This window comes from Chrysemys picta, chromosome 1 (assembly GCF_011386835.1).
Source record: "Chrysemys picta bellii isolate R12L10 chromosome 1, ASM1138683v2, whole genome shotgun sequence".
NCBI classification, from domain to species: domain Eukaryota; kingdom Metazoa; phylum Chordata; order Testudines; family Emydidae; genus Chrysemys; species Chrysemys picta.
In genome coordinates, this window is record NC_088791.1 from 265,384,956 (window position 1) to 265,961,671 (window position 576,716).

Sequence of the window (576,716 nt, forward strand, 5' to 3'; positions counted from 1 at the left end):
AACAGGAAATCTAATAGAGTTGTGTTAAATTTGTCAGAGTGATTAATGAATAACAGTGTTAAAGTGTCCTTAAATGGAATCTATTATTTGAAACTATATTTCAATTAAATTAAACTCTTGGCTTTTATTAAGAGTCTTTCAAAACTTCTACATATCACCATCAGCTGAAAGGAGAAAATAAAAAAAAAATCCAAGAAAATCAATGATTATTTTTGTCTCCATTCCCTATTAAGAATCCTTAAGAAAGAATCTGATCTTGCCAAATCAATTCACACACACACACACACTATATATATATATATATATATATAAATTAAACACTATATATATATATATATATATAAATTAAACTCTTGGCTTTTATTAAGAGTCTTTCAAAACTTCTACATATCACCATCAGCTGAAAGGAGAAAATAAAAAAAAAATCCAAGAAAATCAATGATTATTTTTGTCTCCATTCCCTATTAAGAATCCTTAAGAAAGAATCTGATCTTGCCAAATCAATTCACACACACACACACACACTATATATATATATATATATATATATATATATATATATATATATATATATATATCTGTCTCTCTCTGGCATTCCAGAATATTTATGAAACTGTTATCAGATGCCTAAATTCCAATTCTCCAAACCAGCTGCTAATCTTGTGAAATAGCTGTTATTTAATCAATTAAATAGGATGTTCTTTTCCACCCAACATCTTCTCTCCTATGGTTACAATTACACAATTTGCATTATTATTATATTAATTACCATCTGAACAGAGGGCAACAACAAAATCTATATACCACCATGTTAATAGTGAGAGGTTTTTTTTCTCATGATCTCTATACTGAAGTACAATATTTTGTGATAGTTGATAAAAACTGTCTGCAACCTTACTTCCAATTTCCCTGCATTTCTGAAGCATGCTAGACAATAAGAACAGGATGCTAGCTCTTCCAGAAAGGAATTATTATATTACACTTCAAATAGGATACACAGCCTCCAGTGAAACCTGTGATTAAACAACAGTTTACTGGATGAAGACAACTATGGCAATCTGTTTCCTAGCTTCAGAGAGGAAGTCATTCACATATTCTTTCACATTTAATTCCCTTCACACCTTCTCTGGAGGCAGATGGCACACAATCTTTTTCCTCCTGCTGTTCCAGAAAACTCAATTTCCCCTATAGCACAGAAGCTCCTGCACTTCAGTGCTTCCTCTCATTCCATGAGTAGACAGGACAACCTTCTCAGACCTTGCACACAGACGATACCCTGTCCTACCTCTGATACAGTTTGTAAGAGACAATAACCTTAATAACCTGGACTGCTACATTTTCCTGGTCATCAGTGTAGCTTTTTTTTAAAAAAAGCACAAAAAATAGTTTTGAACTGCCCACATGTTTGGCGAATCACTGAGAGTGCGGTGCTCAAGGTCAAAATTCTGATTGGTTTCCAAGAGAATGCTAGTAATTCATGGCTTATTGCATAAAATTGACAAGTTCCTTTTTATACTTGCCTGTGTTTGTCAGATGAAAGGAGACTGACATTCTTTCAGCAATTTATACAACAAAAATAGATGCTGAAATGTGTGACCCTATGCAGCTTTTTTATATATCTAGATCTAGATGTGTGGCTCTGTGCATATAAATAGTGTTTATCCAAATGGCCTGGGGGACATCCGAAAATTTTGGATAACTGGGCATTTGGATAACAAGAAGTGCTATTGAACCAACATAGGGGACATACTATAGATTCAGATTTTTGGATAAAGGGAATTCAGATAAATTGAATTATACTGTGTATATGTATATATATATGAGAAATATGCCTCTCCAATGTACTTGAATAAGAATAAGAATAAATTGGAAACTATGAAGTTTTGGCCCTATATTCATTTTTTGTTTTATAATTGAGGACTTGAAAATGTCTCTATTTCTGACTAACACTGAGAATGATTTGAAGTACTGCGGGTGATTCAAAAAGTTCAAAGACAAAATGACTGTTGATACGTGGATGTGAAATGCATTTACTGAAATTAGGTTACTTTGACAAATTGTTATACTCATATATAATGTATTTCAGAACAGAAAGGTGAGTATTATATATTGTATTAAAGATGGGCAAAGAAGAACTATGTATAAGAATACCTGCCTAACTCCAGGGAAATTAGCATTTGGAAACAGAACTGAAAGCAGACATCCAGCTCTAGTTTGTACAATAATAATGTAACAGACACCGCATTAAGATATTTGGGTAGCATTTTCCAACTTTGGTTTCTAATGTTAGGTATCTAAATCTTTTATCTGATTTTCAGAGGCAGAGAGGACTTGCCCATTCCACTGAATTCAACTACTAGATCTGGTTGTGAAAATGTTATCAACCTTTTACATTATAGAAACATTTCAGCTACCATTAGGCACCCAAGTTGGGAGTGTACCTGAATGAACAAGTTTTTACACTTTTACAAAATTCAGATACAAAAAAGCATTATAAAAAAGAAAAACAAGTTAATTACTGTGCATAATTAGACTGGGTTATGGACAGATGGGCCTATTTTAGGAGAAACAGGAAGAATATTCTTGTGGTTTAGGGTACGTCTATACTTACCTCCGGGTTCAGCGGTAAGCAATCGAACTTCTGCGATCGATTTATCATGTCTTGTCTAGACGTGATAAATCGATCCCGGAAGTGCTCGCTGTCGACACCGGTACTCCTGCTCCGCGAGAGGAGTATGCGGAGTCGACGGGGGAGCCTGCCTGCCATGTGTGGACCTGCGGTAAGTACCTTGTAGTTCAAACTAAGATACTTCGACTTCAGGTACATTATTCATGTAGCTGAAGTTGCGTATCTTAGTTCGAACTGGGGGATTAGTGTGGACCAGCCCTTAGACACAATTAAGCACATCTGGGTTCAGTTTCTGGCACTTTCTTTGTTCTTGGCACTTTCCTGGGCAGGTCATTATTCTCTTTGAGCCTCAGTTCCCCATCTGTAAAATAGGGGTATAATACCCCCTTTCCCCCCATCTTTTATTTATGTTGATTGTAAACTCTTTAAGGCAGGAATGTTCTTTTGCTATGTATATATTAACAGTGCCTAGCACAATGAAGGCCTACGCTCAGTTGGGATCTCTAGGTAATAGTATGAAACAAACAACAAGTGCATACATGTCAATGGCCGAGCTGGCTACTGTTGCACAAGAAGCTTGCTAGTGAGCAGCCTTATATATCCTAGTACTGGTTAGGATCCTTTGCTGTCAGTTTCTATACTATAGATAGCAATAGGGTTTCGGGTGGTCAAAGTGTATTGACAATCATTTCACTTTTGTGGGAAATCAAATTCCTTGGAAAGAATGTGGGACTTCAACAGCAGCTTTCTTACTTTCTCCCTTTCCTGCTAAAATACTGTATATATTGGAATGCAAAGACTGTTTTACAAAGGAAAAATGTATTGCAAAGATGTCAAAGTAAACAACCAAAGGAAACTAGACAAAAGGCTCCTCAGGGCAATTTCAGTTACACAGATGATCAAACATAACTTGGATGAGAAAAACTGAAGGGGAAAGCAATAAATGAGCATACATGGAGAGATATCTGCTATGCTAACTTTAAGAGGGAAAAAAGTGTTGCTATTTCCCTTTCCTGTGAAGCTCTGGGATTCTATTTTATCTCACTCAAGCCAAATTCAGCTCTGATGTAAACTGCATTGACCTCAGTCAAGCCTGCCCCAGCTGTCAGAGGAAGTATTAAAACTGGGGAAAAGGGAGAACAAAAGCAAATATCAACCAGCTCCAAAGACATTTTTCAAAAAAATGCCATCTGCTAAAAATAGCAGTTTGCTGGTGCCATTTGTGCATATAAAACTCTTGACATCATAGGTGCTGGGACTAGGGTGCTGGGGGTGCTGCCGCTTCCCTGGCTGAAAGTGGTTTCCATCATATACAGGGTTTACAGTTTGGTTCAATGACTTTCAGCACCCCCACTATACAAATTGTTCCACCACCCCTGCTTGACACCATATTTTGGTTTAAGAGCCTCTGGCTATAACTTTGTGGACTTACTTATCCATAAAACCTTAACTCAAAATTAACAAATAAACTTATCGAGAAGCCTTCGGTCCTTGCAGATTCTTTCCTTGTAATCCTTGAAGGTTTATGGGCAACTCATTGCATAGTCATCTAGAGATTATGGCCCTCCAGGCCACAATCTTCACCAAACCTAACTATGTAGAAAGTTGGGGTCACTCGTGAGATATGTTATGCCTGTGAACAGTTTTAAAAATCAATTCCAGCACAACACTGTGTAATAAACTTACTCATTTTCCAAGCTCTATCTCCGACTTTGGGGCAATAGGCCAAGTCACCTATAATCTTTCTACAAGGACTCCCATACAAATATACATGTTTGAGTCCAAGACTTCTCCTACAGACTCTGAAGATATCATGGCTGACTGATTTATGCACCTTTGTCCTTGGTTGCAGTTATAGGCTCAAGGGCTGAAAATGCTGTTCCTATTACTGAGAACCCTGCAAGGTGCTCAGAGAAAACTGTATCCATCAGACTTCACTCCAACAAAGTCTCCTTGACATACACTGATCTGAGTGCCCCAAATCACCACTGGCTGCAGAGAAATACTGAATCTGTCAAATATAAAATGTGAACAGAAGAGAGTCCCCATGGCCATACCAAGAAAAAAATTGTTGGAGGTTAGGGGAACACCCTTAAAAATCAAAATGAGTGGAGTGAATGAATAGGAGGCTGTAGGCTAAAGTGATGTTATTGTATTTTGTCAGCAAGGTCTTAAACAGTACTTGCTGCAGTACCTCTATGGGTCACACTGGGGAGATCTAGCACTCTACCAGTCACTCCCTGTAGGATTTCCACTACTGGGCAAGATCGTCTGAAATGACTGTAGCCTTCAGCAAAAGACTTGCCTTCAATGCTGCTGCAGGTCATGCTCTAATTTGGGTCTATTCTGCCAGTGACAGGAATGGCTTCCCCTTCCCCTCTATGCCATTATATATATATATCCCAGAAGAGAGTAGGAAGGAGAAAAACTATCAGTAGCCTGGTAGAATGAATCTTCTAGCTAGGGAGTGACACAAGTGCTTAGTATCAGGGGGTAGCCGTGTTAGTCTGTATACACACAAAAAAACAAGGAGTCCGGTGGCACCTTAAAGACTAACAGATTTATTTGGGCATAAGCTTTTGTGGGTAAAAAAACACTTCTTCAGAATCTGTTTTTTACCCACGAAAGCTTATGCCCAAATAAATCTGTTAGTCTTTAAGGTGCCACCTGACTCCTTGTTACTCCTGTGCTTCATAGAATCATAGAATATCAGGGCTGGAAGGGACCTCAGGAGGTCATCTAGTCCAACCCCCTGCTCAAAGAAGGACCAATCCCCAACTAAATCATCCCAGCCAGGGCTTTGTCAACCCTGACCTTAAAAACCTCTAAGGAAGGAGATTCCACCACCTCCCTAGGTAACCCAGTCCAGTGCTCCACCACCCTCCTAGTGAAAAAGATTTTACTAATATCCAACTGAGACTTCCCCTACTGCAACTTGAGACCATTACTCCTTGTTCTGTCATCTGCTATCACTGAGAACAGTCTAGATCCATCCTCTTTGGAACCCCCTTTCAGGTAGTTGAAAGCAGCTGTCAAATCCCCCTCATTCTTCTCTTCTGCAGACTAAACAATTCCAGTTCCCTCAGCTGTTCTTCATAAATCATGTGCTCCAGCCCCCTAATAATTTTTGTTGTCCTCTGCTGGACTCTGTCCAATTTTTCCACATCCTTCTTGTAGTGTGGGGCTCAAAACTGGACACAGTACTCCAGATGAGGCCTCACCAATGTCAAATAGAGGGGAATGATCACGTCCCTCGATCTGCTGGCAATGCTCCTACTTATACAGCCCAAAATGCCATTAGCCTTCTTGGCAACAAGGACACACTGTCGACTCATATACAGTGTCTCGTCCACTGTAACCCCTAGGTCCTTCTCTGCAGAACTGCTGCCTAGCCATTCGATCCCTAGTTTGTAGCAGTGCATGGGATTCTTCTGTCCTAAATGCAGGACTCTGCATTTGTCCTTGTTGAACCTCATCAGATTTCTTTTGGCCTAATCCTCTAATTTGTATAGGTCCCTCTGTATGCTACCCCTACCCTCCAGCGTATCTACCACTCCTCCCAGTTTAGTGTCACCTGCAAACTTACTGAGGGTGCAGTCCATGCCACCCTCCAGATCATTAATGAAGATATTGAACAAAACCGGCCCCAGTACCGACCCTTGGGGCACTCCACTTGAGACCGGCTGCCAACTGGAGCCGTTGATCACTACCCATTGAGCCCAATGATATAGCCAGCTTTCTAGTCACCTTATAGTTCATTCATCCAGCCCATACTTCCTTAACTTGCTGGCAAGAATACTATGGGAAACAGTATCAAAAGCTTTCCTAAAGTTAAGGAATAACACATCCATTGCTTTCCCAACTCATCCCCAGTTATCTCGTCATAGAAGGCAATTAGGTTAGTCAGGCACGATTTACCCTTGGTGAATCCATGCTGACCATTCCTGATCACTTTCCTCTCCCCTAAGTGCTTCAGAATTGATTCCTTGAGGACCTGCTCCATGATTTTTCCAGGGACTGCGGTGAGGCTGACTGCCCTGTAGTTCCCCGGATCCTCCTTCTTCCCTTTTTTAAAGACGAGCATTACATTTGCTTTTTTCCAGACATCCGGGACCTCCCCCGATCGCCATGAGTTTTCAAAGATAATGACCAATGGCTCTGCCATCACATCTGCCAACTCCTTTAGCACCCTCGGATGCAGCGCATCCGACCCCGTGGACTTGTGTTCGTCCAGCTTTTCTAAATAGTCCTGAACCACTTCTTTCTCCTCAGATGGCTGGTCACCTCCTAACCCATGCTGTGCTGCCCAGTGCAGCAGTCTGGGAGCTGACCTTGTTCGTGAAGACAGAGGCAAAAAAAGCACTGAGTACATTAGCTTTTTCCACATCCTCTGTCACTAGGTTGCCTCCCTCACTCAGTAAGGGGCCCACACTTTCCTTGACTTTCTTCTTGTTGCTAACATACCTGAAGAAACCCTTCTTGTTACTCTTAACATCCCTTGCTAGCTACAACTCCTAGTGTGATTTGGCCTTCCTGATTTCACTCCTGCACGCCTGAGCAATATTTTTATACTCCTCCCTGGTCATTTGTCCAATGTTCCACTTCTTATAAGCTTCTTTTTTGTGTTTAAGATAAGCAAGGATTTCACTGTTAAGCCAAGCTGGTCGCCTGCCATATTTATTATTCTTTCTACACATCGGGATGGTTCGTTCCTGCAACCTCAATAAGGATTCTTTAAAATACAGCCAGCTCTCCTGGACTCCTTTGCTCCTCATGTTATTCTTCCAGGGGATCCTGCCCATCAGTTCCCTGAGAGAGTCAAAGTCTGCTTTTCTGAAGTCCAGGGTCCGTATTCTGCTGGTCTCCTTTCTTCCTTGTGTCAGGATCCTGAACTCGACTATCTCATGGTCACTGCCTCCCAGGTTCCCATCCACTTTTGCTTCCCCTACTAATTCTTCCCGGTTTGTAAGCAGCAGGTCAAGAAGAGTTCTGCTCCTAGTTTGTTCCTCCAGCACTTGCACCAGGAAATTGTCCCCTACACTTTCCAAAAACTTCCTGGATTGTCTGTGCACCGCTGTATTGCTCTCCCAGCAGATATCAGGGTGACTGAAGTCTCCCATGAGAACCAGGGCCTGTTATCTATTAACTTCTATTAATTGCCAGAAGAAAGCCTTGTCCACCTCATCCCCCGGTCTGGTGGTCTAGACAGAATCCCACCACAACATCACTATTGTTGCTCACACTTCTAAACTTAATCCAGAGACTCTCAGGTTTTTCTGCAGTTTCATACCGGAGCTCTGAGCAGTCATACTGCTCTCTTACAAACAATGCAACTCCCCCACCTTTTCTGCCCTGCCTGTCCTTCCTGAACATTTATATCCCTCCACAACAGTACTCCAGTCATGTGAGTTATCCCACCAAATATCTGTTATTCCAATCACATCGTAGTTCCCTGACTATGCCAGGACTTCCAGTTCTCCCTGCTTGTTTCCCAAGCTTCTTCCATTTGTGTATAGGCACTTAAGATAACTCGCTGATCATCCCGCTTTCTCAGTATCAGACAGGAGTCCTCTCATCTTGTGCTCTCCTGCTCGTGCTTCCTCCCGGTATCCCATTTCCCCACTTACCTCAGGGCTTTGGTCTCTTTCCTCCGGTGAAATCTTGTGAACCAGGACCCTGGTGAGGGTCTGGGTCCAGCCACGGAACCTAGGAATATACCTTTGCTAAATCACAGATATCTTTGCAGGTGAAGTATGTATATTCATACTCTTGGACTTTATTTATGAAGTTTCATGCTTCCACTCAGACAGCAAAATAATACCACGTGACTTACGTGACCAGTCACTCATCACAAACAGTGAATTTTAAATATTTAAACAATCAGAAGAAATAGGTTGCAAGTAACCTATATGACAAAGTAGGTTAGAGCAGTGGTTCTCAAACTAGGGCTGCCCCTTGTTCAGGGAAAGCCCTTGGCGGGCCGGGCCAGTTTGTTTTCCTGCCGCGTCTGCAGGTTCGTCCGAACATGGCTTCCACTGGCAGGAAGCGGCACAGGCCAAGGGAATAAATAAATACTATAAATAAATAGATAAATAAATAAATAAATAATACTAAACATTCATAAATTTGCTCATACATAATCTGTTAACAAGGAAAAGAGCAACATTCAAATAAATTGTTATTAAATCATTCATCTTTGTATCATTTTGAATTGTGGTAGACACTGACCAGGACCCCATTGTGCTAGGCACTTTACAAAATAGAGAAAAATAGTTAGCAAATACTAGTAATAAAATGCCTATTTTACAAATAAGAAAACTGTAGAAGTTACCTGATATGTTAGTGAAACTTAATGTGTCTTGGATTGATTCTCAGATGCTGAGGGTATGTCTACCCTAGAAAGTCTACAACAGCACATTTGGAGTGCTGCAGCTGTACCACTGTAGTGTAGATACTACAACAAAGGATGGAGTTTTTCCATTGCTGTAATAAATCCACCTCTACGAGAGGCAGTAACTAGGTCAATGGAAGAATTATTCTGTCGACCTAGTTGTGCCTATACTGGGGCTTAGGTCATCTTAACTACATCTGTCAGGGGACTTTTCCCACACCCTGGAGCAACATAGCTAGGTAGACCTAACTTTGTACTGTAGACCAGCGCCAAGGTCCTTTTACAGAGCCAGAGTGGTGTAAAGCGGTCTTGCTGTAAATGAGAACCTGCCCCTATGACCTACATTCAGAGCTATTCAGACACTTGCATTAGTAAAGCTGGTACGAATGCTCAATTCAGATACTTTTCCCCCTCATGCAATTTTCTTATACAATATATTTATCATAGAGCGACACATTTTTCAACTGTTACAGCACTCTCGTGCAATGAGTGTCTGATAATAAAACCTTGCCCTTTTATTTTTTCAGACAATAACTTTTATTTTCACATTTCAATCATATGTTGATTGCTTTCATTCAATATTTCTATTATAAATGCATTTTAATGCCTTCATTATATGCTTTCAAAATAACTTACATGTTACAGTCTTTTTATTCCAAAGAGTGACAATACTGTCACCCTTCCAAGTATCGGAAATAACATTGTTTTTTCATTATCTACAGTAACTTGCCATGTTCTATGCAGACCTGGATACTGGATTTTGTAGTGTACTGAATTGCTCAGCAGCAATTCAGACAGATGTAGTCCAAGATATTCTGCTTCAGGTCAAGACTGAAGGTGAAGGCAAAGTGGCTTTAAGTCATCTTTGCAACCCTGTATCCTGGCAACCAGGGTAATGCCTAGGAAACAGCTCACATTTTTCTATTAATGTTACTCTTCATGTCAGGGTGGCAAATATTTGTTTCTGTTTAAAACAATTAACTGAAAGACTTAAGGCTGGATTCACAAAAGGACTCAGGCACCTAACTACTACTACTAAAATCACTCTCAGCTGCCGCTGAACCCATCAGCACCTAAAGTTGTTTATGTCCTAAATTTTCACAATAAATGTTCCCTAGACATCTGTATTTCTACCTGTGCACAAGGGCACTGCAATCCCACACCAGGGGTCGGGAGGCCTAAGCTCCAGAACTATGCACAAACTGGGGGAAGACAGGCACTCATTTGCCTAGCTAGCCTCCAGGGCACAATCCAGTAACTGTGTTCAGAGCTTGCCTATTGGATTGGGTTCCTGTAGGTAAGTTTGCACAAAATGGCAGGGGAGGGCCTCACAACTTTTATTCCAGTGGTTAGGGTACTCACTTTAATCAGTGGTCTCCCATGTGCTCAGTCCCCCATCTGCTAAAGGGGTGAAGGAATTTAAAGAGGGCTCTGACACCTCTCAGGTACATGCCCTAATCACTGGTCTCTGGTATATTCTGACGTAGGCTCCCTGTAGCAGGGTGGTCGCCCATTCCTGCCTGAGAAGGATTAAAGCCAGCCCTGCAGAGGGCTGGGGCTGTGGAAGGAAAGACTTGGGCTGATTGGAGAAACAGCTGCAGCTGGCCCACGCACCAATCAGGCCCCAGCTGGCCTGTATAAAGAGGCTGGGAGCCCGGCACTCAGCAGTCTCTCTCTGCACTCAGAGAGAGAAGGGCCTGATGGCAGGGAGTGTGAGACAGGGTACCTGAGTGGAGCAGGGGAGCTCCAGCCTGGAAAGCCCCAGGCTGCAGCCTAGCATTGGGCCAAAGATACTGGGGGTTGCAGAGGGCAGCCCAGAGGTAAGCCAAGGCAGCAGGTCTAAACCCAACCTTGCCTGTGATGAGTGGCTGATACTGCAGTCTGCCACAGGGAGTGGGGCTAAATGGTGGCTGGGAGTTGCCTTACACTGAGGTGAGGTGGGGTTAGTGGGTGGGGGTTCCCCTGGGAGGGGAGACCCAGTGTGTGGGTACTGCCAGGGGGCAGCACCCAGAGCAAGGGGCACTGGGGTCCTGGGAGGGACACGGGTGCTAGTAATGACAAGGTGGATCACTGGCCTGCAGAGGGTGCTCTGGGCTGGATTGAGCTAATTCCCATGGATGATCAGCAGGAGATTCCACAGGGGTGAGTCCGACCTCTTACATTCCCTCAATATCTTGTGTTGAAGCTGTGCCTTTATACATTGTACTCAGCCACACTCTTATTTATTATTTCTGGTAGCACCCAAAATATGCTAGTAGTTTTCCAAGCAGAAATGTAACACAATCCTTGTGTGACCTTAAACTCTTCAATTCCAACCGGCACATGGTTTGTTGTCCTTAACACCAACTCCTATCAGACCTGAGAAACTCACTGCACTTAAAACATTGCCTTCATAGTAGCTGTCTATAAAGAGGGTCATTTAAAATCTTAAATGAAATCATGCTGGTCATTAATATAGTTGTGAACTGTATGTACTGATATTTTTTAAAAAAATTTCAATGTACTGAATATATGTTCCTATGGTTTGTATCAAGGTGTTACTCCTCAGCAGAGATGAGAAACTGTTTTTCTGCCAAACCAGAGATGTTTATCCATCTAGCTGCTGAAATGTAAATTCAATCTTGTCTCATTCACAACCACCAGTCTGAGTTAAATGCAGTTTAAACAGGAAGGGAAAAGCAGGAGGAAAAGAGCTTTGTTTGAGGGCACATTTCAAAGGTTTATTTCAACTATAACAGGGGGACAGGGATATTAGGTTGTCATCCTGTATTTGAGGATGTAGACAGGATCCCAGCCTGTCCAAAGACTTCAAGGAAGTTTTAGGTAAGTATCTCTTTAGACAAGGATTTTTGCCTTTTAAAGTTAAGCGTGGACTCCAAGGAGTCTATTATATCTTTTGTTTCATGTATAATCACTTCTGTTTCCATTATCCTTTCTCAGTAACTCTTAAATCATTACCTTTGATGATAAACTTATGATTGTTTCATTATAATTACATTTCTGTGTTGTGGTGGTATAAAAGGACCAGAGCCTGAGTTGTACCAATCAAGCTGTATATATACTATTCCTCTGAGGGTATCAAAGTTGGTAATTACTGAGAGTGTCCACTGACAGAGGCTGGACTCTACCAGGGGATGCTTCTGAAGACCTTGCGGCGTGGGGTGCGCCTATCCTTAACCTGCAAGGCAAAGTACAGCTAACTGAGGCCTGAAGAGAGAGTTTGGGTAATTAACAGACTGGGGATGTCAGGGAGCTGATACTCACTTTAGCACAATGAAGTCTCTTTCACTGATGCAGTGGTGTAACACAATGACTCAGTCCTGAGAACCCTGAGAAAGTGTCACATCATGCCACAAAGTGCTTGCAATGAAAGGTCAGATAGGCGAGAAAGCAACTGGTCAGAAGTTGGAGAGTAAGGGTCCTTTTGAGCGCCGGGACATGTGCGGTCGCTAGCTTGCCCACAGCTAAGAGCCCCTCCCCCAGCCTAGGCAGGGGCTACTAAACCCAGAACCCAACCAAGTTCAGGGGACAACAAAGGCAATAACGGGAACAGGCATGGGGGGGTGAAAGGGCCAAAACTAGGGAACCAGAAAGGGACACCAAACAGAGAACCCCAAACAGCGCCCATTGCTCCTTCAGAGAGTAAGGATACAACTGAAGTAGAGGTCAAGGTAGCACAAACACTTCTAAATGCCTGCTTTGTAGTTCAGATTATGTTTAAATTATCCTACAGTCTGAGGGATTTTTTTTCTTCCCTTAATAAATAAATAATTGCTAATTCCATTTGTCTAAAAATGTTTTCAGTGCCTCAATCTTTTCTTTACAACAGACCAGAGCAAAAATCTCACTTGCTGTTTATACACCTTTGTCAGGTAAGGAAGATCAAATGAAGTTTTTGCAGCAAATGGTTTCCCCACAAAGTATTTTGCTACTATATAACAGAAATACATATGGCAGCCTTAGGATTTAGTAAGAATTTTTTTTTCATTATCCCCAGCTGTAGAACTGTAAAGATGTTGTCTTTAAATAAGGGCTGTCCATTGTTTAAGGGGTCAGATTTTCTTCCTTGGGAATTTTCTAAACCATTTTGTCTTTTTCCAAGATTATTTTCTCTATTTATATTCACATTTTTTGAGAAAATCCCTCTCCGTCTCCTAAGGTGACAAAGGTATACTACAGCTGCAATATATAACTAAAAACATATCAAACAGTTTCCTTAGATCAAAATTACTAGACATGCTTGTCTAATCATTTGGTAAGGTCATTATATACAGTACTCAAATCAGCAGATTTATCTTGGGAGCATTTAGATCAGGGATCAACAACCTTTAGCACGTGGCCCATCAGGGAAATCTGCTGGTGGGCCGGTATGGTTTGTTTACCTGCAGCGTCTGCAGGTTCAGCTGATCGCAGCTCCCACTGGCCGCGGTTCACCATTCCAGGCCAATGGGGGCTGTAGGAAGTGGCGTGCACCGAGGGACATGTGGGCTGCCTCTTCTGCAGCCCCCATTGGCCTGGAATAGCAAACTGCAGCCAGTGGGAGCTGTAATTGTTTACCTGCAGAGTCTGCAGGTTTGGTCAAACCATCCCAGCCCGCCAGTGGAGTTCCCTGACCGGCCGTGTGCCAAAGGTCGCCGATCCCTGATTTAGATGCTGGATGACTCTGAAATTTACAAAATCACTCAATGTAATAGTGTGCATATTGCTACAATAATATCATCTGGAGCTTTTTTGGCTCTTAGCTTTCCCCCTCCCATTATAATTAATTACTATGGCTTCCTTTTGCTAATGACTTTTCTTGGGCTATATATGTACTTTCTGGTACAAGTATTGTTCCAGTTGTGTCAAAGCTTTCCAGTAAACCTATAACCTTGGATTGGGGGATACAAATTGGATATAAAAACTGGCCCCAGACTAAGAAACAGCATGAGAAAAAGTACAACTTGGTCACAGTATTTAAAAAAATAAATAATATTAGTTTAGGATAAATTTTCAAACCTATACAGTGCAAACAGTAACATACCTAATTACATTGTTCTTCTATGTTAAAAGAACATTAAGGATGCAAATAAATCATTCAGCAGTTAGGAAATACCAGAATTAAGGCTGCCTATGCAAACTTAATTTAGCCCCTGTACATGTAGTCATTATGACAGTTATTAATTCCATGATAACATTATTTTTCCACCAGACCCCTGACTCATTCGGTGAATGGATAGTTATTCAATGTATCTTTTCATCTTTCCCATTCAAAATATGGTCCCAGGCCTTATTTGCTACACATCATCCAAGTGCTGCACTGAATGAAAAATTAATTTCCTCCTCCGCATTTCTATGATATGTCACCATAGTATCTGACATTAATGAACTTATCTTTCTAATTCCCCTATGAGACAATGTAATATTATCCTCATTTTGTAGATGGGGAACAGTCACAAAGATATTAAGGCCAAAAGTGCCTACTAATTTTGGATGCCCAATTTGAGACACCTAGGCCTTGGTTTTAGAGTATTTAACAAGTTTATTCAACATTATATGTTCTAAAGCACAGCTCTAATTGGCTTTCAGATAAGAGTACTCTGCACTTATGTAAGTCTGTCTTCAAATGTGTCATGGTACCCAGAAAATTAGAAACACACCATTAGTAGACAAATATGAAAATTTTGGTTTAAGGAATTTGCCCAGTATATCAGTCACTCTATGGCAGACGCATGAACAGAATCCAATTCTCCAGAGCAGCATTCAGCTGCCTTAACTACAAGACCATCATTTCTCTTACTGCAATCCCCTGCCTCATTCACTACACACCTTCCAATTTCTGCAACAAATGAGGCCCACAAGGGTCCCACAGACATCAGCCTCCTTCACTACATAACCCTGATTCAGTCACTGAGCATTGTCCATCTCGTGCACTGAACGAGGCAGGAGTCGTGTGGAAAAATATTATGTAATTAAAGACTATCACAATGTACACACGCAAGGGGCAGAGATGAGGGAGAATTACTTTTGAATGGGCAACCTCAGTTCTCAAATTTCTTAACTTTAAATCTTGACTTGCAACCTTAGTGTTCTTTTAATATAGGTTTTTGGAAGTAACTTCCTAATGTTTAAAAAAAACAAACTGGACACACAAATTCTCTCATGTGGCATTTTGACACCACAGTGGGTCATCAGCCAGGTTTTTCCCTTTAGATTCACCAGACTGACTTCTACTTGAGCTACTGAAATAACTGATATCAGTATTAGGCTGTTATCCAGGTAGGTCAGTAAATAGATGGGATGGGATGAACTTTGCCAGTGGATTTTGCAGATATTTTCTGCCAGCAGAGGAATGTAGAGACTCGGACCTTCAGGGTTCAATTACAGGTTTTGGAGGGCAGTGTTCTATAAGGGTATAGAGCATTCTGCTTCTGTGCCCCCAGTCTGCCTCTGTACCCCTCTACTTCTAGCCACACTCAACCACAATTCCTGTCCCAGTCCACCTCTCCTCCCTCCACAACCTTTGGGTCTGGCTCCCTTCCCCTCTGCACCTGTATGACCCCTGCCACTCCTAAACAAGTTTCATCCAGCTGTCTCCTGTCTCCCTCTTCCTCTTCTCCTGCCAATCACATTCTGCCAGGTCAAGCCTCTCCCCCCTTCTTACTTTGCTGCATTCAAATCGGTGACTGTCTCCTCATCCTTTACACTGTCTGGGCACCAGAAGGGGGAGCCAGGGCCGGCCTTAGGGAAAATGGCACCCTGGGAGAACTTGTATTTTGGCACCCCTAATGTCCCTGTGGGTGTAGCACCCTCATTGTCCTTGGCCCCCATGGGCTCCCCACTCCCCCTTCACCTCTAACTCATACCCCCTCCTGTGCCCCTAACCCCTGACTTCCTCTCCTGTGTCCCCATCAGGAAACTGACCTGGAGCAGCTGGCATTGCTGTTTGCTCCCCTCCTTGAATGTTGCTCCTCTGTGCACCACTAGGAGGCTTTAGGTGACTGAGGAAGAAGCAACATCAGGGCTCCCTGCATCAAGGTCACTTTCTCCACCTGGAAGATATACTGGCATTAGAAAAGATTCAGAGAAGGGCAACTAAAAGGATTAGGCGTTTGGAATGGGTTCCATATGAGGAGAGATTAAAGAGGCTAGGACTTTTCAGCTTGGAAAAGAGGAGCCTAAGGCAGGATATGATAGAGGTATATACAATCATGGCCAGGGTAAGGTGAAGCAGGCAATTCTCTGCATTATCTAGGTCTTCTGCTAGATTTTCAGTGATGTGGCTGTTCTTCAGCTTCAACATGTTGATCCTTTTGAGAGCCTTACAGCCTTGTGGTCGTCTCTTCGGCATGATACGGAGCTTCATTTTGGATACTATGAGCCTATGATCCGTCCAACAGTCAACGCCACACATAGCTTTTGTAACCCTGACATCTTGTCTGTCCCTTCTCCTGATGATGACATAATCGATCAAATGCCAGTGCTTGGAACGATGATGCATCCACGAAGTCCTGTTGCAGGTAGGAAGGCAGAAGACCGTATTGCTGATCAGAAGGCCATGTGTTGCACAAGTTTTCAGCAGTAACAGGCCATTGCTGTTGCATTTTCCCACTCCATTTTTCCTGATAACTCCTTCCCAGGCTGTGGCATCGCATCCGACTCTTGCGTTAAAATGGCCAAGCAGAATCAGCTTGTCTGCACGGTGCACTGACGATAGCAGAGTATCTAGTTCTTCGTAGAATTTATCCTTCATATCCTCTGGGTTGGTCATTGTAGGAGCATATGCACTGATCAAAGTAGCTTGTTTGCCTTTTTGAAGCGGAAGCTGCATTGTCATGAGCCGGTCATTCATATCCTTGGGGGACCTGGCAAGTTTCCGAACAAGATGATTCTTGATGGCGAAGCCAACTCCAGATTCGCGACGCTCATCACTGCTGCGGCCACTCCAGAAGAATGTATAGACACCACCTGACTCGGATAGCTGTCCTTCATTAGCAAGGCGAGTTTCACGAAGGGCTGCAATGTCAATGTTGTAGCATGCGAGCTCTCTAGCAACAAGTGCTGTTCTTCTCTTCGGTCTGTCTGCCGTGATGTTGTCCAGTAACGTGCGCAAATAGTGATCGGTGTCACTCTAAGTTTTGCTTTTGTTCGACCGCTTTTATGGGATCCCCGCCAGCTGCAGTATGCTGGCCAGGGTAAGGTGAAGCAGGCAATGTTTAGGGCAACTTTTCTAGCCCCCTCCTCGTTCTACGGGGGTGAGCAGTGCGATCCTGAATAGGGCTGCTCAGACGCTCAAGAAGATGCCAAGCTCCACTGCTGCTTCGGTCAGTGAGGAACGACCATTATGCCTGAGTCGCCTATGTGCAGGTCTGCGGCTACAGCTCCCAGTGTATCCATACCTGCTGCTTCGTCACTCGCCCATCACCACAGACTTGATATGATATGATGTCGAGACTTGTGTGTGAATTGGATTAAAGTGAGGGAGAGTTGCGCAATGTCAGCCTCACTCTCTCTTCCCAGTTCCTATCTGTATCCAGTGGTAGGACAGAAGTCGAGACGGCTGGAGATAGGACAGGGTGCAGTGGATGACCAGGACGCCTACGTGTCTTGTCGTGCTCTTAAGCGTTCCACAACGCTTGCTGTCATCGCCTTCCTGACCATTAAACCAGGTTGAACCAGGTTGCCTCAGTCAGGCAGATCCAGCCTTCGCATGCAATGGGTAGACAGGCCCTAACTCACAGAGAGTCTTATACTCATCGGCTACCCTCACCTGGTTTAGCCCACCAGTTGAGATGGTCTCCGGGGTATGGCCGCTGTCGAATGCTGACAGCTACTTGGAGCCACAGGTGAGAGCTGGGTGTCAAGTGGGGACCAAAGTGGATGAGCTACTCCTAGGAGTACGACTGCTCCCCCATCAGAGGTACTACCCCTCCCTGACAACCCCATACACCCCAATCCACAGTCTTCTGGGAGCTTTCCCCTCCTGAACTCTGATAGTACTGTGCTCCTTACAGAGAAGAAACAGATTCTCCAGAGATGGGCCGAACTCTTTGAAACAATTCTCAATCGCCCCTCAGTCATCAATGATGAGGCCATTGACAAGATGCCCCAAGTTGCAGTTAATGACCCCCATGGATGCTTCACCAGAAGAGGACGAAGTGAAGAAAGCTATCAATCAGCCATCAAGTGGCAAAGCCCCAGGGTCAGATGCCATACCAGCAGAGGTGTACAAAGTCGGTGGACCCGTGCTGCTACAGAAACTCACTAAGCTGTTTCAGTCCTTCTGGAGGCAGGGAACCATTCCACGGGAATTTAGAGACGCGTCCATCTTGCACCTCTATAAGAGGAAGGGCAATCGCCAGGTATGCGACAATCACCATGGAATCTCGCTGCTTTCTACAGAGGGGAAAGTTCTTGCACAGGTTCTGTTGAACCGATTGATTACTCCCCTGGAGAAGGGCTTACTGCCAGAATCAGTGTGGCTTCCGCAAGGGTCGTGGGACTATTGACATGATCTTCGCTGTGCGTCAGCTACAGGAGAAATGTCAAGAGCAGAATCGTGAACTCTACACAATTTTTGTGGACCTCACGAAAGCATTTGACTCTGTCAGTCGCCAGGGCTTGTGGAGGATCATGTCGAAATTTGGCTGTCCAGACAGATTTATACGAATGGTACGTCAATTTCATCGGACGCACAAAGCCTGGTCATCGAAAGAATGAGTTGTTGAGGTCTTCATCGATAACGATGGACGAACATCATACAATCATGAGTGATGTGGAGAAAGTGAATAAGGAAAAGTTACTTGTTCCAATAATATAAGAACTAAGGGCCACCAAATGAAATAAATGGGCAGCAGGCTTAAAACAAATAAAAGGAAGTTCTTCTTCACACAGTACACAGTCAACTTGTGGAACTCCTTGTCTGAGGAGGTTATGAAGGCTAGGACTATAACAGGGTTTAAAAGGGAACTAGATAAATTCATGGAGGTTAAGTCCACTAATGGCTATTAGCCAGGATGGGTAAGGAATGGTGTCCCTAGCTTCTGTTTGTCAGAGGGCGGTGATGGATGGCAGGAGAGAGATCACTCAATCATTACCTGTTAGGTTCACTCCCTCTGGGGCACCTGATATTGGCCACTGTAGGTAGACAGGATACTGGTCTGAATGGACCTTTGGTCTGACCTAGTATGGCCGTTCTTATGACTGTGTAAGGGGAGGGCAGGAGAGCAGCAGGTCCTGATGCTTGCCTCACAGCATAGCCCAGGGGGGAAAGTAACCTGCTCCTCACTCCCCCTCACCACAATCCCCTGGGGAGCACAGAGGAACATGGTGGGGGGGGGGAGGGTGTGAAGTACCTGTTTGTCACCACTCACCCCCCTGCTGGGAGGAAGCAGGGAGAAATCTGGGCGCCTCCCCACTCATTGCCTCAACAAGTTTGAGGCACTCTCGTGCCAGCCAGGAGCAGTTTCTGACACTACACCGATAGCATACACCTCTGTGCTGCTGCACAGCCCTCCCCCTGAACCACGGCACCCTGCACGGTCACCTAAGGTCAGCCCTGGTTGGAGCATTGAGAGCACAGGAGAGGCAGTCTCCCTGCTCTCCATTCTCAGGCTTGACCTCATAGCTGCCAGGTGGTGCAATTGCAAACAAAATCCTATACAGTCCCTGGACCTTGGGATGCATCATGTTCTGTGGATATAGCACATGTGCAGTCCAATCATGTACAGGAGAATTGAGACTGGAGCATTCCCAGTGCAAGTGTAACCTTGAGAGACTTTATCTACCAGACTCTCATAAGTGCATAGAGTACTCACCTGGGATGTGGGAGACCCTGAGCTCAAGTCTTCCCTCCACCTGTGAAAGATTTGAACAATGTTCTACCACCTCTCAGGTGAGTGACCTAGCCATTGGACTATGGGATATTCTGTATGGAGTCTTCCTCCGTCTCTCTTCTTCATAGAGGAGGCAGCAGTTCACTGTTCAAATTCCTTCTCCCCATCAGGTGGAGAGGGGAAATTTTTTACTGGGGGGGTTGGGATCTATAATAATTAGTCCTACACATTTACTCTAATGGTGAGCTTCACTGTAGAAAGTCAGTGAAAGTTCATGAAATGTCAAAATAACCTATAGCAATAAAAGTTGATGGGGGGGAAAAGGTGCAAAAAGGAGACAAAGACAGAATTAGTGAAGAAAAAGGCCTATTGGTACAATTGAAGGACTGTTAAGACCTTGCCTGGGAAACAAGAATGGAGTGGGACTGGAAATTAGGCTTTACTTCTGGATGAAATAACCAAGGGATGGTCTACTGCACTCATTGCTCCCTTTTCGAGTTCTTAGGAAGAAAAGATTTGGAAGGAAACGAGCAGAAGAGGACACTAATGCAACAACTGCTGACTAAAAGAAGGGGAACAAGTGAGCTTCACCATTATGGCTGCCATCTCCACAGTCTCTTGGGACCCTGAGAACATACATAATACTACTGGGACTTTGTTGTCCTGATCCTGAGAGATGTTATGACCAGGCTAAGCCAAAAAGGACACAGATGACACCTTCACCATTTCTGGCTAAATCCCAGACACCAACTGGGATGTGAGACTTTTGGCATTCTCCCTCCCACCCCCACCATGTGCATGTCCTTTTCCTTCCTCATATTATTTCTTTCATATCCTCTCATTTTGCCTTCTGTCTAATAATAATCTGTCTGAGCCAGCCAAGACTGTATATTTTGCAATACTGCTGTGAGCCGGTTACCAGAAAAGTCAGTTAAAAACCTAGCCCTAAACAGCTCAATGCTGGTATTAGTTTGCCAGGTCTTGGAGTGGCTAATAGGACTGTGTGCTGTGCCTGTGTTTCTTCAATAGTGAAGTTGTAAAGCACAAGTCAACATCAGAGAGAGAAACTGCATTTTTCTACCTTTTCTGTTCTTTTCTTTCCCCCGTTGAGTGTTTGTCTTGTCTTTTAGGCAATGGGATTGACTTTAACAGCAACAACAACTCCAGCCCATTTCAACTAACTTCTCCTCCTCTTCCCAAAAAGGACAGTAATTACTGTCTTTAATACCAGCCAAGAGACTGCCAAATGATGGGGTGTGGGGGGTTCCTTCTAAAAACTCTCTCATACTAAAAGGAAAGGAAACCAAGGATGTTAAAGTAAAAGCCTTAATTAGTGCTTTATATTTCACATTTTTAACTGTTCCATATGTTTAATCAAGGTTAAAAATGAATTTAATGGTTTGCCATGGTATTAAGCAGGTAGAGGTCTCTGTATACTATGATGCTTCCTGGAGATACCCAGGGTTGTGAGACACCTCGTTATCACCTGCCCTTAGCATGGAGAAGCCTTGTCTGTGCCTTCCAGGGGACAACTTCCCAACTCCACCAGCTATAGGCAACACAAACACTTCCTTCACAGGCCCCACTGTAACTTCATGTTAGTGATAAGCACATTCCAGTGCTTGATCCTTTCAAGCATCTCCCTGGAATGTCCAGTCCCCCACTCAGTATTCACAAATTTGCTGCTTCCAAAGAAGTAGTACATGCCAGGTTACCCGTTCCGCCTCAGATCACCGCTGCACTTAACATACAGCACTTAGATTTGTTTATAGTGAAATCAAGTATAATTGTTCAACAAAGCCTAGAGAGTCAAATAGAATTAACAAGTAGAAGTATTGGAAATGGTTACATATAAAATCATATAATGGATTCCGCAGCCTAGAGTTAATTAACAAGATATTCTAATGTCTAATTATTGCTCACCCAAAATCCTAGCAGTGCTTTACATCCTTTTCTTTTGAGACAGAAACACTATCAGTTTGCCTCCTCTGTGAAGAACCCAGTGTGTCTCTGCACTCCAAGATACACCAATCTAATCCTTTGTTTTATTCATGAACATGACACTCCTCTTCTGTTTGTTTCATCTTGAGAGATTGAAAAAATCTACAATTCACACCTGGTTCAGTACACAAACATGCACACCTTACATAATACACAAATAGCCAGACGGGGAGAAGTGTCAGTTACCTCCTGCCTGAAAGGAACATCTCTGAGGTATGTCACCTCCGGGTGACCTTCCTTAATGCCAGGATCTTAAGAGTATAAATTTCAGTATAGATACATATCATAATTTTGACTAGTGAGCTCCTGGCTTTTGGTAGAGACTTCACATGCCACCCTTTTGTCAACTATTGTGCATACATTAGACCCCTGTAAAAGTCTATGCAGACACCCAATTGGCACCAATGGGTCCCTGTGTCTTACATACCAGAGTCAAACCTTGTTTAAAACTGTTTAATGTTGGACAGTTTCAGGGTCATGTTAACACCCTGGACTTTTGGGATCCATATATTCCATCTAATAATAATACAACAGCACTCCCACATGAAAAGAGGTGGTCTTCCTCTTTTTTTTTTTTTTTTTTAAAGTGCCATAATCCCTAAATTCCTTTGTGAATCTAGCCCATTGTGTCCACTGGAGCTTGCTGATTCTTCAGTAAGTGTGACTGGAAGGGGAATTATGTGCTTGTAATGTCTGTTTTCTATTTAGATTTATGTATTCAAATAAGTGTGGTGTGCTTCTTAAAAGGATGATGCATTTATGGACTCTGGAAACAGCTGCTGTAATTTATCCCATCATATCAGGTGCTGAATTTTTCAGGTGCTTGTTCATAGTCATTTTTGCAAGGACTGATATTGAAAGGTATAGGAGAGGACATTTTTTTTTCCTGCTGTGAATCAGATTTAGATGCAGATGTTACTTTTTTCTTTTAACAGTTAGCCTAACTTTCAGTGTTTGAAAATCTCTAGGTCTGCTTTCTGTAAATATAAATGAAAAGCTGTTCCTAATTAGTGTTTCTGGGAGGATAGGGTGGAGGGCATATGGATAAGAAAATTAGCCTTTGCAGTGAAGTCTGTCACCCAAGTAGTAAAAAATAAAACATTTTACTTTCTTAGGGTACGTCTATACTTACCGCCGGACCCGGAGGTAAGCAATCTATCTTCTGGGATCAATTTATCGTGTCTTGTCTAGACGCGATAAATCGATCCCTGATCGATCCCGGACGTGATAAATCGATCCCTGATCGATCCCGGAAGTGCTCGCCGTCGACGCCGGTACTCCTGCTCGGCGAGAGGAGTGCACGGAGTCAACAGGGGAGCCTGCCTGCTGCGTGTGGATCCGCGGTAAGTTCGAACTAAGATATTCGACTTCAGATACGTGAATAACGTAGCTGAAGTCGAACTATCTTAGTTCGAAGTGGGGGGTTAGTGTGGACCAGCCCTTTGATGTTTATACTATTTCTAGCTCTCAAGAATAATAGTTCCTCTGAGCTGCAATTTTGTTTCAGAATGGCTCTGTAATGATTTCAACCCTTTTTAAAACAATCCCTGCTTCAGGTAAGAATAGCCCTTGGAAACTTGTAAGTTTTGTGTCATCTCTGCTGCAGTAGGTGTCTGTAACTTTTCAACCTCACTCCTAGAATTCATTTGTCTGGAGGCACTGATTCATTATTCCTGGAACATTAAGAATGTGGTATTTCTAGGAACATCACTGTTGGGTATTTGCAGGTCTAGTGTGTGTAGATACTGGACAATAAGAAGCCTTCACATACCTGCTTCAGAGAGAGTTCTTTATATTCTCTTGTGCATTGGAAATATTGTGTTGATTCATTTTCTATTAACTGCAGAAAAATGCTGTCAATCCTGAAGTCAAGATCAAAAACTTGAGTGAAATTAACTTACTCAAGTTGTTCAGTCATAGAATAGAGGGGTCCCTGTCCCCCAGACACTGATAATGCAATACCTAACCTGATGTTGGGTAAGAGAAATGTAAGTTATTTTGTTTTATGTATTTCTTTAGATACATTTAAAGTTCCTATTGAAGCTGTAGGCTCCAGTACATGTATTTCAAATGCATAAAAAGTAAATATCCTTTAGGTAAGAGGCTACATTGTCACAAATAGCCTAAAAAAGAATCAGCTATTGTTGAAATAACCAGTCCCCAAATCCTTCAGACTCCCCCTTAAAAGACTGATAAAACATTTGCTTTGAATCATACCCTAGAGGTTAGCAGATTCAGGCTACAATTTATATCATTGATTCCAGAGGCTTATCTTAAAGGGCAAAAACCAGGCACCTGGCAACCCTAAATGGCATCTGGACACCGAAGCCAAAAACTGGACTGTCCAGGTAAAACTCAGACAGGAGGGAACCCTAAAGTATAGTTTCAGGCTCCACAGCCATGTGGCTGGGGCAAGCCACACACAATGCACACACCTTCTGGCATAGGGTGAATGAACCACCACCCTTGGTGTGGAGTCAGTGGCAGGGGAGTAAGGGGACTCAGGCCCACCCTACTCCACCATGTCCCAGCCCAAGGCCCTAGCAGTGGTGGGTGATCCTGCCATTGGGTCAGTTCAGATTAGGGTTACCACCTTGCTGGTATTTGACCTGTCTGGCTGTTTGGGGGTTTTTTTTGACAGTTGCCAGAAAAATAATTTAATATGCCAGGTTCTTTTTTACGTGGGACTAAAGATTTGCATTATCACAATACACTAATGATATCTAATATTAAAAGTTCCTGTGTCCAGCTAAAGATGCTGAAGTGTTCCCGCTTCCACAGTTTAAGTAAGAAAATGAGGTTTTCAATCTTGTCTATAAGTGTTATCTCTCTATACTATAAAAAAGCAACAGAGGGTCCTGTGGCATCTTTAAGACTAACAGAAGTATCTCTATACTATAAGTGGCTCTTGAAGATGGGGTTGCAGAGTTGCCTTGTGGTGAGGGTTGCAGCAGGCTTGCCTTGTGGAGGGGGTGCCAGGTTGTTTGCATTTCAAAGGTGGTAACTCTAGCGGGGATCGCACCACAACATGCTGACTCGTATTGTGACATCACAACCCAACTAACGTCTGGTTCCCCTGGGCTACTTCCTACCACTGTCCATTGGCACGGGGTCATTGATGGTGAGTCCTCAGCCTCCTCGGGGTAAACAGTGGACGTCAGTCCTAGCAGCTTCTCTCCGCACTCGGTTTCTTCCAAGGTCATGATGCTACACAGTTTGGCCATAGGGTCAGAGTCTTGCAGTGGCCTGGAGATGTCTGGTTCTATCCCAACTGAGCTGAAGGGATCACTCTTATACTTCCACTCCCTTACTTCTACTCCAGATGTGGGGAAAGAGCAGGTCTGGCTTTTCTCCACCCATTGGGGAAGTGTACAGGTCCCTCTGTGTCAGGCTCAGAGGGAGTCCACTCAGTCTCACTACAGTGATCTAGTGTAAGTGGGAAATCTGTCTTTTTGACCCAGTGGGTCACTTTGTAGGCTAAAGGAAATCTGTTTCCTTTTTCCTAGTGTAGTTTCTTCAATAATTCTAGGGAAACCTGCCTCAGGGCCAGATTATGAAATACTCACATTAGCAGTGCAAGATGTTCCTGGGAGAAGCTCAGTACCCTTGGCTACCCTTTAAGGCCATTGGAACTCTCCACAATCAGGGTAAAGCTCATTTGTGTGGGAGACAGAACTTTCTCAGAGGCTGGTCTGAGACTGTGGAATGAATTCCCCCTGGAACCATCACAAATCATACCACCTTCTGCTTCAAATGCAAGGCACATTTCTTTGATCTTGCCTTCTCTAACATAAATACATAGGAACATGTATATTTACCAAAATAGCACACTCCACTGCTCATACTTCTCCCTCTGGCAAGAGGATGAAAGAGCAAACACGTGACAGATGTTAGTCATGCTGCTTAGTACACTACTAGAGGATTCAGATAATATTGTGATAAGTGCAATACAAGAGCCTATATAGAACAGAAGTGGAGGATACTGAGCACTTGAAAGGATCAATCCCAAAATTTAAGATCACAAGTAACAGCGAATACCTTATCCTTTTTAACCTTATGCTACGAATGCTAAGTGGATTCATCTTCATTTTCTTCTTTCTGACTAATGGCTTCCTTTGATTATACTACTATGCACAGGGACGGTTTGGTAATATTGATAAAAATGGTCATTCATTTTTCATTCATTTAGATTTCATTATGATGTTTATACACAACTTCAACGATGACATAAATTTGTGATCTTATCAGGATCCAAATCAAGGTAACTAGCTGATTTCTAAAATACTTTGCAAGAATGCTCATAGTGACAGAATGGCAGATATACAGCAGTTATTTGTCATATGTGACTCTTAAGCACAAAATAAATGAGGCAGGGGTCCTATAGACTACTGGCTCCAAAACTCTATAGACTTGATTCATTCCCAAAGCAATAAGCATTCTCTGCACTGAATGGGGCAGACAGGCTTTTGAAAAAATGAGAATGATCCCATACAATTAGACAATCATAACACATACACACAATGAGCTCAAATTAAAGTTACACAGGTAACATTGATTCTGGCTCTTCTAAAATTTTAGGTGTTTGACTTCACAAACTTAACCTGCTTGTAATGTAGGTCTGTATACAGATATGTAAATCCTCATTTTCAATTGTAACAATTCAATAAATTACAACAAAATAATTCTTTAACAAAGTTTGTTTTAATTATGATCTAGTGATGAAGTTATAATTATTATAACTGATTATGTAGCATGTGGAGCATCTATCTATATATTTAATAAACTTAAATGGTTTGCTTTGGAGACTTCTGTTAAAAGCAAAACCTGCAAAGATAACTGCATGAATGGATGGGTCCCTGTATTTCAGTACTTAGATATGTGGCTTTTAGATACCTTGCTTTAAGCATCCTTGTTAATAAATTAATCTCATTGAGTCTTCATTGCTTTGCCATGTTTCAGTTTGAAATTTTAATCTAGTTAATTCTATGAGACACAGTAAGGCAAGTGACTGAAGGGGTTGGTTTTTATTTATAATATTTTACTCCCAAGAAGCATAGAATTTAAGAATTGTGGATCTCTGAGTTCACTGGAGTAATATGGCATTTTATGATGGACTGAAGAAAAACCACATAGGGAAGGGCATGAGAAATCAAAGGAAAGAAAATGTTACTTAGCAGAAATTGACCCATTGGGAAAGTTCAGAATAAGAAACTGGACGAATGGTACTGAAAAAATTGGAACAACATGCATCTTTACAGAAATTCCAAGTAAAAAGTTTCCCCATCAAAACATCAACAGCTAAGTATATTAAAAAAGATGCAAAGAAATGGTGACAGAGACTGGCTTGGGGAATCACCATATTAGAAGTTATAGCATGATTCAGCAATCACCACTTAAACACAGTGAAAGGAGACTCTGGAAGAATTCCACCACGATTTCAACAGCTTCCACCCCACCATCAACCAGCCTGGACCAATCTACACGGGAGGTCCACTTCCTAGACACCACAGTACAAGTAAGTGATGGCCATGTTAACACCACCCTATACCAAAAATCCACCAACCGCTATGCCTACCTTCATGCTCCAGCTTCCACCCCAGATACACCACATGATCCATCGTCTGCAGCCAAGCACTGAGGTACAACCGCATCAGCTCCAACCCCTCAGACAGAGACCAACACCTACAAGATCTTCACCAAACATTCTCAAAACTACGATACCCACACAAGGAAATAAGGAAACAAATCAACAGAGCCAGACATGTACCCAGAAGCCTCCTGCTACAAGACAAGCCCAAGAAAGAAACCAACAGAACTCCACTGGCCATCACTTACAGTCCTCAGCTTAAACCTCTCCAACGCATCATCAGTGATCTACAACCCATCCTGGACAATGATCCCTCTCTTTCACAGACATTGGGAGGTAGGCCAGTCCTCACTCACAGACAACCTGCCAACCTTAAGCATATTCTCACCAGCAATCACATACTGCACCATAACAACTCTAACTCAGGAACCAATCCATGCAACAAACCTCGATGCCAACTCTGCCCACATATCTACACCAACAACACCATCACAGGACCTAACCAGATCAGCTTCAACATCACCGCTTCATTCACCTGCATGTTCACCAATGTTATATATGCCATCATGTGCCAGCAATGCCCCTCTGCTATGTACATTGGCCAAACTGGACAGTCACTACGTAAAAGGATAAATGGACACAAGTCAGATATCAGGAATGGCAATATACAAAAATCTGTAGGAGAACACTTCAACCTGCCTTGCCACACAATAGCAGATGTAAAGGTAGCCATCTTACAGCAAAAAAACTTCAGGACCAGACTCTAAAGAGAAACTGCTGAGCTTCAGTTCATTTGCAAATTTGAAACCATCAGATCAGGATTAAACAAAGACTGTGAATGGCTAGCCAACTACAGAAGCAGTTTCTCCTCCCTTGGTCACACTTCAACTGCTAGCAGAGGACCTCACCCTCCCTGATTGAACTAACCTCATTATCTCAAGACTGATTCTTGCCAGCATATTTATATCTGCCCCTGGAAATTTCCATTACATGCATCCGATGAAGAGGGCATTCACCCACGAAAGCTTATGCTCCAATACATCTGTTAGTCTTAAAGGTGCCACAGGACTCTCTGTTGCTTTTTACAGATCCAGACTAACATGACTACCCCTCTGATACTTGACACTTAAACCCAGAAGAACCAAATAAATGTAATCAACATGATAAATGTTTCAGTGCAAACACTAGAGTTCACACAGGAGGGAGAGCACAAACTAATACAAGAAGTATGGGGAATAAGTAGGAAGAACTCAAAATGCTAGTAAATAAACACAACTATGACATAGTTGGCATAACAGATACCTGGTGGGATAATGCACAAGACTAGAATATTGGTATAGAAGGGTACAGCCTGATCAGGAAAGACCAGCAAGGGGGAAAAAAAGGGAGGAGGTGTTGCCTTGTATATTAAAAATGTATACACTTGGACTGAGATTGAGATGAAAATAGGTGACTGACTTCTTGAAAGTCTCTGGGTAAAGATAAAAGGGGTAAAAAACAAGGGTGATGTCATGGTAGGGGCCTACTACAGACAACCTAACCAGGAAGAAGTGGATGAGGCTTTTTTAAAACAGCTAACAAAATCCTCCAAAGCACAGGACTTGGTGATGAGGGGGGACTTCAACTACTCAGACATCTGTTTGGAAAATAACAAAGCAGGGGACAGATTATCCAAGAAATTCTTGGAATTTATTAAAAACCAATTTTTTTTTATTTCAGAAGGTGGAAACCGCTACAAGGGGAGCAGCTGTTCTAGATTTGATTCTGAGAAATAGGGAGGAACTGAGAATTTGAAAGTAGAAGTCAGCTTGGGTGAAAGTGATCATGAAATGGTAGAGTTCATGATTCTATGGAATGGTAGGAGGGAGAACAGCAAAAAATGACAATGGATTTAAAGAAGGCAGACTTTAGCAAACTCAGGGATTTAGTAGGTAAGATCCCATGGGAAGCAAGTCTAAGGGGAAAACAATAGAAGACAGTTGGCAGTTTTTCAATGAGACATTATTAAGGGCACAAGAGGAAACAATTCTACTGTGTAAGAAAGATAGGAAGTATGGCAAGGGATCACCTTGGCTTAACAAAGAGGTCTTCAATTATCTAAAAATCAGAAGTGGAAATGAGGTAAAATTATGAAGGACGAATATAAACAAATAACACAAGTACGTAGGGACAAAATTAGAAAGGCCAAGGCGCAAAATGAGATCAAACTAGCTTGAGACATAAAGGGTAACAATAAAAAAAACTCTACAAACACATTAGAAGCAAGAGGAAGACCAAGGACAGAGTAGGCCTGTTACTCAGTTGGGGGAGGGGGGGGGTAATAGAAAATGTGAAATGGCAGAGGTGCTCAATAACTTCTTTGTATCGGTTTTCACCAAGAAGGTTGGTGGTGATTGGACATCTGACATAGTGAATGCCAGTGAAAATTAAGTAGGAACAGAAGAGGCTAAAATAGGGAAAGAACAAGTCGGAGGTCTTCAAGTCACCAGGGCCTGATGAAATGCATCCTAGAATACTCATGGAGCTGACTGAGGAGATATCTGAGCCATTAGCAATTATCTTTGAGAAGTCATGGAAGATGGAGGGAGTCTAGAAAAGGGAAAATAAGGACAACCCAGGAAATTGGAGACCAGTCAGCTTAACTTCTGTACCTGGAAAGATAATGGAGAAAATAATTAAGCAATCAGTTTGCAAACATATAGAATATAATAAAGTGATAAGTAACAGTCAGCATGGATTTGTCAAGAATAAATCATGTCAAACCAACCTGATAGCTTTCTTTGATAGGCTAACAAGGCTTGTAGATAGGGGGGAAGTGGTAGATGTGGTATATCTTGGGTTTAGTAAAACTTTTGACGCTGTCTTGCATGACCTTTTCATAAACAAATTAGAGAAATGCAACCTAGATGGAGCTACTATCAGGTGGGTGCAAAACTGGTTAGAAAACCATTCCCAGAGAGTAGTTATCAGTGGTTCACTGTCATGCTGGAAGAGCATAACGAGTGAGGTCTCACTGGGATCAGTTCTGGGTCTGGTTCTGTTCAATATCTTCATCAATTACTCTGGTCTACAATTTTTGAGAAGTCATCTGCTTCAGAGATAAAATGTGCTATTTATTATGTATTTTGATGTGCTGAATTCAAATATGACAATTAAAACAACTGGCTACTGTTTCTAAGATATGAAGTTTTTACATTTTATGTCTATGTATATTGTGTAGATAGTAGAGTTTTAATCATAAATTGTAAACCTAGGTCTTTTCATGTGTTTATGCTTGCTTTACATGATGATATTTCACCTGTCCTGTTTATGTAATACTTTAAAAATCAGCAAAAGGGTTATATAAATAACATTTTATTATGAAACAAAAGGCAAAAACTGTTATGTACATAGTTTAGTCCTATTCAGTGTCTACTCAGTGCTTCTTGGCTTGTCTCTTGTATTCATTAAATGGAGCATCTCTTGTCACTGTCCAGCAATAGTCTGCAAGCATTGATGGGCTCCATTTGCCCTGATAGCGTTTCTCCATTCTTGCAATGTCCTGGTTAAATCGCTCGCCGTGCTCGTCGCTCACTGCTCCGCAGTTCAGTGGAAAAAAATCTAGATGAGTGCAAAAATGTATCTTTAGTGACATGTTGCAACCAAGGCTTTTGTATGCCTTGAGGAGGTTTTCTACCAACAACCTGTAGTTGTCTGTTTTGTTGTTTCCGAGAAAATTTATTGCCACTAACTGGAAGGCTTTCCATGCCGTCTTTTTCCTTGCCACGCAATGCATGGTCAAATGCATCATCTCAAAGTTTACGAATCTGAGGACCAACAAAGACACCTTCCTTTATCTTAGCTTCACTTAACCTTGGAAATTTTCCACGGAGGTACTTGAAAGCTGCTTGTGTTTTGTCAATGGCCTTGACAAAGGTCTTCATCAGACCCAGCTTGATGTGTAAGGGTGGTAACAAAATCTTCCTTGATTCAACAAGTGGTGGATGCTGAACACTTTTCCTCCCAGGCTCCAATGACTGTCAGAGAGGCCAATCTTTCTTGATGTAGTGGGAATCTCTTGCACGACTATCCCCTTCGCAGAGAAAACAGCAGTACTTTGTGTATCCAGTCTGCAGACCAAGCAAGAGAGCAACAACCTTCAAATCGCCACAAAGCTGCCACTGATGTTGGTCATAGTTTATGCATCTCAAAAGTTGTTTCATGTTGTCATAAGTTTCCTTCATATGGACTGCATGACCAACTGGAATTGATGGCAAAACATTGCCATTATGCAGTAAAACAGCTTTAAGACTCGTCTGAATCAATTAACAGTCTCCACTCATCTGGATCGTGAACAATGTTGAGGGCTGCCATCACACCATCGATGTTATTGCAGGCTACAAGATCACCTTCCATGAAGAAGAATGGGACAAGATCCTTTTGATCGTCACAGAACTTGGAAACCCTAACATCACCTGCCAGGAGATTCCACTGCTGTAGTCTGGAGCCCAACAGCTCTGCCTTACTCTTGGCTAGTTCCAAATCCCTGACAAGGTCATTCAGTTCACCTTGTGTTATGAGGTGTGGTTCGGAGGAGGAGGATGGGAGAAAATGTGGGTCCTGTGACATTGATGGTTCAGGACCAGAAGTTTCATCCTCTTCCTCGTCTGACTCAAGTGAGAATGATTCTGGTGCATCAGGAACCGGCAGTCTTTCTCCGTGGGGTACTGGGCGTATAGCTGATGGAATGTTTGGATAATGCACAGTCCACTTTTTCTTCTTTGACACACCTTTCCCAACTGGAGGCACCATGCAGAAGTAACAATTGCTGGTATGATCTGTTGGCTCTCTCCAAAGCATTGGCACTGCAAAAGGCATAGATTTCCTTTTCCTGTTCAACCACTGGTGAAGATTTGTTCCCCAATGTTGCAGCATGTGTGGGGCCCACCTCTTGTCCTGACCTTCAATTTTTCAGCCAAAATAAAGGTGATAAGCTTTCTTAACCATAGTGGTTATACTGCGCTTTTGTGATGCAAAAGTCACTTCACCACAAACATAGCAGAAGTTATCTGTACTGTTCACACAAGTACGAGGCATCTCTGCTCACTTTGGCTAAACAGAAATGTGTACCTTTGCAAAATCAAACACTGACAAATAAGAGAGCACGACAGTGTATGATTTCTAGAGCTGGTATAGGGCAATTTGTTCAGCAGAGTGATGTAAGCTTCGTTATGATTGCATCATCCATGACTTCTAGGAATAACATGATGCAATTCATATCACGTATGACACAATACCAGCTTCAGATTGCATCATTCATTGTTTTGCCTAAAAAGCAAGTATTGTCCAAACCCAGCCATAGATTTATTCATAGATCCAGTCAAAGATGTATTTTATTCATTTCTGGTTTTAAATTGAGATCCCTTCCCTTTATAATTCACTTATCCTTTGCCATTCCCAAGTCAAGTGTCATATATACTGACCCAATAGCATATCTTGAAAATTAGAGCCAATCAAAAATTTTAAGCATCATTTTCGTTCTCAGTGACCCAGAATTAGTAAAGTTTGACTACATTTATTTCAGAAGCATTTTGGCAGTACAGCAGTGTTAATTAGATAATGGCATATAGTATACACTTACAAAGTTTGTGGACGATACCAAGTTGGGAGGGGTTGCAAGTGCTTTGGAGGATAGGATTAAAATTCAAAATGATCTGGACAAACTGGAGAAATGGTCTGAAGTAAATATGATGAAATTCACTAAGGGCAAATGCAAAGTACTCTATTAGGAAGGAACAATCAGTTCCACACATACAAAATAGGAAATGACTGCTTCGGAAGGAGTACTGCGGAAAAGGATCTGTGGAAAGGGAATCATAGTGGACCACAAGCTAAATATGAGTCAACAGTGTAATGCTGTTGCAAAAAAAGCGAACATCATTCTAACATGTATTAGCAGGAGTGTTGTAAGCAAGACACAAGAAGTAATTCTTCCGCTCTACTCTGCCTCAACTGGAGCATTGTGTCAAGTTCTGGTTGCCATATTTCAGGAAGGATGTGGAAAAATTTGAGAGAGTCCAGAGAAGAGCAATAAAAATGATTAAATGTCTAGAAAACATAACCTATGAGGGAAGATTAAAAAAATTGGATTTGTTTAGTCTGAAAAAGAGAAGACTAAGATGGGACATAACAGTTTTCAAGTACATAAATGGTTGGTACAAAGAGGAGGAAGAAAAATTGGTGGTCTTGACCTTTGAGGATAGGATAAAAAACTAATGGGCTTAAATTGCAGTAAGGAAGGTTTAGGTTAGACATTAGGAAAAACATCCTAACTAGCAGATTGGTTAAGTACTGGAATAAATTGCCTAGGGAGGTTGTGGAATCTTCATCATTGGAGATTTTTAAAAGCAGATTAGACAAACACCTCCCTGGGATCATCTAGATAATTAGTCCTGCCACGAGTGCAGGAGACTGGACTAGATGACCTCTTGAGGTCCCTTCCAGTCCTATGATTCTATAAACCAGTGGTGGGAAACCTCCACCCCACGGGCCTCATGCGGGCCGTCAGGATAATCCGCTGGCGGGCCTAAAGACAGTGTGTTTACATTGACTGTCCCCAGGCATGGTTGCCTGCAGCTTCCACTGGCTGTGGTTTGCCGTTCCCGGCCAATGGGAGCTGTGGGAAGCGGCAGCCAGCATGTTCCTGTGGTCCACGCCACTTCCCACAGCTCCTATTGTCCAGGAATGGCGAACCGCAGCCACTGGGATCTGCGAGTGGATGTCTTGTGGCCCGTTAGTGGATTACCCTGATGGGCCACGTGTGGCCTGAGGGCCGCCAGTTGCCCACCACTGCTATAAACAGTTCTATCTAAAGGTTTTGCTGTCCCAAAGAAGTTGTTAAACATCTTTCCCCCACAAACACACAATCATTTATCTGGTCGAGTTTGCTGAACCTAAGATCTAGCAGAAACCTATCTATTCCACCCCACCCCCCCAGCAAGACAGATACCACCTTTCATCTAAGTACACTTCAGTGAATGCGGGAAAAAATTCTGATTACACACAGTGCTTATACGATAGCAGTGCATCGAGTCTGAAGAGACATCACACACAGGAAATGCACTGATTGTGAGAAAAGCTTTTAGGAGGTGGGGGGGGGGGGGAACAACCCATGAATTCCTATCACATCAGAGAGTCCACCCAGGAAAGAAAATGTATTATAGAGGCAAAAGAAAGGTGAGAGAGAGAATACATTGGAAAATCAAATATGTGTAACAAGGATATTCACACAGGAGAGAAAGATTGTGTATGCCCACATACCCCTACTGATAGTGAGAAAAGCATCAGGAGGAAATCAAATCCTCTAGCTCACCAAAAGCTCACCTACAAGAGAGGTTATACAAATACAATGGTGAGAAAAGCTTAGTCAGAATCAAGGTTTATATCACAAAAGACAATCCATGCAGAAGAGAAAGGATATAAATATATTGAATCTGGAAAAGGCTACTTTCATATATTAGATATTGAAAGACAGTAGGGAGTCATAAAAAGAGTCAGATATTCTTTCTCTCTCTCTCTCTCTCTCTCTCCACATACACCCTTTCTGTCAGGTGTTGTCTTCAGTAGCAAGGCTATCAATAAAATCACAAGACAAAACCATCTCAAACCCCATCCAGAAACCTGGAAAAACTAATACCAATTGGCACCCATAATAGGCAAAACCTTCCCACTGACAAGAACAGAATCTGTGTATAACACAAAGAAGAAGGAACATAGATAGCATTTAAAATTGTGGAAGATGCAGCAACAGTGAATCGGTATGTGAATACATATTGCACCCATATCACATATCATAACTATGTGTTAATTCATGGCAATTGTCCTTCACCTCAGTTCTGTCTCCGGTTCCCCTGGGAAGAATCTCCAATCAACAAAGATCCCTTTAACATACTTCTTTCCCTCTTTCTTGTGCTGTACCCAACTCATTGTTTGTTGTCAGAGGTTGGCAAAGTCCCAGTGCTTTGAGGTAGATTAATCTCTAACCTCTGAAGAAGGGGTGAGTGCTGCTTGGCTTCAGTTAAACCTACCTTGTTTCCCATCTCTCATGGTCTGCTGCTTTGCCATTACAGATTTGCTGCTTCCTGTCATGCCGTTATCTGTGTTTGTGATGCCACCTCTGTAGTGCAACCGCTCACCATGCCTTTCTGGTCTGCTGTTACAGTGGTGGTGCTGCTGCCCCTGCCTCGTAGCCCAGCTAATAGTTACTAATGTTCTATGGCTGCTGTTGCTTCTGCTGCATCATCACTCATCACTAGCTGTGATGCCAAGCCCAGATTTTGAGGCTCCCCTGTCTAGCCCAGCTATCTGTTATTTCAGTTATCAATATTTTCACTGGCTAGAAAGAACCTTGCCACTGTCATCTCTTCTGCATTGTCTTTCAGCTCTATTATGGCACTCTTACAGCCCCACCAAGAAGCCTCATGGGGAAGGGTTCATATTGCATCTGGGATCCTTAAACAGAGTCAACATAACCACTCAGAAATACCTGTTTCTGCTCACTACTCAATGCTTGGAGACTGAAGCACTGGTTTGGGTTACCCCTTACTCCAGACATATTAAATAGGGTTCTGATACCTTTTAGTCACACAATGATATTTCATTACTCCTACATCATGACTTAAGTGAATTTTAACCAAAGAGACAAAAATGATCACCCTGACTTGGAGAGTGTTACCTGTGCAAATGAGGTCTGCTCCTCAATTCAACAATAGATGGCAAAGAAGCTCCTTCATTGTAGAGACCTGGCCACTGACTTACATCTATATGGCCTACAATATTATCTGAGGCCAAGTCATGTTCTTATTTTGCAAGGTGCTTTAAGCCCCGATTCTGCAATTTACCTTGACATGGGCATACCCTGGCTCCCCAGAGAGCCCCATTGGCTTCATCTAGGTTCCAGGTAGGGGTCTACCTATGTCTAGCAGTTTGCTGACTTAACATATTATACCTTTCTGGAAAAACACTGGACACATACTTGAATAATTAACATTTTTAAAGAACTGATAAAACAGAAACTGCTAAACTCTAAAGGATTCACATTCAAGAAAAATAGGGGTGTAAGGAACAGGTTTTCAGAAGTGGAACCACTGATGTTCAGGCATTTTGGTGTGTGTGTGTGTGTGTGTGTGTGAGAGAGAGAGAGAGAAAGAGAGAGAGAAGTTTCCTTATGTGTATCACTGAGATATTATCCACCTTATGCTTTTTACCCCAGGAGTTTCCTTTGTTCATGAACAGCCATTTGTGTGTGTGGAGCTGGGAACCCAAACCAATCATAAAAGGAGATAGATCAGGACACAGAAAAGTGAAGACAGTTATGTGAGAATGATGGTTGGCACCCTTAGTCAAACCCTTGCTACTAAATTCATAATTCAATCCACTGCTAAATCCCATCGCCCTGCCTTTGCAATGGAGAATGAAGGTAGAAACAAAGGGAAGTTCAGACTGCAAAGATTTAAGGCCACTCCTCACACTAACAAGGTCCACCAGTTGCTCCTAGGCCCCAAGCTAAAGTTCACCCAAGAGCTGGCTCTTTGGAGCCTCTTACCCCTGCTGACAACCAGCTGTAAATTGTAACAATATTTATTGATGTTCATTACCTAACCCCTATTTTCTCTTAAATAATTATAAATAATAATAATTAATAATATCCCTGCTTAGACTTCAAGGATGTTGAGAGTAAGGCTAAATAGCCAACCAGACACCTTGCCCATCTTGTCCAGAGGGGAAAATTCCTTCCCAAAACCAAAACGTTATACCAACAGCAAGCCTGGACACCCATCTGTCTATACCATCCATGGATAAGGGCAGCTTTCAGCAGCAAGAATGGCTTCTGTGCACTCAGGAATGCTTTACCACATAGTAGGGAGGGGGGAAATCAAGTGTTCACTGCAGCCTATCAGTTCATTTGACCAGTGTGTGGCTAGGAGAGGTGGAGATTCTGCTCCACTCTCCCCAGTCCCTGCTCCAGCCCACACATTATGAGCCCGGAAACAGTATAATCAGAGCAGGTGCTTGTGCCTGAGAACACGTCCTGCCTCCAGCGAGGACTCTAGCAGCTACTCTGGGGAGTAGTCATCCCCCTGTGGGTTCAAAGAAAACCTACCTACCCCACTATAACAGGGAGGGAATGCATTATGCTCCCTACATTATGCCATGAAATGAGCAGAATTAGGCTCTCCTAAAATCTTGCAAGAGGCTTTAATTGACTTTGAATGTAATTTTTATATCAGAACTTTTTAAAATGTTTGATATTTCAGTCAGGAGACTATTCCTCATGAAAAACCATGCCAAGTATCATTTTCAATTCATCCATTTTGCAGTTATTGGTGAATAAAAACCCAACTACTTTTTTAAAGCTAAAGTAGTCACTTGAACCCCCACACTCCCATAACAAATAAGGACATTTCCTTACAAGATATAAAATTTCAAATATAAATATGTATGAATCAGGTTAAAAAAAAGAAAGTGAAGATGGGGAGGCAAGTCCTATTTGTGATTATTTTGGGGGGGGGGAGATGTAATCTAACTCCAGCCACCGGATGTAGTTTAAAGGGCAAGGAGATAATACATATGTCAAAATAATATGCCATTTTTCTGGTTTGCAAAATGCATTACATGCAGTCAAACTAAATTTAAAAAGGCCATAAAATACACATAAAATATTCTTAACTCCTTTCCCCCCTCCCTGCAAAGTCTTACAAATGTGAATTCAAAGTGAAATTACTCCTGCTCAAAGTTGAGCATTTCTGTAACTGTTTGCAAGATTGGGGCCCTGATTCACAGTTGCTGGAAATGCCCGTTCTGACTTTTTACTGGGAAGTCAATATTAAAGTAGGAATGATAAATCATTGAAAGTTTTAAGAACAAATCTTCACAAAATAGTTGCCTCATAAATCGTGCACCAGCATTTAATATACTTAATCTAACACAGGACATTCTGTTTCTACTTAATCTTTCAAGAGCAAAAAAAAATTTGGGAACTTTCTCAAAGCACCCCAAAGAGAATTCTCCCCATGATACACAATCCTTGCAAGTGTAAAAGGGAGATTACACGCCTTTATTACTGCATTAACTGAAATCTTCCTTTCATGTTATCTCTCCATATAAAACTTAAAACAAGCAAACAAACAACATAGCTGATGGAGTACTTTTAAACAACGGAATACAGAGATTTACAGAATTAATTGGGCACATTAAGTTATGAATGCTGGAATATGACTACTAAAAGGTGTAAACGGAATCAAAGCAACTTAAGAGACATCCAGCTGAGATAAAGTTAGCTAAACTCCTATTAGGGTGGCCAGGGAAGCTTTTCATTTAGTTCACTTGGTAGATTGTTGGTCTCTGTAACAGGAGGTTTGAAGTGGCTGATTTTTGGCTGAAGTGGTTTACATGCTGCTTATGACTATGATTGTGAGGAGTAACTATGACACTGTTTGGAAGGTGGTGTTGACTAAATCGTTGGCACAACAATCCGCATCTCTTTTAAAAAGCACTTTCCATTTCACATAGCTGAAATGAACTGGCCTGATCAGCATTTGTTTCAAGAAATGTTAGATGTGTTTAATAGTGTGTAAATAAGTCAGCTATTCCATTGTACTCCAGAGAAGGTGTCAAGTGGTCCATCCTGGTTGAGTAATAACATGCTTAAAACCGCATCATGGATCCATGGCCAGGCATATATATTTTACTAGAGACTTGTGGTATATTCTAAGCCAGTGGTGAGCAACCTGTGGACCGTCAGGGTAATCTGCTGGTGAGCTACCAGACAGTATGGTTACATTTACATGGCCACCCACAGCTCCCAGTGGCTGCGATTCACCGTTCCCGGCCAATGGGAGTTGTGGGAAGTGGCTTGGACTGCAGGAACATGTTGGCCGCTGTTTCCCACAGCTCCTATTGGCCAGGAATGGCAAACTGCAGCCACTGGGAGCTGCGGGCGGCTGTGAAAATGTAAACAAATGGTCTGGCGGCCTGCCAGCGGACTACCCTGTGTGCTGCGTGCGTCCTGCAGACCGCAGGTGGCCCACCACGGTTCTAGGCTATCCTGAGTCTTTAAATAACATATGAAGAAATTAGTTCTGCAAGATTGGTGGCTGTTTCCGCAGGCTACTGAGCTGTCATTGAGAGTTGGAAGCTTTCAGTACCTCAGGAGCTGATCACAATTTTTTCAACAAAACTGTTTGTCACTGAGAAACCAAAACTTTTTGCAGGACTGTACCAGTTTCAATTAATCTTCCATTGGAAAAGGTTTCTCAGGTCTAGGGTGGACTTTCTGGTCAATGTTTAAGTAAGAGAATGATTAGAATTGCCTTGACCACTAGGCTATCAGATGGGAAATAGAAAACCCTGATTCGAGTCCCTGGGGTGCCTAATTCAAGCCAGTGACTTGATTTTTTCTCTCCATGCACCAATTGAGTGCACTGCCCAGCTGGCTATTGGTTATTCTGGGCTCACATTGTTTTTTTTCAAGTTTACTTTCAAGAAGGTCTTGGTTTCATCCTAGTGAACAATGGGAAATTTTTGGAAATCTGAAAAAGTTTCCTGGGAAGGTGCGGTGCTCAGAGGGGGTGGAGCTTTGGGCAGCGTGGTGCGCGGAGGGGGGGCGGGGGCTTCAGGCGGTATGGTGCTTGGGGGCAGGGCTTCGGGCGGCGTGGTGCTCGGGGGGGGCGGGGATTTCGGCGACGCTCGCGGGGGGTATGGCAGGGCGGCTCTCTTCTTTTTTGCCTGGGGTGGCAAAAAAGTTAGAGCAGGCCCTGCTTTTAGACTAGTGTGGTGATACTCAATAGGTGGCCCACAGGTCAAATGTTGCCCACCAAGGCTTCGTGTGTGGCCCACCAGCCCTCAACTTAAAAAATGTTTATAAATAAATACAAGAACATTGCTGCACTGCCTATCATTTGCCTATGACTTCCTTAGTAAGTAACATATTGGCAGTCCTTAATTTGAAATGAAATAGGTGCTGGGATTCATCCCTAGCAAGTCCAGGCACAAATTAAGTACTGGCTGGGAGGCTGAAGAACAGTAAATGCTGGCTAGGCACCCAGCTCTGAAGTCAGCGCCACCATCAGCAGCAGTACAGAAGTAAGGATAGCATGATATAGTGCATTGCCACCCTTACTTCTGCACTGCTGGTGGATTTTTGCTGGAGATAAAAACAAAGATGACATTTTCAACCATGTAAAGCAAGTTCCCCTGTCTGATTCATAGCAGTGTGAAGATTGGAGGTAATTTCTGAGGATTGTTTGTCTGCATTGCTTTCCTATTTAAAAAAATGCTAAATGCATGTCTCTTGCAGTGGATGAATCAAGCAATTTAAGTAACACTGCCCAGCTATCACAGTTTGTTAGATTTTATGAAGGTGAAATTTTCAAGGAAGAATTTTTGTGCTTAATACCATTAGAACCTACATCACAGGAGAGATCATTTTTGAAAAGGTAAAAGGTTTTTTGAAAAAAAATGGTTACATCTGCAGAAAATAAACTTGCTTGTTACAGATGGAGGTCCCTCCATGACAGGGAAAGAGAAAGGCTTTGCTTCACATTTGGCAGCAATGTATCCTTCATTAAATACACTTCACTGCATCATTCACCGGATTGTCCTGTGTGGTAAGTTGTCTGGGGACTTGAAAATAAATAATGGATATTGTGATGAGATTAGTGAACTACGTATGCTCAACTTCTAGCTTGCAACATCATCTTTTTTAAAGCTCTTTTATAAGATATTTCAGCTGAATACAGTGACCTGTTGCAGGAGCAGGACATTCTATGGTTAGATAGGGGACATGTGTTAGAGAGGTTTTATGCTCTTCAAAAAGAAATAATTTCTTTCAAACCACAAGACCAACAAGGCTTGTGAGGTCCTGGATTTATGAATGATGTCTACTGTGTCACAGGTAGCTTTTCTGTGTGATATTACTGGTCACTTGAATTCGGGCAATTTGCAGCTCCAAAGTCGTGCAAGCAGTGTCAGGGATCAGTTTCAAAAAGTGTGTGGCTTTCAGAGGAATCTTAAAATCTTTGAGACAGACTTAACAGGAAAGATTTCCCACATCGCACTTTCCCACATTGCATGTTGTTGCCCTAGATAAAACTTTGATGAAAATGATGCAAAAATTCCTAAACAATCTGATTGAAAATTTTAAAATATGATTTGAGAATTTAAAAATTCCAAAGGATTTGTTTTGTTTTGTTCGTGATCCTTTTGTTGTCTCTGCTAATGGACCCTTCTGAAGCAAAGAACATTCTTGATTTAATTGATGAAGGTGCCTTTCAATTAGAAATTGTAAGGCTCCAGAGCTCAGGTGTCTTGAAGGCAAAATTCATAGACAATGGGACTTTGTGATTTCTGGACTCAATATGCTGACCAATTTCAGAATAGCCAGAATCTAACCATCTATCTTTTAATGATGTTCTGATCGATGGACCTCCGTGAATCTGGGTTTTCTACCATGAACATTAAAAAAACAACAACACTGCAGTCGCCTGACAGATGAGATTCTACACCAGTGCACATACCATGCCCTGACCATCTACAAACCACTTTTCACAGAGCTTGCCAGAGATCACCGATGTCACTGCTCCCATTAGATATTGCCACAAACACAGGCAATAATGTTGATTTATAAACATTGTTAAAAGATAGAAACACTAATACCTATGTTGCAATCAAGGTCTTTATTTATAGGCAGAAGATTTTTTTTTTGTCAGCCTCCTGTGCAAATGGGAGCCTCTTATCATAAAATTCTCAAGTCGGCCCACGGGTAGATCTAATTAAGTATCACTAACCTAGTGGTTAGAAGAGAGACCCTTTCCTCCTCTGCTGCTGCCATGTAATTCCCCGGTAGGTGGGGGTAGGGAGGAGGGGAAATACTGTTGATTAAAATTTTGCCTGAGGGCTAGTCTACACTACCCACCCGGATTGGCAGATAGAAATCGATCCCTTGGGGGATCGATTTATCGCATCTCATCTAGACAGATCAATCGATCCCTGAATCGACGCGCTTACTCCCACCTCGTTAGGAGGAGTAAGCGCCGTCGACAGGGGAGCTGCGGCAGTCGATTTGCCGCTGTCCTCACAGTGGGGTAAGTCGAATAGGATACGCCGAATTCAGCTACGCTATTCGTGTAGCTGAATTTGCGTATTTTAAATCGACCCCCCTCCCCTTAGTATAGACCTAGTCTGAGTCTCTATGGTAGTCCCATTCAGGGCTATGAAGGGTGTTTCTCTTAGCCCTAATAGGGGTACAGGTTTCCCCTCCTACTAGGAAGAGTTAACTAGTCCTTGTCCTCAGGGGGGCTGGAGAGACCTTTGGTTCTTAAGTCTCTGTTGAGGGATCAGTAGGGGAGCCCAGGCCCGCCCACCCACTCCTCTGAGTTCTGGCTCAAGGCCCTTAAATAAGGCAGACAGAATCAAGCCTCAAAAATTCCTGCTGCTGTGCCCTGAGCTCCTTCCTAACTCTCTTGGTTCTGTAGCCTTCTCCAGTATGTGCATCCAGTCACCCCTTCTCTAAGCATCTTCTCATCAGCTTGATGGCAGAATTTTCCTTCTCCAGCTTGCTTGCTTCTCTAGCAGCCACCCTGCCCCTCTGCTTCTCAGCTCTTTTATTCTCCTAGCTGTGTGGGATTGCCAATCAGTGCTGGCTAGTGGTTGCTGCATTAACTTCTAGGTTGCCAGGCCAGTATGTGATCTATCCATCCCATGACACAATGGTTTCCAAAGTCTTAGTGGGGAATCAGAAGAGATCTGTCCAAGATATTACAGTTTGATAATTAGCTGCAGGGGGGGAAATAATTGTAAAACATAGTATTAATTCCTTTCCTTTTATAGCAAGGCCTTTAGAAAGTTAAGAAATCTTTTTTAATTGTATTTCCAAACTGGCACGTCTACTGGATGAACCCTTCATGAACCCGAAGTTCTGTTGTGCTCCTTTATCTCAAGTAATATTGTGTGATATGGCTGAGGTTATCCAGCATAACCCATTTAACATGTCACCCGGACACTTAAATGACTAATTTTAAATAGCTAACTGAAAATTGTTAAAAATCACACATTTCCAAATAAAATATTTAAATGTTTAATTAGACAGGACCTTATTTTTATGGGGAAAAATTGGCATATTTCATGTTCCTGCTCTGAATTTTTAAACAAAGGGGCTGCTAGTTAGTATAATTACAGTATTGTAGTAGAAAATTTCACATTTATTTGCTAGTTGTGAGAGCAAGTTATGAGAATTCAGAGTATATGTTTAATTCCCAGGAAACAACAAAGTTAAAAATGATGTCAATACTAATGCCTAAAGGCTGCTCTGACTTACACCAGTTGTTTATGGTTTCACTGGGCCCTTCTGGCAACCAGAGATTACTACAGCTATGTCCCCTTTTCCACAGACATGCTCCGGGACACTGGGAGAGTGGCATAGGAACCATAAAGATGACACTGCATTATGTGAGGATTCCCTAGCACTGATCCAGCTAAATCTACTGACTTTACAGATGCTTCTGTGTTGCTGAAAAGGTACAATCAGACCATAGGCCAAGATTTAACCTAGACATTTTTATTTTACTGGCAGAAGTGATCCTTTGTAAGGGCAAAGGACTGCTGGTGCAATTACTAGCTCTGCTAGTGCATGTACATCTTTTTTTCCTAACCTCAACAATCTGCACAGATGCAACAAAGCCAAACCCTCTCCTCCCCCAGTGCCTGTTTCAAATCTATTTCTTGCTTTCATGGGTTACATAACATGTTGCGGCTGCCATTCTCCTTTGCTGTTTGGGTAAAAGCAATTGCAAAGCCATGATGGAAATGTGCTGATGTTGCAGCCAATCCTACCCTTCCATGGAAACCTCAAAGTGTGGCAATCATACTCCATTTAGTTAAAACAAAAATATTAATAAAATTAACCAATTATTTTATTAATTTTGATAGATGATACACACAGATGGCAGCGTAGTCAGTTGTAGTATTAAAAGTGAACACTGTAGCAAGATTATCACTGCTTGCATGAGGGAGCTGCTGAAAGACTATACAAAAATAAAACTTTCGTTGGTCTTTCTCCGGTCTTGGGCTTTCACAATAGTAAATATTTTTGATGTCCACTACTACAGTTTCTGCATCAGATTAAGTAGAATATCTTACTTTTCACCAGTGCTGCAGTTGTTACAAGTTATCCAGTATCACAGGTCTGCTAACACTTGTCCGCAGGGAAGCTATCCATCTCACACCTGGAAAGCCAAGTTGCTATGTTGCATCATTCTTTTCCATAGCTCACTGCCTGAAGAAACATTCTTAATTATCCTCAGAATTGTTGTTCAACCCACAGCAAAAACATACAGATTACAGATGACCTGCAAACTCCAAGTCGTTGCCTTCAGCAGCAATTTGCTAGGGTAAAATCACTTACCAAAGTAAACATCTTTGGGCCATATTCTAATACCCTTCCTCATTCTGAATAATACCTTAGCTCAGAGCCACAAAGGTACTTAGGTGCCTAAACCGCAGATTTGGGTGCCTGAGTTCCAGTCTTAGGCACTACAGTGGTACACAAAACCCCATTTGGCTGCCATCCCATAGGCATTTGTATTTGTTCTGTACCTAAGTTTTTGTTATAAAAGTTCCCTCAGCACCTACGTTTCTTTCCCTGGGCATGCAAACTGCTGCCTTTGGATAGGCATCCAGCTGCCTATCGTCCACCTAAACCCCAACACGATCACAAAATGAATGAGTGCCTGTCGTACCTGTGGGGTCTGATCCAGTAGGTGACCTCAGAAGCTACCTACTGGATAGGGTCACATTCAAAATCTGGCCACCAAAGGATGAGGTGGTGATGGTGGTATCCACCTTATAACTTTTAGCCCAGTAGTTAAAACACTCACTTCAATTCCCTCTTCTATCAGGTGGGGACAAAACATTTGAACAGGGATCTCCTACCTTCCCGGAGAGTGTTCTAACTGCTGAACTATGGTGTATGCATGTAGGGAAGGAGCCGTTCCCTCAGTCTCATGTTGAACCTGTTCCACTTTGACCCACTGACTCTAAGTATGTAATCCAGAGCTTGTGAAAATGACTCTATAGTCCAGTACTTAGGGCACTATCTCAGAGACCCACAGTCCAGTCTCCCTGCACCACTGACTCTTTAGTTATTCATACATAGTGAATAGTATTTTGTGAATAGTGAATTTCTAAGCACCTAAAGGTTAGGGGCTGTGACACTGAGCATCATAATGCCCAAGTCCCTTTGTGGATCTGGAACTTAATCTACAAATAGTTTCAATGGAGTTACTGGGACTACTTACGGATTAAGATACTAGTCAGAGTGAGTAAGGGTATAAGAATGTGGCCTTTAGGAAAAAGGACTTGCCTGTTTCATGTGGCAGAGTCTGCCGCTTACTAGGGTGCTTACTTTTTTGATGTGATGTCTTCTTGGTTTGAATGATGCAAAGGAAATATTAATTTTCTGATGTTAGCATATACTATACAAATGCCATTTGAGAAAATATCATCAGTTTCCTACAAGTGTCACATACCTCTCCATTACCCACTCCTTTGTGTCATTAACAAGTCTAAATAACATCATGAGTCAGGCTCCGATTACCATGTTATCTTGGCAGTTCCTCCCAGGCATTTCAAGGTGATAACTTGCCACCAACCACAAACAGTAAAACATGTTATTCAGAGAAAACTATCAGTTAAAATGAACACTGAAACAAATGAGGCATTCCTCTTACAGATGGCTTTTCAGCATCTATGGTGTCTTATTAAACCTTCAGTATTACGTAGACTGATGCTCCCTTGTTTTTCACTGCCACTCCCAGCAACAGCAGCACAATTCAGTATGGAGCTGCCAGCATAGAGTTATCTTGTCACAAAATAGCATGCTGAGAGCCTCTCTCTGTATGTCCTTAGGGTGACTGCAGCTGGAAAACTGGAGTCTCTCCTACAGCCTACAGTTTTGGCTTCCTCAAATTGGGGCTGATTCTACATAATCCTTAACCCCATCATAGATTTTTGCAGCATCAGAACTGCTCTAATACATGCTAGATGACTCTGACACCTACGAAGCCATTTGCCAGCAACATTCTTGACCATCCCCATGCTGCCATGCCCCCTGTGATGACTCTATGCTCACTGGAGTTTGACCCATGCTTGTACCACCACAGTGATGCAGATAGAACAAAGTGGGACAAAGAATCTGGTCCAAAATATTGTGTACACTTCTGGATAGCTCATTAAAAATACAGGTATAGACAAACTGGAGGGACTTCAGAGAAGAGAAATAAAACTGAACAGGGGTCTAGAAGGATTGATTTATGAGAAAAAAAATAAAAGAACTAAATATATATGACTTGGCTAAACAAACTACTAAGAGGCATAGGGCCAAATTTTCAATTTTTTTCAAAGGTATGTAGGTAGAGCTGGATGAATAACTGAATTAACCTCCTAATGCCCTTAAGCACTTTTGAAAATGCCACTAGGTGCCTATCTGCATCCTCAGGAACCTAAATACAAAAAAAAAACTTGGAAAAAAAAAAACCTTGCCCTAAGTGACAACGTGTAATGAGACCTAGTAATTTAAGGCAAAATTTTGGAGGTATTTACATGCCCAACTTTCATTGAAATCGAAGGGAATTAGGCACTTAGCTACCTTTTGTAATCTGGCCCTTTAGAAAATGGGATTTAGGCCCTTTTGAAAATGTTACCCATAGTTTATAAACATCTGAAAAAAATATATGTAATATCACCAGGAAGGAAGAGGAATTATCTAGGGTTGTACCAGGGACTATAAGTAAAAGTAATGGCATGACATTTTAGAAAGGTAAAATTGAGGCTGAATATCAAGAAATATTTCCTAGTAATGGGATACTGACAGAAAAACAGCATCCCAAGGTGGAACCCTTGCACATACTTTGGTCAATTAACATTAGACAGAAAAAATATAGCAGTAAATTCACATAGGGGACAATCCTGCACTAGATGTGATGACTGAATAGGTCATCTCCATCTTTAATGTCTATAATTCACAAACATTACAAGACATGCAATTGTAGAAGTGACTATTTTGGTGTACTTTCTTGAAATTAGCATAAATGGGAGACATGAAATTGCCGAGAAAAGTGGTAACTTTAAAACAAATGCATGGAACTGTCAATGCCAAATAAGTTACATCAGCTGATAGAAATGCAGGAATTATAAATGATATCTTGCAAAAAGTTTATTTTTGCTTTTTGTCATTCAAATTAAAATTATTTTGTTCCAGGTTTGGGGTGTGTGGGGGGGTGGGGTGTGTGTGTGTGTGTAAGGCATTCATCTCTTATTTTAATATTTATTCATCTCAACCCATTCAGTCTCATCTCCTATGTAAATAATGTAACTATCCTTTGTGATCATGGAAATAGATAATGTCTTAAAAATATTTTGTTGTGTGTACTGTCATTGGGACAAAGAGTCCTGTGGCGCCTTATAGACTAACAGACGTATTGGAGCATAAGCTTTTGTGGGTGAATACCCAATACGTCTGTTAGCCTATAAGGTGCCACAGGACTCTTTGTCGCTTTTTACAGATCCAGACTAACACGGCTACCCCTCTGATACTTGTACTGTCATTATCATTCAATAAAAATGAGTATGTTTAACATACCAGAGTGCAATCCAGACTAGTGAAGGTCTGTGTTTCCCCTGCACTGCAAGTTTGGGTGCCGTACAATACCTTGCTGCAGTAGCTCCCTTCTGGGCCATTCATAAACATCCTTACAGCATGCAAGTCACACGCTGAGTATCTGTGTGTAACTGCAGCCTGCCAGCCACACTTGGCTTGCACCCTGGATTTTGCCAGCCTTTGTTACCTCTGTTGGGTAACCCCAACACACTTCCATTTCCCCCTCTCTTCCTCCCCCCAAATGTATGTCTTGTACTGTCCAGCCCTCTCCTGAACAGTTCAAATGTATTAAGTCCATTATTCCTGTTAGGGAATAATATACAAAAGTCTGTTACCTTAAATAAAGTTACCCAGACACTTACATTTAAACACACTGGATTAGATAAAACTATAAAACAAGTTTATTAACTACAAAGAGATAGATTTTAAGTGAGTACAAACAATGAGGCATAAAAGTCAGAAATGTTTCTTTTTCTTGTAAAGATAAACCTTTTCTAGTGCCTAATTTAAAAAACTGTATTCAACTCATAGCAAAGTTTCTCGCCACATGCTTCCACCAGCATTATTGACTAAACTCTTTAGGTCAGGACCCTTCTCCCAGAGTCCAACGGCCTCTTTTGTCTTCTCAGGTGCAAAGAGTGAGATGGACAGGAAGAGAGAAGAGGGGTCTCTTGGGGTGCTTGCCCCTCCTTGTTATAGTTTAATTCCCTGGAATCTGTGTGGAAGGATGTTCCCTGCTGGTTCTCCCCCCCTCCCCCCCCATATGGCTTCATGTAAGGTTTGTTTTGTTTCCTCCCTTCCCTCTTTCTGCCTGATGACTCAGTTTACTGCTTAAATGCAAATTAAGAACATATGCCTTTGTTTAGGACAGACCTGTTTGCCGACTTCGGCCTGGGTATGGCTGTGTGGTTTTGAACATGTGCTAAGAACATCATACAGGAGGATTTAATAACTTGAATATGCAGCAGGTATAAAACAAAACAAAAGGAAGTATTTCTTCACACAATGTACAGTCAACTTGTGGAACTCTTTGCCAGAGGATGTTGTGAAAGCCAAGACTATAATATGGTTCAAAAAAGAACTAGATAAATTCATGGAGGATAGGTCCATCAATGGCTACTAGCCAGGATGTGAGGGGATGCAAATCCATGCTCTGAAGTGTCCCTAGCCTCTGTTTGCCGGAAGCTGGGAATGGCAACAGGGGATGGATCACTTGATGATTACCTGTTCTATTCATGCCTTCTGAAGCACCAGGCATTGGCCACTGTCAGGAGACAGGATAGTGGGCTAAATAGACCATTGGTCTGACCCCATATGGCGGTTCTTATAATGTTTCTACATATATTTCACCATGATATTGACCTGCGAGTTATTAGTTTTCAAATGATACCTCAATGTACAATCATTACTGCAAGACTGGTGTGAATACACATGGTGAATACAGGGGTGCTTTCAGTTACATCCATACATTCCCTCAATTGTATGTCTGTGTAATGTATGTGATTTCAATTGACTCTGCACATACGGTTCATAGTAGTAATTAGGCATATGTGAAAAGGACCTTGCTTCACATGAAAGAAAAAAAAGAGGCCTGGAGGATTCTTAAGAATTATGAACCCTAGCACATAAGCAGGCTTCTTAGACATTGTCCTTAGACAAGCAGATGAACTCATTGCAATTAACCCCTTATGGTGTATAAATAATATAAGTACTTTATATTATTTGAGAGTGTGAGACCTATGTGAGGAAGATCTTTAAGAGCACCACACAAAAACGGAATATAAAAGTTATTTGTTATCTCATGGTTACAAATTCTCCTTTAACTTAAATTAAACTCTTACTAGGCTTTCAAATTTGGGATATACTTTCTTTAAAAATATATATTATTGATAGTTACATTTAACAGACCATATAATAATCCAATGAGGGAATCTGACACCATAAATTGTGAGAAGTGAGGTCAAGTGGTTCGGTTTAGTCAATATTAATACAGAAGCCAGTAAGTGGATATTAGTCTAATCTATGAGATTATGTAGCAAATGAAATGGCTGAACTTCTACAGTATCTTTCTTAGCAATATTTGAATATACAGTATTTTAAAATATTGCAGTATGGCAGGAATATAGGCAGTACCTTTCATAATGCAGCATTTAAACTGATATTACAAATAAAATAATAAGTCATTGTGCATTCTCAGAACACTGTGAAGTAATAATTGCAAAATAATTCCCACCTGTATTGGGGCATAACAGATTTATGCAAAATATTATAAAAATACCTACCAAGGGCTCTAGATGTCCATACCATATACTACAAATATAAGGAACAAATAAGCAAGCCAGGAATGGAATAAAAATGCACCAAGTATCAATTCTGATCCTTAATGTACAATTCCCCACTACTGGTTTGAAGTGGACAGGCCAATTACAAAGATAAGGCCATTGCAGAGAAACTAAATGAATTATTTGCATCGGACTTCACAGCTGAGGATGTGAGGAAAATTCCCAAACCTGAACCATTCTTTTTAAGTGAAAAATCTGAGGAACTTTCTGAGATTGAGGTGTCATTAGAGGTGGTTTTGGAACAAACTGATAAACTAAACAGTAATAAGTCACCAGGACCAGATGGTATTCACCCCAAGAGTTCTGAATAAACTCAGATGTGAAATTGTATAACTACTAACTGTAGTTTGTAACCTATCATTTAAATCAGCTTCTATACCAAATTACTGGAGGATAGCTAATGTGATGCCAATTTTTAAAAAGGACCCCAGAGGTGATGGCAGCAATTACAGGCTGGTTAGCCTGACTTCAGTACCAGGCAAACGGGTTGAAACTACACTAAAAAACAAAATTGTCAGACAATTGATGAACATAATTTGTTGGGGAAGAGTCAACATGGTTTTTGTAAAAGGAAATCATGCCTCACCAATCTGCTAGAATTCTTTGAGGGGATCATCAAGCATATGGGCAAGGGGGATTCAGTGGATATAGTGTTCTTAGATTTTCAGAAAGCCTTTGACAAGGTCCCTCACCAAAGGCTCTTAAGCAAAGTAAGTTGTCCTGGGATAAGAGGGAAGGTCCTCCCATGTATTGGTAACTGGTTAAAAGATAGGAAACAAAGGGTAGGAATAAATGGTCAGTTTTCAGAATGGAGAGAGATAAATAGTGATGTCCCCCAGTGGTCTGTACTGGGACCAGTCCTATTCAATATATTCATAAATGATCTGGAAAAAGGGGTAAACAGTGAGATGGCAAAATTTGCAAATGATACAACACTACTCAAGATAGGCAAGTTCCAAGCAGACTATGAAGAGCTACAGAAGGATCTCACAAAACTGGGTGACTGGGCAACAAAATGGCAGATAAAATTCAATGTTGATAAATCCAAAGTAATTCACATTGAAAATCATAATTCCAATTATACACATAAAATTATGGGGTCTAAATTTGCTGTTATCACTCAAGAAAGAGATCTTGTTGTTCTTTGGGAAAGTTCTCTGAAAACATCCACTCAATGTGCAGCAGCAGTCAAAAAAGCTAACAGAATGTTGGGAATCATTAAGAAAGGGATAGATAATAAGACAGAAAATATCATATTGCTTCTATATAAATCCAGTTATCCCCACATTTTTAATACTGCATGCAGATGTGGTCCCCCGTCTCAAAAAAGATATATTGGAATTGGAAAGGTTCAGAAAAGGACAACATAATTGATTAGGTGTATGGAATGGCTTCCATATAAGGAGACATTAATAAGACTGGGACTTTTCAGCTTGGAAAAGAAACAACTAAGGGGGGGATATTACAGAAGTCTATAAAATCATGACTGGTGTGGGGAAAGTAAATAAGGAAGTTTTCTCATAACACAAGTACTAGGAGTCACCAAATGAAATTAATAGACAGAAGGTTTAAAACAAACAAAAGGAAGTATTTTTTCACACAATGCACAGTCAGCCTGTGGAACTCCTTGCCAGAGGATGTTGTGAAGGCCAAGACTATAACAGGGATTAAAAAAAAAGCAAGATAAATTCATGGAGAATAGGTCCATCAATGCCTATTAACCAGGATGGGCAGGGATGGTGTCCTAAATCTCTGTTTGCCAGAAGCTGGGAATGGGCGACAGGGGATGGATCACTTGATGATTACCTGTTCTGTTCCTCCTCTCTGGGGCACCTGGCATAGGCCACTGTCAGAGGATACTGGGCTAAATGGACCTGTATATAGCCATTAAGAACATAAGAATGGCATACTGGGTCAGACCAAAGGTCCATCCAGCCAAATATCCTGTCTACCGACAGTGGCCAATGTCAGCTGCCCCAGAGGGAGTGAATCTAACAGATAATTATCAAGTGATCTCTCTCCTGCCATCCATCTCCACCCTCTGACAAACAGAGGCTAGGGACACACATCTGTACGCAGTATTCATGATGTGGGCATAACATGGATTTATATACGGGCAATAAGATATTCTTCATTTTATTCTCTATCCCTTTTTTAATGATTCCTAACATCCTGTTTGCTTTTTGGACTGCCGCTGCACACTGCGTTGACATCTTCAGAGAACTATCCACGATGATTCCAAGATCTCTTTCCTGATTAGTTGTAGCTAAAATAGCCCTCATCATATTGTATGTATAGTTGGGGTTATTTTTTTCCAACGTGCATTACTTTACATTTATCCACATTAAATTTCATTTGCCATTTTGTTGCACAATCACTTAGTTTTGTGAGACCTTTTGGAAGTTCTTCACAGTCTGCTTTGGTCTTAACTAGCTTGAGCAGTTTAGTATCATCTGCAAACTTTGCCACCTCACTGTTGACCCCTTTCTCCAGATCATTTATGAATAAGTTGAATAGGATTGGTCCTAGAACTGACCCTTGGGAAACACCACTAGTTACCCCTCTCCATTCTGAGAATTTACCATTTATTCCTACCCTTTGTTCCCTGTCTTTTAACCAGTTCTCAATCCATGAAAGGATCTTCCCTCTTAACTCATGACAACTTAATTTACATAAGAGCCTTTAGTGAGGGACCTTGTCAAAGGCTTTCTGGAAATCTAAGTACACTATGTCCACTGGATCCCCCTCGTCCACATGTTTGTTGACCCCTTCAAAGAACTCTAATAGATTGGTAAGATAAGATTTCCCTTTACAGAAACCATGTTGACTTTTGCCCAACAATTTATGTTCTTCTATGTGTCTGACAATTTTATTCTTTACTATTGTTTCAACTAATTTGCCTGGTATTGAAATTAGACTTACCAGTCTGTAATTGTCGGGATCACCTCTAGAGCCCTTGTTAAATATTGGCATTACATTAGCTATCTTCCAGTCATTGGGTTCAGAAGCTAATTTAAAAGACAGGTTACAAACTATAGTTAATAGTTCCACAATTTCACATTTGAGTTCTTTCAGAACTCTTGGGTGAATGCCGTCTCGTCCCGATGACTTGTTACTGTTAAGTTTATCCATTAATTCCAAAATCTCCTCTAATGACACTTCAATCTGTGACAATTCCTCAGATTTGTCATGTATAAAGGACAGCTCAGCTTTGGGAATCTCCCTAACATCCTCAGCCATGAAGACAGAAGTAAAGAATTCACTTAGTTTCTCTGCAATGACTTTATCGTCTTTAAGCGCTCCTTTTGTATCTCGATCATCCAGGAGCCCCACTGGTTGTTTAGCAGGCTTCCTGCTTCTGATGTACTTAAAAAATCTTTTTGTTATTACCCTTTGAGTTTTTGGCTAGCTGTTCTTCAAATTCCTTTTTGGCTTTTCTTATTACATTTTTACACTTAATTTGGCAGTATTTATGCTCCTTTCTATTTACCTCACTTGGATTTGACTTCCACTTTTTAAAAGATGCCTTTTTATCTCTCACTGCTTCTTTTACATGGTTGTTAAGTTACGGTGGCTCTTTTTTAGTTATTTTACTGTTTTTTTTTTAATTTGGGGTATACATTTAAGGTGGGCCTCTATTATGGTGTCTTTGAAAAGTGTCCACGCAGCTTGCAGGGATTTCACTCTAGTCACTTTATCTTTTAATTTCTGTTTAACTAACCTACTCATTTTTGCATAGTTCCCCTTTTTTAAATTAAATGCCACAGTGTTGGGCTGTTCAGGTGTTCTTCCCACCACAGGACTGTTAAATGTTATTATATTATGGTCACTATTTCCAAGCAGTCCTGTTATAGTTACCTCTTGGGTCAGATCCTGCGCTCCACTCAGGACTAATCAAGAATTGCCTCTCCCCTTGTGGATTCCTGTACCAGCTGGTCCAAGAAGCAGTCATTTCAAGTATCAAGAAATTTTGTCCCTGCATTTCATCCTGAAGTGACATGTACCCAGTTAATATGGGGATAATTTAAATCCCCCACTATTATTGAGTTCTTTATTTTGATAGCCTCTCTAATCTCCCTTAGCATTTCATCATCACTATCAGTGTCCTGGTCAGGTGGTCGATAATAGATCCCTTTCATCCTCCTTAACAGTGCAGGGGCTGTCTGACTGGAGGTGGGAGAAATCTACAGTGTCCTGGAAAGCCTCATCAACATACCTCTCTGCCTCCCTTAGCTCCTCCAATTCTGCCACCCTGGCCTCCGTACGTGGTCTCTGAGGGCCAGGAGCTCCTTGCACCGAAAGCACACATACACCACCCGTCCACAGGGCAGGTAATCATGCATGCTACACTAAGTGCAATAAACAGGATAGCCCCCCTCTGCTTCTGGGATTCTGCCTGTATTCTCTCCTGCAGCTACCTAGGTTAATGAAAGGGTTTTTGTTTAAATCAAGAAGTTTTGATTATAGTTTAGTTTAAAGGTTTTAAAGAATGGCAAGTGTACCTTGCCCCCTTCCCACTCCCCTTCCAAATTCCCTGTGGAAACTCCCTGTTAGCGGCCCCTATTAGTGGCTCCTGTTCGTTCTTATGTTCTTATTTCATCAGTGGAGTTACCCTATGCCTACACCAGTGCAACCGATAGTAAAGCCAGAGAGTGGAGGAGACTCTCTCTCTCCTTTATAAGTGACAATGCTTTAAATAAAAAAAATAGCACTTGCTCCACCCTCTTCTATGCGCTAACCAGTACAGATGGACAGCCACACAAAGGACAGTGTGCTTCATCACATGAAATGTTACAGAGAGCAGGTTTACAGCTCTCCCTCCTTCTTGGTACACTGAGATCTCTCCATCCAGCTTTTATCTTCTTTAACCAAAGGGCAAAGCTATGGCTCTGCCTATTCCAATTCCCTCTCCACCCATCACTACAGGGCTTGTAGGAATCTCAGACTAACTATCTATAATGCTTGTGGTGGTGTGGAGACCTCCCCCCTTAAAGAGGCAGACAATACTCCCACCACTGCTGGGTTCTGTTTGTCCAGGTTAGAGCTGCATTGGTGATGTGGCTTCTGTAATGGAAGCTGAACTGTATTATACTGTTCAGCCATGAGGTGATGCTGTGTGTAAAATACCTTATTTAAAGGAAACTCAGCCATACCTGGCAGAGCAATATATGATCTTATGATGAACCCATTTGTTTTGTATAAGGAAGCTCTGTGACCAGTATCTGATACAGAATAGTATGATAGCTTCCATCCCCTGTCTGCTGCTCATGTGGTGCAGGACTTTGCTTTTAAAAAAGGCAGACACTTTCCCCTATCCTGATTAGGCAGGAGCTTACCCTAAAAGTGAAATGCCCTAGGACAGGGATCGTCAACCTTCAGCATGTGCCACTTCCTGCAGCTCAGATTGGCTAGGAACAGTGAACCACAGCCACTGGTAACTGCAGGGGGCTGTGCCTGCGGATGGTCAATGTAAACAAAATGTCTCGCGGCCCACCAGTGGATTACCCTGATGGGCTGCGTGTTGAAGGTTGCCGACCCTTGCCCTAGGATGCCATCTACTTAGCTTACCTCCAAGACCAGCCTTGCCTCACCATCCTATTTTGAAATACCACTCCAAGGGGAAACAATTCTGTAGCACCCGCTGAACATAGCAGAGGTAATTCTGGGCCCCTTACTCCCTCACTGCATACATTGCATGTAAAAGGGATGTGGGCATGAATTTGCCCTATGTAATTAAATATTGAATTGTGAGTATATTCAACCTTTTTCCCCCTTGTAAATAAACAGTGAAACATTGTCTTATCCACCACAACATTTGAAAAGAACACAAAACCATCCATAGACACTGCAAGAATCATATTTTAGATAACTACATTGATTATCCCATCTGTCACTTACCTTTGCAATAAGTCTAACCAAAAGCATGAATATCTTTAACCTCTACTTTACTGACCCTATGAAGATTGACACTATTTTGAAACTCCTCAAAAATCTGTTTCAGAATAACTTCTAAACTGATTCCCTTTACATTTTTCATTATGAGGCTAAACTTTCAGACCTAGTTTAACAGTCAAGATGGCAGAAGATCATTCAGCCTCTTCAATGTCCTTATAATCTTACTGGCTTCAGCAATAAAGAAAAGCACAAATGCACAGTAACAGAGAGAAACAATGAACACCATAATGAGGAGAAGATTATAGAATTGACAATGGACAGTACATTAGATCGTAATATAGTAGCAAATTTGGCCAATGTGATCTTTGGCTGTACTCAGAAGTATCATATCAGAGATCAGAATCCTTCTGTATATTACTTGAATACTATGTTCTGTTACAGGCCAATTAATACCAGAAAGACAGGCAAGTAGAGGGAGTTCTAAAAATAGTGGAAAACAAACTGGGGGCTAGAGAAAGTGATTCGTAGGAAAAAAATGGTGTGCACATAAGAATATTCTTAGATTACTGATATCTCATCCTCCATCTACCTTCATCCTTTTTTTTTGTCTGATCTATCCAGTGTACCTCATTATCAGTAATCTAGATTACAAACTTTTAAGTGATAAATTGTCAGTCTTTTTACTTCACTTTTATGCAGAACCTAGTTTGGGGGCTACTGGCACTTCTGTACCTAATTAATAACACTAAGAGCTACTGTAACTACATATACTTGGTTAAGCAATGACTAAAAAAGAATCTGATTTATATAGTACATTTTGTAAATGTACTATATAAACACTGAGGAGACAGGGTGGAACATGAGAAATAACTAGTAGTAATAGGCTGAAGTTAAACAAAGGAAAATGTAAGATGGATATCAATAAAGGCTGCCCAATATTGTAGTTAGGTCTGTTTCACTGTGAATCATAGAAAATAGAATCATAGAATATCAGGGTTGGAAGGGACCTCAGGAGGTCATCTAGTCCAACCTCCTGCTCAAAGCAGGACCAATTTTCAACTAAATCATCCCAACCAGGGCTTTGTCAAGCCGGGCCTTAAAAACCTCCAAGGAAGGAGACTCCACCACCTCCCTAGGTAACCCAGTCCAGTGCTTCACCACCCTCCTAGTGAAATAATGTTTCCTAATATCCAACCTAGACCTCCCCCACTGCAACTTCAGACCATTGCTCCTTGTTCTGTCATCTGCCACCACTGAGAACAGCCGAGCTCCATCGTCTTTGGAACCCCCCCTTCAGGTAGTTGAAAGTAGCTATCAAATCCCCCCCTCATTCTTCTCTTCTGCAGACTAAACAATCCCAGTTCCCTCAGCCTCTCCTCATAAGTCATGTGCTCCAGACCCCTAATCATTTTTGTTCCCCTCCGCTGGACTCTTTCCAATTTTTCCACATCCTTCTTGTAGTGTGGGGCCCAAAACTGGACACAGTTCTCTAGACGAGGCCTCACCAATGTCGAATAAAGGGGAACGATCACGTTTCTCGATCTGCTGGCAATGCCCCTACTTATACAGCCCAAAATGCCATTAGCCTTCTTGGCAACAAGAGCACACTGTTGACTCATATCCAGCTTCTCGTCCACTGTGACCCCTAGGTCCTTTTCTGCAGAACTGCTACCTAGCCATTCGGTCCCTAGTTTGTAGCAGTGCATGGGATTCTTCTGTCCTAAGTGCAGTTCTCTGCACTTGTCCTTGTTGAACCTCATCAGGTTTTTTTTTGGCCCAATCCTCTAATTTGTCTAGGTCCCTCTGTATCCGATCCCTACCCTCTAGTGTATCTACCACGCCTCCCAGTTTAGTGTCATCTGCAAACTTGCTGAGAGTGCAGTCCACACCATCCTCCAGATCATTAATAAAGATATTAAACAAAACCGGCCCCAGTACCGACCCTTGGGGCACTCCGCTTGAAACCGGCTGCCAACTAGACATGGAGCCATTAATCACTACCCATTGAGCCCGACAATCTAGCCAGCATTCTATCCACCTTACAATCTATTCATCCAGCCCATACTTCTTTAACTTGGCCGCAAGTATACTGTGGAATAGAGCTGAGCGGGGAACAGATTTGTGTGTCATGGAAGTAATGCACGTTCAAAATCATTTCCCAGTAGAACAAAACGAAAAAAATTCAAAATTTCCTGTGAAACAAACAACAAATGTTTTGCATTGATGAGAACATTTTGTTTTGATAAAAAAAAAAAAAATCAGTGATTTATTCCAATCTTATTTTTAAAAAATGAAACTAAAAGTGGTTTTGAAAAAGAAAATAACAATCATTTTGATGAGGCTAAAAATCACACTTCAGCCTCATCAAAATGTTTTTCCCTCCCATTTTTCTTTTGATTGAACTTTCATCAACATTGACACATTTCCACAAAACATTTACCTTTTGGTGAATCAGCAGGTTCCAACAGAAAAACATTTTGTCAGAAAATCTCTAACCAGCTCTACCGTGGAGAAATATCACAAGGAGAGTGATGGAATTACTGTCATTTGGCACAATAAAATTTAGGCTGGAGAAAGCACAAATACTTTGGTGAAAAATCCCTCATCCACATGATCTAATAATCCATTTTTGGCCTTAATATCTGATCAGCAATTATCCCAGCATTCAGTGCATGTTTCTGTTCTCTTCGCAAATCTCCTGAGCGCCTCCTGCTGCTGTATGCGGCACTGCGCTCCTTTTCCAAACCTGGCACCCCCTGTATGTTGGCGGGTTTTCATTGACTTGGTCCTTCAAACAGGTCACACAATCAAAATGAATTCCTCCCAGGGTAGCAAAGAGTCCAAAAGGACTGTCTATCTGCCCTCACGAGGGTCTCCAACCCCAGTTCTAAGCCCTTTAAATTCAGCCATTGACTCAGGCTTCCAAACAAGCTTTGCCCCCTTCTTGGGGACTTGACTGGTGGTCGGTGAGGAACCTAGGTCCACTCTCTGCTCCAGATTCCAACTCAGCAACATTGTAAACAGCAGCCATGTATTGCTCACTTTGATTCATTGCTGCTTCTTCCTAGGCCTCTTCCTGGACCCTTTATCTTCACCCCTTACCTCAGAGTTAAAGTTCTCAGAGCCCCTCTCTCCCAAGTTCACCAAATGCATCAAGAACCACCTCTGGTTATCCCTCGATCTTCTTTGTCCAGAGCAGAGCACCTTTCATTGCCCCTCAAGTTCCAGATGGGAACTAACCTGCTAAGGCAGGGACAGGCAAACTTTTTGGCCTGAGGGCCACATCGGGTTTTGGAAATTGTATGGATGGCCGGTTAGGCCCAGCCCCCCCCACCCCTCCACCTCCCCCGAGGACTCCTGCCCCATCCACCACTCTCCCGCCCCCTGTCCCCTGACTGCCCCTGGAACCCCTGCCCCTGATTGCCCCCCTCTGCCCCATCCAACCACTCCTCTCATTCCTGATGGACCCCCATGACTCCTGCCCCATCCAACCACCCCTTCTCCCTGTCCCTTGACTGCCCCCCACCACCCCATTCCTCCCCCCGTGACTCCTGCCCTATTCAACCTCTCCTATCATTCCTGACTGCCCCCGGTACCCCTGCCCCCATTTAACCCCCTGTTCTCTGGCCTCTGACCACCCGACCCCTATCCACACCGTACCCCCTGACCACTCCCCTGACCTTGTCCCCCTCTATCCAACCCCCTGCTCCCTGCCCCCTTACCACGCTGCCTGGAGCACTACCCTGTTTCCCCGAAAATAAGACAGTGTCTTATATTAATTTTTGCTCCCAAAGATGCGCTAGGTCTTATTTTCAGGGGATGTCTTATTTTTCAGAAATGAAAAATGCCTTATTATCGGTGGATGCCTTATTATCGGGGAGGTCTTATTATCGGGGGGATGCCTTATATTACAACGAGAGGCAAAACTGTAAGTAGGCCTTATTTTCGGAGGATGTCTTATTTTCGGGGAAACAGGGTAGTAGCTGGTGGCGCTACAGCCACACCGCCTGGCTGGAGCCAGCCACGCTGTCGCCACTGTGCAGCACAGAGCACAGGGTCAGTCCGGGCTCTGCAGCGGAGCTGCCCTAGGAGCTCACCGCCCTGCCACCCAGAGCATTGCTCTGGCGGTGGAGTGAGCTGAGGCTGTGGGGGGATGGGGAATAGAAGGGGAGGGGCTGGGGACTAGCCTCCCAAGCCAGGAGCTCAGAGGCCTGCAGGAGGGTCCCGCAGACCGGATGTGGCCCACGGGCCATAGTTTGCCCATCTCTGTGCTAAAGTCATGCAGCTCCTTTTATCTGAGCCTGGTGGGCTCTGATTGGCTGCTTCCATGCAACCTCTCTAGGCAGGCCTGGAGGACTTACCTCGCTGCTCCTTTCTTGGGGCATGGTGTAGTACAGTGTTTTTCAATCCATGGGTCACGACACAGTACTGGGTTGTGGCATGTCAGGTGCTGGGTCGCCTTGCTCTGGTCAGCACCGCCAACCGAGACATTAAAAGTCCTGTCGGCAGTGCTGCCCAGCTAAGGCAGGCTAGTGCCTACCTTTTCCGACACCGTGCTGTGCCCCGGAAGTGGCCAGCAGCAGTCTGGCTTCTACGCATTGGGGGCACAGGACTGCATGTGCTGCCCCTGCCCCAAGCACTGGCTGCACACTCCCATTGGCCTGCGGGTGAGAGTCACGCGGAGCTGCGTGTGCACCTCTGCCTAGGAGCCAGACCTGATGCTGGCCACTTCCAGGGCACAGCGTGGTCCGTGGTGCGCTGCTTTCCAGAACCCACTGGAGGTAAGTCCATGCCTGCACCCCAATCTCCTGCCCTGGCCCTGAGCCCTCCAAACCTGGAACCCCTTCCTGCACCCCAAACCGCTCATCCCTGGCCCCACCCCAGAGCCTACACCCCCAGCTCAAAGCCCTGACCATCTCCCACACTCCAACCCCCTGCCCCAGCCCTGAGCCCCTCCCACCCCCAAACCCCTCATCCCGAGCTCCGTTGGATCACAGGCATCAACAATTTTCTTCAACTGGGTCCCCAGAAAAAAAGTTTGAAAACCACTGGTGTAGTAGGACTATGGATCCTCCAGCAGGGGATTGCAAAGGCCTCGTACACGCTGTCACAGATATTTGATGTGTACCGCTGCAGAAAAAATGTCTGACTCCAAACATATGAAGCGTCAAAATAAACTCCCATATACTGTTCATTTTGATATTTGTTGTTTTAATAAAGAAATCCCAGCTTTTCTTAGTGACAGGCTTAACTCTTCTACTCTTCTCATCTCAATAATGGAAAAAAACCCTGATTTTTAAAAACTAGGAGAAAGGAAATTAATCAATAATGCGGACTTCTAGTGTTCTGGAGGGGAAAAAAAAACACATGGCGGAAGCAAAAAATTTCAGTTATTTCAGTTCAAATAATAGCCCCTGTGAATGTTCAATAACTTTAATAACCCAAAGCACAGAAAAGGCCTGATCTTGTGCAATTGCAAGACCACTCGTGGAAGGTGCTGATCATCTTCAGTTCCTGCTGGCTTCAACAGAATTTTGTAAAATGCAACCGACTGGCCATTTGATAGTGCCAAACTGATAGCAGATTTGGTGAATGGATACGCATCAAAAAGTATTCTCCTATGTCTGTCATGCAATAATGTTATTACCTTTCACTCCCACCAAACATCTTTCTTGAACCTGGCTTTTGCCCCATTCATAGAGTAAGATGCATATTGACACCAAAAAACAATCTGACACATACTGACTAGAAAGCTGGAGACCAGACATGCAAGGAAAACTCTCAGCCATGGAGATATACTATTTTAAGAACATTGGATGTTGAAAAACTATGAACAAATATATCCGAAGAAAGAGTTTCAGAGGTTTCACAATACATTATAGAACTTTTACTTTACAAATATGTGCTTATTGTAAAATATATCACATGCAAATTATATTATTTACTTAGAACATACTTAATATATACTATATATATAAAAAATACAATGAGACTTTTCATATAACCACATCTGTTATTCATCTACCTTGCAAGAAAACGGGTTTATATAAAATCTAGGACTATGTTTTTCAAATATAGCTGCTTAAAATTAGGCCGCTGAGTTCATTTTAGGCACCCAATAATTGACTTGATTCTCAAAGGGTACGTCTTCACTTACCGGAGGGTCCGGCGGCAGGCAATCGATGTTCTGGGATTGATCCCGGAAGTGCTCGCCGTCGACGCCGGTACTCCAGCTCGGCGAGAGGAGTACGCGGCATCGACGGGGGAGCCTCTCTGCCGCGTCTAGACCCGCGGTAAGTTCGGACTAAGGTACTTCGAATTCAGCTACGTTATTAACGTAGCTGAATTTGCGTACCTTAGGCCGAAGTGGGGGGTTAGTGGGGACCAGGCCAAAGATGTTGAGAGGCCAGCAATTCCACATTAGGTTACTTATTTAGGTGTCTAAATACAGACCAAAGAAATTATGTAGCCCTCCATTTTTTTTGACAATTGAGGCAAAGCTTATTTATTTATTTATTTATACACACACACACACACACACACACAATTCCCCATCTCAGTTCATAATATTTCTATGCTGATTTTTGACATGTTATTTTTCATTATAGTCAATCCTAATATTATAGATTTGTACCCTTTTTGATTGACTATAGTTCTGATTTTCATTTGGCCTAATTTTGTTCCTTTTCAGTTCTCTCTCATTTTATCTGATTTCTTTCCTGTTACAATTCTTCTTTCAAATGTAAATTACTCCGTTTTTGTCTTAATAACTTTGTATTTAATTCCCAGTCATTACAGATAACGAAAACAATAAACTCATAAAAAAGGAAGAGTCCAAAGCAAGGGCTGAATCATCAGTAAAAACTTCAGGCACTGAAAATTAAATCAACACATGATCAAAGGCAAAGTATATAATCACTTAGGGCAATGTGACAAAAAGAAATGTGTCCTAAGGATGTTATTAAAAGGTGTTTACGAGATAATACAAACTTGGCAATAAGTAAGCTGTAGCAGAGGCAAATGTTCAATTACTTTGCATACCTTTGATGTATTATTAGACACTAGGGTGATGGCTAATAAGTGCCTTTAATGTCTTGTGAGTACTCACTAAGGGCCAGATCATGCTCTATTGCTCTGTGTATGTGCAAGATGGTCAGGTAGCAAGAAGTAACACCCCCTTGCCCAGCAGCCAGGCACAATTGCCCTTGGGAAAGCGATACAGCACTGCCAATCCCATTCAAAATTCATAAATCAGGCTCCCCAAAAATGAAATTGGCTTACAAATCATGTTTGGTTTTAAATGGTGGATAGAGTAATTTAACTTCTGCTTTTGGAGCCTTTAGGATCTACTGGGGACATGTTTTCAAGCTTCCTCTGCAACCATGGGGGCTAGAATTTTTGTTGTTGTTGTTTAAATGAAAGCTCAGAGTGTCATGAAATTACATGACTCCAGGAGTTAGGGTTTTAAGCAAAAACACCAAATACCTTAACAATAAATAAAAATCCTTGGCAACACTATAATAGGACTGCTCACTCAATGAGTCCTGGGACCAAGTCACCCCTAGTGGGCCAGGATTATCATCCCACTTTCTTCTGCACCATCCGCTAGAGCTGGCTCATTATGCTAGGGAGCACATGCCATACTGTCTTAAGGTGTATTGCAGAAGAAGTGCTTGCCCTGTATGCCGCGGAGCTCCAAGGGTATCTTTAACTGGGGAGTTTCAGGAGAGCTGTGCACTGTGTCTCAACAAATGCAATACTTCAATCGCATGACTGAGGCCTATGGGATATCCATCAGACATTGTAAAGTTATATGCAGTGGGGAGGCTTCATCACGATTCTTTTGTCTGCCTTTAATCATTTGCCAGACTCAGGATCTGACAACTCCAACTTGCACTTAGTAAAATAATTAATTACTCCTCAGTACCATGGGAATGCTACAGCTGATCCATCTCCATACGTTTAGAGGATGCCCAAGTACAGGGTCACATTCCTGCTGTAGCTATAGAACCCATAGCAACAGAGCTTCAATGAAAGGAAGAACAGGAGTACTTGTGGCACCTTAGAGACTAACAAATTTATTAGAGCATAAGCTTTCGTGGACTACAGCCCACTTCTTCGGATGCATATAGAAGAAGTGGGCTGTAGTCCACGAAAGCTTATGCTCTAATAAATTTGTTAGTCTCTAAGGTGCCACAAGTACTCCTGTTCTTCTTTTTGCAGATACAGACTAACACGGCTGCTACTCTGAAACCTGTCAATGAAAGGAGAAGAGGTAGGTAGTAGTTCTGCCCTAGGAAAGGTGAAGGATTAGATCGTAGTTCTGAAAAATTGAGCTTCAGTGGAAATGCTCCATTCTTCAGTGGTTGGCCCCAGAGTGCCAAGATTTCCCTGAGGGCCTGAAGGTTAAAATTCTCACTGTTCTGTGGGGGCAAAATTCCTGCTCTTTCCTTAGTTTAGGATGATGTTCCAATTTTTAGAACTATATTTTGCTAAGATGAATCATTGCCATTTGTGCACCTATCCTCCAAAGGCTTATGAATGGGTCATAAACATTTTCCATTTTTACTTATCCATCTTGGGGGGGAGGGTCAGCTTATAAACAAACCGGCTTATGATCGAGTATATACGGTACCTCACTGATGTCTATGCAGTGATCTAGCCATAAATTTGCTTCTATATCTTTTTAATTTATTTGGCCTTCAATTTATTTTTCTTAAACAAAAATGTCTTAAAATAGTACCCATAAACTAATTGCACTAAATATATAAAACTATCAGAGAAAAGCAGATTACCTGGCAGTGCTTCAAAGTAAGAAGGATAAAAGGAAAGAGCTTGAATTTTGGGCAAGTTGTGCGAACATGCACACGTCTGCTTTTCTTTTTAAGCTCCAACATTACGATACTGCTTTAGGTGATATGTGTCTCGAGTCAGGGCTGGACTACTGACAGATAGACTATAAATTAAATAAATGCCTTTATAAAGTGCGAGTTTCATTCATAAGAGAAAATAAATGAAACTGTAAAACTCAATTTTTAAGAAACTGGGACACAGAAAACAAATGAATTTACTTAGTCTATTTTTTGGCATTAATACAAGCTATTTTACATCTTAAAGCATATCTCCTGCAGGAGTAGCGTAGGCTATGTGGATGCTGTCAATGAAAAAAAGATATTGTCTTTCTCTAAATTAAACATCTTGGGCATCAGGGTGCTTGATGCAGATTCCGGTGTGTAAATTGTAAAGATATTTTCTATTTTTGAAGAATGCAGACTTGATACATTCCTGTTATGCTTCTCTGCTAACAAAGTAATAGGCATCACATGCTATGAATCACACTCCAGAAGGATTTCATATTAGGGCAAATACGATATGAAAGGCTCTAGTAAAAGGTTATGTATGTCAGCAAAAATCTTTGTCATAAGAGAGGCTAACACAGTATATTTGCTAATATGAATTTAGAGATTATCTGGCCTATCAAAATAGATTTAGTCTGTTAATATTATAGGGCATTGATAAATCAATTGGAAAATCTGAGTTTGGCTTTTGGTGGAAACTTTTCAAGCATAAATATAAAAAGTAGAAATATAAGTAGAAATAATTGTAAAAAAGTAGGAAAATGCTTTGTGAAAACAATAGAGGTATGGCATCAATCATGGAGTAAATCAATGAAAATATGTATTAAGCCTCAATGATACATGATTCTATTGTCAAAAAGTCAGAAGAAAATATAAAAGGGTTCTAGAGAGATTTAAATTAAAAAAGTTTTTTTTCCACTTTCTCACTAAGAGCTGTATTTAATAGTTATGTGTGAAATGCAAAAACCCACATTAACTCAGTATTAAGGTTTCAATTTTTAACACAGAAACATGAAAAAAAATGAAGGGTGTTCAGAACAACCTTAATTCATAATGTTTCACACATTCCACATATATTATTAAAATATACCTTAACAGCCTAATGAAAAAACACTAACGAGGTGATTGGTGGAAAAAATTATGTTGTTTTGGACACAAACTTTCGCATTTCTGTGCCATGTGTCGTGCCATCAGGTGTCATGAAGGGGCCAGCTGCTGGCTGTATCTGACCAATTGAGAATGCCTTTTGACAATGGGAACCTTCCTCAATTGCAACTAAGCAGGCATAGCCATCCACCCCTTCCTTTGGCCTCAACATAATAATACAGAAAGTCAGACAATAATTTTAAGTACATAATAATCTCTGAAAAATGAACATAATCTATCATTCCATTGATTAATTGTCCTAAGGGGAAAATAAAATCTGTTTGTCATTTCTAAGATAATATGTTTATAAAACCTAATCTACCAGAACCATAAAATGGTTCAGAAATATATTCAAATATATAAATGTCAGTTTTACTGTTGTAACAAGACAAAAGAGTTCTATCCTATTTTCTTTTGTACATATAATAAACACCACTTCAGTTCATGCCTAATTAGAGTTAGATTCTACTCTACCATCTCTAATTTAAACACTTTTTGCAGTTTTTTTCTCAGCATAGGCTCATACTTATCAACAGCAATTTTACAGAAAATGAAACAGTAGAAATATATTTTAAAAATAGAATAAAAACAAAAAAGTCAGCTCATTTTCATTACCAATTATAGATATGATCATGACTAATCTAAGCTCATGCATCAGAACTTCATATATATATGATCATGACTAATCTAAGATCATGCATCAGAACTTCATTTGGTTGCCTGCAGGGGTCAGGAAGGATTTTTCTCACTAATGCACAATTGTAATTTTATGGTGGGGTTGTCTCTCTCTTAAGCATCAGAGTTCTGCCATGCCTAAAGACAGAATACTAGTTGGGGTGGCCCAGCACTATGAGATGGTACAGAAAATCCTCTTTTAGATGTCTGGCTAGGGAATAACTGATCGCTAGATTTGGGGTTGGGAAGAAATTTTCTCCTAGTTCAGATTGGCAAAAACCCTGGTGTTTTTTTAACTTCCTCCACAGCATGGAGAATGGATAACCTGCTTATCTCACCTAATCAGTTCAGTGCAATCACAGGAGTGTTGGGCATTGGTGGAACCTCGGTGAGTTCTGATGACTGCCTCTGACATACAACAGTTTGGTTCCCAGCTTTTGTTTAAATGAAGTCATTGAACTCCAAGGTATTTGGGTGCAGTTTTATGTAGGTGGTCATGCTAATTAATCTAAGGTTCCTCCTAGCCTCACACTCTATGAAGCTCTATGAAAATCCTTATTGTTTTAAAAATGAAATCTCTTTAAATAATGAGCAATCAAAACACCCAAGGATTAAACTATACATTATATGATAATAGATTTGTCATAAATTGTATTTATAGTGGACATCTGAACCATTTCCCCCACATTAGACACTATAGTTGCATTTTATATAAAGTCATATTTTAGTGATTTTGTTCCACATTCATCACCTATAAATTGGATATAAAATGTCTGTACTATAACAGAGTAGGCAGATACAATTCTTATCTAATTAAGCCTGAATATTGGTTTCCAATCTAAAACTCTAATTTCAAACACTCATTTCCTTGTAACAGTTTCACTTTCAAGGCTTATATTTTTCAGACCTGATCTTCGCCGAAAGGTTAACTTTCTTGTTGAAAATTGGAGTTCAGTCATTTTTAGAAGAGGAAAGGGAAGGCAGCATTATCTAGTAGATAGGATGCTGGAGAAGGAGAGACTTTATTATTTACACTGAATGCATGTGGAAGATACTACAGTGACAGGAAGCAGTGTAAAGCTGTAAGAGGTATAAAAGAGTGTAGTCGCTAAACAGTCTATGACAGAATTTGTGATTGGGGATACAATTAAGGCTGCAATCAGACTGCTCTATTCATGATAAAGGTAAATTGAGCAACAAAATCATAATTGGGTTACAAGCACGCTCAGAAAGCTGCCACTCAACAGCATGTAACAAAAACATGCAAAAAATAATCAAAAGAATCCCTCATTTAGTATATTTGCATAGTCTAAAACCTTTTAAGTCCTGTATGGCAGCAGAAAATGCCATAAAGGTTGTTAAAAGTTTCTCACGCTGTTAATTAATTTGTGTTTATCTATATATGCACACACATAAACAAAGTCCTATGATTATATATTAGCTCTATGACCATGCTCACAAACCCATGATGATTTGGTTGTTCAATTTACCTTCACGGAGGTGTTAATCCACATGTATTGACACTCATCACTTTATACCAATTGTTTCCTTATATAGAAGATACCTTCCTATATCTACCAGACATCTATATTTACGTTTGCGTGTCTAAACATGCTCATCAGTAAAGTGCAAGTATTACACATACTGTGTGTAACGTATCTGATATTTCTCAAGAAGTAGCAGAGATCCAGAAATGATATAACTCTTGCTGCATGAATGGTAATAGAAGTTAATGGTTATTTTTCCCTTAAGAAAGATACATAGAAAGATTGTATTAATTATGCAAACAAACACACTAATGAGAATGTTGGAAAAGTATTAGTGGTATCATTTTAAGGACTGAGACACTGAGCGTAATAAACATTGCCAAAGGTCACAGTGTATGCCCATGGGATTCTGAAGCCATATTCCACTGCTTCAGAACATACCGGCCTCACAACAAAACAAATGATTTACTTTGCCTGTGTCCTTTAGCCATGCTATATGTATGGTAGTGGCCCTGGTTTCTCATGTTATTCAAGGATGAACCACAGTGAAGATGAGGAATCAGCAGAATCCTCTCAATATTCCCATACTTTCAAAGTAATATAATTCAATTGGCCAAAAAGACCATACATGGCTACAGAACCCAGGAGACTAATTGGTTACTCTGGGTTAGATGAAACCTTTGTAAACAGAATACTAAAAGTACTTGAGGTCTGTACACACCCCAGTATGCCTGCTACTGGTATGTTGTGTATTTGCTGTCTCAAAGTAAGGTCCTGCCTGCAGGTGACCAATGGTATGTTTTCCTTGCACATGCATACATTCAAAAAATGTGACCTTACTGCACAACACCGTGTACAGACTTATGAACATTCTAGCCCAGGGATCGGCAACCTTTGACACGCGGCCCACCAGTGTAAGCACCCTGGTGGGCCGGACCAGTTTGCTTACCTGCCACGTCCGCTGGTTCGGCCGATCACAGCTCCCACTGGCTGCGGTCTGCCGCTCCAGGCCAATAGGGGCTGCGGGAAGCGGTGCGGGCCGATGAATGTGCTGGCCACCGCTTCCTGCCGCCCTCATTGGCCTGGAGCCGCGAACCGCGGCCAGTGGGAGCCGCGATTGGCCGAACCTGTGGACGCTCCAGGTAAACAAACTGGTCCGGCCCACCAGGGTGCTTACACTGGTGGGCCGCGTGTCAAAGGTTGCCGATCCCTGGGCTAGAATGTTCATAAGTCTGTAAACGGTGTTGTGCCGTAAGGTCACATATTTTTTGAATGTATGCATGTGCAAGGAAAACATACCATTGGTGACCTGCAGGCAGGACCTTACTTTGAGACAGCAAATACACAACATACCAGTAGAAGGCATACTTACCCTGGCGGGCCTCATGCCAAAGGTTGCCGATCCCTGTTCTAGCCTTTGGATGTGTTATGGAGAATGTGTTTTTGGGGAAGGGGAGGGAGTAGAGGCAGAGAAACCTGCAAGGTGCCGAGTGCCTCTTGTGATTAAGTACCTCCTTGACTTTTGTGGGAGTTGAGAGCACCTCAAAGGAGATGATCAGCACTTTACCAGATGAATCTATCTTTCTAATATAGGTCTTCTGCCTGCAAACACACATGTGCAGTAACTTTTATTTGAACTCAGTGGAATTTGCATGTGTGTAAAGTAATTCACAGGCATACGTGTTTGCAGAGGTGGGGCCATAATCAATAATTAAACTCATCTCAGACACCAGGTCTAAAAGGAGGTCAGGTAGGGTTGCCAGCTTTGGTTGGGCATATTCCCGGAGATTTCATCACACAACATAATGGCTTTAATCAAAGAATAATCTTTAATTCTTAGAGACTGCAGGACAATCTTAGAGGGTTGGTAACCCAGGAATCCACAACTCTGACTTTGTTCTAGCTGTTACTTTGCAGCTTAGGTAGCTCCTGTAATTAGAAGCAAATGGAATTTTAGTTGCCCCCCGTCAGTTAGGCAGCATGTCTTCCCTGTGCTCATGTGCCTAATGGGGAATTTCAGGCTTGTAATGAAGTTAGCCCAAGTGACACCCATTTGTCAGTAAACACAGAAGACCTGGTTTACTAGTGGCTGAATTTAAAACTCTGAAGCACTGTAACAGGGTGTACTGGACATTTAAGAATAAAGGGGGCCAAAAAAACTCCATGGTGTTGGAATATACAAAGGCTCAGAAAATAGCCATATCAGAAGGGAGGAAGCCATCCAGGGTAAATAGTAGTTGGATCAAACCCCCACATCCCAAGGCAGGGGCTGCTCCAGGCACTAGCGCACCAAGCGTGTGCCTGTGGCGGCAAGCCATGGGGGCGGGGGCCGCCTGCTGGTCACTGTGAGGGCGGCAGTCAGGTGGCTTCGGTGGCAATTTAGCGGCGGGTACGCTGAAGGTGCGGGACCGGGGGACCTCCTGCAGGCATGCCGCCAAATCCGCATTACCAGCGGACATTACGCAGGTATGCCGCCGAAGGCCGCCTGACTGCTTGGAGTGGCAAAATACATAGAACTGCCCCTGTCCCAAGGACCCTGTTCTTTTAAGGGCCCAGGATCAGGAACTCTGTATTATAGAGGGAGGGCAGGGCTCCCTTCTATTCCAGCCAATTGGGAGAAGCTCTCTGGAGGAGGACAGAATGTAGACTCTTTTCTCCCTCAGACAAGGGACTGTGACTGGGGGTTAGGACTGTGGGCTGGAGAAGCTGGCTGTGTCCTGGCTGGTTGAGCTCGCTGCTGGCAAGGTCTACAGAGGGGGAAGGCAGGCAGGCTGATTGGCTGAGCAGAGCTAAGCTGGAAATACAGGTCGAGAGGAAGAGGCTGGAAGTTATGTTGGAAAATAAATGAGATGCAGCCAGGGATGAGGAATGGCTTCAGATTAGGAAAAAATAAAAAATGAATAAAAATGTCTTTATCTGAAGAAGAGAGAGCAGACAGGAATGGAAAAGAGAGTAAGAGATAAGGATTGAGATATTATAATTGTAAATTCACTAGCTGAAAATGTAAAGGTAGGAGACGTTAATTCCTTGAAAACAACAGAATGGAAAGTGAAGTATCAGAGATACATTCAGAGCTAAAAGAATGCAGGGTGGAGATTTATAAACAGAGTGTATACATAAAGAATGGACTGAGAAACTTCTTAAAACTACAGTTTTAGGAACAATAAAAGCAATTTGCTAACTACCTAACTATATGACAGAAGCAAGAGTGGTAATGTATAGGATTCCACTTGGCATGAATGAGGATCTAATTAAAAGGTGTACAGACAAGGACCAAGTGCTGTTTGTTAATCAAATGATTAGCAGCAGGGGCAGAACACAAACCATCTACAGCCATGTGAGTAAAATTTAAAGATGCAACACTACCCAATAAGGTCAAAATAGGGCATCAGCTCTTCTGGTTTAAACCATATATCCTGGCCCCTTTGAGATACTATAAATGTCAAAGGTTTGGGCATGTGGCAGCTGTCTGTAAGAGGAAAAGAAGGTGTGGAAAATGTGAAGGAGAACACTTGTATGAGAAGTGTATGGAAGGAATGGTACTAAAATGCAACAATTGTGGGGATAAGCAGTTACTCCTGTGGGCGTTCTGTGCCAAAAATTTAAAAATTCTGTGCACAATATTTTAAAATCCTGCAAGTTTTATTTGCCAATAAAGAAATGCAGCGGCTCCAGCATGGCAGTGGGGAGCATAAGCCACTGGCTACACAAAGGTGGGAGATCACCCTGCAGCCCACCTACCCCTGGGACATGGACTCAGCAGTGAGGTTGCACTCAACCCTGACATAGCACAAGGCCTGGGCCTGCCCCAGAAACACCCTGGGGCCCTGCCTCTCTGTACCAAGAGCACCAGGTGTGGTCAGGCAGGCTCAACCAGGCAGGATCCAAGTGTGGAGGGGCTCAGTATGGGGGGATCCAGGTGTGGGGTGAGAGGATTATGCATGGGACAATCTGGGTGCAGGAGGGTCTATTTGTGGTGGGATCTGTATGCACAGAGGCTCATTGGAGGGGGAGATCCAGGTGCAGGGGCAATGAGACTCTGCAGGAGTTTCCAGGGAAAAGTGGTTGGGGCTCAGTGGAGGGATCTGGGTGTGGGGTGTCAGCAGGGGGGGATAGTCTGGGTGCTGGGAGAGTGGGGCTTGGTGGGGTGGAGGTCTGGGCACAGCTAGTTGGGGGTTAGTGGCATGGGGGTCTGTATGTGGGGGCTCTAGGTGATGCGGAGGGTGGGGCATCAGGCTGGGGCTTTGAGTGCAGGGAGCTCAGTGAGGGGGCAGGTGTGGGGGTCCAGAGGCAGAGGGTCTGGGTGTAGGGTGTCTCGGTGAGGCTTGGCAGGGATGTCTGGGTATGGGAGGTCCAGACACATGGGGGTTGAGTGGATGGGGGAGCCCCTCCCCATATAGTGGCACCTCACCCCAGAGCTGAGGAGTGATGGGGCAGGAAGCAGGGAAGAATGCTGAGCTTCCTGGAGCTGGGGGGGAGGGTTTCCTGGGGGTGGGTTTGACACAGCCCCAGCCACTCCTTGCAGGGGAAGAACAAATACCGTCCTCCAGCCCAGCCGGGAGAAGCAGCTGATCCTGGCTCAGGGTAGGAGCCAATGGCTGGGGTATTCCCAGCCCCACAGTGATTTACCTCTCCAACGGCTGCTCTGGGTGCCTGAAACAATGTACCTGCACTGCCAGGGAGTAGGGCGTGACTGCTCTTACAGCTTCCCTTTCCTTCCCTGTCAGAAAGTCATTTTTCTATGTGGAAGCAAAGAAATTTGCAGGGGACATGAAGTCTGCGCATGCGCAGTGGTGCAGAATTCCCCCAGAAGTAGCACAGTGCAGCACACAAAAGGTGTAGCAGCGGAACAAGCTAGAGAGATATAGAAAATTAAAACTATCCATAAAATATCCTATGCAGAAGATCTAAAAGATATTCACAGTGGTAGGAGGAGAAGTAAGAAAACGCGAGGGGAAAGAGTTATTGGTACAACAAATCACAATTCTGGTCAGAAAAGATAATAAGGGGAATAGAAGATGATGTATTTCTTGTAGGCAAAGAGAAATTTATAGTATTTCTGATAGAGGTCATTAATTGGACTTTATAGACAGGGAAGGAGACTGAAAGAACAAAAGCGTCAGAAAAGTATTTGCATATTGTGACAAAGTTCCTCCTCTATCTTGGTGGGTCCTGCACTTATTGGCGAATTTTCTTGCCTTAGAGATTCACCATGTGGGTTGGGGAACAGCCCGGAGACCTTCCCCTCTGGAAGAACCCACAGTCCAGGTCAATTGGGAGGTTTGGGGGGAACCCAGGCCTGCCCTCTACTCCGGGTTCCAGCCAAGGGCCCTGTGAACTGCAGCTGTCTATAGTGCCTCCTGTAACAGCTGCATGACAACTACAACTCCCTGGGCTACTTCCCCATGGCCTCCTCCAAACACCTTCCTTAGTCTCACCACAGGACCTTCCTCCTGCTGTCTGATAATGCTTGTGCTCCTCAGTCTTCCAGCATCACATCCTCTCAGCTCCTTGTGCCTCTTGCTCCCAGCTCCTCACACTCACACCACAAACTGAAGTGAGCTCTTTTTAAAACCCAAGTGCCCTAATTAGCCTGCCTTAATTGATTCTAGTAGCTTCTTCTTAATTGGCTCCATGTGTCCTAATTAGCCTGCTTGCCTTAACTGGTTCTAGCAGGTTCCTGATTACTCTAGTGCAGCCCCTGCTCTGGTCACTCAGGAAACAGAAAACTACTCATCCAGTGACCAGTATATTTGCCTTCTACCAGACTCCTGTACCGGACCGCACCAAGGAAACATCTATACACGCTCGTGCTCCATGTTCTTCATGTCCTCACCCTCGCGTCCCGCCCCGATACAAAGTGGCGGGACCTTCTGCCACCTCTGGAGGGTGAGGAGCCCCGGTGGGCCAGCCTTTATTCTGCTCTGATCCCGAAGCCCACTGGGGACATCAGTTGGCGGCTCCGTCACAGAGCTGTGAGCACGGGCGTGTACTTGATGCGGTTTACCCCTATCCCAGACACCTGCCCCTTTTGCGGTGTGAGGGAGACCCTGGCGCATGTTTACCTGGAGTGCGCCAGGCTGCAGCCCCTATTCCGGCTCCTCACAGATATTTTGTTAAGATTTTGGTTGCACTTTTCTCTACACCTTTTTATTTATGCACTCCCTATCCATCGCCCCACAAAGTCGTGGGACCTCCTGGTCAACCTCCTCCTGGCCCTAGTGAAACTGGCCATCTATAAAACCAGAGTGAGGAGGTTGGCTGATGGAGTCGCCTGTGACTGTGGGGCGTATTTCAGGTCCTCCGTTCTTTCATGTATTCGGGCAGAGTTCCTCTGGGTGGCGTCCACTGGCTCCCTTGACGCCTTCGAGGAGCAGTGGGCGCTGTCGGGGGTTCTCTGCTCAGTGTCCCCGTCTGGTTTTAAATATTTTAAAAGGGCTCTAGAGGTGATCTCGGCAATTACAGACCGGTAAGTCTAACATCTGTACCGGGCAAATTAGTCGAAACAATAGTTAAGAATAAAATTGTCTGACACATAGAAAAACATAAAATGTTGAGCAATAGTCAACATGGCTTCTGTAAAGGGAAATCGTGTCTTACTAATCTATTAGAATTCTTTGAAGGGGTCAACAAACACGTGGACAAGGGGGATCCAACGGACATAGTGTACTTAAATTTCCAGAAAGCTTTGACAAGGTCCCTCACCAAAGGCTCTTATGTAAATTAAGCTGCCATTGGATAAAAGGAAAGGTCCTTTCATGGACTGAGAACTGGTTAAAAGACAGGGAACAAAGGGTAGGAATAAATGGTAAATTCTCAGAATGGAGAGGGGTAACTAGTGGTGTTCCCCAAGGGTCAGTCCTCGGACCAATCCTATTCAACTTATTCATAAATGATCTGGAGAATGGGGTAAACAGTGAGGTGGCAAAGTTTGCAGATGATACTAAACTGCTAAAGATAGTTAAGTCCAAAGCATACTGTGAAGAACTTCAAAAAGATCTCACAAAACTAAGTGATTGTGCAACAAAATGGCAAATGAAATTTAATGTGGATAAATGTAAAGTAATGCACATTGGAAAAAATAACCCCAACTAAACATACAATATGATGGGGGCTAATTTAGCTATAACAAGTCAGGAAAAAGATCTTGGAGTCATCGTGGATAGTTCTCTGAAAATGTCCACGCAGTGTGTAGAGACGGTCAAAAAAGCAAACAGGATGTTAGGAATCATTAAAAAGGGGATAGAGAATAAGACTGAGAATATATTGTTGCCCTTATATGAATCGATGGTACGCCCTCATCTCGAATACTGCGTACAGATGTGGTCTCCTCATCTCAAAAAAGATATACTGGCACTAGAAAAGGTTCAGAAAAGGGCAACTAAAATGATTAAGGGTTTGGAACGGGTCCCATATGAGGAGAGATTAAAGAGGTTAGGACTCTTCAGCTTGGAAAAAAGGAGACTAAGCGGGGATATGATAGAGGTATATAAAATCATGAGTTATGTGGAGAAAGTGGATAAGGAAAAGTTATTTACTTATTCCCATAATACAAGAACTAGGGGTCATCAAATGAAATTAATAGGCAGCAGGTTTAAAACAAATAAAAGGAAGTTCTTCTTCACGCAGCGCATAGTCAACTTGTGGAAATCCTTACCTGAGGAGGTTGTGAAGGCTAGAACTATAACAGAGTTTAAAAGAGAACTGGATAAATTCATGGTGGTTAAGTCCATTAATGGCTATTAGCCAGGACGGGTAAGGAATGGTGTCCCTAGCCTCTGTCTGTCAGAGGATGGAGATGGATCACTTGATCATTGCCTGTTAGGTTCACTCCCTCTGGGGCACCTGGCATTGGCCACTGTCGGTAGACAGGATACTGGGCTAGATGGACCTTTGATCTGACCCGGTACGGCCTTTCTTATGTTCTTATGGTTCCCTTCATTTGACCCTTTGACCTCACTCCTGTCCCTGTTCTTTTATTAGTTGTCCCCCATAATTTTTTGGTCTCCAGGTCCTGTGGACCCCTGCTTAGGCTGGGGGGGGATCCTTTAGCAGTGTGTGGGCTTCACCCACCCACTTCTTGGTTCCCAATAGGACCAACCTCCTGTACCCCACTGCTCTGGGTCTGTCACAATATACACAATCTCTTTATAGACTGCATTCATGCATTTTTAAATGAAGGTAATAATGTAGTTTAAACAACATGGTTCTAATGATTCTTTGCTGCAATGCAAATAGTTTAATAACATAGTGTCAAGAATTAAATAAAATTGTTTTTGAAATGCAAAACAAACCTGTCATGATATGTGTACAAGAAACATATTTGGTAAGAAAAATTATGTTTAGACTTCCAGAATAAGATGTCATGAGATATGACAGAAATTAGAAGAGGAGGAGGGATCTGTATATTTATAAATATAAAGGACTTAGTTACTTAGTTATAAAGGTAGTATTCCTTTTCTAAATATACTATTCCATAATTTAAATAATGTTCTTAAACTCCCTTTTGGCAGGTGTTTAATCTTTATCTGGAGCTGCATTTTATTTTTGTCTATAGCTTTTTTGAGTTCCTGAATGCTGAAATTTTCACCCAGCACATGTTCTTTGTAGGTTACCCATCCATTTAGTACTTCAGTTTCCTTTGGCAAACTTTCTGTTTTGTTCACAGAACTCTGTACACTGATCAGAGGGGTAGCCGTGTTAGTCTGAATCTGTAAAAAGCAACAGAGGGTCCTGTGGCACCTTGGAGACTAACAGAAGTACTGGGAGCATAAGCTTTCATGGGTAAGAACCTCACTTCTTCAGATGCAAGTAATGGAAATCTCCAGAGGCAGGTATATATCAGTGTGGAGATAACGAGGTTAGTTCAATCAGGGAGGGTGAGGTGCTCTGCTAGCAGTTGAGGTGTGAACACCAAGGGAGGAGAAACTGTTTCTGTAGTTGGATAGCCATTCACAGTCTTTGTTTAATCCTGATCTGATGGTGTCAAATTTGCAAATGAACTGGAGCTCAGCAGTTTCTCTTTGGAGTCTGGTCCTGAAGTTTTTTTGCTGTAAGATGGCTACCTTTACATCTGCTATTGTGTGGCCAGGGAGGTTGAAATGTTCTCCTACAGGTTTTTGTATATTGCCATTCCTGATATCTGACTTGTGTCCATTTATCCTCTTGCGTAGTGACTGTCCAGTTTGGCCAATGTACATAGCAGAGGGGCATTGCTGGCATATGATGGCATATATAACATTGGTGGACGTGCAGGTGAATGAGACGGTGATGTTGTAGCTGATCTGGTTAGGTCCAGTGATGGTGTTGCTGGTGTAGATATGTGGGCAGAGTTGGCATCGAGGTTTGTTGCATGGGTTGGTTCCTGAGTTAGAGTTGTTATGGTGCGGTGCGTGGTTGCTGGTGAGAATATGCTTAAGGTTGGCAGGTTGTCTGTGGGCGAGGACTGGCCTGCCTCCCAAGGTCTGTGAAAGTGAGGGATCATTGTCCAGGATGGGTTGTAGATCACTGTTGATGCGTTGGAGAGGTTTAAGCTGAGGACTGTAGGTGATGGCCAGTGGAGTTCTGTTGGTTTCTCTTCTGGGCCTGTCTTGTAGCAGGAGGCTTCTGGGTACACGTCTGGCTCTGTTGATTTGTTTCTTTATTTCCTTGTGTGGGTATCGTAGTTTTGAGAATGCTTGGTGAAGATCTTGTAGGTGTTGGTCTCTGTCTGAGGGGTTGGAGCTGATGCGATTGTACCTCAGTGCTTGGCTGTAGACGATGGATCGTGTGGTGTGACCGGGGTGGAAGCTGGAGGCATGAAGGTAGGCGTAGCGGTCGGTGGGTTTTCGGTATAGGGTGGTGTTAATGTGGCCATCGCTTATTTGTATGGTGGTGTCCAGGAAGTGGACCTCCTGTGTAGATTGGTCCAGGCTGAGGTTGATGGTGGGGTGGAAGCTGTTGAAAGCATGGTGGAATTCTTCCAGGGCCTCCTTCCCATGGGTCCAGATGATGAAGATGTCATCAATATAGCGTAGGTAGAGAAGGGGCATGAGTGGACGAGAGCTGAGGAAGCGTTGTTCCAGGTCAGCCATAAAAATGTTGGCATATTGTGGGGCCATGCGGGTGCCCATAGCGGTGCCACTGGTCTGGAGGTATATATTGTCACCAAATTTGAAATAATTGTGCGTGAGGATAAAGTCACAGAGCTCAGCAATAAGTTGTGCTGTGTCATCATCAGGGATACTGTTCCTGACAGCTTGTATTCCATCTATATGTGGGATGTTTGTGGAGAGAGCCTCTACATCCATGGTGGCTAGGATGGTGTTTTCTGGGAGGTCACCAATGCATTGTAGTTTTCTCAGGAAATCTGTGGTGTCACGGAGATAGCTGGGAGTGCTGGTGGCGTAGGGTCTGAGTAGGGAGTCCACATGTCCAGACAGTCCTTCAGTGAGAGTGCCAATGCCCGAGATGATAGGGCGTCCAGGATTTCCAGGTTTGTGGATCTTAGGTAGTAGATAGAATAACCCCGGTCGGGGCTCTAAGGGTATGTTGATTTGTTCCTGTGTTAGTGTAGGGAGTGTCCTGAGTAGATGGTGCAGTTTCTTAGTGTATTCCTCAGTGGGATCTGAGGAAAGCGGCCTGTAGAATTTGGTATTGGAGAGTTGTCTGGCAGCCTCCTCCTGGTAGTCAGACCTGTTCATGATGACAACAGCACCTCCTTTATCAGCCTCTTTGATGATAATGTCAGGGTGGTTTCTGAGGCTGTGGATGGCATTGCGTTCTGCATGACTTAGGTTATGAGGCAAGCGATGTTGTTTTTCCACAATTTCTGCCTGTGCACGTCGGTGGAAGCATTCTATGTATAGGTCAAGACTGTCATTTCGACCCTCAGGAGGAGTCCATGTGGAGTTCTTCTTCCTGTGTTGTTGGTGGGAGGGTATCTGTGTATCAGTGCGCTGTTCAGTGTTATCATGAAAGTATTCTTTGAGTCGGAGGCAGCGAAAGTAACTATGCAAGAGGATAAATGGACACAAGTCAGATATCAGGAATGGCAATATACAAAAACCTGTAGGAGAACATTTCAACCTCCCTGGCCACACAATAGCAGATGTAAAGGTAGCCATCTTACAGCAAAAAAACTTCAGGACCAGACTCCAAAGAGAAACTGCTGAGCTCCAGTTCATTTGCAAATTTGACACCATCAGATCAGGATTAAACAAAGACTGTGAATGGCTATCCAACTACAGAAACAGTTTCTCCTCCCTTGGTGTTCACACCTCAACTGCTAGCAGAGCACCTCACCCTCCCTGATTGAACTAACCTCGTTATCTCCACACTGATATATACCTGCCTCTGGAGATTTCCATTACTTGCATCTGAAGAAGTGAGGTTCTTACCCACGAAAGCTTATGCTCCCAGTACTTCTGTTAGTCTCTAAGGTGCCACAGGACCCTCTGTTGCTCTGTACACTGATTGTATTACTGATAACTGTTTGGAACTCTTGCTAAAATGTCTGCTTTTCCTAAGTTAGAACTTTCAATTTTATCATTTGCTATAAGACCAGGTATAAATTTGTTTTTTCTCTGTAACCCCTTCCTTCTTTTAACTTGTTTATATATCTCTGAAACTTTGGAATCTTTGTTCATTTTTCCCACCGTACTTTCTCCAAGTCTTTCTTTGACTTTTTAATAAGTCTTTCTGCCACAGCTTTACATCTTTTATAGTTCATTAAGTCTTTGCTATTCATTGTAGTTTTAGCTCCTTTTTATATGCCTTATTTCCTTCTTTAATTGATGTTTTACAATCTTCATTCTATCAGGGAACTAGATTTCGGAGTTTGTAGAAACTTGATATCTTACATAAAGCTGGTTAGCTGTTGCTATAACTCCCTTCATTATATTACCATGACATTCCTGTCAATTATCACTTATACAACTGGTTCTTAGATATTCAGCACATTTACTTCTAAAGAGTCCCCGATATGTTTTTCTAAGACTCCAGATAGGGATTCCTTCAGTGTTTTCATCATTACCTTGCCCTTGATACATAGTTAGCACAGGGAAGTGATCACTTACCGTTCCATCTTCTTTATAGATTTCCCAGCTGGATTTACTTTTTATATTGTTGTTGCAGTTCCCATATCCACATATAGAAAGGTTCCATCCACCAAACTTGTTTAAAGTTTTTCAAAGCAACATTTTAGAGATTGCCTTTAAAATCAGGGATATATCCTTTAAGTACTTGAAAAGCATAAAAATGTCCCTTCCCCCCAAAAGCCAGGCTGATACAATCTACTTTAGTTCCAAAAATATTTTAAACCCACAAACAAGCTATTTTACCAAATTGATATAAAACTAAGTGCTAAGTAAAAGCACATCTGGTGGAAACGGACAGTGAAGAACATTACAAATGTGCTTAGTTTTTGCTTGCAGCATCTGGTAGTGGGTAGCAGGATAAAGGCAGGAATCTCACTGGGTCTCCTCCTGTATCTGTTCTGTAATAGTTTCTGTGGCACTAGCATTTGCAGCTGAATTTAAGACTTCTCCAAAGTCACCTCCAGCAGGCTTGGCTCCTCCAACTTTAGACTTTATACAAGGTAGGTGTTTGCTATTTAGCACAGGTTGTTCATGTCAATGAACTGTGTCAGGTGTTTGCCATTATAATCAGTTATAGTTAAGGAAGCAAGTGATGGTTATAATGATAGGTAAACCTGGCAAGTAACACACAAAAGCTGATGCATATAGACCTCACATCATGTGTGGGCAAAATTATGGAAAGAATGATCAATGAGAGGTTAGTAGCATACTTGGGAAAAGAAATTATAAACTGTGTACAAAGTGGTTTCAGGAAAGGAAATTGCAAAATAATATTGTAAGAAGAGAAACAGAAATACTGAATGCTAATGGGAAGGGGGTAGGTTTAGAAGATAAAATAAAAAAAGAACAAGTTAAAAATCACTTAGAAAAGTTAGATGCCCGGAAGTCACCAGGGCCTGATGAAACTAGAATACTCAAGGAGCTAATAGAGGAGCTATCTGAGCCTCTAGCTATTATCTTTGGAAAATTATGGGAGATGGGAGAGATTCCAGAAGACTGGAAAAGGGCAAATATAGTGCCCATCTATAAAAAGGGAAATAAAAACAACCCAGGAAACTACAGACCAGTTAGTTTAACTTCTGTGCCAGGGAAGATAATGGAGCAAGTAATTAAGGAAATCATCTGCAAACACTTGGAAGGTGGTAAGGTGATAGGGAACAGCCAGCATGGATTTGTGAAGAACAAATCATGTTAAACCAATCTGATAGCTTTCTTTGATAGGATAACGAGCCTTGTGGATAAGGGTGAAGCTGTGGATGTGGTATACCTAGACTTTAGTAAGGCATTTGATACGGTCTCGCATGATATTCTTATCGATAAACTAGGCAAATACAATTTAGATGGGGCTACTATAAGGTGGGTGCATAACTGGCTGGATAACCGTACTCAGAGAGAAGTTATTAATGGTTCCCAATCCTGCTGGAAAGGTATAACAAATGGGGTTCTGCAGGGGTCTGTTTTGGGACCGGCTCTGTTCAATATCTTCATCAACGACTTAGCTATTGGCATAGAAATTACGCTTATTAAGTTTGCAGTTGATACCAAACTGGGAGGGATTGCAACTGCTTTGGAGGATAGGGTCATAACTCAAAATGATCTGGACAAATTGGAGAAATGGTCTGTGGTAAACAGGATGAAGTTTAACAAAGACAAATGCAAAGTGCTCCACTTAGGAAGGAAAAATCAGTTTCACACATACAGAATGGGAAGAAACTGCCTAGGAAGGAGTACGGCAGAAAGCGATCTAGGGGTTCTAGTGGACCACAAGCTAAATATGAGTCAACAGTGTGATGCTGTTGCAGAAAAAGCAAACATGATTCTGGGATGCATTAATAGGTGTGTTGTGAGAAGACACGAGAAGTCATTCTTCCGCTGTACTCTGCGCTGGTTAGGCCTCAACTGAAGTATTGTGTCCAGTTCTGGGCACCGCATTTCAAGAAAGATGTGGAGAAATTGGAGAGGGTCCAGAGAGGAGCAACAAGAATGATTAAAGGGCTTGAGTACATGACCTATGAAGGAAGGATGAAAGAATTGGGTTTCTTTAGTTTGGAAAAGAGAAGATTGAGAGGGGACATGATAGCAGTTTTCAAGGATCTAAAAGGGTGTCATAAGGAGGAGGGAGAAAACTTGTTCACCTTAGCCTCTAAGGGTAGAATAAGAAGCAATGGGCTTAAACTGCAGCAAGGGAGGTTTAGGTTGAACATTAGGAAAAAGGTCCTAACTGTCAGGGTGGTTAAACACTGGAATAAACTGCCTAGGGAGGTTGTGGAATCACTATCTCTGGAGATATTTAAGAGTAGGTTAGATAAATGGCTATCCGGGATGGTCTAGACAGGATTTGGTCCAGCCATTAGGCCAGGGGACTGGACTCGATGACCTTGCAAGGTCCCTTCCAGTCCTGTAATCTATGAATCTATAAAACAGGGATTGGCAACCATTGGCACGCGGCTCACCAGGGTAAGCCCCCTGGCAGGCCGGGCCAGTTTGTTTACACGCCGCATCTGCAGGTTCGTGCGATCGTGGCTCTCACTGGCCGCGGTTCGCTGTCCGAGGCCAATGGGGACTGCGGGAAGTGGCGTGGGCCGAGGGATGTGCTGGCCACCTCTTCCTTCCGCCCCCATTGGTCTGGAGTGGCGAACCGCAGCCAGTGGGAGCTGCGATCGCCCGAGCCTGCAGATGCAGCGGGTAAACAAAATGGCCTGTCTTGCCAGGGGGCTTACCCTGGAGAGCTGCGTGCTAAAAGTTGCTGATCCCTGTACTAAAGGCATGAGGAACAGAGTTTATAATATCTCTATGAAGATAGAATTCAAGTAGTTCAACATTTTATATTCTTAGAAATATATTCAATTCTTAGTTTGATAAGAAAGTAACGTGGAAGAGTCACATAGAGAATGCCAAAACTAAATGTAAAGATAATATGTATACGCTTAATAGTATTGCTGAGAACAACTGGAGTGCATATAAAAACACATTGATGATGCTGTGTATGTCACTAATAAGTCCAGTTCTAGATTATGGAGTCTAAGCCTTCAAGTCAGATACTAAATCACAATTAAAAATTGAAAGCTAATCCAAGCCCAAACTCTGCGAATTGCATGTGGTTTAGGTATTATGACATCATTGTGTGTGATACAAGTAGCTACCAGAGAAATGCCTATAAATATAAGGATGACATTGTTAGATTTAACTTTTTGGGCTAAGATTAATGGAAATAGTGAAGATAAAAGTACTAAACAAATAAACGAGGTCTGTTGGGAATTAAGTAGATAAAATGTAACTGGACGCTACAAGCTCCCACATGCTAATAGGATCAAAAGGTGGGTGAAAGACTCAAGTGAAAATGAAGAATGGAAGAGATTAAAGCCTTTAGTAATGAGAAATCAAACTATACTTGGATATAGTTGCCTCTCCAGTTGTGGATTAAGAATTATATGATAAAACAAAAGGAAGAGCAAGATCATCAAATATGACCAGTACATTTTGTGAGATTATCCATAGCAAATGGAGTCAGCATTGTCAATCTATACTGATGGATCTAAAGATGGCAATATGAGTAGAATGGGAATGGCCTTTTTAAATCCCTGACTTTGGAATTAAGAGATACATGATACTATCCAATTTCATGGTCATTATGATGACCAAATTGGTGGCATAGTGTAGGCACTGACTTGGATAAGGGATGTACACCCAACTGTAGCTGCTGTCCTATCTGACTCTTTATTGCATATTCTGAGATTCCCTAGAAAAGGAATCTCAGAAAGAAGGAATGAATTAATGAAATATTGTTCTTATAACTAGATCTACATGTAGAAACAGCAGGGATCCCAATGCATGTTGGGATACATGAAAAAGAAATGGCAGATTAAAATAGCAAAATATGTCTTAAAATTAGGACATTGATGTAAAGATCCATCTGAGTACACAGGACTTCAACAGTTTGGTAAAGAGAGAACTTAAGAAGGAATGGCAAGAAATATGTCTTAGTCTTGAGGGGAATGCTATACTTCACAGCTATGATAGAAGAAGTGACATATATTTCAAGTGCTATCAGGTCACTGTGCCCTGAGTGGTAATTTGTATCTACCAAATGTACACAAAGACAGGTTGTTCAAAATATGCAAAGTTAAAGAAACAGTTGAGCATCTTCTATGACAATGCAGGGAGACTTGTGAAGAAAGAAAGATTCTTTATTAAGAACTGAGATACCTCAAGGTGAAAGAATATAGTCTGAAAGAAACTGGGAAAGTGGGGTAGCATTCAAAAAGCATTACTGCATTTTTCTAAGTATATAGGCTGGAGTGAGAGGAAATAGATTTTAATTATGTGAAAAATGCAGCAGGTTGAGGTCATAGCCTCACATACCGAGGGTGCAGCCCCATAAAATGAAAGGAAAAGAACAAGGGAGACTGAGACAGGAGAAGGAAGCCAGGACAGAAAGCACTAGGACTTGTGGCTTTGGATGGAGCAGGTTGACAGAGGAAGAGCTCTGGGTGTGACAGAAGAACCGGAGCTAAGTATGAATTGTTGAATTATGATTATGGACTTTACGTAGGGGACTCATTGAGGATTATTTGGATTATTTTGCATGAACTTGATTTAATATTAAACCAGCCCCGGGTAGGGATGCTGTGAGCCACAACAGAAGTTGTGTGGAGTGCTTAAGAGGCTCGCAAAAGAGGGGTAACTGGGTCAGGGTGCCTGCAAAGCAATCCCTGGCCACCAGGGGACAGTTCAGTAGTCCCCCGGCTACATGCATTTTACCTCCCCTGCTCCCACCAGGTCTAAATATGAAGTACATAAATTTTCTGGTATAGTTATTTCTTTAATAGTGATGGGAGGACAAATAGAAACTTAATTCATAAAAATATATGGGGTCAATAATAAAGTTTTCTGAGAACTATTATCTATGCAGTAACAAGCAATTAACAAGCAATTCACTCCGTACTGCTGAAGTTAAAGACAACAGTAGTAACTTAAAATATTGGTATTACATTAATAGTTAAAATGAATCAAGAATCAAACATACATAGATTTATTTATTCTATGCAAATTTCAGTTTGGTTAAAGTTGATAATGAGATGAATTATTGAGCAGAGATTAGTAAGCAAACATAGCAGCCCAGCTGTACAAAAGGAACTCCTGTAGAGCTCATTACATTTGCAGCATTACAGTGTCTGCACCAAAGACCCCCCGAGACACACAACTGCTAGTCTCCTTTTATTACAGTCATAAAGAGCTACCTGGACTCATAAAAAAAACATAGCTGGCAGATTTGTAAAATCATAACAGCTTGTTTGTAGTGGTTCCTTCATTGCTGCCTGCTATCTAACAAAACATCACCTTCCAAAATATAGCTAGCAGCTATTTATGTTACAGCTGCCTTATTTGTCACTGTAAACTGCGTGTTTCTACTATATTCTAGATCATAAAGAGGAGAACTGTTGTCTGTTACCTGCTGTACAGTCACACAGATGCAAAAAGTAGTGCGTCCATCACATTACCAACACTAAGAATGAGAATACTACAGTGGTAACCTTCACAAGCATTTGTTTGACATTATTTCAGCCATGTGAGTATCCTTTAATTTTCACATCTATGAATACTTTCATCAATGTCTGATGTTCACCCAATTTGGGGGGTGGAATGGCTGTTACACATACAAATATTCATATTTGCTTGTGAAGAACAGCATTTGTGGTTCATTTGTTAGTCATCATTTGTTTGTTATGTGGCCGTTTTAAAAGCTTTGGTCAGGCAGTCACAAAGAAGAAACAAACCCATGCCACTTAGGTGACCAGTGATGCCTTGTGAATAACAAATAAGGAATAATCATAGTAAACAGTCTGAGGATACTCATAGCCTGCAGTTTCTTCATGGGAACGAATAAGTAGTATGTTTGCAGAAATCAGTATTGTTTCAGAAATAATTCATAAACAGGAGGGGGGAAAAGGCTCAGCTTGTCATAAAGCTGATTCACAAGAAATATCTTGACAAGTACCTGCCATATTATGCTTTCAATCATGGAAAAAGCTCCAAAGATTGACTTCCAGAATTTACTTTTTTTTTGTTTTTTTTACTGTTTAAAATCTCTCTATATATCAAATAGAAATAAAAAAGGAAATATGCCCAGGAACCACTTTGTCACATCTATCGCATTTTCTGGACACTTTATACAAACAGAATATTGTGTTAACTAAGCAGTAAAGGATCAAATCCAACATGGCAGTCACTACTATCATGTGCATGCCTTTAAAGATCCTCTGGGGATACGAATCCTTGTATCCATCACACTTGAAGATTAAATAGGAAAGTAAGGCACAAATAGTGAAAATTACTTTGGGCACATTATTCGCTTCCATTCCAGCCAGTGGGACCTCTTCACAACAGAAAAATGGGAGGTCCATTGTATAGGGATGCTAGGGCTCTATAAACAGTATTCACACACCCTTATGGTGGCGTTATGCACCCGAGCTTCGGCGTTTTTAAGGACAGGATGGATCCATTAGTCTTTCCCTCACAGAGGTTGGTATGTATAGCTATATGCTACTGCAGTACTACACAGAGTGGGTTTCCATTGATATTTCTTGGCTTAGGAGGAGGCCAAGGGGGTGGGGGGAGGTAGAGCCTTCGTGGAATGTCCCAACACATAGCCCAGTGACATAGGTCATGTGCTACATTTAAGATTTGGCTCTTCTCCCCATGAGTAAGTGGTAGCCACAGAAATAGCAAGTGGTGAAGAACTATTATCTGTGCTCTGCCGTAGGTTCAGCATCCAAATGGATTTCAGATGTTGTCCTCAGTGCAGTGCATTTCAATAGAACAAACTAGAGATCATGGTAGGGAAATCTGCATCTGTGAGGAAAGAAAAAAGCCTCCTGATTGGACACAGATGGAAAACAGCTAGCCTGGCCACTGCTGCTGTTTCGTCACCTAGAATTATGGACAGTCACAGAAAAAAGACCAAGCTTGAAGCAGTTCATTCAGTAGATGAGGAATAGATTGATATATATATAATTATAGATCTACAGAGTAGTGAAAATTCATGGAAAAAAATACAAATGAAGAGGAATGTTTTGCCGAGCAATCCCTTTGATATTATTTATGGGTATATTATTATAGATGGACTTTGATTCTAGGAGCCCAGCTGTTGGGACAACTTGGACTTGGAAATGAAAGGAGGACCATCTGGCCAAGAATACTGGGTGGGGGAAGAGATTGAAACTGGGAAGATTGTGCAAGATTGGGAGAGGGAATCTGGGGATAGAGGCAGGAATTGGCTAGGCAATGCGACTGAGACTGGAAGAAGCTATGGATAGAGCGGGAGACTTGGATGAGGAGATGAGAAAAAGGACAGTAGAAGAACAGCCAAATAGGACATGGACAGAAGGGGCAGATCTGAATGGGGAACAAGGGTCCTGTGGGACAAAATAGTATCTGATCCCATAGCTAAAGACTGTATTTATGTATGTACACATAAGAGCTGAATGTTTGTATAACCTTAATTCTGGCATGTCCTGAATTTTGAGCTAGTAGGGCTTTTGGAGAGGCCGTAGATATAGTATCACTATGACTGCTCAGAAGTGGAAACAGGCCTTGAAGTCCTTAAATAAGTAGTACAACACAACCAGTTCTGCTGACCACCATGTCCACAATACTCTGCCCTTTCTCTCCTAAAGATCACACAGTTCCTCTTCCTTTACACTCACTTCTTGTCTGGTAACAGGTCTCCTTGGTGAAACCAGAGAAATTCCTGCTACCTGTTACTATCTCATATGCTCTTCAAAGATGGGCAAAACCTAACTTTTAGGCACCTAACTACCCAGTGGAATCCACAAATCCTGGGGCAGGCACCTAGGCTCCCTGTCCAATATATGGGGAGAAATAGGCATCTCAGAATGAGATCCACAAAAGCCAGCACACTAGGTGGGCAGCTGCCTAACCTAGCCAATAGCAGATGCTGATGAGGGGAGAGTCATAAGTCCTGCCCCTCCACAGATGGATGGGATGGTGAGGAAGGCACCCATGTCTGCCTGAGATCCACAGCTAGGAACTCTCTCCTAAACTGTTTCTTACAAGAACAATAGTGGTGCATGGGAGGGAAAAGAAGACGCAGCTACCACCCTCATGACATTTTACTCATAACCATGAGTGGTTAGGGTACTCACCTGGGATGTGGGAGTCTCTGGCTCATTCCCCACTTCTACCTGATGATGAGAAGGGATATGAACATAGGTTTCCCACCTCTCAAGTGAGTGCCTGACTACAGAGTCATTCTCACACTCACTGTGCCCCAATGCATATTTGATTATACATATGCAGTGGAACAGCTTCAGTAGGACAGAGTATATTCCATAGTTCTGATAGGCTATCTCTAATAGTGGTATGTTAGATCACGTGGGTCATGCCCCTTCTGCTCCTGGTCAGCAATGACCACTTTTGAAGCTGTGTAAACTAGCTGAAAGCTCTTTAATACAGCAAGTTTTATGGAGGTATTGTACCATAACATAATTCCAGCTGGATGGTAATTTACTGGGTTGAAGCAGTGGAATGACCCAGGGTGAAAAGGGCTTGTGGCAGCACAAGGCAAAAGGGCACAGGACATGCATTTAAAAAACATAAGTGTATACTATGCATTGGTATGGTGATAAAATCTTATTCTGTTTTCTAAATTGTTTCACAATGTATTTTAATCTATTTAATATAATGTAATATTTTATGATAAAATATAATTTATCTGTGCTACTTCCATTATTTCCCATCTTCTCACAGAGGATCTTGTTTAAGAGGGGTGTGATATGAGGCCATCCGTCACATAGTCTTATCTCTGTAGATAGAATTGTTTTTTCATATAACTCCACTTTAGACTGACATTGTTGAGATGTTTTCTTATAGTTTCATTTTTTACACATGCTCTCAAATATCCTCTCCCAATTGTTTCTGGATCATAAGATTTATACAGTCCACTGCGTTGTGAAGATTGTGTTGCTGAAAGTGTAAGCGCCCTAGGAAGATGTGAATAACTTTCACATTCAAACTATAACTCCCTACAATATATATATATATATATAGAGAGAGAGAGAGAGAGAGAGTATAGTTAAAGCTGCATGTGCAACCTTGAGAACTGGATTTTCCTAGCACTTTCCTTTGCTATGCAACCTTAGCATTCTCTCAACCTATCTATATGTTGGAAAAGCCAGTGCTCAAGGTTGCACATGCAGCTTTAACTATACTCTCTCCTTTCTCCATGTACATACACATACACACAATTTTATTCATGTGAGTAAAGAGATTCACAATTTTTTTCTTTCTGCTAACATTCTTGTGAACAATTAAGTCCTGAAGAAAGTAACTAAAAAGGCTCAGAAATATAGTCAATGAAAATTCAAGTTATTTGAACTAATGCATGTAAAAACCCTTTTGCAGTAATTTCCTGGCTCTTCTTGCTTTACAATATGCTGTACATTCCATATACTTTTTTCCCCATAGACGGTGTGTCTTGGTTACACGGACTGGTACATGCAGTGCTACAGATGTATCTGTAAGCTTGCTGGAGGTGAGCAAGGAAAGATTGATGTTATGATAACTGATTGAAAGATACTGAATGTTTTAAAACACATTTTAAATGACCTACACAAGATTTGTTTTTTTTTAATTCTGTGTGAAATAGAATATCTTGGAATTAAAGTCCCTATTGTAGTGCAAACACAAAGAGCAGCATTACTATGCTGAGTGCCACTTACACGTTGGTATTTCCTGACTTGTGAGTCCTTAGCAGTGCCTGCTTAATGTAGATGTTTGCATGAAATTGCCTAGGTTTCCTAAAGAGCAAGAGAAAAGGAACAGAAAAAAAAAGAAAAAAAGAAACAGCTTCATCTTTTGGGAATTTGAGAGACTGCTAGCTTGAAAAAATTGGCAGCAGTGTGTATAAATTCTGTAATTCAGACTATTTGGCTATTTGACATCCTGGCATGCCCTATAGTAAATGCGACAAGAAATACGCAGGAGAAAGCCTCCCCCATAATAATTCAGACTTCACAACTGGAGGAAGCACCTTTTGGCTTCCCAAGCTGTAAGGTTCGAAAGTGTACCAGTATGGCACCTGCAGCAAATCGTTATGTACAGCTTCAATCATGGATGATGTATGATCATATAAAATGCAGAGAAACTTCATCTGGGAGCTTATTAAGACAGCTCACAAGTTACTACTGGGGTCAAAAGACACCTATAAAATCTCAGTGATTTTCCAATGGCAGCTGTATATCACTTTTGACATAGTTTTAAGTGCTTTTGTAGTTCACTGCCTGAAACAAAACAGCTTAATCTAATGGTGCAGTATATTTCTAATTTGATCTGAAAAATTGCTTTGAAAGGTGATTTAGAAAGATCATAAAACAAATTTAGTCTTCAGTTCATTATAATGAAATGAAAACATTGATAATAGAGTTAACACTGACAACATATTAAAGTTAATTCAATAGTTTAATGACGGTGAATAAGATGACAGGTGGATTTATAGTACAGTTTACATGCAGAGTGAAGTTTTCCACATCAGTAAACACTAAAGTGAAAACTGGGGAAAAAAGTACATTGTGAATAATAAATTTGTATGGCAATAATGCATTGCCATAGTCTTGAAAGTGATTTAAGACTTGATATAAAAAGGTATAGGGGACTTTTGAACATCTATGCTAATAGAGAAAAAGTATATACCAGAATTAGTTTGAAAGCAGTTGGAGTTTTAATGAACAACCTTGCAGCTGTGCATGGATAAAGCTTTAATTCAGTAGGGTTTATAATAGCTCAGTTTTTATATGTATTTTGTTTTGTATAACTTATTCATTAGGAAAAATTCTCAGAGATTGGGATTTGCTGTCACTTAGAATCAATGTGAGCAGAGCTATGTGTAGCCTATTAGTTCATTTTATCATCCATTTATCATTGCATTATGGGATGTTATGGTCAATTCGTATGCTATTCCATATATAATCAATATATGCTAAATAGATTTAAATTGTAGGATTATAGAAGTATAAAAATGACAGGTATTTAGAAGGGATGAATGTGTATTGGGTATATAAGTAAAACATGGCTGAAACACAAAGCCTACAGATTGAGACGGGTAAGATTTTAGTGTAGCCATAGTAGGCCATAGGTGCCAGAATGTTTGACATGAGTTCGTGGCCTAGGAATAACCCTATGCCAGAGAGGTCACAAGGTTACTGCATAGGATGTATCAATAGCTAATGTTATGGAAAAATAGATTGTAATAAATTGAAAAGTATTGTCCAAGAGAATGAGACACCTGATTATAACATCTTTGAACATCTGTCCTGACCGCAGGTACATGTGGTGCATAGATTCTAATGAGAATAAGAGGAACTATGAACAACCTATGGAAAATGTAGCAAATTCATAAGGTGTGAAGTACAGATAAGGAAAAGCGGGCTGACACCTTCATGCATGCATAGGTGTAGACAGAATTACACTATAAAAGAGCGGTCCCTGGTTGGGTAAAAGTGGAACAACCCAATAGGAAACCCCAGCAGGAACCATCCTTCTCACAATGATTGTCTATTGAGAGGTCATCGGACCTTAGAATATCTTTTAGGATGTTAGCATGACTACAGTTATAAATGTTGCAGAGGTTTCTGTAGGATTTCTCTATGCATGGGTAATTGTAACTTTAATTATTAATTCAATAAAGCTTGTACAACTAAGACTGTCCTTGTGGTTGTGTCTGGGGTCATTATCTTTGGATTGTGTGTGTTCCTAAAGTTTCCAAATTTGAGACAAGTACCAGAGGTGATTTTCACTCTATTGAGCTTGAAACTTTAGCAACTGGCTCCGAACCCATGGTGGTGTAATACAACATCACTAAATTCACTTTAAATAAAATAAAAGGCTACATAGGCCAATGCTGAGCACTTTTGAAAATCCCATCCATAATTCTCTGCACTTTTGTACCACTTGATATTTTCACTGAACAATGCCAGTGAATTCTCACAACATACCTAGGAGGTACTGTAAGTGAATATTAGTATTCCTATTTTGCTGTTTTTTTTAATGAACACAGTAAAGCAGAGAGGCTGTAACCTACTATAGAGCAATTTGGTGGCAGAGCTAGATTAGAAGTCAGAAGTTCTGAGTTTAGTCCATTGGGACATACTGCTGATCTCAAGATACCACCCACCTTTGCTCATTGTCTATTCCATGAAAGACTGTATTGCTATCGAAAACAGATGTTTGGGACTTAGAGGGATATAAAAGGCACTCCCATTGCGGAAACCAGGTGTTTTTTTGTTTTGTTTTGTTTTTGTTTGTTTGTTTGTTTTATCTATTTGTGGACAAACATCTTCATTTTCTAACTTTTTCATCAGGAGAGGCCTCACCGTTTATCAATAGTCTGCTCAAGAAAATGAATAATAAGGTCTATTCCAGCTAATTACTATTATCTATAGCCCAGTTTGTATTTTACTATATCATTTAGAACATTTGTCCCCAACCTTTTTTGTCTGGCAGGCGCCAGACGACGAGCCACGGAGGACCGTATCGGCGGACAAGCATCCGCCGAAATGCCGCCGACAAGCGGCAACGTCAATAGGCGTCGCCGCCGAAATGCCGCTGAGAAGCAGTGTCATCCACAGGCGTCGCCCCTGAAATGCCGCTGAAAATCGGCGGCATTTCGGCGGCAATGCCTGTGGATGACGCTGCTTCTCAGCGGCATTTAGGCGGATGCTCGTCCGCCGGCCACTACACGGGCGCACTCAGACGCCCCGGCGGGCACCATGGCGCCCACGGGCACCATGTGGGGGACCCCGATTTAGAAGATTGAGAGGATTCTCTCATGGTTTGCACCAATATTATTAGTAGTTGTACTGCAGTAATGCCCAGATACTCCAGCCAGGGATCATGGTACAGTACAAATATATACAAAAAAACCACAACCAAAAATGGCCCCTTCCCCCAATTAAAGCTTATAATTTAAACATTTGATGAGAGAAAACAGGCAGAGAAAAACTAAGTAAACAAGAGAATAAGGCAGCAGTGAGGACACCAATCTTTTAGGGGCGGCTCCTTAGTTCATGCAAATTGTCATAGCTCCACTGACTTCAGGGGATAGAGTTATGGCAATTTATACCACCTGGGGATCTGCAGCTTAATGTTTAACCTAGACAATGCTAACAATTGGAGTCAATTGTGAGCTCCAGTGTGGGAAAGTGGATACAAGTTTATAATGTGTTCCAATCACCTATCACAACAAATGCTGATTGGATAAGGCACAAAAGGGAGACAGACTGAATTAGTCAAACTAAAGAGGACTACTGATATTACTCATGGACTGTGTTAAGATACTTGGTAAACAAAAGGAGTGTGAGACCAGAAATCAACCTACATAACTATGTGTTGAAAAATAGGCCTAATGTGGGGATAACTTAATTAAAGGAATGGGTTATTCTGCCCATCTCTCCCTTTGGGGGTCCTTAAAAGGGAAGTCTTTAGGGGGAGTATCAACTACCTAGCTGTGAGAATGGTGGACAGGAAAAAATGAGCTTCACCAGCATGGCTGCTATCCCCGCTATCCCTGACACCCTGGAATTCACAGTTACACTGTTGGGCGTCTGTTATCCTAATCCTGAGACTGTCCTAACCAGACTAGTCCAGAAAGAGGAACCAACATTGATACCTTCACTGAGGCCTGGTCTACACTAGGAGGTTATGTCGAATTTAGCAGCGTTAACTCGAATTAACCCGCACCCGTCCACACAACAAAGCTATTTATTTCGACATAGAGGTCTCTTTAAATCGATTTCTGTACTCCTCCCTGACGAGGGGAGTAGCGCTAAATTCGACATGGCCATGTCGAATTAGGGTAGGTGTGGAAGGAATTCAATGCTAATAGCTCCGGAAGCTATCCCACAGTGCACCACTCTGTTGACGCTCTGGACAGCAGTCCGAGCTCGGACGCTCTGACCAGCCACACAGAATAAGCCCCGGGAAAATTTGAATTCTTTTTCCTGTCTGGCCAGTTTGAATCTCATTTCCTGTTTGGACATCGTGGCGAGCTCAGCAGCACTGGCAACGATGCAGAGCTCTCCAGCAGAGGTGACCATGCAATCGCAGAATAGAAAGAGGGCCCCAGCATGGACTGATCGGGAAGTCTTGGATCCGATCGCTGTGTATAGCGATGAGTCCGTGCTTTCGGAGCTGCAATCAAAAAAACAGAATGTGAAGATCTACGAGAAGATCTCAAAAGCCATGACGGAGAGAGGATACAGCCGGGATGCAACGCAGTGCCGTGTGAAAATCAAGAAGCTGAGACAAGGGTACCAGAAGACCAAAGCATCAAACGGACGCTCCGGATCCAGCCCCAGACATGCCGTTTCTATGACGCACTGCATTCCATTCTAGGTGCGGCCGTCACCACTACCCCACCACTGTCCATGAACTCTGATGATGGGATATTGTCGACGGCCGCTTCCTCAGAGCTGTTCATGGATGGGGAAGATGAGGAAGAAGATGAGGAGGACGAGGCAGTCGACAGCACTTTCAATGCTGATTTCCCTGACAGCCAGGATCTGTTCATCACCCTCATGGAGATCCCCAGTGCAGCTACTGGAAAATTCTGTCAACATGTCCGGTTTTTCATGATTGGTTTGCCCTAGGCGCTTTAGTTTTTAGTCCTTGCAAATGCAGCTACTGGAAAATTCTGTCAATATGTTCTGGTGTTTGCTGGCATTCACGCAGCATGTGCTCTTTCTCTGTCTCCGAAATCCTCTTCAGAGTGATATCACTCATGGTGACCTGCTTTGAATTAGGGGAATGTTAGTATTCGGACTGATTGCCTGTTCCTTTACATAACTGTAACCGGCGGTTTACAGCCACGCGGTGGAGGCGGGACAGGGGCAGCATGCAGGGATCTTTCCCGGGGACAGTCGTGAGGAGGGTGGGATGGGGCACAATTCATGCTGGCCGGATTGCCGGCAGCAGGAACTGGCCAATGCGAGGAACATTGCTTGGAACGTGAAAGGAGGGCACTGCTATAAATTAAGCTTTAAGCACCCAAAAATCTATGGCTTACCATGTCCGCCTGCTAGCCAAATTCCATTGTCCAGCCCCACTTGTGTGATCTGTACAGCAAGACCCCAGGCACTCAATGGGAAGGCCGAAAATTCGACCTAGGTAATGTGCATGGTCTTGTTCACAGAGAAACACTATATTCATTGTTCGCAAAACTGTATCTTTGTGAGGAATTCACTCCCTTTTTCCCATCCCACAGCTGCGACTGTCTCCCGAGCTACCCCGGCATCCCCCCTCCCAGAGGCTGGTGCAGATCAGGCGACGAAAGAGAAGGACACGGGACGAGATGTTCTCAGAATTTATGGGCTGCTCCCGAGCCGAGGCGGCACAGCAGACCCAGTGGAGGGAGAACATGTCACAATACCAGCGATCACACAGCGAACAGGAGAACAGGTGGTGGCAGAAAGACCAGCAGGCGAATCAAACGCTGCTTGGACCAATGAGGGAGCAAACGGACACGCTCCGGTGCCTTGTAGATGTTCTGCAGGACCGGAGGCAGGAGGACAGAGCCCCGCTGCATTCTATCGCTAACCGCCCTCACCCCCATCCCCCCCGACCCAAAGTCCCAAGAAGGGGAGGCGGCTGGGTCCGTGAAAACAGTCACTCCACCCCTGCAGACTGCTCAAGTAGCAGAAGGCTGTCATTCCCAAAGGTTTGATAAGTCCTTTCCTTCAGTCCAAAAGCACCTCACCCAAGCCCCCAACCCAGTTTCATCCCCTAACTGTGTAGTTGTTAATAAAAAATATGTTTCTGTTAATTACTGTTTCCGTCATGTTCTTTTAGAGGAAAGTGTGTTTGAAGGGGGGGAAGGGGGTTGCAAATTGGAGAGGACAGTCACCTTTACCAGGGTACAGACACGGGGGCAGGTTCAGCAGAGGGTCACACACACATTGCAGTCAGGTGGTTTTCATGTTCGGGGGGGGGGGGGGGGGGGCTATGTGAGTTTGTGGTGGGGGAGGGCGGTTACAGATCTTATGCAGCGGTCCTTAGCCTGGATGACAGAGCCACACAGCAGGGGATCAGTAACCGCCCTCCCCCCCAACAAAGTCACATAGCCCCCCCCACAGAGTCCCGAAAAGGAGGGGTGGCAGGCTCCGTTGAAACAACCAGTCCACCACTGCGGACCACTCTAGGAGCAGGACTGTCATTCCTCGAGTTTAGAAGCGTCCTTTCCATCACTACACCCGCTCCCCACCACAGTCTGCATCCCACTTTCAACACTTTACCATGAAACCCTTAATAAAGAAAATGGTGTTAATGAACAAAATTTCATTCATTTTATTTTTAAAGTGTGTTGGAAGCGGGGGAAGGGGGTTGGTAACTGGAGAGGATAGTCAGCATTAACTGGGTAAAGAAACAGGGGCAGGTTCAGCTTCTGTTTAAAAAAAAACGTAATAGTCACAGGTTACCCTGCTCACTCTGGAACCTAGCTTTCAAAGCTTCCCAGATGTACAGCGCATCCCGCTGGTCTCTTCTAATCGCCCAGGTGTCTGGCTGGGCATAATCAGCAGCCAGTCAATTTGCCTCAACCTCCCACCCCACCATAAACGTCTCCCCATTGCTCTCACAGAGATTGTGGAGCACACAGCACGCTGCAATAACAATGGGGATATTGGTTTCGCTGAGATCAGAGCGATTCAGTAAGCTTCTCCATCTCCCCTTGAGATGTCCACAAGCACACTCCACCATCATTCTGCACTTGCTCAGCCGGTAATTGAAGAGTTCTTTTTCACTGTCCAGGGCACTTGTATAGGGCTTCATGAGCCAGGGCATTAGCGGGTAGGCTGGGTCCCCGAGGATCATTATAGGCATCTCCACATCCCCCATCAGTTATTTTGTGGTCCGGGAATTAAATACCTTCCTGCAGCCATCTAAACAGACCAGAGTTCCTGAAAACACGAGCTTCGTGAACCTTGCCCGGCCATCCGATGATGATGTTGGTAAAAGGTCCCCTATGGTCCACCAGTGCTTGCAGCACCATTGAAAAGTAGCCCTTCAGTTAATGTACTGGCTGGCCCGGTGGTCCGGTCCCAGGATAGGGATATGAGTTCCATCTATAGCCCCACCGCAGTTTGGGAATCCCATCGCAGCAACACCATCTATGTTCACCTGCACGTTTCCCAGGGTCACTACCTTTGAGAGCAGTAGCTCAACGATTGCGTTGGCTACTTGCATCACAGCAACCCCCACGGTAGATTTGTCCACTCCAAAGTGATTTGCGACTGACCAGTAGCTGTCTGGCGTTGCAAGCTTCCAGAGGGCTATGGCCACTCGCTTCTGGACAGTCAGGGCCGCTCGCATCCGGGTGTCCTTGTGCTTCAGGGCAGGGGACAGCAACTCACAAAGTTCCAGGAAAGTTCCCTTACGCATCAGAAAGTTTCGCAGCCACTGTGATTCATCCCAGACCTGCAGCACTATGCGGTCCCACCAGTCCGTGCTTGTTTCCCGGGCCCAGAATTGCCATTCCACAGCATCAACATGACCCATTGCCACCATGATGTCCACGGCATGGGGTCCTATGCTTTGTGAGAGGTCTGTGCCCCTCTCAGACTTAATTTCATCACCGCGCTGCTGTAGCCTCCTCGCCCGATTTCTCAGCATCTGCCTCTGAAAAAGGTGGATGATGAGGTGTGAGGTGTTGACAACGGCCATAACTGCAGCGATTATCGCAGCGGGATGCATGCTCGCAGTGCTGTGGCGTCCGCGCTGTCAATCACCAGAAAAGTGCGCGACCTGATTGCCCGCCGGCGCTTTCACGGAGGGAGGGCGGGAGTGAGGGTTGAATGACAACAGTTACCCAAAACCACCCTCGACACATTTTTTGCCCCAGCAGGCATTGGGGGCTCGACCCAGAATTCCAGTGGGCAGCGGGGACTGCGGGAACTGTGGGATAGCTGCCCAGAGTGCACTGCTTCCAATGTCGACGCTTGCCCCGTTAGTGTGGACTCACAAAGTCGAATTACTGTTATTAGTGTGCATACACACGTTCGACTTTGTAATATCGGTTCCACAAATTTGCTTTAAGTAAAATCAAACTACTCTCTAGTGTAGACATACCCTGAATCTGGCTAAATCCTGAATCCTGGGAATCAAGACTGGTTTCTACTGTCACTCCTTACCACACATGTCCTTTTCCTTCCCCACCTTATATCTTCTCTTTCCTCTCTCTTCTTTTGTCTAATAAGAGTCTGGCTTAGATATTCAAGACTATATTTTGCAACACTGCTGTGAGCCTGTGACCAGATAGGCAGCTAAAAGCTATGCCCAAAACAGTCTGAGGTTGATACAAGTTTGCTAAGATGTGGAGTGGTTGATAAGACCATGTGCTGTGTCTATGTTTTTTTCCAGCAATGAGGTTGTAACCAAGCCCTGGTCTACACTACAAAATTATGTTGTTATAACTATGTCGCTTAGGGTTGTGGAAAATAGACACAATTCTTCTAGCTTAACTCCCAATTCAGAAAGCACTATGTTGACAGAAGAACTTTTCCTGTTGACATAGCTACCACCTCTCAGGAGGTGTAGTACCTATGCCGATGGGAGAAACTCTTACATTGGTGTAAGATCTGTCTTCAGCAGCGCAAGCTGCACCGGTTCAGCTGCTGCACTGTAAGGCTATGTCTACACTACAAGGTTAAGTTGATATAAGTTACATCGATGATCATCTACTGCTATAATAAAACACTTGTGCACGTCCACATAACACTCCTTGTTACAATGGACTGTATGCACAGTTGGTGCTCTTGCATTGACAGAGAGAGGAGTGCATCATGAGTAGATATCCAACTGTGCAACTCACCACCAACTGCCCCTCAGTGCTCTGGGAAGGGATCCATGCTTTCAGACAGAGATGGTGGGTACACAGTTTAAAAGGGCTGTTGAAAAGCAGCACAAAACATAGTAGGAAGCCCATGGAATGATGGGATGAAGAAAACTGCATAATGGTCAGGGAAGGCACATGACACATGCATCTTCAGGAAACCTGGCCTGTATAGAAAGTTTCAAGCAGGGACTTTCTTTCCAGAACAGACTATTGTAATTGGGGATATGGAAATGCCAATTGTGATCCTGTGAGATCCCGCCTACCCCTTGCTCCCATGGCTCATGAACCCTTATATCAGAAACCTTGACAGCAGCAAGGAGTGCCTCAAAAACAGGCTCAGCAGGTGCAGGATGACTATTGAATGTGCCTTTGGCAGATTAAAGGGTCACTAGTGCTGCCTTTTTGGCAGGCTAGACCTCAATGATGAAAATATTCCCATGGTCCTAGCAGCCTGCTGTGCTCTGCATAACATTTGTGAAAGTAAGGAGGAAAAGTTTCCTCAGGGGTGTAGCCATGAGATGGAACAGCTGGTGGCTGCTTTTGAGCAGCTAGATATCAGGGCTGTTAGAGGGGCTCAACTGGTTGCTATTCAAATCAGGAAGGCTTTGAAGGTGTATTTTGACAATGAGCCCCAGTAATATGTCTTTCTATAATGCATTGAGCCAGGCGTTGCTTTCTTGCACTGTAGGATGACCCTTGTAATGACTGCTGTGAGTGCATGTATCTTACTCTGCAAAGGGTCTGATTGCCACTGTGTATGAATTTCAACAGCAACCATTGTGCGTAGGATATCAATAAAGATTAATTTTCTTTCCATAAGTACATTTTTATTTAACAGATATACAAACATTTCTATTACCGACAAAGGACATGACAGTGAAGAGCACTTTTTACAATGAGGCTCTCACAGCAGGGTGTATGTCCAGATGTCATAATGAAACATGTCCCGAGGGGTGGGGTGCATAGGGTACTGAGGTGGCCCAGGAACATGCGAGGAATGTGTGTGGGGAGTTTGTGGAGGGCCTGGAAGGCAGTTCTGAATGGGCTGCATGGGGAGGCGAGCACTTATGTGTTCCGCTTGCAGCACAGTCAGGGACCTCAGCATGCCCATTTGGTCCTAGAGCAGCTGTATCATCTGCTCCTGTCCCTGTTTCCTCTCCTAGCTATCCATTCTCAGTTTTTCACTGATAGCCTCTCTCCAAGATCTCTGCTTGTATCAGCAGTATCAGATGATTGCAGCACCTCCCTAAAAAATATTTTCCTTACTCCTCCTGGTTCATCTTCTTATCAGATGGAGCTGCTCAGTTGGTGAGCAGGAGGAGACTTTCAAGGCCACATCTACAGAAGCTAAAGAACCAAACCCAGCAGATCCAACAACTCTGGTATACTTCAGGTGGGACCAAGTTTGCTGTGGGGAGGTGCCATGGCCAGCTGAGAAGATGCTATGTGACCTGTCCACGCCAAGTAGGGTTGCCAACCATCCAGGATTGGCCTGGAGTCTCCAGGAATCCGCATCGATCTCCAGGTGACTATTGAAAGCAATCTGGAAGATGTTAATAGGATATTTAAAAAAAATGACATTACATCATGTTGGGGGGAAAAAAATGTCCCAGAATAGCTTCAGTCAGAGTTGGCAACCCTAATGCCAACCAAACAGAAACAGGAATTTCAAAAATTCCCAGGGCTTTAAAAGGGGAGGAGTGAATGCCTATATACTTGGCTGCAAGGCAGCAGAGTTCAAAGCGGTGACCAGTGCAGTCACGATGGGCATTGTGTGACACATCCTGGAGGCTAATTAGGATGACATAAGCAATGCAGTGTCTACACTGGCACTGTGTTGCTCTAACTTAATCTCAAAAAGATCTGTGCCTTTCATCCAGGTCATTTTATTATGTCGGCATAGCTGGAGAGTTAAATTGGCCGGAGGAGCATTGCAGTGTGTACACCTCCACTGTTATGTTGACAAAAACTGACTTTTATCAATGGAACTGTATAGTGTACACAAGGCATATGTCTAGACATGCCCTCAAAGTCAGTAACAGACACAGAAGCTGCATTTTCTGTCTTTGTTGTTCTTTCATCTCCTCTTTTATGTTTGTCTTGTTTTGTCTTCAGGAAAATAGGATCCAGCAACTGCAGATCCAGCCCATCTCAACTACCTTTCTCTTTTCCCCCCAAACGAGCAGTTATTACCATCTTTAATACCATCTACTGAGACTGTCAGACAAGGTTTTTTTTTAATTATTATACGCTAAAGGCAATAAGGGAAATTTAAAAGCCTTACCTAATACATTACTTTTCAGATTATTTAAATGTCTTTTTCCCCTTCTTCTCTGGACCTTTAATAAAAGGTTAACAATTGTTAATGGTGTATTTGCCATGTGGTAAAGCAGGCCAAGGTTTTTATATTCCAAAATCCTGAACCATGTTTAAACTGTTGTTCAACAGGTACATGTTAACTTTGACTCTGTGGAGTGATTTACTGAAATGAAGTGTTCCTTGCTTCTCTGTTGAAGACTTTTTAAAATTATTTTTGAGGAAGCAAGTATTTATTTCACTTTGGCCCTTTATTAATTCTCCCTTAAAAAAAAATGGAGATATCCTAACTCCTAGAACTGGAAGGGACCTTGAAAGGTCATTGAGTCCAGCCCCCTGCCTTGACTAGCAGGACCAAGTACTGATTTTGCCCCAGACCCCCAAATGGCCCCCTCAAGGATTGAACTCACAACCTTGGGGTTAGCAGGCTAATGCTCAAACCACTGAGCTATCCCTCCCCCCATTTTGGTGTACAATTATCTATTTTATTTAAAATCTAGTATTAAATATAAATTGTAACATACTGGTAAAGATTAACATTAATAAGAATGTATTAAGAGTTATTCAATGCGTCATTTGATTACATAATACTGTATCATATCCCAATGTCTGTATTTATGTGTCTGATACTATAATCTTCAAGTTCCCAAATGCCAAGTAAATTAAAGCCATGGCACCCAAATGCATAGTGGGGGAAATACAGAGATTTTCAGAAGATCAACCATGTATTTTCTAGATCATCTGAGTTTTAAACTGGCAGAAATAGATATTGAACTCCAAATCAGAATTATACACTTTTTTTCAGGGGAACTTCCAATAAAGAAACTCTTCAGATCATTCTAGTGTTTGTTTTGTTTATGCTAAGAACAAAAAGCAAATATGAAATGAATTGAATTTCTATAGCTATAGAATCACAAACATATTGGAACATGCCAACAGCTGCTTTGATGCAGCAGATATAAGAGCTCTTAAATTCCAAAAGTAACAAAATGCAAATAATTCTTATATTTTTAAAGGCATTTTGGCAAAAGTTGCCAGCTTTAGAAGAGTGGATAATTTGGAGTATTAGATAATTTTTGGTGTTGACTAGGCAGGCAAATGCCCAAGACCAGAATACAAAGGATAGAGAATTCAGGCTGTCTTGCAAAATGTGGAAAAATCTGATAAAACAGAGTTGAGCCCCAGAGAGAGGGAAAGAGTCAATGAGAGACTGAGGACAAGACGTTAAACACTGAGGGAAGGTAGGTTTCCTAATTAGTTACTCGTGGATTTAAGTGAAGTAAATCTATTAAACACACATACGCATCCCTCCAAAACCTGATCTTCTAACTTAAAGATAATGATTAATTCAAACTAATACCCTGCCACTGAGTAAAGATCCCAGATTTAAACGATGGAGGTAGATAGTAGCAAGTCAGTTAGAAAAGGGGCTATCCAGATTACCACAGGAAGTACAGAATGTAAGACAGTTTTTCTGTAGCCAAGCAATCAATGTGTGCAACCAGGTTTTGGGCCTCAGAGCCCAAATGCAGTATCTGGAGACCATGGTTGCTGAACTGGAGGAGCAGAGAGAGAGAGTAGGGTTCACTACTCACTTCAGGGGTGCTCCCTTCTAGCTCCTCTGGCGGATTAACACTCAACCAGTCCAACAGCTCCTTCTTCGGTTCCTCATCCTGTGATCTCTGTCTCTCTCTTTCTAGAGTCAAGTTACTGTGTCTTCATGTCTCAGTACTCCATCGTCATGATTTAGCCTTTCAGCCAGGTCACTATAGTTTTCAAAGTCACACTGAACAAACTATCTCAGGCAGTTTTCCAATCCACTGCCCTGATTATGCCACTTCGCCAGTGGTTGGTAGGGGAACCTGCGCCGGCCCAGGGCCCTATGCCCTGCTACCACTGTCTACACAATCTCTAACCTTATTTCTGTTTCCTTGGGCTCCTTCCAACATTTCCTGCCTACCTTCTGCCTCACCACTTTCAGAGTTACACTGAAGCTTCCTCCACTCCCTGCAGCTACTTCATCCACACTAAAATTTTTGCCAGGGTCTGTATTCCCCGTGAGATCCTAGGGCTTACTCCCCTTCAACTCCTCCTTGTCCGTTGCCAATTCCCCTCCTCTGTCCTAAGTGACAGCAGAGTTCATTCCTGCCACCCACTCTTCCTCTCTACATCCTAGTTATATATTAGTTCAGCTTCCCCCCTGTCCTACTGGGCTTCATCATCAATTAGAACTTATCAGCCCTGACTCTTCTCCAGGAACAGACCGCCGCAGGGCTAATTGGCCCTTTTTACCTTCTCAGGCAGCGTGTGGGGTAGACACCCCACCACATGATAACCACAAGAACATCCAATAACATATCTACCAGATGTGAAAGTGATGGATTTCACAGACATCTAGGATTTCTAGTGAGTGCTTGTGAGGAGGCTGTGGAACACATAGGTACCAATAATGTAGGAAGGTGCAGAACAGTAGTCCTGGAAGCAAAGTTTAGCTTACTAGGGGGGGGGGGAGTATAAATCTAGGGCCTATGTGGTAGTTTTCTCTGAAAAGGTTCCCAATCCACACTTGAGGCCAGCCATGAAGCAGGATTTTGATAGTGTCAGTGCAAGAATGAGAAGATGGTGTAGAAACAGAGCTTGCTACACATCATGGGGGATAACCGCTGTCTTGCAAAGGACTGCCACAACATCCTCCCCACTTGGTACTAAAAAGGAAGCTCCAGAGGAATTCTATCTGAAACGGGAAAGGTGTCAGAGGCACAATTCCTTCCTGGTGCTCCTCCTAGGACAGTGCAGCTATGTGCTGCCCCATATTCATGCATGAGCTGAAAGGCTCAATCTAGCCCTTAACCAGCATGTTAGCAGGATGCAGATAGTTAATTATATTTTAATTAGTATAGAAGAGTTTCATTTTTGTTGTTGCTGGCATACTGTATGTGAAGCCTTTTATAGTTATTTGTGAAAATAACAGACATTTAGAAGGAAAATGTAATAGGGTCTGAGTCAGATCTCTGGCCACCACAGAAAACCAACAAGCAGTATGTGTCTTAATCATTTGAATTATCATGTATTATGACTCATTTAGTGCACAGAAGGAAATTTTACATATATGTAGGAGTAAATTAGTGGTTATCAAGCTTCAATTTTGTTGCAGAACGAGAGATTATCCACCCTAGACAGATGCACCTTCTTTACTCCTCCACAGCCTGTGAATTGAGGACCAGTGGCCAGAGTCTGTCTAATATGTACTAAAACTAAACTAATAGGAATTTAATGTCTTTTTAATATGTTAAGTTTACTTCTCTTTATAATATTGAGCCTGAACTCACTTCAATGAGACTTTAAACCAGTGTGAGTCAATTGAGTTACACTGATTTTACACCAGTGTAAGAGCAGGGGAAAGAATCCCTTTGCAACTAAAAAATTTGAATAAGACAAGATTGACAAGATTCAATGTAAATTCCTCTTACCTCTCTCTATCATTCACTCATCTTTCTCCCTTGTCACCACATTTTCTTATTGTTTTCCTCCCCTAACCAGGGGATTCAGGGGGCCTGGGGCAAAGTGGGGGAGCTTGTACTCACTGGGTGGCACTTCAAGTCTGCGGCGGCGGCATTTCGGTGGCGGTGGTCCTTTCAGTCGTTCCGCGTCTTTGGCAGCACTGAAGGACCTGCCGTCAAAGACCCGGAGCGACTGAAGCCTCCCCCCCCCCCCCCGCCACCCAAACCGCTGCCGGGTGAGGAAAGGGATTCTCAGACAGGGCTTGTGGGGCCCCTGCGGGACCCGGGGTTTGGGGCAAATTGCCCCACTTGCCCCCCCCCCCCCCGTGGTGAGAGTACCTCTTCAAAGCCCATAGTGTCCCTTGCTCCACTACCTCCCTCACCATTCACCTTAATTTCTCACTCTCAACAAATTCCTTTATCACACAATACAAATATTGTATCTTTGTGTCTAAATAAGCCTTTGACCCAATATATCTATTCAGGTATTACCTCATCTCCCTTCTACACTTCAACTCATAGACAATGTGCTATATAACAGTTGCTTTGATTTCTCTCCTCATGCTACAGAATATTGCCCTCTTCACTGAAAAGATGTCTCCTGGCCAGAGCCTTCTTCTTTATCATCTTTGATCTTTTGGCCACTTTTGACATGGACAATCATGCCCTTGATATTTTCTCCTCCTTGGGCTTTCACATATCCCTCCTCTCTCCAGTCTTCTCTGATCTTGCTGGTTTCTCCTTCAACATCTTTCACTTGTCATCTGTCCCATGGGTCTGCTCTGCCATTTGCTATGATGCAGGCACAGCACTCAGTTGCTCCCTCCTTGTTTTACTCTACATCCTTTGCCTGAGAGACCAAATATATTCCCATGACTTCAGCTACCATTTTTATGCCAATGACTCACAAATCTACCTGTCCACAACTGACATGATGATTTGTGATGTAGGTGAAATAACCTCCTCTCCACCCCAACTCAAGCCATATGCTACTGTTCCAATTCCAACCTAAAAGAGGATGGTGACGGGCCTGCCCAGTGAAGCAACCCTGATCACAAGCCCCATAAGGAGCCAAGGATAGAACTAGGGTTACCATATTTCCACAATCAAAAAAGAGGACACTGGGGGGGGGGGAGCCCCGCCCTAGCCCCGCCCCCATCCACTCCCTCCCACTTCCCACCCCCTGACTGCCCCCCTCAGAACCCCAACCCCCCCCCCTGCTTCTTTTCCCCTGACTGCCCCCTACTAAGAACCCCCCCACCCTAGGACCCTACCTGTCCCCTGACTGCCCTGACCCTTATCCACTCGCATGGGTGGCAGGGTTGTAGAAATTTTGGTGGTGCCCAGAACCCACCCTCCGCACCTGCCTAAGGCTCTGGGAGGGGGGTTGGGTGGGGGGAGGAGGTCTGGGGTGCAGATCCTGGGCTTGGGATTAGGGTGCAGGAGGGGTGCAGTGTGCCTGTTCTCGGATAGAGTTTGGGTATTGGGTGCAGGCTTCGGGCTGGGGCAGGGGGTGGGTGTGCAGGCTCTGGGATGGAGTTTGGGGGTGGGAGGCGGTGCAAAGGGAGGGGGTGCAGGCTTTGGGAGGGAGTTTGAGGGCAGGAGGGGGTGTGTGGGAAGGGGAGAGGGGGTTTGGGAGGGAGTTTGGGGATAGGAGGGGATGCAGGGATGAGGGCTGTAGGTCTGAGGATGGGGGTTCATGATGCAGGAAGGGGCTCAGGGCTGGGGCAGAGGATTAGGGTGCGGGGGGATGAGGGCTGGAGCTGAGGGGTTTGGGGTATTGGAGAAGCTCAGGGCTAGGGTGGAAGTGCAGGGTAAGGGCAGCCTGCCTTGCCATTAGTGGATGGGGTACGGTAAGACCCAGGGGCAGCAGACAGCAGTTGCTGCTGGCTCTGGCAGTACAAGCAGGTGGGGGGGGCCAGAAGAGGGGACGCGCAGAGGGGGGGTGGCAGGTGGAGGCCGGGGACTCATCCAACACTATCCCCCTCCCGACTCCCCTTACCATTCTGGCTCCACATGTTTGCAAAACACGCTGCCCGGTGGGTCGGTTTGTGTGTTACACAGGGCTGCAGACAGAGGGAGGGGGGAGCAGGGGAGGGCTCTGGCTGCTGGAGGCCAATGGGAGCGGATCAATTGGCCCAGCTGCCCAATCAGCAGCTGCACTCTGCATGGAAGGGAGGGAGGGAGGCGAGGGAGAAAAAAACACCGGACATTTTAACCTTGTTACCAATTCCTCCCAGACGGCTATTTAGAGACGCAAAAGTCGGACATGTCCTGGGAAACACAGCCGGATCGTAACCCTAATAGAACTGGTTGGAAAAAATAAATAAATTCACAAAAAATTGATTTTTTTACTGTATTTTTTTTTTAATTAAAACAGTTGTCTGGCTATATCGAAAGAAGGACAGGAGACATTTGACATAGGTTTAATAAGGCCGTAACTAGGCCTGCTGTGGCCATTAGGCTAGACCACCGTCATCACAGTCGGCTGACAGAAGTTCATAAAGTTGGGACCAAGGTCTCTGAGCATTAGCATGGACCCTACTAAGGCTCCAGTGCACCTGGCAGATGCTGTCCAGAACGTGCAGGTGCAAGTAACTGCTCTGCAATCACAGAAGGTGGCCCTGTAGGCAGAGATTGCTCTGCTTGATCCTCCGACTCCACCCATCCAAAAGCCAAATATCCTGCTGCCCAACAAATTAGACAGAGACAAGTTTTGGTGGTTCCTGGACCAATGTTGGCTCCTGCACATCCTACGCCCCCTATCATTTCCCACAGACCAGGCCCAGATGGTGTTCATCTTAAGTCTGTTGACTGGGAAAGCCTTTGACTTGGCTTCCTTACTCCTGTAACAGTCCAGCCCCTTCTTCTGGAAATCAGAGGAATTCATTCAAGCTATGTCCATCATTTTTGACAACCCCAATAGGGTGTGGACCACTGAGGCAACCCTTCAGGCCTTATGGACGGGGGCGGGAGCGTCCCATAGACAAGTACACTTCTGAATTTTGTCATTTGGTTTCTGACATAAGGTGGAATGAGGGAACCCAGGACCACCATTTATGCTTAGGGTTAACTGAGCTTGCCCGGGTGCAGCCTCCATGCAGTTTGGACAGTCTTATTCAATTGTGCATCAGAATTGATTATCACCTCTCAGACTGGTGTTGTGAGCATATCTTGATTTTCCAGAAGTTGCAATTCCTAGGGTTTCTTATACCCGAGGCACACAGGTCTTGCTCGGCATCAGAGCCCATGCAGGCCAACCAGCAGTCCATAACTTTCTGACTCAGAAGCTTTGACATTGAGCTCTAGGCTTGTGTCTATATTATGGGGGACCTGTCCATCTTGCCTTGATGTGTCCAGCAAATACATGGGCAGAACTAGGGCTGGGAATCACCAGGTCACACAGTACAGGCTTATTAGAAGTTACCAGCCAAATTCTCCACACTTTCAATCTCTATTGAGCATGGCAACCCCACCCCCCACATATTTCACTGAGTGTGCTACAGCCCAGGACTGAGGTGGACTTCTTTTTCTGCAATTGCTCCTCCTTGCTGCCAGGAGGCTCTGTGGAACTGCAAACCACAACTGGGAGCTCTCAGTGGCCCTGGTAATGGCTGGCATGCAGCAGGAGGAGGAAAGAGTTTGACTGGAATGCAGAGGGGAGACTAGCATGACTAATGTTTTTAATCATGATTTTTTTTTGAGTTAATCACATGAGTTAACTGTGATTAAACAACAGCCCTAATTCTTATTACTATTTTAATTATGATAGCTAATTGTATTTTATGCAACATGGGTGAAATTCAGGCCTATGCAGAGGACCAACAGAAGGCCTTCACACCAATGAAACATTCAAAATAGAGCTGAAGAGAAGATTTAAGTCGTGCTGACACCTTGCGTGGGAGTGAATTTCACCCAAAGTCCCTTCTTAGTTGATTTCTTTTAGCGTAATTACAGATTCACAGCAGATATTGCAACATGTAGTTAGATTATCCTCACTACTTTTCAGTACTTAACTGTAAAATGATCAGAAAATCACTGTTCAAGAACATTGCCATGCTCTAATCTTAAACTAGCAGAGCTTCCATGTATTAGTGTAACATTTCATTGAATTGGTGAGAGCCATTTCACTATGAAAGACCAACATCTGTAATACAAATCAGATAAATGACACCAGCTTTACATACACACATAAAACACACAGGGGGCTTTGTTTGCATTAATATGCAGAGGATTTGCATGGAGTATTCTCATTACTGAGTGTGACCAAGTGAAAACAGAGAGTCCTGTGGCACCTGATAGACTAACAGATGCATTGGAGCATAAGCTTTCGTGGGTGAATAACCACTTCGTCAGACGCAAGTGAAAACAGGAATCCTACCTTATTGTTATCTGACACGCTGTGCAGCTTCCTCAGCTCTCATTCCTCCCATAGATTTAAAGGACCTTTGCCCTTGTTTTGTGTTCAGCAGTCCTACCAAATAAGAACTGCACTCCTCTGGAGGCTAACAAGAGTCCAAATCAAACCATATCTTCACATAGTCTGTCTTTCTCTCTGGGCTACATGCATGCAGGGTCTGTGCAAGACTTTAGCCTTTCCCCTTGATGCTTCTAGCTACCCTCCACCAGAAGCTATGCTTTTGGATGCCAAAAAAGGAAAAGAAGGCCTGAGTCATACTACAAGCTCCTATATTCTGACTTGCCTAAATCCACTTCCCTCACTAGCTCCTAGTATTCTCCACACTTTCCAGACTTTCCTAAGAAACAGTCTGAAATACCAAACTTCCCCTTTCAGGATTTCTTCTCCACCCATACAGCTTCCCACTCAGCTCCTTCAGCAGCCACAGATGCCACCACCGTGCAGGCTACTTCCAAGACACTATCCGGAGAGACTACCTTTGGCTCCTATTTCTTCTCGGGTTTGCTCTCTGAGAGGATCTGGCAGGGTCCTTTTACAACAGAAATGCAGAGCTCCTGCCCCTCTAGGTCTCTCCATTTTCTGAGTAGAGGGAGCTCCTTTTATGCAGCACTCTGTCTTCCAGCATGTCTTGCCTCATCACCTACAACTACCATGAGCCCTGTGATCTACAAACTGTACCATTCCTCTCTTCTGGGCTGAACCTAGAAACTCAACCTGGAATCTGTCTTTAATCTGTCAGAAAATAGGGCAGACACCCCAAACTGGTGGTATAATCTCTAGTTAGATTTCACCAAGTAACAAATGTGAACTCCTGGATCACTATGTCAGTCTTACCATGGAGCCTGCCAGTGTGCCTTGCCACCTAGACAAACTGAACTTTGTGATAAAAGATCATATAAACCAAAAATCACACCACATCAGGTTACTCCAATCCCAAAGGATCAGTCACTTACCCAAATCAATTGGCACTCCAGATCTTACCCCAGAAAAAATGCTGGTAGCAAATTCTATAGTAAACTAAATAAAGATTGATTAGCTATGAAAAAGAAATAAGAGCTATTGAGAAGTCAAAGCAGGTAAAATACATTAACAGGTGAATCAAAGTTGTAGGTACAAATGTTAGCAGAGAGGTAGTAATCTGCCAGTCTCCAGAAGTCTTTCAGGTTTACGCAGAATAACTCTGTGGATCTCTGTCCACTGGCTCAGTATTTCCACCCTGTTGGAATCCAAACAGTCCAAAGATGCAAGATCATTCCTGGACATCCATTTTATAGCTCTTTTACAGACAACCAGCCAACAGTCACACTATCCATGTGGGCATTTCTTTCGATGATGGTGAGTGAGGACTATGCTTAGAGTCTATGAACTCCCATTGTCCACAAAATGGCCTTTATTTGAAGTTAGCACTCTTCTTCATTTGAATTTTCCCAAGACTTCATCTGCATTTAGTGTGTTATTTAGTTTCAAGGATATACATAATTTAAATGCCTGCGTAATTATAGTAATAGATAAGTAAAAATAATAGAGGTAACATTCCATTAGTTTTCATGAAAATCCAATAGAAAAAAATAGACAAACTGGACATTTGATGGCATACCCTATACAAGATGGGCTTCATTTTGCAATTTGAAGCAATGACATCAGTGACAATGATAACAATGCTAATGTTGATGGCCTCTGAAATCTGTATGACTAGATCAGGGGGAAAGCAGTTTTCAAGTTAATTTTTTTGGACGGCTGTACTGTGTCAATTTTGCAGCACTGGATACTTAAAAGCCCTATGTAAAAATCAATCCATGGCACTTCTAACTGTGATGAGGTAATAGAACAGATTCACCAATTGATATTACAATCACGTGAAGAAATCAAGACTATTAGTATTAATCAGATTTGTTTAATAATTCATGGGTTCATGCCAGGAATAATAACACTCTTGAAATTAAGAAACATCATATCTTGCAATGCCACTTGCTTTGTTAAGGCGCTATTTCAATAACTTCACTTTTTAAATAGGTCTGAATGCCTGAATTACAATAAAAATAGCAATAATGAATTAGCTGAACTATAGCAAATATAAAAGATACATTATACAGTAGGTATAATAAAGAATGTTACAACCATTACTTTATAAATAGTTGAAAATAACAAATGTGCATATAACTATTTAAATGTTTAAATAACAACAATAATAAATATTAGTTAATAAAGGATTGGGATAAATATCAAATGCTTCAGGATAGTGTGAGAGGGCACATAAGTCATTTTAAGTTAAATTTTAGATTTCTCCTTTTTCAAGTACTTGAAGAGCTATCTTTCCTTTTTATTCCTTCCTGTAAATGCTGGCTTCCATCCATGTATGACTCTCTGGAGTGCTGGTAATACTACAGTGAACATTTACAAGGGTGTGAAATTCAATGCTGGGCAAAGGACCCACACAAGGCCAATTTACCCCTTAAATCCATTTAAGCTCTGAATTTCACTATAATGTAGGAGAATTGAGCCTGCCTAATGGCAAACAGCAAATTAATTATTATTTATCCCAGTGTTCTGTTGTTTCTAAATTCCTATTTTAATGGGGAAATAGTATTTACAAAACTTAAGATCAATAGAAATATTTCCTTCTTAAAAAAATTCCACATAAATACATTTGTTATTGGGAATTAAATATTCCCCTGAACTGTTTGTAACGAAAATATCTCATTTTTATTGCAATATTGAATATTGCTAATTTTTGTGTTCTATAGTCAGAGTGAAATTGACTAGAAACTGGCTATAAACACAGTGAAACTGAGTTGGCAATTATCATAGTTCAAATGGAGGGAAATGCAAAAAAGTAAACAAACAAATTGTATTTCAGAATACAATTTAAATAATCTAAAACGTACAACTTAGGTAAGAACATTTTTTTAAAGGGCTAATTCTGCACCCGTGTAAGTTATTGTGCAATAAAAAGAAATCTTCAGAAAACAATTATGTTTAAAGCAAAATTAAATTAATTTACAAATGGTATTTATCTCCTGTTCATTTTTTTTTATCTGGGTAACTCATGTTTAAATTTCGGTAAATAGTTCGTTCACCTCTAAATTCTGCATAACCCAGTTTGAACGGATCACAAGGACAAGTAAGCCAATGCAGAGAAGTGTGTTTAGAGGAGCAAGGAATCATAGACCATAGAATCATATAATTGTAGGACTGGAAGGGACCTTAGGAGGTCATCTTGTCCAGCCCCTGCACTCATGGTAGACTAAGTATTATCCAGACCATCCCTGACAGGTGTTTGTCTAGCCTACTCTTAAAAATCTCCAATAATGGAGATTCCACAACCTTTCTAGGTAATTTATTCCAGTGCTTAACCACCCTGACAATTAGGAAGTTTTTCCTAATGTCCAACCTAAACCTCCCTTGTTTCAATTTAAGCCCATTGCTTCTTGTCCTATCCTCAGAGATTAAGGAGAACAATTTTTCTCCCTCCTCCTTGTAATAACCTTTTATATATGTTATCATGTTATCACGTCCCCGCTCAGACTTCTCTTCTCCAGACTAACCAAACCCAGTTTTTTCAATCTTCCCTCATAGGTCATATTTTCTAGACCTTTAATCATTTTTGTTGTTCTTCTCTGGACTTTCTCAATTTGTCCACATCTTTTCCAAAATTTAGTACCCAGAACTGGACAGAATACTCCAGTTAAGGCCTAGTCAGTGCTGAATAGAGTGGAATAATTACTTCTTGTGTCTTGTTTACAACACTACTGCAAATACGTTCCAGAATGATGTTTGCTTTTTTTGAAACAGTGGTACACTGTTGAGTCATATTTAGCTTGTGATCCAGTATGACCTTTAGATCTCTTTCTATAGTACTCCTTCCTAGGCAGTCTTTTTCCATTTTGTATATGTGCAACTGATTGTTCTTTTCTAACTGGAGTACTTTGTATTTGTCCTTATTGAAGGACAGTAATACATCTGTTCAAAGGGTAGGTAAAGACACCGTTATAGAACAAGCATAATACAAATAATAAATTTCCATAGGAAGGATTTTGTGATGGAAAATACAGTTTCTGCAAGATCAAGATTTTTCCATCAGGAAAATCAGAATGGAAGCCTGGAGGGCTGCTATGTAGCCAGGGAGATTGGAAGCCCTGGAAGCATTTTCAAAACTAAAGATTTCACTTTTCAATTCTTTCCCTAAATGAACCATTATGCTTTTTTGTTTTTTAATATCCATTTTGTGGGGAATTTTGTAATGCCTGCTTTTTGTTCTAAATCCCAGCAGGGTTTGTTTGTTTGTTTGTTTGTTTTAAATGTCTGAATTTCCCAGAGAATGGAAAGTCTGAATTTCAACCAGCTCTAAAAATAACCTACAGCAAATAATCAAAAATGTGTGTTGCAGAAGCAAAAGGTTAATTGAGCTGATTGAAGATAGACCCATTTGCCCCAATTAATCTCTGAAGTAACTCCTTTGATTGTAGTAGAATTATACCAGCAATGTATTTGGTCCTTTATTTATTTCTTTTAATTGATAATGACCTTTTGTAAATTGCTCATGGCCCTTTCTTGCTACATGACTCATAGGCAATATGTCACCACTATTATGTGGAAAAGAAATAATACATCATAAGCCTATTAGATATATTTGCTTTATCCCATAATAATTATACATAAACTATACATAAAATTTAAAGTAGGTTCCTCAAATGTGAAGTACATTATACCTAATTAATATATTCCTTGTGACCTTAATTCAGCAAAGCACTTAAGAATGGGTTTAACTTTAAGTAGTCCCGTTGATGTCATTGGGATTTATGCACGTGCTTAAATTTAAGCCTATGCTTAATTTCTCAGTGTAATTTGGGTCCTATGTTTGGGAACCTTACTTGATTAGGCTTCCTTAAATGGTTGTATCCCATCAAGATAAATGTTCCTTCCTGTTTCTTCCACAGAATATCTGCAATCTGTTCAGGCTCTAGTATAAACCACTGGTAATATTTTGACATTTGAAAAGCTGCATTATAAACAGAACACTCCTGAAGGGAACAGTGAATATACTTTTTCATTCAACTAATTTGGATGATGAAGTACAACTTGTTCACTATGTTTTGACCTCTCGAAAGCTAACCTCCTTAAACCCCTTAACAAAGTTTTGTTATGACTGGTTGCCCAGAATATGCATACACAGACTACTTGTCAAGCAAGCTACAGAAAAGCTGCCTTATGATAGTGGAAACTCATTCTGGTAGACTCAGGGAAACTGAGCAATAATACAAAGTTGTAGGCCTGAACTTGATAAAACATAAATCTGAACAGTTAAATTTAAATCTTTTAATTCAATATTTTAGACTGAAACAAAAATAATATCAGGGCAACTTCCTTATCCTTTGTGGTAGAAGCAGAATCATATTTTAAAATTCCCACAACATAATTTTTTAAATGAAGCTAAGTTAGGTTCCTAAATCCACATTTAAGCACCCACATAACTGGCCTGATTTTCAAAATTATTGGGTAACCACAGCAGCTCCCATTGACTTAAATGGAATTTGTGGGTGCCCCACACTTTTGGAAACCTGTAAACTTGGTTGACATTTTTCTAACGGAAAGGTTTTTCAATGGAAAATGGCTTTTCAGACAAAATGGATTTTTTTCTTGAAAAATGTTCTTGTGAAACATATTGGGGGTTTGCTGTTTTGGAGGTTTGTTTGGGATTTTAATTTTTCAGTGAAACCTGAGATAGTGTGAAGAATATTTATTGACAAAAACAAACAAGAAACAGAAATGCTTTTGTCACAAATTGTGTAGGAATACATATAATTTCCTGATCAGCTCTACAAATCAGGTCACGTATTTAATTGCCTAAATATGGACTTAGGACAATTTAGACATCGTTTTTTTTTAAATCTTGGCCATCGTCTTTCTTTTTTCTATGACTGCCACCTACCCTCCCATACACACACACACATATATGTTCGCACATTCAATAGCTATAGGATGAAAGATTTTTAAGACGCTTATATCAGCATTCATGAATAAGTATAAGTGAAATTGATGCATTTTTCCTGTTATATGAGGCCACTTGGGAAAGATTTCCTCCAAACTGATTTTAGAAGGAAAAACGAAAGACACTTTTTTGCATAATGTAAACACCAAGCTTCCTTACATTATTTATGTCTGAACAGCATCCTCCCCACCTTTTTTTTGCTTTTAAATTGCACCTGATAATTTTTTTTCTTGTCTTGTTAATACAACAACATCAAAAAAGAAAACCTAAAGTACAAGGCACAGCAGGAGTAGGCTGTCTTTGCTGTTCTCCTGGCAGGGTAAAATATTCCTTCTGCCGGTAGACCTTGTTCTGTAACTGATGGGGGGGCGGAGGATGGAAATCCCGCAGGGGCTCACTACTGCCAAAAGCAAAGGACCTTTGATATGCAAGGTAAGTTTTTATTGTATTTTATATTGTCCATGGGCGCTGTGATGTCCTTTGTGTTCCAAACCCAGGTAACCTTCATTGAAGATAGAAAGGTACCTACCCACATCTTTTTAAGAGTGCAGTGTTACTAGGAAATTAATTTGTGAAGAAAAAAAAAAGAACTCTGTTCAAGGTGGACTTTTAATTTCATTTTTAAAAGAGTGATTTACAGGTGTTAATGCTCTGAACATAGGCTCTGGCTTTAGCAATACCCCATAGATTTCTATATTTACTCTGCTAACAGTATATTATGTGAACTGGGCTTGCAGCAGTCACTGAAGTACAAAGAACAGAAAGACAGTAACTTATGCTTCTAAATTTATTCCTCTGAACAGTAGACTTCATTAAAGAGGAAAGTACATTAAAATATTCCAGCAAGGTCCATGAGATGCTCAGATGAGCTGCCTGATGAGCCCAGAGATGAACCAGTCTTTCATTTTCAGGTTGTTACCTTTATTGCACAGATTATGAAGTTGAGTATTATTTAATAAATTCTTTTTAAAAATCACTTCTTCATTTAAGCATATACTTTACATATCACAGATTCCTTAATATAATTCATAGTGTTCCTCAAAGTGATCTGCATGTACAGCTGTATCGGTACTTGTCCCTGTGTTTAACAGGTTACAGCAATGTGACCTCCTGGATTAAGAAAAGTGAAATTAGCTTGTTATACATTCTCTTTAATGTTTTGGTCTTTTTTTTCCTGAGGCCTTAACTTGTTGTCAGTGGAAATAATACTCCCAAAAAGTGTGAATCATGAAAATTAATCATATCATGAGGGTGAGTTCACAACTTCCCAGTATAGTAGCCTTGAGATTTGATTGAATTTTGAGTTTGACAATATTTCATAACTGTAGCTGCCTTGTGTCTTCTCTCATAGACTCCTAGGGTATATCTACACTGTAATTAAACAGCTTCTGTGTCCAGTCCCTGCAACCCTGAATCAGCTGGCACGGGCCAGCGGTTGGTTTTTAATTGCAGTGTAGACATACTGTAAAGGTCCAGACTCATCCCTGCGGCGCTTCCTGCTGGTTACTCCGAGGAATCAGCTCAATCCAGCATCCGGAGCGCCCTCTGCAGGCCGGTGATCCGCCTATCCTCTTCTGGCACCCATGTCCATCCCAAGACCTGGTGCCCTTATTACTGGGATGCCGACCCCTGGCAGTACCCCACAGATCTGGGTCTCCCCTCCCTGGGGAACCCCCACCCACTATCCCCACCTTGCCTCAGCACTAGGCCACTGCCAGTCACCAACTAGCCCCCGCTCCCTGGGGCAGACTGCAGTATAGGCCACTCATCACTGGCAAGGGGGGTTTGGACCTGCTGCCTTGGACTAGCCCTGGGCTGCCCTCTGCAAGCCCCAGTACCCCTGTGCCTAACACTAGGCCGCAGCCTGGGGCTTTCCGGGCTGGCGCTCCCCAGCTCCTCAGCCTTTCCCCAGCCCTGCTCCACTACAGGTACCCTGTGTCTAGCTCTTTGCAGCCAGGCCCTTCTCTCTCTGCACTCAGAGAGAGACTCTACTGAGCTCCTGGCTCCCAGCCTCTTATATAGGACCTGCTGAGTCTGTTTGGGGCGTAGCCCCAGCTGCAGCCACTTTCCCCAATCAGCTCAGCCCTTCCAGCCCACCCTGCTACACATACCCATAGACTTTAAGGCTAGAAGAGACCCTCATGATCATCTAGTCTGACATCCTGCACATTGCAGGCCACAGAACCTCACCCACCCTCAATCTCAAAGATGGTAGCTCTTCTTGGGTATAAAGATTGCCATCTTCAACATGTTATCATTTGACCCATTCCTATGGTGAAACAATCTACTCATACTGTTACATTTTCTGATGACTAGGAGGCAACATATCAGGTTGTGCTTTTTCAGTGTCACATTGTCTAATGACTTTTGGGCCTCCTTTCCTTTCTGTGCCACTGGCTTATACTTTATTTATTTATTTTTCATTTGTTCCCCTGTTTCCCAATGACTATTGACTATAAACCTTTTATCCTTCTACTGCAAAAATAAATTTCAAAATTGTTTCTCTTATCTTAGGGTGAGGGCAATCTTGAAGAATGAGCTGCCCATTGAAGTGGGTGATCAAGTGCTTTGAGTCTACTCCAAAATCTGAATCCTTGATACATAAAATCTCTGTGCTGCTACCACACCACAACCACCAAACTTTTGACAATGATGGACATTTTATTTTTGACATTTTGAAAACACATAAAGAGAAGATGGGGAAAAGCCACCTATGTGGCCACCAAGGAAATCTGATTGATAGGATACACCTTCCTTATTCAAATGGATGATCTATCTAATGCTCTATAGCAGTGTTTCCCAAACTTGGCACAACACTTGTGTAGGGAAAGCCCTGGAGGGCCGGGCAGGTTTGTTTACCTGCCGTGGTTTGCTGCTCCAGGCCAATGGGAGCTGCTGGAAGTGACGGCCAGTACCTCCCTCGGCCCATGCCGCTTCCAACATCTCCCATTGGCCTGGAGCAGTGAACCACGGCCAGTGGGAGCCGCGATCAGCCGGACCTGTGGACGTGGCAGGTAAACAAACCGGCCCGGCCCGCCAGGGGCTTTCCCTACACAAGCGGCATCCCAAGTTTGGGAAACACTTCTCTATAGGATTAAACAAGATACCAATCAATGTACATAGAAGGAAAACTCCGTCCTGAATCTAAAATCTGTTGGTCATTCCAATCCTCTGCATGTGAACAAGAACTACCATGAACACCCAGACTTAGCCAGTTATCCAAGTAATTGTTCAATCTTTTCTTGACTTCTTTCCTTGAATGCAATCATATATGCATTCACAGACATGTAGATACAGATGCCTGGAGTAAAATCTTTCATTTAATCCATTCCTTTTGCTGGTATCTCCTGGGGTAGAGACTTTAACTACCGATTAACAGATCTAGAAGGGAAAAGTCCTATATGCTTTAAAGCTAAACATTTTTTCTACTCTATTTCTACTCTAACTACCTGTTTAGGTGCCTAAAGTAAACACGAGGGCATCACTAACATTCACAAAACTTCACTCACCTGTATCCTAACCCTGAACAGTTAGGTGTGCTCAGAGCACACCTAATCCCTCACAAAGTATGTCCAGAAGAGGAATTGTTGCTTCCCCCCTCTTTTACACAATAGCCCAGAGGTTAAATCACTCACCCAGGATTGGGGAATAACTTGGTTCCATTCCCTCTTCTGCCCGATGTGGAGCAGGGATCTGAAGCCAGGTGTCCTGAGTGAGTGCCCTAACCACTGGACTGTACGGTATTCTCAGCAGCTCCTGTTGAAGCTGTTTCACTTCCTATAAATAATTAACCATTCCTGGGAACAGGGATTTGAGTCTTCTCCCTCCCAGGCTAATCACCAGGACATTGAGTCATTCTCACTTCTTCTCTTTGGACCAATGAATATACTGACTAGCTTACTTGGCTCCCCGGTCAGTGTGCTGGCTTGTGAGAATCCTTTTTTAGGCCCCTAACCCTCTCCAGGCATTATATAAGGAGCTGGGCACCTAATTCAGGATTGTGAATTCCACTTGGTTGTAGGGTTCCTAATAGTTAAGCATTGCAACACATTAGTCCCCAGTGTAAATCTAACCCTAAGTGATCTAGGAGTACAATTCCCATGAAAGTCAATATGCTCCTAAATCTCATAAACACTTTTGATAATCCCACCCTATGCTTTTTAACCTATCACCATTGCTGAAACTATCTAAAAGGAAAACAAAATCAAAGACATTTTGGGCTCTATTCTGCTTCTATAGAAATAAAAAGGAGTTTTCCGCTGATTTCAATGGGAGAAGAATCAGGCCCCAATTTGTTTAGTGAAACTAGGCTGAATAAACACTTTTAATAACAAATAAATTGAATTATCCAATCATTTTTCATTAAGAGCTTATTTTAGAATGGTGTCTTACAAAGTGCAGTTGTTTATATGAAAATACAAAAACAAAAACAAGTGATTGTTCAGAAGTAACATTGAAATAGGAAGCTAATCTAACACTGCTGTTTTTTAACTTAGGCCCTAAATAATACTCTGAGCCACCTTCGCATTTGAATAATTAGGTTTCATTAGGAGAAGGAAATTAGTTGAATTATAAAATAGGCTCAAACAGGAAATGTATTATCCATTGTGCTTTCTGCACTCCTAGTCTGTTTGCCATGTATTCACTTTCTTTTATTTGCTATTAGAGTTTGCATTGCACTGGCTGAGTCTGTAACAGCCTGGACAATGTGACTGTTTCTCTTGTTTGGTATGTATGTAAATATATAGATACAGATGCCTTAAGCACATCCTGTTAGTGTCTTCTCTCTATCTGAAGAAATCTCCATAATCCTGTTTATCACTGTCTACAACAGGGGTCGGCAACCTCTGGCACGCAGCTCGCCAGGGTAAGCACCCTGGTGGGCCGGACCAGTTTGTTTACCTGCCACGTCGGCAGGTTCGGCCGACCATGGCTCCCACTGGCCACGGATCGCCGCTCCAGGCCAATGGGGGCGGCGGGAAGCCATGACCAGCACATCCCTTTCCCGCACCGCTTCCCGCCACCCCATTGGCCTGGGACGGCAAACCGCGGCCAGTAGGAGCCATGATAGGCCGAACCCTGCTGACGCGGCAGGTAAACAAACTGGCCCGGCCCGCTAGGGTGCTTACCCTGGCGAGCCGCATGCCAGAGGTTGCCGACCCCGGTCTACATATATATTATTATCACTTTAAATGTACATCAGATATTTGTGCAGAAAATCATATTTGATTAAAAGAAACTGAGTTTTATGGCGTTATGAGCATTTTGAACTAAATGTAATGAAGCAGAAAAACCTATAGTATCTCCTCTTTCTCCCAACTTGAAATACATTTATCGTACTTTAACAGAGAGAGTAATTCCTGTCAACTGTACTAGAGAAGCTGGCATGCTACTAAGATGTATTTGTCAAATAGTGACACGGAACATTTTTTACTGCCTCATGGAAGACTCAGGTTCAGAAGGTGCTTTTACTAGTGATGCCAGGTTACCAGCTCACAGCAATACTCCTGGATGAGATGTTTCTGTAATTATATATGGATTCCTGGTGTAAAAGAAGAAATAATCAATGTCCAACCCCGAAGGTTTGGAATGTTATAAGGTGTTACTTCTTAATGTTAACACTGTAAATTAAGATATTTGGTTGAAAATAATATAAAGCAGATTACTAGGCCTCATTCCAACAGGATTCCAATTGTATGGACTAACATGAATGGACGGGGGCTTTAGACATTTAATCAGTTTTTAAGTAATTCTTATTAAAAAGCAGCAATATAAATGATTGACATAACTGATTGATTGTAAACATAAAAAAGAATCTAACAGCTTCCCTTTAAATAGATTAAACTGACAAGTTTAATCTTAAACATATCACTTAACCTTTAAAAAAAGCACATTTTTAGCAACATATATATCATAAAGGGCACTAAATGTTTTCATTCTGACAATATATCTTGTTTCACAATTTTCCAGAACATGAACTTTCAAGATAACACAATAATATATATATTTTTTAAGTGTTGGTTTTTTATGCCAAAAGGAATGTTATGTTTAAAAGTTATATCAGATCCCTCTAGCCTGGCAAAGTACAGGCATGCCTTGATGTAATATACTGTAACTTGCAAGTGAGTATGATTATGTCCTGTTTCTTTAAAACATAATAGTTGATTATGTATTTGAATTTCAAAAGGTGTATGTGCTATATCCATGCTTTCCAGGGGTAGTGAGTCTGCACATAACCTGAATCTGTCAGAATGATTTTGATAAATAGTAGGTTTCAAAAAGTTATTTTTTCTACTTTTTTTTTCCTGTAGGTGACTGTAAAATCACAAATACCCTCCCTGGGAATAATTAATCACAGTGGGAGTATAAAACATAATTTTATAGAATTCTAAGACTGATATGATGTAACTTGGATTACTTACTAATCTTTCCTTCATTTTGGTTCTCAGCCAATTTTATTCCCTTATAAAAATATATCAGGTGTAGCAAGAGTTTTACAAATATAGATGGATAAAACAATATATTTATTATTAATATTATAATAATGTGTTCAATAGAGATGGGCCAGAATTGAAAAACTGGATCAGATTCCCTCTAGATTTATCCCTCCCAAATACAAATTTAAGGGAAATTCAGATCTGTATCCGTATCTAAACTTTATAGTCCAGTTCTAGTGTTAACTAAATATAAGAGGCCTGTTGCGGCTCCCTATGACTTTAGCTGGACAGGAGAGGGCTCATTGACTAATTCCTTCCAAATGTGAAATTAATTTTGTCAGTCTCCTGGAAATTGTATTTGAGATATTCAGACATTAAGTATAAGCAGTAATCATTTTTGTAGCTTTGAATAAGCCCCATGATATCACCTGCACTGCTGTGTAACTGGGAACTAAACAGGGAGTGATAGCAAATGCAATCCTTTCCACCAAACCAGAGACAGGTCAGAATTCTCCATGGCTATAGAGAGCCATTTCTCCAACCCATGGCTAGCAATGGTGTCAGCTATTGGGTCCACATAATCATGGACAGTCTGCCCTCTGTAAACAAATCCTGGTGCTCCTCTTCACATTCCTGTTCAGAGATGGCCTGGATCCCCCCAGCCAGAATACAAGGAAAGCAAATGCTCTCTGTACAGACTCTGCTTACATGTCTTTCCATTCATTCTGGGACAGCATGAAGCTTTTACAGTGTAGAGGGCCTTGTATGGGCTTCTGCCAGGGTGTTCATGTTGTCTATTTGAGTTCCATTGAAGTCAACTTCATCTAAATAACGCTTGCTAATGGCAAGATTTTCAAACATCACACAAAATGTTCTGGTGTGTTATGTAAGACAATGGTTATAATCATTGCATTCTTAATCCCCATTAAGTGTCATGTGCTTAACATTGATTTTGGGAGCAGTGAAAATTGTTGAAAGTGTTGCAAAACAGGTACCTATTTCAGATAAGCAACCTTTTTGGTAATTCTTTCCTTAGATCATCAATGTTGAGAGACTCGTATTGTTGTCAAATATGGCAAGTATCTATTTTTTTTCCACTTTCATTTATTTTGAAAAATGAGATGTGCTAAAGTGTTCAATCCAGTTAAGCAATCATAGGCAGACCTTTTTGCTTTATGGTTTTGTTCAAGAGGCATTTGATGAGATTAAGAAATCCCTAAAAAATATTAGACTGGCTTTGGAGTCGTCTGTGATTACTATCTGATTTTCACAAGAATTTGTTCTGACATGCTGCTCTATTAACTCTTTAATAACCACTTTAGAATGAAACATAAAAACGCATAGGATTCAGTCTTGCAATCTTTGTTCAAAAGGGTAGTACTCCTTATTTAGAAGTCTTTACAACACCTAACTCATTAGGGTCCTGACCTAGATAAGGTTCTAGGCTTGATTGTAATAATAGTAATAAAAATAGCAGAAGTAGCTCTTGATCCTGCAGTCCTTGCACAATCAAATCTTTCCCTCCCCTGCCCCCACAAAAATATTTGCCTGTGAAGGGATTACAGAACTATTATTGAACACTAATAAGAGACAATGTAATTAAATTATAGGCAAATAATATTGTGGATGTAGCCAGTACTCTTTTACAATGATAATTTAGCTATCCCAATTTAATAAGAAAACAAGAGATTGTGTTGTTATTGATGTGCACAGTAAAGAAATCACATTTAAATATTACATCTATTGCTATTTATTCTTATAAATGGTACTTACAATTGCAGATAACCTAATTACAATTCAGACCTATTGTGACAAACTTCCTCCTCTACCTTGGTGGGTCCTGCGCTTATTGGCGGATTTGCTCGCTTCACAGATTCACCCTGTGGGTCAGGAAACAGTCCAGAGACCTTCCCCTTTGGTAGAAGCTATAGTCCAGGTCAATTCCTCCTGTGTTTGATCAGGAGTTGAGAGGTATGTGGGGAACCCGGGCCCGCCCTCTACTCCGGGTTCCAGCCCAGGGTCCTGTGGACTGCAGCTGTTTAGAGTGTCTCCTGGTACAGTTGCACGACACCTACAACTCCCTGAGCTACTTTCCCATGGCCTCCTCCCAACACCTTCTTTGTCCTCACCACTGGACCTTTCCTCCTGATGTCTGATAACGCATGTACTTCTCAGTCCTCCAGCAGTACGCCTACTGACTCTCAGCTTCTTGCACTCCTCTTGCTCCCAGTTCCTCTCACCCAGTTCCTCTCCTCTGGCTCCTTGGCTCCCCCTGGCTTGACTGGAGTGAGCCCTTTTATAGTATCAGAGGGGCCTTAATTAGAGTCAGGTGCTTAACTGCATCACCTGACTCTTAGCAGGTTAATTGGAGTCAGGTGGTCTATTAGCCTGGAGCAGCCCCTGCTCTGGTCACTCAGGAAATAGAAAACTACTTATCCAGTGACCAGTATATCTCCGTTCTGCTACTCTGCTGTACCCCACTGGTCTGGGTCTATCACATTATATAATACTAGAGTAACTTGTATTTCCATTTTCTGAATATTTGTAATTAAGGAAATGGTGGTGCATAGCAACCATGTTACACTTATTTGTTCTTTTTTCCTTTTTGCTTTATTTCAATGTCCCTTTTCTGATATGGGAGTGAACTGAAATTCATCTCTATTTTTTTTCTTTCTTCTATACCTTTTTCCCTTGAAATGTGGTAAAATGTACAGAAACTGGAACAATACCCTTGTATTCTTTTCATCTACTTTTTGAGAATGCGAGCACCCCTAGAGTGCTTTCTGAAGAGCTAACTGACACAATTACAGCATAACAGTCTTTTTCTAACTAACATATCCTATGTTTTTATTTCTAGAAGTGGAACCTAACTTTTTTATGTTTCCACAGTACAAACTAAGCATTGCTCCTAAGTGAAGAATAACAGCGCTGCCCCTTTCTTTCAGATTGTTTCTCTGCAGAAACATACATTCTTTCTCATCAGCCTTCTCCATTTCTTCTCCATTTCCCAGCTATTTATTTAAAGAAACAGTGCTTAAGTCATTGCAAAAGACATACACTCAGGAATCACATCATTCACTTGAATACCGTATTTCCTTCTCCAGAAAGAAGAGAGCAGTTCTCTCTTAAGGTCATAGTACCTGTGAGTTCAGCAGCTTTCTCCCATTGACTATAATAGTCACATGCAATATGTTTATGTGCTTTAATTAAAGCAGTAGTTTTTTGTTAAAGCATTTGGCACTTTGGTTAAATCTTTAGGGTGGGATTTTCAAATGCACTTTGCATTGCCTGAGCTCTACTCTCATTGAAGACAATGGAAAAACTGCTATTAACATGAATGGAGGGAGAATTAGGCCAATGCTGAGCACTTTAGAAAATCCTACCCCATCGCAATGTACTCTTGGAGTCAGATTCTGAACTTGATTGTGCTGGTGTGAATCTGGAGTCCCTCCAGTGACTTCAATGGAGTTATTACAGATTTAAACCAGTGTCAATGACTCCTAGAGTATATTATGAAATAGAGTTTTATCCTAACTGCAAAATTCAACATACAATCAGAAAATATAGTACGCATATTTTCTGTATCATTTTTATTCCAGAAATAATGTGCTTGCTTCTCACTTTTCCATTCTAGGCCTGAGCCCAAAATCTATTTAACTAGGGCTGTTGATTAATCACAGTTAACTCCTGCGATTAACTCAAAAAAATTAATTATGGTTAAAATAATCGTGATTAATCAAAGTTTTAATCAAACTGTTAAACAATATAATCCCAATTTAAATTTATTACATATGTTTGGATGTTTTTCTACATTGTCAAATAAATTAACTTCAATTACAACACAGAATATAAAGTGTACAGTGCTCACTTTATATTATATTTGATTACAAATATTAGCACTGTAAAAATGATAAACAAAAGAAATAGTATTTTTCAGTTCACTTCATACAAGTACTGCAGGGCAATCTCTTTATCGTGAAAATGCAACTTACAAATGCAGAGGATTTTTTTGTTACATATCTGCACTCAAAAACGAAAAAATGCAAAACTTTAGAACCTACAAGTCCACTCAGTCCTACTTCTTGTTCAGTCAATTGCTAAGACAAACAAGTTTGTTTACATTTACAGGAGATAATACTGCCCACTTCTTATTTACAATGTCACCAGAAGTGAGATCAAGCATTCACATGGGACTTTTGTAGCCGGCATTGCAAGGTATTTATGTGCCAGATATACTAAACATTCATATGCCTCTTCATGCTTCAGCCACCATTACAGAGGACATGCTCCCATGTTGATGACGCTCATTAAAAAAAATAATGCATTAATTAAATTTGTGACTGAACTCCTTCAGGAACAATTGTATGTCTCTGGCTCTGTTTTTTCCATGCATTCTGACATATATTTCATCTTATAGTAGTCTCAGATGATGACTCAGCACACGTTGTTCAATTTAAGAACACTTTCACTGCATATTTGACAAAACACCAAGGTACCAATTTGAGATTTTTAAAGATAGCTATAGCACTCAACCCAAGGTTTAAGAATCTGAAATGCCTTCCAAAATCTGAAAAGGATGAGGTGTGAAGCATGCTTTCAGACGTCTTAAAAGAGGAATAGTCCAATGCAGAAACTACAGAACCTGAACCACTGAAAAAGAAAATCAACCTTCTGCTGGTGGCATCTGACTTAGGGTATGTCTACATTACGAAATTAGGTCGAATTTATAGAAGCCGGTTTTATAGAAATCGGTTGTATACAGCCGATTGTGTGTGTCCCCACATAAAATGCTCTAAGTGCATTAAGTCGGTGGACCGCATCCACAGTACCAAGGCTAGCGTCGACGTCCGGAGCATTGCACTATGGGTAGTTATCCCACAGTTCCCGCAGTCTCCGCCACCCATTGGAATTCTGGGTTGAGATCCCAATGCCTGAATGATGCAAAACAGTGTCGCAGGGGGTTCTGGGTACATGTCGTCAGCACCTCCCCCTCTGTCAGAGCAACGGCAGACAATCGATTCGTGCCTTTTTACCTGGGCTACCTGTGCCGACAACATACCACGCCAAGCATGGAGCCCACTCAGCTCAGCTCACCGTCACCATATGTCATCTGGGTGCCGGCAGACATGGTACTGCATTGCTACACAGCAGCAGCTAATTGCCTTTTGGTAGAAGATGGTGTATTATGACTGGTATCTGTCATCGTCGTACTGCAATGGCTGAAACTCTGTATGTCCCCCAGTCACTGCCTTCCCAATGACGATGATGGCTATCAGTCGTAGTATGCTATTTTCTGCCAAGCGCCCAGTATTTTCTGCCAAGCACCCAGAAGATGCCGAGGGCTATCAGTCATGCTGCACCATCGTCTGCCAGCTTAAGATGTAAAAAATAGATTTGTTCTGTATTCATTTGCTTCCCCCTCCCTCTGTGAAATCAATGGCCTGCTAAACCCAGGGTTTCGAGTGCAATCTTTGGGGGAGCCATTCTGTGTGACAGTTGCTTGTGTTTCTCCCTGATGCACAGCCACCTTTGTTGATTTTAATTCCCTGTACCTGTACGCCATGTCGTCACTCGCCTCTCCCTCCCTCCGTCCGTCAGATACTAGTTTCGCGCTTTTTTTCAGACCAGACACCATAGCACTGGATCATGGAGCCCGCTCAGATCACCGTGGCAATTATGAGCACTATGAACAAAACGCGCATTTCCTAGAGTATATGCAGAGTCAGGACATGCCAAAGCAAAACCAAGACCAGCCGAGGAGGCGATTGCAGCGCGGTGATGAGAGTGATGAGGAAATTGACATGGACATAGACCTCTCACAAGGCATAGGACCCAGCAATGTGCAAATCATGATGTTACTGGGGCAGGTTCATGCCGTGGAACGCCGATTCTGGGCCCGGGAAACAAGAACGGACCGGTGGGACCGCATCGTGTTGCAGGTGTGGGACGATTCCCAGTGGCTGTGAAACTTTCGCATGCGTAAAGGCACTTTCATGGAACTTTGTGACTTGCTTTCCCCTGCCCTGAAGTGCCAGAATACCAGGATGAGAGCAGCCCTCACAGTTGAGAAGCGAGTGGCGATAGCCCTGTGGAAGCTTGCAATGCCAGACAGCTACCGGTCAGTCGGGAATCAATTTGGAGTGGGCAAATCTACTGTGGGGGCTGCTGTGATCCAAGTTGCCAGGGCAATCAAGGACCTGCTGATATAAAGGGTAGTGACTCTGGGAAACGTGAAGGCCATAGTGGATGGCTTTGCTGCAATGGGATTCCCAAACTGTGGTGGGGCAATAGATGGAACCCATATCCTTATCTTGTCACAGGAGCACCAAGCCACCAAGTAAATAAACCGCAAGGGGTACTTTTCAATGCTGCTGCAAGCCCTGGTGGATCACAAGGGACGTTTCACCAACATCAACGTGGGATGGCCGGGAAAGATACATGATGCTCACCTATTCAGGCACTCTGGTCTGTTTCGAAAGCTGGAGGAAGGGACTTTCTTCACGGACCAGAAAATAACCATTGGGGATGTTGAAATGCCTATCGTGATCCTTGGGGACCCAGCCTACCCCTTATGAAGCCGTACACAGGCAGCCTGGACAGTAGTCAGGACCTGTTCAACTACAGGCTGAGCAAGTGCCGAATGGTGGTGGAATGTGCATTTGGACGTTTAAAAGCGCGCTGGCACACCTTACTGACTCGCTCAGACCTCAGCAAAAAGAATATCCCCATTGTTATTGCTGCTTGCTGTGCGCTCCACAATATCTGTGAGAGTAAGGGGGAAACATTTATGGTGGGGTGGGAGGTTGAGGCAAATCGCCTGGCCGCTGATTACGCACAGCCAGACACCAGGGCGGTTAGAAGAGCACAGCAGGGTGCAGTGCACATCAGAGAAGCTTTGAAAATGAGTTTTTTGACTGGCCAGGCTACGGTGTGAAACTTCTCTTTGTTTCTCCTTGATGAACCCCCCGCCCGCCCCACCCGGTTCACTCTACTTCCCTGTAAACCAACCACCCCACCCTCCCCTCTTCCCTTTGAGCACCACTTGCAGAGGCAATAAAGTCATTGTTACTTCACATTCATGCATGCTTTATTAATTCATCACCCAACTAGGGGGATAATTGCCAAGGTAGCCCGGGATGGGTGGGGGAGGAGGGAAGGAAAAGGACACACTGCAGTTTAAAACTTTAACTCTTATTGAAGGCCAGCCTTCTGATGCTCAGGCAATCCTCTGGGGTGGAGTGACTGGGTGGCCAGAGGCCCCCCCTCACCGTGTTCTTGGGCATCTGGGTGAGGAGGCTATGGAACTTGGGGAGGAGGGCTGTTGGTTACACGGGGCTGTAGCAGCAGTCTCTGCTCCTGCTGCCTTTCCTGCAGCTCAACCATATGCTGGAGCATATCAGTTTGATGCTCCAGCAGTCGGAGCATTGACTCTTGCCTTCCGTCTGCAAGCTGACACCACCTATCATCTTCAGCCCACCACTTGCTCTGTTCATCCAGCAATTCAGCCCGCCACCTCTCCTCTCGTTCATATTGTGCTTTTCTGTACTCTGACATTGACTGCCTCCATGCATTCTTCTGTGCTCTGTCAGCGTGGGAGGACATCTGGAGCTCCGAGAACATATCATCCCGAGTCCGCCGTTTTCTCCTTCTAATCTTCACTAGCCTCTGTGAAGGAGAAACATTTGCAGCTGGTGGAGGAGAAGGGAGAGGTGGTTAAAAAAAGACACATTTTAGAGAACAATGGGTACACTCTTTCACGTTAAATGTTGCTGTTCATATTACACAGCACATGTGCTTTCGTTACAAGGTCGCATTTTTCCTCTTATATTGAGGGCCTGCCGGTTTGGTGTGAGATCACTCACGCAGTGCCAGGCAAAAGATTTCGGCTTGCAGGCAGCCATGGTAAGCCACAGTCTTTGGGAGTACATGAAGGAGAGCTTTCTGGAGATGTCCCTCTAGGATTTCCGCTCCATCCCCATACACTTTAACAGACTTTTCCAGTAGCTGTACTGGCCGCGATTGCCAGGGCAAATTAATCATTAAACACTCTTGCTTTTAAACCATGTGTAATATTTACAAAGGTATACTCAGAGGTCCCCTGTGTGCCCTCAGGGTCTGGGAACATGCCTTGGGTGAGTTCAGGGGTTACTGGTTCCAGGTCCAGGGTGATAAACATATCCTGGCTGTTGGGGAAACCGGTTTCTCCGCTTCCTTGCAGCTGTGAGCTATCTACATTATCTTCATCCTCATCTTCCTCGTACCCCGAATCTGCTTCCCTGTGTGTTTCTCCATTGAAGGAGTCAAAGAACACGGTTGGGGTAGTGGTGACTGCACCCCCTAGCATGGCATGCAGCTCCGCGTAGAAGCGGCATGTTTGCTGCTCTGCCCCAGACCTTCCGTTTGCCTCTCTGGCTTTGTGGTAGGCTTGCCTTAGCTCCTTAATTTTCACGCGGCACTGCTTTGTGTCCCTGTTATGGCCTCTGTCCTTCATGGCCTTGGAGACCTTTTCTAATATTTTTCCATTTCGTTTACTGCTACAGAGTTCAGCTAGCACTGATGTATCTCCCCATATGGCGAGCAGATCCCGTACCTCGCGTTCTGTCCATGATGGAGCTCTTTTGCGATCCTGTGACTCCATCACGGTTACCTGTGCTGATGAGCTCTGTGTGGTCACCTGTGCTCTCCACACTGGGCAAACAGGAAATGAAATTCAAATGTTCGCGGGGCTTTTCCCGTCTACCTGGTCAGTGCATCTGAGTTGAGAGTGCTGTCCAGATCGGTCACAATGAAGCACTGTGGGATAGCTCCCGGAGGCCAATAATGTCGAATTCCGTTCACACTACCCCAATTCCGACCCGCTAAGGCCAATTTTATCACTAATCCCCTCGTCGGAGCTGGAGTAAAGAAACCGGTTTAAAGGGCCCTTTAAGTTGAAAAAAAGGGACTTAGCTGTGTGAACGTGTCCAGGCTTAATTCAATTTAACGCTGCTAAATTCGACCTAAACTTGTAGTGTAGACCAGGCCTTAGATTATGAAAATGAACATGTTTCAGTCCGCACTGCTTTGGATTGATATCGAGCAGCACCTATCATCAGCATGAATGCAAGTCCTCTGGAATGGTAATTGAAGCATGAAGGGACATATGAATTTTTAGCGCATCTGGCATGCAAATAAGTTGCAATGCCAGATGCAACAGTGCCAAGCAAACGCCTGGTCTCTCTTGCAGGTGACATTGTAAACAAGAAGCAGGCAGCATTATCTTCTGCAAGTGTAAACAAACTTGTTTGTCTGATCAATTGGCTGAACAAGAAATAGGGCTGCATGGACTTGTAGGCTCTAAAGTTTTACATTGTTTTGGTTTTGAGTGCAGCTACTTTTTGTGACATAATTCTACATTTGTAAGTTCAACTTTTATGATAAAGAGATTGCACTACAGTTCTTGTATTAGGTGAATTGAAAAATACTTTTTCTTTTGCTTGACAGTGCAAATATTTGTAATAAAAATAAATATAAAGTGAACACTGTACACTTTGTATTCTGTGTTGTAATTGAAATCAGTATATTTGAAAATGTAGAAAACATCCAAAAATATTTAAATAAATGGTATTCTTTTATTAACAGTGTGATTAATTGCACAATTAATCACGATTAATTTTTTTAATCACTTGACAACCCTAATTTTAACATTAAAAGTTGGAGGAAAATCCCTTCAGCTATTTCACTGTGTGTGAAAAAAATACACTTTTCCCATTGTAAAATGTTAGAACCAGTTCAAGGGCTACACATTTTTCTGTTCTCGTTAGCTTTTTTTAAAAGTCATGTTAGTGATGAATGATGAAGAGGTAAGTACAGCGTGTCCTTAGCTTTGTTTAGAAATATCAATAACTTTATTAAAGGAATGTTGTTGGCCCCTGGAATATTTTCTTTAGTTAAGCTTGATCTACATGGTTGCTGAATTTAAAAATGATAAGTGGAAAGCTTATCATGCCTTTCCCCTCCAAAGATAGGAGTAGTGTGGGACACTCTCAGCTGAACCAAACTTTCTTCCACTAGTAAAAAGGTTAATGGTATAACAAGACACAGTACTTTTTAGGTTTTCCCATGATTATAGTGGCTTCCACTAGCTTTCTGTTGAATATTTTATGAAGGAAATCAGTTTTTCTGTCTGATATAAGCCTTGTATCATTGCCAACTCTTGGCTCCGTCTCTTTCAAAGTCATATTCAAGTCTCTATGTGAAGCACCCATCAGTAGAGTTGTAAATATAACTGATCTTTCAATTTTCTGGATATTCTGAAGAATTCAGAAAAAAGGTCATTTGGGTTGACCATAATTTTTTTTTGTTTTAATTTAATTTAAAATTTAAAAACCAAGCTTTTTTTGATTGAACAAAATTATTTGTTTGATCTGACTTGATTTTTGGAGCTTTTAAACATGTTTTACCTTCATAACATTGAAATAAACTCCAAACCAAACAAACAAATAAATTGTTTTGAAATGCCAAAACATTTTTAAATTGATTTTCTATAAAGTTTTTTGAACCAACTCAATGAATTTGTCACAAATTTGTGAAATGTTCCTGTTGGATCAAGTCTGCATTCTTCGTAGAAAAAAAGGTTTGGCTGAAAAATTTTGCTTAGTTCTACTCATCACTAATTGCCGCAGTGCAGAGAATATAGAAGAACACAAAATCAAAGTGAAACAAAACAGGCTGCTCCCTACGAGTCAAAGAAGATGCACAACTCATCCCATCTTGCTTAAAGTTGGCACTTTTCAGACTCTCAAGCTTAGCTGCACACCCCTCTCGCTTGTAAGTAGGACATGGAAAGCCTCCCACACTTAAAGCCCCAATAGCTTGTGATTCCAACACAGTCCTCAATACACCCCACACCTAAAGTTATCTATGGCAGCACCTAAGTCCTTTTGTGGATCTAGCACCAATTTTGTAGTAATTTGGACAATAGGGATATCATTTATCTCAAGGGCCTCAGTCACAATATGTACGGAAACAACTACCAAAGAAAAGAGAAAAAGTTCTAAGGAATGATTCCGCAAAATATGACAGTTTATGCTTAACTGAATGGGGTCCTTAATCTTCGAAACACTTTCAGACAAAAGACGACTTAAAAATATTATTTTCTACCATAAAGTGTGCAATAGAACTATGTACTGCAAATGGTATGCCTGTATCTTTATGATAACCTTAACTTTTGATCCCAACTATGCTAGAAAAAGTCAGATACATAATTCACCACTGGTCGCAGCAACAGTGGATGAAGTAATGTAGACAAAGCTCATGCATTTTTACCCCTGTGTAAAGCATACAGCTCAGTACATTGCCCCAATACGCATGGCTGCCAGATCTTCACCCAGTGTCCATTGAAGCCAATACAAGGATACCATAGGCTTTATGGATTTTGGAGCAGGCTGTAGCTGATTTTGTAATATTATGCAAGAATATGCGCCACAGACACAACTGAAGTTCAATAACACAAATCTTCCTGTAGTATAATTATTTAAAAGTGTATCTAAAACAATGAATTATATGACAACATAATAGAAGTGTGCCCTCGAGGAATTATATTCAAAGTAAAATTTAGGATAAGCTATAGAGAATAAATCATCACAAAATTATCGCAGATGGCTCAAAAGATTGATCAGCTCAAGATGTTTCATAGTAGAGAGTGTTCTGCAGATTTTGAGAAACCGAGGAGAAGCATAATGACTTTTTTTTACATAATATTGATAAACATACCAAATACATTGGCTATGCTCTTTATTACTGCCACCTTACTCCTTAGGTAGCCAATGGTCCCAGTGAATCTCTATGAACAAAGTTGCTGGGTACACAGATTTGTATTTTCTTTAGTAAGGAGTTACAAATTATATTGCTGTTGTGAGCATAGTTGTTTTTTTTTTTCAAACAAGTATTTGGGATGGGAGAGGCCTCTGCTGGGCCATCTAGTCAGTACCCTGCATTAAAGGAAAATTGATTTTATTATATTTCTAAACCATTGCTCATAGACTGGGATAAACTTTAGCTTTGAATGTGTCTACTGAGGCTGATTCCACAGCTACACTTGTCAGCTTTTCCCATTAGTCAACTATTCTTATCATTACAAGATTTTTTTTTCATAATATTTAACCTCAGTTTTCTCTTGCAGTTTAAGCCAGCTCTTCCTTTTTCTTTTTTCATTTTCTCATCAGAATAATAATATTCTCACATGACTAGCATATGAATGGCATTTGAATAAGGAGAAGAGTAAGGTTTATCAGTGTCTTCTAATAATTAATATTTTTAAAGATGAGAAGAGACATTTATTGTTTTAAAATAAAGGGACCAATCCAGCAACCCTTACTCAGGAAACTAGTCTCACTGAGATCAATGGAACTACTCCCATATAGATGAAATTCAGGATGAAATTCAGACTACAGTGCAGTGAAAATGCTTTCAACAAATGAGTAGTGATCTTTGCACATTCAAGAAATTAACTCAACATTATAAAGCTGATCTGTGAAAACTAAAAAGAAAATATTATAATGCACTGTAATGTACCTACTTGCACTTAAACAAGGAGTTAACTCTGATTTTTCCTTACAACATCACTAAGTTTAGCAGCATTATTAAAAAAATAGTCTCTGAAAGCCAAGGCTTATACCATTGGAGTTCCCCCCCCCCACTCTCAATTTAGTGGCAAAGCTTTGTTTGTGTAATCCTAAATGTTTCAAGAGAAAGATACATGTGATAAGCACTGACCTTATAGCTAAAATATTGCTAGGCGGAAAGTATTTTGTCTACCAAAGATGTTGTTAGCATCTATAAAATGTATTTATTCCTTGTTACTTAAAGGAAAGATCTTGTCTTCCCTGACATAAATGTTTTCTTCTAAGACAGTTGGCTCCAGTCACATTATTTTAACATTATCCAATTTCTAGACCTCGGTTATTTTCTTTCCCCCCCACTCCTTAAATGTCAAAAATCAAATTGGCTATTGTCTCTGCTGCTTTCAGACAAGCTAGCTTCATTGAATCATTTGTCCCTGGAAGGGGAGGTCTTTCTTAAGGAGCTAAACAGAAAAAAAATAACCACTTTAAACAACACAGTATAAATCTTCATAGGTAGAAGCCACAGCATCTTACTTCTACATGGAACACTTGGCAGTGTCCTACTTTTTACTTCTTTATAGTGTACTCTTTTTGGTGACCCCCAAGGTGTACTGTCACATCATTCAAACATAGTTGACATGCAAAACAATGCAGCAGATGCTCTGATATTGTTGGATTTCCATAAATTAAATAGATGAGAAAGTAAGAGAGCTGTTGGTTTGATGCTTGCAAAATAAGAAAGATTTGCAGGAAATGAACATTTTGAAACTGACAGCTATATATTATTTTCACCCCAGGAATCTAAGCGGATTTACTGTTATAATCACTGTTAGCTGGAACAGGTCATTATCTCTCCTATTGTGATGATTCTTGGGGTCTTAAGGGAACAAGGAAAATTGTTTTTTTTTCTTTTGTCCTCCTGATTTTATGGCAGTATGAGTGATGACAAGACTTGGGTTAAGAAGGAAAATATGTATGATATATTATCTTATTTGAAAAATAATGTCTGATCACAAAACTAGAGACTATATAAAAGTGCAAGGGATATAGGAGTTGTAGGTGCTCAAAACATCTGAAAATCAGAACCAGGTGCCTTATATCAGCTATCCAAATATTAAAGCACCTCAAAATCAATTTGCATTTTTGAAAATGTGGGTTTCTTTACCACTGTATTCCTCAGAGTCTTCATCTATAAAATGGAATCAGGGATGCTTACCTACCTTCTATTGGAGGTAGAGTAAGCAGTCACTAAATAAGGCTTGAGAAATTCACAGAATTGCTGAGATTATTCAGTTGAAGAGACTGGACTTCCTCGCTTCCAACACTCTGTATATAGTCATTTTCTGGTGGAGATAGGTACGGAAGATTCTTTTTCAGGCCTGGTATATCCCAGAATAGCCTTACCTCCTGCACTTTGATTTGGCTGCTGGTCCCAAGTCTGCATAAAGTGGGGTGGGTTGACCACAAGGTTAACTACTTAGCATCATTAAAAAACACAAACCAAACCAAACAAAAACCCCTCATTGGTTATAGAAATGGAACCAAGTTACCATTCCAGTAAAAAAGAAGAGAACACTGTCAGTATCTTGTGCTGCATGATGGTTTCTAGTGAGAGTCAGTCTCTTGGAGCCCAAGAAAATGTTTGATGCTGGCAACAAGAAAATATTTCCAAGTCAGTTATTGGAACATGAAGACAATGTTTCAAATATCAAAGATCTTGCAGATCATGCGGAAGATGGTCAACTGTGGACTGCAAATCCTGGTTCTCAGTGAGAGCAGACTGACAGATGCAGATAAGAAGTGTTTCAAGCAAGAAAAGAAACATTTCATCTGTTTAAATCATAGTTACAATGTACACTCAGACACAATAGCCCTCATTATAACAGATTCTGTGCAGAAATGACTTATAAACTATCAACCAACACATCATATATGCCAGATTCCAAAACAGATTCCTAAAGATTTCAGTCATATAGTGCTATGCTCAGACAGAGGATCATAGGGATGAGGATAAATATAAGTTCTATAATTGCCTCCAAAGTATGACTGATAGAATACTAAAACATGATTTAATTCCTGTGATGGGTGATTTTATCACTAATGTAGGATGTGATAACCAAGGAGTGCAAAGAGCAATGGGAAATCATGGTTTGGGAATCATTAACCAAAATGGGAAGAGACTCATTGAATTGTGCTTGGTATCCAACCAAGTTCTTGCAAGCACCCCGTTCCTTCTTAAAGTCCTACGTTTAAAAATCTGGAATTCAGCAGGTGGCAAAATACAAAAAAATCCCAAACATATCAATCACATCTGCATCAGCTCAACATATAGATCATCTGACCAAGACACAAGGGAATATCAAATAGAAGATGATAGCAGTGACCACACTGAAATTAAAACTGAGAAAGATCAACTTCAAACAGAAAGCGGCAAAGAAAATTAACAAAATTGAGAACAAAAGAGTACTACAAGAAATTCCAACTAGAGCTGAGGAACAGATTTCCTGCACTGCCAAGAGGCAGAAGAAGGCAAGACACTGACTGGACCTGAAGAAAAATGGGCAGTGTTCAGAGACAATGTGATTAAAACTGTAGCAATTGCAGTTGAATGTCAGCATAGGCAAAGCAAGAATTGGATAAGCAAGAGACGTAGTGTCTAATTGAAGAACAGAAATAAATGAAAGGAAAACTGAATGCTAAAATTAGGAAACATGGGCCGGGGGGAGAGAAATCCAAAGAAGTACCAGAAAGTAGACTGTAGTGAAAAGCAACACAAGGAAAGATAAACAAAGATATTTTGAAGACTTATCAGCTGAAGTAGAAGCTGCTGCTATGACAGGAAACCACTGAGTTGTTTACCAAGAGACCAAAACCCTACATGAAAACTTGAAGACAGGAAATGGATCAATAAAAATGAAACATGGAAAAAAATGCTTCCAACTGAGATAGAATAGACAAGCAGATGTGTGGAGCATTTCAAAGAAGTCCTCAACAGCTCTACCTTGGCACCAGAAGCATACAAACCTGATCAATCTGATATCAACACTGGTCCAATGGATATGCCGGCAGTACAGGCTCTAGTCAAGAAGCTGAAAAATCAACAAACTGGTGGAAGATGACCAAACCATAGCAGACATGCTATAATCACTTGACAATACCACCCAGCAAAAATAGCATATCTGTTTAGTGAAGTCTAAGATCTGTTGAATGTGCAAAACAGACCTCTCCTGACCAGTGAAAACATGGAATAACTGTTAGAACACATAAGAACATCAGAACAACCCTACTGGGTCAGACAAAAGATCCATCCATCTAGCCCAGTATCCTGTCTTCCACCAAGTGGCCAATGCCAGGTATTTCAGAGGGAATTAACAGAACAGGGAATCATCAATGATCCATCTCCTGTCACCCATTCCCAGCTTCTGGCAAACAGAGGCTAGGGACACCATCCTTGCCCATCCTGGCTAATAGCCATCGATGGACCTATCCTCCATGAACTTATCAAGTTCTCTTGTGAACCCTGTTTTAGTCTTGGACTTCAGAACATCTGGCAAGGAATTACACAGATTGACCATGTGTTGTGTGAATAAATACTTCCATTTGTTTCTTTTAAACCTGCTCCCTATTAAGTTTATTTGGTGACCCCTAGTTCTTGTGTTATGAGAAGAAGTGATTAACACTTCCTTGTTTACTTTCTCCACACCAGTCTTGATTTTATAGACCTCTATCATATCCCCCCTTAGTTGTCTATTTTCCAAGCTGAAAAGTCCCAGTCTTTCATCGCTTCTCATATGGAAGCTGTTCCATACCCCTAATAATTTTTTTTTGCCCTTTTCTGAACCTTTTCCAATTCCACTACATCTTTTTGGGAGATGGGGCGACCACATCTGCACACAGTATTCAAGATGTGAGCATATCATGGATTTATATAGAGGCAATATGATATTTTATTTCTTATTATTTATCCCTTTCTTAATGGTTCCCAACATTCTGTTTGCTTTTTTGACTGCTGCTGCACATTGAGTGGATGTTTTCAGAGAGCTATTCACAATGACTCCAAGATCTCTCTCTTGAGTGGTAACAGCCAATTTAGACCCCATCATTTTATATGTTGGGATTATGTTTTCCAATGTGCATTACTTTGCATTTATCAACATTGAATTTCATCTGCCATTTTGTTGCCCAGTCATCCAGTCTTGTGAGATCCCTTTATAACGCTTTGCAGTCTGCTTTGGACTTAACTATCTTGAGTAGTTTTGTATCTCAAAAAGTGTGATCATAGTGACTGTAACAACTAAAGAGGAATCTCACTACTCTGTTATAGGGAAAGTCTTTGGTAGTGTGATACTAAACAGGATGAAAGAGGCCGTGGATGCAAAGTGTAGGGAAGAGCAGGCTGAATTCAGACATCCTGTGTACATCAGATAGTCATAATAAGGATCATTATAAGAGAATATATGGAATGGCAGGCTTCACTTTTTACCAATTTCATTGATTTTCAAATGCATTTGACAGCCTGCGTAGGCGTACATTCTGGGATATTCTTCAGTTTGAAAGAACTCCAGCTCCAGTCATTAGCATCATCAAGGCTATATATAGTGATGCAAAGTAAGGGTGAACAACCACACAATAGATTGGTTCAGTATGGACAGTGGTGTGGACCATGACTTGTGTTTTCCAGTGCCATAGATTGGACCGTGAAGAAGTGTATTAGCAACACAAACACTGGCATGAGTAGATGGCTTTGCCAGTATCACATTATTGAACAATGTCCCTGATAAGCTACGAACAAGAAAGAGACACCTTTGGGAAAAAACAGCGGCCTAGCAGAGCTCAAAATCAATAACACCAAAAAACAAACAAACAAACAAACAAAAACCAGACTTGAAATCCAAACATACAGTGGTAACATCATATTAGAAGGCAAAAATATCAAGAAAGTAGAACAATTCATTTATCTGAAGAGCACCATACTAGCCAATGGAGACTTCAAGAGAGAAGTGAAATCAAGGATAGAAAAGACATTTACTAAACTCAGCAAAATATGGGAATCAAAGATATAAAGTACCAAAAGAAAACTGAGAATTTTCAAGTAAAACATAATCTCAGTGCTAATGTATGACTATGAAAGCTGTACCCCTATTAAAATGTTAGATACAAAACTAGATTTCTTTGAAAATAATTGCATATGAAAGATTCTGGACATTGGATAGGGAGACTTTATTACCAGAGAAGAGATCTGAGAAACTGTCAACCAGCAGCTTGTCTCCACTAGAATTAGAAGGAAGCATGGATATATTTGGGGCATGCACTCTGGACACCAACACAAAGATCCCCACATGAAGCTGTCCAATGGAAACCAACTGATGTGAGGAAATGAGGATGCCCAGGAGAAATCTTTGGTAGAATCCTTAGTAGAGAAGGCCAAACAGTTGATCTCAATACCATAAAACAGATGGAAGTAGTAGCTAATGACTGAGTGGATGGAAGAGACTAATTTCTGCCCTGTGTGCCAACATTGGTTTGAGAATTATATATTAATAATTTCCCAGAATCCTGTGGAATTGAGCGTGGCCAATTCAGAGAACTAAGGTGCAGAGTATATTGTGATATAAGCAGTGCACGCATGTATGGTACCGCCTTCCTTGGCTCCAAAAATCTGTAAAAAAACACTAAAAGTTTGTAACTCAAGCCAATCTATGCCAACATTCATCAAAGCCACAGCTGGGTGAAATTTTTCAGTCAAAACTCCCCCTCCCCTCACCCCGCCACTAAACACATGCAGGGCTTATGTACATGAACATATAGTTTGTGGCAAGGGGGAGTTGAATCTAGCCCACACTAGCCTGCCTGAGTGTAAGGCCATGTTTACACTACAAACTTAAATTGACTTAAATTAAATTGACATCCAGCCACCGCAGAAATTAAGTCAGCTGTGCATGTCCACACTACACTCTTTGCTAGCATCTTCACTAGCAGCACTTCATCAATGCAGAAAGCAGAGGGTAGCTATTCCACAGTGTAACTCACCGCAGAGGGGTTTGGGAAGGGCTTGCAATGCCTCTTCGGACCAAAACATGCTCGCAGGGGTGACTGGGGACATGGCTTTAACATCCCATGATACAGTTTTCTCCCTCCCCTGATTTCATCTGCAGCCCATAGTATTTTGCACCTTTTTTCAAAATGCTGGCATAGCCGCGTGTACTCCATCTCCAAAGAAGCCTGGACACCACTCAGCTGTGCACTATTGTGGTGAGCATTGCAAACACCACCTGCCTTATCCTGTAGTATTTCCAGAGCAATGATAGGAACCGCCATGTGGAACATGATACTTCCTTCAAGTATCAGTGCTGGAAGCCATGGAACGAAACAATTCCCGGTTGCTGTTGGCAGTCGCACAGCAGCTGAACATGGTGAATAACATGGGAGAATAACATGAGAGGGAAAGGAGTCCAGGAGAGCTGGCTGTATTTTAAAGAATCCTTATTGAGGTTGCAGGAAAAAAAAATCCCGATGTGTAGAAAAAATAGTAAATATGGTAGGCGACTAGCTTGGCTTAACAGTGAAATCCTTGCTGATCTTAAACACAAAAAAGAAGCTTACAAGAAGTGGAAGATTGGACAAATGACCAGGGAGGAGTATAAAAATATTGCTCAGGCATGCAGGAGTGAAATCAGGAAGGCCAAATCACACTTGTAGCTGCAGCTAGCAAGAGATGTTAAGAGTAACAATAAGGGTTTCTTCAGTATGTTAGCAACAAGAAGAAAGTCAAAGAAAGTGTGGGCCTTTTATTGAATGAGGGAGGCAACTTAGTGACAGAGGATGTGGAAAAAGCTAATGTACTCAATGATTTTTTTGCATCTGTCTTCACGAACAAGGTCAGCTCCCAGACTGCTGCACTGGGCAGCACAGTATGGGGAGGAGGTGACCAGCCCTCTGAAGAAAGAAGTGGTTCGGGACTGTTTAGAAAAACTGGACGAGCACAAGTCCATGGGGCCGAATGCGCTGCAGCCGAGGGTGCTAAAGGAGTTGATGGATGTGACTGCAGAGCCATTGGCCATTATCTTTGAAAACTCATGGCGATCAGGGGAGGTCCCAAATGACTGGAAAAAGGCTAATGTAGTGCCCATCTTTTAAAAAGGGAAGAAGGAAGATCCGGGGAACTACAGGCAAGTCAGCCTCACCTCAGTCCCTGGAAAAATCATGGAACAGGTCCTCAAGGAATCAATTCTGAAGCACTTAGAGGAGAGGAAAGTGATCAGGAACAGTCAGCATGTATTCATGAAGGGCAAGTCATGCCTGACTAACCTAATTGCCTTCTCTGAGGAGACAACTGGGTCTGTGGATGAGGGGAAAGCAGTGAATGTGTTATTCCTTGACTTTAGCAAAGTTTCTGATACGGTCTCCCACAGTATTCTTGCCGGCAAGTTAAAGAAGTATGGGCTGGATGAATGGACTATAAGGTGGATAGAAAGCGGGCTAGATGGGCGGGCTCAATGGGTAGTGATCAATGGCTCCATGTTTAGTTGACAGTCCATATCAAGCAGAGTGCCCCAAGGGTTGGTCCTGGGGCTGGTTTTATTCAATATCTTCATTAATGATCTGGAGCATGGCGTGGACTGCACTCTCAGCAAGTTTGCAGATGACACTAAACTGGGAGGAGTGGTAGATACGCTGGAGGGTCGGGATAGGATACAGAGGGACCTAGACAAATTAGAGGATTGGGCCAAAAGCAACCTGATGAGGTTCAACAAAGACAAATGCAGAGTCCTGCACTTAGGATGGAAGAATCCCATTCACTGTTACAGACTAGGGACTGAATGGCTAGCCAGAAGTTCTGCAGAAAAGGACCTACAGTGGATGAGAAGGGGTTACAGTGGATGACAAGCTGGATATGAGTCAATAGTGTGCCTTTGTTGCCAAGAAGGCTAACAGAATTTTGGACTGTATAAGTAGGGGCATTGCCAGCAGATTGAGGGATGTGATCATTCCCCTCTATTCGACATTGGTGAGGCCTCATCTGGAGTACTGTGTCCAGTTTTGGGCCTCACACTACAAGAAGGATGTGGAAAAATTGGAAAGAGTCCAGCAGAGGGCAACAAAAATGATTAGGGGGCTGGAGCACATGACTTATGAGGAGAGGCTGAGGGAACTGGGATTGTTTAGTCTGCAGAAGAGAATAATGAGGGGGGATTTGATAGCTGCTTTCAACTACCTGAAAGGGGGTTCCAAAGAGGATGGATCTAGACTGTTCTCAGTGGTACCAGATGACAGAATAAGGAGTAATGGTTGCAGTGGGAGAGGTTTAGGTTGAATATTAGGAAAAACTTTTTCACTAGGAGGGTGGTGAAGCACTGGACTGGGTTACCTAGGGAAGTGGTGGAATCTCCTTCCTTAGAGGTTTTTAAGGTCAGTCTTGATAAAGCTCTGGCTGGGATGATTTACTTGGGGATTGGTCCTGCTTTGAGCAGAGGGTTGGACTAGATGACCTCCTGAGGTCCCTTCCAATCCTGATATTCTATGATTCTATGGCGGAGCACCTGTTTTAGTCCCAAGAAACAAGCATTAACTGGTAGAATCACATCGTTATGCAGGTATGGGATGATGAGCAGTGGCTGCAGAACTTTCATATGCACAAGGCCATTTTTCAGGAACTGTGTTTGGAGCTGTCCCGAGCCCTGAAGTGCAGTGCCACTAAAATGAGACAGGAGAAGTGAGTGGTGATCAATGTGTGGAATCTTGCAATACCAGACTGCTACAAGTCAGTGGGGAATCCATTTGGAATTGGTAAATCCACCAGGGGGGGTTGCTGTGCTCCAAGTATGCAGGGCAATTAATTATCTTCTGCTAAGAAGGGTAGTGACTCTGCGGAATGTGCAGGACATACTGTATGTTTTTTTCCACAATGGAGTTCCCTAACTGTGGGGGGGTGATAGACGGCACGCATATCCCTATTTTGGCATCAGACCACCTTGCCAAAGAGTACACAAAAGAGAAAAGGATACTTTTCTATGGTGTTGAAAGCATTGGTGGATCACCGGAGGCATTTGCCAACATCAAAGTGGGATGGTTTGGAACAGTGGTGGGCAACCTGTAGCCCATCACTCGTCTGGGAAGATGCATAAAGTGTGTGTCTGCTCTGTTCGGAAAGTTGCAAACAGGGACTTTCTTTCCAGACTGCAAAATCTCCATTGATGACATTGAAATGCCAACAATAGGCTCAGCAAGTGAAGAATAGTTGTTGAATGTGACTTTGGCAGTTTGCTCACTAGCTTAGATCTCAGTGAAAAAAAAATCCCCATAGTTATAGCTGCAAGCTGTGTTCTACATAATATCTGTAAAGAAAAGGGAAAAATGTTTCCACCAAGGTGGGGCGTGGAGGTGGATAGGCTATCTCAGGGATTGGCAACCTTTGGCCCATGGCCCACCAGGGTAAGCACCCTGCTGGGCCGGGCCAGTTTGTTTATCTGCCGCATCCGCAGGTTCGGCCGATCGTGGCTCCCACTGGCCATGATTCACTGTCCCAGGCCAATGGGGGCTGCGGGAAGTGGCGCGGGCCAAGGGATGTGCTGGCCGCCAGTTCCCACCGCCCTCGTTGGCCAGGAGCAGCGAACCGCGGCCAGTGGGAGCCGCGATCGGCCGACCCTGCGGACGCAGCAGGTAAACAAATTGGCCCGGCCCACCAGGGTGCTTACCAAAGGTTGCCGATCCCTGACCTCCTGACAATGTCCTTGTTACAAAGGGGAGGTGACATGGCCCCCTGGCCACTTCCGGTTCTTCTGTGGGTTGCCCACCCAATGCTGCAGACGATCTGGCACCCTGGGCTACACTCACCATGGTTGGGACAAAAATGGAGCAGTGTGGACCAGGGTGCCAGATTGTCTGCTGAATTGGGAATTTATTTATTTATTTTTGGGAATCCCCCTCACTTTACTCCCTCCCCCCAAAAATGATATTTGCACAGTTCTAATCAAAACATTTGAGGGCCCTACTCAGCAAGGGCTACTTTCATGCCAATTGTCACATTGTTACTCAGTTTGTTTTAGTGCTAAATCAGAGCTAGTTGAAACATTTTTATAACAAATGGCTTTTCAACCAAAATCAAAAGTATTGCAGCAAACTTCCATTTTACTTGAAATGTTACCATTTCTGGATAAAAAGCAGAAAGCCAAATCAGAATTTTATTTCAGTTTTATGTAGAAAAAATGAGAAATTTGAAAAAAATGTCTTTCAAGAAATAGTAGGCATTTTTCTACTAGCTCCTTAAGTAGTTCAAAGCAATTGCAAGCATATATATATATATATATATATATATATATATAGTTAAGATCTACTCCTCCATTGTGGTCCTTTTAAAAGCCAGAGCCACTATTTCTGCCCAAAGTATCAATGCAAAAAACGTTACTGGGCAGAGTCCAAGAATGGTGAGATTTTCAGAAAGTTATGAAACATAAAAATTAGGGGTTTGGATTCATATGGCTCTTAAATGTAGCAGGCGCTATTAGCTTTGCCTAAAATACTCATTTACCTCACAGAAGTGGGAAGGTTTAGTTCTGTAATAATAATAGTAAAGTGCTTTGGCATTGCTGGATGGATGATGTTTTATATGTAACTGTGAAGAATTACTGTTGGGACACAATTGGGCATAGTGAATTTTCATAATTTGATATCTGGGTATTTTCGTTCGCTTATCTTCTAATTGCTGATTGTGTCATATTTTTTACATCTTCTTACAGGAGAGTGCTAGTCTTAAATGTTTAATGACTTACTTAAAGAGCATGGAAAAGCATGATCACTTTAGCTAAACAGAGAATGCATCTAATAATTCTCTAGTGAATGTTCATCTCTGCTCACTAGCCTTTATTCAAATATGTGAATTTGATAAATCATGTAAAGTAAAGAATCAGAGTTGGTTTCTTTATTTAGTTCAGGTGAAGCAGGGAGGTTAGAAACAGGCTAAAAATGACCAGTAGAGAATTCCCCTGCTCCATAGTGGGCATGGTAGAAAAGGAGTGCGTCTGAGGTGGGGAGAGGGCATGGAGGAACTCCACTTGTCTTCTGCTGCCATAGGGACTGTTAAAGACCCTACATCAGTAGCCTATTGTCAGCAGCCCCCATTCGCTGCCATAGGCATCATCAGGGCTTAGGTCTGCACACAATGGCCCTGGGAATCCAGGAACGGTAATAGACTTCTTAATGCACTTCCTCCCTCCTGCATCTGAGCAGGACTGAATCTTAGTAATCACCTAAGAAATTCATTTTAGCATTTTTCTACTATTCTTTGAAACAGCAGATTGGCTATTGACTGACCTGCTGCTCAGTGGAAGAGCTGATTTGAAACTTTCAGGAGCATTTGAATTCCTATAGTTAAATTAATCCTTTTGCTGGGTGGGGGGTAGGGGAGATGGCTTGTGGCTCCCCCATTCAGAGGTGGTCACTGAAAGTTTTGAGGCAATGTAAACCAGACAAGGCATGAGAATGTCCAGGCAGTACCCTCTCTTGTCCCTGATCTCGTAGTGGTAGGCTTCTGCATGGCATGCATGGTGCTGGTTCTGCAGACAGGCATCTAGGTGCTATGGTAATTTAAATAATAACAGGTAACTGTAACACTCCCTCACTCACCCGAGAGGAGGGAGGTCACTGAAGGGCTGACAGTAGCCCGCCTCCAAACTCATCTCAATTTAACTGGGGCCTGGGCTTGCCGGGGCTCAGGCACCCGGTGAACAATAGTCTTAAGGGGCTGGCTATAGCCTGGGTGGGGTTCAGGCAGCCAGCAGACACTACAGTCTCAAAGGTAGGCTGGTGCCTGGGCTTGCAGGGCTCAGGCAGCCAGAAAACAACAGTCTTAAGGGACTGGGGTCACTCCTCTTCAGAGCGAGAACCCCTTGCAAATCAGCTGCCGCGGGGTTGGCGGGGATCCAGCCGCAACATGCTGACGCTGGTGCTCTGGGCTTCGCAGCCAGCCCTACGGCGGCTGCCCCTGGGTCACTTCCTGCCTCCCCTGGGGTGGGTACCTCTGACGTCCAGTCATTGTCCGGCTCCTCCGGGTAAGCAGCGGCAGGCACTCCAGGCCAGTTTTCGTCCACGTCTGGGGCATGGGCCAAGCCAGGTGGGGAATCCGCTCTGTGCTGCTCCGGAACCAGCGGGACATCCTTCCCCTCTGCAGGCTTCTCCCGAATGGGCTGCGGGTCTGGTCTTTTATACTGCCGGCCACGCCCCTGTCCTTCCAGTGAGGGGGGTGGGGTGTCCTAGGCTCCACCCTCCAAGGGGCATGTAACACTCCCTCACTCACCCTGGAGGAGGGAGGCCTGTCCACCTCACTACAGTAACTTCATAGGAAGCTCCATATTTTTGTTGGAGTCACAAAAATCTAGGACTGCATATCTATCTATCTATCTATCTATCTATCTATCTATCTATCTATCTATCTATCTATCTATATTTGGTTGCTTGATCTTAAAGACAGCTGAGCACCCGCAACTCCACTTGAAGTTGGCTTGTGTTGTATAACTCCTAATATCAGTCTCTTAATCTTGTGACTTTAGGGGAAATGTAATTGTTTGTGTGTCAGTTTGCTGAGTTGCCCTACAATGAGCACTTTATCACTTCTGATATGGTTCTACCCATCTTTGCTCAAAAGTAATTTTACTTAAACACAGTCCTTGCCTAAGTACACTCATAGTTCAAACTAGAATACTCTTCCCCCTACCCCACCTTCAGCTAACCTTCCATATCTCACTGTGAATGAATCCAAAGATTATTTACTACTCAAAGGTAATATCTTTATTACACTATAAATCAGTAATATAAACAGTAGGGATTTCATGAAATCAAATTGTGAAGTATATTTTTTTATGGTTATTAATTTCTAGGTGCCTCTCAGAACACATAATGTAACAAAAAAACAGCTATGCAGATCTCATTTGTTTCAGAAGCCTTTTAGCATTGGTCAGCTTCTAGACTGTCATCTTGGGAACATTTCATAGCCTAATAATAAATAATAATTATAATAACTGAATTCATAAATGGTAGTCGTGTTAGTCTGTATCAGCAAAAAGAACGAGGAGTACTTGTGGCACCTTAGAGACTAACATATTTATTGGAGCATAAGCTTTTGTGGGCTAAAACCCACTTCATCGGATGCATGCCCATGAAAGCTTATGCTCAAATAAATGTGTTAGTCTCTAAGGTGCCAAAAGTACTCGTTCTTTTTGCTGAATTCATAAAATGTGACCTCCCTCTGTAAGGCACATGACTTGTGGTTGTTCATGAGGGTTATGGAACCCATAGACCAATGCACAGCCTGTGATGTGAGGTTCTCTATCTGGGTCAGCTCAGGTTGCACCCTGCTCCGGTGGTCGCTATCAGGCCTGGTTGACCGACTTGATTTTTTCCCTTTTAGCGGAGATCCCTCAACTTCTTCATGTCTTCTAACTTGCACTTATGGCTTCTAACAATAGTAAAAGTAAATTGTAAATAGTGATATACCCTAGGGGTCTGTACTCGGTCCAGTCCTATTCAACATATTAACAAATGATCTGGTAAAGGGGTTAAACAGTGAGGTGGCAAAATTTGCAGATGATACAAAACTTCTCAAGATAGTTAAGTCCAAGGCAGACTACAAAGAGCTACAAAAGGATGTCTCAAAACTAGGTGACTGGGCAACAAAGTGGCAGATGGAATTCAATGTTGATAAGTGCAAAGTAATGCACATTGGAAAACATAATCCCAACTATACATATAAAATGATGGGGTCTAAATTAGCTGTTACCGCTAAAGAAAGAGATCTTGGAGTCATTGTGGATAGTTCTCTGAAAACATCCATTCAATGTGCAGCAGAGGTTAAAAAAAGTGAACAGAATGTTGGGAATCATTAAGAAAGGGATAGACAATAAGAAAGAAAATATCATATTGCTTCTATATGATAGAATTTACTATATAAATCAAGGGAGACTCCACGGTTCTCCCTTGATTTATATAGTATCTTGAATACTGTGTGCAGATGTGGTTGCCCCATCTTAAAAAAGACATATTGGAATTGGAAAAGGTTCAGAAAAGGGTAACAAAAAAAGATTAGGTGTATGGAATGGCTTCTGTATGAGGAGAGATTAATAAGAATGGGACATTTCAGCTTGGAAAAGAGATGACTAAGGGGGGATATGATAGAGGTTTATAAAATCATGACTGGTGTGGAGAAAGTAAATAAGGAAGTGTTATTTACTCCTCATAACACAAGAATTAGGGGTCACCAAATGAAATGAATTGACAGCAGGTTTAAAACAAACAAAAGGAAGTATTTTTTTCAGTGCACAGTTAGTCTGTGAAACTCTTTGCCAGTGGATATCATGAAGGCCAAGACTATAACAGGGTTCAAAAGAGAACTAGATAAGTTCATGGAGGATAGGTCCATCAATGTCTTTTAGCCAGGATGGGCAGGGATGGTGTCCCTAGCCTCTGTTTGCCAGAAGCTGGGAATGGGCGACAGGGGATTCATCACTTATTCATTCCCTCTGGGGCACCTGGCATTGGCCGCTGTCGGAAGACAGGATATTGTGCTAGATGAACCTTTGGTCTGACCTAGTATGGCCATTCTTACGTTCTTATGTTATTCTAGTGATACTTTTGTGTATGGCCATGAGTGTGACTGGATGTGTAGCCAACCAATGTTCACCTAACCAATCAAGTCCCTGAGTTTTAATAAGCACTCTTTTAGCTGGGAACACATCATACCTGTTCCACTAATTTCTTGATGCTTAGAAAATATGCAGTTTGGAGATGGAACCCACTCCATAAAGACATACAAGAGGACATAAGACCCTGCTCTCTCAGGCTAAGCCTAGAAGACTGAGCTATGAAGTGCCAATGACAAACACTGCTGTCAGAAAGGTCCAGTTCTTTTATTCCCATTTTCTCTTACCTTACACACATTTTCTGCCTCATGATGCGCTATGTCCGCTGTCTCTCTCCAGCACCACTCTGTTTCTATGCTGAAATACTTCCCAAGTCACAAGTAAAAATAACAGTCACAAGCATGTCTACGAATAGGAACTGTGTAATTATGGGGGACTTTAACTTCCCGGATATAGATTGGGGAACAAACGCTAGTAGCAATAATAGGGCTCAGATGTTCCTAGATGTGCTTGCTGATCATTTCCTTCATCAAGTGGTAGCCGAAACGACGAGGGGGGAGGCCATTTTAGATTTGATTTTGGTGACTAGTGAGGACCTCGTTGAGGAAGTGGTAGTAGGGGACAACTTGGGCTCCAGCGATCATGAGCTAATCCGGTTTAAACTAAACGGCAGGAGTAACAGAATTAAATCAAAGACTAGGGTTTATAATTTTAAAAAGGCCAATTTTAACAAACTAAGGGGACTGGTAAGGGAAGTGGATTGGGCAAACATATTAATGAATCTTAAGGCAGATAAAGCCTGGGATTACTTTAAGTTAAAGATGCATGAGCTGTCAGAGGCCTGTATCCCAAAAAAGGGAAAAAGATTACTAAGCAAGAGATTTAGACCGAGCTGGATGAGCGACCGACTCAAAGGGGCAATTAGGAAAAAACAGAAAGCGTACAAAGAGTGGAAGAGGGGAGGGATCAGTAAGGAAACTTACCTTAGTGAAGTCAGAGAATGTAGAGATAGAGTGAGAAAGGCCAAAAGCCGTGTAGAGTTGGACCTAGCGAGGGGAATTAAAAGCAATAGTAAGAGGTTTTACAGCCATATAAATAGGAAGAAAGCAAAGAAGGAAGAAGTAGGACCGCTGAAGACTATAGCCGGAGAGGAGATTAAAGATAATCTAGGCATGGCGCAATATCTCAACGAATATTTTGCATCGGTGTTTAATGAGGCCAATGAAGGTATTAGGGATACTAGCACCGTGACAGAGGGGCAAACAGAATGGGGGATTACCATATCCGAGGTAGAAACAAAGCTCGAACGCCTTAATGGGGCTAAGTCGGGAGGACCGGACGATCTTCATCCGAGAATATTGAAGGAATTAGCGCGAGAAATAGCAGGCCCATTAGCGATAATATTTAATGAATCTGTAAACTCGGGGGTGGTTCCGTTAGACTGGAGAATAGCTAATGTGGTTCCTATTTTCAAGAAAGGGAAAAAAAGTGATCCGGGTAACTACAGGCCTGTTAGTTTAACATCTGTAGTGTGCAAGGTGCTGGAGAAAATTCTGAAAGAGAAACTAGTTGAGGACCTTGAGGTTAATGGCAAGTGCGATAAATTACAACATGGTTTTACGAAGGGCAGATCGTGCCAAACGAATCTGATCTCCTTCTTCGAGAAAGTAACGGACTTATTAGATAAGGGAAATGTGGTGGACCTAATATACCTGGATTTCAGTAAAGCGTTTGATACTGTACCCCATAAGGAATTATTGGTTAAGCTGGAAAAGATGGGGATTGATATGAAAATCCAGAGGTGGATAAGGAATTGGTTAATGGGGAGAATGCAGCGGGTCGTATTGAAGGGTGAACTGTCAGGTTGGAGGGAGGTTACCAGTGGAGTTCCTCAGGGTTCGGTTTTGGGACCCATTTTATTTAATCTATTTATAACTGACCTCGGAACCAATTGCAGGAGTGGACTGATAAAGTTTGCGGATGATACGAAGGTGGGAGGTGTTGCCAATTTGGAGGAGGATAGGGATATTCTGCAGGGAGACTTGAATGAGCTTGTGAATTGGAGTATCAGAAATAGGATGAAATTTAATAGTGAAAAGTGTAAGGTGATGCATTTAGGGATGACTAACAACAATTTTAGTTACAAGCTGGGGACGCATTGGTTAGAAGTAACGGAAGAGGAGAAGGACCTAGGGGTTCTTGTAGACCGGAGGATGACTATGAGTCGACAATGTGACGTGGCGGTGAAAAAAGCCAATGCGGTCTTGGGATGCATTAGGTGAGGTATATCTAGTGGGGATAAGGAGGTGCTGCTTCTGTTGTATAAGGCGCTGGTGAGACCTCATTTGGAGTACTGTGTGCAGTTCTGGTCTCCCATGTTTAAAAAAGATGAACTCAAATTGGAACGGGTGCAGAGAAGGGCCACTAGGATGATCAGAGGAATGGAAAACCTGTCGTATGAAAGGAGACTAGAGGAGCTCGGGTTGTTTAGTCTGACAAAACGAAGGCTAAGGGGGGGATATGATTGCTCTCTTTAAATATATCAGAGGGATAAATACCAGGGAGGGAGAGGAATTATTCCAGCTTAGTACTAATGTGGACACGAGAACGAATGGATATAAACTGGCAGTGGGGAAGTTTAGGCTTGAAATTAGACGAAGGTTTTTGACCGTCAGAGGGGTGAAATATTGTAACGGCCTTCCGAGGGAAACGGTGGGAGCAAGGGACCTGTCTGGTTTTAAGATTAAATTAGCTAAGTTTATGGAGGGAATGGTTTAATGGTAAAACATATTAGCTGAGGAATACCGAGCAATGGCAGGTAAATAGTATAATGGCTAACAAGGGTCAGGCTGGAGACTCTTGCCTACATGCTCGGGGTCTTACTGATCGCCATATTTGGGGTCGGGAAGGAATTTTCCTCCAGGGTAGATTGGCTGAGGCCCTGGAGGTTTTTCGCCTTCCTCCGCAGCATGGGGCAGGGATCGCTAGCAGGAGGGTTCTCTGCCAATTGAAGTCACCAAGACACAGGATTTGGGGACTTCATCAGCAGAGTCAAGGGAAGGGTAGGGACGGTTTTGTGACCTGCAGCATGCAGGGGGTCAGACCAGATGATCATAATGGTCCCTTCTGACCTTAAAGTCTATGAGTCTATGAGTCTATGAGTCTATGTCAGGAAAAAGCCTATCACCTTTCCTTCCTTGGTACCGCCATCAAGATTATCCCCATTTCTCACATTCCTGTGAGGTGTGATCTAAAGCCTATTGAAGTCAATGGAAACATGTTAATTTTAATTTGGCTTCTGATCAGGTCCATACAGCTCCAGCCAACATGGTATTTGAATATCTCAAAAAAATATGAAGTGAAAACATGAAGATCTATTTCTCTTTCCCCTTCAATCAGCAGAGACTGGACTCTGATCATATCTCTGTTAAAAACCTATTCCAACTAGGAATTTTGATGCAGAGTGGGATGTGTGGTATCATTACATAAAATGTGATATGTCATGGCAGCATCATAGCAGTGCTGTTAGCTGAACTCTGGGAACAAAACTAAAGGATGTGGGTATGTATCTGAATACAAGTTCTTTTCCATTTGTATCGATATGGAAAAAATAGCTCATGTTTTCCTTTGGTTGGACTGCTGAAACTTGTACAGACTGATCACTGTTCCACAGTTTATATTAGCAGTTGCTGGATAAAAGGTTATTATCACTGGATTGAAGATCACTGAACTGGCTGAGAGTCATGGCACAAATGTCTTTTTAATCAAAAAAAACCATGCCAAAATTAAAGACAGGTTTGTAGCCAGCTCTTAAGCTAAAATCTTGTCACATGAAAGGGAAGATTAATGTGTTTTGTCTTGGGGAAAGTATTTTCTGAATATCAATTTGTTTATTTACTATTTTCCTAAAAAGGTCTGTAGGGACACCTTGTGGATTTGAATCTGTTGTGTCCGAACTACTTGTCAGTGTGATGCACTGCAAAGTAGTCCTGCCAATAGTGTCACAGTGAGAGAATCTACTTTCTTATAAAGAAATTCTCTCAGGGAAATGAAGGACACACAGTTGGCTTTCTGTTACACGCTTTCATAAACCAATGTCACACATCAAATGCTGAAAGTCTTGAAAAAAGGAAGTTGGAACCCAAATGTAGAGTTTTGTTAGGCGGAATAGAAAGATTGTGGATCTACGCTAACAATATGGAGCCAAATACATCCTTGAAATATACACACTGAAGTCATTGGATTTATACTGTGTGATGAATGGGATGAATTTGACCTGTAGCTCAGGCTTGTCAGGGAACATCAGACAACTGAGAAACTGAGGAGCTAATAGAGTCTTGATTTCCCCATGGATAACTAGCACATAGAGAATATTTCTGTTTTTTTTGTGCCACTCTTTGGTGTGGTTGATTGATGGATTTCACATGCTAATCTCATTTACTCTCTCACTACCCAGGAGACAGAAAGCATGAGATGGAAGAAAAAAACATCCCTAGGGATTTGTAAATCACATAAAATATATGACACAAATGATTGCATTGAGATTAGAATCTGAAATCCATCAGCCAGCACATTCTATCCCAAATAATTGTATATATATATAATATTGCATTAACACTAGTTTGTGTATGTGTGTGTGTTGAAAAAAAATCTAGGGTTAATACAATGTTAAAATTGGGAAAACAAGCTCTGAAAATTCAAGTAGAAATGTAGCCTTAACTCTGCCCTCAGGTACGTATGCCTTAAATTGAATATGTATTCTGAAAAAAGAGACCGTTTAACTATGACACCATTTAGTATTCATCAGAGTTATTCCTTGAGTATGTTCAGAGACACATTAACTTACTTCTCTGAGGAAAAATGGGTTTTACTACGTTATTCCTTTAACCTCTGTCAAGCTGATGGAACATTGAATACAACTGGCTTGTGCAGGTGTGACAAAGTCAGAATTGGCCTACAGAGTCTTCATGGCTGGTGATGACACACAGGCATCAGTACTACGGAAAAAAGGGTGTTTACTTACCTCTGGAGCTAATATATGGTAACTAACACAAAGGTAAAATCCTACTGAAGACAAAACAGTTGTAGTTTAAACATGTATTAGCTGGTTGAACTAAACCATAGGTTTCTGACTACACTTTACTCAAACCTCTTAATGTGTTAAAGCTACAACTTCCTGGTCTTCACTAGGATTTTACCTTGTGTTAGTTACCACATTTAACTAACACATGGTAATAAACACCTTTTGTTTTACCTTTGTGAATAAAAGGCCAGAGATTACATTCTAACTTTCAATTCCCAGGGTGAATTTGCAGGGCTTGCAGTTAGAAAAAAAGTACTTGTATTTGTAAACTGAGCAATTCTGAGCTGGAAGTAACTGGGACACAATAAAAGAATCCCAACTCGGCAAGATGCTTAAGTCCATGTCTCAATTTAAGCCTTTGAGTAGTCCCATGTTAGCAAGACTATTGATGTGCTTTAAACGAGGCACACATTTAAGTACCCTACTGAATTGTGCACCTTTATTTGTCAAAGATAATATATTAATGAAATTAAAGGTTTTTTTTATACAAATGAAGGTTACTACCAAGTACAGATAAATATTTCTATTGCAAGTGCGCAAAACATTTGAATGTCAACACTAATAACTTTAAAACTGCTCAACCAATTATCTCCACAATGTGTTATTTCTTAAATCTCAGTGAGATGAGGTTAATTTGAAGATTCTAGCTTCATCCACTTTTAGTTACCCATGTGAAAAGCTTCTAATCAGAACACATGGAGAAGATTTTGACAAAAATACCCAGAAAAAAATACCTTAGAGTAAAAAAGGAACTTGATTTATAAAGTTATATGCAATTTAAAAGATGGGCAAAGGGAATTTCAAGAACACCCTTATGTGCAGTTACTGATTAGATTTAACATAACTCTTTTTTATTCTGCTCCATTAGAGATGAGCAAGATCTGGGAATGTATGAGACTCCTCCTATCTTAGAAAACATATTGAACAACCTAATGATAAAAGGTATAATATAGGCCTTTTTGTGAGTGTCAGCTGCTGTTCCTTGCCAGTCAGTCAGTGAAATTCAACACAACTAGATCTTAAGATAAGTCTCACATGAACATAAAGCTCAGCCGCATCTGGTCCTCTCACTGTGGAGGTAGAGGGGACAGGGCTGGAGTGTGATGCACTCCACTAATACCCAGCCTTCAGTACAGTCCCTAGAGGTCCATTTTAAGCAGCACAATTTAGAGCAACCACAGGACCCACAGCTGGTTTAAGAATGACCAGGGCAAAAAGATGGTTCAGAGCCTCTTTTGTTTCCACTCTGCAGTTGAAGAGTGCACTCGATATTTCTGCATTTCAAGAACATGATTTATAACAGTTATTCACACATGGATGAGGGTACTAAAAGTTTGAACATTTTAAAATGTTCAAATGAACTAATGGAGAGAACACTGGACAGGGAGTCATGATACTAAGTTTTCATTCTAGGCTCTTCTAATGATTAGCTGTGTGACAAGGGGCAAATCATTTTACATCTTTGTATCTCTGTTTCCCTTCTCACTTCTGTCTATTTAGTTTGTAAATTCTACAGGGGAGAGACTGTTTCTTACTGTTTGTTGCATAGTGCCTTGCGCAATCTGAATGGGTGCCTCCTGGCATTACAATTGTAAAATTAATAATAATGAAATCTGGAACTTAAGGAAAAAGTCTAATATTTTAAGAGTCAAAACTATCACCTGAAGTGAAGTTTTTGAGAAAGAATTGAGATCTGATTTACGTTTACAATTATTATTTACATCCAGAAAAATCTGTTAATTATACTATTTAATCTGTAATTATACTATACAAGTGTCAGTCAGTATACATCCAGAACATATAGAGAAACAATCTTAAATTAATATTTGATTTAAGCTAATGATTAAAATCATTTATTATACTAAAAGGTTAAGCACTGAGGTTTCCACAGTACTAGTTCTGATTAATTATGAATACTTCAAGCTTAATAATACAAAATTTGTGATCAGAATGATAGATAACATAAATTAACAACCCTTCAGCTCCAATGATATGTCATTAGATAATATTTGTACAGCACTTTGAAAAAACAGAGTGCCATGCACTTGCTAAGTATTGTAGAACTTTTCACTGTACATTAGTTTTCACAGGGTGAATCAAACTGCAAAAGTAAATGTACAGTGAGTATTCCTAGTGCAGGAGGTGGAAGACCCTCCTGCTATTTGCTGCCCTGCTCCTACATGACCCACAGCCAGCCCCTCATTGTAGGGAATGCTGTACCTAACCAGCTGTACTAGAGCCAGGTGGGAGAAAGGTAAAGGAGCAGGGGTAGCTGATAATGAACATCGAATTGGGACCTGGATCCTAATAATGGATGATCAGTGAGATTAAGTAAAGCATGAGCACCAAGGCATAACTGTGCTGCTCTGCTGGTTTTCTTGGTTGCAGTTGCTAGTCCAACCAAGGAAGGAAGGAAGGAAGGAAGGAAATAAATAAATAAATAAATAAATAAATAAATAAAAATCAGATGATGTCCTCTCACCCGGTGCTTCTATGTGGGCCTGTGTGCTAGGAACATGAGCTGCACTAAACCTGACTGAACATGTAAAGGAGAGTTGCACAGGACAGGTAAGGAAAGCACAGTGCTGAAGCTGCCCAGCATCAATGCACAGGTCCTTCCTCCTGCTCATCCAGGTCAGTAGAATTTTTTACATTCACCTTTATTTATTTATTTGTATTTGTTTTACATGAAAACAAATGTGATCATGGCAAGTGCACTGAGTTCACAAAATAGAAAGAATAAGAACAAATCTGAAGTGTTACCACCACCCTTACTAACACCCTTCTCCCAGCACAAATTCAAGTTCTATACCTTTAAAGGAGAGGTTTGGAGCATCACTTATTATTATGGTTACTTGTCACTTCCCATTTAAGACCCTGTTTTCAACTGCTTGTAACTTTGAGAAACTTTAGCTGTTTACCCTTACTTTAACCTAAAGACGTTAGATAAATCTTTTAGTTTAAAATTGCTCAAAATGTAGTTTATAATACCATAATCTAAAAATATGAGTGCATTTTTGAAGTGTGTTTGGGAAATAAATCTCATGTTTTCTAAAATAACATCATGATTCTTTGTGCCTGATTTTTGAAGGTGCAGGTTACTGTGGAGGGGGGCAGGAAAATGTGAAGGATTATGGAGGAAGGTTGAGGAGGGATGTATTGGCGGGAAGCTGGGAAACTAGGAGAGAATCAAACAGTAATAGGAAATGGATAGTAATTTCCCTATCTAAGGGGTCGGGGAGGGTAATTGGAGTTGCCATCTGAGCAGCCAAGGAGCATTTTTATGTGCATTAAAGGGTGACTTTTCAACCTGAAATTATCACACACACTGGCTGAAGAGGAGGGAAGTTAAAAGGCAAAATACAGACTAAAAACATGGCTTAATTTTATTTATGGCAATCTCATGATGTTTTCTTGTCAGGAGTCTGCAGTATAAGCAACATGAAGAGATCAAAAATAATGAGTCAAACCTCCTCATGAGACTAAAAATCATGAGGAAGACACCAAAACATCATGCACAAGGGGGCCAAATTAGGGTTGTACAGGCTGAGTGTATAGTACCATCCCGTAGTGAGGCAGAGTGGCCTTAATCTGGTACAGAGGAGATTAATTCATGTAGTTGGGCTCAGCTAACCCCACTCTGTCCCCTTCACTGGAAGTATAGGGTTGGGGCAACAAGTATAAGAGCAGGGCACTATAGCTCAGTTGGCGGCAAGATAGAGAAGGAGCCAAATGTCCTTCACAGTGAGTTGAACGGCCAGCAGAACCCTCGACTAGCTGTGGTGGATGATGACTCCCCTGAGCCAGCCTGGAGAGAAGGCCAGCCATTGCCCCAGAAGATGCAGAGACTAAGAGGGGAAGCGGAGAGTAAGCCACTAGATGCAGAGATGAGGAACCAGGCCCCACTGGCTCTGGAGCAGTCTCACCAGACGCTGTTAGAAAGTAGCCCAGGGAAGCAAGACATTGTCTCAGCTATGTTGTTGGCAGACAAGGCAGTGACCCCACACTTCCCTGCTGACCCTGTGCTGGGACCACCTATTGCTTCTAGGGTGGTCCCAGATTCCCCTATACCCGCCCCTGCACTCAGAACTGGATGAGCACTAACCCCTAGCCCAAGAGGTCTGAGCCACAGACTGTTTGCCAACTCAGCCCTTACTGCAAAGGCCTGAGCCCTTGACTGTTTTTTTGTTTAGCCTGAGCTTCAGATTGCTTACTTGCTTAGCCCCAGCCCAGGAGCCCTGATTGACCCAACTAGCAGGAGCAGTGATTCCCTGACGCCACCATATGGGGCTCCTTGGCCCCGAGACTCAAGGAAGATTATACACACCCTCACCTCACAGGGATGTTGTGAAGATTAATTAATTGTTTGTGAAACCCACGAGGAAACTAATATTTCCATCTTCAAAGCAGTCTTTGAATACTGTACAATAAATAAGGTAAACTAATGCAAACTATTTTTTAGTTGATGTCCTGCTAGTGCATGCTGCAATTCACACACACACACACACACACACAAGTTGAAACTGTGGGACCATATAGAAAAGCCCATCTGAATACTTCTATCTCTTTGTATGTGTCAACCATATAAATAATGTGTTTAAACTAGGGATCATTTGTTGTAAACTATTTCTATAGTATCCCAAGACAGTTAATAGATAGTTGTGAAAATCAAAACTTTGATATAGAGTATGAACATTCAGTATTTATTTAATAGATTTAATTTAAATTTACGGAATATGATTATTTTTTCTTTGAAAATTCAATCCTAACTCCTAAATTTTTATGATGAATGTTTATCAAGAATGTTTGCTTTTATAGTTTCTTTATCAGCTCTACTATTTAATATTACTTTCAGACCTGGTCTACATTACAGCTGTAAGTCAACCTAAGGTATGTAACTGAAGTTAATGTAACTTAGGTTGACTTACAGCGGTGTCTACACTGTGCTGTGTCAACGGAAAACACTTTCCCACTGACTTATCTTATGCTTCTCGGGGAACTGGAGTACAGAAGTTGATGGGAGAGCACCAGACCTGCTAAATCGACACCACAGCATCAATCGCAGCAGTGCTGATCTAGCTGTAAGTGTAGACATGGCCTAAGACTAGGAAGAGTTACTATTGATAGGAGAAGGGGACAAGGTGTCAAAACATTTGATTACTACTCCTTGCTGTTACTGAAACACCTTGGGAAGACATTCAGCCCAAAATTTTAAAACATGGCTGCCTACAGTTAGGTACCTAAATCCATATTTTGGAACCTAAATGAATATGGCATTTCAAAAAGAAAGCTGTAGAATATGGAACTTTCTAAAACCATGGCAATTCTATGCTAGGTGATCCCAATGGATCTCCCATGATACCACCTTTGCAGTTAGTATAACTGGCCTTTCAAAAATACGCTTTTAATTGACCAGTTCACCTTTTAGTAGATTGATTTATCTTTGGAAGAAAGTATGTGTGAGTCTATACTTCTGTGTTTAACTTGTTAGTGAAATGGGGAAACTGCTTCCCCACCCTGAGTTTAGATAAAAGTAAGATTAATAAATCTCTAGCCTGTAGATTTAAATAAGCCTGTTGATACAGCTTGTACTGATCCATAAACTCATTGATTCTCTTCAGTAATTAAAATTAACTATCCCTTTTATGTAGGTTTCTTAAAAGTTACATCAGTGGAACAGTTATTTGGAAGTCTAGCTGTTAGATGAAATTATTCTCAAGCATTAAAAAACTTCCAAATCATTCAAGCACAATAAATGCATTGAGCCATTTTTGCACCGGTTTATTTATTTTGGATGCTGGCCAAATTAACTTGTAATTCTAAATAACCACAACTGTCAATGTGAAGTAATTTTAAGTGACAACATATCAGTTTAAAGTGCAACCACAGCACAAGGTGTTACATGTGTAAACTCCAGGTTGGGCTTGGCACTTCTTTTTAACAGCTTTTGATTTTCAGCATGAGCAGAAATATTGCCAAGGCAAATTAACATGTGATCAAATAAAATATTTTGGAGGGGAAAAGAGGGGGAGATAAGACTAACATTACTTACTACTCACATTTGTTTATGTTCTTTCAAAAAATCTCCTGAAATTCTCACTTCAATTTATTTAAGTTTCTAAAAGAGAGGATGAAAACAAAGAGGCAGAGGTGTGTACAGTCAGCATTAGTAAGCATTCCTCTCCAACAGGCTGTGGCGGCTTTCAGAAAGACATGTCCTGCATATTGTGCAGCATAAAGAAAACAATAAAGGCAGTCAAATACCATTAATTTTAGTGCAACCAAGTTCTCAACTGAAATGTTCCTTTGTAAGAAACTATGGATTTTTAAAATTTATTTATTTGCTTTTTTACCATGATGTAGCATATTCCCCAACAGCCACTGTGCTATTGTTATTGTGCTACAGTGTTATTAGAATTGTGTGTGTGTGTATGCCTCCCCACCCCACAAGGCATCTTAAATTAATTTGCTTTGCCAATTCTGCAGCAGAGCCAATACACTGCAATAAAGATTTTAGTCCCCAATGCCTGAGTTACCACAGTGATATATGTATGTGTATATATGTTTATCAGTCTTGGAACTCTTTATTTGTGAGACAGTGCTATATATATTTTATACTGGACTAGATCATTCAGACCTCTCATGCAAACTCATCAGTGGGTTGTAAAGAATAAGGTATGCAGGATCTGTATCATCATCTTCTATGATCTGTGTTATGTAGGAGGTCAGATTAGATCATTTTAGCTGTTCCTTCTGGTTTTGAAATATATAAATCTAAGAATCTGTGTTTCAGATCCTCAGCTGGTATAAACTGGCACAGGTCAAATGGAGCTTAATGCCACTAGCTGCAGATTTAGTCCTATATGTTGCTTTGTGATGTTACTTTGGAAAGCACTAATACCACTAATTATACTGCATACTGATATTTTTTAAAGTATACAAATTTAACTTCTGAGTAACATAATATAGCAGATAGCATCTATGTCAAAGATGGACTGGGGGCTATGGCCCACCCTTGAACAGAAGTGGGAGCATTTCGAGCTCTAGCAGGTTGCAAATAAATCCATTGTTGGAATTTACCCTACTAGAAATACTGATTTTAGAATAGACATATTGAGAGACCATTCATGATCAAAGGTGAAGGGCCAGATCAGGTGGTCTGCCAAGAAATTCTGAACCCCTGATAATTGTGTTATGCTATAAGAGTCAGGCAATTCCATATACATAAGTTCCAAAGCCTGACCGCCTCCTTGCACAGGCTGATGATCTGGACCCCTCCTGCGGGTTGACATAGAATGCTGCTGTGGTGTTGTCAGTAAGTACCTGGATAGTCCTGCCCCATATGTGGGGCAAGAACTGATGGCACACTCTGGTGATTGCTCCTAACTCTAAGATACTGATGTGCTGCCTGGGCTCTTGAATGGGTCACAGACCTTGAACTTGTAAGTCTCCTCAATGCACTCCCCACCCCATCACTGAAGTATTTGGTACCACAGAGGGGAAAGACAGAGAGAATGGGACTTCCCTGCAAACATTTCCACTAATCCAGGGATAAAAGGACCTTGTCGGGAATTAACATTAGTGTGTCCAGGTGATGCATCTGAGTCAGTACACTGAGCTGAGCCATGGGTGTAACCTCTGAGATGGAGCTTGGCATGGGGGGCAACATAAGAACATTCCACCATATGCCCTAGTAGCATGAGACCATTCCTCACTGAGGTTCAGGGATGGCACTTGAAGGACACACAGAGATCTCATATAGCCAGAAACCTTAGTGGTGTCAGGGAAGCCCTGGTTAAGGTTGAATCAGTCCCAGTACATTTTATTCTTTTGGGGAGGCGGGAGGGGAGAATGAGGATGGATTTCAATTTGTTCATTTCCAGGCCTAAGCATGAAAACAGATAAAGTATCTGCTGGATATTTCCATCTACCTGCTGATGGGATTGACCCCACACTAGACACTCATCCAGGTAAGGGTACATGTAGACATCCCTATGGAGGAGGTAGGCTGCCACCACCATGCATTTGCTGAAAATACTTGGCGTGGATGATAGGCCAAAGTATAGAACTGTGAACTGGAAATGATCTCCTCCTACAAAGAACTTTAAAAAAATTTTATGACCTGGGTGGATCATTACATGGAAATACACATCCCTCAGTTCAACAACAGTAAATCAATCTCCCTGCTCTAATGAAGGGATAATAGTTGTGCAAGAAACCATATGGAACCATAGTTTCTTGATGTACCTATTTAAGTTCCAAAAGTCCAAAATGGCCTGAGACCCTGTTTTGCTCTGGGTATTAGGAAGTAGTGGGAACTCTCCTGCCCACTATCAAGGAAGCACTTTTTCTATGAGTTCCAAAGAACACAGAAACATGTTCTTGCCTTAGTACAGACTCGTGATGGTTCCCTGAAAAAGGACAGGGAAGGTGGGAGGGAAGTGGGGGAAGACAGAAACTGCAGTGTATATCCAGATTCCACTGAGCTTAGCACCCCCACTTATCTGAGGTGATGGATCACCACACCCTTAGAAAATGTGACAGCTTGCACCAGAAAGGGGAGGAGAGATTCTTGTTGATATCTGATGTGGTCAGTACTCCATCCTTGCTGGAGAAGTCAGTCAGGCTACTTTTTGGCCTATGACTGCCTGGATGAAATGGCGGTGGAGGTGAATGGTTTTTCACCTGTACTGATCCATCTGTCTGGGCATAAAATAATGCTGCCTTGGGTAAAACTGGGGTTGAAGTTTTGCTCTTTTTGAGGCTAATATATACAGATTCAGGGATTTCAGCATCACACTGGACTCTTTAAATGCATGCAGGGCCTTGTCCATCTTTGAGGAGAATAAGATGAAGCCCTCAAAGGGGAGATTTTCAATGATCTGCTGTATCTCTACAGGAATCTCTGACATCTGGAGCCACAACGAGTGGTGCATGGTTATTGCCCTCACTGAGATTGTAGCAGCTGTGTCTTTCACATCCAGGGAAGCCTGCAGAGCAAACCTTATGAGCAGCTGAACTTCCACCCAGGAGGGACGGGAACTAGCTCTTTCAGAACTCAGGCAGCTTGCTGAGGAATTTGGATGTAGCATTCCACTTCAAATTGTCATAAGGGGACAAAAAGGCCTGATGGTTCACTATTATACCTGTAACCCTACAACTGAATAAACTTTTCTATCAAAAAGGTCCAATTTCTATGCATTCCTTTTTTTGGAGTTACTTTTGCTCTGCCTTGATGTTGTCTTTCACTTACTGTCACCACTAACAGGGAACCTGGTATGAGGTCCTGATAAAACTGGTTGTACTCCTGGGATGGAACTTGGTACTTACATTCTGTGCACTTTGCCACGAGTGTGATGGATGATGGGGTTTACCAAAATGCTTTTATAGGCTACATAATTGCCTCCCTTACAAGGAGAGCAACTTTCCCTACCATAGCTGGATGTAAAATGTCTATGAGAAACTCTGGGGATTCTCCTCCGTAAGCTCTATTTGTATACCTAGGGACAGGCCATCCCTTTTAGGAGCTCTTGTTAAAGTCATCCAGGACTGGAGAAGATGTTTCCAGTACCAGCACCTCATCTGGAGACAAGCAGAAGGTGTTTGCAAAAGGTATGTTAGAATCTTTTTGAGGCTGGTCTAAAACTGCCAGCATAGAAGGCCGCTCCAAAGCAAGTAACAAGCAGTACCAATCCATTCAGTACCAACACTGAGTGGCCTGTTATTACCGTATAGAGAAAATTCCTTCCTCAGGGATGTTTCTGAAGTGCCCAGTTTTGACTTCAGACAATCTGTTGGTACCAGGTGAGGAAACCTCCCTTCTCAGGGATTGATTTCTGTAGTGCAACGTAAAAAAAGATCTAGAATCTAGATGCTGGTGGCATCCCCCATGGTATCCAGAAGGGCGAGTGCTGGAGCTGTTATGTTACTGGAGTCCATTTGTACCTGGACAGGAACTCCATCCCTTCAATCTGCTTATGGTGGGACAATTCCTATGAAAGCAAGAACAATCCCAGGAAGATGCCTTGGGAGACATAGGCCACTTCAGACTCTGAGGAGTACTCCAAAGACAAAGGTGGTGCAATACTGTGCAGCATTGTCAGAGGTCAGGACTGTGATCTATAATGGGCTACAGTACTGACGGTAACAAAGGGGACTTTCTGGATATTGGTACTCTCTGCTGAAGTGTAACGATTACCCCGGTCTCAGAGCTGATCAGGATTGATGGAAACAGACATGGAAGCCAACATGTGCACCACATGTTCTTATCAGCCTGAATAATTGGAGAGAGCAGCTCTGAAAGGCTCAGCAGCCCTTTCACAGCTATGTAGGCCTCTGGGATGGTTGATACCTAAATTGTCTCTTGTTCCACAGGAGCAACTGCTCCACTGTCTGTACTGAAGAAGCAGCTGGACTCTACATTGTGACACAGGAACCAGCTAAAGGCTCTGGCTTGCTGGCTGGGAAGCCCTCCTTCTGTGAGTATGCTAAAAAGGATGACTAAATGGCAAAAGACCTGTCCTCTTTTTGATGACTCTCTTATGTACATACTTGATGTGAAAGCTTTTCCACTATAGGGACAGTTTTACTGTATGTTTTATTATGCCACAATTCCCTAGGAGAAGTCATTTTTTTCCAATACTATACAATACGAAGTTTGTTGCTAGCAATAAAAAAAGAAGTTAATCTGCCATTCTGTAAAAAATATAGATTCTTTAGTAGAGCATTGAGCAAGCAGGTTAGAGGATCTCCAGAAAGCTGGCATTTTGTTATAAGATGCATGTCTAATAATTTCCTCCCAAAACCAAAATCCTGTTTTTTTTTTCTTATTCTTATTTAGGGTCTACTCGCTTTTGGGCCTGGTTTGTACACATATTTTGTACCAGTCTGACTGCTTTAGTTGGGTTTGGATTTCTTTTAATAAACAGATATGATTATACCAGTTCAACCCCTAGTATGCCACAGTTATACTGATATCAAGTATATCAACTCATCCTTGTTGTGACTGAGTGTATAAAACCTGCCCAGTGCTCCCAGAAGGGACTCTTGGAAAGCCTCAGGGAAACTGCGCTCAAGAAGATTGCATGTTGATCTTGCAAGGAGACAGCTGACTCTGGTATACTGACTGGGCAGGATAGGTTTTGCAAGCCTCTATCCCCTAGCTTTGCAAGGCAAGCTATGAAGCAGTCAGTACCAGTATCCTTAGCCCCTATTGGAGAAGCTGGAACTATAGTGAAAGGACTGGGGAGTAGGAGCCAGGACCCCACCTTTTCAAACCGAATGAGATGATTTTGCTCACCTGAGACCCTTGTTTATACAGATCGAGGTGCTCTATCAGTTTTTCAGAACTCAGACAACCAAAAGAACTCCCTAGTAAACTGAGATTTATGACAAATGGTGGAGAACATGGGCAAGAGATCAGCTCTAAGGTAAGGGGCAGCGGTTATAAAAAAAAGTTACTTGGACTCATTGGGGTGGACTAAACAAGATGGAGTTGGACAAGCTACTGAAATGGCTGAAGGAAAGTCAATAGCTTCAAGCTGCTCAGCCTCCACAACAGCAACATCAGCTACTGCAACAAGTAGCTACATGGCAGCAGCAACAGATGGTGCAGCAGCAACAACAGCTGCTCTGGGAAAAACAGCATGGCAGCAGGCCCAACAACAACAGTTGCTTCAACAAATGTTATCTTTTTTCAAGCTGACTGGTGAGGATGTGGGGGCACCAATGAGCCTGGTAGCCACAGGAACATTTGGCCATTCTGCTGGCTCCTTTCCTCACTGGACAAGCCCGGGCAGTACACCACAAACTGGATTCATTAACTTTCAGGATTACCTGAAAGTTAAAATGGCCATTCTTGACCATTTAGACACTATGGTGGACACCCTTAATCAGTGATTCTGAGAAGAGACATATCCCCTATTAGCACAACCCTGAGTGGTCCCCCAACGCTTGAGAGATGCTGTTTAAAGCCAGAAGCCAGAAGAGGGGTACAAGTACTGGAACTTGTGTTGGTGAAACAGTTCACCGGTTGGGGAAAGGGCCCAGGTTCTAAGACATTGCCCAGAGACATTAACAGAGCAGGTCTACCTCAAGGAAAATTATATGGCTGTTGATAGCCTGTTGGTGGCACTTGGGAACCAGTACACTGGAACCTGAGGAACTGAACCTAGGAATGGTTGGCGAGACAGACCAGCTCAACATGAACCTCTAGAAAAAGACTCAGGGATTGCAAGGAAGCTGGGGCATGGTCTGGGTTCCCCAGTAATCTATGAACATTTAGAGAGGCACTTGCTCACGCAAAAATGGAGGCCCGTCAGGCACATTGGGAAGACCAGTTGGGAGCTCCTAAAGGGCTTCTCTAGCAAGAATTACAAACTCTTAAAACAGAACCTGGCCTCTACAGCGCCAGGGGTGTTTTTATGTGGGCAGCCAGGACACTTCCTCTGAGATTTCCCTTATATGGAATGTAATTATGGGCAAGTATGGACAGCCAAGGCATGGACTCGGAAGAAGGGGTCATCCAAGCTACTGCTGTCCATATGAGTCAATGGGAAAAGGTTCAACAGCTTAGTAGACTTTGGCTATGGGCAGAACCTGGTATGGGAACAATTAGTCAGACAGAAAGATGAGGATGGGGAGATGGTCATGCTCCATTGTATAAATGGAGGTGTGAAGTCCTATGTGACACAAAATATACACACAACTAACTGTATGTTGGGAGCCATACAACAATCTTCTTTTCAGTTTAGCCCCCACCTTAGTACCTTCTCTTATTAGGAAGAGATTGGTAGTATTTTCAAGAAACCCTAGCAAAGTGTAGCCCTATGATAAGGATCACCCCTCTCAGCAGTTGGAGACAAAGGTTGGCCAGCATGAATTGATTGAAGTAGGTAACAATGAGACTTAGGGGAAAGTCCCTTAGGTTGCAGGAACCTGCCACCCATCTATCTGGGTCTTGATCTAATAGGAACTGACAAACATTGACTTTGTACAGAAACAGTGGACTGACCCCACACTCAGCCAGACCTATGATCAGCTCGCTATGTAAACAGTGAAATGCTAGAACCTTAGCTACTGAATCAGCAGCCTCATTTCAAACTCCAGAGTTAACAGATCTACTGCATAGAGATAGAGAAACAGATGAGTGAAGTCAGGCCCCATCTCCTGGTCCCTACCCTATACAGGAAGTAGTTGATGAGACTAGCCCATGAAATACTGTGTACAGGACACCTGGGGAGGAAGAAAACCCTTGACTGAATCACAGCCAATTTTTGTTTGTCCAGTAACCATAAAGATGTGAATGAATACTGTGGATCCTGACCAGAGTGCCAGTTTACAGGTCTCAGGGGCATTCCCAAGGCATCCCTCATCCCACTTCCCTTTGTGGATGTTCCCTTTGAAAAGATAGGAATAGATTTGGTGACTCCCTGGAAGAGTGCTTCCTGCTTTCAGCACATCTTAGTCAACCTAGACATTCTGCTATGATTGACCAACACAGTCACCATAGCAATTGGACTCATGAAACTGTTTTCTTGTGTGGCACTCCCTAAAAATATCCTGATGGATTAAGGGTTTAATTTTATGTCCTGACTGATGAAGTAACTATGTAATCTATTAAAGTCAAGATGTGGTGAACATAGGGGTACTACCCATAAACAGATGGCCTACTAGACCCCAAGCACTGGGACCAACTGTGCCTGTGCCTACTATTTACCATCTAGGAAGTCCCTCAGTTCTTCACAGGCTTTTTACCATTTGAGTTCTTATAAGGGAGACAACCCCATGGCATCTTAGACTTATAGTGGAAGTCCTGGGGCGAGCAGTACCCTCAGGGTCCTAAGTGATCCAATGTATCCTCCGTTTCTGGAGATAACTTAAAGATCTGGTAGTGTTTGCCAGAGAAAACCTTCTGCAGGCCAAACACAAACAAGAAACTTCCTATAATTCAAAAGAATTTAAGCCAGGTGATCAGGTACCATTGCTGCTACCCAGCTCGGAGCCTAAACTGTTAGTCACTGGCAAGAGCCCTTTAAAGTCCTATTGATAATGCAATCTGAGACCCAGGGAAAAGCAAAGAAACCCAAATGTATCATGTAAATCTTCTAAAGACCTAGAAGGTCAGGGAGAGGCTTTTCATTGTCTTCTGCTTCACTCCTCCCCTGAACCCAAATTAGGAACCCAGGCCCTAATGAGAAAAAACTGTGAGCCCTTTAAGGATGGGTAAAACTTTACAACCCAAGCCAAGGGCAAAAGTACAACAACTAGTGAACTTATTCCCTATAGTGTTCTTGTCCACTTCAGGAAAGAGCCACATGATCTTCCATCATATTTAAGTAGTGAGGGAAAACCCTCACCACCTTCCCTGGAAGATATGGGACATCGTCCATCAGGAACTTCAAACAATGTTATATCTGTGAGTTGTAGAAGTATCCTTCAGTGAGTGGAGGAATCCCATTGTCCTGGTCCCTAAACTGGATGGGATTGTGTGATTTTGTATTGATTTCTGCAAAGTCAATGCATCATCTAATTCAACGCCTATCCCACACCAAACATGAATGAGTTACTGGAGCATCTAAGGGTAGCTGAGGATACAGTTACCATTGACATTACCAAAGGCTACTGGCAGGTCTCTCTCACTTAGATTCCTGAAGGAAAAAATCAGCTATTTCCATGTCCTTCAGATTGTACTGGTTCTATACCATGCCATTTGGACTCTATGGAGCAGCTGTAACCTTCCAGAGGTTTATGGATAAAATCTTGTGATCCCCATGGACAATATGGCTCAGCCTATCTGGATGACATTGTCATCTATAGCTGACATTGGGGGGAACACTTTAAAAAGTTGGCAGCAGTACTTCAATCCCTCAAGGATGCCAGGTTAATGACCAATCTGGTAAAATGCAAAATCAGGAATCATGAAGCTATATACTTAGGGTATGCATTAAGCAGCAGCCATCTGTTATCCTTAGTGGACAAGGTTCAGGCTTTGATGAACTGCTTACTGCTTCAACAAAATAACAAGTGCAACAATTCCCAAGATTAACTGGGTAGTACCAACATTTTGTACCAGGATTCGCCACAACCACAAAGCCCTAGACAGAGCTCATAAAAGACAGACACCCCAGAAAACCTGAGACAGGGCTTTCAGACACTCAACAGTGCCTGTCTAGAGAATTGTCCTTTTTAACCTAGATTTTTCAAAAAACGGGTCCTGTTACAAACCAATGCCTTGGGCATGGGCCTAGGGGCAGTGCTCTCTCAAATGTTCAATGGGGAAGAACATCCAATACTATATATCAGTAGGAAGCTATTCCCTGGAGAGAAAGCGTACTGAATCATAGAAACAAAGGCATTAGTAGTGAGGTGGTGCTGTGGACTCCATACACTACTAAGTATTCCCTAATTATTGGGAAACCTCTTTTCATTTATTAGTGACCACACAACCATCAGAGTGGTGAACATAATGAAGGAGACCAACCCTCACATAAGGCATTTGTGTTTATCACTACGACTCTATAAATTCCAGGTTTACCACCAAGTTGGCAAGACTCAACAGAATGCAGATTTTTTTTCTCCTGTGATGGGGGAATCCCTCCCCCTCCATTCTGACACATTTGCCTTAATCATGAGAGGGAGGATATGTGAGGGGGGGTGACAAAGAGATTAAAGAGCTACTGTGGGTAGGGCTGACCCCTCCCATCTGGCCCTGTGAATCATATCAGGGGCAGAGTAAGGATTTAAAGGCAGGAAGTTCCAGACAATTGCTGGGCTGCTCTGGGAAAGAGCAGACTTCAAATCTACAGCTCCCAAGGGAGACTCCTGAAAAGCTTCAGGGAAATTTCCCTCAAGAAGGTCACATAGTGGCCCTGCAAAGTCACAGCAAACTCTGGTATACCAGGTGGGGAGGATAGGTTTGGCAAGCACCAAGACAAATTTTCAACCTCCTGGGATCAGGGAAACTGAGACCGAAAGGACTGGAAAATAGGAGCCAGGACCCCCCTCCCTTCAAATGCAGTCAGATTATTCTACTCAATTTAGTATCACTGAGACTCCTGTTTTTGCAGATGGAGGCACTGTATGAACCATCAATAACCCCAGAACTGTGATATTGGTAAAGCATATTCCACTTTCCTGTATGGGAATAGCTATAATGGTGCAACTGTGTCAGCAGTACAGGGATTATACTGCTAGCCTGAGCCACTGCCTGTACTACTCCCCACCACACTGCTAAGTTTAGTGCTACTAGCTCCAGCAGTGTGTCTGACTATCTGAGCTGGGAAGCAGGCTCCCAGCTGAAGTGTAGACATACTCACAAATACCACCCAGACAAATTGCTGCATCCCATATGGAAAATGGACGAAGCAAGAAGGCTTCTGCTTGGAAGCTACAATGAGTGTTCTCAGTGGTTCTTCTGAGGAATTAAAATGGAAGGAACTAGGATTTTTCTCTGGCAGTGGCTAGTCAATCAAAAAATGGACCAGGCTGACAGTCAGATACAACAGAATACATTTTATAATAGTTACGCAGCCAAATGATGTCTCCCTAGCAAACAGCTCCATTATGCAAAATATGAAATACAATAATGGGGCCCTTTGGGATAAATACTCTATGTCTTGAAGTTCACCAAAGCCTCTTGCCATAGCTAAAACTATGTTTACACTTAGAGCTAGGGATGCAATTCCCAGCTCATATAGACATATGCTAGCTCACATTGATCTAGAGGGCTAAAAACAGTACTGTAGCCTCCTTACCACAGGCAGCAGTGAGTGGCAGCATGGGCTAGCCACCCTAAATACATATCCATGGGGTCCAGATGGGTTTGTACTAAAGGTGGCTAGCCCATATTGCTGTTCACCCCTGCCCACACTACCACAGTTACACTACTATTTTCAGTGCACTAGATGGATGACAGCTAACATATGTGTATATGAGCTGGACATCACATCCCTAACTCCAAGTGCAGACATACCCAAAGAAGGAGCCAACTTCCCAACATAAAGGAAGTGATAAGGGCTACCTACTCTCCAGTGACATCAACAGCAAGAGACATATGTGACCGATTTCTCCTGTCCCACTTGAGAAGTATCTCCCACATGCTGTGCAGTCCTAATGTGGAGAGAGAAGGAGTCCAGGATAGGCATTTGAGCTGCATGGATGTAGGGAGATTATTGAGCTCCCTGTACCTGTGCAGCAATGCAGTGGCCAAGCTTATAGGCTCTAAGGGTTCTTCTTTTCTCTGTGCAGCAGGCTTATTTGTCTCCTATATTAGTCAGTCTGCTATAGAACCAGTAGATCAGTTTTTGCTCTCATCTACTGCAGTATAAATCCTGAGTAACTATAATGAATTCACAAGAGTTACTTCAGATATACCTTGTGTAACCAAAAGCAGAATTAGGCCCCAAAGACTTCATTTAAATCAGTGTTTCTCAAACTTTTGTACTAGTGACCCCTTTCGCATAAAAAGCCTCTGAGTGTGACCCCTCCTTATAAATTAAAAACACTTTTTATATAGTTAACACCATTATAAATGCTGGAGGCATAGCGGGGGTTGGGGTGGAGGCTGACAGCTCGCGAACCCCCCTGTAAGAACCTTCTGACCTCCTGACAGGTCCCGACCTCCAGTTTGAGAACCCCTGATTTAAATGAAGAAATAAATATGTATAATTCCTGGCTATATGTTTACAGAGAATCTGATGCCTTGTAATATATCATAGGAAAGTGACAAATGCCCTGTAAAAGATTTATACACTTTTAAATATGCCTTTTACTTAACCTACTAAATATCTAATTTGGTAAACATAAATATTTTGAAAATGTGTATAATTTACTTGATTGACAGTAATGGCTTCTTCTGAATCAGCAGTCTAGTGAATCAATATATACACTGAATACATACATAATTAGGGAACTATTTAAACAGCTATTGAAATGTAATAGTTGCCATGCATGCACACCAAGTGCACATGTGCAGACTGTGAAAACTTTAGCTCCATACTAAACATCTCAGCAATTTTTCCCCCCTTTACAAGTCATTATTCCTCATGATAGACTAATGCCTTTGTAAGCAGAGACAGGACGAGCTCTACCTTGACATTTGGTGGTGAATTGTGGTGAGTCATGGAAAAGAACTTCAGGGGCTGATCTTATTTGCATAGGCACACCCACCCCGCCTAGCCTGAGCCCACAGCAGCCCAAATGGTCACTTTGACTGCTGTGGGACCCCCAGTTTCTCTGTTATTGGGGCAGGAAGAATAAAGTGTTGTTACCCTGATTATGTGAATCAAGAGCAGTAGAAATGTACTTGGCATTTTATGATGGAGCGACTTGCCATCAACTAAGTAGCACTTGCTAGACAAGGGATATGGGTTCCAAAACCTAGTGAATTGAGAGAGGCTGGGGATAAGTATTTGTACCTGATAGCATGGACCCCCTTTGAGGGCCTGAAACACCAATTGCATCTCCTTCTATTCTACTGTGGAATATCAGAGCTAATCTTAATTCTATTAGGAGTCTAGCTACAGGCTGCTGAGCTGAATTCACCTTGGACCAATGGTGCACTAGCACTGGGGCTCCCCCTACTACAAGCTGAAATCACTGAGTGCTGTGTTAAGTGTGTGTGTGGGGGAGGGCTAAAGCTATATGGCTGAGCAGCTGGCGGAGCAGCACAGTTGGTGGGACAGCTGGAGCGGCTCATGGGACGGCTGGTGGAGCGGTGCAGTTGGTGGGATCACTGGTGGAGCAGAGCAGCTGGCTGGAGCGGCTCATGGGATGGCTGGTGGAGAGGAGCAGCTGGCGGAGTGGCTCACGGTGAAGGCTGCAGCAGAACCCCACGGAGAGGTGGAACAGTCGGCCTTGGACCCTGTGGGTGGGGGGGGGCCTTGGACCCTGTGGGTGGGGGGGGGGGCATTTCCACCCAGGCTGGGAGGTAAAACCCCAGGTAAAACTCTGCAGATAAACTTTTGAACTCTGGGGCTGCACTGATCAGGGACAGACTTTGGGTTGTTGGACTTTTGGGTGATTTTGGGGGTGTTGGACTTTTGGGACTTTGGGTGATTTTTTGGGGGGTTGCTGGACTTAAGACCCTGAGGGGAAAAGGACACTGCCAAACTTACTTGGGGGGTGGGTCTTTTGCTCATGGTCTGTGTTATGAATCCTGTTTGTGGTGTTTCCCCAACATAATGCTGCATTGTTTCCCTCCTTTATTAAAAGGATTTTGCTACACTCAGACTCCATGTTCGCGAGAGGGGAAGTATTGTGTCTTAGAGGCGCCCGGGGGACGGTATGTAATTGTCCCAAGTCACTGGGTGGGGGCTCGAGCCGGTTTTGCATTGTGTTATTGAAATGGAACCCCTAGATACTGAACCCGACCCTTGTTGCTGCCAACTCAGACGGGCAGAAGGGTTACACCTCAATGGTTCGATCCTCAATGTCCCCAATTTGACTGCAGTCTTTGATACTCTTGACTTTTCCCTCCCTGCTTCTCCTCACTTGGCTTTCTGGGACAATTCCTTTGTGGCTCCTCCTCATCTCTTAAGGCTGTGCCTGTGGACCTATTGCCTATCTTCTTCCTACCATTCTGTGTGTTTAACGCTCACCTTTATGCTAATGATTGTTAAATATACTTCTCCACTTCTGCTCCATCTCCAGTACAAGCTTGTAGCTCTCACTATTTCTCTAACACCGCACGCTATCATCCCAAAAAACATTTCATATGCTATACACTACCCTTGATCCCTGCCTCTTAGACTCTGAAGCTGGGAGTAATCTCTGACTCCTTCCTCTTGATTTCCTCCAGGTCATGACCTAATTAACCCCATCTCAGCTTATAGGGAAGAGGACCTTTAACATTCTAGGGCTAACATATCTGGCTTCTCACACCCTCTTGTAATTGTCCAGCCTGACTTTGTCACACACTCTGTATGCATTGTTCATTATACGCACAAATCCCCACCTACTTATGAGGTTTTATTGTTATTTCTGGTGTTGATGAGATTTCACTACTGTCCCCGTGGCCACAGATGTCCAAGCAGAGGACTGTTGAAGTGACAAATTGAAAATAAAATATTTTTTTCATATTGAGAGTAATTAAATATAGGAACTACTTACCCATGAATGCAGTAAGTTCTCCATCACCTCGACTCTATAAATCAAAATTGGATGGCTTCTTAAAAACAGGCTGTGTTATAGAGCTAGATACACGAATTACTGATGAAATTTTATGGCTGTGTTATGCCAAGGTCAGACCAGATGACCAGAGTGATCCCTTCTGACCTTAAAAATATATAAATCTATGAACAAGGAAACAAGAACTGGAGTGGACGAGAAAGAGTTATACAAAACCAGAGATTTCACACCCAGCAAAGACCTGAGCACTGAGAAATCTTGGACGGTGAGACAGGACTGCATATTCTAAAGAACATGGATTTCCCACAATCTGTTTTGAAAAGCCCCTTCTCTGAACACTCATAACTCTCTGTTGAACCCATGCCTGACCAACCTGATTGCCTTCTACGATGAGATAACTGGCTCTGTGGATATGAGGAAAGCGGTGGACATGATATATTTTGACTTTAGCAAAGCTTTTGATATGGTCTCCCACAGTATTCTTGCCATCAAGTTAAAAAAGTACGGATTGGATGAATGGACTATAAGGTGGATAGAAAACTGGCTAGATTTTCGGGCTCAGTGGGTAGTGATCAACAGCTTGATGTCTAGTTGGCAGCCGGTATCAAGCGGAGTGCCCCAGGAGTCGGTCTTGGGGCTGGTTTTGTTCCACATATTTATTAATGATTTGGACGATGGGATAGATTGCACCCTCAGCAAATTTGTGGATGATACTAAGCTCGGGGGAGAGATAGATATGCTGGAGGATAGGGATAGAGTCCAGAGTGACCTAGACAAATTGGAGGATTGGGCCAAAGGAAATCTGATGAGGTTCAACAAGGACAAGTGCAGAGTCCTGCACTTAGGACAGAAGAATCCCATGCACCGCTACAGGCTGGTGACCGACTGTCTAAGCAGCAGGTCTGCAGAGAAGGACGTGGGGATTACAGTGGATGAGAAGCTGGATATGAGTCAGCAGTATGCCCTTGTTGCCAAGAAGGCTAACAGCATATTGTGCTACATTTGGAGGAGCATTGCCAGCAGATCGAGGGAAGTGATTATTCCCCTCTATTTGGCACTGGTGTGGCCACATCTGCAGTATTGTGTCCAGTTTTGGGCCCCCCACTACAGAAAGAATGTGGACAAATTGGAAAGAGTCCAGCAGAGGGCAACGAAAATGATCAGGGGGATGGGGCACATGACTTACAAGGAGAGGCTGAGGGAACTGGGCTTATTTAGTCTGCAGAAGAGCAGAGTGAGGGGGGATTTGATAGCAGCCTTCAATACCTGAAGGGGGGTTCCAGAGAGGATGGAGCTCAGCTGTTCTCAGTGGTTGCAGAAGAAGAAGGAGCAATGGTCTCAAGTTGCAGTGGAGGAAGTGTATGTTGGATATTAGGAAACACTATTTAATTAGGAGGGTGGTGAAGCACTGGAATGGGTTACCTAGGGAGGTGGTGCAATCTCCATCCTTAGAGGTTTTTAAGGCCAAGCTTGACAAAGCCCTGGCTGGGATGATTTAGTTGGTGTTGGTCCTGCTTTGAGCTGGGGGTTGGACTAGATGGCCTCCTGAGGTCTCTTCCAACCCTAATCTTCTATGATTCTATGAAAACTCCTCTTTAAGGCCCTGATCCAGGGCCTGGAAGGGGATTTGTGAATCACAGTTCTGAGCCCATTCAAAACTGTTCTACAAAGTACTTAAATGCCTGCCAAAGTTCTTTACTGAATCAAGACTTAAAATTTACAAAATAGTATTTTCCTTTGAGGAAATATGGATATAATCTTAACCTGGGTGGTGAGAACAGCACCATAATATGTATAGATATAGATATAGATGTATTTTATTTCAATTAATATCCTGCAACATAAAGCCTATAATTACATAAAATGATTAATTTCTTAATACGGTTGCTATAGAATAGATACATCCTATATTCTACATATATAAACCATAGGTAAAAGTTTAAAATATGGTGCTCTTCAAAGCACCTGAATTAATATTCTGTTGGGGCATTGCCATTACAAAAAACATTGTCGTCACATTTTTGGAAGCTTAAAACTAAGCATTAAAATTCTTTCACTTGAAGACTGCCTTGTAGCATATTGGAGTCAGTCCTTGTCCTGGAAGCATATTTTTTTTAACTTGGGGGAAAAAAAAGAAAAAATGGTTTTATCAAGTTAAATGTCTCATGTGACTAAAATAGAAATGTAACAGTTTTTATAACAATGTAAGTCAAAATCAGTTTATCTCACCTACTTCTTCCTTCCTCCTCCCACACTGCCCTTTATACATGGAATATCCTCAGTGAACTGATCCATGAGACCACTATTCTCTGTTCATTCAGATCCTTACTCAGGACATAACTCTTCCTTAATGCCTACAACAAATCACTGACCTAACAGGTTAGGATGAAGTGCTGTTGGGTATACTTGTCATGTAGTAATACTTTCCTCATGGATTGTATTTTCTAAATGGACAACCAACCTAATTCTCAATTACTGAGGGACAATCTCCACTCATTGATACATTTTGCTTTCCACAAGCAAATCTCTGTACAACTTTTCATGAGTGATGTACCCGAGTATTCAGATTCTAGTATCTAAACTGTATTGTTAAATCTATCCACACCTAAATTTGGGTTATTCCTGATTGTGTACTATGTATCATATGACTTTTAAAAACTTACTTTATATATGTGGATAATCTAAGCACTATACCCAGATATAAAGGCACTCTTTTCCCAACCTATGTATTATATATATTTTTTAACGTTAGCTTTAATAAAAAAAATATTCTGATTACTTCTCTCTCCCGCATCCTACCCATATTGACTGTTGTGAGGAAAAAAGTGAAGCAAGTAAGATGTGCGTCTATAATTGCAGCAATTGCTTTGCCTGTGTGTTGTATCTTGATCCCCTGCTTTTGTTGATTCCTTGTCTGATTAGATTGTCACCAGATGAATTAGCCATCAAGACAGGAAGGATGAGGGGGGATTTTGAAAAGCTGTTGAGGAAGAATCAACAGGATTTGGTCATGACCTGGAGGAAATCAAGAGGGAGGAGTCAGAGATTACTCCCAGCTTCAGAGTCTAAGAGGCAGGGATCAAGGATGGTGGGTGGGGGCTCGAGCCGGTTTTGCATTGTTAATTCAGTACTTGCATCCTTGCAAATAATAAAACAGGAGACGTTACATACTGGCAGATACTGAGTACGGTAATTTCCTGTTATTTGTGAGAAGAAAAGAATAGTATGTTATGGAAATCTGTCATTTTTCTTATTAACATTCTTCTTCCAGTTCAGACAGAACTTAGCCTTGCAATACATACACACTGTAGTATAGTAAAATTGTATTCACTTTAATCTGCCTCACTGTAGAATTTGTTGTACAAATGACATGTGCTCTTCCAGGCGTACATAAGTTTTTAAGAATCAGTGTTTTGGTGTAATAAAATTATTATGGACTTTTTATGCAATATGCTGCCATTGCTTAATTTCATTTGGCTATGCAATGTGATTTACCCAATTTCTTAATTATTGCATTATGAATAATTAATACTTATTCATTTTCAGTGCTGGGAAAACATTTATCTAAATTACACAGAAAACTGCTTGTAATCATTTGTACATGTTACCCAAGTTTCCTCTTTCCCAATTATTGTTAATTTTAGAAATTCACTCAAGAAGATTCTATTATAATTAATACACCAGTAGTGCCTTTATTGGGGCCCTTAGCTGTAAGGGCCTATAAGAACTGTAAAAACCACAGTATATGACCCAAATAGCTTACAAGAAGGAACAAGTAGCATACCCAATAAGAAGAGGGGACAGAGACAATTATTATATTTTTTCAGCAGAATATTGTATGCAAGGTTGAAAGTTCATTCCATAGTAAAATAATTTTACTTTTTTGTTGATCCTTTACTTCCTGGTATTTTTATTATGATGATTTATTTTACTGTTGGAAAATTTCTAAAACTTATTTTGAAAGACAATGGACACGGTTTTCAGTAGTGACTGATGATTTTGAGTGACTAGCCTGAGATAATTTCAGGGGGCCTGATTTGCAGAAAGTGTTCAGCATCCACTTTCTGAAAATCAGACCCCTTAAAGTATCCCCAGTTGGTCACCCAAAAATTGAGGCATGAAAAATCAGTGGATACTTTTGAAAATCTCAGCCAATTGGACTGATTCATCATTCAATACTCCTTAGTTTTTGAATTCAGGAGACTAGACTATTATGTGTCACAGGATAAATGCTGACTGTGCAGCAGACCGAACTATTAAAAAGATCGGTGAGTTTGCTCTGTAAAGAGCAAAAACTATAGCCCTGTGTATCCAGTAATTATGGAGCTGCTTTGAGGAGAGCTCACGTACATCAGTGTGACTAGTAGAGTCTCTGAATCCTTCTCTCAGGACAGGTTTGATTTCTTCACAATACTTAAATCATTATTATGTAACCTCTAGGTACAGTGGAAAAACCATTACAGAATGAGTCATAAATAGTCCAGAGTAATGTTGATTTTTCAGCACAACTACAAACTCCAGGACTGCAGTACTCTTCCTCATTAGGTGTCCTGTTATTATGTAAATGACACCTGAAGTGTGTGGTTCTATTGTCCCAAATCCAATTCTGAATATTATCCTCTTTGAGTCAGTTGCTTGTGCTTTGATAGGGAGAAACAAACAAACAACAAAAATACACCAGGAGGATGAAATATTCAAGTCAGATATTGGATCTTAGGTAGGTTATCAATTCAAGGAACACAGCTAAGAGAAAAAAAAGTCCGGGGAGGATAAGGGAGACTAGAAGGGAAATAAGAATAGCTGGCTATAAAGGAAAGGATCTGGAGCACCCGAAACAGGATGAGGAATGTAAGTACAGAAAGCAGCAAATGAGTTCTGTGTGATTAAATGGAGTAAAAGCTTGTAAGATTTTATTATTTTGCCAAACTTTGAACCCATAATCTTTGAGCAGGTTCAAAATTTGTCCAAAAGACTTCTCACATTTTTGTTCAAACTGTTTTTTGTTTGTGTGTTTTAAGGGTTTCTAACAAACAAATCAAATAGCCAATTAGCAATATGTGCACAACGATTAAAAAGGAAAAAGATACCCAGTTGAGATTGTAGAGTTACAATGGGTTGGAAGGGAGTCAGATAAAAGTGCTAAAGGAGTAGAATAGAGCAATAGTGGGATTGTACTTTTCCCTTGTCCAAATATACAAGGAAGTAAGGAAACATAGTGGCAACACAAGGGTGAAATCCTGCCCCATTGACTTTAATTTCTACAAAATCATGAATCCACTGCAGAGACTCAGGACACTGTGGTTAAGTTTGAATGGCCAGACGGTTTTTATTTCCTGTTTACACAGGTTCTTGCTGTTGTATAGTGGTATAGTCTCTTTAAAATTAGTCATGTATACTCACCAGAGAGCCTCTCAGTGTAAGGGGATCTCTCATATGATTCAGGCATACTCAAGGTCTGCATGCTGTGAGGCTGTAGGTACCATCTTGTCATGTAACTAGTAAAGAGAGAGGTGTTTTTAAACTTTATATACGAGACTTACCACCTTGCTGTATGTCTTTATTTGCTGAGTATTGGTTCTAAATACCTGAGTATTGGTTCTAAAAATTAACAGCCAACATGGCAGATTTCACGCCAAAAGCTTTCCTCAGGAACCAGGCAAGGAGCCCCATGGCTTCACAAACACATTTGCTGGGTAGTGCAACTAGCTGACCTGTAGAGGGCAAAACAGTGCACCACAAAAAGGAGTGCAATACATTCTCCTCCCCCCAATGCATGAAATGCAGTGCCTTCAGTGATCCCTTGGAGCAGTATGGCTTCCACATCTCACCTTACTTCAGACTAGTCTTAACTCTCCAAACATATGGCAGAATGGTACGTGCTAAAATCCCACTGAAGACCTCAGGCCATTGAGAAAAGTTCCAGATAATTTGCTTATCAGAACTGTACTTCTAAGTCTTCTGAGGTTCATCTGTGTCCAATTTAACACAAGAGCTGTGGGAAAATAATCAGTGCTGCTGGCAAAACTCATGAGAGACAAGTTTTGTCAGCGACGACTAGATGCAGGTGGTCTTTTAAATATATGTATTTATTTATTTATTTGAGAAAGAACATCAAAAAGTAGAAGGGCATGAAATGAACTCAGAAATCTGCAGGTACTGTAAGGCCAGGGCAATTATTTAGTATTCTGCACTCATGACAATTGTTTCCCACTGGATTTTATGTTTGTGAATTTGTTTCTGTGATGTTTTAAGTATTTTATCCAGCTATAGATATGTTTTAGTTAAGAACAAGGATGTTAATATTTTAATTGCAGGTTAGTGGCAGATGCTATACAGGTTTTTATTTTGTTCTGTGGGGAAAACCTTATTTATGTTGCAAAATCAAACACTCAGAAGTTAAAAAATTCTTACGTTGTTTACACATCCTTAATTCGCCCCCATGTGCATTATGATAATGTTCAACCTTAGGGTGTTCCTTTAATATAGTCTGTGTGTGCAATTTCTGAGATTTAAAAAAACAAAACAAAACTGAAAACACAATTCCATTATGTGGCATCCTAAAGACAACCACATGGGTCATCTGAAGGAGAGGAACCTTAGATGAACTCTGACACAGGAGCTCACAGATTAATAGCTGTAGTATGTTGCATTCCTTTTATATGGATTAGAACTAGAGGGGGATGAGACACTTTGACAGTGGGTTTCACAGATGACAGCAAAGGAGTGGTGAGACTCAGGAATCTTGGGTTCCATTTCAGGCTATGGAGGGGAGTGTTCCCTAGTGGCCGTAGACCACTCTCCCAAAGCTTGACCCTTTCTGTCCTATCCTCTCTAACCTGTCTGTTTCCCAATCCTGTCTCTTCCAAGGCTGGCTCCAAGTCCTATACTTCCTACCTAGCCAATCCTAGCAACCCCTTCTAGCTTCTTATCCAGTTGGTCTCTTCCTCGTCACCCATGTTCTCTGTGCCCACTGGCTCCTATTCTCAGGGTCCATCCCCAGGTTCCTCATCCAATCTCAGTGTGCCCCCAACTCCTTGTCCTATGGTTTGTCTTCACTACCGGGGAGATTGACACTGCTGCACTCAATGCAGTGGAGGTCAATTTAGTGGGTCTAGTGAAGACCTGCTAAACTGACAGCAAAGCGCTCTCCGGTCATCTCTGGTACTCCACCTCTCCAAGAAGAGTAAGGGTAGTCGACCTAAACTATGTCAATCCAGCTGCATTATTCACATAGGTGGAGTAGCGTAATTTAGGTTGACTTACCACAGTAGGGAAGACAAGCCCCTAGTCTCTTTCTCTACTCAGTCCCAGTTTCCACCCCCCACACACACTGTGGCTCCTAATCAGATTTCTCTCCATTTCCCCCCACCTCTTAATCCCACCCACTGGTTCCCAGGCCTGATCTCCTTGGCCATAAAGTGCCAGTCTTATCCCCCAGCTCCTTGTCTAATCTTAATCTCCCCCTCCCCCAATGCACTATTTCCCTCCCAGTGTCCTTACCAATCCATACCTAGTCTCTTTTACTCCTTGCTGATGCCAGTCCCAATCTCCTTTCCCAGTTAGTCCTAGTCTCCTTGTCCAGTCCCAGTCTACTTCTCCAGAAGAAACTCAGTTTTCCTCTTCCCTCACCAACCTCTAGTCTGAGTATTCATACTTCTCCTCCATCTCCTTCTCCCAATCTACCCTTCCTCCCCACTGCCACCACTGCCTATCCAAGCCACACAAAAGAAGAATCTACTCCACCACCTAGTTTGGCTCTTGTCCTCTCTGCACTGAAGCTAGGCAATTTCCTCATCCATTTTGCATCGATGCCAGCAGTGGGGTCATTGAGAGCGCAGGAGAGACAAGCTTCCTGCTCTCAGTTCTAATGCCTGGTCCACAGTAGCCCAGAACTGCAATTGGAGGGAAAGTTCTGCTCAGACCCAGACTGGAGCATGCTCAGTGTGGACAGAATCTTCAGAGATTTTAGCTGCTAAACTCTATGAAGTATCTACTGAGCATTTATGAACTGAAATTTAAAATTTCAGCTCAAGTGGCTAAAATTTTTCAAAGTTACAAGCCACTGAAAATAGGGTTTTATATTCGAAATGTTGGGCAACTGTAATACTAGGCATTGCCTATAATACACGTTGGCATTTTCAAATGGCTTTTTGATATTGCTCTTTTGAAAGGCAGCTTTCTCAGGTAGAACTTTATTGTGGCATAAGAAGGATATATACCAGTATTTGAAAAGGGGCATTAGGTTCCAGGAGTTTCAAGGGACTGATAAAACTAGCCTGAATAGAGAAAATGAGAAGGCATGTGTAAACAATTGAGGCAAATTCTGGTCCAGATTAAGAGCGCATAAATCCAACTGAAGTCAATGGAAGTCAATGGAAGTTTTGTTCATTTATTCCAGGAATGACTTTGGCTTCTGCAAAGAGAGCTAATGTAGGACAGCCCTTTTTGAGTTTAAGCCCTGTCAAGGTTTCCTGAACCCCAAATACTCCGGACCCCCAACTTCCCAAGGCACACACTTGCTCTTCCATTGTAATTCCAGTTCCCACTTAGGTACAAAATGTCATATTTTGAAGTATGAGACAAGTTCAAGCTCATCCACTAGCTCATTCTTGGATTTGGGGAGGGCAATATAATAATGTAATGGAAGTGGAAATTGCAACATTTTAGTGTTTGGAAGGATAGGAGGAAAGAATGCCTGATATAAAGCCATAAAATTGTCCCACATAAAAACAAGGGTTTGCAGATATTAAGAGTTATGTCAGTGGCAAGTGGAGTGGACAATGTTATTTTAAAGACAGGTTAGCAGAGTAAGATATACAACACAAAATCAGAGTGACAGTAAAAATAAAATTTGCTAGCCTGTTTACTGGCAAGTCTAATTACAACCTGCTACACTGTATAAATACAAATGCTTTATGTTTATTTTTGACAGTAAAGTTTTATAGATAAATGAAAGTTTGTTCAGGAAACCATGGTTTCCTGTCCAGATACATAATTTTATGCAAGCTTACAATATACTAACAAATGAGAAGTATGCAAGAGTAATATCCAGAATTATTCTAACTGCTGATTTTGCAATTCAGCAAAAACATTATACATTACAGCAGTAATCTTTCAGTTTGTTTTATTTCCCCCCAATCATCTATTTTCCTATGGCATTAGATGGGTGATATTCTGTACTCTAAAACACATAGCCAGAACTTAAAGTGCATGGGGAGAGGGTGCAGCTAAGATGGCTTTACAGTATCCCAATTTTGGATTGCTTCAGGGACTGGAGCAGCCTCAAGAATAACCTTTATAGCCATAGAGGGCTGCCTAAATTTCAGAACCTGTCCCCAGCAATCTAAGGGTAGGAGAGCTGTCCAGAAGCTCTACACATATCCCATCCCCTCCACAGCCTTGCCCCCCGACCATCCCCTACCCTGAGGCATATGAAGGAATCTTGCAGCAGTCTTCCTGCACCAGGAAAATTCTTCTTTGGCCAGCTCTGGTGTTTTAATTGTCTGTTTATGCTAATCTGGCCCCTGCACTCAGTGTACAGGGGCTGGAGTGCCACTCTCACAAGTGCCACTCTGCTTTTGCCTATGATTTCTGTTATGTGATACATATTCAGAGTTATTTTTGTTATTATTATGGTAACAGGAACTGAAATAATGCTACCAACATCCCTAGGTACACTAGAGGTAAAACTATTTCTGTTTTTTTAAATCATTTTATAGTACTTTCAGGCTCAGTCTATACTGAGATTTGAAACAGTGTTAGCACCAAGCAAGCAACTGTGAAGAACTATTTTTTAAACATGCTCCTGTCTAACGTCATTAGAAGTCTAGAAAGGAGAAACTCAAAATGGATCAGGATGAAATAACAATCAGTCTTTGTACTGATTTGTTCTACTGGAAGATGTAATAGAGGCAAAGACTGACTAACCCTCTTTTGTGAAACCAAATGGAAAGATCTAAAAAGTGCTATTACCACATTGAGGTTGGGAATTAAGAAAATGATCAAGGTTCTGTGCAACTCCGTCTGTAGAAAACACCAGTGCAGAATGAAACCATGTCTATTACTTTTGTTTATAGCTTGACTAAGTGACAGAGCACAAGAAAGTGTATAGAGAAATATGTACTGGCAGGGAGAGAGTAGTAGTAGTAGTAGTAGTAGTCATTTAATCTAGGTAATCTCCCTTTCTAATACCTGTGATTCTGTTGAAACTATGCTACAAATGGCACCTATAGTGGAAGTAGCTTTAGGACAGGGGTTCCCAAACTTGGTTGACGGCTTGTTCAGGGTAAGCCCCTGGCGGGCCTCGTGACACTTTGTTTACTTGAGAATCCGCAGGTACGGCCGCTTGCAGCTCCAAGTGGCCGCGGTTCATTGTTCCCAGCCAATGGGAGCTGTGGGAAGTGGCGCGGGCCTATTCAGCTAAATCGCAGTCTCTAGTATAACTATTCCAACAACTAATACAACAGGCCTTTAATCATAGAAAGCCTAATAACACAGTTATTTGTTCCCTTAGTGGCTGACACAACTTTCATAACTTCCATTAAACATGCTTAGCAAAGGAATTATATGTTACCCAAAATTATAAACCCTCCAAGATAAGGTCAAGAGTCAATGGTCAACACACTATATATCACTATACAGAGCAAATAGCAAAATTTCAAAAAAATCAAAAAAGTATATGACAGAAAATAATATTTTTTGCCAAAAAAAAAAATGTCCTTAGCTATGTTACTACCACCACATTAGAATATTACAATGATTTTTTTTTAAATCTTGTCATTTCCTTTTATCTGTTTTTGGAAGGGGAGGGAGGGGTTGAATTTCTCTTAGCTTGGACCAGTCGGAGCTTTTTTTTCCCCAGTCAATCTTTAAAACTCTTATGTATGCCTAACTCCATCTTGTCTCCATTAAAGGGCACCCAAAATAGCTACTGGCATCCATAGAAGGTTTTGAAAATGTTTTAATTAATGTGGAGTTACATGATTTGCATAAACTTTAACAGCTCTAAAGATAAAAGTGCCAATTAGACTGTGTGTTATTAATTTCTTAAAAGCTGAAAGTTTAATATATTATGGCTAAGGGAGCTAATTATCTGAGAAATATTCACTAGTCTTGGTAAGCCAGTCAATTGACTGGTCAAATAATGTCAAATAATGTCAATTGACCAGTCAATTGACTGCCTATTATTTGACGATGGTCAAATATTGTCAAATATTTCAGCAAGAAGGCTCTCATGTAGGTGGCGGCCTACCATTTTGACTGCACCTCGGTGCCATTCTTTCACTTTTCGAACTTCATTGTCCAGATATACTGAAAAAAGGACAGGAAACATTTGATATGGGTTTAAACAGGCCACAACTTTATTATTAGATGTCTGGGACTACCGGGCAGATAAAAGTGTATAGTGCAGGTAACCCCACGTTCATTCAATAACTACCTAGAGGGCTTCCATCAGCCCCCTCTCTTTTTTCATCCAGGTCCCCCAAGCCAATCCATTGCTGGAATCTTACCATCCACCCCCCTCCTCATAGGAAGGTTAAAGTGGGCTATAAAAAGAGGGGTTGGCTCTCTGCCATACCATTCATAGGAACCCCAACCCCCCCTTCTGTTCCCTTAACTAACACATCCTTTTTAAGTCCTTTACCATTTATCCAGTCACTGTACACCAGAGGGTCTCAAACTGGGGGTTGGGACTCCTCAGAATGTCACAAGGTTATTACATGGGGGGTCGCGAGCTGTCAGCCTCTACCCCAAACCCCACTTTGCCTCCAGCATTTAAAATGGTGTTAAATATATAAACAAGTGTTTTTAATTTATAAAGGGGGGTCACACTCAGAAGCTTGCTATGTGAAAGGGGTCACCAGTACAAAAGTTTGAGAATCACTGCTGATACACCTTCCCTATGGAGTACCTGCATTAGACATCCGCCCCACCACATCTATAATAAGTTGCGACATATAGCCTAAATCCCTTGCCACATGTCAACAAAGCCCTCACCAAGTGCTGTGTGGAAGGCAAAAAAAAAACTCCACCTAGGCCAGTCTGGTGGTGAGGGGAAATTTCCTTCCCAGGCCCCCTAAAAAAGGGGCAGCTAGCGAAATGCCCACAGTAGGGGAGGGAGGGTTGGTGCTGCTTTAGCCTGCTCCATGTAAAAGGGGACTTCACTGCACGGGGGTGGCCCTTTTAAACTCTTCCACCCATCCAGTTCCCAGAGAATGAGTCAGTGTTGCTACACTTGTGCCTTTTCCCCTTTTGCAGCTATTTGACTTCTCTCCCCCACCACACCATAAAGCACTGTTCCCTTCATTTGGCAAGCCATACAAATTCCTCCCCACTTAAAGCTGTGGTGGGGCCCTTTCATTTGTTCTGCATTTTTCTGATTTAAAATAACTCAGTTCAGCAACTTTTTTTTGTAATTAGGCATAACTATCTAATGCTAAAAATGCTGGAGACCATAAAGTCTCACTCTTTTTTGTTACTGTTCTAATAAATTATTGCTTTAAAATATTTGAGCATTTTTCACAATATTTGGCCACTATTTGACCTGTCAATTGACCAGTTATTTTGGGCCAGTCAAATGCCAAGCAGTGAAGTTACACATCTACTCTGTTAAATATTTAAGTTTAAATACTGCCAGTTACACATTTGCTGTATCAAGAGAGAAAGGATTATTAAATCAAGGTGGTTCAACTCTGCAATCATTTTGGCTTGCTAAAAGAGGAGGTCAGGCTTTTACTAAGACTGAAATTTAGAGTTCCCCAAACTTTCAAAATTAAACAAAAATAATTTGAAAATATGGGGAAAGATTGAACACAAATATTTCTTATGACCAGGAGATCTAGTCAGGGTACAATGATCATGAATCTAACATCTAAAAATAGGTGTCACATTCCTATGTTTAACTATAGCATTGTTGATTTTGGAAGAGGTAGAAGGGAATAGACAATGGACTCCACATGGCCCAAAATATTTTACAAAGTATGGAAATGTCCAGATTCTACAGACGTATGTCCTGATTTTGCAAACACTCATGGATATGCTTGCATCAGATATGTTCATACTATAGGAAACTTTAATACATGGACTGTGCCATATGCACAATACTTCTCTCCCCATCCTCCAGGTCCCACCACCTTGATCATTTGGAGTACATGCAGTTGGTAATATAAATTAGAACTATTATGATGTTTCCAAAGTTTGAAGAAGCATCTTCATGCTACCCTCTGTGTTAGAGCATTTGGGCTGGTATGACTGATTTGCAAACACCATAGGTCAAGGTGCATATGACGTACACCTCACCTTCATACTTGTCAGATTCTGCTGCTCTATGCAGGGTTGATCCCCTGAAGCAGGTTAGAACAGCCCAAGATCTGCTTTACAATATGCACAAAAAATGATGACAATACAGCCAAGAATTCGCATAGCAAACAGGAATCCCAGCCCCAGCTTTTTTTTCTCCTCCAGCCACACCCTCTTTTTCCTCCTACCCCAGCAGCAGGGAGGAGGAACATCAACTGTGCAACAAGAGGATTTCCCCTCCAGACGAGGGTGACCCTCATCAAATAAAATTGCTTTAGATGCAGATTCTGACTGCAGTGCAACACAAAATAGCTGCACCCCACAGAGAATTGGACCCATAGACTTTAAGGGAATAAAAGTTTCCTATTTAGAAATTCAGAAGGTATGCAAAACACATAAGAATCCATAAACATGATTTTCCTTACTAAATGCAGCCTGGATAATACAGTACAATAGAGAGGTGTGGGTTTTTTGTGTGTGCTGTGTATTTGTTATAATTATTATTATTAATTTTACAGCACAACATACCCAGATATAGTATTTTAAAAAAACCTCTTGTTTCCAAATCATTAAAGAACACTCCAATGTATTTTACCATATTAGTATGTCTGTGTCATGCTGAATACACTCTGAAGACATTATTCATATATTGTAAATGTTAATAATAGCTAATATTCTAGAAATACAATAGTTTAATCTTTTTATTCAATGTATAGCTGTAAAGATGGATTGAAAGGATTAAACTATGTTAGTCTTTAAGGTGCCACCAGACTCCTTGTTATAACTATTCCTTGGGTGTCACAAGCAGAGAAAGCCTCCTCCCATGCATCCAGCACAATTTTGCTTTGTGATGTTGTATATTGGAATTCAGCTTCCTTTCAAGTGTCTTGTTTACCAACCTCTTTGCAAAGCCCATTGGCACAGCATTTAAGGTCTAGATCCAAAGCCGGTTAATGTCAATGGAAAGACTCACATTGAGTTCAATGTTCTTTTCATCAGGCTTGAAATGCTATCTGGGCAATTTAGATCTGAAGGGAAGATTCAAAAAGGTATTTCAATGGGAGTTAGGTGCCTAAGTACCTTTGTGAATCCCTCCCTAGTGAATTTAATGGAGTCTGCTGTTTTTCTCTCTTCTTTGGTTAAAAGAAGCACAGTTTAAGGCTTCGTCTACACTGGTAAATTTGTGCGCAGTAAAGCAGCTTTGAGCGATGTAACTACCGAGATGTACACGCTGCCAAGACACTTAGTGCGCAGAAACTGCATGGATGCAGCTCTCTAAAAAAAACCACCCCGACGAGAGGCCTAGCGCTTTCTGTGCCAGGGCTACAGTGCTGCGGTGCCAATCTAGGCACTGTAGTGATTACAGCACTGTGATTGGCCTCCGGGAGGTGTCCCACAATTCCTGTTCTCACCTCTCTGGCCATTGGTTTGAACTCTACTGCCCTGCCCTCAGGTGACCAACCGTCAGCCCACCCCATTCATTCTTTTGCAAATTTGAAAGTCCCCTTCATGTTTGTTCGGTGATGCGTGCAGTGGTCACAGCACATCTTTCAAGGTGGCCATGCCTGCTCCATGCACCTGCTTGGAGCAATGCCGAATTGCTGGACCTCATCGGCATTTGGGGAAAGGAGGCAGTGCAGTCACAGCTGCGCTCCAGCCATCATAATTATGATACCTATGGACAGATTTCTAGATGCATGATAGAAAGGGACCATGACTGGGACACATTGCAGTGCAGGGTCAAATTGAAGGAGCTGTGGAATGCCTACCACAAGGCGCGGGAGGCAAATCGCTGCTCCGATGCTGCACCCATGAGCTGCCAGTTCTATAAAGAGCTGGACGCGATACTCGGTGGTGACCCCACCTCCACTGCAAAGGACCCTTTGGATACTTCATTGGCTTGCGTGCCAGTCGAGAGTGGACTGAGCCAGGAGGATGAAATCTTGGATGAAGACGGGGAGGGGGATCCAGAGGCAGAGTATGACTTGGAGGCCAGAGATGCATGCAGTCAGGAACTCTTTTCTACCCAGGAGGAGCCTAGCTGGTCACAGCAGTCGGATCTTGGCAAAGTGCAAACAGGAGAGGAGGCCCCGGGTAAGTGGATCTGATTTTTAGAATTGCTGAAGTGAGTTGTTGGGGGCAGGAGGGTTGCAGAAAGCAGTCTTGTCTCCCATCACATGCCTAGTCTGAGCGGTGGAACAGGCTTTTGATAGACTCCCTCACTTCATGCGAATCTCCCTCAGAGATCTCCAGGAAACTCTCATGAAGATACTGGGCAATCCACTGCTGCGGGTTCCTCAGCAGAGCTCCTTTGTTTCTTGTCACATTAATGGTAACTTTTCTGCACCACTTTACTGTGATGAGGGTGGGGACCATTGCTGCACACAGGCTAGCCACATAGCGGACAGGGCGGAAGCCGCAGGCTTGGAGAAGACCCTCTCTTGATTCCCTGCTCATCCTCAGCAGCAAGATATCTTCCATAATGATCAACTCCTGTGGAAAGTGTGGGGACAGGAATGATTATCAGGCCCACCCTACAGTTCTGGCTCTCCCCAAGTGCCCAAGAGCCACATGCCCAGTGTACAGCAGGGTGGGGGAACAATGATTTACCCTGACCATGTGGCTACTCACCATTTTGGGGGTCTTGTGGCTCATGTGTGCTTGCCTGGGGTCAGCCAGTTAGTGACAGGAGTGTGAGTACTGGCTGTGTTTTAAAGCACTGAATCAGTGTTGTCTGTGTTGCAAACAATACTGCTTCTGAAAAACGTTGCATTTAAACTTCACAGAGACTTTGGGAGCACAGCCTCCCTCTTTGTTATCAGCGGCAGAATGGTCACGAAGAATTAGGAAGCGTCCAAGAAAATCTAAGGAGGACTTTATGCGTCAGGTTATGATGCACTCCGCCGCGGAGAAAAAAGAATTGAAGGAGTGGCGGGACAATGAGAAGAGGTACCGAAAGGAGAACGCGGCACACCAATATTTGGTGCTCAATTTGGGACACATTATAGGGGACTGATTTTCAGAAGACAGGTGCTCAGCAGGATCTGAGAGTCATGTCCCTTAAAAGTTTCTCAAATTGGGAACCCAAAAATTGAGGCACCCCAAATACTACCTATTTTGAAAATGTAGGCCATGGTCATTAGTAGGCTTAATAATAGCATTCATCTTTGACAGTGTGTTTTATACTTAAATTCTTTGACTGGGGGTGGAGGGAGAAGAGGAAAAAATCGGGTGATAGAATGGTTAGTTCAGAAATTCTCAAGACTCTTACCTAGAAAACTATTTATTTTTCTGATATACTCTTTAAAGACCTCTTTATGGACAAAAACAGGGTTTGTGAATAAAATCTGAATGTTTGAACTCAGACTTTTCATTCACAAAATTACCTTGTAAAGTTAATGGGTGTACAGATCAGAATAATTCCAACTTTTGGAAGAACGAAAATGTTAGTATAATAAGATATGTCCACGGAGAGTTGCCAGCTTTCCAATTTTAAAAGAAATGGACATTACAGCCACAGACACTCGCTCGCCTCCTCCCATCCCCCCCATTGCTCGGTCCCTTCTCCCCCAGTACTCAACTGCCACCTGAAGATAGGGTGACCAGACAGCAAGTGTGAAAAATCGGGACAGGGAGTGGGGGGTAATAGGCACCTATATAAGACAAAGACCCAAATATCGGGACTGTCCCTATAAAATCGGGACATCTGGTCACCCTACCTGAAGAGTCAGGCTGGGAGGAAGTGATGTGGAGCCTTCCTGCCTGCCCAATTAGGACACGGGGGGGGGGGAGGGGGGCGGCAGGAATCGGTCCCAGAGCGAGGGGCCGGAGAGAGCTGGGACTCTGGGAGGCTGAGAAAGCTGGATGGGTCATGATGAACGGCGAGCCCGGCCCCCAGCCTGCTCCTCAAATGCTGCACACTGTCAGGATCCCTTCCCCAGGTAGCGCCGGTACCTAACTCTTCGCCAGAGCCGATAGCCAGTTCCTCAGATTAAACTTCTCTTCATCAGCTGAGCTCCTCCACTAGCAGTGGTTTTTCCCGCCCTCCTGGCAACAGAAGCTGATTGCAGTTACTGTGGTAACTAGACTTTTGGTGTCCGGTCAGCAGTACTGATCGGATATTGCACAGGTCCCCTTTCAGCTGAACTTTCTGATAAAAAACCAGACACCTCGTGATACTATGTCCATGCCATAGGGGTACAAGAAGAAGAAAGAAAGCAGTATGGTGTAGGGCCAGCCAGAATCACTGACCCCCACTGCACTCAAGGTAGAGCATGAGTTGCTGCCAAGGTGCACCCAAGGAGGGGAACAACTTGCAGAAAAGGGACGAGGAGGGATTAAGAATAAACTAAGCCATGCACCTGACTCTCTTTAAACAACAGCCAGTAGTGCCAGCTGCTTCAGGACTGCTTAAAATGATGTTACCGATTATTCTCGCCCTAGTGCAGTTGGGAAGTCTGGGAGGCATTGTACCTCTACAAGGAAGTACACCTCTCTTTATGCTTCCTGGGAGACTGTGGCTCTGCACTGACCCTTATTATTAGATCAGTGCCATCAGAACCAGGATAGTTAAAGAGAAAAAGGGAAAAAAAATACAGTATAAACTACAGTTCTTATAATCAACAAGTTCACTGGGAGAAATTAAAAAAAAAAAGACTAATGATCTGCAATAGCACTGAAGAGACTATACAAAACTCCTATATATTTAAAAAAAATAATGGCCATTAAAGTGAGTTTTTCAGATTGAGCCTTTCTTTGTTTGTGACTAATTTTACAGACAATTACACTCCATTCATTATCAGCTCATCATTCACTAATGTACATCAATAAGTTTGTTTCTGCTGGTAAAAGAAGAGGCTGATTTATTTGCTGTTAATTCAACTACATGCAAACCTGGGCTGTTGACTGGGATATTATGTTTTCATTTGGATAGCAGAGAATGACATGAAGAGCATATTGACAATAATGAGGGCTGAGTGTCCAACTCCACAATTACAGTTAAAACACTAGCCAGCAAATCAACATTTCTCCTCTCCCCCTGGCTGTGCAAACTTGCTATTGTGTTATAGCTGAGGCTATAAAAGCTTTTAAAAGTAAAATACATGGTTACTAATTTTAATGGACTAAATTCTATCACCTATATGCTATGGGATGGATGGATAGATAGATAGATAGCCACACAGTACAGGGCAAATGTCCAGTGAATGTCAGTGTTCCTCCACATAAGTGCAACTGAATTTACCGTCTGTCTATAATTAAGATCTCACAAACATAGCATGAGCCTGACAAGTGTAGGAAAAATATATACTGGGAATTAATTAGATTATAGGATGAAAACAATCTTACATTAGAATAATCAGTACTAATCAGTGTTTGGATAAAGTGAATAAAGTTTATTTTTTAACATGTGATAACTAACATGCCTAAAATCCTACTGTAAACAAGGCAGTTGTATTTTTAAATATGTATTAGTAGTTTGAGGTGATCTCTCATGGGCCACAACATGACTGGCTACTGCCTGTTCAAACTACAATTTGTACGAAAATCCTAAGGAAGATGAAGCATTTTAAAATACACTGTTCTGTTAGGGAAAAGAAGGCATAAGGCTGTAAACTCTTCAGGAGAGAGCCTATTTCTTACTATGTTTTAATAACAATTAACACAAGGTGTCCCTGATCTCATTTGAAGTCTCTAAGTGCTATTGTAATGCAAAAAAGAGGTTAAAGGTGTGAAAGTAAAAGGATACAGAAAAGGAAGATGAAAAGGGCAAACTGTTGTACCCACTTAATATGTGGAATACACTTTTTATAACAATAGCTGTATGCAATTATAAAATATTTATCTAATATACATAAGTTTTGGGATCATCTAAACACATCAATGCTCAGAGAATGCACTTTAGTTAATCTTAAACAATCATCATCATCAAAGAATATTCCAATTCCAGAATGTACCACAAATGAACAGGGGTGCTGGAACAATTTGTATAGTGAGGGAGCTGAAAGCCATTAAAACAAACTGTAAACCCTGTATCTGATGGAAACCACTTCAACCCCAGGGGGTGTTGCTGCACCCCATCATCCATTGTTCCAAAGCCTATGTACATGACAGAATCATAGAGAGAGCTGGGAATGACACAATCAGAGACAAGAATGGGTAGGTTGGGAAGAGAAGAGTTGGGGAGTGTCTTAAAGGTCAAAAAGGTTAATGTAGCTACAGAGGAGCTATTAGAAGGATTCAAAGAGAGGGTATGACCTGGTCAGAGTCATGCCCATAGCCCAGTGGCTAGGGCACTCACTTGAGAGATTATAGAGCCCTGTTCAAATTCCTTCTCCCACTCAGGTGGAGGGGAGACTTAAACCTAACTGTTGGGCTAAAAGTTCTGAACTAGGTTCTCCTCCCTCCCCATCCCCTGTTATGTGTAAGCTCATCCTATCACATTAGGACATCAATGTCTGGACACATGGCATGTGGCTGCAGTGTGCATGAACGGAGGAAGAAACAAAGGTGCCTAGTGAATTTTTACTGACAATGTTTATTTGACAAGCAATTTTAGGCATCCATAGGTCTTGGGAGCATCTTATTGTTTTTTTTCCTTCAACTCTGGGCTGATTCTTTGATTTAGGCACTTTAATCCTTTTGTGCATCCAGTCAATAGTATGCAATATTCTCCAGTTTTGTTAGTGCACTTAAGCCTGCTGTTCTTAGCAAAGAACACCATTATACTAAAATGCTAAGTTAATTGTGTGGTGGTTATGTGACATTAACAAATTTCCTCATGTATTAGAATGGCAGTCAAGCAATCAATCAGTCAATCAATCAGTAATAGCGATTTTCCTTCCAGCTACAGGTAAAAGCAAATATAGCATCTGAAACATCTCTGGTACCTTGTGTCAGTTGTGATTTGACTATAATACTATAATCAGCAAATCATGAAAACCAAGTATCAGAGGGGTAGCCGTGATAGTCTGGATCTGTAAAAAGCAACAGAGAGTCCTGTGGCACCTTTAAGACTAACAGATGTATTGGCGCATAAGCTTTCGTGGGTGAATGCATCTGACAAAGTGGGCATTCACCCATGAAAGCTTATGCTCCAATACATCTGTTAGTCTTAAAGGTGCCACAGGACTCTCTGTTGCTTTTTACTTGAAAACCAAGGAGCAGTTGCCTTTAATAATGCATGGACATTTTGCTGCAGTGGATGTTTTACTGTCTGCATAACTGTACAATATATGCCGTCTCTGCCGTTTTAATTCCTCATAAAATTAAGTAAGCTGTGTGCAGATCTCCACTGAATTTATGAGCAACTTGTATACATGTGATTGGGGAAATATTGTATTCAAGCTTTTTAATGTGTGTTGACTTTTATTAATGGGTTTAGCTACATGCCCTATATATGTCCAAGATTAATTCATGTTATAATATTAGTTGTATTGATCTGTGAAATATAAAGCAATGTCCTTTATTTTATTTTATTTTATTTTAGAATACCCTTACTTTACCTTATTTTCATTTTAATTTCTAAAATCCTGGGCCAAGTTTGAAGGGAAAAACAAAGAGCCTAAAGTTCCCTTTCATCTCTTTAAGTAATTCACACTTATTCAGTTGAATTTGATGTCTAAAGATGCTTGTCACATTGCTTAATCCACTTCACTACTGTGATGCGGACTGTATGAGAAACTGAACAGAACAGAATTATATGTATGTTTTTGGGGCCCTATATGGAAATCTTTATTCACTTAGGCTATGTCTACACTAGCATTTTTGTTGGTAAAACTTTTGGTTGGTTAGGGGTATGAAAAAACACCCCCCGACCAACAGAAGTTTCAGCAGCAGAAGTCCCCGTGTGGACAGCACTGTGTCCCACTGACATAGCTACAGCCACGTTTTAGGGATGGTTTAATTATGCCAAAGGGAGAGCAGGTACATGGGAGACCTTATAGTGGTGCAGCTGTAGGGGTACAGCCTTTCCACTATAAGGTCTGTACTATAGACAGCCTAAAATAATCCAATTCACTTCAAGGATCATAAGCCAAATCTTATTTGCCTTATTCACATAATTAGTTCCATACATTTTGACTTCAACAGGACTACTCTCATGACTAAGAACTGCAGTGCTTGGCTTTGTAAGAATGGATGGTGAAAAATAAGCAGTGCAAAAAGAGGACAATACTTTAGAAGCAAAGACAAAGACATTTATTATTCTTGATGCATTCCATCGTTTCACAAGTATGTTCTCTGAATTTTTCAAAACACTTGGAAGTAACTCTGTACAAGATCCTCAAAGGTATTTAGGCACCCAACTTCCTTTGACAATCAGGGCCTGAAAGCTTTGCAGTGATTTTTTTTTATATTAATATTTTTAGAGATGTCTGTGATTTAGATGTTAGGCATCGGTGGAATATCTATCCCATTATTAGACATAATTCTCCTGGATCGATCTATTTAAGGCTGGATATTCCTGGCACTGATATGAAACACACATATATTTCTTCTGATGACTAAATTAATGGAGATAGAAATGGAATACAAGCACCTACAAGAGTTTAAGCCAAGTCTCTTATTGTCTCCACAGAAATGCTGAGGTTTTGCAGAATTTATCTATCTCTTAGGGTATGTCTACACTACAAGAGTAGTTCGATTTTACTTAAAGCGAATTTGTGGAACCGATATTACAAAGTTGAATGTGTGTATCCACAGTAAAGACAGTAATTCGACTTTGTGAGTCCACACTAATGGGGCAAGCGTCGACATTGGAAGCGGTGCACTGTGGGCAGCTATCCCACAGTTCCTGCAGTCCCCGCTGCCCATTGGAATTCTGGGTCGAGCCCCCAATGCCTGCTGGGGCAAAAAATGTGTTGAGGGTGGTTTTGGGTAACTGTCGTCATTCAACCCTCCCTCCCGCCCTCCCTCCATGAAAATGCCGGCGGGCAATCAGTTCGCGCACTTTTCTGGTGATTGACAGCGCGGACGCCACAGCACTGCGAGCAAGGAGCCCACTGCGATCATCGCTGCAGTTATGGCCGTTGTCAACACCTCGCACCCTATCATCCACCTTTTTCAGAGGCAGATGCTGAGAAATCCGGCGAGGAGGCTACGGCAGCGTGGTGAGGACATTAAATCTGAGAGGGGCACAGACCTCTCACAAAGCACGGGACCCCGCGCCGTGAACATCATGGTGGTAATCGGTCATGCTGATGCTGTGGAATGGCGATTCTGGGCCCGGGAAACAAGCACGGACTGGTGGGACCGCATAGTGCTGCAGGTCTGGGATGAATCACAGTGGCTGCAAAACTTTCGGATGCGTAAGGGAACTTTCCTGGAACTTTGTGAGTTGCTGTCCCCTGCCCTGAAGCGCAAGGACACCCGGATGCGAGCAGCCCTGACTGTCCAGAAGCGAGTGGCCATAGCCCTCTGGAAGCTTGCAACGCCAGACAGTTACCGGTCAGTCGCGAATCACTTTGGAGTGGGCAAATCTACCGTGGGGGTTGCTGTGATGCAAGTAGCCAACGCAATCGTTGAGCTACTGCTCTCAAAGGTAGTGACCCTGGGAAATGTGCAGGTGATCATAGATGGCTTCGCTGCGATGAGATTCCCAAACTGCGGTGGGGCTATAGATGGAACTCACATCCCTATCCTGGGACCGGACCACCAGGCCAGCCAGTACATTAACCGAAAGGACTACTTTTCAATGGTGCTGAAAGCACTGGTGGACCATAGGGGACCTTTTACCAACATCAACATCGGATGGCCGGGCAAGGTTCATGATGCTCTCATTTTCAGGAACTCTGGTCTGTTTAGACGGCTGCAGGAAGGTATTTACTTCCCGGACCACAGAATAACTGTTGGGGATGTGGAGATGCCTATAGTCATCCTCGGGGACCCAGCCTACCCGCTAATGCCCTGGCTCATGAAGCCCTATACAGGCGCCCTGGACAGTGAAAAAGAACTCTTCAACTACCAGCTGAGCAAGTGCAGAATGGTGGTGGAGTGTGCTTTTGGATGTCTGAAGGGGAGATGGAGAAGCTTACTGACTCGCTCTGATCTCAGCGAAACCAATATCCCCATTGTTATTGCAGCTTGCTGTGTGGTCCACAATCTCTGTGAGAGCAAGGGGGATACGTTTATGGCAGGGTGGGAAGTTGTGGCAAATCACTTGGCTGCTGATTAGGCCCAGCCAGACAGCCAGGCGATTAGAAGAGCCCAGCGGGACGCGCTCTGCATCCGGGAAGCTTTGAAAGCTAGGTTCCAGAGTGAGCAGGGTAACCTGTGACTATTAAGTTTGTTTAAACAGAAGCTGAACCTGCCCCCGTTTCTTTACCCAGCTAATGTTGACTATCCTCTCCAGTCACCAATCCCTTCCCCCCCTTCCAACACACCTTTAAAAATAAAATAAATGAAACTTTGTTCATTAACACAGTTTTGTTTATTAAGGATTTTGTGGTAAAGTGTTGAAACTGGGACATAGACTGTGGTGGGGAGCGGGTGTACTGATGGAAAGGATGCTTCTAAACTCGAGGAAGAACAGGCTTCTGCTCCTAGAGCGGTCCGCAGTGGTGGACTGGTTGTTTCAACGGAGCCTGCCACCCCTCCTTTTCGGGACTCTGTGTGGGGGGGCTATGTGACTTTGTGGCGGGGGAGGATGGTTACAGATCCCCTGCTGTGTGGCTCTGTCATCCAGGCTAAGGACCGCTGCATAAGATCTGTATCTGCCCTCCCCAACCACAAACTCACATAGCCCCCCCCCCCCCCCCCCAGAACATGCATACCACCTCCCAGGCTGACCAGGGTGCCTAGTGACTGCAATGTGTGTGTGACCTTCTGCTGAACCTGCCCCCGTGTCTGTACCCTGGTAAAGGTGACTGTCCTCTCCAATTACCAACCCCTTTCCCCCTCTTCAAACACACTATCCTCTAAAAGAACATGATGGAAACAGTAATTAACAGAAAAGTATTTTTTATTAACAACTACACAGTTAGGGGATGAAACTGGGATGGGGGCTTGGGTGAGGTGCTTTTGGAGTGAAGGAAAGGACTTATCAAATCTTTGGGAATGAAAGCCTTCTGCTAATTGAGCAGTCTGCAGGGGTGGAGTGACTGTTTTCACGGCCCCTGCCACCCCTCCTTCTTGGGACTTTGGGTGAGGGGGGGATGGGACTTTGTGGCAGGGGAGGGCGGTAAGAGATAGACTGCAGCGGGGCTCTGTCCTCCTGCCTCCGGTCCTGCAGAACATCTACAAGGTGCCGGAGCATGTCCGTTTGCTCCCTCATTAGTCCAAGCAGCAGTTGAGTCGCCTGCTGGCCTTCCTGCCGCCACCTGTCCTCCCGTTCGCTGTGTGATCACTGGTATTGCGACATGTTCTCCCTCCACTGGGTCTGCTGTGCTGCCTCGGTTCGGGAGCAGCTCAGAAGTTCGGAGAACATCTCGTCCCGTGTCCTTTTCTTTGGCCGCCTGATCTGCGCCAGCCACTGGGAGGGGGATGCCGGGGTAGCTCGGGAGACACTCGCAGCTGTGGGATGGGAAAAAGGGAGTGAATTCCTCACAAAGATACAGTTTTGCGAACAATGAATATAGTCTTTCTCCACAAGAAACAAGACCATGCACATTACCTATCACATGCGCACTCAGTACAAGGTCGAATTTTCAGCCTTCCCATTGAGTGCCTGGGGTCTTGCTGTACAGATCACACAAGCGGGGTTGGACAATGGAATTTGGCTAGCAGGCGGACATGGTAAGCCGTAGACTTTTTGCTGCTTTAAGCTTAATTTATAGCAGTGCCCTCCTTTCATGTTCCCAGCAATGCTCCTAGCGTTGGCCAGTTCCTGCTGCCAACAATCCGGCCAGCATTAACTCTGCCCCTGTCCCACCCCCCTCGTGGCTGTCCCTGGGAAAGATCCCTGCATGCTGCCCCTGTCCCGTCTCCACCGCGTGGCTGTAAACCGCCGGTTACAGTTATGTAAAGGAACAGGCAATCAGTCCCAATACTAACATTCCCCTAATTCAAAGCAGGTCACCATGAGTGATATCACTCTGATGAGGATTTCGGAGACAGAGAAAGAGCGCATGCTGCGTGAATGCCAGCAAACACCAGGGCCGTATGCCGCCATGCTTTGCGAGGCAATGATCCCGGAGTACTTGCTGCTAGCCTGGCGCGGAAAAATTTCCTACCATGGAGTACGCAATAAGGCCGCTTTCCCCAGGAACCTGATGCAAAGGCTTTCACAATACCTCCAGGAGAACTTTGTGGAGATGTCCCAGGAGGATTTCTGCTCTATCCCCGGACATATTGACAGAATTTTCCAGTAGCTGCACTGGCAAGGACTAAAAACTAAAGCGCCTAGGGCAAACTAATCATGAAAAACCTATTGTTAAGATACCATTCCTATTCTGTTAAAAATAAATGTTTAAAACACTTACCTACTGATCCTTCCCCTGATTCACGGTCCAGGTTATCGCCTTGGGAGGATTGGTAGGGGATCTCCGTGAGAGTGATGAAGAGATCCTGGCTGTCGGGGAAATCCACGTTGAAAGCGCTTTCGACTGCCTTGTCCTCCTCGTCTCCTTCTTCATCTTCCCCGTCCGCAAACATCTCTGAGGAAGTGGCCATCGACAATACCCCATCGTCAGAGTCCATGGACAGTGGTGGGCTAGTGGTGGTGGCCGCACCTAGAATGGAATGCAGTGCCTCGTAGAAACGGCATGTCTGGGGCTGGGATCCGGAGCGTCTGTTTGACACTTTGGTCTTCTGGTACCCTTGTCTCAGCTCCTTGATTTTCACGTGGCACTGCATTGCATCCTGGCTGTAACCTCTCTCCGTCATGGTTTTTGAGATCTTCTCGTAGATCTTCACATTCCGTTTTTTCGATCGCAGCTCCGAAAGCACGGACTCATCGCCCCACACAGCGATCAGATCCAAGACTTCCCGATCAGTCCATGCTGGGTCCCTCTTTCTATTCTGCGATTCATGGTCACCTCTGCTGGAGAGCTCTGCATCGTAGCCACTGCTGCTGAGCTCGCCACGATGTCCAAACAAGAAATGAGATTCAAACTGGCCAGACAGGAAAAGGAATACAAATTTTCCCATGGCTTTTCCTGTGTGGCTGGTGGCTGGTCTGAGCATCCGAGCTCGGACTGCTGTCCAGAGCGTCAACAGAGTGGTGCACTATGGGATAGGTCCCGGAGCTATTAGCGTCGAATTCCATTCACACCTACCCTAATTCGACATGGCCATGTCGAATTTAGCGCTACTCCCCTCGTCGGGGAGGAGTACAGAAATGGATTTAAAGAGACCTCTATGTCGAAATAAATAGCTTTGTTGTGTGGACGGGTGCAGGGTTAACTCGAGTTAATGCTGCTAAATTCGACATAACCTCCTAGTGTAGACCAGGCCTTAGATAGGTATCTTTTAGATAGATAACACACTATAAAGAACAACAACAATAAACAATGAAATGAGATAAAGCATATGTCTATAAATTTTGTATTCTGTATAAAAGATTAAACTAGCAACCTTGAGCCATCCTACCACTAAATAAATAGCAATGTTATGTTTGGATTTGACAGTATGTGACCCTATGCATTTGTAAGAATTATACAATTGTAAGTGGATTTTTTTTAAACATTAAAAAGGTTGTAGAGCAGTTTTTAAACTAGGAGATGGGGGAAAGCCGACTGCTGCAGAGAGCATGTGGATCGGACAGAGACTTCTCTTAGGGGAGAGTCTAATGACAGAGAATCTCCAAGTTATAGTCAGGAGCAGAGGATGGTGGAGGATAATGTAAGGGCTAGATCAGATGATAAACATTCACATAAAGAATCGGACACATCAGAAAAGGGAAGACAAATAAACAGTGACAAGTTTTTAAAGATCTTGTACACAAATGCTAGAAGTCTAAATAATAAGATGGGTGAACTAGCGTGCCTCGTGATAAAGGAGGATATTGATATAATAGCCATCACAGAAACCTGGTGGACTGAGAGCAATCAATGGAACACAATCATTCCGGGGTACAAAATATATTGGAAGGACAGAACAGGTCATGCAGGGGTGGGGGAGTGGCACTATATGTGAAAGAAAACGTAGAATCAAATGAAGTAAAAATCTTAAGTGAATCCACATGTTCCATAGAATCTCTATGGATAGAAATTTCATGCTCTAATAAGAATATAACATTAGGGATCTATTATAGACCACCTGACCAGGACAGTGATAGTGATGATGAAATGCTAAGGGAAATTAGAGAGGCTATCAAAATTAAGAACCCAATAATAGTGGGGGATTTCAATTATCCCCATATTGACTGGGAACATTTCACTTCAGGACGAAATGCAGAGATAAAATTTCTCGATACTTTAAATGACTGCTTCATGGAGCAGCTGGTACGGGAACCCACAAGGGGAGAGGCAACTCTAGATTTAGTCCTGAGTGGAGCGCAGGAGTGGTCCAAGAGGTAACTATAACAGGACCGCTTGGAAATAGTGACCATAATACAATAGCATTCAATATCCCTGTGGTGGGAAGAACATCACAACAGCCCAACACTGTGGCATTTAATTTCAAAAGGGGGAACTATGCAAAAATGAGGAGGTTAGTTAAACAGAAGTTAAAAAGTACAGTTTTTAAAGTGAAATCCCTGCAAGCTGCATGGGCGCTTTTTAAAGACACCATAATAGAGGCCCAACTTCAATGTATAACCCAAATTAAGGAACACAGTAAAAGAACTAAAAAAGAGCCACTGTGGTTTAACAACCATGTAGAAGAAGCAGTGAGAAATAAAAAGACTTCCTTTAAAAAGTGGAAGTCAAATCCTAGTGAGGCAAATAGAAAGGAGCATAAACGCTGCCAGATTAAGTGCAAGAATGTAATAAGAAAAGCCAAAGAGGAGTTTGAAGAACGCCTAGCCAAAAACTCTAAAGGTAATAACAAAATGTTTTTTTAAGTATATGAGAAGCAGGAAGCCTGCTAAACAACCAGTGGGGCCCCTTGATGATCGAGATACAAAAGGAGTGTTTAAAGAGGATAAAGTCATTGCGGAGAAATTAAATGGATTCTTTGCTTCAGTCTTCATGGCTGAGGATGTTAGGGAGATTCCCAAACCTGAGCTGGCTTTTGTAGGTGACAAATCTGAGGAACTGTCACAGATTGAAGTGTCACTAGAACAGGTTTTGGAATTAATTGACAAACTTAACATTAACAAGTCACCGGGACCAGATGGCATTCACCCAAGAGTTCTGAAAGAATTCAAATGTGAAGTTGCGGAACTATTAACTAAGGTTTATAACCTGTCCTTTAAATCGGCTTCTGTACCCAATGACTGGAAGTTAGCTAACGTAACGCCAATATTTAAAAAGGGCTCTAGAGGTGATCCCGGCAATTACAGACCGGTAAGTCTAACGTCGGTACAGGGCAAATTAGTCGAAACAATAGTTAAGAATAAAATTGTCAGACACATAGAAAAACATAGGTTTCAGAGTAGCAGCCGTGTTAGTCTGTATCCGCAAAAAGAACAGGAGTACTTGTGGCACCTTAGAGACTAACAAATTTATTAGAGCATAAGCTTTTGTGGACTACAGCCCACTTCTTCAGATGCATCCGAAGAAGTGGGCTGTAGTCCACGAAAGCTTATGCTCTAATAAATTTGTTAGTCTCTAAGGTGCCACAAGTGCTCCTGTTCTTTTTATAGAAAAACATAAACTGTTGAGAAATAGTCAACATGGTTTCTGTAAAGGGAAATCGTGTCTTACTAATCTATTAGAGTTCTTTGAAGGGGTCAACAAACATGCGGACAAGGGGGATCCAATGCACATAGTGTACTTAGATTTCCAGAAAGCCTTTGACAAGGTCCCTCACAAAAGGCTCTTATGTAAATTAAGTTGTCAAGGGATAAAAGGGAAGGTCCTTTCATGGATTGAGAACTGGTTAAAAGACTGGGAACAAAGGGTAGGAATTAATGGTAAATTCTCAGAATGGAGAGGGGTAACTAGTGATGTTCCCCAAAGGTCAGTCCTCGGACCAATCCTATTCAACTTATTTATAAATGATCTGCAGAAAGGGGTAAACAGTGAGGTGGCAAAGTTTGCAGATGATACTAAACTGCTCAAGCTAGTTAAGACCAAAGCAGACTGTGAAGAACTTCCAAAAGGTCTCACAAAACTAAGTGATTGGGCAACAAAATGGCAAATGAAATTTAATGTGGATAAATGTAAAGTAATGCAGATTGTAAAAAATTACCCCAACTATACATACAATATGATGGGGGCTAATTTAGCTACAACAAATCAGGAAAAAGATCTTGGAGTCATCGTGGATAGTTCTCTGAAAATGTCCATGCAGTGTGCAGAGGTGGTCAAAAAAGCAAACAGGATGTTAGGGATCATTAAAAAGGGGATAGAGAATAAGACTGAGAATATATTATTGCCCTTATATAAATCGATGGTACGCCCACATCTCGAATACTGCGTACAGATGTGGTCTTCTCATCTAAAAAAAGATATACTGGCACTAGAAAAGGTTCAGAAAAGAGCAACTAAAATGATTAGGGGTTTGGATCAGGTCCCATATGAGGAGAGATTAAAGAGGCTAGGACTCTTCAGCTTGGAAAAAAGGAGACTAAGGGGGGATATGATAGAGGTATATAAAATTATGAGTGATGTGGAGAGAGTGGATAAGGAAAAGTTATTTACTTGTTCCCATAATACAAGAACTAGGGGTCACCAAATGAAATTAATAGGCAGCAGGTTTAAAACAAATACAAGGAAGTTCTTCTTCACGCAGCGCACAGTCAACTTGTGGAACTCCTTACCTGAGAAGGTTGTGAAGGCTAGGACTATAACAGCGTTTAAAAGAGAACTGGATAAATTCATGGTGGTTAAGTCCATTAATGGCTATTAGCCAGGATGGGTAAGGAATGGTGTCCCTAGCCTCTGTTTGTCAGAGGATGGAGATGGATGGCAGGAGAGAGATCACTCGATCATTGCCTGTGGGTCCACTCCCTGTGGGGCTCCTGGCATTGGCCACTGTCGGTAGACAGGATACTGGGCTAGATGGACCTTTGGTCTGACCCGGTACGGCCGTTCTTATGTTCTTATGTTATGTTCTTATGGTCTGGAAGGAATTTGGGGAGAGTATGGACATGCTGAGGCAAAATCCCTAGGGCAAAGGAATCCTACATAGAATGGTTGCTCTAAGTTGTACTGAGGGCTGGCCCAGCCCCCAGATTCATACATCCACCTTTGTCTTCCCCTTGGTCCTGTACTGAACATAGCTTGACGAGACTCTAAGAGCACATCTGATCTGCAATTAGACACTGCAGCTGGCCCGTGCCAGCTGACTCAGGCTCAGAGGGCTTGGGCTAAGTGGCTTTTTAATTGCCATGTAGACGCTTGGGCTCGGGCTGCAAACTGAGCTCTGGGACACTCCCACCTTGCAGGGTCCTACAGCCTGGACTCTATCCTGAGCCTGAACATCTACACTTCAATGAAATAGCTCCTTCTCCCAAGCCCCATGAGCCCAAATCAGCTGGCATGGGCTAGCCGCAGGTTATCAATTGCAGTGTAGACATACCCTAAGACTGCCTCTATGGTCTATTTTCCACAGGAAAGGAAGACAGCACTTTATTAATCAACACTCTTGTAACACATGGGTTTTGCTTAGTTGTGTCATAGTCTCTGGGTCAAAATCCAATTGGCTTATGAGATTGGAGAGGATTACAATTCAAATGGGAACAGGATTGGGTCCCAAAGTAGCATGGCTATTGGTGAACAAAATCCATCAGTGGTCTAAGTCTAAAGAACTAAAGGATTATAAAATAATTGTTTTATAAACTGTAGGGGGAAAAAAAAGCTTTTCTCTGCATCTGAATTAGGCTCACACCAAGTCTTCCCTTTGACATCTTTCACCACATTGGTCAGAAATGGACTCCTGCAGACTTTATTCATGTAAGCAATGACATTGACTTTAAGAGTTATATATCTGAATATGGATTGCAGGGCTGGGCCTTTAATTTGCAGTTTCCTGCTCTCAGAAAAGCTTAAGCACACAAACCATTTCTGCTTAGGTGTAAAAAGTAAAATCACATTGCCTGTTTTCTGTAATTACTCTGTGATTTTCCTGTATATAAAAGAGAATTCTGACTGTTTCAATGTGCTTTAAGTACACAATAAAATGTTGAAATCCCTTAAAATGTATTCTGTGATGTATCACAGAATATTAATGAACGTTTTCTTTCGAAAACTTTTTCCATTTATAGCACCTGACAAGTCGTAGTTAATTTTAAACCTTTTCAGATGGGGAAACTGCTTTTTGTACTACAACAGCATATCAATCACAGCTTTGCCAGAAGTGCTTAACATTAAAAAAGGGAAAGTTTTCATTTTATTTAGATTATTTCTCAGACATTATGGGATGGATCCATAAAGGGACTTAGGCATTACAATGCTGAGTGTCAAGCTACCAACCTACCTAGCTTTTAGGTGCCTAGAAAATCACAGGAACACCACTTCAGTTGACACAGGTGAGTTAGGCACTTAGGCTCTCTATACAATGAATGAGGAGAGATAGGCACCTTAGAATGCAATCCACAAAAGCCAGCGTGCTAGGCAGAGGGCCACCTACATTGGCAAAAGGCAGTTGTCAATAAGAGGAGTGTCTACAAAGCCTGGGTCCGGGCTGACTAGCTCTGTTTAGCTACAAATGGAAATCAGCCTCCTGAAGTCGAACAGCTTAGGTGCCTAAGTAGTTTTTAGACAAAGTGGGTGAGCTAGTATCTTTTATTGGGCTTTCTCTGTTGTTGAGAGAGACAAGTTTTGAAGACTTGAAGAACAGCTCTGAGTGGCTTGTTGTCTCTCTCAACAACAGAAGCTGATGAAAAAGCTCATGCCCCTTGTCTTTCTAATATCCTGGGACCAACATAGCTACAATTACAGTGCCTACATAAATAGTTTGTTGTAAGAATGAGTTAGCTTCCTGCCTTGCTCCACATAAAATTGCCAAAGGAGGAGGAGGTGCCTCTTTGCACACCTACTGGATAGGGACCCACACACAACTTAAGCAGATGAATGCCTATCCATCTCTGTATAGTGGATCCCTTTGGGGCTTAGACAGAAGATGCCTAGAGCAAAGCACCAGTGTGCATACCCAAAGGCAGCAATTTAGATGCCCAGAGAATTTTTACCTTGAAAACATAGGCACTGAATGAGTTTAGGTGCCTAGAGGGTTCAGTGGAAATTTTGTGGATTGCAGTGGAGCCTAAACCTGAGACTTGGTCCCTAAGTCCCTTTGTGAATTTGGACCTTTATGCTTTATAAAATTTCTACAAAATGACCATTTTCACATCAAAACCCCAGAAAAAATGAAATTTCACAGTTTTCAATTAACCACAATTTTCATCCTAAATAAATTTTGATTTTTAACAGTAGAAAATTTCTAACTACAGTAGTGTTTTTTCTTGAAAGAAGGACCATTTCTGAGTTTAATTCATTTTCACACAAAAATGATCCTATATTTGAAAAATAAAAAGCACATGGGATTTAATGAAATTCAGCAATTTTAAAAACTGTGAAAATCTTGGCTATTCCAGATTATTTTATGTCCACACTCCTCTCAATACAACTATAACTTTCTGGTCAGCATATTACACATCTCTCTCTGTGTCCAGTATACCTCCAGAGAACTCAGCTCTGTATCTCAAGCTATGGAGATGTTCTCATTTGACTTTGGAAGTCCTTAGGGTGTAGGTCCAATATGGTGATCATCACATAATTACATTAAGGACAGTAAGGCTTTAATTCTGCAGATGTGTATGCACATGACTAATTCCTTTGAACTCAAGAGATTATTCACATGCATAAGTGTTAGCAGGATCAGGGTTTATGACAGTTGGTATTTAGAACTGCAAAAAGCATTCTCTCTATTTTATTTTTAAAGGTTTGCACAGCGCTCATATATTGCAGAACTGAATATGAAAAAAAATATATATGGACATCAACACCTCCTGAGAGACCCTGGAGAAAGTGAAAATTTCCTGCACAGCAGGGCTGGGAAAGAATAGCTCATCTAGATCTGTATACTAGCAGGGGGCCTTCTAGTGCTAAAAGCCTTTCAGAGACTACTAGATCTTGTTTATATACATACCACTGATAACATTCCAGTTAGGGATGTGATTTTTCTAACAAAATAGTTATAATAGTACAACCCTTAGTGTGGGTGAAATAGCAGTGTAAAGGTGCTGCAATAGGGTCTGTGGTAGGCTGGGTAGTCAGTAGTGTGGGCAATGGTAGGGGAGCCTGGGCCTACCCACTCCACCAGGTTCCAACCCAGGACAATAGGAGAGTCAGCAGCATTTGGCCTCCAAGGGGGCACTCTGAGTTAACCTGTCTGGGTCACTTCCTGCCATCTGCTTTCCTTCCTCAGCTTCTAGTCCCCAATAAGGGAAAGGGAAAAGAAATCAAACAATCAGCCCCAACCTGGCTCAGCATACAGTCCTATTCACTCAGGGAGACTTCTCCGACCCCTTTGTCAGGAGCTTTTAGGATAGGTGTGTCTTCCTCCTCAGCTTCCGTCCTTCTAAGCTGGGTTGCTCCCTTTTTAACCCAGTCTCCAGTCGCAGGATGCCCTGCAGGGCTGAAGGGGCCAGGCTACCTGGAACCAGTACAGTCCTTTAACCCTTACTGTCCCAGTGTGTGGTATGTATACCCCTTCACAGGTGCCTTATATCAGACTACCTAATTGCTCTTCTCTACAGGTATAGCTACACTGATATAAGGCACCGTCATACTGATAAAATTGCATCCACGCTATAGAACATTGCACCAATTAAACTGTAGCACTATAATGAAATTGGTAAAATTGTTGTGTGCAGACAAGGCCTTATTCCCAAAGAGCCACGCAAGGAAAGAGGCACACTAAAATGTCCTGGGTGGGGGGAAAGACCCAGACCTTCCTGAGGCAATGACTCTCTTAGCAAAGGGTTCAGGGTCAGTGTTCTCATGCCGTCTCACAAATACATCTACATTATGCAATTTATTTGTTCTATAGTTTTTCTTTTGAAAAAGCCATATTAAGAGAATGTTAAGACTGTAACTTAAGCTCTCAAACAACAGGAGTTATCCAAGTTGCATATGCAACTTTAACTCTGCCTTGTTTGTATGTATGTATACAGTACATTTGCAAACTTAGCTTTGGCATTTCCTAACTTTTAAGTGATAAACTTTCAGACACAATTTTCCCTTAATGTACATTTTGATGAAATAATACTACTAATAATGAAAACAAGACAAAGACAAATACCTCTAATACTAGCAGAATAGAGAGAGAACAGTGGATTTGTGTGCACCTCCATAGTCTTGCATAAACACCATTAGCATTAATGTGTTTTACACAGATACAGGAGAGAACAGAACACCAAGCACAGTGTAATTATTTTTATTATGTAAACTAGAAAATTATAATAAGATGTGAAAGCTTAACATTACACGGTAATTGCTGAGTAATTTCTAGTATAACTATGCAAGTAATTCCAGTGCCATTATGTAGTGTTCATCATATGGTTATACAATTTGAAGGTGCCTTGCAAAATTCTTAAGTTTGTGGTTTAATTTCTTTTTCTTTTAAACGATGTAAAGGTAGGTGAATATTATTTGTTGTTTACCACTGCTTACACATTTCTCACAGGACTTCCATGAAATAGGATGATTATTTCTGAAAGAGTTTTTTCCATTAGTAAAATAATTTATAAATAAATAAAACCCCGATTTTCTCCTTTAATAACATGGCCTTCTTTTTAATTCTCAACTGTGCAATTTACATTGGAACTGTAAAAAAGCTATTTGCCACAAATCCAAATACTGGCAGACCACCTCTTCCAAAGAGGTTTGCTTGAAAACAGATTTGCTTGTCAATCTGATTTGAAAACTGTTCAACCAGTTTTCAAATCAGACCACCGAACACCCAGAAAATTCAACTCCTTCAAGCACAGGGTTCACTGGCATTAATAAATCAGTCTTGAACGCATTGTCAATATGATACTTGAGTACCTATGTTTCTCTCAGCTGTATTGTGGAGGGTAGCACAGCAGTGGAAAAAAGCTGTTAGGAGGAGGGCAACTTCATGAATGAGAAAGAGGTTTTTTTTATAAAAATGTAATTTTACTTTTCTTTTTCTATTTTGTCCAGTTCCTAATCGTAGCTCTAGGCCTCTCACAAAATTAAAACACATCACAAAACATTTAGCAAGACAACATTTTAATTCAAATTTCCAGTTACACAAGTACAACTTTACTAATTCTTGTATAAAAGAAAATTTGCAAAGACAATTTATTCAGCCATTTCATGAGACCAGCTAATCAACGATAAGGTGAGGTGGCTGAGTAGTTACGGTGATGGACTGCTAGTCTAGCTTGTTCTTCTCGTGGGTTTATGGTCCAGCAACACAGAATAGTTCCTGAGTGAAAAGCTTCAAAGACTGTGGAATGAACTGTCACAGGAACTAAGGGCTGTCACCAATCTTACCATCTTCTGCTCTAAATCACAGACCCACACCGCAGTGGGATTTACAAATCCCCTGCTCATCTGCCCCTTATCCTGGTTGGCACCTACATTTTTGCACTAAAAGTTCCCTATGCGTCTATGTTACTGACCCACATCAGACTATCCATAGTTAGGGCACTAACCTGAGAGATGACAGATTCCTGTTCCAATCCCTTCATCCCCTCAGGTGGAGGGGGGGACTTGAACTGGGAGTCTCCCACATTCCAGGTGACTGCCTGAACTGCTAGGGTAAAAGTTATGAGGGAGGTGGTTCTTTCACTCCCCCTCCCTTGCTTTTGCTAAAATGAAGTAGGTGCCTAACTCCAAGAGAGGATTTGCAGCTGAGAATCCCAAACAGAAGGAAAAGCCTCCCTGTAGCCCAGACTTAGATTCTGAACTTCCTCAGAGGCATAGACACCAACTCTGTGGGTGCTCTGGGGCTCAAGCACCCATGGCAAAAAAATAGTGGATGCTTAGCACCCACCAGCCATAGCTGTTCGGCAGCTGGGGGAGGTGCTTAGGGAAGGGTGGAGAGCAGCGAATGGGAGGTGTGGGGAGGAAGAGGCAGAGAGAGGGCAGGGCATCAGGGGAGGGGCGGGGACTGGGGGCTGAGCAGGAGTGGAGCACCCCCAGGGAAAAATAAAAGCACCTATGCTCAGAGGTGTGGGGCTCAAGGGACTCCCCTCACCTTGGTATCTTCCATTGGATAGCTTAGGTGCAGGGGCCACTTATCATGCTAGCTTCTGTAAATCCCATTCTAAGGCACCTATGTTGTCCCATTCATTGCATAATTAACTCAGGCTTTGTGAATCCCAGTGATTTTCTAGGCACCTAAAAGTCAGGCAGGATGATGTTCAGCACCACCACTCCTAAATTTTTGTGAATTTAGTCCTGAGTTCAAGGCACATTTCTTTGACCTTGCCTTGTATAACACAAACAGAAAACCCTGCCAAACAAAACCCTCCACTGCACATTGTTCCTGCCACTGCCAGGCATACATCTGACTTCAGAAACAGCTTCATAACTACGTAATTTAAAACTATGAGACAGAGCACGCAAGTACTGTAGATAAGACAAGTTGGGATCAGAAAGGATAAGATGAATATTTCTGAAGTAAGTGGTGGGAGCCCTAGCTCTGCTGAAACTGCTGGTGACTTCTTCAAGGGTCTATGGTCCAATATAAAAGAATGTCATGATAAAGTTGTACAAGGTAAATTGTTCTAAATTGTGCTGTATGTTGAAGGAGTTTGATAAATTTATGAACGGGATTGTATGACAGGGATTGCCTGTGACAGCAGGAGACTGGATTTGATGACCCAGGAGGTCCCTGCCAGTGCTATGTCCAACAATCTTTTCCTGGGGAGAGAATGAAGGAACAAACCGCCTGTGACAGATATTAGTCAGGATGCTTAATGCACTATTGGAAGGTGCTCTGAGGCTATGGTAATTACCACAATATGAGAACCTTGATAGACTAGATTGAAGCATTCTTCACTTTTTAGCCCTTCCACCTGTAGATCCACATCATTGCTAAAAGCTCGCAAGAAAAGACAGGCTTTGCAGCATATTCAGAAGATGGGCAAATCCAAGATTCTGGTGCATCTGTATGGGGAAGTGAACTCCAGAGTTACTCATTTATATTGAGAAAGCTGCACTTTGAGAACCTCTGCTGATGTCAGTAAGGGATGGGGGGGGAAAGAACCCCTTGAGTGACCAGGTCACAAAAGCTTTAGGGCTTTGTAGGTTCAGACCAGCATAATGAAACTTCACCCAGAAACTTATTGAAAGCCAGTGTAGCTCTTGGAGTATTGGTGTTAGCTTCTCCCTGCATAAGATATCTCTCATCTGCCACATTCTGAACTGACCCGTGCTTCTGACTAGTACTACTGTCCATTTGCATGTATAGTGCCTTACAGCAGTTCAGTCAAAGACATCAGTGACTGTGGCATGTTCCTACATCAGAAAGAAAAGATCACAGGCTTTTAACCAGACTAAAATGGCAGATCTTCTAAAATCAGCCCTGATTCTGTTAAAACTCCAGGACTGAAAATCTGGTTCACAACATCTTTTCCAGTGTCATATTGCCACAACTGCAATTAGCTGATGCACTCAAACTGGAATAATTTGAGTTTAAGGAAGGTGGCCAGTGATGGAGCATTCTTCAAGAGGGGCCCTGAGCTTTCAAACCTCTTAATACCCTTGTGCCTCAAAAGTGCAGGTTTCTTGACGTCCAGGCTATGCGGTGAGATTTGTATACAGACTTTTGACAAAGAATGATGTTTAATTTTCTCAAGGGCTAGTTCTTGACAGAGGGTTGAGTTTTATTGATGGTTAGCAGCTGTGTTTGGTGGGGTCATTTTTATAAATATCTATCAATGGTCCCTAGAATGATAGATACCTTCACTGTATTTGTGTTATAAATCTAAAAGAATAAAAGAAATAAGTAGCAGATGCACACTGTTAAGTGGAGCTGGCAACATTTCCTTTCCAAATTCTTCTTCCTCCAGCCCACCAACATCATTTTAGGCTATCTTGATTAAACCTCAGTCAGCCTCCAACTTCATACATTTAGTGTAGCAGATCTTGGCCCTGCTGTGGCTGCATTAATCAAGTTTATATATACTGGCATGTCCAGATGGATTTGGCATGGTGTAGCAGGCCATTCCTGAAGCCAGCTGGACTAATGGTCAAGTCATGACATCACAGCTTCTTTCAGTCTCTCTGCTCTGGAGGGGCCTTGCCAGCTCATCTACATATAGCTTCATCCCATGTGTTCCCTCTTCTCCGTAAAAGAGTCAGTTGCGGCAGCAATGGGGAATACCCGGGCCCTCCCATTCCACTGGGCCCTGACCCAGGGCCCTAAAAGGGGGTTTCAGTGTCCAGACCACTCATCAGCCCAGTCCAACCCATACTCTTCCTTGGATTGCCTCCTACTGGACTGGAGAGCCTCTATTTGGGACATGGTCACAGTCTTAATACTAGAAGTTTAGTAAGCCAGCTACAAAAGCAAGGGGAGAGGAGAGAAAGAGATCACTGCTTTCAGCATGACCTCATCTGTGCTGTGGGCCCTCTTTCCCACATCATCAGGCATCAACCATCACTCTTGGTGCAGCCACTTCCCCTTTCAAATAGTCCCTCCACCTGGAGCATGCCCTGTAGCTGCTGAGGGGTGGCGCCTCAGTACTGCCCCATGACTTACTCTGTCTAAGTCTGCAGTCTGCTAATACAGTGTGACCTGACCTTGGTAACACCCCATGGTATGATACATGACAGACATACTTTTTAGTTTGTAGAAAAATAATCAATATGCTATTATATAATCTGTATATATTATATAATCTATATATAACTACTTGCAGAAAGATTGCTTTCTTGTTAATTTATTATCCATCCATCATTAATAAAGATAGGGAAAAATGGAGAAATTGACCTCCATAGACACCGTTCAGGGATTAATCCAGCCTAATATGACAAGAAGGCAAGTAAAGTATTTATTCAAGTACAGAAACTAATATACAAATTGTCTTCCCAATATTTGTAAAAGACTGAGAATGATATTATTGATTGAAAAAGCACAAAAGGGTATAAATGTTCAATACTGATAATAACATGAGCTGTTTAAGAAATCGAATATGTACTGGCAGGAGGCAGAGTGGACTTGCATTGATCAACCTACATCCAGCAGCAGCTTAGTTTTACATTGATCTTTAGTGCAGTTTGAGGCAGGGATGTCTATATTTTCTAGATAAGTTAGTTAAACTTCATACCCAGAGTACTGTATTAATGTGGGGGATTAGATGACTATGACTTGGACTCTACATGCATTCATAAAGGAGTAAAAAACCTCCTTATACTACTGTACACCACGGGTTTGGGAACACAGTAGTAAGTGGGGCTACTCACCTGCTTACTCCTTCTCTGGAGCTAGTGAGAGAGAGCAAGAAAGAATGGGATGGGTGGAGTCATGATGCCATCAGAGGTGAGCATACATAGGGAGAGGTCATATTTTAACTCTTGTATAGGACAGTAGTAGTATATTACTATTACTATTACTGTATATTATAGTAGTATATTACTATTCTCTATATGAGCACAAGGAGGAAGCAGGGGAGGAATTGTGGCTCATAGGGTGCCTAAGTCATAATGCTTACCGTGTTGCTCCTTGCACTGAGCTTCACCTAATGTCAACATTAGCCCAAAGTCTTTAACCTTTAGAATACAAGTTTTCATTTGGGTAAGGGCTGTAGCAATGGAAATTCATTGCAAACTGATATTTGCCTTATGTGAAAGGAGTTGGTGGTCTTACTCCACTTTATTGTAACTACAAGAACAGTGTTTTAGGTCAACACACAAGAAATATAAATAATATGTTCAGTAGAGTGCAAAGGTCAATATGTAAGTCAACTAATGAAGCCTAAGACAACGGGGCTATGCTGATTTATACCATCTGAGGTTCTGGCCCAATATCTGTTATTACTCCAAAGGTGGCATTAACTATCTGATGGATTTGCTCTAAAGGGTGGTAATAGGAGGTTCATTCCCTTATGGGAGCCTCTTAATGGACAATTTTCAAAGACATCATCCACCTGACTGGAGATATCCCCCTAACTCCAGAGACACTGTGAGTGTCATCAAGTGCCCAAAAGTGGTCACCTGAGGGATGATTTTAACTGGCATTGTAGTCATTCACATAACATCCAGTTAAAAACATAAAATATTTTTTCATTTTCTATTTTCAAAGTGCCTTTAAGATTCAAAACATTTGAGAAAATGGTGTACATCTGAGACCACAAAATTCCCTTCCTGTGAAGACTACAGAGTGGATGGTACCATTCACCCATGCTAGCAGAGAGAATTAGCTGCAGGCATTTCAGATCAGTTTGGAGACCCAGAAGGGGAATAACATCACTACAGCTTCATGTTGTGATTTCTCCTTCCTTTGACCTTGTGAAAACCTTTCTGTCACACCATTGAGTGGTCATTGCACCATGACTTCAGGTTGGGGAGAATAACATAACAGTGTGAAGCTTGGGAACTGCCACTCTATGTGGCATGCTTCCTCCAAATTGGCTAAAAATGTGAATGGCAAAAAACAGGGAGCATCATTAACTCCTTCTGTGTTGTGTCTTCCCCAAAAGGGATAGGTTCTAGAAGGGAGGTTGTAAATGGCAGCACAATTCCTTAGGGAGGAGAGACTCACAGAGCAGCATGGATTGACAGCTCCCCTACAAGGGCCAAGCTTCTGTCTCCTACAGATCTTCAAACTCATCAGTTTTGGAGATCATGGCCCCAGCCTTCTCGCTCGTTTCCCAAGCTACCTTCCACTGAGGGCATTGTTAGAAATTCTGCAATGTGATCCTTGTGATATTTTCTGAACTCTCTGCTCTCCTTCCAAGAATTTTACAGCAAGAAAGTACTATTTAGCTTATGTTTCTCAACAACCATCATAAATATTTTAATTGCTCCCTAGCAGTATGCTAGGTGTTTATGAAACCAAAACTAAGAAAATATGGGTCTCTGTCTCCCTCTTGAGGCTGGTACAAATGAAAAAGGGGAGTATACCACACAAGTAGTAGTAGTAGTAATAAAATCAGTTTATTGGGCCTGATCCAAAGCCCACTGAAATCCATAATGAATTTTAATGGCTTTGGATCAGAGCTGTAGTGCAGGAAGTGCCAGGCTCAATCCCCGCTGATAACCTAAGCAGGACTTTTATACATTATATTACAGACTTTACATTAAGTAAAACGACTATTATATTTATTAATAAGCAGTATGTATGTCCACATATAGGACTGTGCAATTATATGTGGAGGAAAAATAGTCTAAGGCCTAAATTTTGGTCAAGTGAACTATATGTAGGGTCAGGTGAACTGTATGTGTGGCCTGGAGGAAGGAGAAAAGGGTGCGGGGGGGGGGAGAGTAAAAGGAGAAGGGTAGACAGAAATCATAAAAGCAGAACAAACTGTAGAAATTATAAAATTAGAATTAACCTTTGTAACAGATTATGATTAATAGATGTCAGGTGACAGAGCAAGAAACCGCAAAGGGCAAAACTAAGAAAAACTGGAAAACTTGTTTTGCTTTATCCCTTATATGGATGTAAAACTTTAAGGAAGTATATGAAATTTTTGTGGTTTTATCCTATATAATCTCTCACATTTTATCTGTCGGGGGGGTTCGGCTGCCTTGGCTGACTCCCCCATGCATGCATGTTTCATTGATCAATAAAGGAGCCTCAGACTGTCTGATCCAAAATCAACAGTGTGGACAATTTTCCACAACAATTTGGGGGCTTGTCCGGGATCCACAGAAGACTCCCCCAGACCGGAGGACCTCGGGCAATCTCCCATCAGACTCAGGGCCCATCTGAAAGGTAAGAGACCTTCTGAAATCTCTATTGTGGGTTTCTGGTGGAGGATCTGCCCGTAGGCTCAGGGTTGGGTGAGTTGCATGCTGGATCTGAACCTTTTGCTGATAGACATGCCTGACACCCTTTTGGTTTGTCTTGTTCTGATTGTTTTTTGTCTGTCATAGGTTTGGAGTTGGAACCCCCCGAGGTAGGGGCCACTATGGACCCTGGGGAAGTGAGTAAGGTCGATTACTCTGGTGCCCCTGGAGTGGCTCTAAGGTTGGCCAGCGAAAGTTCCCACCAGCAGTAGGTTGGTGGTGAATGCCGTAAAACTAGCTGCCAGTAATTGGGGCTAAAAGCCAGTTTACGGGGTGTGCCATATGTTTGTGAATGAGTGAGGGTCGCAGGGTTCCCTACCCTTGTTTCCCTCTTGGAGCCCTAGGCTCCCTTCCCTGCTCGGAGAGTGAGGAAGCCCTGGGAAACTGTCCACGAACTCCTAGGCAGTAGGGTGACTGTCTCCGCTCTGTCGAAGATGGACCGGTGCCCTTTGCTGGGGGAGGGGTGTGAGGGCACCGTGCCTTTCCTGACTCCTTTTGGTCTGTATGCCCTGTGAACAAGTTCCCTTCCCCAATTCCCCTCTTGGAGCCTTAGGCTCCCTCCCGCTCTTGGAGAGAGGGGGAGCCCCTGGAAACCACCCGCCGTACCGGAGGCAGTAGGGCAAGTGACACCATTCTCCTGAAGATGGGCCGGTGCTCTTTGCCGGAAGGGGTGTGTGCGGGGACCGCGCCTTTCCAGACCCTCTCTGGTATGGATGTCTGAATGTTGGGGTTTGGGTCATGCCTCGTCGGTATAAAGAGGGGGCACACAGTGAATGTTATATGTTTTGGTTCCCCGGGAAGAGCAACAGGTAAGTGGCTAAGTGTGAGTTGGAGTCCCCACCATAGTAGGCCTCGGTTCTAGGCCTTGCCTCGGCGGTTGTGTGCAAGTGTGAATGATTGGTGTGAGTGACCTGAGCGGTTGTATGCCGGAAAGCTGAGGATTGTGGGAGGTAGAGATTGTGGGTTCGGGGCATGCGGTCGGAAACTTAGGGATTGTGAGATTGGATCAAACAGTCGGTAACCTAGGGATAGCTAACCCAAGCCCTACAATCAGTAAAACTCCAGGGAAATGGGGGTCGGTGAGTCCAAAAGAACTGCCATCCTGCCAAAAGGCACACCAGCATTTTATATGTATAAAAATTATAGTCCTCTACTTGCAAGTTTCTGGGGGGAAAAAATGTAATTGGTATACCAGAGATGATCCAAATTTTTAATTTCCATTAGAAGAAAGCTTCGACCTTGACAAGACTGTGCACCTCAGAGGCGCACTTCTTGCCAACAAAGTCGGACAAGATCAGTTTGATGCATATTTTTATTGGTGTAAGGAAACAGTAAAACAGTGCCATAAATCTCAAGTAGGGAGTCCCAATGACTCCCAAGAAAAGCTTAAAACGCAACCCCGCTGGCCAGCAGATATCGCTCTATCCATCTAGACCCCTTCAGGAGGCAAAGCCCCTTTGGAGTATCCCCTCCACACCTCCTGACGATCTTATAGACCTATTATTGTCATTTTTTTCTCTTTAGTCCTTGTTTATCGGTTAACCTTTTGGGAAAAGACTTGCTGTGTAAATTAAATTGTATAATCTGCTGTACCCCAGATGGTGTGTATCTGGACGTGCCTGATCCCACTAACAATGAGGTCCTGGCAGTTTTGCAGAAGGACACTCTGAAGGAGGAGACCGACCCCAGCCCTTTCTAGTCACAACAGGAACTGCTGGTTAAGGTCTCTCCCTCCCTGTGGGCCTTGTGAGCCGATCATGCCAACCAGGTTGGGAGCATTGGGTCTGCCCAAGCCGTTAAGATTGGCCTAAACCCAACAAGAACCCTTCCCAAGGTGCAGCAGTACCCTCTATCAAAACAGGCCAAGGAAGAATCCAATCTGTTATTACCTCCTTAATTTAACAAGAAGTCATTATTCCTATGGTCAATAAGTGTGACTCCCCCGTTTTATCATGCTATTCATGCTGTTGTTCTTTCTTTCTCTCCCGTTGTTCCTAGCCCTGTTATTATTCTTTTTTATAATGCACCAGTGCCGAGGGGTTATTATCGCCTCAAGAAAAGATTGTATTAAGTCCAGACATAAAGAATTAAAGTTATTATTAAATAAGATGCATCTAGATGTAATGTGTGTATATAAATAGGTGTATATAAATCAATAAAAGGGGGGTTAGTCATAAGGCCCACCCTCCTTGCTAAATTGGTAGTGAAACAATGCCTGTGCCCATGGAAAGAAATAATGCAGCAAAGAAAAAGGATCGGGCCCAAACAAGCAAGCAACCTCAATTTGAGGAAGTTGAAAGAAAGAGAGTGAGAAGTTAACTCTGTAGTTACTGGAGGGAATTAAGCAGTGAAACTATGTATAAATGTTAAAAGAAAAGTTCTTGGTTTCTTTGCAGCCATTCCTTTGGGAATGTCTGTAGATAATCCAGGCAAGAAGTTATATAAGTGAAATCATTTGACTATGAAATAGTTAGTCGAATTTGTTAAAGAACATTCCTGGTGTATATAATCTTTGTTTTATAAGTTTAAAAGAAATTAATGTTGTTTTGGGGTTATAAAACCAAAAAATACTTTTGCCAAACAAAAGAAACTAATATTATTTAATTTTGGTATTTAGCATTTAATCCTTAAGGTAACTTAATGCTTTATAAGATGTAAATTGCTTTAAATAAAGACCAAAGTTGTGGCTGCAGTAGGGTAGTCAAAGCCAGGAGAATGGAAGATTTTAAATCTGTTTTGGTAACAAATAGCAAATAAAAGCTAATATCAACTAAAAAGCCACAAATTGTTCTTGAAGTGTTGCTGGGTACACCTTATACCCTGATCACCTTTGGTGCTCCCTGGACGGTTGCGCCTCAGGTGCTCTGGCCCTATTTGCTTGCGTGCATCACCGGATGACCGTGCACCGTTGATTGCTGCAGTTGAATAAGACTTTTCCTCTGTGGCCCAGCACTACTGCCAGCAACATAATGTTATGCAGGCAGCATTTTCCCCTCTTTGGGAACCTTTTCTAAATATTTAGATTAATTTTATTCAAATGTTTAAATGTTATAATTGTAAGTATGTGTTAGTTTTAGTAATGTATTTTCTTGTAAAAAGGTGGATGCCAAAACTGTTGCAAAACTTTTGCTTAAGGATTTTGTATCACAATCTGGCATATCTGGACTGATTATAAAAGAGTTATGTGCAGTTTCACAGATCCAATATGGCCAAATGCCTTTTGAAGGCCACTCCCAATCGAAAGACCAGACTCAGCCCTCATAACATTTCTACCAGGGCGCCCAATGCAACTACCAACACTGCCCTACTGGCCCTGGCTCAAATGAACATTCATTTAATGGATGACACAATGCTTAATTATTGCCAGGCGCTAATGAAATGTGTTAGGTTTTTTATATATAGCAGCCCTGCCACTCGCTGAAACCAGGAGACTGGATCTACATAGAGGTTCATCAGTGAGGAACCACCCTGTACCCATGCTTCGCACTGCAAAAAGGCCCCTCCACCATGAAAAGATTCTCCGACTGATAATTGGCTGTTTCTCCTTCTGGTGCTGCTGTTTCTTCTGGACAGCAGGAGAAAAGGACAAGATAAAAAGCTGGTAACCTCTCCTTTGTCCATTGACAGACCCACTGTGCATTTGGATCTTGCGAAGAAAACAACCTCTCCACCTGAGGACATAATAAAGCCTCTAACCAAGCAAGGTGATTGTGCTAGTAACCTCTCCCTTGCTGCCTCACTGCTGGACAGCTAAGTAAACTAAGACTACGGAATCTCGAAGAATAGCTTGCGGAAGCTAGCCAAAACTATCTGAAAATGAAACTTTTAATATTCCTTAGCCTCTCCTACTTAACGAACTTAGGGTGGGAATGGGGATGTAATATTTTTTTTAAATCTTAGCCAATCAGTAGCCTCTGATTTAGCCTGCACCATATTGTAATATACCCCTATTTATATTATTGATATTAATGCCTTTCTGCTCTTTGTAAAGGTGTTTAACCAATGGATGAGGTATAATACTTCACAAGAAAGAGATGTGTTAGTTCACGCTGTCCTTATCCAGTTTTCAAATTATCTTTATATATCCAAATTGTTCTAAAGGAGCTGCCATTTGGCTAGCACAACAAAAGACCTGGGCTTCTCCCCCCAAAAAGAGAAGAGATTTCATAGAATATCAGAGTTGGAAGGGACCTCAAGAGGTCATCTAGTCCAACCCCCTGCTGAAAGCTGGATTATTTGACTGGATACTTGTGGGATGGGGCTAATGGCGCAGCTGTAATTTGGAATATTCACAAAAGCCAACACCATAAGGAAAAATTAGGTCAATTAGAAAAAACCCACTGGTCTTATTGAAACACAGTTAATGCAGGTTCAGGCTGGGGTTGGTCAATTGTATGTTATTTCTGCCCTTAGTTTTATAACCCAGGAGTTGCTGATGGAGATGGTCTTAAATATCACTGGTGCTGGGAAGGCATTGCAATGGACCTTGGCATGCTCAGAAGTTTGGGATTTCCTGAATGACCAGCTAACAGCCATTCGGAGTGATCTTGAGCACCAGGCCTGGCCCACTGCCCTTACAGACACTTCAGGAGTACCATCTGATCTATGGCCATGGAGGCATACTTGGAGGTTCTCCAGGTGAAGGTGTGGATATTCACAGTGCTCCTTCCAAACATACGGACCGGTTAGAGGGATGTGGGCTCCCACATACTGAATCCTGCCTGGTCCATGGCATTGGGATTGGGTTATTCACTGAGACATTTGGGAAATCAAGCCATCTGGTATGCCTAGCCGATTCATAGACAGTGCTCCTGAAATAACACACAATATTTGGATTGGATTAGGAAACCAATGGACACTCTGGCCATTAAAAGCCCCACAGCTCCAATGTATATGTAAATTCAAGCCAGGAAAAGTTGTCACTGTCCATAACAATGTTTGTTGGGAAGGTAAGGGACTGGGAACCCTCCTGACAGGAGTCATGATCTTCCAAGCTAATAACAGCTGTGCATTTGTTAAGGCCCATATTGTACACAACGCCCATTTTAACCTCACTATAACTGCAGGCAGCCATGTTATTTATTGGCCTTTGGATAAAAATTTGTAATCAACTCTCAGGTATAAAATGCCCTTTAACTGGACAACCCTGGTAACAGACCATTTCCAATATCTGCTTTCATTGATACCCGAGGTCCAGAAAATTTCTGATTTATAGGGACAAATTCATATCCTTAAAAATGTATATCAGATAGAAAAAGGTGCCTTTCAGACAGCCTATAGGCTGTCTTCTTTGTGTATTAGTTGGGGATTTGTTGTGTGTGATAACCAAAATTATATGCAAACCCCATCGTATTATAACCCCATTGTTATATTGAGTGGGCTAACAATTGGGTTGATGTTGCTTGGTTTGGGATTGTGCCTTTGTTATTGCTGTGCATATAATTTTTTTGCTAGGCAAGGGAATAAGTGGCATTAATGATTGTTAATAAAATTTTTGGTAAAAGTTGGGATGAGAAAAGGGAAAGAAAAAAGGAAGGAAATCAGTGGGCTCATGAATGTTAAAGTTGAAGCCAAAGGTGGCGCCAGAGAAGCACTAAAGGGGAGAATTGTGGAGGAAAAATAGTCTAAGGCCTAAACTTCGGTCAAGTGAACTGTATGTAGAGTCAGGTGAACTGTATGTGTGGCCTGGAGGAAGGAGAAAAGGGGGGGAGGAGAGTAAAAGAAGAAGGGTAGACAGAAATCATAAAAGCAGAACTAACTGTAGAAATTATAAAAGTAGAATTAACCTTTGTAACAGATTATGATTAATAGATGTCAGGTGACAGAGCAAGAAACCGCAAAGGTCAAAACTAAGAAAAACAGGAAAACTTGTTTTGCTTTATTCCTTATATGGATGTAAAACTTTAAGGAAGTATATGTAATTTTTGTGATTTTATCCTATATAATCTCTCGCATTTTATCTGTTGGGGGGGTTCGACTGTCTTGGCTGACTCCCCCATGCATGCATGTTTGATTGATCAATAAAGGAGCCTCAGGCTGTCTGATCCAAAATCAACAGTGTGGACAATTTTCCACAACATATATAACCTATTTTATACAGTTATATACTTTTTTATTCACTTGGCATATATTACTGGCAGTTAGAAAATCTATGTGGAGGGGAATGTTAGTATGACAGTTCTCTAAAGAAAAGCATAATATTACTTTTTAACAATATATTTATCTATTTGTTATAGTGGCTTTCTTAATACAGTATCTAGGTAATTTATCATTGTTTCATAATGAGTGTTGAATGAATGAATATGTTATAAAGATGAAAAGTATTTGCATGTTGACCTAAATAAAGGGAATCACAGAATGTGGTAGGACATTGGTATTTGATTTCAAGAAAGTGCTTTCTGCAGAATTCAAAACTTTTGTGAGCAAATGAAGATGAGTAAATTCCACAATACTAGATAAGTTCCCATGAACTTCAATGGATTTTGGATCAAGCCTTTAGTTTTAATGGGAGTAATTATTAAAACCTAAAACAAGTGCTCAAATATTTTAGGTTAGAAAAAAAGCAAAAGAAAACTCTTCTGGAAATAGAAAACAGTTAGCATAATCAGTAAAAGTTTGCCAAGAAAAGATAAGGGCAGCTGAAAAGCGATATAACTTATACTGCAGAAGTGCCTAAAGTCCCCATTCAGAATCAGGGGCCTGGTGTGCTGTCCCCTGTTCTGAAGATCTTATAGTATAAGAGTTTGCTAGCGGCAGGCTAATGGAACAGATGAAATACTAGCATTTGAGAGAATACCAAAGCAGATATGGAGTTAAAAAAAAAAAAAAGTTGCTAATGAGAATTTGCATTGCATATGGAGAGGCACCAAATCATGGCTTAGGGACATAATTTTTTTTTTTTTATATAGCTGTGGTGAGACTGCACTTAGCCCTGGTCTACACTACGAGTTTAGGTTGAATTTAGCAGTGTTAGATCGATTTAACTCTGCACCCGTCCACACGACAAAGCCATTTTTGTCGACTTAAAGGGCTCTTAAAATTGATTTCTGTACTCCTCCCCAACGAGGAGATTAGCACTGAAATCAACATCGCTGGGTCGAATTTGGGGTAGTGTGGATGCAATTCGACGGTATTGGCCTCCAGGAGCTAACCCAGAGTGCTCCATTGTGACCGCTCTGGACAGAACTTTGAACTCAGATGCACTAGCCAGGTACACAGGAAAAGCCCCGAGAACTTTTGAATTTCATTTCCTGTTTGGCCAGCGTGGTGAACTCAGCAGCACTCAGCAGCACAGGTGACCATGCAGTCCCCTCAGAATGTTTCTACGCTCCCCCTATAATCTCCGTCCCTAAGGTTATCGCAGATTAGAAGGCGAAAAAAACGCACTCGCGATGACATGTTTTCTGAGCTCATGCAGTCCTCCCACACTGATAGGGCACAGCGTAATTCATGGAGGCATTCAGAGGCAGAGGCCAGGAAAGAATTCCTGTGTTTGCTTAACGGCAAAAGTATCATGCCTCGCTAGCGATCCTGCCTGAGCCAGGTCGCTGTGTCACATGCACTCCGCACTGTGTCAGCTTTGGGCGGGGGGCATGACCACTTTCTGAGCAGGAAGGCCATAGGTATAGACATTGCATTAGGTAGCTTCTGTAGCTAGAGAAAACATTCCTGTACATTCGGCAAAGTCTGTGGCAAAAAAAAGAGAAGCCCCGTAGTGTAGTGGTTATCACGTTCACCTAACACATGAAAGCCCCTTAGTGTAGTGATGATCACGTTCCCCTAACGCGCGAAACATCCCTGGATTGAAACCAGGAGGAGACAGATCACTGTTGCTTTTTCTGACTCCCCTCCTGCATTTTTAGTCTTAGAACAGACCGCACTGTGAAATTTTACTTTGAATTATATCAATTATGAGTTAAATAATATGTAAGCTCTCTCTAAGTTATAGTCCAGGGTTCCTTACCCTTTCAGCTGCTCTGATAAATTAACACTTTTGTTAGGGGTGGGGGGAAATTTTCATGAAGCCTTTTGTAGGGACTAAATGCTATCTAGGACTCTGAAATAATCTTAACGTGGCTCATAGAGTGCAATCCTTCATTCTGGATTTGTCATTCCACAACTTGAACTGCTCCTTACTACTGTCCAGGCTTCATGAGCCATGGGAGCAAGGATCAGGCTGGGGTAGGTGTGACCACACGGTAATACCGGCTGTGAAAGCAGCCTGAGGCAGAAGCCTCCAGCTCACATGATATTCCAGGCAGAACTGAATCTCCATGAGACAAAACTTAAAGAAGAGAATGACCTGGAGTCACTCCCATTCTGTGCTCTAAGAGGAGGAGAGCCATGTCTGTCCAGGCACCCCTGATCGAGCTCACCAAGGTCTGCCAGCTGAGTGGGGCTGAGCAGGACACCTGCTGGCAGGAGCCGACAGACGGAGCCCCAGACTGGCAGCTGGCTGAGCTGCTCAGCCCGCTGCCGGTCTGGGGCGCCGTCCATTGACCCCGCTCAGCCTCCTGCCTGCCTGGGGTTCCGATCATCCAGGCAGGCAGCAGGCTGAGTGGGGCCGGCGGACAGGACCCCAGAAAAAAGGCATGAAACGATTGTCTGCCATTGCTTTCATGGAAGGAGGGAGGGAGGAGGGCCTGACAATATGTACCCAAAACCACCCACCACAAAGTTTTTGCCCCATCAGGCATTGGGAGCTTAACCCACAATTCCAATGGTCAGCGGAGACTGTGGGAACTATGGGATAGCTACCCACAGTGCACCGCTCTGTAAGTCGATGCTAGCCGCGGTAGTGAGGACGCACTCCACCAACTTAATGCGCTTAGTGTGGACATATGCAATGGACTGTATAAAACCTAATTCTAAAAAAACGACTTCTATAAAATTGACCTAATTTCATAGTGTAGACATACCCTTAGCATACTGCATTGTGCTTTAACTAGCTCTGTCTAGAAAGATCTTGACAGAGTTGTGGGAGTTCAGAGATGATTATCAAAACTGATTAGCAGGGTGGAGGAATTGCCTTGTGAGGAAAGATTTAAAATCTCAGGGACTGTTCCAATGCCTTTTGAAACCAGAAGGACCCCGTCAGTGTAAATGGGACCTGGACTGGGCCTTCATGTACATCAGAGACACCTGGCAGAGTCACCTATAGATAGGGTTGCCCAACCCATTCCATTACCAGCTCCTGTTTTCTGTTGTTTATATCTTTGCCAAATTGTAACGGTTTAGAATGCAATTCTTCATGCTTGGTATCTGCCTCTGAATGAAGTTTTTTGGAAAGTTTCAGCAAAAATGGTTCACCCATTTCCAAGGACAAAAACAGAGAAAAAAGCATGTTGCTTTGCCCATGTAAAAAATCCATACAACCATTTCACTGAGAAGCTCTATTGATTCCCTACTGTGGAGTGGGGATTTAACATTTGACTGGTGGGAAGAGGGTGCACTAGTCTCAAGTACATGCTATCCATGTTAAATTCTGCCCAAATTTAGCTAAACTAGTAACCTCTCCAAACTGAAGTTCACCTATGCTCATTAGAGACTTATAAGTCGGAAATTATCATGCTCTATTGCCACACAGCTCCCACATACCACCTGACTGTGTGTGCACCATCCCCACCGAGTAATTGATCATGTGTTATCCCTAAAACATTCCCTAAATTACTCCATCAGGCTACCAGGGGCTTGAATAATGACAGGTACAGAAAATGAGAGCAGGGAGACTGTCTTACTTGTGCTCTCAATATCCTCAGTACCTATCCCCAGCAAGCATGGAGCTAAAGGCATTAGCTTGACTGGAATGCAGAATAGGAGGATCTTGGAGCAGGGAGCGTGGGGCGGAGAGTTGAGAGGCTGATCCAGGAGCCAGAAGAAAGGATTTGGAGGGGATTGACTTTGTATACTTAACATTTTTCTAATAGTATCTTTTGTATGCAATATATATATATTTCCTTACACATATCTCAGCGGGATGTGGGGAGGAGGGTGAGTTAATGTCAAGTTTCTGAAAGGAGTAAACTCTAAATATGGGTGGAGATATCAGAAAATCCATTTGTATTTTGAGTTTTGCAAACCATTACATTTTTATAACAAATCTTTTAATTTTCAAACAGCATGTCCCATTAGATTACCTTTTTTTTAATCAAGAAGAGTTATATTTAACTCTTTCTGCCCAAGAATCCCATACTTACCTACAACCTCTGTAAGCTATGCCTCTTCACTGTGGTGCTTTTCCCTGTCTAGTGGTACATCCTTGGCTAAGAGAGCTGGCTTTTTTTAGCTCAGTCATTGACACTCATGCATTAAGATCCAGAGGTCCCAGGTTCAATTCTGTCTGCTGATGACCCACTCAGAGGGACAGAATTGCATGTGATGACGACCCACCCAGGAGTATCAGTATTACACCTCAGTTCCGCAAAGTACTTAAATGTGCTAAACTCCCAATGAAGTCAGCAGGACTATTCACTTGATGAACTAGATTCAGAGACCACTGCGTTTCATATCTTGCCTTCAGCTGTATCTTAGCTGATGGCAAATAACCCTCATAGTGAACCTGGTCAGCTTTGCAGTACTGTGCAATGGGAGAAATGTGCTCTTCACCTTAATTATGCCCTGAAGCATGAGAATTGAAAGCTCTTGTAATTTTTATCCTAGCTAGTGTAAATGCAGATCACACCATATGTCTTACTGGCAATGTACTTTTTTGTGTGAAGTGATGATAGAGGTAAAAATGAGCACCTAATGTACATTTCAAAGTGATATTAAATTGACATATAAAACATGTGCTTTTTTCATTTTTAAAAGATCTGCAGTGCAGAATATATTGTTGTGTTGTCACTGATGGAGTACATTCTTGCCAGGTACACCTCTACCTCGATATAACGCTGTCCTCGGGAGCCAAAAAATCTTACCGCATTATAGGTGAAACTGTGTTATATCGAACTTGCTTTGATCCACCAGAGTGCACAGCCCTGCCCCCCGGAGCACTATTTTTCTGCATTATATCCAAATTTGTCACGTTATATTGGGGTACAGGTGTATTTAAATGTCTTATTAATCCTCAAATAGTGAATACAATACAAATATATATATATTTTTATTATTGATCAGAATATTTAAAGGTCAGATTTTGACATCCTAACTCAGATTGGCTATTAGCTTTCTGTGACAGGAGGTCCACAGAAGTCGGTTAAGACTAAAGTGTGTAAAGTACTACCCAATATGAGTAAGGTTGGCATAATCTGCTACTAATGATAACAAAAACGTGCAGATACATAATTAGTGATAAAGGTCAGAGTCACTTCCACATGGGATTCAATTTGCCTATATTACTTGGAGATTCTGCACAATCGGTTGTTAATATTAGCAAGTTAAATAATTTATTGTGGGTTAACACAAGACCTTAACTTCAAATTTAGCTCTTGAAAACATCTTTTCTGCTTTGGCTCTGAGCTTAGAATCCTCTCAAATGGTTCTCCATTCTTTCAAGATGGTCCTGTGTCCCACTTTGACCTTGCCTCAGCTTTACCCACTATTTCTCCTAGATGCTTCTCTATTTGTCCCTCCGTGTTAGCCCAACTCTCATAAATGGTCTTTGACCCCCACCCCTCTAAGGCATAATGCCTTGATTGCTCACCAAGACCCTTTCAACTGCTGTCTGGTCATCTTAGACATTTATAATGTTATATAATCCTCTCTGATGCTCCTCTTGCCACTCCTCACTCCCCCCAAGTGCTTCCCAATATGTTGTAGCTTTTGATTTTCTCCAGTTCATATACAGCTCTGTGTGCCTTCCTTGACAACTCATTTAGGCGTCAATGCTTTTGCAATGGTGTTATTAAAGTGAATAACTACATCTGAGTTAGTGTCTTCCATGCTTAATATTGTATTTTTCCAAGAAAAATTGTAAAATATTTTCAATAAATAAAATGTCTTATTAATGAGCCAAATTCTGTTTTCATTTACACCAGTGTGGAGGACACAGAATGGATAAATCCTCAGCCCATGTTTTAGCTGATTGATTTGCAGTGCCTTAGAACTGCAAAGCACTGAAAAAGCTGCTTTAAATGGTTAAACAAGAATTTCATGTTAACAAAGGTAGTTCAATACTGGGTAAGTCTATTTATCTGTCTAGTCCAGTCTCTTTTCTCTGACAGTGGCCAATACTAGATGCTTCAGAAGAAGGTGCAAGAAATCATAAATAAAATGGGCAGATGTGGGAAAATATGTCCTGATCCCAAAGAGTTAGAAATTGGATTATATTCCAAAGCACAACTTTTGTATTCCTTTTAAAAATTCATAGCATTAACTATTACTGACACTCAAATCTTTGGAAGGTAAAAAGCCAGAATAGTACGTTCTATGTCACCTGTCCCCCGAGTCCAGGTAGAGGCTGGAGGCTATGAAGGAAAGGAATAGGAGTACTGAAGATTGTGGAGGATGCACAGTTCTCCACCAGATCCATGGCTGGCACAGCATCTGGCTGCACCCAGCAGAATTTAGATCACTCCTGAGACTTTTCAGTATTAGAGAGGGGATGATTTGGTCCCCAATCAGCCCAGGATTGGAGTAGTGCACGGGTTCCCAAACTTGGTTCGCGACTTGTTCAGGGTAAGCTCCTGGCAGGCTGCGATATGCTTTGTTTAACTGAGTGTCTCCAGGTACGGCCGCTCGCAGCTCAAGGCAGCCGCAGTTCGCCGTTCCCGGCCAATGGGAGCTGTGGGAAGTGGTGGAACGGCCAACTGTGGCCACTGGGAGCTGCGAGCGGCCATACCTGTGGATGCTCAGGTAAACAAAGTGTCTCGCGGCCCGCCCAGGGCTTACCCTGAGGAAGCCACAAACCAAGTTTGGGAATCCCCGGAGTAGTGGAAAGGTGATTTAGAGTTTCCCTCAACAGTGCTGAGACTCACTTAGTCCAATATTTTTAAATTAATATATCTCAATAAGGTCCTAGTACAGGAGACATTTTGTGTAGAATTCATCTGAAAAAATATAAAAATAAAAATATATTTAGGAAATATAATAAAGAACATGCAAAATCATTTGAGAATTTCTTTTTTTTTTAATTTAAATGTGTATTCCTGTGTACTTGAGTCTCCAAATCTATTAATCAATCTTCCACCCTCACCTCTTTGTAATCACCACCCAAAACTCAACTCTGGATCATCCCCTACAAAAAAAATAGTATTTAGACTTTAACCACCTGTAAAAACTATAAGCTTTTACCTCCTAGATGTATGTATGTAGCTCACCACAGTTCAGAAGACCAGAACAAGGCCCGCACATTGTTGAAGTCTCACTTACATCTTCAAACTAGGGTTTAAGTGGGACTTAAGTTTTGCACAGTCCTTGTGCTGGCCTCTGCCCTGAGTGGAATTATACCCACTCTCAACAACTGCATAAACTTTATTTACACAATCCATATTCTTCCTCTCTCTTCCCCCTGTCTTATACCTTGTTGCCTGTCTGTTACCCCAAACAATGGATTTGGGGACGTTACTACAAAAACATGTCTATTACTCCCTTATTCTGTTCTTCCCGAGGTAAAAGTGTCCGGGGTTGTCAAGGAAACACTAAAGGACACAGATATAACCTTCGGATAAAGTGACCGACACAGGCAATACTCTTTCCAAAACAAAGTATCTTTTTTATAGATATAACTAATAATCCCTAGTACAATATGATCTAAATATCCTAAACAAGGCACACAATCCCTGAACCACAATTTCTTATTGCAAGTTAAAGAGCACTTAAACTACAATAGCATATAGTTTAAATCAGGGATTGGCAACCTTTGGCCCGCGGCCCACCAGGGTAAGCACCCTGGCAGGCTGGGCCGGTTTGTTTACCTGCCATGTCTGCAGGTCCAGCCAATCGCGGCTCCCACTGGTCGCGGTTCACCGTTCCAGGCCAATGGGGGCTGCAGGAAGCAGCGCAGGCTGAGAGATGTGCTGGCCGCCACTTCCTGCAGCCCCCATTGGCCGGGAGCGGTGAACCATGGCCAGAGGGAGCTGCGATTGGCTGAACCTGCGGATGCAGCAAGTAAACAAACTGGCCCGGCCTGCCAGGGTGCTTACCCAGGCGGGCCGCGTGCCAAAGGTTGCCGATCTCTGGTTTAAATGATTCCAAGCAAACCAATTTGTTGCAAGTGGCCAGTTTGCAACAAACTGGTGACAGTAGATCTCTTTTCCTCTGACTCAGACTCCGGACTCTGAAACTGTTGCTGGCAGCTAGCCTTTTTATGCTACATTGTAGCTCTCTCTTAATATACCTTTCTGTTTTTAGAAGCAGGTACCTCACTTGCACATGCTCAGGCTTAACCATTACTTCAGAATTCTCATTGACAGTTCTGACCTTTAAAACAAGTTGTGACCGATATGAGTGGGCCTGACCAGCTAGCTGCTCAGGTAACTGACCTCTCTGTCACCTCTTACCACACATGCTCAGTAGCCACCAATATAGCACATGCTCACTGTTGTCATTAATCTCAGAGCTGTGATTCTGCTGATCCACACCCCCACCCACTTGGCTGTTTGCCAGGGCACTATTTTGGAAATCCTAAATTCTTACTGAGCATGCTCAGGGTCTGCAGCATTCATCTTAGGGTTCAGTGACTTTTGCTTATTCAGAATAAAGATTTAGGAAAGCAAAATGGAGATTGGAGAATTTTTCTGGTAAAATGTCAAGCCCATCTTCTACATGCTTCATTGTTTCCTGTGAAGTGCCTAGCTTACTTGTGAGCACTAGGAAGTATTATAGAAAGAATCCTTATTATTTATTATTCTATAAATAAAAATAATTCTTCTTCCCTGCCTGCAGATAGAAATTTATGCATAGATATATGCCTCCAGTATGAGGTAATATCCAGGAACTCTCCAAAGTTCTTAAAGGAATCTCCCTCTCATCACAAAAGTTTTTCCAAGAGAAAAAAACAAATAACAGAACATCAGGAAATAACACATCCCCAGAGTTACAAATTCACCGACCTTGTGAAAACCAAATAAATAAATTAAAAAACAAATAATGGGTATTCTCATTATAACCGCAGAAAGGTAATAAACACTGAGAATTATGTAAGAATATTAAGAGGGTGATCCAGGGGATATGTTAGCCTTAGCCAGTAATAAAGATTAAATTAAATTAAATTTACAAAATCCTGACATTTTATGTTCTACTGCTGGACTCAGTAAAATAGAGTATTATTCCAATACTTAGCCTCAGATAGCTGTGCACTGTTGAATTTATCAGCAATACTGAAGGAAGAGGAAGTGTTCATTGTGTGGATCAGCCCTGACCAAACCTTAAAGATGTCTGTTATATACTTTTAGACAACCCTCTATAACTCTACAAATTAAAATTGCCTCATAGTAGAGAGATACTGTAATTTATTTGAGGCAATAAACATTTAAAGAATGAGACTGTACTGAAATAAACCTGAAAGCTAGGTAGAGAATGTAGGCAGGCTCAATATATAAAGTACAAAAACCAGATACAGAGAAGAAAACATGACCATATTTTCCATTACCAGCCTATGTCAAGAGTTCCCATTTTAGCCCACATTCCTCTAATGGCCATAAATTATCCACAGATTACTGCTACTGAATTTCATTAATTGTCTGAAATGTTAATCTGGCATTATCATTTCCATTAACCTTTTATGTTATTTGTATTATTTTGAGGTATATATCATTTTCTAATTTCCTAAGGCTGTGATAGCTATTGTATCTTCCTAGGTACATTCCTCTCATCTGAAAATTGTGGTGGTCTTGGAACACAAACTTCTGAATTAGGAAGTGTTTCTTTTATATATATATATATATACACACAGAGAGAGAGAGAGAGATCAGAATGGTAGCTTTTTATATCCATTTTGTGCCTGCTTGGCTACACAAGCTGAAGACTGTAGACTATCAGGCATTCTCTCTCTCTCTCTCTCTCTCTCTCTTCTTTATTATTTGCATTATGGCAGTACCTAACAGACCCAGGTCCATTGTGGCAGACACTGTAAACACATGACTAAAAATCTTTCAATTTCTTTCTTTGTTTTGCAGGCATCCATATAACTCCTTTTCTTCATAAAATAGATTTTTTCCCCACCACCCGGGGCGGCTCTGGCTTTTTTGCCGCCCCAAGCAAAAAAACAAAAAAACCCAAACCATGTAGGGCGGCTGGAGCCAGGGTGGGGGGGGACTCCCTGCGCTGCATACGTGCCCCGGGCAGTGGAGTGCGCATCCCAGCTAGCGGGGGCGGGGGGGAAGGGGGAGGAGGGAGGAAACGGGGGGGAGAGAGAGAAGGGGGACGGCCAGGGCTTCCTTCAGCGGGGCGCTCGCCATGCTACCCCTCCCGCCGCGCTGCCTGCTGGGAGAGCTCCATGCCTCTCTGGTCGGTGGGGAGGGAAGGACATGGGCTGCCCTGCCGGGCTTGCTGCAGACCTGGCACCAGCTGGGGCAGATGAAGCACACAGCCCACTCCCAGCAGGGCGCTCCCCTCCTCCGCGCCGCCGCCCCCTACAAGGCGGCCGGAGTGGCGAACCAAAAAAAAAAGGATTGGAGGGAAGCTGCCCCTTAGAATCTGCCACCCCAAGCACGAGCTTGCTTGGCTGGTGCCTGGATCCGGCCCTGCCACCACCACAAGTAACTTGGCCCAAGTCCTCTGGTGGTAAAAGTGGGCATAGCTCCATAGCTAGCATAGTGAAGTCAATGGAGCCATACAAGTTACAATGTTTCCAACTCTTATGTTTTTTTACCATAAGGTTCATCTGGTGTTTTTTCTTGAAGCCTCATATACTAGGATCCTGGGATTACCTGAGCATTTCCATTTTATTTATTTAAAATAAATTAGTGCACAGAGTTGCAGGGAGCAGCTTGAAAAGGGGACCCCAATGAATCCAAAAAGCTCAAACCCCCAAAGTAAAAAAGAACTCCTTTAACCTGTGTTATTATTCTTTAAAATCTCATTATTTTTAAGTCACTTTATGATGTTTTGGAGCCTAACTCATGATTGTTGAATGCTTGGCACTACTGAAGTTCCATCAGGAAGAGGGTCTGGTCCCTTGTCTCTCAAAGGGGGATTGGGAGTGCGTAATGTAGAAACAAAGCCTTTATATGTGAATCTGTAGGTTACTCTGAAATAGTTGCTGCATTTAAGCAAATGCTGAAATCCGCTGTCAGGAGAAACTTCCACTGAAGATAATAGACTGCAGGACTTTGGGCATAACCCAAAGCCCTTTGAAATCAATGGAAAGACTTATTTACACTACAGCCACTGTACTGAAACCCTAAAATGGGACCAATATTTACACTCACTTTTTGGTTTCTTTATGCTGCTAGAGAGGTAAAGCGGCCTTAGTGTAAGTGAGAATTTAACTCCAATGGGCTTTGCATCAGGCACTTGGGGACAACATTTTTAAAGTATTTAGACATCTACAATTCAGATAAGCAGATAGGGGGTATTTTCCAAAGTACTTGAGGATCACATTAGGAGTTAGTCAGACAGGTGGTTTTTTAAAAATCCCATTAGGCTCCTCAATACTTCAAAAAATCTGGCTCCTGGTGCTTTGTCTGGCTGATTTCACTTTGTTTTGTGATTAAATAGTTACAGTAGATCCATTTGTATTTCATATAAATATATTTAATTCCATTTTTTTAAACAATGTATTGTATTTTCAGTTTTGGTCTGGAGAATAGAATCTTTATATGCATATTCTGCAGTCGTTTCTGCAAACATCCAAAGTTTGAAAATTTAGATCAATATGCATTAAAATGTTTGAAGGTGATATACTTTTATGCTGATATTAGCAATACTAAATAATGGTATTATTGTAATTTATTAAAAGCATCTATATTTGCAGAAGATTTATAGCTTTAATAACTTTATCACATTAATGTGCATATTTTAATGACTGTTTCAGACAAAGCATAAGTGAAGTAATTTTATATTACTGTAAAAAAACTTTAAATATATTTTCCAACATTTTGATATATTACTCTTAGTCCATGCTTTTCAACTAGACATTTTTTTTAATGACAGCTATTTATACAGATTATAAATTCTTTATTTCACAATTTTATTTTATTAATTAATTAATACAACATTATATCACATTGAGCTGCACATTTCCCGAAATCAAGAATGGTGAGGGAATCTTTGATTCAAACATGCTGCTTGATACCCAGAATTAAAGAAAAGGAGTAGAAAAGTGTCCTTTGTTCTCAAAATGCATGTAGATGTATACAAGGACTGAGGTTTACTGTGCCCAGCAGACTTCTGGAAACCATCCTCATTCTTCCGGACAAGCAGATAGTGCATGTTAGAGCTTGGAGATTTCAATTGCTGCACTTTGTGAAAGCCAGCAACATTTGCATGGGAGGAAAAAAAGTTTCTTGGTGATATTGGAAGGAACTCTCTCATCCCCTCATAACATGATGTATTGATAAAGTCAGGTGCTATTTAGTTTTAGAAGTCTAGGCCACAATTTGCTAACATGGAGACTAATCTTAAGCATCTCTATTCGTATTTAAGCACATAAGAAAACATGGCCTGCTTTTCAGAGGTGCTATTGATATTGTTGGGAACTGAGAACAGTTCAGCATATTTTAAATGATGCCACTTTCATCTGTGTATCTACATATGTATTTAGGTATGTAATTTTAGGCACCTAACCTTGAAAATGATGACTTGAAAATGTTTAAAAGGTTTATTTTCCAAATGAGTCTTCTATTTTAAAAAGGCATGGTTATAATGGTTATAATATGCACATATATGTCACTGACTAAACTGATGAAGTGTCTTGTCTATGAATACACTTGCTTCTTAAACAGATGTTTGATAGTGTGTCTAACTTTCCTTATTGTCAGGGATGACAGTCCAAATGACACACATGCTCAGAGTTGGCAAAAAAAAAAAAATGGCTAATAGTAAATTTGGCTAAACAATTGGTTTGGGAACACTGAAATTATTCAACAATTCAGGTCAAACTCAGCAAGACTTTCAACCTAAAAACTGAACATAAAATTTCAGAAATGTCAAAATAAATTTTCTAAGCAAAACAACTCAACATTTCTTTTCAATGAGAAAAAAATCAATTTTAGTTCAAAACAAATCCATTTTTATTTTATTTTTGGTTTGGCCGCTAAATAAAAAAAACAAAAACAATTATTTGTTCAGCTCTCTTTATGATAATGATTAGCCTCATCCTTATTCCTGTCTTCCACAGAATATGATGTTCTACTGGAAATAAGACTGATCAGTGTAGCTGGAAATAAGAATGTTTAAAAAGACTGGTTGGCTATCAGGGCGAGTTCACATTCAACGTGAACACATCAGCCAGTCTCAACCCTCACAGCCAGCTATCCTCCCAGAAACTTACTAGCAGTTTGTTAAGGGGGCAGTGGCCCAAACCCTACCACTTTGCCCTTCGTTGCGCTAGGTGCACACTCCCTTTACTGTTCAGGTGACATTGGCCAGGCTCTCTCTCCCTATTTGCATATTCAAAGAGAGTTGGGAAGGTAGGACAATGTCCTTCACCTCCAAATCCAGTAAATATCTTCTGGAGAGGCAGGAAGCAGTTTATTTAACTTCTATATTAAGGACTATCATCTGCCTCTGCTACTTCATAAGCAGGGCCAGCTCCAGGCACCAGCTTACCAAGCAGGTGCTTGGGGCAGCCACTTCGGAGAGGGGCGGCACGTCCAGCTGTTCGGCGGCAATTCGGCAGACGGTCCCTCACTCCAGCTCGGAGCGAAGGACCTCCCGCCAAATTGCCACCACAGATTGTGATCGCAGCTTTTTTTGTTTGTTTGTTTGTTTGGCTGCTTGGGGCGGCCAAAACCCTGGCGGCCAAAGTGGTAGGGAGCCGGCCCTGTTCATCAGGTAGCCTGGTAACTTTAATCCATATGAAATGCATTCCCCAGGGTTTATTCCACTCTAGTTGAGACATAAGGAAAAATGGGTGAGATTGTAAACCTGGCTATCCTTTGTGTTAGGAAGAAAAATTTTAGCATCTTGGTCAGCTGAAAGATTAGACTTGTGTGGAGTGGGGTTTGTTGAAGGGCAAATAATATCATTATGACCAGAAGTGTTTATTTGCAAACTATGAAGACTATTTGCCTGAATTAAGGCATTAGAGAAGCTCAGAATTTTATTTTCAAACTGCAACATTCTTTGCTATGACTTTTTAACAAAATTGATGTAATTTTAATTTTTAAAAAATCTGAGAAATTTTATAAGGAACATTTGTCGGTATGTTTCGCTGGATTAATGAAGTCTTGACACCACATCTGTTGTGAATGCTTTGTTGTCCAGTGGACTGTGGCACCATGAAGATTTTCTTTAAACAATAAAAGAAAGTGGATTTCTCTATGTTTTTAAACCAGCCTACATATTTGTCCAAACATTGGCCATGAGTCTTAAAGAGTGCATGCGCACGCACACACACACACACACACACACACACACACACACACACACTTCCTTCTGCTTTTTAATTGTCAAAGCATATTAACTATCGCCTCTGCAAGATGAATTCCTATTTTCAATTTCTGTTTCTCTGGGCACACCTTCATTTATATTTAACTTCCTATAGCATAATAATTACCAACTGATGTATTACAGGCACACAGTACTGTATCTAGCTTTATTTTATTTTTTTAAGTGCCAATAATGACCACAAAGTATGTGGAAGAAAAACACTAAATCCTACCAGAATTGCACTTGGGAATTACTATGGTCAAGGGTGACGCAGCATTCTCAATGGAAGACCCAAATATGATAAAAAAACTAGACCTTCACCCCCCACCCCCAAATACTTGACCAGATAGGGAACTCCCATCTTATTCCCTAACCACCAGCAAATATTTTTTCTTGAATCACATGATGAAGTCAAATGTGGAATTTGGTAGACTGCAAAAAGGATCACTTTTCAAAGCAGAGGCTCTTCTACTAAGAATGCTGTGCCACATATTTTCGCCCAGGCTCTGGGAATTCAGCCTGAGTACAGACAGAAGAAACATTCTAGCTAATTGCAACTTCTGTGTTTTGGCATAGAGGACAGGTGATAACAGATGGATGCCCCTTTTGCAGTATTATTGTTACAGAATAGTTATATTTGGCAGATACTAATGCATTTTTGAAGTAATGCTGGTGATATTGCAGCATCATAATGCTAGTCTTGCCCTGCACCATTTCTTTCTTTTGTTGACCATATGCCTATTGGTAGCATACAAAGAAGTAAAGTGTGCTTGTTGCCATTCTCTGAGAGATGCAATGGCACTATCATCAGAAAATATGCAAGTACTTACATCTAAGGCATCATCAGTAAGAAATTATCAGAATGAGCAGTTTCCATGCCTAATATACTGAAAATCAACTTATTCTACTTACTGCATGGTAAGGGAGCCTGTGCGGTTTAAATGGAAAAATAAAGAGTTGAAGCAGTTTCTTTATTAGTATACAGTTTTTAATACATTTTTAAAATACACATTTTCTTTTTAATGATTTTGCCCTTTTCCATTAGGAAAATGAGTGTTTCCTTATGCTTCTGTGAAATGAAAGTCTTTAGAGACATTTTCATCTGTACTGGAATCAGCGCAATTCTAGAAGACAATATGTGCTCGTTGGTTTGTGTTACCAGAGGCAGATGAGCACAAAACATTCACAGCCTCACTCTCCACTGCACAGTCTGTAGTCCCTGGCCTTCTTCAGTCATTTGTATGAAGTCAGTGGGAAGTGGTCATAAAACTGGATCAGATCAGAGCAGTAGCACTTTACAGCTTATTTGCATTTATTTTGCCCAGGTAGTAGAAGGTGTAATGTAGCAGAGAATCCAGCCCTGTAGTAAAGATATCATCTGTAAAGTTATACAGCCAAACATTCCAACCCTGGGTGGCTAAAGATGGGCATAAATCTACTTTTCGGCATCTAAATAAGCAGCCTGATTTTTGGGGGGTTGAATACATTTAAGCCCATAGGCACTGTGGGTAACACTAGCCCTGCAAAGCAGGCCATTTACTTAGGTGCCTAACTTCTGGCCTATCATTTTAAAATCTCTGCACTGCCATGGTAACAAAAGTCAAATAAACAATAGTCCTGTGGCCTCAGACTGAATCTCAAATCATTAGTCCTTCCATCCCTGGTCTCAGACTCTTTTTTCTGGCAGTGGTTCAGCCCTCTACTATTTTCTGGATTAAGCAGGCAAGTTCCATCTGTTCAGGCCCCCTACTTCCTCTCTGGGCTTGTTTCCTTCTCGCCTCTCCAAAGCCTTTCCCACAGCCCCTTCCTGGTCCCATTGTACAACTTCATTCCTCTCAGGCTCCCTGAAGTTTCAGGCTTCACCCTTCCTTCACTCTGACCTGGAGTTCTCAAAAAAATCCCAAGCCAAAAGGATAAATTTAAGTTTAAATTCGTACCCTTCAGGCTTGAGCTTTAGTCTTCCCCAAGTCTTCCCCAATATTCTCCTCCTGGCTGAATACCAACACTCCAGGGAGACAGCCCTTAAGTCTTGCCCACATTTTTAGACCAACAACAAAAGCTAACTCCTCTTCTGTGGGCTTTTCCCAGTTTTCTTCTGTCCTAACTTCTGTCAAACCATTTTAAGATGCAGACACTCCCAGCCTCTTCTCTTTCTCCAGACTAACTAAGCTCTTCCAGTTCTTTTAAGGACACTTCTCCTTTCCAGGTGGACCTACCAATTAGGGTTGCCAGGTGTCTAGTTTGTGAATGGAATGTCTGGTCAAAAAGGGACCCTGGCAAATTCAGTCAGTACTGCTGACCGGGCTGTAAAAATCTGGTTGGCGGGGCTGGCAGGCTCCCTACCTGGCTCCGCATAGTTCTCAGAAGCGGAGACGTGTCCCTGCAGCTCCGAGGTGCAGGGGCAACCAGCAGGGCTCGGTGCACTGCCCCCGCCCTGTGCGCCAGCTCTGCAGTTCCCATTGGCCGGAAATGCACAGAACCACGTAACTGCCCCTATGCCCCCCAAGGTAAACACCACCTGGAGCCCACACCCCCTTGAGCCACTTCCTGCACTCAAACTCCCTCCTGGAACCCACACTCTGCACCCCCTCCTGACCTTCTGCCCCAGCCTTGAGCCCCCTCCCATACCCAAACTCCCTTCCGAAGCCTGCACCCCACAACCCCTCCTGCACCCCAGCCCTGAGCCCCCTCCCGTACCCAAACTCCATCCCAGATCCTGCCTCCCACACACACCTGCCCCAGCCTGGACCTTTCTCCTGCACTCTGAGCTCTTCATTTGTGGCTATTGAAAAAGAGTGGCTATTTACTGTATCTAATATACAATATATCAGTGTAACTACAAAAAAAGTAAGCACAGCTATTAAAAAGTGTAAAAGGTTACTACTGCACTTTACTGGATATTTGAGGAGTATAATGACAGATTATGCTGTAGTAACTAACAGTTGAACTAGTGTGTGGGATTTTAAGAGTGCCTAAGGTCATCTTCTTATCAGACGTGGAGCTTCATCAGCCTCATCAGAGAAGCACAGAGTGGAGGAAATGGACCAGTGTTCTTGTCACACACCTATGATCCAATCAATGGACCACATTTGAAGTCCTTCTAGGACTGAATCTTGGTTATTTGCTAGGTGACATTCCTGATGCAATTCCACCTCCCAATTTTCCAGCCACTGGGCTAGCCCTAAGAATACTGGAGTTCAAAATTGAGGGATTGTCAGCAGCCAGATGCAGCATTAGCAGTGCCAAAGTAATTTCAGGCCAGAGCACAAGTCCCATTGAAATTCAATGGGTTTGAAAAATTCACCCCGTGATAATAATTCCTATTGAGCAGTTCTGTTTAATATGTTTTCCCCTGCATAGGTTCAGATGCCCATGTAAACCATGGTAAAGAATATTGATACAATAATCAGAAAAATAAAAATTATGTTTATTACAATTCATTTTCACTCCATTAATTTATTCTAATAGATCCATTTGTTTTTGTGTTCTGAGTGAATCATAACCTCTTAAAAATAAGTGTAGTAATAAATGTACATCTGTACTCATGGGTGGGAGAGTAGTTCCCTTCAAATTCAGAGGATAAAACATCATTAGATTATAACAGATGCTAGGTCTAATTTTGTCCCTTTATCTATTCTTTGTTATCATCAGCACATGCTTAGGAGATATTGCTTGTGTCATGAATCTGAAACAAACAAAAAGCTTCCTGTGCCACAGTTCTTGCAAGAACAAGCAATTTTCACACCATCCCTGCTGGAACCCTCACCCTGCTGCTGTGTTGTTGCTTTAATTTAATATCCTTTACGAGTTAATGAAAAATCAGGGCATATAAGGGAAATTAGATGGCACAGGTGGTTTTCATCTGGTCAGGAACTCAACCCTTTCATTTGAACTCACCAGGCTTACTTTACCACATATCTTAAGGAGTCCCCCTACTGTCTGAACACTCATAAAGTGCAGGAGGAGAATTTTTAATATGTGACATGGTTAGGATTTCAAAAAAGACATTCCCTTCCACCATCATAATAGTTTAGCAGTGACCATCCATTAAAATATAATTGGTTAGAAATTTCCACTGTTTAAAATATTTATAGCTTAATCTGGATGGAACCCAAATAGCGCCATTAGCCTAAACTAGACTCCTCAGTGCACTACATGCTCAGCACTCCAGAGACAGGCTGCATGGCATAGCTAACTTTTTAGATGCCACAATATTTAGCTTTATGTATTTATATCTATATCCCTTTCAAGATCACCAGTGCAAGGAATGGAACATCGGTCATCTTTACTTCTCTGAAAATGTTCTAAACGAGGGGTTAGACTTTTAAAAATGCTCAGCACAGCACCTGCATCTCTTGTTATTCTTTATGTTGGGTGATGCTGAACTCTTTGAAAATCTGGCTTTTTGCTTAGTAGATAAGGGTGAATAAAGGTATGTATGGAAAACATAATGTATCTGTTGACTTGTTCCAGGTTGTAGACTAAGACAGGAGATTTCTTCTTTAGTCTTTCAGATGACCATCTCATGTTCTGAAACTTGAGGTTTAACTACTAATTATTTGATTGTATGTTAATTTAGAGATAACTTAAAATATATACCCATGCCATAATGTAAATACATCATTATAAATGGCCAGTAACAGAAACAGGTATATCACCCCTCACACTCAAATTTAGCTCCCAGGCTAAATAAACAGAAGCATCTTGCATCTTGTGTTTAAGGCTGCCAGGCTTGTTCTATGGGAGGTCTTTAACAGGAACAAATTAAGACAAGAGCAATTCACTGAGAATGCCCTGCTGCCACTTCTCCCATTTTCTTACCAGAAAATTCTACTCAGTGGAATAACTGCAAGAGAATTCCAGCTGTCTGATACTAGTACAGTAGGCCATTGAGAAAGGCTCACCCCAGCTTGGCATCCAATCATCCATGCCTCAGATTCTCCCATGCTGCACCTCATTTCCCTTGAAGTCTGCAGTCTCCCCTTTTTGGTAAAGTGGTTTGGTGCAGTTGGGTGACTTGGCCCTCTGGTTCCCCCTTCCCGGGACAAGCAAAAGAGTTTGAAAACAATACAAAAAAAATCTGTCACTGTCTGTCATGGGCCTCAATGGTCTTTCTGGCCCTCTCCAGGCCCAAACTGTTCTTTGTGGATGGAGTTTACCCCTTCGATCCTCACTGCAAAGGACCCCCTTCTCCTCTTGTTTCAGGAGATTGGCTTTTGTGTTTTCTTCGGGGCTCAGTAGTCTTTAGAGCATTTCCTTGGGCTCAAGTATTCCTTCAGTTCTATTCCCAGGCTTAAACAGTCCCTTGGTGCACAGCCCCACACACAATCTTTCTTCCCTTAGTACAGGAGTTCCTTGCAACCCCCACCATGTTCCCAACTCACATTATTTTATCATGGTGTCATGATATTTGGCATTCTTCTTAAAGCCCCAAACCCTGGAGTCACAAAATATGAAACTTGTTGTTTTTTTTTAAAAAGGGGAAAAAACAAATAAACAAAACCAAGCCCTTATGTTTGTGGAGAAAAGCTTGAAAATGTGTTCCAAGTGCCCCTAAAAACCTCCAAACCACAAGCCAAATACCATCCCCCCTATATGTTGGTTTTAAAAATCTCATTTTTAAATCCAATCTCACGATGTTTTGGGGCCCAGGTAAAGAGGACAGATATTATAGTAGTCACCTGACCATAGTTTCATGACCCTTCCCAGTCATGTGCTTCCTCTGATCAGATGTGTCACCTGAGGAATCCCTAGTTCCTTGATTAAGTGGAAAACCAGGTGCACTTGGAACTGGACCCAAATCCCTTATAGGGTTTTCTCATTCACCCTGTGACAAGTAGGCATTTGCCTGCAGGTTTCAGACAGAGCACTAAGGAGCCACAAAGGTTTGACAGGAACCAGGGAGGCTGTCAGGTAATCCCCATCAAAGCTTCTGTGTTCTAAGTAACCTCTGAGATGTAGGAGTCAATGCTTGTTATCCCTTTCCTAGTATAGTATTGCATTTCACCCAAGTCTCTATTCTTCTCTATCCCACTTTTTGTTTCTTTGGATTTCTTCTCCCCCCAAAAAAGACATCTAGTTATCAGGGGAATTTAATTGAAAACCATGATTTGGACATTATGCAAATACAAAGGAAAGAAAAGGGAACCTTTCAAAATGAATGCTTATTTAAACTTTTGATTTTTTCAGAATACTTTAACTGCTTCTTTCCCTCCTTTGTGTGTTAATACATTTTTCAAGGATTCTTTTTATCTAATAGATTTTTTTTAAAGAAGTAGGCCAAGTCCCTCTGCACATTCCTATGAACCTAAAATTAACAGCCTAATGTTGTGACACTGAAAGAGTAATTTAGTAGGCTTTGATAGTCTTATGAGGCTTTGATAGTCTTATGAGGAATTTTATCTAAATCACTTTAAAAATCCAAATAAATTAGGTCCACTGGGTGACTTGTCTAAACTTTTACAAATAATTCAAACAGGTTAGGGAGACAAAATTGATCCCTTTCAGAAACTATGCTGGCCTGATACCATTAGATTGGATTTGTTCAGTGTTGTATAATGGCTTTGAATTTATTATTATTATTAATTACACTCTTAACAGTCAATATTTTTAGAAATGTTAAGCCTAATTTCAGGCTCCTGAGTTCATAGTCACGAGCCAAAATAAGTCTTTGTGAGATGCTGGGTACCCATCACTTTTGAAAATCATGTTGGATTTAGGGGCAAATTATGATTGGGCCTGAAAGGGAACTCTGGCTGGAGGACAGTGCACTGGGAACTGTCCCTCCTCCAAGAGCCACTCATAATTCAGATGTCTATGCTGAGCAGCAGAGGATAGGGGCAAGTGGCAGGCAGTGTTGACTGCACAATTAACCAGATCTAGACTGAGCATGTGTAGACTGGTCCATTAACTTGCTTCCCCACCTAACCTTGCACACCAACAGAGCTGCCTGGGACAAATCCCTTTTACAATGTATAGAAAGTCAAACTAAGTGGTGTTGGCCAGTTTTCACCAACCTATAGCCACTGGAGACAAAGGGGCATGATCCTTTAGACTCTCCCAATTAGATGATGTACATCCTCCCTCCTCTGGCATGGAACATGCTCCTAGGAGCCAAAATTGAGCCAATAAGCAGTTACTGAGGTGCTCAAATTTGAATTTGTTTATAAAGATTTGCCCTTCATAATATTTTTGGTCTCACATGCAAAAACTTAAAAAAACTAGATCAAAATATAGTTGACCACTGTCAGTACAGCTAGAACACTAAACACACACTTAAAGAGCACTTCATCACTCTATCAGGCAAATACCTTTGTAAGTTGAAAATGCTTAGCCCCCACCATGCTATTGAAAGTAATTAGACTCCGGCCCTCTCAGCTCAATTCTGGAGTTAAATTCTAAAGTCCAGGACTTTCCACTCAGAATAATTTACCCTCAGCTCACTAGATTTTTATAAAAGGGGGATTCTTAACTCAAGTATCACAGTTAACCTTATCATCTTGGTAGAGCAGGGAGAGATGATGGTTTCTCAGATGGGGCCCAACCTATATAGGGCTTTATAGGTCAATATCAGTCCATTGAACTGAAACTGGACATGCACATAAAAGCAGGATTTTCTTTGCAGCACTGCCAAATCAGAAGGCTGCTTCAGCCTCTGAGTGGTCTTCAAGAGCTGATTGAGAGAAGCATACCCATTATAGAGGTGACATAAAGCACAAACATCTGAGACAAGCCCCACCCATACCCCAGATAACCATCCCACATATACCCAATCAGGATGGGCATATAAGGGTTAGTTATACCATGCCTCCACTTGTTAAGGCTCCTGGCTGAATAAAGAGAAAAAAGATTTTTTGAAAAAGTTGGAGCACTTTCTCCCCCCGCTCTTAAATCAAACTCTTAGTTTCTGTGGAACAGAGGTGAAACTCACCAACCTTAATACTAGGAATTAGCTTTGATTCCTAGTAGGATAAATATGAAATTAAAGAATTAGTGTAGTCTTAAGGAAATATATACGTGTTGTGAAGAAAGGCCCTGACTTGCAAGTAGAAGGAAGGCCTTAAAAATAATGTTAATGGGTCAGAAGTCATGAAATAGGGAGGATGCCTGGTTCAAAGAATAACTGATGAGATAAGGAACAGAGGGTCCTGTGGCACCTTTAAGACTAACAGAAGTATTGGGAGCATAAGCTTTCGTGGGTAAGATGACTTGCATCTGAAGAAGTGAGGTTCTTACCCACGAAAGCTTATGCTCCCAATACTTCTGTTAGTCTTAAAGGTGCCACAGGACCCTCTGTTGCTTTTTACAGATTCAGACTAACACGGCTACCCCTCTGATACTTGATGAGATAAGGGGAAGTTTCTAAGAAGAAGGCTTCTGGCTGCTAGGTATAGCTACAAATGGTTTTAAATAAGAAAATGAAACCTGTCTTGTGGCCCTTCGCACCCCCACATACCAGTTTTATCTCAAAATGTAGGGCCTATGTGACCCCAAGTGCAAAAGAAAAACTGGTGGTCAGCAAGAAGGAAGGGAAGAAAGGTCTTGGGGAGAAAAGAGGTTGTAAATCTTATCTGGATTGAGATTGGAAATTGGTTTATAGCAGAAGTCAGTAATTGGCAATGATGTCACTTGTTTGTTAAAGGGTATAAAAAGTAAGCTGTTAAGGGTTCATTGCTAATATCTGTCTGACCATATGGGAGCTGACAATATGAGTGTAAACATCCTTGGGTTTAGCTCATTTGTAAGTACCTTGATCAAATGCTTATAAATGTTTTGTTACTGAATCACATGTAGTGAGTTGTTATATTTAGGATGTCAGACATGCTTAGAGCAACCGTATAAAATACCATTTGGCCTTTAAACTTAAAAAAGGAATTTATGATTAAAATTGGTGTTTGGTGGTTTCCAGTACCAATATTAATAATTTCCAAAATTATTAATAATTCCAACACTCCTTTTTTGTAAGTAGTTAATACATTAGTGACTTTTCAAACTGAAGAAGGAGTGGTGGAGGTGTGTGTATGTGTGGGTGTGTTAAAGATATATTGCATATCTTCATTAATATCTCTGCTATATTGAATGTAGTTCCATTAGAACTCTCAGATGAATACCATCTGGTGGCAGGGGGATCCCCACAGCTCTCTGCCACTGGGCAGGGGGTAGGGGGGACTCTGCAGCTCCCCTCCACCTCGGGGGGGGAGAGAGGATAGGGAGATCCTGCAGCTCCAAGCCAGGGGTGGAGAGGGTCCCTGGAGCTCTGAGCCCCCATGGATATCACGGATACCTTTAGTAAAAGTCATGGACAGGTCATGGCTTCTGTGAATTTTTCTTTGTTGCCCGTCTACTGTTCATGACTGTTACTAAAAATATCCATGACAAAATCTTAGCCTTACATACTAACTATATTTTTTATCCTTTACCTCCTCAATGTTTTAAAAATCATACAGTCCATTCTTATTTCTGCAGTTTTCATAATTCTTAGATAAACATAGCATTTTTAAAATAAATTACTTTGATATCTTTGGTTAGATGATCTTTGTATCATCTCTTTGACTTTTTCTTCTAAATGTGCCTGGCATAGATTGTATTCTGATTTATTTATTCTTTGCTATTTGAATTATTTGATTTTCCTTTTAAAAATGTTTTTTAACCTTCTTCAGCGTCAACATTTTTTTTATCATAATTACAGAGACTAGGAAGCTAAATGCACGAACATGACCTTGGAAATACATAAAATCTAGAGAACAGTTGGAAAGGAATGAAGAAAATATTATTCACTCCTCCACAGTTTCCATTTAAAAATAGCTGATTGACATAATTATTTACAGTTTAGTTGTTTACTAGCAATGGAACATTAAAATGTCCTACCGCCACACTCTTTTGCCTTGTGCCAGTGGAGACCAAAAACTGAGGCTCAGATTCTCAAAGGTATTTAAGCACCTAACTCCATTTTCTTTGAAGAAATGCTGTTGAAGAGCTGGGCCAGCACAATTCTCATGGCAGTGTCTGGTATCTGTTCTGTGGAGTGGATAAAGCTTTTCTCTTCTAGCTACTTACCATTGATAGTTAATATGTTGAGAGAAAGAGCTATGGGTAAAACTAAAGGGACACACTAGATAAAATAATAATAGCATAACACTAGATAAAATAAGGATAGCATAACAAAGATTTTAGCCCTTACTCATTTCTTTGATTTCTGTGTTAAGACCCACTAAAAAATACTTGGCAAACAATTCAAGAGAGTAAAGAAAGAGCTATGTTGGAATGGGCTATTAACTACTTAAGATGAGTTTGGGGGAAGTACAGCAGATGCCACAAAGGATTGGCAGTGTTGCTCTGTGGTGAGGACGCTGAACTAAGTGCTAAGAGGCCTTGGTTCCATTCCGAGCTAAGTTGCTGATCTGCTGTGTAACTTTGGGCAGTCACTGTCCCTCTCTTTGTTTCCCTTCCCATCCTTTATCTTGACTTGGCTAAGTATTTCAAACCCTTTGGGGTATCTGAAACAATAGACCTGGGATCTATAAGTGCTAAATTATTTATATTAATAACTAGAATTTCAACTGAGTTCAAAATTTTAGTAAAAACTGCAATAGAATTTGGGTTTTCTGGTGTAGAAGGAATGAGGGAACAATGTAGGATTTCACACTCCCATGGTGCATTCTTAGATGTGAAGTCCCAAGCATATTCTACATTTAAAAAATAAGTTCAGAAGGATCCAAAGGGGGCTGATGGGTTCCTTTGGAATCAGTTGGGAGGGCAGCTTCTTATTTGTCCCCATATAGAAGCTGGGATGTAGGTGGCTTGCAAGGCTGTGGGCCTGACAGACCATTCCTGATCACAAAGGTCATGAGAAATGTGTCTTCCTAGGCCATCTTTGAAAACACCAAAGGAAAAGAAAAAAAATTAATGGAGATATCCCATCTCCTAGAACTGGAAGGGACCTTGAAAGGTCATCGAGTCCAGCCCCCTGCCTTCATAGCAGGACCAAGTACTGATTTTGCCCCAGATCCCCAAGTGGCCCTCTCAAGGATTGAACTCACAACCCTGGGTTTAGGGGGGGGGCAATGCTCAAACCACTGAGCTATCCCTCCCTTATTTAAAAATAATGAAAATAATAATTATTATTTTTAAATCCTGGCCCCAATGAAGTGAATTGTAGTTTTCTCATTGACTTCATTAGGGCCATGAGTTAATTCCACATGCTTACGGGGTACAATATAAACCATCACATATGAAGCTAAGAGTCTGATGAAAAGGGGATGTAGCAAGCTACTAGCCTCCCCAGCCCTCAAGAACAGAGCAGAGAAGGTTGGGGACAATAGACACTTTGTGTGAATAAGCATAATAATTTGGAGAAGTCAGAAAAATGTTTGATTTTGGATGCTTGACTAAACCAAACCCAAACTCCAAATCATTTGCATTTCACCAATAATTAGCAAGAATAGCCTTCTATTTTTATGGCACTATAGTAAATAATGATAAATTATAGTAATTACCACATAGATTGCATTAACAAAACAAATACAAGGCAAAATCCCTGTCCTGGAGAGCTTAAAATCAAAGTCAGACAAGGCTGATACATGGAATTAATAGTGTAAAAGTTATTAGGCATGAAGGCACAGTAAGTGAGGAGAACAGCATATAAGACTCTGGCCATGGGAACAATGCAGTTAATTGCATTAGCTTTCCAGACAAGAAGTCTGGGGAGGGTTTTTATTGTAGAAAACCATCTTCTGTCATGCAGAGGCAGTTGGAATTGGACACTGAATAAAAAATAAACAGACAAGGATTTCTTTAAAGCACGTTGGATCCAGTGTGAATGCTGAATACCACAAAGGCTACTATACATAGTACAAGACAAGAGGGTTTTTTAATTATTGTTTTCCCACCATGTCACTTATGATGGTTTCCATTTTTTCCCCTACCAAGGTTAACTTCATTTCTTGGTTCATTAATGTGTGTATGTACAAAATCAGAAAAAGTCCCTGTGACGGGTTCAGTCACAGAGACTCTCTTGGGACTGTCACCTGACGTGCTGAGATTACCTCTGAGCCCATTTTCCCTGCCAGCTTGGAACTCCAGAACCCTGCCTTGTTGAGCCAGACATGCTAGCCTGCTGCAACACTGACCCAGGTCTGGTCCACGCCCCCAAAGCTGCAGGCTTAACTGAAAACAGCTCAGCAAGTCACTTAGCTCCAGCACCCAGTCACCTAGCTCCAGCACCCAGACACCCAGCCCCCAGTGGGATCCAATCCCCAAATAAATCCATTTTACTCTGTATAAAGCTTATACAGGGTAAACTCATAAATTGTTCGCCCTATATCACTGATAGAGAGATATGCACAGTTGTTTGCCTCCCCAGATATTAATCACTTACTCTGGGTTAATTAATAAACAAAAGTGATTTTATTAAGTATAAAAAGTAGGATTTAAGTGGTTTCAAGTAATAACAGACAGAACAAAGTAAGTCACCAAGCAAAATAAAGCAAAAACATGCAAGTCTAAGCCTAATACATTAAGAAACTGACTACAGGTAATATTTCACCCTCAGAGATGTTCCAATAAGCTTATTTCACAGACTAGACTTTTTCCTAGTCTGAGCCCAATCCTTTCCCCTGGTACAGTCCTTGTTAATTCCAGCAGCCATCTACTGGTAAGTAGGGATTTTCGCATGACTGGCAGCCCCTTTGTCCTGATCCATCCCCTTTTATAGCTTTGGCACAAGGCGGGAATCTTTTGTCTCTCTGGGCCCCACCCCTCCTTCTAAATGGAAAAGTACCAGATTTAAGATGAATTTCATTATCACGTGACATGGTCACCTGTCACTGTAAGACCCCAGCCTCCATTGGTACACAGGAAGGTTTGCAAGTAAATAGAGCCATTTACAGTTAATTGTTTCTGAAGCAACCTTAATGGCTTCCACTTAATATGTTTACATCAATAATACAAGTTTATATCTTATTCTCCTAACTTCAGACGTAGAAATAATATATGCAAAAAAATAGGATGAACACACTCAGTAGATTATAAGCTTTGTAATGGTACCTTACAAGAGGCCTTTTGCATAAAGCATATTCCAGTTATATCATATTCACATTCATAAGTATATTTTCATAAAGCATATGGAGTGCAACATCACAGTCCCATCTGTTCTTTATTTGAAGTCAACCTAGGGTTCTTAGTGCTTTTGATTGGTTACCGACAAATTCAAACCTCTGGCAGTATATCACAAATTATATAAATAAAGAAGAACACATACTTCTTATCAGTTATGTTAACAAAGTAGTAGTGATTATAGACAGCATTCTTTTAAACTTTGTTATTCCCTGGCACGTACATAGTATTTATGTTATTGTTTGCTGCTTCTCTTTCTAATTTTATGGTCCATTTAATATTTGTCTTTATTCCTCCAGCACTCACTCACTCTCTCTACATCATGGTCTTTTTTTCACTGCACTTTGCTTCCTTATGTTTTATTTATAATATTTATTATTTACTTCAGTTTGGATTCCCCACCCCCCATAATATTTTTTTCTTGTCTCAGAGAATTCCCTTAAAGTTTATTTTACTTTTTTTTTCTCTTCTTTCATACATCTTTTCACCTCAGTCTTTTGTATTCTTGGTCTCTGTAGGTGCAGGTCTTGATCCTGCAAATTAAAGGGCATTTTGGCAGTGACTTTACTAGGTGGAAGATCAGATCCCCAGATTTCAAACATTGGGATGTTCATCAGATATCCAGATCCCAACCAAATGCACGATATAATCACCCAAATACACATTCAATTAAGGACGTACATATAAGAATTGGACTCTCCATATTTACTTCACTGTTTTTTATCTCTTGCTGTTTATTTACTTTATCACACATTTATCACCCCCTTCATAGATCATTATTCTCCTTCCCCTCTGTGTTGATTTCTTCCCTATCCCCACAACTGAAGAGACATTGGGAAGTGTTCACATTATAAAAAAGCCTTCCTTAGGTTTCTCATAAGTGATTTTTTTCAGATATAGCTCACTAGACCTGTCCCTTCAATTCAGTGTTCATTAGTATGTGGAAGTACAGTACTGTACAAATCTCAAAGGACAACCCTCTGCACTGCAGCACAATGAAAGTGGGTCAAATTGGCACAGGTTATTTTAGTATCAATAGTCTTATCTAATTAATAGCTGATCTGGCAGAGCCCTTTTCAGGACTCATTGCTACAGTTGTGAAAATTAAAAAAATATATAAATGTGATGAAATAATAACCAAAATACAATGATTTCAACTATTATGGAACCATCTACAGAATGTGCCAATAGAAGTTATAGATAGAATCGACGTAGGTCATCCAGTCTGTCTGTTTGCCAGTGCAGAATTGTTTACTAAAGCACATTTCTATGTTGCTGATGGAAAGGGGAATTCTTCAAATATTCAGTTCCAAAGAGCATATTACAAACTGATATTAATAACTAATTTGAAAACATTTGGATCGGGAAGGTTCCAGCAAGATTCATGCAAACTACAGGAGCGGCTCCAGCTGTATAGTGATGATTAGAGTTATTTTGTAACCAGATAATAAGTGCAAATGATATTTTGTGAGGTAACTGCAAATACACAACCACATAGCTTGACTAAGGCAGCCATTTACTCCTCATGGTTAAAGTCTACTCATATTAGCCACACTATGGCTATAAAGTCAATCAGATCCAAGAAAGGGATGTTAATTTCATTTTTAAAACAAATTTCTATCGGTAACAAACACCTAAGACATGCAGTTCCACGGCTGGTCAGATGAAAGGGTAATAAAAAGCATCAATATTGTAAGAAGTGTCAATCCATAAAACATATTGCATTCTTTTTCCCTATTACAGCCTCCCCCAGACTGAAATGTTGAAAATAGCTGCCTGGTAGATTAGCTTTAGCATAGCCCTGACACAAACCAAACAACTTTCCCATTGTGTGAAAGATTGCATTTCAACAGATCCATGTCTGCCTCCTTGATTCCAACAGTTGGTTTAAAAAAAAAGGTACATACACCTGGTGACGTACTGTCAGGGGTGCATATGCCAGGGAGAGTGTTAATTTGGCTACAGTATAAGAATCCAAACTCGAGTGGGTTAACTTAGAAAATAATAGATTGAGTAAATAATTTTATTATATATTAATTAGGGCTGTCAAGCGATTAAAAAATATTTGTGATTAATCGCATGATTAATTGCACTGTTAAACAATAATAGAATACCATTTAAATATTTGTGGATGTTTTTCTACATTTTCAAATATATTGATTTCAATTGCAACACAGAATATAAAGTGTACAGTGCTCACTTTATATTTATTTTTGATGACAAATATTTGCACTGTAAAAAACAAAATAAATAGTATTTTTCAATTCAGCTAATACAAGTAGTGCAATCTCTTTATCATAAAAGTTGAACTTACAAATGTAGAATTATGTACAAAAAACACTGTGTTGTTTTATTTTTCAATGTAAAACTTTAGAGCCTACAAGACCACTCAGTCCTACTTCAGCAATTGCTCAGACAAACATGTTTGTTTACATTTGCAGGAAATAATGCTGCCCACTTCTTGTTTACAATGTCACCTGAAAGTGAGAACAGGCATTTGCATGGCACTGTTGTAGGCGGCATAATAAGATATTTACGTGCCAGATGCGCTAAAGATTCATATGTCCCTTTATGCTTCAGCCACCATTCCAGAGGACATACCATGTGTCCATGCTGATGATGGGTTCTGCTCGATAACAATCAAAAGCAGAGTGGACCGACTCATATTTATTTTCATCATCTGAGTCAGATGCCACCAGCAGAGGTTGATTTTCTTTTTTGGTGATTCGGATTCTGTAGCTTCCACATTGGAGTGCTGCTCTTTTAAGACTTCTGAAAGCATGTGCCACACCAATTCCCTCTCAGATTTTGGAAGGCTCTGCAGATTCTTAAACCTTGGGTCAAGCTCTGTAGCTATCTTTAGAAATCTCACATTGGTACCTTCTTTGCGTTTTGTCAAATCTGCAGCAAAAATGTTCTTAAAACAAACATGCTGGGTCATCATCTGAAACTGCTTTAACATGAAATATATGGCAGAATGTGGGTAGCACAGAGCAGGAGACATACAATTCTCCTGCAAGGAGTTCAGTCACAAATTTAATGAACACACTTTTTTTTTTAATGAGCATCATCCAGATGGAAGAATGTTCTCTGGAACGGTGCCCAAAGCATGAAGAGGCATACGAATGTTTAGCATATCTGGCACATAAATACCTTGCAACACCAGCTACAAAAGTGTCATGTGAACGCTTGTTCTCACTTTCAGGTGACATTGTAAATAAGAAGCAGGCAGCAGTATCCCCGTAAATGTAAACGAACTTGTTTGTCTTAGCGATTGGCTGAACAAGAAGTAGGACTGAATGGACATATAGGCTGTAACATTTTACATTATTTTGTTTTTGAGTGCAGTTATGTAAGAAAAAAATCTACATTTGTAAGTGACACTTTCACGACAAAGAGATCGCACTACAGTATGTACATGAGGTGAATTGAAAATATTATTTCTTTTGTTTAACATTTTTACAATGCAAATACTTGTAATCAAAAATAGTAATATAAAGTGAGCACTGTACACTTTGTATTCTGTGTTGTAATAGAAATTAATATATTTGAAATTGTAGAAAAACATTCCAAAATATTTAATAAATTTCAATTGGTATTCTATTGTTTAATAGAGCCATTAATCAATCATGAATAATGTTTTGAGTTATTCGTGTGAGTTAACTGTGATTAATTGACAGCCCTAATATTAATGTAAGTGAAGGAGATCCATCCATGTCTGCTCAGTCTCAATGTGCCCTGTGATTACTCTTCTCTTCCATGTGAATTATTTCATCTGTGTAAGATAGCAAGCTTTTCTGTGCAGATGGAGACAAAAGGTTAAATCCTAGCCCTACTGAAGTCAATGGGAAAATATCCATTGGCTTCACATGGGTGGAATTTCACCCCAAGTCTTATATCTTAAATTATGGTATGGTGTGGTATGAGGACCAGATTCTGATCCCCTTGTTCATGTTGAGTAGCACACTGCTTTGATTGTGGCACCACTGAAATCAACTCATGCAATAAATCACTACATGTAGTCCTAAATGTTTCTATTAATTTAACCAGAATCTATCTGTGTTTATTATAAAAATATGAGCTGCTATTGTATTTTAGGCATGACTCAAACACTAAATGTTTCAAAAAGATTGGTTTGAAGTTTTTTAAATATACAAATGAGAGACAGTAAATCCACCAGGACTAGTTTTAGAGAAATATTCTGAAAAGTTTATAAAAGATGCATTCTCATCTCAACCAAAATCTTCAAATGAAACATGCGTATTGAGGAATCTTTGTTCATTTATTTTCTTACTTGTCAGCCTGCAATGGCAGCAATGTGAGTGGATTATAGGAAGGGTTTAATTTCACAAAGCTACAGAATATTGCTTTGAATGCCTTTTCTCTTCTTTAAATACATGGTTGTTACCATCTTTGTTCTGAAGGGGAAAAAAAACAACCTCTAAATTACCTAGTGGATCTACAGAATATGTTTATACTGTTTAGGCAGGATAAGTAGGGAATTGACCTCTTTATTCCTGTAACCATAACATCAATTGCATTTGTTTGATGCCTTTGACTTTCTCACCTGCATTTTGACAACTAATTTGTCTCAGCTGGGACTATTGCTAAGCTGCCAGACTTCTGATCATCTGCCAGACAACCATCAGTTTTAATAAAAAGACCCTAAATATGTCTGACTTTTTTCTTTTTACCAAAATATAGCAGGAACCAAGATCAGGAAAAGCAGTTGTTAGAAATTTACCTGGGAAAAACTGTAAACCTAAATGCTGAAATGTAAACTTTTATTAGGCATTTAGGCACCTAAATATAAGCTATCTCATCTTCAGAAGTACTGGGTGCACACAATTCCCAGTAAAGTCAGGGTGAAATGTGTATGCTCAGCACCTTTGAAAAATCAGGCCACTGATATTTAATTCCTCATTACAGGTTAAGAAACCTAGATTTAGAAATTGTGGTTATTTTTTTATAATCAGTTCCATGGCCTCCCCCATGAAATGTTACTTGTTACCATTCAGTGGAATCTAAGTTATTACTGGTTCTCCCTCTATTTAGAGTGAGAAATACTTGTGTACTGGTTTGCGTATATACAAACACAAGTTACTAGTGTGAATGAAACAATAAGGATGAGAAACAAGAATCATGAAAGTCAGGGTGAAGGCTGAAGAGCAGCAAGCCATCATCTCTTGCATATTCCACATGCAACCTCATATTTTGACATACAGATATATGGATCATAGTCAAAGGTCTGACTAGCCTTCTCAATTCTGATTCTGAACCAGCAGGGTACTGTATAAAGGGACTCAGTAAAAGACCTGTGTGTGTCAAATATTTGTCCCGTGCAAATGAATGGGACTTTTGTTACAAGAAGACCACAGTATTTTAAGATAATAATGATACATATATGGTTAAAATTCACAAAATATACAACTCTCTTAAAACCACCCTGGGCTGTGGATGCATAATAGGCATAAATATCATTCAAACACTAAGATAATATAGATAATAACTAAAACCATTGAATAATATTGAATACAAAATGATGTGATAAGGAAAAGAAGACATTCCCATCACATCACCCAAATCTAATTTTGTGTATTCCTTCTACTTACAAATGTCAGACTCATTGAATTATCAACAAAATATATTCTTCTAATTTCTGGTCAGAATTTAGAGAGATAAGGACATGAGATTTCTAATGCTTCCAGTTAGATTGGAACATGAGAAGAACTTTTCCTCGAAGTATTTTGGCACTTCCATTTCAGATTCATGTCTGGAATATATTTTTCAAGTATAAATACATACATAAGGGAGCATGTTTTTTGGGGGGGGAGGGTGCCACCTTTGCCTGTCAATAGGGAGTCCAGCTCTCAACCTTTCTGAAAAATCTACAATTATAGATTTTCTCCCATCTGCCATTCACATTCTGTACTTTGTTGCCTCTGTTTTTCTGTTTCTCCTCCCCTGCATTTTCTGATGAATTTGTCAGTTTCAGTCCTGCATGTGTGCAAAATAATGAAATTAATAAGAATACTGTAATTTTCTCTGAGTTATTTGCATATTAAGCACTTACACAAGCATATATTGTTCCATTGATAGTGTAGGGTTCTTACAAATCCTTTTTTTTTTAATGTCATCACTAGTATGTGCGACATACCAGGGTACAATCCAGACTGATGAGTAGCTGTGTCACCCCTGTAACCTAGGGTGCCCTTTACAATGCCTTGCTGCTGAAGCCTCCCACCTGGACTCCTCAAAAAACAGCCTACAGAATGTAAGTCACTCTCAGCTATGTCTGTGTGTGCTGCTGCAGCCAGCCAGCCAGCCACACCTTGTCTCTTACCAGCCTGAGTTGAGAGGAAGGTGATCAGGAACAGTCAACATAGATTCACCAAGGGTAAATCATGCCTGACCAACCTGATTGCCATCTATGATGATATAATTGGCTCTCTGGATATGGGGAAAGTGGTGGACGTGGTATACCTTGACTTTAGCAAAGCTTTTGATATGGTCTCCCACAGTATTCTTGCCAGCAAGTTAAAAAAGTATGGATTGGATGAATGGACTGTAAGGTGGATAGAAAGCTGGCTAGATCGTCAGGCTCAATGGGTAGTGATCAACTGCTCGATGTCTAGTTGGCAGCCGATATCAAGCGGAGGGCCCCAGGGGTTGTGCCTGCGTCCGATTTTGTTCAACATCTTCATTAATGATCTGGATGAGGGGATGGATTGCACCCTCAGCAGATTCACAGATGACACTAAGCTGAGGGGAGAGGTAGATATGCTGGAGGGTAGAGATTGGGTCCAGAGTGCCCTAGACAAATTGGAGGATTGGGCTAAAAGAAATCTGATGAGCTTCAACAAGGACTAGTGCAGAGTCCTGCACTTAAGACAGAAGAATCCCATGCACTGCTACAGGCATAGGACTGACTGGCTAAGAAGCAGTTCTGCAAAAACGGACCTGGGGATTACAGTGGATGAGTCAACAGTGTACCCTTGTGGCCAAGAAGTTTAATGGCATATTGGGATGCATTAGTTGTAGCATTGCCAGAAGATCAAGGGAAGTGATTATTCCCCTCTATTCGGCCCCGGTGAGGCCACATCTGAAGTATTGTGTCCAGTTTTAGGCCCCCCAATACAGAAAATATGTGGACAAGTTGGAGAGAATCCAGCGGAGGACAATGAAAATGATTAGAGCGCTGGGGCACATGACTTATGAGGAGAGGCTGAAGGAACTCAACTTATTTAGTCTTCACAAAAGAAGAATGAGGGGGGATTTGATAGCAGCCGTTTTCTGATCATGTGCTTTTAGTAGTCTTACTGACCAAAATCTTTACATCAGGACCCCTCCCCCAGATCCCAACAGCTGTTTCATTTGTTTGTTCAGCTGCAGTGAATGAAATGGGAAGCAGGTGCCTTGAGGTGGTTTCCCTCCTTTTTATAGTTTTAGTCCCTGTTTTGAAAAGCATTTCCAGCTGAGCCCCAGCAGACAAAACACTATATGGAAGGATATTTCCCGCTGTTTTTTTCCAACCTGTTTTAATTTCCTTTGTTTTCCCTAACTTCTTGATGACTCTGTTTACTATTTAAATGCAAATTAAGGCAAGCATACATTGCTTCCTTTGTTTAGGACAAACCTGATTTCTGCCTGGACAGGGCAGTGGGGTTTGGAACATGTGGTAATATCATAGAGGAATCTTATAAATTCACAGGACACTACAGACCAGCAGATTATGAGTTTTTAAATGATACCTTGCAAAGCATACTTTATACCAGGGATCGGCAACCTTTGACACGAGGTTTGCCAGGGTAAGCCCCCTGGCAGGCCAGGCCGGTTTGTTTACCTGCCGCGTCTGCAAGTTCTGCCGATCACGGCTCCCACTGGCCGCAGTTCGCTGCTCCAGGCCAATGGGGGCGGTGGGAAGCGGCAGCCAGCACATCGCTTGGCCTGTGCTGCTTCCCGCCACCCCCATTGGCCTGGAAAGGTGAACCGTGGCCAATGGGAGCGACGATAGGACGAACCTGTGGATGCGACAAGTAAACAAACTGGCCCGGCCCGCCAGGAGGCTTACCCGGGCGGGCTACTTGCCAAAGGTTTCTGATCCCTGCTTTATACAAAGTGTATTACAACAATGTGTAGGGTATGAATAAAGGGGTGTGTTCTGTCACAATATGCACATTATCATGTGTGATAATGAACATGCCATACAAATCTAAGAGAACGAATGATGGTCCAAGTTATTGGCCTACCGCTTTTAACAGTGTCTCTTTTAGTCATTCAGGAAAATTCAACCTTGGGATTGGAAAACATCTTTAAAATATATTTGAGAGAAATATTTATTGTGATCCCTACAATATTCCTGAAAATGTAAGGAATACTATAAAATATGAAAATATTAAAGGATCTAAACTGACCTTGCTTATAAGAAAAATAGATTTTAAGAGTAATGCACTAAAGAATATGCACTAAAACATTACGGAAATTGCTTACTAATGACAACTTAATGAACTGAAGTTCATCCCAATTAAACAACCATCCCATTTAAACAGTTTGAGTCAAAATTATCCCCAGCATAACTTCAATGATATCAATGGAGTTACCCCAGAGATTAATTTTGCCTTTACTTAAATGTTACCTAATGTTATAAAAGAGTAGCTGCAGCTCATTCTACTCCACTAAAGTATTTGTGACCTTTCCTCGCTATATTAACTCTTCTAATTGTAATTGACAGAAGAATTTCCTGCTTTCCATTATGTGGAACAACACTATCCATGAGCAATTTTTGACTTTTAACCACCATAAAAAGACCCCTAATAGTAACTGGCAAGACAATGATACCAAAAATCATTGCAGCAAAATGGATTAAGCAAGTATGATTGTCACCATTATGGTGACAAATGCTCATTGCACTTAATAAAAAAAAAGGGTCCTGAAGATTTGATCCATCAGGGCTTTTCCAGTTATCCATGTTTCATTTAAGTGGCTTATGCTTGATTTACTTCTTCCAAAGATTTGTTGGGGCAAGATTAAAATAGATCAGAGTGATTGAAGAAATACTGAGCCAAAACTTAACTTAAATTGGTTTTCATTTAAACAAAGAATAGGAAGCAATGGTGGTTCTCTGCATTAGAAGGCAAACTTAAAATATAATACTTTGCTAAATGGAAATATTATTTAATGTGATAAGTGAACTAATTCTCCCTACTGAGCTATTAGTCATTTTTTCATATTCACTTCCAAAGTAACACATAATGAACAAGTATATTAGTTATGCAAAAAACATCAAAGACCTTTTCTGAAATATAATATTTATTTTAAAGTTTATTTTTCCTCCCCCTTATTCAGACATTCCAGACCACTGTCTCCCTGTGTATGTGCTTAATATACTGAAATCAGGGAGAAACAATGAGTTTTTGCTTTCTTGAGCAATTACCACATGGAAGTCCATGGGATTAAATTATGCTGAAAACAAAATGCTTTTTCAGGTACATCTTTATTGAAAAAAGCGTAAATTGTGACTTCTCTTTTCCTATTGTAATGGTTCTTTTGCTATTTTACTGACCTGCTGATGTTTCTTTGCACTTGGTAGGGATTAGTACAGCATATTCAGTGAGCTGAGTGAAATACAGCACATATCTGATATAAACATATTAACATAATCGCATTCCAGAGAACTAGAAATTAGGGAGAGACTCTCTCCTATGTCAAGTACTGCCTAAAGCAAAAGAGAAGGAAGCTTCAAGAGTCTGGTTATGGCTACCTGAACCTCTGAGCTGGTCCTGGCCCTGACACCATTTAGAACTGCTGCTAGGAAGGTCTAAGTTGTGCCACTGGCATACGGTCCTTAATGGACTTTATGTCACAGGAAGAATGGTGTAGCATAGCAGATCTCCACTATGCACACCTCCTCCAACTCCTGCAGATCTCCACTATGCACACCTCCAACTCCTCTCCCATCCTCTCTACACTGGAAATAGCAGAGACAGAGACACGGACTCAGCAGCAACACAGCTCCATCCAGCAAAGAGTTCCGCCCAGTACTAGGTGAATTTTCTGCTGGACATTTGTGACCAGATTATGGCCTTTTCTGCCATTTGGCCAGACCATCATTTACTAAACAATTTGGCCAGAAGGATGGAAAGGGGAATCAGCTTATTTTGTCCATCTCAAAAGTGTCCAATGCAGGGTATTCCAGACAGTTTCTTTTAGGACCATACAGGAATCAGTTCAACATGATCATGACAAGGCCTCTTGTACCTTACTGAGGGAAGGGAACAAATGTAGTGCTCCCACCTCCTATTGTTAACACACACACACACACACAAAATGTTCCAAAAAATATCAGAGTTTTAAACATCCTCACCTATCATATGTCCACTTACACTACGATTTTACTCTTTTTTTGCTTTCAAATAAGCAAGTGGGTACAGAAGTGCTGTGAGATATTTGGAAACAATAAATAACAACATAATTTTTTGGCATGGATCAGCAACCTTTGGCACACTGTCCCAGGGAAGCAGTGCGGGCCAAGGGATATGCTGGCCGCCGCTTCCCGCAGCCTCCATTAGCCTGGAGCGGGGAACCACGGCCAGTGGGAACCGCAATCAACTGAACCTGCGGACGTGGCAGATAAACAAACCAGCCTGGCCCGCCAAGGGGCTTACCCTGGTGGGCCACGTGCCAAAGGTTGCCACTCCCTGGTCCAGTCTGACCAACTATTGCATATATGGACCATGCTGCCTCAGGGTTCTGGTATGCACTATTACAATTATGCAAATTCATAAATTGGATGTTTTTGAAAAGGGGATAATCCTGAGGTATTCATGAACATTTCCCAACTCCCAGATGTTCAATTCTGTCACATGTCTGTTAGGAAATAACTGGCATAACAAGCTTTAAATTTTTTACCTTGATTTGCTTCTGATATGAGATCCTTAATTCCCTGAGGTAAAGCAATAGAAGTAACATGAATTAAGCTTCATAAGTTATCTTTACCATAAACTTGTGATTGTAAAAAAAAAAAAAAAAACATTTGTTATACAACTAGTGTCTGTCTCCTGACATTAATTACAGATAAGAGAAGTACTCCTTAAAAATCAGATGAATCCCAGTTAAAAATTACCACAACAATTGGCATAGATTTATATTATACATCATACTATGTTATTCATGCCTCAGAATAGTATAGTTGTGGTTTGAGAACTAAAAGGGATACCAGATCTTGGCTCAAGGGTGATGCTTTTAAACATAGTCATAACTTCAAAGATTGTATCATAATGCATCTTTGCAACCAATCTTTAATTACAAGATCACATACTTTTGTTCCCATAGCATCCCTACCTTATTCAGTGCACAGGATGGATGGTGCTCTGGGGATGAATCACTGTTGTGTAATGAATGAGGTTGTTGTCTGCAGGATTCCTCTTTCATTTGTTGCTGAAGTTAAATGATTGTGTAGTGAATGAGGCAAGGGATTGAAGGAAGAGAAAGAATAGTCTCCTGTTTAAGGATACCACCCAGGAGAAATTGATTCCGCCTTTGCCATAGATTTTCTATATGATGTAGGGCAAATCTTTTAAATCAAAATTTTCATAGGTACCCACTAACTGTGTGTTTATTCCTTGGTGTCCAATGCCAGACACCTGAGGCCAGATTTGCTGAGCACTTGCAACTGCAACTAAAGTTAACTGGAACTGTGCTTTGAACAAATGATTTGCTATAAAAATGCTAAGTACTTTCAAAAATCAGTCCCCAAGTGTCACAATTTGGGCAACCAAACTTAGTGGATACTTGACAATTTAGGTCTTAATCTCTTTGTTCTTCTATTCCCCAGCTACCAAATAAAGATAATAGTATCACCTACCCTCATAGGGATATTGTGAAGATAAATTCATTAATGTTTGTAAAACACTCTGATACTATTATTATTACTATTAATTATTATTATTTGTATTCTCATAGCACCTAAGATCCTCATTCATGGATGAGGACCCCATTGTGTTAAGCATTGTACAAACTCAGAAAAAAAAAGACTGTCTGTGCACAAAAGAGTTTTCAATTAAAGGAGAGAAGACAACTGATGAACACAGACAGATGGGAGGGTACATGGTACAATGAGACACGATTGGTCAGTATGATATGTCCTCTTTGTAGCTGTCACAGCAAAAGATAGTTTAAAGGAGGAATGTGAAGAATAATTATTTAGCTTTCCAGATGTTTATAGGGTACATCCTGTAGGATGCAATATGTAGAAAGTATATTTTAAGTGTTGGGACATGTGAAAAGATGCCTGCTTGTCTGGCAAGGAAAGAGAACAGCCTGATAAAAAGCTAAGCCAGCAACCTGATCAGGTAAACAGGACCGGCTCTAGGCACCAGCAAACCAAGCATGTGCTTGGGGTGGCACAATTCCAGGGGCGGCATTCCGGGAGGTTTTTTTTTTTTGTTTTGTTTGTGGCAGCAAAAAACCTGCAGGTAAACAACTTGTTCAGCAATTCAATCAGGTAAACAACTGAATTAGTGAACTAATCTTAGTGCTAGGCACAAAAGTGTTTATACAATATATAATAAAAAAATTTGTAACAATACATTTAAGGCAAGCACCTAAATATGGGTGTGCACTTTCATTTAACCCTACACTGTGCCCTGATTCTGTAAACTAATCACTCACTAGAGCAGCAAATAAATGACACTCTTCAGCTCAAGAGTCTGTCTGTAAAACTGTGCATTCTGAGTGGCGAGGAAAAGAACCAGTCAACACCTCCCAAACATGAAGGTTGGCATGGAAGAAAGCATGAAGTTGCTTATTTGAAAATTTAAGAAGTGGGCAATGAAGGATGACATCATGGGCTGACTAGAGGTGGGAGATGACCTTTTCATAGTGAATGAGAGATGATAGGAAGGAGGGGGATAGGGCAGTGGTGGGCAACCTGTGGCCCGCGGACAGTCAGATTAATCTGCTGGCAGGCCACAAGACAGTTTGTTTACATTGACCATCCTCAGACACGGCCACCACAGCTCCCAGTGGCTGCAGTTCCCCATTCCCAGCCAATGGGAGCTGTGAGAAGCGGCGGCCCACCACTGGAATAGGGTCTGAAGGGCCTTGAAAGTAGACAAGTAGCTTACATTTGCTACAGCAGAGAAGAGGGAGCCAGTTGAGGGCTACAAAGGGAGGGATGACATGGCCAAAGCAACGAGCAAGAAAAAAAAGATCTTTGCAGCAGTATTCTGAATTGATCTGAGTAGAACAAGATCTTATTTGTCAATGCCAGAGTAAAGGATGCTAGAGCAACCGAGACACAAGATGATAAGACACTCGATGAGAGTTTTAGCTGTGCAGGATAGGAAAGTCCATATCCTAAAGCTGTTATGCAAAAAAGAAAAAAAAGATCTGCAAGACTTAGACATAGCCTAGATATGAGGACATAGAAAGAGGCCTGAGTCAGAATCTGATACCCAGGCTACAGGACTGAGTGACAGGCAGGGATGGTGGTGTTGTCCACAGACTCATAGTTCTACCTCTTTATTGTAGACATTTTCCCTTCTGTCTAAACTGAAATCTCCTCAGCCCATCTCACTGACATCTCATCATGGATGTCTGGCCATCAGCTTAAGCTCAAATGGCTAAAACAGAACTTCTAAACTTTCCCTACAAGCCCTCACTGGTTCTTATTTTGCAATCACAGTGGACCACACTACTCTCCTGGCTGTCACTCAGCTCCATGACCTGCATGTCATCTTTGACTTGGCCCCATCTCTGGATTCTCACATTTCCACAAACATCTCTGATACACATCTTTTTCCTCTTTATCCACACAGCATTTTTTTTTTTTTGCCCAAGCTCTCATCATCTCTTATCTTGATTATTTTACATCCTCTTTTTTGGCCTTGACATTTGAAATTTTGCCACAATCATATCCATTCAAAAAGCTGATGCAAAGATAATTTCCCTAACTTCTTTCTTTCAGCTCTTTTTGCATCCCTCCACTTGCTCCCCTTTCTCCAATACATTACCTACAGAACTTCGGGTCAGATTTTTTTTTTAACTGATCTGATTTTTTTTGTTCTGTTTTATTCCATTTTCAGGTGTTTTTACACTTTATTTTTAAATTAATCTAGTTACATTTTATAAAGAAAACTCAAAATGTTTCATTTAAACAATGTCAAAATGAACCATTTCAACTCTTTTTTTTTTCATTTATTCGGCTGAAGCTATTCACCGACTTCAACCCAAATTCATAAATTAGTTCAATCAGAAAAAGAATTTTCAGCAAATAAGTATTTAAAATTGTCTAGTTCTAATCACACATAAACTACTTGTCTTCATTTTCAAGGTCCTATCCCCATGTCACCTATCATCAGTTACTCACTATCAAGTTGTCAACTGCTTCCTTGGATGAGCCTGCCTAAAGCCAGCCTTCATAACCCATTTGTTAAATGTATAAACAAGCACTTTCATGTTTTCTCCCATGCTGCCCTAACACTTTGGAGAAGCTTCCCATGAACATCTTCAAAACTATCTTATTTTCCTCCTTCCTCAAATTCTCCTTTGCCATGAGGCCTACAAAACACTTGACATAAGTTAGGCCACTGGTATGTGCCACCACCATTTATTGTGCTCATCAATATTGTCCCGTTGTTTCTTTGTGCTCCCTCATATCTCAGTCTATATTCACCTGGTCATTCTTGTCTTATATTTAAATTGTAAACTCCATGAGGGAGGGACAGTCTTTATGGTCAGTGTTTGTACAGTGTCTAACACAATGGGGTCCTTATCCAAGACTGGGGCTCTTAGGCACTACAGTAATACAAATAATACATATGTTGATAGAAGCACTGCATCCACACTATGGGCTTTACTAATATAACTATTTAATTTTAAAAAAAAATCACACTCCTAAATGATCAGAGGGTTAGCCGTGTTAGTCTGAATCTGTAAAAAGCAACAGAGGGTGCTGTGGCACCTTTAAGACTAACAGAAGTATTGGAGCATAAGCTTTCATGGGTAAAAACCCATCTGAAGAAGTGAGGTTTTTACCCACGAAAGCTTATGCTCCAATACGTCTGTTAGTCTTAAAGGTGCCACAGGACCCTCTGTTGCTTTTTACTCCCAAGTGAAGTATTTATACTGGTATAAAATCAGTGCACAGACCAAATTGTAACACTTTCTCAGGGCGTCCAGAACTGTGAGTTACTTTTTGTTACTCCTCTGCCTCAGCGAGAGAGAGAGATTTCCTGGTGAAAAACTGTGTGTCAGTCCCCTAATACATAATTCTGTTAGCATTACAGCAGGGGTTCCCAAACTTGGTTCGCAGCTTTTTCAGGTTAAGCCCCTAGTGGGCCACGAGATGCTTTGTTTACCTGAGTGTCTACAGGTACGGCCGCTCGCAGCTCCCAGTGGCCACGGTTCGCAGTTCCAGGCAAAAGGGAGCTGCAGGAAGCTGAGCAGGCCGGACCACCACTTCCTGTAGCTCCCATTGGCCGGGAACGGCAAACCGCGGCCACTGGGAGCTGCGAGTGGCTGTACATGCAGATGCTCAGGTAATCAAAGTGGCTCATGGCCCATCAGGGGCTTACCCTGAACAAGCCGCAAACCAATAATGGGAACTCCTGTCCCAGAATGATATTTGCCTTTTTTGCAACAACATCACACCATTGACTCATTGTTTTATCCACTATAATCTCCAAATAATTTTCTGCAGTTATACCCCATTTTGTATTTGTATATTTTATTTTTCCTTCCTAAGAGTAGTACTTTGCACTTCTCTTTATTGAATTTCATCTTGTTGATTTCAGACGAATTATGCAATTTATCAAGATTTTTTTAACGTTTTTATCTTTGCCCTCTAAAGTATTTGCAACCCCTCCTAGCTTGTTGTCAACCACAAATTTTAAAAGTGTACTCTCCACTCAATTTTCCAAATCATTAATGAAATTATTCAATAGCCACGGAACTATTATTTAATAACCAATGCAGGACACCACTAGATACATCCTTCCAGTTTGACAATGAAATATTTATAATTACTCTTTGAATATGATTTTTTTCAACTAGTTGTGCACACACCACATAGTAATTTAATATAGACCAAACTTACCTAGAATAAGAACATAAGAACATAAGAATGGCCATACTGGATCAAACCAAAGTTCCATCCAGCCCAGTATCCTGTCTGCCGACAGTGGCCAATGACAGATGCCCCAGAGGGAGTGAACCGAACAGGTAATGATCAAGTGTTCTCCCTCCTGCCATCCATCTCCACGCTCTGACAAACAGAGGCTAGGGACACCATTCCTTTCCCATCCTGGCTAATAGACATTAATTGACTTAGCCTCCATGAATTTATCTAGTTCTCTCTTAAACCCTGTTATAGTCCTAGCCTTCACAACCACCTCAGGCAAGGAGGTGAAGAAGAATCTTTGTGAAGAAGAATTTCCTTTTATTTGTTTTTTGACTCCTGCTGCACACTGCGTGGACATCTTCAGAGAACTATCCATAATGACTCTAAGATCTCTTTCCTGATTTATTGTAGCTAAATTAGCCCCCATCATATTGTATGTATAGTTGGGATTATTTTTTCCAATGTGCATTACTTTACATTTATCCACATTAAATTTCATTTGCCATTTTGTTGCCCAATCACTTAGTTTTGTGAAATCTTTTTGAAGTTCTTCACAGTGTGCTTTGGTCTTAACTATCTTGAGCAGTTTAATATCATTTAATATCACCTCACTTTTTACCCCTTTCTCCAGATCATTTATGAATATGTTGAATAGGATTGGTCCTAGGACTGACCCTTGAGGAACACCACTAGTTACGCCCCTCCATACTGAAAATTTACCATTTATTCCTACCCTTTGTTCCCCTGTCTTTTAACCAGTTCTCAGTCCATGAAAGGACCTTCCCTTTTATCCCATGACAACTTAATTTACGTAAGCCTTTGGTGAGGGACCTGGTCAAAGGCTTTCTGGAAATCTAAGTACACTAAGTCCACTGGATCTCCCTTGTTGACCCCTTCAAAGAACTCTAATAGATTAGTAAGACACAATTTCCCTTTACAGAAACCATGTTGACTTTTGCCCAATGATTTATGTTCTTCTATGTGTCTGACAATTTTATTCTTTACTATTGTTTCAACTAATTTGCCCGGTACCGACATTAGACTTACCAGTCTGTAATTGCCAGGATCACCTCTAGAGCCCTTTTTAAATATTGGCATTACATTAGCTATCTTCCAGTCACTGGGTTCAGAAGCTGATTTAAAGGAGAGATTACAAACCATAGTTAATAGTTCCGCAATTTCACATTTGAGTTATTTCAGAACTCTTGGGTGAATGCCATCTGGACGGGCCCAGTGACTTGTTACTGTTAAGTTTATCAATTCATTCCAAAACCTCCTCTAGTGAAACTTCAATCTGTGACAATTCCTCAGATATATTGCCTACAAAGGACAGATTAGGTTTGGGAATCTCCCTAACATCCTCAGCCATGAAGACTGAAGCAAAGAATTCATTTAGTTTCTCTGCAATGACTTTATCGTCTTTAAGTGCTTCTTTTGTATCTCGATCATCCAGGGGCCCCACTGGTTGCTTAGCAGGCTTCCTGCTTCTGATGTATTTAAAAAACATTTTGTTATTATCTTTTGAGTTTTTGGATAGCCATTCTTCAAACTCCTCTTTGGCTTTTCTTATTACATTTTTACACTTAATTTGGCAGTATTTATGCTCCTTTCTATTGACCTCACTAGGTAATGGGGGAATGTGTCAAAAGACTTACTAAAATCACAGTATATCATGTCAATTGTTTAGTTCAATGAGTAGAAATATAAGATTCTATTTGAACATCTGATCCTATTTTTTTCTTCCTCAGTGGTCATGGTGCCTGAAGGAAGCTCACTGAAATCTCAGGATCTGCCCTGTGAGGAGTATCCTGAATCACCAGTCAATGTACTGGTATTGGTGGATGCACCAAGGAGTACCTTAAAAAAAGAAACACTAAATTAAATCTAATCTCACAATACACTCCCACAAACTTTAGAAATGATTTAAGCTATTCCAATTCTTTCTGCCTTGGAGCATTTTCATTTTTAGTCAATAAACTCTAAGAGATTCCCTAACACAAAATGAATCTTAATTGAAAGGATGATCTGATAGGTGGCGAAATTTCAGCTTTATAAAGTATTATGCAGTGATGATTTTCCTGCGGTGAAAAGCAAATACCTTCAAAATACATTTTTTCTTGACTTTTGAACTACCATTCCCTTTACTCTTGCATTCATTCTTTTATAAAAATCATTGGTTTATAGTTACTGATAGGGAAAAGAACACTAAAATGCTGGGGTACTCTATTAAAATCTCTCTGTTTGTGTGTCAATACATAGAAACTGATATAGATAATATATTAGGTTTATGTAGTTTGTTTGATCCCAAAAGATCTTGCAGTGCTGTAGAAATTTAGGAAATAGGAAGGAATTCACTTACCACTTAAATTCACTTACTTTTGGAATGGCACATGGTAGCTAGCTAAGAGTTCACAAAAATACAGCACAGCAATTGCATTTAAGCACAGTGTAAAAGATCATCACATCTTGTTGAAACTACAGTAGGAATTTAAGGTAAGAAGAATGAAATTATCCAAATTAGATTTTGTATTAGGATGTCAGCATGAATCAATTTACTCCTGCATTAGAGAGTATAGAATCTTTAAAGACCATTAGTGGTCAGGACATCATTTTCATGTTTAAATCCAAAATGTGACATTTAGAGAGTATATCATGCAATTTATGAAATCATTTGGATTGACTGTTGGCAGTTCTAACTGCATTTACCAATCCCTAGCAAACAGAGACATCAGAATTAGATAGTCTTTTATTCACAGATCGGATCCCACTGCTTCACAAAGTTTACAATTGTATATTACTCTGCACTTTGTTAAAGAATCAGAAGTAAGAAACCGAAAAGAGACATTACTATTAGTCATTCTGCCCATCTTCCTTCCAACACTTAAGAAGATCAGATTTACATTTGCCCCCTTAGTTTCATATCATTACTCATAGTTGTATCCCATTCTATCAAAAATAATTCCTCTATCTTCTCGATGTTTAAGATTAATTTATATACTAGCATGTCCCTCTTTAGACATTCTTTAGACATGTTATCCATACTTAATTTTCATGGCCAGCATGTGTAAAGTACACCTAGTCCTGAGTAATGGGCGGTGGTAAATCACATCACAAAGGTGGAATCTCTGGGAAGCTTTGTGCTTTAGGAAGGCATAATTCCTTTCCTGAATGCCCAATATTCTGAAGGAACACACAGACTGCACCATCTCTTCGGATAGTGTAACGTGTGCTCCACCAGAAGTAAATCAGCTCAGCAAGACAGCATATGGCCTAATGAAAGGTTTAAGAATAATTAATCTGCCTTTTGCAAGATGCACAGGAGAGATGTCTCTGCATTCCACCCAAGCATGGACTGTGACTATCCCTGGCATACAGGAGGATAGGCTTCATGCACCTTTCCTCCCTTCTCCTCATGAAACCATGTGTAGCCCACACACCTCCTGGGTGTGGTGTTCTGCCCCATCTAGTGGCACGAGACTACTTAAAGTGAAAGAGATTAATGAGTTTTCTCTACAGCCTTAGCTAACAGCCAGTTGGCTTTTAGTTCATGCAGTAGAGGCTCGTGCACTAAGCTCCAGAGGCCCCACGTTCGAGCCTGCCTGCCCACGACCAGGGTCTGTCAGTGTTACCCAGGCATAGGCCAATGATAATCTGGCCCTTAATATTTCCTCAGATATCAGTCCTTCCAGATCCCTAATAATTTCAATTGCTCCATTTTGAACTTGTCAAACTTGTCAACGTTTCACTGGTACCCAAAGGCTCACAACTGAATGCAGTAGTCCTAGTCTACTTGCTGTCATATCAGAACAGAATAAAGGGAATTACTACAGTCTGAGAATACAACAAAATACAACTGTTGGAGACAAACAAATCTGAAGAAACAAGCAAGCAGAAGTCAAAGCATACTGACTGCCTAGTGTGATGGGGCAAGGCCAGATGGCTACAGTAAAGTAGTGAGGAACAGGTATGTTAGCTCCAGGCTAAACAAATCCCTGGTACCATGGTAACCAAATGGCAGTCGCTCCAGGTTAATCAAGACACCGGGGTCCAATTAAGATCCTTCTAGAAGGCAAGAGAGACAGCTAGATTGATTGGGACACCTGAAGCCAATTAAGGACTGGCTGGAACTAATTAAAAGCCTCTCAGTTAGTCAGTGCAGTGTGGGTGTCAGGAGCTATAGGAGGGAGTTGTGCTGTTGGAGGAATGAAGTAGTATGAATCCATATCAGGTGCAAGGAAGGAGGCCCTGAGGTAATTGTGAAGAAGATATTGAATGGGGGCTGCTGTGGGGAAGTAGCCCAGGGAATTGTACATGCCCTATTTCCAAAAAGTCAGCTTTCATAGCTGCTAAGTTTAGGGTCCCTGGGCTGGAGCCCGGGCTCCCCCCTCCCCTCCCTGATTAATCACTGATACTGGGAGACAACAGAGACTGTGAGGGAGGGTTGTTTCTCCTCACCTCCCTTGCTGGCTTATGATAAAAATGGCTCAGTAGACTGTGACCCTTGCCTCTAGAGAGAGAAGGGCTGTTTGGAGGGTCACAGTGAGCCTCTGAGGCTAGCAAATATCCGTCAGGAAATGCAGGACCCATGGAGTCAAGGACAGAACTTTGTCACAACTGGTGTTAGGAATGGGATCATCATTCACAGCGTGACGGAAGAAAGAGGTTAGAAAAAAAAGTGCATTGGGGTTTGGGATTTGTTTGTTTGTTTGTTTGTTTGTTTGTTTGTTTTGGTTTGCTTTGTATCACAATGGAGGAGGTGGTAAGAGCTCTGGTACAAGCCACTGCAGCCCAGCAGGAGGCCACCCGGGTTCAGGCAAAGGTGCAACAGGAGTCTATGCGCCTACAGCAAGAAACCAATCAATTATTAATGGGCCAGGCAACCCAAGATCGTGCACTCTTGCAAGAGGTAGTGGACCTGCTAAAGATCCTCACCACCCAGGCCCGGGGGTCAGATGGGACACGAACCCTGAGGGCCACTGGTTGTCTGCCAAAGATGATGTCAGAAGATGATGTAGACGCATATCTCCTCTCATTCGAAAGGACTTCTCAGCTTGAGACATGGCCCCTGGAGAAGTGGGCCAGCATTCTCGCCCCTTTTTTGTGCAGAGAGGTCCAGAAGGCTTACTTTGACTTGCCTGCCATGGACGCCACTGACTATACCCGACTGAAGGCAGAGATCCTAGCACGATCAGGGGTGATGACAGTGGTGGGCCCAGAGGTTCATGGAGTGGAAGTACCAGGAGAACAAACCCCCGAGGTCCCAGCTGTTCGACCTCATACACCTCGCATGGAAGTGGTTACAGCCCGAGGTGTGCAGCCCGGAGGAGATTTTTGGAAACCCTGGTCATGGACCATTACATGCGAGGACTGCCACCAGATCTCCGCAAATGGGTAGGCCAGAACGATCCATCCACCTATGATGAGATGATCACGCTGGTAGAAAGACGCATGACACCCAGGGAATTGACCCGACTACCCAAGGAAGGCCCCTTTCGAAGCAAGCACCCAACCCCAACCCTGGAAGGTGGGACAGCCAAACCCCTGGGGAGTCCTAGGTGGAGGAAGGGGGGGGGGGGCTGAAAACCAGCGGGGACCTCAGAAGGAAGGGATTGGCCTGAGTGGGGGGAACCTGGGACTAAACTCCCTAACCTCCGTGATAGGGGAGTGATTAGAAACAATTATAGATGTTATGCATGTGGGGAGTGGGGACACATAGCAGCACAGTGTCCCAGCACTGAGGAGCCTATGCAATGCAACTTGGGGGATTGGGAGATCCCGTGCTCCCTTATCCACCTTGCAGGCATCACATTAGCCCCGCATAACTACACCAGGCCGGTGAAGATAAATGGAGCAGAGACTACAGCGCTTGTGGACTCGGGGAGTGCCATCACCGTTATATCGGGTAAGCTGGTAAAAAGTAGCCAGCTGCTACAAGCCAAACGTGTAGCAGTGACATGTGTGCATGGGGCCGTGAGCCATTACCCCACCATCCCAGTGGAGACAGAGGTTCAGGGGAAACCCATTGAGGTGACAGTGGGCATGGTTCCTAAACTCCCATATCCTGTAGTCATTGGGAGGGACTATCCAGGGTTTGATAAATTACTCCCCCCGGAGAGACTGGAGGGAAGTGGGAACCCTGATGGCAGCGACTCATCATTGGGGGAATGTTAACCCCCAATGTTCGCTGAGATTTCTCAGGGTCTATTCTCAGCCCCCCAAAAGGCCCAGAAGACAAAAAAAGAGAGGAAGGCTGAGAAGGCCTTGGGAACCTGGATCCTTACTCAGGGCCAGAAGACCGCCCTAGTAGGCAGATGGACACAAGCAGCCATCAGAGAAACTACCACCATGGAAGGTGAGCCAGAGGCTGGCCCCAGCCATGACAGCAGTGAGCCGTTGGAAGAAGCAGAAGCTGGCCCCTGGGAGCTCAGACAGGTAAGTCCCGGGAGAGAGACTTTCGGGCGGGACCAGGAAGAGGACCCTAAATATGATAACATCAGGAAAGAGGTGGCTGAGATAGATGGGATACCAGTGGAGGGGAAGGTCCGGGGTCCAGGACCTTACTTTATAGTGAAGAAAGATCTCCTGTACCGTGTGGTGCAAATGCAGGAGCCGGAGATGCATCAACTTCTGGTGCCACAAAAACATCAAAAAGCCATATTGAGCCTTGCCCACAGTCACCTGTTTGGAGGACACCTAGGGGTAGAGAAAACCCAGGCACGGATCCTGCGGAGGTTCTTCTGGCCAGGAGTACATGAAGATGTCCAGTGATACTGCACCTCTTGTCCAGAGTGTCAGCTACAAGGCCTCGCAAAGTCAAGGACAGAACTTTGTCACACTAGCCATTGGATATATTGTCTCTGTATAATATACAACTCAGAAATGTACTGACCTTTAACCTTTACCTGCATCCCTATTCCATCTCACACTCAGGACTAGTTTGCTATCCACTACCCACTGTCACTAAGTATCTTTCAGCAGTATAGACTTACATGCTTCTCACTTCTATTGCCTATATCTGTGTTTTGGTTTTTTCCCCCATATGTTTTATCTTGCAACATTCCTCCTTTTTAATTTGTTTAAAACAATGTGCTAATCTCTCTTGGGCCTTGTCTACACTACGAGAGTAGTTCGATTTTACTTGCATCGAATTTTTGTAATCGATATTGCAAAGTCGAACGTGTGTGTCCACACTAAGGACAGTAATTCGACTTTGTGCGTCCACACTAACGGTGAAAGCGTCGACATTCGAAGCGGTGCACTGTGGTCAGCTATCCCACAGTTCCCGCAGTCCCCTCTGCCCATTGGAATTCTGGGTGTAGCCGGCAATGCCTTCTGGGTAACAAAATGAGTCGAGGGTGCTTTTGGGAAACTGTCGTCATCCGTCCATCACTCCCGCCCTCCCTCCCTGAAAGCGCCGGCGGGAAATCAGTTCGCGCGCTTTTCCAGTCATTGACAGCGCGGACGCCACTGTACTCCGAGCATGGAGCCCGCTGCGACCATCGCTGCAGTTGTGGCCGCTCTCAACGCCTCGCAGCTTATCATAAAGGTTTCCCTGAGGCAGATGCAGAAAAGTCAGGCGAGGAGGCTACGGCACCGCGGTGATGTCCTGAAGTCTGAGAGTAGCACAGACCTGTCAGAAAGCAGGGGACCCAGCGCCGAGGACATCACAGTGGCAATGGGTCATGTTGATGCCGTGGAACGGCGATTCTGGGCACGGGAAACAAGCACTGAGTGGTGGGACCGCATAGTGCTGCAGGTCTGGGATGAATCCCAGTGGCTGCGAAACTTTCGCATGCGGAAGGGAACTTTCCTGGAACTTTGTGAGTTGCTGTCCCCTGCCCTGAAGCGCAGTGACACCTGCTTGCGAGCTGCACTGAGTGTACAGAAGCGAGTGGCCATAGCCCTCTGGAAGCTTGCAACGCCAGACAGCTACCGGTCAGTCGCGAACCAGTTTGGGGTGGGCAAATCTACCGTGGGGGTTGTTGTGATGCAAGTAGCGAAGGCAATCGTTGATGTACTGCTGCCAAAGGTAGTGACCCTGGGAAACGTGGAGGCGATCATAGATGGCTTTGCAGCGATGGGATTCCCAAACTGCGGTGGGGCCATAGATGGAACTCACATCCCTATCCTGGCACCGGACCACCAGGCCACCCAGTACATTAACCGAAAGGGCTACTTTTCCATGGTGCTGCAAGCACTGGTGGACCACAGGGGACGTTTTACCAACATCTACGTGGGATGGCCGGGCAAGGTTCATGACGCTCGTGTTTTCAGGAACTCTGGTCTGTTTAGACGGCTGCAACAAGGTATTTACTTCCCGGACCACAAAATAACTGTTGGGGATGTGGAGATGCCTATAGTCATCCTCGGGGACCCAGCCTACCCGCTAATGCCCTGGCTCATGAAGCCCTATACTGGCGCCCTGGACACTGAAAAAGAACTCTTCAACTACCGGCTGAGCAAGTGCAGAATGGTGGTGGAGTGTGCTTTTGGCCGTCTCAAGGGGAGATGGAGAAGCTTACTGACTCGCTGTGATCTCAGCGAAACCAATATCCCCATTGTTATAGCAGCTTGCTGTGTGCTCCACAATCTCTGTGAGAGCAAGGGGGAGACCTTTATGGCGGGGTGGGAGGTTGAGGAAAATAGCCTGGCTGGTGATTACTCACAGCCAGACAGCCGGGCGATTAGAAGAGACCAGCGGGAAGCGCTGTGCATCCGGGAGGCTTTGAAAGCAAAGTTCCTGAGTGAGCAGGGTAACCTGTGACTTTATAGTTTGTGTACTGAGAAGCTAAACCTGCCCCCGTTTCTTTACCCAGTTAATGTTGACTATCCTATCCAGTTACATACCCCCTTCACCCCCCCCTCCAACACACGTGTCGAAATAAAAATAGTTCTACTTTGTTAAAGCACACCGTTTTCTTTAATACTGTTTTCGCGGGAATTTTTTAAAACTGGGACGCAGACTGTGGTGCGGAGCGGGTGTAGTGTAGTGACGCGAATGCAGCTTCTAAACTCAAGGATTGACAGGCTCCGCTGCGGTGGGATGCTTGTTTCAACGGAGCCTGTCACCCCTCCTGATCGGGACTGTGTGTATGGGGGGTCTATGTGACTTTGTGGCAGGGGGAGGACGGTTACAGATCCCATGCTGTGTGGCTCTGTGATCCTGCCTAAGGACCGGCGCTTAAGATCTGTAACTGCCCTCCCCCGCCACAAAGTCACAGAGCAACCCACCCCCCCCCCCAACATTACATCAAAACAACCTCCCAGACTAACAGGGGTAACTAGTCACTGCATCACTGCACTGTGTATGTGCCCTGCTGCTGTGCCTGCCCCCGACTATGTACCCTGCCAAAGGAGACTGTCCTGTCCAATTACCAACCCCCTTTCCCCTCCTCCTCCAAAAGAACATGATTGAAACAGTAGTTAACAGAAACGAATTTTTTATTATCAACTACACATGGCATTGGGAGGTCAAACTTGGACGTGGGCTTGTGTCAGGCGGGAAGGAAAGAACTTTTCAAATTTTGGGAAATGAGAGCCTTCTGCTACTAGAGCTCTCTGCAGGGGTGGAGTGAGACTTAGCAGGGACTCTGCCACCTCTCCTTCTTTGCACTTTGGGTGAGGTGGGTATGGGACTTGGTGGCGGGGGAGGGCGGTTAGAGATGGACTGCAGCGGGGCTCTGTCCTCCTGCCTCCGTTCCTGCAGAACATCCACAAGGCGCCGGAGCGTGTCCGTTTGCTCCCTCAGTAGTCCAAGCAGCGTTTGAGTCGCCTGCTGGTCTTCCTGCCGCCACCTCTCCTCCCGATCCATGTTGGCTTGGTGCATTCGGGTCAAGTTCTCCCGCCACTGGGTCTGCTGTGCTGCCTGGGCTTGGGAACAGGCCATAAGCTCAGAGAACATGTCCTCCCGTGTCCTCTTCTTCCTACGCCTAATCCGCGCTAGCCTCTGGGAGTGTGATTCCAGGCTAGGTTGTGAGACAGTCGCAGATGTGGCTGTGGGAATGGGAAAAAGGGAGTGAATTCCTCAGAAAGATAAATGTAGTTGTGAACAAAGAACATAGTCTTTCTCTGTGAACAAGACCATGCACAGCACCTTTCACATGCGCACTCAGCACAAGGTCGAATTCTCGGCCTTCGCATTCAGTGCCTGGGGTCTTGAACAGCACATTTGAGAAGCGAGGCAGCACAACGGAATTTCTGTTGCAGGCAGACATGGTAAGCCGTACACTTGTGGCAGTTTAAAACTTTTATATTACCACTGGCCTCATTTCACATTTAAAGCAATGTCAGTCCCTGCTGCCAGCAATCCGGCAAGCGGGAACTCTGCCCCTGTCCCACCCCCTCGCGGCTGTCCCCGGGAACGATCCCTTTCGGCTGCCCCTCTCCCGCCTCCACCGCGTGGCTGCAAACCAGCGGTTACAGTTCTGTAAAGGAACGGGAAAGCAGTCCCAACACTAACATTCCCCTACCTAATTAAAAGCAGGTCACCATGGCCGACATCACCCTGATGAGGATCTCCGAGAGCGACAAAGAGAGAATGCTCCGGGAAAGCCTCCAAAGACCAGGGCCGTATGCCGCCCTGCTGTGCAGAGCAATGATCCCCGAGTACTTGATAATCTCGTGGCGCGGCAACGTGTCGTACTTCGGAGGACCCAATAAGGCCGCTCTCCCCAAGAACCTCATGCAACGGCTTTCAAATTACCTCCAGGAGAGCTTCATCGAGATGTCCCAGGAGGATTACTGCTCTATCCCCGGACATATAGACCGCATTTTACTGTAGCTGCAGTAGCAGGGAATAAACAGTAGAGCGGCTTGTGCAGGACAATCACTGAAAACCGGACATTGCTAGATTTCTTTTCAAAACTTGCACTGCCCATTACTAAACCGTTAAGCGCCTAGGGCACACTAATCATGAACAACCCATTCTTTTAATTGTTAATATTCCTGTTTTGTTAAAAATAAATGTTTAGATGTTTACAACACTTACTGGCTGATCCTTCACCAGATTCTGTGTCCAGGGTAACGGCTGGGGACGCTTCGTAGGGGATCTCTGTAAGGGTGATGAAGAGATCCTGGCTGTCGGGGAAATCAGCGTTGTGAGAGCTGCCGACTGCCTCGCCCTCCTCATCTCCTTCCTCATCTTCCCCGTCCCCTAACATGTCCGAGGAACCGGCCGTGGACAGTATCCCATCCTCAGAGTCCACGGTCACTGGTGGGGTAGTGGTGGCGGCCGCACCGAGGATGGAATGCAGTGCCTCGTAGAAACGGGATGTCTGGGGATGGGATCCGGAGCGTCCGTTTGCCTCTTTGGTCTTCTGGTAGCCTTGTCTCAGCTCCTTGATTTTCACGCGGCACTGCGTTGCATCCCGGCTGTATCCTCTCTCTGCCATGTCTTTAGAGATCTTCTCGTAGATCTTTGCATTCCTTCTTTTGGATCGCAGCTCGGAAAGCACGGACTCATCGCCCCACACAGCGATGAGATCCAAGACTTCACGATCAGTCCATGCTGGGGCTCTCTTTCTATTCACAGACTGCACGGCCATCACTGCTGGAGAGCTCTGCATCGTTGCCAGTGCTGCTGTGCTCGCCACGATGTCCAGACAGGAAATGAGATTCAAACTGGCCAGACAGGAAAAGGAATTCAAATTCAAATTTTCCCGGGGCTTTTCCTGTGTGGCTGGTCAGAGCATCTGAGCTCGCACTGCTGTCCAGAGCGTCAACAGAGTGGTGCACTGTGGGATAGCTCCCGGAGCTATTAGCATCGATTTCCATCCACACCTAGCCTAATTCGACATGGCCATGTCGAATTTAGCGCTACTCCCCTCATCGGGGAGGAGTACAGAAGTCGAATTAAAGAGACCTCTATGTCAAACTAAATAGCATCACAGTGTGGACGGGTGCAGGGTTAATTCGATGTAATGGCGCTAACTTCGACATAAACGCCTAGTGTAGACCAGGCCTTGGACTCTTTGAATTATTTCTCTATTTTTGCTGGTGTCTACAACTCCTCCAACTGAAGCATCTTCTGTGTATTTTATTAGCTTGTCATTTATTCATTCTCCCACATCATCAGATATTAAATAAGTACACTACTTAACATTAATCCCTCCAAGACATGTGGATACATTCCCCAACTATGTACTTTGAAGTATCATTACCCTTTTGCTAGACTCTTTTAGTTAGATTTCAGTGCACGTGACATTATCTATATCCAAGCTGATTTAAATTAATTTTGATTGTTTGCCACTTCAGAGAGGGGAAGCTTTTAAAATGAACTCCTTGTGAGTTTTAAATGTAGATTATGGAACCCTGAACTTTCATTTTTAGTTATCCTCTGTTGCTTTCCAGAGTTTTGGAGTCATTCCAAGCAAACAGAGAGAAGTTTCAACCATTTCAACTAATAGGTGAGAGTAATCTCTCAAGTTGTTCTTAGCCTGGACCTGCCCCCATTTTTATATCTTCCGGCTGTTTCCTTAGCATGTGTCAATGTGAGCTACTGGAGACTCCCTGTGCATGAAGTCACTCTGGGTATGCCTACACTTCAATTAAAAATGCCAAATTGGGTTTGCAAGGCTTGACCTAAGGGGCTATTTAATTGTGCTCATTGAGGCATTTGAGCTCCAGCCACAGGATCCTCCCACCTCAAAGGATCTTACAGCCTGCATTGAGCCCAATCCTGAATGTCTACACAGCAATTAAACATCCCATTATCCTGAGTCAGCTGGCAGGGACCAGCCATGGCTTTTTAACTGCAGTGAAGACATACGCTCTGTCTTGAATTTAGAGTGAAAGCCTTGGAATACAGAAAAAAGCTTACCTGCAGGGTCTTCACAATAAGCAACCAAAATGATCTCTCATTTATTTAAAACTTGGTTACACTGTAATTAATTTAAAGTTATGAGAACTGAGGCTGTTAATGCTTGTTACTGTGATGGACTGCATAATATAGCATATCCTTTTAAAATTATTCCATTCCTATTGCAGAATTTAGCAGTTATGGCAAAACAACAGTTCTTTAAAGAGGAAAATGTATCAATCATAGAATCATAGAATATCAGGGTTGGAAGGGACCCCAGGAGGTCATCTAGTCCAACCCCCTGCTCAAAGCAGGACCAAGCCCCAACTAAATCATTCCAGCCAGGGCTCTGTCAAGCCTGACTTCAAAAACCTCTAAGGAGGGAGATTCCACCACCTCCCTAGGTAGCCCATTCCAGTGCTTCACAACCCTCCTAGTGAAAAAGTTTTTCCTAATATCCAACCTAAACATCCCTCACTGGAGCTTGAGACCATTACTCCTTGTTATGTCATCTGCTACCACTGAGAACAATCTAGATTCATCCTCTTTGAAACCTCCTTTCAGGTACTTGAAAGCAACTATCAAATCCCCCCTCATTCTTGTAGAGACAGGAAAAGCAGATATCTTGTTCTGGATTCAGTCAGCCCCAAAATTGCTAGAGAGAAACAGAGCACATGTAGAGGTCTGACTGAAAAATCCTGTCTTACTCTTAGAAGCAGTTCCATTAAAGTCAACATTCAACAACACAAGTAATGGTCCCACAATTTGGACATGAAGGAGGAAGGCTTCAGCTATGTTTCATGTTGACACTTGAAATCTTCCAAGAGGAAAGAAACTTAAAAAATAAATGTAATAAATCAAGTATCACATGTAATGTAACTGCTGCTAATTTATGAAACAAGAATCATAAACTTGAGATTTTGTATTTTCCTGTCAGTTAAATTTAACATTACAGCAGTGGTTCCCAAACTTGGTTCGTGGCTTGTTCAGGGTAAGCCACTGGCAGGCCGCGTGATGCTTTGTTTACGTGAGACGCTTTGTTTACATCGCTTTCCACAGCTCCCATTGGTTGGGAATGGCAAACCGTGGCCACTGGAGCTGCAAGCAACTGTACCTGCGGATGCTCAGGTAAACAAAGCATCTCGCGGCCCACCAGGGGCTTACCCTGAACAAGCCGCGAACCAAGTTTCTGAACCCGTGCATTACAGCATAACCCAGGAATTATCACTTTATAAAATAATAATATTAAACTGCAGAAAGAAGTTGAATCAGAGCTATTATGTTAATTAATGTAACTAGACAACACAACATTGCTATGACTCGCCAGTTTTGACAAAAAATACTATTAAATCAGGCAGCAATAAACATTAAATCAGTTTATTTACCATCGTGATTAAAAACAGCAGAGACAGAAGTTTTGTTTCTCTTAAATCAACAGGTTTTTTATTTTTACAAAAATATATATTTTGTCTTATCCTCAAGCACTTTGTACCTAATAAAAAGAATATTCACAGCAATTTCCTTAGATTTAATGAGCATTTTCTTTTGTAAAATACTTTTTTGACAGATTTTTAAAATTTTCAGTTCTTCCCTATGAAAAAAAAATAGTTTCCTATTTAAATCGGAGCTCTTGCTTCTCAAGTGTATTCATAATAATTAAAGCCCTAATCCATCAAAGCATTTAAGCACATGTTTAACCTTAAGCAATAGTCCCAAAATCTTTTCCTCTGCTTTTGTGGATTGGGGTCTGATTTTCTGTTTGCATGGCACAGGAAATCAGATCGTACAATGCCTCCAATCAACTTAAAAAAACCACACTGAATCTGACAGCAAATATTAGTTCAAATTGTTTCATTTTTATAATCAGAAGACAGTTGGAAACTGATGGACAACTACTCTGAAATCTATTTTATGTTGCAAAAATTATTGTGCAAAATGTCTCAAATGCAAAACCAAACTAATCAAACGTGGCTTTTCAGCACTATTATGCACAATCTGTTACTCCACATTCATGACTGAAACATATTTGCACTTAGGAAATATTAAACTTCTGTCATGTAGTTAGAATAGCGCTGAAGGTCCAAGGTAAGTGCTGTTTGCTGTTTAACACATTTTTGTGAGTTAAAACCTGCTCAAAAATCTGGTATGTTTCAGATTCACACAAGGAGGACTTGGGGAAGAAGATAAGGTGGGCAGCTTGGACTGAAAAATTCTGTACTGAGAAAAGGACTAGATTGATGTTGTAATGAACTATTACCTGGATTTTAGAATATTTTAGGATGGGATTAGAGAAATACAACAAGGAAAAGAGAAGAGAAACCAAAAACCATAGTGGAAGAAGATAATACATGATGGCCTTTTTGTTAACAAGAACAAGCCCCCATCCCTCTAATAGAAATGAAAAGACTAAGGCTCCTATATTACTTCCATTAGGTATGTGACAGGTGTGACAATTTCCTTGGAAAATCTTACTGATTTAAGTTTAAATAGCTTTGGAGTCCATTCTATTAAATGCAAAGATTGTGTATGATTGTGGGCCTGGATGATCAAAGGACTATATTGAACAATGTGGCAGACAAGAATGATTTTTGTCACAATACACGTGAAGTGGAATTCCTGGGAAATATCGAGGGGGAGGTGAATGCGGACGCCTGATGTCAGTTATTCAAAAATCCAACCTTTTGAAGCTAGGCCCTGAACAGAGAACCACTGTCTGTTGATCACCTGTTCCCAAAGATTGGAGAGAAAAGGCCCAAACCATATAAATAAATATACTGATCTGTGTAGCATGTGTGCTAGTTCTGAATTGAGGCTATTATGAATTTGTAAGCCCCTTTGTGGGGTTTGAAGGACTGACTCCTAACAGAACACTATGATAAAGTATAACAAGGCAAACATCATTTTAGAGAGAACACCAATGACAGCAACTGTATTAGCTTCTGTGTCTTCTTCCCCTTGAATCAGAATTAGCAATTAATTATCCTTTAGCTCCGCCCGTTTCTCTGCAGCATACAGTGTTGTCTGCACTGCTACAGAAGCATATGAATCATCAGCTATAACAATAACCTCTGCTTACAGTGACTAGAGTTGAAGAAAGTTTCTATTGCTAAAAAGAGATGGTGGCACCATACATCAGCACTGTGAGTAAAAGTACTGATTCTAATTAGCCGAATTTGGGAAGGTGACAGACATTTTTAAACATGTACTGTTATTTTTAAAATCTGTAATTTAATTGTACTTCAGTCAATATTATGGGTTTGATCATGCTGGCACCAGTGTTTGGAATACAGGATGACAAAGGTACATAAAGACACTGAGTGCTTCAAAAGCAGCACAAAATACACTAAAGGGGACATGCTGCCATGACCCCTATGTGATCCTTGATATGTTGGTATGGCTCACAGGTAAGGTGAGTTATGGAACAGTGGGTGTGGTGAATACAATGTGGATGTGGTGAAGGTAAATGATTCTGTGCAGGAGACTTTAAAGATGGATTTGAAAAAAAAGAGTTCATAATAAAGTCAGGGTGAAATCCTAGCCCCACTGAAGTCAATGGGAGTTTTGCTGTTGAGCTCAGTGGATCCAGGATTTCACATTTAGATTGGTTTAACTTCCACCTTTTGGTGTGCGCACCAGTGTTTGCAAGCCAAATTGTTTTTCCACAGCACCACAGTGTGTGCCAATGTACACACACATTTCCAGTTGCTGGTGGTTTTTTTTTAAGAAGAAGGCACTCCTGAGGCAACATGCTTAAGAATACCTACAGTCATGTGCAGAAGAAAACAGAGCTCATTCATAGACTTTTATGTGCCAACATGGTAGTGGGAGCATTATGAGAGAAGTCGTCCAAGTTCAATTGCATTTCAAAGGAAGAAAGGCCCTTTAGAGGCAGCATGAACTTTCTGCTGTCTTGACTGAAATGGTGATTGATATGCCACTGCACTAAGTATCCTGACACATTTAACTAAGGAAAAGGAAAAGGCTATCTTGGTGCTTCATTTTATTCCATTTTCTGAAAAACATGCATGGCATAAAGACTCCTACTGTTGAGTAAGGGAGGACAAAGGGGACATTGCAATAGTGGATAATTGGAACAAGAGTGGTTAGGGTAACATTAAAACATTCCTAAAAAAGTGAAAGGGAGGAGTGTGGTTCAGCTGGCACAATCTCACAATATAGTATCCCAATCAACAACTTCAGATACCACATGTAATGGCCCTAGAACCCCCATAATCATTGACAACCTAAAATATGTTCTTTGTAAAAAAAAAAAAAATAATAACACTGGTCACTCTCCACACATGTAAAGATCAAATACCTCTAAGGTAACAAACACGAGGAGAAAAGATTAGGACTAAAGCAATCCCAGCAAAAAAACAAATCACAACAATGTAGTGGACCTATGTCTGCATTATATATGCATTTCATTTCAGAGTACTTTGGATTTCCCAGTGTTTTGAATATCAGTCCAACACAAAACAAGTTCCCCAATAGAAACATTTTTTCTACAAGTTGTGTTACAAAATGTCACAAGGAAATGTTACCCAGTTTAAGACCCAGTGTTGTTCCATGGTCCATGTAGTCCAATGGATGACTATATGACATCCACTGCATGCTTGGTGTCCATAAAACACGACACTACCTAACTTTCCACTGTCCTGTTTATGAACCTCTGAATGTGGTTATAGGACTAATACATTCTGAGTCCTGGTCCTCCCACTCCCAACTTTTTGCATGTGATTTGTGCCATTTCATCCTATGACTGTTAGTTGTTGAGGCTGCGCTGGACATCTTGGATTCATGTACAGTACTGTATTTTGTATGCATGCATTGCCTATATTATCTATATTACAGCTTGGTCTATTACCTTCGTTGTCTGATTCAGCTCCTTATTCTCTCACTTCCAAATTTTAGCAGGAAATAAAAGTTATCTTGCTAATTCATAAGATTTCTTTTAAAGGTGAAGAAAGACAAAATCAATTTGTATCTTACAAAACTGCACAGTGTATAAATAGGCTTGGCAGATTTTTTTTTAATCATTTCAGCAGAATTTTTTATATTAATTTTTGAGCATTTTTTACATATTTTAAATGGCTACAATTGCATGAAATTATGTGAGACTCAGCCAATGGGGAATCAGACAATTATTTAAGAACAGTATATGTTGATATTCCAAAAGTTAAAGCTTTATATCAGTTAAAACCAAATTGTCAACATTACAAGTCAAAACATACTAAGTAAACATCCTTAAATCAAAACTCTAATAAGAACTCAAGCAGGATTTTTCTTACTTTGGTTATGGTAAATTTTGATTATTATCGATGGAAATATGTTTTATTCAGTTTGTGTTTGTAAAGTGAAATCAATGTTTACCAACATTTATCAATAAAAATGTCCTAATCCTTCCAAGCCTATATGTATAAACAAGGATTAGAAATGGATTTAATAACAAAGAAACAAAATAACATAAAATGCTGTCAAATTTACAGATTACCATACAAATCCATCAAAAATGAGGTCATTGCATTCACTTCTTTTGTTCAAAAGTAAGTTCAGCAGTGGTCTTTGCTACCTAAGGCTACTTCTACTACTTCTTTTGTTTAAATGACTTTCTTATGAAAGCTCAGAAATGCTTTATCATTTTTCTTATATACAAAGCCAAAAAAAGCCTTACATTTTTTTCACCCCTTACCTTTTCAAGCTGCTAAAAAATGTGCTTCTGTAAAGCAAACCATTAGGGTTCAATTCTGCAACCTCCACTTGACTATGTGCGTAGTCCCATTACATTAAAAAGAACAACACATATGGGACTACTCAGAGTCAGGGTCACAAAACCAGACCCTTAGGCAGAAAGGCGGATAGTATTTGTCTTGCTTTAAATAAAAATGCTAGTTTAGCATAAAACTAAACTTTGATGGTGTTCATAATGGACTGCTAACAAAACATCTTTTGTATCTGAAGCCCATTTGGAATTCCTTTTTATGAAAGTAACAAAATTTAAGATGTAAGCTGTATAAAGGGAACTTTAACAGTATCTGAATATGTAGACTGTAATTTTGTACTTCAGCATATTTAATGGCAATCAGTGGTAGACTGCTTAACATCCTTATTTTGATTTTTAGAAATGATTGGTGTTAATATTAGTTTCGACCTCAATGTTATGTAGACAATTTCATCAAAATTAGGGTTAATAAAGTTTCATCCAAAAAAAAAAAAAAGGTTGTACTTTAGGATATTTTTGGATTCCTGAGAGAGAGGAAAAACCTTCCAATCATAGCATCCTTTAAGTAATATTTGAATGGAATTTAACTTTCTTTGATTAATGGAAATTTGGAGTATAAATCAGAGTTAGTCAAGAATGTCTTAGGAATTTTCTTTTGTGGTTGGTCAGAAAATGCCAATGAATCAAAATCAAAACTTTTATCAGAAATTTATCAGTGTTCACAACATTTTTATCAGGAAGGTTTCTCAGGTCCAGGATGGAATTTCAGTCAAAACTACAGAGAGAACACTATCCGTAGAATAGCCAATTGGTTACATGACTCACCTTGCAGCTGGGAGACCAACTTCAGCTGTAAATCAGGCAGATCAAGGACTTGAACCTGGGTTGCTCATATCCCAGGTGAGTACCCTAATTACCAGGCTTATTGGCTGTTTTAGAGTGGGTCAATCTGTCTGTCTTTTTCCACAAACAATTTCCAAAGGCCTTGGTTTCATTCCAAAGTGGACTGAAAACAAATTCTGAAACTCAGGTTTTTTTTTTTTTTTTGGCAAAATGAAATTCTTGATTTCCAGCCATTCCCGGTGTAATTTACTTATCATTAAACTATCTTGGAGCCAAAACTATTTTAAATTAGGTTATCCATATTGCCCCCAATATTCCAGATGATGTCTAACCAGTGAAATCATTGTCTCTGTTCATTTAAATGTAATAAACATTCAGCATGTACTTGCATTTCTGCCAATAACAGCTCTACTTTTCTTGCTGGTGATGTGCACTTTGATTCCATCTTCACGGTGTCACTCAGTTTTATCCCTTTCTTCATTTGTTACTACTAGTTCCACTCTGATAAGCATATTCTTTCTTCCTTTCTTTCTTATTGTAAGCAGGAACATCATCTTGTATTTTTAGATACCAAATTTTATTTCCCCCAGGGTAAGCTTCAGCCTGATCAGGTTGTGATCTTAACTACTTTTGTAAGCTAACCAGCATCAGTGGTTGGATGGGAGTTCTTCAGAGAAAATGTATTAGAATGGAAGGAAGATGTGGTGTTCATAACTCACCAACTTTTCCTTTTTAAGGTGAAAATGATACATGAGGGTTTTTTTAGCTGCTCTGATCCTGTATAAGAAATGCAGCACCCAGGACAGAGACATACAGTCACACAGCTCTAAACAAACAGCTAGAGAGGGAAAAAGCATCCTGAAAAATTCAACTCCCCCGATTAGCATAACAACTGTAGTGACAGTATCATAATGCTTTAAATTGAATAAAATTGTAGTTAGTTTTAAGGCTTTAGATATGTAATAAATAGTGATAGTCTATAGCTAAAAATCCAAAATGGTGGTCGCAGTGATTCTATATTAAAGACATTAAAATGGAAGACGCAGAACAAATTGACCAATAGCAGACAATAGATAGGGGTCAAATAAAGTTCAACAGAGAATGACTCAGCATATTCCAATAGACCTGAAGGGAGGGGCTAGGAGTAGGACCAGCTTGAGGGACAGGTGAAGCTGATTGGCTGAGCATGTGTGACTCCACTGGGAGGATCTATGCTGATGAGCTAGACTTGAGAAAGCAACCAATCAGAGATAGACTAGAAATGTCGTGTAAGCCTGACAGGCAGCAGGCTGGTATGTGTGTGGTGTGTGAAGGAGTTGCGAGAGAGGAAGAATGAAGAAAGAGCAGCAAACGTGAAATGAAGAAAGAACGGAGAAGCTGAGGCGAACAGAGATGGACAGAGAAAAGTGGCAGCAGTGACAGCAACAGTAGCAGTAATGGCAGTAGTGAAAGTAGCTATTGTAGACAGAGCAGAAGGACCTCTTAAAACAGGGGTCTGCATCCTTTCAGAAGTGGTGTGCTGAGTCTTCATTTATTCACTCTAATTTACGGTTTTGCGTGCCAGTAATACATTTTAATGTTTTTAGAAGGTCTCTTTCTATAAGTCTATAATATATAACTAAACTATTGTTTTATGTAAAGTAAATAAGGTTTTTAAAATGTTTAAGAAGCTTCATTTAAAATTAAATTAAAATGCAGAGCCCCCTGGACCGGTGGCCAGGACCTGGCAGCGTGAGTGCCACGAAAATCAGTTGGCATGCCACCTTTGGCACATGTGCCATAGCTCGCCTACCCCTGTCTTAAAACATATCAAAGGGATTTAAGAAGAAAAAGAGTAAGTCTGATTTCTTTTCTAGCTAAAAGGAACGTATGGTTATGTCTGTAAATAAAGCTGGATGCCTTCTTCTGAGTGAGATTTATCCCACCCATTCTGTGACTGCTTGGCCAACACTCAGAGAATGTCAAGGTTAAATGGTAAGTGTTTCTTTAATCTGCAATATTCAGGGCTGGCTCTAACTTTTTTGCTGCCCCAGGCAAAACGAAGAGCACCGTAACACCCCCCCCCCCCCCAGCGCCGCGCCACACTGCACCGCCCAAACCCCCAGAGTGCCAGGCTGCTCAAACCCCCGCTGAACCCCCCCCGGCCCCGGAGCACCGCACGCCCCCCCCGAGCACCTCTCTGGGCCTCCCAGACGCCCGAGCGCTTGGCCAAGCCGCCCAAACCCCTGCCCCACCCCGAGTGCCGGGCCGCCCAAACCCCCGCCCCAGCGTCGTGCTGCGCCGCCTAAACATCCCCCGCACTGCCCGGCCGAAACAAACAAACAAAACCCTCGAGCGCCGCCCTGCCGAAAAAAAACCCCACCGCCACCCCAACATTGGCCGCCCTTTCTAAGATACCGCCCCAAGCACGTGCTTAGTCGGCTGGTGCCTGGAGCCAGCCCTGGCAATATTATAATAATCTCTTGTACATGTGTATAAAAGTCATGTAGGCTACATTGTATTAGGCACAGTAATGGATGGTAACATTATGTTAAGGCTTTATACATATGTATGCAGGATCACTGTGTACCTTAAGTATTACATTGCAGTGTATTGATTATTGCCTTTAAATGTATCCTTTGAGCGGAAGGCTGTATCCATGTTCTCCCATGGGTTAGCAGAACTAGTCTGTTCTGGGGAGTCCTCTGCAAGTCAGAGACAACTTCCCTGGTAAAACCCCAGCAATTCCTCTAGGGCGAGCCACCCCTCATTACCCATTTGGGTGGATTACATTGACAATTGGGTTATGGTTATAGGCAAGCCAGTATTGGGGTGCTGTAGAAGAGTTCGGACGAGGCTCGTCCCTTCGTAAGGCTGTGGGGTATCCCACCGCCTCACAATAGTTCGCTCTGGGCCCAAGCCCTGGGTCAGGGCTGGCCAGTAAACAAACAGTCAGGAGCTCAGGCCCTTACGCAGGGGCAGAGCCAATAGTTCAGTGTGGGTCCTGACCCTAGGTCAGGGCGGGCCAGCAAACACAGAGTCAGGAGCTCAGGCCCTTAAGCATCTGGTGTGAGGGGGAGACTGCCACCCATGAGTAGGGTGGCAGGGGGGGACGCAGGCCCACCCACTCTACTGCGTCCAAGCCCGGGGCCCTAGCAGTGGTAGAAGACTCGCTGTTGCGTCAGTGGAGATCCTGACCGCAACACACTGACATTGGTTCTGGCCCTGCTGCGGCCAGGCCAGGGTTGGCTGCCCCCGGTCTACTTCCAGACTTCCCCTCATAAGGTACCTGGGTTTGGCTGGCTTCCTCGGCAGCTTCCAGCACCATTGGTTCCTCCGGGTAACTAGCAAAGGGTAGGCTTGGCTGCTCCTCGGGGTAGCTGGCGAGGGGTAGGCGCGGCTCCTCCTCGGGGTAGCTGGCGAGGGGTAGGCTCGGCTGGCCCGGCCAGTCCTCGGGTTGGCCACGGTCTGCCGGCATTCCCCAACCCGGAGCTAGGCCACAGGCATCTGGCCTCTCCGGCGGCTGGCTTCCAACTGAGCTTTGCAGCAGGGCTTTTTTACTTCCTGTCCTGCGCCGTGACCTTTGGGGGGCGAGCGCAGGACCCACTGGCTCAGCCCACATTGGTACTAGGGGAGACTCGTCCCTTGGCGGGACTGTGGGGTATCCCACCGCCTCGCTACAGGTGCCTTGGGTCCAAATTTTGGGGTAACGAAAACTGGACCATGTCTCAAGCACTGATGATGAGGAAAACTTCTGGATAGTGTCTATTAACAATAACTGACATTGCTAGTTATTTCTCCAGTATTTCTGAAAATTGTCTGTTTTAAGAGGCACATCTTTTGATCCCATAATCCCATTGATATTATTGAATCCAACTCTTGAACAAAGAAAAGAACAATTACTATTTTCTATTGTCCTTATAAAAAAAGAATATAGTCACATTTTTCTTCTAGGAAATACCATACTGTTTTGTGAGAAGAATAGATAACATGTGCAACAGACACCATTGGAAGTAAAGTCTTTTTATTTAGACACAAACCAGATTGAGCAAATATAAAATTGAATGTTTCTTTACTATTGTGCTGAATCAGTGATGTTTTGAGTAGAGCAGTATTTGAATAAACCCATCAGTATGCAGCATGCACTTTCTGCTGTATTGAAATGGGAAATGTATGATAGATACTCTGCCAGATCTTTAAGTGTTATCAGTCAGCATGCAAGTATATGGTTTCAGCTGAGGGTGTTGGCTCTGCTTGGCATGAAAAATAAGGGGCCAAATTAATTCCTGTTTTAATTTTTATTTACTTTAATGAATTTATATGGGGGATGAATCTTGCACGTTTGCATGCTGGAAGGTACTCTGATTCTACATTATCATCTTGGTCTGACGCCTGGTTTGTGATAAAAGCACAGCAGTGACTCTTTGGATTTTGCCAGAGCAGTTCTTCTCAAAGAGCTTGTTAATGTTTCAGTGGTTTATCAATTAGATAAAATACAAAGAAATCAATCACTAAATTACATTCTACCATTGTTTATAGCAGGAATCGGCAACCTTTGGCATGCGGCCCGTCAGGGAAATCCGCTGGCAGGCCGAGACGGTTTGTTTACCTGCAGTGTCAGCAGGTTCAGCCGATCGCAGTTCCCACTGGCTGCGGTTCACCATTCCAGGCAAATGGGGGCAGCGGGAAGTGGCGGCCAGCACATCCCTCTGCCTACGCTGCTTCCCGCAGCCCCCATTGACATGGGACGGCGAACCACAGCCAGTGGGAGTTGCGATCAGCCAAACCTGAGGACGCTGCAGGTAAACAAAACATCCAGGCCCACCAGTGGATTTCCCTGATGGGCCGTGTGCCAAAGGTTGCCGATCCCTGGTTTATAGCTGTGGTAAACAGATAGTTAAGGGTTAATGGCTCTTTTACCTGTAAAGGGTTAAGAAGTTCGCCTAGCCTAGCTGACACCTGACCAGAGGAACCAATGGTAGGACAAGATGGTTCAAAGGGAAGGAGGAAAGTTCCCTTTGTCTGTGGAGTTTCACTTTGGACCGGAGTGGGAAAGCTCCAGAATTCAGCCTCTTATTAAGTAGTGAGTATTAGTGAAGGAAATAAATAGGTTTATGTTTATTTCTTTGTAACCTGTCTTGTGCAATTAGAGGAATAGTCAAATTGGGTATTTGGGTATTTTTGTGTGTGTGTGTAACTAAGGGTTTGCCCAGGGGAACATCCTCTGTGTTTGGAATCTGTTGTCTGTGAGAGTAGCTGGTATGTTAATCTCTCCCAGAGGGTTTTCTTTTACCTTTCTTTTCTTTAATTAAAAGCCTTTTTCTTAATACCTGATTGACTTTTCCTTGTTTTTAGATCCAAGGGAGTTGGATGTGGATCCACCAGGAGTTGTTGGGAGAAAGGAGGGGTGGGGTGGTTAATTTCTCCGTGTTTTAAGATCCAAGGGGTTTGGATTTGTGTTCACCAGGGAATTGGTGAAGAGTCTCTCAAGGCTACCCAGGGAAGGGAATTAGTGCTTGGGAGTGGTGGCAGCCAGACCAGATCTAAGCTGTTAATTGAGCTTAGAGCTTCTCATGCGGGTCCCCCACATCTGTACCCTAAAGTTCAGAGTGGGGAAGGAAACTTGAGATGCTGGGCAGGGGTGAGGGATTTCTTAGGAACCAAAAGCCAGATTTTTTTCCCCTCCTTTGAGATGCTGGGGAAGCAGTGAAGGAGAGATACCCTGAAGGCAAACAGATAAGAGCTTCTAACAGAGGGCTTTTTGTTAGGAGGGAAGCTCCAGCTGTGAGCACTGGAGGGTCATTAACATTGCCAAGACAAGTCACAAAAGCCTGTTTTACTTGTTTTTTTTTTAAGTGTCACATTATAGTAACCAAAGATTCCAAGCTATTCCCCACCCCCCTCCCACCCGCAGATAGCTAAGGTAGACCAGGGGGAAAATGTCAGGCAAAGAAAAAAAAACTTTGCAACAGGACCTAGAATTAGCCAAATTCCAGGCTGAGGAGAATGAAAAGGAACATGACAGACAGATGGCCAGGGCTGAGGCTGCACATAAAAGAGCTATGGAGGAAAGGGAAAAAGAAGAAAAAGCCAAAGAGGATTCCCACAAAAGAGCTATGGAGCAAAAACAAAAAGAGATGGAGGAGAGGGAAAAAGACAGGAAGCATGAACTGGAATTAGCAAGGGCTAGGCAGAATAATCCAGCCAACCCTAGCAACCACTCTCCAGGTACTGCTTCCCATCCCAGAAAATTCCCCACCTACAAGACAGGCAATGATACTGAGGCTTTTTTAGAAAATTTTGAAAGGGTCTGCCTTTGGTACAGCATCACTACAGACCACTACATGGTAGAGCTGAGGCCGCAGCTCAGTGGACCCTTAGCAGAGGTGGTGGCTGAAATGCCTAAGGAACACATGAACAGTTATGAACTTTTTAGAACAAGGCCAGAATCAGACTAGGGCTAACACGGGGAGGGATAGCTCAGTGGTTTGAGCATTGGCCTTCTAAACCCAGGGTTGTGAGCTCAATCCTTGAGGGGGCCACTTAGGGATCTGGGGCAAAATTAGTACTTGGTCCTGCTAGTGAAGGTAGGGGGCTAGACTTGATGACCTTTCAAGGTCCCTTCTAGTTCTAGGAGATAGGATAGGATGCCCATCAGTGGTTCAGGGCCATAAGGTGGAAACCAGATGTGTCATGCCTACCACATTGGGAAAAATTGGGATGCCGGGATATCAGGAGCAAATGTTAAATCTACAGAAGAGTTATCCTTCCTAATGCAAATGGAGCAGTTTTTAAGGGTGTTCCTGAGGAAATAGAAAGGTACATCCTAGATGGGAAGCCCAAAACTGTAACCGAGGCGGGGGAGATTGGAGCCAAATGTGTGGAGGTGGCAGAAAAGAAAAAAAACTAGTAGCAGTTGGAGCAAATATCAGAAGGGGGAACCCTAAACAAAACCTTACCACTGGGGACAATCCAAGACTCCACCTACATCCCAAGGGAAACCCCAAACGCCTTCTCACCCCACCACACCAGTCTCCACCAACCAACATCGCCCCGGTGATACCTTAGCAGGGCGATGTTTTAAATGTAATGAACTGGGACATATAAAGGCTCACTGCCCCAAGAACCCCAACCGATTACAGTTCATTACACCCCAATCACACCAAAGATCCCCAGACCCAGATGCCTCTCTCATACCCTCGGAGCGAAGGGAAACCTTGAGAGTGGGTGGAAAGAAGGTTATCGCTTGGAGGGACACTGGGGCACAAGTGTCAACTATCCACCAATCCCTGGTGGACCCCAAACTCATTAACCCGGAGGCTCTGGTGACAATTCAACCCTTCATGTCACACTCTGTAACCTTGCCTACAGCCAAGTTACATGTCCAGTACAAGGGCTGGTCAGGAATGTGGACTTTTGCAGTCTATGATAATTATCCCATCCCCATGCTGCTGGGGGAAGACTTGGCCAACCATGTGAAGCTAGCCAAGAGGGTGGGAATAGTCACCTGCAGCCAGGCTAAGCAAGCTTTCACCCCCATCCCTGTTCCTGAGCCATCCATCAGGGCCCCATTTGTGTTACCAGAGACCCAGACAAAGGTGGTGGAATCGGATCCCCTGCCAACGACTGCAACAGCTGTAGTGGATCCAATCCCAGAGACCCAGCCAAAGCCAGTCCCAAAACCAGAACTGGGAACACAACCAGCACCAGAACCATTTCCAGCACTGAGTACAGCGTTTGCAAACCCGTCTACAACTCCAACACCAGAGGGCACCAGCGAGCCTGAACTGGCAGAAGCAGCAGATAACCCTACCCAAGAGGCTCAACCAGAGCCTGAAATACAACATAGTGCACCAGTGGACAGCAGTTCACAGTCAACAGAAACAGCCCCAGCACCTGCATCGCTTCCAGAGGGACCAAGCCCAAGTCCACAGTCCAATGAGGAACTGATGTCTCCAGCATCAAGGGAACAGTTCCAAGCCAAGCAGGAAGCAGATGACAGCCTTCAGAAAGCTTGAGCGGCGGCACGGAGCACCCCACCACCTCTCAGCTCTTCTAACCGATCCCGGTTTGTTGTAGAACAAGGACGTTTATACAAGGAGACTCTTTCTGGTGGGCACCAGGAAGACTGGCATCCTCAAAGACAGTTGGTAGTTCCCACTAAGTATCGGGTAAAGCTCTTGAGCTTAGCCCATGATCATCCCAGTGGCCATTCTGGGGTGAACAGAACCAAAGACCGGTTGGGGAAGTCCTTCCACTGGGAGGGAATGGGCAAGGACATTGCTAATTATGTCCGGTCTTGTGAGGTGTGCCAACAAGTGGGAAAGCCCCAAGACGAGGTCAAAGCCCCTCTCCAGCCACTACCCATAATTGAGGTCCCATTTCAGCGAGTAGTTGTGGATATTCTGGGTCCTTTCCCAAAGAAGACACCCAGAGGAAAGCAGTACATACTGACTTTCACGGATTTTGCTACCCGATGGCTGGAAGCAGTAGCTCTAAGCAACACCAGGGCTAAAAGTGTGTGCCAGGCATTAGCAGACATTTTTGCCAGGATAGGTTGGCCCTCCGACATCCTTACAGATTCGGGAACTAATTTCCTGGCAGGGACCATGAAAAACCTTTGGGAAGCTCATGGAGTGAATCACTTGGTTGACACCCCTTACCACCATGAAACCAATGGCCTGGTGGAGAGGCTTAATGGAACTTTGGGGGCCATGATACATAAATTCATAAATGAACACTCCAATGATTGGGACCTAGTGTTGCAGCAGTTGCTTTTTGCCTACAGGACTGTACCACATCCCAGTTTAGGGTTTTCACCATTTGAACTTGTGTATGGCCGCGAGGTTAAGGGGCCATTACAGTTGGTGAAGCAGCAATGGGAGGAGTTTACACCTTCTCCAGGAACTAACATTCTAGCCTTTGTAAGCAACCTACAAAGCACCCTCCGACACCCTTTAGCACTTGCTAAAGAAAACCTAAAGTATGCTCATGAAGAGCAAAAGGCCTGGTATGATAAACATTCCAGAGAACGGTCCTTCAAAGTAGGAGACCAAGTCATGGTCTTAAAGGCACTCCAGGCCCATAAAATGGAAGCATCGTGGGAAGGACCATTCACGGTCCAGGAGCGCCTAGGAGCTGTTAACTATCTCATAGCATCCCCCACCTCCAACATAAAGCCTAATATATACCATGTTAATTCTCTTAAGCCCTTTTATTCCAGAGAATTAAAGGTTTTCCAGTTTACAGCCCAGGAAACAGATGACGCAGAGTGGCCTGAAGGTGTCTACTATGAAGGAAAAAAGGATGGTGGCATAGAAGAGGTGAACCTCTCCACGACCCTTGGACGTCTGCAGCAACAGCAGATCAAGGAGCTGTGCACTAGCTTTGCACCAATGTTCTCAGCCACCCCAGGACGGACCGAACAGGCATACCACTCCATTGACACAGGTAATGCTCACCCAATTAGAACCCCACCCTACCGGGAGTCACCTCATGCCCAAACTGCTATAAAAAGGGAGATCCAGGACATGCTACAGATGGGTATAATCCGCCCCTCTAAGAGTGCATGGGCATCTCCAGTGGTTCTAGTTCCCAAACCAGATGGGGAAATACACTTTTGCGCGGACTACCGTAAGCTAAATGCTGTAACTTGTCCTGAGAACTATCCAACGCCACGCACAGATGAGCTATTGGAGAAATTGGGACATGCCCAATTCATCCCTACCTTAGACTTAACCAAGGGGTACTGGCAAGTACCACTAGATCAACCTGCCAAGGAAAGGTCAGCCTTCATCACCCAGGCAGGGGTGTATAAATTCAATGTACTCCCTTTTGGGCTGCAAAATGCACCCGCCACCTTCCAAAGACTTGTAGATGGTTTCCTAGTGGGATTGGGAGAATCTGCAGTTGCCTACCTCGATGATGTGGCCATTTTTTCTGATTCATGGGCAGAACACCTGTAGCACCTGGAAAAAGTCTTTGAGCGCATCAGAGAGGCAGGACTAACTGTTAAGGATAAAAAGTGTCAAATAGGCCAAAACAGAGTGACTTACCTGGGGCACCAGGTGGGTCAACAAACTATACATTCCCTACAGGCCAAAGTGGATGCTATCCAAAAGTGGCCGGTTCCAAAGTCAAAGAAAAAGGTCCAATCCTTCTTAGGCTTGGCCGGATATTATATGCGATTTGTACCACACTACAGCCAAATCGCCGCCCCACTGACAGACCTAACCAGAAAGAAACAGCCAAATGCAGTTCAGTGGACTGATGAGTGTCAAAAGGCCTTTAACCAGCTTAAGGCGACATTCATTTCTGACCCTGTGCTAAGGGCCCCAGACTTTGACAAACCATTCCTAGTAACCATGATGCGTCCAAGCTTGGTGTGGGAGCAGTTTTAATGCAGGAAGGACCGGATCAAAAATTCCACCCTGTCGTGTTTCTCAGCGAGAAACTGTCTGAGAGGGAAAGCCACTGGTCAATAAGCGAAAAAGAATGCTATGCCATTGTGTACGCCCTGGAAAAGCTATGCCCATACGTTTGGGGACGGCGTTTCCAACTACAAACCAACAATGCTGCGCTGTGGCTTCATACCGCCAAGGGAAAAAACAAAAAACTTCTTCAGTGGAGTTTAGCTCTTCAAGATTTTGACTTTGAAATTCAACACATTTCAGGGGCTTCTAACAAAGTGGCTGATGCACTTTCCCGTGAAAGTTTCCCAGAATCAACTGGTTAAAATCGTCCTTGAAATGTGAAAAATTGTGTAGTTTTTACCTAAGTAGTAGTATATGTAAGGGTGCATGTGTTTTATTAATCTGTTTATTCTAAAGTTTAGAAAGAAATCACAGCCAGTGCGGTCCAACACTGTCTGAGATTTGGAGTGCGTGTCATAAAGAGATAGTTAAAGGTTAATGCCTCTTTTACCTGTAAAGGGTTAAGAAGTTCACCTAGCCTAGCTGACACCTGACCAGAGGAACCAATGGTAGGACAAGATGGTTCAAAGGGAAGGAGGAAAGTTCCCTTTGTCTGTGGAGTTTCACTTTGGACCGGAGTGGGAAAGCTCCAGAATTCAGCCTCTTATTAAGTAGTGAGTATTAGTGAAGGAAATAAATAGGTTTATGTTTATTTCTTTGTAACCTGTCTTGTGCAATTAGAGGAATAGTCAAATTGGGTATTTGGGTTTTTTTTGTGTGTGTGTAACTAAGGGTTTGCCCAGGGGAACATCCTCTGTGTTTGGAATCTGTTGTCTGTGAGAGTAGCTGGTAAATTAATCTCTCCCAGAGGGTTTTCTTTTACCTTTCTTTTCTTTAATTAAAAGCCTTTTTCTTAATACCTGATTGATTTTTCCTTGTTTTTAGATCCAAGGGGGTTGGATCTGGCTCCACCAGGAGTTGGTGGGAGAAAGAGGTGGGATGGTTAATTTCTCCTTGTTTTAAGATTCAAGGGGTTTGGATCTGTATTCACCAGGGAATTGGTGAAGAGTCTCCCAAGGCTACCCAGGGAAGGAAATTAGCACATTGGGAGTGGTGGCAGCGGACCAGATCTAAGCTGGTAGTTAAGCTTAGAAGTTTTCATGCAGGCCCCCACATCTGTACCCTAAAGTTCAGAGTGGGGAAGGAGCCTTGACAATAGCTACAAACAGAGATCAATATCAAGTTTCAGTTTATTTTATATTGCTAGAGTTCTAAGATACAATATACTGTTAATTCAGTATTTCAGAGCTTTTAGCAAAAATATTATCATGAGTGTTCCATCCTCAGCTGATCAATGCAGCTTTGGGGAATTTAGGAATGTATTAACCTCAAGGGTTGGGTGGGAGATGAAATATTTTCTCAATTTAGCTAAAGTTCTATTGAACAGGCCAAACACAAGTTAGCTTTTCAGCTCTTGTGACTGCTAGTTTCTACTCTCTGGATGAATAGGAATATTTTTGATCATTTTAAAGCAAAGATCATTTGAGAGTCACTGAAGGAAATCTTCACATTACCTGAAAAAGCTAAGCAAGAATGAAAATTGCTTAACCTGCATACACAATTATCCAAGAGTGATCTGAGTAACTGATTTAACAGACTAAAATATTTGCACGAGGAATTTATGGACGATATTCACATACATTAAAATATATTGTGATTTGTTCATATATTTGGATACAGGCTGGACTAAATTCTTTGGCCTGCTAAAGTTACTTGGCATAGCATTAAAGAACAGACAGATACAAAGGTATGCTAAGATGGTAAAAAAGGTGGATAGAGACAGTTTGCTTTCCATAAAGATGAGAGGTTTTTTTTCTTTTCTGCACTTTAAACTCAGATAGCCTTATCTAGTTTACCTTTGGCACAAATTCTAAATCAAGATATGTTGTTTTCAATCCCTTTCTCTCTACACTTTAATCTTTAATAAATCTTGATTTATAAAGAATTTGGTTCTTGGAAGTTCATGTAATTCTACCTCATCAGTCTTACACTCAAGTAACCCCAAAATGTGGCCTTTAAGGTACAGAGTTCAGGAACCTGCGGCATTCCACTCATCTTGGTAAAAAGAGCATAGAAAGAAGGCAGTGCTTAATTTGTGCCAGGACTTGCCAGGGCTGAGCCGTGGCACCTCTAGTCTTGTCAGTTCATAGCCCTGGCTTCTCTGGGCTTGCTGCATCAGTTATGAAAGTAAAAATATTGCTTGAGCTCCAGACCTCTTTCATTACAAATTAAGCAATGAAAGAAGGGTATATTCACCAAGGCTATGAGTGGCAAAAGGGGAAAGTGGGCAATTCACAGAGGGAGACACTGAGAGACCGTAGATACAGGGGTGGACTTATAGATAACAGAAGGCCACTGGTGATGGATCTACTACCTCCTACACCAGCTGTCCCTCAACACACACAGTGCAAGAAGGGAGGGTGTGGGACTGGGAGATGGGGGCATGGTGTAGAAAAAAAATATTGAGGGTCCTTACACCAGTGGCATAAGTTACAGCTACTTCTCCACAGGTTTAACTTTCTTTGAGGCTGTGAAACTGATGATTAGGAAGATTGATCAGGGCTGAGAATGTGCCCAGTTAAATATAGGATGTAAAAAACTGTATCTGAACATATGGCATATATTAAAATACCAGAAAATTAAGATATTTAAAATACATAATATGGCATTAGAATCTATATATTATACTTCAAAATACATTAAACATATAACTCATAGAGCATTTAGATCCCATAAATCCAATTCAAATATATCTCAGATTGTCATGCCTATTGCACATAGCTGTATATTTAATCTTAACAAATATAATAATAGAATATTAGAAGAAATGAAAAAAAAATGTTTTGAACATCAATTAGATTACTTCCTAAACCTAAAAGTAAACGTTAATTGACTGGATTTTATAGGGATCAAGTGACACATCAGTTCTCAATTCCATATTCTGTGAAAGAGTGGAGTCTGGTTTGTTGTCAAATTGAGAATTCATCCAATATTATTATATAATATTACTGAGAAAATTAAAAGGTAATTTATAAGGTGGTATAAATTGCACATAAGTAAATGGTATTAAGGTGTACTGGGATAGTAGAATCTAAGGTACCTGAAATCAGATGCAGGTAGGCAGACCTTCTTCCCTCAAAAAGCCTCATTGACATCAAGAGTAGGGTCACCATATGTCCTGTTTTGGCCGGGGCAGTCCCTTTTTTAAGCCCTGTCCCAGTCGTCCTGATTTTTTTGGGAAAAGTGGACATATGTTGACCTTTCAGCATGTAAATCACACCAATTAGAAACTGTTTGATTCTGAATTTGGCTGACTGAATCTAATGCAATTGAAGGAAGCCTAGTTGGTGTAACTTACAAGCTTAGGTGATCAAAAGGTGTAAGTTACACCATTTTAGTCTCCCTTGACGTTTTCTTTGAATTTGGCCCATTACCTTAATATATATATTACAAAACACAAAATTGGTCACCTTCAAAAGAAGAGTCAGTTCCCCCATCTGTAAAATGAGAATAGTTATACTGACTTCCTTTGTAAATACCTTAAAGATCTGCGGATGAAGATCTGCTGATGCAAAATGTACACAGCTATTTTTAGCGTCATTGTGCGAGCCCTGCAGGCCTGAGTCTGTCCACTAAGATGCTGAGACTTGCTGGGGGCTGCCACGCACTGTGTAGACAGACCTTTAGAGCCCAACCTGTGTTCGTTATGTATTCCAAAATTTACTGGCTTCATTGGGAATTTTGGGTACACAGTTAATGTAGAATCAAGCCTACAGTGGACATTTGAGAATGTTTACAAACATGTGGATTTCTTACAGTCTCGTTTACTCTCCTTACAATCTTTCAGTTTTGGGTGGGGGGAAGTACCACCCAATACCTTTGAGGTATTAGAACTTATATTCATTAATTTAGTGATATGATGACCTAGGGCCCCATGCTTACTCAATCTTTAATGAGGCAAAATATCCATTTAATTCTATGGGTGGAAAAAATACCTGGGCTCACAATGAGTTAAAAAAACTAAACCCAAAAAACAATATTGAGACATTTTATACCATGTAGAATCTTATTTGTGGTATTGTACAAAGATTCTAAGACATTACATTTGTTATTTATGGTGCAAGCCCTCTAAGTGTTGTATCACAACCGTTTCAATATCAGACTGACGCTTAGAGAGTAGTATACAAGCTGCCACTATGAGATTTGGAGTAATTCTGTAGTTTTCTAATAGAAAAAATGTGTTATTTTCTTGACCTGCTTTAGCTTTATATGATGGCATTATTTTGCCTTGGGTGCAACCTGACAAAATAAATTGCTCAACATATACATTAGGAGCAAGAATAATATCCTATTGTGATCCAGATTAGCACAATCTAGTAGATTTAGCCTGTAACTGCTTCAGGAAACTTGTCAGTGTTTTTTGCTTGTAACCTTAAAGAATATCTCAGCTAGTCCTACATTCTAAATAAGTGTTTTCTGTTTGTTATTTTAAATGGCTTTGACTGAGAGGACTGTCTTCTGATTTGCTTTACCTTAGCAGTTTTGAAAAAATCTTAAATGCAGAACAAGACATATCCATGCCAAACTTAGTAATGGAATGAGAATATAGAAAGGAGTAACACTTCATTGACAACATTAGCTTCTATATGCCTCCATAAGACTTGTTTGCGTTGAAAGGGCAAGGAATTAGCTGGATACTTGTTGAAAACAAATAAAAATAATGAGGTTCTGTGGAAGGACATTAGTATTATATTTTTGTTGCTAAGAGCTCTGAGAATGTATAAAAGAGAGACACAAGTATACAATTCCAAATGTGATTTGAAGAGAAGGAGATACCCCACAATTCCTCATTGATGCTAAGAAAGATGTTTTGACCAACAGGAATGGTCAAATAGAAAGCTTTCAAAGCAGCAGTGATGAGGCGATATGCAGGCTGCAGCAGGAAAGGAAACAGAGACAATGGTACAAATCCTGTTTTTCCTATGCATGCAAGTAGTCTCAAATATAATAGGCCAAATTTTCTGCTGCTTTAAATGACAAATCTCCATTGACTTTGTTAATGACTGAGAGATAAGGAGGATTTCACCCATTGACACTGGATCTGATTCTCCGTCTGTGTTTCAAAGAGGTAATCAAACATCTGGAGAGGGCCAGTGGAAGTTCTGCCTGGTCAGGAGAACTCTTTGCTGATATAAATCAGGTGGAAGTGATTCTGCCTCCTTTTGTGTCTACACCCTTGGTAGAAGGGCAAGGCTGTGGATACTGGGGTAAAAAAAAGAAAGAAAGAATTGAATTCCAAGGGTTGGGTATGGGCAAAATAGGGAGAGGAGGAGATATCCTGTCAGTTATATCTGCCTGTGAGCAGATTTAACTTGCTGTAGGCCTAGTGGCTCTTAATCAGGGAGCTGCAATTTGTTCCCTCAAGCCATCACCTTCCACTGTATTTAAGCACAGCTTGGAGGGAGTGGAGAATCAAGGCCTGGTTCTTTATCTGCACACCTCTAGACTCATTCAATGCTTCATCAATAAATGTTGTCTTTGTTCCTCCCCTCCAACTCCTTGATACTTACCAGTGTTCTACTTGCCACTGAAACTACTCTCATCAAAGTTCCCAAAGAAGAGGAGCCTCTATTTTCTCCTCAATAGTCTCAGCTTCTTTTGGCACCACTGATCTTAAAAACTCATCTTAAAGTCTTTCTCTGATGGAGTGTATAAACCCCACATTGGAAAGGAATGGATAAGGAGCTGTTCTAGGCCCAGGTGGCCAAGCCCTACTGCACCTGCAAAGCCAGCACAGGCTGGAGGAGGAGTTTAAATATGGAAGCAGAGTAGCTCAGGGGCAAACAGACAGTGAAGATAAGCTCCACTGCATTCTGAGCTCCTGGGAAGAAGTGCTACACAAACATGTGCTGCTGGAGGCCTGGCTATAGTGATCTGACCAAGCCTACAAAGGAGGGATGTGTGATTCTCTGAAGGTAGAGACCGTAACTTTGTGTTTTAGTTATTTACTTTACCCTGCAAGAAAAGAGGGGACTGGAAGGAAGTGGTCCAGGGAGCAGCACAGCATTGTAGCACCCCAGGGTGCAGGACTTAGTTGCCTACCTGTGGGCTCTGGATTGCAACTCAGTGGAGCAGGTGGTCCTGGGCTCTTCTACCAACCCCTAAAGCAGAGGTGGGCCAACTACGGCCCGCGGGCCACATCCTGCCTGCAGGCCCCTCCTGCCTGGCTCCTGAGCTCCTGGCCCAGGAGGCTAGCCCCCGGCCCCTCTCCTGCTGTTCCCCCTCCCCTGCAGCCTCAACTTGCTCCACTGCTGGTGCAATGCTCTGTGCTATGAGCTGCATGGTGGCGTGGCTGGCTCCACCCTGTGCTATGAGCTGCATGGTGGCATGGCTGGCTCCAGCCAGGCGGCGCGGCTGTAGCGCCACCAGCCACCGGTGCTCCAGGCAGCGCGGTAAGGGGGCAGGGAGAGGGGGAGTTGGATAGAGGGCAGGGGAGTTTGGGTGGATGGTCAGGGGGGTTGGGTGTGGATAGGGGTTGGGGCAGTCAGAGAGCAGGGAACAGGGGGGTTGAATGGAGGCAGGGGTGCCGGGGCACAGTCAGGAAGGAGGGGGGGTTGATGGGGCAGCGGGGTGCAGTCAGGGCAGGGATTCCAGGGGCAGTCATGGGGCAGGGAGAAGAGGTGGTTGGATGGGGCAGGGGTCCCGGGGGTGGCAGGAAGGAGAGGGGGGTTGGATGGGGTGGCAGGGGGCAGTCAGGGTTGGAGGTTCTGGGGGCGGTCAGGGGACAAGGAGCAGGGGTGGATGGGGCTGGGGTCCTGGGGGGGCCATCAGGGAATGGGGGGCGGGGTTGGATGGGGCAGGAGTCCTGGGTGGGAGGTGCTGTCAGGGGGCGAGAAGTGGGGGGGGGCTATATAGGGGGCAGGGTCCCGGCCACTCCTGGCTGTTTGGGGAGGCACAGCCTTCCCCAACCGGCCCGCCATACAATTTCCGAAACCTGATTCAGCTTCAGGCCAAAAAGTTTGCCCTAAAGTATGACAACAGTGGAAGTCTATGCCTTGGCAGGGAACCTAATGGGGGAAACCCTGTAGATACAAGACCCAAGGCACGAGACTCTGACCCAAGGGGGAAACATCAATTCCTGTGTTGAATTCTGAAGACTTCCCCATTATTGGACTCTTTATACATACTCTGAAAGGGGTGAACTTGAACTTTCTGTAGGGCAAAGTCACTGAAAGGACAGATGATTGCAGGGTGGAGCTGTATTTAAAAAAGCAGGAGGAAGAAAACCTGTCACACTCTTGTCTGACCACTAGGTGGCACTGGCAGTGAGTGTGCTCCCATCACACTTTGGTTTTCTTTGCATCAATTTCCCTATCTGAAAAATGGGGACAATGATTCTTACCTCTTTTTTTAAAGATGCTTTGAGAGCTAAAGCCCTATATAACAGCTACATATTATTTTAATAAAAATCCAAGGTGATGGTAAAAATCTTCTCATTTGATTAAGACTAGCTTTAAGTAGTGGCTGCCTGATTTAATATTTAATAACATTATTGTCTGGCTGACAGGGGTAGGTACATAAGTAGACTGGGTGCTGTTTATCTGGTTCCAACATATGCCTCACTATGATCTACTCCTCTTGACACTTATGTATGCTTTTGTTTATTAAGCAACCTGAATGATAATTTCATCCTTCCTGCTGTATTTCTACTTTCACCACGAAGCACCACTCTTCAAAAACTCCATATCTGCAGTGTATGAAGGCTCCTTTCACACCATATCAAAACATTTGTTGACCCTCCGGAGGGAAATAGTGTTCTTCTGGGGGGGAATCTTACATAGATTTGAAATTCCTTGGGGGCGGGGTGGAAAGGACAAGTTCTTGAGGAGACCCAATGATAAGTGAATTTGGCAGAGGGGCTTGTATAAAATATCAGGAGATCTTCAAGCAAATCTCCACTGACAGAAGGGAAAGAACATGTCAGGAGGAAGGAAAGAAGAAACAGAAAGATGTTTGACGGGAACTCTCATAATACACCTCTACCCCGATATAACGCTGTCCTCAGGAGCCAAAAAATCTTACCGTGTTATAGGTGAAACCCCGTTATATCGAACTCGCTTTGATCCACCGGAGTGCGCAGCCCCTCCCCCCCCCCCCCCCCCGGAGCACTGCTTTACCGCGTTATATCTGAATTTGTGTTATATCGGGTTGTGTTATATTGGGGTAGAGGTGTATTTACATCTCATGGCAATAAAAGATCCATCATGGGGCAAATAATGTATTCCTTACTCAGGCAAAACTCCTACCTAATACGGTGGAAGTTTTGCCTGAAACTTTTCCTTGTGTTATGAGTGAATGTTTGATTCCTGAATTGGTACTCAATTTTCATTAATGCCTTTCTTTCTTTACTATGCATAGCGCATGGCCACAGCAAAGACTATTTTTCCTTCTCTTTTAGAAACAGCATGTAGCACACTTGTTTAGATTGACACCCAAGGAGAGTATTAAGAGATGCTTAACACTAAATAAGGAGTGTGCTAGACTTAGTTCTGCCAGTATCAGAATCCCAACATGACTTGAAAGTATTATGTCAATATGCAAAACTTCTCAAAAAGAAGTAAATCTTATTTTGGAAGTTGCTGATGGTATTTAGCATACAATTGCTATAAATATGTGTGCGAACGTCATAGACATAGGTAGTGGGTCTCGGAGAAGCTACAAATATAGCTGCAATAGTAAAATCTTGGCATTTGCAGAGCCCTAAACAGTATTTCAGCGAAGCCATAATTACTACATTCATGACTTTTAATTACAATAGAGTGTGGTTTTGTTCTGAGTCATGCAGTTATTTCCAACACTGCACTGGTCCATCTGGCACTGTTTTCCTTCTGATAATGCCCCTAATGTTGTTTACATAAACACAGTTCCAAAAAGCTAGCTGGGTTAACACAATTAATACCACTTCAGGGGAGGTGCGGTGTCATTTGAAGGGGCCCAAACTTTACTTTTGTGAAGTAAGCAGGATTTGGGGTCCTAACCTGTACCCACAAAGCCAAAGGAATTTGTGTCATTGACTTCAAGGGTCTTGTTGCCCTGTAGGTGTAGGACAGTGGTCACCAACGGGTCAATCGCGATCAACTGGTCAATCATAGAGGATCTCCCAGTCGATCGCGATCTCTGTCAGTGCAGTGGGGCTGCTGCTAAGACAGGCTCCCTGCCTCACCTGGCACCACACTGCTCCCGGAAGAGGCCACACGCTCCACAGCCCCGGTGGTGGTGGTGGGGCAGGTGTCTCCCTCCACATGCTGCTCCTATCTGTAAGCAGAAAGGGGCAGCACTCAGAGCCACGTGCCGCCCACCTCTGCCCTCCCAGGGCCACAGAGGAGCATCATGGGGCAGGGATAGGCAAGGAGCCTGACTTAGCGGCAGCCATGCTGGACTGCCGACTGGGAGCTGCTGGCGGAAGGCCGCACTCCAACCCTGAGCCCCTTCCCGGAGCCAGCACCCTAACCCCCACCCCAAACCCCTCCTGCACCCCAAGATGCAGAATTTAGGCACTTTACTACTTAGGCACCTAATCCCAGAATGGGGTCCCACTGGGATTCTCAAAACCACTGCTCAGATGCCCCTGGACTCTGTAGGCACTTAAACTCTCCAAACACCTGTTTATTTTTTTTTTCCACCATAACCCCACTGATCGGTGAACTACTTAATAATGTACTAATATCACAATTGTTGTAAGAATTATTACTGGTATGAATTTGTTAACTGTTTTAATACTTGCAATTCTATTATAAAAAGACATTTCTCCCTTTTTTGACAAAGGGTATCTCCTTTAGTGATTATTTTGGTTAGTCTGTTTTTGTACCATAAAAACCAACTTTGAGTACATTCAAAGATGAGCATAAATTATGTTTTTTTTTTCCTATTGACTTAAAGGAGATGTGAATCAGATCTATTTAATAGTAATAAGTCACTTCATGAAGTCACTAAAGCAAACTTTTTAAAATTACATACAAAATTGTGCTCATCAGCATTTTTGCCCACTGGAATGTGTGTGTGTGTGTGCAAACTTTGATTTGTGCATTCCTGTTGTTATAGGCATTTATAAATCAGGTTTCGCCCACATGCACTGGATTTTTTATCCCTATAACTACGGGCTTGCAAAAGTGTGTGCACAATTTAGCCCAGAAACTTCTACAAATGTGGCCCTAGCTCATAGACTCATAGACATTAAGGTCAGAAGGGACCATTTTGATCATCTGGTCTGACCCCCTGCATGCTGCAGGCCACAAAACCGTCCCTACCCCTTCCCTTGACTCTGCTGTTGAAGTCCTCAAATCCTGGGTTTTAGTGACTTCAATTGGCAGAGAACCCTCCTGCTAGCGATCCCTGCCCCATGCTGCGGAGGAAGGCGAAAAACCTCCAGGGCCTCAGCCAATCTACCCTGGAGGAAAATTCCTTCCCGTCCCCAAATATGGTGATCAGTAAATCCCCGAGCATGTAGGCAAGAGTCTCCAGCCTGACCCTTGTTAGCCATTATACTATTTACCTGCCATTGCTCGGTACTCCTTGGCTAATATGTTTTTCCATTAAACCATTCCCTCCATAAACTTATCTAACTTAATCTTGAAACCAGACAGGTCCCTCGCCCCCACCGTTTCCCTCGGAAGGCCGTTCCAATATTTCACCCCTCTGACGGTCAGAAACCTTCATCTAATTTCAAGCCTAAACTTCCCCACGGCCAGTTTATATCCATTCGTTCTTGTGTCCACATTAGTACTAAGCTGGAATAATTCCTCTCCCTCCCTTGTATTTATCCCTCTGATATATTTAAAGAGAGCAATCATATCCCCCCTCAGCCTTCGTTTTGTCAGACTAAACAACCCGAGTTCCTCTAGTCTCCTTTCATACGACAGGTTTTCCATTCCTCTGATCATCCTAGTGGCCCTTCTCTGTACCCGTTCCAGTTTGAGTTCATCTTTTTTAAACATGGGAGACCAGAACTGCACACAGTACTCCAAATGAGGTCTCACCAGCGCCTTATACAACGGAAGCAGCACCTCCTTATCCCTACTAGATATACCTCGCCTAATGCATCCCAAGACCGCATTGGCTTTTTTCACCGCCACGTCACATTGTCGACTCAGAGTCATCCTGCGGTCTACAAGGACCCCTAGGTCCTTCTCCTCTTCCGTTACTTCTAACCAATGTGTCCCCAGCTTGTAACTAAAATTGTTGTTAGTCATCCCTAAATGCATCACCTTACACTTTTCACTATTAAATTTCATCCTATTTCTGATACTCCAATTCATAAGCTCGTTCAAGTCTCCCTGCAGAATATCCCTATCCTCCTCCGAATTGGCAACGCCTCCCACCTTCGTATCATCTGCAAACTATATCAGTCCATTCCTGCAATTGGTTCCAAGGTCAGTTATAAATAAATTAAATAAAATGGGTCCCAAAACCGAACCTTGAGGAACTCCACTGGTAACCTCCCTCCAACCTGACAGTTCACCCTTCAATATGACCCGCTGCATTCTCCCCATTAACCAATTCCTTATCCACCTCTGGATTTTCATATCGATCCCCATCTTTTCCAGTTTAACCAATAATTCCTCATGGGGTACAGTATCAAACGCTTTACTGAAATCCAGGTATATTAGGTCCACCGCATTTCCCTTATCTAATAAGTGCGTTACTTTCTCGAAGAAGGAGATCAGATTCGTTTGGCACGATCTGCCCTTCGTAAAACCATGTTGTAATTTATCGCAATTGCCATTAACCTCAAGGTCCTCAACTACTTTCTCTTTCAGAATTTTCTCCAGCACCTTGCACACTACAGATGTTAAACTAACAGGCCTATAGTTACCCGGATCACTTTTTTCCCCTTTCTTGAAAATAGGAATCACATTAGTTATTCTCCAGTCTAACGGAACCACCCCCGAGTTTACAGATTCATTAAATATTATCGCTAATGGGCCTGCTATTTCCCGCGCCAATTCCTTCAATATTCTCGGATGAAGGTCGTCCGGTCCGCCCGACTTAGCCCCATTAAGGTGTTCAAGTTTCGTTTCTACCTCAGATACGGTAATCCCCCATCCTGTATGCCCCTCTGTCATGGTGCTAGTATCCCTAATACCTTCATTGACCTCATTAAACACTGATGCAAAATATTCGTTGAGATATTGTGCCATGCCTAGATTATCTTTAATCTCCTCTCCGGCTATAGTTTTCAGCGGTCCCACTTCTTTCTTTGCTTTCTTCCTATTTATATGGCTGTAAAACCTCTTACTATTGCTTTTAATTCCCCTCGCAAGGCCCAACTCTACATGGCTTTTGGCCTTTCTCACTCTATCTCTACATTCTCTGACTTCACTAAGGTAAGTTTCCTTACTGATCCCTCCCCTCTTCCACTCTTTGTACGCTTTCTGTTTTTTCCTAATCGCCCCTTTGAGTCGGTCGCTCATCCAGCTTGGTCTAAATCTCTTGCTTAGTAATCTTTTTCCCTTTTTGGGGATACAGGCCTCTGACAGCTCATGCAGCTTTAACTTAAAGTAATCCCAGGCATTATCTGCCTTAAGATTCATTAATACATTTGCCCAATCCACTTCCCTTACCAGTCCCCTTAATCTGTTAAAATTAGCCTTTTTAAAATTATAAACCCTAGTCTTTGATTTAATTCTGTTACTCCTTCCGTTTAGTTTAAACCGGATTAGCTCATGATCACTGGAGCCCAAGTTGTCCCCTACTACCACTTCCTCAACGAGGTCCTCACTACTCACCAAAATCAAATCCAAAATGTCCTCCCCCCTCGTCGGTTCAGCTACCACTTGATGAAGGAATTGATCAGCAAGCACATCTAGGAACATCTGAGCCCTATTATTGCTACTAGCGTTTGTTCCCCAATCTATATCTGGGAAGTTAAAGTCCCCCATAATTACACAGTTCCTATTAGTATTTACTTCTCTAAACACATTAAATAGTTCTTTATCCATATCCTGGGTCGATCCCGGCGGTCTATAGCACACCCCAAGCACTATCTCAAGGAAGGCTCTAGTAGTTCTTTTACCCAATGTGAGTATTGCCCAGGCGGACTCCGTGTTATCTATTCCATCAACTATTATTTCTTTACAGCTTATCTCATTATTGACATACAATGCCACCCCCTCACCTTTACCTTTGTTCCGGTCTTTCCTAAACAGCGCATACCCCTCCATACCTGTATTCCAGTCGTGACTGCCGTTCCACCACGTTTCAGTTATTCCTACGATATCTGGTTTCAATTCTCGGACCAAGAGCTCCAATTCCTCCATTTTGTTACCTAGGCTTCTCTCATTGGTGTATAAACACCCTAATGTATATCGTTTAGCCTGTCTCCCATTAGTAACGCTATATGTTACAGGCCTCTTTGTGTTCGTCCCCCCTATTCTTCTTATGTCCAATCTCATCTCCCCGGCTATATCTCCTCTTATCTCATCACTTGCCTTTTAAATGTTGGAATCTGGCGTGGAGATTAACTGTACATCTCCCAACCGTCTCCCCAAACTTCCTAGTTTAAAGCTCTTTTGATAAGATGAGCCAGCCTCCCTCCCAGAAGTCTATTTCCTTCCCTACTCAGGTGAAGTCCATCCCGCGAGAACAGCTGTCTGTCCCTGAAAGTCTCCCCGTGGCCATACATCCCAAAGCCCTCCTTATAGCACCACTCCCTTAGCCAACTATTTATTCTCACAATCCTATCAGCCCTTTGCTGCCCTTCCCTAGGAACAGGCAGAATCCCACTAAAGATAATCTGAGCCTCTATCTCCTTGAGCGTCTTTCCCAGCGTGGCATAATCTCCCTTGATTCTCTCTAACGAGAACCTAGCCGTGTCATTCGTTTCTACATGAAGGATTATCAAGGGGTTCTTACCTGCTCCTTTTAGGATCCTTTTCAACCGCAGGTCCACATCGCGTATCTTTGCGCCCGGTAGACAGCACACACTTCTGTTCTCCGGGTCCGCCCTGGTCACAGGCCTGTCCAATCTCCTCAGTAAAGAGTCTCCAATTACATACACCTGCCATCGTCTGACAACAGTGCAATCTAGTAATCCAGTCTCTGATCCCTCTAGTCCTGACCTGTGTCCGTTCCTATCTTCTCTTATGCTCCCCCTTGTGCCTTCCTCTATCCTCTGGGGGCCCAGGTTTTGTGCTGTCTCCATCAACACCTCCCCTCTCTCTATCAGACTAGCTGCTCTTCTCTTCTTCCTCACCCTCCCACCTTCAGTCACCACCTGCTGCCCCTCCACCTCGTTATCCAAACACCCAAACCTATTCCTGAGTTCTATTCCCCCCTCACTGGTCCTCCTTTTCCTTGGCCTGCTTCTCACGGTCACATGCTTCCACTTCCCTTGTTCTCCCCCTACCATTCCCCCCTCACCGTCCTCTACCTCTGCTTCCACCTGCACCCCTGGGCATTCCCCTTCAGCCCCTCCTTGCCTGTCCTCCATCAGCTGCTCAAACCCCCGTCTAAACTCCACTAGGGTATCTACCTGCATCTCCAGCCCCTTAATCTTTTCCTCCAGTAACACTATAAGGCGACACTTCATACAAACATACCTTTGTTCCAGCTCCCCTGCTAGGACTATATACATACCACAGCTTCCACATGCAGCCATCCGCATTCTGTCTGCTGCTGCTTGGCTCATGGCTGTTGCAGTCTCTGCCCACAGCACCTGGGGACACAGAGCACACAACACACCGCGCCCTCCTGCCTCCCCCTTAACCTCCCCCTGCAAACTCCCTCTCAAACTCCCCCGTTAGCCGCCCTGTTTGCTGCCTCCGGTGCCGCTGCTGAGTAGTATTAACATGAATGTGTTACCATTTTTTCCCCTGAGGTTTTTCCTTCCTACTGGCCTGTGAAATCTCAAGAAACTTTGGACAATTCAGTGATTGTATAAACAGTCATGTAAATTACTCTTGGTAAATGGGTGTAAAGGGCTTGTCTATATTTCTAGCTAAATTGGCACTGCTGCGATCAATGCAGCGGTGTTGATTTAGCGGGTCTGGTGAAGACAAACTAAGTCAATGTCAGAGCATTCTCCCCTTGACATCTGTACTCCACTTTCCCAAAAGGCAAGTTGGCAGGAGAGCAACTCCTGTTGACACAGCATGGTGTTAGACACCGCTGGAAGTCGACCTAAGTTACATCAGCTTCAGTTATATAACTTACGTAACTGAAGTAGCATAACTTGAGTCGAATTACAGCTTTAGTGTAGACCAGCTGTTAGTAAGTGTTGAGTGTGTGTCTGTGTAACTTACAGGAAAAGCTGCAGGCAGAGTGTAAGATTTCTGAAGCTCCTCCTCCCAGCTACAAGCAGGGCTGTCTCTACTGTTTTTGCTGCCCCAAGCAGCGCGCCGAATTGCTGCACGGACGGTGGGGGCAGTCCATGTGCCATTAGGGCAGCATGTGTGTTTCCGCGGCGGTGACAATTCGGCGGCAGCTTTTGTCTTCAATCGGAAGACAGAAGCTGCCGAATTGCCGCCGCGGGTAGCTGAACATAGAAGCTGCCACCAAATTGCTGCTACCATGGAAATGTGCATACCGCCCTAACAGCACAAGGACTGCCCCCGCCGTCTGCGGCGGCAATTCAGCGCCCTGCTTGGGACAGCAAAAACACACGGAATGCCTCCCCTTGCAGATTGCCACCCCAAGCACCTGCTTGGAATGCTGGTGCCTGGAGCCGGCCCTGGCTACAAGAGAATACCCTCAGGGCTTCTGAGGAGGCAGTCAAAGCTTCCTCTCTATGACCTCCACTGGATCGCTCATCTCTACAGTGACTTTCAATACAGGTGGTGGGAAGTAATAGGTAGTCAACACTGTTTTTCCCTGCCCTTAGAAGCAGCAAATTCCACTCCCAACTGGCACCAAGGGCATGAGGAACAAGACCAGGGAAGTTACAAAGAAATTCAAGGAAAGAAAGAACACAGAGGGAGGAGGAGGAGAGGGGGACTGGCACATGTTGGCAAGACAGCGCAGTGGTTGAGGGAAAAAGTACAGAGTATTAAACAAGAGGAAAAAAGTGAAGAAAATAAAATAGAGAGTGAATGGAGGATATGAAACATTATAGCTGCAAATAAAGAAAGCATGGCTTTTGTAAATGCTGCACAGGCCTGGGAGTCAAAACTCCTTAGTTCCATTACTAGCACTGCCATTGATTCCTTTTATGACCATGGAGTCCATCCCTATTTTATATCACCCATGGAGCTAATGATACTAACCTACCTCTCAAGGTGCTTTCATCTACGTGAGATCTGAGAATGGAAATATTGTCAATAATTTATTGTTATTAGATAAGGGGAAACAGGCTGAATCAGAAAAAACCTGCTCGCTTCTCATGCTCAGAGCTGCAAAGATGTCACTTGAAGATCTATGCAGAACTTGGCAGCTATGCTTCCCAGGGAGAACAAACTGTTGGAATACAGCCTCTTACTGAAGGCAGTCATTACACCGAGTGAGAGGGAAAGTGAAAATTAAGCATCACTCCCATGATTGTCACTGCATAAAAGCTACTGCTCCCAGCATGCTATAGTCACAAATAGTCATCTAGTTTTTAAAAGACATATCTGCAGAGGAAAAAACACACAGCATACATAACCTACAATATTATTTGAAACCTCAAACCAAAAAAAAAAAAAAAAACTTATCAATTTCACTGGTCTACAATTTTTGAGAAGTTGTCTGCTTCAGAGATAAAATGTGCTATTTATTATGTATTTTGATGTGCTGAATTCAAATATGACAATTAAAACAACTGATTGGCTACTGTTTCTAAGATATTTAAGTTTTTACATTTTATGTCTATGTATATTGTGTAGATAGTAGAGTTTTCATCATAAATTGTAAAGCTAGGTCTTTTCATGTGTTTATGGTTGCTTTACATGATAATATTTCACCTGTCCAGTTTATGTAACACTTTAAAAATCAGCAAAATGATTATATAAATAAAATGTATTATGAAACAAAATGCAAAAAACTATTCTGTACATAGTTTAGTCCTATTCAGTGTCTACTCGGCGCTTCTTGGCTTGTCTCTTGTATTCATTAAATGGAGCATCTCTTGTCACTGTCCAGCAATAGTCTGCAAGCATTGATGGGCTCCATTTGCCCTGATAGTGTTTCTCCATTGTTGCAATGTCCTGGTAAAATTGCTCGCCGTGCTCGTCGTTCACTGCTCCGCAGTTCGGTGGAAAAAAATCTAGATGACAGTGCAAAAAATGTATCTTTAGTGACATGTTGCAACCAAGGCTTTTGTATGCCTTGAGGAGGTTTTCCACCAACAACGTGTAGTTGTCTGCCTTGTTGTTTCCGAGAAAATTTATTGCCACTAACTGGAAGGCTTTTCATGCCGTCTTTTCCTTGCCATGGTCAAATGCATTATCTCGAAGAAGTTCACGAATCTGAGGACCAACAAAGACACCTTCCTTTATCTTATCTTCACTTAACCTTGGAAATTTTCCACGGAGGTACTTAAAAGCTGCTTGTGTTTTGTCAATGGCCTTGACAAAGTTCTTCATCAGACCCAGCTTGATGTGTAAGGGTGGTAACAAAATCTTCCTTGATTCAACAGGTGGTGGATGCTGAACACTTTTCCTCCCCGGCTCCAATGACTGTCGGAGTGGCCAATCTTTCTTGATGTAGTGGGAATCTCTTGCACGACTATCCCATTCGCAGAGAAAACAGCAGTACTTTGTGTATCCAGTCTGCAGACCAAGAAAGAGAGCAACAACCTTCAAATCGCCACAAAGCTGCCACCGATGTTGGTCATAGTTTATGCACCTCAAAAGTTGTTTCATGTTGTCATAGGTTTCCTTCATATGGACTGCATGACCAACTGGAATTGATGGCAAAACATTGCCATTATGCAGTAAAACAGCTTTAAGACTCGTCTTCGATGACTCAATGAACAGTCTCCACTCATCTGGATCGTGAACGATGTTGAGGGCTGCCATCACACCATCGATGTTGTTGCAGGCTACAAGAACACCTTCCATGAAGAAGAATGGGACAAGATCCTTTTGATGGTCACGGAACATGGAAACCCTAACATCACCTGCCAGGAGATTCCACTGCTGCAGTCTGGAGCCCAACAGCTCTGCCTTACTCTTGGGTAGTTCCAAATCCCTGACAAGGTCATTCAGTTCACCTTGTGTTATGAAGTGTGGTTCAAAGGAGGAGGATGGGAGAAAATGTGGCTCCTGTGACATTGATGGTTCAGGACCAGAAGTTTCATCCTCTTCCTCTTCCTCGTCTGACTCAAGTGAGAATGATTCTGGTGCATCAGGAACCGGCAGTTCTTCTCCATGGGGTACTGGGAGTATAGCTGCTGGAATGTTTGGATAATGCACAGTCCACTTTTTCTTCTTTGACACACCTTTCCCAACTGGAGGCACCATGCAGAAGTAAAAATTGCTTGTATGATCTGTTGGCTCTCTCCAAAGCATTGGCACTGCAAAAGGCATAGATTTCCTTTTCCTGTTCAACCACTGGTGAAGATTTGTTGCACAAGTGTTGCAGCATATGTGTGGGGCCCACCTCTTGTCCTGATCTCCAATGTTGCAGCCAAAATAAAGGTGATAGGCTTTCTTAACCATAGTGGTTATACTGCGCTTTTGTGATGCAAAAGTCACTTCACCACAAACATAGCAGAAGTTATCTGCACTGTTCACACAAGTACGAGGCATCTCTGCTCACTTTGGCTAAACAGAAATGTGTCCCTTTGCAAAATCAAACACTGACAAATAAGAGAGCACGACACTGTATGATTTCTAGAGCTGATATAGGGCAATTTGTTCAGCAGAGTGATGTAAGCTTCATTATGATTGCATCACCCATGACTTCTAGGAGTAACATGATGCAATTCATATCATGTATGACGCAATACCAGCTTCAGATTGCATCATTCATTGTTTTGCCTAAAAAACAAGTACTGTCCAATACCAGTCATAGATTTATTCATAGATCCAGTCAAAGATGTATTTTAGTCATTTCTGGTTTAAATTGAGATCCCTTCCCTTTATAACTCACTTATCCTCCGCCATTCCCAAGTCAAGGGTCGTATATACTGACCCAATAGCATATCTTGAAAACTAGAGCCAATCAACAATTTTAAGCATCATTTTCGTTCTCAGTGACCCAGAATTAGTAAAGTTTGACTACATTTATTTCAGAAGCATTTTGGCTGTAGAGCAGTGTTTTCTTTTATCATGTTTTGTGTAGTTCAATTATACCTCACTTTACTGTCAGGATGTTGACTGAAGAATCAGCTGTAATCTCTAACTGCATGATAACACAAAGGCATTCATCAAAAAAATCCTGGAAGTCCACTGTCAAATCAGTACAGCAATAATGTAACAGGGTGGCTTGTCCTGAAGAGCTGGAGGACCTCGGTCTAGCCACCCTGATTCTGAGGGAGCCACACCTAGGTTGGATCAGATGTTTCTACTAAAAGATGCAGCAGGAAGCTGCAGTGCAAGTGGGATTTTGTGAGGGTTGCTGAGATTGCCAGAAAGAGGAGGCCCGGCAGCAAGCTGTGCAAGAGATATCCCTGAGGCCAGAACTCAAGACCAGCAGCGTAATTGTTATGATGTTTTCAATTTTGTTTTCCTGTACTGGGAAATGAAAAAGGAATAAACCTGACTGGAAGGTCCTGTGAGACTGTTTGTTTGGTGAGAGTGGAAAAAGAAAAGGAACTGTTAGAGCACCACAGAGGCACATCTGGCCATGAGGGAGTGCAAGGGAAGTGGTCAATCCTACTACAAATAGGCTGAAAAAAGACAGAGTATATGCTCCATGAAATCTATGGGATTCCACATGAATGCAGGTGGTCACCCACAGGCAGCAAATTGTTGGATCAGGGCCACAGTTTATTTTTTTTTTTAAAGGTGGCATTTTCTTCTGGTACTGAAATGCAATTATAACGTCCATTTCTACAGTCAAGGAAAACTGATGTGACTAAATGCAAATCAAATGGGCAGTTATCACTGTTTTCAACATTCAACTCTCTTTTTATCTAAAAATTAATATGCATCTTTTCTGGTTCATGAACAGTTCTGTAATTTATACTTCCCAATTCTTTCAGCAGAATAGCCAAAAAGATAATTGGTAATCAACTGTATCATTCTTCTATCAAATGAGCTATTCAAACTCACCATCTGTATGGGATTCATTCAACTTAATTGGAATTTTAAATACTTATGGATACCGATAGTGGTGGGATTTGTATTAAAGAAAGTGCATAAACAGGTGTCTTTAGTTCATATTTAGTACCAAGTAGAATATCCAGCCACAGTCACAACTAGATAATTGTTTTCTAGTGTTAAAAATGTAAGAACAAATCCTGTGCTCATCCTGACTAACAAAACTGAGAATTAGGGAGTGCATAAAGGGAAAGAAAGTTTCCTTCTCAAACTGTGAAGTAGCACTGGGACTGACTGGATTATAGCAGCTGCTTTGCTCCCTCTCTGTGAATATAGGAAGGAGAACCCAGTGGACCCTTATAGTTGCTTTCCTGAAATCTGGTACCTGGCACCACAACAGTCTGTAAATTTATTAGTTACTAGGCTAAACTTAAGTACCTTGTGATCACAAAAATAGATCAGAACCACTTAGATCCTCTGTATCAATACCTCATAGAACCAAGATGACTTGTTTTCCAATTGGAACATATTTCTGTATCTTAACATTCTTTTTTATGTAGCTTAGGCCTAGCCTGCACTACAAAGTTAAGTCAACACAAGTCACCTTGGGTTAACCTATTTGTGCAAATGTCTCTGCTCAAATGTATCGCCTGCTGCTGTAAGAACCCCATTACGGTCATGTAGGAAAAGCACCTTCCCGAATGGTGTGAAGTCATGGTTCACCTACTGAGGTCAATGTCGTGCAAGTGTAGACACTGCATTACTGTGTTGACCTTAACAGCTTCATAATGTCCCACAATGCTCCATTTCTTGTGACAATGACTGCTCTGGTCACAATTGTAAACTTCACATCCCTGGGAGCACAGAGATCAGAAGCCATTATCATGCTTTAAACATCCTGAATATTTTTGAAATGCTTTTTCCTAACTGCCCACCTTTGCAAGCACACCTAGCAGCTCACCCTTGTTTTGTACAACTGTCCTGCTGACTATGCCAGCTACATGCTTTATGGAGTAGACAGGCGGTGGTGAATCTCATTGGACTCTTCAGAGAAGAGGCTGTGCAAGCACAGTTATGGACCAGTCATGGAAATGTGAACATCCATGAAAAGATTGCACATGGTTCCAGGCAAAAGGCTATAACAGGGATCAGCTGCAATTCCATTTAAAAGAGAAAGAACTTCATTGGGCATACCACAAGGCCAAGAAGGACAACAATCACTCTGGTGCCGAGCCATAGACCACCTAAATTTACAACAAGCTCCATGCCATACTTAATGGAGGCCCCACCAGCACCCCCTAGACCACTTTGATACCCAGAAGCCCAAGCCAGAGACACCTAATATGAACAGGGAGGAGGAGGAGAAAGGATGGAGAGTTCCAGAAATGCCAGAAGCTTGGACCTATTTGATACTCCATCACAGTCTAGACAGTCCTGCCAGCCAAGCCTGAAGGAGTCCAATTAAGGGGAAGGAACTCTGGTAAGTATGTGAATATATTTTTCCTTATAATATTTAACTTTAAAGATGATGCCCAGCCCATCTCCAAGTTAACAAGATACAGGTATTGACTTTTAATTGTTCATCTCATATGAAAAGAGGTAGAGATAGATGGGGGGTGGGCATATGGAGCAGTTTGTTTGTGTACATAGGGATGTCCCTTGTATCCTCCTGAGTATATCCGGGAAAGTTTAATTGAGATCTTTTCCCAAAGGTTTCTAGGGATGGCTGAGTAATCTCTTCCTTGATGGTAGGACACTTTCCCATGCCACTCTGCGATGAGTTCAGCTGGCATCAGTGCAGTAAATAGGCTAGTGTCATGTGGGCTCAGGTGGCTTCAGGATGCCAGTAGCAGCTCTGCTCTCTGTGCCTTTGTAACCTTCAGGAGTGAGATATCCACTAAAATCACCACTGCCTATGGAAAATCATGCCAATGCTCAGAGCCATTGCCCGATATTCGTATCCATGAAATAGGGACCGAAATTTTATTGTTTTATAAACTAAAATTCCTTCAACCCACTCCTCTCTGCCCCCCCAACCACTTGCTCTGGTGGGCCATATTCACTATGGCTGGGTCTAGAGGGCAGTGCTGTGCAGAAACACTCCAAAGCTGAAGTGTCAATAAGCATGTCTTACTAAAAAAATGTATGGGAAGAAGGGAAGGGAGTTGTGAAACATATATCTTTGCCTTTCTGTTATGACTGTAAATACAATAATACATCTGTCTGTTTTTTATCAGAAGCTTCTAATGTTGCAGCCTTGAGGGCTACTTCCTCAACACCTGCAGAATTCTTGATCCTGATGAGGAGGAGAAAGAACGGACTAGGGAGGGCACATTCAGCAAGATCCTGGAAGCCAGTGCTGCATCAGACTGTGAACAAAGGGGTGGTGGGCGAAAATGGCAGATGGCATGGAGAAGAAAGAGTGGACAGGAGACGGGCACAAAAGGAGATGCACCAGGACATAGTCAGTCTTCTTAGGCAAGAAGCCCATATGCTGCAGAACCTGTTTGACCTTCAGGTCCAAATATCCGGCACTCCTCACCCTTTGCGGTCCTTGGAGAATTCCCTCGTAGCAGCTCCCTACAGCCCTCAACATACCATGCTGAATCATGGGCTGCATCCTCACCACTACCATTCCATGCCACGGGAAGGCAAGGAAAAACACAGTTTCCCATACTTACCTGTGGGAACCATGGTTGGTGTATGCATAACCACAATGGACTATATTTACGCACTGAAATTGACAGAAGTGTTTGCTGTCTTTCCAGTTTCAAAGTCCCATGCCATATTAAGTTATAGTTAAATTTTGTATTGCATTGCTGGTTGGTTGGGGGGTTTTGAACATTGCTTTGTTAGTAACATTTATATTTTTGGAGAATGCAACTATCTTTTGAGAATACAACTACCTGCAGCAACACTTATTATAGAATGCATAGAGGCATTCAAAGCACAGAGTATTTGTACATATACAGCAAGCACTCCATAATTCATACCTTCATGAAAACACACACATTTATAAGTGTTCAGTAAGAACTACACAATACCTAGCAGCCCCCAAGGCAGATCCAGGCTCTAGTCCCTGCATTCTTACACAGTCCTGTGTGGCACGAAATAATTAATGGTCATACACACTTGCATGGCAATGTGCTCTACTGTGGATTTTGAAACTCCTAAATGATTTTTCACTCACTGTTATAAACCCAGTGTTGTAAACTTCAGGAGTGCAATCACCTCTCTCTTTTCCACTGTCAATTCAGTTCTTATTCTGATGTCCCTGGGCTGAAAGGTTGGGGTGAGCTTGGCACGTAGATCCAGGAATATGGCCTTTCACATCTGAAAGTTCCACAGCTACTGCTTGTCATCACAAACCCACCTTATAATGTGATCCCACCCGTGAGTGCTAGTTTCTTGGTCCCAAAAGCAGCACTTCACCATCTGCCTACTCTGTGAATGCCACCAACAACATGGTTTCACTCTTGCTCAGCAAACTGTCCTCTAAGAAATCATGTTCCCCACTGTTGTGGTACTTCCTGTGGGCCTGCTAATACAGAAGAATCATGCATCCAGCATTTGCAACATTCATGAGAATAGTGCAGCACTCTGTAGACTCCATGCTTCTGTCAGAGATGACAGATGCTGAAAAGTGCCACACAGATTTGTGGGAATTGTTTTAAAGGTCCAAAAGTTACAGTATATGACATTATGGAATGGAGAAAGGTGCATGCTGGTATCTTGATTCGAACTCCCATAGATTCCTGAGTGACACATTTATACCCCACAGCACATTGCAAAAAGTTCCCAAAAGGCATTGTACCTGATGGTGAAGGGTTACCTACATGTGGTGTGCCATATTTTGCATCAACAAAAACACTCCTGGTGAATATATGCAGTGCTGACACAAGCAGCAAACTATGCTTATGCACAAGTGATGTACAAACTTCAGCAGCTGCATGCTGTGTTGATATGTAGTGTAGACAGGTCCTTTAGAACCTTTTTGTTGCAATTCACATAAACACCACCCTATACTGGAAACCTACTGACCGCTATGCTTACCTACATGCCTCCAGTTTTCATCCAGACATCACATAATCCATTGTCTACAGACAAGCCCTAATATACACCCACATTTGCTCCAATCCCTCAGACAGACACAAACACCTACAGGATCTCTATCAAGCATTTTTGAAACTACAATACCCACCTGGGAATAGTGAAGAAATAGATTGACAGAGCTAGAAGGGTACTCAGAGAAGTAACCTACTACAGGACAGGTCCAACAAAGAAAGGAACGGACGCCAGTAGCCATCACCTACAGCCCCCAACTAAAACCTCTCCAGCAATCATCAAGGATCTACAAGCTATCCTGGAGGACGATCCCTCACTCTCACAGAGCTTGGGAGACAGACCAGTCCTTGCTTACAGACAACCCCCCAACCTGAAGTAAATACTCACCAGCATCTACACACCACACAACAGAAACACTAACCCAGGAACCAATCCCCGTAACATACCCCATTGCCAACTCTGCCTGCGTATCTATTCAAGGGACACCATCATAGGACCTAAACACATCAGCCACACCATTGGGCTCATTCACTTGCACATCTACCAATGTGATATATGCCATCATGTGCCAGCAATGCCCCTCTGCCATGTACATTGGCCAAACCGAACAGCCTCTATGCAAAAGAATAAATTGACACAAATCAGACATCAAGAATTGTAACATTCAAAAACCAATAGGAGAGCACTTCAAACTCCCTGGACACTCAATAACAGACTTAAAAGTGGCCATTCTTCAACAAAAAAACTTCAAAAACAGACTTCAATGAGAAACTGCAAGGGATGCTCTGGCTGCCGCTTCCGGCAGACCCCATTGGCCTGGCATGGTGAACCGTGGCCAGTGGGAGCTGCGATCGGCCGAACTTGCGGACGCTGCAGGTAAACAAACCATCCCGGCCCGCCAGCTGATTTCCTTGACGGGCCGCATGCCAAAGGTCGATCCCTGGTGTAAACCCTGCTGCTGAAATAGCACTAGGTAAGAGCACACTAGGGAACATGAGCACAGCATCAGGGTCCACCCGGACATTAGTGCATGCCATGCTGGAGCACTATATTTTCATACCCCAGCTTGCTGCTCACTAACTCACCATATAGACATGTCCTTTAAACACCTCCTTTCACCTATAGATCACTAGAAAACTTCCTTCCTGGCCACTGTGATTATGCATTTGCCATCTCCAGGCTAGATTATTGTAATTCACTGTATCTGAAGCTGAGTATGAAGACAACGAGCAGGCACCACTGATGTAGAATGTGGATCCCCACCTTTTCCAGGGCTTAGACTACCATGAGCATATCAGGCCCATAATCAAATCCCTCCATTAGCTCCAAATCAGCTTTCTGTGCCAATTTAAGGCTTTGGTCCTAATCTTTAAAACAGTTTAATGGATCATTCCTCAGCTGTGTTAAAGACTGAATTTCCAAGCTATGAATTGCTGAGATAGTTACCCTCCAGAACAATGCAGATCAAAAGTCCATGACAAATCATGTGAGAGTTGTGGACAGAGCATTTTCTGTTGATGCTATTTAGCTTGTCTTCTCGGGCTACTGAAGTGCTTTTTCATTGTACAAACATTTCCTTCAGTGTTGTTGTTTGTTTCCACATGGACTATAATAAGTAGGAATTCCCCAGAATACATTTGGATAGATAACACCTTTAGTGTGATATCATTTGCCTTGACACATGGAGGGCAACATACACTGTACTGTGCTAGTCTGTTGTTTTCTTTTAATGGGTTTCAGATGTTTCTGGACCAGATTCCTAACTCTGAAGTCACCAATCAGTATTTCATGCCTCTTCTTTTTCTTTATGGTGACTCCCTTTCAAAGCCTACCTCTTGATCTTGGGTTTTTGAGCTTTGTTCTGTTTGTCTCAATTTTAGAGGATCACTTTTTTGTAGTTATCTAGATTAAATGGTTCTCTACCTATTTCTGCCTTTCTTTTCTTCTCATAGCCTTTTTGCCTATCACTGTTCATCAGTCAGCCATTGACTTTAATTCTCCATCTTTCTTTCATTTGCTGTTTATCTGAGATATTTCAATGGTCATTTAGCCCCTCTACCTTTCCTTATAGAACAGAAACCAGCTTGTAGTTAATATGCATGTCACCTTGTGAATGTTACATATTAAATTCCCTTATATATTTCAATAGCAATTCTTGGTAGCAGATGTTACTCCTTGCTTCAGGATATCTTTTCAATCACTGAAAATGTCAAAGTCGTCTTTTGATAACTAGTTAACTTTTAAAAGATATTCTATATTTACTAGCTCCATTTCTCCTAATCACTGTCATACTTTTCCTACTCAGCTATTAACTCCTGCATAGCTACAACTCCCTTTGTATTTTGAGTCATTCTGTTGCTGTTCTATTTAAATATTGTTTAGCTCCACTTCAGCTAGCCTCTTAGATGATTAGTGGGGTGTTAATGTAACAACTGTTTTACCTGATTACAAAATAAAATAATATAAATTATATATATATAAAAATATGATTATGTCTTTCATTAGTTGAAATCTGTCTGTGAGTTATTTCACACACATATATAACTCAATTTAAAATGGTAAAGCTTAATTTAAAACTTTAATGAAAAAGCATAAAGTTTTAAATTAAACTTTAACATTCCCTTTTATTTCAGCAATGAAACTATTTAGGGAGTGTTAAGAAACTACCTAGAGATGTATAATTTATAAACACTTAGGGCCAGATCAATCCACATGGGGTAAATATCAGAATTATTCTATTTTTTTACTCCTGGTTTTGCTGAAGTATTTTTTTGTGTTACAGACTCAGGAACATCCCATAAATTCCACACGAAAAGCACACTAGTGACTTCATGGAGGTGTGTTCTGCCTATTTGCTTAAATTACTTGTGGTGTAATGTCCTAGCCATGCTGCACAGCAACCAGTAACCCCCAGATAATGAATATCATCTCACCCACCATCTCACTCCAATTGGCTTCCAGTTATGAAACATACAACTCAGCAGGTTAACTCTGTTTTACTTCCTGAACTTCAATAGAGGATGTGCAGTGAAACCAGTAGATTAATGGGAGAGACCTATCATGCCAGCTGGGGAATGCTCCGGATAATAGCAACTGTAGAAACAGCCTCTGCAAGGTGCTATTGCCATCACTTAACCACTCTAGCCATGAGGCTAATACAGCCTAAAGGTGTAGTACATTGTCAGGATTTATCACTCTATAAATTACTCTGGATTTGGATGACATGATATGGTATTTCTTGGGAGCCTTTGTCCCATCCCTTCATTTACATACACCAACCAACTTTCCAGTGTGCCCTGCAGCTAATTCTTCATGCAAGAAAACAGGAAGAAAGAGAAACCAGCAGGGACAATGCTGAGTAAGCCAGTCTGAGTGACTTACCTCTAACTTTCACAGACATTTTAGAAGTTAATTTATTATGTCCATAATGCACAGTTTAAGCCATTGGGTGCTCTGGCCCTTATATTTAACACTCAGGTTTAAACTGACAAGTTTAGTCCTCAAGTCAAGTCAAGTAGAATTATGTTCATGATCCATCCATCTCTATGTCCCCTAGGAAGTATTTTGTATTTAAACATTAAGTTTAGATTTAGAAACAAATTATTGTACCTCTTCAGGCTGACATTTCACCATTAGCTCAAGTCATCCAGGAAAAAGAACAAAAAATAACAGAGGGTGAGAGATAATAGCACCGTGTTTTGATTTAAAGAGAGAGGACCCGGGTCTCCTCTCATACTGGAATCTCTAATAATTGCAGTGACATTTCTCCTCATTTACACTAGTGTATGGAAGATCATCATCAGGGCTCAATGTCAATCTTAACTTTGAATTCCCCATCTTTTGCGAGTTTGATACTATTATGGTTGCACAAAACAAACTAGAGATTTTGGGTCTTAATTTCCCCGTTGTGCCCCAAAATTCAATATAGATCTTGAAATATATGTCCTATATCTCCAACCTCAATTTCTCAAATGCATTCATTTCTATTTACACAGCATCAATTCTGCTGACATATAAAATGTACATAGGCTTCAGGTGTATTTTGACATTCCAAAAATCCCAAAAAGGTTAATTAGATTTATATATTGCACATTTTTTGAAATTGCACTTTCATAGGGTATATTAAATAAATATACTTGATTGTCAAAAAGGTGCTGCTGCAGCATAAATGAGCAGATAAGGAACCATTCAGAACTAGTTAACTCTAAAGTGTGCAACTGTAGAAACTTTTGCAAGCTCTTGACCAGCTCCTGCAAAAAAAAAAAAAAAAAAAAAAATCTCTCTTATAGCAATGGCAATGTTCATCTGTAACAAATAACTTAACTTTCAAACAACTGAACAAATGCTTCCCGAGGGACTTACTGGCCGCCGCTTCCAGCAGCCCCCATTGGCCTGCAGCGGCGAACCGTAGCCAGTGGGAGCCGTGATCGTCCGGAGCTGTGGACAGGGCAGGTAAACAAACTGGCCTGGCCCGCCAAGAGCTTTCCTTATACAAGCGGCAACCCCAGTTTGAGAAACACTGATCTAGATATTTGCCTAGTTTTACAACAGGTTACATAAAAAGCACTAGCAAAATTAGTACAAACTAAAATTTCATACAGACAATGACTTGTTTATGATGGTCTATATACACTATACACTGAAATGTAAGTACAATATTTATATTCCAATCGATTTATTTTATAATGATATGGTAAAAATAGGAAAGTAAGCAATTTTTCAGTAATAGTGTGCTGTGACACTTTCATATTTTTGTCTGATTTTGTAAGCAAGTAGTTTTTCATTGAGGTGAAACTTGGGATATACAAGACAAATAAGACTTCTGAAAGGGGTACAGTAGTCTGGAGAGGTTGAGAACCACTATAATAGACAATTTGAAGTTATTCTGCTTTCTTCCCAAGGGCACAATTTGGTTATAAAGGCCCATTCTAAAAATTCTTTCAAAATTTTCACGGAAAATTCACTACATATGTTTACTGGCTCAGGTTACAAATTAAATGAGTAGGAGCTTATTGGTTTTGTTTCAAAATTGTAACTGGAGCAAACTTGGGATTGTGACTCCTTTCAAAGTTAATAATCCATACATCCAACATCAAAATTGGCCCAATATTGTTAATTTGGTTGAGTTTCTGATACTGATGTCCAGAAGTGTTTAAATAACATCCTCTTCGGAATAATCAGATCCATACCTGTTGAAAGATCTGATCCAAATCACTTTAAAGTCAACAGAAAGACTCTCATTGACTTTAACAGGCTTTGGATGAGGACCAATATGAATACAAATTGGGGATTACTTCAGAGTATATAGTTAGTACAGTCCCCATTTATGTGAATGGAAAAAAATCACATTTTTTCTTTAATATAATATGGTCAGGGAGTACAACATTGATTACTCTTCCACTGCGGAAGATTCACAGTGAGACAAACTATTTTTAAAATAGTTTCAAAAGTGCTTTTAAAATCCTTAGTCTGTTCATATTTCTAAACCATTTGGAACTCATTAATATACCCATTGGCCACCGTTACATCTAATATCTAATACTCTAATTATCTTAATCAGATCCTTAGCGGTTTAAATTTATTAAGCATCTTTGGGAATTACAGTTTTAGTCTTGATTAGATGACAAATCATCAGATATTCTTTATATAACTTCCATTAAAATGTATAATCCAAAAAAGATGGATAACAATATAAACTACCCTCAAATTTGTTAGGGGGATTATGGGATTAGAAATGGGATTTAAGGGGTTTCTAAGAGTTTTTCATGTGTATATTATTTTTGGCTTTAGAACAGGGATCGTTCCAAGGATGGGATGGTGTGGGCCGAGGGATGTGCTGGCCGCTGCTTCCTGAAGCCCATATTGGCCTGGAATGGCGAACCGTGGCCAGTGGGAGCTGCGAGAGGCCAAACCTGCGGACACTGCAGGTAAACAAACCATCCCGGCCTGCCAGCGGATTTCCCTGATGGCCTTGTGCCAAAGGTTGACGATCCCTGCTTTAGAATTAGGGGGATAAAAAGATTGTTTAGGTAGGCAGCATCAAAAACTCAATCCAAGAGCTAAAAAATAAATTAAATCTGAATTTGTCAAGTTTAATATATATTGGTCTTTTTGGCCTTTTAATTTGCATGTTTCAATGTGAGAATAGGAAAAAATTAGACCAAAAAGAACCTTCCTGATATTTTCACTTACATTCACTTTTCACTCATTTTTCTTCTATTCTTGTTGACCAGGTATCCATTCTATTGCATCACAATAAGGCCATACAGAGATACACTGCCCCAGTAGGACCTCCAGGAGATTTAAGATTGTGTCAGTTCCAAAAATTCCCAGAACCCCAAGATGCACCATTGCTGCAGTGTAGTTTTACAGGATGCAGCATGTGCTCCCCCATATTGGGGAGAGAAAACAATTATTCCACCCTGTGATGGTCTTAGCTTATGGGAAGAGCTGCCTAGTGGTCAGGGTCTTAGGCCATTTGACTGACTAAGGATTTTTTTGTAGAGGACCGCAGATCCTCCCACTCTACTGGACTCTAGCCCATGGCCCTATGAGGGGTGACAAAACGATCTGACACCCTGTCTCTGGGCCACTTCTTACCAACCCGGTAATGTCCACAATTCACAGTCTGTACAAGAAAACATGAAGGGGTGTAGCTTACTGCATGGCGCCTCTTCATGGCCTGGCATGACATTGCCTCTTTGAGCAGAAGTTGACTCCTCTTGTGCTTTGGCAGTCCAGCCAGGTTAGCTCTGAGTCTCTACCCTTCAGCGTAGTCCATAAATGAAACACAGGAAATCAACACAAATTAACTGGATTAGTGTGTGAGAGGAGGAAATGCCTCCCTCTGAGGGTCTTTCAGAAGCTGGTCCTCCCTTTCCTCAGGAAGGGATCTTAAGGCAACTGTGGATGGGAGAGATTCCTATTTTTCCTTAGTCTTTTCTTCAGGAGTTGCAAGGTTAAGGCCTTTTCTCTTCCCTATCCTTTCCACAAGTGATCTGTTCTGCTCCTTTTTATCTCCTCCTCCAGTCTGTGAATCTCTTGCAGTTGTGGTGGGGTAGTGCAGACTGAGTCCAGAGCAGTTCCTTAACCCATTTTTGCCAAATCTGGGGGTTGTATTTCCCATCACATACCTCCTCCTCAAGATGGAACCCGGGGAGCCAGGGCACACAGATTGTTCACCCACCCCCAGAGAAAAAGTCAGCATTTTAGGGATCTTTTTCTGCTCGTGCTGAACTTGGAAGGCATAGGGGTGGAGATACAGGTACCAGTGCATAAGCCGGGGGCAAGGGGATGGTGTCCTTCATGGCATTTAATTATCTCACAGAGGCATGTTTGGTGACAAGCTTGAATGGATTTTCCAGGAGGTAATATTGTAGAGTCCACTGTCCATTTCACAGTGAGACCTTCTTTACCTATTATGTAATATGGCTATTCCCATGGGAACAGCTTATGGCTCAAATAGAGTACTGGGTATTCCTCTCCATTTGTTTTCTGGGACAAGACAGCACCCAGTTCCATTTCCAAAGTGTCGGTCTGTAAAACAAATTATTTTGAGAAGTCAGGACTGGACAGGACAGGCTCTTTACACAGGAGTTCTTTCAATTTCTGAAAGCTCTTTTCACAAGCCTCTGACCAATGCACCTTCTTGGGGCTACTGTCCTTAACTAGGTGCATGAGACACGCAGTTATTGTCAAAAACCCTGGCACAAATTGATGGTAACCTGCAATACCCAAAAACTTTCTGACTTACTTCTTCATCGTGGGGCATGGACATGCTTTTGAGGGACTGGACATTAACTCTGATGGCTGGACTTGGCCCTTCCCCAATGTATATTCCAGGTCAGTGGCCTCTTCTTTCCCAAACTTGCACTTTGTAGGATTTGCTGTTACCCCAGCCTACTGTAAAGACTGAAGTACGGTGGTGACTTTTGCTAGATGTTCTTCCCACTCTTGACTGTAGATGATCAAATCATCTAAATAGTCAGCTGCATATGAGCTATGTGGTTGCAGGACTCAATCCATGAGCTGTTGAAATGTTGCTGGGACACTGTGGAGGCCAAAAATGAGATAGGCCAAATGGCATAGAAAAAAGCAGTTTTCTACTGTGATTCCTGTATGAGTGGGATCTGTCAATAGTCCTGCCATTGATTCTTCTATGACTCTTGGCTCCAACATCACCTGAACTTCTTGCTTTATGGCCTCTTGCATTTTTTTGGACGAGGGGTCAGGGATTCCCTCAGACAAGTCGACCAGGTCCCATTTGTAAGTGGTAGTGCATGAAATGGATCTGCTGCAGCCAGGAAGAGAACACCATTGAGAAAGCTTTTGTGAGACTTCTCACACTGGCCCTCTGTTCTAGGCAGTGATGTTCCCCCACTGGTATAGAACCTGGGGCCAGCGAGGTGGGCACTTGGGGCCCCAATTATGGCTCAAAGCAGTAAGGGGCAATAAATAAACGTTCTTTCTCTTCCCATGACTTTATAAGGTATACATGAGAGATCTGTATGGGTTTCCTCTTTTCAGGCTGCCTAATTTCATAATTAACTGGCCTGACTTGATGTACCACTTCATAGGATCCTTGCCATTTGGCAAGTAACTTGGACTATGCATTTGGGAGCTGGGGTGCCCAATCACCTGTCTTAAATATGTGCCCCTTTGTTGTAGGCTCATGCCTGCATCCACTGAGCATTGAGTCAGTTTTCTTTAGCAAAGACTTCTAGGTCTCAAGCCTCTCCTGGAGCTTAAGCACATATCGTAGCACATTATCTGTCCTAGGAACTTGCCCTTCCCACATCTCTTGGCCCAGGCTCACAATTCCCTGGGGTTGTCTCCCATACAAGCGTTCAAATGAGGAGAACCCAGTGGATGACTAGGGGACTTCCCAAATACCAAATAAATAGGGGGATCATCTGATCCCAATGACAGAGGTCCCCAGGCATAAACTCTTTTAACATTCACTTCAGGGTCTGGTTGAATTGTTCCACCAAAAGACCGAGTTGTGTAAAGTCTTTATTTTGCAAGATCACAGACCTGCCTCAGCAGCCAAGACACAAAATTAGTGCCTTGATCCATGAGGATCTCCTTAGGTACCCCTACTTGAGCAAAGATTTTCAGCAGTTCCATGGCAATAACCTTTTCTTTGGTGTTGCACAGTGGGATTGCTTCCAGATAGTAGGTAGCATAACTGATTATTACTAATAGTTGTTTGTACCTCGCTGCACTACTTTCCAAGGGGCCAATGAGGTCTATTTCAATCCTTTCAAAGGGGATATAGACAATGGGGAGGGAGATGAGAAGCGCTTTTTCCTTTCCTCCTGTTGGTCCCACTAGTTGGCATTCAGGGCAGGAGCTGCAAAAGTTTAATTTCCTGGTGTTAATTTGGGCCAGGATCTTCTCATGTCCAAGGTGACAAGCTGAGGGGATAGCATGTGCCAGTTGCATGACTTCTCACCTGTGTGGCCGGAGGATGAAGAGTTGCAACCAAACTTCCCCCATCAGTGGTCTTTCTCCAACCAGTACAGTCGCTCCCCCTGGAGCTCAAACTAGGGGGTACTGCACCTCTTGTTGAGAGTCTATCACTTCACTGTTAACTACCTGCAATTCGTCATACACCCAACTTAAGGTTTCATCCTTCCTCTGGCCCCTTATTAATCCCACTTCTCTGGTCAGTATGTCCCCCTCCTGTAGGGGGGGTCAATATGGTCTTCTTCTAAGGATTCCTTCTGGGAGCTTCCTTTTGTCCAGATACCTCTTCTCCAGAGTCCAGCTCCTCACTTACACCAGCCAATGTCACCAACTCTGGGCTCCCATCTCCACGGGTCTCCTCGGCTACTTTCTCTGAGGTCTATGGAGTTGGTTTAAACCCCCTCAATACTTTGGAGAAATACTCCCAATCTCAAACCAATATAGCAGGGTAGGCTGTTATTAAGGCCATCCACAATAGAAGGGATTTTGTGTTCTCCCCAATGGTCAACTGTTCTTGGGGACTGAGAGAGGGTGTAACATCTCCATGAATACATTACAGGAAGATAGTATTCCCGGGGGCTTCAGGGTTTGGGGCCACTTTGTTCTGGACTAGGGTCTGCCCACACCCAGAATCCAGTAGGACTGTAACCTCAGTTTTGGTTATCTGTACAGGGACTGTTACTTTCGCTGGAGTGTGCTTACATGCACAGATTTCTGCCATTCATACCTGCCTATACTGCATAGAAGGGCATTTGTGATATTGGTGACCCGGACACTCACATGAAAAGCATGCTCCTGAAGTTGGCTGAGGAGCCGCTGGCTGGGGGCCTGATATTTGGGGGTTCCCTTCCCTAGGTGCCTTGTCTGGTTCCCTCTCCTGGCCTTCAGGTGGGGGAGCCCACAGGGGTCCCAAAGACCTTTGTCCAGGCTGGGGTTTCCTACTGGGTCCCAGTCTAAGGCTTGGTGGTTGGTTGGTGCCCTTAGAAGCTGATGCTTTGGTGGCCACCCTGTCTGTTCACCAGTTCCTCTGGCTGTGCTCTCCTTTGAGTTGAGGGACCCCTTTGGACTCTGTCAGCTATTATGGCTGTCTGTGCTGCTGAATAATTCTCCATTAGTTGGACCGCGTCAGCTAGGGACCCTTGCTGGTGTTTTATGCATCCAGTCCCTAACCTGGCTGGGACTATGTGGGCACCTCAACTCCAGCCTGCATCTTTGGCTTCAAAAACCACTTGTACAGGTTCCTCAGTTTCTGGATATCCACACAGGACAAGGGTCCCCAGTAGTATTTATCCCTCCATAAACTCTGTTGGAAGGTCTCCTCCATGTTGTTGAAGTCTTCCAATATGGCAACTTTCACCTGGGTATAGTCTTGGACAGACACTGCATCCATCACCTCATACGTGACTTGCACTGGGCCCATCAGGTACCAACAGGGTGATCCACTAGTAAGGTGGTCATTGAACTGCCATTGCCACCTGTTCAAATGTTGCCAAAAAGGCATATGGGTTTTCCTCAGGGCCCCTTTTTTGTAACTGTCATGGGTATGGGCAGGATACCCAGGATCGGGGTTATTGTCTCTGGAGGGGAAGCCATAGAGGAATCCTGGCTGCATTAAGACTATGCCTTGTTAGACTAGTCATTGCTCCTGCACCTGCTGTTGTGCCCTGAAGTCCTGTACCAACTGTTTCTGCTAGGTAGTCATTTAATGCAGGGGTTTTAGCTGCTGCTGGGCTGCCTATTAATGTTTCTGGTTCTCCATCATCCATTTAAGCAGACACTCTAGGTCAGGGATCGGCAACCTTTGGCACTCTGGCAGGCCAGGCCGGTTTTGTTTACCTGCCATGTCCGCAGGTTCAGCCGATCGCGGCTCCCACTGGCCATGGTTTGCCTCTCCAGGCCAATAGGGGTGGCAGGAAGCAGCGGGAAGTGGCGGCCAGCACCTCCCTGAGCCTGCGTTGCTTCCCGCAGCCCCCATTGACCTGGAGTGGCGAACCACGGCCAGTGGGAGCCGCGATTGACCAAACCTACAGACGCGGCAGGTAAACAAACCATCCATGCCCGCCAGGGTGCTTACCCTGGCGGGCCACATGCTAAAGGTTGCCAATCCCTGCTCTAAGTCCATTTAAAAACCTTGCTCCTAAGCACCCAGAGGAGCTAGCGAACAGGCGGTGCTAACAAGGGAGTTCTGTGAGGGAGTTCTCCAGGTGAAGGAGGAGCGATTATATGACCCTTGGGGTAAATTTGTTGTCTGCAGTCCCTGTGTTTGTGTTTGTAGCATGCTTGCTGCTTTACTGAAATATACTATGTGGTCTGTTTGTTTGGGGAACTGTGTGCTGACAGTGTGTGTGTTGAGAGGAGTGGCCTGATAGGCAAGGCTGATTGCTGAGAGCTTCTTAATGAGGCTTTGATCCCTAAGCCTTTTAGTACCTATAAACCCTTAACCAGGGGGTGGGGCTACTCAGGAAGACCAGGGCTTTAAAAAGCCTGTTTCTAAGCGACCAGAGGAGCTAGCGAACAGAAACAGCTAACAGGGGAGTTTTGTGAGGGAGTTGTGTGTGTGTGGGGGGGGGGGGCTAGATAAATTTAACATATTTTAAACTTAAAGCCCCCCAAAACCCCTGATAAAAACAAAACAACAACAAAGGAACAAGCTTCAGGAGTAAAAAGAGAGTGCAGGCAGAAGTCCAGCAACAGAGTGGGAGCTATCCAGTTTATTGCAACCAAATGCAGCATGTATGATTACCTGCCCTATGGGCAGGTGGCGTATGTATGCATTCGATGCAAGGAGTTCCTGGCCCTTAGAGACCATGTACAGGCTTTGGAGACCAGAATGGCTAAACTGGAGGAGCTCAGGAAGACAGAGAGTTACATAGATGAGACTTTCTGGGACAGAGTAGAACAGTCCAACCCCCAGTCTGGCAGTCTCTGTGCTGTTGGGGAGGATGAAAGTCTCAGGGAAGGAGACCATCGAACTGGAGCACAGAGGGAAACAATCCCATAGTTGGGACCCTCCTTCCAGATGATGTTGTGGTATCTTCTTGCATACCTCTCTGGGGGAGTGAACTCCAATTAGTAGTAAGAGACATGTATTAGTAATGGGCAATTCGATCATTAGAAACATAGATAGCTTGGTTTGCGATGACCAGGAGAACATCACGGTGACTTGCCTGCCTGGTGCGAAGGTTGCAGATCTCTTGAGACATCTAGATAGGCTTGTGCAGTGCTGGGGAGGAGCCAGTGGTCATGGTACCTGTAGGGACCAATGACATAGGGAAGGATAGAAGAGAGGTCCTGGAGGCCAAATTTAGGCTGCTAGGTAAGAGATTGAAGTCCAGGACCTCCATGGTAGCATTCTCTGAAATGCTTCCAGTTCCACATGCAGGGCCAGTTAGGCAGAACTGCAGAGTCTCAATGCAGGCATGAGATAATGGTGTAGGGAGGAGGGGTTTAGATTTATTAGGAACTGGGGAAATTTTGGGGGAAGAAGGAGCTTATATAGGAAGGATGGGCTCCACGTAAACCAAAATGGAACCAGAATGCTGCACTTAAAATGAAAAAGGTCGCAGAGCAGTTTTTAAACTAAGGGCTGGGAGAAAGCCAACAGGTGCAGAGGAGCATGTGGTTCGGACAGAGACATCCCTTAGGGGAGTGTCTATTAATGGAGATGCTCTATGTCCTAGTAAGGAGGAAAAGATGGAAGATGATAAAATACATGTAGAATCTGATGAGAAACAGTCAAATGAAAAAAAGTCCTATTCTATTACATCATGTAATGGCAGACAGCTAAAAAGTGACAAGTTTTCAAAGTGCTTATATACCAATGCTTGGAGTCTAAATAATAAGATGGGTCAACTAGATTGCCCCATATTAAAGGAGGATATTGAAATAATAGTCATCACAGAAACTTGGTGGAATGAGTATAATCAGTGGCACACAGTAATACCAGTGTACGAAATATATTGGAAGGACAAAACAGGTTGTTTTGGTTGGAGAGTGGCACTATATGTGAAAGAAAGTGTAGAATCAAATGAAGTAAAAATCTTAAATGAACCAAACCGTACCATAGAATCTCTCTAGATTCCATGCTCTAATAATAAGAATATAGCACTAGGGATACATTACAGACCACCTGACCAGGCTGGTGATAGTGACTTTGAAATGTTCAGGGAGATTAAAGAGGCTATTAAAAAAAGAAAGCTCAATAATAATGGAGGATTTCAACTACCCCATATTGACTGGGTACATGACACTTCAGGATGGAATGTAGAGATAAAATTTCTTGACACCTTAAATGACTGCTTCTTGGAGCAGCTAGTCCTGGGACCTACAAGAAAAGAGGCAGTCAAAAAAGCAAGCAGAATGTTGGGAATCATTAAGAAAGGGATAGATAATAAGACAGAAAATATCATTTTGCCTCTATATAAATTCATAGTACACCCACATCTTGAATATTGCATGCAGATGTGGTCGCCCCATCTCAAAAAAGATATATTGGAACAGGAAAAGGTTCAGAAAAGGGTAACAAAAATGATTAGCGGTCTGGAACAGCTTCTGTCTGAGGAGAGACTAATAAGACTGGGACTTTTCAGCTTGGAAAAGAGACGACTAAGGGGGGATATGAAAGAGGTCTATAAAATCATGACTGGTGTGGAGAAAATAAATACGGAAGTGTTATTTACTCCTTCTCATAACATGAGTTCTAGGGGTCACCAAATGAAATTAATAGACAGCAGATTTAAAACAAACAAAAGGAAGTATGTTTTTCACAAAATGCACAGTCAACCTGTGGAACACCTTACCAGAGGATGTTGTGAAGACCAAGACTATTAAAGGGTTCAAAAAAGAACTAGATAAATTCATGGAGGATAGTCCCATCAATGGCTACTAGCCAGGATGGACAGGGATGGTGTCCTTAGCCTCTGTTTTTCAGAAGCTGGAATGGTAACAGGGGATGGATCACTTGATGATTACCTGTTCTGTTCCTTCCCTCTGGGGCCCCTGGCATTGGCCACTGTCAGAAAACAGGATACTGGGCTAGATGGACCTTTGGTCTGCCCCAGTATGGCCATTCTTCTGGTTAATATGTGAGAGTGTGAAATGCTTCTCTCTCAGGGTCTATGTGAAGCTGGTCCTCCCTTCTCTCAGGGAGAGACATTCAGGCAACTGTGGGTGGGAGAGATCATGCCTTCTCTCAGACCTTTCTTCGGGAGCTGCACACAAGTTAGCTGTGCTGTTCCCATTTAACTCATCCAGCTTGTGCATCTCTTACAGACATGGCAGGGCACAGCTGGCTGAGCCCTGAGCAGCTCCTTAACCCTTTGTTGCCCAGTGTGGTGTTTGAATACCCTATCACACACATCCTCTGGAGAGTTTGGCACTGGTCATGGCACTAACCAGTGTGTTATCTCTCACCACAAAGAGAGCAGTTATACCAAATTCTATGTGGGTTGAGGTTGTGAGGCTTTTTGCAGGGATGAGTATGATCTAGTCCACATTCTCTCTGGGACAGATTTTGATCCCCTTATGTTTGCTGAGCAGCCTCTCATTCCATTGGACCACATGTGGAATAAGGATATCACATTTTGTACATATGTTTCCACAGAAGTGCAAATTTGCCACTGAAACCCACAGTATTCTTTGAAGGGTTTTTCATATAAATGTTGAAAAGATGAAGAATGGAATATACTGAATGGGGAAAACTCAATAGTGACATTCCCCTCAAAATTTCTAATTATGACTAAACAAATTGTAGCTCTATCTTGAATAGGCCAAGATGTTGAGTAACAGCATGGAGCACATCTTGATGATATGGCATTATCACTGATGTCAAACAGCACAAAGAAAATTACAGTCTGTCTATGGATTCTTGATGTCTTAAAGTGTTTCTTAGAATTTTTTTTTTAGCTTTGTTAACCAGGACTGTTGCAAAAGACAGAAGAAAACTTGGATTTGACTTTTCATAGGTTTTTAAGAGTATGTGGAAATATTTTAATGTTCATAGGTTTAACCCCACCATCAACCTCAGCCTGGACGAGTCCACACAAGAGATCTACTTCCTAGACACTACAGTGCTAATAAGCTCACATAAACACCACCCTATACTGGAAACCTACTGACTGCTATACTTACCTACATGCCTCCAGCTTTCACCCAGACTTCATCACATGGGGGCAGCGGGAAGCCGTGGCCAGCACATTACTCGACCTGTGCTGCTTCCCTCAGCCCCCATTGGCCTGGAGCAGCGAACCACGGCCAGTGGGAGCCACGATCGGCCAAACCTGTGGACGCGTCAGGTAAACAAACTGGCCCGGCCCACCAGGGTGCTTACCCTGGTGAGCCACGTGCCAGAGGTTGCCGACCCCTGGTCTACAGCCAAGCGCTAAGATACAAGCACATTTGCTCCAATCCCTCACAGAGACAAACACCTACAGGATCTCTATCAAGTGTTCTTAAAACTACAATTCCCACTTGTAAAGTGAAGAAACAGATTGACAGAGCCAGAAAGGTACCCAGAAGTCACCTACTACAAGATAGGCCCAACAAAGAAAGTAACAGAATGCCACTAGCTGTCACCTACAGCCCGCAAGTAAAACCTCTCCAGCGCGTCATCAAGGATGTACAACCTATCTTGAAGGACAATCCCTCACTCTCACAGTCCTTGGGAAACAGGCCGGTCCTCACTTACAGACAGCCCCCCAACTTGAATCAAATACTCACCAGCAACTACACACCACACAACAAAAACACTAATCCAGGAACCAAACCCTGCCAGAAACTCTGGTGCCAACTCTGTCCACATAGCTATTCAAGGGACACCATCATAGGACCTAACCACATCAGCCATCCCATTAGGTGCTCGTTCACCTGCACATCTACCAATGCGATATATGCCATCATGTGCCAGCAATGCCCCTCTGCCATGTACATTGGCCAAACCGGACAGTCTCTATGCAAAAGAATAAATGGACACAAATCTGACATCAGGAATTATAACATTCAAAAACCAGTAGGGGAACACTTCAATCTCCCTGGACACTCAATAACAGACTTAAAAGTGGCAATTCTTCAACAAAAAAACTTCAAAAACAGACTCCAACGAGAAACTGCAGAATTGGAATTAATTTGCAAACTGGACACGATCAAATTGGGCCTGAATAAAGACTGGGAGTGGATGGGTCACTACAAAACTAAATAAATTTGTTAGTCTCGAAGGTGTCACAAGTACTCCTCCTTGTTTTTATAAAAAACTAATTTCCCTTTGCTAAATACTCACACCTTCTTGTCAACTGTTTGAAATGGGCCACCTTGTTTACATTGGCCTCATTAGCACTACAAAAGTGATTTCCACTCCTTCTTGGCAACTGTTGAGAATAGCCCACTTCCAACTTAATTGAATTGGGTCCTTAGCACTGATCCCCCCACTTTGTAAGGCAACTCACATCTTTTCATATGTTGTGTATTTATACCTCCCTACTGCATGTTCCACACCATGCATCTGATGAAATGGGTTTTAGCCCATGAAACCTTATGCCCAAATAAATATGTTAGTCTCTAAGGTGCCACAAGAACTCCTTATTGTTTTTGCTGATACAGACTAACACGACTACCACTCTGAAACCTTTTGTTAAGTAATTTATAGGGAGTATTTTAAACCTATTTTAATAGGTAATACATTTTTTTTAAAATATCTAATTTAACGAATGAATCAATTACTAAATCTTTCAGGGAAAAAAGCAGCATAGATCATTTTAGGGTTAAAATAGGTATAACAGGGGGTGAAATAATTTTATTGAAAATCAAAGCTGCTGAAATTCAAAATTATTCAAGGTCTGTTACAAAATTAAAAAATAGGTGCCATTTTGCAGAAAATTTGGGTAATATAGACCAGTTGTTCAAGCAAAACTGAACTTTTTTTAATCAAAAGTTGGTCCTTTTCTAGAGAAGATGACTTTCACATCAAAAAAGTGAAATTTCATATTTATACAGCTTTGATGCAAAGACATCCATTTTCTTACAGATGCAAATAAACAAAAGGGTCATGAGACCCAAGTCCATAAGAAACAACATGACCAAAACTTTGGAAATTATTTTCATATGTAGATGACTGCAGTGCTCAAGAAAGATTCTCCCCACTGCATGTACATGCAGGGGAGCTAGTCAGATGGTATAAATTTTTCATAATTTCATTGAATTCTGCTCCTCCGGCTCTGTTTAAGAGCCGGGCTGCCCGAGTGCTACCGACCTCGGGCAGCCCCCGTGCCTCCAGACCCTGCGCCGCCGGAGCCCGGGAGGGGAAGTGCCCGGCTGGGGGCGCAGGGTCCGGAGGCATAGGGGCTGCCCAAAGCCCGAGCGCTACCGGCTTCACGGTTTGCTGGGCAGCCTCCAGACCCTGCGCCCCCGGCTGGGTGCTTCCCCTCCCGGGCTCCAGCTGCGCTGGGGAAGCACCGGCTGGGGGCGCAGGGTCTGGGGGCTGCCCGGCAAACCCTGAAGCCGGTAGCACTGGGGCAGCCCTTTCCCCCTGGCTGGGAGTGGAAGGGTGGAGGGGGCGGAGTTAGGGTGGGGAAGGGGCGGAGTTGGGGTGGGGCTAGGGGTGGGGAAATGGGCGGGGCCAGGGCCCGTGGAGGGTCCTCTTTTTTTATTTATGAGATATGGTAACCCTAATGAAAGGACATATGAATCTGGCACGTAAATATCTTGTGATGCGTTAACAGTGCCATGAGAATGCCTGTTCTCACTTCCATGTGACACTGTAAACAAGAAGCGGGCAGAATTATCTCCTGAAAATGTAAACAAACTTGTTTATCTGAGCAATTGGCTGAACAAGAAGTAGGACTGAGTGGACTTGCAGGCTCTAAAATTTTACATTGTTTTATTTTTGAATGCAGTTTTTTATACATAATTTTACATTTGTAAGTTCAGCTTTCATGATAAAGAGATTGCACTACAGTACTTGTATTAGGTGAATTGAAATATACTATTTTTTTTACAGTGCAAATACTTGTAATAACAATAATTATAATATGAGCACTGTACACTTTGTACACAGTCTGTGTTGTAATTGACATGAATATATTTTAAAGTGTATAAAATATCCAAAAATATTTAAATAAATGGTATTCTATGATTGTTTAGCAGTGCAATTAATTGCACAATTTTTTTTTAATCATTTGACAGACCTATTTTTTACCCTTCTCTGGATCTCAGACTTACTCGTCTTATCTAGTATTACAAATTCCATAATTCTGTGCTATGTTCTTTCTTTTGAAGATTGAAAAGATTGATAAATTTGTTTCTTTCCTTATCTGAGGTAAATACATTCTCATCTTAAATTACATATTAGGATCAAATCCTTTAGTCATTACCCAGTCCTTTAATAGATATATATATATACACACACACATACCTCATAGAACTGGAAGGGACCCTGAAAGGTCATTGAGTCCAGCCCCCTGCCTTCACTAGCAGGACCAAGTACTGATTTTGCCCAATCCCTAAGTGGCCCCCTTAAAGATTGAACTCATAACCCTGGGTTTAGCAGACCAATGATCGAACCAATGAGCTATCCCTCCCCCATCCACTTATTAGCATGTTTCCATTGAGTTATCTAGTAAGAACTGCAGTACTTGTCTCTAAATGCACATTTACTTAAAAAAGAAAGATGTAATCCACAGAAGCCTTTTCTCTTGACACTTATAAAGATACATCCCTTTCTCTCTGTAACTTCTAAGCAATTTCCCCATTCTTTAGAATAAGTAATTACATCCCACACTGGTCAGGAACACTAGTTTAAAGACCTCCCTATTTAAAAATGTTGAAAAGAACCTCAGTGAATTTTACATCTTCTGTACTGATTGTAAGGGCTCATAAATTAGGTGGACTCAACACACAAATGTTGATACGCAGTCCTTACTATTCAGTGTTACCCACATATAATTTCATTCCTTGTTCAGTTACTCATTTAAGAGGGATTTGGCATTAAATAGCGTATAGTTCTTCAGTCTGCAATACAAGCAATAATTGTGCAAGTCATTTTAATTATATTTTATAATCCTTCCTCTTTTTGTTTGTCATACATGCAGCTAATCCCTGACTAATAATTAGCAGGTGCTATAAGTGGTTTTGGAAATCCTCTTTTTTAGCCAAGAGTTGTAAACATCTCTTACATTTTTTATGATTCTTTAGAAATAGACTAAAAATAAAGGTATTACTATTTTTCAAAATTGTAAGTCAGCAAATACTGCAAATGCATTCAATGTTTCTAACTTACTGGTACAAATGCTGATTGCAAAGCATCTGCTCACTGAACAATTTCTAGTGCTCTTTATATCCATAATAAAATTATATAACACTACAGTTGCACCCATGTATTCATTATTTATGGCATTGTGTATGAGCCAATGCAGCAGGATCATCCATTAAGTGTTCCTATTTTGTTCCCTTTTTCCATTCTGGATCCCAATAACAAAAGCTATACATATACTTTATGCACCGTATATATGCCTATATTATGATGACATATGGTGGAGTAACTGTGTTTGAAAGCACATTCAGCATTCCATTATAAACCCTATTTTCAGGTTTGTTTTTCAGCTGTTTCAAATACTGTAGAATCATTTTAAAACTGAGCACATCAATTAACTTAGATTAAGCATGTGTTCAGAATTAAGCACTGAAGTGGAAATCCTTCACTTTTCATGCTGTCCCAAATTAGCAGCCTTCTTTTATGCTGTTTAACTATTGTGATCTCAGATAGTTTTCTTGGCCATTTACATCTTCCTGTGTACCCCTCACCTTGGTGACCTTATCTTGTAGCCATTACACTGCTCTCTACTTTTCCCTGATAAAACAATGCTTTTATTCTAGCATTATTTAGCAGGTTAGACAAACTCATTTCTGGGATGGTTCAGATAATCATTAGTCCTGCCATGAATGCAGGGGATTGAACTAGATGACCTCTCAGGACCTTCAAGATCTTAGATTCTACTATTCTATGATTGTAATTTTATGTTTCCACAACTACCTTCAATATTGATTTAGACATTTTGGATATGTCTACACTACGGGATTAATCAGAATTTATATAATTTGAATTTGGAAAACAGGTTGTATAAATTCGATTGTATGCAACCACACTAAGCACATTAATTCGGCGGTGTGCATCCATGTACCGGGGCTAGTGTCGATTTCCGGAGCGTTGCACTGTGGGTAGCTATCCCATAGCTATCCCATAGTTCCCGCAGTCTCCTCTGCCCATTGGAATTCTGGGTTGAGATCCCAATGCCTGATGGGGCTAAAAACATTGTTGCGGGTGGTTCTGGGTATATCCTCCCCCCTCTCCAGGAAGCAACGGCAAACAACCGTTTCGCGCCTTTTTCCTGGGTGAACAGTGCAAACGCCATACCACGGCAAGCATGGAGCCCGCTCAGCTCAAGACAGCAGTCATGAACATTGTAAATACCTCGCTCCTTATCGTGCAGTTTATGCTGAACAAGAACCTGGAAAACCAGGCGGCGAGGAGCAGGCTACGGCAGCGCGGCGAGGAGAGTGATGAGGATATGGACATGGAATTCTATCGAACCGCGGTACCCGGTGCTTTGGAGATCATGCTGTTAATGGGTCAGGTTATAGCCGTGGAACGCCGATTCTGGGCCTGGGAAACAAGCACAGACTGGTGGGACCGCATAGTGTTGCAGGTGTGGGACAATTCCCAGTGGCTGCGAAACTTTTGCATGCGTAAGGGCACTTTCTTGGAACTTTGTGACTTGCTTTCCCCTGCCCTGAAGCGCCAGAATATGAAGATGAGAGCAGCCCTCACAGTTGAGAAGCGAGTGGCGATAGCCCTGTGAAAGCTTGCAACGCCAGACAGCTACCGGTCAGTTGGGAATCAATTTGGAGTGGGCAAATCTACTGTGGGGGCTGCTGTGATGCAAGTAGCCAAAGCAATCACTGAGGTGCTGCTACGAAAGGTAGTGACTGGGAGATGTGCAGGTCATAGTGGATGGCTTTGCTGCAATGGGATTCCCTAACATCCCTATCTTGGCACCGGAGCACCAGGGTACCCAGTACATAAACCGCAAGGGGTACTTTTCAATGGTGCTGCAAGCACTTGTGGATCACAAGGTACGTTTCACCAACATCAACGCAGGCTGGCCGGGAAGGGTTCATGATGCTCGCGTCTTCAGGAACACTACTCTGCAGCAAGGGACTTACTTCCCGGACCAGAAAATAACCGTTGGGGATGTTGAAATGCCAATAGTTATTCTTGGGGACCCAGCCTACCCCTTAATGCCATGGCTCATGAAGCCATACACAGGCAGCCTGGACAGGAGTCAGGAGCTGTTCAACTACAGGCTGAGCAAGTGCAGAATGGTGGTAGAATGTGCATTTGGCCGTTTAAAAGGTCGCTGGAGATCGCTATTGACTCGCTCTGACCTCAGCCAAAGAAATCTCCCCATTGTTATTTCTGCTTGCTGTGTGCTCCACAATCTATGTGAAAGTAAGGGGGAGACCTTTATGGCAGGGTGGGAGGCTGAGGCAAATCACCTGGCTGCTGATTACACGCAGCCAGACACCAGGGCGATTAGAAGAGCACACCAGGAAGCGCTGTGCATCAGAGAGGCTTTGAAAACCAGTTTCATGACTGGCCAGGCTACAGTGTGAAATTTCTGTTTGTTTCTCCTTCATGAAAACCCGCCCCCTTGATTGACTCATTCATTCTCTGTAAGGAACCCACCCTCCCCGTTCCCCCAGCTTTCTTTCAAAGGAAATAAAGTCACTATCATTTAAAAATCATGTATTCTTTATTAACTGATTATAAACATAGGGAGAGAACCAACAAGGTAATCTGGGTGAGGTTTGGGAGGAGGATAGGAGGGAAGTAAAAGGTCACTGAACAGATTCAATGTAATGACAGCCTTTTGGTTGGGCTGTCCACTGGGGTGGAGTGGGAAGGTGCACGGAGCCTCCTCCCCCCGCGTTCTTACACATCTGGGTGAGGAGGATATGAAACATGGTGAGGGGGGAGGGAGGTTATACAGGGGCTATAGCGGCACTCTGTCATCCTGCTGCCATTCCTGAAGCTCCACCAGATGCCGGAGCATGTCCATTTGCTCACACAGCAGCCCCAGCATTGCAGCCTGCCACCTCTCATCCCGAGCGTCCCTCAGGACCTCGCGTTCACTGGCATCTTTCCTAAATTTAGTTACAGTATCCTTCCACTCATTCAAATTAGCTCTTTCATTGCGGGTGCATTCCATTATTTCAGTGAACATGTCGTCTCTTGTCCTCTTTCTATGCCGCCTTATCTGAGATAGCCTTCAGGACGGAGGAGGGAGGCTTGAAAAATTTGCAGCTGCTGGAGGGAGGGTTGAAAAAAAGGAGAGAAGTTTTTAAAATGATACATTTTACAGAACAATGCTTATACTCTTTCTTGGTGAAAAACACTATTCACATTACATAGTACATGTGATTTCAGTACAAGGTCGCAATTTCCATCTTAATATTGAGTGCCTGTGGCTTTGGTGTTAGAGATCACAAACGCAGGTCCGGGCAATAGAATTTAGCTTGCATGCAGCCATGGTAAGCCATTGTCTTTCGGCTTCTGCGCCCTCCTTTCCCACATACCAAGCAAAGCCCGTTGACTGCTGCAGTTTTCCTGTTAACCTTCAGCAGCAGAAAATAAACTAACCCTCCCCCCCATCCAATTCTCTGGGATGATCGCTTTATCCCTCCCCCCACCGCGTGGCAGGTATCAGGGAAGATCCCTGCAGAAACCAAACTAACCCTCCGGCCCCCCCTCCCGCCATGAATTCTCTGGGATGATCGCTGTACCCCTCCCCCCACCGCGTGGCTGGTATCAGGGAAGATCCCTGCTAGCCAAACGCAAAAAGCTCAGGGCCAATTACCCCGCCCCCCCTGCACTTGGCTAACTGCAGGGAAGGATTTCTTTTCAGCCACAGGCAAACAGCCCAGTAGGAACGGCCACCTCTGTCCCCTTAATTAAGTTCCCATATTTCAACCAGGTTACCATGAGCGATATCACTCTCCTGAGGATCACACAGCAAGATAAAGAACGGATGTTGCTTGAATGCCAGCAAACACCGGGACCATACGCTGCCAGGCTTTGTCAGGCAATGATACCAGATTACTTGCTGCAGGCATGGCGTGGTCAAGTGTCCTACCATGGAGGACGGAATAAGGCTGCACTGCCCAGAAACCTTGTGGCAAGGCTTTTGGAGTACCTCCAGGAGAGCTTCATGGAGATGTCCCTGGAGGATTTCCGCTCCATCCCCAGACACGTTAACAGATTTTTCCAGTAGCTGTACTGGCCGCGAATGCATCCCAAGTCCTCAGGGCAAAGTAATCATTAAAAAAACGCTTGCTTTTAAAACAAGTTTTATATTTTAAAAGGTAAACTCACCTGAGGTCCCTTCCATGGGGTCATGGTCTTGGATACTGGCTTGGGAGGGTTGGGAGGGTACTTCAGTCAGGCTGAGAAAAAGATCCTGGCTGTTGGGGAGAACGGAGTGCTGTGTGCTCTCTGCAAGCTCGTCCTCCTCCTCCTCCTCTTCCCCATCCGCAGAATCCTCAGGTGTAGCTGATGAGACTATCCCCGACCCAGAATCCACGGTCACAGGAGGGGTAGTGGTGGCAGCCCCCCCTAGAATTGCATGCAGCTCTGCGTAGAAGCGGCATGTCCGCGGCTCTGACCCGGAGTGACCGTTTGCCTCCTTTGTTTTTTGATAGGCTTGTCTGAGCTCCTTGACTTTCACGCAGCACTGATTTGAGTCCCTATTGTGGCCTTTCTCCATCATGCCCTTGGAGATTTTTTCAAAAGTTTTTGCATTTCGTCTTTTAGAACGAAGTTCTGCTAGCACTGAATCCTCTCCCCATATAGCGATCAGATCCAGTACCTCCCATACGCTCCATGCTGGTGCTCTTTTTCGATTATCGGCCTGCATGGTTACCTGTGCTGATGAGCTATCTGTGGTCACCTGTGATCTCCACGCTGGGCAAACAGGAAATGAAATTCAAATGTTCCCGGGGCTTTTCCTGCCTACCTGGCCAGTGCATCTGAGTTCAGATTGCTGTCCAGAGTGGTCACAATGGTGCACTGTGGGATAGCTCCCGGAGGCCAATACCATCGCATTGCGGCCACACTAACCCTAATTCAAAATACTAAAATCGATTTTGGCGCTACTCCACTCGTCGGGGTGGAGTACAGAAATCGATTTAAAGAGCCCTTTATTTCGAATTAAATGGCGTCATTGTGTGGACGGGTGCAGGGTTAATTTGAATTAACGCTGCTAAATCTGAATTAAAGTCATAGTGTAGACCAGGCCTTTGAGTCAAATACATTGCTCCTCTAGACCGCTTCAGTTTTCTCCCCACTATTCCTTGTTTTTTGTTTGGTTGTTTGTTTGTTTTTTAAATTGCTCCTCTTGTCATGAAGAATTTGGTGTTTAAAAATAATTCATATTTCATAACAAATAAAAAATTAGCAAGATGGATTTATGACAACACAACCTTTCCGGACTGAGTTTCAGACAGCTCACTTGTAACTCAGCTTCTTAGTTCTGATGTCAGTAACTGTAACACAGCTGTAAACTTCTTGCATCATTTTTAAAAGGCATGCCAAAATAAACTATGTAGCCAGAGCACCTTTGGACCATTAAAACCCTCGTGGCAACCCCTCCACTGAGCCATGTGCAGCCTTGGGGAAGGAAGAAATTCAAGGAGGGAAGAGCCAACCCTGGGGGTCACAGAAACTCAAGCTGCATTAGCAGCCACAGAAGCAGCTGCAGCAGGTTTTACAATGGGGACAGGCTGAGACTAATGATGTCATTAGAGTGGGGTGGGAAACAGAGAAATCACAAATAGGCTTCATTCCCTTTCCTGATGGTTCTCTTTCTTCCCAGCTCTTGACAGAGATGTCTCTTCCAAAACATGTTTGAATTCTTCAAGCCAAATCATTCTGAAGTAATGAGTGGACAAGAAAAAAAAAATCCATTTTCAAAATGTGAACACACATTATTTTTCCGTTGTAAGACCAAAAACATTAAAAGAGTTGGTCTAATTAAATTCAAACTTTTCTAATAATAGTCTTCTACTGCAGAATTCTAAGCAGGCAAAATAGTAATCTGTAAGGAAATTTTAAGCAAAAGTTTGTGTAGTGAAATTAACAGTGGACTGAGAGTTGAATTTGTCTTGTAGCTTTAACTAACAAATCTATAATATACTATGGATCTATAAGTTTTAAATAAATAAAATGATATAAACTTTGCTTCTTTGTTTGCATGCTATCACCTTATTATTGAAGACATTAGTAAATACTTTAAACTAGTCATTAAATCATATTTCTTGTAACTGTGTATAATAGTGAAAATATGTTGAATTTGTTAAATTGTACAGGTTAAATTAACAAAAGGCTGCCATATTATATGGAGTTCAGGAACTAGAGAACAAAGGACAATTTATTGTCATAATTACTAGCAAATAATTACTGATTTTGCCATAATAACTTAATTGCACTCAGTCTTGGTTACTTATAATTAGTTATATGGTAATACTTGACAACTTAATTTTTATGTAGCTGCAGGGTAAATATAAGAATCTTGTACATACAGAGATTTACTATTTCTGTCTTTAAACCAATGTGCAGGTCACATTGTAATAAACGACTGTCATTCTCTGCATACCAATGCATAACTGCATTGATGTTAAAGAAACTGATCTTTAACATCAATAATAAACTATTTGCTGAAAATGCTGGTAAGTTACATAAGAACCTAAACATATAAAAATGTTTTAAATAATTAATTTTTATACTGTAAATTAGATTCAGTAACAGACTGTCATTCTCTATGCAGACCAATGCATAACTGGGGAATTAAAAACCCTGACAAGTTCTTATACATCCTTCAATCAGGGCCTTATGATCAAACCCTACAAAAAAAACAGACCCTGCAAATAGTCTTTGTAATACAAATACAGCTGTATAGGATCTTGATTATGGGTTATCTGGTTAGCTGACATATACCAAAGTGTGTGTGAAGATGATTCAGGTGCCTAGGTCTTAGTGAAGGAGTGCTTCTAATTAAGGATTTGAAGGAGAAATTGGATGTTTGGTGGACAGGATGAGAAGGGAGTTGTGTGGAAGAGAGGCTAGATGCAGAAGTGAGGAAAGGAAATTAAAAAGTGGTTAGTTATACTGCTTGGGCAAAGCAAAAATGGAAGGAAAAGGAGATGATTGCAAAGAAGGTAGGAAGTGGGAGTGCAAAGCCTCTTCATTGCTTTCAGGCTAAAACTGATTGAATAGTGGAAAATATTTTCAGCAAATATTTCTTCAACTGAGAAAAAAAAATTCAATCCAGAAAACTATTGTACCAGTTTTCCATAAACATGTGACTTCTTGAGTTTTATTATATTGTATAGAGCTGGGTGATTTTTTTTTATTTTTACCACTTTTACTTTCCATGAAAAGCAGATTTTGTGACACTGAAATGTTCAGCAAATGTACATTGATTTTGCCAAATTGTTCACTTTGGGGGAAAAATGGGAGGGAACTAATTTCATGTCAACGTTTTCAAAACAAAACGGTTTTGACTTTTTGATTAAAATACATTTTTAGTTAGAAATTTCCTTCAATTTTAATTTAAAAATGTTTTAATATGCTCAAAAAATCAGAATGTTTAATTTCAGATCAAACAAAACATTAAAAATATTATTTTAGCTTAATCTATTTTTTAATTTAATGACAGTTCCAGTGAACCAAAAAAATCTGTGATTTGACCAGCTCTAATAATGAATATTTGAAAGAAACTGATCTTTAACATCAATAATAAACTATTTGCTGAAAATGCTGGTAAGTTACATAAGAACCTAAACATATAAAAATGTTTTAAATAATTAACTATTATATTGATTCAGTAACAGACTGTTCTGCCGAGCAGAACAATTACCATGTAGTACATAGAAGTTACATGTCCTATAGATTACTCTAAAATTACCTGGTATTTGCAGTTCCTAATTCTCATAGTAACTTCCCCCTCCCCCCCCTTCAAATGCACGCCCATAGCAACATCATGTTCTGCTTTGTGACTTGAAAGATAAAATACTACATAAAATTTTAAAAAAGAAATAAAAAGCTCTAGAAAGTTCCACACATACCTTTCACACTGAAAAAGTGAATGCACTTAGCTAACACACTAATAAACAAACAGTAAATACACAACTCTCTTCTAATCAGAGTCTGTTTGTATTGTTTGCATTTCTAGGATATCAAGGCTAAGGGAATAGCACATAAAGTATTCATCAGATATATTATGTAGTGAATTTCACTGGTATTTTTCACAGAACAGATTAATCAAGTGGTTTTACATCAGCTGCAGAGCTGTTGAATACCACACAAAAGCATTAATTGAAAGCATTCATTGAGCAAATTGTCTGGTGCTCTCATTTGTGATTCCCTCTTCAAGTACTGTTGCAAAACCACATACTTTTACTGCTGTTTGCATAGGGGACACACATATGTAGGTGTAATGTCTTACAGACAGAGTTGCCCGTCATGTGGGTTCACTCTGGGGGAACAGCATCCATATTGCACAGTATAACTGAGACAGTGGGACTGTAATGTAAACACTGTCCATGCTAGTAATAACAAGTATTGGGTAGTGGCTGAAAGAGACTGCTTCTGGTATGGACCCAGAGAATGGTATTTTAATTGGACTATGCTCTATTTCACTCCTAAATTTCCTGTGGTAATAAATGGAAATATTTGTGTATTTTCTACCAGTTTTTTATAACATAATTAAACTATAAAGGCAGAGCAAAGTTATAATGTGGGATTACACCCTGGTGGGGTATACCATAGAAGGTGAGCTTGCACCTCGTAGTTCATATTTTAAGCTTAGTATTTATGGTGGTTCAAAGAATTACCACCATTGTGGTCTTGGAAATGTGTTCTTGGTAATATATTTTTTTTAAATAAGGAACTAAAGATAGGAATGTTAATACAGGTAAAACTCCTCCAAAATTCTTCCCATTCCTATCTGCTCTGGGGCAGGAGAAAATTAGCACAAAAAAACCCTCTTGCTCTCATGATGATGGTCCCAGCAACCAAATAGTCCACATAGGAATATAAAGAGAGTTTCTTGCTCCCCTTAAATCCTTGTGCAGTCATATAATCTGGGTCGCAATCTAGTCCTTGATGAATGCCAGTGACATTAAGCAAATACTGCGTTCAAATGCTATTCTACCAGCCTTACCAGAAACTTAATTTGAATGCTGCATCTGATTTTTAAATAATAAGACATAAGTATTAATGCTGCTTTGCACTTCACATTAGTTAGTTATTAACCCTCGTAACATCTTTCTGAGGGACACAAGTCAGTACTATTATCCATATTTTTCAGGAGGGAAAACAGGAGTAGGGGTTGAAGTGACTTGCCCAAAGTGTAAGTGTCAGAGCCATGACTAGAATCCAGGTGTTCCTAACTTCCAACCCCCCACTCACCTTTCTTAACTATTCTACTTCTCAAGCAATTCGAACAGCTTCCCCACTGTGTGACACTACAAGAAGTTACTTGTGAAATAGAACTGATTTACAGAAGACTTAGGAAGACAAAGTAGTTGAGGTAATATCTTTTATTGGATCAACTTCTGTTGATGTAAGAGATAAGCTTTCAAGCCACACAGAGCTCTTCTTCAGGTCTGGGAAAGGTAGTGAGAATGTCACAGCTAAATATTCCAGAAAACTTGGCTCATATATGAAAGGTTTGCATGGCTAATAGTTTTGTATATGCATACGTTCTGGCCATTCTCTGTAGTAACAAAAAAACCTTATGTGCATATTCTGCAAACATATGTGGTGAATGGGAGATATCATATGCGATGAGAGATTGACACAAAGAGGTATGTTATATTCCAATGCCCAACATAATAGAGTGCAAGAAAGATAACTCTTCAAACTATCATATATCATGAAAGACTTCTCATAAAAAAGTCATGAGGAGAAACTGCCTGATCGTGGAAGAAAGGGGAAAGATGGCACTGTCACTTGCTCAGGATGGAGGCTGTTGACAAATAGATGCAGGAACTCCAACCTCAGATACTGCATAACCTTGTTGTGGGTAGGTATAACCATGGAAGATCAGCCATAGGAACAGATCATAGTACATGATGATAGGTGTAGGACAGCAGAGTTCTTCTACTTCTAAGGTGAGATAGCCAAGGCAAAAAAACAGTGTCTGTAGCCTAATTACTCTCCCTTATATTCTTGGTCAAAAGGAGGTGTCCTCTCCCAGTGAATTGTGTAGCAGAAGGCTAAGATGGACACACACACACCACGAGAGAAGCAAAAAGAGACAAGGAGGAAATGTGAGTTGTTGGAGGGGGTGATGGCTACAAATATTTATCTAGCAACATTTTGAAGTTAAAAGTGGGAGTGCATATACCCAACTCTTTATTTGTTGTTCCCGAATATACCTGATGATTGAATGAGTATTCATTACTTGCAGAAATTAAATAGGAAGTCAAAATCAAAAGTTATTTTCTTCAGTTCTCTTCCTAAATGGTCTTCCACATCATCATCATCATCATCAAATGTAAACTTCTAATATTTTAGAAGGCTAAAAGCTCAGACAACTTTCCAGAAACTTCCAAAATCAAATCTACCTTCACTAATTAATTTCTGACAGATTATAAATAAATAAATCTACAATGTAATGTACTTTCATTCAATTAAAAAAAAACAAGTTTTGGGTTCTCCCACAAATAACACTGTTCATTCTTCAACTTGATTCACCCTCCCCCCAAAATAAGTTAGAATCAGAACTCCAGAACATAATGATTTCATTGTGCAGTGAGTTTTTCTCCCATGATCTCCAATGATATTTTAAAAGATATATAATAGGGACATGAAAACAAATATAACAGTTTAGGCTGGCACTTTACTGTGAATCAAATGATAGGAAGTAACATTAGGTTGGGGGGTTGCTTTTGTTTGGTTCGTTTTTTTAGTTTGTTGTGCTGCCTAAGTATCAATGCAAACAATTTCCTCTATTTCAGTCGTTTCCATGGTTAAAATTAGGCTTTCTGCCAAAATATGAAACTTGTTGAGGTTCACAATAACAACTTCCATTTCCATAATGACATACATCATCTAAACTGAATGGGACTACATGTTTGTGCCTGGGTGATTGGCTGTTTTTAAATATCATTCCCAGATATGACTCTCTATATGAGTAATTTTCTTTTTTGGATCAGTTAAATTGGAATGTACGTGTCTCTAGCCATCTCTTTTGTCTTTAGTAATTACAGCTTTTGAAATAATATTTTGAACCAGCTGACCTAACTAGCTAGGTCACTCATTATTTTGACTGCTTGAAGTAATTATGTCCTCTCAGATAATCATCTATTTTTCAGGGTATCACTATGTCTGAGGACCATTCAGATTAGAGAAACTGAGAGACAGAAAGAAATTTAAACTAGGAAGTTCATTTTTATTCACTACATTCAAGGTACAAATTAGCTATTATTGTTGTGGTTTTATGTGGTTTGTTTGGTTTTCAAAAATAAAAATAAAGACAGAACACAGAACTGAAGTAACTCCCGGACATAAAAAAACCTTTTAAACTAGTTAAGTCAGTGTTTTTTCCTAATGCAATACAAAAAATGTGCAATGGTACTGATTATTTTTTGTCACTTGGATTTAAGAATGTTTTATTTTTCATCATGGATTTTGGTAGAATTGGGGCCAGGTTTCTTTTTGATTTGGCATTTAGAACTTAGTACTAAAAAGTGAATAGAAATTATTTTTTTTCAGGTATCCAATAAAACATGACAAGTACATATTTGCTTCATAAATTAAAATGTGTATGTGTGGAATTTAACATCTCCATGAAATCAGCCATTTTTGCTTCATGAATAGGGCCCTACCAATTTCATGGCCATGAAAAACATGTCAGGGACTATGAAATCAACCCTTCCCATTAAAATCTGATCTCCCCTGCTGCTGGGAGACTGGGGCTCCTAGCTGCTACTCTAGCTATGCTGGGGGGGTGGGGGGGCAGGAGTTGTCCTTTCCCTGCATGGCTGCTCTTGGTGGGGAGATCAGATCCAAATCCAGAGGCAGAGCAGAAATGAGGGTGCTACACTCTCACTTCTGCCTTGCAGCAGCCCAGGAACTGGGCTTCGGGCTTTCGTTCCCGCCCCCCTCCCCCCCGTGGCTCCTGCCACAGCCAGGCACCGAGCTTGCAGCTTCCTCCCACAGCAGCTTCTGCTGGGCTGGGGGAGGGGAGGGGTAAGGGGGCTCTCGCTCCCAGGGGTTGCAGCTGGGGCAGCCCAGGCTCTGGGCTTCTGCGCCCCGCCCTCACTGATCCTGCTGTAGCTCTGGTGCCGAGTTCAGTGCTTACTCCCCTTAGGGTTTCCGATCCTCGGAGCTGCAGCTGGGACAGGGGCAGTCCTGGTTTGGAGTTACCACCTCCCCCTCCACCACTCCAGACAGGGCTCAGTGCAGCCCGGACGTGGGGCTTCCGCCCCCTGCGATCCAGCTGGGGGTTCAGGGCAGTCCAGGCTCAAGGCTGCCCAGGCTCAAGGCTTTTTCCCCTGTGGCTCCTGCCAAGTCTTGGGGTGGCCTGGTAGGGGCGTCTGCCCTGGAGCTTTTTCCAGGCCTGGGGCATCCATTTTTCCTGGGGAGACCCCAAATTGCCCAGGGGCCCCTGCCTTAATCTGTCCCTGGCATGGACTAGCAGCTAGGAGCCACTGGCTGGGGTGTCTCAGCAGTATGGGGGAGATCCTACCCATCTCCACCTCTGGGAATCTTCTTTAACTTCAGGAATCCGAGAGGTGCTCCCTTCAGAGCCCAGCTATGAAGGTAGCACAGAAGTAAGGGTGTCAATCTTGGGACCCCCCTACAGCAGCTTTGCAATTCTTCTCCCCACTCATGGACCCATTTTGGTCATGACCCCTTGGTTACAACACCATGAAATTTCAGATATAAACATCTGAAATTGTGAAATTTACCAATTTTAAAACCCTATGGCCATGAAATTGACCAGACTGGACCATGAATTTGGCAGGGCCCTATTAATGAATAATGGAACTTTTTCCCATGAGAAAAAAATTCAGCCTTACTCTGTCTAAAGTCAATCTCCTTTTATCCACTAGCTGTGAATTTCTGTCAGCAGGAATAACTTCTAGAAAGACTAATGAAGTAAGAAATCTTTAATAAAACCTAACCCTATTGAAACGCTTATTTATTTATGTCTGCTATTTTGTTGAATCACCATCTTGGATTCATACAAGTTGTTGTGTGGACTCCATTTTGAGTGTCCTTTTTGTTAGAACATTGGTGGCTTTTTCTCTAAACAGCAGGAAGAAAAGGGTCGGAAAAGGACATGTGACTAGACTTTATAAATACTCGGTGCGCCCAGCACAGGGTGCTGTCCATCTGAGAGGCAGCCTGTGTCCCGTTTATTTGCGCATGCATCATGACTCAAGATCCATCACTGTTACTTACCTGAAAGACCATCTCCTGTAGCCAGATCCGTGTTCCTCCTGTGTCCCATCACAGCGCAGTTGAAGGTCCAGGTTCGACTGGTAGCTGTGGCATGTCCAGTTGTCTGTTCATCTCCATCTGTGCACCAGAAATCATCTTCCCACAAGTAAAGTTCTGTCAGTAAGTTAAGGGTTTATAGTGAAACCATTGCTTCATCGCCCGTGAGAACAAACCTACAAGCTATTTTACTATTTTCCTGTTATAATGTTGAATTTGCTTTGTCTCCTAAATTTGTTTGCCTTGTTTGTCCAATAAATCCCTTTTTGGTTTTACACCTTAACACTGAGTATGTATTACTTACCTGCGACCAAGGTGATAGAGATAATATTCCTGAGTCCAGAATTTAGCATTTCATTCAGTTTAATTTCCCTTGATAACACTATGACTTCATGCCAAGGTCTGTAAACTGCTTGTTATAAAATCAGGAACTGAAAACAACATTAACTTTTAATAATGACATAAAATAACCTTAATAAAATCAGTGCAAATTATTACATAGTGCTAATTATAATAATCTACTTTAATTTTGCATAAAATGGTATAAAATAGTGTGCATTTTCTCTTTTCATTAGTCACTTAGCTGAAGGTAGCTAAGGTGTGAACATATAATGTATATATAAAAGTTAATGATGCTAGAGTGAAGAGTAATAGAAATAATGAGGAAATTGGTTTGGGAATTAAAACAATATATATGAACCATAAATACTATATTTTCAAAAGGATATACTATAAAAATATGTTTTGTAAGGCTGGAGGTTAAATAGAGCTCAGCAAGTTTTGAAAATTCCCACCCATAGTGCGCAGTGTGGCCTACGTACTAATTTTAAGCCCAAACATAGATACGACATGGGGGGAAAAAAGCAAAACAAAACAAAGCAAAAAGCACAAAACCTGAGCTAGATTAAGTCATATCACAGACTATAATGCCTAAGGGTCCACCCATATGTATGTGGCCGGTGTCTCCGATTTTAAATTATTATTATTTTATTGTATTTCTAGACCTCATGGGTGCAAAGAAAAGCTTGAAAATATGCTCTGAGCATAACTGATATAGTGGTGTCTGTCCCAACATTGCACCATCTAGCTACTGAATAAAAATAAGAAAGTGAAACTAATAAAGCTAAAACTAATAAAATAATAATAAATTATTAATAGTTTCCGCCTTCATCTAAAATTATCAAAGTACTTTGGTCCAGATCCAAATAGGCAATAGGATATTTGGATGTGGGTCTCCCTCAATCTCTCCTATTGATGATGTTCCACATTTTTTTAGAAAAAAATTGTTAATTTGGCCAGAACATCACTCTATAGACCAATGGTAAAACATTCACTTAAGAAAGGACAGATTGTTGTTCAAATCCCTTCTATTCATCAGGCAGAAGGAAAACTTGAACTGTGGGTGTCTTACATCTTAGGTGAGTGTGCTAACCAGGAAACTGAATGTTATAAGGGAGAGCGACCTTCTCCTCTCATCCACCGTTCTGTTTTGTGTAGAGCTAAGTGGTCTCTGAGCATGCCTACAAATTAGGTGGAGCCAGTTTGTGGTTTGCTAGTAGAAATATGTGCCTCCCTGCAGCCAGATGCCTTTGCTCAGCTAACCAGAGAGATACAAAGACCTTTTTCTGCTGTGTGATATGGGCTTTCTGAGTTGTATTAGTGTATTTCTGTTACAGTCTGAAGTTTGCCTCACTATTATGTATGAGTAACTGGTATCACAAAGTCCCCTGCCAACCAGATGCTTCAGGAAGATGATTTTGACCTGTGAGTCATTGTTACAGCCCCCTACAGCCTAACAGGTTGTCACAACCCTCCCCACCCCCATACTCCAAGTCTAATAAGTCCTTCTATCATGGGGGTGTGGGGCAGTGTCTAACAGTCATAACCAGAGTTTTTTTGATTGTATTATCCTTCACCATTGGATCCTTTTAGTTTTTTACTACTTCCTGAAGAGCCTGTACATGTTTCCAGAGTACCCCCTAGGGACATTCTTCTGAGTTGTATTCCCCTTCATAGTTTCTCATTTCCTCACCAGTAACACTTATCCCAGGGTGTATTGCCAAAGGGACTGAGTCCCTGTACTTAGTAGCCTTCCTCAGACATCATAAGTAGATGAGGGCCCTATTCTTTCATACTACAGGCACTGGTACTTACAAAGGCATCTGTGTATATTTACATGGCAGGCACCTGGTCTTCCAGGTTCTTCAACTTGTTATATTCTATTTAACAGCTTCCTCTGTTGAGCTTCAGTGTTATTAACCCTTATTAGGGTTGATAATCAGGAGACAGCTAGATCCCCCTCAGTCAGTCTTTGGATCAATGTGGTTATCTAGCCCATGGCCAGGCCAACTGGCTTAGGCTAGAGTTGCCGCAGATCCAGATCCAGCAGGCTTTGCTAATTGATTTCACTGCTGAGACACATTACAATCTACCAGCTCCCCATTACCAAATCGAAAGTCGAAGACTTTCTTCACCCTGCCTCCTATTCATCTCATTGTCTCTCCTCTCAAACCTACAATCTTGAGGCACATCAGTCAGCTGCCTTTAAACATGTCTTCAAAATCTACCCTTAAACATGTCTGCAGAAGCAAATGTCTAACGTTAAATAGAAAAATTTCTTCCCGACAAAGTTTATAATCAATTGCTACCATTCACAAAACATCTAATTTCAGTGGCAGTGGGATATGGTCCTATATTTGATTATTCTGAATCAGTTGTATTTTCAGTGTCACCTAAAATCTTTAATTTAGACCCGATTGGAAGATACGAGAGCTGTAACACAAACATAGATTAAGAGCACTTTAACATGGTTACTAATGAAAGCTAATACATTGGAAATTAGAATTGATAGGGAATTATATTAAATCAAGTAATCTGGAGATATTACTTGATTACATTTCAGGATTGTAATAAAAATTTTTTGAACTTTGCTTAAAGAGAGAAGTTGGTTCCAAAGTTATCTTTTTAAAGTTCTTCAATTGTATTTGGGCCTCCACTTCCTATCTTCCAGTTATTTTGGATTCCAATTAAACCCCTTGTATTAAATTACCTCTAGTGTAATCTCATCTATACCCATCAGTCCTGTGGTACAGTAATACAGATTTTGCCTTTGTCATTTGACAGGGAGCATGTTGTGAATGTGCTCTGGAGTTCAAAAGGGAATGTACAGTCCTTGTATGAAAAGAGCTATATTTTCTGTGACATCTTTAGATCTGCACAAAATTGCATAAGTCTTCACTCTTTGAGTCTCTGTTTTTGTACTTTCAACTTCAGTATTGTTCCCTGAAAAATTAAGGGTAAACAAAGATTTTAAAATATTTTATATGTGTAATTTACAACAATGCCAAAATATACTGGCTCTGGCTCAACTAGAAATTGAATTGTTGCTGAAAACCATTCTTAGCAGTGATTCTCCTGAACCGACATTGAAAATGGTGCCAATTTAGACCAGAAAAAAAGAATTTTCAATACTATTCTTTAAAATGCGATTGAGACTGCTTTGTAACACATGACAGAAAACAGTTTTATCTGGGCTACACTAACACTTAACCTATTTTCAGTACCAGACTGCAATTAAACAGCAAGATTTTTTCACACAAATGAAGAAGAATATGAAAGTCCTGGTGAAGATGATTAAATACCTCCTTGCCCTATAAAATAGAATGTGTGTTATTTTCCCCATTAGAATACATAAAATTATTTCTGACATGCTTTCACTTGTACAAAGTTTGAAATTTAACAGTACAATATACTTAAATACCAAGGATAACTTTTTTTTTCTTTTTTAGACCAGCAAATATTGTGTTTTGGGGAATTCTCTGAAATTGATTAATTTCTTATACATGGAAGAAAATATAATATCTGTTGGTTTTCATAATTAATTTTCCCCTCACCACAGAGGAAAGCCAGCTTGTTGAGCTGGATTTTGGGGAGGTGATGGACTGGGGGATATGAAGTTATATTAACCCATGTTGTGGAGAATGTGCTCAGGGACTCTGAATCACTTGAGCCCTGAAATAAAATATCTTAACTCTGCCTCTATCTCAATTATATTCTGCTGGGGTTCTTTCATTATGCTCATCATCATAGTATCTGAGTGCCTTCCAGTAATGCAGTAGGCAACATGACTAACATCTGGCACTGGTTTGTTCTCTCATCCTCACTCCAGAGGGAGAGATGCATTCAGTGGAGTGTTTTGTACTGCATTTTTTTACACTTGTAAAATTTAACAGCCACTTCATACCCTTTCACAACTCCTTCACACGTGCATACAGGAAACCACCTAAACATACACTTTCCCTGATTCATTATTACATTGATAGATTGATCTCATATCCCACCTCACTACTGACAATACCCAAGACAAGAAGAAGCCAGTGTCCTGACACTGATACAACCTACACAGTTCTGTATTGAAATGATGCAGAAAGGAATTTCAAGATCTGTATATGCCTCTTTCCTTTGATAACACATATAGGGGGAATCAGACCCAGATTTCCTCATATCACAATCATAGCTTTTCTAAGCTGCTCCAACTTATTTCTCCTCCATTCCACATCTACACCTAACATAGTGAATTCAGGGAAAGCGCATTCAGATAATTTCCAGTGGTTATTGCCAGCTCCAGACAAGGCAGAGTTAAGATTGTGTGGTCATTTATTTTTACTCTATTTCTTGGTTGTCAGAAGTTTGAGTTTTGGAAGAGCACAAGCTATCTGCGGGCAAACTTAAATCTTCATTAACAAAGGTTTTGTGTGTTTTTTTTTTTAAGATTTCTTTTACTGTTATATAACACACACACACACACACACCACTATGTATTTATGTTACAGAAAGCAAGGTCAAATAAATGCTCCATGCTCTTAGAGCAGAAGGTGGTGAGGTTTGTAATGGTTCTTAGTTCTTGTGGGAACGAGGCCTCAAGAAAGTGTTGTCTCCTGTACAAACAAGCTTTACTCTTATTTACTCCTTGGGGAAGTCAGTGCCACTGCGCAATGCAGAATTTGAGCAGAATTAATGATCTCCACGGATTTCCCCCCGCCACTGCAGAATCTGTGAATCTGAAAGGGAGGTGAAGGGAAGCTGTGGGAGGGGTCATGCACCACTCCCAGGCAGCAGTCCTGAGCAGGTGTGTCAGTTCGGGTGTCAGGAGCAGCTGGGAGAGACATAAATCACCACCTTGGGGGGAGGGAGGGCTATGTACTTACGTGAGACTGTCCCTCTTGTTCGCTATCACAATTCACCTGCTACGGAGGGGCAGAGTCCATGGTGTTTCTGAGGCAGGCTTGAGGCAGGCCCATCCTTTGCGCTGTGTCAGGGTCGGGTGCAACCTCACCACCAAGTCTGTGTCATGGTGGGGAGCTGCAGGGTGATCCCCCCCACCTCCATGCAACCACGTGGCCTGTGCTCCCCACTGTAAGGTGACCCCAGTGTGTGCCTCTTGCCCCTGTCACTGTGCCCACCCTGCAGAGGTGTGGGGTTGATACAAGGAGCTGTGGGGAAGCTATTGGGATACTTGACCAGCCCCTGCCCTTGTCTTTAGTCTTGCATGGTGTCAGGTTGGGATCTCCTGGCGAGCCTGGCTCACCCTGGTTGGGCAGTGGAGCAAAGGAGCCTTCTCGTCTTGCTTGTCTGAGCCAAAACGGCTAGAGCCTGAACCAGTGTAAAACCCAGCTGCATGGGGGCATACCTTGCTGAGCTGGACAGTTGCCTTTCAAATAGTGCTTGGAAGGAAGGGGAGAAAGTTCTTAGTTTACAGATAGCATTGCCCTATCTCCCTATGCTCTGCCTCCCCCATCTCCAACTTTGGGTCTCAACTATTAATAGTGTGCTTTCAAATTTAGTAACTTCATTTATTAGAGGAAAGAAGCAGGAGGCCTGAAACTAATCTGATGGAAAATTGTCCAGATTTGCTATGCTATGCTAATGTTCAACAGCATTACATGTATCTGTTGGTTAAATTGGTTTGTAGGTAGATGGAAAAATGGCTAGCAAGAATGACTGGGTTTGAGGTTCCAAAGTACCTATTTTTGCTCAAATGCTAAAAAAGAACTTGCCTGTTGAATGCCCTAAACAAAACCCATCCTCAACCATCTCCACATACTGTGAATATGGGCCTGATGTTTTCACCATTTAAAAACTATAATGTGCCAAATTCAACACGTAAGGTGACACAAATCACAGGTATTGTCTTTACATATATTAAGTTGATTTGCTTCTCGGAATGGCCTTTCAACACTGGTACAAATAGCTTTGCAAAATTGTAATGAAAATTAATCTGCCTAGGCATGCCATATACTTGACTTTTAGCAGGAACATTCATAATGAAAAATATTTTACTTACCCATTAAAAAAAAAGACTTTGAGGACAAATAAAATGTTAGAACTATTAACTTCAAGTAACTTTGATCTTTTTCCTCTTTACTTTGTAAATGTCAGTAAGACATGTTGTTTGATCTTTTCTTACTTATTATCCAGCAGTGGAGTAACTAAAGAGATGCGACCTATTCACATCCACGGAGGTTGTGTATATAAGGTGGGTGACTTTACAGGTGGAAGTACAGGGAAAATTCATCTTAATAAACTTGAAAACTATAAACGGTTTTCGAACTAGCTTTTCTGTAAAAAAGAAATGTAGAATCCTCATACTTACAGCCCACTAAGCTAACACATTCTCTCAACTGACTAATCTGCTCTCTTCCTTACTCCTCATCTCTCCTACTTTAGGGTAATTTATATCTTGATCCTGCAATGAGGATCCATGTGGGTGTAGGAGTCTGCCCACCTAGAGTTCATGCCTTCATCAGGTCTATCATGTGTATACAGCACTTCATCTAAAGCGCACTAACATGTTTTGTGTGCATCATCTTTGGTAGGAAGAACTGAGAATTATAACTACAGTTTTGTTTGATAGTAACAAATTCCCTGACACCTGAACATATGTAACTTTCAAAGGATTGTACTGAAATGCAGGACAATGATTAGGAAACATGTATGACCTACACATGTGAAAGTGCTGAGAACTTTAAAATGACATTCTACTTTATTTTTATTTTCCTATTTGGTGTCTTGTAATGTAATTTACTGTAAATTCACGGTTCATTTTGGTCAATGTCATGGTCATAGGATTTTAAAAATTGTAAAGGTAATTATTTCAGTTATTTAAATCTGAAATTACAAGGTGTTGTAATTGTAGGGTTGCTGACCCAAAAAGGAATTGTGGGGTGTGCTGACACAAAAAGGACTTGTGGGGTGGACACAAGGTTATTGTTGGGGGTTGTGGTACTGCTACCATTACTTCTGTGCTGCTGCTGGTAGCGGCACTGCATTCAGAGCTGGGCAGCTGGAGAGTGGCAGCTGCTGGCTGGGAGCCCAGCTCTGAAGGCAGAGCTGCAGTCAGCAACAGTGTAGAAGTAAGGATGGAATGGTACAGCATTACTATCCTTACTTCTGCGCTGCTGCCTGCACTTATTGGCCTCAGTCAGCAGCCGCCACTCTCGAGCCTTCCATCCCTGAAGCCAGCAGCATAGAACTAAGAGTGGCATGGTATAGTATTGCCACGCTAACTTTTGAGCTGCTGCTGGAGGGGTGATGCCTTCAGAGCTGGGTGCCTGGCCAACAGCCGCCACTCTCTGGCCACCTACCTCTGAAGGCAGGGCAGAAGTAAGGGTGGCAATACCGTGACCCCCATAAAATAACCTTGAGACCACCCTGCAACTCCCTTTTGGATCAGGACTCCCCACTTGAGAAACGCTGGTCTCCTCTCTGAAATCTGTATAGCAGGGATCGGTAATCTTTGGCCTGCGGCCCACCAGGGTAAGCACTCTGGCAGGCCGGGCTGGTTTGTTTACCTGCCGCGTCTGCAGGTTCAGCTGATTGTGGCTCCCACTGGCCGCAGTTTGAAGCTCCAGGCCAATGGGGGCAGTGGGAAGCGGCACGGGCTGAGTGATGTGCTGGCCGCCACTTCCCGCTGCCCCCATTTTCCTGGCGCGGCGAACCGCGGCCAGTGGGAGCCTCGATCAGTCAAACCGCGATCAGTGGCAGGTAAACAAACCGGCCTGGTTTGCCACGGTGCTTACCCTGGTGGGCCACGTGACAAAGATTGCCAATCCCTGATGTATAGTATAGGGCAGTGGTTTTCAAACTTTTTTTCTGGTGTTCCTGTTGAAGAAAATTGTTGATGCCTGTGACCCAACAGAGCTGGGGATGAGGGGTTTGCAGTGTAGGAGGGGGCTCTGGGCTGGGGCAGGGAGTTGGAGTTGGGGAGGGATTCAGGGCTCTGGGCTGGGGGGTGCAGGCCTGGGGTGGGGCCAGGGATGAGAAGTTTGGGGTGCAGGAGGGGGATCCGAGTATTGGGTGGAGGCTCAGGGCTGGGGCAGGGGTTGGGGTGTGGGAGGGAGTAAGAGCTCTGGGCTGGGGGTGCAGGCTCTGGGTCGGGCTGGGGATGAGGGGTTTGGGGTACAGGAAGGGGCTCTGGGTTTGGGGTGGGGGCTCAGTGCTGGGGCAGGGGATTGGGGTGCAGGGTTGGGACATGGGCTTACCTTGGGTGGTTCCCGGTCAGCGGCACAGCGGGGGTGCTAATTTAGGCTTCCTGCCTGTCCTGGCACTGTAGACTGCACTATGCCCCAGAAGCTGCCAGCAGCAGGTCCGGCTCCTAGTCAGAGGCACACAAGCAGCTCCACACAGCTCTCGCCTGCAGGCACCCCTCCTCCCCCTTGTTCCTGGCCAATGGGAATGTGGAGCTGGTGCTCGGGGTGAGGACAGCATGTGGAGCCCTGTGGTCCCCCTGCCTAGGAACTGGACCAGTACTGGGTCGTGACCCACATTTAAGGGAATATATTTGCCAATTGAAATGTAATAAAAATAATAACATAGTCCAACGTAGATTTTTATTCTGGTCTAATGATACAAACATAGACTTGTACTTTTATTGAGGTGAAGGACTATCATGCCAGTTAATAACTGTTTGAAATAAATTAAGATAAGAATTCAAAGTGAAAAGAAGAGAATAATTTAAAAAAAAATTCGTATCAAAATACTGTTTTGAAGAGGTAAAATTTTGCTCTATAGAAATACTATATTGCTTAGTGAGCCATCAAATAAAACTGAAAATTCCTTTTACATTCAGCATTGAACATGAAATGGCTGATAGCAACAACAACAACAAAAAAGAAACTGAATGCATGTACTTCAGACACAAGCAACAATTGGTATAAAGTAGAAATAAAACCAACTCTGCACACAATCCATAAATAGGAGCTGTCAATTGGCAAAATCTGCAGATGCTCTATAAGAGTGGTAAAGACAAATGGTGGGATTTATACAATTTCCTGAGCCAGTCATAGAATGAGTTTACTCCTATGCTTGGATAACTCTGTTTATGTGTTTAGTACATGGTGTCTTGCTTTAACAATTCTGTCAAAATCTAGTTCAAACCACAAATGGACTAAGCTTTCTCATGCTGTTCAGATGAACCAGAAACTGACAGCAATGTATCTAACCCATACATTAATGCATTCAAAGGCTGTGAATACAACACTGAATGAAGCTTCCAGATAACAACAAAAGAAAGAAAACAAAACATGTCCTGCAGTCCTCCCTTTTGAGAGAAGAAAAAGACAAACAAATGTAGAAATTTACTTTGCTTCCTTTATGAAGTGTGATAATGCTTTAATTCTTTCTTAGTGGGAAGAATTTTTCAAAGAGGTCAGTCTATTTTACAATTGCTTTATAATTAAGTCAAAAAGAACTGCTAAAGAACCTGATCTTGCTTAAACAAATGAGAATTTTGCTACTAACTTCTTAGCATCCCATCACTGGCTCCCCCTTCTCTATCTTACATACATGAGCTACTTGTCGTCACTTTGAGGACCCTTAACAGACCTATCCTCATCCTACCTATCACCTTTCATTCAGTATCAGAAGGTCAACTCCCATCGCCAATAGGCCAATGGTGCCCATCTCCATCACCAACTTGTTACATTTTCAAACAAGCACCTTTTGTGCTTTCCCCCATGCTGTCCCTCATACCTAAGAGAAGCTCCCCATAAACATCTGCAAAACTAACTCATTATCCTCCTTCAAAACCTTCCTTAAAACTCTTCTTTACCCATGATGCCAACATAAAACATGCTGACTAGTACTTTCTTCATCTGCCTCCTCCTCTGTCTGTAGCCAGCTGTTGTCTTTTGTTTTATACTTAGATTCTAAGTGTTTTGGGGCAGGGACTGTCTTTTTGTTCTGTGTTTGTCCTGGTCCATTAGTAGTACCTCTAGATGATATTACAAATAATAAACAACAATAACTGCTTAAGAAAAGTGATCAGGACCAAAGGGCCTAACCCAAAGAACGCTGAAGTCAGTGGAAAGAATTCCATTCATTTCACTAAGCTTTGGATCAGATAAATAATTATTGCGTAAAACAAACAATGTTTGGGAGGATTTGGGAGGGCAGGAGAGAGAAGGTGACTGAGGGATTTCATTCTGTAATAAAAAGGTAGAGACTGGAAAAAGATAAATTAAAATTATTTAAAGGCATCTTATTTTATTTTCCAGCTTGACTTGTTTCTTAATTGAGGAAAAAGCTTTGCTGACAGTATTTCTGAAGAAGTTATTCATTTCCTTTACTTGTAGATTCCAGCTGCTGGCTCTTTCTGGACAAAGGAAAGGGATGAATTGAGAGAAGAAATGGTGATAACCACAGAACATGCAATGTTGTTAATTGTAGTTTTTAAGAAATATACCTATATTTAGGAATGGCACTCATATGAGCACTACATTCATTGTGGCAGACATACACTTCTACCCTGATATAACACGACCCAATATAACATGAATTCAGATATAATGCGGTAAAGCAGTGCTCCGAGGGAACGGGGCTGCGCACTCCAGCGGATCAAACCAAGTTGAATATAATGCATTTTTTTTGGCTCCCGAGGACAGCGTTATATCGAGGTAGAGGTGTATATTAACCCCACACCATAAAATGAGAAGTAGTCTGCTCAATAAAACAAAAATAAGATATGTACTTATTTCAGTATGTTAAGTCAGAAGAACTGCAATTACCTTAGCAAAGCTTGAGTGAAATAATGGAGTCATTTCTGGTTGTTGGTGTCACTAGGCATCACCCTAGGTAACTCGGGGGGGGGGGGGTGTGGAAGACCACGAGAGTCGATGAAGCACCCCCGCTCTATGCCAAAGTGAACCAAAGCCCCTCCATGTTAAACTTTACTAACTTCACAGGCCAGCAGCTGGAAAGCGGTAGTGATAAGGGGAACCTACATGCTTCTAGCTGAAGGACAAAATAACTTGCAGAAGGGAACATTGTGAACAAGCTACACAACCAAGGTTATTTAATGTAACTGCTACAGGGGGAGGTAGGTAAGGGGGGGGGAGGAAGGAAAGGATAAAAAGGGAAAAACTGCTTGTATCAGCGTGCTTGATTTAAGACATGTTGGTCTCCTAGTGCTATTCAGAGCTCTTGAATAAACTTTGTCTGCTTCTCCACCCTGGTGTGTTCACTGGCGTGAATCACACCAGGCAACGAACCCCGCTGTTGCCCCCCTTCGGGCCCTCTGTGCCGGCAACACGGTGTTTAAAAAAATGGTAGATCACCTTAATCTGACTATTTTAGAGTTCAGTAAATGTACTATACTTAGGAAATTTAATGTAAGAAAAATAAATCTTTGGACTATTTTCCACAAGTCTTTCATATTATACTGCTATAATTAGATTCACCTAATATGGCACAGGGAAGAAATAGATAGGACAGACAGTATTGCTTACCAAAAGATGCTCTTTGTGACATTCTATATCTTGGGGGAGCACCCTGGAATCCCCATATTTCTCATTTTCATATAATCATAATATTACATATAAAGCATGCCTTGTAAGGTATCAGGGGAAAGGTCATTTCTCTATCCATATATGTGTATCATTAATGCATATGAAGTTATAAGAATTGTGTTGTACAGTGGTCATTAAAACATGCTGTAAGTTGGGGAATCAGCCAGATATTAGCTCCCCAGAGGCAACAGCAAGGAAAGTAACCAGCACCAGGGCGGGATGTCAATCAACCCATCAACAACCATTGTCCAGCAAGGGAGCTACAATTCAATGACTCACCTGCATGAGGCAACTCCAGGGGAATTGCTCAACCTTGCCTGGAGATTCAGCAATGCCCTCAGACATGCCTGGACTTGTGTTTTCCAGGTACATGGACTGAGGGTATAAAACAGACAGAGTGGACACATACTGGGTTGTTGTTCTGCCCCCACCTATGCTGCAAGCAACTAAGACACTGAGAAGAAGACAGGACTCCAAAAAAGGAGATTGGCCAGGGTTTAAGGAACAAAGCTGTGTATTAAGGACTGTAATATCCAGTGGGGTGAGAAAAACTGCTTAATCTAGATGTTGCCCAGTCTAATAGGGTTGAGAGTTTAGATGAGAGCTTGTATTTTATTTCTTCTGGTAACTAACTCTGACTTTTTGCCTATCACTTAAAATCACTAAAAATCTACATTTTATAGTCAATAAATGTGTTAATTGTTCATCTTTACCAGTGAGTTTGTATGATATGTGGGGCAAATTTGCTCAGATTTTGCAAAGGCTGGTGTATCTCCACTTTCCATTGCTGAAATGGTGAACCAATTAATAAATCTGCATTTCCCATCTTGAACAGTGCAAGACAGTATATTCCTGAAGTACAGTGCTAGGAGCTGGGGGGATTTGGTTCTGGTGCCTTTCTCTGTGTGATTCACAAGTGGCTCTGGGAGCATTCATGTAGTGTAGCTGGGTGTGGGGGTCTCCCCATACGGTTGTGCGGAGTGATAACAGCGCCAGGAGGGGTTTGTTGCTGGTCACTAGCAAGGCATTGTGAGAGGTAATCCAGGCGAGAGAGAGTTCAGGGGGGCACCGAAGTGCCACAGTCCCATGCTGAGCCCTGGGGATCCCCTCACACTCTTCTCCAAAGATTAGGGAAAGATAGCTTTAAAATGCATTCAAAGCCCTTATGAATAAATTCAAGCCACCATATGACCTACCTATATCTTCCCTGGCCAGTGCTTTTGGGATGCTGATCGTTGTTACCCCAAACAGATCAATTTTGGGATGCTGCTATAATAATCTGCCTATTGCCCCCTTAATCTGGTCTTCCTGAGGTAAAAGTAGAGTGATTTTTGTTTATCCAGTATAGAGATCAGAAATACAAAGTAGAGACTGGAGAATTTTCTCTGGTAGTACTCTGAGGGCCCAAACAAAGGGAAGGCCATGATCGCTTTCTGTTCCCTCAGGGAAGTTACTACTATATTGCAAAATCCAACATAGACCTTGCAAGGGGCAAGGATTACAAAAGTGTACTATAACTTTCTATAGTTTAAGTAAGAATTCATGAAACTGTCCTGCTCTCTGCAAATGGGATGGAGTCTACTCTCTTTCAAAAGTAGAAGTCTAAGATCTTTGTGACTGGCTGATTCAAGTTGAGAAATAAATGCTGTTGGTAAGTGTAAAACACAAGTGAAATTAGAAGAGTGGTAAGGTGCATTAGTTAGGCCATTCAACTCACTTTCCGTGCATACAAACTATAAGGACAATGCCACTCTAGATATAAACCGTTAGGACACAGTGAGCCAGAGTCATCCCTGAACTTAATTCATTGATTGAATTTGGGGATTTACCCTAGAGGTGAATTTGGACTGATATGTCACCAGTTAGGGGCCAGGCTGAACTCATATGAAAAGGGCTAAGGAACTTATAACATCTACTCTTACATGGAGATTTTTTTCTTGTCATTGTGTTATAGATACCCGATAGACTAAGACTGAATCAACAAGTAGAAATGCTTTGGGTGAACATTATTTACAAGTGACACAAGGGAGTGTTCAATCAGTACAAGGCACAGGAATAGAAAAGAGTACATAGTGTAGCAAGCAGAGTCCACTGAGCAGTGAAACAGGAAGAAAAGGTCAGGCAGTAATAGCAGGCAGAGAATCAGAGGGCAGTGTAGTTGATTGTTAATGTGGCAGTGGAGACATGCAGCAGATTCACAGGGAGAGAAAAATGTCTGTTTGAGATATTAACATCTTATTAGTATTCTAACTGGCCAGAGGCAGCCACAGAGGTGGGAGGGGGAGAGCTAAAGCACTGTTACAACAGCTAATAATGTTTCTGGCACGCTTTGAACACTGGTTTGCTCCATAGTATTGGACATAAATTATTATAATGCCCAGTGTTTTTTCAGTTTAATCCTCGTGAGTCAGCCCAGGGTGCTCACTTCGAACTAGAGGCATAATTTTCAGCTCTAGAAGACGTACCCATGCTATCTCTGATAGAGTTACTGGGCTACAACAAGAGAATAGCCACCCCAAGTACCTACCTGTCCGAGACATTAGGCATGTACTGTGGATGTGTAGCCCCTCCCATCATGCATGCTACTCTGGCTGTTTTAGATTGTTTTAGCCATTGTTATTAGTGTGCTAGCTGTATCAGAGCTCATGCGTGTATGTCTCCTCCCATTGGGAATCACATTTTCCAGCTTGAGGTGTAAACATTCTCACGCTCCAGGATCCCCAACAAGCTGTTGAAAAGTTCAGTTGGTTCCTGATATCTGAATGTCAGGCTGCTCCGTGGGTCAGTAATCGTTCTGCTTAGCAAGCATGTCCATTTTATGACTGGGAGGAACTTAAACCTTCCTTTTCAAGAGGCCAAACAAAGGAGGTTCATAGTCAGCAGGATTTAGTGCACAGCATCTTCCCACTAAGAATCTCAGAATGATTCAGGTGGTCTCAGAACAGTGATTGTAAGTCCAACAATGTGGCTGGGCTTGGCTTCCTCAGCCCTGTCAGGTCCTCCATGGGCAGTTTGGCACAGGCTGCCTCCCAAGGCTTAGGAACCATAGGAGAAGCAAGGGATTATGGCATTTGAGTCTGTGAGATAGGAGCTGGATATAGTCAGTAAGCTTGGCTGACATGAGACATAAGGGATATTCTTGAAACCGGCAAAAATGGGGAAGACAAAAGCCAAGACTCCTATTAATATACTGACCAGAAACATCTGGAAGAGAGGAGATTATAGTCGTTCTGACTAGTAGTTCTGTGATGCTGCTCAGATGGCTGAAGGATGAAGATTCCTCTGTCAGAAGTGGGTTTCTGCTCCATGCTGTAGGAGCTAAAGAGGGGAGCCAGAAATGTCATGCCATCACAGAGGGAAGCAGAGGCTACTCATTCGGGAGAGGAAGTAGGGGGGTCTGGTCCAAAGAGCCCATATCATCATTAGAAGTTTCATTAATAGCAGGGTAATAACTAAGATGGATATCAAGCATTTTTCCCCAGAAAGGATCGTCCTGGAGTCACTTGGTCAACGACTGAAATGCACCTTTCTCAGGGGAAAGGGGAAATTGTAGTCAAAGACAAAAGTGCTATATGCTTATAAAAAGATACTCTTGGGATCTTTAACATCTAGGCAAAGCAGTTACAGGACCCTGTTTTATAAAAAGCATCTCGAATCTGTAAAATGATTCTGTAACGATAACACTAAGAGGCCCCACGTTCATCCTTTCTTTAATTACAAATCAGAGCTGTCCTCTTTACAAATATGAACAGGTTTGTTGGTTTGTTTTTTTCTACATAAAGGTCAGAAGTGGCACAAATTTGTCCTTGAAACTGAGAGTTAATGTGGTACTTTCTAATATATGAGAAATCCCCAGTAACCCATGCATGGTCAGGACTTCAGTTTGACATCTCATGCCAAGGAGAGAACTTCCAGAAGTACAGTTCCTGCTAGAACTATGCTATTATACTATTTGAACTAGTAAACTGAACTAGTGTTCAGTCCTGATTCTGGGGGAGAGAGAGCAACTGATGGAGGACTGAGTTTCCTGTTTCCTTTCATACAAATACTGACTTAAACCATCCCTAGCTGAGACCTGAGGGGCATGATAGTCCCTGAAAGTCACCTTTTAACAGTGTCAGGTGCTGCTGGGTTCAGTAAGCCCTTATTTCTAGGATATGTTCAATAGTTCCTGCAAGGAATGTCAAGAGTGTGAAGTTCTGCTCCAGGATATGACCCCTCCATTATCCAGAGTATGTGGAATTATCTCTACATAGAGATGATATCACTTATAGCAGAACCTGATAAGGACATATTTGTAGCAACCAGCAGACTCTAGGTTAGGGATCTGAACACACATATTCTGGCTTCAGCTAAGGGTATTTTTTCCCAGGAGAAAGGGGGCATGGCTAAGAAATCCTTGCACCAGGGAAGTCTCCAGCTGCTGGAACAGCACTTCAGGGGCTGCCATCCTGCCACATCACATCAGCGAGTCACAAAAGTGGCTTAAAGCCACATTTGTACCACTTCCTCCAAAACTGAGCAAAATGCTGAAATTAATTCCTGTAATTCTGGCCCATAATTTTCACTATACACTATTCTAGTAGCAAGAACATTGGTACTGTATGTGACATAGTCCCAACCTTATTTACCAGCATGATTCCAGAATAACTCCATGATTTAATTATCATCGATGAAAAAGAGAACAGGATTTGGCTCATTATTAGTACCTTCGAGGTAGTATGATGCCACTTCACTAGTTATGTAGTTTTACTTGAGAGATATTTAGACATGCTAAGAATGTTTTCATGGGGAATAGGTAAAAGTCTATTTTGAGACAGAAATAGCAATAAATACCTTATGTTTTCTCATGTGGATTATACATAAATCAGGTGGAATCACTCATCCTTCCTTTCTTCTGCACACTGTCTTTCTTCTGAGTTTTTCCCACTAAACAATTTCCAGCAATGGTCATTAACAAAAAGTTACCTAATACAAGAACAGCATCTTTGTTGTTATGTTATGTTATGTTATGACAACATCTTTTGTTCAAACAACAAATTGATAAACATTTAATTGGCCAAACATTCTATTCGGTTCAGTGTTCCTATGCATTTAATATTCACCCTGGCTATTCAGAAAACACAACACTAACATTATTTAAAATATATTTCAGTGCCCATATTGCCCTCAGCAATGTTCTGAATACTAAAGTTCTCTTGGCTGTTCCATTATAGTCAGTTCAGACAAATGATCTGGCAGCACATGATTGTCTTAGTGTAATCTGGTATTTAGCAACACTGAGGACAGATGCTGGCATCCTTTCTTTTGAAACAGCATTTGATTTAACACTGAGCTAGCTTCATTTGCAAGTTTAGTGAAGTAATGGGGAGAGCATTTGGGCCCCAGACAGCACCCAGAATCTGGATGTCCTCCAAAAAGCTCAAAAGAACAAACATTTCATACCTTGTGGTGGAATATATTGGGATAGCTGCTGGTGAAGAGGGTGTTTTCCTCTAGCTGACCTCTGAATACTTGGGAGGAAAGTATTGTGTCTAAGTGGGCTCCCTTTGAGCTCTCTAGTGGATAGACCAGGGGTAGGCAACCTATGGCACGCGTGCCAAAGGTGGCACACGAGCTGATTTTCAGTGGCACTCACTGCCTGGTGGCCATCGGTCCGGAGGGCTCTGCATTTTAATTTAAATTTAAATGAAGCTTCTTAAACATTTTAAAAACCTTATTTACTTTACATAAAACAATAGTTTAGTTATATATTATAGACTTATAGAAAGAGACCTTCTAAAAACGTTAAAATGCATTACTGGCATGCAAAACCTTAAATCAGAGTGAATAAATGAAGACTTCTGAAAGGTTGCTGACCCCTGGGATAGACTCTGTTGGGACCAGAGGATGACCCTGAGAGGGGGAAAAAAGTGTCATGGCTACAAAAATCAACTCAAGATTACCAAAAAAAAATATCTGTAAAGTATGGTGAAATAATAGATGCAGGTTTTTAAGACATAATGTCTACAATATACCAGCAACAAATATCTGGTCTGGATGATACTTCATCCATAAAGAATGCCAAAGGCATACACCACCAAATTAGACTCAAAGATCTGAAGTCCAAAAGATCTACATGTGACTCACAATCACTGGCAATTTGCTTTCATGTTTTCTTTTTGCTTGTTTATGTACCAATTCTATTTTCATTTCTGCATGGCTAATTATAACACAGAGTGGATATCTAAACACAAATACTTTACGGTATCATATGTACATGCAAGAGTGCTAAATACTATTAAGACATGATTTTTATCAAAGAATGTTAATCAAATCATTTAAAACTAAATGCATGGCAGACAGGGGCGGCTCTATGTTTTTTGCCTCCCCAAGCATGGCAGGCAGAAGACTTTCGGTGGCGCGCCTGTGGGAGGTTCGCTGGTAATGCGAGTTGGGCGGCATACCTGCAGGAGGTCCGCCGGTCCCATAGGCATGCCCCCAAAAGCCGCCTGTCTGCCGCCCTCACAGCCACCGGCAGGCCGCTCCCCCCGCGGCTTGCCACCCCAGGCACGCACTTGGTGCGCTGGTGCCTGGAGCTGCCCCTGATGGCAGAAGAGCCGGATTTGTCCACTCTCTGTTAAGCCTTGGGACAACCTGAGGCTGAAGAATACTTTCTAAGGCCAGTAGGGACCACTATTATCTTCTAGTTTGCCCTGCTGTATAATGCAGTTTGGAGAACATACATTTATAGACTACTTCTGAAATGAAAAATATTTCAGGAGGATGTCAATGAAGTTATTTTTGTTGTGTTATATGTTTGTGGAATACTGTCTACGTTGCAACTACATAATTATCTTGTAGTGCTTATACGATATTTACAAGCTCTTGTGTTAATATTAGGAGTAATAATCATTTCAGAGAATTGATTTCTAGAAATATGAATATGGAAAAATAGGCAATGTCATACAGACAGAAGTTGCATGAAGTAAAGGAAATCTCATTTTCCGTTAAAAATATTTATTGGGATTATGAAAAAGTAAAACAAGAAGGGCTGGTAGCAAAACCTGTTCATAGGGATGGTATATATTTGCAAGGTTTGCATTTCATAACGACTGCATCACTTGAATTTCCAAAAGACAAACATTGGTTTTAAAAAATTAACTGATCAGAGGAAATGTATGCAGAGCTCATTTTACAGTTTCATTAACTATTTGGAACATATTACCAAGAGATACTACATAAAAAGTTAGCACTAGGTACTGAAATTTACTTTGGGTTAATAGAAAAATGTTCCTGAACATTGTTTACAATCAGTAGTGTACAACTTGACTTGCTTGCTTTCCAGTTAGCTGTAAGAAATGTAGGAGTATGTCACAGAACTGTACATGAAGGAGACAGATTGGACAAAGATTTTATGCTGTAGAAAGGCTGCATCATAAACTGAGGGGGCAAAATTATGGTTTGATGGGCTACCATAATCTGACATTTTTTTTTTATTTTCAAGTGCTTGTCTTTGCAATTTAAATAATGTACTTTTAACATAGATTTTTATATGTAACTTCCTAGGTACCTTAAAAAAAGGTAAAATCAAATTATATTACATGCAGCTATAACAATCCCTCCTCATGCATCATCATGATTGAAACTCTAAACCTTCAGCATTGATACACAAACTGCTACTACTTGAGTTACAGAATTAACTACAACAAGGGTCAGCAGGAGAAGACTTTATCCCAGGGTGTATTTTTAAAAACGGATTGGGGCCATGTTCTGGGTCCAGGGAATAGGGATAATCTATCCCAGTTCCCCCCTCTCTCCCTTGGCATAGCTGCTTTAGCAACAGACAGGTTGTCTGCTTCTGTGATTCCTCGTGCAGTATGCAGTCACCCCAGGCCAAGCCCTTAGAAAGTACACATTCCAGCTCCCCCATAATAGAATATTTACATGAAACAATATTATCATTTCCCACATAAACAGTGACTCATTGACTGTGTATTGAAGTGGATGAAATATGTACAGTCTTATACGAAGACAGTAACCAGTAGACAAACTACTGTAACTGATTTAGTTAAACAGAAATACATAACAATTAAAACACAAAAAGTTTTGGGGTCACAAATATTTATGATTTGTGTGGGCTTTTCACCTTTTTTTCAATGTGGCTTTTTAAGTGGTTCAAAAAGTTATGTATTAGATGCAGTATTTTGTGTTATATAGTTACTGCATGTCTTTTATTGCAACTAGCAATGATGATATGCATTGTGACAGACCCAGACCAGTGGGGTACAGGAGTCTGGTAGAGGGCAAATATACTGGTCACTGGATCAGTAGTTTTCTGTTCCCTGAGTGACCAGAGCAGGGGCTGCACTAGAGTAATCAGTGGTGCTAGAACTAGTTAAGGCAGGCAGGCTAATTAGGACACCTGGAGCCAATTAAGAAGAAGCTGCTAGAATCAATTAAGGCAGGCTAATCAGGGCACCTGGGTTTTAAAAGGAGCTCACTTCAGTTTGTGGTGCGAGTGTGAGGAGCTGGGAGCAAGAGGTGCAAGGAGCTGAGAGTCAGAGGGTGTGCTCCTGGAGGACTAAGAAGCACAAGCGTTATCAGACACCAGGAGGAAGGTCCTGTGGTCAGAATAAGGAAGGTGTTTGGAGGAGGCCATGGGGAAATAGCCCGGGGAGTTATAGCTGTCATGCAGCTGTTACAGGAGGCACTATAGACAGCTACAGTCCACAGGGCACTGGGCTGGAACCCAGAGTAGAGGGTGGGCCCGGGTTCCCTCCAAACTTCCCAATTGACCTGGACTATGGGTTCTTCCAGAGGGGAAGTTCTCTGGGCTGTTCCCCAACCCACATGGTGAATCTCTGAGGCAAGTAAATCTGCCAATAAGCACAGGACCCGCCAAGATAGAGGAGGAACTTTGTAATAGCATATACTGCAATATTATAATTATTCTGTGATATCCAATACAATGCACTTTACTGCAGTACAAACCAAGTAAAGCATGTTATTTATTTATTCCAGTCTGGAAATATTCACTGATAAAAAGCTAATATATGTACAGGAAAAATGATATGTTGTGCAATGCACCACCTACATCACATTGTGGAGCCATTCCCAGAATACCAGCAATCCTATACACTCTCAGAAAAAATCAATGAAGCTAGAGTTTCCAGAATTAGTCTACATGTACTTAGAGGGAAAATCTATAACATATGGAATTGGGAGGGTCTCTATAAGTAGAGCAGCCATGCTTTACCATTTTCAGCCTGGCCCAGGAAGATGATGAGAAAAGTTGTGTCTGAGATCGGTTAAATGCTGGAAAAGGATGTAGAGCGCAATGACAGCTCTTTGATAAACTGCCATCTACCATAGCGATTCATGGATGATCTCCACCATGGATTTACATATGGGTCCTGAGATGACTCAGAAGTCTGATCCCGCAAATCCATTCACAATAGACACAGACATTTTGTGGCAGGCCAGCTGCCTGTTGGGAGAATGTTCTTTCTTTTTCCTTACTTCTCTCTTTCTTTTCATTTTCGAGGGCAAGGCGATTCTCCTCAAAGTGGGCCACTGCCTGATAGAGGATATGGCGCCATTGGGGTCAGTTGGTGGCTTGCTCCTCCTAGCTTGTGATGTCCACATCAGTTTCTTAAGATACACTTTCAGTGTGTCTTTGTAGCGTTTCCTCTGACCACCACAGAATCTCTGACCATGGGTGAGCTGAGAGCAGAGGACTTTTTTGGGGGGGTGAGAGTCTGACATCCACACACAATGTCCAGCTCAGTGAAGTTGGTGCATGAGAATCATTGCTTCAATGCCTGTGACACTGGCTTCAGCAAGGATGCTGGCGTTAGTGCGGCGATCTTGCCACTTCATGTGAAGCATCTTCCAGAGGCATCGTTGGTGGTACCTCTCCAGACTCTTGAGGTGCTGTCAATAGATCACCCAGATTTCACATCCATAGAGGAGTGTAGGAACAGCAATTGTTTTATAGACCTGGATCTTGGTGTCCTGCCATAAGTCATGGTCCGTGAAAATGTGTCGGAGCAATTTCCCAAAGGAAGCACCTGCGCACTGGATCCTGTGCTGGATCTCACTGTCGATTTTCTCATTTTGAGAAAGTTAGCTACCGGGGTAGCAAAAGTGCTCAACTATCTCCAAAGTCTGACCCTCAATGGTGATTTGTGGTTGGTCATATGCAAAGCCTGAAGCAGGTTGATAGTCTTCACAATATTGAGTGAGAGTCCTAGGTTTCAGTAAGCTTGTGCAAGAAAATCCAATATGGACTGAAGATCATTCTCAGTGTGCATGAGGATGACACAATCATCAGCATACTGAAGATCAGTAATGGACGCCCTGAAGGCTTTAGACTTCAAGCACAGATGTCAAAGATTAAAGATTCTGTATTGAATGTCAACTCCACTGGGGAGGTGATCTTAAATGAGGACCAAAATGACTGCTAAATAGATGGAGAACAGGGTTGGGGCATCCTTGCTTAACCCCAGTTTTGATGATGAAAGGCTCCATCTTAAGGTCATTACAGAGAACCGTGGCAGTCATCTGATAATGGAGAAGACTTAGGACCTTAATAAATTTTGGAGGGCAGCCAAATCTGGCCAGCACCTTCCACAGGGCTTCACGATTGACAGAGTCAAAGGCCTTTGTCAACTCAATGAAGGTGATGTAGAGGTCCTGATTTTGTTCCTGAGACTTTTCCTGGATTTGGTAGGCAACGAAGATCATGTCAGTTGTCCCGCAGGAAGGTCTAAAACCACACTGAGATTCTGGCAATAGTTCCTCAGCAAGTAATCAGTTTAAGAGGATACAGGCAAGAATTTTCCCTGCTGCAGATAGCAAGGCAATGCCTTGATAGTTTTCACATTCCGACTTATCTTCTTTCATAAAGATTGTAACAATGTTAGCATTTCTCAAGTCTTCTGGGATCTTCTCATTACACCAGATATAGGGAAAAAATTGTGGCACTTCCTTATCAGTTCTTCACCTCTAAACTTGTAGACTTAAGCTGGTATGCCATCTAGCCCTGCTGCCTTGTTGTTCTTAGTTTGCATAATGGCTCTTGTTACATCTTGAAGGGTGGTGGGGTCAGCAAGAGATGTTCTTTCAGGTCATTTAGGTATAGAGACAGTTGACTCAAGGTTCAGGAGTAACTGAAAATGCTCCTTCCATCTGGCTTTGATGGCTTCACTATCCTTAAAATATGTTGACCCATCTTGGGCTCAGAGTGGTGTGGATCCATGGGAGTATGGACCGTAAATGTCATTTATTGCCTGGAAAAAAAACCTCCTGATGTCATGCTTATCAGTGTAAAGCTCAATCTCCTTGGCCTTTTCTCTCCACCACTTATTTTTGATGTTATGGATTTTCTTTTGGGCTTCTGCCTTGAGTTGCTTGTATGACTCTTTCTTCTGCTGGTGTGATACATCGTTTTGCCACATGCAATGAGCTTTTCTTTTTTGGTGAATCAGGCCCTGAATCTCAGCATCATTCTCATCAAACAAATCTTGGTGGTGGTGGGTCACATAGCCAATGGACACAGCACATGCTGAGGGAATGGCAGTCTTTAATCCCTTCCAGAAATTTTTATTATCATCATCAGCTGTAGGTATAGCAGCAAACTTCTCTTGGAGACACTGCTGAAGTTTGTCCCGAGCCACTATGTCTTCAAGAGACTTGACATTGAATTTCTTTCCTACTGATTTTGCCTGCTTACGATGCCTTGAGGTGATCTGGAAATTCATGATTGATCTAACAGTCCCTCTTTGGGGACTGTCACCGTCTACCATAGCATTGCAAGTAGGGTTACTGTACATCTGGGTTTTCCTGGACATCAACTCTTTTTTTTTTTTTTTGAGGATCCTTCCTCCGACTGTGCGAATTTTTCAGGTAACAGGAAATGTCTGGGATTTTTTGCAGAGCATATATTGTAGCTCAAAGAGTTCTGATTGGTCTGTTTTCAGATTGGTACATCCCCTGCATCCATAACTGATTGGTCGATTCTCTTGCAGTCAAAGCTGCTGGATGCAGCCTACTCAGGTCACACCTCCCAGCCCTGGGGATGGGGTTCCACAGGGAGGCACTGACTGATGGCTGTCACTGCATCCTCGGTTTGTGCCAGCCATCCTAACATCATGACAGGGAGTGACACTGCATCTCACTGCTAGTGAGTACCCCCACCTCGAGCATACCCAACTGTATTTCTGCTACAGCTTCCCCTCCCTCGTTCCCTCGATTACCCCTACCCCCACTCCCGGGCAGTTTTGGGAACCTGAAATATGGTAACACTAACAGTGGGGAGGATAGGAATGATTTCTCTGCCTCAATGGGCCCACTCCTTCTCTGGGTAATTCTAAGAGATCCCTGCCAGAGATTACAACCATGGGGCTCATAGAAATATTTCTGTAAAAGCAAGTGATTTACTTTCCAAATGCAACACATAATATTTTAATTAAAAAAATCTCAGGAGAGGATACAAGTTGCCAACTCTGATGATTTTTTCATGAGTCTCACAATATTCATTTTTTTTCTTAAAGCTCCAGCTCCTGTAGTATTCTATTTATTTATTTGTTTTGGGGTATAACCGAGAAACCACAATCCGGACTCAATCAGAATAGGCATTGTGAAAAAATAGAGGACAGTCTCTGCCCCAAGGAGTTTACAGTCCAGCAAGACAAACTAATCTACGGATCTAGACGAACAATTAAGCAACTTGTCAGAAATTATGTGAGGCTAGGCTGCCTAAAGGAGTCTGTGAAGGTTATAAACTCAATTGCTGGACAATTATTGTGATTATGAAATTCATCTGAAAGCAATACTCAGTTGAAAGTCAGAAACCACATTATCATCCTAAATTTTACAGATGAAGGTTATACGGTTATCTACATAAATAAAGCAGAAAGGGTTTTACTGTTGTTGAATTATTGTTTGTGTACAAAGCTCTGAGAGATGGTTGTTCTTAGAGGTTAGAAATTGGGCCTTATTCTCTAGTGCATTATTCCACTTCCATGGTGATATAACCAAAGGGAATTCCACTAATATAAAGGAGGAGTAACAGTACCAGACACCTTATCCATATAGTAATGGGACTAGTTTCAGTTATTGTTAAAGAAACATTAGTCTAATTTGTATTTAGTTTAAATAGAAGCTGAATACTTTTGAAAATCTGGCCTTTTAAATCTCAGGTATAAAATGCCTTGTGTTCTGGTACTGAATTATTGAATTGTTCACAACTTCAACACTATTAAGAGTACCATATTTCATTCCTATTTGGTTAAGTTCTGGTTGAGCCAGAGTAAAGCAGCACTAATTATTCATCTGTTACTGAGGGGCTTTATATTGGACAGTAACTAAGCTTCAGCACTACTGGTGGAATATCATCGTCAGATCAGGCCTGAACCTCTTCACTGTACTGTAAACTAAATAAATAGCAAGTCTTAGTCTGTGGTTTATGTAAGGACTTTGCTTCTTGGTCTCTTGTTGTGTGTTACTACTGGGATTACAGTAATTATAAACATTTCAAATGTAAAGAAACAGATCCTCAGCTAATGTAAATTGGTGTACCTCCTTTGAAATCAATGAAGCTATGAAGACTTATGCCAGCTGGGGAGCTGGTCCTAAATTGCCAGAATCCAATTATCTGTTTTCTTAAACAAATATGCTACAGACAATGGATAGAAGGAACTGATGCTTTTAATTTGGGTATGTGACACTTAGATACACATTAGATAGATGTGATTATCTGTAAAGCATAATTGCAAGCTAATTTCTGAACAGAATCTATGAGTACATTTCCTGGGGAAAGGGATAGCTCAGTGGTTTTAGCATTGCCCCCCCCCTAAACACAGGGTTGTGAGTTCAATCCTTGAGGGGGCCATTTAGGTAACTGGGGTAAAAATCTGTCTGGGGATTCGTCCTGCTTTGAGCAGGGGGTTGGACTAGATTACCTTCTGAGGTCCCTTCCAGACCTGATATTCTATAATCATTTGTTTCTGGCTGTTTATTAATAGGACAGAATTGTACTATGGAAGCATGAGGTCGTGCCTGGGTGTGTAGGTGTTAAAACTGTTCAAGTATGCACTAGTGTTTGTGACAGCCATCATCAAAGACTGAACTGAGGACATACAGACCTAAAAGTATGAGTCTCTTTACAGCTTGATCAGAAGAGCCAGGCTCACAAGTTGAGAACTGTAACAGATCCATATCCTCTGTGTATCACAGAGGGAGACAGGTAGCGCTATTCTGCTCTATTTGCACCTACACACTTCAGATGAATGTCCTGGATATGCAAAGTAGAGGCCAGGGGGCTCAAAATCAGGCTCTACAAACCTACATTTATACCAGACTAGGTAATTATGCTCATGTCCAGTATTTGGTATGTCAATGAATTAATAAAATATTAGAAATATTTAGTTATTTCTCAAATCTCACTTTAATTAAATTTTCACAAAACACAGCAATCTTCTAAACAAGGAGACTTCAATATAATAAAATGTTGTAATCAGTCAATGGAAAAAAGCTTTAATCTATATTGTATATATGCTATACTTTGTTTTCAGATCCACTATTGGGACAGACTTGCTTAGGGTAATGCTATCCCTATTCATAATTCATCTGTCCTAATTCCACATATATACACAGTAGCACCAGATATTTATTTTTGAAAGTTGGCCTCCACACTTTCATCCTCAAATTGCAGGTGAATACAATTATGGATTAAACTATTTATGGATGTTATTAATTAATGTGAACTGGATATTTAAATATGTGATTTACCTGTGCAATCAGTGGCATAGATTACTAAATTATGTCTGCAAATAAATGTAGGCACAAAACTGTGGATGTAGTTATTTACACCTGAGGAAGGATGCAAAGAGGCCATGTTGAGGCTGGCACAACATCATACCCCCAGCATTAAATTCTGCCCTTAGATGCACGCCTGTGGTAGACTACACTATTGTGCACACATATGAGAAGTAAATATGGACAAGTAAAGAGAAACCAAAGCCAAGAAAGGGTGAAAATGAGCCATATTAACATTTATACAGACACTTTATTTGTTCTAGTGCAAAATGTAATTGGGTAGAACATACATCTTAATAAATAATGGTTATCGGAACCAACTGATATTCAAAAGTCATCTTGAGCTCTAACGCCTCAAAACTGATAGATTCTATGATTTTGATATTATTTCCAGAAATTCTAGACCCCAGAAACTGTTACTTCAGGGAATTATGACAATCAGCTTTGGTAAGCTGTATGCTCCAATGTGTCTGTGCAGTGCCTAATACATGTTGATTCCATAAAATATTAAGTAATAATAATAATTAATTAATAATAAGCAATTGTCTCATTCACTGTGCAGTCTAGTATGCAGGCACAAGTCCTACAGAGAATAGTACTTGATCATATAGCACTATATTGCAAAGCAATATGCATCATGACAGAGGTAAGTTTGCTCAGGCAAACTTATCTTTTGAATCATTTCACTTCGGCATGTTTCACCATAAATCTAAGTGTTAAAAATCTTATCTTTATATTGAATGTTACAGAATTTTTGTTTGAAACACATTTCCCCCAAACAGCATGCTTTTTTCCATAGCAAATAATTTTTTTAATTACAAGAATATAAACTAAATTCTTCTGTCACATCTATTCGAGTGTATAATATACCATATGCTGCACTGAAACAGGAGATATCGCTCCTAAGTAAAATCTTGGATCTTAACTCTGTTTACAATGCTGCATTGTGAATATTGCAGGTCTAGCTGCACCTCTGTCTCCTTCCTGGGCTCTCTGAATGTACTCTGTTTTTCCATCAGCCTTTTCACTATAACTCATTATAATCATACAGTGAGCATCCCAATAACCAGGTCAACATAAAATTTCCATAAATGATTAAATAGCAACTTCACGTCTGTTACATGCACATTCCTCCAAATTTCATTCTTGCTAATGTGAGATCTTCCCAATTCCTGCAATGTCAGTAATCTGTATCTATGGGCAAGGATTGCTCTTCTCAGTGGGAGTTCTGAAATAATCTGGATCTTAATAAGGATGGAGTGTGTACACTAAACCAGTCCTTGCTGTCCCCTTTGCATAGCATTAAGTGCTCAGCACTAACCCTGCAGGGTCTTTGCACTGAATGATCACAAGACCTCTCACTGTGTCTTATATCTGCATGGATGTGCCCAAAGACAGAGAGGCTCCTTGTACGGTTTGTTTGAATGTGTATGTCAGGCTGTCTGGAGTGGCTCACAGACAGGGTTGCCAGGTGTCCAGTTTTCGATTGGAACATCTGGTTAAAAAGGGACCCTGGCAGCTCTGGTCAGCACTGCTGCCCGGGCTGTTAAAAGTCCAGTCAGCAGCACAGCAGGGCTAACGCATGTTCCCTGTCTGCCATGGTTCCACACACAATGTCATGTTCCCCCTCTGGTTCTTATGTGTAGGTGTAGCCATGGGGCTCCGCATGCTGCCCCCGCCCCAAGCTCTGCCCCTCTAGCTCCCATTGGCTGGGAACCATGGCCAATGGGAGCTGCGGGGGTGATGCCTGTGTACGGGGCGGCACGCAGAGCTGCCTGACCACGCCTCTGCATAGGAGCCAGAGAAGGGACATGCTGCTGCTGCCGGGAGCTGCTTGCTTTGCCACCCGTAGCCTACACCCCTGGACCCCCTCCTGTGCCCCAAACCCTGGCACAGCCCTGATCCCCCTCCTGCCCTCTGAACCCCTTGATTCCATCCCAGAGCACCCTGATCCCCAAACCCCTCATCCCTGGTCCCACCCCAGAGTCCCCACCCCCAGCTGGAGCCCTCACTCCCTTCCACATCCCAACCCACTGCCTCAGCCTGGAGCCTCCTCCGATACCATAAATTCCTCATTTCTGGCCACACCCCGGAGCCCACACACCCAGATGGAGCTCTCTTGCTCCCCAACCTACTGAGCCAGCCCACTGAAAATGAGCGAGTGAGTGAGGGTGGGGAAAGCAAGTGACAGGGGGATGGAGTGAGCAGGGGCAGGGTCTCAGAGAAGGGCCATGGCAGGGGTGGAGCCTCATGGGAGGGGTAGGGCAGGGGGGCGGGGCAAGGGTATTCATTTTTGTTTGTGTAGAAAGTTGGCAACCCTAATCACAAACATTCGAGCCAACCTCATGACTGACTGTTACAAACGAGGGCAGAATCACCAAATCAGCTGTGTGTTCTATACTTATATTTCTCCAACCAAGTTACAAGTGTGATCTCTTCAATAACTATAATAGCCTTAACATGGAGTCACAGAGAACCATTTGGCACTCCAGTTTATCTTGCAACCCAGGCAAGCTTGCCTTTATGATAGATGGCCACTATACCAAAAATCACAACAATATTCAGGTTACTTCCAATTCCAAAGGATCAGTCACTTATATCAGCTCAATTGTACCTCAGATCTCACACAAAAGACAACACTTGCAGCCAGTCCTGTAATAAAGTTACTAAAGATTTACTAACTAGGAAAAAGAAATTAGAGTAATTTACATGGTTAAAGCAAATAACTCATTGGTCAGTCTATGTTTACAGTTTTAGGTTGCAAAAAGTAATAAAAGCTGTGGTAAATGTGCAAGTTCTATATCAGGAGTTCTCAGACTTTTGTACTGGTGACCCCTTTCACACAGCAAGCTCTGAGTGCAACCCCCCTTATACATTAAAAACACTTGTTTATATATTTAACACCATTATAAATGCTGGAGGCAAAGCGGGGTTTGGGGTGGAGGGTGATGTTCGTGACCCCCTATGTAATAACTTCATGACTCCCTGAGGGGTCCCGACCCCCAGTTTGAGAACCCCTGCTCTACATGTTATTTAGGGCTAACCCAGGCTAAGCAGCTTGGGGATCCCTTGTTTATGCTTGGCCTGTTGAAATTCCAAGCAACATATTGATGACAATTTCGTCTTGACTGAGGTTTTTATTCCCTTCCCTCAGAGTTCAAGCTCTGATGGGATGATTGTTTGTGCATGTCCCCTCTTCATGGCTGTGGGGGAAACATTCAAAAATGTCTTTTGTCCACTGATGTTTCACAATGGTTTGTCTGGTGTCTATAGGCCTTCTTTTGTTGGGCAGGAAATTACACTTCTTGTGGTAAACTAGTATTTCACACTAGGTAATGCTTCTCCCATTTCCAGTTTCATAGCAAACACTTTTATAGTTACAGAGCAAACACTTAAATATTACCTTATGACATGGGATACAGATATTATAAGTGAGATTAATGCATGCAGCAACTCACATGCATTTCATAAAGTCCAAACACTAACACATCTTTATAAATCTAATACCTATTGTAATAATACTAACACACAGATGAGCCAGACTGGTTTTCAGCTATGCATTTGTCAGTGTGCAGTGAGTGCTAGGGGCCTTGGCATGAACTGGCACCTGGTCTGCCAGAATCACAGTGCACATTGGAACCTTTTTTAATCTGAATGTAGGAAGGTTTCTATTCTGGCTCTTATACTGCATCTTTCACCAAGGTATTTGTGTCCTAGTTAAAATTTAAACTCACGATGTTCTGTCTATTTAAATTTCCCTAGACACCCTCAGGGGAATATAGTACTCTTTCATTCCTTTCTTAATCTGTTGTGTAGCACTGTGCAAACTTAAATAGCAACCTCATCCATTCATTTGTGTTTTGTTTTCAGTGGTGGATAATCACACTATATAATTTGTATATAAGCCTTAAATTGGCCAACTGTTGAATTCTTTGAATATGAAAGTACATTTGTTATTATTTGTATGTTTTATGGTAACTTTTAACTAATCTTGTTCTTTAAGGCTGTTTTTTTCAACTGTTTTCCAATGGAAAAAGGGTTTTCAGCAAAACAAAGTGCTTTGTGAAGCACGTCCACTTTCTGTGAAAATTTCAACTTCTAATGAAAAAATAACAAAAAATTGTGACTTTCAACTAAAATCAGAAATATTTCCCCTGAAAATTGAAACATTTGATTAAGAAGTGCTGCCACAGTGCCTCATGAGACTGGTAATTCAGGTGCCTCATGTCCCATTCTCTTATGTGGACAGGGATCCCCAGTTGAACTACATCTCCCAGAATGCACTGCCACTGCTCAGTAACAGGAGGAGACCACAGTGCATCATGGGAGATATAGCCCTACTTTTTTCTTTTAAGTATGATAATGCCTTGTTCAAAAATATTATTCTTTATCTTTTGTTGTAGAATAGCTACATATTGTGTTAATTTAGTACAGTGACTAAAGTGAAATCCCTGCAAGCTGCATGGGCATTTTTTAAAGACACCATAATAGAGGCCCAACTTAAATGTATACCCCAAATTAAGAAACACAGTAAAAGAACTAAAAAAGAGCCACCGTGGCTTAACAACCATGTAAAAGAAGCAGCGTGAGATAAAAAGATTTCCTTTAAAAAGTGGAAGTCAAATCCTAGTGAGTCAAATAGAAAGGAGCATAAACGCTGCCAAATTAAGTGCAGGAATGTAATAAGAAAAGCCAAAGAGGAGTTTGAAGAAAGGCTAGCCAAAAACTCCAAAGGTAATAACAAAATATTTTTAAGTATATCAGAAGCAGGAAGCCTGCTAAACAACCAGTGGGGCCCCTTGATGATCGAGATACAAAAGGAGTGTTTAAAGACGATAAAGTCATTGCGGAGAAACTAAATGGATTCTTTGCTTCAGTCTTCACGGCTGAGGATGTTAGGGAGATTCCCAAACCTGCGCCGGCTTTTGTAGGTGACAAATCTGAGGAACTGTCACAGATTGAAGTGTCACTAGAGGAGGTTTTGGAATTAATTGATAAACTTAACATTAACAAGTCACCGGGACCAGATGTCATTCACCCAAGAGTTCTGAAAGAACTCAAATGTGAAGTTGCGGAACTATTAACTAAGGTTTGTAACCTGTCCTTTAAATCAGCTTCTGTACCCAATGACTGGAAGTTAGCTAATGTAATGCCAATATTTAAAAAGGGCTGTAGAGGTGATCCCGGCAATTACAGACTGGTAAGTCTAATGTCGGTACCGGGCAAATTAGTCGAAACAATAGTTAAGAATAAAATTGTCCGACACATAGAAAAACATAAACTGTTGAGCAATAGTCAACATGGTTTCTGTAAAGGGAAATCGTGTCTTACTAATCTATTAGAGTTCTTTGAAGGGGTCAACAAACATGTGGACAAGGGGGATCCAGTGGACATAGTGTTCTTAGATTTCCAGAAAGCCTTTGACAGGGTCCCTCACCAAAGGCTCTTAAGTAAAGTAAGTTGTCATGGGATAAAAGGGAAGGTCCTTTCATGGATTGAGAACTGGTTAAAAGACCGGGAACAAAGGGTAGGAATTAATGGTAAATTCTCAGAATGGAGAGGGGTAACTAGTGGTGTTCCCCAAGGGTCAGTGCTCGGACCAATCCTATTCAACTTATTTATAAATGATCTGGAGAAAGGGGTAAACAGTGAGGTGGCAAAGTTTGCAGATGATACTAAACTGCTCAAGCTAGTTAAGACCAAAGCAGACTGTGATGAACTTCAAAATGATCTCACAAAACTAAGTGATTGGGCAACAAAATGGCAAATGAAATTTAATGTGGATAAATGTAAAGTAATGCACATTGGAAAAAATAACCCCAACTATACATACAATATGATGGGGACTAATTTAGCTACAACAAGTCAGGAAAGAGATCTTGGAGTCATCGTGGATAGTTCTCTGAAGACGTCCACGCAGTGTGCAGAGGTGGTCAAAAAAGCAAACAGGATATTAGGAATCATTAAAAAGGGGATAGAGAATAAGACTGGGAATATATTATTGCCCTTATATAAATAGATGGTACACCCACATCTCGAATACTGCGTACAGATGTGGTCTCCTCATCTCAAAAAAGATATACTGGCACTAGAAAAGTTTCAGAAAAGGGCAACTAAAATGATTAGAGGTTTGGAACGGGTCCCATATGAGGAGAGATTAAAGAGGCTAGGACTCTTCAGCTTGGAAAAGAGGAGACTAAGGGGGGATATGATAGAGGTATATAAAGTCATGAGTGATGTGGAGAAAGTGGATAAGGAAAAGTTATTTACTTATTTCCATAATACAAGAACTAGGGGTCACCAAATGAAATTAATAGGCAGCAGGTGTAAAACAAATACAAGGAAGATCTTCTTCATGCAGCACACAGTCAACTTGTGGAACTCCTTACCTGAGGAGGTTGTGAAGGCTAGGACTATAACAGTGTTTAAAAGATAACTGGATAAATTCATGGTGGTTAAGTCCATTAATGGCTATTAGCCAGGATGGGTAAGGAATGGTGTCCCTAGCCTCTGTTTGTCAGAGAATGGAGATGGATGGCAGGAGAGAGATCACTTGATCATTGCCTGTTCATCCACTCCCTCTGGGGCACCTGGCATTGGCCACTGTCGGTAGACAGGATACTGGGCTAGATGGACCTTTGGTCTGACCCGGTTCGGCCGTTCTTATGTTCTTATGTTAATTATAAGTATTATTTAATTATGGTAATTTATTCTGTGCACTGTAATTTCCAAATCCTGAAGAATTTATCAAGTGGATTTCTCCATCACTGGCAATTTTTAAATAACATTGGGATGTTTTTCTAAAAGATATGCTCTAGGAATTATTTTGGGGAAGTTCTATGACCTGTGTTACACTGGATGTCAGACTAGAGGATCACAATGATCTCTTCTGGCCCTGAAATATAAGAAGGAGAGGCTCTGTTTCAGTGGGTTCACAATATAAGGGAGCACATCATTCTTTAACTACAAAGCCCTTTATTTGTTCAACAACCTATCTTTTTCCTGCTGGTTTATACCCATTTCATGTTTTAATCCTAGAGAGTGATATCCCACCTGGCAGGCAATCTGCTAGAGCAGAGATAGTTGCCTAGTCAAATTACCAGTGTTCCATGAATTCTGAACACAACTAATAAATCTGTCAGTTCATTTCTTATGCTAGTATTCTTTTTTCACAATGTATTCTTGACCCTAGAAGGATGAAACTTATATGACTAACTGGCATGAAGCGAATTAATATTTGAAGGCTTGAAAGAAATGGAGTGATGTTACTGGAGCTATCTAGGGCTAACCCAAAAACCCCCCTCTTATTTAAGTGAAAGGGAGTTTTGCCAGAACAAGAATAGCAAATCAGTCCTATAATGTCATAGTATTACATTCTTTGTGTGTATCCCAGGCATACTTGCAAACAAAGATATAATGTAGATGTATGTTTCCACCTACAATATTTTAAACAAGGAAAAAATGCATTCAAGATTATATGAAGGGGACTAATATCTGACATCTAATTGGAAGAAATATTTTATTCTGTAATATCCTTTCCAGAGGCATGTGTATGAGGTAAAAGTATGTGGTGTGCAATTTATACAATACAAAAAGCACAGAATGGAATGTTCTGTTTGGAGACTGCTTTCCCGAGGCTTCAAAAATGCACTTAGGTTTTTCTTGTAGAAAATTATTTCAGTGATTTTCACTATGCTGATATACAGTAGCTGTCAATTTGTGCATTAGAATCAAGGTTTAAAAGATGTAAGCAAACAACAAGCCAAAGAGGTAAATAAATGGATTGTATGCTGTGTTCCCTTAAGAGATTAATGTAAATATAAAATTCAAAGAAAATTCAAAGAATGATTGGATGTATTGGGGAGATTTTTAATTCCTCTAGCTAGTCTGACCCAAAGAAAGAAATCAGTAGTTGCGGCATCAGTGGGCCATTGTTTTTTGTGGCAGAAGTTGGCATGAAATGCTCTCTGTTGGCGTTGGGAAATTCCTGCTTTTGTTTCACACAGCACCACAAACCCAAGCGTGGGATCTCTTCAAATGGATAACTTTAGAAAGTACAAGTATTTCTGAATCCACCCCTTTCTTAGGTGAAAAGTACATTTAACTAAAAAAAAAAATAAGTGCTCAATATAGATGTTTCATTACTTGACACAACCTGACAAAACCCACCTTTGCATATGGATGCTGGCTTTGTCTTTTGCCACATTTAATTATTTTAATTTTCAAAGTGAGTAAGCATTCAAGAACAGTACCAATTTAAGGGTTTCTATCTTTAGAAGCAGCACTTCATAATCAGCCTATGATTGGCACATATCTCAGTGAACCTATTGTAAAATTCCTAGGATTTCATCTTGAAGAAAATTTCAATAAGATATTTATTTAAATGTTGAAGACATCCAAATAACTTTAAAGAACTGATACATGTTAATGGTTTTATGTATAAAGCATTATATGCTCCAAGAATTATTTTAGCCTCATGCTAGAACATAGACATCAGGGACTGAGCATTTGTTCTGGATTTGGAACCCAGGAAATGCCATATACATCTAATCCAGCATCATGCCTCTGACAGTGGCATACCAGGTTTGCCAGAAATCCCTGGAATGTACAATCATGGAACATGCTGCTGGGGATAACCAGAGTTTTGACCCACTGTGTTACCTATGCTGCAGCAAGAGGGAGTTTTGCTGGAGATTAGATTATGTGTCAGCTCCCTGCCACACCAGTCTATCTTCCTCATCAGCAGACTCCTCAGCGCTCTCCCAGCCTGAACCTCACCTAGAAGGTAACAATTAGTGAACTCCAGTCCCCGAGCTCCTCAGAGATGTTTCTCTGAAATGTACAGCCCCTAACACTGTACAGTCTCATAAGATATTAAGTTTGCTGCTCTGTTAAAGAGTCAGTACATCACATCTTATTCATTTAAGTGGGGGTAAATAGACCTTTCCCTTCAAATCCATTGTTGATTTGGTTTATAGTAAAAGCAAACAATCTTATTAAAAAAAGAACATGATGATATGATATTAATTAAGGCAGTGGTTCTCTACCAGGAATACATGTAGCCCTGGGGGTACCCAGAGGTCTTTCAGAGGGTAATCAATTCATCTACATATTTGCCTAGTTTTACAACAGACTACATAAAAAGCACTAGCAAATTCAGTACAAACTAAAATTTCATACAGACAAAATAAGAAAGCAAGCAATTTTTCAATAATAGCGTGCTATGATACTTGTGCATTTTATGTCTGATTTTGTAAGCAAGTAGTTGTTAAGGGAGGTGAAACTTGGGGTATGCAAAACAAATCAGACTCCTGAAAGGGGTACAGTAGTCTGGAACAGTTGAGAGCCACTGAATTAAAGAATAAATGTAAAGATGGTATAAGTAGATAAAGGTGTAAACACACATCTAAAAGTCTAAAACTTAATCGAGCAAGATGCAGTCTTTGTTCAAGAAGGTTTATTTTACCCACTGTCTCCTTTCCAGCATTTTACTGGCAGTCTTGGCCCAGCACCTATCACAGAGGTAAAATTGTTTGATTACTTTGTCTCCTCAGGTGCTGGATACAGATGGAACCTCTCTCTATTCCTTATATTCCAAAAGGAATTTGTCTTACAAGTCAGGAAGGACTTCTGGGGAGTCAGCCAGTTTGCTTTATTAATGTTTTTTTCCTTTCTCATTCACTGGTTTGTTATGTAATGAATCCCATGATCATTAAATGGTGTCAGAAGTGCTAAATGAGAAAAAAGAAACTGCAATCATTTTGTAGTTAATTCCTGTGTTTGCAACTGAACGCAGACACAAAGGGAGGCACCAGAGAAACAGGTGGAGCACCAAGCACAGAGGTTTGTACATGTATTTGGTGAGCATAATAGTAGCATGATTAGCTTAAGAAGGGGAACAAAAGAAAAAATGGATGTGTTGTAACCTCCATCCAGTCTGCAATTGTCAGGCAATGTTGCACAGAACTGGGAAACATTCAGACAGAGATTTGAATTGTATTTAGCAGACATGGGGTAGAGGAGAAAAATTATAATGTGAAATCATCAATCTTTTTGAATGTTGTTGGAGAGGAAGCATTGGATATTTAGAACAACTTTAAGTTTCAAGAAGGTGAAAGCATGAAGTTAAGTAAAATATAGACAAAATGCCAAAAAGGAATGAAACCTTTGAGAGAGACAATTTTTTACATGCAAGCAAAAAAACTGAAGACACCAGTATATTCCCCAGGAATTGAAATTCGGGGTTTGTTTTAAAATACAGGGGTGAGGACCGATGAGGGGTGAGACTTTTAGGGTGAAGGTGGGCTGTATGGCACCATAGTAAAAACTGAAAAATGTTTCCCTACAATTTTATTAGATTTAACTCATCTTTTTAAATCATCACACAAATTAAAGTTGGCTACACAAGCCTACTGTGAAGCATTGTATCTACATCCTTTTTGGTTTCTTGTTGCAATTTTGCACAACTCTGTTAATGAACTTCTTGAATGCAGTGCATTCATTTTTGGTTATTTTTCTTTCATGATATGCTCATGATCACACAGAAGGAAACTTCTTTCAGAACACAAAATTCTAGTCAATGAGGAAAAAGAACTGGGACTGGAAAGAGATGAATTCCTACTTCTTTCATCCCAGGAAATAGCACTAGTGATGACAAAGAAAAAGTTGAAGTCAAATCTTTATTTGTTCATCGCATGATATTCCACTCAGTGTTCAAATTCTCTATTCTGTCCTGATCCATTCTGTCCATTGCAAGCAGTGCCTCACTCCACTCAACTGTTGGTGTTTTATAAGACAGACATTTGTAAAAACAATGTAGAAGTTGATATAATCCAGAAGTTGCTGTTGTAGAAATGTAAGGATCAAGACTGTGTACTTTACTTTTTCAGCTGGCTTAACAAACACTTCTTGTCCTCTTCATTTAAGGAGTCAATGTAAGTCCCCTAATTAGTCAACTTCAGAACTGAAGTCTTTCCTTCTTCTAGTATGTTTTAAATGGATACGTCTCTGATTGATCCAAGTGTTAGGCCCAAAAAGAAAATTGTAGAGCAGTTATGCCAACCTAACCAGAATTAGGCCAACAGAGGTTTCTGGGTGGTCCCCGGGCAGAATGGAAGACATAGGTGTTTAAGCTGAAAAAGTGAGATAAAAGGGGAGTTACATTTCTGTATCTGGTGTGCTAAGAACAGTGTGCTCAGAAGATAGATTAGGAGATTCCCTGTTTCTGTTCTTTGTAAGTTCTTAACTCCCCCTTTCTCCTAGTTTCTGGTGCATGACAACAAAGCTGATAAGAAGTTGCTGAGGCATCACAAATGGTTTGTAGTGTCAAGAAAGATAGATATGCATGGATATTAGAAGTTTCTAACTAACCAAGGGGGTTGGGTTGTTTTAAGCAAATTTCTGTGACGTGACGGAACTGTCTATATAACCTCACTAGTTATTGTAATCGTGGCTGGTTCTCTCTGGAGACGGGCCGCTCTCTATTGTTGTGTGCACTCCTTAATAAACAGCTTGTAACTGGACCTTGCTGGTGTTGCCTGTCTCTCTGCGGTCAGACAATGAACCATGCCATCTGGGTTTGAGTCCCGAACAAATTTGGCACCCAAGATGGGATTCGTCTGACTCTCCAGCGCGGGATCAGGCTCTGAAGCAACACAGCGCGCATCCTCCGGTTTCGAGGAGCCTTGCCCGGTGACCTGATCCCTGCGTCGGCGATAAGGTGTGTTCTGTGAACCAGCTGAAGCCGTAGAAACCCAGCAATGTCCACCTACCCGTTGAGTAGGATCCAGGTCTTCGGGGTTCGAGACCCTGGGGAGGTCAGGTCTTCAGGGTTCGAGTCCCTGGGGAGGTAAGCGATCGCTAGATATTGAGAAGTGGGGTTAGAGTCCCCTTTTCCATCTCAATTGGGGTTAGAGTCCCCGAATTGGGGTTAGAGTCCCCGGATTGGGGTTAGAGTCCCCAAGGTGGGGTTAGAGTCCCTTACCGTCTAAATGGGACAGTTTGGCAGTAAATGGCCAGGGGACACCCCGTTGTCTCTGATACTCAGAGATTGAAAGGGAATCTCTGGAACAACCAGTTTGAATAAATCTAAGATGAGAAATTTATGCCAAATTCAATGGCCTTCCTTTACTGCTCATTTGTCCCCCTCTTCCCCTTCTCTGGACGTTATACAAAGACGTGGCCAGTCTGGACGTACGTGTGTGAGTATGAAAGTGTGCCCGCTCTCAGCCGCAGTAAGTCTGAGAACCGGAGAGGGGTTTAGCATTCCTTTCTCCACCCCGGTTGACTGGGAAGGGTGTCAGGTGGATCTACCCCAGTCGTAGCAGGATTGGGCAATAGAGAAGTTGGAGAAAAGGGAAAAGTTGTGTACATGATAACTAGAATTAAGCAATTAAGAGCATAGATCATGAACCAGGCATTAACTCAAACCTATGCCCAAGGCAAGTTGTAAGCCTTGAGACAGGACTTCCAGGCAGAAAAGGAAGCACTGGCTAAGCAAGTACCGGCCCTTCAGGGACTTGTCAAAATTTAACCATTTGTGTTTGCATATGCTGTAACGGCAGTGTGTTTGCCACAAAAGAAAATTGAATAGTTAAACGCCAATGGGCCATGCATTTTTGCCTTGGTGGCAAGCCTCATGAGGGAGGACTCGGGTAGCTTTGTGAGTAAGAATGTTTAGGGGAAGAGACCAGGAAGGGTGGGGGCTAGTTGAGAAGCCCACCCTCCTAGCTAAATTGATAGTGGAACAAGCCGGTGCCCATGGAAGGGACGGTTGAGCGAGAAAAGCAGGATCAGGCTCCAGCGGGCAGGCAACAGACAGAGAAATTAGAAAACAGGTTGGAAACCTTGAGGGCATAGTGGAAGGAAAGGAGTAAGTAATTATAAGCATGGGGATTTCAAATCCCCAGGACAATAATTAAAATGGTAAAATCTGAGTTGATTGGGTGTCATTTTGGGAGACAAGCAAGTGATTTAAGAAAAGAGAGTGAGAAGTTAACTCTGTAGTTGCTAAAGGGAATTAAGCAGTGAAACTTGGTAAGAATGTCTGTAAGTAATCCAGGCAAGAGGTTATTTAAGTGGAATTATTCGACTATTAATAATTTAGTTGAATTTGCTGAAGAACACTCCTGCTGTGTACAATCTGTATTTTATAAGTTTGAGATGAATTGGTATTGTTTAAAGTTGCAAAACCAAGAATACTTTTGCCAGGCACAGGAAACTAGTGTTGTTTAAGGTATTTAGCATTTAATCCTTAAGGTGACTTAATGCTTTACAAGATTTAAAATGTTTTATATAAAGACCAAAGGTTGTGGCTGCAGCAGGGTAGTCAAAGCCAGGAGAATAAAGGATTTAAATTTGTTTTGGGGTAACAAAATAGCAGATAAAAGATCTGGTTAAGAGAGAGAAGGATAGTGACCCTGGCTCTGTGTGGTCGAGCTGTCACTTTGCTGTGGGTGTATGGAGATTTTGTAAGCATAAAAAGAACAGTTACCGCTTGTGTAGAAATTGATGTGGCTAGCGTTGTGGAAATGGAATTGTGGAGAGGATGTGCATTTTCCCCAGAATATGTGCAGTGTATGTTGTAGCAGAGGTAAAAGGAATGCAAACCTACCAATATAGGTTGTGTTGTCTTTTTCAGATCACTGCATGTTTGAAAGCAGGAGTTAGAAGTAAAAAGCAATCAAAAGTCTGGGAAAGTTAATTGTGTCCTTTTTTAAAGTAAGAATATTTAAGCTGTGAATAGCTTTGGATCTGGAAGCAAGCCAGAAAGCATCCGTATTAATGCAAATTATCTAACTGATAAGGTAGAAGCCACTGAAACTTGGGCTGTCTATGAAACAAATACAAGGAAATATGGGGTAATTCCTCTGTTTTGCCTGAAATATTTTAAGCAAATGACTGACTGCCCAGAAGGGGTAGACCTCTGTTCTTTTGTCTTTCAGATCATCAGAGAAAACAGATGCCAGCTGAACAGCATTCAACGTACATTTACTGGTACAATAGGAATTATTTTTGTGTTCTATGTCCTGTCTTGTGGTGTTTGTCTTGTGGCCAGAATTGTTGTGTTTAATATTTTCATAAGACAGTCTAGTTCAAAATTAAATAGAAGGGTTAAATAAAAAAGCAGATACTTGTTTTATTCAACTTGGAATACAAAGTGTTTGGATAAATCTGGAAAAATGTAATATATTAAAGTCTAATACATTTGCTTAAGTAAGAATAAAATCTTCATTGGTCAGATCTTTTAATTGAAAAAAATTGTTGTTAAAATTTGCATATCAACAGTCTTTGGAAGCAAGGACATGAAAGGTTAATCCACTCCCCATATTGCACATGGGATCCTTCTGGCTACCTCAGATTTCTAGCCAGAGGGTTGGGGAGGGAGGAAAGCTATTGGACACCAAAGATTATACTGAGTGGACTCCTCAAAGTGGGTGTGCTTGTCCTGATTTGTTGCTCCAAAGCTCTGTATATAAGTTATTTTACTGGAAGGGTTTATACGGCATACATTAAATAATAAGACTAATGTACTGTATAATGGCAATGTGTATGTGTTCATTGTTGGAAAAAGGTGTATGAGTGAAGAGTGGAAGTTTTCTTTGAGAAGAGAAAAGAACAGAATGAGTTAACTGGAAAAAAATAGCTAGCAAGCAAAGTCCAAAGATAAGACGCTGGTCCCATCCAAGGACACTGCCCACAGCTAAGACTTGGCTGACAGCCAAGAAAAGGGGGGCTTGAATAAGCCCAAGCAGCTGTAAAATCTGCAAAACACTGCCAGGCATTAATGAAATGTGTTAGATTTTTTTTCCACAGGTAAAGAAGCACTACCCAAACACCGTAGCAGCCCTGCCATTCATTGAAACCAGATGACTGAGTCTACGTAAAGTCCATCAATGAAAGACTGCTTTAACTCCATGCTGAAAAGGCCCTTTCCAAGTCCTGTTAACCACCAACACTGCTGTGAAGTGCCAAGGGATGCCTACCTGGACCCATGCTTCTCACTGCAAAAAGACCCCTCCACCTCAGGAGGACTCTCCAACTAATGATCAGCCTATTCCTCCTTCTAGCTCTGCTGTGCTTTCTGGACAGCAGGAAAAAGAAAAAAAAGACAAGGTGAAGTGCTAGTAACCTCTCCCTTGTCCACTGACAGACCTACTGTGCATTTGGATTTTTCTGGAAAAAGCAAAACCATTACAGGATAATGTGCTAGTAACCTCTCTCCTGTATAATGCTGAACCACACTGTTTCAAAAAAAGAGAAGAAGGAACACTCGCTCCATTAAAACCACCAAAGTCCAGGGATTCCTGACTACAAAAAACATTAAGAACTGACCCTGGTAAAGAAACAAAGAATTATACACTGGCAGGAAAAAACTTGTGGGCCCCATGCTTAGGAATGTGGTATTGATTGGATTTTGGGGTTTATTCTATAGGCTGTGCCCTGTGTTTTAAATAAGTCCTTCAGCATGTATTGCCCTCCCTAATTGGATTTTAAATGACAAGTAGCAAAGGCACCTTGTTGCCACTGCCCCTGCCATCTCCTCCATTACACTATTACCCCTGTAACACATCCAAATACAGACAATGCCATATATTTAATAAAACCAATTGTCAAGGCCTTCACACTTTAGTGATTTATTTAAATATTGTTTGAAAAAATTATTTTTAAGGTTCAGGATATCCCATATAAGTGAACAATTAACAAAAAAATAAATCAGTGGAGATAAAAATACATAATATCACTACAAGTGAACCCCAAGAATTTGTAATTGAAATTAATGGGTTCTATAGTGAAGTAAATATAATGGCTGTTCCTGGAATTTGCACTGTGTTAAATGAGAGAGGCCCTTATTGGTATTTGGTCACCCAGTTAATGAATAATCAAACGAATACCCAAAGAGTTTGTTCTGCCATCTGAAATTTTATCTGCATAGAAATTATTCCAGTAACTAACAATGTTACCTGTACCTTATTGCCATACACCCCTTCTTATGCCATTAATATCAATGCCTCCTGGAAATACAAGAATGCTGCGTATATGTTCCTGATGTTTATAATGCCACCTGGGACAGAGCAAACCTCACATAAGTAGCAAAGGACCATGGAGGGGAGCGGGTTGATTCTTGGTGGAGCAACCTGTTTAATTAGGTTCCAGACATAGGTGGCTGGCTTCATAAGTTGCTTCGCAGCGCTGTGGTAATTATTTGTGGCCTAATAGTTTTGTATGTTATTCTCTGATGTGGGTGTTGAATAGGCACCAAGTTGTGCTCCACCCAGTAGTAATTAGTTTAAAATTCAGTAAGAGTTGCAGCCAGTATGTCCCAAGAGTCCCTTTAAGGTACTCTAGGGACAAATGGGGGATTGTTAGACCCAAAAAGAAAATTGTAGAGCAGTTATGCCAATCTAACCAGAATTAGGCCAACAGAGGTTTCTGGGTAGTCCCCGGGCAGAATCGAAGACATAGTTGTTTAAGCTAAAAAAGTAAGATAAAAGGGGAGTTGCATTCCTGTACCAGGTGTGCTAAGAACAGTGAGCTCAGAAGATAGATTAGGAGACATACTGCCTTCACTCCCTGTTTCTGTTCTTTGTATGTTCTTAACTCCCCCTTTCTCCTAGTTTCTGGTGCATGACAACAAAGCTGATAAGAAGTTGCTGAGGCATCATGAATGGTTTGTAGTGTCAAGAAAGATAGATATGCATGGATATTAAAAGTTTCTAACTAATCAAGGGGGTTGGGTTGTTTTAAGCAAATTTCTATGACGCGACAGAACTGTTATTGTAATCATGGCTGGTTCTCTCTGGAAACGGGCCACTCTCTATTATTGTTTGTACTCCTCAATAAAGAGCTTGTCACTGGACCTTGCTGGTGTTGCCTGTCTCTCTGCGGTCAGACAACGAACCGTGCCATCTGGGTTCGAGTCCCCGACACAAGTGTAGCATTGTCACAAATGCTAGCATTCCGGAGCAAAGTCACTAAAACGTAGTCCACCGAACAAATGTTCCTTTAATGTCCCTTCTCCCTCTCCGTACCCCACTCATAATTGTTGTCCTTGGTCAGTGAAGACCCAGAGTTCAGAGGTGCTTTCGCATGAGTTCACCTCCCACCCTGGGGTGGGGTGCAGGGGAGAAGGCACCTTGCTCATTCTTCCAGCTGCTCACCACTTGTTTGGGCTGGTCACTCTGGCTACTGTTGATTGTCATGCCAATGGCCCAGCACTGTTACCTTCTGCTTCTACCTGCCACTGTGACCTCTGCGAGTTGGTCTCTTGAGGGTCCACCCAGCTCTCAGTGATTTCATCTCTCAGTGCGGGAACCTTGCAGTGAGTGCAGGCTGGGCCTTCTTTTCCTGTCCTGCAGCAGGTGTAAGTACTTAGACCTGATTATTAGGGATTTCAGCTCTAGTGGTCACTTAACAGAACAAAAGACTCTCTATGGAGCCTAATAAGCTCTATCTTTAAATAGTGAAAAGGGACAAGTCAAATAGTGTCTGTGACTCTTAGGCATAGCCCACAGCACCAAGCAAAACCCCTGTCCCTGCTCCCTATCTCTCCACTGGGATATTCCATCCAAACCCCTTGCTTAGAGAGTGCAGTTCAGTTGAGGGTGACCAGTGCTTAATTTCTAATGAAAGAAGTTGCAGGGCTCAAGCAAGATTTTTTAACTGATGTGGCCAACCCAGAGGTCCCGGGGTTATGAACTGCCAAGCCTAGAGGTGCCGGCACTCAGACAAGGCAAAAAGTAAGCATTGATGGTAACACCCCCCCCCCCCCCCATCAGGACAGGCTAAGCATATTTCTGCTGCCCTTTACTCATACAAAAAGTATAATAACATTTTATGACTCCCACATTAAATACTAAATTGATCACTTGGGCAACACAGCTTGGTCTGCTGGATACCTAGGCAGAGTAGGTGAATTCATGTAAATAAAATCTGGTCCTGAAACCTTCACCTCTCCCATGGCTCATCACTAGTTGTCAGGGGAGAGATCATTCAGACCTTGCTTACAAATCATAATTTGAATTAATAAGGTTGGCCCACATTGCCAAAACAAATGTGCCAACATTGTCAGAAAAACAGCTGTATGAAGAATCTAGTCTTTGTTCATACTTTTCAAACCTATTACAGTTTTTCAGGTACAAGTGTTTTATTATAACTGTATATGCTTTTAAAGTGTGTATTAATGTTTCAATTTCAATTCACATTTCCAGCCAATGACTAAATTGGCAAGTAGTTGACCACTGGGGAGGTGTTTGGAAAATTATAGGGGGGTGTAGGGAAATCCCTTGATGACACCATAGAACAATATATCACAGAGTTAAGGAAATTCAGTAAAACCTGTGACTTGGGTGAACTGACAGTCTCTGGTCAGAGAGAGAATCATTTGTGGCATTAAAGAAAATGTGCTAAGAGAGAAACTACTCGGTGAAGGAGACTTAACTTTAGAAAAAGCTCTTCAAATATGCACGGAAGCAGAAACTTTGAAAGGCCAAAAAGATTGGGCCAAAATAAATCTGATAAGGTTTAACAAGGACAAGTTCAGAGTGCTCCATTTAGGATGGAAGAATCACATGCACTTCTACAGGCTGAGGACTGACTGACTAAGCAGCAGTTTTGCAGAAAAGGACCTGGGGATTACAGTAGATGAAAAGCTGGATATGAATAAACAGTATGTCCTTGTTGCCAAGAAGGCTAACGGCATATTGGGCTGCATTAGTAGGAGCACTGCCAGCAGATCAATGGAAGTGATTATTCCCCTCTATTCAGCACTGGTGAGGCCACATCTGGAGTAATGCATCCAGTTTTGGTCCCCCATTATAGAAAGGATGTGGATAAGTTGGAGAGAGTCCATCAGAGGGCAATGAAAATGATTAAGAGGCTGGGGCACATGACTTATGAGAGGAGGCTGAGGGAACTGGGCTTATTTAGTCTGCAGAAGAGAAGAATGAGCGGGGATTTGATAACAGCCTTCAATTACCTGAAGGGGGGTTCCAAAGAGGATGGAGGTCAGGTCAGTGGTGGCAGATGACAGAACAAGGCGCAGTGGTCTCAAGTTGCAGTGTGGGAGGTCTAGGTTGGATATTAGGAAACACTATTTCACTAGGAGGGTGGTGAAGCACTGGAATGGGTTACCTAGGGAGGTGATGGAATCTCCATCCTTAGAGGTTTTTAAGGTCCAGCTTGACAAATCCCTAGCTGGGATGATTTAGTTGGGGTCGGTCCTGCTTTGAACAGGGAGTTGGACTAGATGACCTCCTGAGGTCTCTTCCAACCCTAATATTCTATTATTCTAAAGCACAAGCCAAAGAGATGAGTTCACCAGAAGGGCTCATCCATGTACTAAGTCCAAAAGAATATAGCCAGACTAGGTCAAATCAAAGAGTGGAGCCACTCGCCATGAAAACTAGTGCTAGGGGGAAGACTGGCTAAAGATGTTCATGTGGAAGTTGAGGATCACAGCATAGCTCCAAACAGTGTTGCTTTTGTAAAACTCTGTTATAAATGTGTGAAAAATAATCATTTTGCAAAATGCTGCAGATCACAAATGCAGAAAAGTCAAGTGTATTCAATTAAAGACAATCTGGTTGAGGAGTTTTTTCATAGATCTAGCAAGCCTGATGACAGGTACTGGTTACTACCTATGATAGTGAATGTAACTATTATGCCACTGAACCTGAACATAAAAATATAACATCAGAATGGCCATATTTGGTCAGACCAAAGTTCCATCTAGCCCAGTATCCTGTTTTCTGACAGTGGCCAGTGCCAGGTGGCCAGAGGGAATGAACAGAACAGGTAATCATCAAGTGATCCATCTCCCATCGACCATTTCCAGCTTCTGGCAAACAGAAGCTAGGGACACCATCCCTACACGGGATGTTCAGGTTAATATTCTGTCTGAACAAGATTATGAGAGACTAAAAATAACCCAATATGGGACCAACAAAAATAGAACTGGTTATTCTAGATCAAATATACCAGTGAAAGAAAGGTGCATTGCCAGCATCAACCATAAAATCACCATTTACAGACTCCTGTTCATTGTAGTGCCAAAAGAGGTGACATCAATTTTATGCCTGGCTCCATGTGAGAAATTCAATCTGGTTAAATGGGTCTACAAGATCATACTGAATATGGCTATGAGACACTCTTTCAGGAATATCATGACTTGTTTCAAGTGTTGAGTTGGTAGCAGGATGAATTTAAAATCCAGATAAACAACCATGTCTCTCCAGTTATCCACTTCTTTAGAAAGGTGCCATGGTAAATTCAAGGTTGAGCTTGCAAAGATGGAAGCAATGTAAGTAATACAAAAAAAATTGAGGAGCCAACAGAATGGGTGAGCTCCTTCATGATTGTGGAGAAAAGTAACAGCCAGCTATGCATATGCTTAGATCCTAGAGATCTCAACAAGGCTATAAAATGAAAACATTTTGAACTACCAACCAGAGAAGAGATTATGGCTCAGTTTTCAAATGCTTAATATTTCAGTAAATTGGATGCATACTCAGGTTTTTGGCAGCTAAAATTAACTGAGAAAAGCTCAAAGCGATGCACATTTAATATCCCATTTGGAAGATGTTTCTTATGCTTGGCATAGCTTCACCAGAAGTGTACCACAAAACCATATATATGATTTATGAACATATTAATGGTGTTGACACCTCAATAGATGACATCATCATCTGGGCCTCAACAAAAAAGGAGCATGATCGTAGACTTTGGGAAGTCCTGCAGACAACTTGAGCTGCAAACCTTTAACTAAATTAGAGAAATGTGTTTTAGGGGTTACAGAATTGACTTTTGTTGGGGACATTATTTCCAACGACAATGTAAAACCTGATAAAAGGAAGATTTCAGCCACGGAAATGATGCCACATCTCCAATCAAAGAAAAATGTCCAACGATTCCCGGGAATGGTTAATTATCTTGGAAAATTCATACCTAATCTATCTATCAAAGCAGCGACTTTGAGGAAAGTCCTAGAGAATAAAAATGAATGGTATTGGGGTGCAGAACAGGAGGAAACATGGGAAGGTTTAAAACTAATACAAGAACAAGTGTTGAAATTCTGTGCACCAGGAAAGCCTATTAAAATTTCAGCAGATGCTTCACAGTCTGGGTTAAGAACAGTGATTTTACAGAAGCATGAGGATTGAGGAAGAAACCAGACATGCACAGATCCAAAAGGAGCTTTTAGGAATATTGTTTGTCTGTGAGAAATTCCATCAGTATATTTATAGACAGACAGTGGAAGCTGAAATGGACCACAAGCCCCTGATAGTGTTATTTAGCAAACCACTAAATGGTTGTACCTTAAGGATTCAAAGACTGATGATAAAGCTACAAAAATATGATTTTCTTGTGACCAATCAATTCATGTTTACTGAAGATGCACTTTCCAGATCAGTGGCTCCCACAAAATCACAGAAGACTTTAAAAACAGATATGCAAGCCTATGTAGATTGGATTGTAAAGTAAGTACCCATAGCTAAGAGGAAACTGCAACAAATGGAGAAAGATGAATTGTTCAAAATCCTTAAAGAAGTGATCATTAAAGGGTGACTTGAAGAAATAACCATTTGCTGTCCAAGTATAAGTTACTATTGGAACTGCAGACATGAACTTATTGGGCTGGATGGGGCGACTTTCAAGGGCAGTAAGGCTGTAATTCCAACAAGCCTCTGAAAAGAATTGCTACGGAAGATCCAGGTTCATTTAGGAATTGAGAAGTGCAAACAATAAGCACAAGATGGCCATGGATCAATCACAATATCACAAATGTGGTAGGAAACTGCTTTTCCTGCTTGAAATACAAGCCATGCCAACAGACAGAGCCACTGAGACTTTATCAAATTCCACAAAAGTCCTGTGAGAAGGTAGACACCAACTTATTTACCTGGCAATCAAAGGATTATTTAATAGTCACAGATTATTATTCTCTGTATCCAGAAATTTGCACACTGCACAGTACTAATAGTAAGTCAGTGATAGCCAGCATGAAGGGAATCTTCTACAGACATGGATTTCCAGGTGAAGTCTTTAGCGATAATGGGCCACAATTTTCCAGTGCAGATTTTAGGCAATTTGCCCTAGATTGGGATCAAAAAATATTTTCATCTCAAAATATCAAGTCCAAGTTACCCCCAATTAAATTGACTTGTGGAAAGGTCTATACGGACAGTAAAGAACCTTATGAAAAACAGTTTTGACAATGGGGGTGATTTGATAAAGCTTTATTGGTTTACTGTAGCTCACCCAGGGAGAATGGCTTTCCTCCAGCTCAGCTGTTAATGAGAAGAAGAATAATAGAAGAAGAATTTACCAGTTATTGATAACCTGCTGAAATCTCATAACAATGAAACCATACGGAAGATGAAAGAAAATCAGAAGTGGAAGCAGAAATATTATTTTGCCAAAAGGACCCGTGATCTCCTATCTCTTAACCCAGGTGATGGAGTGTGCCTAAGGAATCACACTTCTAATATAGGGCGAAAGGGGTACCATTAAAGAACAACTGCATCCAAGATCTTATGTAGTTCAGATAGATGAGGGGACACATTTCAATGTAATCAAAGGGATCTATGAGTAATCCCAGAAACTGTCAACACAATGACAGCTGGTGTGGACTCTGCCATCTCCCATCTGACTGATCTTTTATCATCAAAACAGAAACGAGAAACTGTCAAGGAACAAGAGAATAACTCAGATTTTTATGAAAGGCTAGTACTGAGAGGATCCAAGCTGGAGATTAAACATCCTGAAAGTCTCATAGAGACTTGCTAAATTGCCTGGAGAAGTGTATTTGAGGAAAGTGAGTGGTAAAGACTCATTCCAGAGTGATGTGCTCGGAACCTAATCTCTCTAGGTAACTGACACATTGGATTTATAGAAATGTACTAGATGGTTTGAGAATTCAATGTATGTGTTATTAGATAGATGTTCAGAATATAAGAGAATGCATAGTTTTTTGTTTTTAGTATTTATATAGGAAGTACATGGCAGATTGTTGAATAAAGCAACTGCTATCTCTTTCATACTGGTTTAAAGTGTGTAACAAGCCATTCCATTTTTGAACCCTGGAGGATGGTAACCCATCTGGCTAAGTGGCAGGCAATCTGCTGCCACTTAACCAGATGGATAAACTGGGAACAGAGCTATAGTTATATTTTACTTTAATGTTAAGTAGGAAGACTTTAATCTAATCAGTCTATCTTCATATACAGAATTTGTACAGAGAACACTGGGATTAGTTCCCAAATACTGTGGAGATGGGTGACACAAAGATAGGCAGGCAGAGGCATAATTCCTTTTCTGTATCTATCCTGGGTGCAGCAGATGCACATTCTGCTTTACACAGGGCTTGTAGCAAAGCCATTATTCAGTTCACTGTGATTTGATGGATGTGTGCTCTATAGTCTAGTAGTCCAATGAAATTTACTAATCTATGGTAAGTGTTCAAGAAATGTTCAAGTTCTTGTTACTGAATGCTCTTTAAGTTACCTAATAGGTTAATCCAACAAAATCAACAAAAATTACACCGTTCCAAGATTGCACTGAGGTCAGGTCAGGCTGCATTTTAGCTTGCTACCATAATGGCAGTAGTCAGTACCACTTGCAACTGGCCAAAGCCTCAAGAATTGCTAATAGCTTTGGAGAGATCTGCATCTGTGGAGGATAGTGGGATCCTCAATGGAGGAAATGTCATCAAAAGTAGGAGAGTTAAGCCACAATTTAACTAATGACAGCCACAAAATAGAGGCAAGGCAATGGTAAACTAGCCTCTGTATTTTCTCCTACGAATTATCAGAGTAGGAACATGGAATATTAGAAGTATGTATGAAGGGAATTGTTGCCAAAGAATTGGAAAGATAGAAGATAAATATGTGTGGAATTTCAGAGCTGCAATGGAATGAGAGGGATCATTTCATGATGATGAATGGGTATGTAGTGTACTTCTCAGGTTTGGAGAAAGTGACAGAAAATGGGGTTACACTTATGCAAGGAGACATCAAAGTGTGTGCTTGCATGCAATTCAGTCAGTGATATAATCTTTACAATTCATCTTTGAGTGAAGCTAATATGTCAATCATACTGGTTTACACCCCTCCAACAGCAGCTGATGTTAATGCAGTTGCTGAGTTCTCTGAACAGTTTGAAGAGACACTTGTTAAAACACTAAGCACAGACCTCACTCTTATAATTGGAGGCCTGAACACAAAAGCTGGAGCTGTAAGCTGTCATAAAGAAGTAATGAGAAACAATGGTCTGAGTTTACAAAATGAGAGAGGAAGGTGTTAGTTGACTTCTGCAGCTCTAATCATCTGGTCATTACAAACATCTTCACCCAAATTCCTAGGCATTTATACAAATGGAGGTATCTGATGGCTTCACAAACAAAAAGGACTATACAATGATACAGGGACACTTGAGATCAAGTGTCCAATAGATAAAGACTTTCTCTATGTTCAGAGTAAGGGTCAGACCATCAACTTTTAGCTTCAAAAACAAGATTTAAGCAGGTCCATTCTGTCTGGATTTGTCCAAAAATACAATTAAATTACATAACTTCTGTAAAGAAAAAGTTTAATTAATTGTCCCAGGTGAAAGAGAACAACCCAAATGAACTTTAGAACAAAATAAAAATTATCACACTTGAAGCTGCCAAAGCATGCTTTTCAAAAAAAAGTAATCATTAGACCATACCATAATTAATTGAGCTGGTGAAAAGACAGCAAGGGGTGAAAGAGTGTGGCTTGGAGACTGAAGAATGCAAGGAATTGACCAGGGAAATTCAAAGCCAATTAGACGAGACAAAAGTGAATACATGAGGGCAAAATGTGAAGAATTTGATAATTTAAAAAAAAGTAATACAGAAGTCATGTTCAGTGGTCTTACTAAAAAGTTTTCCCCACGACCAAGCATAATAAAAGATGGTAATGACAGAATTCTTATTAAAGGAGATGATATCCAATGCAGGTGGGAAGATTACTGTACCAGTCTTTATGCCTCATCAGAGCAATTTACAATACAGGATCACAGAAAAGAGAATATTGAGCCAGAGCCATCAATCTTGAGAGAGGAAGTGCTGCATACTATTATGAAAATGAAGCCTAGGAAAGCACTAGGGGTATAAAACATACCAGAAGAGTTGCTAAAAGCAGTTGTTGACCATAGTCTGTATCTCATATAGAAGGTTTGCAACAATGTATGGATGACTAGAAATTAACCAGATGAAGGGACTCTTTCTGCCCTTACCAAAGAGAACATAACAGAGTGCAGTACCGTACCAGCTACTTGATTTTGCACTAGTAAATGCTTCTCTACATAATTCAGAATTCCAGAAAGAGAATGATAGAAGCAGAACTACCACCACAAGTTGGTTTCAAGGAGGGATGAGGCACATGTGATCAAATCACACATATCTGTCAAATCACTGAAAAATTCAGAGAGTATAATGAAAAACATAAACAATAGATTGACTAATCTAAGTGTCTGACATGACTGTCTCTGGAGGATACTGGCAGACTTGAGGATTACAAAGCATCTCATTGAACTAATTGCAAGTCTCTACTGTCAACAACGGAGCATGATGTAGACAACAGTGGGTGGCAGCAAGTGTTTTTCCATTGGGCAGGGGGTGAAACAAGAGTTCATTCTGTCTCCAAGTCTTTTCAACATGTATACAGAATTTATTATAAGACAAGCACTGGAAGCTTTTGATAAAGTGGAAGAAGCTGGGATTTCCATTGATGGCCACTTCTTAATCAGCCTCAGATATATTGATGATATGATGCTGTTTGCTGCAACAATCAAGGCAATCTAACAAAGTGCAATGTTGGAGTCTGTGAAAATAGTTAGTGAGGAATACAGATTATTCCTGAATTTTGTAAAAACAAAATACAGGCATGTTGATGTGCTCAATAATAACAGGATGCAAGCATACAACATAATTAATGGATGAACTGTAGAGACAATAGATTAATTTAATTCTCTGGGATCATGCATATGCACTGAAGAAGGCTGCTATAAAGAAATTGAGCCATGGCTTTCCATTACAAATGTGTGGAGAAATTCTGGCATCTCAACATTTACAAGTGTAAAACTACTCTGCTAGTCCTTCTTCAATTACTTCTATTAACTCCACACATCACTTCTGATAACTCTCTACATCTGCTGGAACTCCTAGTTTTCTTCCTCTGGAATTTTATTAGTTGTTGGTACTTCTCTTGTTTTGGCATATAATTGGGATTAATATAATCACTTTCTATAAAAATTCTGTGTATGTGACAGTGTTTGGTTCACCTGAGTTGTTAGACTCAGTACTTATTTGTACTGCAGTGCCTAGAGGCCATTAATCAAAGTGTTGCTGTGCTAGTTACTGTACAAAAAATAACAAAAAATGGTTGTCCCCATCACAGAGATGTTACAATCTAATTAGATACTAGAATACTTGTATGAACTGACACAAAAGGGGCCCTTCACATCCTGCTTGCAACGTAAAGCTGCATTTATTATAAGGTACATATTTGCATATGTATTGTTGATAAGGTTGGAACTTTTTTAGAATATACTGTGCACCCACTCTCTGAAAAATCAAGGTCCTTATGGTGTCTCAGATTCAATACCCAAAAATTGAGGCATCCCAAATCTCTACTCACTTCTGAAGATTTTGAAATAGCTTGCCATGGTGTGTGGGTCATAATGGATGAGGACGGGAAGGAAAATAACCTGTTTACCAGTATAGGAGACCCATTCCTTTCAGATGTGAAATTTAGAACATTCCCCTACTTGAATCTGAATTCATATAATGGCTAATGTGCTAAAACCATAGTTGGAAAAATATGTTTTTATTTCCTCAAACAGCATTAGCAGTTCTGAATATCAACGATATAACAGATAAATAATACAAAGAAATTGAAATAGAGGAGATATTGAGGATGATGTAACAATAAAGTGAGCATAGTATTGTACAAGAATTAAGATTCAGCTCACCACCAACTTTGCCGTTGTCAGAGAAACTGTTTTTCCATCACGCTGAACTCTTTGCTGCCAAACAGCCAAAATCCTGTAAAAAAAAAAAAAAACTAAGTCAGGCAGACCTAACGGGGTTGCAAAACTAAAAAAATTGTGAAGGCCAGGGAGTTAAAAAACAACAGCCTCATGACCCTGAAGCCAGTGTTTTTGGGGAACCTAAGGGAGCCACAAAAGGTTGGTTCAAACTGGTACAAAGCACATGGGGGATAAGGGTCCCTGGACAAAAACGCCCCCGGAAAAACCCAAGGCTTAAAACCCTCCCGAAAGCTGAAGCAAGTCAAAAATTTACAGCAAACCCTAAACAACCTGTGCACAGGGCAGAACTCTTGTCTACCCTTCCCCCTCTTTTACTTACATTACAACCAGGCTTGGCCAGCCTTGGGTTGTGCGTGTGTAAGTATAAAAGTTGGTTAGGGCTTGGGCACTCACGCTATCTTCCTCCCTCTAAGTAACATGGGGCGCACCCAGTACTCAACACTGTTGTTTGGTTAATAAAGCTTTAAACTTAGTCACTTGGTGTGCTCCTTCATCTCCTCCCCTAAAGATCCTGCAGCCTCAGCCTAATCACCTGAGTCCCAGGCAAATTGGTAATATAAATCTGTCACATTTTTGGTGGAGAAGCTGTGAACAACTCTCAGTGTTCATTAACTATAACAAATGTGATACTATCTTCAGGAGTGGTGTCCCTGCACTTAAGATACTCAAAAATAGACCATAAGAGAAGGGGGATTTATGTGGTGTTGAAAAAATGTGCAGATGAGCGCTTGTGACCGGTAAGGCAATAAGAGCCTTACTAAAAAATCCAGGCCCTGCAGCCAGGCCTGCTGTTTGCACACGATGGCAACTTCTTGACATGGTACCAATTCAGCATGGTACTGAGAAAAACCTGATGGTACTTCTATCTTGGCCTGGGTAGATTTGGTATTCTGAATGATCTCACCAGGGGATACTAGTCCAGCAAAAGCAAATCTAAGGCAAGAGTAAGGGGAAGTCTGAAGTCTCACAAACAGAGCCACAATGCCCCTTAAAAGCTTTTGGACACCAGACAGGATGAGAGATGTGAAAAGGCTTTTCAATAAATCATTAATTGCCTAATACATGTTCCAGTCCTATACTTTGCTGACTCAAGCAAGCCTTTTTTGCTAAGTGTGTACAGCATTGGTGGGCAATCTGATTGCAGGCTGTGAGACATTTTGCTGACATTGACCATCCACAGGCACAGCACCCCCGCATTTCCCAGTGGCCACAGTTCGACATTCCCAGCCAGTGGGAGCTGAGGGAAGCAGCGGCCATAACGTCTCTCCTTTGGCAGCTGAAGACAGGTCCTAGCATGCATTGAATTTAAAGGATGTACGACTAGATGCAGGAGGAGTATACTTGCATTTAAGCTACTCATAAATGGACCAGAAGGGAAGAAGGGGCTTGAAAGAACATGCAAACCCCTGTGCCCAATAAAAGTCTTACTACAAATCCAGGGACAGCTGCTGAGTCTGCTGTTATACAAGGTGATGGCAGTTTCTTGACGAGGTACTAATTTGCCATGGTGCTGAGAAAAACCATGAGCTACTGCAGTCTTGATCCAGGTAGATTTTGTATTCATTCTTTCAGGAACAGGACAGTAATGTCAGAGGCTGCAGTGGGTTTTGGCCCATGGCAGGTGCAGATAATAGGCATTGGAATTCAAGGTGTTACAGGACTTATGTCTGAACCAAGGAACAGAATGTCTGGGAGTGGCAAAATGTAACTAACCCAATGCACTTATTTGTTTCAGAAGCTACCCAGAGAATATGCAATATTTAGATTTGCAGGCAGTCTGTAGTCCATTGGGCTCAAAAGAGGGCAGCCAGGATGTCAGATGTATCTCAGCTGGACTTCAGGGCCAAAGATGTTTGCATCCAGAAGAGGCATGCAGTGGGATCAGCTCATGCCACTTCTGCATTCACTGACATGCAAGGGCTGGAAGCAGACCCAGCCTGCGTGGACATGGCTAGAAAGAAAGTAAATAGGGAGGTCACCAAGATATTCTTGGAGATAGTGGTTTCAGTGATACAGCACAGGAACATCCATTATAATCACCCAGAAGTTTTCAGGAATGATGGCATACAATTATCAGATGGAGGTGCTGACATCAGGCTATGGAATGCAACTGCATAGATTTGGAGGGTATTATGATACCAGGTATTGTGGTTGGATGGGGAGTGGTGAAGCTAGTTTCTGTCACCCCCTCTGGCTGGTTTCCAGTGCAGTTAGGAGAATAAAATGAATGGTTCCCAGATGTAAAAGACTAGGGATTTTGATGATGGGTCTTTGGCCCAAGTGATAGCGTGAGACCTTGTGTCCTTCATGGGCTGAGGTCCAACTTTGTGACCCTCACAGGATGAGGTTCCCACTCTGTTGTACTCTCTATACCCTTGCTGTGGGGAGGCTGCTAGGACTCACAGAGAGCTATGTCCTGGAGTGTAGGCTCAGGAGAGCCTCTCATGTTATGGTTTATATGATAAGGAGCCCTGTAATCCCAGCACCAGAACCAATTAAATGCCTAGTATAGCAGAGTATGGGTGATTGGCAGGTAGCCTTCTCCCATTGTGATAAAGTTCAATAAAAGTTGTGGCCAGCCACATAATTCTATGCATGTGTCTGTCCTGGTTTTGCTGCTATATCCACATCAATGTAATGTCCAGTGTAAATTTCTATAGAGTAAATATATAATATGTATTTAAGCATGTGATTTTTTTTTAAATGGATGGTTTCATTTTGTCTTCAAGGGCCTCTCCTACTGGTTCTCCTGTTTCCATAGATTTCCTGTTCAGAGACTTTGATTATTAAGTAAAATTGAAAATAAAAAGTGAGCCATAGATCTATACCAGCACCTAATTTGATGATTTTTCCATCATCCTATTTACAAAAAAATAATTCCATATTTATTTTACTTTTATGCCACTAGTGTTGATTGAGGCTGTCCCCCATTTTAAATTAAAAAGTCAAGTGAAAGCTGCATCTCAGTAAGATGTAGTTGAATAGGGGGACAAGAATGAAGGTTAAAATAGTCCCTGGAATATCTAGTTTGTAACAATAGCTTACTTTGCTTCTCTAAGATTATATTATTCTGCTAGAGACAAGGGGAAAAAAAACCTATACAAGGTAAGAAGTAGCTGTAAATTGCAAAAGGATATTCAGAAAGCTAAATGTGCTGATCATTCAGAAATACAAGCTTTGAAGTTATTAATATGAACAATTCCACTTAGCTATCTAGGGCTTTTGCTAATAATAAGTATCTTTTGTTCTCCCTCTCCAAAAATGTTTTTGTTAGAAAAGCAATTTTATTTTTAAAATGCCAATGAGACATAACTGGATCTGATTATGATGTAAGGCATCCACACAAACTGGGAAGTGGAAACCACATAGTGAACCTAAGTGTAATGATTTTTCATAGTATCAGCAGACCATATCCTGTTTCCGTGCTTGACTGTAGAGCTCACAGATACTCAGCTAGCTTAATCCCCAGAGTCATTACTTTGCTCTAAATGGAGTTACATTCAGAATCATGGCGATTCATTTTTTGTGAATCAGCCCATGTGTTTTTAGCTCCATCTCTCGCATTTTGTCATTTCTGATGCATTGTTACTCTTAATTTACAGAATTTTGTCTGTAATTTGCTGTTCCTGCACTGTCACAGTTTTCATCCCAACTGGAAGTGATTAATGTTATTTAGATATATGTTACAACATTCATACATATACACTACTCCTGCTTTCATAAGTAATGTGTTCTCATTAATATTCTATGAACCACGGATCTATTTCAGCAGACATCACATATGTATATGATTAATCAAACATCTATCAGTTTGGAGGTAGGAAGGAGAGAACCATAGATCAATATTAATTAGACTAATTGATGGGTGTAAGTAATTATTTTCCATGGTGATGAGCATGTAATAGATAATATTTTATTGTTTTGTTCAGTGCCTAATGAAGCTAGTAGATGTTTGGTAGGACCTTGGGTCACTGTTTACAATAGCTACTTTTGGGTTGTTTTGTTTTGTTTTTGTTTCAGCTGATGCATCATTGTCCCAGTTGTTGAGGAAAATAACAGACAGTGTTTCTATTTCTGAAGCACTGTACACACATTAACTCATTAATCCTCACATCATGATTCCCCTGAATAATTCCATTGGTGCTAGTAAATTTTACCTCACACACACACACACACACACACACACACACACACAGACGTTTCCAAACCAGGTGCACTCAACACCCAACCTGACCTAAACCCTCAAAAATAGGAAATAGAAAGTTAAGTCACCTAAAAGGCAAGTCAACCTTCTTTTCTCTACCCACTTCTGACCCTATTAGTTGTGGATGCTTGGTGTAGTAATGTGGTGGGACAGGATAATTTTGCAAAGGGGTTGACAGTATGATCAATTTATGAAGAGAAACACAACAAAAAGTACATAAAAAATTCAGCGGGCATTAAATCTCTTTGAATCATAGAATCATAGAATATCAGGGTTGGAAGGGACCTCAAGAGGTCATCTAGTCCAACCCCCTGCTCAAAGCAGGACCAATTCCCAACTAAATCATCCCAGCCAGGGCTTTGTCAAGCCGGGCCTTAAAAACCTCCAAGGAAGGAGACTCCACCACCTCCCTAGGTATCGCATTCCAGTGCTTCACCACCCTCCTAGTGAAATAGTGTTTCCTAATATCCAATCTGGACCTCCCCCACTACAACTTGAGACCATTGCTCCTTGTTCTGTCATCTGCCACCACTGAGAACAGCCGAGCTCCATCCTCTTTGGAACCCCCCTTCAGGTAGTTGAAGGCTGCTATCAAATCCCCCCTCATTCTTCTCTTCTGGAGACTAAACAAGCCCAGTTCCCTCAGCCTCTCCTCATAAGTCATGTGCTCCAGACCCCTAATCATTTTTGTTGCTCTCCGTTGGACTCTTTCCAATTTTTCCACATCCTTCTTGTAGTGTGGGGCCCAAAACTCGACACAGTATTCCAGATGAGGCCTCACCAATGTCGAATAAAGGGGAACGATCACGTTCCTCGATCTGCTGACAATGCCCCTACTTATATAGCCCAAAATGCCATTAGCCTTCTTGGCAACAAGAGCACACTGTTGACTCATATCCAGCTTCTCGTCCACTGTGACCCCTAGGTCCTTTTCTGCAGAATTGCTACCTAGCCATTCGGTCCCTAGTCTGTAGCAGTGCATGGGATTCTTCCGTCCTAAGTGCAAGACTCTGCACTTGTCCTTGTTGAACATCATCAGGTTTTTTTTGGCCCAATCCTCTAATTTGTCTAGGTCCCTCTGTATCCGATCCCTACCCTTTAGTGTATCTACCACGCCCCCTAGTTTAGTGTCATCTGCAAACTTGCTGAGAGTGCAGTCCACACCATCCTCCAGATATTTAATAATGATATTAAATAAAACCGGCCCCAGGACCGACCCTTGGGGCACTCCTCTTGAAACCGGCTGCCAACTAGACATGGAGCCATTGATCACTACCCGTTGAGCCGGTATGAAAGTTCATACCAATAAACAACTTACTTTCTGAGGAAATATAAGAATGTATGGTCCATTTTAAGTCCATTTTAGAACATCGTCCTACTGGGTGCCACTATAAGTAAGTTGTCAGTTGTTCTTTTTGGAATGGACCACTCTTTTTAGATGTATCAGTTAGGATTTTGCTGGGGTCATCAAGAGATTGTATTATTTACTGTGGGAATATTTTCTGCATACATTTAGAAGTCTTCATATCTAGCAACCTGTTAAGCATAGCAGGACTTTGATACTAAATAACAAAATAGTGGGCATAGCTCTCTTTTTTTAATTACTATTATTAAATGGGGATGAAGGTAGTGTTCAGGAATTGAAGTTGCACCATACTTAAGGGGTATTGGAGCTAATGAATTCCCTGAGTGCTACTAAATATTATGGCTGATATATGTTTTGGATTTATTTATTTTTTGAAAAGGAATAATGGAACATTTTGTTTGAAATAAAAGTTTTTCAAGCTTATCTAAGAGCTTTTGATTTACTAAAGGTTTTTGATGATTATGAAGGAATTTATTACCATCCAGTTCACTGTAGCTCTTCAACGTGTATATCTGCAGTTTCTGATAACGTTACTGTAATGTCTCAGTAATATTCCTATCCTTATTGAATGTTCATTTTCTTTGGTCAGGGTCCTAGTTTTAGCTATATATTATTTGATATATCAAACACTTAGCAAGCATGCAGCTCAAGTGATTAATTTCACATTAACATTTGCTTGCAAATACAACAACAAATTAGCTGCCCTTTCACTAAAGATGGGGCAACCAATTCAGGAAAGCACTTAATCTTGTGCTTAAGTCCAGCCCTACTCAGGAAAAGCACTCTCCTGTCAATACCCATAAGAGCAATTCTTGCACTGCTGCCTGGCTGAACCACTAATGGACATTGCAAGATGTCTTGTTAAAGAAGCCATGCTGGCCTGACTTTCCAAATTTAACTTCCCACTAACAGATGTAAGTTCTGCATGGCTGTTTAGCACAGGAGGATATATAGTCTTGAAATTCAAATTGCTATCAGAAAATGCAGAGTTTCCTGAGGGATATTTAATGTGAACCTAGCTAGATTTACATATACCTGAGTGTAATCCACCTAGAGACACTGCTAGTGATTAAAATAAGCTGCACTGTCTGCAAAGAAATACCTACTCTAACCTTCTCATTCTCTGTCCCAAGGAGTCCCCATCTTAATTTATCCCACCAGGTCCCTATTTCCTAAAAATAGGACAACAGCTGGTAACAGCAGATTGATGTGCCCACTATATCAGGGTCACATGGCATTTATCTACTCAGATGCTTATGTAAGACCAATCAAAATTATTTTTTCAACATACCGAGAAGCAGAGCAGTTCAGCAACAATGTGTTCAAAGCCCAGATCAAAGCTTTGCATGAATTTATTATCCATTCACTGGCTCTGCACGAACTTATCCATTCACTAGTTCCCCTAATATTAACGTTTCTCACATATCCCTTGACTAATGGTTTTGTGCTGTTTGCGGGCAAACAGAAACCTGAATGATTATTCCAACAGCTCAACACCTCTCACATTAGTAGTGTGTGGGTTTCCCTTAAGGATGAGCCAAATGGGATGGGCCTTGCTTGGAGATGAAGGCTATTAACAAATTAATATTCTAAACACAGATGAATTGATCAGAACCTTAAATGATAAATAATGTGGTTCTCTCTGACATAGAAAAACAGATGATTTCTAGGTAATAAAAGTTCATTAACTTTATGAAGTGGCAGGGGGATATGAACAATATTGCAATTGCCAGGCTTTTTCTTTTTACTTTGAGTGGGTGAGTTGTTTCAATGGCTATTAATATGTAGTTTAGCAACTGCCCCATCTGGTCAGTGATGCATTTTTATGTCTGTCCTTGAAAGAGAACTAGAGCCATACAGTTACCTTTTCTGGCTTTCGTCATTGTTTGAATACCTCATGGTTCCCTTCAGATAAACAAAAAGCATATGTTGTAATAAAGATGCCTGAGAAAACAAAAAGGTTATTTTTGTTGTGCTCGGGGGGAGGGTTGACGGAAGGTATCACAAACTCAGACACTGTGGATATGAAGAAATTTTGAAATGAGTTTGTGAAAGTCAGGTAACTTCCAACTAGACTGGTGTCCCCATTTCTGCTTTTCAATGCTATACTCTATTGACTGTAGTATTTACCTTTATATGAACGACTGAAGGGAAGCTTGGTTTCTGATTTTTTTTAAAGTCTGAATTCCTACAATTCCAGGTGATGTCCACAGGAGCTATAAGCACTCAGCATCTTTGAAAATAAGGCACCTATTAATATTTTTCTGATCAAATGCATTTAACTACCCTTATTTTGTAGTATTGAGTTAATGATTAATGCCAGGATCCTTAACCCCTTGGATCAATCCCTACAACTCTATGCAGGAATTCTGCATGACTTACTATTTTTAATGAGCTTTTGAGGTTATATTTTATATAATGTTGTGCCTCATTCAGCAACATAGAAACAACATACTCAATACACAATGAAAGTTTTAATCTATTACAACAGACAAAAAATCCTGCAAATTATCCCATTAATGCACATTCACATTTGACAAATGTAGGTAGTTCATCAAAAAATTGAAGAATTCACCCACTTTATAGCATGTACTGTTTAACTGGAAAAGTATCAATTTCTAACATTTTAAGTGTTTTTTTTTTTTCTATACCTATTTGAAAAACAGCTTTATTTTTTCCTTCACAACAGATAATTAAAAATCAAAACAAAACACAATTATATCAAAAGGAACATAATGCAATATTGCTTTTATTATAGATTTCAATTACAAATGGGGAAAATAAATGCAAAACAACATAGCATTTTCATATATATTTTATACTAGTACAAGAAAATCTAAGAAGTTTTTGATTCTTGAAAGATATAGAGCCATAATTCTTAGGCTATTATCTCAAATGTCAATAGCCATGAATATAATGTTTAAGCCTTGGTGGAATGTGGATGGGAACTCAAGGGGGAAAAAATGATCCAAGAGGAAGTGTTCAGGCAATTCAGTAGGTGGGATTCTCCCATATAAATCATTATTGAATGTACAAGTCTCTCTCTCCACATATTCATAGAGTATTCTATTTTGTGTTTCTTTGTGAACTTTTGTAATGGAAATCTAATAAAAAGTTCCCAAGCTAACAGCTTGTTTATTGTAGAATAAAAGGTTTTTTTAGTCACCTTAAGGAAAGAAACTCTTAAACAACATTCATATTTTAAATAGTAAATCAGCCAAGCAAAAACAACCCCAAATATTGAAAAATACCAGAGCTTTTCTATTTTTTAAAAAAGAACAGGAGTACTTGTGGCACCTTAGAGACTAACAAATTTATTAGAGCATAAGCTTTCTTTGGAAGTGGGCTGTAGTCCACGAAAGCTTAAGCTCTAATAAATTTGTTAGTCTCTAAGGTGCCACAAGTACTCCTGTTCTTTTTGCGGATACAGACTAACACGGCTGCTACTCTGAAACCTGTCTATTTTTTTAAAGTCCCTTAAATTTGAATCAGTAAAGTATTGCAAATAACCATAACTCCAGTCCTGTTGAAGCCTCAGTTCTGAAAGTTGGTCCCAAATGACTGTATTGAGACTGAGTCAAATGTTTTTAAAATAGCTATGGCCAAACTGAACAAGGAATTTGACTGAGCTTCTGTTGCTTCCCTAATTAGAAGCTCTAAATGTCCTGCTAACCAAAAATGGGGGAGGGGGTTGAAACCCTCAAACTACATTGATTTAAGTAACAGTGTTAATGATATTGAGTTCAAAGGGGCACAAGGAGAATTAATTGATATTCTGTAAGTCACACAGATTGATCACAAAAGATGTAACCTGTGAAGTTTTTAAACTTCTCATACTCTTGTTATCAGAATTAACATAAAAGGCTGATGACAAATGCCTCCATAATACATTAATTAATCCAAGTGATCCTCATCTCTTACAATCCTTTCAAGCACTATGTTTACTTTTAAGCATGATCATCTTAAAATTCGACCTTAACCACCCATTTTAAATTTAGTATCCAATGAATAATAAATAATCTTGATATGTATTTGTGTTTACAATAAAACAGAGAAAGCTCTGACTCATAGATCTCCTCTATGTAAATATATCAGGGTTGCACAACAGAGAATCCTGACATCCATGCAGAAAAGTAGTCATCTGTAATTCTCAAATGTTGCAAATCTATAGCCCTGGGACACATCATCATATTGCTTTGGCTACTATCTCAAATATCAATAGCTACATACCAACAAAAAGTTTGTATGTATCTTGGAAGTGTTTTATTATTTATTATGGTATAATATTTATTATTGTAGCTATACTTGTCATTTCCAGTAGAACATCTTCACAATGCCTGTCATGAAGATTAAATAAGAAAAAATATATATAACATTGATACCTCAGAGCTGTTGGGGAGCTTAGTTATGTCTGCACATGTAATAATGCATGACTGATAATGTGTGTTTTGCAAACAATTAAATACCAAGGCCCTAAAACTGAATTACTTCAAATTGCAGCAGACAAAATTACTGACAAAGCTTCCTAGGGTATGTCTACACTATGAGAGTAGTTCAATTTTACTTAAATCAAATTAGTGGAACCGATATTACAAAGTCGAAGTGAGTCCACACTAACGGGGCAAGCGTCGACATTGGAAGCAGTGCACTGTGGGCAGCTATCCCACAGTTCCCGCTGCCCATTGGAATTCTGGGTCAAGCCCCCAATGCCTGCTGGGGAAAAAAATGTGTCGACGGCGGTTTTGGGTAACTGTCGTCATTCAACCGTCACTCCCGCCCTCCCTCCCTGAAAGCGCCAGTGGGCAATCAGTTCACGCACTTTTCTAGTGAGTGACAGCGCGGACGCCACAGCACTGCGAGCATGGAGCCCGCTGCGACCATCGCTGCAGTTATGGCCATTGTCAACACCTCGCACCTTATCATCCACCTTTTTCAGAGGCAGATGCTGAGAAATCGGGCGAGGAGGCTACGGCAGCATGGTGAGGACATTAAGTCTGAGAGTGGCACAGACCTCTCGCAAAGCACGGGACCCCGCACCGTGGACATCATGGTGGCAATGGGTCATGTTGATGCTGTGGAACGGTGATTCTAGGCCCGGGAAACAAGCACGGACTGGTGGGACTGCATAGTGCTGCAGGTCTGGGATGAATCACAGTGGCTGCGAAACTTTCGGATGCAGAAGGGAACTTTCTTGGAACTTTGTGAGTTGCTGTCCCCTGCCCTGAAGCACAAGGACACCCGGATGCGAGCAGTCCTGACTGTCCAGAAGCGAGTGGCCATAGCCCTTTGGAAGCTTGCAACGCCAGACAGCTACCGGTCAGTCGCGAACCACTTTGGCGTCGGCAAATCTACCGTGGGGGTTGCTGTGATGCAAGTAGCCAACGCAATCGTTGAGCTACTGCTCTCAAAGGTAGTGACCCTTGGAAACGTCCAGGTCATCATAGATGGCTTCGCTGCAATGGGATTCCCAAACTGCGGTGGGGCTATAGATGGAACTCACATCCCTATCCTGGGACCGGACCACCAGGCCAGCCAGTACATTAACCGAAAGGGCTACTTTTCAATGGTGTTGCAAGCACTGGTGGACCATAGGGGACGTTTTACCAACATCAATGTCGGATGGCTGTGCAAGGTTCATGACGCTCGTGTTTTCAGGAACTCTGGTCTGTTTAGACGGCTGCAGGAAGGTATTTACTTCCCGGACCACAAAATAACTGTTGGGGATGTGGAGATGCCTATAGTGATCCTCGGGGACCCAGCCTACCCGCTAATGCCCTATACAGGCACCCTGGACAGTGAAAAAGAACTCTTCAACTACCGACTGAGCAAGTGCAGAATGCTGGTGGAGTGTGCTTTTGGACATCTCAAGGGGAGATGGAGAAGCTTACTGACTCGCTCTGATCTCAGCGAAACCAATATCCCCATTGTTATTGCAGCTTGCTGTGTGCTCCACAATCTCTGTGAGAGCAAGGGGGAGACGTTTATGGCGGGGTGGGAGGTTGAGGCACATCGCCTGGCTGCTGATTACGCCCAGCCAGACAGCCGGGCGATTAGAAGAGCCCAGTGGGAAGCGCTGTGCATCCGGGAGGCTTTGAAAGCTAGGTTCCACAGTGAGCAGGGTAACCAGTGACTATTAAGTTTGTTTAAAGAGAAGCTGAACTTGCCCCCGTTTCTTTACCCACTTAATGTTGACTATCCTTTCCAGTTACATACCCCCTCACCCCATTGCTCCCCTTCCAACACACCTTTAAAAATAAAATAAATGGAACTTTGTTCATTAACACCATTTTCTTTATTAAGGGTTTCATGGTAAAGGGTTGAAACTGGGATGCAGACTGTGGTGGGGATCGGGTGTAGTGATGGAAAGGACGCTTCTAAACTTGAGGAATGACAGGCTCCTGCTCCTAGAGCGGTCCACAGTGGTGGACTGGTTGTTTCAATGGAGCCTTCCATCCCTCCTTTTTGGGACTCTGTGTGTGGGGGTATGTGACTTTGTGGCGGGGGAGGACGGTAACAGATCCCCTGCTGCATGGCTCTGTCATCCAGGCTAAGGACCGCTGCATAAGATCTGTAACCGCCCTCCCCCACTACAAACTCACATAGCCCCCGCACACAGAACATGAAAACCACCTGCCAGACTGAACAGGGTGCCTAGTGACTGCAATGTGTATGTGACCTGCTGCTGAACCTGCCCCCGTGTCTGTACCCTGGTAAAGGTGACTGTCCTCTCCAATTACCAACCCCTTTTCCCCCCTTCAAACACACTATCCTCTAAAAGAACATGATGGAAACAGTAATTAACAGAAACATATTTTTTATTAACAACTACACAGTTAGGGGATGACACTGGGACGGGGGCTTGGGTGAGGTGCTTTTGGAGTGAAGGAAAGGACTTATCAAAACTTTGGGAATGAGAGCCGTCTGGTACTTGAGCAGTCTGCAGGGGTGGAGTGACTGTTTTCACGACCCCTGCCGCCCCTCCTTCTTGGGCCTTTGGGTGAGGGGGGATGGGACTTTGTGGCAGGGGAGGGCGGTTAGAGATAGACTGCAGCGGGGCTCTGTCCTCCTGCCTCCGGTCCTGCAGAACATATACAAGGCACCGGAGCATGTCTGTTTGCTCCCTCATTAGTCCAAGCAGCGTTTGAGTCGTCTGCTGGTCTTCCTGCCGCACCTGTCCTCCCGTTCGCTGTGTGATCGCTGGTATTGCGACATGTTCTCCCTCCACTGGGTCTTCTGTGCCGCCTCGGCTCGGGAGCAGCTCATAAGTTCGGAGAACATCTCGTCCCGTGTCCTTCTCTTTCGGCGCCTAATCTGCAACAGCCTCTGGGAGGGGGATGCCGGGGTAGGTCGGGAGACACTCACAGCTGTGGGATGGGAAAAAGGGAGTGAATTCTTCACAAAGATACATTTTTGTGAACAATGAACATAGTCTTTCTCTGTGAACAAGACCATGCACAGCACCTATCACATGCGCACTCAGGACAAGGTCGAATTTTCGGCCTTCCCATTCAGTGCCTGGGGTCTTGGAGTATAGATCACACAAGCGGGGCTGGACAGCGGAATTCGGGTAGCAGGCGGATATGGTAAGCCGTAGACTTTTGGCTGCTGAAAGCTTAATTTATAGCAGTGCCCTCCTTTCACGTTCAAAGCAATGCCCCTAGCGTTGGCCAGTTCCTGCTGCCGGCAATCCGGCCAGCATGAACTCTGCCCCTGTCCCACCCCCCTCGCGGCTGTCCCCGGGAAAGATCCCTGTATGCTGCCCCTGTCCCGCCTCCACCGCATGGCTGTAAACCGCTGGTTACAGTTATGTAAAGGAACAGGCAATCAATCCCAATACTAACGTTCCCTTAGTTTAAAGCAGGTCACCATGAGTGATATCACTCTGATGAGGATTTCGGACACAGAGAAAGACCACATGCTGCGTGAATGCCAGCAAAAACCAGGGCCATATGCGGCCATGCTGTGTGAGGCACTGATCCTGGAGTACTTGCTGCTAGCCTGGAGCGGAAAAGTTTCCTACCATGGAGGACGCAATAAGGCCGCTCTCCATAGGAACCTAATGCAAAGGCTTTCAAATTACCTCCAGGAAAGCTTCATGGAGATGTCCCAAGAGGATTTCTGCTCTATCCCCCGACATATTGACAGAATTTTCCAGTAGCTGCACTGGCAAGGACTAAAAAGTAGAGCGCCTAGGGCAAAGTAATCATGCAAAACCCATTGTTAATATTCCATTCCTGTTCTGATCAAAATAAATGTTTACATATTTAAAACCCTTACCGACTGATGTTTCCCCTGATTCAGAGTCAGGGTTAACGCCTTGGGAGGGTTGGTAAGGGATCTCCGTGAGGGTGATGAAGAGATCCTTTCTGTCGGGGAAATCAGCATTGTATCCGCTGTCGACTGCCTCGTCCTCCTCATCTCCTTCCTCATCTTCCCCGTCCGCGAACATCTCCGAGGAAGCGGCCGTCGACAATACCCCATCGTCAGAGTCCACGGTCACTGGGGGGGTAGTGGTGGCGGCCGCACCTAGAATGGAATGCAGTGCCTCGTAGAAACGGCATGTCTGGGGCTGGGATCCGGAGCGTCCATTTGCCGCTTTGGTTCTTGATTTTCACGCGGCACTGCGTTGCATCCCGGCTGTATCCTCTCTCCGTCATGGCTTTGGAGATCTTCTCGTAGATCTTCGCATTCCATATTTTCGATTGCAGCTCCGAAAGCACGGACTCATCGCCCCACACAGCGATCAGATCCAAGACTTCCTGATCAGTCCATGCTGGGGCCCTCTTTCTATTCTGCGATTGCATGGTCACCTCTGCTGGAGAGCTCTGCATCGTTGCCAGTGCTGCTGAGCTCGCCACAATGTCCAAACAGGAAATGAGATTCAAACTGGCCAGACAGGAAAAGGAATTCAAATTTTCCCGGGGCTTTTCCTGTGTGGCTGGTCAGAGCATTCGAGCTCGGACTGCTGTCCAGAGCGTCAACAGAGTGGTGCACTGTGGGATAGCTCCCGGAGCTATTAGCGTTGAATTCCATCCATACCTAGCCTAATTTGACATGGCCATGTCGAATTTAGTGCTACTCCCCCCATCCGGGAGGAGTACAGAAATCGATTTAAAGAGACCTCTATGTCTAACTAAATAGCTTCGTTGTGTGGACGGGTGCAGGGTTAATTTGATTTAATGCTGCTAAATTCGACATAACCTCCTAGTGTAGACCAGGCCCTAGTAATTTACAAGCATGATGCTAGACTTGGAGCAAAAAGTCCCCTGAAAGTCCATGCTTGGAAAAAAATAAGGAAATGTTGGCATTAAAGTTACGTTGTTCTTCATAACTATCTTAGTCAAATGATAAAGTGTTACTGAATAATTTAGGATGATACAGATGCATTGAATTATTATACTGAAAAATGAAGAATTGTTGAACGGTAAAATTAAGGGTTATATTGTTAGTTTAATATTAATAGTTAATGAATATGTTTAGTGAATGCATCTGGACAAGTCATGATAGTACTTAAGAACATAAGAACATAAGAATGGCCCTCCTGGGTCAGACCAAAGGTCCATTTAGCCCAGCATCCTGTCTTCTGACAGTGACCAATGCCAGGAGCCCCAAAGGGAATGAAAAGAACAAGTAATCATCAAGTGATCCATCCCCTATTGCTCATTCCCAGCTTCTGGCAAACAGAGGCTAGGTACACCATTCCTGCCAATCCTGGCTAATTGCCATTAATGGACCTATCCTCCATGAATTTATCTAGCTCTTTTTTGAACCACGTTATGGTCTTGGCCTTCACATCATCCTCTGGCAAGGAGTTCCACAGGCTGACTGTGCATTGTGTGAAGAAATACTTCCTTTTATACTTATGCCAAGATGTTGGATCAGCCTTTGCTTGACATGAGTGTTGTCTTGCCAATCTTTTTCTTATGTAGGCATGCTGAAGTAATGCTTATAGCTGTCAGAATAAATATGATATTTTCCTCATGGAATGTGTTGTGTTGGAGGATTTAGAGAAAGAGGAAGTTAATCAGTATAATAAAATACACAAAACATAGTGCTAAAAATCCCTGTATTAGTAAAAAACGTGAGAGAGGTGACATGAAGACATAAAAGCATGAGTTCTGTAAATTGAAGCTTTCACATGCGTATTGTATGGGTTATTTAAGATGCAATGTTAACAACTGGAAGAAAGCTAATGAATATGTAACAAGGAACCACGTGAACAGGGGCCCAACTTGGAGAAAACCATATGAGAAACTGAGGGAGAATACTGGATCAGAGAATGAGATGATCATCATGAAGTGGAGTAAAGCTTCCCAATACCCTGGAACTTGGTAACTTGGGCCCCTACTTGTTCTATCTTATCTGCTCATATATTTATGACAGAGCCTATAGGTGACAATGATTATTTCTGAATATTTATAAATAAAGGCAAACATTGATTTTGGCTGATTTGGGTGGACTCGTGACTCAGTTTCCCAGCTTATATGTGTAACAATTGAAATACAAACTATCATCTCATTCTGGACATAGTTTTCCCAGTATGTGAGGTTGGTTTGAAGTTGTAGCATTGGCATTATGTTTGATTTTAACTCTAACAAAATATTTTGTTTGTGCCTATAGAGTTACATATTTTTTTCTGTGGTTGTCAGTAGAAACTGTGTCTTTATTTGACAAATTGCTTCCTTGCAGGACATTCATTCTGCAATCAAAAGGAAGCAGAAAGTGTGTGGGGAGTGAAACATTTATCCTTTAGCTTTTAAAGCAGAACTTTGGTGTGGGTTTTTGTGGTGGTGTGTGTACTTTATTTTCAGACACAAAGAAAGGACTGAGGGTAAGTAACTTAGAATAGATGAAGTCCCAAAACAACATTGGGGCCAGCTTATACAACAAACAGTCTAGTGGCCATTGTTATGATCTTCAATCCCGCTCTGGTCCTTTTACATTCCTGTTTGGGCTCCCAAATAATCATGGTCCCCTTCTTGGGTTTTAAACCACTTTACTTGTGGCTGGTAAGGGGACCTATTTACTTCTCTCCACTGTGAATAAGATCTGGTCCTTATTACTGTTTAGTTTATCAATTTGTCCCAAAACCTCCTCTAATGACACCTCAATCTGGCATAGATCCTCAGATTTGCCACATAAGAAGAATGATTCAGGTTTGGGAATCACCCTTAAATCCTCAGCTATGAAGACTGATGCAAAGAATCCATTTAGTTTCTCCGCAATGGCCTTACTGTCCTTGAGTGTTCCTTTAGCATCTAGATTGTTCAGTGGCCCCACTGGCTGTTTAGCAGGCTTCCTGCATATATTGTACTTTAAAAAAATGCTATTACTTTTTGAGTCTTTGGCTATTTGTTCTTCAAATACTTTTTTGGTTTTCCTAATTATATTTTTACACTTCATTTGCCACAGTTTCTTCTCCTTTCTATTTTGCTCATTAGGATTTGTCTTCCACTTTTTAAAGGATGCCTTTTTGTCTCTCACTGCTTCATTTACTTTCTAATTTGGCCACGGTGGAACTTTTTGATTCTCTTACTATGTTTTTTAATTTGTGGTATACATTTAAATTATGGTGTCTTTAAAAAGTTTCCATGCAGCTTGCAGGGATTTCACTTTTGGCATGGTACCATTTAATTTCTGTTTAACTAACTTCCTCATTTTTGTGTAGTCCCGTTTCTGAAATTAAATGCTACAGTGTTGGGCTGCTGTGGTGTTTTCCCTGCTACAGGGATGTTAACCGGCCCAGCTATAATCACTTCTTGGACCAGACCCTGTGCTCCATTAAATCAAAAATTGCCTCTCTTCTTATGGGTTCCAGGACTAGCTGTTCCAAGAAGCAGTCATTTAAGGTGTCAAGAAACTTTATCTCTGCATCCCATCCTGAGGTGACATGTACCCAGTCAATATGGGGATAGTTGAAATCTGCCATTATTACTGTATTTTTTTATTTTTGTGTATTTTTTTGTATCTTCTCTAATCTCCCTGAGCATTTCACAGTCACTATAACCATCCTGGTCAGGTGGTCGGTAATATATCCATACTACTATATTCTTATTATTTAAGCATGGAACTACATTCCGTAGAGATTCTATGGTAAAGTTTGGTTCATTTAAGATTTTTACTTCATTTGATTCTGCACTTTCACATGTAGTGCCGCTCCCACAGCAGCATGACATATTCTGTCCTATCCATATATTTTGTGCCCTGGTATTACTGTGTCCCACTGATAATCCTCATTCTACCAAGTTGCTGTGATGCCTATTATATCAACATCCTCGTTTAATATGAGGCACTCTAGTTCACCAATCTTATTATTTAGACTTCTAGCAATTGTATATAAGCACTTTAAAAACTTGTCACTGTTTAGTTGTCTGCCATTACATGATGTAATTGAATGGGATTTTTTTTTCATTTGATTGTTTTTCATGAGATCCTACCTACATTTTATCATCTTCCATCCTCTCCACCTTACTGGGACATATAGTATCTCCATTAATAAATCCTCCCATAAGAGATGTCTCTGACTGAACGATGTGCTCCTCCACACCTGTCGGTTTTTCCCCAGCCCCTAGTTTAATAACTACTCTACAACCTTTTTAAAAGTTATAAAAGTTCTGCCTGTCTAACTGGCCCTGCACATGGAACTGGAAGCATTTCAGATAATGCTACCGTGGAGGTCCTGAACTTCAATCTCTTACCTAGCAGCCTAAATTTGGCCTCTATAACCTTTTTCCTATCCTTCCCTATGTCATTAGTACCTACACTGTACTTCTGTAATACTTTTTATTAGGTAAACTCAAAGTGCTTTACTAATAGTCTACTATAAACTGTTACACTTGAGTGATATTTTTGCATGATTGTTACAATCAGTTCCTAAGATCACTGAAACCAAAAGGTTACAGAAAAATGAAGCTGTTTTAAATTTACATTATTCATTTGACATCATTTTTTTCATAGTCAGATGAACTGTTTCCTTTGTTTGGAAGGTTAGTCATACAGCAAAAATAAAAATAAAACTTTTTTTAATAAGGATGATAAACCCCCTAAAAATACCAGTTGAGATTAAGGATATGTGTTGTACTTGAAACTACTTCTAACACACCTTTTGAAACTGACTCTATTTCAAGTAGTTCGTGTCCATCTAATTAAGTCTCCTAACACCCTGATTTCTGTATGCAAGTGTCACTTTGCTCCCAACAAAGTGAAACTACTTCAGGAGCAGAAGAGTACTGCATAGTACTACACAACATTTTCAGAGAGAAAATAAATATTGATCCTGTTGAAACTGCTGAGGATAGTTAAGACTGTTTCTCTACCATATTTCATACATTTATTACAATTCTATGTTCTCATCATTCTTTTGATTCACTCACCTTCCCTTCTCATGGTTCAAACTTTGTATAAGATACAGAATAGACTAATCTTGAGGAAAATAATGGAAAGTCCCAAGATATTTTGCTATGGTTAAAACATGCTTTGACATTCAAAAGGGCAAAAATACGGACAGCTTATCCTTTTGTTTGTGTGCATTCCAATTATAGGAACTGGAGCCAGCTGCTACTTTATATCAGATCAGAATAAGCAATTATAATATCTAGATAGAATCATTTCATATCCCTTCAATGTCTCTCTACATTCTCAGTATGAAAATGGAACGGATTATGGACTCTTTTTTTTTTTGGTAAGGCTCTGTTTTATTGCTTTCACTCTGACTGTGATAAAAATGTTGTATGTTAACTTTTTTGTTGCTGCTAGAACCTGCAGGTAGGGATGTAATATCATAATATAAATGTAAATTAATTCTGTGTGTATGTTATGCACTGCAGACATTTTATTTATTTAATCTTGCTAATATTGTAAAAATAAGCCTTGTCTCACCTTTTAGCAAAACTTGAAATATTTTGCACCCAGAGATGTTGGAGCAGAATGTAATCTCAGTTACATGGCTGCACATCCAGAGAAACTGCTTTGAAGTCAATGGAGTATGAGGCATTCAGCCTTAGCTTTGGCATTACTTGATTTGAGAGTTTAAGCACTTAACAGAGTCTTTCTCTCTCTTAAGAGAGATTTTTAAAAGGACTTTTACAGAGCATGTGCATCTAATGTAATGTTTATATGTCCAATGACATGGAAACAAAACAACCCCAAAACAACAAACATTAAAAATTAAAGCAAACACCTTCAGAAAATAATTCTGGCACTCAATAGAGGGAGAGTGACCTTTAACCGTACCCCTTTAATATGCTCTTTCTGCTATTCATATAGGTCATGTTTCATCAGTAGTTACGACACACCCTGATGTCTGAGGTAACTGCAGTAGCTCACCCAACACTGTCTTTTCATAAATACTGAAGGAAAAATCCTGCCCTTATTGAAGTTAGTGGGAGATTCACTGATCTCCCTCACTGCCCTCCCCCATAATGCTATGGGGAAAACAATCAATACCCCCACCCCCACACACAGACAACTCATGCAGATGCTATTCTGCCCCAACTACACTGCTCTCTTGTACAGGCTGTCACCATACAATATAGTCTTTCACACCAAAGAGCCACAGCCATGGGAGCTAGACAAACTGAGGAAGGGAAAGTAAAAAAGAAGACAACCTGGAGACAACGTAAGGAATGGGAAAGTAGTGGAAAGAACGCAGCTCGGGAAGACTCCTTTCACATATTACCTTCCTCTATTAATGTCTACCTATTTTTCTCTGCTTATTTTCTGTTCTGTCTTTTCATGTATATTACTTGTGATTAGTGTCAATTAAACAACTGATTGTTTTGTTGTGCCGACAAACTGAAAAATCAGAAAAAATATTCTGTTCAGTTCCAAATATATTCTTAATTTGTCAAAAAAATCAGAAGAGTCTGCTTGAATCTCCACTCTGGAGAAGGGACTTGAACTCAGATCTCCATATGAGCATACTGACCACAAAGCTATAGCCTAATCTGGGGTACGTTGCTTTCAATATTTCCTGTTGAAGCTGTTCCACTTTGCATAAAAACTTAAATATTCATTGGATCAAAGCAAGAGAGTGAAAATGACTTTATAGCCTGGTGATTAAGGCTCTTATCTGGAAAGTAAGAGATGTGGATTCCAATATTCTCTCTTTCTGATTCAGAGGAGAGATTTCAGTCCACATCTCCTATACTCCAGTAGAGTGTCTGAATCATAGAATCATAGAGTTGAAAGGGACTACAAGGGTCATCTAGTCTAACCCCATAAAAAGATGCAGGATTTGTTGTGTCTAAACCATCCAAGACAGATGACTATCCAGCCTCCTTTTGAAAGCCTCCAGTGAAGAAGCTTCCACAACCTCCCTAGGCAGTCTGTTCTACTGTTCTAATGTTCTTACAGTTAGGAAGTTTTTTCCTGAGATTTAATCTAAATCTGTTATGTTGTAGTTTGAATCCATTGCCTCTTGTCCTGCCATCTGTGGCAAGAGAGAACAACTTTTCTCCATCTTTTTATGGCAGCCTTTCAAGTATTTGAAAACTGCCCCACCTTTAATCTCCTCTTTTCCAAACTAAACATAACCAGTTTCTTCAGCATTTGCTCATATGGCTTGTCTTCTATCCCACTAATCATCTTTGTTCCTCACATCTGGATCCTTTCCAGTTTCTCTACATCCTTTCTATATATTGGTGACCAAAATTGGACACAATATTCCGGCTGAGGCCTAACTGGAGCCAAATAGAGTGGAACTATAACCTCCTGTGACTTGCATGCTCTGGTTCTGTTAATTTTATATTGTTGTCTATAGCCCAGTTCTCCAATTTATCAAGATCCCTCTGAATTTTAGCTCTATCCTCCAAAGTGTTAGCAACCCCGCTAGCTTTGTGTCATCTGCAAATTTGATCAGTATGCTCTCTATTCCTAAATCCAGGTCATTAATAAAGATGTTAAACAATAATAGACTTAGAACAGACCCCTGTTGAACCCACTTGAACCTCCTTCCAATATTAATCATCCCATTAATAGTTATTCTTTGTTGTGATTGTTTAACCAATTATGTATCTACATAATGGTAGTTCCACCAGGCCCACATTTCTCCAGATTACTGATCAGAATGTCATGCAAGACTGTGTCAAAAGCCTTTCTGAAGTTAAGATATATTATGCCCACTGCATTCCCCCTGTTCACCAAATCAATTACCCTGTCAAAGAAGGAAATCAAGCTGCTTTGGCATGATTTGTTCTTGATAAATCCATGCTGGCTGCTAGTGATTACACTTTCATCCTCCAGGTATTCTCAAATAGAACGTTTTATATATTGCTTTAGTAGTTTCCCAGATATCAAAGTCAGGCTGACTGGGTCTATAGTTCTCCGGCTCCTCCTTTTTCCCCCTTTTTTTAAGATGAGTGCTATGTTAGCCCTACTCCAGTCTTTCAAGACCTCTCCTGTCATCGATGAGTTTGCAAAAATTGTCTGTAGCTCCGAGATTTCTTCAGCTAATTCCTTCAGTACCCTTGGATGAATAGCATCTGGCATCACTGATTTGAATTCATTCAAATTGGTCTGAAGATCTGACATATTCTTTACTTATCCTGATCTATGGCAACTTCACGAGTCATCCGGCCATATGTTACTTTTTGTGAAAAGACTGAAGCAAATTAGCCATTGAGCAGCTTTGCCTTCCTATGCCTTCTGTTACCCGCTCACCTTCTCTATTGAGCAGTGGACCCACACCATCCTTGATCTTTCTTTTCTGTCTGACATATTTGAAGAACTCCTATTTCATGTACACTTTCTTGGTGACATGTCCCTCGCTCCATTTCCTGTATGTATCCCTTTTGTTTTTTAAGTAGCTAGAAGATAATCACACCACAACAGAGTATTTTTCTTTCACTATCTCTTTGGCCCAATGAATATTTATGTTTTGTTCAAAGTGGAATAGCTTCAACTAGATAGAATGAATGTAGAAGATCCTGTAGCCTGGTTGTTAGTCTATTAACCTGGGATAGAGAGTTCCTTTTCTAAAGTGGGGATACAAACCTTGATCTCCCACATCTCAGCCAAATACCCTAATTGCTGGGCTAAAGGTTATAAAGGATGCATGCATGCACTCCATTTTTCATCTAATCTTTATAAAGCACTGTCACTGTCTAACTTTTCTGTAGCTGGCCCCAAAAACTTTTTTGCCCAGACAAAATTAGTTGGACCAAATTCATGAATAGTTTTGGGTTGACAAACTATTTTTCAGTAAATAAACTATGGATCCAAAAAAAAAAAAAAAGAAAGAAAGAAAAATCACCCATCCCTAATTATGACCCCTAAGAAGCTTTCTGCAATACCATTATGAGGATTAATCCTTTTGCAGTCCAATGTTGCGAGTTCTGGGGAAGTTATATTGGATTTGGATAGTTACAATTTGTCTCATTCAGTACAGTTCGTGGATGGATGTATAAAAAGCTTTAAAATAATAATAACTTCAACAACAACAAACACCAATGCTTGAAGATTAAGCCAGCATATGGAGTGGAAGACACAAAGGCACGTGCACAACTAAAATGTGCCACACAGCAACTCCAGGCAAACAAGCAGAGCCCTAATCCACCGGAGAATTTAAATCTTCAAGGATACTTATTAAGAAAGCTAACAATCAAAAAAGGGAATCTTACCTATTTTGATAGTGTGTGAAAGGTAAAATTACACCTCCTCAATTAAAAAGAAAGAAAAAGTAGGAGGAAACATAAGTGGTATTTCTTAGCTAAAGAAAACAAAGATACAGCCAGCCTTTCAATTACAAAATGGTTAGTTAGTTTAGAGGTACAGCTGTTTTGCATTGCCAAATTTAAAGCATAAACACCAGAATGGCATGCTGGAGAGAAAATTCTGTATAAAAAATAAACCCTTTTCTAGTGAGGGTTAATAGAGAAATAGAAGTTTATGTTGGGCAGTGGCTGCTTTTGTGTTAACGTAGATGTTGTTCAAATATACTGGGCTTGACAGTTTGACCCAGACTATTGGGTCTGTGGTCTACTTAGGAGACACTGTGGAGCAGGGATCAGCAAGCTTTGGCACGCGACTCGGCAGGGTAAGCACTCTGGCAGGCCGGGCCCATTTGTTTACCTGCCGCGTCCATAGGTTCGGCCGATGGCAGCTCCTACTGGCTGCGGTTGGCAGTCCCAGGCCAATGGGGGCGGCGGGAAGCGATGCGGGCCAAGGGATGTGCTGGCCGCCGCTTCCCGCTGCCCCCATTGGCCTGGAGCAGTGAACCGCAGACAGTGGAAGCCGCGATCGGCCAAACTTGCGGACGCGGCAGGTAAACAAATGGGCCCAGCCCACCAGGGTGCTTACCCTGGCGAGCCGCATGCCAAAGGTTGCTGACCCCTGTTGTGGAGTAAAGAAAGAAGAGTATAAAAGATCACACAAACACACACAAATATATCATATGTCAAGCATAATGGAAAAATAAATTCAGAAAGTCCTTGATCAAAAAGAGGGAAAGACAGAAAAATCTACTGGCAAAATAGACGTAGAGTGCAATAAATGATCTCCCCTCCTCCCAATCTTGCTTTTGGGGTATTATTTCCTTAATATATAGTAAATTGTTTCCTTTAACCAACATATACCTTAGCTGAATGTTTTAAGTTGAAATAAAGGATGGCATTAGTTGCTGGAAGAAAAAGTTCACAAAATTAAGCCATTTTTACAAACATTGTGAACGCCCCAAAACAGCTGTCAGTTTTCAAAATATTGAACTTCATGAGATCCACAGCTTTGATGCTTGTCTATCCTTACTATTAAACTGTGTGAGATTAAAAGAGGTGTTAGAAAGATGGACTACTGTGAAGATAGTTGGTTAATACCTCTTATCCCAGCTGCAAAGTTAATTACTATAATCTAAATCATCTAAAGAAAAAGAGTAGCCTGGTGTTATCATCAATTTATCCATGAATCTGAAAAAGTCAGCCCTAGTTATTAATAAAACAATTTACAGTAACAGAAGAGTCCAGTCTCTCAAAGGGATGTGAACTATTTTAACTACTAGAACATTTTTTTAAAAGCACAGATTAAATTAGACGTTCAGAGTCAGATGAAGAAAGGGAGGGGCAGGCTATGCAAGTAGGAGAGACGGTGTGTGAAAGGAAAATATTATTCTTGTATAGACAGAAACTCGTTTGTACCAATTCCAGATTACACATCTTTTTGTTGCATGGATTCACTCTAGAACAGAGTACATTCCTTAATAGATCATACTGGCATGTGATGTTGATAGAGATTTAAAGAATGTGTTGTCAAATCTGTGTGTTATTACCCACCAGTGTTTCTTGGACTATAAGGAATAAAGTGAAGAAAGGATGATCATGAAATCATGAAAATATGTGTAAATGATGAAAACATATTGCATTTAATATTTCTACTTAAATGGCAGAGTCATTTTAGAAGGCATCTGCAATAAACTCCCTGCCTGTCTAGAGCATATGGCTAAAATATGTTCCAGTTTAAAGAATAAGACATTTGAAGTTATAATTCCCCACGAAAAATGAAACTTGAAGAGAAAGTTGGACAAGAAGAAGCAGCAAGGGATGGAAAAAGCATATTCAAGACCGGATGACGGTATATGGCAAAACTTAAACCATATCTGTGTATTCTAGGTTAAGACTCTCTTTTATAACCAAGTCATATTCTATGTTTGAAAAAAAAAGCCATTTAAAAAATAAGCATCTTTGTGTCTATTTAAATACCTAATCGTGGTTTTAGTCATCCAACTTTCTAGGTGCTCACATTTGAAAACTGTATGAAAGACAAAGAAAATAAAAATAAATTATACAGGAGGTTAGACTACGTGATCTTCTGCCCCAAACATCTATGAATCTACAAAATGTTGGAAAATAAACTGGAAACAAACAAACAAACAAACAGCCCATGGACTACCAATCACTCCATTATTTCAAATCCCCTTCTTCTGTTCAATCAATGTGAAAAGATCAACAAAGGAACAGATTTACTGCAATTCAGTTATAATAGATGCTCAAAAAATGAGGGTCATCGTGCCACACTTGAGAACTGAAGAGATATACAGATAGTGGGTGTTGGCCTTCTTCTTTTAGATAATCTTAACCAGGAAACACACAAGAAGTGGAAAAAATAGGTTAGGTTATTTTGTGTCTTTGCTAATTGTCAAGTACCACATGTGGGTCTTTTTAGCCCTTTGCTGACTAAATCACCAGACAAAGAGAGAGCTTTTCTATTTCCAGGACTCACCACGTCAGTTGTGGTCATCTTGCACTCTACATTTAATAAAGCCCTGCTATAGACTTATCAATAGCAGGCTGAAAACTCTTCAACATTCTCTCAAAGGAAAGGGCTCATAGCCACACCTCTTTGTGCTGTGCTCTTGTCAGACCTAAGCAATATCAGAATTTGACTGGAAGACCAGAAGTAAATAGCTATCTGCTGCATTAAATGGTAGGGTTGATCCTTTTGGTGGGTGCTTCTCCTCTGGTTTAATATAATGTCACAGCATGATGTGACAGGATACCATGCATCTAATTCTGCTACGTGGGCAGGACTTTGGACTTCAAACTTGAGGAAGAGGGAGGAGAGTTTGCCAAAAGTGATAGAAAAGGCTTGAGGGGGGGGGAAAAACAGACAATATCTATGAGCAAAGTTTGCATAAATAAATTCACTAATTCTAATAAGTAAACAGAGTTTGATTTTTACAGCATCACTCCCAGTAGCCAGGGGAGTTGTTTGCTGTTTAGAAAGAAAGTTAATGCCAAAGTTCATTTCTTCATGAAGCAAATTGTAGTATGGGGGATTCTTGAAGCAGTAATGCTATTTCCTGTGTAGTAAATTGATGTACCTCCTATTGGTTGCACACAGTGCTTTATTGAAATAGTAAAACAAGCTTGCTCAAAATGTGTGAAATATTTTTGCAGCTCCTGACTTGCAGGGGCTCTGTTCCTGTCTCACATACACTTGGTTTTTAAATGTGCTTGGAGTATTTATTTTTCCTTTGAGAATTTTGGAGAGGCAGTTTATATTAGCATTCAGGGAGTCTCCTATCTATATTTAATGAGTCACTCACAGGACCAGAACGGCTTGCATGAATTTTATTGCAAACATTGGTTAGTTTTCAATCAACAGAATTGTAGATATTTTATAAGAGAATACAGAACAGTCAAAGCCTTCCTAACTAAAGCATAAAATATTTTCTATAAAAAAGAAATACACATATATATGTTATAAAAACTGGAGCCCTTAGCATATAGAACTTTTTTTGGACTACTTGAAGACGAATCATGCTGCCTACAGAAGATTAAGGACAGTGCCAGGCGATAGAGGCTGGTGAAAAGAACTTGGGTGATATAATTTGCCTTCAAGTGTACTGATTTCCTTCATACCTTATCAGAGACAGATGATACAAGGCATAATTAAGCTATAGGCAAGATCCTCAGCTGCTGTAAATTGATATAGCTCTATCCAATGTAGGTACAGTTGAGGATCTTGCTTTTATTGTTCAAGTCACATTTTGGTACAGGGCGAGGAAAAAAATTTTAGCAGAACTGCAGAGTCTTGAGTCCAAATGCAGCTGAGCAAATTCAAATAAAAGTGTGGGTTTTTTAATCCTTTCAGTCAGATGAATGCAATGATACTGCTGATTGAAATGATATTGGTGAAGACATATTTTTAGGTTTGCATTTGTACTCCAAAAAAGAAAAGTAGTATAGTGTCCATTCAAGTAGTTTAGCAGAATAAGCAAAGCGTGCAATATATTAATTCTACTAATTCTTTATTGCAATGCAGCACTTCATACTTATGTATAGCAGTAATTATAGCACAAGCTTCTCCAGTTAAACTCCCTTCCATTTTAAAATGGAATCAATCTATGGTCTTTTTGGAACTCCACCCCTAAGCCTCAGTCTACAGTGACCCATAGGGCAGCTGAGCATTTTTATGACTGCAGTAATCATCATGACCTCTGTAACACCAGTTTAATCCAGAGAGAGGATTGGGGATGAGCACAGACATGCTTGGGGAGCAATACATTTCCATACGCTTTCTACCTTTTTAAACAACCACCCCGTTCCGACTGCACAGGACTATCCACTCCCCTCGCACATCCAGGTCAACTGCCCTTGGGATCTGTTGGCTCAGTGTGCAGCCAGTTTACAATTAATAGAATCTTAGAATATTACGGTTGGAAGAGACCTCAGGAGGTCATCTAGCCCAACCCCCTGCTCAAAGCAGGATCAACACCAACAAAATCATCCCAGCCAGGGCTTCGTCAAGCCGGGCCTTACAAACCTCTAAGGATGGAGATTCCACCACCTCCCTAGGTAATCCATTCCAGTGGTTAACCACACTCCTAGTGAAATAATGTTTACTAATATCCAACCTAGACCTCCCCCACTAAAACTTGAGACCATTGCTTCTTGTTCTGTCATCTGCCATCACTGAGAACAGCCTAGCTCCATCCTCTATGGAACCCCCCTTCAGGTAGTTGAAGGCAGCTATCAAATCCCACCCTTACTCTTCTCTTCTGCAGACTAAATAACCCCAGTTCCCTCAGCCTCTCCTTGTAAGTCATGTGCCCCAGCCCCTAATCATTTTGTTGCCCTCCACTGGACTCTCTCCAATTTGTCCACATCCCTTCTGTAGTGTGGGGACCAAAACTGGATGCAATACTCCAGGTGTGGCCTCACCAGTGCCGAATAGAAGGGAATAATCACTTACCTCGATCTGCTGGCAATGCTCCTACAAATACAGACCAATATGCCATTGTCCTTCTTGGCAACAAGGGCACACTGCTGACTCATATCCAGCTTCTCATCCACTGTGACCCCTAGGTCTTTTTCTACAGAACTGCTGCTTAGCCAGTCGGTCCCCACCCTGAAGCGGTGCATGGGATTCTTCCTTCCTAAGTGCAGGACTCTGCACTTGTCCTTGTTGAACCTCATCAGATTTATTCTGGAACAATCCACCAATTTGTCTAGGTCACTCTGGTCCCTATCTCTACCCTCCAGCGTATCTACCTCTCTCCCAGCTTAGTGTCATCTGCGAACTTGCTGAGGGTGCAATTCATCCCATCATCCAGAACATTAATAAACATATTGAACAAAACTGGCCCCAGGACTGACCCCTGGGGCACTCCGCTTGATACCGGCTGCCAGCTAGACACCGAACCGTTGATCACTACCCATTGAGCCCAACAATCTAACCAGTTTTCTATCCATCTTATAGTCCATTCATCCAATCCATACTTCTTTAACTTGCTGGCAATACTGTGGGAGACTGTATCAAAAGCTTTGCTAAAGTCAAGTTATATCACATACACCGCTTTCCCCATATCCACAGAACCAGTTATTTCATTATAGAAGGCAATCAGGTTGGTCAGGCATGAGTTGCCCTTGGTGAATCCATGTTGACTGTTCCTGATCACCTTCCTCTCCTCCAAGTACTTCAAAATGGATTCCTTGAGTACCTGCTCCATGATTTTGCCGGGGACTGAAGTGAGACTGATCATTCTGTAGTTCCCCGGGTTCTATTTCTTCCCTTTTTTAAATATGGGCACTCTATTTGCCTTTCTCCAATCATCCGGGACCTCCCCTGATCACCATGAATTTTCAAAGATAATAGCCACTGGCTCTGCAATCACATCAGCCAACTTCCTCAGCAACCTTGGATGCATTCGATCTGAACGCGTGGACTTGTGCATGTTCAGCTTTTTTAAATAGTCCTTAACCTGTTTTTCTACCACTGAGGGCTGCTCACCTCCTCCCCATACTGTGTTGCCCAATGCAGTAGTCTGGGAGCTGACTTTGTCTGTGAACACTGAGGCAAAAAAAACAAAAACAAAAAATGAGTACTTCAATTTTTTCCACATCATCTGTCACTATTTTGCCTCCCCCATTCAGTAAGGGTCCTACACTTTCCCTGACCTACTTCTTGTTGCTAACATACCTGTAGAAACCCTTCTTGTTACACTTGTGACGTTGTGCAGTCTATATGGTTTTATAAAAACTTGATAATAAGTCAATATAATGTAACTGAGATAGTTTTAGAGAAAATACGGTAATAAGTGAATGTAAGTAACTGGGATATGCCTCATGCAAAAGGTCTCTTGTAAGGTATCATTACAAAGCTTATAATCTACTGAGTGTGATCATCTGATTTGTATAAATGTACCACTCTTGTATCTAAAACTAGAAATATAAAATGTAACTCTGAGGGCCTATTGTAATTGTGTAAAGTGTGGACCATTAATGATGGTTTGGAATCTTGATGACTCCCATTGTCTGCAGATGGCTGTATTTACCTGTGAGTCTTCCTGTATATGTGTGTGCTGGCAAGTGAGTAATGAAGTCTTGCAGTGACATGTGATCATGTCACCTGAACTGGAATCCATCTTTAACCTGGTGCTTTTCCAGTGAGGGGGGGTGGAAACCCAGAGAGACAAAGAGTTCCCGCCTTATGCAAAAGATATATAAAGGGGGGGGGAAGAGAACAGAGAAAGGGAGAAGCCATCATGAAGAATCCCCTAGCTACCACCTGAGCTGCAACAAGAGCTGTACCAGGGGAAAGAATTGTGCCCAGGCCTGGAAGGTGTCCAGTCTGAGAAAAACTTACTGAAACATCTCTGAGGGTGAGATTATCTGTATTTAGTTTGATTAGGCATAGATTTGTGCATTTTATTTTATTTTGCTTGGTGACTTACTTTGTTCTGTCTGTTACTACTTTGAACCACTTAAATCCTACTGTCTGTATTTAATAAAATCACTTTCTATTTAGTAATTCACTCAGAGTATGTATTAATACCTGGGGGAGCAAACAACTGTGCATATCTCTCTATCAGTGTTATAGAGGGCGAACAATTTATGAGTTTGCCCTGCATAAACTTTATGCAGGGTAAAACGGATTTATCTGGGTTTAGACGAGTATGTATTAATACCTGGGGGAGCAAACAACTGTGCATATCTCTCTGTCAGTGTTATAGAGGGCGAACAATTTATGAGTTTGCCCTGCATAAACTTTATGCAGGGTAAAACGGATTTATCTGGGTTTAGACCCCATTGGGAGTTGGGCATCTGAGTGTTAAAGACAAGCACACTATTGTGAGCTGTTTTCAGGTAAACTTGCAGCTTTGGGACAAGTGATTCAGACCCTGGGTCTGTGTTGGAGCCAAACAGGAGTGTCTGGCTCAGCAAGACAGGGTGCTGGAGTCCTGAGCTGGCAGGGAAAACAGAAGCAGGGGTAGTCTTTGCACATCGGGTGGCAGCTCCCAAGGGGGTTTCTGTGATCCAACCCGTCACAACACTTCACATCCCTTGCTAACTGCAACTCCAACCATGCCTTGGCCTTCCTGATTACACCCCTGCATGCTCTAGCAATATTTTTGTACTCCTCCCCTGTCCAAATTTTCACTTCCTGTAAGCTTCCTTTTTGAGTTTAAGCTCACCGAAGATTTCACTGATAAGCCAAGCTTGTCACCTGCCATATTTGCTATTCTTTCTGCACTTCGGAATGGTTTGTTCCTGCACCCTCAATAAGGCTTCTTTATAATACAGCCAGCTCTTCTGGATTCCTGTCCCCCTCATATTAGCCTCCCAGGCGATCCTGCCCATCAGTTCCCTAAGGGAGTCTAAGTCTGCTTTTCTGAAGTCCACAGTCCATATTTTGCTACTCTCCTTTCTTCCTTTACTCAGGATCCTGAACTCAACCATCTCATGGTCACTGCTGCCTAGGTTGCCACCTGCTGAAATTGGTTCACAGTACAGAAATGTACGATATTTTAGCTTTTTACAATTACTTCCATTTGGGGGGATAGTCAAACGGCACATATCAATATTGACAAAATCCACCATTTTTTGTTAGCTTGCCAAGGTCCATTTCAGAGTGTATAAACTTACTACCATAGGAGCTGACATATGATATCTGTCTTTATTAAGCTGACTGCTAACAATATGAAGAAGCGGAGGGGGGGAGAATATCTTGTCATTTATACTGACATATACAATATATAATGGATCTTACTGACAGGCAATGTTTGCAATTTTTATTTTTATTTTGCTGTCAGTTGCCAGTAACAATACAGCTCTCAATGTCAGTATGACAAGGCCAATCAGGTTACTGTGTTGGTTAGAATGAAGCAACATAAACTCTTGACAGGAGTAACATAACCTTAATGCATTCAATTTAACTCCCAAAATAAGTCAGTTCTATATTGTGTGGATATTCCATAGACAGCTTTCATATACTATTTAACTAATACACTAAATATTAGAGAAAAAAATAAGGCAATTTGGGACCTGACTGAAAGCCCAATGAAGTCACTGGGAAGGGTCTTATTCATTTCAATGGGCTTTGAATCAGGCTCTGGGTTTATATCTCAGACAATTTCCTTATCTTTCTATTGTATTTATTTATTTTGTTCTCCATCATACCATATTTTTTTCAACTTGAGACAAGATATGGGAAATAAAATAAACAGTTATGTTTCTGAAACGTGTCTGCCTTAAAGCAGCATTAGAGACAATATCCTGATGCATCTAAAGTGTTGACAGTGCAGGGTCAAATATAGGAAGTGTTGGGTTTTTCTCTCTCAAAATTTTAAAACAAACCAAAAGAACCCCCCTCTTTTGTTTGTGAGAAGTATCTCCTATCTGTATTCCTTGCACTGAAAGACAACACATTTACAGAAACCTGAATATTGCTGTTTCAAATTTCCACTGCCAACTTTTTTACAGGATCTTGGACTTCTCCTCTTTCCTTTCAAGCCTCTCTCACTTTTGGAAAATCTACCATCCTCTCTGTCCTACAATCTTGCAACCTTGGTGCCATTTCAAATCTCTTCTATCTTTTATCCCACACAGTGAATGCCACATAACCCACCTATGTATTTTTTTCCTCCATAACAGCTTCAAAATCCATCTTTTCCTCTCCATATCCACTGATGTAACCCATTGATCACCACTTTCCTTGACTGCTTCTGCCTTCTGCTCTTCTTGACTCTCATCCTCTTCCTCTTCAATGTATCCAAGATACAACTACTAAAATCATCTACCTTGCCTATCCTCTTTAAAGCCATCATCACCTTCTGTCTTTAAACTCCAATCTCCTACATTTTGTCCCTGCTTCTTCCACACTTTTGTCTCAATCACTGCCTTTGTTCCACCCATGCAAGACTAGCTACTGTGCCTTTTTTCAGGTTATTGTCTCTGTCTTTATCCATGCATCTCCTCCTCAGTCTGGAACCCCTTACTTGTGTAGGTCTACCATACCTTCAACTAGAAACCCATCCTTAAAGCAGGCTTCCAGGAAGCCTAATACTAGTCCTCATCTCAAAATAGTTTTAACATCTGAAATGCAAGATTTTTGTGTGTTAAAAAATGGAATTACAGGAATATGATGGGCATTAAATATCACTACTCAATAATTTTCTCAATCATCCAACTATATGTTGCTCTTCAGGAGAGGGCATTTGTCTTCTTATGTCTCTGTAAAGTTCCTAGTAAACTTTTCATGGCATAAAAATGTAAACAAATAAAATTAATAAGAAGATAAAATAAATAATAAAGAAATGAAGGGATGTCTGTAGAAAGTGGTGCATAGAGAAGTGACATGAGGTGGTTGTCCTCCTGCAACAAACATCCCTCCAAACGAGATAACAACTCAAACATTCAAGATTTTCTGACAAATGTTACCTCATTCTCTGTTTAGTTTTAGTGCTAAAAAAAAAAATACAGCACATAGATTTTGGTTATATTCAGCAGCTGTAACACCATAACCACGGACATCAAAGTAACATTGTGAAACTGGTAACCCTGCAATATACTCACCCTTATTTTCCGGAAGTCATTAGAACAGATGCTAAACTATACACGGCAATCACAGAAAGAAATGTGTAAGAAAAGCAAAACGGCCATTATTATTTTCATTCAAAACTATTTGAAAATAAGTGCTTGTAAAATCTGTAGTAGAGAACATTGTGGTATTTTGTATCTCTGAAAACAGTAGTGCTTCAATATGTGAAAGCAGATTTACTATCCGCTGTGTATTTTTTCATTAGCTCTCCTAAAGTACTAACACACACACACACACACACACACACACACACACACACACACACACACAGAGAGAATATTTCCTGAAATCTTTTGCATAACTACCACAGAGGACAGCCAAAAGCAGAGTAATTATAATTGTCTGTAATACAATCAGACATCTCAATTTCTGACTAAACAGCAATTTTAATGGACATTGGTAACAAGAATAAGCTTTTATTCAAACAAAGGTCAATTTTAATGACTGTGAATTATATATCCAAAATCTCTTACTTGGTCCGATGAGGAAATCTCAGAGTGGAAAAAAATAAAGTGCTATTACGGTTTCCCTTCTTGTTTCACATGATTACCCTGAAGAAACCTCAACAAATTCCATTGGGTCCTTATCCCAGAGATGTTGTACTAACCTGGAATCAAGATAAATACAGCATCAGCATCCTACAGTTAAAATAATCCTTTTATTTCAGAAATTGCTAACCAAAAACAAGGATAAGGATTTTACTCCAGTTACGTTATATTATATATGTCAACATACAGGTACACTCTAACGTAGGGGCAGGCAAACTTTTTGGCCTGAGGGCCGCATCGGGTTTCAGAAATTGTATGGAGGACTGATTAGGGGAGGCTGTGCCTCCCCAAACATCCAGGCGTGGCCTGGCCCCTGCCCCTTATTCCTAACCCCACCTCTCACCCCCTGCTGCCCCCCCCAGGAGTCCTGCCCCATCCAACCCCGCCTGTTCCCTGATGGCCCCTGCCCCATCCACCCCCCCACTCCATGTCCCCTGACTGCCCCCAGAACCCCCACCCCTGACTGCCCCCTGCCGCCCCAGCCAACCCCCCTCCTTCCTGACTGCCCCCCAGGACCCGTGCACCCATTCAACCCCCCGTTCTCTGCCCCCTGACCGTCCCAACCCCTATCCACACCCCGAACTCCCCTGGCCTTTATCCAACCCCCCCTGCTCCATCCCCCCTTACCATGCTGCCTGGAGCACCAGTCGCTGGCGGTGCTACAGCCATGTCGCCCAGCTGGAGCCAGGCACGCCACAGCACAGCACAGAGCACTGGGTCAGGCCAGACTCTGCATCTGCGCTGCCCGGCCGCCCAGAGCATTGCGCCGGCAGTGTGGCGCGCTGAGGCTGCGGGGAAGGGGGAACAGTGGGGGAGGGGCCAGGGGCTAGCCTCCCGGGCCAGAAGCTCAGGGGCCGGCAGGAGGGTCCTGCAGGCCAGATGTGGCCCGCGGGCCGTAGTTTGCCCACCTCTGCTCTAGAACTGTCTATTTAGCGCACAAGGAAATTAACATTACTACTACTTTTACCCCTCAACACCACTTGATATTTCCTTATAGCTCACAGAGTCTCATGTATGACATTTTGTAAAGTCAAAGTTGCAGTAGAGATCTGAAAATCCAGGCCTCTATTTTCTCTATCTTATAGGTGTAGAAAACATTGTAATTTAATAGGATTTTGGAGCACATTCCTCTTATTTGTAGGCTGTAGCCCAGGTTCAGATTCAATTTGCTGAATATGGTAACACCAGGAAGGTCAGAGATGCATTCTGTGGGAAGTAATATGCCACTCTTTTTTGATATGCACTGTCCATGAAACTGCAACTTTCTGACCCATCTAAAGGCCAACATAAGCTCTGGTTCACTAACAGTTTATCTCTGGAGAGTGTTGAATGTAATGTTATATAATTTGCATCCTGAGCTCACAATCCACACTAATCTATGCAAAGTTGCAAGTTGATGTAACTGAATATGAAAATTGGTCAATGTTCTATCTGGTTCTGGTCATGGTTGTGTGAAGATAAATGCTTCAGAAGCTATGTTTGTGTGTGTGTGTGTGTGTGTGTGTTTTGTTTGTTTGTTTTTTAAGAGAGAGAGTAATTTAAAACTAGAATGGCTTTCTCGAGGGGCTTGTTATCTCTGCTAGGTGTTTTACTGAGCAGTAAATCATAAGTATCTTTTACCTCCTCATCCATTCAGTTTAGCAACATTGAATCTTATGATTTTGAATTTTCAATAGCAAATGCATTTTATATTTTACCTACACATTTCTTAATGTGTTTGTCTATTTGTGCCATCACTGCAAAACTTTTGCATCCTCATGTACATTAAATGTTGTTTATACAGCTAATGCAACCATCATGCTGCTATTTATTCTTTAACTCCATGAATCTTTTTTATCTTATTGTAGTTTTATTTTATTCTCTTTGAAATGTTTTCAATTGCAGCTATGTTCCTGTTTAGTTCTGCATACTTTTGTTCCTGAAATCCTATGAGATTTTTTTTAACTGCTTCCTATAACTCTTAACAGAAGAGTTTGTACTGCTTCTGTCAACAAAGAGGATATCACATGTATCCTGTTAGCCTCCCCCCCCCCCCACCCCAAACACAGCTGGCCACAATTCTAAAGCCAAATGGGGATTTTACATTAGCTTTATACATGTAGAAATAAATAGTTCTCACTTTGTCTCCTCAAAATTTGGGTAAATTGTTCTTTTTGATGTGGTGAAAGTCTGAATGCAAATTTGTAGCTTTTGTACAAGATTTCTTCTGGCTTATTACTTTGATTTCTTCTCAGTATGCTTCTGGGTTTGTTGTTGTTGTTTTGTTGTGTTTCATTTTCTTACAACAGTTAAATAACCTTGACTTTGACAGTACTGCATAGGAAGGTAAGACACACAGGAACAGGTTTAACAATTCATAGTGAGCAGAGCTGCAGCAGCTTGATGGGCACTCTAACAGATAATTCTAACAAATTATCTACCAACAATATTGGCTTTCTCAGGGTACAATAGTAAAATAAATTCTTATAACAATTACTTCTTCCCTCCTGGCTTCCGATTTGACTCCCAGACCCTCAAGGACACCAAATATTTTACTCTCCCTCCATCCACATCTGACAATCACTGTTCCCCTTCCCAAGCTATCCTTGAAATCAAATTCCTCTCCAGTCCCTCAGAATCTCCCTCAGTAATAATAGAATCATAGAAATGCAGAACTGAAGGGACCTCAAGAGGTCATCTAGTCCATTCTCCACATGCTGAGATGGGATCAAATATAGCAAGACCATTCCTGACAGGTGTTTGTGTAATCTATTGCTAAAAACCTTCAATGACAGGGATTCAACAACCTCCCTAAGTAATCTATTCCAGTAGTTAATTTACTTATAGTTAGAAAGTTTTTCATAATATCTCACCTGACTCTCTCCTACTGCAAACTAAGTCTTTAACTTTTGTCCCTCTGTGGGCACAGAGAGCAATTGATCGCTGTCATCTTTATAACTGTCCTTTATATATTCAGTGACTGTTATTATGCCCCCTCCTCCATCTGTCTTCTCTTCTCTAAAGTAAACATCTGCCCATTCTTTCAGCCTTTCCTTATAAGTCTTGTTTTCCAAATCTCTTATCATTTTTGTTGCTGTCCTCTGAACTCTCTCCAATTTGTTTACTGCTTTCATTGATGAGGAGGGAAGTGATCAATTGTTCTCCACTTCCACAGAGGGACAAGAAGTCATCTGAAGAAGAAGAGCTCTCTGTAAGCCCGAAAGCTTGTCTCTCTCACCAACAGATGTTCAGCCACACAAAGATACTACCTCACCCACCTTATCTCTCTTACATCCGAGAATGACATTTGCAATAACATTACGCTGTTGACTTATTCAAATTCTGATCAACTATACCTCCCCCATTCTGTATTTGTACATTTGATTTTTCACCTTGTTGATTTCAGAGTAATTCTCCTATTTATAATGATCATCCTGAATTCTAAGATTATCTAATATTCTAATATTAAAGTGCCTGCAACTACTCCCAACTTAGTGTTATCTGCAAATTTTATAAACATACTCTACACTCCATCAGCCAAATCATTAATTAAAATATTGAATAGTACCGGACCCAAGATATACTCTACAGGACCCTAGTGATATACATCATCCTATCTTGATAAACCACTGATATTTAATCTTTTGGTACATCTACACTTATGGTAACATGTAGAGTACAGACACTGCATGCCCAGCTAACATGGGTATAAATAGTTGTGTAAACAATGAGGCCTGGCTTAGACGAATAGAGGAGGGTAAAGTGCCCTACACATCTGAATCTCCACAATACAACACAGGCTAGCTACATGCCCAGGCAGCACCTCCCACATCTACGCTGTTGTTTTTAGCAAGATATCCAAAGTCTTTCTCTTTCACTGTGAAAGGTTCTGGCAGTGGGGAAAGACCCTGGCAGGGGGAAGGCAGCAGGGAAAAGCTATGGCAGTGGGGAGCTGCCTGAGTCTTTTCCCACTGCTACATCCCTTCACTGTGGTGTGTAGTTACATGCTGCAGTGACAAGTGTGGATGCAGCCTGCCTTTCACTATGGAGTGTAGCTATTGCATGTAGAGCCTGTACTCTAGACACCTCCATAAGTGTAGACATAGACTTTGAGTACAGTCTTTCAACCAGCTGTCCATCCACCTTACGCTAATTTCTTCTTGACCATATTTCCCTAGCTTGCTTATGAGAATGTCATGTAGGATTGTGTCATAAGTCTTGCTAATGTCCAGATATATCACTTTTACCACATCTGACCTATCCATTAGACTGGCTACGCTGTCAAAGAAGGAAATTAGGTTGGTTTGGCATAATTTCTTCTGACAATTCCATGTTGTCTGTTACTTATTATCCTCCAGACTTGAACAATCTGATTGTTTAATAATTTGTTCAGTATCTTTCTTGGTATTGAAGTTAGGATGACTGGTCTATAATTCCCTAGCTCCTCATTTCCCCCCTTTTTGAAGATAGCTACTATGTTTGCCTTCCGGACAGCCAACCTCACCTGTCCTCTATGAGTTCTCATAGATTATTGCAAATAGTTCAGAGATTGCTTTGGCTAGTTCCTTAAGTATTTTAGGGTGAATTTCATCAGGCTGTGCTGACTTGGAAACATATAACTCTAAATAATCTTTAATCCATTTTTCCCTATTTTGGCCTGAGCTCCTTATTCTTTGTTTATATTAATTGTGTTAAGCATCTGGTCACAATTAACATTTTTAGAGACAACTGATGTAAAAAATTATTAAACACTTTAGCTTTAACTGTGGTCCCTCAATTGTTTTCCCTCCCTGTTAAATAATGGACTTACACTTTCCTTCATCATTCTCTCACTTCTACGTTACTTATCGAACCTCAACTTATTGCATGTTATGTCTCTTACTAGTCAGAGCTCACTTTGAGCCTTAGCCTCTCTGATTTTGTCCTCACATGTTTGTATTATTCTTTGATATTCATTCATAGCTATTTTTCTTTATTTTCACTATTTGTACAATTCCTTTTTGATTTGTATATCCTTGCAGCTATATTGGTTTCTTGCTATTTTCTTATCTTTCTTCTTCATTGGGATAGTTTGTTGTTGCACCTTTAATATTGTCTCTTTTAGAAACTGCCAGGTCTCCTGAACAATGATTTTCCTAAGATTTCCTTCCCATGGAACCATATTTACTAGTTCCCTGAGGTTGTTTAAACCTGCTTTTTTGAAGTCTATTATCTTTATTTAGCTGCTCTCTCTCCTTCCTTTCTTTAGAACCATGAACTATAATTTTGTGGTCACTTTCACCCAACTTGCCTTTCACCTTCAGATTCTCAACCAGATACTCCCTATTAGTCAGAATTAAGTATTAAATAACTGTCTCACTAGTTACAACTTCCACCTTCTGAAACAAAAAGTTGTTCCCAGCACATTCTAAAAACATGTTGGGTGGTATGTGTCCTGCTGTATTGTTTTTCCAACAGCTATGTGGGTAGTACATGTATAGTTAATGTTCCTCATGACTACCAGGTTGTTGGGATACTTCCATTATTTGTTCTAAAAATGCCATCCATCTCCTTCTTCTGATTTGGTGGCCTACAATGACATAGTCACTGCTTTTCCTGCAGCTCTGTCCTCCCCCTTCATCAAACAGACATTAGAAAAAACAGACACTGTTATATGTCTCCAAACACAGTGTTAATTTCCCCACTATTATACGTCACTTTCTTTACAGGAGTCCCTGAAGCATTTACTAAATAGGTCACAAAACTGCAGTGGAAACATGATTGTGGAACTCTTTTCTTTTTTTTGCTCACTAGAGAAGAGCCTTTAGCAGGAATACAGAAGCTTTTGCTTATCTTGTTGGAATTCTGCTTTCTGGACTCCTCTGGCATGTTCCACCTCTACAAGTGAGTAGCTCAGTCAGCAAATATCTAAGTGATTTAATTTAGCCTGCTAGAACACAAACTTTCTCTAGGATAAGATGAAGTACAAGTAATAGCCTTTCATAAATTATTGCAGCATGATTTTCCTACTAATTGGTCTCTAAGCATTTCATTTGACTTCAAGCCAAATACACACACACATATCAGAGCACAATGAGTTGCCATGTATTAGACCAAAAGTTTCATCAGGCCTTTGGTAACACTGTTAGAATCTCTTGCACACAGCAATTACCATTTAGACTAAAGTGTGCTTTGGATGTTATAACAGCAGAGGTGCGGGAAAATGTATACGATCCATCGTAAACCAAAGTAACATTAGCAAAACAGTCACTTCTGTGTGTGAGGCCCTGTGTCTGAGGTTTACCCTGGAACCTCACCTACAAATAATTCTCTACCATCTTTATCTGTGTAGTAAAGAAAATTACTGAATCTCATAGGACAAGAACACAAACAAAACTAGGATTTCTGAAATAATAATAATAACTAGGCACAGAAATAAGTAGCTTTAACTGTGGGTAAACTTTTCAGAAGAACCTGGGGGCTAGATTTACAAAGGTCTTTAGGTACCCAGTAGGATTTTCAAAAGTGCCCAGTTGCCTCACTTCCATTGATTTAAATAAAAATGACCTTATCAAAATGAAATTTTGGCAAAATCAATACATTCCCATGAAACATTTTGATTTCTACAAATCAGCATTTGAAGGAAAGGGAAAACTTTCTATGAATTAAATAAATAAACAAATAAAAAAAGATGAGAAAAAATAAAACAAAACAAACAAACAGGTCAAGTCTATCGTATATGTTTACAAAAACTGTGATAGCAGCTGTGGCAATATAAACTTCTTCGCATTGCCCTGACAATGCAGCTTAACCCATACCTAGAAGGACAACATCTAGGTTTTGAGGGTATGTCTGCATCAAATTGTGAACTTTAGTTTTGTAACTTTTACTTCAACTTCCTGTGTACTATAACCTGCATGCTGAGTTAAGACTAGATCTGTGTGAGTAACTGATTCTTCTGTTGGGCCACCAAATGAAAATAAAGTAGGAAAAATATTTGTTTCGGTTCTGAAAATGTTCAGAACTTGTCATCAAATTAGAAAAATCAGTCCAGCAAATTCTCTCTGTGTATGTGTTTATAACCTTTAGCCCAGTGGGCTTTATTGCCACATTGTTTCTGAAGGGTGTAACTCAGAAACAAGATCTTCCACAGTTAGGTGGTCTCTGTGCATCTGTAGGATCTGTCAGGATCCTAACAAAGGCAGTCAGGAGCAAGGGTCAGAGCAGGGTCAAACCTGAGGCTGGGAGTAGAAGAGGAGTTTGTAGTCGGGTTGAGTCGATATGAAGGGCAAAGGGCAAAGTCGATATGAAGACTCTGAGCCCCAGACAGGTTTCGAGATCTAGGTCAAGAGGCAAAATCCAAATCAAGCCAAGTTTGAAGTCAGGAGTTCAGGAGCAGGAATGGTCATGGCAGCTAAAGGTGTTCTGCACTATTGCCTATCAAACCCCTTGAGGCAGGACTTCCCATAGGCTGTGTCCACACCAGGTAATGGGCAGTGGAGCACGAGCTGGTTGGCTGCTGCTGTGTGGCAGCCTGGAGACATCAGATGCCTAGCAGTTCTGCAAGCCCACAGTGTAGACCCACAGGGCCTTACAGGAACTTGTCTGAGCAACTGGGGGGGGGGGGGGTCAGGAAGGATGTTTTACTTGTTTAGGGATGTAAAGTACCTAAAGTGCAGGGTCTGAAGGACATCAGAGTGTTCTGCAACTGGGAGTGTGCCCAAGAGACCCAGAGCTAGAAACAGTGCCCAGTCACTATCAGACCCGTGGGGGATTATAAGCACAGGAGCTGGATTCATTTATAACAGATAGATGTCTGCCTAGAGAGAAGACTGTGCCAGCTTGTAGGTAAATTTCTCTGGATGATTCAATATTTGGCCTTTCTGCTTAGATTATCGATTATGATGATGTTGCTACCGAGAAACATATATCCATGCAAGGCAGATCATTATAATAGAATTGGGGTGGGAAGTGGAAGACTTTAATGACTTCAGAAACACTGTGGTTTTAGTTCTTTGTCAAAGTCCAAATTCCTATAGGTTTTGGCAAGATGTAATCTTGATCACTTTTCTTTTGATAGTTTTTAGGGAAGCACCCAAACAGCCTTGGAAGTGGTGTGCCATATTTATATTCCTTTAAGACAATTAATTTAATGTAATTATGGCACACAAGTATAAAGTTACTAGCATCATAAAATCTGAGCACAAAATGAACATATACATGACAGAACAGTAATTGCATCTATGTATATAAACTCCAATAACTTTGCTGTGGGGCAAGTGATACTTCAGGAATGATTTCAGTTTGGAGAGGGCATAAATCATTTAGAGTCCTTGGGGCAAATTCTTCTCTAGGATCTGCACTGCAGATTTTTAAAATGTAGCTTTATTTGTGTATTTAATGTAGTGTCAGCAGCCTTTGCTGCTGGTATTCTCCCATCTTCCAAAAAGGACTGAACTCCAGAGCTCCAAATTTCTTGTGCTCATCATGATAAACCACACAAAAGAAGTAGGATGGGAGGACCAAAAGTTGAAATCAGAACAAAATATTCATTGTTATGAGATCAGCTCAAATGGGAAGATATGGGGGGATGAGTTGATTTTACAGTAACTCTGCTTTGTGCTACAGTACTAATTGGAATAATTTGAATTTATTTTAATGTGTAATCAATAGGGGGATTGTCTAGCTACATGTTATTTTGTATATGAATTATCTAAATCACAGATAATAAGCAAAATTCATCAATGAAGAATACCCACTGCACATGTGACACCACTTGGACGAATCAGGGACCATACAAAATAATGGATATTAAGAGGTATTAATATAGTATTTCAGTCTCTGGCACATATAATCTTGTTACAATATTGTTCATGTCACTTAAAGGAAAAAGAGTGCCCATCTTCCTCAGACCAGTACACTTATCTCCCTGCTTCCTCTTAGCTTCTCAGAAACTTGTGACCACTTATAGTCCTGTTATGAAAATGCCACAAATACCCAAGGGATCAAAACAGTAACACCCTTTGTACCATTCAGACTGTGAAACTGAACTGTGCAAGCTTTTCAAAATGTTAATCAATGTTATGGGGACCAAGGGCCAGTCCAGTGCCTTCACAGGTACTAGCAGTATGGGAGAGGTTGGCCTGAACCCTATGCATAGGTGTGGCACTACTGATGCAGCATTTACATTTTAGGAGGAATTCTGGTTGCAGCTGGGGGAAAAGTGCCATCTAAACTACCTCTGACATGGGATTTAGATACTCTTGTAGCTACTCTACCACATCTCAGTTAGATTCATTAAAAGAACCCCTTTGCATTTCTTATTCACCGTATTTCAATGAACACATTAAGCAAATCCTGAGCATTATAGCTTTATATATTATTCAAACCAGTGCAGCTGTTCAGATAAGCTGATTAAAGTGTCTACACCTAGAAGTGATATTTGCATGAAGACACTAATGATTGCAGATGGAACAAGTTTGCAATCAACTATCAGTGGGCTATGAGGCCAACCTCTCAGACAAAAAAAAAAAAAAAAGCTGCTCCTGACAGAATCCACATATGTAGTTTCATCTAGTGGGATTTAGTAGCTACTGTAAATTCAAGGGGAAATGCTTTTGGTGAACCTTTTAGCAAATAAGAATGTAACCCTTCTGCTGAGTGGGCTTGGTAGCGGCAAGAGCCAGGTTCAGTATTTCTTAATAATACAAAACAAAATTTGCTTCAGCCTCCACCATGTAATCTGAGAAAATTTAACTCTACCCCGGGGTGCCTCTAAGAGGCAATACTTCCCCACTCAAAAGCACTGAGTGTGTATAATAACAGAGAACTTTTATTAAAAAGGAAAGGGAACCCAGCATTAATTTGGGAAAACACCACATTCAAGAGCATGAGACCATAAACAAACCAGAGCTCACAGAGCGTTGGGCAGTGTCCTTTGCCTCAGTTTCCCATCTTGCAGTGGGAAAGTCTGACAACTGTCTCTTTAACACATAACTCCCCTCTTCACTGCTGCATCCTACTCACAGCTGGCTGTCCTTGGTTAGCAAAGATCCAGAATTCAAAGGTTCGTTCCGGGGTTCAGCTCCCGTCTCTGGAGGAGAGGGTATTTTGAGCAATGGCAACTGGCTCAGAGATGCCACAGTCTCTATGGTGCCATTTCTCCACTACTGCAGGCTGCCACTGCTTCTGCGATGTGATGTTCTGAGGTCTGCCACTTAGCTAAGCTCTCAGTGATTTCAGTAGGTAGTAGGGATGTTCACTATAAGTACAGTCTTTGTGTCATCTTTTAGTGTCCTAACACAAGGTGTAAGGCGGGGTGGGGAACCTATGGCCCGCAGACTGGATCTGGCCTGTTGCTTAATTTCATCCAGCCTGCAAGTCTTGGCTCCCCACTCCCCGCAGGGCTGGAGCCCTGAGCAGCAGCTCACCCGGCCTAGGCGGGAAGCCCTGAGACTCAGTGCCCCTTACCTCTCACCCCACCCATATGAGACTGGATCTGCAAGCATCAGCTCGCTCCACTGCTGAGGGGAAGCTCTGAGCCTCTGGGCGCCCCCAGGCAGGTGAGTTGAACATTTTATATTTCTCTTTCTAAAAACAAACTTAAATTAAGTTGTTTTTTTACTTGTGTGTGGCCCACAATTGTTTTTTTCTGTGTGTCAATGGCCCGTGATTAAAAAAAGGTCCCCCTATCTGGTCTAAGAGTTAGCCCTAGAATTGCTCAGCAATGATGTCATCTGTAGGAATCACCAACTGGAAAGAAGAACTCTTAATTGAGTCTAATCAGCTCTCACTAAACACTGGAGAACCAAAGGTCAAGTAGTGCTTAAGACCTTTAAGCAGAATTCACACCCCTGGACCTTCACTGGGATTTGGCATCCCTACCTCCTGCTTAGCAACTGAGGGTCAGTTTAGGGTGACCCCTTCAATCAGGGCCTACCAAGCACAGTTCCATTGACCTTTACTTGTACAATAAGGATAACAACATTTCATTACCCCTGCATCCAAATCTTAGAGTTATTTGTAACCCAACCAAGCAAAAATTGATTGCTTTGGTAAAGCAGCTCTATCTGCTGTACATCTAAGTAGAGTAGGTGTGTGTATGTAAACACATTTTGCTCCTGAAGTCTTTCCCCCCCCCCCCCATCTCATCACTAGATGTCAGGGGAGAACTCATTCAGACCGTGCTTACAAGAACAAAGACAGATAAGCAGCACAGAGAGGAGATATCAGTATCTAGAGAGGAAGAAGGTGTACAGACAGCACACAAGCTTTCTGAAGCTGGCAGATGAATGATCCAGAGATACATGTTTGGCATATAATCCATAATCTGTGTGAAGGGGTCAGTGGAGGCCTGGAAAGTCAGATGCAGCATATCCATGCAAAACTGATCACAGTTAAGGTAAGGACTGCCTCACAGTTTCTGACAATGGAAATGTTACACTGGTGCAATATCAGAAACACTGTTATCAGCCAATCAGCCACCTCACAGTTTACTAATCAGTTTCTTCTCACTGCTGTCCTCAAGAGAGCTAGTTAGTGTATTAGTTTTCAAATGGGATGGCAGCACAAAGAAATCATAAAACAAGTTTTATGACACCCTGTGTATTGTAGACTGCACCAACATCCCCCTGAGGCCACACAGAAAAATCAGACAGCTTAAGAGCCACAAATTCACATTGCCATCATATTCATGATCAATGTGCATTTTGAAAAGCAGCATCACAGATCTAGTCACAAAGTCCCCAGGGACATATCATGACTTCTACATACTTATCTCAGACAATCTGGTCTAGCTAATCTCTTTGACATTGATCAAAAGATAGAGTGAGGTTAGCTACAGGGCAATTATCAGCAGCTGCATCTTACCTGTTAGGTAGGAGCCAATCAATTTAAAATGGTACAGTCAATTTGCAATTCCAAGGGACAGTTCTTTCTCCATAAAGCCCAGGCTAATAAGTCAGGTTCAACCTCCCTGGAGTTCATAAGAAGAAAAATATAATGAAGCCATATATTCTCACAATGCATGTCACAGGTTCTTGGTATATCAGGTAATACCTCATTACACAGTCCTTGTAAAATCAATTGTTTGTTTCTGCCTTGCACATTGCAAATATTGCCATGCAACATGCAGCATCTTAAAGGAAGGAGACTGATACAGAGCAAGAAGATGAGACATGGAATCTGATCATTTGTATCCTGATCACAGTGATCTGTGTCAGGCTGCTAAAGATATGGAGAGTAAAATTTAAATAAATAATAAACTGGGTCCAAGAGATCTGATGCATATTTATTTCTATCAGACAAGGAAGCGAGTATTAATAGATCTGGTTAGAACTTTTGCACTGACATTTTTTTTTCAACATTGAAAAGTTTTGTTAAGACAAAATACCATTTTAGAAAATAAAAATGAAAATCTGATGATGTCATAACATCCTGTTTTGATGTTTTCCAACTGGAATTTTTAATTTTTCCTTTCAAAGTGACTTTTGGAAACAAAATTAATTATTTTTTATAGTTAAAAAAATAAAAAATGTTAAAGGTCAAAACTGAAACAAAAAGTTTTGATTTGATCAACTGATCCAAAATGCATTTTTTAATTTCATTTACAGAAAAAAATGGAAAATTTTGTTCTAGTTCCATTTCAGAATGGAAAAAAAAATTGCAGAATTTCCTGTGAAACAGAAAATCCAGTTCCCACCTAGCTCTAGTATTTAGACTGAGTTTACACACTTTCATTCTGTTTTTTTTCCCCTAAGGGGCAAAGAAAAGTTGAGTTGTATCAGTTGTACCAAAGAATAAAGTATTAAGTGACCCCTTTCTAATGGTTAGGGTATTCAAGATACAGTACTATAGCAAGATAAGCTTGACAGATGCTGTTTAATATCCCTGCTCATCAAGTTGACCACATGTGTATCCGTCAGGTCAGCCTGCAGGATTGCTGCTGTGAAGAAGCCTCTGCAACTACATTCCCAGCCACAGGTCCCAGACTATTTCATTTATTTCTAAATCTGGTACAGAAGTCTATATAATGATTCAGAATATATTGTGGGAAGAGAGCGCTCCCACCAGAAGAGCGGAAGCAGTTGTCTTGGCAGAGCGAGAGAGAGGAGGACTGACTGAGTTTGAGAACAGCAGAAATCATGGGAATGTGGTATGTGTTGTGTCAATGGCTGAAAGGATGTGTTATTTTTAAGAAGAACAGGAGTACTTTTGGCACCTTCTTAGAGACTAACAAATTTATTAGAGCATAAGCTTTCGTGGACTACAACCCACTTCTTTGGATGCATATAGAGTGAAACATATATTGAGGATATATATATACACACACATACAGAGAGCATGAACAGGTGGGAGTTGTCTTACCAACTCTGAGAGGCCAATTAAGTAAGAGAAAAAAAAAAACTTTTGAAGTGATAATCAAGATAGCCCAGTACAGACAGTTTGATAAGAAGTGTGAGAATACTTACAAGGGGAGATAGATTCAATGTTTGTAATGGCTCAGCCATTCCCAGTCCTTATTCAATCCTGAGTTGATTGTATCTAGTGTAATATATGCCATCATGTGCCAGCAATGCCCCTCTGCCATGTACATTGGCCAAACCGGACAGTCTCTACGCAAAAGAATTAATGGACACAAATCTGACATCAGGAATCATAATACTCAAAAACCAGTGGGAGAACACTTTAACCTGTCTGGCCATTCAATGACAGACCTGTGGGTGGCTATCTTACAACAGAAAAACTTCAAAAACAGACTCCAACGAGAGACTGCTGAGCTGGAATTGATATGCAAACTAGATACAGTCAACTCAAGATTGAATAAGGACTGGGAATGGCTGAGCCATTACAAACATTGAATCTATCTCCCCTTGTAAGTATTCTCACACTTCTTATCAAACTGTCTGTACTGGGCTATCTTGATTATCATTTCAAAAGTTTTTTTTTTCCCTCTTACTTAATTGGCCTCTCAGAGTTGGTAAGACAACTCCCACCTGTTCATGCTCTCTGTATGTGTGTATATATATATATCTCCTCAATATATGTTTCACTCTATATGCATCCGAAGAAGTGGGCTGTAGTCCACGAAAGCTTACGCTCTAATAAATTTGTTAGTCTCTAAGGTGCCACAAGTACTCCTGTTCTTTTTGCGGATACAGACTAACATGGCTGCTACTCTGAAACCTTTTATTTTTAAGGTCTTCTTGCACTGGGTTATAAATGGACTATGTTTTGGGACTTATGTTTGCGAATATCTGAACAATTTTTTTTGTAATAAACTTGTCCCCAGGAAGGGTATTATTCAATAAAGAGAGTCTAGCTTACCAGATGAAAAAAAGACTATACAGATCCAGAATGTTGCTAGGACAGTGGCAAAGTCTAGGTCCATGTATTCAACTAGACCAACAAGCTTTTTTTTTTCTGACTGAACAAACTGCTAGACAAGAAAATATTAGTGATAACTTTGATATTGGGATAAAGAACCCATCAACATATGCCTTCCATCATTCTGAGCATCAGCCAGCAGACTTGGGTGCAAAATTTTAGGCAAGGAAGGAAGTGAGGAAGAGTTGTTAAGAAGGTATTGGTCACAATGAGAAATAAAAGGAGAAGTAATGAAAAAGCACACTGACAGATGTTACAAAACTCAGAAAGAAAATAAATGTATATAGAAGCTGGTGGCCCTGTAGTTACTGTCAAGTAAGGAAAATGACTATGACTTTTACAGGCTTGAAAATGTAAATGAAAACATAAATGAAGATGTTACGGTAGAAAGTGAATCTCAAAGGAGAGATGAGGAATGGGAAGAGAAACAAGTGACAAATGTCCTCTTGACAGGTATCCTCCTCAACATAAATGCAGACACCCACACTGCTAGACTTAGTTTTGACATAAATTAAAGGGGAGGAAAGTGGTGTGTGTGGTGATGAAGCTGTGATAGTTTTGTTTTCTGTATGATTCACCTCTATGGTTTAAGCACTGTATGTGGTGTGTGTGTAGGGCTCAACAGCAGTCATGTTCTCAGAGTTGAGTTCAGAAGGTGAGAGAATAAGCACTTTCCATGCTTTTTCATAGATAGTTATGTTTTTTTTTCCACATTTTGTTCTCTGAATGTAACAAAGACCCATCTTGCTGAAAATAGCTATATGTTCTTTGTGTCTGAAAAAACATAGCACAACCTAATACTAACTAACGAGATCAATATTAAGCAGACTATGAATTCTAAGACATGGGCAGAACATCAAAGACCTGCCTTACACAAGTCCTGGATCCTGCAAGCATATAGGTATTTTACCCAAGTGAGAAGTCCCATAAGGCAGTGGGGAAGACAAGACAAACATAGAACAGTGTACTAGGTAGCAGTTATGCGGAGAGACAGTATAGGGGTTACTGATAATGAGCTATTACATACTATTTCTGATTGGGTTTTAATGAGAGATCTGAAAGAGAAGAGAGAGGACTCCAGGTACAAAATAACAGGGAGACCCTTCCATGTACTTTTGTACAGCACATTGGGGATCTGAAGCTCAGAGTGGGGATATGAGACAAAGGGGGCAATAAGGCAAAAGAGTCAGTTATAATGAATAGCATCTAGTCATTTGTAGAAGATAAGGACATATTTTAGCACCAGTAGTTAGGGCTACAGAGAATAATCACATTTCCTGTAGGTTGATACATATCAGAGTTATATTCTATAACACCTCAGCCAAAATTATACAACTTAAAAACAAACAAACCCTCAGACATGGGTCCCAACATAGCAATGAGCTCCCTGTGTGCCAAGCCACACAGAACCACATTAAAACCAATGCAATGCTATGCAACTGTAATACCAACAGACCCCAGTCGTCGGGATTGAACCTGGGACCTTTGAAGCTTAGTGCATGAGCCTCTACCACATGAGATAAAAGCCAACTGCCTGTTAGCCAAGCTTGTAGAGCAGACTCATTTAACTGTCTCTGAGTGGTCTTGGTGCCACTAGATGGGACAGAACACCACACCCAGAAGGTGTGTGGGTTACACAAGCACAGACTCTACTGGCACAGACCTCTTATTGAACAATCAAGGGCATAAATTCTAATTATCAGCCTTTTGTCTGTGCCTTACCAACATTTTGATACATGATTCAATCAGGTGCTTATGTAATGACTAGTTAGAAGTCAGGACAGTGATTAAATCAACTGGACTTCCTTACTGTGTTAAATAAACCCTTTTGAATTAATCCATGTGTTAAATCATTTAATTTAAAACACCTCAGTGAAGATTAGAGAACAATATGTTTAACAAGTGAAATAATTTAAGAGCTCATGTGCATATATAACACAGTGACAAAATTGTTCAATAAAACAATATACAATGCACTGAACCACTCTTATTAGGCAACTGGTTATTAAGGTGTCCAGAAACAACTCTCCGACAATCAGTTATTAGAAAAATCAATAAATGTGCAGTGAAAACCATCAATTTTCCAATCAGGAAATACATATTAATACTTTTTTTTAAAAGGAAAGCAAATTATAATTTTACCGATTGTGCTTTTCTTTGATTGGGTGAAGTGTTTGTCATAAGATAAATCAAAGTGTCACTGATTTTATTTTGTCCATGTGTGGATAGAATCTCAATGGCCATTTTAGAATATTTAAAAGGTTCATCCACAATCCTTCAAAAAGCAGGTTTCCTTTTTCAGGAACTTCACATTTAGTTGCTATGCTTAGTCCTGTTAGACCTGCATCCTCAGCTTAACCATGAGGTTATCCTAGATTTCTATTGGATAGTAAACAGTATCTGAACTTTTCTTAGACAGGGATAAATCCTGCCCTGTAAAAGCCAAAGCAAATGGGTCTTGCACAGTGATTCTCTGTCAAGATTTGTGGGGTAAAAATATTTCTGTTAGAGACATGAAGCATCAGAGATGTTAAGCATCAAGGATGCATTGTGTCTGTTGCCCTGTGATCATTTGTCATTAGGATTAACCAATGCACCTGCAGCTTACTGTGCTCCACTGTTTCTTAATGCCCAGAGAATAATCCTTAATTAATAATGTGTTCCATACTTTTTCTTTTTCTCTCTGCCCATCAATTGTTCTCTATGAATACAGCTGCAGTGATACCAAAAAGTTCCAACTGCATTAGGGATGCATTGTGCTAAGATATGTAGAAAAACATGAAGACATGCTAGGTGTGGGTGAAAATCAGAATCTCCTTCCCATGGGAAATTCTGATGTTTCAACATTGATGTGAACCCTAACAATGAGATGTCATAATAGGGTTAAATACAGAGGCCCCAGTTCTATTTAAAACTTTACCTAACTGTGATAAGCACCCCAAATTAACTGGCAGGGTTGTTCCAGTGCAGGTCTCAGGAGTTCCAATGGACTATAAACATCAAGGGGGAGTGTAAAAACCGTGCCTCTTCTACATCCTTACACCTGCCAAGGGATCTCTACAATTCTTCATATTTTGAGCTTGCAAAATACAATATGTGAAAAGTGAGATTTTCACATTTCTATCAGGCAGACTAGTGCATTGGCAATACTGGAAATATTGTTATGTATGCCCTTCTTTGAGGAAATTAAGAAGAACATGTTTCTTGAACAACAAGACAAACGTGATTAGCTGGTCTTTGTTTTTCTAAGGGTCTGGAAACCATTTAGTTGAAAATCCAACTATATAATGTTGGCAAGAAACAAATATGATAGACAGATCATTTAGTTTGCCTCAGAAGATACTGCCTGTATCAGATTGAACATGGATTTGATTTCAGCATTTGACAAATACCATCCTGAAGATTTGGTTGTCTACCTACAATATCAACAATTGGCTTGATGATGTTATCCACTGGAGTAAGCTGTGGCTCGTTGATCACACAGATTTGATATACATTTTGAAGTAGAGCATGAAATAGTTTCTCGTTTCTGTTCAGGCCCTGGTTGGACAGAAGAAAGAAGTGAAGAATGATCTTGTAACATGGAAGGAGAGCTTTTCTTCATTCCAAGGATGAGTCAAGTTGCACATAGAAGAAAGAGAAAAATATACTCTGGCACATAATCTACACAAAGACAAATGCTTCCACACTTTAGAAAAGAACACTTAGTACCAAAAAAGATGAGGATGATGTTGGCCATGACAAGCATTGTATCACTGTTCCTCAATGCATACAAAATTTAAGTGAGGGCAAAGAAAATTCTTGGATCCTTATTAATATTTTGCTTTGACTTGAATATATTAAAAATAATTTATGGCAACATTCTGACACTCCTACTCACAATTAATAGTTCTTTACAGCATGAGCAGTCTCACTGAAGTCAGATTCTAGTAGTATCAGATTCTAAACTATTTCTTTTTTGGTGGAGAGGGGTGATTGTAAATTAGCTCCTTTTTTTTGTCAGTGACAGGCAAATCCTGCCATGGGAATGATTTGGGTTAATATAACAAGTTTTCCTTCTACCTAATTAACTAATAATCTCTTAGTCTGTCACCTTTCCTTTTTCTGACTCCCTGGCATAGCCAAAAGGACTCCAGCTTGTCTCTGACTTTGATATAAGCTACCACATATCTGTGGCATTCAATAAGAAAAACCCTCAAATTCTTTTTAAGAACATATCAAAGGGCATCATATTGTGTGGTAGGAGTGTGAATCATTCCTGCTCATTCGGCTTTTAATTTCTTTCTTTCAAAATCAACACATTATTCTTTTCAATTAGTACTCTAATCTCTCCTAAGATTCTTCTGCTATATTGACAGACAAATTACAACCAATTTTGTATACAAATAAAAGAAAAAATGTGGGAAAGAATATACTCTCATCAACACACACCTAATGAAAAATACAGGTAAGTAACTGTCAATCAAGCAAATAGTCAAGTTGATTATTTCAGAAATTAACAATAAATTGACATCAGCCAGAAATGTAAAATGTTAGGAGCTGGAGAATAATATGAAAATATAAGAAATATTCTGCATTGTCTGGAGCACTGAGTGAGGAGATGAATGTTTACACTGATGACAATCCTAATAAATATATGGAGAAATCACAGCATAATCAAAAGTTATATGTGACATATTTTGTACTACATGCTTCTCTTCACCACATTGTACAGGCAGGAATGGAGAAGAAAAGTTCTAGATCTGTACCAGAGGGATGTCCGTGTCTTCATGTCATGCCATTTCTTTTTTTTTCTAAACACAACGGAATTCCCTCCTTGTTAAATCTGGATAACCTGCAGCTAGATGGGCATTCTGAGGACAAGGAATAGGAAACAGAGCCACCGTTGGACATGACATAGTCCCCTCTGCAGAGCATGGATTTCTCTGTGGACTTTTTCTGTGCTTGCAAGTCCACTCAGAAAGAAAATTCATGATGCAGGTGTGCAATCAGAAATAAAGGCCGCACAGCTACATAAACAATGAGACTGTTATATAGAAAAAGAATAAAGGACTCATGGGATGGGGTTAGCTCTCTGTGAAGCTAGTCTAAGGTCCACACCATTATACACAGACTTCTCAGCAGATCCAGAAGTTCATACTGGCTGTGCCTTTCCACAGTCTTAACTTCTCCCACAGGAAGGTGTACTGTATTCTTCCATTCTGTAAAGGAGAAGTGATACACTTAAAATAAAATGAACCCTTGGATTTTCACCTAACCTCACTTGACTGGTGGTTATAAATCTAAAAATGACTATCAGTAGAAAGGATATAGTATTTGTTGTTCACTGCAGTACAGCTGAATAAAATTCAAGTTTAATTTCTCAGTGATTCATGTGAACATTTCTTTTGTTCGTGATCAATATGTTTTGAGCTTAAGGTTTGATCAAACCAAAAAAAAAAAAAAAAAAATCACATTTGGAACTGAGGCAAAACCATGGAGTATCACCAGATCTAGTGTCAAAACCAGCCAGTTTCACTTGAAACTGTGCCCAATTTTCCTCCCTAACTGAATCATGTTTGCTCCAAACTATCTAAGATCACTTGAAAGCATGGAAATACTTAAATACACAAAGTTCTTTTTTATTTATTTTTTTTTATTTTAACTAGTGAGTTTCCCATGTCTTGGGGTTTTACTTTCAATATTTTGTACTTCTTTACAGTATAATAAATTAACTGAAATTTTGGAGGCACATTTCATTATTTTTCATTTTTCAGGAATTATTGGTACACTAAGTTTACCAGCATGGTAACCGTGATCAGTCTAAGCAAATAACATTGATTCAGTAATGTATGGAAACATCTTTTAAATTGGGAAAATTGAGATTTTTCTCTTTGACTTCAAGTGAAGTTTTCATGAAATTATTTCCTATTAAGATATCGCTTACAAAAAAGACAGAGGATTCTTTTTTGGATATTAGCTTTGATTTCAATTAAATGTTATATACAAGCTGTAACTGAATGTTTTATATAAATGGGTTACTTGACAATATGGTGTTACAGAAAATTAGAATTTTATTATTGAAATATGAGAATTAATAAAACGATCACAAATCACAACACTTAAAAAAAGCTTTCCAAAACATAGATAATGCAGCATGTTTAAAGCACCAGAATTTTAGCTTCTAAAGATCTGGATTCACAACACATCAGTGAAAAGAAGTTTGGTAGCCTCATTCTAATTTGTAGTGGGTTATTTTTGGCCACTTCACTAAAATTCCTCATAAACCTGGGCTGACTCTCTTCTAGATCTGTCAGCTTTTTTTCACACCATTAACCATGATTTTCTCTTGAGATGCCACTATGCCGTTCACATGATGCAACCACAGTCTGCCCTCTTGATATTGGATTATTGTAACACTCTGTACATGAAACTCCAGTCTGTTTATCTGTGTACTTATGATTTCCATCATCCTGATCTCTGAGCATTTAAAAATAAAAACAGCAGCAGTCTCTCTCTCTCCCTCTACCACCTTTCCCAATCTGTAGGAAAATAGCTTGTCTACTTTATAGTTTTTTGTGGTATGTTTGCTTTGTCTATATTTGTTTATATATGTGAGTGACTGCATGTGGTTTGTGTGTGAAGAACTTACTGAGGAAGAGCTAAGCCAAAAAGATTTTCAAAAACAAAAAAGGGAGTTACAGCTGTAGTCTTGAAGATCATAAAATCTGTGGTCATTCTTATATCTTCTGGAAGTGAGTTTTATAGACTTCTTGAGCTCTTGGAAAAGTTCTGTTTCCTCAACTGATAAATTATCCCCTTATGGGCAATATATTTATGGCTCTGCCCAGCCCCTCCCTCCCATTATTCCCCACCCACTTTGCAATAGCTAGCACTAGCCCTACACAGTAATTGCACTCCCAATTCACCTTTATGTTCAAATAGAAGATATAGGGACTCTTTGCACCTTCTCCTTGGTTGGTGCACCTATGCAAGGGCCAGCCATGAAATGAATCTAAATATTTTTTAAAGATACTAGTCTTTATTCAGGAAAACTAAACAAGCTAATACCATTGACATTTTAAAACAAACCACAATTTGAGTTATCTCAATGTACAAATAGGGAGGGCAAGTCATAAATGATTTATTTTCATTCCTGGATAACTCAAAAATAGCTGGGCCAATTTTTTTATTTAACCTGCCAAAAGAAGTTACTTTAGGGCTGAGACCAAACATGAGAAAATTCAGAACATTTTTTTTTAAATAATGTAAAGTTTTGTAAGGTTATAACTGACTGAAAATGGGGAGTTATAGATTAAGTGTCATCTCAGACTTATTCAACTATGGTGTGTTTTTAGTTGAGGTCCATAACCATGCAGTAAAAGATACAACATTTATGTATCTATTTTATAGTTGGACACGGACATTGATTTCAGTTTTATTCACTCAAACCTTCAGAAGGTGAATCAATGGCAAAATTATTATTAATAATTGCATTATATAGCAGTCCTTTCCAAAGCAGGGAGGAAATAGATTATTAAACAAAATAAGAATATAATAAAATAACTTTTAAAATCACAGTCTTAAAATTACATTAATTGAAAGCAAATGGAGGAAGCCAATGTGAACTTTTCAATTGAGCAGACATATAACAAGATTCCTTGGTTGGAAGTTGAAGCTAGACAATTCATACTGGAAATAGAGTAAAATTTTAACAGAGAGGGGAGGTAGCCTATTAAGCATTGTGGTGGATTTTTTATCACTGGCAACTTTTTAAATCAAGATTGGATTTTTGTTTCCAAAATATGCTCTAGTTCAAACAGGAGTTATTTGGGGGAAGTTCCTTGTCTTGACCAGACATATCTTCTGGCCTTGAAATCTGTGAATATGAAAAGAAGAGGAAGAAGAGAGAAGCAGGGAGCTGAATTGTAACATACATAAATCTAATAATGGGCAAATTTCATACAATAGGTTTCAACATATCAAACAGTAATCACCCAGATTCAGGGGTGATGGTGAGATCCCTAAAAAGCATGCTGTGTCTGTGCAAGTGTTCTTGGAAGGACAAAGCTATGAGAGGAGATATCTTACCATAACCAGCATCCACACCACTCAGGGCTTTAAAAACCAATAGTACCAACTAAAACAGGGGTTGGCAACCTGTTTTCAATGATTTACCTTCTAAAAAAATCTCGCATCCCTGGAAAGGGCATCTTGCACCCCCAGGTTAAGAACCACTGCACTAAACTGATAAGATCTGCATGTCAATTTAATTTTAAATGAAGCTTCTTAAACATTTTAAAAACCTTGTTTACTTTACATACAACAATTTAGTTATATAACAGACTTAGAGAGAGACCTTCTAAAAAACGTTAAAATGTGTTACCGGCACGCAAAACCTTAAATTAGAGTGAATAAATGAAGACTCGGCACACCACTTCTGAAAGGTTGCCAACCCCTGAACTAAAAGATGATCAACCCCTTCATTGGCTGTCGATAGCAAGACTGCAGGATAAGTTTAACCTGATCATGATTGCTTAAGACAAAGAAAGTACATTCCGAACTAGCTACAGTGCTGCCTGCCGTAAACCTGTGTGGAAGCCATTCTAGTTATTAAGCATGATACTTCTTTATTAGTGTTAAGAGGTCATCATGGGATAAGCTAGATTGCTGTTTGTGCAGAGTGTGAAAATGAAAGGAATAAACAAACATATTTTCATACTACATCTAATACATGTCTTTCCTTGGAGAGGATGTGGTTTAAAAGGATAGCAACATTCACAGCCTAAGGCCTGGGCTACACTAGCAGGGGGGTTCGAACTAAGATACGCAACTTCAGTTACTCTATTTGTGTGTAGCTGAAGTCGAAGTATCTTAGTTTGATTTATCTGGCCATCCTCACAGCGGCGAGTCAACTGCCGCAGCTCCCCGGTCAATTCTGCTTACTCCTCCTGCCAAGGTGGAGTACAGGAGTCGATCCCCAATACATTGTACACTACCCGCAGATCCCTTCAGCAAGCTTGCACATGAAGAAGTGTGCATTTTCACATCAATAGCATGTACAAAACAGAGACTTCCATTACCGTAAGTTTGAGAATAAGGCAGTTCTGCAGCAGGTAATATTGTGTAAGCATTGCTCTAGATCAGAGACTGAAATGGCAGAATCCACAATGAAGAGATGTGCAGCTGTGTGTCCTCAAAATACTGTTCAAACTCTGTCTTCTGTTTAGAAATGATCTTATGAAGAAGTCACATTTAATATATATATATATATATATATATATATATATATACACACACACACACACACACACACACACATAAACTTGGGAAATAACAAGAGTTTCTTTCAAATTTCCCAGTGATAAAAGCAAGTGTCAAGCAGCACCATTTAACTCATGCTCTAGTGATGACTGAACCACTGGACAGTTGCTTGAGGTATACCAGCAAAGTCTCAATACTCAAACCAATAACGGACACATATCTAAACCTACTAGGAGGTCCAATATGATAATTTATTCTATCTGGCTAATTTCTAAATCAGCAGGAGATTAATGAATGACAAGTACATTCTCATCTCAAAGAGAGGTAGGGAAGGAAGGAAGGAAGGAAGGCTGGCTGGCTGGCGGGGGGATAGCTTAGTGGTTTGAGCATTGGCTTGTTAAACCCGGGGTTGCAATTTCAATCCTTGAGGGGGCCATTTAGGGATCTGGGGCAAAAATCTGTCTGGGGATTGGTCCTGCTTTGAGCAGGGGGTTGGACTAGATGACCTCCTAAGGTCCCTTCCAACTTTGATATTCTATGGATGCCATCCTTAAGCAGAGATCCTCATGAAACCAGCTACTGACTTTGCAATCCTCCTTCAAAAATGGGAGGTTTGAGAAGACAAGGTAATTGGCAACACTCCAGCATCAAAAATTGTTTTCATGAGGATCTCTGCTTAAGGATCGCTAGCAGAAGAGCATCAACCTTTTACAGAAAGATCTCACATTACAGAATTAAACACTCATATAGGAAGAATCTAAGCAACATTCCATATTCAGAACGTAAGTGTTTGTAAAGCCAAGGGATCCTAAAACAAGGAATATTCTGCCATTCCAAAGGCATACCTCTCCTATTGAGTGTCACCAGAAATAAATAAACTAGCCCAAACACTGAAGAGTAACAGCAGTTTCCCCTTAAGCTTAAGGGAAACTAAAATCAGATACAGATCCAAATTTGGCTCTGGTCCAGTATCTTCAAACTTTTTGTAGTGTGAACCACATCTTATTAGGAAGATTATTAAAATTTCTATCTCCCTCCATACCCCATTAATGATTGTACAACATTCTCATGTGAATCACAGCAATAGAACTTCTGGAAAATAACATAATCTTCACACTAGTGACTCTAGTCTGAGACTCCTGTGTCAACCAGCCACTATTGGAGACACTCAGGCTTGCTCAAACATATTTCCAACTGCTTTGAAATTTATTTTGAGGAAGAGTTGGGCATCTATAGTAGAAGATGGAAACAAATACAGCTGAATGAAAACCTGTAATTTTTAAATGAAAATATAATAAAAATTTCAGAATTTTGACTAGCATCTGTTTCTGAATGTGAACTCAGAACCATGTTTAATGCTAAGGATATCATGAAACTTCCAAGATCAGGTTCCCTTACCTCTTGGTTCACATGTCCCATAACTTTGGGGCTCTCCATAAATAATGTAACACATTTTTTTGGTGATTTTCAAGACCAACCCACCCTTTGTAATACTGTGTAACACTGAAACAAACCTGCAAAATTAAGGCCCACCCATTCCCTACTGCGTTATGTAAGTTATGGACAGACGTCTTCTCATGTTGCATTCACACCAACAAAGGACAACACAAAAAGAGACCTAATACAAAAATAACTGCAACTTTCACTCACTCCTTTCAATACACTTCAGGAAGGGAGAGGAAAATTCTCAGTAGCTTCCTCACAATCAATTCACCCACATAAATGCACAAAGAAAAAAACAATAAGTAAAACAGAAAACTCAAAGTAAGCAGATGTATTTCTACTTCTGTTAAAAAAGTTACATTTTTTGCTTGAGGGGGAATAGATATTATTTACTATAATATCATTTTATTGTATCACAAGTTACATTAAGTACTAAGTGAAAACTACCTATAACAGTCATGTAACCACCTCAACACCTTTTCATTTAAATTCTTCACACATTTGATTTTAGGTTTCTTTATATTCTAAACTACAATGTAGTTTCATCTCCTCAGTTCATTGCCTGAGGCTCCGTACACATAACAAAACTCGTTTTTTGTATAATGTGTAATAAAAGAAATGAAGAACCACAATGCAGGTTTCAACCATTGTTATAATTCTAATAATAATTAACAAAAAAATAATGTATATTTGTCTATTCTAGTTAAGCACTTATTCTACACCTGTTACTGCTGTATCTGAACACCTGAGTGAGATTTATACTAAAATGCTTCACAAACTGCAGATGGTAGTATGGTCAAGATCCAAATGGACAACTAGCATGCAGTGTCCTGAATACAAGAAAGTGAAGGAAGATGACCAGGACAAATGACCAATCTTATGAAAAATACAGATGAGTTTTTAAGGGCTCATGTGAAAAAGCTCGGAAGCCCTGGGATCCCCAACTCTGCAGCATCCCACCAGGCGTGCTGGCAGACTCTGAAACCTTAGGAGCTCACCTGGTGGTCTGCCATGGAACCTGGATATTTGAGATTCCCAGCACCTGCTAAGTGGGCTTCTGAGGAGCCAGAGAGGTGAGCAGATGAGGAGGAAACCAGACAGATTCTCAGAAAATAGCCTGGCTTTCATTGAAAATTTGTCATAATCAGCAGGTTCCCTTGGAATGTTTTGATTTTAACAAATCAGCATATTCTGATGGAAATAGGTTCTGCTTGAAAATTTCCAACAGCTTTAGTTTTAAAGAAACAGAACATTTTTTCCATAGGTCAAAACTCAAAGACTTAGTTGTGTGTCTCATTACCAGTCCCTCCAGTCTTCCATTTCTGACTTTGACTTCAGCTCCACACTTTAAAAACAAAAGTGCTAATACAGCTTCTGGTGTAATGGTACATGCCGCCATCTCACTAACAGCAAGCCTAATGAGCATCCCTCCAATGAAGCAGTGCTGATTAGGCACACTGGGAGAACATGCTCTACCTGGGGAAGGGGAGCTTAGAAAGGTGAAGCTGGCCAGAGAGCAGGAAGGTTTGCCCAAGAAGAGAGGCTGCTAGGGAGCCTAGTAGCCAGAGAAACCTAGCCCAGCCCTAGCCTTTCTCACCACCCCAACCTTGTTTAGGGTAGACAGGCATTGCAGCCCTGAGGGGGGCTCTGAACATTTGATCTCTGTCAATGCCTTGTAGCTGGACCTGAGGAGCATTGCCAGGGACTGGAGATAGTTAGACTCAGAAAGGATACCAAGAGTGAGCTTACCACTCACAGGAAACACAGAGCTTGCCCAGGAATGAGAATTCCAGGGGAGACCCAGGAGCAAAATGTAAAGAGATGATGGCTAAGCCCAGGCTGAGATCTGGCCAACTTCACCTTGTTGACCCCCTTTTCTTCTGGCAATACAAGGTCTAATTTGCAATATTGACATTGGCTATTTTTCCACCCTTAATTTCTCCATCCCTCTGCAATGCTACACCTGGCAAAACTCTCTCTCTCTCTCTCTGTTGCTTTTCTTTAATATGGCCTCACCACTTTAATATCTGAGTGCCTTCTAAAAGTATCGAGAACACACAAAGATATATTTCTCTCAGGCATGATGGCCCATGCTCACCTTGATCTCTTCCTGTAGTGAGATCCACATTTATGGGCTAAACTACATTTAAGTCTATACAGATGTTGAACAGGATGGGAGTAGAGGATGGATCTCTGGGGGGACTACACAGATGAAAGCTTTGGGGGTGCAGAAGCAGGTGCCCATCAAGAGATGTGACTGGAGCTATTTCACGGTGATCCTGCTAACTCCTGCTGCATATCTGAAAAACAGCAGCAAAAATTCACGATAGACTGTATCAAATGCATACCAGTTCACCAGTGTGTTTATGGATGTATGACTTTTGTCTGTGACTAAGGGGTGATTTCTATTCCCCTTGTGTACCCAGCCAGCTCTGAAAGCTGACGAGTAAGGGGTCATGAACATGGACCCACACCCCTCTGCCCTTCCCTGCTCTGTTTGGGGTGACTCTCTCACCTTTGAGAGCAGTAGGAGAGAGTAGTACCTTTTGTCCTTTCAGCACAGGCACTGCTACTGTGTCATTCCCTTCTACACAAATGAAAACCACATAAGGCCTGTCACAGATCTAGCCAGGAATTCCCTTCCAGCTATCCATCGGACAAGACTCTGTGTGCCTCAGTCTCCCAGTGTTTTAAGCCCCTAGCTTCTCAGCAAGCTGCAGTACTGTTTCCTCTCTTGGCCTCTCTGGGCCAGTTCCTTGGGACTGACTCTTGTCTGTTACCTCTTCATAGAGCAGAGTCCTGCAGCCCATCTGTTCTAGGCCCTCAGGGCCAATGCTGATCCCCAAAATATCCCAGTTATGTAAACACATCCTTTCCAAGAACTCCACCCCAAAGGTCTGAAGCTTCTGGTTTATGATGCAACTCTCTCAGCGACATACAGTAATTTTAAAGCATGGAGAGACACTTTTCCCAAAGTCTAACACTTTAATGAGTGCTTTTTCTTAATATCTTAAAGGATCAGGATAGTATAGATCATATAAAACCATGAACACTACTTGCATGTCCTTTCTAGCTCATCCGTCTCTTGGGAGGCCTTATGGAACATTGGTGTCTAAGGCGGCAGGCAGGCATGGCGTCCCCTGACTAATGCAGGCTGTTACATGCTGGTTCATCTCCTCATGGAGTCTCTTTCCCAGATTGTATGGACTTTTTCCTCTCCTGCCCCACATTTCTGATTTCTGTCTGGCTCCAATATTCCTGTATGAAACCCTATTTAAACCCATCCTAGTCACCTGATTGCTGCTGTTCTACTCCTGTAAAATTTCAACTGTTCCTACCTTCCCTTCAGAGAGGTAATATAACAGTGTGTGTTTTGTTGTTGTTGTTTTTAAACTATGCAATTGCTTTTTACCATAGGACCAAAGAGTCATCATTAACCTTAATTATTCCCCATTGTCCCTGTGTGGTGTATACCCATTATAAATGGTGGATCCAAATACATATAGGCACTCAAGATACAGCATTTTGAATAATACAACTTCACAATACCAACCAGAATTCATAATGAACACAGATAGAGCTGGTTCATCACAAGGCCATATTCATTTTGTTTTTCAGCTAGAAACAAAATAGATGTTGAGGGAAGATCTCTTGAGGAATTGAGCCCACATCACTATTCCTAACTTTAAATTTTAGAAGACATTGGAGAAATACACAACCTCACTGCTTCTTATCAGCTATGGATTCCTGTTTTTTCTCCTTCTCTTCAGGATTTCTTTTTGTTTGGTAAACAATACCATTGGTTCAACATATATTTAGAATGTGTTGAAGCAAGAAAAGATTATGGGAGCGTCACTCTTTCTTGATCAGCTACTGCCAAGAGTTTCTCACAGATTTCATGATCCATACATCCCTAGTATCTTCCTCCCTGTTCCTCATGACATGAGGCCCTTAATCTAAGCTTTACCTACTATGAATCATTCAAGATGTCCTATATTTCTGAATGCAGATCCACCCACAAGAGGGAGAAAGAAACATAGGCAAATAAAAAGAAATCTATGTGATAAAGAATATAATATCAACACCAAAACAGCACAATCATCTCCTGGAATAAAATAATTATTTTCACTAAGGGAATTTCCTGAAGTCTCTGAAGAATGTAAGGAATTATTGCTAGCAATTAAAATGCAGAGATCATATGGAATGCATTTTTGCAAGATCTAAGCATTGATTTCTGATAAAACTTTAAATTTTTTATAATTATAAATGTCTTTATAAGTGGAAATTGTACTAATCTTCTTGGATCAGGATATCCATTTATAATGGTTAAGCACTGTAATAATAGTTTGCTAGCAAAACCATCATTCTTACTGTGCTAATGTGATGTCATCTGTCATTACACAATGTGACAAAGTTCCTCCTCTATCTTGGTGGATCCTTATTGGCTGATTTTCTTGCCTCAGAGATTCACCATGTGGGTTGGGGAACAGCCCAGAGACCTTCCCTTCTGGAAGAACCCACAGTCCAGGTCAATTGGGAGGTTTGGGGGAAACCCGGGCCCACCCTCCACTCCGGGTTCCAGCCCAGGGGCCTGTGGACTGCAGCTGTCTATAGTACCTCCTGTAACTGCTGCATGACAGCTACAACTCCCTGGGCTACTTCCCCATGGCCTCCTCCAAACACCTTCCTTATTCTCACCACAGGACCTTCCTCCTGGTGTCTGATAACGCTTGTGCTCCTCAGTCTTCCAGCAACACACCCTCTCACTCCTTGCACCTCTTGCTCCCAGCTCCTCACACTCACACCACCAACTGAAGTGAGCTCCTTTTAAAACCAAGGTGCCCTGATTAGCCTGCCATAATTGATTCTAGCAGCTTCTTCTTAATTGGCTCCAGGTGTCCTAATTAGCCTGCCTGCCTTAACTGGTTCTAGCAGGTTCCTGATTACTCTAGTGCAGCCCCTGCTCTGGTCACTCAGGGAACAGAAAACTACTCATCCAGTGACCGTTATGTTTGCCCTCTACCAGACTCCTGTACCCCACTGGTCTGGGTCTGTCACAACAAATACAAGTTTCAAGGTAATTATCAGATTGCAGCTATATTTTTGTGTATGTTGTTAATAGACATTTATTTTAATGGTAATTAAAATATCAATAAGTGGCAATAAGGACATTTTGTTTTAGTGTTATTTCAAAGGTTTTGAAGGAATAGCAGTACTTATAAAATTGATCTTTTGCAACAAAGGAAAGCACTAAATTTAACAAAAAGCCTCTTGAGGGGGTCTAGCAGGTATTATGGATCAAATAATTAATGTTCCCCTTTCAATTTCTTTTTAATGTTCCTCTTACTGTCAAGTGATTTAGTAGAACTCTACCCTCACTTGCTCCAGATAATTGCCCGGGTTACCTGTCCTTGAGTCTCTAATCTGTTTCTTGTCACATAATATTGTAGGTAGCTGTGGTTAAACAGTTCATCTTGAAACATGCACAAGCGTGGTGGCATTATCTGGAGTGAATGTGGCTATTTGTCAAGGTGATCATTAGCCAGCAGATGGAGGGGAAGAAATGGCTGATTTATGACTTGGTGCTGGCTGACAGCATGCAGTAGACCAAAGTTAGTTTTGATACTGGTAAGATGTTGTATTTAAAAACAAGTAACCTTTTTTGTTGTTCCTTAAAGTCTTTCACAGCTATTCCATTTTGCATTTCATTAACTCTATGCATTACATATACAAAAAATACATTCATATACTAGTAGCAAAGCTGGTAATATTATCCATTAGAATAATATCCATTGTAAATATGGTCTTTTTATTCTGCACCTAATCATTCATTAAAAAATCCAAATTTATATTAATGTATTTATTATTTGTTATATTATTTGTATGCTTTACACAAACAATATTCAACCTATGAGTTATTTGCTAATTGTTCCCTTCATGTACTATTTTCAAAAATTAATCACTTAAGATCCTATATCTCACTGAAAGGCTGTAGGAACACACAGCTCCCGAATTGCTAGTTCACGGCTGCGGCACACTGCGCCCGTGGCTGCAAGGCCGGAGTGGCCTACACCCCCACGCCTGTGATTAGAAAATATTTATTGGCTGACCTAATCATCACCCTCGCTGCTCGCTTTGACGTGCACAAGATATGACCTTGTTAAGTCATGTTGATGAGTATTATATGCTCCTCCTATGCGCAGAAATTCAACCACTTATAAGTGTTGTAAATAGAAAAGCAAGATAATAAAAACCCCAGAGAAAAGTCCCTGGGAGGCTTTTTCGGCTACCACGACCTGGCGCTCTGTCTCCTTCCTTTTTCGTCGCCACAAAAGGCATTGAGAAAATGAGCCTTAAGTTCCTATGCACTTAGATACTTTCTGAAAATTTTACCCTTCAGCTTTTGTTATTTCATTTCACCGTTTGTTATTTCTGGTGTATGATGGTCACCTAAATGACAAAGCATGAGATGAATCAGTCACTGGTAGCTGCATTGCTCATTGTAAATGCAGAAGAGTATTTTTATTCATAGAGCTGATAAAAGACAAAAAAGAATTTTGTTTATTCTTAACAAGTTCAGCCATACTGTGAAAAAGATGGAAAAACATGGCTGCTCCAACTGGTTGATTTAGCAACCAAGACATCATTCAGTCAAAATGTGTTTGTGTGGGACAGCTTATATCAGTACTCTGCAGAAAGCAGAAGGAGAATATTTTCCACAAATTCTTTGAGGAAAAAATAGCAGAAAGAGGGGTTATATTGATGATACTTGGTGGGCACTAAAAGAACAATAAGTGCTGTTTGTATTAGCAAATGAATAAATAGACAACACTTTTAATGTGCCCTCTGGATATATATTGTAATGAGTAGAGGAAGAGAAACATTTCCTGTTCATCTAGATGACAATATTGAACATCTCTAGTGGCTATGAACCTTTTAAACAAAACTTTTGTTTACTATGCTAGGAATTTTTTACATTTTTTGTTTAATATTTTGGCATAAACCATGGAATGCCCTACATTTGAAGGTGGAAACTGACAATTTTTATAAAGGACATATATTTTTCAGAGAAACAAAATATTTTTTGTAGAGATTATTTCTTTCTTAAACGATCCGTCTTGGACTAAGGAAAGTTAAAATATCCAGTTGGCCTATACTTTGTAAACTTTGATACTTACAAGTTTTATGTTCTTTTATATATTTTAAGCCCAGTAGAAGTTGAAATATTTCATAGATGAGAGGTATAGAGCCATGCAAACCTAATACATCCATAAACTTCATGGGCAAGACAGTGCAGTATAAACCTTGTAAAATAAAAAAAAATCACAAACTTCAATTCATCATTTAAACCACACTCAGAATCTTATAGTATGTTTTTGTGCAAGTGCAAAAAATTGACTAAAGTCAGCACTTAAAATATGACAGATCTTCTAGAACCATTAGATTTACATAAATACTTATAATTAATTATTGTGAACTCTGAAATTCCATGGGCCAATTTTAGTTATAGAGGATCACAAGCTAAATATGACTTAACAGTGTAACACTACTGCCAAAAAAAAAAAAAAAAAAAATGAACATCATTCTGGGACATATCAGCAGGAGTGTTGTAAGACATGAGAAGTAATTCTTCCACTCTACTCTGCACTGATTAGGCCTCAGCTGGATTATTGTGCCCAGTTCTGGGCACCATATTTCAGGAAAGATATGAACAAATTGGAGATATTCCAAAGGAGAACAACAAAATGTATTAAAGGACTAGAGAACATGATTTATGAGGAAAGACTGAAGAAATTGGGTTTGTTAGTTTGGAAAAGAGAAGACCGATGGGGATATAACAATTTTCAGGTATATAAAGTGTTGTTACATGGAGGAGGGTAAAAAATTGTTCTCCTTAACTTCTGAGGATAGGACAAGAATCAATGGGCTTAAATTGCAGCAAGGGAGGTTTAGGTTGGACATTAGGAAAAACTTCCTGTCAGGATGGTGAAGCATTGGAACAAATTGCATAGGGAGGTTCTGGAATCTCCTTCATTTGAGGTTTTTAATAATAGTTTAGACAAACACCTGTCTGGGATGCTTTTATTATTAATTAGTCCTGCCTTGAGTGCAGGGACTGGACTAGCTGACCTATTGAGGTCCCTTCTAGTACTGCACGTCTATAATTCTATGTTCAAAATTTAATTCATTTTGCAAGTTTATTTGTAAAAAGCTTTATTTAGCTTATATTAAAAACTAGCAAAAACGATGCACCTGAAAAAATGTGTTTTTCCTTTCTTGTGTAAAATGATGAAATGCACCAGTATTAATTTTCATAACAAACTGCTTACATAGTACTAATTTCTGTTTGTGAGCCTGGTAATTATTTCATTTTTCACACAACTTCATGACAACAGCCATGTGCTGTACTGATGCACCTAAAATATGCATATATTCTGAAAATTGCTATAGAAGGAAGACACATTTTCCCCCTCAAAATACTCAGAGAAAACTATTAATAGTGATTTCCCACTCAGGATCTTTGTACATTATCATTCCTTTGGTGGGTTGGGCTCATCTACATAACAAAATGGGACAGCTATGAGCCAGAGACCTAACATACCTTCAATACTTCTAGGTGCCCCTACCCAAAGTTCATAGCTGCATGGCTCCCTTAGGCCATGCTGATACTACTGTTCTGCTTGCTACAACTCCAGAATTTTGCCTCCCTATAGGGAGTTCACTTAGCAAAAACAGCTCAGAAACTTAAAATAGTGATGATACTGTCAGCACTGTTTGCTTATATATTCTTACTTTGCATAGCTTTTGTTAAGTCTATGTACTTTGTAAAGAACCAAGTGAAGAAGTGTTTGTGTAACTGATCTGCATTTTTATTTATTTCTGTTTCTTTGTGTTTAAAACATTAGGCTATCTTACTTGAATAATTGCAGGAGGTTTTCAGGGGATGATATGACAGGCATCAGCTATCACTATCAACTCACCATATCTATACTGAGACTGGTGGCAACTGTGAGTATACTTTTGGAAAGCTTATGCTGTGGAGCTAACACTTTCCTTTATTCTTTTGTCCATTCCTAGAATAGTTATCAAAATAAAAAAAAAAATCAGTCCTGGGAAATGTAGTAACTGTCATTCCCATTACTTTGTAACTAGAGATGTTCAAAAATTTTCTGACAAAATGTTCTTCCATCGGAAAATGGTCTTTCATTGAAACTGAAACTTTCCACAGCAATGTGTCAATTTGGAGGAAATTTTGTTTAGAAAAAAATCATAACAAGGCATTTTAAAAATGTCAAAATGGAATATTTTGAAGGGGGAGGGTCAAAATACCTTTGTTTAAAAAAATTATATTATAAAAAATGTAACAAAGTCAAAATAAATAAATAAACGCATTCCAGTTTTGATTTTGACTTTTTTAATATTTTTTATAATATAAAATATTTTTTTAAACAAAGGTATTTTGAACCCCTCAAAAATATTAGGAAAATATATTTCACTAGGAGGGTGGTGAAGCACTGGAATGGATTACCTAGTGAGCCAGTGGAAACTACATCCTTAGAGGTTTTTTAAGGCTCAGCTTGACAAAGTCCTGGCTGGGATGATTTAGTTGGAGTTAGTCCTGCTTTGAGCAGGGGCTTGGACTAGATGACCTCCTGAGGTCTCTTCCAACCCTAATCTTCTATGATTCTATGATTCATGATTAAAAGGAATAATTCTTGCTTAACAATATCTCATATGGTATTAAATGTCTTTTCTAGGAATAGTGTCATTTGGAGGTGGCAGCTGTCAGGTCCTGTTAAAATCCTATCCTGGTTTCTTTCTTTCTTTCTTTCTTTCTTTAGACAAATGCATCTACTCTGTCTCACAGGTTTTCAATGTAATTGAAAACAAACATTGCTTGAATCTTAGTGAGTAACAAGGAAGTTAATTTATTCAGAGGAACTTATTTAGTGGGACTGACTGTGGATTCATTTTATTCTGCTCCTGGCTGTGGCTTATGTGTTTGATGAATCAGAGAAAAATGAGCTCATCAGACTGGGCTGTCCTTGTGGTATTTCTGGACAGTGGGTTTTAAAGTATTATATTTTTTTACAATATATCTTGCTAAAATTTTAAACCAGTTCCTCATTTCCTCAGTGAATGTTTATTCCATCTACCAATAAGGCTGCAGCACAAACTGCAGAGAATAGACTGATGCCTTGTACCACAGGCAGAAGTCATAAAGACAGAAATAACTAAAAGAAGCCTACAAGATACATCTTCAGTTATTTCCCCATGTAGCGGGGTAGTCACTCCGCTCCTGCCCGGAGGGATTAAAAGCAGCCCTGGAGAGGGTTGTGGCTGGGGAAAAGGCTGATTGGGGAAGCAGTCACAGCTGAGGCCGCGCCCCAATCAAGCCACAGCTGGCCCTATAAAAAGGCTGTGAGCAAGGAGATCAAAAGGAGAGTCTCTCTCGTTTGCTTCAGAGAGAGAAGGAGCTGGCTGCCTGGGAGCTGAGAAGGATACCTGAGGTAGAGCAGTGCTGGGGAAGGGCAAAGGGAACAGGGGAGCTCCAGCCTGATAAAACCCCAGGCTGCAGGCCTTGAAAAGGGCCTATGAGAAGGTACTGGGGCTGTAGAGGGGCAGCCCAGAGATAGGCAAAGGCAGCAGGTCCTAAACCCCTTGCTGATCATGAGTGGCCATTACAGATTGCAGTCTGCCCCAGTGAGTGGGGGGCTAAATGGTGACAGGCAGTAGCCACTGAGGCAAGGTGGGGATAGAGGGTTGAGGGTTACCCTGGGTGGGGAGACACAGATTGTGGATTACTGCAGGGGGCAAAACCCTAATGTAAAGGGCACTGGGGTCCGGGAGTGACACAGGGGCCAGCAGCAGGCAAGACACTGGCCTGCAGAGGGTGCTCTGGGCTGGAAGAGCTAATTCCTGAGACAACCATAGACTCATAGACTTTAAGGTCAGAAGGGACCATTATGATCATCTGGTCTGACCCCCTGCATGCTGCAGGCCACAAAACCGTCCCCACCCTTTCCCTGACTCTGCTGATGAAGTCCCCAAATCCTGTGTCTTAGTGACCTCAATTGGCAGAGAACCCTCCTGCTAGAGATCCCTGCCCCATGCTGCGGAGGAAGGCGAAAAACCTCCAGGGCCTCAGCCAATCTACCCTGGAGGAAAATTCCTTCCCGACCCCAAACATGGCGATCAGCAAGACCCCGAGCATGTAGGCAAGAGTCTCCAGCCTAACCCTTGTTAACTATTATACTGTTTGCCTACCATTGCTTGGTATTCCTCAGCTAATATGTTTTACCATTAAACCATTCCCTCCATAAACTTGTCTAACTTAATCTTAAAACCAGACAGGTCCCTCGCCCCCACCGTTTCCCTTGGAAGGCCATTCCAATATTTCACCCCTCTGACGGTCAGAAACCTTCGTCTAATTTCAAGCCTAAACTTCCCCACGGCCAGTTTATATCCATTCGTTCTTGTGTCCACATTAGTACTAAGCTGGAATAATTCCTCTCCCTCCCTTGTATTTATCCCTTTGATATATTTAAAGAGAGCAATCATATCCCCCCTCAACCTTCGTTTTGTCAGACTAAACAACCCGAGCTCCTCCAGTCTCCTTTCATACGACAGGTTTTCCATTCCTCTGATCATCCTAGTGGCCCTTCTCTGCACCCGTTCCAATTTAAGTTCATCTTTTTTAAACATGGGAGACCAGAACTGCACACAGTACTCCAAATGAGGTCTCACCAGTGCCTTATACAACGGAAGCAGCACCTCCTTATCCCTGCTAGATATACCTCGCCTAATGCATCCCAAGACCGCATTGGCTTTTTTCACCGCCACGTCGCATTGTCGACTCATAGTCATCCTACGGTCTACAAGAACCCCTAGGTCCTTCTCCTCTTCCGTTACTTCTAACCAATGCGTCCCCAGCTTGTAGCTAAAATTGTTGTTAGTCATCCCTAAATGCATCACCTTACACTTTTCACTATTAAATTTCATCCTATTTCTGATACTCGAATTCATAAGCTCATTCAAGTCTCCCTGCAGAATATCCCTATCCTCCTCTGAATTGGCAACGCCTCCCACCTTCGTATCATCCGCAAACTTTATCAGTCCACTCCTGCAATCGGTTCCGAGGTCAGTTATAAATAGATTAAATAAAATGGGTCCCAAAACCGAACCCTGAGGAACTCCACTGGTAACCTCCCTCCAACTTGACAGTTCACCCTTCAATACCACCCGCTGCATTCTCCCCATTAACCAATTCCTTATCCACCTCTGAATTTTCATATGGATCCCCATCTTTTCCAGTTTAACCAATAATTCCTCATGGGGTACAGTATCAAACGCTTTACTGAAATCCAGGTATATTAGGTCCACCGCATTTCCCTTATCTAATAAGTCCGTTACTTTCTCGAAGAAGGAGATCAGATTCGTTTGGCACGATCTGCCCTTCGTAAAACCATGTTGTAATTTATCACACTTGCCAGTAACCTCGAGGTCCTCAACTACTTTCTCTTTCAGAATTTTCTCCAGCACCTTGCACACTACAGATGTTAAACTAACAGGCCTGTAGTTACCCGTATCACTTTTTTTCCCTTTCTTGAAAATAGGAACCACATTAGCTATTCTCCAGTCTAACGGAACCACCTCCGAGTTTACTGATTCATTAAATATTATCGCTAATGGGCCTGCTATTTCCCGCGCCAATTCCTTCAATATTCTCGGATGAAGATCGTCCGGTCCTCCCGACTTAGCCCCATCAAGGCGTTAGAGTTTTGTTTCCACCTCGGAAACGGTAATCCCCCATTCTGTTTGCCCCTCTGTCACGGTGCTAGTATAAGTAATACCTTCATTGGCCTCATTAAACACCGATGCAAAATATTCGTTGAGATATTGTGCCATGCCTAGATTATCTTTAATCTCCTCTCCGGCTATAGTCTTCAGCGGTCCTACTTCTTCCTTCTTTGCTTTCTTCCTATATATGGCTGTAAAACCTCTTACTGTTGCTTTTAATTCCCCTCGCTAGGTCCAACTCTACACGGCTTTTGGCCTTTCTCACTCTATCTCTACATTCTCTGACTTCACTAAGGTAAGTTTCCTTACTGATCACTCCCCTCTTCCAGTCTTTGTACGCTTTCTGTTTCTTCCTAATTGCCCCTTTGAGTTGGTCGCTCATCCAGCTCGGTCTAAATCTCTTGCTTAGTAATCTTTTTCCCTTTTTTGGGATACAGGCCTCTGACAGCTCATGCATCTTTAACTTAAAGTAATCCCAGGCTTTATCTGCCTTAAGATTCATTAATACGTTTGCCCAATCCACTTCCCTTACCAGTCCCCTTAATTTATTAAAATTCGCCTTTTTAAAATTATAAACCCTAGTCTTTGACTTAATTCTGTTACTCCTTCCGTTTAGTTTAAACCGGATTAGCTCATGATCACTGGAGCCCAAGTTGTCCCCTACTAGCACTTCCTCAACGAGGTCCTCGCTACTCACCAAAATCAAATCTAAAATGGCCTCCCCCCTTGTCGGTTCTGCTACCACTTTATTAAGGAAGTGATCAGCAAGCACATCTAGGAACATCTAAGCCCTATTATTGCTACTAGCGTTTGTTCCCCAATCTATATCTGGGAAGTTAATGTCCCCCATAATCACACAGTTCCTATTAGTATTTACTTCTCTAAACACATTAAATAGTTCTTTATCCATATCCTGGGTCGATCCCGGCGGTCTATAGCACACCCCAAGCACTATCCCTGGGGAGACTCTAGTAGTCCTTTTACCCAGCATGATTATTGCCCAGACGGATTCTGTGTTATCTATTCCATCAACTATTATTTCTTTACAGCTTATCTCACTATTGACATACAACGCCACCCCGCCACCTTTACCTATGTTCCGGTCTTTCCTAAACAGCACATACCCCTCCATACCTGTATTCCAGTCGTGACTGCCGTTCCACCACGTTTCAGTTATTCCTACGATATCCGGTTTCATTTCTCGGACCAAGAGTTCCAATTCCTCCATTTTGTTACCTAGGCTTCTCGCATTGGTGTATAAGCACCCTAATGTATGTTGTTTCGCCTGTCTCCCATTAGTAACACTATGTGTTACAGGCCTCTTTGTGTCCTTCCCCCTTATCCTTCTTGTGTCCAATCTCAACTCCCCGGCTATATCTTCTCTTATCTCACTCACTTTTTCAATGTTGGAATCTGGCGTGGAGATTAACTGTACATCTCCCAACCGTCTCCCCAAACTTCCTAGTTTAAAGCTCTTTTGATAAGATGAGCCAGCCTCCCTCCTAGAAGTCTATTTCCTTCCCTACTCAGGTGAAGTCCATCCCGCGAGAACAGCTGTCTGTCCCCGAAAGCCTCCCAGTGGCCATACATCCCAAAGCCCTCCTTATAGCACCACTCCCTTAGCCAACTATTTATTCTAACAATCCTATCAGCCCTTTGCTGCCCTTCCCTAGGAACAGGCAGAATCCCACTAAAGATAATCTGAGCCTCTATCTCCTTAAGAGTCTTCCCCAGCCTAGCATAATCTCCCTTGATTCTCTCTAATGAGAACCGAGCTGTGTCATTTGTTCCTACATGAAGGATTATCAAGAGGTTCTTACCTGCTCCCTTTAGGATCCTTTTCAACCGCAGGTGTAGATAAATCTCTGATAATTTTCATATGACTTTACATTGTGCCTCTTCATAGAACCTTGTGGTGGGTCTACCCACGTGTGACCTCTGTTTTCATGGGACTTTGTATCAAAGCCTCATTTAGAAACTTTGCATTGCCCTTGGTATAATATTATAACCCCTAAGGATAGAATAAGATAGAAGAAAAATTTATTTTTGCTAGCAGTAGAACAAGAGCTCTCCCCCCCCCCCCCCACTCTTAATCAATTGCCCTATTGAATGAATGAGGTGTGGATGAGCAAGGCATGGAAGGCAGCACCTCCAGACAGCCTCAACTGTTGGAGAGGGGCTGGGAGCCAGACCCAAGAACAATAAAACGTGTCAAGTGGGCTCATTAAAGACAAGCAGACATACCGACGGCCTCGGGGGTTAGAAGCAAGCACCTTCTTTTGGAAACACCCTCTTTGCAGCATTGGGACAACACTCAAAAGAAAGCAGCACAAAAGACCAATGGACACAGACACAGAGTTTGAATCTGGTATAGATTTGCATAGGAGGAAAGCTGCTATAAAAGTGAGGTGTCTTGCAGAGGACCCCGGGTCTCGTCTTGTCAACATGGGAGCATCGATCTGGATCGGCAGAAGCCCGGCTCCACCCCCTCCCCCATCTAACTCACCTGGCCAGTGAAGTTAAGGGGAGCAACTAATTGGTAACAACAAGACGGAGTGTGTTTGTGTGTGTGTGTATGTGTGAGTGTAAGTGTAATATATTATATGCATATAATACAGTGTTAATGAATACATGTATTACTAATAAATGTGGTGTTTTGTCTTATTCCCCCTGAAAAGATCCTGTGCAGTACTTTAAGTACAACACAGGTCCACATCGCGTATCTTTGCGCCCGGTAGACAGCACACCCTTCTGTTCTCCGGGTCCGCCCTGGACACAGGCCTGTCCAATCTCCTCAGTAAAGAGTCTCCAATTACATAGACCTGCCGTTGCCTGGCAACATTGCGATCTAGTAATCTAGTCTCTGATCCCTCTAGTCCTGACCTGTGTCTGTTCCTATCTTCTCTTATGCTCCCCCTTGTGCCTTCCTCTATCCTCTGGGGGCCCAGGTGTTGCGCTGTCTCCATCAACACCTCCCCTCTCTCTATTGGACTAGCCGCTCTTCTCTTCTTCCTCACCCTCCCAGCCTCTGTCACCACCTGCTGCCCCTCCTCCTCGTTATCCAAGCACCCAAACCTCTTCCTGAGTTCTATTCCCCCCTCACTGGCCCTCCTTTTCCTTGGCCTGCTTCTCACAGTCACATGCTTCCACTTCCCTTGTTCTCCCCCTTCCATTCCCCTCTCGCTTTCATCTACTACTGCCTCCTCCTGCACCCTAGAGCATTCCCCTTCGGCCCTGCCTTGCCTGTCCTCCATCAGCTGCTCAAACCCCCGCCTGAACTCCACCAGGGTATCTACCTGCATCTCCAGTCCCTTAATCTTTTCCTCCAGTAACACAATAAGGCGACACTTCATACAAACATACCTTTGTTCCAGGTCCCCTGCTAGGACTATGTACATACCGCAGCTCCCACATGCCGCCATCTGCATTCTGTCTGCTGCTGCTTGGCTCCTGGCTGCTGCAGTCTCTGCCCACGGCGCCTGGGGAAACAGAGCACGCCCCACACCGCGGCCTCCCGCCTCCCCCTTGACCTCCCCCTGCAAATTCCCTCTCAAACTCCCCTGTTTGCTGCCTCCGGTGCCGCTGCTCGCAGCTGTGCTGCTGCCTGGCTGCGTGGCCGCTTTTATGGGCCCCCTACTCAGCCAAGCCCCGCCCCCTAATCAGGGCTCGGCGTCCCTCCCAGCACCCTGCCCCTGCAGGCCTCTACAAACACACAAGGACAACAAAGACAGACACAAACACCGATACCTTCTCCTCCAATGAGAACTTCCTCTCAAACTCCCCTGTTAGCCGCCCTGTTTGCTGCCTCCGGTGCCGCTGCTGGTGAGTCTTTGTCCTGCCACACACCCCCAATTTCTATACAGTACTTGTTGAAATAATTAAGACTACAAATTTACCTTACTTTTTACAATCTTACAATTAAGTGCAAGTTCATAAAACATGACAATAAACTATAGCAATAAATGTTACTAGAAAAAGGTGCAAAAGGGAAACAAAAATATTTAATTAGTATAAATGAAAAAGCCTACTAATATAATTCAAGGCCTTTGTTAACATTATGTCTGGTAGACAAGAGAATGTGAGACTGGAAATGAGTGAACCAAAACTGGAATGTTGGAAATCAGGCATAATTGGTGAATAAAATAATGAGGGGATAGCCTAATTGCTCCATAACTCCCTTTTGGGGTCCTTAAAAGAAAAGACTTGGAGGGGACAATTGCATGTGAATGCTGGTTCAGTGAAAGAGGGAAGGAGTAAGATTTCCCATCATGGCTGCTGTCTCCTGGGCCTCTGGGATCTGCCCTAACACCATTGGAACTTTTTTGTCCTGATCATTATGAATGTTCTGACCAGACTGGGTCAGAGATAGGGAACCAAATGACATCACCATCTCCACTGGCTCTGGCTACATTCCAAATACCAGCAGGGTTGTAAGTCTTTATTTGCCCACCACCCACCTTTTCCCTTTCTCACCTTATTTCTTCTCTTTCCTACCCCTCTCCTTTTGCCTGCTCTCTAATCAGAGTTTGGCTTAGACAAACAAGACTATAGATTTTGGAACACCTGTGACCTAAGAAGCAGCTAAAGCGATGTCATAAACAAATTCAACAAGGGTACAAGTTTGCCAAGTCTTGGAATGGAACAGAGCTGTACCTGTGATTTTCTAGCAGTGAGATTGCAAGAAAAAGCCAACAAGAGAGACAGAAGCTGCATTTTCTATCTTTGCTTTACTTTTCTCTCCCATCTTGGTTTCTATTCTAGTAAACAGGCTCAAACTTTAAAATCAGACATAACAGCTTCTAGTCCACTTCAATGAACTTTCTCCCCCATTCCCACCCCAAAAAAGGTATCAACATTTTCAATATCATTTAAAAAAACTGTCAAATGGGGGTTCCTTTTTAAAATCTCTCTATGGCTAAAGAAAAAGGAAAAGAGTTAAAATAAAAGCCATACTTAATATTTTACACTTAAATGCTTAAATTGTTTTTCTTTCTATTCTATATCTTTAATCAAAGTTTAAAAATATTTTTAATGGTGTGTTTGCCATGGTAATAAGCAGGTTATAGGTCTCTGTATGCTGTATATGAACTTTGTTTCCCTCTGCTTAATGTTGGACAGTGACCGGGTCATGTTAACATCTTTAACTTTGTGGGCCCATATATTCCATTTAAAGTAATACAACACTGTATATCATTCCAACAAACAAATGTTCTAAAACTCCAAAGAATTCACAAATAGGATAATTTACCCAATAATTCAAATCCTGGAGAAACATTCTGGTTGTTTCTGTAGTCTAATGCATCTGAATGCCTTCTGGTAATATACTAACAAATCTCAATAAAATGCAACATTAAATATCTCTAGATCCTTAAGATAAACATTCTGCTTTCCAATTTCAATGCAACCCTATATGATAGTTGAGATTAGACAAGGAAAGTGATACATTTCACAATAAACAGCAAGATCAAACTGTAAAACTTCACAAGCCAATCAGAAAAATCCGATTCTTTCTTGGGTATACATTTAAATTACTTTTATTAAGAGTAATTTAATGTCCGATTTTTGGGTTGTATGTTCAAAATCCATACATTCAACAGTCTTTTAAATATGGATGGAGATAAGACCAAAAGGTATAGGAGGGGGAAAAAATCCCCGCTGAAAGATTAATTGCACAAAAACTGACACAACTGGAAAGATGACCGAAGAATAATAGTTTATAGAAGAGAATTTTTGGGTCAGCAGCTCATCTCTCTTCTTAAAGAATGAAATGTTTTGGTTGTACAAATGGAGTTTATTTTTTCATATCAGAGTGCATTGTGTGTAAGCACTCACAGACAGAACAGCATACAGTTCCTTTCGGAAAGGAGAACTGCCACTTAGAAACCAGTTGCCTAGCAACAGGAAACTAACTCACACCTGTCTTCTCTAAAGCAGCCCATGCTTAACTATTGGCCTTTTGGGAACTGACTTGTCAACAGGGGCAACTTTACTGTTTTCAGCCTCAACTTTAAGAGCCGTCAACTATATGCAATTGAACTAAGATGTTTAAAACTCATTTCTTCCATGAGATCTACAAACTATAGACTTTGCCAGTAAAACTGCTGTTGCCAACCCATTTAAAAAAAAAAAAAAGACAGATGCTCTAAGCTAGCACTTAACATAGTGATTTTGTTTCCAAACTTGTCTGTCTGTTTATATGGAATGTCTCTCTGTGTCAGGTATTACATGTTCCATTGTGTCATATATAGCACTGAATACGCTATTGGCAAGTAATAAAAAAATCAAAATAATATCCAAATTATACTTTAACTTATCCTTAAATATACGGTAGGTGGCGTACTCATGAGAGCTATGGTTAAAGGCTGCCTACTCATTTTCATTGTAACCCTCCCTCTTGCGCTCTCTCTGTCTTAAAGAGTCATTTTGACCAGAGACAAAGTTCTCCAATATTGTTTCAGCCTCAGATGGTGGGGCTGAAGGAGACTTTGCTCCTCTAGTAAGTTCTTTTAATGTGACGATAGACGCATCTTTTTGTTTGGAGATGCAGAAGATACGGTGCACAGACTGGTGGATCCTGTGGCTCTACCAGCTGACATTATGAGCTGGTACCTGTGAGGAACTGCACTGAGGGGGTGGGGAAGGATATGGAGTGGAGGGAACGGCAATGGAGTATCTGTTCAAAAAAGTTCACATGCTGTTGGGGAGCGGCTGCTGGAGGGAGCCCCTGGTATGGAGGAGGTGGAACTTAGGTCCTCTTACTCTGGGAAGTGGCTTAAGGGCATGTCTTCTATATCATGCTTTGCATGGGGTCTGGAAGAGGGTCAGGAATACAGTGGAGTTTTGCCAAAGTTGGGCTGTATTGGAAATGTCATGGTAAAGGTCAGTTCAGTAGCCAGGCCTGTTGTGCCCCCTTCTCTTGTGAGTGGAGAGGGGTGTCGTACTCGGGTTCCCTCTGTAATATGAATCAACCAGAGAGAAAAGTGGCCAAAAAGAAGCATTTTTTGTTTGTTTGTCTAGAATCTTCAGAGGTTTCGAATATGTTTTTTCTTGGCCGTGAGATTCCCAGCAGCACTAAGGGAAGTCCCAATTCTGATGATGGAACACAAAGGCATCTCATGAGAGAGGAACAGTGACAATAAGGAGGGACCTGAGGTGTCTCTTCCCAGCCATGGGTCCCATGAGGGGCTGCCTAGGAAGAAATCCTATGTGGCAGGCACAGCCAGTGAGGATCAGGCTTCTGGGCCAGCCTCCTCACAATGGCAGCTTTATCCCAGGATGCCATGACCGCAGTATATGATTCAATTGTGAGGAGGCTGGCCCAGAAGCCTGATCCTCACTGGCTACTGAACTGACCTTTACCATTACATTCTAGGGGAGCCCATTAAATTACTTCCTGGGTGGTTTATTCCCTGGATGGTATTTCTTAATGTCCCATTTCGTCTATTCAGAAAATAAATATTTTACTAGCAAGCCTGCATATATCCTTCAAAAATCCATACAAAGTTATGTGACAGCCATACTATGTAATTTCTTCCATTAGAACCTATGGAGTGAAGCTCTTGCACCCCTCCTCCCCTCACTGTGATTACTTGGACCTGAACCTTTATACAGATGGGATTAAAATTGAAGTGTGGAATGCTCACTCCATCCTCAGCATGTGCCAGAGGCAAATGATTTTTCTGTTTTTTGCTGGGTAAGATTTAGATCTAATGGGGATCCAGGAAACAAGACAATGTTGTAGGCAGAAAGTTTCGGGAGCTCAGAGAGATTGGAAAAAGAGCCCCGCTTTTTCGTTCAGAGCCTGGTACGTATGATGGTGTAGGGGCACTGTTTTATACTTAAGCAATGTCAGTGCAGAAGGTAGTAGAACAACAGCCAGGAAAGGGCTTATTAGTTGATTTGTTATTTGAGTGTGAGGTATTTTGTCACCATCTGTGAACCAGTGTCATAAGCTGAGGAAAGACTTTTTTTTTTTTTTTTAAGTAAAGGTTCCCTTTTTATTGATGTCTTGACAGGTTTTTTTCTTGGGGGATTTTAATTGTTTAGTTTCAGTAACCGACAGAGCAAAGCAACCTAAAGGGTTACAAGCTGATAAAAACTTACTTATAATCAGTGTGTGATGTTGCTGGGTTAAAGGATGTCTTTGATGTCCTTCCTAATGTAAGGAAGGAAGGCCACATTTACAATTTCTAAAGGGGAATCAAATAGTTGATTGGATAGAGTGCATGTGAAAGCTACCTCAGTGATCAGATGATGTGTAGTGAACACTATAGGATTTTCATCTGAGTTGAACTCAATGGGGGCTGCAGGAAGTGGGGCAGGCTGAGGGACGTGCTGGCCGCCCTTCCTGCAGCCCCCATTGGCCTGGAGCAGCAAACCAAGGCCGGTGGGAGCCGCGATCAGCCTAACCTGTGAACGAGGCAGGTAAACAAAATGGCCCGGCCCCCCAGAGGCTTTCCCTGAACAAGCGGCGGCCCTAGTTTGAGAACCAGTGATCTAGGTTGCTCTATATCAGTGATCTGTCCTATTTATTATTTACCACTCTACCATTTTTTGTGTCATCTGCAAACTTATCAGTGATAACTCATGAAGGATGGGTGAGAACCAGAAGACTGGACCATATTTAAAAAGCCGGGAAAAGAAGGACTCAGGGAATTATAGACCAGTCAACATAACTTGGGTACCTGGAAAATATTGGAACACATTTATTAAACAAACAATTGGTAAGAACCCCCAGGGTAACAGAATTATAAGCAATACACAGCATGAAATGTCAAAAAATAAATCATGCCAAGCCACCCTAATTTCCTTCTTTGACTGGGTTACTGGCATAGTGGTTAGGGCAGAAACAGTAGAAGTGATATAACTTGATTTTAGTAAGGATTTTGGGACAGTCCCACCTGACATTCTCATAAACAATCTAGAACAGTGGTTCCCAAACTGGGGTTCGCAGAATGTTACATGGGGTTCACCAGAAAATTTTCTTTAATGGCGGCCAGAGAACCCTGGGCATTGGAGGCAGCAGGTGGGACCCGGTTGCAGGGCAGACAGCCCGAGCCCCAGGGAGAGCGGGGCCGGGCAGTTGGGGCTGGCAGCCCAAGCCCCGGCAGTCAGCGGGACCTGCAGCATGAGCTCAGTGGAGCTAAGTTGACTGGGGCTGTCAACAGGGTCCAGCAACAGCAGCCCCACAAAATGCAGAGCCGGCAGCCCAGACCCCAGCGTGGGGCCAGTAGCCTGAGCCCTTTGGTGGGCAGAGCGGCAGCTGAGACCCCAGGCATGCATGGGGCAGCTTGGAACCCTGTCATTGTCAGACAGAGGAAGTTGTTACGGAGGGCAGAGTGAGCAGGGGCCACGCTGTACATGGGAGGTGGTCCAAGCTAATTTGTCCCTCGCAGGACACCCTCCTAGGGACAGATCTTGTGGCGGAAGAAAAGCTGTTTGCAAGCCAAACCAGCCGGAAGCACGTTGTAGCCCATGTAGCAGTGTTAAGGTGCCTCAGTAATTGTCATTCTCTCTGGAGTGCTGTTTCGCTTCAGTGAGACTTGAGTGAATCTTCTCATTTTCTACTTTGTTAGTTGTTAGCAGTCTCTCTGTGTTGTTTTCATTAGAACTTTTGTACACAAATTCAATGGATAAGTGGCTGAAAAAGGAAAGTGTAAAGACGCAAGAATCAGCTAGTGTTTCCTAGGGTCACTATGAGTCTCAGATCTTACCCTATAATTCACTGATACCAATAGCTTAATAGTATCAGTTTAATAGTAAATAGTAAAAGAAAGAAGAGTGGCAAAGGTTTAAATATACATACAAATATGTGTAAAGTTCTTTGGTCAGTTTCATAGCAGAAAGGGTGAGGTTGCTGATTTGTAGAAGTCTTTCTGGAATCATTTTAAAGATTTATAGTCCAACAGGCAGTCCAGGTGTAGAATCTGTTCAAGTTCTTCCATGTATCTTCCAGGGTATATCAAATAATTATTTGGAAGGTCTTCATCTTATGACTTATACTTTCACTGTTCAAAGTTTAAGGAGACTAGAGCTGAAAGGATCAGGATGGAAGCTTTCCTTTATAGCTCTTTGAGCAGGCTGACAAGCCTCACAGAAATTGTCACAGCAGGACCTTCCCCCAGGAAAGAATAGGCAATGCAGATTTTTGCTTTGAAGCTAATCTTCTATTTCCTATGCATACACAGGTAAACTAGTTCCATTCATTCACATAAGGTGATTACACAATACTTCATTATAACGTAGATAGTTAAACTGAAGACAATGTAGGTAATATTATTAGTTTCCTACAGTATCTTATATCTTTGATCCTAAGGTTAACTGGACACAATCTCATACATAATTAAGGCAATTAAGACATGAAAGGGAATAACATGTACAAGCTATTCTGGTTGCATTGTTAAACTCCTAACAAGATATAAATAAACATTAAGTTTTAGACATTTATATGCATGTTTTTCATCTTTATTTGATTTTAACACTTTCTAAATGTATTCCTTTTACTTGGCATCACTTAACCTATGTGCTGTAGTTAATACATTTGTTCTATTTTTATTACAAACAAATGAAGAGCTGTGTTTAAAAGGAAAAGTGTATTTACCCCAGTTAGGTTAATAAGCTGTGATGCTCTTTTGGTCTATAGAGGAACAAAGAAACCTTATTGTTTTTCTAAATTGTTCAGGAGAGGGCTAGACATTACAGAGCACACAGTTGGAGGAAAATTTCAGACTGGCAGTGTGTTGGAGTCACCCTGCAAGTAGTAAACATGGCTGGTGGAAGCCACAATGGGGCTGTAGGGAAGAAAGAGAATCCGGGGAACTGCAGACTGGTCAGCCTCACTTCAGTCCCTGGCAAAATCATGGAGCAAGTCCTCAAGGAATCCGAAGGCAAGGAAGGTGATCAGGAACAGTCAACATGGATTCACCAAAGGCAAGTCATGCCTGACCAACATGATTGCCTTCTATAATGAGGTAACTGGCTCTGTGGATAGGGGAAAGTGGTAGATGTGATATATCTTGTCTTTAGCAAAGCTTTTGATATGGTCTCCCACAATAGTCTTGCAAGCAAGTTAAAGTATGGATTGGATGAATGGACTATAAGGTGGATAGAAAGCTGGCTAGATTGTTGGGATCAACGGGTAGTGATCAATGGCTCGATGTCTAGTTGGCAGCTGGTATCAAGCAGAGTGTCCCAGGGGTCATTCCTGGGGCCGGTTTTGTTCAACATCTTCATTAATGATCTGGATAATGGGATGAATTTCACCCTCAGCAAGTTCACAGATGACACTAAGCTGAGGGGAGAGGTAGATATGCTGGAAGGTAGGGATAGGGTCCAGAGTGAACTAAACAAATTGGAGGATTGGGCCAAAAGAACTTTGATAAGGTTCAACAAGGACAAGGGCAGAGTCCTGCACTTAGGAAGGAAGAATCCCATGCACTTCTACAGGCTGGGGACTGATTGGCTAAGCAGCAGTTCTGCAGAAAAGGACCTGGGGATTATAGTGGACAAGAAGCTGGATATGAGCAGAAGTGTGCCCTTGCTTCCAAGAAGGCCAATGGCATATTGGTCTGTATTAGTAGGAGCATTGCCAGCAGATCGAGGGAAGTGATTCAGCACTGGTGAGGCCACACCTGGAGTATTGTGTCCAGTTTTGGTCCCACTAGTACAGTAGGGGTGTGGACAAATTGGAGAGAGTCCAGCAGAGGACAATGACAATGATGAGAGGGCACATGACTTACGAGGAGAGGCTGAAGGTACTGGGGTTATTTAGTCTTCAGAAGAGAAGAGTGATGGGGGGGGGGAGATTTGATAGCATCCTTCAATTACCTGAAGGGGTGTTCAAAAGAGGATGGAGCTCGGCTGTTTCAGTGGTGGCAGATGACAGAAAAGAAGCAATGGTCTCAAGTTGCAGTGGGGGAAGTCTAAGTTGGATATTAGGAAGCTCTGTTTCACTAGGAGGGTGGTGAAGCACTGGAATGGGTTCCCTAGGGAGGTGGTGAAATCCCCACCCTAAATGGTTTTTAAGGCCCGGCTTGACAAAGCCCTGGCTGTGATGATTTAGTTGGTGTTGGTCCTGCTTTGAGCAGGGGATTGGACTAGATAACCTCCTGATGTCTCTTCCAACCCTAATATGCTATGATTCTATGTAAAGAGGTTCCTGGGGTCAGAGCTGCTGAACCAGGGTTGTCTAGCACTGACACTCAAGGTGTGACCTTCATGTTTGTAGGCTGGTTGTGAGTGTCCCAGTTTGGGAGCTACAGCAGCAAAGCATCGTGAGGCATCCAGGGTTACAGAGCAAGAGGTGGCATGAGCCTTTATTAGTAATGATTGCTCCTGAGCCCCATAACAGTGTTTGCATAACTGAGGAAAGACCACAGTCAGAGTAGTTACCAATGGTTCACTGTCAGACTGGGAGGATGTATCAAATAGAATCCCACAGGGGTCAGTCCTCGGTCTGGTACTAGTCAATATTTTCATTAATTACTTCAATAATGGAATGTACGGCATGCTTATAAAATTTTCAGATAACACCAAGCTGGGAGGATTTGCAAGCACTTTGGAGGTCAGGTTTAGAATTGAAAATGATGCTCTGAAATTAAGAGGATGAAATTCAATAAAGACAAGTGCAAGAACCTCACTTAGGAAGGAAAAATCAAATGTGCAGCTACAAAATGGGAAATAAGTGAGTAGGTGGTGGCACTGCCTGGGGGTTATATGCAGTTGTGAAAAATGGTTAATATCATTTGGGCTGTATGAACAGGAGTGTCTGATGTAATACCAGGGGGAAATTGACCTGCTCTACTTGGAACTGGTAAGGCCTCAGCTGCATTACTGTACCCAGTTCTGAGTGCCACACTTCAGGAAATAAGTGGAAAATTGGATAGACTCCATAGGACATCAACAACCACGAGAAAAGGGTTAGAAAAACTGAGTTGTGAGGAAAGTTTTAAACAAAACTGGGCATGTTTAGTCTGAGAAAAGAAGACTGAGGGGGATAGCTGACAAATCTTCAAATATGTTATGGGTTGTTATAAAGAGAACTGTGACCAATTGTTCTCTATATCCACTGGAGGCCACAAAAGAAATAGTCAGCTTAGTCTTCAGCAAGGGAGATTTAGGTTAGTGAGAACATTCTAACTATAAGAATAGTTAAGCACTGGAATTACCAAGGGATGTTATGGAATCCCTGTTATAGGAGGCTTTTAAGAACAGGTTGGACAAACATCTCTCATGGATGGTGTAGGTATACTTGGTCCTGCCTCAGCACAGAGGGCTGGAATTGATGACTTTTCAAGGTCCCTTCAAGCTTATATTTCTATGGCTTGGTCTACACTACCCCCCCTAATTCGAACTAAGGTACGCAACTTCAGCTACGTGAATAACGTAGCTGAAGTTCGAAGTACCTTATTTCGAATTAGTTCAAACTTACCTTGGTCCACACTCGGCAGGCAGGCTCCCCCGTCGACTCCGCGGTACTCCTCTCGGCGAGCTGGAGTACCGCAGTCGACGGCGAGCACTTCCGGGTTCGACTTATCGCGTCCAGACTAGACGCGATAAGTCGAACCCAGAAGTTCGATTTCCAGCCGTCGAACTTGCCGGTAAGTGTAGCCAAGGCCTATGATTCTATTAGGGTTTTTTTTCTTCCAGATCTTTAATAAAATTGTTAAATAGCATAGTGCCACATACTGATCCCTGCAGGAGCCTATTGGAAACACTCCTGTTCAATGATGATTCTTTGTTTACAATTACAGTTTGAGACCTATCAGTTTGCCAGTTTTTAATCTATTTAACTTGTCAAAATGTCTTCTAGTACTAAGTCAAATGCCCTACAGAAGCCTAAGTATTTTACATCAACACTATTATCTTAATCAGCCAAACTTGTAATCTAATTTTTAAAAAAAGTAGATATCACATTTGGTAAGTTCTATTTTCCATAAACTATATTGACTATCATTAATTATATCACCTTCCTTTAATTCTTTATTAATTCAGTGCCATATCAGCTGCTCTATTTTGCTTGGGACCTATGTCAGTTTGGTAGGCCTATACATACCCATGTCATTCCCTCTCTGCTTTTAAAACATTAGTACCCTAGCATTGTTAGGATTCTCTCTATTCCTAATATCCTTAAAAAAAACTCCTTATTGTCCTTATGTTTGTTGGCCGTAGATTTCTCTTTCTGTCCCTTTTCTTCCCTTTTCAACTTTTGACAATCCTAGCTTCTCATTTAGATTCATTATATATAATGAATTCATAAATATAAATTAGGGCTGTCGGTTAATTACAGTTAACTCACGCGATTAACTCCAAAAAATTAATCACTATTAATCACACTGTTAAACAGTAGAGTACCAATTGAAATGTATTAAGCATTTTTCTACATTTTCAAATATATTTATTTCTATTCCAACACAGAATACAAAGTGTACAATGCTCAGTTTATATTATTTTTATTACAAATATTTGCACTGTAAAATGATAAAAGAAATAGTATTTTTCACTTCACCTTATAAAAGTACTGTAGTGCAATCTCTTTATTGTGAAAGTGTAACTTACAAATGTAGGTTTTTTGTTACATAACTGCACTCTAAACCAAAACAATATAAAACTTTAGAGCCTACAAGTCCACTCAGTCCTATTTGGTCAGCCAGTCACTCAGACAAACAAGTTTGGTTGCAGGAGATAATGCTGCCTGGTTCTTGTTTACAATGTCACCTGAAAGTGAGAACAGGCGTTCACATGGCACTTTTGTAGCCAGCGTTGCAAGGTATTTACATGCCAGACATGCCTCAGCCACCATTCCAGAAGACATGCTTCCATGCTGATGATGCTCATAAAAAAGTGTTAATTAAATTTTCGACTGAATTCCTTGGGGGAGAATTGTATGTCTCCTGTTCTGTTTAACCCACATTCTGACATATATTTCATGTTATAGCAGTCTCGTAAGATGACCCAGCACATGTTCTTTTTAAGAACACTTTCACAGCAGATTTGACAAAATGCAAAGAAGGTACCAATGTGAGATTTCTAAAAATAGCTACAGCACTCAACCCAAGGGTTAAGGGGAAGGGGAGGGATAGTGTCTTCAGTGAGTGTTGGCTCAGGCTCAAACTGAATCTGTCCATATAAACAATCAAAGATGAAGGGGAAACAATATAGTGTAGTCTAGTTTATTCTCATGTTTTTGTTATTGCACTTTTAGCTGCTAAAGAAAGTTGATGGCTAGATTGTAACTTTCCAGTCTGTTTATAGTTAGACATAGCTTATAACTGTTTGGCCCCAGAGTGTACTAGAGAGTGAATTTGTACTTGGGCAATCCATGACAGAGTAGCACAAGCTGCTAAAGATTTTAGCAGACTCATTTTCTGATTTCTTGCTATAAGTGCCCATTTAAACTAATTTCCAAATTATGATTGGATATGTATTATGTTTATTATGTTTTTCCCCTCTTACATGTTACACTAAGATAACACAGTTCATCCAGTAAAGAAATCCATATATTCCTCTGGAAAAGATGTGAGGGCTTTTAAAAAATTTAATCACTTTCTATGTACTGGTGCTATAAAATTACCATGCTGTTACCATTGTTAATTGTTTAAATATAATTTAATGGATTCCTCTTGAGAATGTGAAGTGTCAGGCAACACTTTAAAACTCACTGTATTTACAATTAAATAATTGCACAAGCAAGGTTTCTTGTAATGCTTTTGAAATAGTTGAATTAGTTGATTTCTACTTTAGTGATGCTTCTCCCTATAAATTGGTACAGCCATAAATGTACTTATTCTTTAAAAAAAAAACCTTATATTTAGGTTCAGACTGAAAATTTGACATGGTTCTAAAAGCTGAATTGATAAATGTAAGGCTGTGGTGTTAAATGGCTATTAATTAAACTTGTCACTGAACAATGCCGTGTCAGAGCTTGTAAAGATTGTGCCAATTATTACTTCTTTTAAAACAAATCCTTCATTTTCAATATGGGGACTGATGCTACTCTCATTAATCCGCTAATGGGTTGCCAATAAACTATCTGGCAAAGGTTCAACTGAAATGCTAAAAAAAAAAAAAAAAAATCCTTGACTGATATGTATATAGCCATATTTTCAATGGGGCTACATTCAGTACATAGGATGGATGATGAATGAGGCAGAATTATGTAGTCAATGAGAATGTTCATCTGTAAGATCCCCTGCCTCATTCATTGCAGAAGTTAGAGGGTAGGAATATGACAATGACTGCAAGAAGAGATGATCATGTGACTAAGCACTAGAATAGAGCCCTGAAGAATAGGGGTGTGACATTATCGATTAAAATATGACCATGTAGATCATCATTGCTACTGCTGTTTTATAATTGCAAGAAATTTTGTGCAAGTATGTCAAGTAAGCTGTCCATGGAAAGGTTATGATTTGCTGAATATGATTATGCTATTTGTATGCATTTATCATTTTTGTATTTAAAGTTATTAGTATTGGCTTTATAGCTGTATTTCAAATGTTTTCTCCTGTGGTAATGCCCACAAGGTATTTAACCTGCACAACTTGAAGGGACTATTCAAGTTAAATGGCTCATCAAGGAACATTTAACTCAAAATGGACCATGGGAGACACCTATCTACACTTAATGGACTTTCCTGTGAATGGTTTCAGAGTAGCAGCCGTGTTAGTCTGTATCCGCAAAAAGAAGAACAGGAGGACTTGTGGCACCTTAGAGACTAACAAATTTATTAGAGCATATGCATCCGAAGAAGTGGGCTGTAGTCCACGAAAGCTTATGCTCTAATAAATTTGTTAGTCTCTAAGGTGCCACAAGTCCTCCTGTTCTTCTTTTTTCCTGTGAATGTTCCATCGGAGTATAAGTAATGGCTTCTGCTGTGACTAAGCGAAATCGTGCATGGACATGTGACTTGCCCATGTGACCCCAAACACCATCTTGTTCCATGTAATTTTCCACAGTGAGAACAATGGGATTCCCTTCACTTGGCAGAACCTATAAAAGGTCCTGGAAACATCTCAGTTTTGCCTCTTTCCTGCTCAAACCTCTGGATTATGAACTTACTCTAATGGGAACATTCTAACCAAAGGACTGAGGATCTTCCAATGATTTGGAAGCAACCAGAGACTTAATAAGCCATCAGTTTATTCCATCACTGCTACAAGCCTGATTAAAAAACTTCACATTTGTTGTATGTACACCTCTACCCCTCTATAATGTGACCCGATATAACATGAATTCAGATATAACGTGGTAAAGCAGTGCTCTGGGGAGGCGAGGCTGTGCACTCCGGTGGATCAAAGCAAGTTCGATATAACGCAGTTTTACCTATAACGCGGTAAGATTTTTTTGGCTCCCGAGGACAGCGTTATATTGAGGTAGAGGTGTATTTGATTCTGTTAACCAATTTTAACTATCGCTCTTTTTTTTTCTCTTTATAAATAAACCTTCAGATTTTAGATACTAAAGGATGGATAACAGCATGATTATTGGGTAAGACCTGAGATATATATTGACTTGGGTATGTGGCTGGTCCTTTGGGATCAGAAGAACCCTTTTGTTTCATTAAATTGGCCTTAGATAATCACTAATCATTAAGTCTAGTGTTTTTGGTGGTGATACAAGGATTGGAGTGCCTAAAAAGACCCCTTTTCTAACTTCATTGTGGTGAAACAAAAGTTTACTTTTGTATCTGGTTTGGTATATCTTATGGGAGAATAACCATCAGTTTTGGGGTGTTCTGCCCTATTTCTCAGCAGTTTGTCCTGTATTTGGTATTTTCACAGTGGCATGGTTACAAGGGGTCTGTCCTTGACTGTCACAGACCTTCTAGATGAGGTTAAACAGGTCAAAAACAAAACTTTCAGAAGTGCTCACTCGTTTTATATTTGCCTAACTTGAGGTGTCCTGGGTATGACTTCTGAAGTGCTGAGTGCTCGCAACTTCAGATGAAGTTAATGGGATCTGTAGATGCTCACCATCTTGAAAATTTCTTTTTTTTTTTTAACGTATGATATCTCACAGCCAGAAAGTTAAGCAATATTATTAATTAAATCTCTTCTGTTTATTGGAAGGTATGTGGAGAGAGAAGATACCCACCATAGATGTGCAAACTATGTCCTAGCATTGAAGAGTGCATGTGACAACATTGATTTTCTTCTGAGGTCTTCACCATTTCTAGACAAGAGAGGCAAGTTTAAATTATTGAGTGCCAAGTAATTTTATTCCCAAAACTACTAAAATTGTATAGTCTAATGAAACAAGAAATGACAAGTCAAATCTTAACAGTTGTCTCTGTTACTGCCTATTCAGGCATTGACTCCTGTTATTTTAGTCACATCTCCATGCCTTAGGGGATACTGGGATTAAGACAAGCAAAACAATCTTATTTAATAGCTATGACTATTTTATTATTAAAGAAATGGAAAAGGCAAGAAAAACAAAACACAAATGAGCAATAAATAATGGTTACTTAGGTTACAATCTGTTAAATCTTAAAAAATCTTAAATACACATTAAATCCCACTATTTCTCTCTGTTTACCAAAATTATCTTCTGTCTCCTCTGCAGGAATATATTGCCTGAACCCTCTGGTTTTTAACAGATAAGCTATTGTAATATCTTAAATTACAATGAGCATTTCAATATCGCATTAAAATCATTACAAGAAAAAAGTAAATTTAACTTCTTGGTAGTGCTTTTGCAAACTCCATCACACCAGTTCATATTGCAGAAACAGTGCTCTAATATAAGGTTGCTTCTTTTTATTCTACATGCTGGTTCCTTTTTGTTGTGTTCTTAGTTGTGTGGTTGCTGTTGCTTGCTTGCCTGTAAAGAGGTGAACAGGATGCGTTGAGATGAGAGTGCTATGAAATTGAGTGATGGGAGCAGACTGTTACTTGTTCAGTTTAGATAGATTTATATTCTTCTTCCATCATTTCACTGGAGGGGGAAGGCATTCCTCTTTTGGGGCTTAGCTGGATTTAAATATCAGCTGCTGTCACCCATTCATCCTCTCAGCCATTTCATGGGATAGTCTTAGAAGAATCTTCAGCTCATGCATAAGCAGTCCGTTACTGCATATGCAGCAGAGTGATAACTGCCTTTTGACCTTGTTTGAAAACTCTCAGTATCTTTAAAGTTTAGAGTTTTAACTCTTTCCTTTATTTAGCCCATTTTCTGAGATATTCTTTTATATTCCAGGGTTTAGTAGGAGCTGAAATTATGTTTTCAATGAGTCCTAGTGCCCTTATTTTCTATATAAAGGTCTTTCCATTCTCAAAATATTACTTTTAAATTTAATTCTTAGAGAATATTTAAAGTGTCTGTCTATATACCAAAAGAAGAACAGGGGACACTTCGTTTTAATCCGGTGCAACTTTATTCCTATATGTCTGGGACTACCTGGCAGATAAAAGTGTACAGTGCAGGTAACTCCATGTTCATTCAATATTGACTCAGGGATTCCACCAGCCATTGCTTGGATCTTACCAGCAACTCAAACAAGAGCTAAAGTGAGCCATAAGAAACGGGGGGGGGGGGGGGGGGAGGGGGGGGGAGGAGGGTGGCTCCCTGCCATACGAGTCACAGGATCCTGAAACAACCCCCCCCCCACACACACACACACCCCTTTCCTCTCCTTTAACCAACATTTCCTTTTTAAGTCCTCCAAAAAAACAAAAACAAAAAACTGGTTTGACAGCATGGTTTCTGGTAGTCACAGACAAATTCTAACTAAACACTATAGCACAAATTACAGAACATTGTCATTAACTGTGTTGTACCTGGCTCAATAGACAAAAAGAGGAATAAATGCTTCAAAACATGTAACCAGACACCTTTCACATGCAGAAAATTCACTTCATTTTTAAAAATTAAATATTGTAGGCACTTAATGCCTCATGTTGATTGGTGCCTGTCCCAGTTTAGGGCTTGACAAAGCCCTGGCTGGGATGATTTAGTTGAGGTTGGTCCTGCTTTGAGCAGGGGGTTAGAATAGATGCCCTCCTGAGGTCTCTTCCAACCCTAATCTTCTATGATTCTATGACAGTGGATCATATAATCTATTTCAGTTGCCCCTAATTAATTTTTTGAATTAGATTAAAACAATCTGTTATTTGAATTCGTAATCATAAAGCCTACCTATAACATTTCTTGATATCAAACATAAATAGATGATCAGATTACTGCTTTTAAAAACCAGTGCATCTCCTTTGACTTTAATGGTACTATACCGATTTACATCAGCTATAGATCAGATCCCAAATGATTTTTTTGGCACTTGGTATTAGAATAGTGAAAATACATACACAGACACACACACACACACACTTCACTTTACAGAGACTCAGACAATCTAGGTTCTAATCTGGGATCTGCCACTGGTCTGTTGGGTGATGCTGCTTCTCAGTTTTCCCATCTGTAAAATGAGGCTAATGATACTGACTTTCTTCGTAAAGGGAATTGAGATCTACTGATGAAATGCCCTCTATAAGAGCTAATGTGATAACAAAAATCCCCTACCAATGCCCCTCAGACTTTATCTGGAGATTAATGGTGAAAGGATTCTTCGTAGATACATTTGATCATAGATTTTTAAGAATAAAGCAACTATTATGATAACTAGTTTGATCTCATGCATAACATACTCCATAGAATGTAACCCAATAAATCCTGTAACAAACTTCATGATTATATCTTTTCTAAATTTCTAAAATTTCTAAAACTATCATTTTGATAGTTAAATACTTCAGATAGAATCATTTCAAGTGAGGGAAATCCATCACATCCCTTGGTAAGATGTTCCAATTGTTGGTTACTCATAGTTTGTAAAAATATTTACCTTATTTCCAGTTTGCCTCTAGCTTCATCTTATAAGCATGGATCTTACAATGCTTTTTGTCTAGTAGGTTTAAGAGCTTTCTAATACCAGAAATCTCCTCTATATGTTAGAATATTATAGACTATGACCCAGTTAACCTCATAAACTTTAATAATTGAAATAGATTGGGCTTCTTAAGTTTCTCACTGTAAGGCAAGTTTTCCAAACATTAAACCATTCTTGTGGCTCTTTTTTTAACCCATTTGCACTATTTCCAACACCAGAACTGGACTCAGTATTCCACTAATCATCTTACCATTGCTGGGTGAAGAGGAAATACCACATCTCTACTCCTCCTTAATATTTCCCTGTTTATCCATCCAAGCATTGAGCTATGAGCTCATGTTAAGTTGGTTATCCTTCAAAACTGCATATGGCTAGATCCACAAAGACACCTAACTGCAACTTTAGGTGCCTAAATCCAAAATTTAGATCCTCAAAATCCCTGCCTAATCCTAGGCACCTTAACTCCCTTGCTGCTAAATTTCCAGTGATAAAATCCCTTAGGCAGCTAAATTTCTGATGCTGGGTGTGCATACTGCTGCCTAAAGTCTGACACCTGGGAGCCTACCTCATGCCTAAGCCTTGTCAGGAGCCTCAAGCTAAGTGTTGCCCTACCTATCTTCCCATTGGAGGTCTGATCTGGTAGGCTTTCTCAGAGGCTGCTGCCAGATCTGGCCTCTCACATAATTGCAGAGGAGGAAGTCCCTGCTCTCTTGTAACCTTTAGTCTAGTGGTTAAAGTACTTACCCATGAAACAGTGGACTGGGGTTCAAACTGCCCCTCTATCAGCTATGGAGCAGAGACTTGAACTTCGGTCTCCCACAGTGTGAATGAGTGTCCTAGCCACGGGATATATGGTATTCTGGGATGAGTCGCTCAATCTTTGCTGTTGAAGCTGATCCACTTTTTATGAATAATTAAATATTCATTGTGTAGAGAATGTAAGAAAATGACTCTCTAGCTTGCTTGTTAAGGCACTAACCCGAGATGTTGGAGACCTAAGTCCTTGTTTGAATGACTATTTAATTATTTATACAAAAATTGAGAAGTTTCAACAGAAGAAATGAAGGGAGCTCCACCCCCATCCCTGACTATCCCATAGCCTTGTGGTCAGGAAACTTTCTGGAGATGTTGACGCAAATCTCTGCTCCACTTTGGGCAGAGGGTGGGGGAATTTAACCTACATTTCCCAGAAGCTTGAGTTCTGTAACCATTGGGATATTAGGTGTAAGAGGAGCACCCACCCTCTTTCTCCTTCTTTTTTGCAAGAAAGAGCTTAGGCAGCACACACACCGGGAGAGAGTTTACAGCTGTGAATCCCAAGTGGGGAGAGGTAGCTCCCTTTAATGTGGAATTAAGTGCTTAAATCCTTTTCAGGAAAGGGGGTTAGGACTCACCCCTTTCCTCGTCATTTCCTGTTGACTAACTTAGATAGCTCCCTGCTCTGTTTGCTGATTTTTGTGGATTCCTTTCATAGGCATCTAAGTCATCCCATGCATTATATAGGAAGTCTGGGCACCTAACTAAGGGCTGTGGATTCCACTAGAAAAGAGGGCATTAAAAGTTAAGTGATGCAATGCTGCCTTGAAGTCCCTCTTGTGGAACTAGTCCCAAGTCCTTTGCAGAATACAATCCCCCATTTACAGGAGTGATCTACTTTCTTTATTCCAGAGTGTATTCACATCATATTTGGCTTATTAAAATGCATGTTGCACAAGGTGCACCCAGCTTGCCAAGGGACCCAGATAGCCTTGTAGAACTGACCTAAACACATTATGATTTACCATGCCATAAACATTTGTGGCACCTACAGTGTTTCCTAGTAATGATTTTCTATTTTCTTCATGATTAATTTTAAAGAGTCAGTGAAAGAGGAGAAGTTACAGGCTGTTTCATTTCACAAGTGCTTAAATATGGGAAAGCTCTAATGTGAATATTTCATTCTCCCTTTGGAAAGTATAACTGTCTTCAAAATATTACAACAGACCACTACATAATTATTTTAAACAAAGAAGCAATGACATCCTCTGGGCTAGAAGACATACAAGTCTTTTGTTCTACTCAAACGTACGTGCCACTGATGGCCCGAAAAACAAACTTTTTCTATGAGATTTTATGTTGTGATTTGTAAACAACTCCCATAGACTTTGTCATGGAATAAATAATGTGTACTTTAATTGTATTTTCATGTAAGCAGTTTGTTTTGGAATCAGAACAGAGCAAATGTGTAAGCTTAAATCTACAAATCAATTTTCCAACTGAAGGGTTTGGATTCGCATATAACTAATGAAAAAAATGTAACAGAATGTATAATACTGAACTGCAGGCTTCTTTCTTTCTCTATAGCAGTACAATGAAACCTGTCTCTGAGAGAACACCCAGGGGACATGTGAAAATTGATTGTCTACTGGAGGTAGTCTTTAACTAAAGGATGAACAAAATTGTGTTGGAAACTTTGGCATTCCTTAAACTAGTCTCTTCAGACAGGGGATTACCTGTTGAGATGGTCCTCAGTAAAGATTTCACTATAATTGTCATTTATAAATCTTTGCACAGGACTGGAGGCAGAATTCAGAGACAGAGTTGAATAGGTAAAGGTTGTATTAGAAGTTGACAAAATAACAATTGGGTTATTTGGGGATTGTTGGTCTATTTCAGGAATCGGCACCCTTTGGCATGCGGCTCGCCAGGGTAAGCACCCTGGTGGCCCGGGCCGGTTTGTTTACCTGCCGCGTCCGCAGGTTTGGCCGATCGCGGCTCCCACTGGCCACGGTTTGCCACTCCAGGCCAATGGGGCTGCGGGAAGCGGTGGCCCGCACATCCCTCGTCTCATGACGCTTCCCGCAGCCCCCATTGGCATGGAGCAGTGAACCGCGGCCAGTGGGAGCTGCGATTGGCCAAACCTGTGGGTGCGGCAGGTAAACAAACCCAGCATGCAGCCCATCAGGGTTATCCACTGGCAGACTGGATTTTGTTTGGACATTTTGTTTAGGTTGACTGTTTGCAGGCACAGCCCCCAGCAGCTCTGTGGCCACGGTTTGCCATTCCTGGCCAATGGGAGCAGCCCTGGGGCCCGCCACTTCCCGCAGATCCCATTGTCCGGGAACAATGAACCACGGCCACTGGGAGCTGTGGGGGGCCTTGCTTGCCGATAGTCAACGTAAAGAAAATGTTTCACCACCCGCCAGCAGATTACCTTGATGGGCCACGTGCCAAAGGTTTCCGACCCCTGATTTAGACTGTAAACTCTTTGGGGCAGGGACTGTCCTCTACTTTGTATTTGTAGAGTGCTTAGCACAATGATGCCCCAATTCTGGCTAGATAAGCTACAATAAAAAATTTTAAAAAATAATTTAATGTACCCAATTTTAAAATTGAATAGAAAATACTTCAAAATGAAAGAATATGAAAGTCAAACATATGCAGAACGATAAATTGAATGAAAAAAAATTCTCAGCTAGATTTGCTTAGCCCTATATGGAAAGTGACAAGAGAAGGTGAAACGAGTCATCTCCACTATAAACTTGTGACCCAAAAAAAGTCAGTTCAACCTTGACATTTCCACTCCTAGATTGCAAGGACTCGGGATTAAAAGCATTCTGACAGTCTAGCAGTCTAGTAAAATCAGCATTAGAAAACTCAGAGTGCATCTACATGCGGATAAAAGTGCTATGGCACAATGGGTCAGCTGACTCAGGTGGCAGCACTAAAAATTGCTGTGTAGATGTTCAGACTCAGGTTCCAGCCTGAGCTCTTGGACCCTGTGAGGTTGGAGGGTCCAGGATTTTGGGCTCCAGCCCAAGCCCGAACATCGACACAGCAATTTTTCAGGCCTGAAGCCTGAGTCTCACAGCCTGGGCCAGCCACACAATTTTTATCCCAGTGTAGACCTACCCAAAGAGAACAAAGTGGTATGATACTGTACTTTGTTAAAACACAACATGCTACACCCTAGGTGTGTCAGAGCAGCACTTGTACTCTTAAACTCCCCCCTGGAATCTGGGGCTATAGGGTGCCAAACTGCCACCCACTGCAAATTAGCACAATATCACTTCCATCTTACCTTGTTCCCAAGGGGCACTCCACCACCCAAGATAGCCCTTTCCTGCTTCTGATGCTCTCCCTCCCCAATCCAGTGCCCATTCTAAAATATCCCCTACATCAGGGGCTGACATAGGGCTGCTATATTAGTGGAGTCTTCAGCTGCTGCCTTAAAATAATCTTCACAATTTTGTTCCACTCAAGGTTCTGGACCTATATATTAATAATATACTTAAGCAATTTATTATTATATCTCCCTGTCTCTTCTATGAAGCACCCTTCCATATGATGGTACATAAACAAAAATTTGCCTGGCCTCTAAATAGCTTAAGAATAGGTATAGCTCCAAAATAGTTAATTTGAGCATATGGGGCCAGATTCTACAGTTCATTAGGTGAGCTTTGCATCCCCTTCCTGATGGAAAGCTGCCCTAAAATCAGTGGATCCAGCCAAAAGAGGAATATCCTTTAGTGGCATATAGCCTCTGTAGCACTGAGTTCCCTAGCTTAAAAATGTGACTTGGGAAAAAATGTGGGCATGGCAAGGGTGTTGCTGCACTCCAGCAATATCCAGGTGTCAGAATGACCCTTTGGGGCCCATGGCAGCCAGCATAGATTAGAATAGCCCTTAAACATCTGTAATACATATAGGATTGCTTGGCAGCCAACGATAATGGGGGACATGCAAAAATGACCAAAAGACAACTTGATCCCTCCCACCACCTCCAGTCTTCTGCTGAGAGCATCCTTAGTCAGATGAGAGGAGCTAGTCCATCAGATAGAAATCAATGAGACATTTGTTTTATATAACTGAAGATTATCCTTTACCTTGAATTGTTATTATTTTGGAGCTGTTGTATAGTGGTGTGAAGCTGTGGGCCTCATTCTTCAAGCTGTTATACCAGTTTTACATTGGTGTAATTCCATTTAAGTCAATGGAAACTATAAAACTGTGGTTACGGAGTGTGTGAATCAAACCATGTTTTTTCAAATTCATTTCACATTCTTTATCTCTGATATGCCTGGGAAACTAAATGTGTAATTGCAGGATTATAAATAAAGGTCTTCTCACTATAAACTGAAATACCAGGATAATTTGTTTACTTCCATGATTCTAATAAGAACAAATTTAAAACTGCTGAAAGTCTGACAAATCTCTATATATTTTTGCTCTTTGGAAAAAAAGAATATTCCTTTTAAAATCATCTTATAGTTAGGATTTTAAAGATATACTTGTAGGCCACATTTGTAAAAATGGCTACCTAAAGGTAAGCATTTAAATAAGTGATCAGATTTTCAAAAGTGCAGATTTTCATAGCTGGGAGTCAGAAACCAAAGCCTAAGCCAAAGGGTTAGCTGGAATCCTAGCAGAAGGTGGAGCAAAGGGTCTGGCCTGGGAGTCAGAGATCAGCTAGAGGCAGGGGAAGAAGCAGGAGCAGGAACAGCATGGGACTGAGGCAGAAGCAAGTCTAGAGACAGTGGAGGCAGAAACAGGACCAAGTACATCTGCAGGTTAAGAATGAGTTAAGCAGCCTCTGGACTGCTGCTGTTGCTACTTATGTGGAGAATCTCTTTAAGTATCAGGCTACAGGGTTCTGCAGCCAATCAGACAGCTTCTATCAGGGCCAGCTGTACATACCAGGTTTCCAGGGGACTGACTCTACTACATGCTGGTCCCTGACAGTACCCTTCTCCTTCAAGGGTACCTCATGGGGCCATAGAATCTGATTTCAGGGGTCATTTCTGATGGAAGGTACATGAGAGTTCTGGAGCATGGACATTTTCTACCAGCTCCCACAATCGCTCTTCTGGCCCATAACCTTCCCACTCCACAATATAACAGAGTTTGCCTCAAACTTGTTTGGAGTGTAGAATTTCCTGGACCTCGTACTTCTCTTGGCTCTGGACAGCTACTGGAAGTGGTGGTGGAGTGGAGTGGCCAGGAAAGAGATTCTCCACATAAAGTTTCAGAAAGTACTGGAAAACCAGGTGGACCTTGAAGGATTAATACAAAACTACTCCAGATAGTTAAGTCCCAGGCAGACTGCGAAGAGCTACAAAAGGATCTCACAACACTGGGTGACTGGGCAACAAAATGGCAGATGAAATTTAATGTTGATAAATGCAGAGTATTGCACATTGGAAAACGTAATCCTAACTATACATATACAACAAAGGGGTCTAAATTAGCTGTTACCACTCAAGAAAGAAATCTTGGCGTCATTGTGGATAGTTCTCTGAAAACATCCACTCAATATGCAGCGGCAGTCAAAAAAAGTGAACAGAATGTTCATCAAGAAAGGGATAGATAATAAGACAGAAAATATCATATTGCCTCTATATAAATCCATGGTATGCCCATACCGTGAATACTGCATGCAGATGTGGTCACTCCATCTCAAAAAAGATATATCGGAACTGGGAAAGGTTCAGAAAGGGGCAACAAAAATTATTAGGAGTATAGACTGGCTTCTGTATGAGGAGAGATTAATAAAACTGGGACTTTTCAGCTTGGAAAAGAGGCAACTAAGGGGGGATATGGTCGAGGTCTATAAAATCATGAGTGGTATAGAGAAAGTAACTAAGGAAGTATTATTTACTCCTTCTCATAATACAAGAACAAGGGGCCACCAAATGAAAGCAATAGGTAGCAGGTTTAAAACAAAAACAAAGTATTTTTTTCTCGCAACACACTGTCAAGCTTTGGAACTCCTTGCCAGAGGATGTTGTGAAAGCCAATACTATAACAAGCTTCAAAAGGGAGCTAGATATATTCATGGAAGATAGGTCCATCAATGGCTATTAGCCAGGATGGGCAGGAATGGTGTGTATATATAGCCTCTGTTTGCCAGAAGCTGGGATTGGGTGACAGGGCATGGATCACTTGATGATAACCTGTCTGTTCATTCCCTTTAGGACACCTGCTATTGGCCACTGTCAGAGGACAGGATACTGGGCTTGATGGACCTTTGATTTGACCCAGTATGGCTGTTCTTATGTTCTTAGGCTGCACTTGTCAGAATCAAATGTGCTACAGGGTTAATTTGTTCTGTGATATTAAATGGGCCTAGGTAGTGATGGACCAACTTGGTTCAGGGATGGGTGGATTTTAGGTGTTTGGAAGACAACCAGACCTTATCTCCTACAGACAGGATTGGTGTGGCTTGGTGTTTTTGGATGGCATGATGTTTTTATCACCTTTGGAGTCGTTAAGGTGTTCAGTAAACTCTTGGTGAAGGTGGGCAACTAGATCTGCTGTGGTGGGGACATGGGAGTCTGGTCGTTCAGCCGAATGAAGTCAAGGATGGAAACCATAGATTTTTATAGAATGGTCTATGCTGGGTGGATGCATGGGTGAAGTTGTACACAAACTCTGCATATGGCAAGATAATGGCCCAGTCATCTTGACAATAATTAAGAAATCAACAGAAGTACTGCTTGAGGACCTGGTGCACTCATTCGGTCTGCTCTTTGGGATGCAAGTTATAGGCCAAAGAGGTAAGTATTTACATTCTAAGAGTCTGCAGGTTCACGCCAAAAACTGGAAGTGAATTGCAAACCTCAATTTGAGATTACTCCAGTTGGCAGCCCATGGAGCCAAAAAAATATGATTTAGGGAAAGGTGAGCTGTTTCCCAGGTAATTTGGAAGGAGCAAATGGAAATAAAGTGTGCCATGTTAGTGAGGAGTTCAATGACAACAAAGATGATGGTGCATCCCTAGGAGCACAATAATTCTATGACCAAATCCAAAGATACCAACAACAAGGGTTGAGATAGGGTAGGCAAAGGCTGAAGAAGGCAGAGTGGTTTGGCATGTGGGCACTTGTTCTGACAGCACAGATGATATTATTCAACTACCTCTTAATATCAGTACTCACCCTTGGCCACCAGAAACTCTGTAATATTTTGTCTTGGATTTGTAAGTAGCTGAAATGGCCAGTAATTGGTGTACCTTAACACATCTTTAACACCTCAAGTCTAGGCTGCCCCTTTGGGATATAAAGGTGCCTTCCGCAATAAAGCAGACCATTCTTCAAAAAAGCCCTGAGCTGGGCAGAATGTTAGGAGCATCTAGGGTCTGACAGATCTTCCAAGCTTGGAGGTCTTGGGGAAGTAGGGACTGCAGGAGGGACATCAGGTCCCTTTTTACTATCCCTTGAATAATGATGTGTGTAAAATGGTAGCCAAGGGTGCCATGTCTGACTCAGCATATTTGTCTTTGCAGGACAGGGAATCTGCCTTCCCATTCGTGATCCAGATTGGTAAGTGATGACAAAATCAAATCTGGAAAAGAAAAGTAACCAGTGATTCCACACTTGTGCATTAGGATCCTGACAAGCTCTTCACCGTAGAGGTAGATTCTTGTGGTTATTAAGTACCTGGACTAGGAATGAAGCTCCTTTTAGAAGATGTTTCCAGTCTTCAAAAATTGCCTTTATTGCAAGTAACTCTTTGCCCCAGATATCATAATTCTTCCCAGCAGGGGTAAGTTTTCATGAATAAAAGGCACAGAGATGGAATTGGTTACAAAAGTCAGTGTGTTGTGACAAAAGGGCTCCAATGGAAGAGTTTGCAGCATTTGCCTCTATGATGAAGAGCTTGGCAGGATGCTAGTGAACAAGAATGGAAGCTGAAGCAAACGATCTTTTTAGCAGACCAAACATGAACTGTGCCTGTGGTAACAAGACTAAGTGCACTCCTTTTCAAAGAATAGCAGTTATTTAGGCAACTAGATGAAAGAATCCTTTGATTAAAATCATTATAAAAATTGGCAAATCTGAGAAACGGCTGAATGCCTCTTATGTCCTTTGGAACATTCCACACGGAAATGGCAGACACTTTCCATGGGTCCTTTGTTAGCCTTTCAGGGAAATGATATACCCAAGTAATTTGATTGTGTCTTTGTCAAACTCACATTTTTCCAGTTTGGTGTAAAGATGGTTTTGGTGGAGTCTTCTTGAGAATGTGACATACATGTTGCTCATGCAATGCCCTATTTTTTTTTAAGGACAAGATTATCATCCAAATAAATAACTACAAAATGATCCAATTTGTGCCAGAAGATATGACTTGACAAAATGCTGAAACATCACTGGAGCATTACATAACCCAAAAGGCATAACTAAATATTCAAATTGTCCATATCAGGTGTGGAACGTAGTCTTCTGTTTATCACCATTCTTGATTCAGACCAGGCTGTAGGCCCCATGAAGATCCAATTTAGCAAAAATCTTGGCTGAGCAGAACCTCTTAACAAGTTTGTTAATTATTAGCAAAGGTAGTGGTTTTGGACCATCACTTTGTTCAGAGCTCGGTAATCAACACAAGGTTGTAAGGATCCATCTGTCTTTGCCACAAAAGCTGGAGCCACCACCGGAAAAGTGGAGGGATGAGTGAAGCCGTTCTCCTAGGTATTCTTGGAACATCTAGAGTTTCGATTCTGAGACAGATTATATGCAGCCAAAATGGATCTCAGATCTGAGTTGCAGGTCAGTTGCACAATTGTAACTGTGTGTTGGGGTGGCAAAGTATCTGCCCTCTTTTTCTTGAAAACATTGGTATAATACCACTATTTCACTGGAATTCCTGATGCTATCAATGGGTTCACAGTGTACCTTCTTTGGACTCTGAATTCTCAGGTAGGTGGCAAAGTTAATGTGGGGAGGGGGAGGATTTTGATCTGGAACTTGTTTTTGGGAAGCAAAGTTGATGGCAGAGTCTTGATGTGAAGTGTGCCATTCTTAGCCTGAAGTAGATGTACAGATCATGGGTGATGAGCAAGAGAATGCTGAGGATGACAGAGGGGTGAGGTGCAGAGATAGGATGGAATCATAGAACATTTTGGTGAGCCTGGAACACAGTAACCATCAAGGGTGCTGTCTGATGGGTAGCCAGGCTGGAGGAGAGGAGGGATCCCTCAATAGATTCCACCAAATCAGGGATGCTCTTTCTCTGAGTTGGAATGTTGTGAACCTTGGCAAAGTCTAAGTCCATGATATTGTCGGAGGCCCCCCTAGTCTCCGAATGCCCTCAGCCTGACCTCTCATATGGTGGAATGTTGTAGACAGAAGGGGAGTTGGAAGGTTCTGGCAGAGTATCCATCCATACTCAGGGTGCTGGTAGACAAGAAGGGATGCAATATCCTGGAGTGAGGGGAAGAACACAGGCTCATCCCAGACCTCCTTATCATTTCTAAGGCCTGCAGTCTTCCTGGTTGAGACATGGCTCAGTTCTTACTGGGGAATCCCATGGTGTAGTGTCCAAAATCCCCACGATACAGCAGGTATAGGCTTAACATCCAACACCATCCATTCACTGTATCACAGAGGCAAAGCCAAACTTGGCTAATCTGCCTGGGCCCCTCTGATAAGAACATGGAAGGGAGTTGGGAACTCAACTCTCTCCAGGCAGCTTTCGGTCAGGCGGCCATCTATACTTATACAGAACTTGACCAAGTCGTCCAGGTGAAGTTGGAGTGCCATGCATGCTAGCTTGTCCTTGATTTCCTCTTTTAACCCCTATTAGAAATGGTAGCAATGTACCACTTCATTCCATTCAGTGTATGCTGCCAGCTACTAGAACTCTGTGGCAAACTTGGGAACTGACCTGTTTCCCTGATGCAACCCCTGAAGCATGCTCTTGGTAGATTGGTTGCAGTTTGGATCCTCAAACACAATTACCATAGCTTGGAGTGACTCTTGAAAATGTCCCATCAGGAGGCTAGAAGTCTCCAGGAGTGGAGATCCTTAAACCAGGGACTCCCAAGTTAAGAGACTAATAATAAGTCATACTTGGGTCTGGTCAGTGGAGAGCAACCAGTGCCAAAGTATGAACAGGAGCTGACACTACCTCATGAAACCATGTGTGATGTGACACTCCATATTATTTATAGAAATATGCTTATGATATGACTATGGCATAACTAATATATTTTATGCAAGATGGCTCATGTAAGATATCATTGGAAAGGTTAGAATTTACTGAATGTGATTATCTAGTTTGTATGCATGTATCATTTCTGTATCTAGAGTTAGGAATATTGACTATGTGACAATTACAACTGTGGTTATACTTGCAGACACCAACCAGATAGTAAGCAATCAGTCTTGATGGGCCATTAGAAAAAAAAATGAGTCTTTGAAGATGTGGATCTTCCATCTTCTGGGAGTTTCTTCCTGTGGACATTGCAAATAAACCTGGTTTCATGGTTGCTTTGACACTTCTAGGTCAGGTGATAATGGTACTTTGTACCACCTTGGACACTGCTGGTACTTTCCCACTGGAAACAAATGCTGCCCAAGCCTTATGTAAATTCTATTTAAGGCTAGAGAGGAAGGCAAACAAGATTCTTCTCCATTGCCTTCCTGCCCAAGAAGAAAGAAAGCTGAAATTACCTGTAGAGACAAAGGAACTGAGCTGAGGGAAAGGCAAGGGCTGAGTCCAGACTAAGACAGGAGTCTAGTCTGAAAAGAGAAATAACTGGAACTTAAAGCTACAGAAACTCTGCAATTTACCTAAAACAACATTTAGGGTGAGGAATTACATTTTGTAACCTGTGTCTTGAGTGTATTAAGCTTAGTTTGTGTTTTGTTTTATTTGCTCAGCAATCTGCTTTGTTTTGTTTGCTATCCCTTATAATCACTTAAAATTTACCCTTTGTAGTTAATAAGCTTATTTCTTGTTTATAACATATTCAAGTTTGTGCAATTCATAACTGGGGGAGGGGAGGCAAGAAACTGTACATATCTCTCTCCACATTCAGGGAGACAGGGATCTTTGTTCAGATCTTTCTATACAGCACAAGGCAATATTATTTTGGGTTTACTCCCCAAAAGGGATGTGCACGTGAGTGCTGGATGAATCCCCGAGCTGCTTCCTCCCACACAGAGATGAATTCACTCTGTGTCTGCAGCTGGGTGTTTGCCTTCTCTGGCGCACACACACAGGTAAGGCAATGAGGACAGTGTGAGGACACCCAGGCTGGTGGAATGAGTGGAACCAGTGGGACCCGTAACACCATGGAAAATGTCACAGTCCAACTTACCTGGCATTGGAATTTCCAGCTCCCTAGAAGCCAGGGTGGCAGTTACAGGTGAGATGGCTTGAGCCTGTAGGACAGCAGTTTGTACCTACAAAGTCATAATCTCACCCTTCAGGGCCTTTAGGATTCTCACAATATCCAGCAGGGATACAGCTGCCTCTGCAGAATACATTTGAAGGGTAGTTCAACCACTTAGTCACCCTTGTTCAATCTTTTGGGCTGCTCAAACTGTCAGTGACTGAGTCATGGGTGGTCTGGCCTAGTGGTTGAAGTGGGACTCCAGCCTACCAATTACAGATGAATCCAGAAGGGCCAGGGCCAGAAGAGAAGACAAAGGTTATACCCAGGAGTCAGAGAACAAAGATTAATTTGAAGGGTTAACCAGAGTTCCAGTCAGAAGGTGGAGCATAGATTCTTATCCAGGAGTCAGAAATCAGGAAGGAGCTCAATGCCGGAGCACCTACAGGCTGGGGTAGGGGCAAAGCTAGAAGCCTTGGAGGCAGGTACAGGACCAAACACTGCTCCAGGATAGGAATGTGTTGAATAGTCACTGACCTGCTGGTACAATGAACAGTTTCTATTAGGGCCAGCTGCACTCAGTGAGTTGCCAGGAGACTGACTCTGCTGCAGGCTGGCCCCAACATTTACATACTGTAGTCCATTCTGCTGTTTAGTTATTACACTCACAGATTGTGTTTGTGCCATACTTCCATTGAATTAATTGGAAGTTCGGCATGAGTGAAGACGGCATTATCTGGCCCCTGCTTTATACCTCAAGTGGTGTAAATCTGCATAACTCCCTTGACTTCTGTGGTCTAGATGATACTTAGTCCTGCCATGAGTGCAGGGGACTGGACTAGATGACCTCTCCAGGTCCTTCCCAGTCCTATGATTCTATGATTCAGTGGAATCAGGACAATTTCCGCCAGCCAGATATAGTGCCCTATCTGTATATATTTATACATCAAGTTCTGAGGGCCCAGCTGAGGTCATAGAAAGCTGGATGACCTAGAGAGGGAGAAAGGCTCCATGATTCTGAAGAAAAAACATGATTTCCAGGAAAAGAATCCTGGGCACCTCTATAGGGCTCTGCCCAAAGCCCAAAGAGATCTCCAGGGTAGTGAACAAACTGAAGCATAGACATGTGTATTATTTTGGCTATATCTGTGTATCTTGTGTGTTAAGTAAAGAATATTTTTTTATTTTGAATCCTGTGTAAAATCTGTGTGACAGTTTGCTTTGATTGTCACATGCCCCTGAAGAGTTAAATTGTAAACTCAGAGCACCCACATATCTTCAGTGCTGGGAGAGGGTATGTTTATGTTCTGGAGGGATCTGAGGGCTCAGCACTAGTCTCAGGGTCTAGGAAATTGAACCTCAGTGTTCTAGTTCTCATAAGGAGATGCACGAGAGGGTGCTTAGAGACTCCACCCCAGTGCAGTGCCTGGACTCCTTTCAGATTCAGGGAACACAAGGTGGGTAGAGCTCAGGGAACCTTTACCAGGGCTTTGTGTATGTGTGTGACATTAATATACGGAACATAGCAACTGGACCATTGAGGTATGAGTGCATCTAATGTAAGAGAGAGCACCATCCCCAGAGTTCATTGCCAATTAAAGCTAGCAAAAGAGAACATATAGTAGAAATCAGTACTGCAAATGGCATGATTTTATAACGGCTTGAGGGTAAGTATAACAAAGCTTTAAATTTCCCTATAGTCTTGCTGCTTTGAATATATTGTGCAAGCTAGGCATATAGTCACTATCAGCAGTGCTTTCTAAAGAAACCTACATAGTCACAATCTGATTGGTGAAAATGAGTGTATAATGCACAACTAATTATGAAGCAAAATGAATGAAATGCCTTTTAAATACAAATCATTTTCATGAGAAGAGAAAAATTTTGAATATACAAACAGCTAATATCTTACTACATCTACTATTGAAATAGCCAAATAATTATACATTTCGTACACATAGTACTGTTACAGATATTCAGTCTAAAATAATGCTCAGTGATTCAGTGCTGTATGAAGCATACTTCATTCTGCCTTATACTACTTCATGGTGCTTTATGTTACAGTTTGAATAAATCTATTTAAAATTCAGAATTTTTAAGGCTGATACTTCCAGTGCAACATAAGGGGTTTACATTAACTTCATTGGCATCTGTGTCTAAATCCTCAAGACAACACAGAAAATCCCAGACTAAATGTATATTTCTATATGATAATATCCCTATTACATACATATATGGTTGTCATTATTGGTGAATAAAAAATGGAATTTCCTTCCCACAGAAAATGCCAATATTTCAACATTTGTTTTCATCCCAAATTGGGATAAAATATTGAAATCATTTTTTTTCATGGAATAACAAAATAATAAATAGCATGTGATCATATAATTAGATACTGTATCATTGTGACAATCTATACCCTAATCTTCACCCCTTCTACAAGACTATGATAAATTTTGAACAAACTATGCCTTGTGATGTATCATTTGAAAACTCATAATTTTCTGATCATTATTGTCCTGACAAAATGTTTGTGGAAACATTGTATGTCAATTTATAAGATTTGACTGTATGATACTGAGACAAGTCTGTAAAAACATCCACAACTCCGAAACAAAAGACAAACAGACACCTCAGCCTGGTGTCAACAAGGTCAAATGGATTATCACCAAGTCAAGTAGCCATTATTTGGTAGAAAAAACGGTGTGAGTGAAAAATGTATACCTTAGCAAAGAGACAGCTGGAAGTTCCAGTCCCCACAGACTTTGTCTCCTGAAGGTCAGCTGGAGATAATTTTCAAAGAAAAAGAGAACTATAAGAAAGCAGAACAGACACTCAGAAAGACTCCTCCCTTTCTCTCTGCACACAGCATTAACACCACCGGAAGGACAAAGAAAGTAACACTAAACTGGGGGAGGTTTCATGTCTGAAAGGAATCCAGCAAGTAAGACTGCTGAAGTATGTGGTGAGAGAAACTTTTGCTTTGAATTCACTTAGCTTGTTAAGTTAGGTATTAGTTGCATTTTACCTTTTATTTCTTTGTAGTCAAATTCTGATTTTATGCTTCCTTCCTGATAATCACTTAAAATCAATTTTTCTATAGTTGTTTTATTGTTTTATCTAAACCAGTGTGCTTGGATTGAAATGTTTCGGAAACTTCATTTGGTATAACAGGATTTGTGCATATAACTTTCTGTTAATGGAATGACAGACTTTATATGAGCTTTTATTATCCAGGGGGGTGCTGTTCAAGACTCACATTTCTGGGGGAAAGTCCAGAACTTGGAGTTTGCTGGTGTTGCTCTGCCATATAATTAATGGGTGGCTGGTGATAGCAATCATACTGGATAGCTGGGAGTGATTTATATGCGAGAGGCTGCGTGTGAGCTGACCAGGAGTGGTTGCTCTCATAATGAAGTAGTGAAAAAGGCACCCGAGGTTGAAAAATTGAGGGAACACAGATGTTCAACAGTCCAGATTGTACCCTGGATAATGTCACAATCATAATGCATACACACCCAAAGGGGTCATATAATGGTTGCACAGGCAACCTTAATTTTGGCATTTTCTAACTTGACTGAGTCCTTGACTTTGCAACATGAATCTTAAAGAAGGGTAGCTTTTGATCCTGAAGGGGCAATATAAATCTGTAAAAGATTTAATATGATACACTTAAATGTATTCTAAATACAAGGAGTGAAAGCCTGGCCCCATTGAAATCTATGGAAAAACTCCCATTGACTTCAGGGAGACCAGGATTTTATGCTAGAATTCATTATTCATGAATAAGTGTGAACATAGTTGGGGTAATTATATAATACTAGTGGCCTGATCCCGCAAATGTTTACTACCATACAATAATGTCAATAATCCCACTTGCACTTTGCACAAATGCATAGTGCTTCAGTAAACACTACCTGCCAGTAGTTTTTTGTAGGTTTGACTCTAGGTGAATAATAAACCTAGAGCATTGCTCAAAGAACTAAGTTAAACAATGATTTAAAAAACATTGAGGGCCAATTTTGAAAAATATGTCCAACATGACGCTGGTAGACAGCAAATATGGAGTTAGTTTGTTGCAAAATATAATACTGTGCATCATATGAAAAATGTTGGGTTAGAGCTCAGAACAGCTTGACATAAAATACATATTGAACTGTGTCAGTGCTTTTGTAAGATGAGATGGGTAAACCTCAGGATTGCTACAGTAATGGAATCTTTACAGTGAAATGAAAACTTCCCAACCTTCATTAATATGTGGATTATAAAACAGTTTGTGTACAGCTTGCTCAATGAGCTTTGCAACCTGAGGCAAAACCAATACTAGTCTGCGATTATGAGGATCTATTGCTAAATCTTCTCTAAATATGGGTATAATTTTAACCTCTTTCTGCTGAGGGAAAGTAACGGGTATGTAGGAGCAGGTTTATTATGTGTGAAATAGGATTTCAAACCACAGATGCAGCATATTTATACAATTTTGCATTAATTCCATTCAGTGCAATGGAGCCTTTTTGGTAAATAGTTTAATGGTTTATAATATATAAAGTTAAATTTTGTTACTGGATCATCATAGTCTATTGGAAATGCCAGAATAACTGTCCTGAACCTTTAAGTGGGGAAGGGTATTTGGCTGGTTGGCTGAATGAAGGGAACAGTGTTTTATGGTATGGTGGTGGGGGGGGTGTTTAAAAACTGTTGCAAAAGGGGACTCATCCCCTAGGAATGCAGGGTTTAAAAGGGGCAGCCCTGTGCTTGAAGCTCCCTTTTTTACAGGAAGCAATCTGAAGTGGAGGAGGCAACACAGCACTTCAGCATCTCTCAGCTGCATGGCTCCACATGGAAGCAGAACAGTAAGAAAGGGGGAAGGGGAGCAATTCCTTTCTTCCTCTGGCCCCAGATATGGTGAAGCAGGCATGGGAGAGTAGCTCCACAAGGGGAGGGAGATATGGCTAGCGAAGCAACCTGCAGTCTCATTCATTTCCTGGTAGGGACACAAGGACTGGGAGTGCCCTCCCTCTTCCTCCCCTCTGCCCCCCAGCTGTGCTGTGAGTAAAGGCATTAGTAAATCAAGCTTCAAATTTCCCTGCTAAGGTCAGGGAATGACAGGGGGCAATTTTGCTCAGCTCCGCTCCCTGTGGAGGCAGGACTGTAAGCAGTGAAGGGGGAGACAAAGGGGGGAAAAAATCATGTTTCAAGTTCTCCCTGCTAAGTGCAGAGGACTGCTGACTCCCTGTGGAAACAGAACAATAAAAGGAAGGGGAAGTTAACTGGTTAGTCAGCTCTAAGGAACAGATTAGCCTGGGGTATAGGTAGGGGGAGGAGAAGGGACACAGAAAAATGCCCCTCCTCCCCATAACAACCGAGCTATGATAATTAGGTTATCATAATAATTAGGAGCTGGTTCAGGTTTTTTCTTTGGGGGGCACCCAGGGAATTTTCATTTCTCCCCTTTCTTTCAGGCCCAGTACTAGAACTGGGAGAAGCGGGGGGTTTCAAAGGCTGCACAGGGCATATGTTGTGGGAGTCAGTGGCAGTCAGGGGTAGTAGCCATGAAACTGGGGTATGGGGCTGGTGCTTGGCCAGGGGCAGATTGGCGCTAGGCATTTTCTGTTTCATTAACAAAGGCAGTCCTCCCCCTTCCTTCCCAGTTTCATGGCTTGGGGGACTCCAAGGGAAGCAAACTTCTACCTCAGTCAGCAGGAATTTTCATGCAAGTGGTTAAGACTGTTGTTTCTAAGGTTGTCTTCACAGCATTCGGGGTTTCCAAAGCATACAGGATCGCCCAGAGCATTGATGTCCATCCCAACTGATTACAAACCGTGTGGGCAACGCTGAAAGCAGGGGTGTGTCAGGGCAGCAACAAATGCATGTGGCATTGGGTGCAGGCTTCGGAACTGTGTACACATCCATCAGAGCAGGCCTGTTTGTGGATTATGTTTTGGGACACGTGCAGAGTCTTCATGCCACAGCAGTAAGGAAAGGATCCCAGGGGGAACCTTCATAAGGGTTAAATCTAGTGCCACCCACAGGTTGGCAAGAGCACCATTTCCATTTCAGCTGCAGATGGTAAGGTTGCTCATTTGGAAGTATCTTAATAAGGCAGATGGGGGCACATTTGAGTGAATTCTGCTAGCTACCTGGAACCTGGGGATAGGATGGTTAGCGTTGTAGCATGGAGATCCACTCCCTCCTTACACGTGGCAGAGCTATAGGACAAATCTTAACAAATTCATGCAATTACAGGAGCGGTAAGGCTGGTCACCGAATGGCCCATTACAGAGCGGTACCCGGGGTATAGCTGTGGTACACAGGGTAATGAGTAACCTGTCAACTGGAGTCCTCAATTTTGGAATCGCCTCCCGGCTGTTACATTTGTCAGTAGGGCTAAATGGTTATCCATATTCACACAGCAGTCTTAACTCAAAGGTTGCTGGCAGGGTGGTTGTATTCCAATGTCCCATGTAGCAGTCATACTGGCACATCACAGCTAACATTCTCAGGAATCTAAATGGCCTTCTTCAGAGCAGCATTCTTAAATGCAGTTTTGGTACTTTCGGAATCAGTGAGCTGATACCTGGGTTATGTAAGGGCACTGTTGAGGCGGGGCTTGGAACTGGGTGCTGTACACCAGGAGGGGCAAGCAGGGATATTAAACTTGTGATGGTCAATGGCTGATTAAGGAGACTGGGCAGCATTTGTTACCTTCCGGAAGGCTGGGAGCTTGGTTCTGCCCTATGGAATGTGGTTCTCAGTCATTCGCAATCAGGGGCCACAACAGCAGTGGTGCAGCTGGGTACAGGGGCACAGACAATTCTGGCAATTGGGCGTTGGCATTTGAAGCATACAATATGGTGTGCAACTTCGGGTGGTCAGTTGCCATTAATGTGTTATGATTCCATTCCAGATGTTGGCAGACTGGCCATAGAGGCGCTGGTGTGAATCTGTGGGCACAGGATTGTTTTTCTTAGGCACATAGGCAGACATCCTAGTGGCCTTAAGGGTGTTGGTATGGAAGGAGAAGCATGTTATTGGACAAACTCATGCCACTGCTGTGTGCCGAGGGGCCCATCAGCAGCAGGGCCGGCTCCAGCTTTTTTGCCGCCCCAAGCGGCGAAGAAAAAAAACTAAACAAAAAAAGAATGATTGAGCTGCTGCCGAAGTGCCGTCGAAGAGGAAGAGGGGGAGTGAAGGATTTGCCGCTGAATTGCCGCCGCAGACCTGGACATGCCCCCCAATAACGGACGGAGTGCTGCCCCTTTCTATTGGCCACCCCAGGCACCTGCTTCCTTCGCTGCTGCCTGGAGCTGGCCCTGATCAGCAGTCACCATCATAATGTGACACCCGTTGGTGAACACTATTTGGGAATGTGTAAAGGAGTTCAATTACTGTCCAGGACAAGAAAGGACTTGATGCAGATCTGTGTTGTTGGACATGCATTCGTTCATGCAGGGTCCGTCTGAGAGCCGTAATATCCACCTGAGTGGACAAGGCTCGACACATTCTAACGGGGGTGGCAAAATCCCTTGGGATCATAAAAGGCTCCACAATTTGGGAATTCGGGGCATCAAATTATTCAGGGAGTATGGGGTCCCCCTGTAAAGCTTTGGAGCCCATTTGTTTTGGCCAGTATAAACGGGGGGAAGTAAAAGATGTCTGGGAACCAAACTGAGTTTGGGACGGAGGCAGCCAAGCTAATTGCTGGTGCCTCCTTGTGGCAGATGTCCAGTGTAGGTACTCCATAGGAAAGGTATACACTGACTGGATAAATGGCTTGGTAAAGGACTTAAAAAGAGGTGTTTGTTAAAGGAATGAATGGGGTGCAGTTGGGGACTCCTATGATTGGTATGGCAGGGGGCCAACCCCCCTTTCTTATAGCCCACCTCATCCCTGATAAGGGGGGGCAGGAGAAAGGGGGAGGATGGTAAGGTCCTGGCAATGGATTTGCTGGAGGGACCTAGATGGAAAAAGAGGGAGAGCTGTTTAATTACCTGGGGGGCTTTTCAGAATAAACATGGGGTTACCTGCACTGTCCACTTATCTGCCAGGTAGTTCCAGACAAGTAATAATAATGTTGTGGCCTAATTAAACCCATGTGAAATGCCTCCTGTCCTTCTTTCAGTATAGCCAGACAATTATATTTTGAGCCTGATTCTCTGCTGCCATGCACCTTGTATAGTTATATATGGACTTGCAAAACAGATGGTATCATTTACATGTACTTTACACAGTTGTAAATAATTACACAAGGTGCAAGATTGCAGAGAATAAAGTTCTCTGTGTTTTCCCTGTGGATTTTTACACATTTTGAAAAACAGCTGCCTAACCAATGAGGGAAAATAAACCTCTTCAGAACATTTACTGTTTTAGTTGGTGTTTATGTTCCCACAGCCTTTCATTTTAAGGCCGCAATACCTCTATTCATATTTGGAAGAATTTGTCTGAAACATTTTTTGTAATATATAGGAGACAGCCATAACTCAACTGAACATTTTAACACATATATTTTCCTGATTTTTAATCAGAGTTCATTTAGTCTCTCCTCTCCTTCCCCCTCTCCCCTCCGCTATTTATATCAAGCCTATGCACAAGAGATATGCGAGAGTATTATTTTATTTTTGGTCACATCTAAAAACATTGCTTTACATTTCAGTAAATTTTAAAATTGTTAATTATTGATGTCCCCTTTACTGTAAAACTGAAAAAACCTACTAGAGGTCCCATCTCTTTTCTCTGCTTATGAGGCGAGCAGGAATCCTGCTCCTGCAAAGCTGTCCTGGAGGGAGAGGGAATGCCATGTCTGTAGTATCTCCCCCAACTCTCTGGGACTCATAAACCTATCTGATACAGTTTCATAGTGTTGAAATGCCTGGGACAAGGTGGCATATGGGTTATCTTTTCAAACCGCACTAAAATCCAATAGCCCCAGATTTCTCATTGGAAATGTAGTCAGGCTTATCCTTAACTGGTCACCATTATCTCCAATTGAACAGCTATAGGGGGACTTTGCCATTGGCAGAATAGCCTCTGAAAGGAAGGAAAGGCAGAAATCCATGGGATTCCACATGTTCCTGGTTTCTCTACAGGGTCGCCAGATCTTCTCTTTGAGGTGTCCATGGCAGAGTTCCTATATAAACGCTTAAATAATCTATTTGCAATTGATGAAAGAAACTGTGATTATACTATATAAATCAAACACTTTACCATTCATAGACTTTATTTTTTCACCATTCAATCATCAGAAACATATAGGCATGTCCCCTGCCAGAGCCTTTCCCCACTGCCAGGGCCTTTTCACTGCACTGACCTAGTGCTTGTTTGTTTGAATAGTGAGACTGTTTGACCATGTGCTTGATTGTTTGAATAGTGTGAATTGGGAGTGCTTTGTTCCAGGTGGGCCTTGAGTGGTTGAATCATAGAATCATAGAATATCATAGTTGGAAGGGACCTCAAGAGGTCATCTAGTCCAACCCCCTGCTCAAAGCAGGACCAATTCCCAGCTAAATCATCCCAGCCAGGGCTTTGTCAAGCCGGGCCTTAAAAACCTCCAAGGAAGGAGACTCCACCACCTCCCTAGGTAACGCATTCCAGTGTTTCACCACCCTCCTAGTGAAATAGTTTTTCCTGATATCCAACCTGGACCTCCCGCACTGCAACTTGAGACCATTGCTCCTTGTTCTGTCGTCTGCCACCACTGAGAACAGCCGAGCTCCATCCTCTTTGGAACCCCCCTTCAGGTAGTTGAAGGCTGCTATCAAATCCCCCCTCATTCTTCTCTTCTGGAGACTAAACAATCCCAGTTCCCTCAGCCTCTCCTCATAAGTCATGTGCTCCAGACCCCTAATCATTTTTGTTGCCCTCCGCTGGACTCTTTCCAATTTTTCCACATCCTTCTTGTAGTGTGGGGCCCAAAACTCGACACAGTATTCCAGATGAGGCCTCACCAATGTCGAATAAAGGGGAACGATCACGTCCCTCAATCTGCTGGCAATGCCCCTACTTATACAGCCCAAAATGTTGTTAGCCTTCTTGGCAACAAGAGCACACTGTTGACTCATATCTAGCTTCTCGTCCACTGTGACCCCTAGGTCCTTTTCTGCAGAACTGCTACCTAGCCATTCGGTCCCTAGTCTGTAGCAGTGCATGGGATTCTTCCGTCCTAAGTGCAGGACTCTGCACTTGTCCTTGTTGAACCTCATCAAGTTTTTTTCGGCCCAATCTTCTAATTTGTCTAGGTCCCTCTGTATCCGATCCCTACCCTCTAGTGTATCTACCACGCCTCCTAGTTTAGTGTCATCTGCAAACTTGCTGAGAGTGCAGTCCACACCATCCTCCAGATCATTAATAAAGATATTAAACAAAACCGGCCCCAGGACCGACCCTTGGGGCACTCCGCTTGAAACCGGCTGCCAACTAGACCTGGAGCCATTGATCACTACCCGTTGAGCCCGGCGATCTAGCCAGCTTTCTATCCACCTTACAGTCCATTCATCCAGCCCATACTTCTTTAACTTGGCGGCAAGAATACTGTGGGAGACCGTATCAAAAGCTTTGCTAAAGTCAAGGAATAACACATCCACTGCTTTCCCCTCATCCACAGAGCCAGTTATCTCATCATAGAAGGCAATTAGGTTAGTCAGGCACGACTTCCCCTTCATGAATCCATGCTGACTGTTCCTGATCACTTTCCTCTCCTCTAAATGTTTCATAATTGATTCCTTGAAGACCTGCTCCATGATTTTTCCAGGGACTGAGGTGAGGCTGACTGGCCTGTAGTTCCCCGGATCCTCCTTCTTCCCTTTTTTAAAGATGGGCACTACATTAGCCTTTTTCCAGTCATCTGGGACCTCCCCCGATCGCCATGAGTTTTCAAAAATAATGGCTAATGGCTCTGCAATCTCACCCGCCAACTCCTTTAGCACCCTCGGATGCATCGCATCTGGCCCCATGGACTTGTGCACGTCCAGTTTTTCTAAATAGTCCCGAACCACTTCTTTCTCCACAGAGGGTTGGTCACCTTCTCCCCATGCTGTACTGCCCAGTGCAGCAGTCTGGGAGCTGACCTTGTTCGTGAAGACAGAGGCAAAAAAATCATTGAGTACATTAGCTTTTTCCACATCCTCGGTCACCAGGTTGCCTCCCTCATTCAGTAAGGGGCCCACACTTTCCTTGATTTTCTTCTTGTTGCTAACATACCTGAAGAAACCCTTCTTGTTACTCTTAACATCTCTTGCTAACTGCAACTCCAAGTGTGATTTGGCCTTCCTGATTTCACTCCTGCACGCCTGAGCAATATTTTTATACTCCTCCCTGGTCATTTGTCCAATCTTCCACTTCTTGTAAGCTTCTTTTTTGTGTTTAAGATCAGCAAGGATTTCACTGTTTAGCCAAGCTGGTCGCCTGCCATATTTACTATTCTTTCTACACATCGGGATGGTTTGTTCCTGCAACCTCAATAAGGATTCTTTAAAATACAGCCAGCTCTCCTGGACCCCTTTGCCCTTCATGTTATTCTCCCAGGGGATCCTGCCCATCTGTTCCCTGAGGGAGTCAAAGTCTGCTTTTCTGAAGTCCAGGGTCCATATTCTGCTGCTCTCCTTTCTTCCTTGTGTCAGGATCCTGAACTCGACCATCTCATGGTCACTGCCTCCCAGGTTCCCATCCACTTTTGCTTCCCCTACTAGTTCTTCTCTGTTTGTGAGTAGCAGGTCAAGAAAAGCTTTGCCCCTAGTTGGTTCCTCCAGCACTTGCACCAGGAAATTGTCCCCTACACTATCCAAAAATTTCCTGGATTGCCTGTGCACCGCTGTATTGCTCTCCCAGCAGATATCAGGGTGATTAAAGTCTCCCATGAGAACCAGGGCCTGCGATCTAGCAACTTCTGCTAGTTGCCAGAAGAAAGCCTCGTCCACCTCATCCCCCTGGTCTGGTGGTCTATAGCAGACTCCAACCACGACATCACCCTTGTTGCTCACACTTCTCAACTTTATCCAGAGACTCTCAGGTTTTTCTGCAGTTTCATACCGGAGCTCTGAGCAGTCATACTCCTCTCTTACATACAACACAACTCCCCCACCTTTTCTGCCCTGCCTGTCCTTCCTGAACAGTTTATATTATATTGATTGGAGGGAAGGCCTGGGAGTGAGCAATCAGTTGTTGTGACCTGCTCAGAATGTTCCATGTTTGTCTTTCTCCCAGAGGACAGATGCAACTTCGTCTGTACGAAGTGCAAGCTGGTCTGATATTGGAAGAGAAGGTTAGAGGACTAGACAACCAAGTTTCAACCCTGCATTGCATCAGAGAAAATAAACATTTTCTGGATAGAAGTCAGTGTTTGGTTCTGGAAGCAAAATGTGCTGAAGATTCAGAGAGTGCAGTGCAGAACAGGGAAGAATATTGGCAGCATGTGACCTCCAGAGGAAGAAAGTGGAGAACCTATGTACCCCCAATGCAGATAGAGGTGTGAAACTGTTTTCAAGCTCTCTGCACAGGTACTACTGTGGAGAAGGATTTAGAAGAGCCCTCTGAGGGTAGGTATCAGAAGGAGACCCCATCGGCTGGAAAGCATGGGATGCATTGTCCTAGGGATGGGGGTTCCATGACCACCACTCCCAAGAGGAGGAGATGGGTGCTGGTGTTCGGGGCCTCCCTCCTAAGGGGAATGGAGACATCCATCTGCCAGACCAGGAGACTTGAGAAGTGTGCTGCTTGCCTGGAGCTAGAATCCAGAATGTGATGGAGTGTTTGCTGAGACTGATCTAGCCCTTGGATCCCTACCCCTTCCTACTTCTCCATTTGGGCACCAATGATACTGCCAAGAATGACCTTGAGCAGATCACTGCAGACTACGTGGCTGTGGCAAGAAGGATAAAGGAGTTTGAGGTGCAAGGCATTTTCTCGTCCATCCTCCCTGTTAAAGAAAAGGCCCAGGTAGGGACTGTCGAATTATGGAGATGAATGTGTGGTTACGTAGGTGGTGTTGGAGAGAGGGTTTTGGATTATTCGACCATGAGATGGTGTTCCAGGAAGAAGGATTGCTAGGAAGAGATGGGATCACCTAACGAAAAGAGGGAAGAGCATCTTCGCAGGCAGGCTTGTTAACCTAGTGAGGAGGGCTTTAAACTAGGTTCGCTGGGGGACGGTGACCTAAGCCCAGAGGTAAGTGGGGGAGTGGGATACCAGGAGGAGAAACAAGGAGGAGGATTCAAGATGGGAAGCCTCCTGATTCATACTGAGAAAGTAGGGCGATTGGCTAGTTATCTTAGTGCCTGTACACGAATGCAAGAAGCCTGGGAAACAAGCAGGAAGAATTGGAAGTCCTGGAACAATCAAGGAACTATGACGTGATTGGAATAACAGAAACTTGGTGGGGCAGTTCACATGACTGTAGCACTGTGATGGATGGGTATAAACTGTTCAGGAAGGACTGGTATGGGAGGAAAGGTGGAGGAGTTGCATTGTATGTAAGAGAGCGGTATGATTGCTCAGAGCTCCAGTTTGAAACTGGAGAAAAGCCTGTTGAGAGTCTTTGGGTTAAGTTTAGAGGCGAGAGCAACAAGGGTGATATCATGGTGGGTGTGTGCTGTAGATCACTGGATCAGAAGGATGAGGTAGACAACACTTTCTTCAGACAACTAACTGAAGTTTCCAGGTCACAGGCCCTGGTTCTAATGGGGGACTTCAATCACCCTGACATCTCCTGGGAGAGCAATACAGCAATGCACACACAATCCAGTATGTTTTTGGAGAGTACTGGGGACAACTTCCTGGTACAAGAGCTGGAGGAACGACTAGGGGCTGTGCTACTCTTGATCTGCTGCTTACAAACAGGGAAGAATTGGTAGGGGAAGTAGAAGTGGGTGGCAACCTAGGCAGAAGTGACCATGAGCTGGTTGAGTTCAGGATCCTGAGAAAAGGAAGAAAGAGTAGCAAAGTATGGACTCTGGAATTCAGAAAAGCAGACTTTGACTCCCGTAGGGAACTGATGGGCAGGATCCCCTGGAAGCTAGTATGAGGGGGCAAGGAGTGCAGAAGAGCTGACTGTATTCTAAAGAAGATTTATTGAGGGCACTAGAACAAACCATCCCGAAGTGCAGAAAAAATAAAAAATATGGCAGGCAACCAGCTTGGCTTAACAGTTAAATGAAATCTTCAGTGAGCTTAAACTCAAAAAGGAAGTTTACAAGAAGTGGAAATTTGGACAGATGACTAGGGAGGAGTATAAAAGTATTGCTAGAGCATGCAGGGGTGTAATCAGGAAGGCCAAGGCACAAATGGAGTTCCAGCTAGTAAGGGATGTGAAGGGTAACAAGAAGGGTTTCTACAGGCATGTTAGCAACAAGAAGGTCAGGGAAAGTATGGGAACCTTACTGAATGAGGGAGGCACCATAGTGACAGATGATGTACAAAAAGCTGAAGTACTCAATGTTTTTTTTTGCCTCGGTCTTCACAGACAAGGCTGCTCCCAAACTGCTGCACTGGGCAACACAGTATGGGGAGGAGGTGAGCAGCCCTCAGTAGTGAAAGAACAGGTTAAGGACTATTTAGAAAAGTTGGACATGCATAAGTCCATGGGTTCAAATCTAATGCATCCAAGGGTGCTGTCAAGGTTCCTTCCCCACTCTGAACTTTAGGGTACAGATGTGGGGGACCTGCATGAGAAGCTCTAAGCTCAATTAACAGCTTAGATCTGGTTTGGCTGTCACCACTCCCAAGCACTAATTCCCTTCCCTGGGTAGCCTTGAGAGACTTCACCAATTTCCTGGTGAACACAGATCCAAACCCCTTGGATCTTAAAACAAGGAGAAATTAACCATCCCCCCTCCTTTCTCCCACCAAATTCTGGTGGATCCAGATCCAACACCCTTGGATCTAAAAAACAAGGAAAAATCAATCAGGTATAAAAAAAGGCTTTTAATTAAAGAAAAGAAAGGTAAAAGAAAACCCTCTGGGAGAGATTAGCATACCAGCTACTCTCACAGACAACAGATTCCAAACACAGAGGATGCTCCCATGGGCAAAAATTTAGGTACACAAAAAATACCCAAATACCCAATTTGATTATTCCTCTAATTGCACAAGACAGGTTACAAAGAAGTAAACATAACCCTATTTATTTCCTTCACTAATACTCCCTACTTGATAAGAGGCTGAATTCTGGAGCTTTTCCCTCCAGTCAAAAGTGAAACTGACCCAGACAAAGGGAACTTCCCTCCTTCCTTTTGAACCACCTTGTCCTCCCATTGGTTCCTCTGGCCAGGTGTCAGCTAGGCTAGGTGAACTTCTTAACCCTTTACAGGTAAAAGAGGCATTAACCCGTAACTATCTGTTTATGACAGGTGCTGAGGGAGTTGGCCTGTAGGGAGTTTGCACAGGTTGTTTTTGCCTTTCAGTCTCCTGTGAGCAGTACATATATCCTCTGAAGAGCCTCTTAGAAGGAAGACATGGATAGTGAGCCTGGGGCCGGTTTTGTTCAACATCTTTATTAATGATCTGAATGATGGGATGAATTGCACCCTCAGCAAGTTTGCAGATGACACTAAGCTGGGGGGAGAGGTAGATATGCTGGAGGATAGGGATAGGGTCCAGAGTGACCTAGACAAATTGGAGGATTGGGCCAAAAGAAATCTGATGTGGTTCAACAAGGACAAGTGCAGAGTCCTACACTTAGGAAGGAAGAATCCTCTGCACGGCTACAGGCTGGGGAACCGAATGGCTAAGCGACAGTTCTGCAGAAAAGGACCTGAGGATTACAGTGGACAAGAAGCTGGATATGAGTCGACAGTGTGCCCTTCTTGCCAAGAAGGTTAATGGCATATTCGGCTGTATTAGTAGGAGCATTGCCAGCATATCAAGGTAAGTGATTATTCCTCTCTATTCGACGCTAGTGAGGCCACCCCTGGAGTATTGTGTCCAGTTTTGGTCCCCCTACTACAGATTGGATGTGGACAAATTGGAGAGAGTCCAGCGGAGAGCAATGAAAATGATTAGGGGGCTGGGGTACATGACTTATGCGGGGAGGCTGAGGGAATTGGGGTTATTTAGTCTTCAGAAGAGAAGAGTGAGGGGGGATTTGATAGCAGACTTCAACTACCTGAAGGGAGATTCCAAAGAGGATGGAGCTCGGCTGTTCTCAGTGGTGGTAGATGACAGAAAAGAAGCAATGGTCTCAAGTTGCAGTGGGGGAGGTCTAGGTTGGATATTAGGAAACACTATTTCACTAGGAGGGTGGTGGGAAGCACTGGAATGGGTTATCTAGGGAGGTGGTGGAATCTCCACTCTTAGAGGTTTTAAAGGCCCGGCTTTACACAGCCTTTCCTGGGATGATTTATTTGGTGTTGGTCCTGCTTTGAGCAAGGGATTGGACTAGATGACCTCCTGAGGTCTCTTCCAACCCTGATATCATATGAATCTATGATTCTAACGGGGTAAGGTTCCAGCAGTGAGGTTCCAGGGGGACACTACACTGCTAAAAATAGCATATCCTCAGGTTCTGGGGTGTTTTTACTCTACTTGTCTAAGCAGTGCCTCCCTGCAATGCTACTGTTAATATCCATTCTGAGGGGATGCAATATACATACTGGCCACAGTAAGTATAGACCGCTTTAACTGTATTGAATAGTATCATATTCCACAAGCAGTCTCATTAATTTTAATGGGGCTATTTGTGGTGTAAGTTACTATTTAACATAAATACATATATTAGAAGCAGGTATTCTGTGACTTAGATGATTAATCACTACAAATAATGAATAGCCAAGGTTCAAACTGAAGAGTTACTAAACAATGCATAGGCTGAAGCTTATTCACCTAGTGTTAACAGAAGATTTGAGATCAATTACATTAAGCCAATGATGTTGTGTACAAATGCTGCTTTTATTTAAAACCTTTAATTTTAGTGTATCTATTCCGGTAATTAAGGTTGTGGCCTTCCCTAAAGGAATTTCCAGGAAAAGCCGCAGTTAGCTAACTTCCCCTTGAAGGACATGGATACAGACCTCCAATCAAGAATAGAGTCAAGCAGTAAATCTTTGAAAACAAAAGTAATATTTATTTAGAAGTGAGCAGTTACAGTAAAAGAATAGAGATAGATAAAATGGGATTACAGTTAAAAGGAGAATAAAGCGGCACGGCAAATAAAGACACAACACTACAATAATAATTTCAATTTAACTCTGTGGCCTGTAACTGTATAATCATTCACTTAATACGCTATAACTTATAACAATATAACCAGTTAGCATATAACAATATATTAATTAAACATTCAATATTAAATACTTAAAACAAACCATCTAGTAAGCACTGGCCTGGCAGTTACTAAACGGGTAGGAGAACATCTCACTCAGACCACAAGCAACTAGCTTTATTTACACTTGAAACTCACACATGTCAGGAATAAATGGGTAAACAGAAATATTAGGCTTACAGGAAACTTCCTTTTAATCCCTCTGAGACCATCTTTGTTCCTTCTGCTCAGTCTCGGTGCTCGGGAGCATGTTTTGTGGGTTGTTGGCATGGAGCAGCTATGTTGTGCTGCTGCTCAAGCGGCTGCCTGATTCCACTGAGGTGACATTTCCACTGAGATGAAGTAGATACGGAAGCCTACTTGGCTGCTGCTGAGATGGCTTCTGTGGTAGCCTCCTGCTAGCTGGGTGACAGAAATGGTGTTTGCCCAGGGCAACCTTGGAACCCTGGGTGGACTGCTGCTACTGCTGCTGCAAGAGCTGCGTGGGAGCAGTGCTAGCAAGCATGGGTTGCAGCTGTCGTGCGGTCTGACTAGGATGGAAAGACTGTTAGCTACTTATGGAAGCCATTGCTATGGCTTGTGGTGCTGCTGCCGGTTGCTTTGAGAGCAATGGACGCTAGCAAAGTCTGAGGCTAGCGAGCATTGTTGATGCTTGTGATCGTGTGTAGCTAGCTACTCTGTTGCTGTAATGCAATATTTAGCTTTCTTACCCAACAGGGTTCCACTGGTATGGTCGTCGCAGCAATGTGAGCATTTTCTTCCTTTCAGGTGTCCTGCAGGGTTCCGATCTCCTTCAGGTCCTTGTCCCCCACAAGGTTTTAGCCTGCTGGCTGTTGCCTCAATATATGATTTGCAGCTCATTGGCTGAATTACAATAATACATTATAGCTAATCAGCTTTCAGAGATTTACACGTTCTAATTTATGTCACATACCAACATGTGACACCAAGTTCAGCCAATCAGTTTCCAGAGATTAGTGTATGTTAATTATATGGTAATTAGTCACCTGTACTAGTAGCTCCTCCTCCTCCCATAGACTTCTATGGGCTCAATGTATTCTTATGGAGTTTTTCAGCTGACCTTTTGATGAAGCCAAGCTACTTCCTCTTTGAAAGCCCCATGTATGGGCTTCAATGTATCTCTATAGAATTTTGCTGAGTCATTCCACACAGGAAGTGGAATTTACCATTGCATCATAAGAAGTGGAATCATTACATCATAGGCAATGGACCCTTATGTGCACTAGAAATGGGATCTCCCACTATATTACATCACCCGACAGCCGCCATTACTAGATTTTTCTAATTTAAGATATTTTTAATTTGTATTTAATTCAAGATTTACTCCTAAAACTAATTACTGTTCTAAGCATTCCAAAGGGTCCTAATTCTATCACCACTCATTTTATGTCCAGTTAAACAGTTTATAATTTTTCCTAATTTAAACCCCATCCTGAGGATTTTCTGCAAATTTCCAATTTAAAGTGTTGTAAGGCATTTCGGGCAACTGAGGCAAAATCTCTGGTCACGCTAGGGTCTGATACTTCTTTAGCCTGCACACTGTGTAGTCATTTATACCAGTGCAATGTAAGCATAAAATACCACCATTCTAATTTTGTGCCATTTTATGCCTACTATGCACTTATCTTTGCACTGGTGTAAATGACCACACAAAAGATAAGGCTGCAGAGCATTGAATGCACACAAATAAGTACATTAATACAAATAAGGATTAGTCCCTGAAAAACTGCTCTAATATTGTTTTTTTTTTATTATTCCATTCCCCTTCCACACATTATTAGGATAAGTTCAAAAAATAAAGTGTGAAACTGAAATAAAAATAGTGTACTTGAGCATATTTTTGAGACGGTTTTAATTTCTGCTCTTCTCTGAGGTAAAAAACAGTTTTCTGGAGAAAAAAACTGAAATGGACAACTCAAAAACCATCTAATTAAGCTTTCTCCAAGTATACCTGGCTTACAATCATAGGGTTAGAAGAGACTGCAAGGGTCATCTAGTACACTGGTTCTCAAAGACAATCCGCCGCTTGTTCAGGGAAAGCCCCTGGCGGGCCGGACCGGTTTGTTTACCTGTCGCGTCCTCCGATTTGGCCAATCGTGGCTCCCAATGGGGGCTGCGGGAAGTGGCGTGGGCTGAGGGATGTGCTGGCCGCCACTTCCTGCAGCCCCCATTGGCCTGGAGCGGCGATCTGCATCCAGTGGAAGCCGCGATCGGCCAAACCTGTGGACGTGTCAGGTAAACAAACCGGCGCGGCCCGCCAGGGGCTTTCTCTGAACAAGCGGCGGACCGGCTTTGAGAACAACTGATCTAGTTTAACCCCCATTTAGGAAGAAAAGCAGTCCTGTCTGGTCTCTGGACAGACTCAGCACATTGATTATGTTTTGGATTATGACTGTAACAGCCCGCCCATGAATTACTAAGTATTATATAATCCAATTTTAAACACACATACTAAGTTTCAGCATGTAGGGTTTGATGTTGTTTGAAAGCTGCTATTTCAATTAGCCCATCTTTCATAATTTCTTCTCATGTTTTATCCCAACCCACTTCTATGTGGTTTGTTTAATCTTCAGGATATCCGCAACTTTGATTCGTTCCACTTGTTTTGTTTACCTTTCTTGCCAAGTAATTTTCACATGCTCCCCTTTTTAATGTTCATTCAGTTTTGGCTGCTGTTTTCTAAGTTTCTGTTTCATATATAATTCATTTAGTTTCATGCAGATTTAATATGTTTCTCTATTGAAGTGTATTGGTCTTTATCAGCAAATCCACCATTTCAAATATCTGCCTTCCAACAAGACTCACTTCTTTACGTTTAGACTGTTTAATCATGTACAGATGTGACACTTTATATACATAGCAGCATTTTTGCAAGTAGAAATAATTTCTTGCTGGTACTGCACTCATGGGAGGGACACAAAGGGGGGCACGTGACCGCTCCCTGTGACCCTCCATGTGACTCCTCCCCACCTCACCCCCAGCCCAGAGCCCCCACGGTCTCCCCATCCCCTCTGATATCCCCTTTGTATATACAAACATCAACATGCTTAACTACTCACTTTCCCCCCAAATATGTAGTATTCAATCTGCTTATATGGAATATGGGAGTTGGTGAGGAGTCATTTCAGCATATATATGATTTATTAAAAGACAAATTTTAAGTAGAACTTTATCCTAAACTGCTTTATGGTATTGTACCCAAACATTGCATTTCAATGGGGGATTCAACTTTATAGGAACAGACTCCTGAAACTTTTACCAGCCCACAAAAGTGGTCCATGGTCATGCAAATAGTCCCATTGTCTTCAGTGGGATTGATCAACTGATCAAGAGTTTACAGGATTAGGGTCCAAGTTTGTAAATTGTTCTGGATGAAACTGACAATGCTTGAGCTGTCAATCAGAAGGAGTATCATTCGAACAAAGCTGGGCAAATGTGTGATAAGTATTAGCTCCATTGCTAAGATGAAGAACATATTTTCAGCAAAGTTCTTGGCAGGTTCCTGAGGCAGCTGGCTGGTTTAAGGCTGTCAGTGTCCAGCATTATAATCTTCAATTATAGGTCTCTCACCCACAAAGTTGGAAAATAAGACATTAGTTTTCTTTGTTTTGCTGCTCTAGTTCCAGTTAACAAAATACATGTTAGACTAGTTAGGCTGCAAAGAAGAATTCTGTGTACACTGGGGACAATGCCTGATTCCCATCAGATTGAAGAACTGGGCTGACATCAGAATCCAAACATCCTCTGGTCAGTGCAAGCAGAGGCATTCCTCTAATGATTTGAACTTGATCTGATGCAGTATGGATGTCATGGATAATTCAGAGCAATGGGGAGAAACAGAATCAAAAACACTGTTTAAACACCTTTGTCCACCCCTCATCCCCCTTGAGGACTCCTGACCAATGTAACAGCACAATACATAGGCTAACAGGCTTAAAAAAACCTTTGTTTAAGTTTGTTAGCCTATCTATTGTGCTGTTAAAGCCATATAAAGAATTAATGTCCTCCCTAGCTGTGTTCTGCTCCTGCAGATTACAGGCCCAGGGGCAGCCGAAAGTCTTTCCGGTACCCCATACCTGCTAAAAATCTCTTGACGGCACTGCATACTGGAGGGTACCGCCCTACTTGCACCCCTGATGGTATACAATTAATACACCTGGATATAAATTTAAGACTGAGGACAAAAGACTGAAGTTTGAGTTAAAGTTATAAATACATAGTAACAACACAAAGGGTGCAGGAGTTTTCCAAAACATAAATGTTGGAAAGCCAGTAAAAAGGAGATGCAAGAATGGATCTTTAGGTACCCTAAATGACCTCATGGCACCACTAAACCATGTGTGTATAAGGTAGGTTCCTATCTATAACCTATCACATCTAGTTAACATGGCAAATCCCAGATACACTGATGGTCTGGCCAGGAACCCTAGTGACTGTATACATCAAAAGCCTCCAATATATATCTACATTGTCCAGTCAAAGAAACAACTGTTTATATGGTTCTTTGCAAGAGAACAATTTTTGTAAATTCCTAAAACAATACCATACCCAAGAATCTCTCCTTGACCTGGTTATTCTGCAGATCTAGACGCAGGTAATTTCTTCACACACTGCTGTTTAAATTGCAGTGGAAATCATTTCACTGGAAATGATGATTGGGGCTGAAGAGCTTTAGTTCTAGCATCTGGGCTAAAAAATGGACAGAACATTGTCATAGATATTTTGACAGTAAGGACTGCAAATGCCCCTAGGTGCAGAGCAGGAATCTTATGAGCATAGCAACATATCACAATATTCCAGCACAACTTAAAGTGCTCCCAAAATGCTTATATATGCCCAAGGTCTATAATATAGACACCTGAGAAAAAAAGCTTGTGGAGCAGGCTTAGGTGATGCCTAATTATCCTTGTAAAAATGTTAAGCATGCCTACATAATTTGATTAGGTATTTATGTACATATTTAGGCAGCTAAATAACTTTATAAATCTGGCCCAATGTCCCTGGAAGAAAACAAGTCTAAGAGAAAAAAATCAAACTTTTATGGTAAAACAAACAAAGCTTTGCATGTCTTAATGAGTCCTCCTTATTTGATGAATGATTATTTTAATGTGTACGAAAAACCATCCTTCTTTGGTGGTGTCATCATGTCCTATCCTATTTTCACAAGCTTCCTTATGTTGAAACCATGTTCACTGACAGTGTAACTCTTTTGTTCCTATGTATTCCAGTGGATATATATGAGAGATTTTCATTAACAGCTTAAAGTCACACAATAGCAGTAAGTACCACTGATATTATAACAGCTTGATACTTGATTATGAATGAGTGCATGATCTCATCAGTGTAAAAGGCATGATTCATAGTTCTAAGGTACTTGATGCCAAAATCAACCAAATGTATGAAGTCCAAAAATTATAAAGGCTCTCTTGCCTCATTGTATTTTTCCTAGTTTAAAAATAATAGACGTCTTCAGAAATTTAAATTGTTTTAGTAGAGGTATAATATTTTTTTTCTTGAATGGGTTTCAAACAAGGCTGAAGTCCATCTGATGAACTGTAGGATCACTGAGAATATAGGTAAAATGCATGTAATAATAATGATCTGTGGGCCAAAGTAATCTCTGGTGCAAATCTATTGAAGTCAATGGAATTACATAATGACTGAACTTGGCCCATTTTGTTTATAAAATAGATTAGCAATGAATTAGGACCCTGAGGGAAAAGGAAATTTGAATTAGGTAGTGTTTAAAGGGTGGGATAAAAATCTCACCCTCAGCAGAAATCATGTTTCAGAGTTGACTCATCCTGAAGGTGGGGCAGGGCATTCATTGTTTAATCATGTGAAAAGATTCTAATAGGAGCCCTCCACTGCTGCCTGCCTGTGGGAATGCATTGAAACAGCATGTCTTCCACCACTCTAACCACACTTTTCTAATTTACCTACTCTTGGCCACATAGAGTTATCCAACAGATCTAGATCTGTGGCCTTACATTGCCACAGACACCTTCAAACACAGGTTTTCCAATCTTCGGGACCTTCTATCCATGATAGTGGCCCAAAATATTTTGTTAATAACTAAATGAGTTACTATGATTTGACTTACGATGTCTTTGCTATTCTAGTAGTAGCAGTGGCTGTTTCATTATGAGAGCCTTGAATTTTTGTATTCCTTCTGCACCTACATGAACACTAGTTGAAAAATTTCCATCACTACCGTTCTTTGACAGAAAACTGGGGTTTTGACTAAACTAATTTTGTAACAAAAGGTGTCTGGCTTTCTATAGAAAATTTCAGTGTTACATCAAAAACAAACCAACAAACGAAAAAAATAACCCTCCTGTGGCGGGTTCTGTGCATCGAGCTAGGGAGCCCCTGTTGGCCAATGGGGGTTAGTGCACCCTGTCACTCTGTAAATAGTCCGTACTCTCTGGACAGACAAAACTGACCAACCGTCTGGAGCCCCTTGGCTGGGCGAAAAGAACAGTCTTATGGCCCTGCAGCCTCCAGGCTGGGGCAGGCAGTTACATTGGGGAATTAGCCTCCTGGAAGGGGCAAAGCAGTAAGCAGACTATAACCCCTGGATGGGGGCAAGCAGACAAACAGTCTCTGACCCTGCAGCCTCAGGGCTGGGGCAAAGCAGACAAACAGTCTATGGGCCTGCAGGCCCCAGGCTTTGGCAAAGCAAACAAACAGTCTTATGGCCCACCAGCCTCTGAGCTGAGACAAGGAGTTACACTGAGGAGTTAGCCCTCTGGGCAGGGCAAAAGATCGTCAGTCTATGACCCCTGGGTGGTGTGGAACAAACTAACCGCCTATAGGCCTTACTTCCCTCTGCATTGGGACATAGAACAGGCATCAGCTTCCTCAGCGGGTGGCAGCTCAGCTTCCCTGGCAGTCTCCATCATCAGCGAGTCACCTGGAGAGCAGTCCGGGTCTTCGGGTTCTGCCAGCCAGGAGTGTCACAGGAGTCAGTAAGATATGTCCTTCCTCCCCTGTTGCCCTCCCCGGCTGATCTGGGCTGCTTCCTTTTATATGGCTTCTCCACCTGGAGCATGTGCAGCAGGGGAAAAGTGGCATGGTCGCCTGCGCCCACAATGATTTATCCACCCTTGGTGGCAGTGTGGGGTTGGTGCACCCTGTCACACATCCTCCCCCTCAAGTCTGTTCTGGTTGGTGGTCCCCTCTCCTTCTCTCCCCATCCCCTATTTGGGAAAAGAAGTCCACCTTTGCATGGGCTCGGCCCGGGTCATAATCCTGACTTTAGTGTCTTTCATAGAATGGAGCCATCGGAGGGGTGCATGATCTGTGATGATTCATAGATTCATAGATTCATAGATTATAGGACTGGAAGGGACCTCGAGAGGTCATCGAGTCCAGTCCCCTGCCCGCATGGCAGGACCAAATACTGTCTAGACCATCCCTGACAGACATTTATCTAACCTACTCTTAAATATCTCCAGAGACGGAGATTCCACAACCTCCCTAGGCAATTTGTTCCAGTGTTTAACCACCCTGACAGTTAGGAACTTTTTCCTAATGTCCAACCTAGACCTCCCTTGCTGCAGTTTAAACCCATTGTTTCTGGTTCTATCCTTAGAGGCTAAGGTGAACAAGTTCTCTCCCTCCTCCTTATGACACCCTTTTAGATACCTGAAAACTGCTATCATGTCCCCTCTCAGTCTTCTCTTTTCCAAACTAAACAAACCCAGTTCTTTCAGCCTTCCTTCATAGGTCATGTTCTCAAGACCTTTAATCATTCTTGTTGCTCTTCTTTGGACCCTTTCCAATTTCTCCACATCTTTTTTAAAATGCGGCGCCCAGAACTGGACACAATACTCCAGCTGAGGCCTAACCAGAGCAGAGTAGAGCGGAAGAATGACTTCTCTGAGTTGGAAGTGATTGCCTAGCAGGTAGTATTGCAGGGCTTCAATGGCCCATTTCACAGCCAGTGCCTCTTTTTCTATTGTGGAATACCTTGTCTCACAAGGGAATAACTTTCTACTCAGATAGAGTACTGGGTGCTCTTCCCCCTCATGCTCTTGTGACAGTACCACTCCAAGGCCTACCTCTGAATCATCGGTCTGGAGTACAAACCCTTTTGTAAAATCTGGGTGAAAAAGGACTGGCTCCGGACTTAACCACTCCTTCAAGGTCTGGAAAGCATATTCACAGTCCCTGGACCACTGTACTCATTTGGGTTGGGAGTTTCTCATCAGGTTTGTTAGGGCTGCTGATAATGTGACAAACTGTAACAAAGTGTCTGTGGTAGCTGGCCAGGCCCAGAAACTGTCTCACCTGCCTCTTGGTTGCGGGGATTGGGCAGTCTCTTAGGGCTTGGATCTTATTCACGAGCGGGCGCAGCTGCCCCCGCCCCAACGTGTATCCCAGATATATTACTTCCTTTTGCCCTAGGTGACACTTGGAGGGCTTGGCTGTCAACCCGGCTTCTCCCAGGGCTTGCAGCACCACAGTCAGATGTCTAAGATGTTCCTCCCAATTAGTACTGTATATCACTATATTGTCAATATAGGTTGCCATGTATTGCTTGTGTGGCCACAATAGCTGGTCCATAACCCTCTGAAAGGTCATGGTGGCCCCATGTAGCCGGAATGGCATGGTCGTAAATTGGAAGAGGCTGAATGGTGTAGCGAAGGCTGTCTTCTCCTGGGAAGCTGGAGTCAGGGGAATTTGCCAGCATCCCTTTGTTAGATTGAGAGTAGATATGAATTTGGCATTCCCCAACTGTTCCAGTAACTCATCTACTAATGGCATTGGGTATGCATCAAACCGGGAGATCACATTTACTTTCCAAAAATCTATGTAGAAACTCGTGGCCCTGTCTGGTTTTGGAACAAGGACGATAGGATTTCTCCATTCACTATGGGACTCTTCCACCACCCCCAAGGCTAGCATTGCCTCAAATTCTTCCTTGACAATCCCCCACATCTTCTGAAGTAACAGCTGGTGATGATCTTGTATCTTCTGTCCCAGACTGGTAGCTATGTGATTGTATACCATTTTTGTCCATCCAGGGTGGGGTGATAGAACGGCCAGAAAGGACTGGGTCAGGGTAGTCCGGGTAATGGGCAATTAGCATGTCCTGTTGGGCTCTCCAGGCCTTTAGAAGGTTGACATGGTACATTCAGGTATCACATCGCCATCCGGGCAAGCGGACCTCGTAATCTATCGGTCCCACCCTTCGGACCACTTTGAATGGCCCCTGCCATTTGGATAAGAATTTGGACTCAGATGAGGGAAGTAACAAGACATAGTCACTGGGTTTGAAGTTATGGAGGCAGGTGCCCTGGCTGTATCTCTGCTCCTTGGTCTGTTGGGCCTTCATTAGATTTTTGGGGGCAAACCCTTCAAGCTTCTTTAGGTGCTTCTGCTGCTGTAATATGTATGGAACTGACCCTGTAACTTGGAACTCTTGTTCCTTCCAGGTCTCATGAAGGAGGTCTAGGATCCCCCAGGGTTGCCTACCATGCAACAGTTTTTAGGAGGAAAACCCTGTGGATGCCTGGGGTACCTCCCGTATAGCGAATAGCAAGGTCGGTAACAATTTATACCAATGTCGCAGGTCGTCTTCTACGAATTTCAATTTTAAGGTCCCATTAAATCTCTTGACTAAGCCATTGGTCTGGGGATGGTAGATGGAAGACTTCAGGGCCCGGATGTTTAGTAGCTTGCATAGCTCCACCATTAGTCGAGATGAAAAGTTGGGGCCCTCGTCCGTCAGTATATCTTTTGGTATCCCAACTCGGGAAAACATTTCCAAAAGTTCCTTTGCTATGGCGGTCGCTGTATCAGGTTGCATAGTCTGCTACCACCAATATGTAGCAGAACCCCAATCTGCTCTTCTCTAAGGGTCCGATTAGGTCCATTCCTATCCTCTCAAATGGCACTCCTACCACTAGGGAAGGGGATCAGTGGCGCCTTGGGTATCCCTTTGGGACCAGCCTGTTGGCACTCAGGGAAGGAGGCACAGAAGTTACTCACTTCCTTATGGATGCCGGGCCAGAAAAACCTAAGGGCCATCCAGTGTAGGGTCTTCTCCCACCCCAGGGCACTGAGTGAGCCAACCGCAGCAAGTCATGCAGGAACTTATGTGGCACCAGCAGTTGTTGGACCACTTCTTGGGTATGTCCTTTGTTATTTGATGTAGGCATTCATTGTGGTCCTCGAATCAGGATCCTTGGGGTGTCCATGAGTTAACATTCCCTTCCTCCTCAGTTGAGGTCAATTGCTCCCACACATGACTCAGGTTTGGGTCTTCTGTTTGCTCTATCAGAAAGTCCCCATCAATCAGCAGCCATTCATGTTCCACTTTGAGCATCTCCCCTCCCACAGGATGTGGTCCCGGGCCTTCTGTGAGGTCAGGGGGGATGTCTCTCCTCCCGTCCTTCTTCCTCCTTATGGCTTAGGAGTCCCCATGCCTGGGGCCTGTGGTTCATTTCCGTTGGTGACCCCAAACCAGTGCCAGTCACAACCTAGGACTGTGGGGTACACTAGTTTTTTGGCCAGGCTGACCCAGCATGTCTCCTCATTACCACCCACCGTTAGCTTTACCTTAGCAGCGGGGTATGGTAGTACTTCCCTGTGGATGCACTGGAAGTATATAGGGGCCTCCGTTCAGTCTGGTGACTTCACCAGGTCGGCCTGTGTCATAACTATAAAGGGAAGGGTAACAGCTGTCCTGTGTACAGTACTATAAAATCCCTCCTGGCCAGAGACTCCAAAATCCTTTTCCCTGTAAAGGGTTAAGAAGCTCAGGTAACCTGGCTGGCATCTGACCCAAAGGACCAATAAGGGGACAAGATACTTTCTTATCTTGGGGGGGCGGGGGGGGGGGAAGGCTTTTGTTTGTGCTCTTTGTTTGGGGAGTTCGTTCGCTCTAGGGACTGAGAGGGACCAGACATCAATCCAGGTTCTTCCCATCTTTCTAAACAAGTCTCTCCTATTTTAAACTTGTAAGTAAAAAGCCAGGCAAGGCATCTTAGTTTTACTTTGTTTTCTCAACTTGTAAATGTACCTTTTACTAGAGTGTTTATCTTTGTTTGCTGTACTTTGAACCTAAGACTAGAGGGGAGTCCTCTGAGCTCTTTAAGTTTGATTACCCTGTAAAGTTATTTTCCATACTCATTTTATAGAAATGATTTTTACCTTTTTCTTTAATTAAAAGCCTTCTTTTTAAGAACCTGATTTTTCCTTGTTTTAGATCCAAGGGGTTTGGATCTGTATTCACCAGGGAATTGGTGAAAGGTTTCTCAAGGCTTCCCAGGGAGGGAATCCATTGGGATGGTGGCAGTGGACCAGACCTAAGCTGGTAGTTAAGCTTAGAAGCAGGCCCCTACATTTGTACCCTAAAGTTCAAAGTGGGGATATAGCCTTGACAGCCTGTATGAAGGTCTGGCTGTAACCTGAGTCAATAAGACTGGATATTGGGGTGTCACTGACCTGCATAGGGATTATCAGTTTCGGTGAGCCCCTTGGCTGGGCCCAAGAACAGTCTACCTAGACCTGGCCATAATTGCAGTCCATGAAGGGACAATCATGTCTGAAGTGTCCCTCCTGACTGCACTCATAACATCAACTCTTCAATGCGTCTGCTTCGGAGTTTTGTGATGTCGGCCCAGGCCAGCCAGCTGGGGCCTCTTTCCCTTGAGGCCTCCCGCTAGGTCTCCACATGACTCCTGGGTGGGAGGTTGACCCTCATGGCCCTGGCCTACTCCAAGGTCCCTCCTCCTCTGGTTTGGGCAATCTCTCGCTTTGGTCTCTCCTGCGATCCCCGGGACTCCCTGGTTTAGGATCTTGGAGTTGGGGTCCTTCTGCAGTCAGGTAATCATCCATCAAGGACACTGCCTCAGCAAGAGCCCTCGGCTGATATCGGCAAACCCACTTCTTCCCGCCCTGGGGGAGGATCTCTGTAAACTGCTCCAGGACAATAGCCTCCACCACTTGAGGCCCAGTCAACTTCTTGGGTTCCAACCACCTCCGGCATCATGGAGTCACTGCACTGCCACCCAATGTCATGCTCCCAGGAAATACCTCTTGCATTGAAACTGCTGGCGGAATGTTTCAGGGATCACCCCGGTGTGGTCTAAGATGGCAGCCTTCACTTTTGCATAATTGAGGGCTCCTGTAGGGTCTAAGTTCCAGTAGGCCATTTGTGCAGGACTGGTTAGGTATGGAGCCACTAGACTAACCCAGTGTTCTGGAGGCCAGAGGGCCACCATGGTGACCTGCTCAAATGTTACCAAGAAGGCCTCTGGGTCATCTTCGGGTCCCATTTTGGTCAACCTCACTGGTAACCCAGTATGAGCGTTCTCTGAACTCTGGCCCAATCTGGTAGGTCCAGGATGTCCCCTCAGTTGCAGGAGCACCAGCATCTGCTGAACTAGACATTCTTGCTATGATTGGTGTTATGCAGATAGCTCCCTAATCACCTGCTGCTCTTGGTGCTGGGCCATCTGTTGTTGTTGCTGTGTCATTTGCTGTAGTAGCTGGGCTTGTTGTTGTTGCTGGGTAGCTTGCTGCTGCTGGTTTTACAGAATTCATTTTAATATCTTGTTGGTATCCATGGTCTCTGTGGGGCTTCCTCAGTAAGCTCTCCTTGTATTAGTCCTCCTAGCAGGTTTCAACCTCTGCCCGCACTCTCCGTCACATGTGATGGGTTCAGTGCGTTGAGCTAGGGAGCCCCAGTGCTGTTTCTGTCTCATCCACCTGCACCTGTATCCAAACAGAAACCGTGGATGCCGCTACGAAGACCTTGGTGTGGATTTTCAGAAACTGTGGCCTGCATTTCCCACTCTCAAAAAGCCAGGCTGCGGGGACCATCCAGCGTGAAAGGAGTCTTCTGGTGGAATCACTCAGGAAACAGGTGAGAAAGCTACAGGAGGAGGTGACTAGGCTGAGGAGCATCCATGCACATGAGGAATTCATTGAGAGTATTCATATGGAGGCGTTGAAGGCTGAAGAATCTATCAGCTGGAGAGGACTACTGTCACATCCCCATGGGAGGATGATATGGCTCTGTCACAGGGAGGACACTGGCTGCTGGTTACTCCTGGCAGCAGGCAATGTTCCACCCCTATTCCCAACCCATCCCCCATAGTGATAAAGAACTGCTATGCTGCTCTGGCAATGAAAGCATTGAGGAATTGCCCCCAAAGGTGGAGGAGGAGAAGTCATGTACCCTCAAGGCTGGGAGGCTCACAGTCACCACTCCCAGGCGGAAATATAGGGTAGTGGGGTTTGGTGACTCTTTTCTGAGGGGGACGGAGGCATCTGTCGGCCTGATATGGCATCCCGGGAGGTATGCTGCCTGCCAGGGGCCCATATCCAAGATGTTATGGAAGGAGTGCAGTATTCTACTACTTCATGTTACTCATTCATGTGCGCACTAATGTTACTAATGATACTGTGGGGTATTCTGACCCTGAGAAGATCAGAAGTGACTACAGGGAGTAAGAGTGAAGGAGCTGGGGGCACAAGAGGTATTCTCTTCTATCTTTCCAGTCTCAGGCAGGACTCAGGCAGACACAGATGCATCCTGGAGGTGAATACCTGGATACAAGGATGGTGTCATGAGGAAAGCTTCAGCTTCCTTGACCATGGGATGTTGTTCTGGTAAGAAAGACTTCTAAGTAGAGATGGAGTCCACCTATCAAGGAAGGGGAAGAACATATTTGGATACAGACTGCCTAACCTAGTGAGGACGGCTTTAAACTAGGTTTTATGGGGGTAGAAGACAAAAGAAAACAGCAAGTCAAAAATATGGAGACCTGGGAGAAAGGTTGGAATCTGGCCGGGGGAGCATGGGGCATTATAGGAGGGATAAGGGAGAGAGAAGAAAAAACATAGGGGGAATCAAACTAGTATCTTAGATAGCTATATACTAATGCAAGAAGTATGGGGAATAGGTAGGAAGAAATAGATACGTTAGTTAATTAACACAATTATGACATAGTTGGCATCACAGACACTATATATGATAATATGCATGCCTAAAATTTTGATATAGAAGGGTACAGCTTGCTCAGGAATGACAAGCAAGAAAAAAAGGGAGGAGGTGTTATCCTATGTAACCAGATGGCTGGGATGGACCACACTGAGAATGCCACACTCAGGGAAGACTACAAGAAACAGGGTAGACAATCCCTCAAAACTGGTGGTTTATTCTATAACTAGATTCACCAAATCAGTATCAAAAGATTCAAAAGAGCTTCTGTAGCAACACACTGGTTAACAAGACGCCAAACACAGTCCAAGTTAGGCATTCCAGCCCTTTGTTCCTATCAAGCCAAATACAGTGAGAGGTTACTGAAAACCCAAATCACCATATGTGAGGTTCTACTAATCCCAAAGGATCAGACACTTACCCCCAGGTCAATATATATTTCAGATCTCATCCAAATCTCATCCTGTCACCCAATCCTTAGTAAACTAACTAAAGATTTTATTATGAAAATAAAGGAGAGTTATTGAATGGTTAACAGATCATATACACACAAATGATTGCAAAGTCCTTACATCAGGTTTGTATAGAATAGACTGCTGGATTGCAAAAGTCTCTCTGGTAACTTCCAAAAGATTGGAAGGTCCTCAGTCCATAGTTCAAAATACTCCTTTTCGTTGTTACTCCACAGTTCAGAGAATTGGAGCAAGAAAGAGGCAAATCAGTGATGTCATAGTTTGCAATTTATAGCCCAGCCCAGCTGTGTGGGAAGTTACTGGTCCAATATGGAGTCCAGGCTCACATGAGCATAGAAAATTACTGGTAAAATATGGAGTATTTGGTCTCATGTCCTTGTATGATTTGCTGAGTCACAGAGACGGCCACTGGAAAGGCTTACTGGGTGGGATGAGTTTCTTCAAATGCCCATTGTGAGCTGAGTGTCCTTAATGGGCCACCAACACATAGATGTCTAGCCATGATGTAAATCTATTTGAGGGTTGTCACCCAGGCATATAACATGTTTGAGACACAGATACGTAGCCAATATTCAAAACTTCAGATACAGTGATGATACATGGATTTAACCAGGATAATCATACTTGACAGATTGTAACTTTTCCATCAACACCTTACATGATGCACTTGGTATAAGATTTGTTGCAATTGTAAAACAGTGGTAGAAACAATGATACAAATGGAACAAATCTTATACCAAATGAGATTAAAATTCAAAATGATCTGGACAAACTGGAGAAATGGTGTGAAGTAAATACAGGTTTGTCTCGTCTTACGTGGGGGTTTCGTTCCGCAGTTAGCGTAAAGCGAAAACTGCGTATAGCCAAAACCCCATTGAGTTCAGTGGCAGGCAAAATCACCTGCACTACAGGTATAGTATTAAAACTGTTGTTTTTCTCCTTTTTTTTTTGTTTTTTGTTTTTGTCGACCACATAAAGTTGAAATCGAGCATGTTAAATGTGCGTAAGATGCGACAGACCTGTATGAGGAAATTCAATAAGCACAAATGCAAAGTACTCTACTTACGAAGGATAAATACAAAATGGGAAATGATTGCCTAGGAAGGAGTACTGTGGAAAGATATTTGGGGGTCACAGTGGATCACAATATAAATATGAGTCAACAGTATAATACTGCTGCAAAAAAAGTAAACATCATTCTGGCATGTATTAGCAGGAGTGTTGTAAGCAAGACACAGGAAGTAATGCATCCACTCTACTCCATGCTTATAAGGTCTCAACTGGATTATTCTGTCCATTTATGGGTGCCACATTTTAGGAAAAACATGGACAAATTGGAGAAAGTCTAGAGAAGAGCAACAAAGATGATTAAAGGTCTAGAAAACATGATCTATCACGGAAGGATGAAAAAAATGGGTTTATTTAGTCTGGAGAAGAGAAGACTGAGAGGGGACATTGTAAGTTTTCAAGTATAAAAAAAAGTTGTTCCAAGGCAGAGAGAGAAAATATTGTTCTCTTTAACCTCTGACGATAGGACAAGAAGCAATGGGCTTAAATTGCCGCAAGGGTGGTTTAGGTTGGACTAAACTGTCAGGGTAGCTAATCACTGGAATAAATTGCCGAGGGAGGTTGTGGAATCCCCATTATTGGAGATTTTTAAGAGCACATTAGACAAACACCTGTTGGGGATGGTCTAGATCAGTGGGAGGCAACCTGCGGCCCGCAGGATGCATGCAGATCGTCAGGGTAATCTGCTAGTGGGCCGTGAGACAGTTTGTTTACATTGACCGTCCGCAGGCATGGCTGCTCAGAGCTCCCAGTGGCCGCGATTCACCATTCCCTCCCAGTGGGAGCTGTGGGAAGTGGTGGCCAGCACATCCCTGTGGCCTGTGCCACTTCCCGTAGCTCCTATTGGCCAGGAACCACAGCCACTTGGAGCTGCGGGTGGCCATGCCTGCAGATGGTCAATGCAAACAAACTGTCTCACGGCCCACCAGCAGACTACCCTGACGGACCATGTGTGGCCTGCGGCCACAGGTTGCCCACCACTAATCTAGATAATACTTAGTCCTGCCTTGAGTGCAGAGGACTGGACTAAATGACCTCTTGTGATTCCTTCCTGTCCTACAATTCTATAATTCTATATCTGTTATGATTAAGACCTAAATTGGTGTTAATGCTTTTTCCACCATATGCGTTGGCTGCTATAAATTGACATACATCCATTGAAATGAATGTGGCATTGCCAGTTTACACTAGTTGAGGATCTGACCTACCTAATTTATCCTGGAATAACGTCTTCCTTAATCCATGCTACATATCTGCAAATGGATTAAATAATGGTAACACTTTATTCTTATGTTTTATTAAAATATCTATGCATCTATCATAGTTTTCAAGGAACATGTCTGAAGACTGAAAAAACGTGATCCGGGACTTTTAGAGGACTTAGGATGGTTTAACTGATTAAGTTGCAAAAGTACTGGGAATGTTTGTGGGAATTGTAAAGATTTACTGTCAAAAATATTGCCTGATGGATCTTCTGTGTCAGTAATTTTTCATACTTGTCCAGCTATATCAAACAGAATAGAATGTCTAAAGATGGCTTCATTGACTTCAAGGACATCAGCATTGACATAAGTACCTTACAAGCATGTTGTAACTTGTTCTCAAGAGTTTCATTTTGACAACAAACTAGTTAAACAAACCTTTGATGACTGCTTCAATTATGACTGAAGAGATTAGTTTGTTAAGAATGAAAGTTGAACACCAGCGTACTAGGTAAACTATGTACATGTTTTAAATCCCATTCTGTTCCAGTCGGCTGCCTCAATTAGAGAGTGTCAGACTGTTTGATACAACCTCCCTGTGGAATTTCAGCTTTTGTCTCTAGTTTGATAAACCAGAATCCTGATCTCAATGAACCTGCAAAGAAAATATGACACTCTTCTGTTTGCCCTGACTTTGCTGGATTTCTTATAACAAATTGCTAACTCGTTGGAGAAGCTATTTGATTTGACTTCATTGTCTGAAATTATTATCCAGATCCGAGTCATATGATTTTGAATCAACTGCCTAGGAATAGGGACGTTAACTTTTATTTAGCTCAAAATATCTAAAGTGACTGTTTGTACTCACAGGTTTTGTGGCACATACTTTTCATATAGATTTGTAAAATTCTCTTTCTCTTGCTCCTCAAAGTGGAAATATAATGGGTCAGAGGGAGGGATACTGATTTATACTTGTTGAGGGCTTGCCCCACATTTCTTTCCTGGTCAGCTTTTTCTCCTTTTACTATTTGGCAAATGTATTTTCTCCCTTCCACAGTGTTTCAAATTAAATGGATTTTGTTTGCTTCCTGTGTTGTTAGGTCAATATATTTAATGATATCATTACAGTTCTGAGAATAGTGGTTACTAGTTAACTACTTCCATCCTGTATTATATCTTAGGTACATCTCCATTTGAAGTGTCCACGTTCATCCATACTGGCACTTCAAAGAATGCCACCACTGCAGAGGAGTTGACACAGTAATTTACGTAAAGGGATTGATGAATGGCTACTGGAGAGCCCTCTAATTAAGTGGGACAAGTAAACATAGTTGCTATTTTAAACTAATTGAAGTCACCAACACTGGCAAATGGAAGTTACATGTACTACAACAAGAAAACATGGTGTTACTGATCCACCTATAATTTAAATTCTGGAAGAAATTTCCCCCTTTTGTGTAATGGGACAAATTTTAAATAAAACGAAAGAACATAAAAGTAGTATATGCAAACACACAAATTAACATGGAATTTCCAGTTTGTGTGGGCATGAAACACACATTTTGCAGGGACAACTTAAATTTTATCGGGCTAAGGATAGTTAGTTTAGTTAGTTGCTTAAGGTAAATACACAGTGAAACATAATTTATGCTTCATCAGCCAGATTTCCTGGTGTCCCTGAGCGAAAAGCAATTTGCTGAATCAAGTCGCAAGATGGAGGTGGTATTGGTTTGGGGAATAGCATTTTGAAAAATTAGTTAAGCCTGTAACACTTACATCAAATGAGAGTGTCTCTCTTCCTTGTGAAGATGGCATACAGTCTGAATTTTCAACTGCCCCCTGGATACTCCTCTAATAAAAGTTATCCTCTTTGGACAGAAATCTGCACCACTTTGGATTAACACATTCACACCTCATAAAGTTCATTTCCTTCGAACTTGACTATGGTGATATGCTGTACCAAAGGATAAAAATCCAGGGAGAAACTCCACCTGGTCCACCATGCAACAACAAAGAATGGCAAAAATTCATCAATCTCATGATTCATAGCATGTTAAATTGGCTGTTAAATATTGGTCTCATATCAAATTAATTTATAGATCCTACTTTTGAACTCCTAGACCCTCAAAGACAATAGTCTGGATAACTAAGGCACTACTTCTCTCCACTTGCTCATAGCTAGGAAATGAATTTCCACCCGTAATTAAAATAATTTTTTTCTACCTTTTGAGAGAGATGCAGTAGCTTTTTGCAGTAACTCTCTTTGTAACATCTTTCTCACAACAATAACCACAAATAATTTCATCTAAATAACACTTTCCTGAAAATATCTACTAATATAATAAAAAGTAATGAAAGACATTTATGCATTCTCTCACAGCCTAACATAAGGAGATGGTTTAGAATGCAGTCTGTCAAATGGATTGCTATCTATCTATCAACCATCTAGCTAGCTCGCTAATTGCTGGTGCTCAGTTTGATAGATTCCTAATATTTTGTCTTCCTGCAGAATCCAGGATAAAGCATAGTAATGGAAAATGAGCACTGTCATTGGGCTTGATGATTGCTTCATTTTGCCATTTAAAAAATATAAAATCTATATTAAATTTCACACTCCTAGGAGAATATTTTTAAAAATGGGAGTCTTATCAATCTAAAATCTTGTCTTAAGTCCAAACCCAGTTCCACAAAGCATTGTGCATGCGTGACAGATATGGCAATTTCCTGCAATATCCTTAAAATTTTTTGTTTTGAATTAAGTTTAAATATCTTTGGAGTACATTGTGTTATTATGGGATTGGAGTAAATTCTCTAGAGGGGAGACATGACCTTGGGAAGTGTTATGCACTTCAAAAGACTATTTTAAACGATGTGCCAGAGAAGAAGGAAATTTTGGGACAAACAAAGTTAAATGAGATTGCTAGGTAATACCAGTCTGCAAGTGATACAGGTTAAACTGGGCCAAAATGGCAAAGAGAGAGCTTCTGGATTGAATAATAGGTTTCAGAGTAGCAGCCGTGTTAGTCTGTATCAGCAAAAAGAAGAACAGGAGTACCTGTGGCACCTTAGAGACTAACAAATTTATTAGAGCATAAGCTTTCATGGACTACAGCCCACTTCTTCGGATGGGGGGAGGGATAGCTCAGTGGTTTGAGCATTGGCCTGCTAAACCCAGGGTTGTGAGTTCAATCCTTGAGAGGGCCATTTAGGGATCTGGGGCAAAATCAGTACTTGGTCCTGCTAGTAAAGGCAGGGGGCTGGACTCGATGACCTTTCAAGGTCCCTTCCAGTTCTAGGAGATAGGATATCTCCATATATAAAAAAAAAAAAAAAAGAAAGCTTATGCTCTAATAAATTTGTTAGTCTCTAAGGTGCCACAGGTACTCTGAAGAAGTGGGCTGTAGTCCACAAAAGCTTATGCTCTAATAAATTTGTTAGTCTCTAAGGTGCCACAGGTACTCCTGTTCTTCTTTTTTTGGACTGAATAATGTGCTTCTTTGAATGAACTGTTTTCTCCTCTCTGTTTAGGAGAGCTATTTGTGATTCCATGGGGCTAAATATTAGGAATTCTCCAGGAAAATTCTTGTAGTTCACATATATTGGGTCATGTGTCACTGCTTTAGGATTATCATTGGTGTTACTGTTGATTCCAGAGAAGTCTGCCATGAGGAAAATGTCATTGGCTGCAGAGGCATTCTGTCTGTTGGATTACTAAATCAAGCACATCCCTAGTATAGTCTTTCTAGCTTATTCACACCTGAAGTCGATCTTAAGGGAGATTTTAAACTGTGAGACTGCAAAAATAGGAAGAGTATGTTTAGGATGGATTCTAACGATGAAGGTCAAAATGAGAATCCGTGAGGTGAGAGAGTCAGAACATGTCCATGATCCTGGCCTATTTCTCTTTCTTTCTTTTGGAGGACAGCACGGTAACAGCCCTGTTCTCAAACTTGTGTTTTTTTGCTTATGATTGGAGCTGAGTTCAAACACTGTCCCAAGAAAAGACCACTCATTTGTTACAGAATTCTACTCTCCTCTATTTATGTTTAAAATTCCATTTTTTCTAAGGTTAAAGCAAAGTATTGGCCCTAGGCATTTTTTTCTTTAAAGTAATTCTAATAATATTCTCACTGGTGATATTTAGCAAAATATTTGCTTTATTAACTATTTTCCACAATATTCTACACCCTGCAGTTCCATTTTGACATAATTTGTAGCAAATGGACAATCTTGCTCTCCAACAAAATGCAGAACAACTTAATTGTAAAGGGATGATGTAGTTGCTATGAGAGGAAACTTACATTACTGAACTACTTTATAGAGCCCAACTTTCCAGATGGAGACCAAAAAAACCATCACTGTCAAAGCTGCCTTTTGTTTGAGGCATGAATGCTGGCCAATAATTAGATTTTCGTGGCACAGTGTCCTTCACTAGTATTACATGCATTGAAATGACCATCTGTAAGAAAACATAATTTGCAAGAATCTAAGAGAATGTATCTCTGGCTACAACTAGTTAAAACACCAAACTTTATATGCTGATTGAGAATATAACAATATCAAAGTATTTTTCACTCAGTTTTAAAGAAAGATCCAGAAGGTTTTGATTTCTGTGCACCTGAACAATGAACTGGTAGTGATTACATGTCTAGCAACTTTGTTGGCAAGGCAGTGTATTCATTATCCTCCTACCTGCAACAGAATTAGCTACATGTGAGGAATCATCAGCTGTGCAACTGGCTACTTGAACAATCACAATCTAAAGAATGAACTTGAAAATACAGCTCTCTCTATATTTAACAAAAAAATGAAAACAAATTGCCAGTCAAAACACAGCCAAGAATAACTTTTTGAGCTTTGATAATATTTAGGTGTTGGTGATGACATCATAGCTAAAATTATGCTGATCTTTTAAAGTAGGATTAAAAATCCTTGTTTCAGACTTCAGTAATGACATTAGTTTCAGTTTCCCTAAACTACTGAATAGTCTAGGACATTTTCTGGATACTTATTACACTTATTAGAAAAACATATTTAAAAAATTCTGATTTTGAAATTTAGTGCTGGCTGTCTTGTTTGCTTTTCCTTCACAGTAGCTATACAACTGCAGTCACCACAACCTCTAAACACATCTACACTAAGCCATTTTTGTAGTGAAAAAGTTAAACAGAAAAAAAGTTTGGAAAACATTTTTCTATTTGTTATTTATTGCACTCCTGATAGGCAATAATAAAATAGTAATAATATTAATAATAACAGAAAATTCCTTTCAGCTCTACTCCAAACACAATTCATTACACTGATGATAGATGCAACTGGACTGCTTGTTCATCATAAAAGCAATACAAATTCTACTGGTTGTAGCAATGTGTCTTGAAAGTTTGTAAAAATAAATTACAAAACCCAGATGTGTTAGTTTAAATAAAAACTAGGATATTTCCTGAAAGGAGCTCCTGGAACACTGTTACATCATATGGAAACTTGGACGTACAGTCACTGTTTTTCTCCTTATTCTTTCAATATCTGGCACACCTTCTTGAAATTTGCCTGATATCTTGATACTCTATCTAGAGCAGGGGTTCTCACAAGATTTTTGGTGGCTGCTCTAACAACTTTTCTTAAAACACTTAATTAGCTTTAGGAAAACAAATAAATATGCCTATACACTTGTTCAAATCCATGTAATTTATTTATATAGGGTTATATAGGGATCATCTGGGAAAGTGCTGAATATACTATTAAATTCACCTTTTAAACATTTAGTGGCAAGGATTAAATAATTTTAAAGTTAATCAGGCTTGCTATTCAAAATTATTTTGCTACAGAAAATCAAATTATGAATCACAGCAATAAGTAACTGATAGACTGTATTATTAGTAAAATGTTCCTTAAAAGGTAAATAATGCTAGGGTGGGGCGGGGGAAGAGGAAATAGAAGAAGTGTTTTCTTGTACAACTATCTTGAATCATAACAAACTTTTTCAAGTATTTTTTTTTAAATGAAAGAATTAAAAAAAAAACCACCCTTGCCTACACTTCATTTTTCAATGCTCACTACTTTTCCCAATAAGCATAAAACTATGTTACAAACAATATAATTCACCAGTAAATTGTTATTATAACACTGGTCATTCCACTGCAGGGAAAAGGACTCATACCAGTATAGTTAGGTGTTACCACTGCCAACCATTCTGAGTTAAATATTACTATTTACAAAAGCCAATTCTTTGCTAACATTTTCCATCTTTTTTGTTTTGTTTTGGTAAGCAACCCCTGCTGGGCATTGGTCTTTCTTACGTAAAATTAGGTATAGTCTTTTTTTCTTTTACCAGCTCACCAGCCTGTTGAACTGTTCTTCATAACAGATTTAAATGATGTCCTTCATTTACTCTGATCTCTTACCTCTAGTGGTATTAATCTGTTTCCATCCCTCTCTTCACTCTCTGATATCATCTTTCCAATTTTCATTGTCCAGCTTATGGCCTTTTTTATTACACCAGTGCTTCTCAAACTGGGGTCACCGCTTGAGTAAGGAAAGCCCCTGGTCGGCTGTGCCGGTTTATTTACCTGCCGCGTCCGCAGGTCCGGCCGATTGTGGCTCCCACTGGCCGCGGTTAGCTGCTCCAGACCAATGGGAGCTGCTGGAAGCGGCGCGGGCCAAGGGACATACTGGCTGCCGCTTCCAAAAGTTCCCATTGGCCTGCAGCGGCGAACCGCAGCCAGTGGGAGCCGCGATCAGCTGGACCTGCAGACGGGGCAAGTAAACAAACCGGCCCGGCCCATCAGGGGCTTTCCCTACACAAGAGGTAACCCCAGTTTGAGAAACACTGGTCAAGTTGATCTGTACATCTGGTCTTCTGTTCAATATGGGAATTGAATCTAACATCTTTAGTAAGTCTGTCTCATCTGCTGTAAACAGACACATTTTTACTAGAGCTGTCAAGCGATTTAAAACATTAATTGCGTTTAATCACGTAATTAAAATATTAACCGCATGATAAATCGCACTGTGAAACAATAATAAAATACCATTTATTTAAATATTTTTGGATGTTTTATACATTTTAAAATATATTGATTTCAATTAAAACAGAAAACAAAGTGTACAGTGCTCACTTTATATTTATTATATATATTTATTTTTGATTACAGGTATTTGCACTGTAAAAAAACAAACTAAATAGTCTTTACAATTCACCTAATACAAGTACTGTTGTGCAATCTCTTTATCATGAAAGTTGAACTTACAAATGTAGAATTATGTACCAAAAACCACATTCAAAAATAAAACAATGTAAAATTGTAGAACCTGCAAGTCCACTCAGTCCTACTTCTTGTTCAGCCAATCAAGTTTGTTTACATATGCAGGAGAGAATGCTGCCCGCTTCTTGTTTACAATGTCACCTGAAAGTGAGAACAGGCATTTGCATGGCACTGTTGTAGCCGGCATCGCAAGATATTTTCGTGCCAAATGTGCTAAAGATTCGTATGTCCCTTCATGCTTCAACCACCATTCCGGGGGCATGTGTTCATGCAGATGACAGGTTCTGCTCGATAACAATCCAAAGCAGAGCGGACCAACACATGTTCATTTTAATTATCTGAGTCAGATGCCACCAGCAGAAGGTGGATTTTCTTTTTTGGTGGTTTGGGTTCTGTATTGTCCGCATCAGAGTGTTGCTCTTTTAAGAATTCTGAAAGCATGCTCCACACCTTGTCCCTCTCAGATTTTGGAATGCACTTCAGATTCTTAAACCTTGGGTCGAGTGTTGTAGCTATGTTTAGAAATCTCATGTTGGTACCTTCTTTGTGTTTTGTCAAATCTGCAGTGAAAGTGTTCTTAAAATGAACAACATGTGCCGGGTCATCATCCGAGACTGCTATAACATGAAATATATGTCAGAATGCAGGTAAAACAGAGCCGGAGACATACAATTGTCCCCAAAGGAGTTCAGTCACAATTTTAATTAACATATTATTTTTTAACAAGCGTCATCAACATGGAATCATGTTCTCTGGAATGGTGGCCGAAACATGAAGGGGCATATGAATGTTTAGCATATCTGGCACGTAAATACCTTGCAATGACAGCTACAAAATTGCCATGCAAATGCTTGTTCTCACTTTCTGGTGACATTGTAAATAAGAAGAGGGCAGCATTATCTCTTGTAAATGTAAACAAACTTGTTTGTCTTCGTGGTTGGCTGAACAAGAAGTAGCACTGAGTGCACTGACTCCAAAGTTTTACATTGTTTTGTTTTTGAGTGCAGTTATATAATAAAAAAATCTACATTTGTAAGTCACACTTTCACGACAAAGAAATTGCACTACAGTACTTGAATGAGGTGAATTGAAAAATACCATTTCTTTTGTTTATCATTTTTAGTGCAAATATTTGTAATAAAAATAATATGCACTTTGATTTCAATTACAACACAGTCTACAATATATATGAAATGTAGAGAAACATCCAAAATATTTAATAAATTTCAATTGATATTCTATTGTTTATCAGTATGATTAAAACTGCAATTAATCATGAGTAATTTTTTTAATCACGATTAATTTTTTGAGTTAATCGCATGAGTTAACTGCGATTAATTGACAGCCCTATTTTTTACATATTACATCTCATTTCATTATCATTTCATAAGAATTGTTCCAGCACTCTTATCAAGATTTCTGAATGTTTGTTCTGGTGAATTGAATAGTGGCAGTTTGTTACACAGCTGGCTTATTCTCCAACAGGACAAATCATTTGTCTGTGTCAACATGTACATCTACAAGCCATAACATTTGCTTTCTTAGCAGAAACTGCTTATATTGGTATATGGCATTCCTCTCCTCCTTCCCCCGGATGAATGGGGGAGAATGCAAGCAGATGGTCACTCTGAAGACATGCCAAACTTGGTACCTTTATAATTTTCCTGAATATACAAAGCTGAAGGATATTTGACCTGAGATTTGTTATTTTTCTCTTAGAAATGTAATTTTGTGCTACCAACAGTTTCCTCAACATATTAGAGAAAAAATGTGTGAGTGTGGTGAAGCCCGTATATGCTCTTAAGCCATGACCGAAATAGGACTATTCATATATTAGGTGCTTTTGCTGGGGCTGGGCCAAGTGCTCAAACAAGTGTTCAAAATAGAGACAGAGCTTTAGAATAGTGCTTGCTCAAAAGTGGTCTTTCCCCTATGGAAAGCTTTGACTTTGACTTTTCTCGGGGAGGGGGGAAATGTGTGTGTGTGTGTGTGTGTGTGTGTGTGTGTGTACATATGTAAAACTTTCAAATGAAAACTGAAAATGTTGATTTGTAAATGCTGCCATGGTGCCTCATGGTACTTGTAGTTCTTATGTGGGCCTTATGCCCTCATTCTCCTTTAAGGTCAAGGCTCTCTTGCTGGACTAAATAGATTCATAGACTCCAAAGTCAGAAGGGACGGCTGTGGTCACCTAGTTTGACCTTCTTTATAACACAGGACACAGAACTTCCCACAAATAATTCGTAAGTGTACCTTTTAGAAAAAAAAATATCATCTTGATTTAAAAATTGTCAACGATGGAAAACAGTCTTGCTAAATTGTTCCAATGCTTAATTTCTGTCATTTTAAAAATTGTAGGCCTTATTTCCAGTCAGAATTTGTCTAGCTTCAACTTGTGGCCATTGCATCCTCTGGAGGACTAAAGAGCCATTATGAAATATTTGCTCTGATCAAGTAACCCTTCACCTTCCCTTGGCTAAGTTTAATACAGGGATTGGCAACCTTTGGCATGCGGCTTACCAGGTAAGCACCCTGGCAGGCCGGGCTGGTTTGTTTACCTGCTGCGTCCATAGGTTTGGCCGATCATGGCTCCCATTGGCTGTGGTTCACCATCCCAGGCCAGTGGGAGCCGCGATCGGCCGAACCTGTGGATGCGACAGGTAAACATACCGGCCTGGCCCACCAGGGTGCTTACCCTGGCGAGCCGCATGCCAAAGGTTGCCGATCCCTGGTTTAATAGAGTTTTTCAATCTATTACTGTAAGGCATGCTTTCTTTAATAATTCCTATTGCTGAGCATCATGAGTGGCCATGCTCCATAATTGGAAACATAGATCTAGAGCATTTGGCCCTTAGAGAAAAATGGAGGCAGGAGGCACCCACACTACAACTCCAACAAAGCACGACTGCCGGCAGTATTTTTTTTTTTTTTAATTGTTTCACTTTTTCAGGTTCCAGCTTTTGGACAAAAAGTCAAAGTTTTCTATGGAAAACAGAAAATTCAGACAAAAAATTATGTAGTTGAAAACCCACATTTCCATTGGAAAATTGTTTAAATGGGAAATTTTCCACCAGCGCTACTTCAGAACATTTTAAAAAAGTAACTTAAATTGTTTACTTTGACATTATTTCAATAATAATCCATTAATAAATAATTTAAAGGCAATGACTTCCAGGGCAAGGTATGTATGAGTCTTAGGAGACTTAAGTTTGCTTATGTAGAAGAAATTGAAAAGGTAATTTCAGAATTAGGGGAAAATTCTTCTCAATAGTTTTTTTTTTTTTTTTTTTTCTGGCTCTCTACTCAATGAGTGACCATATACTTCACATCTGACCTCAGGTGCAGGCTTTGCCCCATCCTAGTGAGAAAATCCTTTTCCCTTAGCCATCTCTAGGTTTAGTTGTAGTTCATCACAAATGAGAACAGAACTCTTTTTTTCTGGAGATGGCAATGACACCACTCGTGGCTTAAAAATACTGCACAAACATAGCTATGCAAACTGTAAGAATCTTGGACAGTGAAAGAGGAATTTGAGCCCCATTGCTTAGTTAATGAAATGCACCAAATTATAACCTGAAATTTCTTATTAGAGACTAGCTCATTTGAAGCTGATTTTGCCTTTTGACATGCATGTTTAAGGCCAACTGTGGTCCAATTAGGAAATTGCAATTGGCTGATTACTTCCATTCAAAAGGCAGTTCTGAATTATGATGTGGGATTTTTTGGGGTCTTTTATGACCATTAATGCCTTTTTCCCTGGTTGAGTCTACTCATCTTTGCTCACTTGCAGATTCTCTGATTTTATTGATGTTTTTATTTGTTGGTTTGGGAATAAGAGAGTTAAGACTATTCCCATACACATGATCATAATGATGATAGGTCATATTGTGCACTTCTGTTGCATGGGAAACATTTTTCAGGGATTTTTATGGTAATAAGAGAAAACATAGTTTTCCATTCTGTGAGTCTCTCTCTCTCTATATATATATATATGTTGTTGTTGCTTTTCTTTTCAGAGTTTTAAGAACACATGACAATGTCTGACTTAATGCATGTCAATGCTCCAGTGTTAATGACAGAAATGAAATAACATGGAAAAGAAGTCCACAGGAACGCTTGCCTGTTATTGTCTTGCAGTTTTAAAAGTGACTATAAATCAAGCAAAAATTGGGAGCATTTTGTTAAAACTTAGGAGTTATGCATTATTCATTAAGTACTTTTTTCTTTTAAGTATACCACCCCCAAGAAACCCCAAAAAGAAACAAATGAGGAGAAGGAAGATAAGGCAATCTTCACTTTTTAGATCCAATTGTGATTAAATAAGAGGAAAAACTATGCGATCGGATTGAAATGTTTCATACAATTTGTTTTCCATGACTGTCTTAGTTACCTTTATTTTAGAACCATTGAAACAAACACTATATTAGATCAGTGATACTCAGACTAAGGGTACGTCTACACTTACTGGAGGGTCCGGCGGCAGGCAATCGATGTTCTGGGATCGATTTATCGCGTTTGGTTAAGACGCGATAAATCGATCCCGGATCGATCCCGGAAGTGCTCGCCGTCGACGCCGGTACTCCAGCTCGGCGAGAGGAGTACGTGGCATCGACGGGGGAGCCTCCCTGCCGCGTCTGGACCCACGGTAAGTTCGGACTAAGGTACTTCGAATTCAGCTACGTTATTAACGTAGCTGAATTTGCATACCTTAGTCCGAAGTGGGGGCTTAGTGGGGACCAGGGCTAAGGCTCACAAGACACAAGTGGCTATTATGGGTAATGTTGACTGCTAATTTGGCTCCTGAACCACTGAGGCCTGAGTATCTGTATTAGATGAAAACTAATAATGAGAAAATTGAACTAAAATTGCAAGAGATTTGAGTGGAAAAATACATTAATACTAAATGGTAGGCAAATAATTCTCCTTGCATCAGATTTCCTAGAAGCAGTGTAGGCAATATAGTTTGCACATGGAGACAATGTGATGATCTAGACTAGGGATTGGCAACCTTTGGCACGCAGCCCACCAGGGTAAGCACCCTGGTGGGCCGGGCCGGTTTGTTTACATGCCACGTCTGCAGGTTCGGCCAATTGCTGCTCCCACTGGCTGTGTTTCACCGTTCCAGGCCAATGGGGGCTGCGAGAAGCCGTGGCTAGCACATCTCTCGGTCCACATCGCTTCCCACAGCCCCCATTTGCCTGGAGAGGTGAACCGCGGCCAGTGGGAGCTGTGATTGGCCGAACCTGCGGACACGGCAGGTAAACAAACCTACCCGGCCCGCCAGGTTGCTGATCCCTAATCTAGACAGTGCTTAACTACTCTAACAGTTAGGAAGTTTTTCCTAATATCCAACCTAAACCGCCCTTGCTGAAATTTAAGCTCATTGCTTCTTGTCCTATTCTCAGAGGTTAAGGAAAACAATTTTTCTCCCTCTTCTTTATAACAACCTTTTATGTACTTGAAAACTGTTATCATGTCCCCTCTCAGTCTTCTCTTCTCCAGACTAAACAAACCCTTTTTTTTTTCAATCTTCCCTGACAGTCATGTTTTCTAGACCTTTAATCATTTTTGTTGCTATTCTCTGGACTTTCTCCAGTTTGTCCACATCTTTCCTGAAATGTGGCACCCAGAACTGGATAGAATGGAAGAATATCTTCTCAAGACATGAGAAGCAATTGCTTCTCACGTTATGCTGTTGATCACATTCAAGCAACCTCAGTAGGGATTCATGACTATCTGTGGGCATAGGTGTGTATGGTAAATAATGAACAAAAGTAGAGATTACGACCAAGATTTTCAAAGAGAGGAGTCAAACCTAAAGTTAGGTTCCTAAATCACTGCATAAGCTCCTAAATAAGTAACATGATTGTCAAAAGTGCTGTGTGCCAAGTAAGTCCACAGACTCTCATGGCAGGTACTGGGTACTGAGCACTTTTGAAATCAGATCATTAGGAACATATTGCGTTATGAACCTAACTTTGGGCTCCTCTTTTCGATATGTGGCCTATATGTAAGTTATTTTTTTCCAGCCTTTAATTAAGAACAAATGTGCAGAGACTGAGTAAACCCAAACACACAGCTATCACACACAATCCTCAGGCAAACAAGATTTTAAAAAAATACAAAGAACTTAATAATGTAGTATAAGCTTTCCTCAAATCACCTTTATGTTTCCATATAAAGAATCTACTGTTGTCTCTTCAATTCTTCAGTGGACTCTGCTAGGAAAAGATGGGCAAATTTTTCATTAAAAGTAGCTTCAAAGGGAATTGCAGGTGCTCAGTACTTCTGAAAATCAGCCCATTTATATAGTTGGACAAATATGGATTTAGGGCATATATTTTCAGAAGTGTTTAGTGATTTTGCATGCCTTAATTTTGGTGTGTCCAACTTGAAACACAGTGAAGGGGCCTAATTTTAGGAGGGTAAGTGCTCAGCCCTTTCTGAAATAAAATCAGGCCCATTTAAGATGTCTCCAGTTAGGCACCCAACAGATCACTAGTTGTTTTTTGAAAATTTTGTCTCTGGGTGCCTGATATTAGTCACCCAAATTTGGAAATGGTGACTTTATGACAATGTTTTAAGTAATCACAAAGTTGCTTTCTTATTTATTTGTATTGTAGTCATACCTGAAAATCTCATTAAAGATCAGAGTCCTGTTCTGCTAGACACCATAAAAGCATATGGTAAGAAACAGTCCCTGAAGAGTTTATAATCTATATAGATATGGGGTGAGAGGGAAAACAGAGGCACAGAGTAGTTAAATGACTTTCCCATGGTCTCACACAAGAGTGATGGCTGAGCAGGACATGGAACCCAGGTCTCCAGAGTCTCAGTCCAGTGGCCTCTCATTCAATCAGAAAAAATACCCCTGAATTAGATGACCAAACATCATGAATAATGAACAACAATATGTGGAAGACATAGCCAAAGTAAGTATGTTGTGAACAACTCATAGGCTGACATATCTTCTCAGAAAATATCCAAACAATTTTGAATAACAAACACACTAATAAACATGGATAATTTGCAAACAGAAAAAGTATACATTTAATTAATGTATCATTTTCTATGAATAATTTTCTGTATCTCTTTGCAGGAGTAACCTATAATGCTGATAACAAGGTGCTGGTTTGGTTTGATAGCCTGCCAGTCCAGAAAGCTATCTGGGTGCCTAGAAAGAGTATACTAAATCAGAGTTTACAGTGATGGAACTTAGAATTACTGTGTAAGTATAGGACTAGTGGGAACCGAAGACTCCAGATCCCAGTCTTGACTCCATTAAGGACTCCTATTCTGACACCTGATCTGACTACACCCAGATCTGCCTTTCTCTTTAGCAATCTATAACTTTTTCTCAACCTGTAACAAGCACTGTTTCCTCAAAGAATGCATGATGGAAGTCAATGGGGCTACTACTATAATTGCTCACCAGTGTGAGCAAGGAGTTCACATTATAGCTTTTTTGTAACAGTTATAGGAATGTATATATGTAAACAAACTATTACCAGTTCAGTTACTTAGAAAGGTTCTATTGAAGTGAAGAGGGAATGTGTCTTGCATCGACATAGCATGTTCTTCTGTAGCCTCGATTATTCTTCACCCAGCTTTGTTTTAAAAATATGGAAAATGGTATGAATTATCATCATTCTATTCAGCTATCACAAGTCATTGCTGCGCAGCATGATTCTTGTTAATTTGTCACAAGTGAGTTATAGTCAAAATTCTATTTCCTTACCTTTTATTTCAGAAATAATGTCAGGGGATGTCCATTGTTATATGCAAACCTTAAGTTTGGGCACATTGTTTTCAGAAAACAGTTTGAAATGGAGCTGGTGTCTTTCACTTCAATTAATTCACTGAACATTTGATTGACACATTTAAACAAAATAATGTATTCCATATTAAATTGCTCTATTATGAAAAAGAAATGTCAGCAGAATTTTAAAAGCATGATGCAATAAATAGATAAGGCATAAAAATGCCTCTTGAGAACCTCAACGCTCCCTGAAGAAACATTCCCAAATATCTGGACAGAGAAAGAGACTTAATATGGACAGAAACTATTCAATTGAAGGCCCTTGGTTCACCGTGCTGTGTTTTCATTCAAGTTGCTGTGTCAGGGGACATAGCTGCTGTGACCTAGCCCTAGTTGGAGCATTTATTTCTATTAGTTTGATCAGCTCAGAGCCTTGAATTTCTCACACAAAAGGAAGAATTTTGATTAACATTTTTACATTTTCAAAAATTTAAGCCACAGCATGTTATTTCAGTTTATGTAGGGAATATTTTTGCATAGTTCTGTTACCAGCTCATATAGTCAGATTTAGGATGTTTTCCACCTGTTGCCCCCCTTTCTTTCTCTCCTTGCATTTTAGCACTTTTGGTGAAAGACAAGAGGGAATGGCAAATTCAAACACATTTCTTTGGGATGCCTAGGTTAAGGGTTGAGGTTTAGCCATAAAAATTGTTAGACTTCATGTCTGAACCATTTCTCATTTCAGATTCACTATATGAAATTAAAGTCCACCAGCCCAACAGGTTCAAAGAACGGGGCAACAAAGCACTGGCATAACTTTTTTTTTTCAATGCTGCAGAGATCAAAAACAAAGGAAGATTTTTGTGATGTGATTGGGGTTCAAGAAGATTTTATCAGCAAAAAAGTGTTGGATTGGAGGCACTTCTCACTGGGAATTGAAGGGATCTGTGTGCGTGTGGATTAGGGAGATGAAGGCAGGAGTGAGGTTGAACTGTGGTTGTCACTAGAGGGTCACACAGTAGAAAGCAAGGTTAAGCAAGTGGGAATTGTGCATTAGACATACTCAACATTGGAAAAATATGAATTTGACTGACAATTTCCTTTCCCTGATAACCTGTCTGCCGTCTATGATTGTGTGATGGGGACAGATGCTCTCCATTGGTGCCATCTAGTGATGTGGCAGGTTGCCTTTCTCCTGTGTATCTCTCCTCTCTTATTGCCACTCCTCTCTGCAGTGCTATGTCCTTCCAGTGATTCTGTCCTCTTGCCAGGTCATGTATTCATACCTTTCAGGGTATGTATAAACAGTCTCACAATGGGCAAGCCTTCGGGATTAAGTGTGAGGTCTCAGGGCTCCCCCACCTTCGGGTTAAGATCTTACAGCTCAAACTCTTCTAACTTCAGGGTCTTCTCCCCCACCCAACTAGGTTTCCAATATCTACCTTCAGAGAACCACATATCCTTTTGTAGGCTTGGTCAGATCACTATATCCAATCTTCAGACAACCAGAATTCCTATACTACTCTTCAAGAGCTCAGAATGCAGAATAGTTCTTCTCCACTGTCTTGCTGCCAGTGAGCTACTCTTTTTAAGCTCATCTCTTAAGTGTCAATCTCTTAAGATGCTCTTTTTAAGCTCATCCTCCAGCGTGAGCAGGATTTTCAGGTGCAGTGGGGTAGGACTTGGCCCCAAGCAGCTCTTTATTCCTTGTCTTTCTAGTATGGGGTCTGTACACCACATCACAGTAGGGGTAAGTCTCTCCTTCTGCTTTTCTTAGGAAGATGCCATGGCTTTCATTGCTTCTGAGGCTAAGCACCATCCACTAGCGAAATCCATTCCCATGACTTACATCCATCAAAGCTGTAACACTTTGAGTCAAATCTGAAGAATGAGGAACTGGGATTGTTTTATGCTAACACAGCCTTTTTCAAATTTGTCAGTGCTCTCAAAACAGATGGCTAACTGTCCATTGCTTCTAAATAGGCTAGGAGTGATCCAGGAAACACAGGCCTTGGCACCTGACTTTCAAGGACTTGTCCAAAAGGAATGCCAGAGCCATGCTTGTCTATCTTTAAATATTTCTACCTCGGCAACACTGCTTGACTTTAAACCAGATTTTAATGGATCATTGCATTAGACTTTTTTTGGACACTAGTCACCGCCTCACTTTAACAGTCTCCTCTTTTCAACTTCCACACCCTGTAGTTCATATTAAATTAGCTGGGATCTGATGTGTAATTGCTTCTCAGTGGTAGATCCAGTCTGGCAGGATCTCTGCTTAAGTTCTGCTTGGATGCTTTTATAGCTGGTCTGATTGCCAAAAGCTCAAACAAATGTATATTCCTTAAGGCTACCAGTGAGGCTCACTCATCTGGAGCCACCTTATTCCCTAAATGTGTCTGTGATGGGGTGTTCACTCCACACTTGCCCTGAAAGGGTTAATAAAGACTAAGAAGGGGACTAATTAACCTAACAGGCCACAGTTAAGAGGAATCAAGTGAAAATGTATTCCCCTGACTGAGTGAGGGAGCCCAGCTGAGGAGGAACAAGCTGGGTTGGGGCTCTAAAGGCAGAAATTGGCAGCAGAAAGAGGGGCTAGTTGGAAAGTCTGTAGTCACTCCCTGGGAGAAGCCACGACCAGCACATCTCTCTTCCCGTGCCGCTACCCGTAGCTCCCATTGGCCTGGGATGGTGAACTGTGGCCAGTGGGAGCCGCACTCCACATGGGCCACGTGCCAAACGTTGCCTATCCCTGGTATAAACCTTGCAAAGCTGGAAAAAGTGACTCAGTGTCTCAAGATTGCCTCTCAATCTACAGAGCTCTGTCCAAAATTGTTAGAATTTTCTTAAATCTGAAGCTACAGCAATCAAAACTGAGAAGGAAAAAAGGTAGACTAATTAAGTAGATTAGTATTCAAACAAAGGAAGTGACAGAGTGAGGAACTGTGCAGGTAGGGGTTCCTCGAATGAGTTTTTTGGAAGCAGTATGAGCCCCGCTCTCTGTCTCCAGTAATTGCAAAAAGAGGAGAAACTCAACATTGTTTTTTTTCAGGCCTGAATATTATAATGAATGTAGTGTGTCTGCTCTATTGATCTTTCCCCCTCCACCTACCACCGAGTTACCTTTCCTTTTCCTGTCCAGAATCTTTTCTCTCCCTCCCAGCTGCAAATTTGCTGCTACCCTTTTTGCCCTGATAAATAAAGGGGGGAGGTGGTTTTATGAACACCCAGCCAGCGAGTTAGCTACAAAATCCCTGTTGGTAGCTGTTCTCTACGTACTTTACCTGCAAAGGGTTAAAAAAGCCCATAGGTGAAAGGAAGGGAGTGGGCACCTGACCAAAAGAGCCAATGGGAAGGCTAAAACTTTTTAAAATTGGGAAAAACTTTCCCTTTGTCTGTCTGTCTGTTGTTCTCTGGAGAGAGAAGACACAGAGCAGCAATGCTGTAAGAAGCTTTAAACCAGGTATGAAAAATCATCAAATCATACCTAGAAATTACTTATCTGAAACCCCAGATATGTAAGTAGATCAGGGAAGTCTAGGAAGACACAATTAGGTTTATCTCTTTTATTTCTTTATGGCTTGTGGACTCCTCTGTGCTCATCCCAGATGCTTTTGTTTTGCTTGTAACCTTTAACCTGGACGTCAAGAAAACCATTTTGATGCTTAATTATTATATTTGTTCTTTTTAAATCTAGCAATGGCCTAAGTTCCAGATGTATTTTTTTTCTTTTTGTTTTTAATAAAATGTACCTTTTTTAAGAACAGGATTGGGTTTGTTGTGTCCTAAGACAGGGGTGGGCAAACTTGAGGGCCACATCTGGTTATAGAAACTGCATGGGGGGCATGAATGCTCACAAAATTTGGGTTGGGGTGTGGGAGGGGTGAAGGCTCTTATTTGGGGTGCGGGCTCCAGGGTGGGGCAGGGAATGAGGAGTTTGGGGTGCGGAAGTGGGCTCCAGGCTCTGGGATAGGGCTGGAGACGATGGTTTTTAGGTGCAGGAGGGTGCTCCGGGCTGGGATCAAGGCGTTTGGAGAGTGGGAGGGGGATATGGGCTGGGGCAGGGGGTTGGGGCATGGGGAGAGGCTCAGGGGTGCAGGCGTCAGGTGGCGGTTACCTCAAGCAGCTCCCAGAAGCTTGTCCCTTCTCCGGCTCCTATGCGGCAGTGCAGCCAGTGGCTCTGCGCGCTGCCCCATCCGCAGGCGCCATCCCTGCAGCTCCAATTGGCTGTGGTTCCCAGCCAAGGGGATCTGTGGGGGCAGCACTTGGGGCAGGGGCAACATGCAGAGCAGAGCCCGCTGGATGCCCCTACGCATAGCAACTGGAGGGGGGCCATGCCACTGCTTCCAAGAGCCACGTGAAGTGGCCCCCCAACCCTGCTTCCCGGCGGGAGCTCAAGGGCTGGATTAAAACAGCCTGTGGGCCAGAGCCAGCCCATGGGCCATAGTTTGCCCACCCCTGTCCTAAGAGTTTTATCCATATGTTGTTTAATTAGCTGGTGGCAACAGCTGATTTCCTTTGTTTTCTTTCTCAGCTCTTCCCCGGGGGGTGGGGAGGCGAAGGGATTGAGGGTACCCCACAGGAAAGAATTCCCAAGTGCTCCTTCCTGGGTTCTCAAGAGGGCGGATGGTTTTGCACTTGGGTGGTGGCAGCATCTACCCATCCAAGGTCAGAGAAACGCTGTAACCTTGGGAGTTTAATACCAGCCTGGAGCGGCCAGTATTAATTTTTAGAATCCTTGCAGACCCCCACCTTCTGCACTCAAATTGCCAGAGTGGGGAATCAGCTTTGATACCTTGCCTATCTTAATAAGAGTTGTGCTACCTCACCTTCCAGTTTTATGATCTGATTTGCAGATGAGTATGGTATGGTCAAAATGTTGGATCATTATTACTAACTATAATTTCTACTGTGCTTGCTCCTAAAATCCCCACTCTGGACCGGTGTCCATTGGCGCAAAGATGTAAGTAGAGATGGTTCCTGATAAAATCAAACTTGAGACAAGATATGACCTGTACAATAAGCAATAGGGAGGGAGGATGAAAGTAACAATAAAAAGATCACAATGTAACATAAGTTACTTATGTACACACTTGATTGGTTCCAAAACAAGTAGTATTGTTTGCAAGACTGATTTGAAGTACGTCATACTACATTGCATGCAAGACTAGGGCACTGCCGAGAGGCACCTGAGACCCGGGGCTTATATTTAAGTACTCCCATTGTCTTCTCAGAAGGCAGCATTAAGCCTTAAATCACTAGGGGCCATAGAGGGCGAAAGGGTCATGGGCTAAAGATCCCAGAACCACTACAGCTACTGCTGAGTCAAGTTTGCTATAATTGTTCCACTCAGTGCCATCGCTCATACTTTAATGGGTGCTGATATTTAGCAGAATTGCCCACACATTTATGTTAAAAAACACTCTGCACATACAGTACAAGACTGCATAACTTGTGCATAAAATAACTCACTTATTCCAAAGAGAGACTCTCTCCTTGAATAAGGAACAAGAAGCTTTAGCAAAAAGGCTATTCAAAACAGCCCTCAGGTTTTTATTCAATATGCTCCCCTGTTGCTGCAGGTGGCATTGTCACTCTCTCAATAACCCTATTTAGTAAGGAGACATTAAACACTTTCCTTTTCTTATGCTGTATCTAGGAAGCTTTCCAGATTATATATATGTTCTATATTTGACTTATCACTCAAAGGTTAATTATAGGATGAAGAAAGCAATTGTGAGGGTGATAAGGATTTCTTATTAACCATGATGATACATTTAATATAGAGGGTGGTCATTAGTTCTCTCAAAATCACTGGTGGATTGCACTTTTGGAAAATGGAGCTGCATAGTCCAATGGACTCGCATGAATTCCCACTCTCTGATTCATAAGGCAGTAAGTGATGTACTGTAAAGGAACATGCTGTGGTTTAATATCATATTCACAATATTACAATTAGGGAATTTAATTTTCCATTTTAAATCTCATTATTTGTGGCATGTTTAGAGTCACTCTGGAATGAAACAGCCATATGAGTTCACAGTCTATCAACGATGACCCTCTTTCCTCTTCACTCCCTCCTCCCACTCCCAAAATACATAAAAATACCAGTTAGAAATTTGTTTATGATTTGAAAGTTTAATTTTTCATTTTAAACTATTGCATGCTCAGCAAGAGAATCGTAATTACTTAAAGATTCTATTGAGTTTCACAATCTGCACTTTCAATTACTCATGTATTATCCAGGCTAAAGTGTCTGTTGGGTGTGCACCTGTAAACTAATTATCAACAGTAAAGAATAAATCTATATGTAACCAGAGGTGGGGAAAAAATAAATAAGGTGTGAATAACATTGATCACCATTTTACTACAACAGCATATTTTTTCAGTAATTCATACTTAATTAATTATTAATTTGAGCAACTTTAGCTTTGGTAACCACATTTATTTGAAAATACAGCATTAATTTATGGTCTTTTAAATAAAGGGCAAGATAATGTATACTGGAAAAATAGAGTTTCAAAATGCTGGTATCCAAACTAGAAAGCTGTGTAACCATCAATAACTGCTAATAGTAATTATTTACTCTACTGACATGGCTACAGAGGACTGTTAGTGAATGCTCTTCCCCAGTGTCAACAATTCATTCTGGAGAAACGTATGCAAATAAGGGCTGGAATAGCAAAGGAATAATTATGAAAGCTGCAGAAAGTACTGTACAAATTAGTATTGCTCCATTGCATGCCTCAAGATATGGTATTACAGTAGTGAGTATTCAGCTCCAAGAAAAAATAAATACAAATAAAAATGTAGTCCAGGTAATGCGTCTTTCATTCTGAGAGATATAGGAGCATTCTGACATCTTGATATAATTATTCACAGTCAGAACAAAACAGAAATTCCTAGCTAGGAAAAAACTATTTCCTTAATGGTCTGTATTCAGTAATTAATATCCATTGCGTTTTGCACCAGCAAAGGTGGTTGATAGCATTTGGAGCTGAAATCTTTAAGAACTCTACTTTTGGTCTGGCTTCTGACCCAAATCTTGAGTCCTTGCCAAAAAAACAATTTAGATTTGACTACCACCTCCATGGCCTCTCTCACTTCACTTTATCTTTCTTTCACTATCACGGTGAAGGCAGTTTAGTGTAAATGAGACTTAGGCCAAAAAAGGCAATTTTAAAGGTGACATTATGACCTGAATCTACAATCATTATTCAAGCAAAACCCCCATTGTTTTCTCCATAACAGTAAAATTAGCCATTTTTATTTTAAACACACTTATACAGAATCATTTGCTCCCACATGCCATAAATTGTTCTTGAAGCTAAAATAGTGCATTTTGGAACAATACTATGTCATACATTGTATTCTAAAATCAAAATTCATTGGAAACTATTCAGGCTGCCAATACTATCAACCTCTTTTGTACCTGGGGTAGGTTATTTACAGGTGTTTGTCACTTGAAAAATATCAATTATATTCTTGATTATTATTATTATTATTATTGGCATTCTCATTGAGGTATAGAAGAAAGAAAAACCAAGACTTTCTACTAGAAGAGTAAAACTGCCAATCTGAATTTATATATTGATGGTAGTTACATCAGTAGAAGTACAAACTAGACCTAGTTTTATATAAGAGGACTTACGAATTATAAACAGCCACTGCCAGTCAAGTGCAAATATGAATATGCAATTGGAGGACATTCTGCTTTACTTTAAAAAAATCATAAGCTCTAATTTCTTTATTTCATGGTGCATTTTTACTACAATCATTAGGTACTTTCACAGTGATTTCCCCACCCCCCCTTCAAAAAAAAAAAAAAAAAACCCTCATGGGGAAGCTTTGCTACTTTGGAAGATTATCCCTTTGGTTGTTTTCTCACATAAAGTATATACCATTGGAGCTTTGTGGTCCTTTCTAGTAAATAACTTGCCAATTAATAGGTTTTATTGCAAAGACATGGAGACGTACATTTTGGGACACAGAGCATGCAACTGGAATTTATGTGATGGCAAGTTTCTGTGCTCACACTGTGGTTATGCTTCTGAGGTCATTATCTGGGATTGGCTGTGTCCTGAAAGTATGGCCCTAAACTGTAGGCATTGTAAAGTCAGAGGCATTCTTCCTTGAGACCTGAGTGCCAGGAGAACTCTTAGGTATGCAGCAGAAGCAGCATGCCTGCTATTACATCCTTTGTGTGGTGTAGATTTGCTACTCCCACACAGCTGGCAAGTTCCACAGGCCCAATCTCTCCCACATGCCTCATAGTCCCCACCCACTTTGGGGCATATGCTTCCTCCCTACTCCCGGGGGATGCACTCTGCTCTTCCTCAAACAAAGCAATCCTGCCTGGCCTTTCTGCAGATCATGCACACCTTTTCCCTGACTGTGTTTACTCCATTTTTACTCACATAAACTTATATGAATTTACCCACAAAAATACTGCATTACAAGAGAATTAACCTGACTAAGAATCATAGGGTTTAGCCCTTTGGTCTTTTTAGTTAATTAAAGTATTCCATTGTATTTGTAAGTGAGTACATTTTAAATGAACATTTTTATTTATTTTTGAAGGAACATATCCCTCCTTGTGACTGGTTGCTGGATCCAGGTTTGTTGTGATAGTGAGCAAATCAGCTGCATCCTGGTTCTTCTGGAAAAAATGTTTGCAATACTAAGTCTAATAAGTGATGTTTTTAAATTAGGCTGCCTAACTGCTAGGCACTTACATACATATATATGTTCTGATCCAGCTAATCACTGAAGCATGTTTAAATTTAAGTACATGAATAATCCAATTGAAACCAATGATATTACTCACCCTAAAATTAAGCATGTGATTAAGCACCCAATGTAGGAAAGCACTTAAGTATATGCTTAAAGTTAAACACATATTTACCTGTTTTGGTGGATCATAATCCCATTACTTTGTATTTATCAACATTGAATTTCATCTACCATTTTGTTACCATGTCATCCGGTTTTGTGCGATCCCTTGGTAGCTCTAAGCAGTCTGCTTTGGACTTAACTATCTTGAGGAACTTTGTATTGTCTGCAAACTTTGCCACCTCACTGTTCACCCCCTTTTCCAGAACATTTATGAGTATGTTGAATAGTACTGGTCCCAGTACAGACCCATGTGGGCAGAGCCATCCCTTGGGTATGGCAAATTGGGGTGACTGTGCCGGTTCCCATGCTTTGGGGGGGCCCTGCAGGCTGGTGCAATTGGCCGGCATGTTTGGTCCCGGAAGTGATGGATTCGTCACTTCCGCCCCCGACCCCATGCCCACCTAGAGACGGCCTTGCCTGCGGGACACCACTATTTACTTCTCTCCATTCTGAAAACTGACCACTTATTCCAATCCTTTGTTTCCTATCTTTTACCAGTTACTGATCCATGAGAAGACCTTCCCTCTTATCCCATGACAGCTTACTTTGCTTAAGAGCCTTTGGTGTGGGATCTTGTTAAATTCTTTCTGAAAGTCCAAGTACACTATATCAACTGGATCACCCTTGTTCACATGCTTGTTGACTATCTCAAAGAATTCTAATAGATTGGTGAGGCATGATTTTCCTTTTCAAAAGCCAATATGACTCTTCCCTAACGTATTGTGTTCATCTGTGTCTGATAATTCTGTTTTTTACTATAGTTTCAAAGAATTTTCCTGGCACTTAGGTTAGGCTTACTAGCCTGTAATTGCCAGGATCAGCTCTAGCCTTTTTTAAAAAATTGGAGTTACATTAGCTGTCCTCCAGCCATCGCATAGTGTTAAGCATTAGATTCCATGCCAGTTAGTAGTTCTGCGATTTCATATTTGAGTTCCTTCAGAATTCTTGGGTGAATTACATCTGGTCCTAGTGACTTATTACTGTTTAATTTGTCAATCTGTTCCCCAACCTCATTGACTGACACCTCATCTGGGATAGTTCCTCAGTTTTGTTACCTAAAAAGTATACCTTGGATGTGAGTGAGATTCTCACACCTTTTGCAGTGAAGACTGATGTAAAGAATTAATTTACCTTTTCTACAATGGCCTAGTCAGGTGGTCACGAATATACACCTACTGCTATACTCTATTATTCAAGCACAGAATTTCTGCCCATAAAGATTGTATGGTTCAGTTTGATTCATTTAAGATTTCTACTATATTTTATGCTGTTTTCTTTCACATATAGTGCTGCTTTCCCTCCAGCACAATCAATTCTGTCATTCCTATATATTTTGTACTATGTCTCATTGATTATCATCATTCCACCATGTTTCTGTGGTACCTATTAGACCAACATCCTCATTTAATTCCAGGTATCAAGTTCACCCGTCTTAGCATTTAGATTTCTAGCATTTGCATGTAAGTACTTAACTTTAAATAATGACAAATTTTATATCTCCCTTCATGTGATGTACTTGAATGAGACTCTTTTTCATTTGACTGTTTGTCTTCTATACCTGTACTTTTTCAGCTTCTGTCCTCTAATCTTTACTAGGATATAGAGTCTGCCCTTTTATAAATCTTCCCCTAAATGTTGTCTCTATCCAAACTGTGTGCTCCTCCGCACCCGTTGATTTTCCTTAGTTTCCTTATCCTTTACTTTAAAAACTCCTCTACTATCTCTTTAATTTTACATGCCAGCAATCTGGTTCCATTTTGGTTTAGGTGGAGCCCATCCTTCCTGTATAGGCTTCTCCTTTCCCAAAAGGATCCCCAGTTCCTAATAAACACAAATCCTTCGTTCCTCTCAACTCTATCATCTCATCCACGCATTGGGACCCTGAATTTCTGCATGTCTAACTGTCCCTGCACGTGGAACTGGAAGCAGTTCAGAGAATGCTACCATGGAGGTCCTGGACTTTAATCTCTTACCTAAATCTAAATTTAATCTAAATTTGGCCACCAGGACCTTTCTCCTACCTTTATTTATGTCATTGGTACCAACAAGTACTATGACCACTGGCTCCTTCCAGCACTGCACATAAATCTATCTAGATGTCTCGAGACTAGAGATGGGAAATTTGCATTCACCTCCCACAGCAAACCATTTGAACCTGTTTGTCAAAAAGTTCATTCTCATCTGTCACATTGTTAAGTGCAGCCCTTTGAAGCTCATTAATCTTCCCTGGGTTCACATCCTGGAGAGGGTACACACAGTTCTGGCCCAGAATAATACATAACCTTTGCATTTAGTACAATATTTTCTACAGATATTTTAACTTGACTCAAAAAGGTTTTTAAAGGATATTGGAGGAAATTGACTTATCTGTCAATCATGCACAATGCTTTGATGAACTGGGTTTGAAATAGGGACTTAGGAAAAGATTTTAGAAGGATAAAGACTCCCAATTTTGAAAATATTCTTGGACTGTGGAATTTATTATACATTTTTTTTAATTGTAAAATAAAGCTCTAGGCATCATCATGCCCAATGACAGTGCTCATTTTCCAATATTGCGATTTATTCTGTAAACTGTAGGGAGACAAAATATTAGAAACATAGTTATCTAGGTTGCATAAGACTTCTGGAAACTATCCAGCCATAACTCATCCAGTGCAGGTCACCCTTCCTTTATAATCCATTTCACCTGGTGGAGGGATGCTATCACTTCCCTTCCCAATTAACCTGGTCCCAGCACTGTTTCTCAGACTCCAACACACTCCCTCATCTGAGGGTCAAGGGGGTGGGGAGAATTTTGCAACTAAGACCCTAACTCAAAGAGCGGAAACTGGGGCATTTAAGAAGTATTTCAGAGACTATTCCTATCCAATGTACTCTCCACTGATACCTTCACAGTCTCTGGTGCACCCCAGTATTGATTTCCAGACAGTACTTCCTGGGATACCACTGATAAGCCTGAGGCTTCTGGGGACCCCTAATCATACATAGGGTAGACTGTGGCTGTGCATAACTGCGGCTGGCTCCTCTGCTGCCTCCTTGATATTTTCTTTCCATGCAGACTAGTCCTCTGGCCTGGGGAAATAGTTTATAAACTAATCCATTAAGTTCATGGGAGGCAATAGGATTTGCTGTGGCCTTGTGTCCCACCAATCAGTCCTCTCCTCAAGACCACAAGGGGGCTGAATGCCCACATGGATGGGCGCCATATATACTTCTTAAAACAGGACCAAGGGGTTTCTTTCCCCTGCTGTTCCAAAGTCTCCCACATTTCTGAGGACATGGGGGGGGGGAGGGAAGGGAAAGGGATATTTTGAATAGATGTCATAAGTTCAGATTCTGTTAGCAGGATTGACTATTGATCTTCCTTGGAAAATTATTTTGATTACCCAGTTAAGGAAAAAAAAAGCAGTAGAGTTATTTATTCTAATGAATAGCAATTGGAAAACTCCCAGTAATAAGCCAATTAGACTGTAAAGCAAACAGAACAAAGACTATAGAGGTTTGTTTGTTCTATTCTCTCCAGGAATAACATTTTTGCGTCCTCCAGAGAATTCGTTATCACAAACCACTGTCTACAAAAGGCAGTGAAAATGCTGTAAGTAACACATTTCCTGCAAACATACCGTGATAACATTCTAGAACAGCTGAAATGTCTTGGATCACCACACAGCCTAAACTGAGATGCACAGACAAGGGCAGGGATAAGGGCAGAGGCAGTTAACAGCTTAACTCTGTCAACTTCTCTTTAGAGAAAAACATCTACTCCATAAAATAAAAACAATACTTTCAGGTGACAGGAAATTTAAGTTTTGCTTTATAATTTTTTTGGTAAATAATGAAATAGCCTGCAGTTTCAAAAATAATTTCTAGTGTAAAATTTCATACTATTCCACATTTTTTCCAAATTCACTAAATTTGTTTAGTATTATATTCACTTTAAGAATTGTGAATCAAGTACTGAAAGCCAACTTTCATTTTATGACTTATAGGTTTTTTTTCTTCTGCGAATCTCATAAGATAAATAGTCCTCCATTGAGGGCAAAATGACACCAACGGAGATTTTTTATTTCCTTCTAAGATAAAGATAAAACTTTCCTGTAGTATACTAAGTCTGTGAGTCTTTAAAGAAAACAACCTTTTATGCTTGGCATGAACACTAAAGATCCCATATCATTTTTTTTTCATAAGAGCCATGATCTGACCCATTGTTCTGGATATAATACCCTCCTGCACTGTTGTTCAACATGGTGAGCACTAAATATTTGCCACCCTCCACCTCACATATGGTTGCATTTCATTAGTACTGTATTTAGAGTTTATAATGCACTTTAGAATCTTCAGAGTAAAAAGTAACAAATATTTTAGTCAATCACAAGGTATTGGACTCAGTACAGGGTTCCTGGATGATATTCTATGGTCTGTGTTATATAGGAGGTCAGACTAACTGATCTAATAGTCCACTCTGGTTATAAAATCCATGACTACAGTGTAATACAGCAGAGGGATAGATAAGTTGACTTAAAAGTCTTTATCAATTTCTAATTAATTTTAAATACAATATGGAGTCACAGTGACTCAGGGTTCTCATTCCTTCCCTTTGCTAACACCAGTTCCTTCACATTACCATTGGGAAGGGATCCCTCAGCTTTGATCCCCTAAATTCAGCTAGTCACTTTTTTTGGCACTATAATAAATTACAGAGTGCCTGCCTCTCTTAAGATCAGAAAATAGGTTTCTTTCTTGCAGTAATGGTTAACCACTTAACAGAGTGAAATCAAATTCAGTTTGTATTCACTAAAATGAGGATTATTATGTGAGGAAAAATAGAGAACATTCATTCAAGAAATGTTAAGACAACCTCCATTTGAATGAAACTGTAGAAAATATCACTAACCAGCCTGGATGCTTCAAGTTCCAGACAAGGAAATGTATCAATGTTATGGCAGTGAAGTCATATTTTTTGACCCTGAGCATAGAATCGTCAGGAAAAAATACAAGGAGTGGAATATACAAAGCAGACCAGATGAGACAAAAGTGAATACATCTAGGAAAAATGCAAGGATTAATTATAAAGAGACCTATAATATAAAAGGTATGAGGGGAAAGCAGTGGATGTGTTATTTCTAGACTTTAGCAAAGCTTTTGATACTGTCTCCCACAGTATTCTTGTCACCAAATTAAAGAAGTATGGGCTGGATGAATGGACTGTAAGGTGGATAGAAAGCTGGCTAGATCGTCGGGCTCAACGGGTAGTGATCAATGGCTCCATGTCTAGTTGGCAGCCGGTTTCAAGTGGAGTGCCCCAAGGGTCGGTCCTGGGGCCGGTTTTGTTTAATATCTTTATTAATGATCTGGAGGATGGTGTGGACTGCACTCTCAGCAAGTTTGCAGATGACACTAAACTAGGAGGCGTGGTAGATACACTAGAGGGTAGGGATCGGATACAGAGGGACCTAGACAAATTAGAGGATTGGGCAGAAAAAAACCTGATGAGGTTCAGCAAGGACAAGTGCAGAGTCCTGCACTTAGGACGGAAGAATCCCATGCACTGCTACAGACTAGGGACCGAATGGCTAGGTAGCAGTTCTGCTGAAAAGGACCTAGGGGTCACAGTGGACGAGAAGCTGGATATGAGTCAACAGTGTGCTCTTGTTGCCAAGAAGGCTAACGGCATTTTGGGCTGTATAAGTAGGGGCATTGCCAGCAGATCGAGGAACGTGATCGTTCCCCTTTATTCGACATTGGTGAGGCCTCATCTGGAATACTGTGTCCAGTTTTGGGCCCCACACTACAAGAAGGATGTGGAAAAATTGGAAAGAGTCCAGCGGAGGGCAACAAAAATGATTAGGGGTCTGGAGCACATGACTTATGAGGAGAGGCTGAGAGAACTGGGATTGTTTAGTCTCCAGAAGAGAAGAATGAGGGGGGATTTCATAGCAGCCTTCAACTACCTGAAGGGGGGTTCCAAAGAGGATGGAGCTCGGCTGTTCTCAGTGGTGGCAGATGACAGAACAAGGAGCAATGGTCTCAAGTTGCGGTGGGGGAGGTCCAGGTTGGATATCAGGAAAAACTATTTCACTAGGAGGGTGGTGAAACACTGGAATGCGTTACCTAGGGAGGTGGTGGAGTCTCCTTCCTTGGAGGTTTTTAAGGCCCGGCTTGACAAAGCCCTGGCTGGGATGATTTAGCTGGGAATTGGTCCTGCTTTGAGCAGGGGGTTGGACTAGATGACCTCTTGAGGTCCCTTCCAACTCTGATATTCTATGATTCTATGATAAGGTATGCTCACAGAAGGTCAGACTTTGACTACTCCAAAGAGTTTGATACCATCCTACATGACTGTCTCTGGAGAATTCGAAAGCATCTTATTGAACTCACTACAAGCCTCTACTGTCAAAGGTGCACCATGGTCTGAACAGCAGCAGGGGACACCAAATGGCTTTCCATTGGGCAGGATGTCAGAAAAGGGTTCATTCTATCCCCAAGTCTTTTCAAAATGTGTGCAGAATCATTATGAGAAATGTCATGGAAGGTTTTGATAAGGTGGAAGGATTTGGGATTTCTATTGGTGGGCACTTCTTAACTGATCTCTTTGCTGCAAACATTGATGAAATGCAATGCATGATGGCGTCTGAAGAAACACTTAGTGAGAAATACGGACTTTTCCAGAATGTGACAAACATGCAGTGTATGTACACAGACATAATCAATAAAAAA

At 41.8% G+C, this 576,716-nt stretch overlaps 2 long non-coding RNA genes across 2 annotated transcripts; both read left to right on the top strand.

Annotated features, from left to right (window-relative positions):
* Positions 1 to 347,183: 347,183 nt before the first annotated feature.
* On the top strand, positions 347,184 to 353,912 carry LOC135983976 (uncharacterized). The gene is made up of 4 exons (XR_010601864.1): positions 347,184 to 347,360; positions 350,388 to 350,477; positions 353,268 to 353,313; positions 353,472 to 353,912. It is a non-coding gene; the product is annotated as an uncharacterized LOC135983976 (long non-coding RNA).
* A 184,908-nt stretch (positions 353,913 to 538,820) lies between these two features.
* Positions 538,821 to 543,648, top strand: LOC135983977 (uncharacterized). The gene is made up of 3 exons (XR_010601867.1): positions 538,821 to 538,928; positions 542,121 to 542,257; positions 542,896 to 543,648. It is a non-coding gene; the product is annotated as an uncharacterized LOC135983977 (long non-coding RNA).
* Positions 543,649 to 576,716: the final 33,068 nt, after the last annotated feature.